Raw genomic sequence first — 576,716 nt, forward strand, 5'->3', positions numbered from 1 at the left:
TATAAATTTTGGATGGAGCCGCAGTTGCAGAAACTAATATAACCCCAAGGCTACAGCTCCATCCAGCACTTTTTACAGCTTTGGTTCAGTTACCAGGCAACAGCCCCGAACCATCCACAAAAGTCTAGTGATTTATCTTGCAGCAGATTCCCCGCTTTGATTTGGTTTTTCCCCTCATCTTCCTTGCATGACACCGTGCTCTCTGGTGAGCATTAATAAATGATTCAGATGCTGGCTGCCATAAAAGAATGTCAACAAGCGCGCGGCGCACAATTCACAGGGAAATGCTACACCACACTCCTCTGAAGTCCTTCCTTCTTATCTCTCTGCTTCCAGGAGATCACAAAGCCAGGAGATCTGCAGTCACCGCTCTGCCCTTTTGTTATCTTGTGGGAATAAAGTGCAAATTATTGCATAGTATTAGAGCTCCTCCATGGATTCCGGCATACGCTCATATGCACAGATCACTGCAGCCGTACAACTCAACTAGGAAAGATGGACAAAAAAAGTTTAGAAGAAATTCAACTATGTTACCACTAGATGGCAGTGTCATACATAAAGGCTTAGCCTATAGAAGAAACGATTTCTAGCCTAGAGGTGGCAGTGTAATGCTAGAAAGCTATGAGTACTGCATTTCAGCATGGTTCTGGCCTCTAGGTGGCAGAGTCCTATCTAGGCTATACCTCCTGCATCTCAAGAACATGACAAAACTGGTGCAAAGCGATTAGTTGCTTATGGCAAATAATGATACCAACTCCCAATTTTCCAATCCGTTTAGAAAATAAATGAGTGATTAGTATGGTAGCTACTCCGCTTTTCTTTTGCACCAGTTTCGACACATCTCCCCAAATAAGTTCTTGTTTCTAGGTGTCCGTTTTATTCCTCGACGCTATATGCTTGAGGCAATGACATGCATACTTGTTGAACGCCACCAATTTCCATGTACTATCTTGGCATGTATGCCCGCGTAATATGCAGCAAGATAGAGCAAGTTGCGATTTTTTTTAGGCGCGAGCAATACGCACGAGAACAAAACACATCTGTGAGTGGCCCAATACAAATGAATGGGCTAGTGGCAACACGGGAAAATTGCACATGCGATGCACAATGACAATACGCCTGTGTGAGCCCGGCCTCAGGGCAGATTTTGGAGGAGCCTCAGAAATAAAATGTTGCTCTGTTGCCCACAGGGATATCCTACACTCAACGTTTTGCTGTTGTCTCTATGTGGCAGACTTGTATTTGAATGGTATTTTTTTCAGCACCACATTTGGACTAGATCTCCCATTCAGGCCTTTTGGTAGTAGTTTAAGTACGAGGCACCTGCCTAATATTGTTTATTTCGGACAGCAGAGGGGCAGACATTTAGATACTGTCCCCATGCTGATTGGGCCAGAGACGGTGAAATACAGTATTGGAAGTAAGGACAAGGAGTGCAGGGCAGTGAACTACTGGTACAATGTTAGGCTTGCTATTCACCCCCTGTGTGTAAGTGGATTGCAAACACTGGGGCAACAGAAAAATAGGGAAGACCAGTTGAAAATCAGAAATTACAGACATGAAACAGGGTGCAAATAGCAGAACATGAGGGTTAGGAGAACCCTGTGTATATTGGAAAACTTGTTACACTCAGGTATGCTTTAAGTCCAGTAAGTTGTGAGGTGTGGCCTCCATGGCGCGGACCTGTTTTTCCAGCATATCCTATAGGTGGTCGATCAGACTGAGATCTGGGGTATTAGTAGGACAAGTCATCACCCTGAACTATTTTTGCAGTATGGAAGGGCATATTATCCTGCAAGGAGGGCACCGACATTAGGGAATACCACTGCCATGGAAGGTTATATTTGATGTGTAGGTAGTACGTTTCAAAGTATCATCCACATGAATTCCAGGACTCAAGAACATTGCCCAGAGCTTCAGGCTTCCTCTGTAAGCTTGTCTTCTTCCCAAAGTGCATTCTGGTGTCATCTCTTTCCCAGGTAAGTGACACACATGCTCCCGGCCATCCATATGGTGTAAGAAAAAATATGACTCACCGCCCAGGGCCGCCCCCCTCCTCTTCCACTGATCCACAGTACAATTCTCATGCTCAGGTGCCCATTGTAGGGGCTTCTAGAAGTACCAGGGTCAGCATGAGCTCCATGACTGGTCTGCAGCTGTGCAGCCCCATATACGGCAGCCTGTGATGCCCGGTGGATCTGACACTTTTCCATTACAGCAATCAACAACTTTTTCAGCAACTGGAGCTACCGTACAGATATAGCAGACCGTCCAGCACATTTAAGGTTCGCTACACTATTTGCATAGTGCAGCAATTGTCATTCGCTTTGAACGGCGGCCGTGATACGCAGTTAGCATAGCCACGCCAAATCGCGGATTATCGTGGCTCGTTATCTACATCGGTAGCCCTTCTGTGGGATCGGACCAGATGGGGTAGCCTTCGCTCCCTGCAAACATCAGTGATCCTTGGGCACCCATGTCACTAGGTCACCAGTTTTCCTTCCTTGGTCTACTTTCGGTTGGTACTATCGACCACATTACAGGAACACACCACAAGTCCTGATCCAGTCATCACAGTTTAGCCCTTGTCCATTTTCTCTTTTTCCAGCACATCAACCTCAAGAACTGTTTGTTCGCTTGCTGACTAATATATTCCACCTTTTGACGTTCCGCTGTGACCACATAACATTGATTATTCACTTCACCTGTCAGTGGTTTTAAAGGGCTTTCCTAGCTCTGTAATACTAATGACCGACCTTCAGGATAGATCATCAATAGCTGATTAGAGGGAATCGGCCACCTGGCAGCCCAGCCAATCAGCAGTTTGCTGGGTCGCTGTCACAGAGTGTGGAGCAAGAAGCAGACAGCTCCGTACTTTGTGCAGTGGCCTGGGTTGGAATTGCAGACACAGCGCTCATTCACTTTGACAGGACCTATGCCTTCAATATCATGCTTCCCTGTATGGAAATTAGATCCGTGACCCTGTGGCATAAAATCAAGCGAACAACTTTTTGTGGTTTAGTTGCAGTGTGAACCAGCGTTAAAATGGGAACATCGAGTGATCTGAGTGACAGTGAATTAGTGCTAGACTAGCTGGAATTTCAAAAACTGCCAACTTTGTGGGGTTTCCACATTCAAAGGTGTGGAGAGTAGAAGGGCGGACTGGCCATCCAACCCACTGGGAAAATTCCCCGGGGGCTAGTCAGGTTCTGGAGCCGGTGGAGGGGAGGAAGGTTTTTGGTGAAATGTTAAAAGAAAAAAGTTATATTCACCTGTGCCGCCATGCCGCTCCTCCAGCTCCCGACCTCTGCAGTCTGCGCCTCTGCAGCTCACCTGGTGAGTTTCAGGTAGAATGATCATGTGACATGCACATGTGATCACATGATCACTTTATCAAGAAGTCAGCGGTTGAGCTGTGTTGACGAAGACTGCGGAGACTGGGAGTGGCATGCCGACACATGTGAGTATAACTATAGGTAAAGGACACCCCTAGTGAGTGAGGGGCTGGTGCCTATGAGGGGCATTATTACTGAGTGGGGCCTAGATAAGATATTATTACAGAATGAGGGCTTGTGAGGGGCACTATTAATGAGTGCGAACATATGAGGGCCATTATTACTGAAATGGGGTCTATGAGGCGATTTCTACTGAGTGGAGGCCTATATATGGGTCATTATTACTGAGTGGGGCCTATATGGGGCATCATTACTGGGTGTGGACTATTTAGGGCATTATTACTGAGTGGGGCATAAGAAGAGCATTATTACTGAGCAGGGGTACTTTTACTGTGTGTAAGACACTAAAAGTGGTACTTACTATGTGGGGGTTACAGAGAGCGAAAAATAGGGGATACTATTACTGGGTGGGTCCCCTCAAGTGGAGGTAATTATTCGGGCCATGGTGATTACAGTGGTACTGTGTGTGTGCTTTATTTTTCCAACTCTATAAGATAAAAAAATGTTTTTTTTTACTGTAATTTTTTAAAATAAACTTTATTAACATTTATTTCATTGTTTCTTTAGACCCACAATGTGATCTTTGGTATGATCACTATTAGAGATGAGCGAGCGTACTCGGAGAAGCACTACTCGCTCGAGTAATGTGCTTTATCCGAGTATCGCTGTGCTCGTCCCTGAAGATTCGGGTGCCACTGCGGCTGACAGGTGAGTCGCAGCGGGGAGCAGGGGAGAGCGGGCGGGAGAGAGGGAGAGAAAGATCTCCCCTCCGTTCCTCCCCGCTCTCCCCTGCAGCTCCCCGCTCCGTGCCGGCACCCGAATCTTCAGGGACGAGCACAGCGATACTCGGATAAAGCAAATTACTCGAGCGAGTAGTGCTTTTCCGAGTACGCTCGCTCATCTCTAATCACTATAGCAAATAATTATTCCACCCTTCACAGATATAGATAAAATTAAAAATGAATCTTTTATTAATGAATTATTTAAAATTAGGGCCACATAAATCATATAACAAACACTAACGGACATGGACTGACAACATGGATCACTATGTGTGACTCAGTGACCAGATGGAGTGAGGGTCTTAGTACCCCTCGAGTGTCCAGTCGGGTTAACCCCTATTGACAAAATTAGGGGACTGGGTCACTGGTTAATAGCAAAGTGTCACAGTAAGAAATAGGTCAGAGAGATCTTAGGTTTCAGGTCAAACGTATCTGTCAATACTTCATAGTTGGAAACCCCTCGACCATTATTATCGCTAAATAAGGATTATATGGTTGATCATAGGTATATGTTACACCATACTGGATAAAGCGTCACTCATGGTACGTATATTTCAACGTTCATGTTGGAGGAATAATTCCCCTCAGTGAGTAAACACTCAGATATTCATATAAGTGTTCCAACGTTAGTAACCGGGTAGTCAAGTACACACTCCAGCATTCATTAGCAGGTAGGTGGCTACTGGAGTGTTTTTCGGTGTTTCAACACTTTTTAACGTATTAGTTCAGAGTTGTGTATTGATATCACACAGTGAGTGACTCGTCACTCATGGTACGTATATTTCAACGTTCATATTGGAGGAATAATTCCCCTCAGTGAGTAAACACTCAGATATTCATGTAAGTGTTCCAACGTTAGTGACCGAGTAGTCAAGTACACACTCCAGCATTCATTAGCAGGTAGGTGGCTACTGGGGTGTTTTTCGGTGTATCAACACTTTTTAACGTATTAGCTCAGAGTTGTGTATTGATATCACACAGTGAGTGACTGCTCAAGTATTTAGTGTACATATTTCGAATAGTCACTCAGTGATCACTTAAGCGTTCATCAGCTGAACGTAGCGAGATAGTCGCTTCAGAAGTGAGTGATCACTACGGTGGCTCTTCGTTCAGATGTTAGCTCTATTGCGAAGTTAATTTCCTATAGGGATAGGGTGTTGGCTCAACGCGTTTCTCCGTCCCTATTCGGGGCGGTTCTTCAGGAGCGGGGCTGAAGATAGCCCTACAATCTGTGTAATAATCCCTATGAATCCTATTATAGTAAATAAGACCCTTGTTTGTAGTCCCAGATTTTATAAAAAGGAAATAAGACAAGGTTCTCCTCCTATTGCTTCTCCCGTCTCGGTTCAGAGACTTAGCGTAAAAGGTCACTTTGCTAGGTACAAAAGCAGACGGACCAATGGTAGCCTATAGATATATGGCTAGCAGTTTTACTAATTGCACTGAGACCAATTAGCATATATAGGTCTCACGGCAAGTATGAGAAAATTAGATATCTCAGCTCCCCATTCACAGAGGGAATCTCCAGGGACAATTCCTTCAAAGGCGCAATATGCGTCCAGCCCCAAGATATATAGAGCTAGACGAATAGACCCGTATGCTCAAGTCTATAGGTCCTGGATCAATACCCTATTGCGGCCTAAGCCTGTAAATTATTGTCAAATAGGGTTAGATCAATCCTCCCAGGCGCCCAAAAAATGAGTAGGTAGTGCTGCCCCAGATGCCGCACAGGGCTGCGCAGCCCTACAAGTAAGGGGAGGTAAGTTGCGGGAGAAAGAGAGGAGAAGAGGTATAGTGCCTGCGGCTCTGATGGTGAGCGGCCGGCAATGAAGTCCCAGAGCTCACGGGCAGACAAACCGCACTTCCGCGTTCCACGCTGGAACGCATGCAACGGTGCCTGGTGACGTCATCACGTACCGTGCGCCCCCATTGGACGAGGGAGGAGGGGGACGGCACCACGATGTCAGGCAGTGTTGGAGGCAGTGTCACTGGGCGGAGCCGGTACTGAGAGAGGTGTGTCACTCAGGCAGCCTGGGGGCGGTTTATCCAATGGGGGCGCACGGTGCGGTTTGTCTGCCCGTGCTGCCGATCGTAGCCTTATATCTGTGAATCGTAAGGCTGCTTCGGATGCACGGTCAGAAGAGCTATGATCCGGACTATAATATGCACTACTACAGGTGACACAGGCAGTGTGCTGACAGATGTAGTACACTGCTATGTATCCTGATAAGCACAAATCCGCCCCACAAGGGAACCTATTGGCTAATTAATGACAGGCCCCCGGAAATAGGAGGAGCTATGACCCTTTTTAATCCCTGCTGTGAGCTCTGGGACTTCATTGCCGGCCGCTCACCATCAGAGCCGCAGGCACTATACCTCTTCTCCTCTCTTTCTCCCGCAACTTACCTCCCCTTACTTGTAGGGCTGCGCAGCCCTGTGCGGCATCTGGGGCAGCACTACCTACTCATTTTTTGGGCGCCTGGGAGGATTGATCTAACCCTATTTGACAATAATTTACAGGCTTAGGCCGCAATAGGGTATTGATCCAGGACCTATAGACTTGAGCATACGGGTCTATTCGTCTAGCTCTATATATCTTGGGGCTGGACGCATATTGCGCCTTTGAAGGAATTGTCCCTGGAGATTCCCTCTGTGAATGGGGAGCTGAGATATCTAATTTTCTCATACTTGCCGTGAGACCTATATATGCTAATTGGTCTCAGTGCAATTAGTAAAACTGCTAGCCATATATCTATAGGCTACCATTGGTCCGTCTGCTTTTGTACCTAGCAAAGTGACCTTTTACGCTAAGTCTCTGAACCGAGACGGGAGAAGCAATAGGAGGAGAACCTTGTCTTATTTCCTTTTTATAAAATCTGGGACTACAAACAAGGGTCTTATTTACTATAATAGGATTCATAGGGATTATTACACAGATTGTAGGGCTATCTTCAGCCCCGCTCCTGAAGAACCGCCCCGAATAGGGACGGAGAAACGCGTTGAGCCAACACCCTATCCCTATAGGAAATTAACTTCGCAATAGAGCTAACATCTGAACGAAGAGCCACCGTAGTGATCACTCACTTCTGAAGCGACTATCTCGCTACGTTCAGCTGATGAACGCTTAAGTGATCACTGAGTGACTATTCGAAATATGTACACTAAATACTTGAGCAGTCACTCACTGTGTGATATCAATACACAACTCTGAGCTAATACGTTAAAAAGTGTTGATACACCGAAAAACACCCCAGTAGCCACCTACCTGCTAATGAATGCTGGAGTGTGTACTTGACTACTCGGTCACTAACGTTGGAACACTTACATGAATATCTGAGTGTTTACTCACTGAGGGGAATTATTCCTCCAATATGAACGTTGAAATATACGTACCATGAGTGACGAGTCACTCACTGTGTGATATCAATACACAACTCTGAACTAATACGTTAAAAAGTGTTGAAACACCGAAAAACACTCCAGTAGCCACCTACCTGCTAATGAATGCTGGAGTGTGTACTTGACTACCCGGTTACTAACGTTGGAACACTTATATGAATATCTGAGTGTTTACTCACTGAGGGGAATTATTCCTCCAACATGAACGTTGAAATATACGTACCATGAGTGACGCTTTATCCAGTATGGTGTAACATATACCTATGATCAACCATATAATCCTTATTTAGCGATAATAATGGTCGAGGGGTTTCCAACTATGAAGTATTGACAGATACGTTTGACCTGAAACCTAAGATCTCTCTGACCTATTTCTTACTGTGACACTTTGCTATTAACCAGTGACCCAGTCCCCTAATTTTGTCAATAGGGGTTAACCCGACTGGACACTCGAGGGGTACTAAGACCCTCACTCCATCTGGTCACTGAGTCACACATAGTGATCCATGTTGTCAGTCCATGTCCGTTAGTGTTTGTTATATGATTTATGTGGCCCTAATTTTAAATAATTCATTAATAAAAGATTCATTTTTAATTTTATCTATATCTGTGAAGGGCAGTCCTATGATTATATAGATTTGAAATACCACTGTGATTTCTGTCTCAAATAATTATTCCATGTGCATCTACAACTGCAAAGCTATCTATTAGGCAGTGCTGAAGGACCACCCTAATAGTCTTACAGCTGTGACATGTCTGGGGGTCTTTCTGAGGCCTCTGGCTGCCATGGTTGCCCATTGGCATCTCACAGTTCCCCTTTGGGGGCCATGGTTGCCCATTGGCATCTCACAGTTCCCTTTTGGGTAGGGACTGATGGTGACAGAAGTTGCTCGTTCCCTCTGTCTAATCACCTAGATACCAAGGTCGCTATTAACTGTGGCAACTAGAGAGTTAAATGACAGGGATCAGAGTCTCTCTGATCCTTGCCATTTCAACAAGAGCTCGGCTGTCAGTCAGCACAGGGATCACGCGGGCGCAGGACACATGACATAATTGTCTGTCATAGAAGCTGAAGACAAGCCAGTCTATGTTCATTTACATCATGGAGGCTTAACAGGTTAGAAATAGGCAACACCTTAATGTACACCTCCAGTTCTAACGTGTTCTGTGCTTCATAGTAATCTGTGGCGAGCTATGTATGCCACATAGGCTTCTCCTCTCCTACCGCCCTTGTGGCGGTGGCAGCTGATTTACTGACCCCTGCCTACTTCTATTCTCCCCACTTGCTGCCAGTTTGGTCCCCCCAACAACATGGAGCAACCTTCATTTCCCAATCTGCCTCTGGGAGAGTCTACCAAGGATTAGTATGGATGTAAGCAGCTCGTTGACGGAAGCGGTCACAGGAGGATGTCAAGAATGGTCCTGACGAACAGTCAAGCAAACTGCTGCAGATTATAACGCTGGTGCTCCAACTAACCTGCCTTATAACAGCAGATGACCAATTCACGTGACATCGCTGTTTAAATGAAATAGAAAGGAAAGACTTCAGTGGGCAAAACAGAGCAAAACTTCGGTTACTGAGCAGGGGGAAAATAGCGCCTGGTCAGATGAATGCAGATTTCTGTTGCACCGTGCTGATGGGAAGTCAGAATGTGATGCATGTCAGCACCTCCATCTAATTTGCTGCATCTGCAAGGAGCGATGCTGTCCACATGGGCCAATATTCCTGCAGAATGAATCCAACCCCTATTGGAGTTTATGCCACAAGGAATTGCTGCAGACCAAACGTGCTACTAGATGGGTGTCTCTAATAAAGTGACCATTCAGTGCTCACACAACACTGGCGCACATTGCTTTCTCTCATGTTTGCTTTATTGCTCGGCTCCCATCTGTTAACACTTCTGAATATTTAGATCTGCTGAGCCCAGCACATAAAGGGAAGTGTATGGCTCCACCTAGAGGTTGCTTGACAGTATTGTTCTGCACAAAATGATAGATACTTCTGGCTTCATGTAAGATATACATATATAATATCAGGTGCAATAGATCCCTTCTTGGATTTGTGAAAATTAGATCAACTTCCAATCATTGTCCATCTCAGCGAATGATCAGATTGTGTCATGTTAGGTGAAAGCAGCATCACATTGTGGCAGACAATGAAGAACAATGTGACAGGGCTGTACAATGCTCAAGGGCATAGTCATTTACATTAGAGGGCATTCTGTGGCCATCCACACCAGACGTTGTGTCACTTGCACCAGACTAAGAGAATAAACCCATCCAGGTCCTTTGTTTGGCAACAACTAAAGTGACAAATCTGATAAAACTGCTCTCCTGCTGGTGTTCGCTTTATTCATAGCCCTGGACATAAGGGGAACTGATTACCAGCTGGGCTAGTGTCAGCATCGGGCAAACCACTGGGCTGGTAAATATGCCCTTGAACTGTGACACTAAAAATGGCATAAACTGGGGGCCCATACAATCCTGGAGGCCCTCGTCATCACCAAGACAGCCCGGGGCTTGTACATTTTATATAGCGGACTTGGTACAGATACCGTCCTTGTAGAATACTTGTTCTGAGAGTTCCCTTTAACATGCCCACTGTCACTCATGATCGCACTTGATGGTGCAACTGATAGCGACCAATTCCAGAGCTAAGTACAAGGTCAGATCAGAGTATGGATTAATGGGATATCTATGATCAAACGGAGGAGACTAAAACAGATTACAATAAGGAACTGTGATAATGGCAACAAAGGATTGCCTGAACCGCCCAAACTGAACTGGTCACTCAAGCAAAGCACCCGCCCTGAAAAGGGCGACCCCACTGTGGAAGAAAAGCCAAATCCAAGTCTGAAATCAATAAACACCACCCATGTCGTTGTGATGCAACGCCGGACCAGTAACCAGTAGGTCACAGCCCTGGCGGCACTGCGACACCCACAGAGGCTACATATGCCTTTAAGCATGCGGCACAGGCATTTCTTCTCTGCAACTTTCAAGGACAGAAGTGGTTGGAATTGTTTTATATCAGATACAAATAAATGAGGCTGAGTAAATAATCCTGTTATGTGTGAGTTACTTTATTAGCCGTTGATGACAGGCAGTAAATATGAAGGGTGTATGTTAACTGTTCATTTGGCTGCAATCTGTTAATTCGTAATAAATAGCATTGGTGGGGGGAGGGGGCGGCGTGTGATCTGCGGCAGTTTAATAGGGAAATGAGGAAATGTGAGAATAAATCAGTCCTGTCTCCTCGCCCCTTAATAAGACGCAGCAGGCAGTCTATAAACTACCTCCTATCCCTGCAACAAACAACCTGCTATTCCGCAGCGCTCAACACAACTTACACAATACGCAGTAATGGCCGCTGCAGCAGAGACAAGCGTGCTATTTAACCCCTCGGGCTATACATTAGTTTATCTGATAATGCCGTAGGGTTATTGATTCCTATGTGTAACCACAGATGATGCATTGTGATATCCTTATGAGCTGGGCCAAGGGACAAACTCAGCTCTGCCACATCTGTATATAAAGCACTTCTAAGTATGTCGCTGAGTTGAGACATAAGGGCTCACTCACACGAGCGTATGTTCACTGCGTATTACATGTGCAGTTTTGCGCACGTAATACGCAGTACTAATATCCCATAGGCTGTTATTGTGCTGCTCCGAAAATGTGCATGATATATGCACGCCAAAAAACCCCACGGAATGTCCTATTTTGGCGCATATTACACGTGCATATACGCCTGGATAGGCTATGGGGATTGAATGTATGCAGCAAATACACGTGTGCATGCCTACTTGCTGCGTACTCTCATGTGAAAACAACGCCAGTAATACGCGCTCACACACGATCGTGTGAATGAGGCCTGAAGCCGTCTTCACACGGCTACAAAATCGCACGATCTTCTGGCGATGCGACAGCGCCACAAAGCAGATGTTTGTGAAGCCCATGCCTTCCAATGCTTTCCTTCACATTTGCGCTATTTTCACTGATGCAATGTTGAGAGTAAAAACAATTGCGTCGCGCTCTATCTTTCTGCGGTGCGCGATTTTTAAAAAATCTCCCATAATTCCCTATGGAGCCTGCATTTTATCGCATCGCAACCTTCTGATTTTTGCGCGATGCATTTTTAACATTAGAAAGTCCTATTGACTTTCGCGCAAAAAAATTGAGGCAAAATCGCGCAAGAAAATCGCAAGTGGCAGCAATGTTTTTGCAAGAAAAAGTAGTGCTGACGCTCAAAAAATCGCGGGAAAAAGTACATGACTTTCACGCGGCAATATCACGATCACCGGTCTGAAACGACCTTAGTCTTCAAAGAACCACATTGTGATATCACAAGAGCTGAGAAAAATAACCTAATTAGCTCTGTTCATTTTTCACCCTCATTAGGTTACATGGGCGACTTAAAAGTTGCGCCCGAGATTCTTGGGTGCAACTCGCAGCGGACAACACTTGGATGCATGGGCGTGATGTTATGCAGGACGTGTCCAGCAGGGTAAATCCCTGAGCATGCACCAGATCCTGCAGTACGGCACAGGTGCCAGATATTGACACGCAAGAAGTCTTCAGTGGCCAGTGGTGGAGACGTCAATCGAGACTGCAGGAGGCGTATTTAGATACAGGGGGTGGGAGAGAGCCAGGACCGGGTGAGATCTGGGCCGCCCATTCATCTTCACACGGCACAGAAAGTGCTTCAACCTTCATATTTCCTTATTGGAGCCCTTACTGAAGAGAGGAAAGAAAGAGAAGAAGATGCCATTACTTTCAGCAGTGGCTGCCACACATCTGTACATCATTGGCTTACATCCTTTAAGGGTCATCCAAATGTTGAACATTTTAAAAACCAAAAAAATAAAAGAAGTAGAACTCACCGTCCTCCCCTGGTGGTCTCGTGGTGCAGCTGCCACCATCCTCCCCTGGTAGTCCCATGTTGTAGCTGCCACCATCCTCCCCTAGTGGTCCCGTGTTGTAGCTGCCACCATCCTCCCCTGGTGGTCCCGTGTTGTAGCTGCCACCATCCTCCCCTGGTGGTCCCGTGGTGCAGCTGCCACCATCCTCCCCTGGTGGTCCCGTGTTGTAGCTGCCACCATCCTCCCCTGGTAGTCCCGTGTTGTAGCTGCCACCATCCTCCCGGTTCTTGTTTATAAGGCCTGTTTCATATGGGCTCCAAAACACATGTATCTGAAGCCCATGGTTTTCAATGGGTTCTTCCACATGCGAGATGTTTTGTAGCCCGAAAGAACCCATTGGAAAGCATGGGCTTCACATACATGTGTTTTGTAGCGATGTTGCATTGCTACACAATTGTGCAAAAATGTGCAATTTTGTAGCCCATGGGAAACAGGCCTAAATGGCCATTGCAGCCAATCAGTGACTACAGCAGTCATATGCCATCCTCTTGGCATCACACATGGTGGGCATGATGGAAGTCAATTGGGTCTGTTATGTGCCATTCGATCTCTTCATAGGAAGGATCAATGCAAACAGGGATTCGGTACGCCTGCTACCATAATGAAGCAGGAAAATGGAAGCCTTGAACAGAAACCAAGCGCTGAACCCAGCCTGACACAGAGGCCACCTGATGTAATGTACTGGCTTCATACAGGCTGCTTGTTTTAGATCTCTTTTTTAGTGTTCTTGTTTTGATGCTCATGTATCCTTTATTGTGTTATATGTTTTTGTTATATTTTCTATACTGACCACTCACTCTAGTGGTTTCGTGAGGTGGGTAAGTAGTCGCATATACACAGTCGAGTCACATAATCATAACCACCGTCTACTTTCGACATCGGCAGCACGTAACCCATGAAGGAAGTGACATGCCATGTGCTGGGTTGGTTGGTATATCAGGTGTGTGATAGGCTGTCTGCTCACATGTCGCTCGTTGTCAGGGGTAAAAGAGGCGATTTATCTGAGTTGCAAAAAACGTATGATTATTGGCTTCCAAACCGAGAGTGGCGGTATTTTTCAAACAGCAGAGTTGTGAACCGTTCACTCGCTGTTGTGGTGGAAGTGTATCGTGAGCGGACAAATGGCACCATTGGATATAACGGACGTGGAAACTGCGGAGCACCACGGACCTTTCATGTTGCAAAGGGGCACAAGAGCCGACTCATCATGGAAATGAGTCAGGGGGCTACTAGACGTGTCTAAAACTACAGCTCAGCAAACTGTGAAGCAGATGGATGGTCACTGCATCTATGCTAACGAAGGTGCATCAGAAAAAAAGGCTTCAATTTGCATGACAATATTGGAATTGGACCACCACTGATTGGCAAAGGGTTGCCTCATTCAATGAGTCACATTTTCTGCTTCACTGAACAGACGGACGTTGGCGTGTCAGGCAAGAAATATCAGAAAACACCCTGCAACCATTACTGGAAGAACACAAGCCGGTGGCCGCAGTGTTATGGTCTGCAGAATTTTTCTGTGGCTTTCTCTGGGCCGCTCATCCATGTGGAAGGCACGGTGAACCGGTTTGGTTATAAATCCATCCTTGTAGACCCTGTACACCCGTACATGCTGCTTGTCTTTCCTGGCGCAGATAGGATCTTCCAGCAAGACAAAACGACATGTCCCACGGCTAGAAATGTCTGACAGTGGTTGGAAGAGCATGACCAAGACTTCTAAGTACTTCCCTGGTTCCCTAATTTTCTAGACTTGAACCCAATTGAGCATCTGTTGGACCACCTAGATTGTTGTGTTGGCTCTATGGATCCTCCCACAAACACCCTCCAGGAAGCATATTAGCCTATTACTCCCCACTTCTACACGAGCCAACCTAAACAACCAATCACCGTGAACCAGGCAAACCAAATAACCAATCACTGTGAATTAGGCAACTCAAATAACCAATCACAGGGAATCAGGCAACCCAAATAACCAATCACCGGGAATCAGGCAACCCAAATAACCAATCACCGGGAATGAGTAAATCCAAACAAGCAGTCAGGTTGCGAATGGTGTGCATTTGGGGAGTAATATAGATATATGCCTCCATCTTTTTGTTCTGAATATTGCTTTCAGGTTTGAGGCAGTTATTGCAGTTGGTTTTATACAAGCGGTGTCTGCCTATTCTTTAAGGGAGCATGATCTCCTCTTCTTTTTGTGTGCAGTGTATAGGAGATATCACAGCAGCAGTCTCCACCCACCGGCTCAGGGAAGCCTGAGAAATAGAGAAAGAGACTGCAGAGTAGAAACCTGGGAATAAATGCAGAATACAAGCCGTTTAATGGCCAGAAATAGTGTTATTTGTCATATACCAGCTTATTCTGAAAAGTCACCTGCAATGACAGTAATGTGTATGTGTGTCTGTCAGATGCACCTGGATAATTTACTTTATATGGAAATTGAGCAGAACCATGCCCACAAAGATACCACAATGGCGCAAAGCTACATGAGGACCCGAGCGAGCACTGATATAGTCATTAACAATAGTAGAGAAATTAATAGCATTCTTACTAGACGCTGCGAAAGCACTGATTCCTTTAAACTGGCTTCAACAAAAACCTCCCTCCGTTTCACAGTGGAGGGAAAAAGTAGATATGATATGTAATAGGGAAGAGCTAACAAGTTGGGCAAGGGGCACTCACGAAGACTTTATTTTAACCTGGCACCCCTGGAGAGAGGTAAGGAAGGATCATTAAGTATATTCCATCTATCTATGCACAGTCCATAATATAGGAACAGATGATGACCCCATGTATCACGGGAAGGTAACGATAGTTGCGAGCGGTCTGGACCCCGGGCGTTGACTACACAAGTATATACTCGTCCCCCTGTTGGAGTACGAGGCGGAGCAGAAGAGAGAGAGCGACCCAGGTAAAAAAAAAAAAAAAAAAAGGAGCAAATGTCTCAATCCTTCTGGTATGATTCGAATGTAACTATAGTGTATCCCCTTACCCCCCAAACTTACCCAACTCTACCCCCCTTCCTTTTTCCCCCTTTTTTCCATGAACAATCTTAACTTAGTTGGCCACATTAATACATTAGGTATAGTGACAAGTTATATTGTTAGATGACACTCCAGGATCAACCTTGAACCCCAAGGTGGATGGAGCGGCCGAGGGGTCCCCCAGTGTGGCACCAGCCAGGGCATAACATTACATAGACAAGGGGCCCTTCTTAAAAGGCAGCCCTAGAAATACGTGATCCGAACAAATTCTCAAATCTCAGCTTGATAAACCACTAGCCGCCCACACAACTTTGGTGGACTGGACTGGGTCTCGCGGGGGGCCCTCCAACTAAATACTGTTTAATTGTACTGATACTGCAATATTTATTGTACTTACTTGCAATTTTGAGAACAACGCATGACTGTAATGTACGTAATTGAACTTAACATAAAAAACTTAATAAAAAATTTGATTAAAAAAAAAAAAACAATGGTAGAGAAGGCAGTGAGAGGCTCCCTGCTCTGCCATCCAGTATAGCTGGAACACAAAATGTCAATGAAAAAGCCTCAAACATCATGCTCACTTAGTGCCCGATCAGGGCAGCGTCTTATTTCCTTCATGAGGTCACAGTCCTGGCACAAGCAGCAAGATGATGTCACCACCTCACCGCATCTGTCCCAGGCAGACACTCAACAGGGGCATAGAAGATGGCATTTCTCAATGGGGGTTATTATCATATAAAGAGTCCCTCAGATTTATGTGGGGGTTTTCAGCTACAGAACGTCTGTCCCAAATTCGCTATGTGTGAACATACCCTAAGGGGCACTCAAAGGGGAATTATTACCTTCAAAAAGGCACACAGGGGACATAGTTAGACTGTGGAACTCTCTACCGGAGGAAGTAGTGATGGCAAAATCGATAGAGGAGTTTAAAAGGGGACTTGATGTCTTTCTGGAGAAGAAGTATATTACAGGATATAAATATTAGGTTAAGTGTCAATCCGGGTATACAGGCAGGTAGGAACTATTAGGGGTTGATCCAGGGAACAGTCTGATTGCCATTAGGGAGTCGGGAAGGAATTTTTCCCCCAAAAGGGCTAATTGGCTTCTGGCCTTGGGGTTTTTTGCCTTCCTCTGGATCAACACAGTAGGATAGACAGGCTGGACTAGATGGACAATGTCTTCATTCGGCCTTACATACTATGTTACTATGTTACTATTAATGTCTAGGGGGAAAAAGAAGGCATTATTTTCTAGGAGGAGTACAATAGACATTATTACTTTCAAGGGAGCACTACTGTGGGCATTATGACTATGTGGGGGCAAAAGGGGAGTTTTTAGTATATAGGAGAACAAAGTGGGCTTTATTTTTGTGTGAGCTACTAGGGAGAGCACTAATATTGTTGCGGTACAGTCACACTTTTACTGTGTGGTGCATTAATAACGTCCATGGCACAATATGGGGCACTATCTATCTGGCACTATTTTACGGGGTAATTATAGTTAGGAGGCTATTAATTCCGAAGTACATTATTAGGGGACACTGTGCCACATAGCAAGAACAGTAATAGGGGCTGATTCGGACAGTAACACGCACACAATTGGCTCTGACAGCAGGATGAAGGATTTGTATAGATTGGTAAAACTTTTTGGGATGCTGGAAAAGCATGGAACCAAAGTCATGGCTGGAAGAAGTGATCATGGTGCTCTGGGCTAAATAGAAAAGACATGAAAAGTGTACAATTTCAGTCAAATGGACATTAGCTGAGATCACTGGATAGAACGATACTGTAATCAATTATACTATCCACAGAGCACCTGTTTAGAGCTGGTATCTACCACGACATGGACACTGTATGGCGGTAATATTAATCTTTGCACAGTGTTTTTTTTAAATAAACTAACAGTATAGAAATAGTATTCAGTCACTATATAGTGGCCATAGCAGTATATGGTGTAGTGGTACTATTTGGGCCGTGTATAGTGCTACTGGTAATGTTCGTCTTTCTATAGTGGGTTTTATTCTGCCGTAGCGTGGTAATATGAGTCGGTGACTATGGCGTGGTAGTGGTAATGGGGTGACGGTATTGCGGTAAGATTGGCCTTTGTATAGTGCGTCTTGTTCAATAACTGTATGTAGATTACTGCATGGTGGGAATATTTTCCAATGGTATAGCAGCAATGTAATATGGTAATTATGCATGCATTCAGTTTTTGGGGGGTGGGAAGGCACAACATATGGCTTTTGCCCCTGAACTTTTAAGACCCTACATTGCCCCTGCTGAGGACTTTCAGATCCCTGAACTTCCAGCTGAACTCAGCATCAGTGTGTTACATAGTTCTGTGCATATAACTATTGTGCAATGAAAAGTTTTGCCAATTTTAAAGCAACCCTCCGATGTTAGACAAACAAAGATGGTGGCACCACTTCTCTGACTACCTGATGTATAGTCTAAGACATTACATGCTGCTCTGACTGGTTAGTACTGTTCACATGAGCAGCACTGGTCAATCTAAGCAGGTGCAGTGTCTTACACTAATGCCCAGTGTACATCAAGCAGTCAACGAAGGGGTCGGCCATCTTTGTTTGTCCAGGATCGGAGGGGCACTTTAATACACTATGGGGTATTTATAATGGGTTTTCTGGTGTTGAAAAGTTGCTAAATTTGGCACAAGCCCTCCTTGTGGGACATTTCATGACTTGTTAATAGGTATGGCACTTTCCTGAAAAGGGGGTGTGGCTTGTCAGGAAGAGGCGTGGTCAACCCTGACAGACACATTTATGCACAATTTATACCAGAAACTAGCGTGAACTGCACCAAAAATGTACCGAAAGATTTCTGTGTAGGTGCATGGAGAAGCCAAGACGCATTAAGTATCGTCAAGGATGATATTAAGACCTATGGAATGGCCTATGAAATGCCGGTCTTAACAAATCCCCCCTTTTGTATTTCATTTCCTCCTCATTTGGAAGGTCTCTGCTTGCTGTTAGTAAATCGAAATGTTCTTCATTACATGAAGAGGCTGAGAAGCTGTCCAGGCCTCATCTTACGTCCGGTGTAGACGGTCTCTGCGGTCTTAGTACATTGGCACATCTCGCCGCTGTTTGCATGGCTTACTACAATATATCAGGCAGGTAAATACATCAATCTAGAGGCCAGACTTCTGAGCCCACAGAAGAGGATTGTTTAGACTGGGTACAAATTAGCAAATCCTCAGCTGTCAGGTATTAGATGCGGACTTGTATTCAGCCTCTAGTTCTAAATAGGAATATCCTCATACGGTGACAGCAAGCAGAAGTTTTGACAGTGGTGAGAAACTGAAACTCTAATTACATTAGAAAGTCACCGAACAGATCATTATACGCTGATTAAGATGTCTAACTGCAAAACCGGAGAACTCTCTCTATTTAATGTGTAGCTTATGCCTTATAAGGCCCATTTACTGGTTAAATAAAGAATATTAGGTCTCTTGTTGTTGAGCCCTTTTCTTACTAATGGAGGGGTGTCTCTGTGACCTTACACCAATTAGCCCTAACAATAAAAACGGTTGCCTCATATTCTTGAGCTCCTCCTCAGACTGGCAAAACTTCTCTGACCCATCGGGACATGGACTCTGCAGGGCATTTAAAGGTATCCTGTGGTATCTGGCACCAAGACTAGTAGCATATCCTTGAATGGGATATTTCGGAGAGTAAGAGCTTTTCTAGTTTTACCCATCCGCTAAATGGGTGAAAAATAATGGATTGGTGGGAGTCCGACTGCTGGGACCCCCTACCAATCCCAAGAACTTGGAAGTTGTGTCTCTATTTCTCATCGCTTATCCCTAGATCCATAACGTTGCAGGGCTATCTCTGTCTGCCCCATTGAAATGGATGGAGCCATGGTCACACATGCACACAGCTGCTCCATTTATTTCAATGGGGGTGGTGAAAATAGCCAAGCATAGCACTCCAGTGAAATGAATGGAACTGCAGCCCATTTGCTGCAATGTTACCGAAATAGGTACAAGTGATCCTGCATTGAGAAATAGGGGGCCTCAGGTTACCTATCAAATGGGTGAAAACTGATTAATTGCTCTGGGACTGACCGCTGGGACCCTCATCAGTTTTCATCCATCCATAGGGCCCCTTTAAGTTGTGAGGTGCGGCCTGCATAAATTTGGACTTGTTTCTCCAACACATTCCATTGATGCCTGGTCCAGTTGTGGCTCATGTGCACATTGCAAGCACTTTCAGCATTGGACAGAATTCTGCATGGGCACTCTGACCCTTCCATGCCACCAGCAGAGGTAGCTTGTCTTGGTGGGCACATTGGTGATGGGCATGATCCCAGATCACCTACTACTAGTTCTCTGCAGCAGGACTTGTCTGCCCCGGAGACATCATCAAGTTGAAGAGAAATGGATCTCACCAAGAAAAAGGAGGGAACCAGGGTATTATTTGCTATAAGGAAAGATCCAGATCTACGAGGACCTCGTCTGTGGGAACCGCTTTGGAAGTAGGGAATACAGATGTAGCAAACATTAACTTGACATTCAATGCGTTTTGATCACTACAATGTACTACAACACTGTAAATCGATTTATCGTTCATGTAAATGATTGCTACATCTGTAGTTCAGAAGATCCATGCTCCAGGTTAAAAACTATGGCGCTAAATACCATCACCATGCAGTGTCCATATAATGGGGCCTCCTATGTGAGCTTGGCAGAGGACACTAAACTGTTAGGGCTTATTTGTATTTTGCCCGTGGGCAGTCTGTGTTTGCAATGGACAGGACACCAAATCTTTGACTTTAATTGGAAGTTTCAGACATACAATTTTTTAAACGGACCCACGGACCGTGCAAAAATAAAAGATTGCAGCATGTCCTATCTTCGTCCATATCACGGATAAGAATAGGACATGCAATGCCTGATGCTCGCAGTGTCCGTATGCTATCCATGTGTGAATAAGCCCTCAGTTGCTTGGCAATGTCTGATAGTTGAAGTCACCTCCATGCAGGGCGAGTCCAGAGACCTTGTTATTGCCTGGCTGCATGCCTTGGGAGTGGAGACCGCTGGGGTAGTTGCTCCTTTTGGCCATGCACTAGTCCAGCCCTTATCGTACAAGGGGCAGATTTACTAGTACTGTCCAATAGTAAGGGCCCTTTTACAGAGGACAACCTGTCAGGCCCAACAAGCCATCCCAGCAATGATCATTCCTGTGCTTTCACATGGGAATGATTATCACTAGCGAATGGTGGCGGAGGATGTCGGGGATCGTACCGCCACGCCTAACTCCATTCACAGTAAACAGGCAGTCATTCTTAGATGAACAACTGCCTGTTTACACGAGCTGATCTGTCATTCAGTTTTATGCACGCAGAAACTGTGAAAAAAAGAACACATCTGGAAGTCATTAAGCTAAAAAGCCATTTAAATCAGGATGTGTTTGTGTGCTATGTGCAAATATACATGCTCAGTACAGTAAAATATGCCGATACACATGCAAAAAATCCTCATATGTAGTGCAATTATGTTGTGCTGAGATATGCCCAAAAATGCATATGCCCGTGTGAAGGAGCCCTTAAGCCCCATTTACACACAGATGATCCCTCAAAATTCATCAGAAACTGACAGTTTTGAGTGATCACTTTGCATTAGCTACTAATCGGCTAAGTAGCTTTATTTGCATGCATTTAGAGAACAGCGGGTAGTCTGTTCTCTAAATACATCACTATTGTTCTCCAGCAGGACAGCAGCTGAAAGAATGTTATCAGCACTGCCCGCGGAGAACTCGGTGTGTGGTCTGTCTTATCAGTCCTGATGGATTGTAAGCTGAGCTGAACTCAGTGATGGACGAAAAGTGCCCGGTAAGTGCCCGATGGGCGCCCATTTACATGCAACGATTATCGCTCAAAAGATGGCTTTTGAACTAATTTTGAGCGATAATTATTGTGTAAAAGGGCCCTTATACTAGACAGTCATAAAATGCTCCACATTTATTGCAGTGGCTCTGCTGAATGATAAGCTGAGAATCTTGAGACTGTCTAGTCTAACTTTATACAACCTCATATTTGGCTTAATGTTTGGCCGAAAACTGGTAAAAAAGTCCATTCAATTTTAGGAACACTGTGATACATTTAGGCTAGGCCCCTTTTTCCACAAAGAAACGCCCCTTTGTCAGACGAGTTTCAAAAAGTATCTGAAAGTGCGTAGAACTTAGTAGATGTGGTGAAAGGAATGTCTGACAGCTTTCTGCTATAATCTGCCCATTTTCTCTGATGTACAGTATTCAAAGCAGATAAAACACAGGACCTGATGATGTGTTAACAACTTGCAGAGTAAATGCCTCGTCTGGAAATTAAGTGCCCCATTGAGATTCACCATATAAAGAGCATTTAATTGGCACAGTGCATAATTTGTTTTAATGTAAATCCCCCCAAGTGATGACTGTGGTTTGTTGTGATGATCAATGCTTTGGTTTATGGCTGAAATCTGATCCTTATAAACACTGTATCTACTATCAGCGCAACGGAACGAGGGTTAGAATATGCCAGAGCAGGCGCATTCAACGCTATCACTCCAAAGCAGACAGGAGGAACCTTTATCTTAGGGCCTGTTAGCTAAGGAGGAAGCAAAGAAGTATATTTGATAAGGGGAGAAGCAGTACCTGTAGAACCCCCTTTCGATGCCATTTAATATTATATGAAGTTGTGTAGAATTTAAGGGCGACACTATTGATCTCCTCAGCTTGGTTGGTCATAGAGGCAATGATTTTCTTCTAAACACGCGAGCGCCCCAGTGCTGATTCCTTATTGGATGACTTGTCCAGGGTCATCGGGTCCAATACCCTGCTCAATGGTTTCTCCTTATGGAGAGCAACACAAGTGTGTATAGCACTTTATAGGCCATGCAAACCAGTGACAATCCCGCAATATCACCTATTGTCAGTTAGCTACACTATTAACACAACTAGGAATATAATCCAAACCAGAATACCAATATGCAGACAGATGCTTTGGGGTTCTTGCGCTTTACCTATGTACAGTAGGGGTCTGATTGACTAGCTGAGAAGCCATCCCTTTGACTCCTTGTGGAGGGTACCATGAGGGTGTAGAGAGTGTTAATGGCCAGGCAATGCTCTATGGGAAAAAGATATGCAAATGAGTGATGGAATAATGCCCACATAGTGCCATCAGTCATCTATAGCTTTTTCCCAGGGAGCATTGCATGAGTTGTAAGACACCCTGGTGGTATCCTCTCCTGTGGTGGTCTCCACAAGAAGAACTGGACTTGCACTGCCCTTCACCAACCAACCAACCAACCAACCAACCAACCAACCAACCAACCAACCAACCAACCAACCAACCAACCATAGGCACATGAGCATTCTGCTTTGGTGTATATACTTAGTCGGGCTGTGAAGCTTACTAAAATCTTGGATGTTAACTCCCAGACTGACGACCTTCCAATAGGTGACAACATGTAGGCATTAACCTATCACTCATTTCCATCACCATTCGGCCTAATTTTGGTGATAATATTGTCCACAGTTGGTTTATGGTAGTTTGAAATCAGCCTCATGTCTCATTAGAAACTAAGGATGCTGTTTTGTCCGTCCTACATGCTTTATACTGCTGCTTTGCTTTTCTTCATTGGCTGCTGTATAGAAGAAGAAGCTCAGCAGGACGTCAGAAGCTGATTTCAATTACAGCAAGGAAAGAACAATTAAAAACGACACCCAATTAAATCAGCAGTGATAATATCTACACACAGAGATGCACTAAAAGCAGAAATGACTCTTTTCACCTGTCAACTTGATGTCACAGTGTGCTTGATGTGCTTCTTCCTGGGATGGATGGTCCTTACACAACAGGGAGATGTCTGAAATCCATTTCTTGTCTTATTAGAGCCTTAAGCTGCTTCTTTGTTCCTCTTCCGTGCTTTATACCGGCGGTGAACCTATAGGGGGGCAGAGATACTCTCACCTGTGCCCTTGTTTCTGCGGGGATCCAAAGGTCCTTCTGTCACAAATGTTGACACCAATATGGCACATGATTGGTGGGTGGCCTGTGCGCTAAGCCCCTGGAGCTTCAAGTTATGCCTCTACTTTACACTGCAGCTCTTCTTGCTCAGTTAGTACATAGAGAGCTGGTTTGTATTACACTTTATTAAAAACTGAAAGCAACTAAACTTCCAGAGAGAAATCAGGAGATTTCTATCCATATAGATGTAGCAGGTTGAGTTTGGCACGTACTTCATGATATACTTTGGTTTTCCAAAGAACTGCACTCTCTTACCGTAGGTTGGTTAGTAATCATGGTATAGAATAGATGCAGCCGCAGACAGTTCAATAACATATTCAGCACTGCTACATCTGCAGAGTATTGGCAGGAGCCTAGAGTCCCTCTTCAATTCTAATCATGGATATAGTTTACACTTCCAGATAATAGTCCAGTATATGTGATAATACAGATGGAAGAAGCCATCCCAGTGATGATCGCTCCTGTGCTTTTACATAGTAGGGTTATTGCTCTGAGCGGGCTGGGGATCATTCAAACTTGTCTCCATTCACAGTAAACAGGCAGTCATTCATAGATGAACGGCGGCCTGTTTAATATGAACGATGCAGCGGCTGATCGCTGCGGTGCGGTGGTCGAGGTTGGTACTGCAGGCTGAGTCCCATTCACTTCAACAGGACTACACCAGGCCAACTGCACAATGTACAGAGCCGTCTGCTTCCAGCACCAAAATAGCTCTGTACATTAGAACTCTGGCCTGGAGGAAGAGCTGATCCACGGGGTCCTGAGCGGCGGACCACCAACAATCAACTATTGATGACTTTTCTTAAGAATAGATCATCAAGAATTGGGCATATTTACCGCAGCGATTTTCATGCCCGATTTCTATGTGTCGCAGGATGCACAGAATTTGCGTGTGAAAATTATCTATTAATGTATTTACAATTTTCCTCTTGCAGCGTGTCCTATTTTTGGGTAATATTGTCCATTATTTTCTATGGAACTGAAAAAAATGTCAGCGGCGTGATGCGTATTTCTTACGAAATACATTGCAAATGCAGAAGAAGCGCAGGTTGCAAGTGCGATATTGGTTTGAGTTTCACACTCGCCTGGGTAAATACGGCTTTAGAAGTAAGGCAACTCCTTTATGGATCACAGTTAAGCTGAAACATATAAACGTGGCCCGTATATTCATTTTCACATTCCAGGGACAATAGCCGCAGGGTGTGCACTTTATGGTACCTGGAATGGACAGGCATTAAAGGGGTTATCCGGTTGCTGGACAACATTGCCTCTACACCACCAACTATGTTAAAACAACATAAAGAACAATACTTACCCATTGTCTGCCGCGGGAATCCAGCACTGTAGCCCTGCCATCCTCCCGGTGTTTGTTGTGGAAGATGATGTCACAGGAAATCACCTGACCACTGCAGCCAATCAGAGGCTGCAGTATCACCATTATGAACTCCTAGCAGCATATTTGGTATTTCAGCGCACTTCAGTAGCGGTGAGCAATTCCAGCGACCTGATTGGTTGTTGGGTACACCCCCCCCTTTGGAGATGTGTACGAGTGCTACTTCACGAGACCAGCGGGGGGGTTAGGGTTTAGGGTTAGGTTTAGGGTTAGGGTTTAGGGTTAGGTTTACGGTTAGGTTTAGGATTAGGGTTAGGTTTAGGGTTACGGTTTAGGGTTAGGTTTAGGGTTTGGGTTTAGGGTTGGCCTTAGTTGCCTGCTGCTGCTTATTTAATGGGCTGCCCACTCGTGCATAACTCCAAAGGGGGACGGGGGTGTGTACCCAACAACCAATCAGGTCGCTGGAATCGCTCACCGCTACTGAAGTGCAGCTGAAATACCAAATATGCCTCCTGGCATCATTGCGCCCAGGATGTGAGCGCTGATGCCTGATGAGTGCACTGTGACATTGCAGCCTCTGATTGGCTGCAGCACTCAGGTGACTTCCTGTGACATCATCTCAACAAATACTGGCAGGGCTGCAGCACTAGATCCTCGAAAGGGTAAGTACTGCTCTTTTTTTGTTGTTTTAAGACAGTTACTGGTTTAGGAGCAATGGGGTCCTGCCACCAAACAACCGCTTTTAATGGTCTGAAGATTGTTGATAGACTAAGGGTACCCTTACATGGCCAATGTTGCCTGAGTGATCGCTCAAAATAACAATCACGAGTGAACATGGAATCCGACAGGCCAGGTGAGCAAGAAACACTCACTTGTTGGATTCGCTTAGTTTTCAGCACAACTAAAAACTTGGTACCATGTTTTTAGCAGAGCTAAACGCAAGCGCTAGCGGCACTACCTAAAACCAAAAAGGAATACTCACCTAGCTGGCACTGTCGGAGTCCCTGCCGCTGATCTCCGGAGCTCCTGAAAGGCTGCCGGCCACTTATCAAGCCGGCATAGCATCTATTGCTAGTGACAGGGATTGAAATCCCCACCTCCCAGTGAGAGATTGCTCTGATTGATTCAGAAGCGCCGACATCGCCAATCAGAGCCGGCGCTCGATGTACCATTCACAACCATTCAATGAATAGCTGGGATTGGTGCATCCAGCGCTGGCTGTGATTGGCTGAGCCTGCTTACACTCAGCGGCATCAGCCAATCAGAGCAATCTCTTGCTGGAGAACCCCTGTCACTAGCAAAAGATCCTCTGTCGGCGATGACAAGTGCCGGGAGCTCTGGAGAATAGTGGCAGGGACTCGGACAGTGCCAGCTGGGTGACTATTGATTCTTTTTTTTTCAGCATCCTTGGCTGTATTTTCAGCTGTGCTAAAAACACAGCCAAAACATTGTGAAAAATGCATGACACCGCAGTAAACGCAGAGTTGAAAAAAGCCACGATTCTGCAAACGCCTGTTTGAGGGAGGCCTAAATGAAGGCAGGTAGCCGGAAGAGATCTCCTGTGTGCTCTGCCCCATTCAGTGAGTGATCATCACTTCTGTGTGAAAGCACAACAATCATCCCATGTAAAAGTGCCCTAATATAGACTAAAGGAAGTGATGGTGTGCAGCCCCTCATTCGGAAGCGAGGGAGTGGCACAAGAGCTGCATACAGAACCTAATTTGTGTGCATAGTGGTACTATCCTGCTTTCTCTAGGCCTCCAGCAGTACAACAGAGCTGCCACATGCCATTTTCCCCTAATTATCATGAGATAACTCTGTTCTGCAGACCCCACCCTCTAATAGTACTTTGTTGAAACTGCTCACTAATGATTATGAGATGACTCTGCTGACTCCATCCCTGTCTACACAGCAAAGCTAAAAGATGAGCTGTAGAAAAAGGAAATGTCAGTCTATAGTATGTACTCCTGCTGCCACTGTGGAATTGAAATATTTGAGGACCTTTTTTACATGGATAGTCAGATCCAAAACAAATGATGTAGACAGGGGCTTTATGTATGGGAAGGGGCTTTATGTATGGGACAAAGCTCAGATGGCTTCAGCGTAAATAGGACTCCATTCTTAACAATATCTCAGCTCCCACATTGCATTGCAATCAGATAACAGGAAAGTAGTAGAATTTTAACTTTGGGGGTGAATGGAGAGGAAGAGATGATGTAACTTATAAAATACGTAAAAGCAGATTTCAAGATGCGGCCAAAGGCTTCACAATCCTCATACAGATGTCAGTCCTGATATGTCTAAACCTATCAGGTTATTTTCAAGTTAAAGAAGAACTACAGATGATCTTTAATGTTTTAAAATAGCTTTTTCCAGTATCTTATTTCTTTGCCAAACTGTTAGCTGATGATCCAAGTGTGTCCCCATGAAAACACTTCCTGATCATGTGTGATGTGCTCTGTCCATGCAGCTTTATTATAGGTACTCTGGAATATATATAGCTTTTCTAGAGCTGTTCATAAACATTGTATCAAGAATGACTTGTATGATAAGCAGTGCCACCAGAGGGCAGAACCAGGAAAAGCTGTCATAGGAGTAGAGGTTTTCTCACAGGTGGTCTTTAATTTTATTTAAAAGAGACCTTAAAGATCTTCCAACAGGTCTCTTTCCAGAATGAAGGGTGGTTTCACATCTGCATCGCAACCTTTGGACGGAGGTTCCATCGCACATCCATCGGAATGAAAATACCTGGAGAAAAAGCTTTTTCTTTCATCCAAAAACCGGGCAGCTGAGCAGAAAATGGGGTCCGCCTGACGCTGTGCGGTTCTGTCCAAAGACGGAAACATTCAGCCACGGGGATTCCCCTTTCCTGCTCCCTGAATGAAGCAGGAAAGCAGAATCCCCAGTGCAGATGTGAAACCACCTTTAAAGCAATCCTCCGGTTTTAGGACAAAATACTGTCCTGGTACCAGATGGGGTGGGAGTATATTATCTGCACTTGTTCTGCTCTGCCGTCTATTCGATCCGCCTTTTCTGGTCTCAGTTTTCAACAGTCCAAGATGGCTGCTGCGATTTCCTATCTAGCTAATGCACACTGTGCACTGCTATCTGATTGGCCAGTGTTGATCACATGAGCAGCACTGGCCAATAAGAGAGCACATATAGTGCATTGATAGTTTAGTACTACCAATGCATTATAAGGATTAGGTAATCTGAAAATTGCATCGGCCATTTTGAACAGCAGAAAATGGTATCCAAAAGCGGGAGATCGAAGAGACGGCAGAGAAGAACAGAAGAACAAGTGCGCATAATGTACTAACCATTCCTCCTGGTCCTAGGACAGAATTTTGTCCTGAAACTGGAGAGTCACTTTAACTATTGATGACCTCAGGATAGGTTATCAATAGTTGATCTATGGGGGTTCACTGCTAAGGATCCCTGCTGATCACCTGTTTACCAGGCCTGCTGTCAGTACTGACTGAGTCAAAAGTGGACAGCAGACATTGAATTCAACATTGAGATGTGCCTAAATTTCCAACCTAGCCATTGCAGTGCGGACCATGCTGTCTGCTTCCAGCTCTGCTGCACTAACAGTGGACCCAACAAACAGCTGAAATCCAGTGATCAACCACTAATGAACTATTCTGAGAATAGGTCATCAGTAGCTACTGTAAGTCTTGGAAAACCCAATTAAGCTACCCACTTATTACCCAAATTCATGATCTTACGATCAGGCTATTTATGAGGAACTACATACATGCTTCTGATTATTGGAAATCCTTGACGTCACCCAAGGAGATAAGGATGGGCTCCTTGAAGTTGTTTATGCACCGACCTAGCAACAGGCTAGAAAAAGAGGCAGTGAGAATAGTATACAACAGTATTTGGACCTATATTATATTATATCTCGGAAGGTACTGCTTCTTCTTGTAGAGATCCAGCTGGTAGAGCAATGCTCCCTGGGAAAATGTATGCAAATTGGCTATCCTCCAGATGGACCTGTCTTTCTTACATCCCCTATAGCTTGCGCTAGAGAGACAGTTGTCTCCAGTTGACTTCCTCCTGCAGACCTATATTATAGAATGTATGGGTTCACAATACGTCTGCTGTCCCTACCATCCATCATCTGACCTCGGAGGCAGACTTCTCTACTGTTATGCAGGTTTTTATAGAAATTTTTGTTAGACATAAGAAACGGACGAGTCTTCAAAAAAAATATCACCCAGATCTGAAGTAGAGTTTTCTCTCTGTTATATTATAACACTTTATACATTTGTTGCCAATATTCACAAGTATCTTTTATCATTTTGCAAAAAAAAAACCAAAGTCATCCCAGATAAATGAAAGAAAAATCTGCCTAGAATTTCCATTGATGAGCCATCAGATGCCCCAACATAAATGCTAAACACCCCTCCCCCGCACGCAGGAACAAAGAATGTGAAATCCCAGAATGCATTGCTTTGACGCACACCTTGGAAGCTCTTGTTGGGGCCGTTTTTGCTGATCGGCCTCCTGTGTATCTGTTATGGAGAGGTGAATGGGACAAACAGACGCCGGGACAAAGACACGCTTGGGGCAGGCCCATGTTTTTTTGGGGGGGGTGAAGGGGGAGCAAGGGTAATCTCCCCCATTGGCTGCTTTTTAAGAGGTTTATAGGACATTTTTGGAGGGGATCCTAGGAATTACAGGCCCCAGAAAAAAAAATTAAAATGGACAACAGAAGCTTGATAATTTTGCTAACCTAAGCCCCTTCAATCTCCACACAGTGCAAATTACAAACATTAACAGGCCGCAAGGATTGAGTCCATTCCAATGTCAGCATAACTCAATGGGGAGTAAGGGCGGACCTGGGGGCTTGCAATCAGTGATAGGACCATGCAGACAGACAGCTAACAGTCAGACAATACTCAAGGCCCTTTGATCCCCTTCTTTTTCATCTACAAAAGGGGCACAGGGTCTGTATAATACCCACAAGAATGTCACAGACACTGGTGATGAATGACAGGCATATGAAACTAGAAGGGACTGTGCGTTATCCCTTATGTATCTCAAGATTTTCATATTTAAGGTTCTAGTTGCATACTCTCCCTGCTGTCCCTGATATGTTGGGTACAACATCCATTAAACACCCATCACCCAACCTTCAAACCAACGTTTGTGGTTCTCCGTGCTCTACTAGGGGATCCAAACCCAACTTGCTCTTGTAATGTCCACATTTTTTGGAGGACAGGAGATGCAGGTACAAAACACTGATGATCCACTAAGTCTTAATTGTATCCAACTTGTTGTAGTATAGAGGTCCGGATAGTCTTCTAGGAAATAATGGAGAAGACCTTACCCAGTAGGATATCTACTGAACTGATGTCACACTCGGTTCATGTTCTATCTCATATAGTTTGAAACCTCGCAGAATTGTGGGTTGAGATGTCCACATTGGTGGCTATAATAGGGTATAAATTCCACACATACTTCACTGGAAGTATCGACGTTGGTTTGGTGAGGGGTTTGGAGGGGATCATGTACACAGTAATGGTGATGGAGACACAAGGTCAGGCAGGGGAGCTGACTCGTAACATTAAGGTGGCTGGAGAAGATCCATTCATGAAGAGAAATGAGGTACATTGGGCATCTACACTTAAGTCTTCTGCCCTCCCAGAGCTGAAGATGGTTGCTGTCTCTTCAGTGCTGCAAGGGGCAAAATTGCAAATTAATGTCTTCTAAAACACTAATGAGGTTCATCTTGATTGGCAATCACTGTCTTCTTACTCCGCCTCTCGCAAAAAAGGATCCTTCTAATTGTTTCCCGAATTTTTATCTGGAGTCTTAATGTTTTCTAGTGTACAATGGCCCACTCAAAGGTCTTTTTTTTTTTAATCACTGGTAAAATCCACCTCTCTCCTCCCTTTTAAAAGGCGAAGAAAGTCAATGATGCGTTGTTTTCAAAAATGCATAATTTGTTCCCTCACAGTGTTGGATTCCATCTAAAAAAAAATAATTTTTTTCATGTTTTGTTGTTTTTTATGTTTTTGTATTTTGTTGTGATGTAATTTTTTTTGTTTAATACTCTTTCACTGCCTGTCTTGATAATTATTTCCAGAAATTCTTTTTTTTTTTCTAATTTAGATTGTACGTAAGAGGGAGACTAACGTGAAAGACACAACTGCGAGAAGAAGAGGCGATACTGTATACGTCACGCTGTGGTTGGGAGCCGAACCGGGTTCTGGAAGAGAGAAGGAGAGAAGAAACGTGTGAGGATAGAGAAGAAAAACACATTCCATACAATGGAGATAAGACTGCACCAGATTACAGAATGTAAGAAGTTGAATTCTAGTTCACTGAAGACGTCATTTTGCCCGAAGGCTTGACTGGCCTTGAAAGCTTAGCAAAATCAAAAGAAGTCCATTTTGTATGATGTTTACAATATAGTTTGAGTTGCTGTAGCCTTGAAATGTTTCTGCTTAGATTTGTTGTGTTTTTCTATAACAGAAAAAGGTTGTTCAGGCTGCAAAACAAGATATTTTCTCTCCCCCTGTCCACGATAGGGGTTAAACGGAATGTCCACCTTTAGATACCTTGTTGTTTTAAGGTGCAGAATTCTATGCTAATTAGTTTGCTAATACATCGTCATTACGTCTAAAGCATTATTTCTCTAACACAAAGCTTGAAAGCTCCTAAGTAGACATAGGGTTAAAGGGCTTGTATCAGAATGACAACGTATCCCCCAATTTACAGGCTAGGGGATAACTTGATGAACGTGGGGGCCTCATGGCTGAGACCCCACCGATCCAGAGAATGGGAATTCCATGTCCCCCTCTGCCTGTCACTGTGGGACTGATTCCCACAGTGACAGGCAGAGGGGGACATGGGATTCGCTCCCCATTGTGACATAAGAATGAATAGAGCGCTGGCTGAGCATGCGCGGCTCTAGCTTCATTCATTTCAGTAGGGTTGACAGAAACACCCAAGCACCTGCCACTCAACTATCTCCAGCAGTCCCATTGATACTTAATGGAGCGGCAGTGTGCTTGCACAACCAGCGCTCTATATAGTCTTTTCGCTGTGGCCTATGCAGTAAGCCCACAGTGAGGAGGATGGGGGACATGGGAGCTCTGTTCTCGGAGTTGGTGGAGGTCTCATTGGTGAGACCTCTGCTGATCAGCAAGTTATACCTTGTCCTGTGGACAGGGGAAAACGTGTGATTCTGATACAACCCATCTAGATGATACAACTTTGACTCCCTCCTGCCACATTTAGGGGGAGCCTGTTATACATTGTGTTATTATACGTTGAGTTAGGGCGGCTCACAGGTACCGAGTATAGTTGTGCCTGAACTAGGCTTTTTTGTCACCTCTCTGGCCGTTCAAACTCCGTGCCATAGCGCAGGGTATGAAAATAGGTCCTGGTATTAGCTATGTCCTGGAAGTATAGGGCATGTCCTATCTGTTCTTGTCCGTACAATTAACGGACAAGAATCCCGATAGTGAAAACGAAATCACTCAAATTCATTGAAATCAGTGGTTTCATTTTAATTATCACGGCCGTATAAAGCTGGAGAACCACCCCTTCTATGTATAACATTATGCAGAAAGCTCTCCTCAGCTCCCCCTAGTGCTGGTTGCAGGCAGTCAGAAAGTTATTTTGTATAGATGCAGAAAAGTTGAACTTGTTTCATAACACGTTAAGAAAACCTTCTGTATCACAGTTTATTTGCCCTTTCCATTGTTGTCAATGGCTTTCATTGTGTTAAGTTTGGATTGGATGATAGCATTTTAATGGTTTAGGGCGAATGCCCACGGACGGATTTATGCCATGATCCCCGTGGCGTAAATCCGTGGTGGAATAACGCAGCTATTAGGTTCTATTGGACCTAATGATTAAGTCCTCACATGTGGGATTCCGCTATTGATTTACACCGTGAAAAAAAAATCGCGGCATGTTCTATTTTACTGCGTTTTTCCGCTGTGGGAGGTCTCTATTAATATAGTAATAATGGAGATCGTGCAAAAATGTGGTAAAAAGTGCGTTTTTCCACGATCCCCAGTGGGGGCTGTTTTTTTTATCCCTGCGGGATTCCCGTGGTGTGAAACGGTGGACGTATCCCGCTCCATCCGTGGGCAGGAGGCCTTAAGAGAAATAAAGTCATCAGTCAAGTTAAACTTTGTTACATCTGTAGCCTTATATCTACACTGGGGATATTTAGACATTGGTTTAAGGAAATAAATCTTCATTTTATGAGACATTTAGCAACTTTAAAATATATAATGTCTTCCCATTTCTTACTATTTTTAAGATCTATATTTGCTGTCAGTGAATAGGACAATTCTTGCTAATATTCCACTGCTCTACAGACCACTTCCCACATCCGAGGGTTTGTTACACTTGTATCCAGTCCTGGTAATTCTTAGTAGTGACGTGTCAGCTCTGTCTTAATAGTTTCTACATGTAAATGCAGGTAAAATGTAGCACAATTGGACAGACAAGTCGTCTCTGGTCTGCGTGGACTAAGGAGGTGTCACCACTCACAGGCACAAGGTGACAACTGTCATCCAGTGTGGTCAGTAGGAGGGTTGTTGTCACCAGTGTAGGGTTTATTGTAGAATAAAATATATTCATTTCATGAGCGTGAAAAAGAAATAAAACTGACTGAAAAGTAAACAAAGGACAAAGTCATTGCCAAATTATATATTATACATGGGTGTAAAATATATAAGTTACCTTTTATTGTGCACTATATGTTTTAATAGGGAAGTCATCATTTTGGATTTTTAGAATCTTTTTACCTCTCAGTGGAAAACATATTCATATGAGATAGAAAGACAGATAGATAGATAGATAGATAGATAGATAGACAGACAGACAGACAGACAGACAGACAGATAGATAGATAGATAGATATGGGATAGATAGATAGATAGATAGATAGATAGATAGATAGATAGATAGATAGATATGGGATAGATAGATAGATATGGAATAGATAGATAGATATGAGATAGATAGATAGATAGATAGATATGAGATAGATAGATATGAGATAGATAGATGGATATGAGATAGATAGATAGATAGATAGATATGAGATAGATAGATAGATAGATAGATATGAGAGAGATAGATATGAGATAGATAGATAGATAGATAGATAGATAGATAGATATGAGAGAGATAGATAGATAGATAGATAGATAGGAGATAGATAGATATGAGATAGATAGATTGATATGAGAGAGATAGATAGATAGATTTGAGATAGATAGACATATGATAGATAGATAGATAGATAGATAGATAGATAGATAGATAGATAGATAGATAGATAGATAGATAGATATGAGATAGAGAGATAGATAGATATGAGATAGATAGATAGATAGAGAGATAGAGAGATAGATATGAGATAGATATGAGATAGATAGATAGATTGATATGAGAGAGATAGATAGATATATAGATAGATTTGAGATAGATAGATAGATAGATAGATAGATAGATAGATAGATATGAGAGAGATAGATATGAGATAGATAGATAGATAGACAGACAGATATGAGATAGAGAGATAGATAGATAGATATGAGATAGATAGATAGATTGATAAGAGAGATAGATAGATAGATAGATAGATAGATAGATAGATAGATAGATAGATTTGAGATAGATATGAGAGAGATAGATATGAGAGAGAGATATGAGATAGATAGATAGATAGATAGATATGAGATAGATAGATAGATAGATAGATAGATAGATAGATAGATAGATACCCTGTTTCCCTGAAAATAAGACATACCCTGAAAATAAGACACAGCATGATTTTCCAGAATTTTTGAGGATGCAAAATGATTTTTCAGGCTTTTTGAGGATGTTTGAAATATAAGCCCTACTCCAAAATTAAGCCCTGCTAACAGTTAATTTAAAAAGTCAATTTAAATAGTGTCCAGGCAGCTATACATGTATAAAAGTTAAACCTTTTTGAACAAAAATTAATATAAGACACTGTCTTATTTTTGGGGAAACAAGATAGATAGATAGATATGAGATAGATAGATATGCGATAAATAGATAGATAGATAGGTAGATAGATAGATATGAGATAGATAGATAGGAGATAGATAGATAGATAGATAGATAGATAGATAGATAGATAGATAGATAGATATGAGATAGATAGATAGGAGATAGATAGGAGATAGATGGATAGATAGATAGATCAATATGAGATAGATAGATAGATGGATAGATAGATAGATAGATAGATAGATAGATAGATAGATAGATATGAGATAGATAGATAGGAGATAGATAGATGGATATGAGATAGATCGATATGAGATAGATAGCTAGATAGACAGATATGAGATAGATATATAGATATGAGATAGATAGATATATAGATAGATAGATAGATAGATATGAGATAGATAGATATATATGAGATAGATAGATAGGAGATAGATAGATGGATATGAGATAGATCGATATGAGATAGATAGCTAGATAGACAGATATGAGATAGATATATAGATATGAGATAGATAGATATATAGATAGATAGATATGAGATAGATAGATATATATGAGATAGATAGATAGGAGATAGATAGATGGATATGAGATAGAGGATAGATAGATAGATATATATGAGATAGATAGATAGATGGATAGATAGATATAAGATAGATAGATGGATAGATAGATATGAGATAGATAGATAATACATAAAGCTAATTATTATGATGAGCATAGCTTCCCATCTGCTCACACTCCCTGCTATAATATGAATGTGTTTGTGTTTTTATTCCACCATTTATCTCATATTTTATGTACGCATTCTCCTCCCAAGCGTCAAGATGGATAATTTCTTGATGGTAATTTCAATATCTCCAGATTTCTACGGCCGCTCAGTCTTGTCTTGGTGATTAGGATGACAGCTCACTTTCTCTTATTTTATCATTGACAGTGTTAGCAGTGTAAAGTTTGATGAAAAACAAAAATGTAAAAAATTGACAAAGTAACTCCCACTGCAACTCATTATTCCGTCGACAGGACATCCAGGATATAAATACGCTTGTAGGGTAATCAGTCATTGTGATTGCTGCTGGAAATGAGCTGTGACCAATTTGTACTTTATTGTTTGTATTGGATCTTAAAAGAATTGTCTGAGAGTAAAACAAAAATGCTAAAACAGCGCCACTCTTGTGCACAGGCTGTGTGTGGTATTGCAGCTCTGCACTGTTCACTGTGGGTAAGAGTGGAGTTGTTTCTGGGGAAATGAGCCTAATTTTTCTAGTCCCATACAATCCTTTGAAGGGTAGACTCCTCATCTGAACATCATTTTGCTGTTTGAATCTACATATTGCCTTCATACAAGAGAAGCAACATTGTAAATGCTTTTCTTTTCTTATCTTGTACTTATCTGAAGGCGACCCTCTGGTTTCAGGACAATATTCTGTCCTGGGACTGGAGGGTTTGGGAGTATACAACCTGCACATGTTCATCCAGTCCACCAGTTCTGCTCCCAATTTTGATCTGTCCAAGATGACCGCTGCAATTTTCTATCTAGCTAATGCACATTGTGCGCTGCTCTTTGTTTAACCAGTACTGATCATGTGAGCAGCCTTGGCCAATCAGAGAGCATTTAGAGTGCGTTGGTAGTCTAATACTACAAATGAACTATGGTGATTAGGTTGTCTGAAGATAGCATTGACCATCTTGGACAACCGAAAATGGGACCCTTGGGCCGCCTGCACATGGGCGGATTTGCATTGCGGAATCAGGAGCGGGTGTCCGCCTCTGGATTCCACAGCAAATACCGCCCATCAGAGGCGTAACTTGAAGCTTCTGGGCCCCAATGCAAAACCTGTAACAGGGCCCCCAACTATAATGCTTTATTCATTGTACTGGGCTCCCTATATGAAGAAGAGAGGCCTTATGGGCCCCCTAAGGCTCCTGGGTCCAATCACATCCTCTGCATCCCCTATAGTTACGCCCCTGCTGCCCATAGAATGCTATGGCAAAATGCGTTTTCCTCTACACAAGCGGAAATCAATTGCAATTTTCCGCTCGCGGAGGAGAAATTGCAGCATGCTTCATTTCTGTGTGGATTCTGCACGGATGCAATGGAAGCCATCCAATCCACGGCCGTTCCACAATGACGTTGCGGAAAGGTTGTGGATACAGCGTCATCGCCTAGCGACGACGCAGGATAAGCCAGGATTTAAAAAAAAAACAAAAAACTATACTGTGCCTGTCTGATGGCTCGCCCTGTGGACCACCCGCAGTACAGCCAGCGAAAGAAGAAAGCAGGGACGTGCGGATGCCGGCCAGGGACAGGGTTGGATTGCGCTGTGGCCTCCTGCATGCAGAATCCGACCCGGTCGTGTGCAGCCAGCCTTAACCAGCAGAACGGACAGCAGAGAAGAACAATGACAGGTTATATGCTAGGCTTGTGGTCCCAGGACAGAATTTGGTCCCAAAACAGGAGGGTCTTATAGTCCAATCACCCCGGAGCTGCATTCAGACACTATGGGGAGAGCTAAGTGATAAGAAAGCTTGTAGATACAGCTCTGGAAGTGATTGGAGTCATATTAATTACCTATGAGTCATCAGTGAGCACAACTCATTCTCACCATAGGGTTATTGTTTGATCTCTGCACAGCACGGTCTCTGGAAACTGTTTGTAGGCTATTACATGGAGACTAGAATGAAATGACTGGGAACTAAATGTTGGTCCTGGGCGCTGTAGGAAGTATTATTTGAGCATTATATAACCTTTTTTGTAGGCACTATATAGCGCTATTATAGGTATCTGGCCTCTTTTGATTGGCAGTGTGGTTCTTTTGTTATTAGGGCACTATATAGCGGTATTATCTGGGCACTGTTACGTACTACTGATTGGCAATGCAGTTCTCTGTTATTTTGGCACTGTATGGTGGTTTTATTTGGAATCTCTTTTGTACTATTGATTGGTAATACAGTTGTTTGGGCAATGTATGGCGGTATTATCTAACATTTTTTTGTACTATTTATTGGCAATGCAGTCATCTGCAATATGAACACTGTTTAGTGGTATTATTTGGAATCTCTTTTGTACTATTGATTGGTAATGCAGTCATTTGGGCAATGTATGGCGGTATTATCTGGGGTTTCTTGTGTAGTATTGATTGGCAATGCACTCATTTGCAATTTGGCCACTGTTTGGTGGAATTATTTTGAATCTTGTTTTCACTATTGATTGGCAATGCAGTCATTTGCTATTTGAGCATTGTATGGTGGTATTAGGGCACAGCACAGTACTATTTGGACAATCTATGGTTGTTTCTAGCTATATCTAGTACCACAGACACTTTCTGGCATAATTTGTGCTCTGTATTAAGAGGTTACTATACAGACTATGCATATTGTTTTTCCCAGTGAAGGGAATGGGGACTCTTTGCTTTGGGGCCATATGATGTTCTGCCCCAGTACAATGTAATGTTAGGGCCACGTGAATTTTCACTAAGGTATATACAAAATCCTTACAATTCGAGACTCTGGTTTTGTTCCGGAGTCTTCCTCTTGGTCCCTGCACACTGACATATACATATTATTCTCAATGAGTACCAGACAAATAAAGATTATGTATATTCATGAGGGTCCTACCACAGTGACAGCTGACAAGAGTAAATGGTCTTCTCTCCACTTCGGAATATGTTATGCGGAAACTTTGTCTCTAAGTGACAAAGCCTCGAATACTCTCAGATGAAAGAAATGCATTATAAATGACTCCAAAACTCACTTAGAGCTGCAATCTATATGCCAGACTTTGTGGCGTCGTGGCCACATGCTGTGGGTTGCATACTTTATAGGTTGTTTTCAAGATGTTATTATTTTTTTATATTTCACTATATAAGGTGGACGAAAATTCTATATACAAAGTTTGTGAAAGTGTTGTGGATCTCAGATGCGACATAAGTGATTCACATATCACACTCGCTCTTCTCATGAGCATGAAGAAACACTTCTCGACAGGGGGCATCATCTTTGAGCCGCAGTAACGGAGGAGTTCCGTACAATTTCCTGGGACATGTGCCAATAGGCCCATGATAACGTGCAATTGTGTCTGCAGGCGGCTCTCGCCATGGAGGGCCACATCAAATCTACAAAGAAAAATGTGGAAACCAGCGCTCAGGGGAACGTGTATAGACTCTGGGAAATACAGGGAAGTGGTCGGGATAGTAGGGCTTAAGGGGGTTGTCCCGCGCCGAAACAGGGTTTTTTTTTTTGCATAGGCCCCCCGTTCAGCACAGGACAAACCCAAGGGATGTGTTGAAATAAAAAAAAAAAATTTTACTTACCCGAATCCCCTCTCTGCAACTTCTTCCTTCTTTTCCTCCAAGATGGCCACCGGGATCTTCACCCACGATGCACCGCGGGTCTTCTCCCATGGTGCACCGTGGGCTCTGTGCGTTCAATTGCCGATTTCAGCCTCCTGATTGGCTGGAATCAGCACACGTGATGGGGGCGGAGCTACGAGATGACGCGTAGAAGGGGGCGGAGCCAGAACACCGCTCGTGCCCGGACCGACCAGAAGGGAGAAAACCCTTCTGCGCAAGCACGTCTAATCGGGCGATTAGATGCTGAAATTAGACGGCACCATGGAGACGGGGACGCCAGCGCAGGGAAGGTGAGTATATAACTTCTGTATGGCACATATTTAATCACGATGTACATTACAAAGTACATTAATATGGCCATACAGAAGTATATAACCCCACTTGCTGCCGCGGGACAACCTCTTTAAGGTGTGTTTAGAAGTAATGATTATCTTTCAAAAATCGTTCAATTGAGGGAAAGTGAACGATAATTATTCAGTCTAAACGCGAGCCAACAATAGAATAATGAACCCGAATCATTTGCTTCTCATGGGCCTTGTGTTGGAAGAGTGTTAAGGCAGCAGAATGCAGTCCTAAGCTTTCTCTCACAACCTGAAAGTTGTGGGTTCATCCCAGCATGGTTCAGGTAGCCGGCTTAAGGTTGACTTAGCCTTCCATCCTTCCAAGTACCCAGCTTGGTGGGGGATAATAAACAAAAATTACCTGAAAGCGCTGCAGAATAAGTTGTGGCCTTAGGTGTAGCAGCGAACCCCTAACTGTTGGCTTCCCCTGGATACTGGGTGAGTAATAACATCCAGCCCAGCATTAGCAATCTCCCCAAAGTATTTTTTTTTAAGCTTTATTTTGCATGACCGTCTTTTCATTGTCATGTAGACATGTAGATTCTTCTAGCTGCAGAATCCAGTAGCGAAATCCAGCCGTGGCCGCAGACATGGACAGAAAAATACATTTTCTTACCTGTCCAGATCCAGCGCCGGTCTCCTACGTGACAGACGGATTTTCTTTCCTCAGCATGGCGGATTTGTCCGACACGCCGGCCGACGTGCGCAGTTCAATTTTTAAATTTCCTTCTTTCCCGCAGAGCCGCGGCACGTCCACAGTGACAGCTGCGGCTGTGCTGCGGATCAAGCGGCTACCATTGACTTCAATAGAAGCCGTCACTGTGGGATGCGCAGACAAATGGCGCATGCTGCGATTTCTTCCTGCGCATGTGATCCACACACCGCGAAAAAATTACACCAGCATGCTTTTAACTGTTCTGTGGATGCTATAGCATCCCTATGGGCGGCTTCGTTTGCGGATATCCCGCACGGGTTCCACAAATCAAATTCGCCGATGGACCTTGGGCCTTATGGTCCTGTGCAAGAGGCCAAATCACTTCCAATTCTGCCCTGCAGGGTCATTGTCTATCAGTAGTAGCCCTGGCTTCCATGCCAGTGTTACTTCCACCCTTCTGATGAGCTCCTAGAATCTATTTGCCCTGCCCTTTACCACACATGGATGATGATGCAGCCGCAGTTTCTGCATATCTGGCAGAACAATGAACACTGCATCACTAGTGATATAGCTTACAATGCCCTGGCCAGGAATACTATTGTACAGAACTACAACACATCGGTGGAAGCTTGGAAACCAGCCTGGTGGAGCAACACATGACCTGGTGTCTGATCTCTGTCAGGTTAGAAAGTTGGGAAGGAGGATACGCTGGGAAATTGGTGACAGATTAGCAACAGGTACATTGCTCTTATGCTTTTTAAAGCTGGACAACTCCTTTAAGTATCAAACCATCTGGGAGTGCTGCCCTCTTTATTTGCTATACTTTTCTTATGGAGGGCTGTATGCTTGACCAAGCCATGGAAAACCGAAGATGAAAATATCTTTTGTGCTCTTCAAGATCTCTGTACACTTTGGTACGTACATAGCAGGACATTGTTAAAGAAGATCATATATATTATTTTGGGCCACTTTGTATAATGGGAGTATGTACAGTCAACTTGCAATGCTTCCCCTTCCCCATGATCAGTCAAACCCAAACATTCTCTCAATTTACCACCAAGCCTCATATGCCACTGATGTCTTATCTACACGGCTCCAACTTTGTCTCCAATTGTCTCAGCTTGGCTTTTTCTAGGTTCCCACCATGATTGACCGCTGACTACTGTGAAATAGGCCAATAACAGATAAAGCCAAGGAAGGGAATGGATAGCTGGACCCCCTAGAGATGTCTATATTGAGACAACCTCTTTATAAAATTACTAGCATTATATATATTTTTTTTTTTCGGGTTTCCATCTGTTTTAGGAATATAAGATGACAACCAATATGGACACCATGATACTTCTTATAGGGTTTGTCATCAGCCTTTTTGGCAATCTTCACAGTAACTCTCTCCAGTTATACACTATGGCCTGTGACTTTCCAACAGTGGTAAAACTACAACCCTGCAGGCCGTCAAGGCATACTGAGAAGTTGTCATTTTGTCCCAGCTGGAGAGCCATTGGTTGGGGATCTCTAGGGAATGTTTCTAAGCTGATTTACGTGTCCAGCAAACTCCATCAAGTTCTATGGGAGATGTAATGGCTGTTACTGCTTTCCAAAGATCAGATAAAACTAAGAAATGACTAAATAGTGTCCCTGCTCCTTATTCACCATGGTGATAAAGCCGCTGGCAGATGCATTAGGACCATTCCCCAGGGTTGAAGGTTTTAGCCACAGGCAGCTACATGAAAAGCTTATGTTGTATGCAGACAACATGCTGCTGTTTTGGGAAGATTGGCCATGGTCTTTAGAGGAAGCCATGATTATCATTAATGATTGTTGGCACCCTATAAACTGGGATAAATCCTCTGTTATGACACTTGGCTAAACACAAAGTGACGACTAGAGGCCGGTCAGCTGAAAGTTATTCCTTCATTCAGATATTTGGGATTACAGATAAGTGAGCGAATTTCAACTTTTGAACTTCTGAACTGGGTCCAGCAGAAATCAGCAGCATGGTGCAAACGTCTCTCTGTAATTGGCAGGGTCAAGCCAGTTAAAATGATTTTCAGGCCTCAGAGTCTTTTCCTTTAGCATAATGCCCTCTTCGACTGTCTTTATATGTTTTTTTTATAAACCTAATGGCATTTTTAGGATTTAGTCAGGAATTAAATTACAAACACTACTACGTCCAAAGATGGTGGTTGTGTTGTGCCAGACCCCAGGATTAATTAAATTTCGGCAAACAACATCTTAAACACCGGGGGGGGGGGGGGAATTGACAACTGTATCATCCTGAGGCTTCATTTACACGAGCGCATATACAGCGCGTTTTTATGGCCGACTGATATACGCGACCATCTGAGGCATTGGTTTCCAATGCATATGTTCACGCGGGCGAATATACGGCACGTAAAAATATGCACTGGCGATTATACCGTGGGCAAAAAGATCGTTCTAGAACTATCTTTTGACCAAGATACAGCCGTGGCTCCCATAGATTTCTATGGTAGCTGGCAAAAAAACGGAGGTGGAAGCATTTTAGCCCCGTCCCACGCTGTGAAATGCTTAGAAGTGCCTCTATTTAGGCATTTGAAGGCATCCCGAGCATTTATGCCGAGCGAGGGGTTTCCAGGGTGTGATGTTTATTTTTATTTTTTTTGCTAAAAATGTCACTTACGGTCGTGTGAATGGACAAGAAAATACTAATTATCTCTGGCCGTGATCGTGGAAAATCGTCTATTCGTGCAAATTTACGGCGTAGATGAGAAAACATAAAAATGCATACAGTCGTGTGAAAGAGCCTTTAGTGTAGATGATTGGACATGCCTTGCCTCTAACCAATTGTCAAGGCAGGTACATTTCTTCTAACCCCATGCCCTGCTCCCACACTGAGTGTTATCTATAAATTATGGCTTAAAGTCAAGAAATCCGTTGCGGCAGATGGCTAGACTGATAACGCTCCAATCTGGGAGAATACAATATACCCAGAATTTCAAAAGCTGCAGGGTTTTGAGCCTTAGCGAAGAAGTGGAGAGGATAGCAGAGTCCATTTATTTGTGACAGCCAGTTTAAATCATTTGATATACCTCAACAGGAGTTTAGTTTGCCACTTGGCTAATTGTATCAATACATGTATGATAAATGATAGGCATGCATATACATGTATACATGCATATATACAGTACAAGACAAGCTTACCCCTTACATCCCAGTCATCCTCTATAGATGTAGTGACTTGGACTGACAACACTAGGACTATAATATCCCTGCATTCTAAACACAACTATAAAAAGTGGTCCAGTAATATAAAATCATGGTGGGAGTAAGATGTTGTCCAATGAGTGACGACTGCTGGGTGGAAAGACTATAGGCCATCAAAGCGTCCCTTAGTGAGTCACATAGGCTCTCACGACTTTAGTTGATTCATAGAGTCTATAAAACCCCACTCCTGTATAAAATGGTTTATAGACTGGCTTGAATGAGGTCGGGGTGTACAATGCCGGAGGCTGACTTGCTCCATGTCATATGGAGTTGTTCTAGAATAGGTTATTTTGGGGGAGACATAATTAAGCTCGTTAACTCTGTTTATGACTGTCATTTGCCTCTTGATTCCCTCGTTTGCTTGCTTGGTTATATCTCTGAACCTGTTGTAGCAGACAGTCATGGGCTAGCCATTCTGTGATTATTATGCTTGGCCCAGAAACCCATTGCTTTTTACTGGAGCATCCAAGAATGGTGAAATTTGTTGCCAAAGTCAATGCTACACTTTGGCTTGAAAAATACATTTTCATGAAAAGATGTATCATTCAGAAATTTGAAGACGTATCGGCATCCTGATTAAATACACTGGGTCTCGCCCTCTTAATATCTGTGTGGTCTACGGTACTTGTAGGTGGGATAACGTAGAGGAGTTCCTGGTCTGCGGCTCTCTTAAGACTATGTACCTAACTCTTCGTTAAGGGTTTAGTGTCTTATGTTTGTGCCTTACTTTATACTTTTAGAACTTGGCATGATCTCCCAGGTGCAGAGCGCTCCTATACCCAGTAAGTACTTTGATTTAATAGGCAATGTATGGGTAGTTCTCTTTATGGGGAGGTGGGATACTTACCCTGCACAGTTTGGACTGCTTCCTCATCTATTCTTGAATATACAGAACTGAGCAAAACTTTTAGGCAGGTGCGTAAAAACGAAGTAAGAACTTAGAAGGCATCTGATTGACTCCAAATTTATTTTGTAGCAGGACAACGACCCCAAGCATCCAGCCAGCGTCATTAACAACTATCTTCAGTTTAAAGAAGAACAAGGAGTCCTGGAAGTGATGATATGGCCCCACAGACCACTGATCTCAACATCATCCGGTCTGTCTGGGATTACATGAAGAGACAGATGGAGTTGAGCAAGCTACATCCACAGAAGATCTATGCTTAGTTCTCCAAGATGTTTAGAACAACCTCCCTGCAGACTTCCTTCAAAAACTGTGTGCAAATGTACCTAGAAGAACTGATGCTATTCTGAAGACAAAGGGCTGGTCACACCAGATATTGATTAGATTTCTCTTTTGTTCTTTGACTTTGCATTTTGTCATTTGACAAAACTATTAACTATTTCCAATCCACTGTCTGATGCCTTCCTGCATTCTGATTGAAGCTCGTACAGCTCCAATGTCAGAAGACGTCCGACAGGGTATTCTTACCGTCTATTGCCAGCCACTCTGCTGTTGGAGCCTCTCTGGCGCACACACACTGGCTTTAGCCAGCAGATGGCACCGTTGTATAACAGCAAAAAGAGAAAGCCTTTTAGGAAACCCTGAATCCAAAATTGTATTGGAAAGGGTTAACACTTCTATTATTGAAAGTATTCTTCCTTTGCAGCATTCTTTCTACACCTGCCTAAAACTTTTTCACAGCACTGTATTTCCACAGTGGATTTCCACTAATCATAGCGGACTGTACGTTTTGGACTTAGTGGTCAACACTACCTCACGTGGTCGGGGAAGTAGAGGGATTGTTGATTTATTGTTTAATATTGTAAAAACATTCAATAAAAAATATTTGATACAAAGGAAGATATGATTTAAGAGATTTTTTTTGCATTTTGATGTAAAACGATTACTCAAGAACTTTGATTTCCTGGGATTTTTGGATTTTAGGAGGAATTGCTCTTTAAATGCAAGGAAATAGTGATAAAGATCTTATTTGCTGTGTGCAGTCAGTGGAATTTGGTTTGTAATAGAAAGCTACAGAGAGAATGCGTCGAATCTCTGCTGATATGGAGGCAGGGAGTAGTGTTGTAGGTGTTTGGCAGTAGTCCCGGTATATGCGTGTGCCAAGACATTGCTAAATGATGTAAATGATGGTGGTCTCGGGGGAGTAACCCTATGAAATTGTTATTATTTGGAAAACAATAGTAATATGCGCTAGTACACCCTGTAATGGAAATTGCGGTGGAATTTTACAGTCAGACCAGATGTTGGTCGAGATCCAGACCTATTGCTTTGCTTTCAGAATCTAAATTTCATTGAACAGCATCCGTGAGTTCCAAGCCCCATGGCACCGACCCACGGACTTCAAAATCTATTCCAGTAAACTCTAGGAATATTGGAGAAATTTGGGCTACAGGTCTAAGAACTCCAACACAGGAGGAGATGGCTTGTCAGCAATGATATTGATGGGATATGCTCAGATGTATTTTGCAGACACCTTCCATGCATGATTCTTGCCCGTGGTCAATGAAATGATGGAAACCAGTCCCATAAAGATAAGGGAGGATTATATCCATTTTGAAACTTCAATGTGTATCGAGCACCTGCTCTTAGTTTTGACTATTCTATGGGTTATTTCAATGGTTGGAAGAGCATGTTGTCCCCTATATAAGGTCCATGTATGGGCTGTATACATAGAACAGACCGTTTCTGTGTGTAGCTCAAAAAAGCCAATTCATCTAAGCGTTGGTCTTTGGGAGGAAATCTGAAGAACATGCAAACCCATGGAGGTTTTGCTCTCAGGATTCCTTTTCAGGAACCAGTCACTACTGTTTCACAATTAAAAGTATTGTGCTGCATTTTTTTTACTGCTTACCACTGGAAGCTGCTATTTTCCCTTAAAGCTGTCCGTAACCAAGATGATCAATATTGCCTCTTGCAGAAGCCATCTTTCTTCCTGTTTGGGCCTACTTAATAGGGGGTTGTCCTAGTTCTGGCTGTTTTGCTGTAGGAAGCAGACAGCTCCGTACATTACACAGTGGCCTGAATCGGTACTGCAGTCTGAGTCCTATTGAAATGAATGGGTAGTAGTACCAACTTGGGCTACTATGCAATGTATGGAGTTGTCTGCTTCCTTCAAAAAACAGCTAGAAGTGGAACAATCTATGCTGACATTGAATAGGCTTTGTTTAAGCCCTGTTTGCCTAGCTCCAGTCTCATACCCCAGGGGATTCTCTTTCTCAGACTGCTTCCATGGCTCTATCGATTTCCCACTACCTACTGATCACCTTGCAAGCCATCTCTTTGAAGAACCTTACCACCCATTTTCACTCCATTCAGTGCTTGGCCTCTAGACAATTGGATTCCAGCTGTGACCCACCAGTATTGCAATAATTGCCTTTGGTGGATTCAAATCCAGGACCCAATTGCTATAAGCAAATTGATTGTGGCACCCACTTCCCTTAGTTGCAGCCAATTTTGATGGATGAAAGTGAGGGGGTTGATCATCTTACCTATGCATCCACATCTGAAAATAGAACAATTCTTTAATTCATGTTTACACGTAAAAGTCACTGGCGCATACCAGTTTGGGGTTAAAATGTGACTTTTAAAAGTAAAATTTGAAAAAGGATGAAATAACTCGACTCCCAAAAGAAAAAGTTTTTTTTTAAATTAGAGTAAGGCAAAAAAGTGCAACTTTATGGCATAAATCTCCTAGAAAACATAGAAAGATTTTTTGCCTATCCGAGAGGTCAAAATGCGCCGAATGTATTACAAGTGCTAAATTTATTTGGTGCAAATCTTTCTCAACTTGAATTGGTATATGTTTACCATTGCGTCCATAAAGGGTCACATCCACACTTTACCTAATTTCCAAAGAGACCCGTTAACCCATCAGTATGTGTTTGGATATCGTGTTTTTTTTTGTGGATTTTGTGATTGGCAGCCAGAATGTTTATGGGAAAAGCATGCAAACATCATGCTGGACTCATATCCATGTCTCTACAAGACAGCAAAGGTGACACAAAATGTTTATTAAGACTTGGCTAGTTTCAGTTGCAACAACATGCAGGCACCACGGTGGCTGTAACAGCTATTCCAAAACCATGAAAACGTGGATTGACAACCCACCACAAGCAGCCTCGAAGGCCAGAGTGAAGAGACCTGAGATTGAAGACTCGTTGGCATTGGCAATGTTATGTCGAAAACATTTACCACTTGTTACAAGGCTATTAGGCGCACCTTCTCAGTGTTGTGCGTGTTTGGGCACACTGGGTGTTTGAACTCACAGGGCTGTGGGTGTTTTTTTTTTTTTTCTTAAAAATTGAAAAAAACTTTTTGTAACACGCTCCAATATTCTATAGTTCATATAGTATGGTAGTAATTTGTCAGATAAGGTGAATGCTCATAGAAAAATGGTAAGGCATCAAGAAACTTTCAGATAGGATTACCTTGGGTTAAACCAAAATGATTTTGCCATCCAGGTCAAAATACAAAAATAGAAAAAATTCTGACCGATGTTTATGCAATGAACAATAGTGAGTTGGCCCATTCTGAAATATTTTGCTCATAGTATACCGAAGAGGATATAAAAGCTCTTTAATAATGACTGTATGTGTTTGGCAGTTAAACAAAGCCCTAAAGAAGCGTCACAATCCAATAAAATGTCTAGAACTGGGGAGAGATAAAGGGTCCTTTCAGGGAAATCAGAATAGAAAAACAACAGCGAGGATTTTAAAGCGGATTGGGGTGGGGGGGGGGGGGTGGAATCTGATTAAAGCTTTGAAGCATGCACTTGGGCTGATAGATATTCCCTTGAAAGCTGCTGTCTTGATGAAGAAGCCGGTTTGTTTTCTTCAACACAAGGTAATTAAGGAAGTGATTATTAAAGTCATAGAATCGTGGGACTCAACCCCCAAAGGTGTAAGCGGCAGTTGTTTGCTTTGAAAGATGAATATCTCACTTTCGCTAAAGATATTTTCCACTTTCTTGAACTCAGCGGGAACAAAAAAAAACCCTAAAAAAAAAATCAAAAAAATCAAAAACAGCAAAGATGAGATGAAATGTTTATAAAGTCTTGGCTGGTTTCAGGTGCGATGATATGCAGGCCCCATGGTGGCCGTGACAGCAATTCCAGAGCAATGAAAATGTGGATTGACAATCCACCACAACAAGCCTCGAAGGCAGGAGTGAAGAGGTCTGAGATTGAAGACTCGTTGGCATCGGCAACGTTATGTCAAAAACATTCGCCGCTTGTTACGAGGCTGTCAGGCGCTCTCTCTCTGTGTCTGCCCTGGGAGCCGTTCAGCTCAGGCTGTTCAGAGAAGATAGAGTTCTACATTTTTTTTTGTAGTGTGATAATCTGAGGCAGCAAAAGGATACTCAGAAATAAATTGGATGAATTTACAAAAAAAAAATTAAAAAGTTTTGAACACGGAGAACCAACTAAATGAAAAACATAAAACCAAAGAAAGGTCACTGCATGGGGGCGCACTGGGTAGACGGGGACTTCAAAAGACGATGCCCGTAAGAAGAGAAAGACGACGATGAAACCCACCATGAAATTCCAGGGTAATGAGGTTGTTTGCTGGGACTATGGTAATATTATGCAGATTTGTACCATGTGGAAGTTCTCCAAAATGGATTTCTTATCTAAAAAGTGCAGGTCACTTTATAAATAATTACCTACGAGAGGACTCCCACTGGAGCCGGGTGGACGTTGAGGCCTCCAAGGTTTCTTTAAAAATGTGCATAAATGTTCAATGTAAAATACAGCTCATTTTCAATAATGATTTTTTTTCAGAGATGATACATTTGTTTATATATTGTATCTCAAAGGGAAATTCAGTGCATATCCATATTCTTCTCCATAGAGAGCAATATTAAATCCAGGAGCCAAATTATATTCATGTACATAGGGGCAGTATTATAGTAGTTATATTCTTGTCCATAGGAGGCAGTATTATAGTAGTTATATTCATGTACATAGGGGCAGTATTATAGTAGTTATATTCTTGTACATAGGGGGCAGTACTATAGTAGTTATATTCTTGTACATAGGGGGCAGTACTATAGTAGTTATATTCCTGTACATAGGTGCAGTATTATAGTAGTTATATTCTTGTACATAGGCAGTATTATAGTAGTTATATTCTTGTACATAGAGGGCAGTATTATAGTAGTTATATTCTTGTACATAGGGGCAGTATTATAGTAGTTACATTCTTGTACATAGGGGCAGTATTCTAGTAGTTATATTCTTGCACATAGGGGTAGTATTATAGTAGTTATTTTCTTGTACATAGGAGGCAGTATTATAGTAGTTATATTCTTGTACATATGAGGCATTATTTTAGTAGTTATATTCTTGTACATAGGGGGCAGTACTAGAGTAGTTATATTCTTGTACATAGGAGGCAGTATTATAGTAGGTATATTCTTGTACATAGGGGGCAGTATTATGGTAGGTATATTCTTGTACATAGGGGGCAGTATTATGGTAGTTATATTCTTGTACATAGGAGGCAGTATTATAGTAGTTATATTCTTGTACATAGAGGGCAGTATTATAGGAGTCATATTCTTGTACATAGGGGGCAGTATTATAGTAGTTATATTCTTGTACATAGGAGGCAGTATTATAGTAGTTATATTCTTGTACATAGGGGCAGTATTATAGTAGTTATATTCTTGTACACAGGGATAGTATTATATTAGTTATATTCTTGTAAATAGGGGACCGTATTATACTAGTTATATTCTTGTACATAGGGGCAGTAATATAGTAGTTATATTCTTGTACATAGGGGGGCAGTATTATAGTAGATATATTCTTGAACACATGATGCAGTATTATAGTAGTTATATTCTTGTACATAGGAGGACAGTATTATAGTAATTATATTCTTGTATGTAGCAGACAGTATTATAGGAGATATATTCTTGTATAAAGGTGGCAGTATTATATTAGTTATATTCTTGTAAATAGGAGGCAGTATTATAGTAGTTATAATCTTGTACATAGGGGGGCAGTACTAGAGTAGTTATATTCTTGTACATAGGAGGCAGTATTATAGTAGGTATATTCTTGTACATAGGGGGCAGTATTATGGTAGGTATATTCTTGTACATAGGCAGTATTATAGTAGTTATATTCTTGTACATAGAGGGCAGTATTATAGTAGTTATATTCTTGTACATAATGGGCAGTATTATAGTAGTTATATTCTTGTACATATGAGGCATTATTTTAGTAGTTATATTCTTGTACATAGGGGGCAGTACTAGAGTAGTTATATTCTTGTACATAGGAGGCAGTATTATAGTAGGTATATTCTTGTACATAGGGGGCAGTATTATGGTAGGTATATTCTTGTACATAGGGGGCAGTATTATGGTAGTTATATTCTTGTACATAGGAGGCAGTATTATAGTAGTTATATTCTTGTACATAGAGGGCAGTATTATAGGAGTCATATTCTTGTACATAGGGGGCAGTATTATAGTAGTTATATTCTTGTACATAGGAGGCAGTATTATAGTAGTTATATTCTTGTACATAGGGGCAGTATTATAGTAGTTATATTCTTGTACACAGGGATAGTATTATATTAGTTATATTCTTGTAAATAGGGGACCGTATTATACTAGTTATATTCTTGTACATAGGGGCAGTAATATAGTAGTTATATTCTTGTACATAGGGGGGCAGTATTATAGTAGATATATTCTTGAACACATGATGCAGTATTATAGTAGTTATATTCTTGTACATAGGAGGACAGTATTATAGTAATTATATTCTTGTATGTAGCAGACAGTATTATAGGAGATATATTCTTGTATAAAGGTGGCAGTATTATATTAGTTATATTCTTGTAAATAGGAGGCAGTATTATAGTAGTTATAATCTTGTACATAGGGGGGCAGTATTATAGTAGATATATTTTTGTACATAGGAGGCAGTATTATAGTAGTTATGCTTTTGTAAATAAGCAGTATTATAGTACATACACTACCGTTCAAAAGTTTGGGGTCACATTGAAATGTCCTTATTTTTGAAGGAAAAGCACTGTACTTTTCAATGAAGATAACTTTAAACTAGTCCTAACTTTAAACAAATGCACTCTATACATTGCTAATGTGGTAAATGACTATTCTAGCTGCAAATGCCTGGTTTTTTGTGCAATATCTACAAAGGTGAATAGAGGCCCATTTCCAGCAACTATCACTCCAGTGTTCTAATGGTACAATGTGTTTGCTCATTGGCTCAGAAGGCTAATTGATGATTAGAAAACCCTTGTGCAATCATGTTCACACATCTGAAAACAGTCTAGCTCGTTACAGAAGCTACAAAACTGACCTTCCTGTGAGCAGATTGAGTTTCTGGAGCATCACATTTGTGGGGTCAATTAAACGCTCAAAATGGCCAGAAAAAGAGAACTTTCATCTGAAACTCGACAGTTTATTCTTGTTTTTAGAAATGAAGGCTATTCTATGCAAGAAATTGCTAAGAAATTGAAGATTTCCTACAACGGTATGTACTACTCCCTTCAGAGGACAGCACAAACAGGCTCTAACCAGAGTGGAAAAAGAAGTGGGAGGCCGCGTTGCACAACTAAGCAAGAAGATAAGCACATTAGAGTCTCTAGTTTGAGAAACAGACGCCTCACAGGTACCCAACTGGCATCTTCATTAAATAGTACCCGCAAAACACCAGTGTCAACATCTACAGTGAAGAGGTGGCTGCGGGATTTTGGGCTTCAGAGCAGAGTGGCAAAGAAAAAGCCATATCTGAGACTGGCCAATAAAAGAAAAAGATTAAGATGGGCAAAAGAACACAGACATTGGACAGAGGAAGACTGGAAAAAAGTGTTGTGGACGGATGAATCCAAGTTTGAGGTGTTTGGATCACAAAGAAGAACGTTTGTGAGACGCAGAACAAATGAAAAGATGCTGGAAGAATGCCTGACGCCATCTGTTAAGCATGGTGGAGGTAATGTGATGGTCTGGGGTTGCTTTGGTGCTGGTAAGGTGGGAGATTTGTACAGGGTAAAAGGGATTCTGAATAAGGAAGGCTATCACTCCATTTTGCAACGCCATGTCATACCCAGTGGACAGCGCTTGATTGGAACCAATTTCATCCTACAACAGGACAATGACCCTAAACACACCTCCAAATTGTGCAAGAACTATTTACAGCAGAAGCAGGCAGCTGGTATTCTATCGGTAATGGAGTGGCCAGCGCAGTCACCAGATCTGAACCCCATTGAGCTGTTGTGGGAGCAGCTTGACCGTATGGTACGCCAGAAGTGCCCATCCAACCAATCCAACTTGTGGGAGATGCTTCTAGAAGCGTGGGGTGCAATTTCACAAGCTTACCTCAACAAATTAACAGCTAGAATGTCAAAGGTGTGCAATGCTGTAATTGCTGCAAAAGGAGGATTCTTTGACGAAAGCAAAGTTTGATGTAAAAACAATGTTATTTCAAATACAAATCATTATTTCTAACCTTGTCAATGTATTGACTCTATTTTCTATTCATTTCACAACGCATGGTGGTGAATAAGTGTGACTTTTCATGGAAAACACAAAATTGTTTGGGTGACCCCAAACTTTTGAACGGTAGTGTATATTCTTGTAGATAGGGGGCAGTATTGTAGTAGTTATATTCTGGTACATAGGAGCAGTATTATAGTAGTTATATTCTTGTACATAGAGGCAGTATTATAGTAGTTATATTGTTGTACATAAGGGACAATATTATAGTAGTTATATTCTTGTACATAGGAGCAGTATTATAGTAGTTATATTCTTGTACAGAGGGGGGGCAGTATTATAGTAGTTATATTCTTGTACATAGGGGGCAGTATTATAGTAGTTTGATTCTTGTACATAGGGGGCAGTATTATAGTAGTTATATTCTTGTACATATGGGGCAGTATTATATTAGTTATATTCCTATTCATAGGAGGCAGTATTATAGTAGTTATACTCTTGTACATAGGGGCAGTATTATAGCAGTTATATTCTTATCTATAGGAGGCAGTATTATAGTAGTTACATTCTTGTACAGAGGAGGCAGTATTATGGTAGTTATATTCTTGTACATAGGCCGCAGTACTATAGTAGCTATATTATTGTACACAGGGGGCAGTATTATAGTAGTTATATTCTTATCCATAGGAGACAGTACTATAGTAGCTATATTATTGTACATAGATGGCAGTATTATAGTAGTTATATTCTTATCCATAGGAGGCAGTATTATAGTAGTTATATTCTTGTACAGAGGAGGCAGTATTATCATAGTTTTATTCTTGTACATAGGAGCAGTATTATAGTAGTTATATTCTTGTACATAGGCGGTAGTATTATAGTAGTTATATTCTTGTACATAGGAGCAGTATTATAGTAGTTATATTCTTATACATAGGAGGCAGTATTATAGTAGTTATATTCTTGTACATAGGAGCAGTATTATAGTAGTTATATTCTTGTACATAGGAGGCAGTATTATAGTAGTTATATTCCTGTACATACGAGGCAGTATTATAGTAGTTATATTCTTGTACATAGGGGGCAGTATTATAGTAGTTATATTCTTGTACATAGGAGGCAGTACTATCATAGTTTTATTCTTGTATATAGGGAACAGTATTATAGTAGTTGTATTCTTGTACATAGGAGACAGTATTATACTAGTTATATTCTTGTACATAGGAGCAGTATTATAGTAGTTATATTCTTATACATAGGAGGCAGTATTATAGTAGTTATATTCTTGTACATAGGAGCAGTATTATAGTAGTTATATTCTTGTACATAGGAGGCAGTATTATAGTAGTTATATTCCTGTACATACGAGGCAGTATTATAGTAGTTATATTCTTGTACATAGGGGGCAGTATTATAGTAGTTATATTCTTGTACATAGGAGGCAGTACTATCATAGTTTTATTCTTGTATATAGGGAACAGTATTATAGTAGTTGTATTCTTGTACATAGGAGACAGTATTATACTAGTTATATTCTTGTACATAGAGGGCAGTATTATAATAGTTATATTCTTATACGTATGGAGCAGTATTATAATAGTTAGATACTTGTACATAGGGGGCAGTATTATAGTAGTTATATGAATTTGTGGAAATCCTGACATAATAATGAAAGCCACTTGTAACACTATGTGGCATCTAGGTGACTTCATCATTGTGAAAAACATGAAGTACAACCCCCAGATGCTCCAGGTCACTGCACCATTACTGTATCACAGAACAATAACATGGCTCATTTATTTTTAATATGTGTGTTCCGGAGGTCATCAGAACTGTCATAACAAGAGATTACAGAATATGAACAAGGCTTTCTTCCCAAGATAACGTTGATCACCAGGATAGAGGTTAGAGAAAATCTGATATCCTCGAGTGTACTTCAGCTAAATTACCTTTCTTGGATTGGATAGTAATGTCCATTGGAAAGTAACAAAAAGGTTGGACGAGTTCCATTATGACTTCATAAGGATCTCTCAAAACATCTATCCAAAAATATTAATCATAGCTAACATCTGTACGGCTGCTATCCTTGATTTCCTAAATGTGCTCAAGAAGTCAATTGCCATCTACTTGCTCACTAAAGAGTGGTAATGGGCTAAAAGGTTGGCACAACTGTGGTACAAGACGAAGAACTATTGTATTGATAGTACAAAAGCTAGATCCACTCTTTGGACACTACAACACCTAGAATTATTCTATAGTTACTAAGATAGCTCGAATTACTGTATGGACATTACAAAAGCCAGATCTAATGTATGGGCACTAAAAGTGATAGAACTACTGAATAGGTACTACAAGAGCTCGGGTTAATGTATGGATACTACATGGGCTAGAACTACTGTATGGATACTTCAAGAGTTAGAAACAGTGTATGTATACTACAAGAGCTGGATTTAATGTATGGGCACCAAAAGAGCTAGAACAGTGCTCCCCAACCAGTGGCTTGGGAACCACATGCGGTTTATGATCCCCAACTCTGTGGCTCACCATACGGGCCTTCAGTCCTTAAGCAGTACTTACAATTTGACCTCCATACTGAAAATATTGTAGACATATCCTAACATGTTAACATTGATAATCTTTGTAGTATAATATGGTATGATACCAGTCTGTCGCATTTTCACTAAAACGTCAGCTGTTTCACGATTCATATCTTCATGTCTACTAAATGAATGTGACTGCCAACCAAAATTCAAAGTTCAATGTGACACACTGGTTCCATATGGTTGGGGACCTTTGAGCTAGGATTACTGTATGGGTACAAGGGACGTACGCAGGGGGGGGGGGGGGGTGGGGGGTTCTGGTTGCTTGGGAACCCCTCTCCTGGTTCCAGATATCAATTGTATCAGTATCTTTAAGATGCAGATGCCATTGAATGGTGCTGCTGAGTGGTGCTTCTGACTCACTGCCGCACTACGCATGCACGTAGTGCGCATGGACCTCCAGACTGAGTTTTTTGATTTACTGTGGGAATTTTTTTTAGTCCGGGGCAGAGTAGCAATTTGATATTTGTGCACAGTGAAACTATATTTGATATTGGGGATAAGTAGCAATTATTTTTCTTTTGAAGACTGGCATCAAATTTATGTTAGGCAGAGTACATTTAATTATATAATCAGGGTGAACAGTGAGGCTGAATATGTTTTGTGGGGACATGGTATCACTAATTATATATTTAAGGGGTACTGTTTGTAATACTTTCTAAATGTTTGTCTTAATACAGATGTTATGAAGGTGATAATTCAAAGAGCCAAAGACATCTGCGTGGCAACCTCTGCAGTGATGAGTTTTCACTGCAAGAAGCTGTTAAGGTGGTCTGAGCCGGATGGAGAAAAAAAAGAAAATCAGAGATGTCATCTGGAAATAACTAAGGCCTAACGTCTATGGTTCTAGAAGCCCATAGGGATGCATTAGCATCCGCACAGCAACTAAAATCATGCGGATATAATTTTTTTTTCCAGAGTGTGGATCGCAGCATGCTGCATTTTCTTGCGGATCCCGAAGGGATGGCATCCATTCCAGTCAATGGAAGCTGCCCCGTCCGCGGCACAGCCACAGCTGTCATTGTGGCTGTGCCGCAGATCTGCAGGAAAACAGGAATTTGAAAAAAAAAAATAGCACTGTGCATGCATCCGGCATGTCACCGGCATGTCTGTACACATCCACCGCGCTACAAAAAGATCCAGCCGGCGCAGAGCAAATCTGTGCTGGAGTCAGAGAGGTAAGAAAATGATTTTTTCTTTCAATGTCTGCTGGCACGGCTAGATTCAGCAGTGGAATCCGTGTGTGCAAGTGGACATTGGGGCTAAGGCTGACTGCACACAATCGGGTCGGATTCCTGATGCGGGATCCCGCAGCAGAATCCGACTCTGTGCCTGGCAGGTGACCCAGCGTACCCATCAGTTGTCTCCATTATCTGTGCTGCGTATGGTCCGGATGGCTTGCTGTTGGACATGCGCAGAAAAGATTTTCCCGCGTTGTCGCTAGACGATGACATGGAATCCGCGACCTGTCAGCAATGATAATTGTGGACGGGCCACGGGTCGGACAGCTTCCATTGGACACTGCACTAAAATAGGGCTTGCTTCAATTCTTCCTCTGTGAGCAGAAAGTTGCAATTGATTTCCGCTTGTGTGCAGGAAAAAGCATTTTCTTCATAGCATGCTTCATAGCAGGCGGTATTTTCTGTGGAATCCGGGGGTGGATGCCAGCTCTGGATTCCACAATGCAAATAATGCCTGTGTGGAGGCAGCCTAACTGCCACTGACTGTAACCGATTGGTCCAATAATCACTGTATGGACTGTAGAATGATGATGTGTGATAGCATCCTTGTTCGTGAAATAACAACTCCCAGCATTAATTTACCATTGCAAAGGTCATACTGGGAGCTTTTAGTTCACGGGATACAAATATATCAGGGTATAACCTCAATTTGCAATTTATTGGTATATATTAATTTTAGTGTATTTATCTAATAAATGTGGTTCTGTTACTATATTTATGTTATCAGCTTGATTCTGGTACTGTATTATGTATGGAACTTGGTTCTAGTGCTGTATTTAGGTTATGAGCTTGGTTCTGATGCTGTATCTGTGTTGTGAGCATGGACCTATCGCTCTATTTATGGTAAGAGATGGATTCTGGTGCTGTCCTTATGTTATGTGTTTGGTCCTGGTGCTATATTTATGTTATGAACTTCATTTTTTGTGGATTAATGTTAAAAAAAATTGCTGTATAAATTCCCCTACTTGGGAAACCCCTCTTTAAAAATCTTGTATTTTCTCCTGGGTACTGAGCCCTGATGTACGAGTGCTAATGGGAACTAATGACCAGTATTACAAGAGCTAGAATTAGATATGAATGCTACTAATATTTAGGTATGGATAAGTGTCTGTCACAGTTCTCTGGGCACTACAGGAGCTGGCAGTAATCTACAAATACTCCTATAGCTGGCATTAATACATTAGTCAAAATACAATATATAAATCACCATCTAAGTTACATTTGTTTATAGCTAACACAAATGTTACAGCAAGCTTTTAAATAGAAGCTAGAATCACGGTATGTGCAGTATGTGGGCTAGCCATCCTATATGTGTACTACAAGGGCGAGAACTACTGTATGGTTAGAACTTCTGTATGGCTATTACATGAACTAGAACGTCTATATAGGCACTACATGAACTGCTGTATATGTAGCAAAAGAGAACTACTGTGTATGGACATTATGCGAGCTGAAACTATGATATAGGTACTATAATAGCAAACACTGTTGTATATGAGTGCTATGTGAGCTAGAAGTACTATACAAGTACTACATGAGCTAGTATAACTACTAGATTGGGACTACAGGAGTTAGAATTACTCTACAGACGCTACATGAGCTAGAACTGCTGTTGGGGTACTACATGAGCTAGAGTTAGTGTATGGGCACTACATGAGGTAGAGTTAGTGTATGGGCACTACATGAGGTAGAATTAGTGTATTGGCGATACATGAGCTAGGACTACTGTTGGGGTACTTCATGACGTAGAGTTAGTGTATGGGTACTACATGAGATAGAGTAAGTGTATGGGCACTACATGAGGTAGAATTAGTGTATGGGCACTACATGAGGTAGAGTTAGTGTATGGGCACTACATGAGTTAGAATTAGTGTATGGGCACTGTATGCGGTAGAATTAGTGTATGGGCACTGCATGAGGAAGAGTTAGTGTATGGGCACCACATGAGGTAAAGTAAGTGTATGGGAAGCACATGAGGTAGAATTAGTGTATGGGCACTACACGAGGTAGAGTAAGTGTATGGGCACTACATGAGGTAGAGTAAGTGTATGGGCACTACATGAGGTAGAGTAAGTGTATGGGCACTGCATGAGGTAGAGTTAGTGTATGGGCATTACATGAGGTAGAGTAAGTGTATGGGCACTACATGAGGTAGAGTAAGTGTATGGGCACTACATGAGGTAGAGTAAGTGTATGGGCACTACATGAGGTAGAGTTAGTGTATGGGCACTACATGAGTTAGAATTAGTGTATGGGCACTGTATGCGGTAGAATTAGTGTATGGGCACTGCATGAGGTAGAGTTAGTGTATGGGCACTACATGAGGTAGAATTAGTGTAGGGGCACCACTTGAGGTAGAATTAGTGTATGGGCACTACATGAGGTAGAGTAAGTGTATGGGCACTACATGAGGTAGAGTAAGTGTATGGGCACTATATGAGTTAGAGTAAGTGTATGGGCACTACATGAGGTAGAGTTAGTGTATGGGCACTACATGAGGTAGAGTAAGTGTATGGGCACTACATGAGGTAGAGTAAGTGTTTGGGCACTACATGAGGTAGAGTAAGTGTATGGGCACTATATGAGTTAGAGTAAGTGTATGGGTACTACATGAGGCAGAATTAGTGTATGGGCAATACATGAGCTAGAATTACTGTTGGGGTACTACATCAGGCAGAGTTAGTGTATGGGCACTACATGAGGTAGAGTAAGTGTATGGGCACTACATGAGGTAGAGTATGTGTATGGGCACTACATGAGGTAGAGTATGTGTATGGGCACTACATGAGGTAGAGTATGTGTATGGCCAGTACATGAGGTAGCGTTAGTGTATGGGCACTACATGAGGTAGAGTTAGTGTATGGGCACTACATGAGGTAAAGTATGTGTATGGGCACTACATGAGGTAGAATGAGTGTATGGGCACTACATGAGTTAGAGTTAGTGTATGGGCACTACATGAGGTAGAGTAAGTGTATGGGCACTACATGAGGTAGAGTATGTGTATGGGCACTACATGAGGTAGAGTATGTGTATGGGCACTACATGAGGTAGAGTATGTGTATGGGCACTACATGAGCTAGAACTAAATGTGAATGTTGCTAATATTTGGGTATGGATATATTATATAGCTGCAGTTCTACTAGCATTATCTGGCTTTATCTAAAGGTATCTATAGGTATACATTTGGAAAACTACTTAAATCATCATCTAAGTTGCATTTCTTTTTTGGAAAGCTAGATGACAACCAATATGGCCTCCATTAAAGTTTTCACAAATACTATCATCCTGCTTTCTGAATGGCATCTCTAGCTATTTATGCAATGATATTGCAGTGAGATAACTATGGACTCTATATACTTCTTGTATACAGGGTGTTTTTACTTTCCTCTGTGCCCCCTGGCGCACCCCTAGGAGCCCCTGCTGTTTTCTCTGGGGACTTATAATTGCTGATAAGTTGCATCGGGTAAACAGACAAACTGTAATGGCCCTTTTATACACAGGAAGGTATCTATAACTAGTCACTGGGGAGGCATCGTTTTAATTGCAAAGCAATTATCTGATTAATGCTTTATCAGTTCCTCGCAGAATCAATGATCTGCAGGTCCAGAGTCAATTCTTATCGATCTGACAAAATGTGCACTCTAAAGACTGGGGTTACTTTAAATTAGGTGGAGTTAAAGGGGTTGAACCAAAATCGACTTTTATCACCACTGAGAGTCCCACCAATCCTGGAAATGGAGGTCCGTCTCCTGACTCCTCCTCACTGCGGGCTTACTGCTCCTCCTGCAATGGGAGGAGCAGTCGTGCATGCATGGTGCTGTTCAATTCATTTCAATGGGGCTAATGGAAATAGCTGATATGAATGCTCGGCTATCTCTGGTCCCATTGAAAACAAATTGTGTGGCGCTGTGCACTGAGGGGAACTGTGGGGGTGCAGTGAGGAGGAGAAAGGGAGGCATAGGACTACTGTCTTCCGGATCAGCGGGGAGGGGGTCCCACTGATCAGAGACCCCTACCGATCAGACTTTTATCACCTATCCTATGGATAGGTGATAAAAGTTGATTTCGGTACTACCGTACCCCTTTAATGTGAAAAAGTCATGCCTAGAGTTGGAAGAACATATCTTGCAGAACTGAACTTGTCAGCTGTATCGGAGCTGGGTTGGTCAACTGAGTTTTTAATTTGGCACAATGTATGCTGATATTGGTTTTACATAGGACTGCAGGTAACCCTACTGCTTTTTCACAATGAACTCATACTAGAGGCAAAAAGGGTTATGAGAAAAATTTGGCTCGGCTACATCTGCAATGTGGATGTCATAAAATATGTAAATGCACCGAGTAGATGTCGGCTGTAGTGACCAATATCATGTATATATTATATAGCTGTTCAGTCATTTCAATTGCTGGGGTGTAATACTGCATTTTCCCTTTACTGGCCACAGCAGGGCAAATATTGCAGTCTATGATAAAAGATGTCTGCTGGGTCGGTTTCTTGTACAAATTGGTTGTCTTAGTAAGAAAACTGGTTTAAAAGGTGACCAATCTAAAGCAGAGAGATTGCCTTTAAATTTTGGGAATGTGTATCATACCTCATCACATAAATTGCAGACATTAACCCTTTCCAATCCACTGTCTGACGTCTAAAGACATTCTGATTGAAGGCTGTACACCTCCGATGTTGGAAGACGTCCAGCAGGGTATTCTTACTGTATATTACTGACCGCTCTGTTGTCGGGGGCCTCTCCAGCATGTCCCATACCGCAGTACTGACTCTAGCCAGCAGATGGCGCCATTGTATAATGGCAGAAAGAGAAAGCCCCCTAGGAAACCCTGAATCCAAAATTGGACTGCAAGGGGTTAAATGACCCTGTAGTTACAAAACTAGCACTAAACGAAAGGATTATGCAAGAAGTATGCAAAATGCAACCGATACACAATAACTAGATAGAGTGGCAATTTGGAACTCCAGGTTTCTCTTCCCGCTCTCTGTAGCAAAACATCAGGAAAACATTGGCCTCTTTACAATGAATCCACATGTTTGGTTTCACCATAGACAACACTGGGATAAGTCATCCGGCCTTGGAGCTTATTAGGTAGACTTGTCCCAAAAGGGCATTTGAGAAAAAATTGTCCAAAAATGGAAAATTCCTTTAAATGGAGGTCAGATGATACTATATGGGACAGGATAGTCACTTTCTTGAGAGATACAGCAACACATGACATCATTATCTGCATTTGATTGGTTGCCTCAAATGTGGATGTTTTCATTGATAAATTGATTTCTGGTAATGTTCTTACATGTGAGATGACCGATGAGCTTTGTTATAGTTTTATGATCATTGTAAATCATTAGGCGTTGACATTTGGTGGTGATATCCCTGATGGAAGCCCTGCATTGTCCAGGTCTATGGGGGGACGGGGTGACACCAGATTTATGAGTTAATTTAATGAAGTAAGCTATTTCATTGCCTACAGAGAAACCCATACATTACCCATTCCATGTAATAAGTGCAGGGAACGCTGGAGGTGTAGAAGTCAGGTCACTTCATATTGACGGTGACTGGACACAGTTATTAAGTCCACCGATAACCAATAATATCCTCTCCATTCTACTGAGTTATTAAGGTCATTTATAATATATTATAGATGATTAAAAACACAATCGGTTCTAATGTACAGCTGTGGCTGATGACTGGAGTCTAACCATGCATACCTCCAGGGGCGTAACTATAGAGGATACAGGGAATGCGGTTGCACCCGGGCCCAGGAGCCTTGGGGGGCCCATAAGGCCTCTCTTCTCTATATAGGGAGCCCAGTACTATGAATAGAGCATTATAGTTGGGGACCCCTTTACTGATTTTGCATTGGGGCCCAGGAGCTTCAAGTTATGCCTCTGCATACCTTCCAACATTTTGGACAGTCAAAGAACGACACTTAGGCCGCCTGCAGACGAGCGGGTCGGATCCGTCAGCGAGAATTCTCGCCGCACGATCCGACCCGAGCGCCTGCAGGGACAAGCGCGTACTCACCCGCGCCTGGCGGCCCCGGCTCTTTCATGTGCCTACTGCCGCGCAGCCGGCGCATGCGCAGACCGGAGCCGGCGGCCGGGTGAGTGCGTGCCCCGCAGAAAATTAGGACATGCCGCGGTTTGTTTGCCGCGCGAGATTTAGCGCGGCCAAACCGCGGCCGTCTGCATAGGAGTGCGTATTTTAATGCACTCCTATGCAAACTTTCAGCGGCGGAAATCCCGTGGGAAATCCCGCGGCGGGATTTCCGCTCGTGTGCAGGCGGCCATATGGTTCATTCTGTGACAGATCCATTTTTTCATCTATATCTATAGAGTATAGACATTTTTACGTTCCAGATTGCATCATATGATGGACTAATATGCAAATTGGGGTCTTATGTACAGTTAGGAACCATACAGAAAGTTTACGGAGCAATATGGAAAGTTTATTAATGCAAATCTATTTTCAAGGGGAAAAAGAGGGACTTTGGTCAAAAAAAGGGACTGTCTTTCCCAAAGAAGGATACTTGGGAGGTATGACCATAAACGTGTAAAACTGGCAATCTATTCATGAACCAGGAATGAACAATATTGTGGGTGCTAATTGGATGAGCAAGGCCTTCAGGGCATGTGATTGCAGAACAACATATGAAATCTGGAGGTACTAAATGGTTAACACCCTGCCACTTTCGCTGTCTGCCATGTATGTTCTTTCATGTGTGTTTGTTTCGCCAGTCCCAGACGCCTTGTGGTAATCACTTTAAAGAACAGAGTAATCAATTGAAACATATGGATGTAAAGTCTTTCCTAAGAATCCAGAGCAGTCATCTGGTAATCTTCCAAGAGCACAATTTCCCCCATATGTTATAAGCGTCTCGCAGCGGCGTGTCATCTCATTATTTATTTATGTGTTATAAGTGCTGCATAATGAAGTCCAGGACTTATGTAACACACGGAAAGCATCAGTTATGGTAGGATATCATAGCCACCTGCATTATAGAAAGTCTGATGTATTGCATGCGGCCATTTATAGAAATGAAAATCAATGGCAACATATGGAGGAGCCATTAAAGCAATCTATTTCTTGCTTACTTTCTTATTTCATTCTTTCTTTCTTTCTGTTTCTTTCTGTCTTTCTTTCTTTTTTTTGTGTGTCTTTTTGTCTGTCTTTCTGTATGTAATTTTCGCGTCTGTCTATCTGTCCCCATTTCTTCCTTTATGTAATTTTCTTGTCTGTCTCTTTCTTTCTGTCATTTTCTTGTCTGTCTCTTTCTTTCTGTATGTCACTTTCTTGCCTCTCTCTTCCTTTCTTGTCTGTCTCTCTTTCTTTATTTTTCTTTCTTTCTATTTCTTTCTATCTTTCTGTATGTCTTTTTCTTGTCTGTCTGTCTCTTTCTATCTTTCTGTATGTCATTTTCTTGTCTGTCTGTCTCTTTCTTTCTTTCTGTATATAATTTTCTTGTCTGTCTGTCTCTTTCTATCTTTCTGTATGTCTTTTTTTGTCTGTCTGTCTCTTTCTATCTTTCTGTATGTCTTTTTCTTGTCTGTCTGTCTCTTTCTATCTTTCTGTATGTCTTTTTTTTGTCTGTCTGTCTCTTTCTATCTTTCTGTATGTCTTTTTCTTGTCTGTCTGTCTCTTTCTATCTTTCTGTATGTCTTTTTCTTGTCTGTCTGTCTCTTTCTATCTTTCTGTATGTCTTTTTCTTGTCTTTCTTTCTTTCTGTCATTTTCCTGTCTGTCTGTCTCTTTCTTTCTGTATGTCTTTCTTGTCCGTCTGTCTGTTTCTTTCTTTTTCTTTCTGTCTGTCTGTCTCTTTCTTTCTGTATGTCACTTTCATGTCCGTCTGTCCGTTTCTTTCTTTCTGTGTCTGTCTAGCTACTGATGGACCAGGTACCAAATGAATGTTTGGTGTGCCACATCTGTTTACTGTACTGAACGGCACCTTACCGTATCTGCACAGCAAATTGTCTTCTACTGACAGGCTTCACAAAATAACTATATAGCGCACTATGAGAATACAGTTTACTAGTGATATTATCTATTTATGCTGCTGATTTCAAGCTTTGAAATACAAGAGTTAAAATCCGCAGCACATCTACTACAAAAACCGTGCCCAAATCTGCATCACTTGTGTGGTTTTGGGATCTACGTATTTTATGCATATTTGCTGCGGGTTTTCTGCCACGGAAATCTCTCAGCAGCTTCACTATCTGTAAGGCCTGATTAACATGAGCATATGCGTATTTGTGCGCGCCTTTATGCTGATTGTTGTGCATCGGACAGCGTATTTGAGTGTGCAAGCATGTTTTTACTTTTTGTGTACGCATTTGCATGCACAAAAAAAATCCCAGCCACGGTCCTGTACAATGAAATGGGTAATTAGCTTAATTTGTTCCAGATATTTCATTTTGCTGCGCAAATGTGCAGGAAAATGCAACATGCTGTGTATTTATTTGCGCAATGGAATTGTGCATGCAAAATATGTGCTTCTAAAGAACCCACTGAAATCAGTAGGTTCTATTCACTGAGTATTGTGCACACAAATACTTCCGCGTGAATAAGCTCTAAAGGTACCCTTAGGGCTCCCACCCACTAGCGTTTTTTTTCACTGCGAAATTCGCACGTTTTTTTTTTCTACAGGGGGTCTATGGGACTTGTAAAGCTAAAATCGCGATCGCGCAAAATCGCGATTTACCGCGAAATCGCGATTTTGCGCAATCGCGATTTTAGCTTTACAACTCCCATAGCCCAAAGACCCCTGCAGAAAAAAAAACGCTGCGAATTTCGCAGTAAAAAAACGCTAGTGGGTGGGAGCCCTTAGGGTGGCTTCACACGAGCGTATGTGCAAAAACGCTTGCCGCAGCAGAACATATTTGAATGAGGTTTGATGAGGTAGATTTGCACGTGTTTTGGCGCATAGCACTGTACTTTTTTTTCACACACAGGGCTAGTTCACGCAATGTTTCTGTGGATTAAAGGGCTATTAATGAGGTCCAGACGTGTTCTTTTCCCTGTAGTTTTGCGCAGTGCTTGATGCATCCTCTTGGGTATTTGTGCACCTCCCATAGACTGCTATGGGGCCTCTGGTGCGCAAATGCATACAAAAATAGAGCATGCTGCGTTCTTTTATGTGCAAAATATGGGCAATGGGAGTGAGCCCATTGGAAGCAGTAGGTTCCATCCTATGTGTAATGCATGTACAGATTTTGTACGTGCAAACACGGTCTTGTGAATTCGCTCTTAGGCCAGATTCACAGGAGCGTATGCGTATTTGCATGTTAATTTGCACTGTGTGTTTGCACATCGGACGTTGCGTTTCTGCGTGCACAGCGTTTTCTACCGTACTTTTTGCACGCACAGGTTGTGAGCAATTGTGTGTGCAAAAAAACTGCAACAACGTTCTCAGTCATTGAAATGACCAATTAGTTTAACTAGTTCGAGGTGTGTTCTTTCCCTGCGCAAATGTGCAGGAAAGTAGAGCATACAGGATGGGCCACGGGAAGTACCTGCGCGCCACATTCTTATGAAAGTGGACTAAAAGAAAATCTGCCTTTGTTTTTCATAGAATGGTAGAGTTGGAAGGGACCTCCAGGGTCATCGGGTCCAACCCCCTGCTCAGTGCAGGATTCACTAAATCATCCCATACACGGGTCTGTCCAGCCTTTGTTTGAACATTTCCATTGAAGGAGAACTCATCACCTCCCGTGGTAACCTGTTCCACTCATTGATCACCCTCACTGTGAGAAAGAAAGAAAAGAAAATCTGTCTTTGTTTCCCATAACAACCAATCACAGCACAGCTTTCATTTCTTCTACTGCAGAGGTAAAATAAAAGCTGTGCTGTGATTGGTTACGATGGGCAACAAAGACAGATTTTCTTTTAGACCAGTTTGGCACTGGGCTAATTTTCTGTGGCCCATCCTGTATTTCCCCATATCACGCAGGGCAATTTGCATCTCGATCCACCAGCGACAGATGTCAGAGGCCCCATAGATTGGACGCTCATCTGCAGCGGGTATCCGCACACACTCCATATCGCGCAGTAATTCTCTGTGACAGTAGGAAGTTACAATGTAATAAATACGGCACAAACAGTGAGGCTGGTATCCCGCGGGCTCAGGCCCAGGCTGTGCGGAGAAGGCTATTAGCAGTTCTAATGAATGGCAAAGGAGATGTTATTACTGCCACAAATTCTGCTCACTGAGTAATCACACAAGGAGAATTTTTCACATTTTAAAAGGAATGGAATAGGACGGCTCATAAATGACAGATTGGATGGTGAAAATATTCAGGCGAGCGCTGGTCTGGGAGAAGCCGACGCCTGGAGGTTGGTAATTTCACGACAAGCAGGGTTAACTGGCGAGCTGCTGCAGAGGCCTGTGGGAAGGATCATTCACAGACAGGGAGGGGGAGCATGTCGGAAGGCAGGGAACATGGTGACCAGGAGGAAGAAAACGGATCTCATTGCTTTGCTATGCCCCAATGGAGGCAAAAACTGGGCAATGGGGGTGGCGAATAAAAATTGCTTACATCAATTTTGTGACTTCATGTGGCAACCGTACATGGCATTACAGCCAGTAGGCAAAGCAGGAAAAAACAATGCTTAGCTTCAAGATATACTGGGGGAGCATAGAGCAAAAGATTGGGGGATTCCCTGAGACCGTCCTTAATAGGTGTCATCACCAATGGCAATTTATTAAACATGTTCTATGCTTGTCAAACCACTAGTGGGGATGTATGGGAACACATATACCTGGAACCAGTTATGGGGACACCGTTGTTTTGTCACTTGATGTGCTACATAATGGGTCTCACTGCAAAGAAATCAGCAGATCCAAAATGAGTCAAGAGGGGGAAGGTTTCTCCTTAGGGAGAGCATCTAGTAGGTGTCATGAGACCAATAAGGCCATGCATGCTCCTCTGGGAAGTTTATGCAAATGGAAACAATGACTCCACAGCGCCACCTATTAGAAGGTAGTATTTCTGCAAGTCAATGCCTTGTAACAATGACTGGAAATTATGAGCCAAAGCCAGAGTCTTCTCCAGAAGGAAAATATATAGCCATGTACAGACAGCTTTTTCAGGATTTTTGTAACCTCATCAGTGTGTAGTAGGTTGTTGGCAGGGTAAGAGGCCATGATGTGGGTCAAGAGGGGTAAAGTTTCTAGGTGTGAGGAGTCTTATAAGGCAATGCACGCTCCTCTGGGAAATTGATATGAAAATGGAAAGAAGGAACAATACCTCTACATCGCCACCTAATAGAAGACAGCATTCCTGCAAGTCAATGTCAAACCATTTAACAGGCCTCTAGACCCACGTCACAGGCCTCTCACCCAGCCAGCAAACTACTGTACACTGATGAGGGGCAAAACCCCCGAAACAGCTGTCTGTACATGGTTAGCTTTTCTTTCCTTCCTTTTGGCTTATATTCCCAGTCATTATTACAAGGCTTGTTGAAAGTTCTGACATTGACTTGCAGGAATGCTGCCTTAGAATAGGTGGCGCTGTAGAGGCATTATTCCATCTTCTCATTTGAATATTCAAAATTCTATATTTTGTATTTTAGGAATTTTGGAGTAAGGACACTGCACAATGCAAAAATGTGTGATGAGCCCCCAAACATATCTCCAGTAGAGCTAGACAGGCAAGGGTGTATGAATGCCTTGGCACCGCTGTGGAGCTGGATTATTGGTAGTGTTGAAGAATTTAGGTTCCATGCAATAAATTACGCGTGACAACAGTCAATGTAGTCATTTCCTATTCTCATGGTTGATACGGACCTACCATTACATTGAATACAATGCCGGAGTCACTACAATGACGATGCATTGGCAACTTGGTGACATCACTTTGATGGTGACACTACAGACAATACTGGTATTACAGTGGATGGTGACAACTCGCAAGAGAACTGTTATTTTGCACCACCACCAATGAGAATTTTGATCCGATCTGGTCTACCAGATTATTTCCTGCTAATCCGGAATTGACCAAGTATTCTGTCCAGTGCTGAATTAACATTATTTCCAAACCACTGGAAGCCAGATGATGGATTTAGCTAATTAAAGAGAACCTGACAATCTGGGAAATCAAATATTCCTGCTTGGGAAACTGGATTATGAGGATTTTTACTGTACATGCTTTAAGAAAAATAAAAAAAATCCCTCCTTCCAGAAACAATTTCTTCTTCATCAACTTGCGGAATAGGAATGGCGTCATTGGCATTCATAGAGCACTGGTTCCGCTCAGATTCTATCAGTGACTATTGTTTTCTGAAACTGATGTAACAAATCTTCAACATGAAAATAAATAAAATTAGTATCTGATGGGAATTCTGAGATCTGTGCTTAGAATGGAAATGAAAGTTCAGCGCATAAAAGGCCCCTTCGGTGGGGGCGGCGGAGGGTAGCTGGGAAGAATACATTTTTCACAACTGGATATAGATCAGCAACGGGATTCACAGGAACGCAAAATCTAAACAGTCTACAAAATTAACCAGCAATCTGTGGTGACTCCGCAAAGTACTGAGCATGAGGAAGGAATACTACTGTAATGGCTGATGTGGACCCCTTGGACACAAGGTGGCCCAATTTTGGCCAATACCAACAGAAGTGATCTAACACATATTGGCTACTGTCACTTACTGCTCCTCATTTCCAAGCACCACTGCACACAGGGTTACGTAAGGATTCTGTGTGCGACCAGCAGTTCCAAAAGTCAAGAGGAACTGGGAGCAAGGAGCATTAAAGAGGTTGTCCAGTTATGGGCTATGGGTGGCTTATCCTCAGGATAGGCCAACGATAGCAGATCGGTGGGGCTCTGTCGCTTGGGATTTCCGCCAATCAGCTGTTCGCTCTGGCACTCTGCCAGATTGCAATGGCCCAGTTTGGGATTGCAAGCCAAGTTCCCATTGAAAGTAATGAAAATTGTGCCATATGGCTCATCAGTTTCTAATTGAGTCCTTACTATTGAGTAACATTATATTACTGGTGTCAATTGATTAAATGGCTAGTTCTGATATCTGAATGTATGCTGCAATGTTCATTTATAGAAATCTCTATCATACCATCAAAACTCACTTCTTCTGCTTCTTGTCACAAATAAATGCGCTGAAGTCCTCCCTTTTCTAGACAAGTCTATACTGCTTATCCTGAGCTTCTGAGTTTATGAATAGAATGCCTGAGCTTTAGTGAAGACTGACACTTAAATTTGTAAAAGCATAGGGAAGAGGGAGCAGAAGTGAGGGTGAATTTCTGCAAAACAAAAGTGATAAGAGTAGATTTGGGCTTTTCATTTGGGCTCCTATTCTTCTGGAAGGATCTATCCTCTTGCAAAGTGAATTTTATATGCTATTCTAAGAATGTCCAATAATCCAGAATTGAGAGACCACACTCATAGGCCTTTCAAGGCCTGTGTAAGTGCAGCACAACTTCTATAGGCACTGTAATAGACCTTTAGAGGTGGGTAACAACTCCTATGGGCACTGTAATAGACCTTACAGAGCCTTCGGAAGTGGGTGACCACTCGTATAGCCACTGTAACGTAATTTAGAGAGTCTTTGGAAGTAGGTGACAACTCCTTTAGGCACTATAATAAATTTTACAGAGTCTTCGGAAGTGGGTGACAACTCCTTTAGGCACTGTAATAGACCTTACAGAGTCTTCGGAAGTGGGTGACAACTCCTATAGGCACTGTAATGGCTTCCATTACAACTTGTCACACACTTCTATTACCCATGGGATCAAGTCAATTTAGAAATAGAATAGAATATTAGCAGATGCTTTTGTAGATATTTTTACTATTATTTTAAAATTCCCCTTGACACATCCTCATATCTGCCCACATGTCCCCATATGGGCCATACCCACTAGATTGATACAGATGAATACCAACTTATTGACCCCTGTGTTTGATGTGCAGTAAAAATATCAAGGAACTGGGCTCTCAAACTGTTCTTACTGGTACCTTCCTTTTCGGTAAACACTATGAACTTTTTCCATTTTGCCCAAAGCCATGGCCCTCTGGTATATGGTTTGTGTCACCTCAATACCCTTAATCCTCATTGAAGGCTGACCCAGAAGTAAAAACCATCTAGTGGCACCTTAAACTATGAGTTGAACATGACTAAGCATGGCACTTGTAGTGAATTAAGTTGGTTATGGGATTTTTATAATTGTACATGGGGGTTGTGCTTATGAGGTACCCTGATGAATTCTTACTGACCCCCTCTGGAATCATGGTCCTACTGTATAACGTTCCCGACAAATAAGGACTAAAGTTCTTCACCAAAATCTAGAGATTATACGATCCTTTTTGAATAATATGATGTTGTACCTCAGGCTGAGAGGCATTTACATCATTCCGAGATATGGACACCACCTCAGTGCTCACTAATCACAGCCCCTCAGGTTGTTTCCTCTGAATTATGTCTTGGCTTCGGATGCTTCCTCCTTCCAGGGTTGGCTAACAAAACAGGTATCATAAAAAGCAAAAATACCATGACTCTACTTACTGAGTAGTCGCACGCTGGAATTATATGAGCCGAGTTTATTGGATGCCAGGCATGTGTAATTCCCATAATGCCTTGAGGTGACATTTGAAAACAGAAGCACAGACCAAGTCCTCTCGTTCTGGATCTTCAAACCTTCCATTCCGCCAGTCAGACTGTCGAAGACGAGGCCGGGGCAGTCAGATGGGAAGATAAAAGAAAAGAAAATGTCATTGGAGCTGCTGTCATCATTACAGTATAATCAGCTCATCATTTGAGGCAGAACTGATAGGATGTAGTGTGGAGATGTCAACTGGAAAGAGATGTTGGAGATGTTTAGTTGACAACGATAGATGGTAAGTCATCCCTGACCTCACCAAGGCCCACAGTGTTCCTTGGAAGATTTTACTTAGTCAAACATTGACTTTTAGTTTCATAGGCTGCACCATTGTGGACCATTCATGGACTAACAACACCCCAGGTCCTACAGTTTGGATAGTGTTAGACCACAAATGTCCAATACAATTGATAATGAAGTTATATATTACTCCTTGAGAGAATTGAAAACATATCTTAGTGCCTGGACATATACGATGTGCTCAGTAAGCATATGGCAAACTCCACCAGTAATATGTTGATGAACACATGAAGGAATAGACATAGCATGTGCTGTATGAAGCACTGGAGAAGCCTATAGGGAGTTGAGGCATTGACTCATGTTGACAACACTTTTCCCTATTAACGTGCAAATGGGTTTCCATCCAATGGGTGCCAATACATTAGCAAACAAAGGTGGACCACCTCAAGGTTTATACTGTACTTTTTTCTTAAAGGGATAGAAAAGAGTGGAATAGTAGCCCAGGTGGAAGAGAGACAAAACCCAACATTTGGTTCTTTTTTAATTTTTTCTATAGGACTCTTTCTTATCTTTGTAAATCCAGGAACACATGCAATTGTTCATAAAGCTTAATGGTAATTTTTACACGGGCCAACAGTCGCCCGAATAATTGCCCAATCCAGCGATTACAGGCAACTGTCATTCAAAATAAACAAGAGACCCGACAGGGCACTTGAGTAAGATTCACTCACTTGTTGGAGTTGCTTGGTTTCCGCTCAGCTAAAGACCAAACGACTATCAGCCAGTATAAACAGGCAGTCAATTATCTATGAACGACTGCCTGTTTACTGTAAATGGAGGCAGGTGGCCGGAAGAGATCTCCGACACGCTCCACCTCCATTAAGTGACCGATAATTGTTCCGATGTGAAAGTACAGGAGCGATAATCACTGGATGGCTCCTGGGTGCTTAAGTGCCCAATAGTCGTCTCGTAAAAAAAAAGTAACCAAAGACCACCTTTACAAGCTTTGTGTTTAAAAACACTAGTTTGAGATCATATTGTTTATCCACCAACTAGAATATTTCGCTGCTAGCTCTTGTACTCACCGCTTGTCATCCTTATACCATTCAAACTCTGCTGGGGGCTCGGCTAATGCTTGGCACCGAAGCACAGCTGGCTTCCCGACGGGTGACTGAGCGTTCTTAACATCGGTGATGAATGGAGGATCTAAGCAAAAAAATGTTGCATACAGTAAATGTTATTGTGAAGATGAGAATATTTAGTAAATTTACAAAAATTAGTAATGTGTATTTTTACTTTCTATTTACTGCCCCCTGCTTCCAAACGGAGGATTCATTGGAGGAGTTACTGATGCTGAGAGCTACTTAAAGCAAACAAAAAAGTGAGGGTGAGAGCTTGCAAGGGTGGTCGATTTAAAGTGTGGTTCTTTTAAGTGTGTGACTTAAAATTGACTGACTTTTAGATTTGGCTACTTTAGAAGGGAGTTATATATCTAATTACTGTTATATTTTTATCTGTACCATCCCCATTTAGAATGTGCTCCATGATTGACAATGCCATTCAGTGTACATCTTGTGCCATGTATGCAGTCCTTGAACAGCTGTGTAGACTGCTGTACGAAATGTGAGCAGGCACTCGAGGGGCAGATTTAGGGGTAGATGGTAGCATGAGAGTGCACGATGATCAGGCAGCTAGCTGGGTGACAGTTAGAAGGACGGATTGAGGGGAGAGTGGCAAAGAGGCTAGTCCTGATCTGGCACACCCCAAGAAGTTTGCAACAGGATTAGCGCTGTTGCAGCATGACATGCCCTCTGACTGCCAAAGGGATGTCTGTGCCAGTAATAGAGGAACAGGAGCACAGGGCAGGATAGATGGGTCATGGTAATGGGGGACTTAATTATTAGGGGCACAGACAGGACATTCTGCCACAAAGACTGGGATTGTCAAACAGTGAGTTGTCTTCTTGGCACACGGGTTCGACACATCGTGGATCGGTTGACAGATTACTGAGAGGGGATGGTGAGGACCCAGCGGTTATAGTTCACATTGGCACCAATGACAAAGTTAGAGGTAGATGGAAGGTCCTTAAAAACAATTTCTTGGACCTGGGATGTAAGCTTAGGGCAAGGACCTCCAAAGTAGTATTTTTTCCAATGCTACCTGTACCTCGTGCCACACCAGAAAGGCAGCGGGAGATTAGGGAGGTAAAATAGTGGCTGAAGAGTTGGTGTAGGAAGGAAAAATTTGGGTTCCTGGAGAACTGGGCTGATTTTGCTGTTAGCTACAGGTTCTACCAGAAAATAGATACAAAGTATGTCACTCAATGTAACTAATAGGATTTCTTTTTTCTATAAAGGACCTTTCACACTGGATGGAATTTGTCCATCCATATTATCCTGTGGGGCTTCAAATTTGCATAATTTCAAATCCACATGTCTTTGTCCCATAGGCCAAAAAGGTGACCTCTAATTAGTCTTGTGGACTTGTTGTTGTGAATTTCTAATATGCACAAAGCAATTCCACAACAAAATCCACAATTAATTTGTGTGGCAAAAGTGCAAAAAATTCGGCAAAATGTTATGCAAAACGCATTCTGCAGTCAGGCTGCCTTCACAATTGCGCAAGATTTGTGCGTTGAAACTCACAAATCTTGCAAAAATATAAACCCTGTTCTTTTGAATGGAGTCATACAGATGAGCAATGTTTTCCTGTATAGCACCGCAATGCAATGTAGTAAACAAATCGTGGCATGTTCTATATTTCTGCGTACTCTCGCATCAGGGCGCTATTGTGTTCAATGAGGCTGGCGGCAGCATTGGGCGATGCAAGGTCTCCCATTGGAAATAGTGGGGGAATTCCATGATCCTCCGCCGCGACTGACATCCATGGGGAATTTACATGGTGGAAAGCGTGATATGGGTCTGTGTTCACAGCCCCATATTGCACACGCCCGTGTGAAGTTACCCTCAGTGTATATTGTACCCTCAGTGTATATTGCACGTTCTGTCTGTATCTGAGATGGGCAGAACTCACACTCATGTGACATTATGCTGCATGCCTTATTTTCGTGCGTGTGCTGTGCCATGCGAATTGTGCAATGGGTGGGTGGCAGGGCTAAGCTCCCGCCCTCTCCCTGCCCCCTGTCCATAGTCATCAATGGGAGGGGGCCGGATGGACCGGCACTTAGCTCCGCCCTTGTTTGCAAAGAACGAGCGGGGAGGAGAAGAGAGGTGAGCCTGCCATGGGGAGGGAGGGAAAAGAGGCGACATCATGGTAGTCTCGGCACATATGCGTCGGGACCCATGCAGTCTGAACGGGTGCACAAACGTTTGATTTGTGCGCCCGTTCACCAATTCATTTCTCTCAGCATAGCGTATATCGACCGGCTCATATACGCTCGTGGGAAAAAAGCCTCAGTCTTAGGCCTCATTCACACAAGCGTTTTATCATAGCTATTTTGCCACGATAAGGCCTCATGTCCACGGGGAAAATAATAATTAAAATCCGCAGCAGATCACCCGCGCGCGGATCCGCGCCCCATAGGAATGCATTGACCACCCGCGGGTAGCTAAATACCCGCGGATGGTCAATAAATGTGAATTAGAAAAATCATGGAGCATGAAAAAAAATGGACATGCTCCATTTAGGTGCGGATCACACTCCGGATGGCCCCATTGATCTCTATGGGGTGCGGGAAATCCGCTGCGGGTGTTAAATGCCATTTATTTGGGTGCGTGAAATCTGCATGCGGATTACAAGTTTGGCTTCTTTTTCAGTGGCCTTGCATTTTTTTTCACGCGCAGATGCAAAAATGCCATCCGCGTGCATACACGCGTGAAAAAAAACGCATCCGCGTGTCATCCGCATGCAATAAAATACTATTTTAAGCTCATCCGCACTGCATCCGCGGCCCAAATTCGCGTTACAAATCCGGAGCAGATTTGATTTTCCCCGTGGACATGAGGCCTAAAACCTCGACCGAGCATCCAGCCATGAGAACCAATGCATTTAAGCATATGAGCCATTTTCCGGTACAAGAAAAAAAAAATTATGCCATAAAATTGTCAAACTGGCGATCGTTTTGGTTGCCGATTTTTCATGCAGCGTCAAAAGATAGACCTATCTTTTGAGAAAAAACGCTGGTGGCTCGCATGGATTCCTATGAGAGCTGGAGAAAAAAGGCAGGAGGGAGGAGTTCAACTGCGTCCGATGCTCGGAAAAGAAGACAGCTGCTTCTACTAAAAGCTAATAGGAGTCATTCTGCTGACTGACGGAATTCCACGCTGCAGTGATTTTTTCGTGTGAATGGAAGAGAAAACGCTAATTAAGTTTAGAATTAGATTGCGGCTATTCTTCCCTATTGCGTCTGCGTGTAATCACACACGCTCGTGTAAATGAGGCCTTAAGGGTATGTTCCCATGAAGAATACAGATTACTCCACCTTGATAAGTTCTGCAGCATGTGCAGCAGCAGCGCAGTGGATGTAAAGTGTGAAACTTGTAGCCAACCTGCAGCATCTCTACACGGGAAGCCACAACAACCCCACGTGGCGCATTTCTTGCCTCTGTGGATTCCTAACAGATTCAGTACATATTTTCCAATACAGAAAATCCCCAGCGAATCAGTCCCGCGGGAACGCACCCCATCAGTCACTGGGAACTTTTTAATTTTGAAGAGGGAACGCTGTTTAACTTCCATTAATGTGCGCAGATTAGCACTTTAACGTGTTGGTTACAATTGTAGCAATATTTTCTAATGTTTAGTTGAATTATTGATTTCAGGTTCCACATTTCCGCTGTTGGATCCTGCGGTGTGAATACGTTTTCTGCCTTCTGAAGTAAAATATTATATTTACATGGTAACTATGACTTTTATTTCCTTAATGCCCTTAATAGGTCTCCCACGGGAACGGAATGCCACAAAGCACTCTCCGTTTTTCAGCGCTGGGATTGCAGTCGACTGCTGCTTTCTGTCGTATGATAGAGACAAATCTACGAATGAGACCATTCCACTCGGTATCTATTGCCATTGAAGCCTGCGTCTTCGCTCTTTTCCCTGACATATATGGCTGAGGGCTTGTGGCTGCTTCACCCGGTTATTGTAAAACGGCATTTTATGTTTTTTATGTGGGCCATTTCCTTAGCATTACGCTCCCTTTTATGATTTCAGGCACATAATATGGACCCTCATTCTATAAATAATACATTTGTTTTATTCCCCACCGGCACTGCGACAGTATTTGGCCTTAAAAGCAAAAATGCGCATTTAACATAAATATTTTGCAGCTGTACGACTTATTGTATGACTCGGGGGGGGGGGGGGGGTGAATATTTATGAAAATAGGTGCAAAGACAAAAGCTGGAATGTCTGCCGTAGCTACCAATCAGAATCCTGGAGAGTGTTTGTACAGTGCATTGATTGGTTGATAAGGTTAGCACCACTGTTTTTGCTTGACTCAGTCGCCAGAACCATAACTCCTCCCTGTACGCCACCCCTGCCCATATAACACTCATAATACTGGTGTCTTCTTAGGATAAACCATCAATAGTAGATCAGCAGGGTTTCACCACCTGGCATTCCTTCTGATAAGCTGTTCATTGGGTCGCTGTGCACATGCACAGCTGATTTCTGCAGGAAGCAGACAGCAACATTCCCACTGCAGTGGTCAGACTTGGTACTGCAGGATATTCACTTCAATTGGAACTTTGCCTGTAATACCAAGTCTGGCCACTGCAATGGGAACAGAGCTGTCTACTTCCTGCAGACAACCCCTTACAGGGAAAATACAAAAAACGTATTTATCTTCAGTCTTCACCATTACATTTTCTGATATACCAACTGGGATTCATTGGGATACCAAACAATGTTTACTCCCTTTAGCATCATAGTGTTATGTACGGTTTTGTGCTTTTAATTTGATTTTACATTGAATGGTTTACATTGCGCTTAGATACAGAATCATTGATAACTTAAGGGTGTGTGTATTCTATCATCATTGAATATGCTAGAGAGAAAATAAGAGTGCTCCATGCTGGGGTTCGTGTTATAATAGCTGCAGTGTCTCCTGCTGGGGATGGGTGATAAGCCTCTATGCTGATGCTGGGAGAGAAGCAGAGTAACTCTGGCATACCAGCACTGGAGTTACCCTACTTATTTCCCAGCATTGTTGAACATGATCAGATTTTTTTTTGTACATGGGTCTCTAGGACCCAGGGCTCTCTGCTCATCTGGAAAGCCCCAATGATGACATCATCAGGATTCCTCAGTGACATCAAAAATTCCCCATGGGGTTTTCCAATGAAAATTGAAATGACATTTTTTATGGTCTCCATAAAGGACTATGGCTGTTAGGGGTAAAAAATACCGATTAAGCCCCTACCCACACAGAAGATTTTAACCACCCTAATTCCAATAAATGTTTCCCTTGCATGCATCACTCACAGTTGACTGTAATCATTACTTTCTTGCTGTCGGGCATGGACACTCCATTTGATGTGACGCACTCGTACTCTCCTGCTTGCTGTCTGTTGATTTCCATAATCTCCAGGAGTTCGCCCTCGCTGGAAAACCCTTCTGTGGGGTGAAGGTGGGAGGGAGAGGTTTGGGGGAGGGGCAGGAATGAGGGTTGTCGGGTAGGAATGAAAGACAAACACACACTTACAACACAGAAACATAACATGAAAGTTATCACCTCCACTTGCAGCTGAAGATAGAAAATATGTTTGCTATACTTCTAGGTAACCACACACCGGGATATAGGTGCAGAACCATTTTGGGAGGTACTATAGCCAAGAGAATAGGGAATTGCTTAATCAACAGTCAAATAATGTACTGGAAAGGGGGTTTCCTATGTTTTGGACCCTAGGGTAACTCAGTGGTCATCACGGTTGGCTTGCAGCCAGCGTTGGGCACAAAAATGATAACAAAGCCACCTTCTAGTCTTGGTTGACACCACCAAAATCCACAACAGAGGGCATGGCTTCCTTATCCCCCACCTCCTTGGTTGACCCTGCGGCTGATTCTTTACCCTTTTTACTCTCATTGAAGTATCCATAAAGAAGAGTAGTCTTGCTTAGTTTCCCACCACCCAATAAGAACTAGGATGTGGCCAACATGAGTTGTGGTCTTCGCCTTAGACCTTATAGTAGCTTCACTTGCTACCTCTTTGGCAAGTGTAACCTTAGTGCCATCTCTGAAGGTCAAATGTGACCATAGGTAGCATCTACTGGAAGTAAAGATGGTCTTTAATTGGTACATTTTATCAGTCACAGCACATACATAGAGGAACACAGGAAGTAGTCCTCGATATTCATGAGTTGCAGACTAGCCCTGCCTAACCCAGCCTCTAACCACTGATTGGCAGCTGTATCTCTATGCACAGTAATAGGCAGACCACAACTCTACATATACCAAAAGGAAGTTATATCATCCATCTCAATGAATTCAGTGATACACTGTAGAAAGCACAACTCAGCTCTACTAAGTGATTTGGTATAAGGTGCCCAGTTTTTGTGACTAAACAGATGCCCATTAAACGGGAAGTAATCATTACTCTCAAAATTAGCTAATGGGTTTACATACTGGGACTCATCTGTCACAAGCAAATTTCCAGACTAGGTCAGTATTTGGTGCATGATAAAGATGGAGCATTGCTGAATTTGCAATTGAACTACAACTTTTTTACCGACAGCCCTTTGTAAAACCACACAGGGTACACTATGGTACCATGTATGCCATATTACGCCACATGACATACTCAGCTCTGCCAGTCCTTATTGGTAAACACAAGTTTTCAGCCTTTAGCTGTTGCCGTGTCATGATCAATTCTATTGGGGTGACTACTATAAGTAAAGGATGTTACCAATTTCCTAGGTGTGTCCTTACACAGTTTAACACTCTCAGTACTGATTGGACAATGTCAAGGTATGTGGGCGTAGCCGGGACATGGGGTAGGCGATCACCTAGAGTGCGGCTTTGACACAGGTGAGGGAATCACAATTTTATTGGTAAAAAATAAAATTTTTTGCAACACTTAACTTTCTATGCAATGAGTACTTCCATCACTGATGGAAGTACTTGTTGTTACAGAAGACCATGGGAGCAATGAGCATCTTTTGTATTGTTCATCGATCCTCTCTCCCAGCTGATCCTCCTCTATTCCCGACTTCAGCGCTGCACTGAGCTCCAACACTGCCCACATCAGGATATAGTGTACATAGACATCCATATATGACACAATGCCCACGAGAGAGGAGGACCCTGTAAAGATATTTCAGCAGAAAATGCTGCAGATTTTGGGAGAAAATGCCAGGATGGTCTGGGCCAAATAGAGAAGAAAACTAAAGTTAAATATTTATTCTGCCTGCATCAGTTTTTTAAAGATGTGTTTAAATCTCTTTTATTAGAGAGTAAGTTGGCTTTTACTTGATTCTAGGGGCGGTAGGGTGGGTCAATTTCCTAATCGGCTCAGGGCACTGAATCATCTTGTCCTGGTTCTCTATGTGAGCACAGGCTGGAATGACAAAGAGGAGTGGTAACATCCAGTTGTCAATTTAGTCATCTATTTCCAGGAGGAATAACAGAGGAACAACACAATGCAGAATTCTAGGAATATGCTACAGTGCTGTTCATTCATGGGTAGGGTAAGTATTTACTAAAACAGACTTGTCAGGAGAGCAGACAGTTGTTTTTAAAAGGGGTTAAACAACCAGATTTCAGATTCTTGTACCCACAGGGTCTGTAGCAGTCACCAGATACATAAGGGGAGCAGAGGTTGCGGTTGCACATGGACCCCGGGGCTTGAAGGGGTCTAAATGGTTACTTTGCGAAAAATTAGGAGAATAATGCTGACATGTAATAGTTGGAGGCCTATGGTAGATTTTACATTAGGGCCCATAAGCTTCAAGTCTTCTTAAAGGCATCTTACATTGAATGGGAATGGCTGACCAGTTCTAGCATATATTTTCTCCACAGTCACTTTTAAAACTTTCCCTCTAAGAGAAAAAAAAGGCAGATGCAGTAAAGCAAGGCATGCTAAAAATCAATTCCGACAGACCTGCTGCAAGGATGCAGAGCCGCGAGGCAGGCCATTTTAGTCTTTCAGCCTCTATCTGTCATCAGAAGGTGATAAGCCTGCATTACCTCGGTGGCGGGAAGACTCCGGCATGCACGAATGTCTTAGTAAACGATAGATATTAGATGCTATGGCACAACTGTGATTGCTATGCCGTGCTGTGTGATCCTGCGGAGCAGGGCATGGGTAAAATCATGTGTATAATATGGAGGGTGGAGCTGCTATCCGTAATGGAAACTGAATCTGTGTGCGGCGTGAGCAGCGGGTTCTGGGCAAGAAATTGAGATTAACAATGACGGCTACTGATACCGACAGCAAAGCTGCTGTGTGTCTGCAGAGGGGGAGAGAAGTAACTGCATAAGAGACTGGGTATACAGGAGGAGTATGGTGGTGGGGTGGTGGGGTTGTTGCGCTTTGTAGAGCGTCACAATAATATTACAAACACTTCTGAATTTATTATATAGCAATAGAAGAAAGCAGGTCCAGACAAACTGGATAGAAACCAAAGGATTTAACTGATGAGTTTCTATTAAAGTGGTCCTTAGAGGGCTCGTCCACTTTTCTCTAAATAATCATTCAACAATGTGTTGTTTCTGGGTCCAAAACCTGGTGCTGATTCATTCATTACTATTTTTATAGCCGTCAAAACTGTTTTTTGTTGCAGAATGCCAAATCAACTGCTTAGAGCGTGAGATGAAAGATAATATTCTTACTGTCTGCAGCCACCACTAGAGGGAGCTCAGGAGCTTTCTGCATACAGTGCCATTATTGAGTTTGAGATATAAATGTAGATGTACGGCTATGTTCACACTGGGTGCATCTGCTGCAGAGTGGCCATCGCAGACATTCTACGGCATGTCAGCAGGTCAAAAGCTACATCAAAAAGTGCACCATTTTGACATGGTTTTTGATGCAGAATTTGGTGCAGAATTTACCCTGAAGAGGTGGAATCTGCACCAAAAATCCTGCTATAATTGATATTCTGTAGATTGAAAATACACACTGCAGGTCAATTTCCACAGCACATTTTTTCCATAGCATGTGGACGAGATTTAGAAAAAAACAAGTGGAGACGCTCTCTGAAAAATGCCAATAAATTACAGCGGCTGTCATCAACCTTCAGAAGAGTGTTGCCTCGAGAGACAGCCTGAATGGAGCCACAGAGTAGACATCTGCCCAAGGGAGCCTGCTTGCTGTTGTCATCAACATAAGAGACTGTGATGTTGCCAAGTTCTAATCAACTGCAAGTAAAAGACCACTGTGAGCAAGAATGCTGCTGTTTTCCTATTGCCTTACCCTGAGAGATAAATGGTATATGACACTGACCGCCAGGTGATACCTGCAAAGGCCTTAAATTTGCAAAAAGCTCTTGAGCTCCCTCTAGTGGAGGCTGCAGGCAAGAAGAATGTTCTGTTTGAAGTCTAAGGTTTTGCAGGGGATTTGGAGCTCTTTATTAGAAAAAAACAGATCACTAACCACTTTAATGCCGTATCAAAAAGTTATTCATCCCAGAATCTGGCTTTCAGGATGTGAACAAAAACGCCTCAATTCACCGAGGAGATTCTAAAAACAGTGAGGAACTGAAGTACAAAGTATTTCAGAAAGTTGTAAAACTGACAGAATGATCAAACTTTATTTACAAATGACTAAAGAGTCTCTTGAAAATGTGGCTGGCGCCCAACGATGGGGCGGCTCGCATACAGCAAGCCCTCAGGCGGTGGTTACACGTTCGTGTTTTTGTCTGTGTTAAAAAAGACACTTTAAAAACATATGTAAAGGCAAATGCTTTTTTAAAAAACACATCTTATTGAAAAACACCTGCGTTTCGCATTTTACATCACTGAGAATAACTATCATTGCTTAAAAACACTAAATTTATGTGCGATTTCTTAAAAACACATGCGTCTTTACATGAGCTGTAGGCGACCATTCATAGGAGCGCAATATTTCCACAATATGGACCTAAGGTGCAAAAAATCCATACCATAATCAGCATGCACACATGCGAGTTATGGAGCAGAAATCCACAGCATCAGATTAAGGGCTCACACCTACTTGCTCTACGATAGCCTTGCGATGCGAGGGAGTGAAAACGCATGATAATGAAACCAATGATTTTCAATGGTCTGATTCTCATTAGCGATGTTTTGAGTGTAACCGCATATTGCAAATAAGAATCTGTGATATTGGCCTTTGTTTTCAATGGGGCCGGCGGCAGCAGCGCTAGCATTGCAAACATAGTAAGAACATTGCGCTCTTCTGACACAACTGTCACAGCTATGGTAGGGGATTCCTTTATACCCGCGGGGACCGCGGAGATGAAGGAATCCTCTGCCACAGCTGTCACAGCAGTGACAGAAGACCATGATGCCATGCCATTTCTTTCAATGGGGCTGGCACTGCTGCGTCCCCATTAAAAGCAGTGAGTTTGCAGCGATGATTTTCAGGGAAGGGCTTGAAATATAAGCCCTTCCGTGAAAATCATAGGAAGCTGTAAAAAAAAGTTAAAGAAAAAAAGATTAACTCACCTAAAAGAGCCATCCGGCTTTTATCTCCATCCACAGCAGTCTTTTTCTCTGTTCTTGAGTCCGTGGATTGAAAAATCCCCGCCTCCAGAAAGCTCTCAGCCAATCAGAGGCAGTGCCGGCCCCATTGCAAGATGTGGGATAACACCACAGACTTCTGCCACAGCTGTGACAGCTGTAGCAAGGGATTCCTTCATCCCGCGGTGATGAAGGAATCCCCTGCCATAGCTGTCAGAGCTGTGTCAGGAGGGCGCACTGTACTCCCAATATTTTCAATAGGGCTGCTGCCGCCGGCCCCATCGTATACAATGGGTGATATCTCACATCCTTCCTTGTGATGCAAAATTACAGTTAAAACATCGCTAATGAGAATAAAACCATTGAAAATAATTGGCTTCATTATAATGCGTTTTCACTCAGTCTCGCATCGCAGGGCTATCGTATAGCCAGTGGGTGTTCACCCTGAGGACGGTTTCACACAGGCATATTTGCGCACGTATTTGCACATGCAATACGCAGAGAATAGAATCAGTTGATTTCAGTTGTTTCATTTATATCACTATTTTCATACGCACAAAAAAAAAATAAATCGCGCCCTGCTCTAACTTTCTGAGCATTTGCTCTACAAGGATCCAATAGAAGTCTATAGGGTGTGCGCAAATGCACACGCAAATCAACCTTGTTCATATTGCAAGAAGTGTGCATTTTTGAGCATATACCCGTGTGAGGTCGCCCTCAAGGGACCTTTCACACGGGTGAAATTAGCCCGCAGTACGCACCAAAACACGGGGTAAAGGCTACCTGCGAATTTTGATGCAGAACTGAAAGTTTCTTACATTTGCCTGCAGTCCCACATTGGAATCTGCAATTCTTAGTGCAAATTTTTGGTGCAAAATTTGCAGCAGCAGATTAAGGTGCAGATTTGGGTGCGCAATGTGAGCTAATTCCGCCCGTGAACGGTTTCTTTCTCTTACCGGATGGAATTAACCTGCATCACCGACTGCAAGACCTGCTAAATTCTGCACCAAAATCCATAGCCTCCAGGTGGATTTTGATGCAAAACCGAAAATGGCTTAATACTGCCGGCGACTCTGCATTAAAATCTACCCGATGCCGCGATGGACTAGTATAGCATTACTGCCTTGATAAATTGGGAATGAGGAAAAAGAATGGGAATGAAAGTGTTAATGATAGTTTACCTGAAATAAATGGGAAAGCCTCCCTTATTCTTGGCTCACATGTCGCCGGCTCTCCCAACTTCCTGGCGAGCCGCTCACTCTATACATCAAAGTCAATGCCTGGGATGATGTATACGTTTAATGCGTTGCTCTAATACATCAAAAGCGAGATGGTTGGCTGATAATGTATGGATATAATGCATCACCGTGCCGCTGTCTACCTCCTGATGTATGGCTCCCGCACCCCTCCTCTACAGCGCTGGCTATGAGTGGCCTCCTAATATGTCCAAGCCTCGCGTCCAGGCAGTAGATCTACAGTATGCGTCCCCCTGAAGCCATCGATCCGTAAGAGGTGCTAATGTCTACGGCGCAGGTCATGTTGGAGAATGTAGACTCAGGGATCAAAGCTATGGAAATGGAAACTTCTGCATTCATATAGAACAATCTGAGGGGATGGATCTGTAGCACCGGGTCCATCTAGATTAGAACATACTGGTGCACAAATATTAGGGCTCATTCACGCAGCGTGATTCGACCCTGTATTACGCAATACGCTCGCTCCTGCGCAATTTTTTTGCACAATGAACAAGTGTATTTTGCGCCCATGCCTGTGCAAATATGGAGTGTATTTGCACAGGCACCGCTTGTTCACAGGGTGGGGGAATCACCCCTCCATGGTATAAATAACTAATTAGCTAACTAGTGATCATGGGTATGCGCTGTGTTTAGCTCATACCATCATGCGCGGATGTGTGTGTTTGCACACCTCCCATAGACCTCTATGGGGCTCTTTGGTGCACAACTGTAGTGGCCCAGAGTTAGTGGGGCCCCTCCATAATGTTATATGTCTGTCTCGTGCCATTGTCATGTCAAGGTCTTATTTGTAGTATGCTTTAGATTTATGTGTATTGCACTTCTGCAGTACTGAATAGGTTAATGTCTGGGTTATGTCTGGAAAATGTATTGTTGTGTGAGTCATGTGACTATGTCTTATATATATGTATGTGTTTGCAAGAATGCTAGTTAGGTAGTCAGACAGTCCAGTCCAGTTAGTCTAGTTTTGCAGAACAGTCTAGGAGTGGAGAGAAGGAGAATTTAGTCAGACACTGGTCGGTCTGTGTGAGAGGAGAATGGAGGAAGTAGAGTGATTCCCTTATGCTTGGCCTGGACCCAGCCTACTCAGGATGTGCCAGTGTCACCACTAAGCGCAGAGAGAGAGAAGGACCGCTGCTTGGCGAGAGGAAGGTACAACTAACGTGAGTGTGAACCGGTAGAGAGTGAGAGAGAAAGAGTCGCTGGGAGCAGGATCACACAGATAACTGGGACTGTGACCATCCGAGATACCCCGATAGTTCTCCCTGTCACGCCACTCTGAGTTGTTGTATCTGTGCCAGGACTGTTGATGTGCTCTGAACTTTACCAAATTACAGTAAACGGACATTTCTGACCGTTCCCCGTTTTGTTCAGAACGTTTCCTTGTTTGTGGACTACTTTATTTCATCGTCAAGTTTCACAGCAGAGGACGGAACAGTGGCGTCACGTGTGACAAATATACTTAAGGTAAGCCCCGGTTACAACCCCTGATATCTTCCCCTGACTGTAACGTGGTCGGGCCCAGAGCTACCTCCAGGGCTGTCTCCTCGGCTGTGGGCCCGCACCTCGGACGCTGCACAAATACGCACAAGTTAGAGCAGGTCCTATTTTTTTTATGCCCGCAAAAAAAAAGAAGGGAGAATGAACCCATTGAAATCAATGGGTTATATCCCACACGCATTTTGGTGCAAATTTTTGTTGTGATGTATGGCTGCATCCTAAATAGGAGAGTAATTTAATCTGGTGCAAGCTGTGGATCAAAACCCATAATATTGCCCTTTGATTCAGGGCTCATTCTCATGGGCGTATGTGGATGATGAAGCAATGAGATGCCAGGGGACACCCAAAGATAGGACATGTTTTGTACTAGAGTAGTAAAAAAATCGCTCATGTGTATGACCTCATTCAAAAGAATGGGGTTCATATTCATGCGAGACTTGTGCGTCTTGCCCGAAAATTGCGACCATCTGAAGCATTGGATTCCAATGCATTCATTCAGATGGCCGCTTTTTAGTCGTGTCAAAACATTGCGCCTGCAGTAGAGATGAGCGAGCACCAAAATGCTCGGGTGCTCGTTACTCGGGACGAAATTTTCGCTATGCTCGAGGGTTCGTTTCGAGTAACGAACCCCATTGAAGTCAATGGGCGACCCGAGCATTTTTGTATATCGCCGATGCTCTCTAAGGTTTTCATTTGTGAAAATCGGGGCAATTCAAGAAAGTGATGGGAACGACACAGCAACGGATAGGGCAGGCGAGGGGCTACATGTTGGGCTGCATCTCAAGTTCACAGGTCCCACTATTAAGCCACAATAGCGGCAAGAGTGCCCCCCCCCCCCCACACTGTCAGCATAAAGATCGTTCTTCTCTGCCGCAGCAGTAACAGCTGTGGCAGAGAAGAACGATGTTAGCCCATTGAATTCAATGGAGCCAGCAATACAGCCGACTCCATTGAATTCAATGGGCTAACATCGTTCTTCTCTGCCACAGCTGTTACAGCTGTGGCAGAGAAGAATGATTTGTCTTCTATATGTTCTCAATGGGGTCGGCGCTGCTGCCGCCGGCCCCATTGAGTGCATATAGAGAAGAGAACAGGAATCGCAGATCGCAGATAGGTGCGATCTGCGAATTCTGTTCTATAATTTATCGGCCGAGCGCATAAAAAGCGCTCATGTGTCCGATAAAAATTTGCTGGACGCATGCGCAAATCGCGCGAAAAACGCCCGTCCGACTAAGGCCTTAGTCAGACGGGCCTTTTTTCGCGCGATTTGCGAATCGCATGACGGATGCGCATCCGCAAATCGCGTGACCGGTGCCCGAAAATCGCCTGAAAATCGGGCAGAGCTGTCCAGCGCATTGCATTCAATGGAGCCGGCAATACAGCCCGCTCGATTGAAAGCAATGCGCTGCGGGCGAGTGTGGGATGAATTGTCGGGAAGGGCTTAAATATATAAGCCCTTCCCTGCAATTCATCCAGAAAAGTGTTAAACTAAAAAATATATATATACTGACCTGCTCCCGACAGCCGGAGTTCCGCGCGGCCGTCCTGCAGTGGGTGTGAAGGGGGTGTGAGTCAGACCTGCCCCCTGATTGGCTCAGCGCTGAGCCAATTAGGGGGCAGGTCTGACTCACACCCCCTTCACACCCACTGAATGGGTGTGAGTGAGACCTGCCTCTGATTGCCTCAGCGCTGAGCCAATCAGGGGGCAGGTCTGACTCACACCCCCTTCACACCCACTGCAGGACGGCCGCGCGAAACTCCGGCTGCCGGTAGCAGGTCAGTACATATATATTTTTTAGTTTAACACTTTTCTGGATGAATTGCAGGGAAGGGCTTATATATTTAAGCCCTTCCCGACAATTCATCCCGCGATCGTCGGCAGCCCATTGATTTCAATGGAGTCGGCTGTATTGCTGGCTCCATTGAATTCAATGGGCAAACATCGTTCTGTAACAGCTGTGGCAGAGAAGAATGATTTGTCTTCTATATGTTCTCAATGGGGTCGGCGCTGCTGCCGCCGGCCCCATTGAGCGCATATAGAGAAGAAGGACCGTTGGGGTCCTTGAAGCCTAAAATACTCCTAACACTCTCCCTATAGCAACTCCACCAAGACAGCACTTTCCCTCAGCTAAGTGAGAACGCATCTGTGGCGAGCCGCGGGCCGGCAGATTTTAATACTCGGGTGACACCTGATCTCGCCAGCCACTCACTGCAGGGGGGTGGTATAGGGCTTGAACGTCGCAGGGGGAAGTTGTAATGCCTTCCCTGTCTTTCTATTGGCCAGAAAAGCGCGCAAATTTCTCAGGGAAGAAAATGAAAGTAACACGAACATCGCGTGGTGCTCGTTACGAGTAACGAGCATCTCGAACACCCTAATACTCGAACGAGTATCAAGCTCGGACGAGTATGCTCGCTCATCTCTAGCCTGCAGTAATAGGAGTTGGCGGCTGAATATGCCGGACGATGTTTTGACGCGGCCAGGAAAAGATATGTCTTGCCCTAGCTTTCAGCCGCGATAGGCTTTTATGAGAGCTACCGGCAAAGGGAGGGGAAGGGAAAAGCTTACAGGTGCCTCTATTTAGGCGTCAGAAGTAATTTCGAGGATTTATGCCAACCTAGGGATTTCCGGGCCACAGCGTATTTTTTCGCTCACACCTGCCTATGTGAGAAAAACGCAAATTTTGCCTGCGACTTGATTGTGGCTTTTCTTCATTCATGCGATTTGGCAGCACATGAGGGCTATTTAGCCGTGATAAAACAGCGGCCAAAGATTGAACCGTCTGAAGCATTGGATTCCATCGCATTCATTCACATGGTCGATTATTAGCCACATAAAAACGTCCAGATAGCACATCAACGGCCGAATACGCCGGCCGATCTTTTGACGCAGCCAGAAAAGATAGGTTTTGCACTGTTTTTCGGCCGCGATCAGCTGGCTTCTATGGAAGCTCCGGGCAAAGGGAGGGGAGTTTAGCAGCGGCTAGAGCCATTAGAAGTTTTTTAGCAGATTTATGCCGGGCAATGGAATTCTGAGCGCACCCGGCCGCGTGACTGGGTGAGAAAATGTGAGATTTAGCCGTGACTTGGTCGCAGCCTTTTCTCGTTCATGCTTTTTTTGGCCGCGATGCAGCTCGACGAAGAAAGCATCATCATCTGTGTGAAAGAGGCCATGGCCTTGTGCTGTGCAAGAAATCCGCGTTCTGTTCGATGTTCATGGAGCCCGCACATTGCGTTGCTTACTCTCATCCGTGAAAACAGAGGAGAATACAACAGCGATTATTTTCCCACAGATCGATCGCCCATCTGAATAGCATAATTGGCTCTCGCGGATCCCTGTGATAGAGAAATTAGGTGGCCTTGAAGAATATTGAGGTGGTTAACCCATAACTTAATCTTGTGCTGTCCACGTTGAGCACACAGCCTGGAGATACGGCCATCTGAATAAGCCCTTGGGCCGTTTTACACAGTGTGGGTTTTTTTTCCGAAGAACACCACTGAAGTTTTTGATGCCATATTTTGAGCCAAACCATGGAGTGTATCCAAAGGAGTGGGAAATACAAAGGACTGATAACGCTTCTCCTTCACGCTGGATCCTCAGCTGGCTTTCACTCAAAAACATCAAAAAAATGCACAACAGCAACAAAAAATCCCGAGATGTTATGCAGTTATATAGTACTGTGTAGTCTAGGATAAACCGTGCTCCTCTGCAGAGCCCTCCGCATACGGCCACTGTCACACCGCCAAGAAAATCGTGCAAGAAAGGGGTCATACATATGAGCGTCTTTTTCCCCCCACATCGCACTGCGGGAAAAAAAATTGCGGCATGTTCTAGAAAGGTTGGGCGTTTCCTTGTGACGCATCACCTGCGCTGTGAGTGCGATGCAAAGTTTCCCATTGAATACAATAGGCTCGCTGCTTCCCTGAATCGATGCGGGGCGGTTTTGATGCAAAAATACACATACACACGGGTGTATGCGCACGCTTCAGCGTAACGTATTTGTGCTATGAACGAGGTTGATTTTTTACATGTACCGGCGCATTATAATGTACTTTCTGTGCGTGTAAGGCATGCTGATTTGCGCACGGCAGACGACCACTCCCTAATTTACATGGCTATTTAGCCCAGATGTGTTTTCTTTCTCTGACAGAATTGCGCAGCGTATTGTGCATTTGCGCACCCCCCATAGACTTCAATGGGGACATTTGCTGCACAAATGCGCAGGAAAATACAGCATGTCCTTCTTTTTGGCGTGCGCAAGAAATGGCAATTGATATCAATGGGTTCTATTCTCTGCATTTTGCGTGCGCAAATACGCTTGTATGAAGGAGCCCTTAATTCGAGAAAATTGTGCGCTATTCTAGGACCCAGAACACTGTGGGAGCTCATCCAGAATGCAACACCTTATGCACTAATATAGATCTGCAACACAGGGTGGGCCTCTATTACCACACATAGTCAGGGCGGTTAAAGACGGACGTATGCGCAACTATGCTCGCCGCTATAGTTGCGCATTAACGGGGTTCCCACCCCTTCTCAGACTATTCAAGCTCCGCCTATTAACGGGCGAGAATCCTGATCACTGAGATCATTGGTTTAGTTTTCTCCCGTTATGATTATCACAGTCGCATAACGGGCTTTAAACGCGCCCGTGTGTTCAAGCCCTTGTGTACCAATAGGCTGCCTTCACACTGCCGCAATTTTGCAATATTTACACTACAGGCCTTGTGGAAGAGGTTTTAAAAAATCTCCTTCAGATGTGGCTAGCGCTGCTAAACTTCCTCCAACTCTCTTCCCCTCCCTTTACCAGTGGCTTCCATAGGCTTCTATGGGAGTTTCTATTGCCATGATCAGCCGGCATCGCTAAACTCTCACCCCCCTGGCCAACGTACTTCTGGGCTGTGTATATACGCTGCTGCGGGAACCGTGTGAATGGGCGATAAAACGCAAGATTTAGCGGCAACTTGGCTGAAAATCGCAGTGTCCATGTGAATAAAAGCCTACAGCTAATTTCTTCCTCCATGAAGTGACGTACAGCAGCCAGAGTGACAGGAAAAGATAGAAGAACTCTTCAAGTTTTTAATGCCCCTTACAGATGTTTGATGTGAGCGCCGTTGGCGACACGGTAGATATCAAGTCAGCCCAGACACGTCCCGGCATATTTTCAGTTATCGATTCCGCTGCAGTGGAGATGCGTTGTTTTCACTCGTCTAGTGTCACCAACGGCGCTCCCATCGACCATCTGTGAGGTGCATTAAAAACTTGGAGTTCTTCTATCTTTTCATGTCATTCCGGCTGCTGTATGTCAATTCATGGAGGTAGAAATCTGCTTGACTTTTGCGCCATTGCTCTGGAATGACTCTGTACATACTGGACTAGTTCAGACTATGAGTTCCCAGCTCCTCCGCCAAACCGTAGTGTAGTCCATTGGACGCTGTCCAGTACCAGAATGGTCACTACTAACCTAGAACGTGACCCAATATTAGCATCATCGCCCATACGCAGGGATTACTGGCACGCCGGTTCTCTGGGTCTGTACCTCACTTCTCCGCCCAAAATTGAGTGCAAAAAAGATAATCAAGGATCTGTCAAAATGTAAATGCGGTTGTATTAATCCGTAAGAGCGCGGTGTACACGCCAGATCTTGTATTGCTAATATCCCATCATAGGCCGGATCACAGCTGCACTCAGCCAGCATCTTGTGCTGATACCAAACATATTGTAGACACAACAATATCCTGTCTTAATCCACAATCCAGATGTGCGCACAATATGCCACCGATTCACACAATTCTGATAGCGCCATAGATTCAGGATGGAGATGAATGCAGAAACACAGCTCAGAATTAAGCCTCATTATTATAATAGAGCGCTGAAATGGATGCTGGATCTGAGGAGAATGCAATTCTATTACATTCAGGGGATGCTTAGAGCACTACAACCCCTAACATGTGTCACAATCCAATTCTATCATACCCTATACACACAGCACTACAACCCCCAACATGTGTCACAATCCAATTCTATCATACCCTATACACACAGCACTACAACCCCCAACATGTATCATAATCCAATTCTATCATACCCTATACACAGAGCACTACAACCCCCAACATGTATCATAATCCAATTCTATCATACCCTATAGACAGAGCATTACAACCCCCAACATGTATCATAATCCAATTCTATCATACCCTATAGACAGAGCACTACAACCCCCAACATGTATCATAATCCAATTCTATCATACCCTATAGACAGAGCACTACAACCCCCAACATGTATCATAATCCAATTCTATCATACCCTATAGACAGAGCATTACAACCCCCAACATGTATCATAATCCAATTCTATCATACTCTATACACAGAACACTGCAACCCCCAACATGTGTCACAATCCAATTCTATCATACCCTATACACACAGCACTACGACCCCCAACATGTATCATAATACAATTCTATCATACTCTATACACAGAACACTGCAACCTCCAACATGTATCATAATCCAATTCTATCATATTCTATACACAGAGCACTACAACCTCCAACATGTATCATAATCCAATTCTATCATATTCTATACGCAGCCCTACAACCTCCAACATGTATCATAATCCAATTCTATCATACCTTATACACACAGCACTACAACCCCCAACATGTATCATAATCCAATTCTATCATACCCTATACACAGAGCACTACAACCCCCAACATGTATCATAATCCAATTCTATCATACCCTATACACAGAGTACTACAACCCCCAACATGTATCATAATCCAATTCTATCATACCCTATACACAGAGCACTACAACCCCCAACATGTATCATAATCCAATTATATCATACCCTATATACACAGCACTACAACCCCCAACATGTATCATAATCAAATTCTATTATATTCTATACACAGCACTACAACCCCCAACATGTATAATATTCCAATTCTATTATATTCTATACACAGCACTACAACCCCCAACATGTATCATAATCCAATTCTATCATACTCTATAGACACAGCACTACAACCCCCAACATGTATCATAATCCAATTCTATCATACTCTATAGACACAGCACTACAACCCCCAACATGTATCATAATCCAATTCTATTACATTCAGTGGATGCTTAGAGCACTACAACCCCCAACATGTATCATAATCCAATTCTGTCATACTCTATACACAGCACTACAACCCCCAACATGACTATAATCCAATTATATACTATACATAGAGCACTACAACCCCCAACATGTATGGTAATACAATTCCATTATACTCTATGCACGGCGCTATCTCTGCTCAGTGCTATGTAGAGCTGGTGTTCACACATAAGACCTCTATTCATACTGGTTGTGATGTAGATCTAGATCTATGGTAGATGATGACAGGAATCAGAGGGGGCAGGAAGCCTTGGAACTTCTTAGAAGTGTAGCCTCAACTTCACAACGTCTCAGCCTAGTAAATATTAGGAAACAGTGTACCCCTGTAAGGTAGGCTGCAGGGTCCTGTCCTCCATTAGGTCCGCCGAGTATAATTAGTGGTGGTACCTAGACTCTAGGATGCCATAGGGCAATGTTCCCCAACTCCAGTCCTCAGGGACCGCCAACAGGTCATGTTTTCAGGATTTCCTCAGTGTTGCACAGGTGATGTAATTATTGTCGGTGCCTCAGACATTGCCACAGGTGTTCTTACTATAGGATATCCTGAAAACATGACCTGTTGGTGGTCCCTGAGGACTGGAGTTGGGGACCCCTGCCATAGGGGGTTGTTACCATTCGGTGGTCCCCTGTATCACCGCCCGCTGTCCTGTGTAAAGCATCTGATACAGCGACATATCTAGAAGACGTGGAGCAGACGGTTATTCTGGTAGCCGGATGCCCTCACCTCTCAGCTGCTTCCAGGTGACGGTGGGTTCAGGCTTGCCAACAGCTAGACACATGAGGTTGACGTTACTCCCCTCGTTGACGGTGATACTAGATGAGATGTTCACGATTCTGGCCGGAACTAGAAACAAAAGACACATTTATTAAGACTCCACATATTATGTAGAACCGACTTTATAGATTTATCTCCAGTCAATAGACATTCTTGTGTTCAGCCTTCATAGATGCATTTATCAGAAGCCGGGCGATATCCCTTATGTCTATCTCAGCATCCAACTTTTCCAGGGTCCTGAATGTTATTTGTTTCTTGGAGTGCAGCAAGCCTGTCTAGTTACGTAAGGGTCAGTATCACCAAAAAGCTGGAACAGTTTGATGTTCTGGGCTCCAGAAAAGCTGGGCAACAACTACTGCGGGAGCCGCCATATTTCCTTATATGCAAGTTTTTCTCACTATGGGTGGAAATGCGATGCACATGTTACAAAGTTTTACTCTTTAAGGTTAGGTCAAAGAAGCGCCATTTTGACGCGATATAGGCACGTCAAAAAATCATGTCTATTAGAACCAATGGTTTCCTATGGGTTCCTTCAAGGGACCGATTTTTTGACACGCTAAAAAAAAAAAATCGCACCGCAAAAGATAGAAAATTGGCGCGTTTTTTCAATGCTCAACTTTCTTTCGCTTCAAAAGATAGGAACGCCTGCCTGTTTAAACGGACCGACAGCTGTTCAGTTTTAGTTCAGCTAATTCTCGCTAATCTGCCTTTGACGATTGATCGATTATTCGATTATTCAGGCTGGATTATTCGGCTCATTTATAAGTACCTTGAGGTCTCCTTCACACCGGCATCATTTTGACGCTCTGAAAGCCGCGCTAAAAAATCATGACTATCGGAGCAAAAAAATCGCATGAACAAAGAATAGCCAATAAAGAAACCCTCCGGTCCTGGACAAACAATGATGGCCACACCCCTTCTCTGTACATTAGTACGCATCAGTAGTCTAAGACCTTATTCACACGGCCGTATATACGCAAGTATTTCGCTGCATCAAAAATAATGACCATCCGAAGCATTGGATTTCAATGGACTCATTCAGATGATCAATTTCAGATGAGCGGATAATAAATCGCATCGGCGGCCATTCTGGGTTTCCGATTTTATATGCCGGGTCAAAGGTTAGGTCTTGCCCAATCTTTTGCCAATATGCGCTGGAAGCTCTCATACACTTCTATGAAAGCGGAAAAAAAGGAGGGTGAAGGAGTTTTCCTGCATGCAACGCTGGGAAAAGAAGACAGCGGGCTCTATTTAAGTATTATCAGTCATTCCGAGGATTTCTGCCGACTGATGGATTTTGCGCGCTGCGACTAGAGATGAGCGAGCGTATTCGGTAAGGACAGATACTCGAGCGAGTATTGTCCTTACCGGGTACCTGCCTGCTCGCCCACAAAGATTTGTGTGCCGGCGGGGGTGAGCGCTGTGTTGCGGGAATGTGCAGGAGGGAGCGGGGGGGCGGGGTGGGGTGAGAGAGATCTCCCTCCCGTTCCCCCCCCCCACACTCTCCCCCGCCGCTCCCTGCCCCCCACCGGCACCCGAATCTTTGCGGGGCAGCAGGCAGGTACTCGGTAAGGATGATATTCGCTCGAGTATCTGTCCTTACCGAGTACGCTTGCTCATCTCTAGCTGCAGCAGCCGCCTGCGGAAATGGCAGAAGATATGCTAATTAAGATCGATCACGGCAAATCTTTAATCATGCAAAAAAAATGCTGTGTACGGCTGAATGTAAAAACACATTCGGTCGTGTGAATAAGGCCTAAGGCCTTGTTCACATGGGTGTCATTCTGAAGGTGCGCCAAAAAAATTGCATCTAAAAGAACCTATGGTTTCCTACGGGTTCTTTCAGACGAATAATTGTTTGAAGCACCGGAAAAAATACTGCGTCAAACGATTGTGCGATAGGTGCGATTTTTTTGATGCTAAGGCCTATCTTTTTATGGCACAACAGAGGGGGCGGGAGGGGGAGCGGCATACTCGCAAATACTAGTCGTGCTCGTGACTGCTATTTGTTCATGCAATTTAATTCTCTGATAGCCGCGATGTTTTAACGTTGCTATCTGAGTGTTAAACTGACGCTCATGTGAAAGAGGCCTAAGGGCTCTTTCATACAAGTGTATATCGGCCGCATTTTCACGGCCGGTTGACATACGCTGCCCATCTGATGCATTGGTTTCCAATCCATGTGCTCAGATGGGCGATTTTCCACTGCGTAAAAGCGCCCAGCCATGCAAGATATCGCATACAGTGCTCATTCCAGCTGGGTGCTTTTACGCCAGCCGGGAAAGATGGTTCTGTTGCCATAGACTCCTATGGGAGATACTGCTAAACACCCCCCACCTCCCATCGCTGGCAGCCGACAAGGGGTGGAGAGTCTGTCCCGCCCCCTTCCCTTGCTGACTGCCAGCGAGGAGGCGGAGAGGAGAAGGCAGCTTAGCAGAGCTAAACTGTCTCCCTCCCGCCCTATGGTATTCAGGGTGCGTGGATAATTATATGCCACACTCGGCCGTCTGAATGGGCGTTAGAATGGAAGTTTTGATGCCTGTTCACACGATCTCCGTCTGCACTATGCCGTGACATGAAAATCGTCATGCCTGTTTGAAAGAGGCCTAAGGGCGCCCACCCACTGGCGTTTGCGATTTTCGTGCGTGAAAAACGCAGCGTTTTCCACGCGTTTTTGGCGCGTTTTCCACGCGTTTCTCGCAGCTTTTCCGCGCCTTTTCCGTTAATTTCCATTGACATTCATGGGTGCATTAAGAGAAAAATAAGGACACATATGCAACTGACAGTTCCTATGTTAAAAATTGCAACTGACTGAAAAAAAAAACGCAAATGGACAGGAACACATTCAATTCTAATTGCTCTTGAGAAAAAACGCAAAACGTAAAGGAAAAAAAATCGCCAGTGGGTGGGAGCCCTAAGGCTGGATTCACACGAGCCAATTCTAATCATTGAGTCTAAATGCGCGCCAATAACTGAACGGCTAACGAGAATTCGCTTCGCGTTCCTCAATTTCTGCATGCATAAAAATCATTGTTCATTTGTTCTGTTTGAACACTTTGCATTAATCATTTCACATAGCAAAAAGTAAAAACACTGAACGATTTTCGTTCAACGAGTCAACGATGCATCTGCCTGTATGAACTGGCTACACGCAAATGAACGAGCTGGTGATGACATCACCAGCTTGTTCGCTCGTGCAAACGAGATCATGCCATCTAAAAGGAGTCTTACACACCACACCTGCTTTGATTGGCCAGTGCTGCTCATGTGAACAGCACTGTCCAATAGGAGCAGCATGTTTTGTCTTAAGCCAGATTCACATGAGTGTAAGCATATTTGCGCATGTTCTTGCAGTATAGGCGTTGCGTATTTGCATTGGCATCGGCATATTTTACTGTATTTTTTGCGTGCTCAAGTCATGCACAATTGCACACGCAAAAAAACTAAAAATGTTCTCTTTCCCTGCGCAAATGCAGAAAAGTCAAGCATGTTTTTTTGTGTGGCTGAATTCTGCAAGCCAGATACGCACGCACGAACAAACCCGCTGAAATCAAACTGGCAAACAAGCAGACTTTCCATGCTCAAATATGCACACAAATCCGCTGGTGTGAATTATCGTTCACTTCCGTTCATTTGAATGATATTTTGAACGATAATTGTTCCGATAATTGCACCTTTAGACTAATGATGTACTAAAACACAGTCTACATTAGGTAGTTTGAAAAGCCGTGCGGCCATATTTGTTTGCTCAGGACCGGAGGGTTGATGTAACTTGTCACCAGGGGAACAGTAATATGAATAGGGGCTGCGGCTGCCCATTTATGATTTATACAAATAATGAAGCATTGTTTCTCTTGATTTGTTATTATTTGCATCAGTAATAAGACAATAATAATATCTGAATTTCGCCTTTAGGACTATTTTGTTCCTCTGTTGTGCAGCTGCAAACAATGAAACATAGTTTCCTTTTGAAAAATGTTTATAAACTACACCCAGAATATACGGCTTTTATTGTTACTTTCCTGATATATTGCTTCATAAATGGCTGACGAAAGAGACATAAAAGACAACAAAACAATAAAACAACCAGCAAAGCAGCGGGATCCCCGAGCAAATAAAGCTGTTTGGTGGAACGTGTTTCTTCATTTTTCAGAAATGGAACAGCCTCCGACTAGAGCTCCATAGCAATGTCGTACAGACACCACTGAGGCCACTTATCTCAGGGGGTAACAAATGGACCCAGGCAACATGTTGAATCCTTGTGTTCTTTAATTTCATTCTGTCTAGCCCTATACTGTAAATTACTGGGAAGTTCCCAGCAAAATTAAAAGCTATCTATCTATCTGTCTAATATCTATCTATCTGTCTATCTCATATCTATCTATCTATCTATTTATCTATCTATCTCATATCTATCTATCTATCTATCTATCTATCTATCTCATATCTATCTGTCCATCTATCTCATATCTATCTATCTATCTCATATCTATCTGTCTGTCTATCTATCTCATATCTATCTATCTGTCCATCTCATATCTGTCTATTTGTCTATCTATCTCATGTCTATCTGTCTATTTCATATCTATCTATTCTATCTATCTTTCTCATATCTATCTATCTCATATCTATCTATCTATCTATCTATCTATCTCATATCTATCTATCTATCTCATATCTATCTATCTATCTATCTATCTATCTATCTATCTATCTATCTATCTATCTATCTATCTCATATCTATCTATCTCATATCTATCTCATATCTTTCTATCTATCTCATATCTATTTGTCTATTCATCTCATATCTATCTGTCTGTCTATCTATCTCATATCTATCTGCCCATCTGTCTATCTATCTCATATCTATCTGTCCATCTCATATCTATCTGTCTATCTATCTCATATCTATCTATCTGTCTGTCCATCTATCTCATATCTATCTATCTGTCCATCTCATATCTATCTATCTATCTATCCATCTATCTATCTATCTATCTCATATCTATCTATCTCATATCTATTTGTCTATCTATCTCATATCTATCTGTCTGTCTATCCATCTCATATTTGTCCATCTGTCTATCTATCTAATATCTATCTGTCTATCTATCTCATATCTGTCTGTCTATCTATCTTATATCTATCTATCTATCTCATATCTATCTGTCTATCTATCTCATATCTATCTATCTGTCCATTTATCTCATATCTATCTATCTGTCCATCTCATATCTGTCTGTCTATTTATCTATCTATCTCATATCTGTCTGTCTGTCTATCTCAAATCTATCTATCTGTATCTATCTCATATCTATCTATCTTTCTCATATCTATCTGTCTATCTATCTCATATCTATCTATCTATCTATCTATCTATCTATCTATCTATCTCATATCTATCTATCTCATATGTATTTGTCTATTTATCTCATAGCTATCTATCTGTCTGTCTATCTATCTATCTCATATCTATCTGCCCATCTGTCTATCTATCTCATACCTATCTGTCTATCTATCACATATCTATCTATCTATCTATCTATCTATCTCATATCTATCTGTCTATCTATCTATCCATCCATCTATCTCATATCTATCTATCTGTCCATCTCATATCTGTCTATTTGTCTATCTATCTGTCTCTCTATCTATCTCATATCTATCTAATCTATCTATTCTATCTCATATCTATCTATCTATCTATTCATCTATCTATCTAACATCAATAGTTAATTGCAGGAGTCCACCATTCCGGATTCCTGCCTATCAACTAACAGAAGAAGTCGTGGAGCTTAGGTGAGCGCCGTAGTCTCTTCTTAGGCATGTGATGTCATGTTCATCAGTCACAATGGCCTGAGAGCATCTTAAACCCATTTAAGTGAATGGGATTGAGCTGCTATAGCAGGAACAAATGCTATACAATGTACGACGCTGTGCCTGGTACGGACTGAAGTGGCCTTTACACTCACCCAAGCACCATTCTCACTTTAATAAACTGATTTCTGGTTGATCCCCCACCGATCAACTACCGATGATCAGTCTTGAGGATAGTTAGTCAATAGTTAAATCTTGGAAAACCCCTTTTAATTTCCTCTGAAATGGGACCCTTGTGATAAGCTCATCATGGATTGACCTGTCATCTGCTAAGGCTGCCTGTCCATAGCGTTGCTATGAAGAGCGCTTCCCCTCTGTCCACAAGCGGACGGCAAATTGCTGCGATTTGCCGCGATTCTCCACGGTCAGACTATCTGTCAGATAGGCTGACAGTGGAGATCCGTCTGCCGGCTCCTGCTAAGGATTTTTTCCAAACTGGACTGACTGCCCCAGTCATCATAATAGATTGGAGCATACACTGTATAGTAGGAGCGTAATATTTTTTTGGGGGAAATGACTGAATACGGATATTGGATATACTGACATAATGATTTGTCCATCAGATAAGAATTAAACATTTGGTATTTACGGCTTTCCCCCTGTGTTATCTGTGTAGTTTTCTTCCTTTTAACACTATGTTATGAGTGGTGGAACCTTCCCCATAGGATTCATAATTGCTTTAGTAATGAGATCAGTACCATCTAGGATATTCTCAGAGCACTTAGATGTTGGATTTGTGGCTGAGCTAGGGCCCGACCATCTCTATGACATCATCTTGATAAAACTGAACAGAACTTTGTAACTTTGAATCAAGAGGAGTACAAGAGGCCTCAGCTTCACCTACTGATGCACCCAAACGTTCCTTGTCCATAATTGCCCACTTAGGTGCTTCAGGTCTGTTAAGTTTTCCACTAATGTTTTCAGAAGTGCCCCAGCCACAGTTACCTCCATAAGTGCCTCAGCCTCCTTACATTCTTGACTAAGGTACCCCCTAGATGTCCCACTGATGTTCCCTTAATCTCCACAATTACCCATATACAAGTGCATCATCCACAGCTGCCCACATAAAGTTCTTTACCCACCTAAGTGCTTGATACAGGACAGGTACCCCCTAAGTAGTGACAAGCGAACTATTCAAACGTTCGGTTCATCCGGTTGGGCGAATTTGGTCAAAATGTTTGATTCAGTTCTAATTTATTCTAACTGAACCGGAGCTTCACCAATACCCATAAAACTGGTGTATAACACTGTCTAAGAGCCATGAAAGCCCTGTATAACACTCTTATGAAACCTAGTGGTATATCTAAGTACTTTTGAGATGTATTAAGGCAAAGTTAATGAAAAAGAAGAAGAAGCAAAAAGGAGAGGAAGAAGAGGGAAATGAAATATGAGTAGGAAGAGGTAAAAGAGGAAGAAATCATTTTAGTTGGGCAGAAACAAACCGCCGGAGGTTCAGATTCACACCGAACCGAACGTATAGCAAGGTTCGACCCAAAACACGGTTCGACTGTTTTAGTTCACTCACCACTACCCCTTAAGTGTCCCACTGATGCTCTCATCATTTGACACAGTTGTGAAGAAGGGTATTTTGCGTCACTTTTTAGCAGCCGCAAGGGCAATATTTCCCAGGCACTGGCAGCGTACACAATGCCCATCCATCATAGAATTTGTGCAAGAAATGAACCATCTAATTCGCATAAAGGAACCAACAGCTGAGGATTCCCCTGACTCCAGCAGAACCACGGAACAGCGGGTCTCATGGTCCTGTTTTCAAGATGCTCCAAGAGTTTCCTGGAGTAGCCACATAGGGGTAAGTGCTTTTTTTCCTTCTCTCTCCTCTCTCTCTTCTACATCCTCCCCCTTCTTCCTCCCCTTCTTGCTTCCTTCTGTTACTACTTTGTTCTTCTGCCTGGATTAAGTTGTGTGTTTGATGTTTGAGGAGTAGCATGCCTGATGAAACTGGTAAGCGTGGGTAAAGGATAACCCAGCTCCTTCGGCATATTCAGTGGTTTTTGATCCCATCACTAGATACCCGTAAAAGGAAATTGTTTCATCTCACTCGTGAAAATGATTTATTGTTATATGGACCATACGATACTGACATGTGAATATGCACAATACTGCTTGAGTGCTTGTTTTTGCATTTGTTTTATTGTACGGCATTTATACACTTATGCAAAATTCAATAAACAGATTAAACATAATTTGACACAGTTGTACCTTATGGGTCTCAATCACAGTTGCCCCCATAAATTCCTCAGTCTCCTGAAGTGCTTTCCCTAGTTGCACAGCTGCCTCACAAGTGCCTCAGTCACAGTTAAACCCATAAGTGCTTGTTAGGGTCTATTTAGATGGGACGAATGTTGGGCAAACAATGCCCTGTTAGTCCTCGCTCCTGTCCTGTTGCATGGGAGCTAGTATCTCTGGCTCGCTCACAGAGCGACCAGCAGGGGGCAGGGAGGCTGCAGGAGATTTCTCTCCTCTCTCCCCCGCCCCTCTCCGTTGACTTAACATAGCGGCCGTTATTTACACAGAACGATGAGCCATTGTTTGTGCTGCATAAACGATGGATGATGAGCTGATCGCTCAGTGTAAATAGCGGCCATTCAGTATTGAATGGCCGCTATGTTAAGTCAATGGAGAGGGGCGGGGGAGCGCGAAGAGAGAATTCTCCTCCATCCTCCTCGCTGAGAGCTAATGATACTAGCTCCTGTGCAGGAGCACGAGAGCGAGTCAGTGTGGGGACGAGTGTCGGGCATTCTTTGCCTGACATTCGTCCCATCTAAAAGGACCTTTAGAAAGGTCCAGATCATAAAGTTTCCCCCTACTGGAACCTCAAGCAATCAGCTGTAACTTGTAAGGGTTTAGTTTCCCTGCAGCGCCACCAGAGGGGAAGTTAAGCATTACGCAATTCAAATCAAAGGGTTGTCTTCTTTGTAATGCAGGACAAGACAGGTCCTCCAGAGCCTGAGATGATCTTTGTAGCCACTTTCCAATCACGCTAATAGATGAGGATCCAGAACAGAGGACCCTCCTCTATAAACTCAGATTTCTCGAATAGGGTATATGAACCCAGATTTTCTAAACAGGACAAAGCATACAAGACCTTGCCCAAGGTGCCCCCTACGTATTCCACAGATACCCCCTTTAAGTGTCTTCCACTATCAATATGCATCCTATATAGCACTACACCAGCTGTTGTTTCCCTTAGAGACTGTCTGGGAGAGCTAAACTGGGATTGTGGGGATTTTTAGTGGCTTTATTAATTGCTATGGAGTCATTTCTACAATGTGCACGAGCCCGGGCCTTACCATCAGTTGTGTAGACCTGGCTTGAAACGCGTTTAATAAGTTAGAGGGATTCTCCAGGACTTTTACCATTGTTGATCTGTCCTAAGGATAGGTCATCAATAGTTGATTGGTGTTCAGAATCCTTGCCGATCAGCCTGCTGTCAGTGTGTTCAGTGATAGTGCTGACACCATTGCAGAGGCCCAATTTGGTACTGCAAGCACAGCTCCCACTGACTTCAATGGGAGGTGTGCCAGTAGAACCAAACTGGACTGCTGTAATACAGATAGCAGTATCTACTTCCAGCGCTGTACATACTGACAGTGGTGATGGGACTTAGCGGATCGGTGGGAATTCCAAGTGGCGGAACTCTGCTGATCAACTATTGGTGGTTTATCCTGAGGATAAGTGATCAGTAGTAAATGAGGATTCCTATTCAAACTTGGAGAAGCAATATCAAGCAAAGACCTACTCCCAAAGGCCTTAAAGACTGCCTTACAGACTTCTTACGACAATAGTCATGTCTTATTTCTTCTGCCACACTTCCACATATTACAGCTCAGCTTTCAGCTCCTGTTCCTTCAGGTTAATGAATAGAATTCCAAAACTACAAGGAAGATTCTAAATTACACAGGCAGGAGAGTTAAGATAGAAGAAGGGAGATGGCATGTAGCTATGCATGTCAAAAAGATAATCATAGCTACCCTGGGTCTACGGAAAGCTGGGTAACAATCCCTCTGACATCCATTACTAGTTGCCACCTATGTCGGTGACCACAACTCAGGAAGAACTGCGGATAATAATGAAAACACTTCACGCCAGAGGATGACTCAGGGACGTAAGAGACTGGTAATGAAGTAAGAAGGACAGGCAAGTCCTTAGGCTCCATGGTAGACAATCTGGACTCCTCTATCTGATTAGATCATGAATGGCTGGTAGGGCTTGACCTCTGCTGAGACAATGCTGTCTGGGCTTTCCGCCAACGTGATATAGACACCATGGTCTATGCTGGAAGGAAGAAGCAGTCTGCGCCTTATGCTAACACAAGGGATGTGTGATTTGCCTGGCAAAAGATCCAGGAGCTGTTTTATAGGACTTCTGCTTTGCCGCCATCCATCAGCAAGCCATCGTCCCTAGGCTCCATTCACACAGGCGAGTTTTCTCAGAGCCTGAAATGCACTGAAAATGAACCCATTCATTTGAATAGGTTCAATCACATGAGCGATTTTTGACTTGGACTGATAGTCTGAGTCAGAAAAATCGCTGCATGTCCTATTCTGGTTCGATTCTTACAAGATTAGGCCATGCAGTCAGACAGCACATGAATGGGGTGTCCGTATGTAGTGATCAGCGATTAGTGGAAGAATTGGTTCAAGAGGTCCGATTTCAACTCCCATTAAAGTCAAAGGGAGTAAAAGTACGGTTCATTAATTTGCTCTTCAGAGGGTTCCTAATGCAACTAAAGCCCACCTAATTGCATTGGAAGACAGGCACGCATCTTGGGGTGAATGAGGAGAATAAGTAGGGGACAGACGAGGATGAATGTCCCATAACTCTTGCGGGTACCATGAAATGTTGCCCATTCCTTTAGGCTTCATGCCCCACCTGCAGGTCATAGGCCCAGTGTGCTGTTAAGTATGCCTAATGCACCTGACCATACTTGCTGGACCACACGTCTGTGGTCAGGTGCACCCTGCCAGTGACAGCGTTCAACGCCTGGGACACGTCATCACTCACATGGCGGTGCAGGACATGGATCTTTTGGGCAAAGAAGTGGCGGCTGGGCATCTGGTACTATGGGTTAGCACGTAGCATTATTTTGCAGAAGGTGTCTGTGTCCACAAGCCTGGAGGGCAGCATTTCCATTGCCAGTAGCTTTGTAATGCTTGCGTTCAAGCTCTGTGCTCATAGATGGTTGGGGTGGTATTTTTTCACATTCTCATAGTTGGGAGATGGAGGGTTGGCTGCTGACCTGGGACACGCTGGAATGGGGTAGATGTCAATGTCGGTGAAGGTGGCAGTGATGATGGCGGCTAAACTTCTGCTCTCTGTTTCCCAGTCCTGGCTCTGAAGCCTGCAGCCCAGTCATCAGTGCTGGAGGAGAGGCCTTGATAAGGAGGCTATCTGCGTACCTCCGAAACGTGTTGCATTCTACGACAGTATGTCTGTCTAGATCAGTGATGGTGAACCTTTTGGAGACCGAGTGCCCAAACTGCAATCCAAAACCCACTTATTTATTGCAAAGTGCCAACACGTCAGGGGGCGGGGCTTATCACGACGTATGATTTTACCCCTGTCGTTCTAAAAAGGACAGGGCAGTTTTGAAATAGACAGGGTGCAGATTTTAACTGCTCTTTAGATGTGGAAATACTGCAGAATGTCCTCAGCGGAAATTTCTGTGAAAAATTCTGCAGCATTTCCGCATCCAAAAAGCAGTCAAAATCTGCACTCTGTCTATTTTAAAGCAGCCTTGCCCATTTCCGCCACATGTAAACATACCTCAGCGGTAATAGTGACCCCCCCAGCAATTATAGTGACACCCCCACAGTATAAGGGTGACTACCCACTACAGTTTTTTTTCACTGCGTAGTTCGCAGCGTTTTTTTTCTGCAGGGGTCTATGGGATCGCAATTTTAACATTACAAGTCCCATAGACCCCTGCAGAAAAAAAACTGTAGTGGGTAGTTACCCTAATAGTGACACCTCACAGCGGCCCCCAGTGTAATAGTGACACCCCACAGTGCCCCCTAGTGTAATAGTGACACCCCACAGCAGCCCCAAGTGTAATAGTGACACCCCACAGCGGCCCCCAGAGTAATAATGACACCCCACAGTGCCCCCCAGTGTAATAGTGACACCCCACAGCAGCCCCAAGTGTAATAGTGACACCCCACAGCAGCCCCTAGTATAATAGTGACACCCCAGAGCGGCCCTAGTATAATAGTGACATCCCACCGTGGCCCCAGTGTAATAGTTACATCCCACAGTGGTCCCCCCCCCCCCCAAGACCCACAGATACCCTACTCGTGAAAGCTCCTCCTCTGCTTGGCGTTGCTGCACGGCGCTGATCCCGGGTGCACATTGTGATGTCAATGTGCTGCCGGACACCTCCTCCCCCTACTTTCGCGGAACCTGAGAGGAGATGTCAGGGGAGGAAGATCCCAGTGTGTGCCGGGATCAGCGCAGCTGAGTGAATACTGGCAGGGGAGCCGCGGCCCCTGCCGGTATTCACTAACGTGGTGAGTGGCCGATGGCAGCGCGTGCCAGTTGGGAGGGCTCTGCGAGCTGCCCCTGGCACGTGTGCCATAGGTTTGCCACCACTGGTCTAGATTGTTTATCTACACGTTTTTGTTATCCTTAAATAAAGAAAAAAATTGGAGTTCGATAACAGTCCCTTGGATCATTAAGGACCTACTTGGATTTAGAGGCGTCTTACCCTGGAACCGCAAGTGCACCATTTATATATACATTTTTTCCTACTGTTAACATCCATCCACCATTATTATTTTCTTGAGTCATAATTTTTGGCGCGGCTTCATCCATGTATTTTCCCCAGGGTTTCCTTAGTACGATTTCATCAGCCCCATTCACACAGTAATTACTATACAGCGCAGCTGCATTATGATTACATTGTCAGGTTTTCCTTTTGCAGGTTGACTTCCACTTTAAGGTCACGGTCCAACTTTCAATATAGACAGGGGTGGAAAAGAGCGGAATCCGCGCCGTTCCACATCAAAAAGGCTTCACGCACGGTTCTGCTTTTCAGGGGAATTAAGCAGGAAGCAAACTGCTGACATCTTTGTAAAGTTTGGACTGTTTGTTTTAGCTGCTTTTTTTTTCTTGGCTTTGTCGGTTTCTGCTGAATTGGGCCCTTCACACAGACTTGCGTTTTCGATTCCAAAAAACACCGTCAAGCTGTAATTATCCCCCATCCCACAATAGAAAGGCTTTCAGAGCTCTGACAATACGGCTGATTGTGAGAGAAGGGGGGGAGGGCGGTAAGTTCTGTGACTGACAGCTTCTCTCCCGCAAATCCAGATGGGGCCCCTGCACACATACAATGACAGCCATTATCAAGTTGGCCGAATGAAAAGCTGCCTCGCAATTGGCTGCAGCGATTCCACACTGCACGTGTCACTGCGGCACAAGGGAAAGGACAGAATGGCCTATATGCTGTGCAATAGGGCAGCCACAGGTGCTAAGTATGGGTATCTTAAATAGACTCTTCAAAATGCCCCTGCTGTGATGAGGATGATGATGGTGCAGGCTGTGAGATACACTGCTTTCATTCATTTTCATCTATGGATTTTGTTTCGAGTCTCTCAAAGCTCAAACATGAAATTCGGTAATTTGCTAATATACGTTGTTTCAAACTTTCATCATTTTCCAGATCTCTGCTTGCTGTCAGTGACGAGATACATTTATTACTCACAACAACACAGATCTAAGGGCTTATTTACATAGGTGTATTTCATTTCAGTCAGTAAAAAACACACCATGTTCACAGATGTGTTTTGGAGGCGTGCTTTTCACGTCAGTATTGCATCCGTATTCCCTGCATTTTTCATGCACGCAAAAAAATAAAAACGGCAGAAGGTGCAATTGTCGTAGCCTTTTCCCCCACAGTTTCCTGGCAACATACGTAAAAGACGCAGTTAGGACTCTGGCGAGGGTGATATCGGACTGTGGATCACCGCCCAATATTGACTTGCCAACATGTGAAAGCCCGTGTATGCAAGGCGTTTTTATGTGACCACCGCCTCGCATCACTGCGGGGATGAAGAGAATTGTGGAGTTATCCCGTGCTTTCATTAGGGCCAGCGCTGCTGCCGTCCGCTCCGTTGAAGACAATGGGCGATATCGCAGAAAGATAGGATACGTTGCGATGTGTTTCCTGCATTGCATGGCAGAGCCATTCGGGAAAACATTGCTCATGTGTATCACCCCATGCAAAAGCATGGGGTTCATATTTGTGCGTCTCGCAAAGCACAAATCTCGCAGCATTTTCTCGCCAGCACTATGTACACATGCTTTGACCCTGACATTAATGGGTGCTTTCGGTTTGTAAATACAGATAACAATAGGACGCGCTGCATTTTTTTCCTGCATAGAATGTGAAAGATAGGTAAAAAAAAACGTCTGAATACGCTAATGCTAATCAATCATATTGCATGCTGTCTATATTACATTCGGAAAATTTTCCTGTGTGAATAGGCCTTAAGGCGTATTGTAGGAAGGGTATGCAGGCGGCCCTAAAAATCTGCTGGGGTCCGGACCCAGGGGGGGCTCATGTCCTGCTCCCTGCCAGGCCTGCCCCTGTACTTCGCACTTGCCCTTGTGGCTTACCACAGTTGTATCCAATCTATACAATTCTCTGTAAAGCAGACAGCTTGTACTCCAGGCTGATATATTGTACCTGCACTGATACATTGCAGCAAACTATTTAGATAGGAGGAGATTTATGCTGTTTATTTATTTAGCTTGGACTGGATACAATTGTATCAAACCCTCAGCTGTGAGAAGCATTATGTCTGCATGTATGGGTTTTGGTCTCAGGATGTGCACATCAACAGCACATATCTCTCGGCTATACTGATAGACTCTGTTCACACCATATGACATATGTTGTACATTGGAAGTATACAGCGAGCGCTATACTGCACATGGGTACTGGTGTATCTTGTCTCCACCAACAAAATGGGTGGAGACCTGGGATTGTGCTGTGGGAGGTATAGGGTAAGCCCACTGCTGCTGATTGGCTGGGCTGCGCAATACCCTCCTGTTTCAGCTTCAACGGCTTACCCGCCGACCTCCCTGCAATAGGCCCAGCTGTAATTGTGTTGCCGCTGGCCTCCCTGCAATATGGCATGCCGCCCCAGCGCACCAGAAGGCGGTCCCGCTCTCTGTCTTAGCGTAGTTGAGAGGAGACTGACAGTGGGTGGTAGCTGGGAGAAGAGAGCGCCGAGGGAGAGTGAGAGGGGAGCGTGGGCGGCTGGAGAGGAGACTGACAGCAGCGGCCGGGAAGGACACTGACAGCTGAGCCGGAAGCATGGAGGGGAGGACAGCACCGGGGGAGAGTAGAGGAGTGCGGCTCCATCACATGGCTTGGCACGGGGGACGCAGTGACAGCGGGGCCGTGAGCAGTGGATGGCAGGGGACTATGGGTAGGGTGGAGGAGCAGAATGACAGCGGAGATGTGAGCGGGAACGCCAGGGCAGAGGGAGCCGATAGACAGCCGATGGTGGCTGATAGTCACAGCGGCCCAGAGAGCACAGGCAGTGGGTTCGGCATGGGAGACTCACAGCAGCAGAGGGGTGACGCGGGGTCAGCATGGCAGATGGGAAGCGAGACACTGACAGCAGCGTTTTTGGCAGGGGAGATGGGAGGGCTATTGTGTGAGTCAACAAGCCCTCCCCTACAACTCAACCCCGCCAACCCATGTCTCCACCCAATCTTCCGGTGGAGACAAGATACACCAGTACCCTGCACATGTATATATTTACAGGCAACCCTGGCTTAGACAAGCGTAGCCGACTACACATTTACTGCATCTTTTTCTACACAGTTAAAGGGGATGTCCCATCGAAAATATTCTTTATAGGTAAAGGTGGCTGTTGGGTGAATTATGGCCTAGGGATACATTTGATTTATATGCTGGGATATTGCTTGGTGCAAATAAGTGTGAAATAGATACACATTAGGGGGTATCAATGATTTTTTGCACGCCAATTTTCTGGCATGCAAAAGTCACACTTTTGGCACACATGCCAAAATTGCAACTTTTTGCCTTTTATGCCATCTCCGCCTACTATAAAACTGGGCAACTAAGGGTGTGCAATATTACTACTGGGGCCACTGAAAGGGGGCGCTATTACCGTAGTGGCCACTTAGAGGGGGGCTTTTCTTATAGGGGCCACTGGAATAATGGAGGTAAAATCATACGTTGTGACAAGCAACATCCATTACCTTACTCTCTTTTACATTGGCCAACATTTTAAAAGGTGGGCAGGGACAGAAAAAGGGGGGATAGTGGCAGGCAGCCCATCAGATGTACTATAATGTACTCGAGAAACTGGTGTACATTATAGCAGAGACCTACACCAGCTTGGAGATTGCACAGGCTTCCATTTAGTGCATGGAACACCGTAAACAAGGTAGAAAAGAACCCCGCGCTCCTTCGCAATTTGGATAGTGCAAGAAATATATGTCTATTGGTGGAAATAATTTACTTCATAGAGGGCTCCTCTATGAAGTAAGTTATTTCCTCTAATAGACTTATATTTCTTGCACTATCCAAATTGCGAAGGAGCACGGGGTTCTTTTCTATTTTTTTTAGTGTGTTCTTGACTGAGGCCATCTTCACCTGCGGGCTCTCCGCAGACCCTCTCCCTATGGATTAGGGATTCTGCTTTTCTGGATATATTCATAAAGCCTCTTCGGACTGACATTGTGGACGCTTGTCATCAGACGGGAGCTCCACATCAGGTAAGTTCCACCTTTTGCATCTCTACACACCTACGTATTATTTCATAGCCACCTTCTTGAAGGAATCCTGTAGACTGGAGCACTAGTCCACTGATCCTTTTATTTGGTGCATGGAGGTGCGGCCAGATGGGACTAATTTATTAAAAGTCACAAGCCACTTAAAAGGGTTTTCTAGGCAAATACTATTGATGACCTATCTTCAGCTGAATGCCTGGCCAGTTGTTAGTGCAGCAGGCTGGACGTCATCTTTTGGTTTAGAGGCGAAAGGGTCATAGAGGGTTTCAATCCCACTGAAATCAATGAGAGCTGAAGGCTTCTATTACACTTTCGGCTCCAACACCGGGGTTGGATTTGGAATGTAATAGGAGGCAGTGAAGGTAGTGAAGCCCTCTCTAACAGTGGGCCGGGCGATCAGCTGATCACAGGGGATCCTGAGCGGCAGGTCCCCGGCAATCAACTATTGATGACCATACCCTTTAATACATTTGTTGCAATATACTTTACTTTACTCAGATCGGCATATGTGAAAGCCAGTCTAAATTAATGTGCTCCTGTGAACCTCCCATGATGCTAATGGTCAACTTTCATGTCCGCTATTGCTTGACACATGTTGCCATAAGCCAAGTAATTTTCTTACTGCCTCCTATATTGCGACCCATAATCTATTTTACCAGGTTAGATACCTGCCATAATACCGATCAGGCCTTAGACTAATAGCAAGTGCTGCCAGAAGCCCATAAATATTCCGTGGCAGCACAGAAAACCAGACTCTGTATCACTTCCCTCTGTCAGAGTCACCGATTTCCCCCCGGTGTGCTCTGAAGAGTGTCTTGTAATTCTCTGACTCATTATTGGACTCAACTGCCAATTCAGGGAACCTTTGATAATAACTAAAAGCAACAACCCATAATTACACTTTATACATCATAAATGAATGTTTAGCGGCTTCAACCCACAACACATCCTCGGGCTGGAAAGCAAAGCAGAAATATGATCCGTCCCTCCTATTTTAATAACTCTAGATACAAATGTATTAATTTAGTTTGCACTCTCGGCAAGGGGATATTGCTTGTAGCTTACACATGATGTCCATGGTTTAGATGGCCGTTGACCCGCCAGAGGTTTAACCTGAGTCTAATTAATAGATAATTATCTTAATGCACAGTATATTAAGCCTGAATTAATGAATTAGGACTCAACTGAAGGAATATGGACAGAGATTTTGCAGATAAAGGTGTTCCACACTAAATAAAAAATAGCTCCTATAGACATAAATATGTATCTTGCTAATTCTCTGTATACTCCCCCGACCATAATATCCCCTCGGTTGTATGACCATGATCTTCTCCTGAGTGGGATTGTAGAATAGGCAGCATGGTTGCCAGATCTGTCTTAAAAAGGGGTGGTTGGACAACCTTGGTTGGTTACAAGGGTCTGCTAATTCTACTGCTTGGACCCAACTGCTGGGTGATCAGCTTTCATTTGACAAAGGGGACACCATAGGCTATCCATGCAATGGAGATACAACAAGTTCTTAAATGGTCATTCCCAAAATTAACTTTTGTCTCTTATGCAAAGAATAGGTAATAAAAGTCTGATCGGTGGAGTCTCACTGCTGATAGCCTCACCGATCAGAAGACTGGGGGTCCTGATGGACGAGCATGCGCGGTATTGCTTCATTCATTTTCAATGGGACCGCTGGAGACAACTGAGCGCTTGCACTATGTTAATAAACTTCAAAAAGCAGTAATGAACAACTTACCTTGTACTATGAGATAGGCCTGTGTAGTATGGGGCTTATCCTGGGTTTGGTAGGAGCAGGTATATAGACCTTCATCTGCTACATCCAGAAGGGTAATGATGATGCTGAATTCGGTCTTGTTGTAGTTCAGTAGTTGGACACGAGGGTCTATGGACCATTTGTCATTGCCTGCATACAGGATGTTGGACCGGTTGAGCCAGGCTACTCGCGTCACGTGCTCATCAATGGAACAACTGGTGGAAGAAAAAGAACACATTCTGTAAGAACTGGATGATTTAGCCTTGTTAAAGAGATGAACTGGACAAGAAAGGTTACAAGCTCTGCAATGGCCGTCTTTGAGATTCTTGGCCAAGGAAGGTCTTTAGATGCAGCAAAATGTGAATTTAATGGTGGGTGGATGACATGAGACTTCGGACATTCAAGCAATGCTTCCATAAGCAGAATAATAGCTAATATGTATAACACAGTAGGCTAATTACTATACATTTTAACCCTAGTCTAATAAACATCAGCAGAAAACAAACCAAAAATTTACGGCCTGACATTTTTTAGAAGCATTGACTTCCTACTTCCTGGAATTGTTCAGCCCTTATGTTAAATGTTGTTACTAACCTCATTCCTTATTAGCAGCCTGACTTACCTCTCCAAGCCCCAGCAATGCTCCTGCTGACCTTGGTTGTGTTGTAGGCCATGACAACCGGACACTCCTAGATGACGACAGTCTGGGGGTCTATTTAAAGGGGACCTCACCTCTCCTGTGTATTAAAGTACATCTCGGCTCTTGTTCCTCATTGCTATTGATTCTAATCTTGACCTTCTTCTTGATCTTTGCCTCATTTCTGGATTACGCTTCTCTCTTACCCTTTGATTCATCGTCTTGTACCTGTTGTTCTACTTCTGGTTTTGACCCCTTGCCCATCCTCTGACTACGTTTCGGTCTCGTCCTCTGACTGTTACACTCTGACCACTCTCCTGTCAACGACCCTTGTCTACATTCTTGCACTACAGTTGAATCCTATGCCCTGCTGCCTATCTGTGACAATTCTGGCCATCATGGCCTCTAAATCTGATGCATAAAGTCCATACATCCTTACAGTCATTAAGGGTGAAGAATGGTGAAATTTCTTAGACTCCGCACCCCTGACTAGCTATCGACAAACAGTTTCCTGCTTTGGAGGGATTCACTTCTCAGGGAGGAAATATGACAAATATATATTATTGCATTGACCACCTTGGGATCATCAAATCCAAGGTGTATAATACCCTATGTATAATGCTATTGCTAATACTGGCCATTATAACATCTTATTAATTACCTCCTCCCCTTCATTAAATTCAAGAATCTTCTTAGCATCTCCCTAAAAACCTCAGTTGATGTCAAAGGGTCATCTCTGAACCTCAACGCTCCATGACAACGAGACTGTGGAAGTCAACATGACCCTTTTCATAGAAGATTAAATTCACAAAGCCAAGCTTCATTGACATCTCCACCATCTCTTTTTATCCTCTGCGATAATACATTGCCATCCAGCTGTCATATCGTGTCTCTTTTCTATAGACGCGTCTTCACAGCTGGAATCTTTCCTGTTATAGCACTTGGTATGAAGCCAGATCCAATAGCCCCGTTATTTCTTTATTTGAAAAAGACTTTCCACAACCTCTATAGACTCCTACCGTCTTCTAATTCAAAACACAGTGGCCCAGCTGAGTTGTCAAGGGTCTAAACAGTGGAAAACTTTTAGATTGCATTGATTACTATGCTGGAACATACCTGCTTTTATAGATGCTGGAGCTATTTGTGTGGAGCATAGGGAAGCTGGGGCTGGATCAAAGCGCTGAAGCAATCAGGTACCATGAAAAGATGTTTTCAACCATTGATGATTGTTCGGTATCATTCCATTCCTATACATGACTACATCAATGAAATAACACATCGCTTCAGCGAAAAAAGGCTATACAGCTCGTATGGGCTACATCAAAACATACCCTCTGCTCCCCAGAGACGCCGTATGAGCCATAGATGCATATATATTGTAGTTCAGAAACACCTTCTACAATAGTATATGTATCATAGAAGCCAGTCTATAGCTGCTATGGAGCCTATGGATATAGGGATTCCATCTCAGGTTGACCTCATTTCCCTTTTCTATAAACCTGAACCTTATCATGATAACTGCTTATTATTGGGGTCCCTTTAGACAAACCAACTATCGTTTGAACCAGCGAATGACCTCCCCACTAGCTCTTTTGCTCTCTGAATAAGCGAATGTGAACGACTGATCGAGCGCTGCTTAAGCTGAATGATAAATGAACGAGCCAACAATGATTTTTATGTGAGCATAAAATGAACGACGAGCGAAAAGTGAATGATTCGCGCTCGGACCGGACGATTATCTTCACTTCCACTCGTTTGAGCGATAACCAAAAGGACCGTTAGGAAATTAAGGAGGTCCAGACTCCTGCAGCAGGACATCTGGGGAGCGAACAAGCCTCAAGCCATTCTATCCTGGCATGGGGAGGGGTGAAATGACATGAACCAGGTGCAATACTTATGTCAAGTAGGCTTCATTCATATCTGCATTGGAGGCTTCATTCAGAGCCTGTGTTGCAGATTTCCACTAAACTCCAGGATAAAATAGCACTGCGTGCTTAGAGGAAAATGTTGGACTGCATAATGGCAGCCGGGGAGAACCCATTATAGAACCCATTATATAACCCATTGACCTGGTACTGTTTGGGTCCAGTACGTGCCGGTATGGCCCTTCCAGTTCTGCCATTGTTCGGCTCCTAGGATAGAACTGTAACAGGGCCTAAAGTTGGGGGTTCAGTAGGGGTCTAGGCACCTGGTCTAGGCCGGTCACCTATGGGCGAGATATCTGGCTCTCTGACTATAAATGACGGATCCTGTTCCCTAGTGAAAATTGGGAGATTAGAGAGCTCTGGCTCCGGTCTGGCCAGATGGTATCAGCCAGTAGTCGCCGGGCCTTGCTGCAGGGAATATATGATTCAGTACTCCTCACCAAGTGACTTTCTAGAGGTACTCCATGCTGCGACCACACATCACTTATGTGCCAAAACCACCCTCCCCATCTCCTCTTTCCAGGTCCCACCCTCTCTTAAAGGCACAGTGTTCAGCATGGCAGTTTTAAACATACAACCAGTCCCCTTTTGGAGGCGAACAATGGAATCAAGCAGCGCCAATGTGAACAAGCCCTAATCTTCTACACAGTAGCTGGATGTAACTGCAAGTGGAACTAGGTCCATAGGAACCACCACTAAGCTATCCATGGATTGTGGGTACCCTGACCCGAACTGCAAACGTTATAGGAGTCTATGATGCTTGGAGTTTGGCTCAGTTGATCCGTGGTCAGCCTAAGATACTTGCCTGTATTGTGGATGCATAAATACGCCCAGAATATACTTGTGTGTCACTGGCTTAAAGGGGTCTTCCCATGACTTTCAATGACTTCACAAGCACTTTGCCCTTCCTGGTTACTGCTGACCAGGACATGTGACTGCTTCAGCCAATCACTGGCTATAGACCTTCACTGCTGTGGGCAATGATGATTGGCTGTAGTAGTCGCATACCTTGGTCAGCAGAAACCAGGAAGAACAGAGTGCTTGTGAAGCAATTTTAGGTAGTGGAAAACCCCTTAAAGTGTCAGTCTTCACTGTACTTCCAGCATTCTATTTGTGACCTGAAAGACACCTGCTTAATAGCGGAGTGCTGTAATGGATGATCATCATCCATAAATGACGCTGTATCTGTAACTAGTATCCAGGGGGGGTGGCTCCTAGAGGAGGTCTTTAAAGGGCCGCACAGTCAAACCAATTAATAAGTAATAACACAATAGGAGGTTTATATACTCTGGTTTGATTCCCTTTTCAGTGTTAGTGGTGCGGAATAGTTTTCCGTGGCCAATCTTGTACTATTGATTCGCTGGCATGGTTGCATAAATCGTTAGGCTCTGCTAGTAATAAGTATATATTACACTGATAATAATCATATTTGTCAATAGCACAAACCTACCATACAGCATATGTAAGAAATATGGATTTATTCCTATCCTCAGCGGCGCTCCTCGGCGGCTCGTTCCCTAAGAGATATCTCCTAATTAGCGCTCACCGGCCAACATAGTGAGGTTTTAGAAGAGCATTCAGCTTCTTCTTAGAAGAAAGCCATATTTTAATTTTAAGGACGCCCCTGTCGCTGGTCTCTTAGCATCTCACCGTGAGAGGAATCCCAGTTTTACACACACCTAGGAACGTTTTGGAGGTTGTGTTGGCAGCGCACTCCTCTGGGAGACATTCCCTTCTTTATAATACTACTCCCCTGATAAAACATCATAGTCTCAACGTGTCAGAATTGATCTGGATTGCCGCCCGCAGAGAGCTCATAATATAGTTATGATTACTGTGAGACGGACACATGAATCACAACGGGAGAAAGAAGGCTGTTAACCCTTCTGTTACTGGAGCTCACTCATTACAATAGGTGCACTTGAGTGGTTGCCAAAAGGGACAACGGCTGCGGAAAACCATCACCATCCTCATCAACCCACAAAACAAGTTGTAGATCTCTGGTGGAACCGTCGGTAGAGTAGTTTGGTGTCCCATATAGGGTGTTGTCACGTATCATGGATTGGTTTGCGGAATTTGGGCTGTAGAAAGTGCGCCAAAATACCGTAACAATGTACACTATAATGTAAGTGCATGGGGCTTTAACAAACCCCATTCACTCACAGTTAAAGAAATGGGTTCAGTCACATGTGCGTTTTTAACACGTAGATTTTAGTCGTGCAAAAAAAACGCAGCATGTGCTATTTTGAATGTGCAAATATGCAGGGCAGCTGTCTTCTTTTCCCAGCATTGGACCCAGGTAAACTTCTTCCCCCTGCATTTTTTCTGCTTCCATAGAAGTCTATGGAAGCTTCCTGCGTATTTCGGCAAAAGATAGGGCAAGACCTATCTTTTGACGCGATGTATAAAATCGGTGACCGAAAATGGTCGCAAATGTGCTATTCTCCCCGGCGCAATTCTTTTATGCTGCTAAAAATTGGTTATCTGAATGAATACATTGGAATCCAATGCTTCGCATGATCACGATTTTTGGGCAATTTTTTTACACGGCTAAATACCTGCATAAATGCGGTTGTATGAATAAGTCCTAATGCCGTATTTACACGGGCAAGTGCGATATTGGTCCACGAAAATCAGTCCAATATTACACTCGTAAACCTGCGATTTTACTGCATCAGCAATGCGCTTGAACGTTTAAAATGAATCACACGGATGACAGGCATGCATTATTACGGGAATGGAAAAAAAATCATATGTGCTTCCCATAGTTGAAATAGGAAAAAAACGCATCATACTCACATGAAAAAAATCGCATTTACATGCGAATGGGATGCGTTTTTTTGGCTGCCAAAGGAATTATTGGGCAATTCTGACTGCAGAATCACACAAAAAATAGGATATGTTGGGATTTTTCCATTTTGGACTATCGAAGTAAGCGAAAAATCGTAAATCAACCCATTGAAAATAATGGATTTTTATTTATGAGCGAGTTCTGTGCATCTCGCAACTCACAGAATTCATGTGAAAATCCCCTGTGTAAATACAGCCAAAGCCATAATTATGTGAGATGGGAATAACCCTTCAATTGAGAATTCTGTAACAGAGTATATGAAAATGGTTTTTTTTAAAGTAAATAACCCCTTTAAGTAATTCTATTGTTCCTTAAAGGGGTATTCCAGGCTTTTATTATTGATGACCTATCCTCAGGATAGTTCATCAACAGTTGATTGACAGGAATCCACTGCTCAGGATACTCGCTGATCGGCTGATCCTCCAGCCACCGGTCAGGTCAGCGGTACTGGACATCTGCATCGGTGGTCAGGGCCAGAAGTGTAATAGAGGATTTCACTCCCACTGAAATCAATCATGATTTCAATGAGACTGAAGCTGTCTATTACACTTCTGGCCCTGACCACCGATGGACATCCAACCCCACTGCATGGGAAATGGGCAAGAGAATCAGCTCATTAGTGAGGACCCTGAGCAGCAGAGCCCCGCCATTCAACTACTGAGTGATGACCTATCCTGAGGATTGGTCATCAATAGTACAAGCCTAGAATTCTCCTTTAAGTCAGAACTGCACTGAGGCTAGAGCTGCCCATACACTTTAGATGGCTTTCGACCAAACACTAATTTGTCCAGCTGAAGTTGACGGGTTCGGCCAACATTTATCTACTGTGTGTGGCTACTTCAAAGGCAACATTTAATACCTCAGACGGCCTTTCAGAATCGTTCAACGTTGCTGATAACTATTTGCATCTGTTTCTGAGCTTAAAAACTTCCACAAGAGATCTGAAGCACTGATGTGTTTTTTTGTGTCAAGGTTGCACAGGGACTTCAATGTCACAGTTAGTGACAGCTGGTCTTAAAGCTGTGGGGAGCAGCGCATGGACTGGCAGGGCGTATAATAATGCAGAGCATGTCTCCATCCATATACAGTAGTCAAGTAATAGCAAGCATTGCACCATAGATGACACTATAAGCAACCTGCTTAACAGATGAGACATTGACTTAGCTGCATTGGGTATAAACGTTGCATTCACACCTGGAACTTGGTGCCTGGAGCCCAAAAGTCCCTCTGTTACATAGAGGACAGTGGTACTACAAATGCTTGTGATGGTTGAAGTGCAGCATCCGAGGAGCGGGCCCACAGTCGAAGAGATGGCGTGGTAGATAAAGGTTTCTGTCGCGGTGGCTCTACCATCTCCTCCCCTTGATGTAGCTCGAGACCCGTCCAAGTTACTGCTGGGGGAGGTCACAGGGAAAGGATAACTAGCAGTTACCTTAAAGTCCAATGTCACTCGTGAATAGTCTACACACACAGGGAAACTTTCATGGACAAACCAGGAACGGTCGGTAATGTCAGTTTACTTCAATTTTAACACAGTTAGTAAACCTGTACAAGTTACACTTCTAAAGGTGGTGTGACAGGGAGGACTTCTCGGGGTAATCCAGACAACCCACAGTCCTAGTTATCCGTCTGATCCTGCTCCTGGCAACTTTCTCTCTCACCAACTCTCTACCAGTCAACACTCACGCTTCAGGTGTCTCTCGCTCCTCCCCTCCTTCTTGCTGCTTTGATGGTGAAACCGGTACATCCTGGGTAGAGTAGACCTAGGCTAATTTGAAGGATGTCACTGAGCCTCTTCCATTCTTCCCACACAGACCAATCTGTGCATGTGTAAGCCACCCTCTCTCCCACCACTGACTGTTCAGCAACAACGACTCTTCTCTTCTACCACTACTCTTACTCTCTCTTGCATTACACCTTGCAAACATATATATGAAACACAGTCACGTGACATACAACATGATACATTTCTCAGACATAACCCAGACGTTAACTAATTCAGTGCTGCAGAGGTGCAATACACATCAAATGCATACTACATAGAAGACATTGACAATACAATTAGCATGAGACAAACAGTTAACATTATGGAGGTGCCACTAACACTGCGCCCCTACAGAGGATACCGTGGTGTTCAAGAAATTCAAAGAACCTTTTTGACAGTGGTTCATCCATTTTGTCCTTACGATGACACCATTGCATCAAGACTTTCCATAAGGTATCTGAACTAAGCAGCATGATGGTTAAAAAATTGGTGCAGCCATGTTGAACCCAATGCATTTAATTGCAATCTAAGGATACTCAGCGGACTTGGCATCTAAGGAGTGTGACATCAAGAAAACGCATTGTGTAAGTCTGGAGCACAATGCCGCTTGGAAGTATCTAACGTACCTTGGAGAATCACTAATAGTAAAGACTCGTGAAGGATAGTATGGGAATGGGCTGGCAGCAAGGGATTGGTAGAGGGGGCAGGAGTCAGGGTGGTGGCTCATCTCTGGTATAGGGTACATCTGTGGGTGATTCTGGGCAAATTCCCTATTATGGGGCTATCTGTCTACGAGGTATGAAATGTAGAGGGATGAGGTACTGGGCTGAAGTCAACATGACCACGTCTTCAGGAGACTTACTTGGCAACAGCAGAAACTGTATTGAAACCAAAGACTTGAACAGTGAGGGAAGACCAACTTGTGATGCAGAACAGAGAACACGCTTTTGTAGGCTATAACTCACGATGTACCCCTGGTCAGCAGAACTGTGTTGTGGGGTTCCCAACACTTTCCTGTTAGTATCAGAATAGGCAAAATCTTCCTTTCTGGAATGAATGGCATAACCTAGGGGCAGCAAGTAGGTCAGAGTATCTGTGCACCTCTCAGGCTTGCCTCAAGCATACCAAACGCATCTGTGCTGCATCTTATATCTCCTCCCCTTCTCATCTCACAATACCTGGGGAAGTGAGTCTCCGTGCTTCTTCTCACACCAATCTTAAAAGTAGCAGTGGCTTAATAAGGCACAACTTACTTTTAACAATAAAGACAACATTCCCCAAACGGTGAAAGAAGGAGCAATGTAGCGCTCCCTTGCTACACTTGGACCAATAAGTAACAATATTTAGGCAGCCTGAGGTTCTGTTGCAAGTATCAGCTCTTAGAACATTCCCATTACACAACCACCACTAGTCACAGGCGGGGAGGGCAGGAGGAGGATTAGCACTTTAGCAAGAATCCAAATTGGCCTCCTACTGGTTTTGGTTCCTCTTCATCTCGGGAGCGGAAGACTTCATGGTTAATTGCTACTTGCCTTTTTCCCATTCTTCATAGGACAGAATGATAACAAAATCAATCAATCCATCTATCTATCTGATTAATCAGAGACCAGGTACACACCTTAGACAGCACAGCAATGTTTTCATGGCTTTACAATTCCACAAATGAGACTAATGTTATTAATGCACAGATGTCACAAAATGCACCCATTCTGCACTTGTACAGAGTCATGTTTTTGATTAACGACCCCTGGAAGGTCGCATCAAGCATCTGTCAAAGCAGAGAAAATGTGTGTACCGCTCCCACGCTCTGTATATTTTCACATGCAAAAGATTTGTTTCCTAACTGACTGATGCAAATGAATCGGGGAAATGGGGATTTCATTAAAGAGCAGATGAAAGGGACATCGAAATATTAAGCAAAGAAGAGACATATGAGAAGTGAGTGACTAAGAAAAAAAGGAAAAAAACGGTCATGAAAAAATCATGAAACGCGTCACCCACAACAGCTCACACTTTATCCTACTGCAATTATACCATAGTGAACCATTATCAACCAATCAGACATGACCTCATTTTGGCTTCTTGCATCCTTGCCCCTTTCATCTTCAAGGAAACAATCAGGAAGGCATGCAGCCAGCACTTTGTGTTCAGTGGTACTCACACATGTGAGTAAATAAATACGTTGCTAATTCGTATGCATGGTGCATTCTACCAACTAGGCAGAACTGAAAACTGTCATTTCTATGGCACAAGGGTGAAAAATGGCTATCGAAAAATCTGGAGCTGCTTATATAAGAGAAAATGAAGGCTTGGTCAGGTAGCAATTCAGGATCTCAGATCCCTAAAGACACTTCGAGACAGGCCGTGCACATACACATGAGACTGCTGACCAGATCTGACAACAAACATCCTATGTCTATGGTCACCAAATTGCCTTCACATTGTGTTCATTTAGGCATCTCCAAGAAATTTTTACTTTACTTGCAATTCCACTCCTGACCATGTGGTGTGCTGTTATGAAGAAACACATCCAGGAGAAAAATGCTCCAAAGCACCCCCTAGTGGTAGCTATACACAGTGCATAAACTCAAGTTTATTAACACTCACGAATGTATTCTTTGGAATTAAATGATGCATGTTGTGGATTCATTGATCAGAAAGATGAAATGCCGTTTGGCCAATGTTAATGTATGTAAGTCACACACTTCTACGTGACACAGTAGTCCTAATGTAAAGGACACAAAATTAAAACTATTTCTATACCACTCTGCTGATGCAGTGTATCTTGTTCCATCTTAAAGCAATATCCTTTCCACTTTAGAGAACTCTCAATGCACAGAAGTATTCTGAGGAGAGACACGTAAATAGATTTAAACATTTCTGCTCCGTAGTCAGGAAAATCAAGGTTTAATAAGCTGGGATGGTTTCGAATGAAATTCTGGCTGGGTAGTCCCAGGGGAGGGTCGAGATTCATTGCCAGTTGCTGTACTTCAGGTCACAGTGTTGCCGCTCCACTTGATATATATAAAGACAAACCTGATCTCAGACTCTCTCCTAACCCTTACACTGCCAGGTTGTAGCCCTTCGTATATATACATAGGGCTGGATTAAGGTTAGTGGGCACTCATATTTTAACTTTAGGCTGTATGAACCTTATGACAGCATGCAAATGGGCCTGTTTACTGAAATCTATCAAGGGGAACTCCATTTTCTTGAGATGTGGGGGTCCCAGAAGTGGGATGCAGAGCAAGGGAGATCAGTAGAGTAGTATGGAGTAGGAACAACTGTAAAAAACCTGGTACGTGGCGCAGCCCTCCAAAGAAGAAGCTTTTGACCTGTGGGTAAAGATAAAACGCATTTTAAAGCCAATGGCCTCTTCTTCAGTCAAGCTGGGATACAGACAAAGCAGTCAATGGTTAATTTATGGCTCAGTAGTATGGAAGACAATAGGTTAGACAGGAATACTAGAGGAGATAACTGTATGATGCTGTCCTCCATATTACTGAGCTATACATTAACCCCTTTCCACATTGTCTGTATCCAAGTTTGACCGAGGAAGAGACCATGGACCTCGAAATGCGTTTCTTTGTTGGCGCTTCATATAATAAAAGTCATCAATCTATACCCACTGGTCAAGAGTTTCCTCTTTGGAGGGTCACTCAGTGTACTAGGTGTTTTTATGGTAGCTACTGTATTTGTTTTAATCTTCCCCTGCTTCATAAAAATAAATGAGAAGTTATCACTGCAAATACATAGGATACAGATTAAAGCGGATGTCCAGTTGTGAAAGTCTTTAACTCTACCTCCCATCTTATCACAGGCTCAAACAGATGTCCTCTACCGCCTCCATGCTTTGTACTGCAGTTCATCATTTTCCATGTCTAATGACAATCTCCCCGCAAAGTCAGAGCATGGAAAGCGGATTTCTATTACAACAAAGCCTTTCTGATGGAGAATGGCTTGAGTTTACAAGCTACAATATAGTATTTGTTTGGCATGGCAGGGCAGAAACTGTTCTGTAAACGGGACCTAATGCCGCTTTCAGAACTGGAGTGAAATACATGCAGCCACATTGCAATAGAAGCCAATGAGATGATTTTTCTCTATACTGTTAAAAAACATCCTAAATTCTACAATCAATGCTTGGTTTGGATTCGTCCTTGTAGCATGTTTAACCATCCACGTGCCAGTAGCCTTGCTGATTATATCCAAGACAGATGGTAATTTTAGTTTAATACAGAAAGCCTCATTACACAGACATAATAGCAGTTTTCACTCCGACTGCAGACTGAGAATGTCCTAATTCCTGAACTAAACAATCATTCGCAAAACAGCTACTCTTCCAATTTGCAGTCAGTAACCTTATTTGCCCTCTTTTCATGTCAATCCATAAAAACTCCATAAACCTATCTACTAAATTCTGTTTATAAACAAGCCAATGGGAATTGACAGATGTTTCTTTTTAGTTTTGTCTCTTTTTGTACATGTAACACAATACTAGGTACTCAACTTTTTGAAAATCTGTCATTTTTGAGTTCATGTTTCCGTAATAATGTGTTTAACAGTTTTTTTTTTTAATTAATTAATAACCTGTCTTCAAAATAGGTATGCACTAGTGGATCTGTGGAGATCGGTCACTTAGGACTCCTGGCGATCAGCTATTATTTGGCCTGCTATCAGTATGGACAAAGCCCGAAGCTGACAGCTCTGTCCACAATGCAGCAGCTTGGGTTGGTAATCCGGACTCAGCTCTCATTGAATTCACTAGTCTTATGGGAAATTTGGTATCCAAATGAAGAAGGTCAGACATTAACTTGTAGGAAAACTACCTACCAATAGGTGGCACTGTAGAGACATTATACAATCTTGTATTTGTATACCAAATTTTGCAGAGGAGCATTGCAACGCCAATAAGTTTCTTTAGGTCTACCTGTCGCTCTCTATAAGGAGAAACAGTACCACTCCCTACCCACATGACAGGCATCTTACCTGGCTAACCAGGGTCCTACAGTGTACTGATGATGGGTAAGACCCTGGAACAGCTGTCTGTACATGGTTATTTTTGCCTTATAGATAAGACTTTGGCTTATACCTTTATTTATGTTGCAAGGCCTGTTAGAAGGTCGGACACTGACTAATAGAGAAGCCACTTTTCAACAGGTAGCATTGCAAAAGAATTATAGCTTACCGCACTTGTATGATCTAGTGAGTTCACGAGCCAAGCCAGGATTATACTGCACACTGATGAAGGGCAAAAACCCTGAAACAGCTGTCTGTGTATGGATTCTGGCTTGGATTTCAATTATGAATCATTGTTCTAAAGACCTGTAAAAAAAAAATCGGACATTGATTTGCAGTAATACTGCCTTCCAATAGGCGGCGCTGCAAAGGTGTTGTTATATCTTCTTTATTTGCATATATTTCCCAGAGGAGCATGCATGGCCTTATAAGTCTCCTCACTCACCTCTGGTGCTCTCCTAAAGGAGAGATGATACCCCTACCAACCTACATCATATGCCTCTTACTAGCCAAGCCAGGATCCTACTACACACTGATGAGGGGCAAAAGCCCTGAAACAGCTGTCTGTGTATAGTTGTCTGACTTGGTTTTCGATTCCCAATCATTGTTCTAAAGACCTGTATAAAGGGTTGGACACTGATTTGCACGAATGCTGCCATCCAATAGGTGGCACTACAGAGCTATTTTTTCATCTTCCTTATTTCATATATTGGTGAGTTCACTGCATGGAAATTTGCTCCTTGGACAGTACATAGTGAAGCATAACAAACTAGTCTCATGTGTTGTGCTAAAACTAAAGCCACATTTACATGCAACGATTATTGCTCAAAGTTTGTTTAAACGATTGCATATGAGCGATAATCATGGGTAAATGCTACCATCGTTTACTCTTCAGCTGAATTATAATTTCAAGGTGAGCTTAAAATCCATCTTTCAGCCGGTGAGTTGATAACAGGGACCGCATGCTGTGTTCTACATGGGAGCAGCTGATTACATTGCATTCAGCTGACAGCCCCTGCGAGAACAAAGGTGCTGATAGCAGAGCTAAGACCATCTGCTGTGTTCTGCAAGCAGCTCCTGGAGGCTCATTTACATGTAAATGAAGCTAGTAAAGTGCTAATGAGCATTAGTGTCCATTAGCACTTTATGCAAAATGATCACTAGAACTGTCAATCTTTCAATCGTTTGAAAGATTGTCTTTGCGTGTACATAGGCCTTAAGTAATGTTTATGATACTGCCAATCTACTGTCTGACACCCAATCTACCACCAAGGTTGAGTGTGTTTATTATTTGATCCGTCCTCTTATCTTCTTATATCGGATTATTGATACCCCTGAGGAGGTAGCTAGGGAAAGGGCTGCTTAAACGTAAAGGGAGTGTTTTCTAGGAGGATTTTTTTCAGCAAGGTTAGCTTCTAGTATGATGGCTGGAGTAGTGAACTTTTTTGCACGGGCTATGAGCAAATAGGCCTCGTATCTGCTTAGTGCAATAGGAGTACTACATAGTCGTAGACAGTGATTCTCTGAAAAAGTAAATAAGGGAGATGGAATAATACCTCCAGCATGTTGCCTTCCAATAGTTGGCACTGTGGAGGTATTATTCCATTTCCCTTATTTGCATATTACCCAGAGAAGCATTAATAGCCTTTTGAGTTTCCTCACTCAACAACAGAAATGTCGTCAGCGGAGAAAAGTGCAGAGAATAGCGCTCCCAAGCCAGCCAACACTGCAGTGCCACTTGGGTTGGTATTCGCGAAAGCTCCTGCACATCAAAACCGTAAGTGAGGCTGTCCTCAAAAAAAGAACACTGGGTGACCATGGAGTGTTAACCCCAGAAAGGAAACTGTGCGTTATATTTCATAATCTGCATTCCCCTGGGTCAGTACTGACATTAGTCGAGGGTTGCTGATATTATTCATGACATATTACTGTTATCACAGATTACTCACAATGTATTATTATTCCTACATCTAGCCAGCAGTAGATAGCACCCAGGTGCTTAAGGGCAAAAATTAATTGATCAATCATTATTGTTAAATTATCATGATTCATTTCTATTTCTGTGTTGTAAATACATATTGTGCATCTTGGTTACTCTGCTGCATCATATGCTGAATCCGGTGTTGCTACACCTCCACCCGAAACAGCACAGCAGAATTTTCATTGCCTGGATGAGAGTCATGTGATGAGGGTCTGGAGGACTACTGTTTCTTCTTGTGGTGAGCACCAAGGAGGGTTAAGGAGATTTACAGTATAAGCCAGTACCCCAAAGGAACATTGCATGGTCTATAAGTCTCTTTATGCCCACTTGGCGCTATCCACAAGGAGAAATTGAACCCCACACGACTCAGGGTATATTTGATAATGCAAACTACTATTTTTTAGGCATTAGTGAATATAAAGTCAAATATATTATTAAAAGAATAATCATCTATATATTTTATACCATTGTAAAGCCCTATTTTATAGAATATAAAGAAGTATACATAAAGCTGCATGAGTAAGTCACCCAGACCCATATATGTGGTTTATATGTAAATGTGGGTACAATACATTTATTACTTCTCACTAGAAGTATAACTTAAAGTTCCTGGGCTTTACATGGATACTAACTTTTCATACAACCTGTGCTTATATGATAGCCAGTGTGATAAAGCATATTGCAGTTTCGCTAGCTATTTACCTAAAATTACATTTATGTTCTGAAAATTCCTCTAAAGTGTTGGCCACTATGGGTCTCCCTTCCTCCTAACTTGCTGTCCACTGGATGCTCTTAAGTGATCTTACTGGAGACACTACTAAGGCAAACCACAAAGTAAAGAGAGGAGATGAGTCATGTCGCACATTAAAGTCTATGAGAGCAGATGGAAGGTAGGAGGAGGAGGTACATTAGGAGAGAATCACACAGATGTGCTGTGTGGGGATATAGCTCGGTAGGCGTGCGGGTTTCTTGATACGCAGAGACGGAACACCAGCGGATGCAGTTCAAATACAGGCGTGGCCTGCGTTTATTTTATAACAGCAACATAAAAAGTCCAACCTTAACTTCAGGCAAACAAATAATAGTCGATAATCCAGATATCAGGTAAACAGGCAATAGTCAAGAGCCCAGCGCTCAGGTCGCACTTAGCCGGTGCAGCGCACAGCAGGGCTTCTACCTCCAAGCCGGTCACACAGGCTGCCAGGGTCCAGCAGACATCTTAGCTCTCTCTGTGTCCGTGCACTTGCTATTTATGTGCACCTTTAGTTTGGCTCAGCCTCAGCACCTGGGCTGATTGGCCTCGCCCTGGAGTGGAGGAGGTGGAATGGACAGCCCTACTACCAACCTGCCATCCATTCCAAAAAAAACAGGCCTGGATATTTTTAAACAACAGATCTCCAGCAACTACTTGCTGGAGACCACATTACATTCCCCGTTTCTTCTGTCTCTGAGTGAGACATGACACTCCTCCAGTCCCCTTATGCATAATACCGTAACCGAGGGGCGACGTAGCGAACATCCACCACTACACCCCTCAGTACCTCACAGCTGTCAGAGTTAAGGGTGAGTTATTTATTATTATTTATTCACATCTACACTGCTCCATACTGCTGTATACTGTCCTCAAGGGCAATGCTTTGTGTGTACTACAGACAGAGAGCAGAATTTGAAGTTCTCTGCACAGTTCATGGAATACAGCAGGCTCCTCCCACCAGTTTTGAGAGAAGTGAAAATAAGATATACACCCTGCAGAGGGGAATACTAGGAAAAATGCAGCTTGCAAGTCATACAATGACCATATGTAGTGCTACTCCTCATGTACTCACATGGCAGCTTATTTTGAAAAGTTATCTAAAAGATAGGTACACTTTATTTAATGCCAAATCTGTAAGAAGACCTTCTACAAGGCATGTGCCATGTAGTGCTTTCTCATGTGGTACCTTTGGACCTCTTTAGGTACCAGGTAAGGATGTAACAGTTACTTCTGCTCCCTACCTCCTCTCATCGCCATAAGCTATTCTCATCTCCATTCTTACTAACATCATTTGCTCTCTTATTACGCTACCCCTCCACACTCTTATATTAGTACACATGCCCTGATTTTTTCCATCTATTTCTGCAGGAAAATCTCCGTCTCATCCTGTTTAGGCCTGAAGATGATCCACTTACTGTACCACACAGATGTCATTCCCATTTCTCATTTCTATATGGGTCCTGTAGGGTTCACGGAAACCTCTTCTCAGCATTCAGAGGGTTTTTTTTTTCCATTGCTTAAATTACAGTGTATGCAACACAGGGAGAAAAAAGCTATTTGATTCTGACAGCTCGGCACGCTATAATTTCATCTATAAATACCGATTGTGTGGAAGGTATCAGACTCCACAATGAATCCTCAACACAAATGAATTTGCGTTCTCGTCTTCCTAAGTATCACTCTCTAATCAGACGTCTGGGCTATTTCTCTGACATCTTGTGTTGTTTGGATATAAAACCGTGAATCTTGTCATGTGAGAGGTGCTCAGACGTCTCTGCTCAGAGCTGATCTTATATCGGCCTTAGGCCGCCCTTGTCAGCGTTTCATTGCACGAGGCAGAAAAATATGTACGACTTATACAGAGGATTATTAGGATTCTTAGTTTATTACCAACAGCAATGGGTAAATTGATCTGTCTGGTCCCCAGTACCAGAATTAGTAGGCATTGCCCGTATTCTCCACCAACAGTACACATTATCTGTCATTACCATGAAGTGTTAATGCGCACTGCCTCTAGTATGCACCTCCTGCTTATAATATACATTGCCAAAGTGCCTTCAGATGGACATATTTGCACACACAACACGCAGAGAATGGAACCCATTGATTTCAATAGGCTCCTTCTCACTCCCCTTTTTGCGCATGCACGAAAAAAATAGGACAAACTATTTTTGTGCACATTTGCACACCACAAAAAGAAACAACGCCGCATGTCTTCATTTCCAAGTATTTCTAGACCAAAATTGCCCATGAAAGTCTATGGGAACGTAAAAATACCGCAATGAACACGGATGTTGCATGTATGTGTGCTGTGTTTTTTATGCATGATGCCAGGAGATAGTGGAAACAAAAAAAGTTACATTAATTGGGCCTCCTTGCATTTTTTTTAGGGTGATTAAAAAACGGATGAAACGCGCATGGCAAATGGACAGAAAAAAATATATACATATGCAACAAAAAAGCAGTAGCATTAGTTTTTATGCCCCTGTGAATAAGCCGTAAGGCTAATTTCACACGGGCGACTGCGATAGTGGGCTGTGAAACACAGCCCGATATCGCGCTTGCCAACATGCGATTTCCCTGTGGATGTGAGGCGGAGGATTGTGGAATGTTTCTTATTGTTTTCAATGGGAAACCTCGCATTGCAATGCTTTGCCGACACCATTGAAAACAATGGGCGATGCGATGACACGCCCAAAGATAGAACATACCGCAACTTTTTTCGGGAAAACATCTCTCACATACATGACCCCCTTTCAAATGGTGCGGATTTTGACATGAAATTTGACACAGATTTTGTACATCAAATGTCTTAGTATGTACAGCTGATTTATAATACACAATGACATTATTATGTACAGCTTGTCTATAATCTACACTGCTATTACTATGCACTGCCATTAGTACGGATCACCAAAAGAATGCATTCTGCATGATTACTATGAATTACCACTAGCAGGGGTGTAACTAAAGGCTCAGGGGCCCTGATGCAAAACGTGAGCTGCCCCCCCCCCCTCTGTCTGTATCTGTACCCATACCCATACCTAAACCATGCTGCACAGAGACATAACTTGAAGCTTCTGGGCCCCAATGCAAAACCTGTATCAGGGCCCCCAACTATAATGCTTTATTCATAGTACTGGGCTCCCTATATGGAGCAGAGAGGCCTTATGGGCCCTCTAAGGCTCCTGGGCCCGGGTGCAACCGCATCCCCTGCAACCTCTATAGTTACGCCCCTGACCACTAGCATGCACTGCCCACCTGTAACATGCCGTCATTAGTTTGTACCACCCACGAGTATTCTTATACTGTCCATCTATAATCTGCACTCCCATTGGTATGTACTGTCTCTAGTAGGCACACGCCGCTGGCCTATAATATACTCCACTCATATGTATCGCCTTATATTGGTATGTGTTACTATTGATATGCCTTGATGCCAGTAATCTCTGCTACTGCTAATATGCACTGATTATAATATGCACAACAATTAGGCTGCTTTCAGAAGAGCATATTTCAAATCCATATTTAATCTCTGTTTTGCAGACTGTAATATGAAGTTAATGAAAATGCATAAGGTTATTCACATGTGGGGTTTTTCATGACTGTGTTTAAAATATGCAGTACAGTATGTGCTACTTTTGTCTGTTTAGATGAAAAATATGCCCATTATAGTCTATGGAAAGTGATTAAAATATGGTTAAGCCCGTATTGCGTCCACATTTCATCGGTATTCGCTCCCGCCTTTGCATTCACTTGTATTATTTTCTATTGGTTAAACAAGTGAACTGTTTTTTGCCTGGTTAAAACCAATAAAAGCAAATGCAGAGACAAATACACATGCAATATGGATGCGATTTCATCTATAATATGTCCTGATTACAGGAAATGTAGCATGCATTTGCACACCAAAGGTCCCCATAGAGGTGTATTGGTGTTGTCCAACTGCAAGTGAACACGCAATATGCAAGGAGATGTGTGAAAAACAGCGCAATGCCAATGGAATTCCGGTGAAACAATGTTACAAGACGTGTTTAAAAAGTCTGACATTGACTTGTAGGAATGCTGCCTTCCAATAGGTGGCGCTGCAGAGGTATTGTTACTTCCTACAATTTGCATATTTTCCAGAGCAGAATGGACAATCTTATAAGTCTCCTCACACCTTCCAGGTGTTCTCCTTAAGGTAAAACAATAGGCTTTCTGGCCCACGTCTATAGGCCTCGCACTAGCCAAACCTGAAACCTACTACGCACTGATGAGGGGCAATCACCTCGAAACAGCTGTCTGTGTATGCTATTCTGGCTTGGCTTACAATTCTCGGTCATTGTTACAAGACTTGTTTAAAACGTTTAACATTGACTTGCAGGAATGCTGCCTTCCAATAGGTGGTGCTGCAGAGGTTTTGTTCTATCTTCCCATTACCATTCCCTAATCACAGAACACTTTTAAGGTGCATTTAAACACAAAGGTGATCGCTCAAAAGATGGCTTTTGAGTGTTCATTTTTGCATAAACTACTACTTGGTACTAATGCTGTATTCCGAGAAGAGATTACCCGCTGTTCTCTGAATAAATTCCCTTTGTCTTGCCAGCGGGGCTGACAGCTGAGACAATGTAATCAGCGCTCCCTGGGCAGAGCACAGCATGCGGTCCTTCTTATCAGCTGTTCTGCCGAAAGATGGATTTCATGCAGAACTGCAATCCATCGTTCGGCAGAAAAGTAAAAGATGGGCTCATTTACATGCAACAAATTATCGCTCAAAATATGGCTTTTGAGCGATAATCATTGTGTCTAAATGGGCCTTAAGCTCTGCTTCGGCTCTACACAGGAATGGGCATTTAGGGGGTTAATGTTTGGTGAGTTGACTGGACATGGATGAAAACTCCAAACCAGTTTTTTTTTTGCATTTTTAGGTTAATTAGACAAGAACATCTAAAGTCCCTTTTACACGGAATGATTATCGTTCAAAAAAATCGTTTTACAATCAAAAATGAATGAGAATTCATTCAGTATAAACACGGGCAACGATGAATGACAATTTGATTGCTGAGCAGCACCGGTCCTCTGGAACGCATTACCAAAGGCTACCCGAGCAATCCAGGACTCGCAGAACTTCAGGCGTGCTCTAAAAACACACCTCTTCAGGGAGGCATACCGCATTCCCTAAACAAACCCCTCTGTACTCCGCCTGATAACATGCTCCCTGACCTACTGACTGCAATCCCTGCCAGCCATCATAAACCGGTCCTGCAGTCATACTGTTTTTGCCGTCACACGGCTAAATGTCTGACCATTGTTTATGTGTATATCACCCCTCACTCTCCACCTCGCCATACTGTGCACATCTCCAGCCCTTTACCTTCTGTATCACCCCATTACTTGTAGCATGTAAGCTCGTTGGAGCAGGACCCTCACCCCTATTGTTTCCATCAATTGATTACTATGTAACCGCGGTTCTGTAATGTTTGTACTTTTGTCTTTCTGTATCCCCCGTCTATGTAAGCGCTGCAGAATATGTTGGCGCTATACAAATAAAGTTTATTATTTATTATTATTATTATCATTCATTTCATGCAGGCGTTAAAATCACCGTTGGCTCATTGTTCGGTTTCAATTCTTATACAGTGAATGCAAACAACTGAACGATTCAGTGAATGAATGAGCCAACGATTTATCTGCCCCGTTGGAACAATAAATCGTTTGGTGTAAAAACCCCTTCAAGACACCAGGTTTTGCCCTAATTACATCATAAGGTCCACTCAGTGATGTCACTGGTGCAGAAAGTAAACATCTTCAGATGTTGCTCCACATTTGGCCAATGTCATTTGAGTAGGGTAAAATAGTCACCAGGCCTTCTGGGCGTGATTGCCCAACTGTACAGAATGCCCCTTATGACAAGCTTGTTCATAGACTTAAGGCCCATTTAGACACAACAATTATCACTCAAAATTAGTTCAAAAGCCATCTTGATGAGCCTTATCAGGAGTTCACAGCAGGATACAGCTGATACTATTGTTTCAGTTGTATCCCGCTCCCTGAATACAGGCTGGGTATGAAGAACAGAGAGGTCCAGCTGTGTTCTGCATACCTCGCTTGGAGCGCTCAGCTGTATAACAGCTGGGTGCTCTGAGAAGAGAACAGCTGGATGCAGAAGACAAGCGGCCCCGCTTGTCTTCTACATACCCCGCTCGGAGCACTCAGCTGTATAACAGCCGGGCGCTCCGAGCAGAGAACAGCTGGATGCAGAAGACAAGCGGCCCCGCTTGTCTTCTGCATCCCCCGCTTAGAGCGCTCAGCTCTATAACAGCCAGGCGCTCCGAGCAGAGAATAGCTGGATGCAGAAGACAAGCGGCCCCGTTTGTCTTCTGTATACCCCGCTCAGAGCGCAAGGTGATCGCTCAACGTTTAAGCAATAATCGTTGTGTCTAAACCAGGCTGTATTGTTGGTTGTCCTTTATTTTGTTGGTTGTTATCAGATCATTCCCCATTACAAGGTCTGATGTATAACAATAGATGTTGGACACGTATGAAGAACCATGTGAGCTATGTGTCTCCTGCAACGCATCTGCTCAGCATGATTAATTTATATGTATGTGTAATAAATGGTGGATCGGTAATCCTCGCTACTACTGGAATTTATTACTTTCCTCACCTATGTACCTGTAATAGATAAGTAAAGCATCAGAGCTTACTATAATCCTGCCTTCCATGAATTATTCATGGCTGTGCCACCTTGGGTCACTGCAGGAGGATTTTGGTGAAAGCCCGGCTATTGATGTTTTCGTGTGCTAAATAACCAACATGCATAATGGATGATTTATTATTTACGCTATATCCAACGCTTCTTTTCTTTTTGGTGGGTGATCCAAATTAATTTTCAATGAGACCTGGTTCCTTAATAGGCAAAGTAATCCTTTACCCATAAGGCTCTTTCCACGGACATAATTTTCTGCATTCCGAGCTGCTAGTCAGCTTTATGCAGATTTTGATGGAGAATGGAAATGGCTTAAATCGATCTGCAATTCCACATTAGCGGATTTGATGCGGAATTCCACAGCGGCAAATTCTGCTTTGTCGTGGCGGAAATATTCTGCCTGTGTGAACAAACCCTTAGATACGAAATATTCCGAAGTGACACCTACCCTTGTAGGTCAATGCCACCTTCTATGGATAAGAAAAGATGTGTGTTTGGTAGGTCTAAGGCTGTAGAAAGACGAGGGAGGATCCCATAAACCAGCTAAAGTGTTCCGGCATCATGGTGTTGGCCCTCTGTTGACTGTAAGTCTTCCGAAGAGCTCTTTGCCCTTCTACCCAACTGCAATCATCTACCCCCTCTACCTACTGTATACAAGAAATGCAAAAGTTTGGCCAGGACCAGGGCCCCAAATAAGGGTACAGTCTTCTTTTATGGGAGGTATACCACTGAGAAGTTCTGTAGAAGTTCAATATGTGATGTGTAGGGTCTTCAGTAAAATAAAATTAAACCATCCCTCACCGTTAGGCTTCATTCACACGAGAGCATAAACGGTGACATTTTTACGCCCTACCAATATACGCGACCATCTGAGCCATTGGTTTCCAATACATCCGTTGCCATGGGCGAATATACCGTGCGTAAAACTGTTGAACCGTCAAAAATGGAACAAATGCGGCCGAAATATCCGCCGATGTGTATAGGCTGGGCAAAAAGATAGATCTGAAACTATCTTTAGCCTGATATACCTCGGTGATCCCGTAGACTTCTATGGGATCTGGACAAAGAAAGGGAGAGGGAGGCATTTTTGCATCGTCCAATGCTGCGAAAAGCTTACAGGTGCCTCTATATAGGCATTGGAAGGCATCCCGAGGATTTTTGAAGAGTGAGGGTCTTCTGGAGTGCAACGTATTTTTTAGCTAAAAACTACGCTCATGGTCATGCTTCTCACACTGTGCGCTGAGAGGAGTATAATGGTATTAACCAGCACAGGGAGGGCACCCTATTTTTTTTTTTGTGTTCCCCTCTTACTTATAGATATCCCTCATCTTAAAGATTGAAGCATTATGCCACAGACTCTGACCCTACAGGATGCTCGAATATCAGCTGACTTCTCACTTATCCAGCACCAGGCCAGATGTTAATTCTATAGGGAAGTTAGGAGGTCATTAAGTGATGCAGCCAGGAATGGCGACAGCAAAAAAATGTTGGGACTAGAGATGAGCGAGTATACTCGCTAAGGCACATTACTCGAGCGAGTAGTGCCTTAGCCGAGTATCTCCCCGCTCGTCTCTAAAGATTCAGGGGCCGAAGCGGGTGACAGGTGAGTTGCGGCGGGGAGCGGGGGAGAGAGAGGGAGAGAGAGAGAGATCTCCCCCCGCCGCTCCCCGCCCCCCGCCGGCCCCCAAATCTTTAGAGACGAGCGGGGAGATACTCGGCTAAGGCACTACTCGCTCGAGTAATGTGCCTTAGCGAGTATACTCGCTCATCTCTAGTTGTGACCAATTTCATACATTGCTCAAGGAGTGCCTGTAAGATGAATGTAATCTATCACATATGTGACGTGGACCATTGTATGAAGCATATAACTAGCCTTATTTGTATATACATACGGTTTGCAACTGCTCAGCCTTACCCCGTGAAAAACCCCAAAACATCGGAGCTGCTGGCTACTGGTGTAGAAAAATGGAGCAATATCTATATAAATGGGAAGTAAAGCTTTCATTTATTTTCTACATGCCAAATCTATATTAATGGATGCAGCCTACATTTTGGCGCCCGATCATCTCCCTTCTTTGTGCATTTTTTTAGTATAATATTTCACACCTGAGCTCCATTGGGTCTGTATTTCCTACATCGCTATTGGTATTATGACAACATGTGCAGCTTAAATTACTCTGTCAAGTTGGAAAATTCCATAAATATACATAAATTTCACTGAGTCTTGCAGCAAATAAACATCAAAACAGCGCCTGCGAGGCATGACCGAAGGTAAAAATACCGCTTTGTATATCTGTGTGTACATATCATGTCTGAAAGCAAGTGCCATATCCAAACATATATCCCTGGCGGGCCTGAGCTGCTGCAGTCACATCTAGGATTATGGTCTCTCCGGATCTCACAGCAGTTGATGGCACACTAAGGTAAAGGGTAGATTGTCATCAAGACTATAATCGTTGCGTGTAAAGGGGCCTTAAGTTCCCCAGCACTAGTCTGCTACAGCGGGATGTGTAATTAGCATTAACAATTTGTTCCCTTGCATTTGGTCCAGAGACTGAAATATGGGAAGTTGTTTTCTCGGGTCCGCACACCTAAAGTGCCGTCTAGCTAGTGAAATGGATGGGACTCTTGAGATTTTTCTTCCCCTTCTAGCAAAATAGCAACTTTTAAGACATTTTTGGACCTTCCCTAGCCATTACTGCAATGTGAGCATTCCCTAATCACAGGGCACGTTAAGCTCTGCTTTGGTTCTATGCAAGAATTATCCCAGGATCAACTTTGAATGGAAATTAGCATAAAACTTGTCCTTTTTGAAGTCCAGTTAGTGAGACAGTCCTGTGAAATTTAGGACTGTTGACAAGTATGTGGGAGGACCCCAACAAACAGCATTCATATCTCAGCATCCTGGACTCCAGTGAGGGTGACATGGGGAAGTGATACTGCAGATCACTGCAGTCACTATCAGATTTTAGTGGAATTAAGGTGGCTTTACACGGGACAACTATCAGACGCCGATACGCCCACAATAGCGCTCCCTACACAGCGCAATTACGTCACACTATCGCAAGAGTATCTATGCCTAGGCTCATCTGCGGGAGCCCTAAGTAAGTAAAAGTGGCTGTTTTTTCTTGATACCCCCTTCCATATATTCTATAAGGGCATATTGACATTGAAGGAGACATGCAGGGATTCTACAGGACTTTTTTTTATTATGGCCTATCCTAGGGTTGAAGTCAAAATCTCACCTAATGGTGCTTTACAGGGGGCAACTATCACCCATGGAAACTCGGCCGCCAACTCAGTGACGAGCGAGAATTTGTTCATTTGCTATGCTAGCTGCTTCGTTTCAGCCCCCTTAATAATAGTTGCTAATTGATTAATTATCATCCGGCTTGTTTGCTGTCCGCCTTCCGCTGAACACAGATTGGCTACTGGCTCTTTTTGAACATTTTACTCCCCCGAACACTTAAAGGAGATGTCTCGAGGAAGCAGTTAATTTTTTTTTTTGCCCAGTCCCCCCCATTAAGTACACATTACTAAGCCCCCCTGTAAATGACATTTCTAGCTGGTTCGTACTTACCGTTCCAGCGTTTCAGCAAGTTATAAAAGTTTCCTCAAGATGGCCGCCGGCTCTTTCCCCGTCGCTCGCTGCAGCCCGACGTGCGCGCTCCCGAGACGCCGCCAGCTGTGTCTCCATGGCAACCGGACGCATCGCAGCCGCCGACCGGACGCATCGCAGCCGCCGACCAGACGCCCCGCAGCCGCCGACCAGACAGCAGGTAACCGGCGCTAGCCCCCGGTTCCCCAGCGCTAGCTCCCCCGGCGCAGCGACAGCCCCCCCGGCCTAGCGACAGCCCCCCCCATCGCAGCGACAGCCCCCCCGGCCTAGCGCTAGCTCCCCCGGCGCAGCGACAGCCCCCCCGGCCTAGCGCTAGCTCCCCCGGCCTAGCGACAGCCCCCCCGGCCTAGCGCTAGCTCCCCCGGCCTAGCGACAGCCCCCCCGGCCTAGCGACAGCCCCCCCGGCCTAGCGACAGCCCCCCCGGCGCAGCGGCAGCCCCCCCCCGACCCATCACTTACCTGGGAGGCTTCTCGGGGCTGCTGGGCTGGGCTGGGCTGGGCTGGTCTTGTCTTCTCCGCTGGGCAGCTCCAGTTTCTGCACCTTCCTCTAACAGAGGATGGTGCAGAATGGCCGCTTCAGCGCGCTCCCGAGCAGTGACAGCTCGTCTGCGCATGCGCAGAAGAGCTGTAGCGGGGAGCACACTGAAGCGGCTCGTGCTGAATGGAGAAGACCGGACTGCGCAAGCGCGTCTAAAAAAGCAAGCTGCCAGCGAATTTAGACGGAACCATGGAGACGAGGACGCTAGCAACGGAGCAGGTAAGTGGAATAACTTCTGTATGGCTCATATTTAATGCACAATGTACATTACAAAGTGCATTAATATGGCCATACGGAAGTGTATAACCCCACTTGGTTTCGCGAGACCACCCCTTTAAGTATCATTGATTTCCAAAAATATATAATTCAGTGATCCTCAACTGAACAGTCCCTGCTGGTCTTCAACAGAACAATTGCTGCTTTGGTCTATGGCTGGTTTTGGTCTAGCGAGTATTTAGTCAAAGACTGCATGCACATATTCAGGAGGTGGACAAAAATATGGAAACACGGTATGAAATGCATGGGATTATAAATTATATTTGATTAAGACGTGTAGAAGTTGATTTTAAGTGGAGGTCATATGACACAGATGCTGCTGGAGAGAAGTGAACATCTGCCTGAGCAACAAGGTTCCACTGGTCAGGGGTTTGAGCCACTCAGCTGCTGTTACCAGTTACCACCCAGAGCAGGGCAAGAGGTGAAGTAAACACAAATTTAGCAGGAAAACTCTCAGCCAACCAGGGGTCAAAAGGGCAGGATTAAAACCCCATGCATTTCATATGGCGTTTCCATATTTTTGTCCACCTCCTCGGCAACCAATGAGTGTGTGTTGGGGAAAAGTCGATATTTCAAATACACATCTGCAAAGAACCTCACACCCCCTAACTGGTTGACAGACAATATTTCAACCTGTCTAAACGCTCCCAACAATTCATTGAGCGATTGTGAAACTGAACGATTGCTTTGTGTAAACCCTTCTTGCACTAGTCACAGTCAACTTTTCTACATCAGACAAACTCAGCTCAGCTTTTGTACATCTGTCTTGACAGATTCAGCTCTCCTACAACCGCATGTTCTGCAACTGTCATGAATCTGTCCCGAAAGGTCCTTGAATCAACTTGTATGAGATCTACTCTGCTCAAGAAGACAACGGTGACGGAGCTCGGAAGGAACTCGATCTTGTTGTCAACTTCTAAACAATGCTTTTGATGCAGAAAGTAGTTGATATCCAGTGACAGAGCTGAAGAAAGATGTGTCCATGAATCTTATCCCTACAAGAAGAGATTTCCTTTGACAGCGACATGAATTAACAGGAGATAGCTGCCACATCGGCTCTACCCATCATGTTGAGAGAAGTCCCAGTGAGGTCATCAGATGGGGATACATATTTTATGACATTCTGGATTAAAATTACACAAAGCTTTACAACCGTCTGGAGGATTGGGATATTTTTCTTCTAATGTCATGGAGAAATGACATACGATGGGAAAACTGTCACTAAGGAGGAGAATGAGAAGTGGGAGAGGCTAAGTAAGCATGGCTGCCATCTTTGGTCTCATTGCTATATCACCACCCAGATCTTCAGGGCCTTTTCTTGTATGATGTCATCCTCAGATTACATAACTTTTCATCCAGTTTTTTCACATCTCCTATTGTCTGAATGGGAGGGGCCTAAAACAGATCTGTGCAGCGTGGTGAGACAGTCTGTTGTATGGCAGATAGAACTTCCTGTGAATACTGGTCACCAAGACAATAATGTGAAATATAACAGTCTGCAGAATACATTAAAGGGAAAAGCTACATAAAATACTTGGCTTATTGTGCCACTTTGATATAATGCACCGCTATAGAATGTTATTGTACACTGCCCAACCAAAAGTAATTGGATACTTAAGCAAGAATCAGAAGCAGTATTTATTTACATATGTTAATACCTGGTTGTGCTCCTTTGGTCCTAATGACATCAGATATTGTCAATGGCATATGTTCTACTAACGACTTATACACTTTAGCTGATATTTCCCTCCATTCACTCTGCAAATGTCTGGCGAGTTCTCTCAAAGAAGATGCATCGGCCTATGGGCAATGGTGCAAGGCGCATCGTCATTGGACAATTAAGCAATGGAAGGATGTTCTGTCGAGTGATGAACCACGCTACTTCATCTTCAAATCGGAATGACATACCTTGCTGTGGAAGATACCTGGAAAACACCTTGTGCCAACAGTTAAGTACAGTGGAGATTCCGTTATGGTCTCTGTCGCTTGGCTGTAGTAGCAAAAACCATGACACTCTATTCAGTAATGTGCTGCGGACAATGTGGTAATCCTCTGGGAATGGTCAGCAATACCTCCAACAAGACAACACACCTTGTCACAAATCCAACACTGTTTTACATTGGTTTGAGGATACAGATGTTTCACAATTGACTGGTTCACAGAGTCCCAACCTGAACCCTACTGAACATATTTGCGACTAATTGCAACATCAGGTCAGGAAATATGAACAGCATCCATCTTCTTTGAGAGAACTTGCTAGACATTTGCAGGATGAATGGAGGGAAATACCAGCTGAAGCTTAGTAGAAAGTACACCATGCAGAATATCTGATGCCATTAGGGCCAAAGGAGCCGCACTAAGTATTAACTTATGGAAATAAATACTCAGGGCTCCAATTACTTTTGGTAGAATAGTGTATAACAGTCTGTAAAATACAATAAAGGGTAAAGTGACATAAAATATTGTGTTATGGCGCCCCTTTGATATAAAGCACCACCATACAATAATATTGTAACTACTTTAACATGTTGTCTGGATTTTTTTTTAAGAACAACCCCAGATGTCAAACATTCTGTATGAAATGATCAGTTTCCACCGCATGAAAGCCGATTTAGCCGTCGGAATGGCCTCTTTCACTATGTTTTAAGGCAATACTAGCAAGTTACCTGCAAAGAGATGAAAAACAGGAAAGGATCTGATTAGAACTCGAAACAAACCATGTGGCAGGGTTGGAGCATAGGCGCATTAATCTGGAACAGGAGGGGTTTGGTGCCTTTAGACATAAATGTTCTTCTCCGGAGGGTTTTATATAGGTTGCTGCACAGCTGCCGTGTAATCACACAATCAACAATCATTTGTCTTCTCAGAGAATGACCAATGTTTTTCTATCTGGATGTACGATGGTTTTTCGCATGGCCCCATAAACCAGTCACCCCCTCCCCTTCCCCCTCCCCTCTCCTCCATTTCTTTCCCTCCGCCGGTTTACTGTGTGCTTCGCCGTTATGACGCGGTATTAATTCCTTCCTCTTGTAAAAGTGCCATCTATTTCTTTCCAGTAGTGTATAAAAATAATAAAGTTATGGCGGCTTTTATTAGCTGTAATGTCTGCCGCCATAAGGTCTTAATAAGGAGGTGTCTGTATTTATTTCAATACATTCCACCCTTGCGAGGTCGGGAAGGGAAGACATCGCTTTGACAGGACAGTCTTGCCGCAAAGGAGACCTGATCAATGTTTCCTCCACGCTCTGAGCGCCGCCGCCGCACGTATCAAGGGTAAGGGGTCACCGGTCTGCGCTCATCCTTCCCTACTTCTTTTCCTGAAAGCGACATTGATTTCTATGACAAAGAAGCGTCATTTCCTTTTGATTCTCCCTACTCAATTCTGACACCTGCCCAAGTGTTTCTGCTCCACGGGCTGACAAAGGAACCATTAAGAGGGGATGAGGCAGATATCACTTCGTCAAGTGTCATCAGTTTGCCTGTAGTGGCGAAATTTCTAACCTTGCTCTAAAGTGCATTTTCTCCAAAATGTATATAAATACTCAGCAAATATATACGCCCGTGAGTTGTCCTCTTGTTAACAATTCATCTCCTGGGAAGGCTGGGTGACGACCAATATAGCCAACATTATGGCTTCTGCTGAGGTTGTTACTCAGTCCTAGGGCTTATTCACACGGGCAGCACATTCTATCTTTTGGCAGTCCCGCATTGTTTTCAATGGGACCTTAAAAGACATCACATGCCGTGTGATATGCATGCAAGTGCGATGTTTCCCATTCAGATCAATGGGAAACACTTGCAGTCTTTTAACCCACCTGAGGGCTCATTCACCTGGGCGCCAAAATTGTGCAGAAGTTAGATACGCAAAGAAGTCACGGCTAACTGCGCTACATATCATGTGAATGGACAATTTTTCATGAGGCTCATTAGCGTTAAAATCGGCCATTCACACGATGTGGAGCGGCGGATTACTGAAAAATTGCGCTGCTGAGAGAGAGAGAGATTTTAATTTTATTTTCTCCTGGCAGCACAAAACCTTCACTATATTACATATAGTACATACATACAATGGGATGCTTAGTGTAACACTGCTAATCTCCCTCACCCTCCCATTCCCATTGTTCAGCAGTTTAAGATAAACAATGGGAATGTTTAGTTTGAGGCTGCTTTCACATGGGTGACAAAATTGCGCTATTTTTTTATGATGCAACAGTTCTACAAATCACGTGTATATGAAGCTCATACTTAACAATGGGTTCCTTCACATTAGCCATGTTTTGTAGGCTGCTACATTGTGAGAAAAAAAAATGCAACAATATTCAATGCAATGACTGTGATTGGTTCATCGAGTGCTGCAATGATTGGCTCAGCCATGGTGCTCGAGAACCAATCAGAGCCAGCGCTTCCTGGAAGCGGGATTTTTGAACCCCCTGAAGAGGAAGCGTTGGCTGAAGACTACAAACACGTGCCGCACAAAATCCCAGCAAAAGATCGCTACTCTTTTTGTAGTGCCACAAAATCGTGAAAACGCAGCGATATTGCACAGAACACGGCTGTGATATCACAGTCACCTATATGAAAGAGGCCTACGGGCTCCTTCCCACTGACGTTGCCCGAGGCTATTAGGTTCTATTGAATTCCGCACCGTAAAATCACCAGGACTCACCCGCGGCATGCTCTATTTGCCGCGGGTGTACGCACGGACGGCTTCCATTGCAGTCAATGGAAGCCGTCCATCACGCTATCTTCCGCTGTAGCACAGCGGAAGATAGCATGAAACCGCTTCTCAGCTTACCACCAGCCGTGTCATATGACGCGGCTGGCGCGTCATGTGATGCTGTGGGCGTGTCATATGATGCGGCTGGCACGTCACATGACACTGTGCGCGTCACGCGCTCTATTGCGCATGCGCGCCGAAGCGTCATGCGGGACCTGGGATGCCGGATCCGCAGGTAAGTATTGGCGTCTCTGGAGGGGCGCCATGACGGGCTCCGCTGCGGAATTCCACGGCGGAGCCGTCATGGCCATGTGAAGCTGGCCTAAGGCTGCTAATCTCCCTTCCCTTCCCATTCCCATTGTTTAGCAGTTTAAACTAAACAATGGGAATGTTTAGCTAAACTCTCTCCCCCTTCCCTTTTTTTTCAAGCTCCCATAGGAGTCTATGGAAACTCCTTCATATTGCACATCAAAGATAGGTCAGGTCCTATCTTTTCACCCAGAAGGGAATTTCAGTTGCTCATATCCTATCTTTTTAGGTGCGATTTTTTTTTTTTTGCACACATTTTCATTTTTTTCGCGCTCAAGCATGCTCCATTTTGTGTGCATTTGCGCATTTAATCCTCATAGACGTCTATGGGAAGTACGCAAATACATGCTAAATGAGCAATAAGCTGTGCAATTCATAAGACCTGTATAAACGGTTGTACATTGATTTGAAGGAATGCTGCCATCCAATAGGTGGCGCTGCAGAGGTATTGTTCCATCTTCCTTATTTGTATATTACCCAGAAGAGCTTGCATCGCCTTATAACTCTCCTCACTCACCTTCTAGGTGCTCTCCTCAAGGAGAAACAATACCCTTCCCGAGTGAAAAAAGAACACATCTGGAGCTCTTTAGCCTAAATAGCCTTTTAACTCAGAGTGTGGGGGTGTTGTGAGTGCATATGAACAGACCCCGCATGCGCAAAAAAGTACAGTACAATGAGCAGACATGCACGCAAATCAGTCTTGTTGGTAGCGCAAATACATTCCGCTGAAGGGTGTGCTTACACTGGTGAGAAGCAGCCCTAAGGCTGGATGGAATAGCGGCACTCTTGGCTGTTATCTAGCTTCCCCAGACACGGATACGTTACAGGTAATGTGTGACATGCAGGCATTGTATAGAATGCCGACGCAATCCGGAGAAAGTGTGAGGTTTTTAGGCAAAGTATGAAATGTGTTTTTTAATTAAAGCTGCTATATACTTTCCCCAGGCGTTGTATAGCATACCTCGGCATTTTACAGAACGACAAGTACTATTTAGGTAAAGCATGAAAAGAGTCATTAAAAGGTCTTTATCGAAAAAAGAAGACGTATATGAAAATGCAACAAGAAATACAAAACTAAAATACAAGAGTTTGTTACTGAAAAAAAAACCGTATTGCCCCAGCAGCGCGCAGTGCCTGCGTCTCTGCGTCCTTCAGGCCCTGCGGCGGTGAGTGAGCCCTCCACTGTCTCTTTGCTTTACTAAGTAACGCCTTATTCACAGGAGCGTTATATTGCGTCTAATTAAGCCGCACAAAAAAAAAAAAAACGCGACCATCTGAAGCATTGGTTTCCAATGTATTCATTCAGACAAACAATTTTTTTGGCGCACAAAAATGTCCGACCAAAAGATATAGCACATAAGCACATGATTTCCACAACCGAAATTTCATTCTGCAGAAAAATATAGGTCTTGCTCCATCTTTGGACCACGCAATGCTGGAGACTCCATAGACTTCTATGGGAGTCTATGCGAGCCATCCGAAAAGGGAGGGGGAGGAAGTTTAGTTGATGTGGGACATTGGAGGAAGATGAGAAGGGTTGGAATGTGGGATATTGGAACTTGGTGATGGGGGTTGATGGTGTAGATGAAGGAATCATATGGTGTAGCGAAGAAAAATGGGGTGCCTGGTGGAAGGGGGAGAGGGAGCCCCAGCCCACTGCTGGCAGACATATTTCATACTTTGCCATTTTGCCTTCAGCATTGCATAGAATGTCTAAGAAATATGTGAAATACTTATCATTTCCTACTTTTGGGCATTCTGCAGATTGTCTAGGCATTCTACACAATGACTCATTTCACACTTTGCCTTTAACAGATATAATTAGAGACCGAATAGAATATTTATCCAAGTTTAGAAAATCTATGTGACAATGACAGTAAATCTTCCTCAATAGAGAGGGTAATACCATCACTATCACTGCAGATTTGCCAGGAAAAGATGGGTGACAATTGCTCATAATGTGGAAATCTTGCTAATTAAGGGAGGATGCATCGTTGGATAGTGCCATTAGTACAGTAGGAACTATGGTGACTGTTCTAGTGACTAATATCTATGTGTTAGGGAAGAAATACGACTACGAAATGGATTAACAACTAAGTAGACGACTCGAGGGTTTATATAATCTGGGAATCTTCTTTGAGGGTGACTTCTGCTGCTGCCCCCTGGCTTCACTGAGGATGGTGGAGGATGCGGGCAGTAATTCTATAATACCCAGTATTGCATGGCATGTTTTCTTTGGCAGTCGAGCTGCCGGGTTGATCTGGTTCATCTGCTGTCCTGTGGGTACATTTGTTGGCATTTCTCTATAGTCTGACATCTGTCGGGCAAACAGAGGAGGAATAATTGCATTTCTTTCTTTTGCAAAGAGACTGAAATACTGAAGGAGGATGAGAAGGAGGACGGTCTGGGTGTTCGGAGATCCCTGTGGACCACCAGGGGGTCGGAGATTGTGTCTGTAAGAGGTCAATCTCATAACGGGGAAGTATAATCCTAGAAGACATAATCATCTTCTTCTACACATCCTCTTTTTCTACACGTCATCTTTTCTTCTGCACGTTGTGGTTTTTATCTCTTCCCACCGGGCCTGAACTCTGTAACTGAATACAGTTTGACTACTTCTGTGTTTTTCATCCTTCCACCTTTATTGGCTATGTGATGCTCTTCCATAAGTCTGCCTCATTGGTCTGAACCTTTTACATGGGCTTCAGAAAATATATTTTATCACTATAAGATGAGGGGTGGGGGCCACAAGCCCATTTAGGACCCCCATTTATTAGCTAGAAGTTACAAAGAGCGTCTCTGTCTCTGGAGGACTTGATATGTCTGTGCATTACATGGATAGACAACTGATCTCAATTGGAACCATGTAACTCTTCATTTCGCCTTTGGTGGCGCTGCAAGGAATCTGAACACTTGCTGCTGTGTTCCGCTATGATTTAGCTGGTCGACGTGGACTCTTGCAGTAGGATACCCAATAGCGTCCAATCTGCATAAATGCTTTAATTTTATTATATTGCTATAAACTTATGAGGGAACGTTTACTTAGGCCCAATGTCCACAGGCGGGTTTGATTTGCGGAACCCACATAGGACACCTGCGCAGGAGATCCACAAATCAAACCATCATAGAGAAGCATGGGCGTCCGCAAATTAATTTAAGCCTGCGGATTTGTTTTGCAGACCTTCTGGTCCGGAAAACAAAATCGCAGCATTCTTTTTCTGCGGATCCCGCGGGGATGGTTTCCATTGAAGTCAATGGAAGCCATCCAATCCCCGGCATGTCTGCAGCTGACACTGCAGATGTGCCGCGGATCCAGCGGGAAAGCAGGAAATTAGAAAAACAAAACTGTACTGCGCATGTGCGCCGGCAAGCCGTGAGGACCATACATAGTACATTGAAACTGGAAGTGGAGGGATCAGCGCGGATGCCGCTGCCGGGATAGGACTTACTAGCTGCGGGCAGGGCTGGATTCTGTGTGGGATTCCCTAAACGGAATCCGACCTGCCCGTGGACGTTGGGCCTAAGGCCAGTTTTAATAACGTGACTGCTGGAGTAACGCCTCATGTCCACAGCCGTTTTGGTAAAACGCTACGGGTCCCCCCCAGCAGTGTTCTACCGCTGTTTTTTAAATCCACGGTTCGCCGGCAGAGACCACATATGGCGGTCATGTGCAGCGTGACTTTTTAAGAAAAAAAATTTATGCCGCGCTCTGTTTCATAGCATGGTTGTGTATGAAGACCATGGCCCTAAAACGTGATGAAACGACGCCATTGATTTTAATAGTCTTGTTTCAACTAGCGGGGCTCTCGTGTGTTAATACTGCTAGTTCATGCACAAATGTGCACTGTAGTGGCGAGCATATTAGCGCATGTGTTTAAGCCCTTATATAAAATAAAGATCTCTGAAAATCCCCTTACGATTTCAGCTGCAGCATATGAGCTCCTATCCACATACAGCAAGCAGAGATGTGGAAAATGAGGTGGAAATGAAGCACAAAGCATATTAGAAATTTGCAGAACTATTCATTCCACAAAACCCCTTTAATTGAACGCTCTGAATGCCGACCGTAGTGAGGTAATTGCATTTACCAGTTATGTACAGCAGGGGGCAGACTTTGAATATCCTGAAATATACATTAGATTATAATAAAAGGGGCACAAATCTGCAATAAACGGATAGTTAGAATAGCATGAAAACAAACATTTAATGACTAATTCCGCGGAGTGCGTACGGCGCTACCTGAGCGTGTCAGGCGCGGCAGAGTACAGTTTGCCACCCACCATATATGCAGACAATGCAGCCTTATGGGCACACATTCAGCTCTGCTACATCTGTAGCTTCTGCAGACACGTTTAGTACTAGATGTGACGGAAAGGTTAATCTTCCCTTCCACCCCACAGTGGATTTTGTGCCGCATGTGTTCAGCCTTTAATTCCCTTGTTTCTGCTGCTTTCCAATCTGCTAAGCAGTTCTGCTGCATTACAATGGAGCCGCAAGCCTCCTCCAAAAGCCGCTAGCTCCTATTCTCTGCGCCTCTGTGCTGCGCTCCCCACGGCCTGTTGCTTTGTGACTATCCGGCGCGGTCCGCCAGGACTATTTATAGCCACCTGGGCTATTTCTATAATGGAGAAAGAAAGTCATATTGAATTGACCACAGGCTAATTCCCGGCTCTGAAAGGACCCTCGCATTATTCTTGTTCCAATACTTAAACCTCAGTGGGCCGAAGGGGGCTTTTTTTTTCATTTCACACAACATGGGCCTTTTGAATGGAAGGGTAACTAAAGGAGACGGTGGGGGGCTAGTCAGCTGGAAGGGTCAGACCGGGCGACATACACTATTTCTATATATAACTCATTCGCTGACCTGGTTGGAAAGGATAATGAAATCTTTAACACAGGTTTTTCCAAATTACCCACCGTCCCTCAGGACCCCATAGGGCTGCGGGTTATATCGCTACATTTATAAAGTACCGTAATTACCGCTGCTTAAAGGATATCCAATCCAGGTATCTTGTCAAACTAAACTAGTGAGCACACCTGTAGCCATGAAATAGCGCCACATAGTGGCAATAATGAGAACAGAAGTTATGAGTCTATTCTATATCACCGGGATCCTTTCACACGGGGCGGAATTAGTCTGAACGGACATTTCTGCGCCATAATGTTATCGCTATGGGACTTGAATTCCACAAATGTTAAATTTGCATGTCTTTAATTGATTAACCCTTTCCAATCCAATTTGTATCCTGGTTTTCCTAGGGGGCTTACTCTTTCTCTGCCGTTATACAATGGCGCTATATGCTGGCTAAAGCCAGTACTGCATGAGGTGACACATTGGATAGGCTCCGACAGCAGAGAGGCTGGCAATATACAGTAAGAGAACCCCGACAGACGTCTTCCAACATCAGAGCTGTACAGCCTTAAATCATAATGTCTTCAGACGTCAGACAGTGGATTGGAAAGGGTTACATTCCACAGCGGAAAAGCGTCCTTGTGGAATTATTGTTGCGGATTTCTAACATACAAGAAGACATGTAATTCTGCAAGTAAGATCTGAAAAAATGCTAAAAATTGCGTAAGACGTTTCACAAAGCACATTCCGCTGTTTAAAAATGCAGCAAAATGCGCACTAATTAACAAAATCTGCATCTGTGCTGTATCCTGCAGTGGAAGGTCCCTTATGGTGCTTCAGGGAGGCTTCTTTCACACGACTGTATGCGTTTTTACGTTCACCCGAACGCACCGTAAAATCACATGAAAGAAGAATAGCCGCGATAAAGTCCTGATCCTAATTAGCATATCCTCAGCCATTCACACGGCGGCTGCTGCGTGTTGGCAAAAAGAAAATACACGCTGTAACGCGGAAATCCCTCGGTCGGCAGAAATCCTCTGAATGACTGCTAATTAGAGATGAGCGAACCTACTCGGCCACGCCCCTTTTTCGCCCGAGCGCCGCAATTTTTGAGTACTTCCGTACTTGGGTGAAAAGATTCGGGGGGCGCCGTGGGTGAGTGGGGGGTTGCAGCGGGGATGGGGGGGGGGGGGAGAGGGGGAGAGAGAGAGGGCTCCCCCCTGTTCCCCGCTGCTACCCCCGCTCCGCCACGCCTCCCCCCACCCCACGGCGCCCCCCGAATCTTTTCACCCGAGTACGGAAGTACTCGAAAATCGCGGTGCTCGATCGAGTAATTACTCGAAACGAGTATATTCGCTCATCTCTACTGCTTATGCTTTAATAGAGCCAGCGCTCTTCTTTTTCACGACATTGGCTGCAGCTCAACTCCTCCCCCTCCATTTTATTTTAGCTTCCATTGAAGTGTATGTGAGCTTCCAGTCTATCTCGACAAAAGATGGGGCAAGACCTATCTTTTGACACAGTGTATAAAAAATCGTTCATCTGAATGAATACACCGGAATCCAATGTTTCAGATGGTCGCGATTTTTTGGAGCGGTTACAATAGCTTCATATATACCCTCGTGTGAATAAGGCCTTATTCAGATGTCTATATCATCAAGGTGCCTATCCCCACTGGCATTATGTGTGGTCTGCACAGTGTGCCAACTTTTCTAGATTCCTTTTCGGCCTTAGCTATGTCCAACCTATATGGTCATATTGGTTGCCAACCACCAGCTTGTAGGGCGGCATCAGGCGGAAGTAGACTTGTGGCGATCGCTCCTTGAAGTCCATCCAGCCAGATGATCTTCTTGTTCTGTGTGGCAGCATTTTGTGGAGATATATGAATCATCTTCCTCCTCCTCGCTCTGTCTCCTCTCCTCTGATGTTCTGAGGCACCGCTGTACACCGCCACAATACGATCACTTAGTTCTGCTATTGTATTTATGTTATAAGCTTGGTTCTGGTATTGCATCTATGAACTGAGATTGGTTTGTGCTGTATAGTATGAGTTGCGCCGCCCTACATTGCCTCCCTCATCTCAATTCACCGCCCAGCCCGCACCTTCTGCTCTGCTAATGAAATCAGAATTAGCGCCCCTTTAACTTGAATCTCTCTTTCAAGACTTCTCCAGCGCAGCACCCGTCCTCTGGAACGCGCTACCTAAAACTACCCAGACAATCCCTGACACACTAAACTTCAGGCGTGTTCTAAAAATACACCTCTTCAGGGAGGCATACCATATCCCCTAAACCAAACTCCTCTGTACTCCGCCTAATAACATGCTCCCTGTCCTACCGACTGCAATCTCTGCTAGCTGTAATCAACCTCCCCCTGCAGTCATACTGATTCAGCCACTATATAGCCTGACCATTGTCTGTGTATAGCATCCCTCACTCTCCACCTCACCATACGGTGCACATCTCAAGCCTCTTTACCTTCTGTATCACCCCATTACTTGTCGTATGTAAGCTCGTTGGAGCTGGACCCTCCCCCTACTGTTTCCATCAGTCAATTACTACATGTAAAGCCTCATTTCCAAGGGCATAATTGAATTGCGGAATCCCCGTGGGTAAGCCACGCGGATGATCCGCAGTGGAATATGCCCATAGACTATCATTGGGCATCCGCAGGTATTTTGTCAATGGAAGCTGTCCAGTCCGCAGCATGCCCACAGCTGACACTGCGAACGTGCAGCGGATCCGCAGGAAAGCAGGAGATTTGAAAGAGAAAAAAGGCATGGCCCATGCGCGTGGCATGCAGGATGCATCCGCCATGCAGAAGAAATAAGATCCAACCTCCAGCTTGGTTCTGGTATTGCATCTATGAACAGAGATTGATTTGTATTTATATCATGAGTTTCATTTTGTGTTGTATTTATATACTGAGCTTGGTTTTGGTATTGTGTCTATGCACTGAGGCGGGTTTGTGGTGTATTTATGTTATGACCTTGGTTCTAGTGTTGTATTTATGTTATGAACTTGGTTGTATATATATGTCATTTATTCTCATAACAGGGAATCCGCACAGGGTGCCATCTAATCTGAGGCCAGCACTGTCTAGATTCAAGGGGAGCATAGGTCATCATGGGCGATCTCATACCGTTCTGGACTTCCTCTAGCTTGGCATAGTGTATATAAGTAAGGACCGGGTCTTGCCTGGACTGGATCACAATTCGCACAGTTATTATAGGCATCATAGTGTGTTTTTTAGGAACTGTATTTGTGTATCACAGCTGGATTATAACTTGGCCCAACGAGGCAATTTCCTTGGGACTTAGTTCATGAAAGGGCTTTTACCGCCCCTGTCCCCACCTTTTGCAGCATATTGCAGGGATATTATTCAGGCACTGTTCAGTACTCTTACTTTGCACTATGTGAAGGTATTTCCAGGCTTAGTATGGCACTTTTATTAGAGCAGGATTCTGGCAGTTCCCTGACTTCTGTTATTTGGACATTGTAGAGCAAGAAAAGCTATGAGAAGACATTGTTTCTACACAAGGTTTTAGCTGGTGCCCCTCCAGGTGGTGATCTGGGACACCTGAGCACTGTGTAATGGTATTATTTAGCAATTGTAAAACACTATTATTCGGCAGTGTATGGGGCTTCTATTTCGGAATGGTATAGTACTGTTAATCATGTCCCATATGAAGATTTTGTTAAGCTTAGAGACTTAAAGGGACCTGTCACCACGAGCAGCATGAACCTGGGACACGCATGTACACTGCGCCCTTGTATGTTTTACTCTCAAACACTGCGGCATTTCAGAATAAACAAACTGTGAAGATGCTGCCCAAACGGAGCTCCGAATCGCAGTAGCAGGGCTGTGACAGCCTTCCCCCAAACAGCATCTCCAGTGACAGCTCTCTTCCTATATGCAAACAGAAAGGGAGTTGTTATTCTAGACTATTCAACCCCCACGACTCCGACCCAATTTAGAATTAATCTTAACACTACTCTATCTTTATTCTGAAATACCCTAGTATTTTACAATAAGACATAAATGCTGGGAATCACTGTTGAGCGAACTGAACCTGTTGAACCCTGTTTCAGGCCGAACTTTGCGAAAAGTTTGGTTCGATGGAAACCTGAACCTCAGGCAGTTCATCCTAGCTAAATGTGGTGGTGGTGCTCCATGGTAAGTACTATTGCATTGCAGTGTTGGGATTAAGGTAAAGGTAAAGTTCCTTGGTGCAAGCATCGAGTCGTGACCGACACCAAGGGCGACGTCACATTGTGACGTTTTCTTGGCAGACTGTTTTCTCAGGGTGATTTGCCATTGCCTTCCCCAGTTATCTTTACCCCTCAGCAAGCTAGGTACTCATTTTTATGACCTCGGAAGAATGGAAGGCTGAGTTGGTACTGTTGTATCTTGATGCCACCGGAAGCTAGGGGCTGACCTGGCTTTGCTGGGGTTTACGCCCCCTGTCAAGCCCCTAGCTTCCTATTGGCTGTTTGTCACTCACTTGTGGACTTCTGTGCGGCCTCCCTGTAATTGTCCCTGCAGTCTTTGTCTGGGCCGGCGCGGGTGCGGCCTCCTTGGCATGTTCCCTGCTGTCGCTCTCACCCCAGTACAGCACCGGAGCGGGGAGAGCTGAGCCGCGGAAACTACAGCGCCGGAGTGGGGAGCTGAAGCTCTGCAAGAAGTACTGCGTCAGAGCTGAGCTGCAGAAAGTACAGCAGCGGACCAGGGAGCGGAGGCGGGGGGAGCTGAGTCAAGGCAACAAGTGCAACGCCGGAACGGGGAGTGCTTTGCCACACCATCAATGACAGGAACGCAGCAGGGAGCCGATGTGTGAGGCCGAGCGCTGTAATGAGGCAGGAGGACCTGTCTGTGATGATGGGCTGTCACTCTCATCATCAGTCGTGTCATCCACTGTGACTGTTCCTTGCTGTCGTCACCTCGGCTCTCGGTGTCCTCCCTGCTGTGTACGAGCCAATCAGAAGCTAGTGGCTTGACAGGGGGCGTGAACCCCAGCAAAACCAGGTCAGCCGCTAGCGTCAAGATACAACATTACCGGCTGAGTCAACCTTGAGCCAGCTACCTGAACCTTGCGGGGATTGAACCCGCAACCTTCAGGTTGTGAGTGAGAGCTTAGGACTGCATACTGCTGCCTATGCCAGGTTCAAAACTGACAACATCTGCATGGAGTTTGCATGTTTTCATTGTGTCTGTATGGGTTACTTCTTCATGATAATCACCTTTATTTATTTAGCACATACATTTAGTGAGCAGGAGGAAGAAGCAGCACGGTGGCTCAGGACTTAGCAATGTCACCTTGCAGGGCTGGGCTCCTAGGTTCAAATCTGACAACATCTGCATGGAGTTAGTATGTTTTTGGAGTGTGGAAGAACATACAAATAGGTGAATGCTGGTTATCAGCCACAATGGGGACAGAAAATACCAAGTGACATAAAGCACTGTGTAACATGCATGTACTTCATGAATAAAGGTGATTACTATGAAACATGGGAAGAACATACAAACTCCCTGCAGGTGTTGTCAGATTTAAACTTTGAACCCCAGCCTTGCAAGGTGAGGCCTCATTCAGATGAGCGTTTTCTCGCAGCTATTAGCCACGAGAAAACGTTACCGGAAAATCGCGACCGTGTAAAGCATTGGACTCATTGACAGATTCCCTTTACGATGGTATTACATGATCCCTATTTGGGTGCATTATTGGATATCATGGCACTAGGATTGGTATTGCTGTATTACTTGGGCGCTGCATTGTACAGCGATGTTATTTAGTCACTGCATGACACTTGTTTGAGCACTGCATTTCAGTTTCATTGGAACTGCATGGTGGCGTTATTTGGGTACTGCATAGAAGTATTATTTGGTCAACGTATGGCACATTTACATTTACAGTTCTTGATCCGGTCCTGAATACAGTCCTCACCATCTGTGTTTGTTCTCAGGGTTTATAAATAAATGTTTGTAATGTGTGATGTATCTTCTAATCAGATTCAGTACATTTAGCTTGATGGAGGCTGCGGCGCTCCCAGGGCCATGGAGACGGTATGTGACTTGCTTCGATGCACCATGTCAGCAGCAAACTGTCCCTGGAAACTGTTAAAATGTTGCCAATTATGTTTTTCATTAACAGCAAAGAGCAGATAATAAATGTTTCTAAGTTAATTAAAGAGAAGCTCCTTTAAAGTAGTAAATATGTGTATATTTTATATTCAATACATTTATGTGCTGTAGATGGCAGCCAACATGTCCGGGCTGTGAGGAGTACACCGAGGCATCTTCGTGGTCGGAGCCTTTCAATATTCTACGGCGTAAATCTCTATTACTGCCCTGCCTATATAAGTGTCAGTCTTCACTTTACTGTCAGGATTATGTTCATGAACCAATAAGCTCAGGATGGACAAAGCTATTGTAAGATGATTGTCACCAGCAAGCTGCATCTGTACCCTGATATTATGGAGCATTCTCCTACAGATGAGCTGATTTTGGTTTTGCCACAGCTCTACAGCACTAGTCATACTGCTTTTCCTGTTTCATGAATACAATACCAAAACTGTAGAAAAGACTGACACTAATTATGACCTCTTTTAATAGCGCTTTATTTTTGTATTCGTTCTTACTTATTGCCCCTTAGGCCGGACTCACATGAAAAGGTCGGATTCCGAATGCGGATTTCCGCAGCGGAAGACCTGCAGTCATTCAGGAAAGTCGTGAGCGTTTCCGCCACTCATATGCAATGTTAATACTGTATGTGTTATGGAACACTCGCATCCATAGACTTTAATGGATAACGTCTGCGTAGAATCCGCGCTAAAAGAGCATACTGCGATTTTTCTTCCGCACGTCTGAACAAACCAGCAAATGTTCATGCCTTTCAATACCCGCGTATTACCCTGTATCATCCGTGCGGACGCCGATCGCAAAATCCGCTATTCAAGTTCACCCATCTGAGCCCGGGCTTAGTCTCAACATCTATGAGATTTCCCCAAAGTGGGGCAGGAGGTTTGTGTTAGAGCCATCAGCAGTCTGGGGAGGGGGTACAATTACCACATATTAGCCTGGATGCAGTAACCAGAGCCCCAGCAGGAAGACTTCTAGACACAGATGCAATGTTCTTATAGCATTGGCATAACTCTGATTTATGGATCCTTTCCATTTGTGATATTATATGACGGAATGAAATAATAGCTGCAATTTTTTATAGTTTTCTCATTTTTTTAGTGCCCTTTTAAAGTCATAAACTATTTCTCAAGGCTGTGCCCATCAAAATGTAAAACACTGAAAAACACTGATAATCGAGACTAATATTAGGGACAGTGAGCCAGAGGATTGTTATATCTAATGGAACCCATAAATTAAGGGTGTTTTTACACGTATCGGAATATTCTGTGGATTTCGCCACAAATTTGAAAATGGCTTAATTATGTTGGCAATTTTGATAGCTGAGTATCCGCAGCATCTTGTAGGATATAAGATCCTTAGGGGTAAAATTTTTCTGCATTCCGCACCTTAATCTGTCGCTCCAAATTCTGCACCGAAATCCACAAGTCTCATTGTGGATTTTGATGCAGAATTTGATGATCAATTTTCATTCTGCATCAAAATCTGTAGGAGCTGTGTGGATTTTGGTGTAGAATGTATGGCAACTAGAGATGAGCGAACGTGCTCGGCCACGCCCCTTTTTCGCCCGAATACCGCGATTTTCGAGTACTTCCGTACTCGGGCGAAAAAATTTGGGGGTCGCCGTGGCGGCGCGGGGGGTTGCAGCGGGGAGTGGGGGGGAGAGGGAGAGAGAGAGGGCTCCCCCCTGTTCCCTGCTGCTACCCCCCGCGCCGCCACGCCTCTCCCCGGCCCCCGGCGCACCCGAGTACTTTTCACCCGAGTAGTGAAGTACTCGAAAATCGCGGTGCTCGATTGCGAAATCGCCCTTACCGAGTATGTTCGCTCATCTCTAATGGCAACATACGGTGTGGAATGTGGAAAAATGAAGGGCCCTCAATCTCCATAAAATGTGAGTTCATACTGTACTTGGCTCATCTTGTCCTGATTATGAGTTATGTCTCTTGTACACTTCAGACACATCCAAAGCAGAAGGTAAACTTTTACTGATTGCTCCTTGGGGCTTATCTATGGTTTATGTACAAGCTCTTGCTGACATGCTGCCATCTAAGCTTGCAATCCACTATTAATAAGGACGCAAAATTATTTTGAATGCAGCTTTGGCTGTGAATGGAGTATAAAATATGTAATGGTGTATTATTTTAAATCAATGGTGTTTTATACAATCCTTATTATAAAACAATTTCCCCACTCTATTTTTTCCAAACAGTAGATGGCCTGACATCCTCCAATTTTCAGGGGAAGTATGCATGATGTGTTGTTCATTTGCTGCACTGTTTCCTTGGCTGACTACTGCGTCCTTCAAAAACTGTGTGCAAGGGCACCTAGAAGAATTGATGCTGTTGTGAAGGTAAAGGCCAGTCACAGCAAATATTGATTTGATTTACACTTCTCTTTTGTTCATTCACTTTGTATTTTGTTAATTGACAAAAATAAACTATTAACACTTCTATTTCTGAAAGCTTTCTTAGCTGCCTAAAACTTTCGCACAGCACTGTAATTCTACATGCATTTTCTGCTTTCGCCCCCTCTCTTATGCTCTGAGACCTCTGGCCACATCACTTCTGGTTTCTGCCAAGGGATCTGTACTCATCAGTATTAACACTGGCTTTTGATCAGAGCTGCCCGTGTACGGCTTCCAACCGGAACTGTACATGCGTGCTGATGAAACATTTCTACCATCAGTACATCTGGTCAAGCAATGAACACTGCATTACCAGTGACGCGGTGTACATTGCCTTGGCCAGAACTAAACAGGACAACGCATGTGTGAGACGTCACTGGAAATGAAGAAAACAGCTGGGGTCCACGTCATTTGGCTACCACTTACAACTCCGAATGGGCATTGGGTTGGGTATGATATCACTTTAGTATGGCTAAATTATTTGATTAGCTTCTGGAAGTAGGATGCGCAGATATTTCGGCTGCACAATGTTTTCTCTATGAGGTTTTCTCTCTCCGGATCTCTGCCACATGTCGTGCAGTCCTCATTTGCCCACAGAAGATCACTTCCTGCCTCCAGGAAGCAATAGCTCTGATTAGTTCTCGAGCACTGCTCAGCCAACCAATGCAGCGCTCGCTGAACCAACGTGACAGCTATGATTGGTTCATCCAGCACTGCATTGATTGGCTGAGCAGCGGCCGAAGAACCAATCACAGCCATTACATTGTGGAGGTAGGATATATGAATTGGCCAATCAATGCCGCGGCTCAGCCAATTCATAAATCCAGCCTCCACAACACACTGGCTGTTGATTGGTTATTTAGCCAATCAGTGCAGCACTGGATGAACCAATCACAGCCATCGCATTGGTTCATCCAGCGCTGCATTGGTTGGCTGAGCAGCGCTTGAGAACGAATCAGAGCTATTGCTACCTGGAGGCGAGATTTATGAATCCCACAACCAGGAAGTGATCTTCTACGGGCAAACGAGGACTACAAGATGCTTGGCAGAGCAGCGGGATGACCTGACCCAAGACTTTTAGGTAAGTATTCCTTTTTTTTTTTGAGTGCAGCTAGGGCTTATTTTCTAATGTTAAAGTCGCATCACATCGCATGAAAATGAATGCTCCACAGGGAAACATGGGCTACAAAAAAAAATCACAAATAGCAGAAATGTAGAGCATGCCGCGATTTTTTTCTCACAAGATAGCATTAGAGAAAACATCGCTAATGTGAAGGAGTTCATTGGAAAGCATGAGCTTCACATACGTGGTTTTTTTCGCGCTATCGCATCATGAAAGCAGCCTAAAATGCTAGAAATTCTGCAAGACGTTCCGCAGAACTAATTCCACAGTTAAAAAAACAAAACAAAACACAGTTAAAAAGGCAACAAAATCCACACAAATTGACAAAATCCGCATCTGCGCTGTGTCCTACAGATAATTTCATCCTGCGTGGAAGGTCCCTCTAATACCACAGGGGTATGCAGGATTGGAACGTCTTTCACAAACAGCACCACACCTGTCTACAGGTTGTGTGTGTAATTGCAACTGAGTCCCATTCACTTCAATGGAGCTGAATCTCAATACCAGACATAACCCATAGACAGGTCCTGGAAGAAAGCAGCCATATTTTTCTAATCTTGGACAACTCGTTTAAGCTAATAGGATGATAGGCAGTAGGTTTACTGCCAGCAATATATCCATGAGTTGTGATGAATGACGGACTCAGCTCTGCTACATTTCTGCCTGCTCAATCAATGAAACTTGGCAGTAGAAATGCTACGTGCTGATTCACAAACAAAAACCAAATTGACTTCTTCTCTCTCCCTTCATCCCAATAGCGAGTACTTTACACTAATAAACAGGGCACGCTCATAAATCAGCCATTAATGAAAGCTCCTATCCGCCTAATGAGAGTCACTTGTTTGTTATCCCACTGCCCTTCCCCCCTCCTGATCCTTCATACTGAGAAAAGATGAATCCAATTAATTAGAATTAAGTGTGAAGGAAACGTTAACATGAAATTGATTCTATACATCGATGTCAATGGATGGACATCCACGTCAGGGCAGACGGACAGGAGTTGTCAATGAGGTTCGTTAATGAGAGCGACGGGTCACTGAATCCTGATAACGTATTAACAGTCATCAAGAAGAACATCGATGAGCAATGACTTACAAAGAGGCCGCAGCCGTCTACAGAGGGGGCTGCACAGCTGTCATGTCACTACAACTCCCAACACGGCCCGACGGCAGAATATGTTGGAGGTTGTATCCCATGCTTGCTTTTACAGAATCCTGGGGGCCCATTATTGCAGGTAACACCTGAGTCAACATACGCCACAACCGAGGGCCATATTTAATCACTGACAGCTTAACGCTCCTTGTGTTACAGACACTCCTTGAGACATCACATTCAGATGAAGGGGTTCCTGGTTTTGGCTAATGCCTTTTTATAAGAAGGAACAGTGCTGGAGAAAAAAATTAGGGCCTTTCGGAATAGATTGTGCAAGCCGTGAAGTGCTAACAAGAAGATGGTTAAGTACAGTAGAAAGATGTGTCCAGAAGTGCTGCCAGACCAGGATAACGCCACATCTGTACAGATGGCATGGTTTAATATTCCACGCAGCCAAAAACTGGTAGCGGCACAACTTTCCGGTGGGAAATCAACTTGAAGAACAGGAATTTAAACCGGGCTGCTCTTTTATTTGCTAATAACCAGCAAAAAAGAAGCGTTTTGGAGCGAATGCTCCTTCCTGAGTAATGCTGGGGGAGGTGGTGGTGGTGGTGGTGGTGGGGGGGGGGGGGGGCATCCATTCGGCACTGGACTTGTCCACATTTATATTATGGTGTATGTGGTCTGATTGGTCTGCGGGGAGGTGTTGTCACCAGCCGGCCAATCAGCGACTGTTCTATTCTGGCTCCTCCTCTTGGAGGATGCTGATTATTCCTCTGTTGGTCAAGTTGTGGTGCAGTTCACTTTCTCCCTGGTGTCATCCGGCATTCAGATAAGTCCATGGTGATCATACTTATTTGTGGTGTTACATTTGCTTTCTATGCTGTTCTGATAGTTGCTACAGAATTAATATCTATCCATTGTCATTTCCTTGTCCATCTAGGGGCAGTTTAGGAAGCCTCCAGGTTCTGAATGTGGGGCCACCATCATCAGGGTGATCGCCCCGCTTTAGGCAGGGCTTTCCCGTATTAGTATCTTAGGGCTCTTGCACATGAGCGTATATCGGCCGCACTTTCATGGCCGATATTCGTATTCCAGTGTTGTAAAAACATCTGGCTGGCAAAGATAGCACATACGGTGCACATTCTGGTTGGGCATTTTTTACGCAGGCCAGAAGAGATAGTTCAGGCACTATATTTCGGCCAGAATACGACTGTGGCTCCCATAGACTCCTATAGGATACTGTGGGAGCTGCCGGAGAAGGGAGGTAGGAGGGATTTTAACAATGTGTCTGCTAAACTCCCACCCCCTTATCTCCTACTCTCCACCCCTTGCCGGCTGTTTGCAATGGGAGGAGGTGAATGGGTAGGCGTTAGTCGCTTAGCAGCTGACAAGTGACGGAGAAGGGGCAGGAGCTTAGCACACTGAATGTAGTCTTAGACATATAATGATTTTTACTAAAAATTAAAAGTTAATTATTTAGTTTTAGACATTTTTTATACTATTTTATACTCTTTTTTTAATCCTTTTAAACCTGATTTCCGCATAGTGAGATCCTTGCGACTCTCTAATTGATTTGTTCATTATATTTGATGCATGCTGTATGTACTTCTATACTCCTTCCCCTTTTCTGTACTAAAGCCTGCTGAACTTGCTCATCCATTTGCTTATATGTCTTTTATTTGCGTATTTTCTGTGTTATTTTTGTTTTCTGTGTTATGTTTCATCTTCCCCGTCCACCACTACCTATGTTCACTTTGTTTTCCTTTTATCACTTGTATCCTCTCTATACAATGTTGCAGCTTGTACATCAGGGTTTGCTCCGAAACAGGTCTAATAAAAGAGAAGTCAGGTTTAAACTCCTGTTCTTGCAGTTTATTTCCCACGGGAAAGTTGCGCCGTTACTTGTTTTTGGTTTGCATGGAATATTTTTGTTAGAATGGTCGGCCCTCCAAAAAAGGATTCTCAGTAGAGATGAGCGAACACCAAAATGTTCGGGTGTTCGTTATTCGGAACGAACTTCCCGTGATGCTCGAGGGTTCGTTTCGAACAACGAACCCCATTGAAGTCAATGGGCGACCAGAACATTTTTGTATTTCGCCGATGCTCGCTAAGGTTTTCATGTGTGAAAATCTGGGCAATTCAGGAAAGTGATGGGAATGACACAGTGACGGATAGGGCAGGCGAGGGGCTACATGTTGGGCTGCATCTCAAGTTCACAGGTCCCACTATTAAGCCACAATACCGGCAAGAGTGGGCGCCCCCCCCCCCCCCAACAACTTTTACTTCTGAAAAGCCCTCATTAGCATGGCATACCTTTGCTAAGCACCACACTACCTCCAACAAAGCACAATCACCGCCTGCATGACACTCCGCTGCCACTTCTCCTGTGTTACATGCTGCCCAACCGCACCCCCTCCCCCCCACAGCGCACACCAAACTGTCCCTGCGCAGCCTTCAGCTGCCCTCATGCCACACCACCCTCATGTCTATTTAGAAGTGCGTCTGCCATGACGAGGGACCGCAGGCACACACTGCACAGGGTTGGCACGGCTAGGTAGCGACCCTCTTTAATAGGGGCGGGGCGATAGCCCACAATGCTGTACAGAAGCAATGAGAAATATAATCCTGTGCCACCGCCATCAGGAGCTGCACACGTGGGCATAGCAATGGGGAACCTATGTGCCACACACTATTCATTCTGTCAAGGTGTCTGTATGCCCCAGTCAGACTGGTAATATGCACCTTAACAGTAACCGCGTTGGTGGTAATGTGGTGGTGACTGCGGACCTAGTACCACGGTTGTATTTTGTTGGTTTTCGGAATGTGGCCAGGATTAAGTGGGCCGTGGCGGGGGGATGGTGGGGGGGCTCTCTTGTTGTGTCGGTAAAGGTGAAATTCTTGGACTGCCACCAGACGAACCAATGCAAAGGCATTTGCCAACAATGTTTTCCCTGTTGGAGGAGGAGGGGGATGTTTTTGAGGCACTACGTGTCCTCTCCACGTGTCCGTGGTTATATGCACCTTAACAGTAACCGCGTTGGTGGTAATGTGGTGGTGACTGCGGACCTAGTACCACGGTTGTATTTTGTTGGTTTTCGGAATGTGGCCAGGATTAAGTGGGCCGTGGCGGGGGGATGGTGGGGGGGCTCTCTTGTAGTGTCGGTAAAGGTGAAATTCTTGGACTGCCACCAGACGAACCAATGCAAAGGCATTTGCCAACAATGTTTTCCCTGTTGGAGGAGGAGGGGGATGTTTTTGAGGCACTACGTGTCCTCTCCACGTGTCCGTGGTTATATGCACCTTAACAGTAACCGCGTTGGTGGTAATGTGGTGGTGACTGCGGACCTAGTACCACGGTTGTATTTTGTTGGTTTTCGGAATGTGGCCAGGATTAAGTGGGCCGTGGCGGGGGGATGGTGGGGGGGCTCTCTTGTAGTGTCGGTAAAGGTGAAATTCTTGGACTGCCACCAGACGAACCAATGCAAAGGCATTTGCCAACAATGTTTTTCCTGTTGGAGGAGGAGGGGGATATTTTTGAGGCACTACGTGTCCTCTCCACGTGTCCGTTCCATGTAAGCAATAGTAGCACTCAAGACAGGCCCCAGTAACAATTCTGAAGCAGCAGTATAGCGGGAGCGCAGTCTTCGTTCCATGTAAGCAATAGTAGCACTCAAGACAGGCCCCAGTAACAATTCTGAAGCAGCAGTATAGCGGGAGCGCAGTCTTCGTTCCATGTAAGCAATAGTAGCACTCAAGACAGGCCCCAGTAACAATTCTGAAGCAGCAGTATAGCGGGAGCGCAGTCTTCGTTCCATGTAAGCAATAGTAGCACTCAAGACAGGCCCCAGTAACAATTCTGAAGCAGCAGTATAGCGGGAGCGCAGTCTTAGTTCCATTTCAGTAGCCTTAGTATAGCCAAGGCACAAGTGACATTTATGTAGCTAAAGTGTAGGCCAACCCCACACACCTTTCTGTACCATGAGTGCAGGCGAAGAACATAGAAATTACTATGATTACACTGTAGGTGAGGGCCCCAAAAAATTGGTGTACCAACAGTACTAATGTACCTCAGTAAAAATTGGGCCATGCCCAACCAAGATGGCAGGTGAATCGCTTTGGTTAATGTGGCTTAAGTGGTAACTAGGCCTGGAGGCAGCCCAGTGTAACGAAAAATTGGTTCAAGTTAAAGTTCCAACGCTTTTAAGCTAATTGAAACTTATAAAAATTGTTCTGAAAAATTATTTGAGTGAGCCTTGTGGCCCTAAGAAAAATTGCCCGTTCAGCGTGATTACGTGAGGTTTCAGGAGGAGGAGCAGGAGGAGGAGGAGGAGGAATATTAGACACAGATTGATGAAGCAGAAATGTCCCCGTTTTGGATGGTGAGAGAGAACGTAGCTTCCATCCGCGGGTGCAGCCTACGTATTGCTTACGTATCGCTGCTGTCCGCTGGTGGAGAACAGAAGTCTGGGGAAATCCAGCCTTTGTTCATCTTGATGAGTGTTAGCCTGTCGGCACTGTCGGTTGACAAGCGGCTACGCTTATCTGTGATGATTCCCCCAGCCGCACTAAACACCCTTTCCGACAAGACGCTAGCCGCAGGACAAGCAAGCACCTCAAGGGCATACAGGGCTAGTTCAGGCCACGTGTCCAGCTTCGACACCCAGTAGTTGTAGGGGGCAGAGGCGTCACCAAGGATGGTCGTGCGATCCGCTACGTACTCCCTCACCATCCTTTTACAGTGCTCCCGCCGACTCAGCCGTGACTGGGGAGCGGTGACACAGTCTTGGTGGGGAGCCATAAAGCTGGCCAGGCCCTTAAAGACTGTTGCACTGCCTGGGATGTACATGCTGCTCGATCTACGCACATCCCCTGCTACCTGGCCCTCGGAACTGCGCCTTCTGCCACTAGCGCTGTCGGCTGGGAATTTTACCATCAGCTTGTCCGCAAGGGTCCTGTGGTATAGCAACACTCTCGAACCCCTTTCCTCTTCGGGAATCAGAGTGGGCAGGTTCTCCTTATACCGTGGATCGAGCAGTGTGTACACCCAGTAATCCGTCGTGGCCAGAATGCGTGCAACGCGAGGGTCACGAGAAAGGCATCCTAACATGAAGTCAGCCATGTGTGCCAGGGTACCAGTACGCAACACATGGCTGTCCTCACTAGGAAGATCACTTTCAGGATCCTCCTCCTCCTCCTCCTCCTCCTCCTCAGGCCATACACGCTGAAAGGATGACAGGCAATCAGCCGGTGTACAGTCAGCAGCGGCCCAAGCTGTCTCTTCCCCCTCCTCCTCATCCTCCTCATGCTCCTCCTCCTCCTCCTGTACGCGCTGAGAAATAGACAGGAGGGTGCCCTGACTATCCAGCGGCATACTGTCTTCCCCCGCCCCCGTTTCCGAGCGCAAAGCAGCTGCCTTTATGGTTTGCAGGGAATTTCTCAAGATGCATAGCAGAGGAATGGTGACGCTAATGATTGTAGCATCGCCGCTCACCACCTGGGTAGACTCCTCAAAATTACCAAGGACATGGCAGATGTCTGCCAACCAGGCCCACTCTTCTGAAAGGAATTGAGGAGGCTGACTCCCACTGCGCCGCCCATGTTGGAGTTGGTATTCGACTATAGCTCTACGTTGTTCATAGAGCCTGGCCAACATGTGGAGCGTAGAGTTCCACCGTGTGGGCACGTCGCACAGCAGTCGGTGCACTGGCAGCTTAAAGTGATGTTGCAGGGTGCGCAGGGTGGCAGCGTCCGTGTGGGACTTGCGGAAATGTGCGCAGAGCCGGCGCGCCTTTACGAGCAGGTCTGACAAGCGTGGGTAGCTTTTCAGAAAGCGCTGAACCACCAAATTAAAGACGTGGGCCAGGCATGGCACGTGCGTGAGGCTGCCGAGCTGCAGAGCCGCCACCAGGTTACGGCCGTTGTCACACATGACCATGCCCGGTTGGAGGCTCAGCGGCGCAAGCCAGCGGTCGGTCTGCTGTGTCAGACCCTGCAGCAGTTCGTGGGCCGTGTGCCTCTTATCGCCTAAGCTGAGTAGTTTCAGCACGGCCTGCTGACGCTTGCCCACCGCTGTGCTGCCACACCGCGCGACACCGACTGCTGGCGACATGCTGCTGCTAACACATCTTGATTGCGAGACAGAGGAGGAGGAGGAGGAGGAGGAGGGTGCTTTAGTGGAGGAAGCATACACCTCCGCAGATACCAGCACCGAGCTGGGGCCCGCAATTCTGGGGGTGGGTAGGACGTGAGCGGTCCCAGGCTCTGACTCTGTCCCAGCCTCCACTAAATTCACCCAATGTGCCGTCAGGGAGATGTAGTGGCCCTGCCCGCCTGTGCTTGTCCACGTGTCTGTTGTTAAGTGGACCGTGGCAGTAACCGCGTTGGTGAGGGCGCGTACAATGTTGCGGGAGACGTGGTCGTGCAGGGCTGGGACGGCACATCGGGAAAAGTAGTGGCGACTGGGAACTGAGTAGCGCGGGGCCGCCGCCTCCATGATACTTTTGAAGGACTCCGTTTCCACAACCCTATACGGCAGCATCTCAAGGCTGATGAATTTTGCGATGCGGACGGTTAACGTTTGAGCGTGCGGGTGCGTGGCGGCGTACTTGCGCTTGCGCTCCAACAGTTGCGCTAGCGACGGCTGGACTGTGCGGTGCGAGACATTGGTGGATGGGGCCGAGGACAGCGGAGGTGAGGGTGTGGGTGCAGGCCATGAGACGGTCGTGCCTGTGTCCTGAGAGGGGGGTTGCATCTCAGTGGCAGGTTGGGGCACAGGGGGAGAGGCAGGGGTGCAAACCGGAGGCGGTGAACGGCCTTCGTCCCACCTTGTGGGGTGCTTGGCCATCATATGCCTGCGCATGGTGGTGGTGGTGAGGCTGTTGGTGTTGGCTCCCCGGCTGAGCTTTGCGCAACAAAGGTTGCACACCACTGTTCGTCGGTCGTCAGGCGTCTCTGTGAAAAACTGCCAGACCTTAGAGCACCTCGGCCTCTGCAGGGTGGCATGGCGCGAGGGGGCGCTTTGGGAAACACTTGGTGGATTATTCGGTCTGGCCCTGCCTCTACCCCTGGCCCTGGCCACCGCACTGCCTCTTGCAACCTGCCCTGCTGATGCCCTTGACTCCCCCTCTGAAGACCTGTCCTCCTGAGTAAGCGTTGCACACCAGGTGGGGTCAGTCACCTCATCGTCCTGCTGCTCTTCCTCCAAATCCTCTGTGCGCTGCTCCCTCGGACTTACTGCCCTTACTACTACCTCACTGCAAGACAACTGTGTATGATCGTCATCGTCCTCCTCACCCACAGAAAGTTGTTGAGACAGTTGGCGGAAGTCCCCAGCCTCATCCCCCGGACCCCGGGAACTTTCGAATGGTTGGGCATCAGTGACTATAAACTCCTCTGGTGGGAGAGGAACCGCTGCTGCCCAATCTGAGCAGGGGCCCGAGAACAGTTCCTGGGAGTGTTCCCGCTCCTGAGCAGGTGTCATTGTAGTGGAGTGAGGAGGCTGGGAGGAAGGAGGAGCAGCAGACAGAGGATTCGGATTTGCAGCAGTGGACGGCGCAGAACTGCGTGTTGACGATAGGTTGCTCGAAGCACTTTCTGCCATCCAGGACAGGACCTGCTCACACTGCTCATTTTCTAATAACCGTCTCCCGCGTGGACCCATTAATTGGGTGATGAATGTGGGGACGCCAGAAACGTGCCTCTCTCCTAATCGCGCAGCAGTCGGCTGCGACACACCGGGATCAGGAGCTCGGCCTGTGCCCACACCCTGACTTGGCCCTCCGCGTCCTCGGCCGCGTCCACGTCCTCTAGGCCTACCCCTACCCCTCAGCATGCTGTATTACCAGTGATTTGATTTAACAGGCAGGAAATAAATTGGCGCAAGACTGCAGGCCAAATATAATTTTTGCCCTTTTGGGAAAACGAAAGGCCCCACTGCCTCTAGTGAATGAATAATCTAAGTTTAATAACTGTGCTGTGTCCCTGCTTATGTGTCACAGAACGTGAGGGTAGCAGAGTTATTATAACTCTGGCAGAGCAGGTATTTTTTTTCCCAATTAAGGAAAGCAAATGGCGAAGCCAGCAGTAAAGCGTAGCTGGGTGCGTATGATTTAGCAATGTTTTTCACGCAGCTCACACGTGTCCACAGGCGTTAGGACGGACAGAGGCTGGACAAATAGATTTGTTTTCAGTTTTTTCCCACCAAAAGGCAGCACTGCGTATATTCAATGAACATGAGAAGTGTAATAACTGTGCTGTGTCCCTGCTTATGTGTCACAGAACGTGAGGGTAGCAGAGTTATTATAACTCTGGCAGAGCAGGTATTTTTTTTCCCAATTAAGGAAAGCAAATGGCGAAGCCAGCAGTAAAGCGTTGCTGGGTGCGTATGATTTAGCAATGTTTTTCACGCAGCTCACACGTGTCCACAGGCGTTAGGACGGACAGAGGCTGGACAAATAGATTTGTTTTCAGTTTTTTCCCACCAAAAGGCAGCACTGCGTATATTCAATGAACATGAGAAGTTTAATAACTGTGCTGTGTCCCTGCTTATGTGTCACAGAACGTGAGGGTAGCAGAGTTATTAACTGTGGCAGAGCAGGTATTTTTTTTCCCAATTAAGGAAAGCAAATGGCGAAGCCAGCAGTAAAGCGTAGCTGGGTGCGTATGATTTAGCAATGTTTTTCACGCAGCTCACACGTGTCCACAGGCGTTAGGACGGACAGAGGCTGGACAAATAGATTTGTTTTCAGTTTTTTCCCCACCAAAAGGCAGCACTGCGTATATTCAATGAACATGAGAAGTTTAATAACTGTGCTGTGTCCCTGCTTATGTGTCACAGAACGTGAGGGTAGCAGAGTTATTATAACTCTGGCAGAGCAGGTATTTTTTTTCCCAATTAAGGAAAGCAAATGGCGAAGCCAGCAGTAAAGCGTAGCTGGGTGCGTCTGATTTAGCAATGTTTTTCGCGCAGCTCACACGTGTCCACAGGCGTTAGGACGGACAGAGGCTGGACAAATAGATTTGTTTCCACTTGTTTTTCCACCAAAAGGCAACACTGCGTATATTCTATGAATAATAACTGTGTTGTGGCCCTGCCTATACAATTCTTTCCCTGCAGTATCAATGGAGGGTGGAATGCTCTGCAGAGGCGATTTTGAGAAGCCCAAAAAAAATGCAGCACAGCTAACAGCAGCCTGGACAGTACTGCACACGGATAAATATGGCCCTAGAAAGGACCGTTGAGGTTCTTGAAGGCTACACTCACTCCTAACACTCTCCCTGCCTATGCAGCACTTCTGTCCCTAATGCCAGGTGCAACGCTCTGCAGAGCCGATTTTGAGAAAAAAAAAAATGCCACTGCTAACAGCAGCCAACACACAGCTATCAGTGGCCCTAATAAGGACCTTTGGGGGGTCTTGAAGCCTACACTAACTACCAATTCTTTCCCTACAGCAGCTCCGGTATAAACAGCACTGTCCCTCATCTAACTCACACCGCATCTGAGGCGAGCCGCGGGAGGGGCCGACTTTTATATTAGGCGAACACCTGATCTCGCCAGCCACTCACAGCAGGGGGGTGGTATAGGGCTTAAACGTTGCAGGGGGAAGTTGTAATGCCTTCCCTGTCTTTCAATTGGCCAGAAAAGCGCGCTAACGTCTCAGGGAAGGAAGTGAAAGTAACCAGAACACCGCATGGTGTTCGTTACGAATAACGAACATCCCGAACACCCTAATATTCGCACGAATATCAAGCTCGGACGAACGCGTTCGCTCATCTCTAATTCTCAGTGATAAGCAGGAACCCTGTAGAAGTGTTCAATTTCCTCACAGCACCCCTGCAGGTAAATTGAAACTTCACACCATTCTCACAGAAATCTATAGGCTGTTAGTGTAAAGCAAAGATGTGCCGGCACAAGACTATAAGGGAAAAGCGACTTGTAATGTGTATAGCGCCAACTTATTCCGCAGCGCTTTCAGGTAATTTATTTATTACCCCCCAGCAAGCTGGGTACTCATTATACTGACCTCGAAAGATGAAAGGCTGAGTCAACCTTGAGCCAGCTACCTAAACCACATAGGGATTGAGCTCGCAACCTGTAGGTCATGAGCGAGAGCTTAGGACTGCATACTGCTACCTTTACACCATGCAGTAATTATACAATGTTTTTCCTATTAAGGGTTTAGATAGAGTTAAAGGGATTATCCAACTTCTAAAAAAAATAAATAAATAAAAATAAAAAAGCAGTTCCAAATGTTATAAAATTAGAATAAGTCCTCCGCAGATGCAACACAGATGCTCCAGCGGTCCCCCAGTCTTTGTTTAAAAGTAGCTAGCATGTGACCACTGCAGCCAATCAATGGCCCCCAAGGTCACATGATGTACTACTGACAGTAGAAAAAAAAAGGTAACATAGGTCAGCACTTCCTAATAGAAGTATATAGGTGCACGTTAAACCACGGCTGCAACATACAGAAGAAGCAGAAACCAAAAATGGCAACAGCACGCAAAATACATTTACTATCAGAGGTAAACATACCTATAATCTATACTCTAACCACATTAAATAATGCAAGGTTCTTGGTATATAATTGGTATATAATTTGATGAAATCATATTGGCCCATCTACCAACGTCCAGGTGACCATGCTCAGATGTGTCCTAACGCTAATACCAGGTGGTTTAATCTTAACCTGGGAAAGATGGGTACTTACCTCTAAGAATGCTCCTCTCTTGTGGTTAGAGTATTGATTATAGGTATGTATACCTCTGATAGTAAATGTATTTTGCGTGTTGTTGCCACTCTTTGGTTTCTGGTGCTGCTGGCAGTAGATGCCAGTAGAGCGGCACATGATCTCTGAGCCCACTGACTTGCATTAGTGCTTATATGCCGGTCAATTGTGCACAAAGACCAGGCGAACCCCTGGAGATTCAGTGCCCGTTGGGCAAGAGATATGAGAGGTGAGTAGTATTTTTATTTTCATTTTATAACATTTGGGGCTGTTTTTATGCTTAATTTTTTAGAAGTTGCATAAACACTATAAAGCGAAGTAAAAAAAAGGATGGGGAGCGGGGCGAGCTGAGAGAAGACACACCCTAAACTGTGACCTCAATTCATCTGGAAGCCTCTGAAGGTGATCAAAGAAATCTGAAATCTGCCAGGGGCAAAAGTTTACCTATCCAGTGATGAATAAGGGTGCTTTCACAGGGGTGGAATATTTCCACAGGACCGAATTTACAGCCCTGAAGAAAAGTCCACACCAAAATTGGCATGGCTAATCTGCAGATTTGGATGCGGGATTGAAAATCGTAGAATTCTGCCGGCAATTCCGTATATAATTCTGCATCTCTAATGGTAAATTAAGCAGCGTCCTGAGGAAATATGGGCGTCCGTGTAATGGGGATCAAGAATTTCCATTTGGCTGTAAGCAGGTAACTCAAGGTAAGATTCATGACGTTTGGTAAGAGAGAAAGAATTCTAATAGCTGGATCTGCTGTATCCGGAAATGCAAAGGGCATATTTATGAATCTGTTCTATCAGTAGCATCTAGAACCTCTCCAAATGTTGATGGTCATCCAAAGAACCCACAACATCCCCTCTGCCTCACCTTCAATGTTCTGTACTGTATGCTGCTTGCATGACCTTACATTCTAGCCTTTGCTGTTACTATTACATGTACAGTGGATATTGGTTACTGTGGCGCCTTGTTAGGTGTGTCGAAACTAATGAAAAATGGTTTTAAATAAAGAAGCTGATGTGTTGGGTCCTCCAGAATGTGACTAGCACGCTTGTGGACTCTACACCCTGGCTGAGAGATGAGGGTCCTAAAAATGGGAACTAGGGGATTACCTAGTAGGGTAAGGGCGCCCACCCACTGGCGTTTTTTTTCCCTGCGAAATTCGCAGCATTTTTTTCTCTGCAGGGGTCTATGGGACTTGTAATGTTAAAATCGCGATCGCGCAAAATCGCAATTTACCGCGAAATCGCGATTTTGCGCGATCGCGATTTTAACATTACAAGTCCCATAGACCCCTGCAGAGAAAAAAATGCTGCGAATTTCGCAGGGAAAAAAAACGCCAGTGGGTGGGCGCCCTAATTGTAACAGTTTTCTGAACTAGACAACCTCATTAAAGAGATCATCCAGCTTTAACCCCGTGAGTTCATGGCCTATTTTGGCTGTAAGGAACAATGCTTTTACCTATCGACGCGATTCCAAGAAAGTTTTTTCATGACTATTTATTTGAGTCCTTTGTCAGGACTCCTTCACACTGGCGAGTGCAATATCGGGTCGTGATTCATGGCCCAAAATCACACTTGCCACCATGTGAAAGCCCCGTTGATGTGAGGCATTTTCATGTGAAAACAGCCTCGCGTCACTTACGGGATGAAGGGAATCTCCACCATGGCTGTCACAGCCATGGCCAGGTTTTGCCGAATAGAGATGAGCGAGCATACTCGCTAAGGACAATTACTCGAGCGAGAATTGTCCTTAGCGAGTACCTCCCCGCTCGGAAGAAAAGATTCGGGTGCCGGCGGGGGGTGGGGAGCGGCGGTGGAGAGTGGGGAGGAACGGAGGGGAGATCTCTCTCTCCCTCTCTACCCCCCGCTATCCCCTGCTCACTCCTGCAACTCACCACTTACCCGCGCCGGCACCCGAATCTTTTAGGTACTCGCTAAGGACAATGCTCGCTCAAGTAATTGTCCTTAGCGAGTATGCTCGCTCATCTCTATTGCCGAATTCTCCCATTGCTTTCAATGGGAATGGCGCTGCTGCCACCGGCCCCATTGAAAACAATGTGCGATCTCGCAAAAAGATAGTGCAGATCTGATGCAGATTTCACCTTTTTATTGAATGACGAAGATCAGATGCAGGTCTGCATCAAAATCCACGACAAAATCTGCAGCAAATCAGCGGTGTGTGAACACATCTTAAGAGTTGCCCTACTGATTGTAGGTCTATCTGTTTCTCACAAAGCTTTCTGACCACCAATACACTTGGTTATATTTCACCATAGTGACAGCTGTGAGGTACTGCAGATTTGCAGGTACTGTAATAGGTGAGCTACAGAATTGGCATGCAGCTTTAGATGTGACTAGAGTATAAGCAACGTAGCAATATTGAGAATGTCAACCATTTTTTCTAGCTTTTTTTACACCATTTTTTCATGCCTTCTTCCGTGTCATCACAATGGCAGGTCAGTAGGAAGAGTTGAAGTTCCGTTTGCAACCAAACAAACAAATCCTATTTTGTTAGAGCGGCAGCTGCCAACTTGTAAGGGCCATCAAAATCCGGAAACAAAGACAAATACAAAAAAGATATAAAAACAGTGTCCTTTGTGTGTTTGTATGGAAGACGGGACGATGGTGACCCCGCAGCTGTTCTAATTGGTGGGCATTATTGATGTATTGTTGTTTGCTAGAAAGGAAAATCAAAATATTCTTCCACGCCAAGTACAATGTTAAAAGGAATGTGTTCTGCACAATAATTAACTATTATCCCAAAAATGCTGATATCTACAACATATTGGCCTGTACTGACTCATGATTGGAGATGTGGTGAAATCCCACTTACCGATACCACATGGGTGAAGCTTTATGGCCGATAATGTTTTAATAATATAGAGTGCTACCATTTATACTATTCAATTCTGTGAATACAATGCCAGGACAGCAGTAAAAACTGGCACTTAGGCAGATCAGTAGAAGAGAGGTTGTAGGGGATTAAACACCATGTCTTGAGTTTTTGTTAGTTTTACCCTTTCCAATCCACTGTCTGACGTCTGAAGACATTCTGATTGAAGGCTATACAACTCCAATGTCAGAAGACGTCTGGCAGGGTATTCTTACTGTATATTACTGGCCGCTCTGTTGTCAGGGCCCTCTCCAGCATGTTTCACACTGCAGTACTGGTTGTAGCCAGCAGATGGTGCCATTGTATAATGGCAGAAAGAGAAAGCCCCCTAGGAAACCCTGAATCCAAAATTGCAAAGGGTTAAGGGGATTTGACTCCTAAATCCTCAAAACTTCCATACAGGTTTCATAATCCAAATAGATGTGGCCAAAGGTGTATCTTTAGGCTTGGGCTACACTGTGGCTTCTTGTAGCGCAAGTGATTAATTTGTATTATTGAGTTGCAGCTGCAGTCCAAAGGATTACATAGAGTTGCATTGAATCTTGTGGACTATACCTATAACTTAATAGTTGAAATCAATCAGCAGTGCTACAAAAGTTGCAGTGTAGCCTAGGTCTTAAAGAGATCCCCTAGCTTTGGGACACAATTCTGTCCTGGGATCGGAGGGGTGTGGTGGTAGATTACCTGCAGCTATTCTTCCCTGGCCCTCTAATCTGACAGTTCCGGGTTCGGTTTTCAGCCATCCAACAATCTTCAGGCTACCTAATCCACCATAATGGTAGTGTTAGTGTTAGACTACTAATGCACTTTACCTGCTTTTTGATTGGCCAGAGCTGCTCATGTGATCAGCACTGACCAATCACAGAGCAGTACACAATGTGAATTAGGTAGTTAGAAAGTTGCTGCAGCCATCCTAAATGGCCAAAAACAGGAACTGAAACATAAATACAGGTAATATATCCCCAACCCCTCCAGACCCAGGATGGAAGGTTTCCTGAAACCTGTGGTCCATAAGTTCCCCATGGTATCACTGCCATTACATTATAGAGTTCTTAGTCACAGAGATCTAGTGCCAAATGCAATTTATTTACTCTCCTAAGTCACTGGATGGCGCTAAACTTGCCAAATCAACTAATAAGAAGTAGTCTCCACATACTTTTATCCATGTAGTGTAATGCTGTTTTTGTGTGTGATGGACTGGCATGGCTGGCTGTCTCTGCTGCTTTATAATATTCTCCAAAAAGCACTTTGTTGGCCAAGAAACATTATCACTGAGGAGGGAACTGAACTCTGTGGGCCACCATGTGCTCTTTGTAGAGGTCATCCTCCTCCTTGATGGCAGTGCTTTGGGTCTGATGACTGTGGTGATGCTGACAACCCTTACTGCAAACTAAACTTGCACACAGCATTCTACAAGGGTAGAACTGGAGGGTGCCTAGCAGGACGTGGGCCTAGGGTCAACAACCTCAGTTTTACTTTTTTTCTAGGCAGTATATCCAAAAATCAAAGACAGACAACATTTTTTATAGACACATAGGAAAACCATCATGAATGATCCAGATTATAAGTGATGCATATTTATAGGCCATGATATGATCTCATTACCAGGATTTACTGTAGGCTGGAAAATGATGATAATTACAGTCATAATAACCTGACCAAATATCAACAGCCTCAAAAAAAGGACACATTTTTCTGGACTGTCCATGAATCTCTGGACGGTTGGCAACCTTACATGTGCGCCAGATGCTGGATGCCAGGGGCTGCCAATAAGCCGCTTGGCCGGGTTACATAGATACAGGGCTAGGACTGAGAACTGAACCTTTGTCCCAGGTGAAGGAAAGCTTAGAGGGCCACTCTGGTGAATTGTTTTTCATTCATTATGTAGCTATTCCCCAGTGTATATAATCAGCTAGTATGACCTTGTTTAGTTACTCATTGATATCTGGAGTCCTTCTCTTAAGTTGGGTCATGTGATCTCATATTGACCTTCTGCGAATGACTTAGCTTTGTGTTTTCTCAAGAAGTCACTATTTCAGAAACTGCACAGACTGTAACACACAAGACTTTCATGGGGGAGGGAGGGACACAGAAACTCCTATCACAGTTACGCATGATGATTAATGGCTCCTATTATGCAGTTATAATGAAGGAGATCACAGCTCACCCACTTGACTGTATATTTATGGTCTGAAGCTTGTTTAGGGGAATATGGAGGATAATGATAATCACAGCAAGTAGAGATGGTACTGACTCTAACTGGTCTGAGTAATGATTAAGAAAGCAGGGAGAAATCTAAAAATCAAGATGGTGCCTGATAAGTATCAGAAAGGAGGCTGCACTGCATGGAAGTGACTACAATATACATAGAAGACATCCAGAGTATAATAAACAAAGGTGAGGGGGGCACAGATGGAAAAATGTGTTTTTGCTGGAGTGGCCATTTAACTATAACTCTGGTTTCTTGCTTAGCCTGATTATCTATATTTGATCTGGTGGTCTTAGGCAGCATTGGAATCAGAAGACCAGGGACCCCTATGTGGCAATGCACCTGAAGTCTACTTCAATATGAGTCTATAGATATTTCCTAATCATGGGTGTAGCTACAGAGGGTGCAGAGGCAGCAATTACACACAGACCCTCAAGCTTGGGTGGGCTCACAGGCCCCTCTGCCACATAATAAGTAGTACTATAATAGTAGCTGAGGGGCGCTGGTACAGATTTTGCATGAGGAGCTGCACGTTACACCTCTGTTGTCTCATAAGCTAGCCATAGGCAAAAAAATGGAGACATTTCACCCTCAATAAGACAAGTCTTCTCAAGGTTTTTCGTTGCTGGAACATTCCTCACCCCACCACTGAATATTGTACTTGCAGAAGTGTGTCCTACAGAACCGCCATAAGACTCCGCACCTTGGGTCTCCACCATTCTTAGATTTGTCGTAACTGTTTTCAGTAGGGGTTAATGATTGACCTCCATGAGTACATTTTTGGTTTGTCGGTTGTCAGACTGGAGAAGAAGGACAACCAAATCCTAAACACATATGGACACATAGTCTCCTGGTCTAAGGAGATTTATAATGAATTCTTCCAGGGTGAGATGCAGCAGTAATTATAACATTCTTATTTGAAAGTGTCAGGCGTACATTAAGAAGCCGAAGATGGAGATATCTCCTTAGGGCAGTGACAGTGGCAGGGAAGGTGTCTGCACTCACCTGAGAGAGACGTTATCCCCTTGATTGGCTGTGTAATTACCATCTGGAGGGACAAACTCCGAGCATTCAACCAGGAGAACTAGGCAGCGAAGATAAGAGAGCAAAGGAGAGATGAGGAGCGAGGTGCGGAGGGGGCGGCAGAGCCGTAGGCCAGGTGTACAGGAGGGAGACAGATAGGGGAGAGGAGAAAATGAACAAGGAATGAGATGTGCATGGACCAGCAGATAAAAAGGAGAAGACAGGACGAAATGAGAATAGGGTGACAGGGCCGGGGACAAGGGGGTAATGGGGAGGAGATGGGGGTATGGCCGAAGGGAGGGATGGTGGACAGAAGGTTATAGAGGGATAAGCGGGGTGAGGATAAGAGAAAAGAGAGAGGGGAGAAAGAGAGAGAGATTAATAAACCATACTAAGATCAGATGCTTCACAGTAATAAAGACATTCATGGCCGGACTGCGTATATACAGATGTATTCTTCACCATCTTGACTGGTCAATGCTACATCATTATCATAGTGCACCTACAGTATTTGCATAGCCCGGCAGTCAATAGACTTCAATGGGCTATGCAATAAGCAGATATACAGATTATGTTGAATGTTTGGTGCTGTAGCATGATAAATTGTACCCCAAATGAGTTTAAAGGGGTATTCCAGGCTTTTACATGTCATGACCCAATGGGACTATGCCTTCTATTACACTACTGGCTCCGACCTCAATGAGGACGGAGCTATCAACAGCCGGCTCCAATGAGTGTAGGGGCTGAGATCAGCTGATCGCTGGGGGTTCCCAGTATGGACCACCACAATCAACTATTGATGACATTTCCTAAGCATAGGTTATCATTAGTAGAAGGGGTAAAAGCCTGAAATACCCCTTTAAAGGGGTTTAGCTGTATTGAAAAACATGGCTATTTTCTTCCAGAAAGAGCGCCACACCTGTCCACAGTGTGTGAGTGGTATTGCAACTCAGCTACATTGAAGTGAACGAGTTGCAATACCACATACAACCTGTACTTAGGTGTAGCACTGTTTTTGGAAGAAAGCAGGAATGTTTTTCAAGTCAGCCCCATTAATGGCCCATTTACTATGTATGTACATCATTTCACAATATGTAAATATCATCTAATTAGAATGCGGAATAATGTTGTCACCCAGCTTTGTCTCATTCATCTTGTCTCATTCATCGTACAATCCAGTCACATCCAGAGCTATTTTCACAATTCTGCTTTTTTTACTAGATCTTATGCTATAGGGCTTCTCACTGCCCCCTGCTGGATTAGCGTCTGTGTATATCACCATACTGGACTACAGAACAATCTAGAAGTTCAGCCAAGACCAGAGCCAGTTTATGAATCCCCCATTTGCCATTTAAACAGTTTTTCAGCCGTCTCCGAGGTCCAAGACAATAGGTTATCATCCTAAAGGGCCAGCTATGAAACAAGGGCAATTGCCCAGCTTACCTCCCCTAAAACTCTTCTCTTGCTAGGATATTTGAGGCTGTCTGACAGCACAGTGCTGGCCGATTCAAAGCAGAGGCCAGCGGTACTTTGAAAGCTGCTCCGGATGTAAATGGAGCAAAATAGATCGGTACAAGTTCAAATGGAACTGGAGCGATAATAGATAGCCAAGTATATTGGCTGCCACCCAGCTTTCCCAGGAACAGATACAGCTTGGAAATGGCCAGTTTGTTAAATATTTTAGATTTAATGTTACTGAATATAAAAAGGCATCTGTCCGTGTAACTTGGCCGATACTTTCTTCTAGGTCTGCAATAAGTACAATTGTATCGAGGCTGCTTGTAATAAATACTCCGCTCGGGAACGTAAGCAAAAAAAATCATTTCTCTTGTATTAAACATTGTTGTTTATGACCAGTCCATGATATATTTTCACACAGAGCCCTTCTGCCAGCACCAGGGGGGTGCAAGGAGAGGTGCTGATATGTGCCTGATAAATGTCCTGCAAATTGCTGCATCCCTCATAGTATGGATGGACTGCCGGCGACTGTAACACTTGATCTGCCATGATAGCAATGGAGAACGCTGCCTCCAACCCTCCCCGCACTGCTGCGATGAAAGATCTGTGAAAATGGGAACCTCTATTACAAGTCCTCGTAGAGAGGGTAATAATGCTACCTCCAACTGCAGTATAAATCCATTAGCCCTGCATTAACGGGCGCTGCTGAATTCTGGATTATCAGACATTCTGATCAAATGGCCTGTCATAGAAATGCATAGGGATTTACAGAGCCCATCACTTCTGCTGGATCACAGATCATCTTGTAGTTCTCTAGCGGGAATAGGCACTGGACCAGCAAAACTTCTTAACTATCAATTGCCGGATGAGAAGAATTTTAATCCGTGTACTAATTTATTGATATAGATTTAAAAGAATAGAAACATTGTATCAACATCATATCTGATACTCTGGCGGCAGGGCTAACATTTGGTAGTGACAGTTAGGTAATGAGTGTAGTTTTACATAGGACTTCAAGTAAACTGTTATCGTGCTCATCCTCAGTATCCGCTGTGTCGGCCTCCTTGTCATCAGGACCGCCCGTCAAATCTAACACTATAGCCAACACTGTTTTCTTCCAGCAACACTGTTAGTATCCGTCCTACTAGACTCGGTCTCTCTACTGTCTCCGTCGCTCTCTTTACGGTCTCAGACTATGGTATGGTCACACAGCAGAGTTTGAAACCGGAGTCGCGAAGATTCTACGTCTACAGCAAATCATCATCTCATCATTTTCAATGGAAGTCCGCGCCGTAGCCTATCTCCGTACGCAATTACAGATCTGCATGTCATCAGTCCCTCTCTCGTTCTGTTGTGTCAGTCTGTTCTTTCACACACAACAATTATCCTACAGATAATTGTTGAATCATGCAAAAAAAAAAAAAAATGATTATCATTCAACAATGGAAAATGATAATTTATTAATTTATCATTCATCGTTTATTTTATACAGTCATAGAAATCAACATTTGAGTAAAATGCGATCAGTCATTCGCAAACCATTTCCAGGCATTTCTAGACTCCCTTGACAGACTGAATGAGCTATGACGAGAAAATGTAAACGTTTATCGGTGTGAGTAAATGGCCGTTGCTTGAAACCAACTGTCTCATTTGCTTATTCCAATGATTAATTGCTCCGTGTGAAAGGATCCTTCATCTCCCTAGTGTGTCAGTCTGTCTCTTGCTCCACTATGTCAGTCTAAAGGCCCATTTACACGCAAATATAATCTTTCAAAAGGTTTTGAGCGATTGTTTTGCATAAACTGCTAATGGACACTAATGTCCATTAGCAGCTTATCACCGTTTTTTGCGTATAAATGAGCCTTCATAATCTGTATGCAGAGAACAGCAGGTGGTCTGTTCTCTGCATTCAGGTCCATTGCTCTCCCAGGGGGCTGCAGAGGGCTCTCTGCTGAGTGCAATATAATTAGCAGGTCCTGTGGAGAATTCAGCACCATGGACAGCAAACACAGCATGCAGTCTGTGTTATCTTCTCTCCAGCTGAATGATGGATTTTATGCACAGCTAAAAATCATTGTTCAGCCGAAGAGTGAAACATGACAGCATTTGCACACAACGATTATCGCTCAAATGATGGCTTTTGAGTGAATTTTGAGTGATAATCGTTGCGTGTAAGTGGACCTTAACTCTTCTGTGTTTGTCTCTCTCTCTATTGTGTCAATACCTTTCGCTCTACTGCATGAGGCCCTCTACTGTGTCAGTCTCCATCTCTCTTGTGTTGGGTCTTTTTAGATGAGCTGATTCTCGTTTGAAGACTGGCTTGTTCGCTCTTGTGCAACCTGTTTAGACAGACAGATATATCGTAGGTTTGTTCACAATCGTTCAGTCTTGCACATTGACTGTATAAATGAATGTAAAAGACTGAATAATTGCTGTTTTAGCCAACAATGATTTTTATGCCTGCAAAAAATGAACTAAGAGCGAATAGTGAATGATACTCATTTGTCGGTCAGTCGTTGGCTCCCGTTTACGGGGAATGATTATTGATCACTTTCACTGATTTGACTGATTTTTTGAACAATAATCATTCCATCTAAAAGCAGCCTAAGTCTCTCTGCTTCATCAGTCCCTCTCTCCACTGTGCCAGTCTATGTCTCCATTATGCCAGGCTCTGTCTCCTTTATGCCAGTCTCTGTCTCCTCTGAGCTCGTCTCTGTCTCCTCTGTGCTCGTCTCTGTCTCCTCTGTGCTCGTCTCTGTCTCCTCTGTGCTCGTCTCTGTCTCCTCTGTGCTCGTCTCTGTCTCCTCTGTGCTCGTCTCTGTCTCCTCTGAGCTCGTCTCTGTCTCCTCTGAGCTCGTCTCTGTCTCCTCTGTGCCAGTCTCTGTCTCCTCTGTGCCAGTCTCTGTCTCCTCTGTGCCAGTCTCTGTCTCCTCTGTGCCAGTCTCTGTCTCCTCTGAGCTCGTCTCTGTCTCCTCTGAGCTCGTCTCTGTCTCCTCTGTGCTCGTCTCTGTCTCCTCTGTGCTCGTCTCTGTCTCCTCTGTGCTTGTCTCTGTCTCCTCTGTGCTCGTCTCTGTCTCCACTGTACCCGTCTCTGTCTCCACTGTGCTCGTCTCTGTCTCCTTTATGCCAGTCTCTGTCTCCTTTATGCCAGCCTCTGTCTCCACTGTGCCCATCTCTGTCTCCACTGTGCCAGTCTCTGTCTCCACTGTGCCCATCTCTGTCTCCACTGTGCCCGTCTCTCTGTTCAGTGTGTTATTCTTTCCCCTCTCTCTATTCAGTGTGTCATTGTCTCTCTCCCCACTATGGCAGTCTCTCTCCCTCTTTGACTGTCTCTCTTTACCTGCCTCCCACTATCGGTAACATTTCAGTGATCCTGCTGTCTTCCCTCCCGTATCTCATTCTTCTGCTCTTTTCTCTTCTTCTTGTCCCCCTCCTTCTTCCCCCTGTTACTTGGTCCCATAGGTTTCTTGCACAGTTCTGTACCCAGCACCCTCAGACATGGTTTATGAGAATCCAATGACAGGATATAATTAGTGTAATTCTCTCTGAGCCCTGCCATGCTGAATATTCAATATATCAGGGCCAAAACAATTCATTCTGAACCTTTAACAAAGGCAGTGGGTGTTTACAGTACAGCAGGATGCAGTGTAGCATGGCGGAGGGAGCGGATGGCGGGGAGGCTCGGTGCAGTATGTTGTGACACGCTGAGCAGAGGAGGTTATACAATGCTGCTCTATACCCTGCGCCGTTTAAAGGAACACTAACCACATAATGAATCTTTTCTCCATTTGATATACAGATTATTTGTCCCGGTTATCAGCCATTTTAGGCTGAGGAGAGGCTGACTGTAATGGAGTGATGGGAAGTCTAGAAGACTTCATGATTCCCACTTTATATCATATATCTCCACCAACATTGCGGGACCGATATCATACTCTTCTCTTATAATGCTGCTGCACTGTAATAAGCTGCTGATTTTAGGGTATGTAGTCCGTAAAGTCGTGGAGACTCTTAGAACAATACAACTTTGTTACCTGTCCATTTAGTTAGAACAGATAGTGGAGTTTATAAACACACGACTGGGACCCCTACAGACTTACAATAACAGCCAGCAGCCTCCAGTAAGGCCGCCCTCACACAGGCGTTTCGGAAAGCGGCATGATTTACTTTTGCTGCGGAGTTTAGCATACCTCATCGTGGATGGGGTGCACTAAATGTCAACAATAGAACGACTCTGCTCGAAAATCGCGGTGCTGGAAAGCGCTGTGATCAAGCGGCTGTTTGAGAGGCTCCATTGAAAACAATGGGAGCGCTGTGCTGCGATTAGCGCGGCTCTCAAAACGCAACGCTAATCGTGGTAAAAAGAGGTCTGTGTGAGAGAGGCCTAGCAGAATTGCCATGGACATCCAACAACAGTGCAGCCACAGACCCACCCAGTGACGGCGCAGCCACAGACGCCCCCCAGTGACGGCACAACCACAGACCCTCCCCCAGTGACGGCGCAACCACAGACCCTCCCAGTGAGGGCACAACCACAGCCCCCCCCCCAGTTACGGCGCAACCACAGACCCCCCCCAGTGACGGCGCAGCCACAGACCCGCCCCCAGTGATGGCGCAGCCACAGACCCGCCCCCAGTGACGGCACAGCCACAGACCCGCCTCCAGTGACGGCACAGCCACAGACCCGCCTCCAGTGACGGCACAGCCACAGACCCGCCTCCAGTGACGGCACAGCCACAGACCCGCCCCCAGTGACGGCGCAGCCACAGACCCGCCCCCAGTGACGGCGCAGCCACAGACCCGCCCCCAGTGACGGCACAGCCACAGACCCGCCCGCAGTGACGGCGCAGCCACAGGCCCCCTCCCAGTGACGGCGCAGCCACAGGCCCCCCCCAGTGATGCCGCAGCCACAGACCCCCCTTAGTGACGGCGCAGTCACAGACAACCCCGTCCAGTGAAGGCGCAGCCACAGACCCCCAGTGACGGCGCAACCACAGATCCCCAGTGAAGGTGCAACCACAGACCCCCAGTGAAGGTACAGCTACAGAGCCCCAGTAACAGCCAACCACAGACCCCCAGTGATGGTGCAGCCACGGGCCCCCAATAACAGTGCAGTCACATAAGCAAGAATATATTAATTCGCTAACAGCAAACAGAAATCTTGAAAATGGTGAAGAAGTGAAGCCCAAAGTATATTAGATATACTTGATATTGATAAAGCTTTGTTTCCATGAGGCAGGTTAGGTTCTTTAAGGAGGTCGCTGGAGCTAAATATATATGCCATGTGTGGTAGTTTTGAGACCCCCAACATGGAAGAGATACAAAAATGGCTGACTACGCTGTGTCTCAGTTGCAGTCAAAGGAGAGGTTACAAAGTTAACTCAAAGATGAAGAAGTTGTTTATTGATCTCCATTCATAAAGTAATAAGAATGGGCGCCGACCTCCCGAGCGATAATAACTAGAGATGAGCGAACGCGTTCGTCCGAGCTTGATATTCGTGCGAATATTAGGGTGTTCGGGATGTTCGTTATTCGTGACGAACACCATGCGGTGTTCTGGTTACTTTCACTTCCTTCCCTGAGACGTTAGCGCGCTTTTCTGGCCAATTGAAAGACAGGGAAGGCATTACAACTTCCCCCTGCAACGTTTAAGCCCTATACCACCCCCCTGCTGTGAGTGGCTGGCGAGATCAGGTGTTCGCCTAATATAAAAGTCGGCCCCTCCCGCGGTTCGCCTCAGATGCGGTGTGAGTTAGATGAGGGACAGTGCTGTTTATACCGGAGCTGCTGTAGGGAAAGAATTGGTAGTTAGTGTAGGCTTCAAGACCCCCCAAAGGTCCTTATTAGGGCCACTGATAGCTGTGTGTTGGCTGCTGTTAGCAGTGGGATTTTTTTTTTCTCAAAATCGCCTCTGCAGACCGTTGCACCTGGCATTAGGGACAGAAGTGCTGCATAGGCAGGGAGAGTGTTAGGAGTGAGTGTAGCCTTCAAGAACCTCAACGGTCCTTTCTAGGGCCATATTTATCCGTGTGCAGTACTGTCCAGGCTGCTGTTGGCTGTGCTGCATTTTTTTTGGGCTTCTCAAAATCGCCTCTGCAGAGCATTGCACCCTCCATTGATACTGCAGGGAAAGAATTGTATAGGCAGGGCCACAACACCGTTATTATTCATAGAATATACGCAGTGCTGCCTGTTGGTGGGAAAAAACTGAAAACAAATCTATTTGTCCAGCCTCTGTCCGTCCTTACGGGCGGTGGACACGTGTGAGCTGCGTGAAAAACATTGCTAAATCATACGCAGCCAGCTACGCTTTACTGCTGGGTTCGCCATTTGCTTTCCTTAATTGGGAAAAAAAATACCTGCTCTCCAAGAGTTATAATAACTCTGCTACCCTCACGTTCTGTGACACATAAGCAGGGACACAGCGCAGTTATTAAACTTCGCAGGTTCATTGAATATACGCAGTGCTGCCTGTTGGTGGGAAAAAACTGAAAACAAATCTATTTGTCCAGCCTGTGTCCGTCCTTACGCCTGTGGAGACGTGTGAGCTGCGTGAAAAACATTGCTAAATCATACGCAGCCAGCTACGCTTTACTGCTAGGTTCGCCATTTGCTTTCCTTAATTGGGAAAAAAAATACCTGCTCTCCAAGAGTTATAATAACTCTGCTACCCTCACGTTCTGTGACACATAAGCAGGGACACAGCACAGTTATTAAACTTCTCAGGTTCATAGAATATACGCAGTGCTGCCTGTTGGTGGGAAAAAACTGAAAACAAATCTATTTGTCCAGCCTCTGTCCGTCCTTACGGGCGGTGGACACGTGTGAGCTGTGTGAAAAACATTGCTAAATCATACGCAGCCAGCTACGCTTTACTGCTGGCTTCGCCATTTGCTTTCCTTAATTGGGAAAAAAAATACCTGCTCTCCAAGAGTTATAATAACTCTGCTACCCTCACGTTCTGTGACACATAAGCAGGGACACAGCACAGTTATTAAACTTCTCAGGTTCATAGAATATACGCAGTGCTGCCTGTTGGTGGGAAAAAACTGAAAACAAATCTATTTGTCCAGCCTCTGTCCGTCCTTACGGGCGGTGGACACGTGTGAGCTGTGTGAAAAACATTGCTAAATCATACGCAGCCAGCTACGCTTTACTGCTGGCTTCGCCATTTGCTTTCCTTAATTGGGAAAAAAAATACCTGCTCTCCAAGAGTTATAATAACTCTGCTACCCTCACGTTCTGTGACACATAAGCAGGGACACAGCACAGTTATTAAACTTAGATAATTCATTCACTAGAGGCAGTGGGGCCTTTCGTTTTCCAAAAAGGGCAAAAATTATATTTGGCCTGCAGTCTTGCGCCAATTTATTTCCTGCCTGGGAAATCTAATCACTGGTAATACAGCATGCTGAGGGGTAGGGGTAAGCCTAGAGGACGTGGACGTGGACGTGGCCGAGGACGCGGAGGGCCAAGTGAGGGTGTGGGCACAGGCCAAGCTCCTGATCCAGGTGTGTCGCAGCTGTCTGCTGCGCGATTAGGAGAGAGGCACGTTTCTGGCGTCCCCACATTCATCGCCCAATTAATGGGTCCACGTGGGAGACGGTTATTAGAAAATGAGCAGTGTGAGCAGGTCCTGTCCTGGATGGCAGAAAGTGCTTCGAGCAACCTATCGTCTACCCGCAGTTCTGCGCCGTCCACTGCTGCCAATCCGAATCCTCTGTCTGCTGCTCCTCCTTCCTCCCAGCCTCCTCACTCCACTACAATGACACCTGCTCAGGAGCGGGAACACTCCCAGGAACTGTTCTCGGGCCCCTGCTTAGATTGGGCAGCAGCGGTTCCTCTCCCACCAGAGGAGTTTATCGTCACTGATGCCCAACCATTCGAAAGTTCCCGGGGTCCGGGGGAAGAGGCTGGGGACTTCCGCCAACTGTCTCAACAACTTTCTGTGGGTGAGGAGGACGATGACGATCAGACACAGTTGTCTTGCAGTGAGGTAGTAGTAAGGGCAGTAAGTCCCAGGGAGCAGCGCACAGAGGATTCGGAGGAAGAGCAGCAGGACGATGAGGTGACTGACCCCACCTGGTGTGCAACGCTTACTCAGGAGGACAGGTCTTCAGAGGGGGAGTCAAGGGCATCAGCAGGGCAGGTTGCAAGAGGCAGTGCAGTGGCCAGGGGTAGAGGCAGGGCCAGACCGAATAATCCACCAAGTGTTTCCCAAAGCGCCCCCTCGCGCCATGCCACCCTGCGGAGGCCGAGGTGCTCTAAGGTCTGGCAGTTTTTCACAGAGACGCCTGACGACCGACGAACAGTGGTGTGCAACCTTTGTCGCGCAAAGCTCAGCCGGGGAGCCAACACCAACAGCCTCACCACCACCACCATGCGCAGACATATGATGGCCAAGCACCCCGCAAGGTGGGACAAAGGCCGTTCACCGCCTCCGGTTTGCACCCCTGCCTCTCCCCCTGTGCCCCAACCTGCCACTGAGATGCAACCCCCCTCTCAGGACACAGGCACTACCGCCTCATGGCCTGCACCCACACCCTCATCTCCGCTGTCCTCGGCCCCATCCAGCAGTGTAGTTCAGCGCACCGTTCAGCCGTCGCTTGCGCAAGTGTTCGAGCGCAAGCGCAAGTACGCCGCCACGCACCCGCACGCTCAAACGTTAACCGTCCGCATCGCAAAATTCATCAGCCTTGAGATGCTGCCGTATAGGGTTGTGGAAACGGAGTCCTTCAAAAGTATCATGGAGGCGGCGGCCCCGCGCTACTCAGTTCCCAGTCGCCACTACTTTTCCCGATGTGCCGTCCCAGCCCTGCACGACCACGTCTCCCGCAACATTGTGCGCGCCCTCACCAACGCGGTTACTGCCACGGTCCACTTAACTACGGACACGTGGACAAGCACAGGCGGGCAGGGCCACTACATCTCCCTGACGGCACATTGGGTGAATTTAGTGGAGGCTGGGACAGAGTCAGAGCCTGGGACCGCTCACGTCCTACCCACCCCCAGAATTGCGGGCCCCAGCTCGGTGGTGGTATCTGCGGAGGTGTATGCTTCCTCCACTAAAGCACCCTCCTCCTCCTCCTCCTCCTCCTCTGTCTCACAATCAAGATGTGTTAGCAGCAGCATGTCGCCAGCAGTCGGTGTCGCGCGGTGTGGCAGCACAGCGGTGGGCAAGCGTCAGCAGGCCGTGCTGAAACTACTCAGCTTAGGCGATAAGAGGCACACGGCCCACGAACTGCTGCAGGGTCTGACACAGCAGACCGACCGCTGGCTTGCGCCGCTGAGCCTCCAACCGGGCATGGTCGTGTGTGACAACGGCCGTAACCTGGTGGCGGCTCTGCAGCTCGGCAGCCTCACGCACGTGCCATGCCTGGCCCACGTCTTTAATTTGGTGGTTCAGCGGTTTCTGAAAAGCTACCCACGCTTGTCAGACCTGCTCGTAAAGGCGCGCCGGCTCTGCGCACATTTCCGCAAGTCCCACACGGACGCTGCCACCCTGCGCACCCTGCAACATCACTTTAAGCTGCCAGTGCACCGACTGCTGTGCGACGTGCCCACACGGTGGAACTCTACGCTCCACATGTTGGCCAGGCTCTATGAACAGCGTAGAGCTATAGTCGAATACCAACTCCAACATGGGCGGCGCAGTGGGAGTCAGCCTCCTCAATTCCTTTCAGAAGAGTGGGCCTGGTTGGCAGACATCTGCCATGTCCTTGGTAATTTTGAGGAGTCTACCCAGGTGGTGAGCGGCGATGCTACAATCATTAGCGTCACCATTCCTCTGCTATGCATCTTGAGAAATTCCCTGCAAACCATAAAGGCAGCTGCTTTGCGCTCGGAAACGGGGGCGGGGGAAGACAGTATGCCGCTGGATAGTCAGGGCACCCTCCTGTCTATTTCTCAGCGCGTACAGGAGGAGGAGGAGGAGCATGAGGAGGATGAGGAGGAGGGGGAAGAGACAGCTTGGCCCGCTGCTGACGGTACACCGGCTGATTGCCTGTCATCCTTTCAGCGTGTATGGCCTGAGGAGGAGGAGGAGGAGGAGGATCCTGAAAGTGATCTTCCTAGTGAAGACAGCCATGTGTTGCGTACAGGTACCCTGGCACACATGGCTGACTTCATGTTAGGATGCCTTTCTCGTGACCCTCGCGTTGCACGCATTCTGGCCACTACGGATTACTGGGTGTACACACTGCTCGATCCACGGTATAAGGAGAACCTGCCCACTCTGATTCCCGAAGAGGAAAGGGGTTCGAGAGTGTTGCTATACCACAGGACCCTTGCGGACAAGCTGATGGTAAAATTCCCAGCCGACAGCGCTAGTGGCAGAAGGCGCAGTTCCGAGGGCCATGTTGCAGGGGATGTGCGTAGATCGAGCAGCATGTACATCCCAGGCAGTGCAACAGTCTTTAAGGGCCTGGCCAGCTTTATGGCTCCCCACCAAGACTGTGTCACCGCTCCCCAGTCACGGCTGAGTCGGCGGGAGCACTGCAAAAGGATGGTGAGGGAGTACGTAGCGGATCGCACGACCATCCTTGGTGACGCCTCTGCCCCCTACAACTACTGGGTGTCGAAGCTGGACACGTGGCCTGAACTAGCCCTGTATGCCCTTGAGGTGCTTGCTTGTCCTGCGGCTAGCGTGTTGTCGGAGAGGGTGTTTAGTGCGGCTGGGGGAATCATCACCGATAAGCGTAGCCGCTTGTCAACCGACAGTGCCGACAGGCTAACACTCATCAAGATGAACAAAGGCTGGATTTCGCCAGACTTCTGTTCTCCACCAGCGGACAGCAGCGATACGTAAGCAATACGTAGGCTGCACCCGCGGATGGAAGCTACGTTCTCTCTCACCATCCAAAACGGGGACATTTGTGCTTCATCAATCTGTGTCTAATATTCCTCCTCCTCCTCCTCCTGTTCCTCCTCGTGAAACCTCACGTAATCACGCTGAACGGGCAATTTTTCTTAGGGCCACAAGGCTCACTCAAATAATTTTTCTGAACAATTTTTATAAGTTTCAATGCGCTTAAAAGCATTGGAACTTTAACTTGAACCAATTTTTCGTTACACTGGGCTGCCTCCAGGCCTAGTTACCACTTAAGCCACATTAACCAAAGCGATTAATGGGTTTCACCTGCCCTCTTGGCTGGCCATGGCCAATTTTTGGGATGTACATTAGTACTGTTGATACAGCAATTTTTGTGGGCCCTCGCCTACAGTGTAATCAAATTAATTTTTAGCCCACCTGCATTACAGCTGACGTTACCTCAGCTGTGTTGGGCAATGCAATGGGATATTTTTGTGTACCGCCGGTGGGTTCCAGGGAGCCACCCATGCTGTAGGTGCACACTGAGTTTTTAATACTTCTGTACACTTCTAAAAAACCCGTCTGACTGGGGCATGCAGTGTGGGCCGAAGCCCACCTGTATTACGCACGACATTACTACCTCAGCTGTGTTGGGCAATGCAATGGGATATTTCTATGTACCGCCGGTGGCTTCCTGGCACCCACCCAGGCAGTGGGTCCACAGGGAGTTAAACCTACATGTGTCCACTTGTAAAGAACCCCAGTCTGACTGGGGCATGCAGTGTGGGCCGAAACCCACCTGCATTAACCCTTTCCAGTCCACTGTGTGACCTGTGAAGACATTAGGGTTTAAGGCTGTACAGCTCCGTTGTTGGTAGACGTCCGTCGGGGTTCTCTTACTGTATATTGCCAGCCTCTCTGCTGTCGGAGCCTATCCTACGTGTCAGCTCATGCAGTACTGGCTTTAGCCAGCATATAGCGCCGTTGTATAACAGCAGAAAAAGAGTAAGCCCCCTAGGAAAACCATATACAAATTGGATTGGAAAGGGTTAAGCACAACATTACTACCTCAGCTGTGTTGGGCAATGCAATGGGATATTTCTATGTACCGCCGGTGGCTTCCTGGCACCCACCCATGCTGTAGGTGCACACGGAGTTTTTACTACATCTGTACACTTATAAAGAACCCCAGTCAGACTGGGGCATGCAGTGTGGGCCGAAGCCCACCTGCATTAAGCACGACATTACTACCTCAGCTGTGTTGGGCAATGCAATGGGATATTTCTGTGTACCGCCGGTGGGTTCCAGGGAGCCACCCATGCTGTGGGTCGACAGGGACTTCACAATAGGGAGTTGTACCTGCCTGTGTCTATGAATTAAAAAGCCCGGTCTGACTGGGGCATGCAGACACCTTGACAGAATGAATAGTGTGTGGCACATAGGTTCCCCATTGCTATGCCCACGTGTGCAGCTCCTGATGGCGGTGGCACAGGATTCTATTTATCATTGCTTCTGTACAGCATTGTGGGCTATCGCTCCGCCACTTTTAAAGAGGGTCGCTGCCTAGCCGTGCCAACCTCTGCAGTGTGTGCCTGCGGTCCCTCGTCATGGCAGACGCAATTCTAAATAGACATGAGCGTGGTGTGGCATGAGGGCAGCTGAAGGCTGCGCAGGGACACTTTGGTGTGCGCTGTGGGGGGGAGGGGGGCCGTTTGGGCAGCATGTAACCCAGGAGAAGTGTCAGTGGAGTGTCATGCAGGCAGTGATTGTGCTTTGTTGGAGGTAGTGTGGTGCTTAGCAAAGGTATGCCATGCTAATGAGGGCTTTTCAGAAGTAAAAGTTGTTGGGAGGGGGGGGGGCCCACTCTTGCCGGTATTGTGGCTTAATAGTGGGACCTGGGAACTTGAGATGCAGCCCAACATGTAGCCCCTCGCCTGCCCTATCCGTCACTGTGTCATTCCCATCACTTTCCTGAATTGCCCAGATTTTCACACATGAAAACCTTAGCGAGCATCGGCGAAATACAAAAATGTTCTGGTCGCCCATTGACTTCAATGGGGTTCGTTGTTCGAAACGAACCCTCGAGCATCACGGGAAGTTCGTTACGAATAACGAACACCCGAACATTTTGGTGTTCGCTCATCTCTAATAATAACCTAATAATAAGGGAGTTCGATTTATAACCCAACGTCAGATAAAACGCTACAATAAGATTTTTTGGATCAGATCACAGCAGGACTGGACACATACTGAGCAATCAGAATCCTCTTGTAAATTGGCCACCTGGTTGCCTATAATAATGCGGAGAACCATAACACTGCTTTAATTGTTTGCATTGCAAATTGTTATGTAACAGGAAGCCGTTTGGTTTTATGTCGGAGGAGCAGCATGTGCCACGTAACATATGGCAATGTCCCGGACTCCTATGTGCGGCCGCCGGCGAGATCTCTGCAGGTACAGTAGATGTGATGTAACAGGACGCTGGGAACCATTATTCTGGAAGCCAAGTAGAAGAGCGCAGGCTGTTATATAACGCATAGGGGACGATGGTATTATAGAAGGGTTTGTTTATTTGTTATTGGAAGTTTATTGTTTGCAATTGTAACTGTATCAGCGAGACATAAAGCAGGGAAGGGGCTAGAGCACATGCACAATACAATAGTCTTGCCTGGATGCTCCTAAACAAGGGGGTACAGTATATGCCATAGGAGCAGGTCATGTGGCTCCTATAGGAACTTTGCAGAGAGGGAGGGCCCCTGTTGGCCCCATTCCTTTTCCAATTGGGAACTGAGAATTGCATTGTAAGCAAACAAGGTGTGAAGAATTAACCGAAAGGACGTGGAGTGTGAAGCAAACACCAGACCCTTTGGTCTAAGTGGCAAAACCAAGAACAGTAATGGGAAGCCCATTCTGATATTTGCCATCAGGCTCCTTCTTTTCTAAGTCCACTCATGTTCTAATTAGAATTGAGAAAACCTTTTTGCCAAATTTGGGCACAAAGTTTAGTTTGCTCTGAATTAGTTCAAACCAAACTTCACCAATAGAAAAATAAGGAGAAGACAAAATGGGAGGAGGAGAAGAGGAAGAATGGTGAGGAGATGAAGCATTAGGAAAATGAGGAGGAGAAGAATTAAAAGAAAGAAAAGAATGAGGAGGAGGAAGAGGAAAAGAAAGAGAGAATGAGAAGATTAATAAGGAGGGTGAGGAGAAAAGAATGAGCACAGAAGAAGGATGAGGAGATGAGGAAGGAGAAGAAGAATGAGAAGGAGAATTAGAAGCAGAAGAAGAAGGAGGAGGAGAAAGAGAAGAAGAAGGCGAAGGAGGAGAAGCAGGAGGAGAACAAAGAGAAAAAGAAGACGTCTTGGTGTGTCTGTCCGAGACAAACTGCACGAGGTTCATGTTTGTGTTCAACTGAACTTTTAGCAAAATTAGACCTGAAACAAGGGTCAACTGTTTCGGTTCGCTCAAAACTCCTTCTAATTATTCTGAAATTTCTGAAATCATAATTCGAGTAGGCATCCCCCCCCCCCCACCACCTTCTTTCAAAATCACCTACATACTTACAGTGCCTCATATATTCTAGACCCCGGGATTTGTAGCTACCTTGTCCTGTAAAATGCATTGGGTTGAAGTGCTGGTGCTTGTCTTCACACATGAAGATCCAGGATAGACATCTCTTACAGCTGCGCAAACTAATTGGGATGCTTCTCTTTTAGGAATTATTTCCTTGAGATCCATTCAAAAGACCCAAATGCTGAGAGCTGAAGTTTCACAAGAGCCATTGTCTGAATGAATAAATTCAATAGGAATCATTGGTTACCAATGGGGCTCACTTAAGAAATCATCGTATGTAAGGTTAGGGTGAGTAGAGAGAGAATGTATAGTCAGTGTCCTGCCCTACATGGCCATATCTTACAGTTATAGTGACTCGTTTGCAATATTTGGTTCTCCACAAAGCATGGTTGTAGTATCAGTTGAAGAGTGTTGGATTAGTAACCAGAGTAGGGGTAGTCATCCAGCTTTCCTAGACTTCTGAACAGCCACTCTTCCTCTTTATATAGAAAGACATTGCCCATTTCCATATAGCAACACCACATGCATACTGTATTCGCCATCCCTAATCCTTGGCAGCTATCAGTAATGGCAGCCATATTGGTTATCACCCAGCTTTTCCAGAAACAGATAAAATAGTTGAACAGAACTTTAGAATATAACAGGTAGAAGAGATCGACTCAACAACTTCTATTTACTGGGGGTTCCCATACCAATGGCTTCGTCCTATATCTGCAGCTGTAACCGCATGCATTCCCTGCCATATTTTTCTGTGGGCATCAGTGTTAACCTCTGTGTCTTCTTGTTTTATTTACTGCACTGACTGCATGTTAATTTTTATTGGCTCATGCAGTATAAAACTGTTATATTTAATAGCCTGCTGGCATTGACTGATGATTGAATTAGTGCCTGTCTGGTTATATCTTCATACTTATGGATGCTCTAGGACTGGCTGCATCATACCCGCCCATTCCAGAATAATTAGCAGAATCATTCTTATTTACTGCCAGTTATTTATCCCAAGCCCAAATTCTGCAGAGTGGTCTTTTCTCAATTGCCAGACCCATATACAGTAAGATTACTACATTACTTATAAGGGCGTAGCTATTGGAGGTAGTCATCTATTCTTACAGAATAGAAATATAGGTGGCATGACATCATCATACCTGATGGAGTGACATCACTTCAAAGGGTTTCATAAGAAAAGTGTCATCTGTGCCCTGCAGCCTGTATGTAACAGAAGGACAGGGTGTAAACTCCTTCACCTGTATTGTAACTATAGGGGGCTCAGAGGTTATACTGCATAGGTTCACAAGTGACTGTATTTTAGGAAAATTCGGGTTTGTTCACATTAGCGCTGGCCTACATTGTCTTTTTCTTAGAGCTGAACAATGGCAAAAGCAGTGGTGCTAGATCCAGCACATCCCAGATCCAAACAATGCCAGATGAAACCATTGAGTATAATGAGTTTTGTCCAGCAGCCATTAGGCAGTCCAGCCTTTTACAAAATGGCGATACATGCTGCTGAGATAATATTGTTGTGGAGACGGACTTGGGAAGATGTGCCCAAAAAATTGCACCACAATTACTGAGCGCTTCAAAATTTGCACCAAATTTTAAGGCAGTAGAATTGAGCATGCTCACTGGGAGCTTTATAGTTAGGCGCTACCCTCATCTAAAAAGGGGTCAATTTCTTGCTGCATGTGAATGGAGCAGATGCTGGACAGAAGACAAGAAGAAGCTGCTGTTGAGGAGGTGAAAGAGCACTGGGATGACAGGGGAACGGAACCTGAGCCAAAATGGGGCTGAGAGACCTAATGTGTCCACTGCTGGGAGCCACAAGAGTGTAGCTGGGCTATGGCTCCAACCTGGTAGGGCACTGTACCAAGGAGAGCAGTGGTAGAGCTGGACAAGCCTGGGTCAGTAACAGCTGAGACTCCCAAGCAACAAACCGTGAGGCTGGCCTCAGTAAAGACCTATGGGTGCACACTAAGGAAAGGGGTTAAAGATGGTTGTAGCAGGCTTACTATAGAGATAGGGCTCATAGTATGGATACTGAACATTAGGTAGGTTTCCAGTGATCGAACCCTCTTTAAGGACTGAGTTACTTAAAGGGGTTTTTAAGTTATTGATTGCATATAGTTTTGGGCTCCCCGTGCCCAAAACTATGTAAAATCAATACACTCATCGTAGTGTCAGACCGCTGCTTTGGCCAGCAGGACTGGTGATGTCACGTAAATCTGTCACAAGGGCTTCTAATGTAGAAGCCCCAGGGCTGTTAATGGGACATCACTGATGACGTCCCTGCCAGTCTCGTATTGGCTGCAGTGGTCCCTTGTGCCCACTGCAGCCCAATGTAAATAGAGATGGGTGAAGCGGCAGCAGGGGAGCAGCGCACAAGCCTAGGTGAGTTTTTACAGCTAATGTGTCCCCCCACTGCCACCAATGTTAACGGTTCCAGGAGCTTTTGGAAAAGCCCTTTAAGGATACCTTGCACCTGTGTACAGAAGTTGGCCTCTCTAAAAGGCTGTGTTAGGCTGTGCACTGTACTCTGCAACCTGTGTTTCTTAGAAACAGTATTGCTAAGAATCAAGTGCTAGTAATATTGTTCAGAGGGGTGATATTATTATGTACTGCCCACAAGGTGTTAATGAAATCATAGAAACGCCAGCGGTAGATAACGTCTAGGCATTCTCAAATATAAGTTTAATTGCATAATCAGTATTGTTCCACAATTGTTCCCTTCGATTTTTTGTGTTTTAACTAAATATTGTAAATTCTGGTTACTCCATCTGCTGCATCGTATCCAGAATCCAGCATCACTATACCCACGACAGAACTAATGAATGTGCTTTAGAATAAGAGGTAGAATATGGTCCCACCATCACCCTTGATCCAGGAGTTGACTGTTTTCCCACCATTACACTATAGCGGACAACACAACTTGAGAAGTTCATTGCCTGCTTTGGGCCAATTTCCGGTAAACTGATGGGTCAAATGATCATTAAATTGGGCAGGTCAATTAGCGCAGCATCCTATAATGACCTTCAGATTCACATGATCACTTGTAAGCGGCACATTTAGGAATATTAGCTAAGCCTGCAAAGTGCGTAGGTAAGTATAACTCTTCAGCTAAGAGCTGTTCGCCCATTGAAGAATCCGGTTTCCTTAGTAGCATGAAGTTGGTTCACAATGCCGACAGCAAATGAGGTCAGCGAGCTAAACCATACATTAAAGAGGAAGAACTAGAAAAGAGATCTAAGCGACCTACAAAGAGTATGACCGTGCAGTCTCCTAAACAATGATTGAAAGCCAAAAAAAATATTACAAATGGAAGGAGACTTCAGCTGTACAGAATGATGAGCGGGGGAGGGAATGATTGACAGCCGGGGATGCTACAGGTATGTAAAGTGAGAGGAGATGGAAGAAGCGACCTTGTGATTATATCAGAGGGTAGGATACATTATAAAACGAGGAAGCTTTGGCCCAGTAATTGAAATCACGACACGTGGCCCCCGTACGCCTCTCTATTGTCAGCTGCTAGAATGGAGACCTCTGCATTGAGCGGAGTGCAGAACGCAGGCTAATAAAGGGGTTCCCTCTCTATTGTTATGCGATTTTCAATCATCGCATTCATCTTTTCCATACACGAGGCCACAATTCATTTTACATAAAAGCAGTGGGGTAGCTGAACCCTTCGTGTCTGCTGTGGCGGAGGGTTGTTAATGTATTAATTTCATTGCCTCTGTCCTCGAGGAACATTGCACTGCTCATCATCAAATGCTTAATAGCAATATTAATGGGAATGTTGGAAAACAAGCTTCTTGGCTACTGTCTGCGTTGTGCATTTATAATACAGATGGAAAGAGCAAGTGAAGCAGAACAGGGAACAGGGTAGTAATAGACACACAGGATTGTTCCTATGCTGGGCATTTAAAGGGAAACTCTGACTGCAATTAATCATTATAGAATGCTTAAAGCCAATGTTCGCCTTCTAGAATACATTTTTGTCTGCATAGACATACATGAGAAAAATCTATCTGCCTGCAGTCGCTACTAGAGGGAGTTTAAAGGGGTTTTCTAGGCAATTTTTATTGATGACCTATCCTCGGTAGTTGGGGCCCCACTATCACCGGCAAACCACAGGGTAGGGAGCAGAAGCAGAGTGCTCTGACCCTTGTGTAGTGGCAGGCACTGGTAATTCAGGCGCAGCTTCGATTAAAATCAAAGAGCTCTGCGTCTGCTATTACCATCTCATTGGGCTAAATAGCTGATTGGCTAGGGCCCTGAGCAGCCTACCCCAGCTTATCTACTATCCTGAATAGAGATTGCCCAGAAAACCACTTTAATGAATACTGTTAAAACATTGAACTCAATAAAAAACAGACTTGTCAAAGTGCTAACGACTATTTGTCCGTCCATCCGTATGTGTGTGCTGTGTGAGTTACATGCTGAGCCTTACGGCACCTGTGATGATGTCACCATCAAGGAATCAGTTACCGGCTCTTAGTTCCACCCCCTGATCACATGATGGTGACGTCATCAGAGGTCCTTTATCCTCCTTGTGCACTGAATGAGGGACTACATTCCCCGCAAACCCCTGCGGGCTCAGTTGCTGTGGACACAGCAGTACTCAGTCTGGCAGTTTGTAGCTGCACCCCTGTGTGGAGACTCCAATAAATGACATCTCACAAATGTCCACATACATAGCTGGTGGTGCATATTGACCAACAACATTGAAGCACACTATCTTCACATCTCCTGAACGTGATATCATGTCGTCTCATGTGCTAATGCCACCAACACCAGTCCAGCCTTCATCTGATCATCAACCATTGTACAATGTTGGAACTAACCATCGCTGTTGTGCAAACATATCATCATAGAGGGTTCAACGCCACCGTGAAGCAAATGCAGCTTACATGACACAGCGACAAGCCACAATTTCACCTCAGCCACCAGCTGAAGTTTGTACATCTCATGCAACTGATATGTGAAAGCTACGAGCAAACATGTCTCCTCAGCCAGCTGCTGAAGTTCGTAAATCACGTGCAGCTCATATGCGAAAGCAATGTAGCAGAGCTGTGTGTGTGTGTGTGATGTGCAAAGCTGTGTGTGTGTGACTTGCATGTAGCAGAGCTGTGTGTGTGTGCGACATGCATGTAGCAGGGGAAACCTGTCACCTCCTGACGGCACCAGAAACTAAGTTATGGTGCTGTTAGGGGACCTGACAGGGAGCCAGGTCATGTATTTTTTATAATCATCCGCTCCCTGGTTCCCATGGTGCCCACCACTGAAGATTGCATGGCATCCAGAAATCGGACTCTTTTCAGACTGAGATGCGCACGCTCTTCCATACAAGTCTATGGGAGAACGCATGCACGGCAATCTAAAGGTGTCAGTTTACTGTGCTGCAGGGAGGTGACAGGTTCCCTTTGACACCATAGAGGGAATATATTAGGACTGACACTTCACATTAAAGCAACTCCCTCCCTGGTCCTGGTGAAAGAAAGATGGCTGAAGCGCTTCACTGACTACCTAATGCACACTGTATTAGCCTGCATCAATAGTCTAAAGCCCCATTTACACAGGACGACTGTTGGGCAAACGATGTCTGACACTCGTTCCTCTGTCTCCACACTCCCATGCTCCTGCACGGGAGCTAGCAGAGCAGGCTGGTTCACAGAGCGGCAGCAGGGGGCCGGGGCAATGCAGGAGATTTCTCTCTTCTCGCTTCCCCACCCCTCTCCATTCACATAACACAGGTGCCATTCACTGCTGAATGGCGGCTGTTTAAACTGCATGATAAGCTTCATCGCTCATTGTTTATGCAGCATGAAAGAAGCTCATCGCTCAGTTTAAACAGCCGCCGTTCAGTAGCGAACGACCGCTGTGTTATCTCAATGGAGAGTGGCGGGGGAGCGAGAGGAGAGAAATCTCCTGCACTGCCCCGCCCCCCTGCTGGCTGCTCTGTGAACCAGCCAGCTCTGCACGGCTCCCGCGCAGGAGCGAGGAAACACAGGGAAGAGAGTCGGACATTGTTTGCCCCACTCTCGTCCTGTGTAAATGGGCCTTTAGACACTTCATGCTGATGTGACTGGCCAGCGCTCGTCATCCAAAGCAGATGTATAGTGTTTTAGACTAATGGCGCATATTAATGCAGTGTGCATTAGGTGGTCCGAGAATCTGGTGCAGCCATCTTTGTTTCTGGACTGGAGGGTTGGTTTAAGAGGCACATGTCTCTTAATAAATCAGTTGCATATTTTCTCCCTCATATCTGCTGAGTGAGACGGATCTTCTTGGGGTGATGCTGGAGTTGTGGTCCCCATTTCTGCTTCTCCCCATAGAGCAAGCAGTCTCATAGAAATAAGAGAGATACTGCAGCTGCATCCCCCTCCTCCCTCCCCTCCCTGTCATGAGACAGATTAGCATTTTTGGAAGTTTTTGAGCTTGTACTGACTTTTCTGACTCTGTTACTCTTTGTGCTTTTCCCTTGTTTTACAGACAGGAGTAAAATTCACTAGCAAGCCTTTGTATTCTTATGCATTAACTTTCATATCATACTCCATCTTTTATTAGAAGCTCAGCGCTCAGACGGAAGGCTTTTCTGCAACCCTAGGGAAATGGAGCTAATATAGCAGGTTGTAATAACCATCAATGGATCAACACGAGAGTCCTACACAAATGCTATACTTTAAATTTTAAGACCTTAAATGAGCTCTCAATACGTCTGAGAGGTTTCTCAATGCTCACATACAGCAAGATCTATTAATAATGCTCCAATCATTTGTAGCTAGGAAAACCATCCCTATAGACCGGCCATCCATCAGAGGTCTGGGCCATTTACCACGCCTGCAAAAAAAAACAGTAAACCAATAAAGGCCATAGGCCAAAGCCAGATGCACAGTTTATGGTACAGCAATCATATCACTGATCGGTCTATAGGTGATAGCGGTACGATGGAATGTTTTATTTCTTTAAAGCGAACCTGTTATATTGAACACTAATCTTCTATAGACTGTCCGGCACCCCATAGAGAATTCAGGGGCTGGTAATGTCGAACCCAACATTCTCAGCACAGCAACAATGGTTTGAATGACCCTTTAGATGTCTTAGGGTGCTTTTACATGGCACAATCTATTGGGCACACATGCCCGGCAGGTCGTCACCGCGATAATTGCCCCTGTGCTTTTACACAGGAACGAGCATCGCCAACTGAATGGAGGTGGAGCTGGATGGGGATCGTTCCGACTCACCCGCCTCCATTTACGGTAAGCAGGCAGCTGTCCATAAGTGAACGACTGCCTGTTTAGACAAAACGATACGTCGTTCAGTTTTCTGCATGCATTTACACTGAACGATAATCGTTCAGATTCTTGCTGGATCACGGGAATCCGAACAATAATCGTTCTGAGTAAAAGTAGCTTTACAGTTTTGAAAATTATCATAAAGTCAGAGCATAGTGGGGGGAATTACGAGCAAAGCGATCTTTGATGCTACTTTTCTCGCATGCTTGTTCGCGTTTCCAATGCAAAATGCACCAAATGTATCATATTGTTGATAGATTTCTCATATCTTTAGATATGTCTAGGGGTGATCCTCCCTTTTTTTTAGCTCTCTTAGAAGTCTATGAGAGCTTACAGCGTATCTCGGCAAAAGATAGAGCAAGACCTACCCTTGGATGCCACATATAAAATCGGCGATCAAAAATGTGCTATTTTTGCCAGTGCAATTTTTTTACTTGGCCAAAAATCACTCATATGTATGAATACATTGGAATCCAGTGCTTCAGTTGGTCACAATTTTTCCCGATTTATGGACGCAGCTAAATAGCTGCATATATACGGCCATGTAAATAAGACCTAAGGCTTAGTTCCTAGACTTTTATGACCAAACCCCCTCTTCCCTCCTGACTCTTCACGTAATTTTCTCATTTCAGCCTCCTCTCTCGTCTTTTCCTTTTTCTTCTCTCTCCTTTCCTTCCCCATCCAAACCTTCTTTCTCTTACTTTTCCTGTCCCTTCTTTTATCTCATCTTTCTCGCTCCTTTCTTTTTACCTCTTTTCCTTCCCTTCCCGTCTCTTGGTATCCATTTTCTTATCTCACCCTCCTTTTCCTTCCCTTCCCTTGATATCTCTTCTCTCATCTCACCCGCCTTTTCCTTCCTGTCTCTTGATATCCCTTCTCTCATGTCACCCTCCTTTTCCTTCCTGTCTCTTGATATCCCTTACCTCATCTCGCCCTTCTTTTCCTTCTCTTCCCGTTACTTGATATCCCTTCTCTCACCTGACCCTCCTTTTCCTTCCCTTCCCTTGATATCCCTTCTCTCATCTCACCCTCCTTTTCCTTCCCGTTTCTTGATATCACTTCTCTCATCTCGCCCTCCTTTTCCTTCCTGACTTTTGATATCCCTTCTCTCATCTCACCCTCCTTTTCCTTCCCGTCTCTTGATATTCCTTCTCTCATCTCGCCCTCCTTTTCCTTCCTGTCTCTTGATATCCCTTATCTCATCTCGCCCTCCTTTTCCTTCTCTTCCCGTTTCTTGATATCCCTTCTCTCATCTGACGCTCCTTTTCCTTCCTGTCTTTTGATATCCCTTCTCTCATCTCACATTCCTTTTCCTTCCCGTCTCTTGATATTCCTTCTCTCATCTCGCCCTCCTTTTCCTTCCTGTCTCTTGATATCCCTTATCTCATCTCGCCCTCCTTTTCCTTCCTGTCTCTTGATATTCCTTCTCTCATCTCGCCCTCCTTTTTCTTCTCTTCCCGTTTCTTGATATCCCTTCACTCATCTCGCCCTCCTTTTCCTTCTCTTCCCATTTCTTGATATTCCCTCTCTCATCTCGCCCTCCTTTTCCTTCCTGTCTTTCAATATCCCTTCTCCCATCTTACCCTCCTTTTCCTTCCTGTCTCTTGATATCCCTTCTCTCATCTTGCCCTCCTTTTCCTTCCTGTCTCTTGATATCCCTTATCTCATCTCGCCCTCCTTTTCCTTCCTGTCTCTTGATATCCCTTATCTCATCTAGCCCTCCTTTTTCTTCTCTTCCCGTTTCTTGATATCCCTTCTCTCATCTCGCCCTCCTTTTCCTTCTCTTCCCATTTCTTGATATTCCCTCTCTCATCCCGCCCTCCTTTTCCTTCCTGTCTTTCAATATCCCTTCTCCCATCTCACCCTCCTTTTCCTTCCCGTCTCTTGATATCCCTTCTCTCATCTCACCCTCCTTTTCCTTCCCGTCTCTTGATATCCCTTCTCTCATCTTGCCCTCCTCTTCCTTCCCTTCGCTACCTGTTTCTCAGTTCCCCTTCCCTTCTCTTCCATCCCCACCTGTTCCGTCTTTCCATCCACCCTATTGTCTCTTTTTTTCCTTTCCTTCCCCTTATTTCCCTTCTCTCCTCCTTCTTGTTGGGCAGAAGGTATTTGCTCACGGGTGGTGTTTAGGTAGGTCAGGGCATGACCTAATTTGAACCACTGTTTCCATTGAGTATGATGTGAAGGAAATGCTTCTAGAATATACAGTGCTATGAATGTGATTGCACTTGCAAACAGTAGGGAGAAAATAAGCTGTTATGTATAGAAGCTGTCTGCAAATTCTAAACTAGGCCCATTTTTTACAAAGATGTATTGCTGAGCTGTAAACAGACAAAAGAAGATAAAGTGAACATTTGAATGCCATAAATACAGGTAGGATGCCAAACAGAGCGGGATGTTTAATTAGAATTTTTTCATGATGTCATTTTTTTTGGAGGAAATTAAAGTGAAACATGACTTATAGTGCAGATCACATGGCAGCAGCCTCCATTCTGCACCGACAGCGGTCCTGTTATTGTGTTATTGAACAAGCGGGATTGCAGACTCAATCCATCACGCTGGGTGCTCTGCATTTTGGGTGACCTCTTCAGCAGTTCTATAATGCAAATGGCATACGTACCATAAAGGCTAACCTTGAGACTCTGCCGGATTTAGTGGTGGTGGTGGTGGTGGGGGGGGCGTGATGGGGGTTATTATTCAGGCCAGTTACATCAGCATGTAATATCTTTGACTACCAATTCATACTAATACACAGTGTGTATCAGGTTGTCAAAGAAGCAGTTCGGCCATCTTTGTTTCCCCAGGACGCGAGGGTCACTTTAAGGCGTCCAATATCAAAGTATAACACTAAGCACCCTCAATGTATTCTGTGAACCTTAATCATCTAAATTGCCGACTATTGGTGGAAATATTCAGTGCACTCATTTACATTTTCTGCTTTGCAAAATGCAAATGGTACATTATCATGTTTCATTAACATGTCACAAAGCAGAAAATAAATGAGGCTGCTTAGCGTCGAGTGACAATTTGACGCCTGCTATGTTCGTATTCTTCCAAGACCTTGAAACAATACACGTCCCTCCTTTAATAATGACATGGATCCCACCAGACAGTTGCGTCTGAACACATTCCTCTAAGTAATGCGGGAGCTATTTCTTGTAATTCTAGCAGAATGGAGCGAAACCCATGAAAATCGTTTCCTAAATTGGATAATCTTTCATGATCTTGTGCCTGTAATGACACTCTACATAAAGGCCGGCTTCACACAGGCGTCAGAGTATTTACGTGTGCATATGTGCTGTGTATTTGCTCGCTGGGCGGTGTGCTTTTGCACGCATTTGTGCGTATTTTACTGTATTTTTATTGCCCGGCGTATTTGCTCCCTTTGATTTCAATGGCCAATTAAGTTTCATATGGGCTAAATTGTGCGTAATATGCACCAAAATAGGACACGCTGCGGTTTCTTTTGCACAACCAAAATGTGTGTGTCCAAAACGCATGTGACCAAACCCATTGAAATCAATGGCTTCTATTTACTATGTATTGTGTGCGCAAATGTTGCACGAGCAATACACAGCGCTAATGCGTTTGTGTGAATAAGGCATAAAGCCGCCTGCACAGGGGCGATCAGAATTCCCCATGCGGGAGCCCGCAGTGGATTCCAGCCTTGACCACGGCCTATGACCTTGCATACCTTCTTTCTTCTGTAAGGTGGATGACTGTGGACGCTCACTGTCGGTCACCGTCCACTCGTGGATATCACAATTCGTTTCCCCGAGTGTGAAAGCAGAAGTGATTTTTACATACCTTCAAGGCATGACATTTGCTATGGATGCTCCGTGCAGACGCCGACCGTGGATTCTGCAATGCAAATCCACCCGTGTGCAGCCGGCCTAAAAGGGATATCTATTGTATGCTGAGTACAGATAAGATTGTGGGGTCTGCGCCTGGTGAATGTCGTTCTTCACAGGATGCTGCCCCTATACAGGATGTGCACATTTGATTGCAAATGACTTTCAGGCTGCACCTTAAATAAGGTCAACCTTATCACCTCCTGATCAAGAGCGCACTGGTGAATGAGAGGCGATCAATCCTGTGACCTTGTGCATACACAATCATCCGTCTATACGCTACAGTACACATCCTGCTGGATTAGGAGCCGATGTCTGATGTAATCTCCAGGGGAGATAAAAGGGACCCAGTCAAATTTAACCAATCAGTCCAGAAAAAATGGATATTCGACATGAACCATTATAGAAAGTGGGAGGCAGCTGTCATTACGGACAATCGCTATATATGTGCGGATGACTTGTCAAGGTGCCGTATCTGGGTATTTACATAGGACTGCAGCTTTATTTACTATATTTGTACTAAAAAGCAAAATACAGTACATAAAAAAAATTAACTTGCTATATACACTGTCAATATATCTGTCTACATTGCCCGCTGTTGGACTGCACTGATTTATCTCGCTACCATCACGGTACCAAAACCAGATCAATTGTCCAGGGCACCATTTTTTTAGAGGACCTCCAAGATTGGGAATCCAAGGAGCAAAGTAAAACCAGCCAGCATTATATAGGGGAGTATGGTGGTATTTTAGGGTGCTGCATATTATTTGAACACCATGGTATTACTGTATGTGGACTGTATACAGCGGTATTGTCTTGGTATAGGGTCCCATAGCAAAGATAAAAAATGGGATCATTATTAAGATTCTAGATTTTGGCGCTCTGGTGTTTGTTTTTCCATGATCTATAAGTTACTTCCCAACTCCTTTGTTTTTGACAGTTCAGTTCTACTGGGAAGGGAAGCCGTGTGCTAAAAATTGCACCAAAATCATGCTTGTGCCAAAATCTGCTCCAAATTTTGACGCAGCAGAACTAAGCATACTCTAAGGATGATTGAATGAGCCTCTGACATAAAAAAGGGCAATTTGTGCTAGTCAACAGGAGTGCAGGGTCTGTAAGAGAAGTAAGAGGACCTGCTGCCTAATGAAAAGCAGACAGCATACATGAGAAGAGGCTCTAGCATAGAAGACACTGGAGCCAGATTGTTTTATCTGGGACGCCAGGAGACCAGACTGGGACCTCACAAAGAACTTAGAGAGAAGTGGAGAGCTAGGTCAGCAGCAACTCGTAAGTGAGGCCGGCCTCAGTTAAACCGCTAGGTGTGCACACCAAAGAAAGGATAACGGACAGTTTATCAGCAGGCCTGCTGTAGGAGATACATAATAAGGACACTGAACCTTTGACAAATTTCAGGTGCTCAACCCCCAGTTTATACAACTGTAATGGGGAGAGTTTGCCTAAAGAATCAAGCACACCTTAAAGGGACATGTGAGGTTATATTGTCATCTTCCTTTTGATAGACTTCATTGGAATGCTTACCCCTAAAAGGAAGTTGTGTGGCTGTGTCATATACTCTGTAATCTTGACATTTTATGAAATGGTACTGATATTAGTCAAGTGTTATTGACATTATTAGCAAGGTATTACTGTTATAGGTACAGATAGTCCCCTACTTGAGAACGTTCGATCTACGAATTTCGCAAGATACGATCTATCTGTCCTGCACAGTATGATGTAAAGCTATGGCATTACATCATACTGTGCAGGGACCGGGCAGGCTTCTATCAAGCCTGATAGAAGCCTGTCCGGTCAGATCGCGGTTGCTAGGCAGCCGGGGGCCTTCTGAAAGGCCCTAGGGCTGTCTATGCAGAGCGCCTATCAAGCCGTGCGCTTGATGGGCACTCTGCATAGGCAGCCCTGGGGCCTTTCAGGAGGTCCCCAGCTGCCTAGCAACCACACAGCGTCCCGCGATCTCATCGTGGGACGCTGTACGGGCCCCCTGAACGTCGGGTGCAGGCTGTTTCTTACAGCGCGCACCCGGCGGCAGCAGTTCTGACGAGCCGTGCCGCTCGTCAGAACTGTTAACACTTTAAATACCACTGTCAGAGCGGTATTTAAAGTGTTAACAGTTCCGACAAGCGGCGCGGCTCGTCGGAACTGCTGCCGCCGGGTGCCCGCTGTAAGAAACAGCCTGCACCCGACGTTGTATGGAGCGGGATCCATCCGCGATCCCGCTCTATACAACCATTTTTTTCGGACTTGCGAACAGGCTCCTGGAACGGAACCTGTTCGTAAGTCGGGGACTAACTGTATTATTATTCCTATGCTTTAGCTAACAGTAGTTAGGGCCTAGTCAGTCAAAGCTAAAAGTCAAATAGCTAAATCATTGTTATCTTTTTATTATTCATTTCTATTTTTTGTGTATTTCAGTAAATACTTTACTCCATCTGCTGTATCATATCCTGAATCCTAAATTGCTGTGACACTGGATAAACTAAGCTATACTTTCACCAACCCAGAATAATGTTGTACCTGCAATACACTGGATGGAATTGTGGGAGGACACAAAAGCATTGCCATTCAGTTTTCCACAAATCTTAAAGGGAACCTGTCGCTACCCACAGTACCGTAAGCTAGCCGGGTGATGTATTTTTATACTCACCTGCTCCTGCGATCCAGCGGTGGCCCCCTCTGAAGTTGGCACGTGACACAAAAATCTGACTCTTTTCAGAGTCCCGTGTACTTGCTCTCCCACTAACCTTTATAGGAGAGTACGGGCACGGGACTCTGAAAAGAGTCAGATTTCTGTGCCATGCATGGGGACCACCGCTGAATCGTGGGAGCAGGCGAGTATAAAAAATACATCACCCGGCTTCCTGTAATGTTCCCTAACGGCAACATAACTTAGTTCACGGGGCTGTGGGTAGTGACAGGTTCCCTTTAAATGGCATGCAGGAAAATGTGCATTGTGACAAATCCAGATTGCTTGTTCCGTTATTCAGCACTGTTTGCGTCCGTTGCTGTCCTACTCTATTGGCGAACCGGGAAGTGTAGGACAGACTGAATATGGCTGCAGTCCATGGTACCGACAATTAATTGGCAACTATGAAGTAAAATGTGATTACCTTCAGTGGGCAATGTTACATCCACGGTTGTGGTCTCCTATAATACAGTGACAATATGGTGAGGACATTGCTTTATCGAATTGCATTCTTCATCTCCAATTTTTGCAGCCTGAAGCTTCAGATTATTCTTCACAATGACGAATCCTAAACTATGGATTTTGCTCTTCCCTAGTTCTGTTCTATCTCGTCTAATCTCTTTGCTTTACTTTCCCCGACACATATAATTTTCTTCTATTTGAAAAGTAAATAGAAGCAGTCTAATACAAACAGAAGGTCAGATCTCGAAAAAATCCAGACAAATCTGAGACGCCCCATGCTGATTCCATTGATGTCTCACTGCACATGAAGAGTACCAATAGACCCAATCATAGTCATTATGAATTCATCAAGTACTGCCTGATGCCCTGCGGAGTTTATCAGTCAATTAAAAATATTAACAAGCAGAAATGTCAGTGGTGGAAGCGGCAGAAAAAGTTAGGGACCAGGCAGAATTATCTTAGAATATGTTTTATAACTTACAGCCTAACACCACTACAATAATGCATACATGGGAAGTCTCTAGAATGCAGTACCTGCTCAAAATCCAGTTATTTCTCTACTTTCAGGTCACGTTTTGGGCTAGTAACCTGACTTGCTGTCTGAGTGACCACCTGTTGATGACTTTGACATCAGTTGATTGAGGCAGATTGAAGTGGTCATCAGAGGATTTATAAGTGCATTTGGTAATTTTGCTATACATTAGACGGTCTCTCTATGCTACACAAGCTTGCTTCTAAACAGGAAGCTGGAAAGGTGTCTTCCCTGTTACATCACTGTTGTGCTCCTGGAACCTGTAGTTCTATGGGTTTCCCGCAGCACACTGCAACAGGTGTGGGTGATTTGGCAAGCTGATGGTGATCTCTAGCCAGCCAATCACCATCGGTCTGTGCACATAAATACCAGCCCCTCTAGCTAGAGGGTGCTGGTCAATTACCCCTTTCCCAATCTGTACTTGGTGCTATGCATGCTGCTAGTTTCAGTTGCTTTCCCCACCTTCCCTGAAGATGGTCTGGACACCTGATCTCCTATCTGCATGTTATGCAGCTCTTCTCCCTTCCCTTTTATCAGCTGCGGCCTCCGGACATCTGAGGTCTTATAGGTTGTCAGGTGGGCGATATCTTAAAACATGTTCCTTTTATGTCAGATTGGTGTCTGAACCTCTTCTCCCTTTGTTGGTGTGTGGACACTTGAACTAGCTCCTGTATATTTCTACATGCATGAGGGTCTGAGTGGGATTTTCTTCTGTCTTTGTGGTGTGCAGACTGTAGGTGTAAACATTGACTTGTTCTGTGTATGCCTGTAGGTGTTGATGATACTAGGTGATGTGTACTTTCCTGGTCTGTGTGAGTTTTGTTGTCTGTTATTTCCCATGTCTGGTGTTCCTGCCTGTTACCATCTAGGGTGAGCCAGGCCACAAGGTTCCAGCATGGGGGTCGTGCCTATTGGGACGATCACCCCACTTGTAGACAGGATTCCCTTTTTGTAGTTCTAGTTGTCTTTTTAGAGTAGGGTCTTACAAGACAATGAGGACCCTTGACATGGGCTTGAGCGCTTACGTATTCTGGCCAAAATACAAACCAATACCTCGTATGCACTTATTAGCAATTCCATTTGCCTATGTGTATTTGTCCTATTGGTAAGTATTTGGGCGTCTGTTGTTTGTATGAATGTTTGGTTTACATTTTGGTGTCCAGCATTTATGCATGTCCTTACCCCCCTTTCTTCTCTCCAGTCATGTATTTAGGTTGTGTACGTGTAGGTCATTGTTCCCATGGACATAACAGTCTTACACCGCAGATGTGGATCCTCTAAGATACAGTTGGTTTGGCATTGATGACATAGGGGTGCAGAGTCTAAAGAATCTCCCCACTATTAACCCTTAAAGTGATCCTCTGGTTTTGGGACAAAATTCTGTTCCAGGAGCAGAGAAGGCGGCGGTAATATTACTTGCAATTGTTCTCCTCTGCCGTCCTTCCGATCTGCCAGTTTCAGGTCCTGTTTTTTCAGGCATTCAAAATGGCCAACGCAATCTTCAGACTACCTAATCCTCTCAGCGCATTGCTAGTGTTAGACTAACAATCCACTCTACCTGTTCTCTGATTGTCCAGAGCCGCTCATGTGATCAGAAGTAGCCAATCAGAAAGCAGTGCACAGTGTGCCTTAGGTAGGTAGAACCTGTTGCAGCCATCCCGGAAAGGTGAAAATAGGGTCTGAAACTGACAGATCGAAGGAGCAGCAAAGAAGAACTGCACGTAACAAACTCCTATGCCCCTCCTGTCCTGGGACAGGATCACTTTAAGCCCTGCAAGGAGGAATGTGTAAGGACGTCTTTGTAGAATATCAATGTTTCAGCTGATAGACTATATTAATGATACTGTTTCTTTTGCTTGAGATCCCGTGTGTGGCACGAAGTACAGGAGGTAAATCTCACAAGCAGAGATGTGACTAGGAGGATTGATAATACGGTGCCCTGCCTAGGAGTGGTGACGACACAGTTGGCTGCTGTAAAGAGACTCCCTTTTGCTATTGAGGCTGAGAAGGTACGGTTGACGGAAAATGGGCCATGAAAAACTGTGCTACATAGTAAGAGCACTTTCTGACAGAACCGGGGAGATTGCCACCTAAAGCCAAATATTACTCTGGTGACCAGGTTGCAACATCTGACCCATAGATCCAGACCCTGCACTTTGTGCAGGCTACCCTTAAAGACCAGGAGTATGATGTGGATACTGTTAAGATAATAAAAGTTGGATTGCCATGCAATGTCGGAGTGATGCTTACTGTGTTGTGTCTACCCAGGATGTCCACAACCGGAGAGGCACAGTGATGTACCAGAGCTACAGGTTGTGGAGGTGCCGAAGGCCAACACTTTGCCCGAAGTGGACAAAAAGCAGGCTGAAATTCTGTAAGTCCCCTAGTCCTCAACACCCCTGTATATCTGCTGGTAGGGATATTATATATGAATTCCCAAGTCGCGTTCACAATAATCACTAATTTGCAGCAGGTGTGCTGAAGGAACTATAGCGGAGTCAGGAAAGAGTTATCACTTGAAAGACAGTCAGGGTGCAACAGGCCAGAAGATAAGACAAAGATGTGGTCAGTGGAAGAAAGAAGGGTCAAAACCAGGAGTAGGACCACAGGTACCAAGCACAGCAGGAGCAGAATCCAAGGTCAGAATCAGGATCAAGGTAAGGGTCACTACCCAGAAGTAAACAATAATGTACCTTAACCAGCAGGCAATGCTATCAGGCAGGAGTTCTCTTTGAAAAGGCAACCAGGATCAACATCATCCAGGATCACCTTTGGAGCCCACAGCAAAACTTCTAATGGAGTCCTGCTCCATCTGGACATGAAAGACTTGATGATAAATGTTTCTCTCCTCTTTTCCTTAGACTCCCATTGAATAGGATTCATTTTCCAAGACCCCGCAGTGATAGTCAACTGCCCCTTTTTAGTTCCTCGGCCCCATGTTTCTTACCCTAGTAGTTAGGCCGGGGAGTAGCAAACAGAGTGAACAGGGATTGAAGTAACTCTATAGAGTTGAGCGACTACCTTTACAGGGAATTTAATTGCCCGCTGGTTGTCACTCATGAGGTCTACAAGAGGTCTGACTCAGAATAGAGCCCTCATAGCAAAATTGTGTGGCCCTCTGCTGGGAGCTCTAGTAAAAAAGCCATGCAGTGCACTCCTATCTCTACAGCGCCAAGATGGAGCATCAGCATAGACAAGGAAATGAAGTGCTCTAATTGCCTTTTAATGTGAATTAATTGATTTATCCGGTAAATTCTGGGATCTATTTCTTTTTATTTTTACAGAACAATAAATGCGAGGTTCGTTACGTTTCTCATTACCTTCTCATAAACAATACCACCAGTAAATATTATTACCGCCAATTAACATTATGCAGAATGTGTGCGTGGGTTCAGTGATGGAGCTGTAGCCGGGATTCGGAGGTGATTGCCATAGAGACTAGTAAGCCTTGGATGCCAGACTTTTGTAAGGATAAAGTCGTTGTCTCTGGCTGAGATCTTTATTGCAAATTGTGGTAAATAATTTGTTTTGTGAGTCAATCGCCCAGCCCTGGGAGTCCGATACAAGTTCTTTGTCATACAGGAACGCTTGCCCATCACTGCTGCCATTTTACAGACATACTGTACCAGCCTGCCATTTATTCCTAGACTTGTACAAATAGCAGCACAAGCTGTGCATTGTATAGTGGTAGTAAATGTCAGATCTTGCTCTATAGCTAGCATGATCAAAATGTACTGTGACTGTAAATTTGTGTATATATTTGTGCGCCCAAAGAGAATTTGATTTCCTCTTTGAGCTGGACAAGATTTTCATTGCAGGAAAGATGTTGTAGGGTGTCTTTCTTACCCTCTTTATCTTTTTGCAAGCATTGCATTTTTGTATTAAAGCTTAAAACTTTAATAAGCTTGGACCTTGTTGCTCCAAAACATTAAGCCTTCGGTGGTGTTGACCCTTTGATGGCTAGAGGACAGTGTGCAAGTGCAATGGGGGTCCTTTTGACCCCGCACTCGAGAAGTGGTGGCAGTAAGAATCTGTATAAGCTATATTGGAGTGTGATTTTGGCTAAGCTTGCAACATGAGTGGAAGGTGAGTGCAAGATTGAGTGAGATAGATTAATCTCTTGCAGTCACAACCAAATCACGTGCTGAGGAAGTGCATACATGACAGGTAGGTAAAATGTATAATACAACTTCTTTCATTGAGTGAATGTGAGGTTGGTATCGGTATATATATTGTATGTAGCAGTATATGCATTGTATTAACATTGTATTCAGAACTGCATAGTAACACTATCATTCAAATAAGGAGCTGTTCTATAGGAAGAGATTCTTCTCATATAGTGTACCAGATATGACTCTTCATTGAGCGAGGCACAATACTGCTTTTTCCCTGCTATGAGCTAGGTATAATTCTCAGTTATTGTTCTTTATGTAGTATGAATGGCACAGTAAGACAGACAATTATCAGTTATTACTTTATAGCACAATGGTACAGTTCAGCTTCTCTTATTCACTAAGCTGCATATAATGTCCATCCATTATTGTATACACAGTGATAAATACATGCCTTTACTTCTCTCATTCAATTAATAGAAAATTCTGGGGGATTTTCAGGGGGGCTGTTGGCCCAACTAATGCATTGCTCAACTAATACTGTAATAATGTGTTTGACATATACGGTACTGTCATACAGAGTTCAACTAATACCAGCATGTAAAGGTTAACTAATACTATGGTCTTGAACCAGGCCTTCACACCATGTGACGTGAATGTGACCGCAGGGCTTAACTAACTTCAACTCCCTAAATCCTGCACTTATTGCAAGATGGAGTATAAATCACACCTCGACTCGGTCCTATGCACTCCAAAAAATACTCACTACCACCACTGACCATTTTACTGTAAGGCAGGTCAGCCACCTTAAATTCTGGCAAGATACCGGGTGTGGGCACTCACTTCACTCGAGCAGTCAATCACACTTACACTTAGCCAAAACGGAAGAAAAATATGTTTATCAAATGGAAAGAGGGGGGAATATCTAAAGAAGAATATAATGCGGTCTGCAGAAACTGTAGGGCAAGTGTCAGAAAAGCTAAAGCTAATAATGAATTGAGGCTTACAAGAGAGGCCAAACGCAATAAAAAAGGGTTTTGGGGGTATGTCAAAAGAAAAAAAAGTCAAAGATGCTATAGGATGTTGACAGGATGAAAATGGTGAATTAGTTAAAAATTATGTTGAGAAGTCTGAACTTTTAAATTCCTTTTTTGTATCTGTTTTCTCTCAAAAAGTAAATACAATATCAACTTATCTTTTCTGTGCTACTGTGGTGCAGGCTATCTATGAACAAGAGGGAACACATGGCTACCTTAAATGAATTCAAGCCTCCAGGTCCAGATGAATTACATTCTAGGATACTAAAGGAAGCAGCGGAGGTAATTGCTGAACCACTCGCCATAATCTTTGAAAATTCCTGGAGAAATGGAGAAGTTCCAGAAGATAGGGACAACATTTGCCCTTTTCCAATCTTCAAAAAAGGGAAGAAGATGGACCGAGCAAAAAACTACAGACCTGTGAGCCTGACGTCTATACCAGGGAAGATATTTCAACAAATTATTGAACAGCATGTATGCAAGTACTTGCATAAGAAGGGAGTAATTAACCAGAGCCAGCATGGGTTTGTAACAAATAAGTCCTGCCAGATTAATCTAATTTCCTTATATGACAGAACCACTGACTAGGTTGATCAGGGAAATGTGGAAGATATAGTATATCTTGACCTTAGTATAGCATTTGACAAAGTTGCTCATAGCATGCTTATTGAAAAAATGACCAAATATGGGATTGAGAATGCAACTGTTAGATAGATTCACAACTCAAAGAGTGGTCATAAATGGTTGCACATCCAGCTGGAAGAATGTCTCAAGTGGGGTACCACAAGGCTCTGTCGTAGGCCCAATATAGTTCAACATTTTTATAAATTTGCTAGGGGAGGAGATTGTAGGAGAACTGATCAGGTTTGCAGGTGACACAAAGCTAGGAGGGATAGCTAACACTAGGGAAAAGAGAAAGAGTATTCAAAAACATCTAGAAAAGCTTGAACAGCGAGCGGCGACTAACAGAATGGTATTTAACAGGGAGAAATGCAAAGTAGGAGGAATTGTGCTCAGCTGCGGCACATGTGAAAAAGACCTGGGTATACTAATAGATCACAGACTGAACATGAGTCAACAGTGTGATGCAGCAGCAAGGAAGGCAAATAAAATTCTGGGATGTATTAAGGGAAGCATAGAGTCTGGATCACATGAGGTAATTATCCCCCTCTACTCTTCCTTAGTCAGTCCTCATCTGGAATACTTTGTCCAGTTCTGGGCACCCCAGTTTAAAAAGTACATTGACAAACTAGAGCAAGTTCAGAGAAGAGTTACCAGGATGGTGAGCGGTCTGCAAATCATGTCCTATGAGGAACGGTTAAAGGATCTGGGAATATATAGCTTGCAAAAAAGAAGGCTGAGAGGAGACTTAATAGCGGTCTACAAATATCTAAAGGGCTGTCACAGTGCAGAGGGATCAGCCCTATTCTCATTTGCACAAGGAAAGACTAGAAGCAATGGGATGAAACTGAAAGGAAGGAGACACAGATTAGATATTAGAAAAAACTTTCTGACAGTAAATGTGATCAATGAGCGGAACAGGTTACCACGGGAGGTGGTGAGTTCTTCTTCATTGGAAGTCTTCAAACAAAGGCTGGGCAAATATCTGTCTGGGATGATTAGTAAACCTGCACTGAACAGGGGAGGGGGTTGGACCCGATGACCCTAGAGGTCCCTTCCAACTCTACAATTCTATGATTCTATCTCTAGGTTTTTGTATAGAGTGAAAAGGATTGAACTTACAAAAAATAGCAATGCTTATAAAAGTACAAAAAGATAATATAAAAAAGGAAAGGACATACAGTGCAATACAAAGCAGTTACAAAAATAAAAGGAATAAAAAGTAGGATACCAGACCTTACTGATTAGATTGGTTAAGAAATTTTAGCACCAGGAGGCAAGCAGAGGGCATGGCAGTTCCTGTAGCTAGTACAATCTCCTGGATTTCTGACCAATGGAGTTTTGCATCCCTGGGGTTTTAAGGTCTTCACCATCCCCACCTTCTACCTCTCATGCTTGACATCAGAGGGAGGCAGGCTAATTGGATGCAAGAAACGTCTGAATGAATATACAATTCAATATTTTGGTCATATCTTCCCAGAAAGGACTCCTAGAGGGAAGCTATGACCGCCACATTTTATAACATGATTTTATCTATCTACAGACACCAAACATGGCATAGCAGAGATTATTAACTCAGTTGATATTCGTTCCAGCCTGATCCTAAGGCCGCATAAAGATGGGAGCGTTTGTAGCACAGCAGAAGTAATGCGTGGAAATTCGTCCCTGCCCACCGCCAGCCACGTCATCCTGCACTGCCGGTGCGTCATGCGCTGTACTGCGCATGCGCACTGGTTCTAGGGACAGGAACAGCGCAGCAGATCTGGTAGGTGAGTATGAGGGTTTTGGGTGGAGCCATGGCGGACTCTGCTGCGATATTCTGCTAGCGGAGTCCGCCACGGCCGTGGGCATGAGGCCTTACTGTTTTGCATTTCAGCTCCTGTGTTGATCAATAATAAGATCTCCATTGCAACAGAAGCACAAACAAGCCTTGTATCGTCCGAATAGATCATGCCGCCATATTCCCTTCCACCTGTCCCTTACTTCTTTGTAATCCGCCAAATACATGGCTGCAGGATCAGACAGGGATTGTTTGCTTCTGTTACGATGGAGACACACAGGTCTGCATAGGAACTGCAGGCACAAAACAAAAGATATTTTGTATCAGATCTCTTTTTGTTCACATCTTTCAAAATATAGTTGGAAGGCTGAAGAGAATCATTGGAGAGTTAGATAACTCTTTCAAAGGACTTGACAAGACTGAAAAGTCTCAAGTGAGCATCAACAAAGGGATAGATTCTGACAAGAAGAAATGTACTGCAAAACAGAAATAGATAATACCAATACTAATAACAAGGGGGGGCGCGAGGATGTTCTCCTCATGATAGCCATATCTAAGATAATATGTAGGTGCTAAAGTCTTCCCGTAATGATCCTACATTGCTATACAGGCAGCGTTGAGAGAACGGAACCAGTAGAAGCCTGTTTCAGGTCAAACTTTGCTACAAGTTCGATTTAGCATGAACCTGGACCGAGTTTTCCGCAATGTTCTACCTGAAACTGGTTTGGTTCGCTTACCACTGGTCCTGAAAACTGGTGTGCTCTCACAGAGTGTTGTATGGGGCTATTATGGCTCTTGGACAGTGTTTTACACCAGATTTAGCGGTGTTGCTGAACTTCCATTTCGGTTGGAACTAATTCAGACTTAAGCAAACTTTTTGCAAATGTTTAGCAACTTTTCAAAAGTTTGCTCATTGCTGCGTACAGCGTGAAGAATGCATCAACCCTGTAAGTTGGAGTTGTAACTAGATAATTCTTCTAGATAGATTTGCTCAGTTCTCTCTATCCACGTTGGGATGTCAGGTGGTCTCTTACTGAGCCAATGGAGGGGTACCAATAATCAAAGACTGGGTAAATGATGTTTAGAAGCAGATTCACATGTTGCTTTCCAGACCGCAGGCTATCCTACCATATGTGGATTAGGGAGCTGGGCATTGACCGCCAGCACGCATTAGTAGGAGCAGGATAAAGATTAGCAATTTTGTCAGGAGAAGGATACCATCTAGTCACTAGTTAAATGAATTTACACACTTAGAGATACCACATGAACACTTTACAATCTGACTGAGTTCATTTCCTGCAGGAGATTTCTTGAAGCTGCTTCATTTTATTTTAGATGCCATGGTGAAATTAAAAAAAAGGGCTGTGAAGGGGTAAAATAAATAGATCTTGTTATTTGTATAGCGCTAACTTATTCCACAGTGCCCTCAGGTAATTTATTTATTAACCTCCACCAAGCTGGGTACTCATTTTACTGACCTCGGAAGGAGGGAAGGCTGAGTTAACCTTGAGCCGGCTACCTGTGGGGATTGAAGTTGCAACCTTCAGGTCATGAGCAAGAGCTTAGGACTGTATTTCTGCTGCCTTAACACTCTGCGCTACCCCGAATCGATTTTCATCATTTATGCACAGGATAGGTGACAAACGTCTGATTGATGGGTGTCTCACAGCTGAGACCCCCACCAATTCTGAGAACACGAGTTCCGTGTCCCCCTCACCCCACGATGAGGCTGCATTCACATGGGCGAGGGCAATATCTGGGTGAGAAACTCTGACCAATCTCGCGCTTGCCAGAATGCGAGGGGTACAGTGAGGAGGAAAAGGGAACATGGGACTACTTTCCTCATGATCAGTGGGGGTCCCAGTGGTGAGACCCCTACCTATGAGACTTTTATCCTCTATCCTGTGCATACTGTGGCTGATAAAAGCCTATTCTGGAAATGCCCCTTGGAGGTCGGCTTCAAATAGACATATGTACAATTGTGCATGCCGTAGCACAGCTTTTTTGCGCGAGTTGGCGTATTTTACCGCACTTTTTCTGACCCTAGGGCATTTTCATTTGCCCGCAGCAAAAAACCGCACCAATTGAAATGGCCAATGAGTTCCAGATGTGTTCTTTGACCAATGGAATTACACGAGCGTTTCATGCATATCCTTGCATATTGTGTGCACATTTGCGCACCCTCCATTGACTTCAATGGGGACTTCTAATGCGTAAATATGCATGAAAATAGAGCATGTTCTATCTTTTTTGTGTATGCAAAATACGGAAATGTGAATGAAGCCTTGAAATGAATGGGTTCTATTCACTGCATATTGGGCGTGCAAATCCGTCCGTGTGAAGCCGGCCTAAGTCCACTGGGAAAACATGGCAGTGTGCTGACAATACAGTTATGTCCTTATGGGAACCTCGCATCAAGGGTAACTCTCTATGTATCACAGATAAAAGCCTCAACTCCATCTGCAGATATTCATCAGCTTCAACGCCTTTTTGATTAATGGTGAATTCCTGCCGCCGTGGAGAGCGTTTTGCTAAATACATTGCAGTAAATTATGCTTAATATAACATCATCTATTTTTTGGCTCATATGACAAAGGGGAGCAACGCTTGGAGAATGCTAGCTGCGGGAGAGCTGCGTCCATATATAGTGGGGGGCTATAGATTTGATTTAAAGGGGAATTCTGACTATAATGAAAAAAAAACACCAATAAAAAATTTTGAGCATATTTTGTTCTGGGAAACTGGGCGACTACCAATATGGCCACCACCCAGCTTTCCTAAATCCCTTGGGCTATCTCGCCATAGCAGATAGCAGCAGCGCAGGATGTGTCATTGCTTAAGAGAGCCGGTAGTGGAGGAGGATTCATTACTGTGGGGCCACGGCACCACAGCCATCTCAGAGAAAATCTGTCCTTGTTGCCCATAGCAACCAATCACAGTGCAGCTTTTATTTCTTATATTGCTGAGGCAAAATGAAAGCTGCACTGTGATTGGTTGCTATGGGCAACACAGACAGATTTGATAAGAGTGTGGTGCCGGCCTACTTGTCTTTGGCCCACCTTGTATAACGATACAGATGTGTTGTCAGGGGGTTGGGTAGATACTAGAGTACAGGAAGGCCTCATGTCCATGGCTAAAATAACATTTAAAATCCGCAGTGTGATCCGCGCCCCATAGGGATGCATTGCCCCCCCTCCCCCCAGGTAATTAAATACCTGCGGATGTCATTTTCCCCTGAGGCGCGGATTGCGTGTGCGGGAAAACACCCACAGCAAGCTCCATTTTTGTGCGGGTCTCCCGCAGGCTTCTATTGAAGCCTATGGAAGCCGTCCGGATCCGCGGCACACCCGCAGCTGAATTTCTGCTCTCCAGCGCGGGAGAGCAGGAGTTAAAAAAATATATATATAGTGCATGGCGCATGCGCGCAGCACGCTGCTGGCGTGCCAAGCACATCCGCCGGGCTGAAGAAAGAAGATCCGGCCGTAACTGAGGGCAGATCTGCAGCGTCCGGACAGGTAAGTAATTCTTCTTTTTAGGCCTCATGTACGCCGGAAAGGAGGGACCCGCTGCGGGATTCTGTATGAAGAATCCGCGGCGGGCCTGATTTTCCCCGTGGACATGAGGCCTAAGTCCCCTACTTGTGAACGTTTGAGTTACGATCTTCGCTCGATACGAACAAGCCTGTCTGTAAGTATGATGTAATGCTATTATATCATACTGTATAGCAATGAGACAGGCATTCTATCAAGCTGTGCCTTTCAGAAGGCCCCCAGCTGCCATGGCAACTGCACGGCAACCCGCGATCTTATTGCAGGAGGCCATACGGGACCCCCGGACGGTGGAAGAAGGCTGTTGCTTACAACCTGCACCAGCCTGCAACAGCTCCGATAAGCTGCACCGCTCATTGGAGCTGCTACGGGTTGGTGCAGGCTGTAAGAAACAGCTGTACTCGACATTGTATGGAGAGAGATCCACCCCCGATCTCCCTCCATGCAAGCATTTGTTCGGACATACAAACAGCTTCCTGGAATGGAACCTACTTAGTAGGGGACATTCTGTATATTGCTTCTCACCCAGCTTTCCCAGATACTAGTATTCTGTCCATAGAAATGAAATGATTAGCAGTTGATGGGGCGAGCAGGGAAGTGGAGCATGTTAATCTGGCCTATCACCTCCATTACATTCTTGCCGGTGTTCTCTGTCGTGTCCAATATCTTTTCTGCTTGAGGTCCTATATTGCCACTTTCACACTTACCCAGGCGCAGCCGGTCCTGCTTCAAGTGACCAACATCTACTTAGATCTCATCCTCCAGTTGTAGCAGAGCTGGTTCTGTCATCAGAGCTACACCATTTGTGAGTTATGATGAGGTAGAAGAGACCTCCTAGATACCTGCAGAGCTAATGGGGTCAACAGTGGCAAGGGGTGGAAGGTCACTGTACTGCTCTAGGGCCGTCCTGCCTCCTCCCCCTGCAGAAAGGGACACCGTATATCAGCCGAGTGTGAAAAACCAGCCGATATGCGGACATGTGAATAAGCCTTTAGAATGCGGCAATGCAAATTCAATTGTTTTTCTTTAAAAACGTGTTTTTATTGTGCAAAAGTAGTAAAAAAAAAATCTCTATAAACTTGGTATTGCAGTAATCGTGCTTATCTACAAAATTATGTTATTTTTACCGAATGGTTAATGCTATAAAATCAAAACCCCAAACAATAGTGGAATTTCTGAACGCTTTTTTTCTGTTTCTCCTCCCAAAAATGTAATAAAAGTTATATGTTATATTATATCTTCTCCAGATGCTGCCATTAAAAAATACAACTCGTCCCACTAAAACCAACGAGTTATGGCTCTGGCAATATGATGATGAAAATCACTCGGTCCTTAATAGGCTCGTCACTAAGGGGTTAATGTATATATATCTCTCCACATTGCTGCAGTCTTCTTCACTCCCGGGCGGGCGCTGCCGCAGACAGCATCCTGACTCGGGGGTCGGCGGCAGAACATTTTTTGTGGCAGCATTTGGGTGGGACGTGACTGCAGAAATGGAAGGAGATGCGTGTATCTGCATATCTTTTCTGAAGGATGTAGTAATTAAAGGGGTCTTGTTTGGTGTCTGCATTTAGGATGTCAGGTCTGTATTCATTTAAAGGGGTTTTCTGGGATAGGTCATCAATAGTTGATCACTATGGGTCCATGATCCCTGCGGATTGAAGTGACAGAGGTGCTTGGGTGAGTGCCACTGTCACTCCAGTCTATACCAGGCACAGCACTCTACATGGTATAGTGGTTATGCCTGGTATTGCAGCTCAAACCCATTCACTTGAATGGGACTGAGTGCCATGTGCAATGAACATGAGACCTGGGAAGAGGCTGCAGCCCTCACCTGAAGTATTTGAGCCCTTCAAACCAGCTTATTGATTGGGATCCAGAATGCCACACCACCAATGACTAACTGTCTTGAGAATAGGTCATCAATACTTCAGTCCTATTGGGTGTAGGAGATCTGGGATCTGTATTTAGGGGTTCTGGTCTACAATCTGCATTTAGGATGACTGATCTGGAGTCTGTATTAGTTCACCGGTATAGTTTGAGGTCTGTGTTTGAAAGTCTGGTCTTTGTTTAGGGGGTCTTAATTAGTATAGGGGTCTGATCCAGAGTTTGTAATTGATCAAAGGCTCTGGGATCTGGTTTAGCGCCTATATTAGTTTACGGGGTCTTGTATGTGTTTGTATTTAGGGGGTTAAGTCTAGCGTCTATGTGCTTCTTATCGTACTTTTCAGAATCTCCCTGATGTCCCTTCTCAGAAGTTGGCAAGTGTAGTAAAACATAGTGATAACACGAAATGACAAACTCAGCTCTGCTAGATTAGGATGTTCTTGCTCGCCTCCCTCCCTCTTCCATTACCCTTTTGGCCCCTGTCATTACTTGCATCTCTCCCTCTTCCTCTCAATATCCCACTACTTACTTTTAGTAAGAAAAATCTATGTTCCTTTCGGGGAAGTTAACAGCGTCTGAGACCTTTTCTCGCACAGTAAAAAAAAGTTCTATTTGTTCATAAAGATGAAAGGTTCTTGTGAGATGTAGAAAATGTCACTGAGGATTTTGCAAAGAGAAAAATGAACTTTTTTCTCACTTGCCTTCCCATGAGGAACACATCATTGCTGCAATATCCCCATGGTGTGTAATTCCAAATGAGGTTGCAACGCGGAATGGGAGCAAATTCACAGGTAGTTGTGCGTGACGCACTAGGACAGAACAAGGGGGTGTCTGCGGAGATATATCGGGGTGTCACAGCCAGGGAGGAGCAGACTGGGACATGTAACGTATAGTCTTAGGTTGATAGAGCATGGGAAGTGACTGATGCTCCTCAGACGAGGGGAGAGAGAAGCTTGAAATTGGTAAAAACTCAATGAGGTATCCACGGAAAAAGAGAATAAAGAAGACTTTGGTTAAAATGTATGAATGTAGCAGAGATAAATTTGTCATTTGTTTTATTAATGATCATTACCCCCTCTGGCAGCGACACTCAAAACGTCCTAGTGAGTATTAGGCCAGTTTCAGATGACTGTATTACGCGCCCGTAAGATGAGTGAGTGGCCGGGCCGCCGCGGGTCAACTGACCCCAACGCACAGCATCATAGGAATTTATCATGCTGTGATTTGGGGTCAGTACATCCACGGTTGGACTTGCTTCCGTAATATGTATGTCGGTATTATATAGTTTTTTAAGCACTTTATGGAGTTTTACTTATTAGGTGTGCGCTACTACTATATGTGGATATTTTGTAGCTCTTGTAAGGTGCTGTAATGTAGACATTTTGTCATGTCGGTGTGAGTAACACTAATATACTGGATGCCTAATGCATTATATAATTATGTGAGCACTCGTATGGCACTATTAAAGCGACCCACCGACCCTGGACAAACAAAGATGGCCATACCACTTCTATGACTACCTTATCCATACTGTATATTAGTATGCATTGGTAGTCTAAGGCCGCTCTCACATCAGCTGTTTTTTACCGCGATTCACATTAGCATATATCGGCTCCGCCCCATCCCACCCACTCCCATTGCTGGCTGTGGACAAGGGGCGGGAGCTTAGCTCCGCCCTGTCTTATCCCATTGCTGGCTGCGGACAAGGGGCGGGAGCTTAGCTCCGCCCTGTCTTATCCCATTGCTGGCTGCGGGCAAGGGGCGGGAGCTTAGCTCCGCCCTGTCCCACCCCATCCAATTGCAAACAGCCGGAGGGGAGGAGAGAGGCAGAGAGCCAGTGAAGGGGAGGGAAGGGGAAGACAGCTCAGAGGGTAGCGTGTATCGGCTGGCCATGAATACGGCGCTGATATACGCTCATGGGAATAAGCCCTGAGATTGCGGAAAAATAGCCACAATTTTGAGCGGCGTTTTCTGAACGCACGTGTGAGTGGGGCCTAAGACACAACATGCTGCGCTCACTGCCCAGCATTGCTCAATGTGGAATGGCATAATTATTATTGTTTTAGAACCATAATGGCAAAATTACTCCTCACTTTCCTCCTTTAAAAAATGGAAGTGTCCCTCGTATTGCATGAACAGAAGCATTCTCGAACTATGATTCCGCCCTGGATGAATGTGCTACCTGTGGTTTTACATACAACTGCACATAAGCTTACACAGTTCTGGGCATTCAGACTCACCACTCCATCCAGTAACAGCGCTGAGCTTTTTATACTCTTCTGCAAACAAGGGAACAAGATAGACATGAATTGCACTCTGTAATCCCCCAAGGAAGTCTTCTTTTACCTATATGTAGTAAGGTAGAGGAATGACGCTCAAGAGAACGGCACTGCCACCAACTGCGTCACAGCTCCGTCTTCAGGGAACTGGCGAGTGGGTCAAGTAACCTTTCTGCCAGCTGTGGTGGCATGGGATTTACGAATTGTACCATCAACCATCCTTAAAATCTCGTGCCATCTGGAGCAGGCTGTATACCCCTAGGCACTCAGAGTATCAGTCCCTGCCCCCCTCCATAGACAGCAAAGCATTCTATAGGTTAGAGTCCGCATCATTATATACTACATATAATTTACTGATACACCTGGTATTATAGAACTAACATGGATTGGCACCCATCTTTCCAAGAATTCTGAAGGGCAGATCTCTATAGTTCTGTGGAGGCAAAGAAAGCCTGACTGATACGGATTGGTAATTTGTTGAGTGGGAAGCTGCTCTATGTGAGCATTAAAGGATCGGCGTTGAAATTACCTATGCACCAACCGGTGTGGGGAAAGGTCATGTGATAACAGGTTTAACAAAACCCAAATCATAGCGTAGAACTACAGGTTTTAGCCGCCAGTAAATACAGATTACAATGTAGCCAGCCTTCAATTTTGCAATTTGCACACTGACCACTGATTACAATGTCTGCCGTCCCTCTTTTAGTCTCAGGCACCCGTTTTTCTGCTCTGAAATAACCATATTTGAAAAAGAGATGAAGTATTATATTTGCCTGCTCCCATAGCCATACTGAACCTTCAAGGGTAGCCCCAAAGTGTAGCTCCACTGGGGGTTGGAGCAGATGACCCTGGAGGTCCCTTCCAACTCTACCATTCTATGAGTATTGCATACCTTTCCTAATTGTCTTCCATTAGCCTCCATCTCCAGGCAGTTTTCCGTATGAGGATCTGCCAAATAATTGCAGCCTTAGCTTTCTGCTGTGGATTTGCAACTTCAGCTGCCATGAATCCACACATATTCCATACTGCATTCAAGTGATTAATCCCTGTGCGGATAACACAACCTGGAATCCACACGAAATCCACTGTTAAGAAGATACATTTCTTTTTTTTCCCGTGATAGGGATTTCCAATTACACAATTGAATCCCAATGAAATGAATGGTATACAGATTCCCAATCCAATGAATGTGATGTGGCTTCGATGTGGAATAGGCACAAATTCTGCGCCTACACAGTGATTGAGGTTGCCTGGAAAGCACTTGGTTTTATGTCTGGTAACTAAAATGAAATCACGCACTCTGAGTAGGGACTGCTATACATGAGACTGCCTCTTCTCGCTATACAGGTTTGTTTTAGATACCTACCGCTGAGATACAGAGACATGCAGAGATTTGATACCCCGTAACCCTTTCCACCTTCTCCTATGTCCTGTAGGCCCTGATAGCTGCAGACAGTTTTAGCCCAAGGTTAAATGGCATCCGTGCAAGAATTTTTTTTGCAACCCTTTTTCCCCGTCATAAGACAAAAACTATATATATATATATATATATATATATATATATATTACACTGATAGGCAGCCTGCCTGTATTCTGCATTTGCATAAAGCAACAAAATGGAAACATAACCATACTAGAACAGCTCAGTACATAAATACTATACCAGAATCAAGCTTATAACATAAATACAGTTCCAGAATCAAGCTCATTACATAAATGCAGCAGCAGAACCCAGCTTAGTACATAAATATAGCATTAAAACCCAATTCGACACCAAAATACAGCACCAGAACCAAGCTCATAACATAAATACAGCACAAAAACAAGCTCCATACATAAATACAGCAAACTTATAGTCATAAATATATTACAGACCAACCTCCGTACATAAATACAATACCAGAACCAAGCTCATAACATAAATAGAGCTCCGGAAGTATGCTGATAATATAAATGCCATACAAACCAGCCTCAGTACACAGATACAGTACCGGAACCAAGGTCATCACATAAATAGAACCCCAAAATAAAGTTCATAACATAAATACAGTAACAGCACTAACTGATTGGGTTCCAGAAGTGCCAATGGGCTGACAGTGGTACTTTGGAACAACAGAGGGGAAGTGGCACAGCAAGGAGGATGATGATTCATGTAGTTTCACAAGATGCTACCAAAGGAGCAGGAAGATCATCTGCCCAGACAGACCTAAGGAGAAGTGATCACTCCCAGCCTAAATCTGCCTGGTGCACTCATTACGAACTGGGGGCTAACACCCAGTGCGACCACACTGGTCACACGTAGCTAAGGCTAGCCATGACTGTGGGTTAATTTACTTTGTGGGTCAGTAAGTGGCTCTCTAATATCCACTGTGGTCGGCCATAATAGCTCTCAGGTTTTTTGCCAATTGGTCACTGGGAAGATTATACCTATCTCTTTCACATCTCCCTGGCAGTCATCACAGTGAAATCCCATAACATCCCCTTCCATCTCTCTGCTGAGACATTGATTGACCCTACGAGTCTGAATTATGATCTTGATATTGGCAACAACCGGTAATGTTGAGCAAACTTTTGAAAACTCAAATTACTTTGAACCGAACTGGAACACCTAAAACTGGTATATGAAACTGCCTAACAGCCATGAGCAACCCCTTCTCCTCCTAAATGTAACTCAGTGGCTAGCACTAGTGTTACTCATCATGATCGGTTGGACGATAAAATTGGGCAAATTTTTGCTAAATCGGATCATCAAATTTTGCAAATATTGTGTGTCTGCTTTGAGCAGAGGGGGCAGGTGTGTTGGCTTGGTGCTGCTGCCCGGAAGTGCTGGAGTTCTACTTTTGAATCTGACCTTGCTGAGAATTTGAACCTTGGGCCCCGCCGTTGCAGGGCCGCACCACCAGTACCTCCACATTTGGGGGCTAAATTAGAGAACCCGATTTTTTCTCCAATTGATTTTAATAGAATTTGGAATCAGAAGTACTGATTCACAACTATTTTTAAAAATTGGATTGGTAGCTCCCCACCCGATTATTTCAGTAATCGCTCGATACTAGTTAGCGCTGTTGCCTTGCAACGCTGGGGATCTTAGATTCACATCTGACCGAGAACAACATCTGCATGGAGTTTGCATGTTCTCCCTGTGTATGTATGGATTCCTTCTTCATAGTAATAATCACCTTTTATAGGGCACACATTTATTGAGAAGAAGCAGAAACACAAACACAAGGAGAACATACAAACTCCATACAGATGTTGTCCTTGATCAGATTTGAACTGAGGATCCCAGCGCTGCAAGACAACAGTACTAGCCACTGACTGAGCCACATTTCATATGAAGGAGGAATTTTAGTGGGTTTGGCCAAAACAAAGCACCCGAGATTTGGGTTTGACCGGAAACGGGGTTCGACAGTTTCGGTCAACTCAACACTACTTGCAACGGAATGTTTATTTGTCCATGAGGAATGTGTTGTGCCAGACCAGAACCTTAACCCGGATATATAGTCTATGGTCTCACCATTGAATATAAGAGATGCAGGGAAGTGTAGCTCACTGCTAATATCACTGAAGCAGGAAGTAGCTAACTTCTCCTCCTACAATGGGAGGGCTCTTTTTCGCACGAGCGCATGTACGGTGATGGCGTTTTTACATTTTCACGCCTGCTCCGTATAAGTGCCCGAATGGGCGTTTTTCCGCGATCGCGGCCAGCTTTTTCTCGTCCATTCACACGACCGCGAGTGTCGTTTTTAGCGAAAAAATCCGCTGCACCTTGAAAAACCCTCGCTCTGCCAAAATCCTCGGGATGACTTCCAGTGCCTATATAGAGGTACCTGTAAGCTTTTCGGTGCATTGGACGCTGCAAAAATGCCTCCCCCTCCCTTCTCTTTCCCTGCTCCCATAGGAGTCTATAGGACCCGCCAGAGTATATTGGCCAAAACATAGTTCCAGAACTATGTTTTGGCTGAGCGTATATGTGTCGGCCGTGTATGTTCTTTTTTTTGAGCTGCCGGTGTTTTTACGCACTGTATATTCTCCGGTGTGAACGGCTGCATTGGAAATCAGTGCTTCACATGGGCACCGTATATGCGCCCGGGCATGAAAACGCGCCGTATATGCACTCGTGGGAATAAAGCCTCAAGCAATAGATCTGCATGACTTCAAAGGGAAGACACAGGAGTCTTAACCACCAAATATTGTGGTTTTATTCTACATGCCATAGACATTGCTATCCAGTCCTCTTATTAATAAACGTGCCCCCAACCCCTGCTATACTAATAGATATGACACAAGACATTGCGTCAGTCGGGGGAACGGTCTGCCATGTCTCTCTCTGCAAGCACGTCCAAGCAACAGCATGGAAATCGCCAGTCACTGGGGCCTGGTTAGCAGACAATCTGCGACACATGTTTACTTGATGGGCTGTGAAATGAAAAGAGGCTCTTATCTGCGGGAAGCGATCAGCTGTGGCACAAGGGGTTAAATACCAAATACGGTATATAGCGTATATATATCTGCCCCCAATTACACAATACTAATCCCAGTTAAGTGAAACTTGTTCCTCCCCGGTTGCTTGCAAGCTCGCTTTTCTATCGGCGAGGTGACATAATGACGCAGCGGAATCCTTGGCACATCATCCAGAGTCGGCAACTCAGTGGGAACCTTCCCCTCCCACTGCAGCTTCCAGCGTTCACAGGGACAATGAGAGAGTAGAGCCCATTAGTTCCACCCTCCCCACTGCCAGCGACAAATTGACACTCGGAGAAAAGGGATCTATGACCCAATAAGTCTTTTCACCTTCACACTGAGTGATTGCAGGGGCAGCAGCTGAGATTTAAACGACCTTGTGCCATACCTCGCGTCTAAAGGTGGATTACAAACACGTACATAAATTAACGATCTAGCAGAGCTGAATCTGTTGTTCTGCTCTAAAGTTATGCGGTAGCTTGATTTACAGTCCTAGGTAAAACGGCTCACAACATGATCAAAAACACAGGTTAAACCATCATGGGGTTTGCAGGCTCAGGACTGAGTGCAGGCTCTTGGGGCAAGTTTTCGATGAAGGCAGAAATGGGAGGGCAGCTCAAGGTCAAACGTGGCAGAAAGAATCTGATTGTATACCGCAGGTTGGCTGGATGCAGTTGCTTTGGTTTGGTCACTGCCTATAGGGGGTGCAGAGGGTGAAGACACATCCAGGATCTACTAGGCCCCATAAGGAATCAGCACTATAAATAACAGGAGATACAATAAGGGGATCTTCCGACCACTGACATGTACAGCGCGTGCCACGCGCTCCGCCGCTTCCAACCACTCACATGTTCAGCGCGTGCCACGTGCTCCACCGTTTCTGTGACTCCCATAGACTTTAATGGAGAACTGCGCACTTATGCACCCTGCCCTCCTCTGCTTCTCATCCCTCTCTGACTGAGGTTACATGACCCCCTATTCTCGCAATAGTGTGGGACCCCAGAAGTAGAATAACCATTTATTAAACATTTACTATGCTGTAATACCCCTTTAAGGGGCGCTCTAGTGAAAATTGGATTTGTTCTAGACTTTCATGTTTAGAACTCCCTAAATAGAAGTCTACATGCACATATATAATATACAGGTCATGTCCTATAAGAGGGGTGCACTTCTCTTACATCAGTCGGCTCCTGTTTTTGTTTATATGGTATACTAGGTACAGGGGTGCCCAGGTAACCAAGGAGGTATTGAAACACCAGGAATCGGGTTATAAAAAGGTGAGTTTGCGTCCTATCCAAAGTGCCCCATCACCACACCATTACATGTCCCCTAGGGGAGCCTGGGACTGGTTGTTCCCTTGGGTGCACCCCTGGCTATATTGCTGCTATGCAGACTGCCATCCTCACTATCACCCCATCTGGACGCCCCATACCCTCCTCCTTCAACATATTCAAATCAGCTGGCACCTCAGGGAACAAATGATGCCTTACACTTTTAGATCACTGCTTGCTGTTCTTGAATGGTGACAGTCTTGTTTCTATTCAGAAACTGAGAAACAATCCCAACCTAGTGTTTATCACACCGGTGATAGTTGTTACAATGTATCAATCTTGGCAATCTTTTGCGAGTAAGGGTGAATTCAGAGGGCCGAGAAGAGAACCCATTGATTTCAATGGGTTAATTCTCGTATCCCGATTTTCTGTGCGCATTTCGCCTGCGCAAAATGATAGAGCATGCTCCAATTTCCTGCGCATTTGCACACCAAAGATCTCCATAGCAGCCTATGGGGGATGCGCAAATGCATGTGCAATGCGCACCGGCTGCGTAATTCTGTGAAAAGAAGAACACATCTGGAACTCATTATACTAAATAGCCATTTAAATCAGGATGTGATTATCTGCCGCATGCAAAAGAAAATGCCCTGTGAGCTCAGAAAGTACAATAAAATTCGCCAATGTACCCTCAAAAATCCTCATTTATAGTGCAAATACGTTGCGCTGAGGCATGCACAAAAACGCATACGCCCGTGTGAAGCCGCCCCTCCAGGCATAATCTGTGCTGAAAGATCCGAGTCAGATTTAACTGTGTGAACATACCCTTCAGACGAGCGGCACTAATGGCGGCTTCAGACGAGCGTTAGTGCAAACACGCTTGCTGCAGCGTTTGTGCGCATGAATGATGCTTGAAGAGCCAGGTGATCAGGGTGTCTGCGCTTATTACTACACTTTTTATGTATGCAGGGCCAGTTCACACGCGCGTGATACTCCCTTTCCATTGATTGGCTATTAAAGCCTAATGAGCCTTGTGTGGTGCAGAGTGTTAAGGCAGCAGAAATGCAGTCCTAAGCTCTCGTTCATGACCTGAAGGTCGCAAGTTAAATCTCCGTGTGGTTCTGGTAGCCGGTTGACTCATCCTTCCAAGGGTGATAAAACGAGTACCCGGCTTGGTGGGGGGTTAATAAATTACCTGAAAGTGCTGTGAAATAACTCTATACATATAACAAGATTTATTTCTTTTACCGCCATCGACTTCTATGGCAGTTTCGCTGCGCAAAAATGCAGGAAAATAGGCACTCCAAAGGCACCTATTGAAATCCATGGGTTCTATTCTCTGTGCTTTGTGAAATGTATATTTTGCGCGCACAAACACGCCCGTCTGAAGGAGCCCTTAAAGAAAGCTTTATTTACATGCAAGCAGAACCCCACTGAGCGCCGCTGCTCTCCGCAGTGTTACACAGGCAGCCTGTTATGTTGTTACAAATATAAGTGTCACCAGAAAGTTCCAAGTCGTTGGCAAATGTCTGATGAAGCGCCAAGTGCTTTGTTTTCCTACAATTATGGTCAAACAGGGATTTTAGGTCCTCAAAGAAATATCGGATTTACCTTGAGTAATGGTAGTAAAATGTAAATTCCCATAAATATTTATAAATGAAGCCGGTGATAAAGCAGGATGATATATAACACCCGGCCGTCACTGCCTGAAGCATCAGGCACATCACGGAGCTCTTAGGGACTCCGCTCATGGTGGTGTCTTCAGCACACACTGGATAAGATGTCTTCTCATCTCCTGAAATACTCTGGATGACCCAACTCCTCCTTCTATCGGCCTACAACCTCCCTCTTCCTTAGGGCTCACTCACACGGGCGGATGTGACCCGCATATTACACGCATATATTTTACATGCGTATTTGCTCAGTATGTTATATCCCTATAGCCTATAAAATAGTGTGTAATATGAACCAAAATTGGACATGGTGCGTAATATGCATGTGAGAATGACACAGGTGTCCGCGGCCCAATAGAAATCAATGTAAAAAACACGTGCGTAATGTCCACGGCGTATTATGCATGTGTTGTACTGCTGCGTGATGCGTGGTGAATGGAGTCAATGTACTTTTTCATTGATCCATGCACATGTGTGTAGACACTGTGTAACGATACACATGAAAAATCATAGCACACTCTATCTCTCAGCGTTCCACACAGCGTGAGACAGTGTATAAAACGCTGTCCATACGCAATACATTGCGAATCAGGGGCAGTTTTTCTTTAAAGTCACACTGCGCCTGACGTGTGCGTGGGATACACAGACATGCGCAGTGCACTTGCAGCCATGCACAGTCTCTGCCGGTGTTTACAAAATCGGTAAAATGCTGCGTTTTACCAATACATTCATGGACATGAGGCCTAATACAGTGTTTCCCTGAAAAAAAAAGACCTTGTTTTATATTAATTTTTGCCCCAAAAGAGGCACTAGGTCTTATTTTTGGGGAATGGCTTATTTTACTTACCTAGCAGCCACGGTCTGGATCCCTCCCGATGGTCTCCGATGTTCCATAGCTCCGCCACGCAACCTGCACTCCTTGGCCACCGACAGAACACTACTTGCTGGTCGTGGGATTCATAAATCCCGCCTCCAGGAAGCAATGGCTCTGATTAGTTCAGTGAGCGCTGCTCTCAGCGAAGATGACGGCTGTGATTGGTTCAGCGAATGTGCTGCTGTGACACCTGCTCTATTGACTATGTAACTTTCTTATTCCTCTAATAATTGTAATAATGGACAAGGCACGTCCTCCTACAACTTGAGCGCATTCCGCTGTACTTATCCCACCCATTTCATAAGTAATCAGAACCTAAACTAACAGAATAATGACTGAAAACAAGATAATCAGATGATGATAAAAGTGTAAGTCGGATTCCGCATGTGGGAGGCGCAGAGGAATCCGCCCCTGACAGCAGTGTTGTCCGCGCATACCTGTCATTTCTGTTCTTCATCCGTACTGCGGATGGACCCGGTGACTTGCCGTCTTACAATACAGATTTTTATTTCACATTTTTTCCCACGCCGCTGTAAGGTGATGACGTGGAATCCGCGATCTGTCTGCAATGTTAATTACAGACGGGCTGCAGGTCGAACGGCTTCTATTGACTTCAATAAAAGCCATCCGCGCCAAAATAGATTTCTGCTCGTGTGCAGAAAGAAGCAATTTCCCATTGCATGCTATGGACGGTATTCACTGCGGATGGCCGCAACAAAAATCCGCCAGTGTGTGGGCAGCCTAAAAGGGTTGCATGAGTCTAGAAACAGTGCCACTTGTAATAAGGCATAGGGAGCCTCCTTTGTATTCCAGCCACTCTTTGCAGTGTTTGACAGCTATATAGCTTTGAGTGTATCTTTGAAAACCGGGTTCCGCCTCTGTGGGTCAGCTGCTGCGCCATACATACTATGCACTCGCTACAAATTGGCGTAGTCGACAGGATGGTACAAGCAGTGGCAGAAGGAACATACATACTGTCCATACACTACATATTGGCATGGTCGGTAGGATGGCACAAGCAGTGGCAGAAGGAGCAGCAACTAAAAAAGGGGGATGTAAGAGACCAAAAGGAGCCCCTGTGTACTCCAGCAGCTCTGTATGGTATTCATCAGCTCCAGGGCTTTGATGGCAGCATTGAGACCTTGACTTTACCTCCGTCTCTCAGCTACTGTGCAATACCTATCAGCCTGTTACACACTTCTACCCATGGGCTGTGTCTAGTATTCAAGTAAAGGGGGCTGAGTTGCAGTACCAGACACTATCTGTGAACAAGAGAGGCGCTGTTCCTTTATTAAACACTCTCTGAAGGGGTTGCATCTGATCATAAGCCGCATATCACAAATTGCATTGTCATGTTTCCCTCCTCACTTGATCTATGCAAATCTATTCGCTATCCAGACTGCTCCCTGCTTTTGTATTTGCACATTTCCTGATGCAGTCCATTACACTATATGTGTCGACTGCATGAAGATTCAATCAATGTAAATTGTACAGTGAATTTAATTACGTTGAACGAGGGCCTTTGACATCTTATGCTGCGGGCCGCTCCTCACTTGGTGAGCACCACTGTGTACAGCTCACCTCCCCGGGGATATGAAATGATCGCCGCCAAGACAGCCAATCACAGACTGCTCAGATCACATGGGCAATTTTCATGTGTTGCATTATTATGCATTCATTTTGCTGAGCAAAACAGATCAAAAAGGGATTGTAGGTCAAACCCGAAGTTTTCAGCAGCCGAATACCAGGAAGGGAGAGTGGTCTATATATAGAAACAATCCGCTACATAATATCAGATACGGCGTGTCTAGTGTGAAGTGAGAACGGAGACACTGTATCTAAGCCTATTATACCGTCTACTGAGCCATGTATCTAAACCTGACGTGTGATACTGCTTACCAATTGGTATTTCTAAGCTAATCATGTAAATAGCAAAAAACATGGCACTCCAAATAAAGGGCTGTATACAGGTTATCACTAGGACAGAGCACTTCTGTTAGGATGTGCTACTGGGACCTGTTGTTCTACGGGTTTCCAGGAGTACACCTTCACAGGTGTGGAATGATTGTGCTGGCTGGGTGTGGATTGGGTCTGCAAGAGGAAGCTGGTATCCCTTCACTCTAGGGATGTTCAGTGTCTGTGCAGGTGCTTGGACACCAGTGTGAACAGGCATGTTCAGTGTATATGTGTGTGAACAGTGATGTGTTCTGCAGGTCTGCGTATTTGGCCAGACATTTGGTATGAACTGTCCTGTTCTCTGTTGCATGCTATCCCTAGTGTGATGTTGTATACTACATCCTGTCTTGCTGGTTCATTTTCCACCCTGGGCAGTTAGGTCCATAGGTTCCAGCGCAGGGCCATCCTTGTCAGGACGATCACCCCGCTTCCAGGCAGGTTTCTTGTGCATGTTGTCTCGTTGCAGTAGGGACCCGCGAGACAACGAAGACGTGTGACATGGGTTTGCGGGCTTAAGTGTCTTGGCACAAACTAAAACCTTGTACATTCTATAGTTATTTCATCTGGCTATGCGTGCAGGTATGCAAAGTGAGTGTTTTGAGCGTTTGTCATGTTTTATGTCTGTTCTGTGAGTCCGATAGCAGTTCACATAAATAAGGAGACGTGACAAATTCCTTGTAGACAATCCAAAAATGCAAAAAGCGACACCAAATAGACCTTATCTTCAGAAAAAGCCTTGTTGGTTTATACACTACCTGCTGAAACAACGTTTCAACAATATCGGAACCTTTCTTGATTGTGATATGAGCCGACATCAAGTGAACAGGTGGTGAAGACACCTGTATATGTGGACTATCATGTTGAGTAAATGTATCTAAGCCTATCATGTGTGATACTATCTATTGATTGCGTGTATCTAAGCCTATCATGCGTGATACTGTCTGCTGAGCCAATGAATTTAAGCTTAACATATTTGATAGTGCCTACTGAACCAGTGCATCTAAGCCTATTGTGTGTGATGCTGTCTGTTGAGCCACGGTATCTAAGCATATTGTGTTTAAGCCAATCATATGTGCAAAAGTGCTCGCCGCCGTGCAGGATATTTGCACATGAACATGGAAGGATGAGGCATATTTGCACGTGCGTCTGCACATATTATCGTATATGTTGCGCACGCAGGTCCAGCACACACATGCGCACAAGACATTCTTTCCGTGGATTAAAAGGTCGATTAGCCTAATGAGGTCCAGTTGTTTTCTTTCCAATGCGTTTTATGCAGTATTTCACGCTACCCCTTACGTATTTACGCACATTCCGTAGACTTCTACAGCAGGTCCTACTTCTTCCCACCTACGAAATGTGGGCGCAAAACGCGCTTATGAGAACAACCTCGTTGACGTGCATGCGCAAATCCCCACGTAAACACGATGGTAGAAGCCCTAATACTGTCTGTAAGGTAGTGTATCTATGAGCTTGTTCACACCTGTATTACAGCTCCTTTAGGACTTTCCGTCTGTGTTCTGTTTTGGAGCAGATTAATGGAATTAAAACAAAATTTAAGTTTTCCACTGAGTTTTCAAAAAACTAAAAAGCTTTCAGTTTGCTTCTGATCCATTAGGTATCCGTTTTTTCTTTAATGGAAAAAAACAGTGCTGCAGATTTCGCCATTTGTTTCATTAAAAAAAGACTAACAATAAAACAGAAACCTAATTGATTAAAAGCAAACTGAGTGTGTTCTAGTTTTTTAAAAACCCTCTGAAAAACCTAAATTCTGTTGTAATTCCATTACTCTGCTCCAAGGGGTCTGAGCAGCCTGGCACTGACAGTCAGAGCTGCTTGGAAAACCCCTTTAAGGACTATCATCAGTGTAAAGAAGAACAGGGGGTCCTGGAAGTGATGATATGGTCCCCACAGAGTCCTGATCTCATCATCATCCAGTCTGTCTGGGATTGAATGAAGGGACAGAAGGATTTGAGCGAGCCTACATCCATAGAAGATGTGTAGTTAGTTCTCCAAGATGTTTGGAAAATCTCCCTGCCGAGTTCCATCAAAAGCTGTGTGCAAGTGTACCTAGAAGAACTGCCGCTGTAAAGGCTGGTCACACCAAATATTGATTACATTTAGATTCCTCTTTTGTTCATACACTTTGCATTTTCTTTTTTGACAAAATAAACTATTAACACCTCTATTTCTAAACACATTCTCCCTTTGCAGCATTTTCTGCACACCTGCCTAAAACTTTTACATAGTACTATATCTAAGCTTATCATATGAGATACTGCTTGCTGTGCTGCTGTATCTAAGCTTTTCACATGCACTGTCTACTAATCTAGTATATCTATTATATGACTGATGGGAAATGACAGACTCAGCTCTGCTGTCTCTCTGCAGATGTAGCATTACGGGGAGAGGAGTAGCTACTATAGAAGCAGACCACACAGCAGATAAGCAGAGTCTGGCCCCAGCTTGTCCTCTATGGGTGGTGGGAACCTGTGCAAGCTGGTGATGAACTGGCTCAGGCCGCTCTCACACATTGCGTCAGCAAAACGCCGCAATTTCGATCACAGCATTTTACTGCCGTTTTCGGATTCAGGTTGCTGCTTTTGACAGCAGGTTTTAACGCACCCAATCCTTCTGATGAGTGATGAGGTGTGTTAATCACAGCAAAATACAGTGTTTTCCAAAAAATAAGACTGTCATATAATAATTTTTGCCCCCTAAGAGGCACTAGGTCTTATTTTTGGGGGAAGTCTTCGTATATTTACCTAGCAGACTCGGTCCAGGACCCTCCTGCTGCTCTCTGGAGCTCCGACATGCTGAACCACTGCATTGATTGGCCAATTAATAAATCCCACCTCCACAATGTAATGGCTGTGATTGGTTCTTTTAACGCCGCTCAGCCAATCAATGCAGTTCTTGATGAACCAATCACAGCCCTTGCATTGGTTTTGAGTGTTGCATTGGTTCTCGAGCGCTGCTCAGCCAATCAGAGCTATCGATTCCTGGAGGTGGGATTTCTGAATCCTGTTACCAGGAAGCAATCTTCTGGGGGTGGCTGAGGACTGCCAGAAGCATGTCAGTGCTACGGAGAGCAGCGTGAGGGACCCACACCAATCCTGCTAGATAATGGTTTGTTTGTTTTTTTATGTAATGCGACTAGGGCTTATTTTCAGGTTAGGGCTTATATTTCAAGAGTCCCCAAAAATCTGAAAAAATTAAACGTAGGGCTTATTTGCAGCGTAGGTCTTATTTTCAGGGAAGCAGGGTAGAGCAGACAGTGCTCGAAAAACGCAGTGCTAGAAAGTGTTGCGTTCAAGCGCAGGTCTGCGAGGCCCCATTGAAAAAAGTGTATGTGTTAGAGCAGAGGGGTCATGGTAAACCAAATACAAAGCTGGAAACAAAACGTTGCATCCTACTAGGCGTCCAGTCCCTGCTATGAAGCCCTCTCCATATATACAACTGTTGACCAGATTGCAGCTTGGTACCACATATAACTGGCTTACCATATGTTATCAGTGGTTTTACATAGGACTGCAACTAACCTAACTCCAAGGTATCTAGAGCAAAAATTCCACCTGCACTGGTAAATGATCTTTAGAGATAGCACAATGGTCAAGTAATGCAGCCTACATGACAACTCCAGCTCTGCTGCACCAGTATGTTGGAGTATTCCTGAGCTGTTCTATGCTGCAGCCTCTAGAATGAAGCGATCGGAGGAGTCGGAGGGAGATCCAGGTGTTGGAGCAGACAAGACAAAGGGAAATTCATAGTGACATCACCCCCGGCTGCCTCATCCTCCCGCTGTGACAGAGGCTCTGCAGAATGCTGCTGCAGTCAGCTACACCATATTTCTCACTGTGGACGGGCAAAGAAATTAACTGCGTCTCCTGCCCCCCCCCCCCCCCCCCTCCTCCTCCTCCCCCTCTTCTTCTCCTTCTTCTTCCACCCTTCTCCATACGGGGAGAAAAGAGAGAGGGATGGAATTAATAACAATAAAAAGGGTGAAACAAAGGAGAGGAGCGGGACCAGCGGACTGTGAAATGAAATCCAGCACTGTGTGCCGCAGCCGACATTCACAACCTCTTAACTTCCACAAGGGAGAGCTGCAATACTTAAATAGGCTGCGCCACAGTGCAGAGGTGGAGCTGAGATGGCATGCAGGGGGGCACCGGACAGCCTGGCAGTGCAGTGCTGGGCACAGCTATTAACCCCTCGAATAGCAGAATTCATTAAACATCTGTGAATAATGAGATGACTGGATGGGTGGAAGTGAAAACCAATTCATGCATTACAGCAAGCTGACATCTTTTACTGCGCAGTGATGATGTAGGTCCCTACAGCTGGAGAAATAGAACCCACTCTGGGGGGTTTCATAGCAAAACAGATTCTGATTTGGACCCAAGGTAGAGGGGAGCTGAGAATGTTATTTCAGTCTTTGGGGTTGGATTATTTGTGGATCTTGTTTGAGACAGTGTTTATTTAGTTGCTGTCTTGTTTAAAATCATATATAAACTCCACACTGCTACATCTGACAAACTCATCTCAACTATATCAGATAAATCAGCCTTGGTAAGTTCGGGAAAACTGATGTGCAATGCCATTCACAATCTATGCTGTTACCTTGGCTAACTCAGCGCTGTCTGTAAACTCCACACTGCAACATCTGACAAACTCATCTCAACTATATCAGATAAATCAACCTTGGCTAACTCAGCGCTGTCTGTAAACTCAACTCTGCTACATCTGATAAACTCTGCCGCGTCGTATCTGAATAGGCCTCCAGCACGCTAGCATTTTTTTCGTCCGTCTGGAATCTGATTAAAGGCGGCTTCAGACGAGAGTAAGTGCAATTACGCTCGTCTCAGCGCAACATATATGCGCAGCGTACAAGGTAGATTTGCGTGCATATTGGCGCATAGTACTGTTCTTTTTTGCATATGCAGTACCAGGTCACTTGTGAGTATGACATACCCCTTCCATGATTTAAAAGGCTATTTAGCCTAATGAGGTCCAGATGTGTTATTCTTCCTACGGAATTGCACAGCATATTGCACATTTGCGCGCATATTGAGTGCACATTTGTGCACCTCCCATAGACTTCTATAGGGCCCTTGGTGCGCAGATATGCAGGAAAATAGAGCAGGACATATTTTTATAAAACATGCTCTTGGAAATGAACCCATTGAGATCAATGGGTTCTATTTTCTGTACATTGCTTGCAAATGCGGTCGTCTGAAGAAGCTGTAACATATGGACAGTATGCAGATACATATAACTGAGGGCTTCTTCACACCCCTGTCGGGGGTATTCAAAGACTGGAGATGAGAAGCCATGGCTCAGAAATCTCCCCTACTAGCTAAGCCCTTTGAGGGAGCGCTCAGTATAGATGAGATGAGTCCGTGTTCTGCTCTGTATGACGCCAGGCAGCCAGAAGCCATAAACCCCCCCATTAGTTATTGGTTATGATGTCACAGGGTGAGAGCTGGCCAGAGACTGTGTCCAGTCCAGTTAGTAAATTGTGTCCTTCTCCCATACTTCACCACTGATTCATAGACCAGGAGTCCATTCATGGTGAGTTGGCACTCAATGCACGGTGAATTCTCGTGTCAAGGCAAGATTTGTAAACTGGTAATGATTACTCTGCAATAAATCAGAAAATGATGTCCAATTTGTATGTTTGAGCTGAAAATCCACATCTGAACGACAGCGGACACCCCTGGGAGACCGTCCAGAGGGCAAAAACTTTGCTTATATTGTACTGATCTGGTATTATACTTCAGAGCTGCACTCACTATTCTGCTGGTGGAGTCACCATGTACATATATTACTTAGGGCTTATCCACATGGTGTATTTTCAGTCTGTGTGCTGTCCGTGTATGTAACTGTTTGCACACGGACTCATTAAAGTCAATACGCTGCAAAATTTTGCATATGCCCATGTGAAGCCGCCCTTACAGACTGTATTGCACTCCAGAGCTGCATTTGCAATTCTAGAGGTCTCAAGCTTAAATCCTCCAGACAGCGCATCCCAGTGTTACACAGGAGCGAGTATTGCTGGCATCGCCCAGAGCGTGGTCAGCATGGAAGCGGGGCGGCCTGGGAGCGCTCTCCCCCCGCCTGCCTCCATTCACTGTAAGCAGCAGTTGTTCAGAACTGAACGACTGCTGTTTACACTGAACGGCTAATTGTTTGGATTTCTGCATGCACAAACTGAACGACTGAACAACTCTGAACGATATCGTTCCGTGTAAAGGGGCCTTTGGAAGTGGCCTCTTTATACGCGCATCGTACAGTCATCGAAAATTCTGTGCAGCCTGATTAGTCACCACTGATATCGATTAACCCATGAAATAGCGCAATCCAGTGCGCAAATTCATGCAGATGGTGCCTTGAATAGAATCAATTGATCTCAACAGGTTCGCTCACCTATCTTTTTTTGCGCATATGTTTTGCACGCATGGAAAAAGATGCAGCATGCTCTTCTTTTGTGCGCACCTCAGGTCCCCATAGAAGTCTATAGGGAAGGCGGAGGGGGGGGGGGGGGGATGTGCACGCAATATGCAAGGAGATGTGCAATATGCTGGGAAAAAGGCCACATCTGGAACTCAGCAGGCTAAAAAGCCATTTTAATTGGGGCGTGCTTGTGTCCCATGCGTAAGTTAACATGCCCTGCGGGCGCACAAAGTATGGTACAATACGCTGCTACCTGCGCAAAAACCCTTTTTAATAGCACAAATAGAACTCTACTATAGTACCAAGAGCTGCAGGCTCCGATGAAGAGGAAGGGCTGTTTATGCTTGGTATTGCATGGCAGTGCTATGTGCAATCTGGGCAGTAGTGCTATGCCAGGGTTACGCTAGGCTGGCAAGCTACAGTACATGTTTTCGCCTCCCAGTATTGAGGTGTAGTGAAATTGAAGGCTGAGTGCTGCAGGGCATCTGGGAGTTGCAGTGTTGTGCTGTCGGCTCCATTCTATAGGGACAATCGGGACTCTGCAGGGCTGGCTGGAGGTGCAAAGCTAAATTTATCAGTCCGCCAGGCAAGATTGATTAGCACAGCTATGATTTCAAGGCTTTGTCCTGCAGGGCAGCATTGGGGTGTTTGCAGGGGGGTCTGTCAGTAGGAATGAGCTGCAGCGGGATTTGTAGACTCTGTTCTGCAGGAGGTGCAGAGCTGTGTTAGCAGCCGTGTAGTATTGTAGGGCAGGAGATGTGTGCTGCGGTGGGGTTTTTGAGTCATTGGGGCAAAAAGACATCAGTTTGTGTGCTAATACGCTGGCTGCTATGGAGCATATTAGCACATAAACCAGGGGTTTTTGGTTTTTTTCGGACTAGTCAAACTCCGCGCTAGTTTGAAAACAAAACCAGAAAGATAAGTCCTGTCTTATCTTTTGCGCACATAATATGAGATAGGGCAACACATGGGGGTGTTTTAGTTCCTCTATGTGGCCGGGAGAATCACGGACACATAATGGGACGAAGTGCAACCATCGATTTCACGCGTTAGTAATACGTGCAAAAACAGATAGGACTTGCCTGATCTTTCTCGCATGCAGTCAATACTAGGTGCGACGAAGCTGTGTCCTGCCCTATCTTACCACTTTTTTTTTCAAACTCGCGTGCAATAGCGTGGAGTTTGAATAGTCCGAAAAGAATCCCAAACACCGGTTCATGCACTAATACGCTCTGTAGCGGCGATCATATTAGCGCATGCGCCCATGGGTTTTTGCCCTTGAACAAATACTTCTCACAGCTGTCTGCTACAATTGTATCCATTCTAGACAATTCTCCGTAAGGGGCCATCGACACTGTCGTATGGTCATCCGTAAAACGCACGTTTTTACTCCAAATGACATATGAAAAAGTGGCATTTCACAGACCCATAGGTTTAAGGGAACCTGCTGCGTCACCATTAGTGGTAGTTTCGCCTGTTAATAGTACAAGCCAGAAAAGATAGGACTTGCCCTATCTTTCCCGCACGTAGTTTTTGCATTGCAGTCAATGGGGAAGGTATGGAAACGTATAGGTTTGCATTTGCATACATTTCATCCATAGGCTTTTCTCAGCTCTAAGCACACACCCTGTCACAAAAGTCCCAGAATTCCCAGCTGTTCCTGTATTGAATTCCAACAGTTTATAAACATTTAATAAAGATTACAGTAAAAACGCATTTTTCATGTCAAAAACGAATAAAAAAAGAATTAAAACGCATATTGCGAGTATGTTTTCAAAACATAAAAAAATGCATACTTTTTTAAAACATGTTTTTTCATGTATGTTTTTGGCATCCATGACAATTGCGTGATGATGCCAGTGGGGACGGGCTCTAGGCTAGACAGCCTGGACTCCGAGCTGATACATCTTACCTACTCTGATACATTGTAGCAAACATGGGACAGGAGAGAGATGTGTGCTGTGGATTTGGTTGATTGATTCCACGAGGATTGTCTAGATAGGAGAGACTTGTCCCAAGCCCCTAGAGCTCAGTTTGCTTCCCATTTTTTAAAACCCCATTGACTTCAATGGGGGAAAAACATCTGTTTAATTCCCTTTTTGAATTCCATCTCTCTGCTCCAAAAACTGATGGAAAGCCTGAAGAGAGGGAAACTGCTAGTGTGAATGCGCCCAGCTGTGGGATGCATTGGGTCTATAATATTCTCATTACCTGACAGCAAGCAGAGATCTTGGAAATGGTAATTCTATTAAAAATTGACAAAGATTTTCATTAGACAAAGATGAATCTTTATTTACAGAAAACCAACAAACGTGTCTTCAACAAACTAGTACAGTGGGTATTGATCAGATGGGCTGCACCAGCCAGCTACCTGGAAAGTGCCCATCCTTGTTGCAGAATGGGGAAGTGTGGCCAGCTCCACGTTGACCCCCATACTGATTTCCTATGGGCCCCAGTCCTCTATCTAGGTCTGTGTAGATAGTGTTATGCCAGCGGTAGGAAGCATGAACGTAGCTGGCTGCATTCTGCGGGCACAGCCTAGGCACAGAATTTGGTTTCTAGACTGCAGGGCATTGTTTGTACACTGGGCTCAGCCAGCAGGATTTACATGCAGAGCTGTGCGCTGTGATGGATGCTAGGAGTAGGACTGAGGTGCTGCTGACTTGCAGGAACAGTGTGTGTTTGGCTGGGTATTATTGATTTGCATTGCTCTGTCTGTAGGCTTTATACTGCAGAGCCACATCTAATTGCAGAGCTGTTCTTGTTGGGTTCTGCGGCCCTGCATTGGGGTGTAAGGCTCTGCATGTTGGCTGGGCTCGGCTGGGATCAACTAAGGCTGGCAGAGCTGGGTTTATAGGCAGGATTGAATACTAGAGTCATGCTGTGAAGGCAAAATCTGAGTGTGTAATCGCACCGGGTGAATCTCAGCTGCTGCACGAGTGTTCACACCCGGGAGGTACAGTATAACTGCTTAGACTCCATGTTGAAATGTCCTTTTAGTTTTAGGTAACCCCACCAAAATCCAACAACAGTCTGTATTGCCAGTTCTGCAGATTACAATCAGCTGTGGCAGTGGCACTTAGAATGTGAGGGCATAGAGAGAGGGAGCACGTAGAATGTGGAGGCACAGAGGAGCTACTATTAAAATGTGAGGAAAAAGAGGGACCGCTATTAAAATGTGGGGAAAAAGAGGGACTGCTATCAAAATGTGGGGGCACAGAAGAGACACTATTCGTTTGTGTGGGCACAGAGAGTGCACTATTACTTTGGGTGCATCAAGATATTATTTTCAGGGGCACAAAGTGGGCATCATTACCTTGTGGCAGGGCACAAAGGAGAATAATGCAGGTGTGGGGGCTGTACAAGCAGCTACAGTTCCATGGCCATAGAGAGGGGGCTCCTTATGAATTTAAGTGGCCACAGAGAAGATTATGTTACTTAAAAGGGGACAGAGATGGAGGGGGTCACATGTTAATTGCAAAGAGCCATAAAGAGGAATCCTATTATTAATTTGGGCCACAGCTTGGACGCTTTTACTAATTGATGTGGTCCTATTACTAATTAGAGCAATGTGTAGATCAGTATTACTGATTTTGGCCACTGAGGGGGTATTATTACTAATAGGGGATACAGTGGGACTCTATTACTTAGTAGTACTACAGCGGGGGCACTGTAATGTAGTGGGACCACTGCAGAGATACTGTATCTTAAAGGGGTACTCTTACTATGGGGAAGCACTGAGAAGGTCATTAGGCATTGCAGCAGAAGAATGTATGCAGAAACAAGCCCTGCCTGGTAGGAATCTCAGTTTCAGTGTGGACGCTGAGAGAAGTTCTGAGGGGGTAATTTTAAGTGTTGCTATGGGGCCCTATGTGTTCTTTGTATGCTCCCACCTTTTAGTCTAACCTAGTCCCTGCATACATCCCAATTATGCTGTGAGTTTGGGTCAATAGACCTAAGGTTGAGTTGGGACACTGATCTGTAATAAGCTCATCTAAAACTGGCCATACAAAGAAAAGATATAGTTTCTGATTCTGGTGCTGTATTTATGCCATTTGCTTGTTTGTGTTACTGTATTTATGTACTGAGCTTGGTTCTGGTGCTGTTTTTATGTATGAGCATGGTTCTCAAGCTGTATTGATGCATTGAGCTTGGTTTTAGGGCTTTTTTGTTATGAGCTTGGTTCTGGTCCTGTATTTATGCTGTGAGCTTGGTTCTGGTACTGTATTTATGTACTGAGCTTAGATTTGGTCCTATATATTTTGTATGAGCTTGGTTCTGGAGCCATATTTGTGTGCTAAGCTTGGCTCTATTGTTTTTTTTGTTATGAGTTTGGTTCTGATACGGTATTTATCTTCAGACGACCATATATCGGCTGGGTTTTCAGCCCGACCGATATACGGCGTCCCTCTCTGCAGGGAGAGAAGGCTGGAAGAGACGGGAGCAGTGCACTGAGCTCCCGCCCCTCGCCACTATTTGCAATGGGAGGGGTGGTGGCATGAAAACCCAGCGGATATATGGTCGTCTGAATGCACCCTTAAATTGATATACAAGTTAAGGATGGAAGGACACGGTGTAGTTGGCCGCACAGACCTTTCCCACCTGCAGTGGTCAATGATTGCATAATTTTGCTAGTAATTTATGTAGCCAAAGTTTGGCCGCCTGTGTGTTTCCACCCTTAGGGCCATGCACTCGGGCATATATTCCTCCCGTATGCTATCCGTGTATTTCATGGAGTGCATATGGACACATTATAGCCTATGAGGCTATTCACATGTTGAGCTTTCCCTGATGGTCTAGGTGAAAAAAATCACAGTGTGCCCTCTTCTGGTCCATATCATAGACTATGCAATTTACATTGCCCGGATCTTGGGCACAGCTCACACACGGCCATTTGAAAGCAGGCAGGCCGCTACTTATAGACCATTGCTGTGCGCTTGCCCCCAGGCTAAAATTTGTTAGCCAGCTGATCCCCTGGGCTGATAGTTTACCCCAATGTGGACCAAGCCTTTTTGGCCAGTTAGATGCTGTGACATTTTCACATCTGATTACTGTAATTAAGAGCACTGAGTCTACCATATTACACACCACTGCTTCCAGGATCTAAGTTAAGACAATAAAGGGTTACCCTCCGTCATCTGCAAAATAAGATATCACCACCAATTGTGCTGAATGACAGACTCAGCTTTCCACATCTGAGAATCACATCTTAGGGTATCACATCACACGCGGTGGAAATGCTGCGGAATTTGTCACCCTGTGTGAACGTACCGGCAATGGATTCCGGCTGTGAGCCCGGCCAATGAACCTGCGTACCTCACTTAGCAGGCGGTGATGCACAATACAGTTTTATGGGGGGGTTTGTTAGTATTTCCCGCACCATCACTTAGCAATGGCGCACGAACCCACAGCCCATATGCAGTGTTAATTGTGTATGGGCTGCGGGTTGGACACTTCCATTGACATCAAAGGAGTCCGTCCATGCAGATCCCGTGGTAAAATAGAGCGCTTTTCTTCCTCTTGCGGAATACGCAAATCGTATCCACAAGTGTGAAGGAAAATGCAAAAATGTATGCCTTTCAATGCCTGTGTTTTACTGTGCAAAGTCTGCATGGACGCCGATCGCGGAATCTGCAATTCAAATCCAGTCGTGTGAGCTGACCTAAGTTACATTTGAGACATATTCCTGCTTTATCTGTCAGGCCTCCCTCACACAGGCGTTTTGGAAAGCGTTAAACGCTGTACAACGCTCCCATTCATTTCAATGAGGCTGCTCACACAAAGCTGAAAACACTGCGTTTTCAACGCTGCGCTTTGACAGTTTTGGTGTTCGATTTTTGGCCATTTTCAGCTTTGCGTTGCTCATTGAAATGAATGGGCAGCGGTTTCAGCGCTGCCAAAAATGCTGCACAACTTGGTACCGCGCTTTTGGCCGCGCTAAAAAAAAAAATCAATACTCACCTTGCAGGTGATGTCGCTGTCCCAGCACTCTTGGAACTTGTCAGCCGGCAGGGGAACTTTTTCTCTAGTGATGGGGATTTGAAATCCCTACCTCCAACAAGAGATTGCTCTGATTGGCTGAGCACCATTGAGTGACAGCTTGCTCAGGCAATCACAGCCAGCGCTCTATGTGTCCAATCACAGTCATTCAGTCATTGAATGGCTGTGATTGGACGCATCCAGTGCTGGCTCTGATTGGCTTAGCAAGCTGTCACTCAACGGTGCTTAGCCAATCAGAGCAATCGGCCGGCTTCACAAGGTCTCAACAGCAGCGCTGGGGACAGCGGCTTCACCAGCTAGGTGAGTATTGTTTTTTTTCTTTTAGCAGCAGCCTTCAGCTGTGCTGAAAACGCAGCCAAGACGCTGGCATAACGCGCTTCCACCTGTCTTACAAGTGTTTGGGTAGAGGGGTGTTTCTAACATTTTGAATATGCCATTTTTTCCGGTGTTTTGAAGCCCTATACAGGAAAAACAAGCCAAAACAAACAAATGCTACAAAACACTAAAATGTCACAAAGTGCTAAAAACACTGTGTATCCAGACTTCAGAATAATTTGCTACAGACTTTAAACTAACATCTGCAGCACCCATGAAAATGTCATGAAAATGTTGCAAAACAAACACTGTTAGTAAATCAAGTCTTATGTAGCAATGAAATCCACTTCAACTGCATATGAAAAAGCCAGCTAGATCTAGCAAATTCAGCTCTGCTACATCATTTTTTAGGCTCAGCACTGCAAAAGTGGCAGGGGGTTCTGCAGGGCAAGATTAAAGGGCTCCAGCAGTAGCAGATTTTCCCCGCTGCCGGCTCCCCGCCTCGTTAACTAAACAGTTTAAGCTCCTGATGGGATGGACACTGAATACAGAATGATGCACTCTACGTGCCAAAAACTGGGTCACCTCCAGCTCACCCATCCTGCACCCGCCTCCTATTCTGCCGTTTACTCCTTGTCTCCCGAATGCATCTGGAGATGAGAACGGCAGCTTCAGAACTGGCGCAGGAGGAACCGAGCTCATCAAATAATGTGCTGGAGACACTGAGTAGACGCAGGAAAGATGAGACAGAAAAGAAGAGAGCGAGGGGGTGATTAGTCAAGGAAGGATTCTCTACCCACAGGCCAATCCTCCATTCTGTACTCAGAATGGATGTCATTACAGTCACTTCTAGGATAACCCTTTCAGTGCTTGTGCTCTCAGAGCCAGCCATCTAGACGACTCTATTACATCAACGTCAACCAATATGCCCAATGTTAAAGCACCTGCTTTGCAATGTTCCTAAATAGCAAATCTGCCATTACCAATAGGAATCAACCTTCTACACTAGTGCCCAGGCCCAAGGTCTTAGTCCCACCAAGTCTGGGGTTTCTTCTGCATTACAGCTTGCGATATACCTGCCTAGATGCTTTACATCCTTTTTATATATCCCCTATGGCATACACATTAGTGCACTGTATCTTTGTAGGACAGATTGGGTCTGTGGGAAGCTATGTGACAATCCTTATAGTGAGTGCCCACCTTTTTGTTTCTTTTGATCTACATAAACCACAAAGTTCCATGCTGATTCATGTCTTAATATATCTTTATAGCTGTCGTAGTTTTATTTTTCTGATACAGAGCTGATATAAACCCTGAACCCCCCGGACATAACTATATGACCTGTCGTGTTAAGGGGCTGAAACATACCAGCATTTTCAGATACATTTTCAAAATAAACTGCCGAGTGTACATGAGGAATAACACTTTTTCTGCCCATTATATAACGAGTATCCTGCATTTTCACCAATTGTTGCCCTCTGCAGGTTGTAGCTCTAATTTTGAGTCTTTACTTGAGTTGATGGTATTAGAGTGCTGCTATGCTGTCTTCTATACAGTTCAGATGGAAAAAGCAGCAGATTCTGCTCCCTAGCGCTTTGTGGCACATACAGACATAACATCAGCATGGCAAACAGTGTACAGCAGTAATAGGCAGTGTAGGTGTGATTTCAGTAGCTGTAACATAGTAAATCACTAGTAAGATCATCTGTCTCTCTTTCTCTACAGCAGCTTTCTCTTCCCCTTTGTTCTCCATAGACTTCTTTGGGCAGCATGAGCAATCACCTTTATCCACTTCCCACTCTGTCTTGTTATCTCAAAGTATTGCAACCATTTAAGTTCAATGTATGCAGTAAGCTCTTTTTAGTGGGGAGTATAAAAACCATGGATCTCATAATTAAAATGGGACTATCCAGGACTAAAGGCCCATTTAGACAGGACGAGTGTCAGGCAAACGATGCCCAACACTCGTCCCCGCACATACTAGCTCCCGTGCTTCTGCACAGAAGCTAGTATTACTGGCTCACAGCGGGGTGGCAGGAGGAGATTTCCCTCTTTGCACCCCTCTGCATTGCCTTAACAAATCGGATGTTCAGTACTGAAGGCTGCTATTTACACTGAGCGATCAGCTCATCATCCATCGTTTATGCTGCATAAATGGGAGCTAATATGTGCCGGGACCAGTGTCGGGCATCGTTTGCCTGACACTCGTCCTGTTTAAATGGGCCTTAAAATACTGATGGCCTATCCTCAGGATAGGTCATCAGCATAAGACCCCATTTACACTAACAGATGATCGCTCAAAAGTTGCTCAAACGACAGTTTAGGTGACAGTTTTGAGCGATCATCTTTGCATAGTCTATAGTAGCTAATTTGCTACTTAAGAGCTATGCAGACAGAGCGCGACACCACCGCTATTGCTCAGCGAACAATGCAGCTATTTTGCATAAGCAAACAGCTGTATTGTTCTCCAGGATTGCAGTTCGCGTCCTGCTGTGAACTACCAGTGGGACACGAGCTGAAAGAATCTAATCAGCGTTGCCGACTGTGATAACAGCCTGCACCGCTAATAAGAGTTCATCGCTCAATTCAAGAAAACTAAAATTGAGCGAGGAACGACTGGTATACGAAAACTGCACTATGTCCGTGCATTTAGACCCAACGATTCTCGCTCAAAAGATGGCTTTGAGAGAATTTTGAGCAAAAATCAATGGGTCTATATGGGCCTTAAGATCAACGGGGATCTACCACACAGGACCTCCACGGTCAGCTGCTTGAAACCACTGCAGTATTTGGGTGCATGCCACAGTCTCTTCAGTGATGTCACATTCATTCATCATGTTGCCTATGTGCAGCTCAGTCCTATTCCAGTGAATGGGACTGGGCTGCTATACCAGGCACAGCCGATATGAAGTGTTTGGCATTGTGCCTGGAATGCAGTGAAAAGTGCTGTGGCCTCATCAAAAAGTACCCCCACCGATCTGATATTGATGACCTATCCTGAGGCTATGCCTTCAATATGCTAGGCCTGGAAAAAACCCCAAAAACAGTAACTGCACTTAGACTTTTGATGTCATAGCGATATGTCAATATCTTTGTTCTGCTTCGAACCGGGTACTGTGACCCCCATTGATTGTTAAAATAAAGGGGCAAAAGCCTTCACCCAAATGCTTTGCTCCTACAGCTATCATCCTTCCCTGTTGGCTCTACTTGGCAGCTGAAGACAAATGCATAGAAGTCTACGCAAATGCAAGGGATCCATTGTTATAAAGATATATTAAGAAATGTGTCTGCACAGAGTATTGGACCTACTGTGAATATGGCATGGCGGTAAAAGAATGTTGTCCTAGCTGACTTTAGTAGTTGACTTATCACTAGAGATGAGCGAGTATACTCGCTAAAGGCAATTGCTCGAGCGAGCATTGCCTTTAGCGAGTACCTGCCCGCTCGAGATGAAAGGTTCAGGTGGGCAGGGAGCTGCGGGGGAGAGTGGAACGGAGGGGAGATCTCTCTCTCCCTCTCCCCCCCCCCCCCCCCCCCCCCCGCTCCCTCCTGCTGACAGCCGCTACTCACCGTGCCCCCGCCGGCACCCGAACCTTTCATCTCGAGCGGACAGGTACTCGATAAAGGCAATGCTCGCTCGAGCAATTGCCTTTACCGAGTATACTCGCTCATCTCTACTTATCACACATCATCTTGGTTGCCTGTGTTGGGAACCAAGGGAGTGCACAAAATTGAGCAAAAGAGTCGTATCACAATTGACTTTTATCATTTATACATAGGATAGGTGATCAAAATCTGATTGGTGGGGGTCTTCCCACTGAGATTCTCACTGATCCGGAGAGCAGGGTCCTGTGTCCCCCTCTTCTCATCACTGCGGGCTCGCTGCTACCACCCATATCGATGTGGAAATTGAATGGTTGCTCCATTAATTTCAATGGGGCTGACAGAAATAGTGAGTACAACTACTCGGCTATCTCTCATACTCCTACTGAAGATGAAAAAAATCAGAAGGATAGCGCTCAGTACGATACAACAGATTAAATGAAAATGTATAGAAAAGACTCACCTGGTGTGGCCAACAAGCCCAGTATAGGGTAGCCACCACACCTTGAGTCTTGGCAGGCTGTAAACCAATATACTTTTAACGTATCCAAGGATTAGGAGAGCGTCAGGGTAGAATCCAAAATAAGAAATTTCGGAAAACGAGAAATGTCGCAGTAAATGAAAAATACCCGCGCTCATAAGTAAGTGTAATTAATGAAAACAGTACTTACTGGGGAGGAGGGGGATCTACTGCCAACAGAAACCCCCTCTCCAAAGTGGCATCAAAGCAGCGTAAGCAGCGAGGTGTTAAAGATATGAAGATTTTTTTCTTAAGACACAAACAGATATCCAAAAGGGGTTGTTGCAACGCATTTCGGTGATTAGTAATCACCTTTTTTAAGCACCACTGAAGATGAATGGAGCGGCATTGCACATGCATTCAATCTCCTCCTCACTGTGGGGGGTGCAGCACCCCCATGCGTGGGATTGGTGTGGACCCCCACCAATCAGGCTTTTATTACCTATCCTATGGATAGATGATAAAAGTTTATAGTGGTATAACTTTTTTTTAAGTGGCCACATCTGTATCTTTAAAGTTCTAAGCAATCTCCTGATTTTGGGAAGGGGGAGTAGTTCTGTAATGTGGAGCTCTGCATTCTTCTGGATTCTTATGCACATTGTTACATTCTCTGTAGTCGCCTCTTTTTTATTCTATAGACTCTGTGAGCCCCATTATGTTTTATTGTATGTATGCCTTCTTATCGCTTTTATCTTTGCCTTGAGATTAGCATGTGAGCACACAAAGTTAGCAGCCCTTCCGCTGACCATATCGCCAGTGTGGCCTTGATGCAGAGATGTCTTTATATTGAATCATAATACCCTTTGTTGAGCGCCAGACAAAGCGTTTCTCCCCACACACATCCCTTGACAATTCATGTCTCAATGGTGGCCTCTCTGTGCCACATCCAAAACTGCTCCTGATCCGCCTGGACATGTCATGCACTCTGGAAAACGTATCCTGCTAAACATTCACACTTTACTACATATATAATGTATCCATATAACGTATCTTACACAACTTTCTAATATATTTTGTGTTTCAATTCATCACCATTTTCAAGATCTCTGCATGCTGTGTGTATCCGGAGGCTGATAATCTGTACAAACCTAATATTTCTCCCAACTAAATCTAGGGTTACAAGATGGATCTGGCCACAATGGGGTCACACAAAGTCGCTGTATAGTGGCAAGGCTTTACGCTGCCATTGAACTCTATGCGGTTTTAGTGTGGGTCACAGATTGCTGCAGTCTGCTGCAACCATGATTTTGCAGTTGCAAAAAATCTAATGGAGTTGTTTTTTTGTGGCTGCGGCAATCTGTGACTCGCACTACGACTTCATTGAGTTCAATAGTGCGATGTCTCTGTGCTACACAGCGATTGTAGTTGTGCGACCCCTATCAATGTCCCAAATCGCTTTGTAGCACTAGTCTAAGGGTCCTTGTACATAGGTCGATTATTGGCCCAGGCAATGGCATGCTGCCAATAGAGGCGGGGTGGGGAAGGGTACCTGACTCATTTGCAGAACCTTTATCCCCCAAACCACTGGCCGGCATTAAAAATGCGACTACACACTCACATTGTCATACTAACACCAGCCGGAGGGCTCAGTGCACTATTCGACTTCTTCCTTTCCTGCTGTGAGAGTAGAGTGTGCATGAGACTGGGGGAGTAGTCAGATGGGGCACAGAGCACTCTGTGGCAGTGTGATTATATGATCACATTTTTACTGTTGCCCGGTGGTTTAGTGGATAATGGTTGAGCGGAGGGGAGCCGGGTTGGGCATTCTGAGTTTTGCTATTGGACCCATGAGGTCTGTGTATGCCCCTGAGCCCGGGTGTTCCTCGTAACACTTATTTGCCCAATAATTGGGCTATTTAAAGGGACAAACCATTAGCCGAAGAACAAGCTAATGCTCATATTCATTCGCTAGCTGATTGGCTTGCACATGAGCAAAAAAATGTGAACAGGGAGATGTACAGCAGGCCTATAGGGGACAAATAACTGCATCAGCAATCGTTCATCCCCATAAGCTGATTTTTGGCCAATGTAAAAAAAAAATGAAGCAAGCAGCAATCTACATCCGTGTCAATCGGCCCTTCTTACATTGAGTCGAAATCTCAATCTGTGTGAAAGACCATAAGGGTTTTCTGCTATTGTATTCGGTCTACACAATCTTTTGTCTGTGAGCTGAACAAGCTCCAGGCTGATACATTTTACCTGCAGTGACACATTGTAACAATCTAGCAGAATACAAAGTTGCAACTTGGCAACTAGAACTTCTATAACAATAGTCACCATGTAGCTTAAATATTTGGCAACTGTAATAGTTTTATGCAACTTCTGGTGAATATAATGACCCTGATGCCATCTCCAGCAAAAAAGGGTTCAATCCATCCTGACGCACATTTCATATCATCCTTCACCACTCTGTGTATTTCAATCACTTTCGACTTGCAGTTAAATAGTGTTTACTATTATTTTTACAGATGAGCCCCCAATCCAGTTATTGAATCTGTGCTTGTCACATACAGAAGGCTGAGCTTCCTGACAAATCGCTTTGTGTTTGCTCTGCGCTATTCCATTCTGCCTGTGTTTGCTCAGTTTATGGCTGCTGCTATGGTGGTGGTGGTAGAAGGGGGGCTAATCCCAGTAGGGCTGCAATTAACACTTTCATACCACTAGAAAACAATTTTCTGGAACCACTAGGATCAAATGAATTTACCTCCAAATACCAACAAACAATTCTGAAGGCAACAGAAAGGTATAATGGAGCAGCACATGCAATACAATATGCAGACAGAAACATCCCATGAGACTGTTACAAGATATTTAGAAGTAGTGAGACGTAGTTGTGAGAATGGAGAAATCAACTCCTCTGTTCTGTCTTTCAAAGAGTAGTTTGCTTTATCTGTATTCACTTCTATTCTATATTTTTCTAACGATTGTGTACACCAGGTGGCGCTGTTGCTCTGCTTTCTGTAGGTAGCATTGCATTGCTTTTTTCTGTAGCATTATTTGGTTTCAGTACTTGCAATTATAAAGATTGGCTTTCCAAATGCATGGGCCCGTAAGTCGATCTATTAGCCATTTGACATTAGAATACAGGCAAATTGGGGGTATAAAGCGAACAATCATCTAATCTTGATTACTGTAATCTGAGTAATCTCTGATTTACTCATTTGTTCAAAATCATTTACTTTACAGCTAATGTTCATTTAGATTCGTGGCTTGCATTATTTCTTTTCTTAAAGGGACAGTGCCTCTTTTTCATCCAGTGAAATATACATTGATCACCATATTAGGAACAGCTGGTGCGTGACATCTTGTGATCGGTAACACTGTAACATGCGGTAGGCACATCTTGATCTCCTCTGCACCCTTGGCATTCATGGGAAAACTTGAGTGATTTTGACTGCGGACAGATTGTTGGTGCTCGGAGGTGTGGTGCCAATATTTCTGAAATAATCACACTTGTTGGCTGTTCCTGAACTCTGGTATCAAGAGTGTACCAAGACTGGTTGAACCATGGACAGACATCCGACAGAAGATCACACAGTGTTAGACCACATGTAGTTGATGCTAGAGGTGAGTATCGGGTGGCACATCTAGTATCTCAGCAACAATGTGCCACAGTGGACCAACTAACCCAGCAATAGAAGAGTGCGGACGTTAAACAGATTTCCATGTGGCATACCCTGCGCTGACTTAGGTTCAATAGACAAGGCCAAACAAGGCTATCCCTCATTACCAACAATGCCTCGCATGGGCCCAGCAAAGACATCAGTGGACCTTTGACACATGGCAAAAGGTCCTCTGCAGTAACGAGTGGCATTTCCTGCTGAACCATACAGGTGGCCGGTTCCACATCAGACGTAAACACCCTGAAGCCGTATCCCATGGGTGCACCATTGTGGTTCAACAGGCTAGTGGTGGTGTTGTCATAGTCTGGGAGCTTTTTCCTGGCACGGCCTATCCTTGAATGGTCAATGCTACAGGGTCTTGTTAGCTGACCCTCTCCAACCATATCTTTAGGAAGTCTTCCCCGACTACAGTGCCATCTTTCAGCAGGACAACGCTCCATGTCATCGAGCTTGGATCGCTAGAATGTGGTTGGAGGAACATAACAATTAATCCTCCACATTGTTTTGGTTCCCAAACTCACGGACTGTAACCCCATTGAACATGTTTGGGACATCTAAGTGGGCTATGAGATCTCTCCCGCTTATCCACAAAATGTGCGCCAACTGACGGAACTGCTGCAGTGGGCATGGGTCAAGTTGAGTATGGAGAATGTTTGCCACCTTGTGGAATCTGTTCCCTGGTGTCTGAAAGTCGTGATCGCCCAAAAAGGTGAACCAACAGTTATTGAGTAGGTGTTCCTAATGCAATGATCGCTCAGTGTACAAGAAAAAACTGCCACGGAGATGCATGGGTCACACTACGCTATGGTTAGACAGAAACTAAAAGGATAGCACCAAGACGAATTGTCCTGTGGGAATGGGAAATCACGCTACTTCATTGGATTACTTGAAACATCTGATATGTAAAACCCTGCACCAGGCAAGCTGCTATGTGAACCCTGCAGTGTAGCTTTAAGATGTGTATTCATTTAGCACTGCTGTCAGAATTCCCTTGTCTTGTTTTCTCCCCGCATGCATCAGAATGACAGACATGGCAAACCTAAGGAGAGGCTGAAATCATCAGCACGCAAGAGTGGACTGTCAATCCAATGTGCAAGGCATTTTGGGGATAGAAATTCATCACCTTGGAGGTGATTGGCATCACACCCCCGATGCCTCTCTAGTGACGCCCCACACTTACATCTATCACCCTGTTGAATATCCCTAGGCTCATATTTTAACCCCGTCCTCTCCAGCTTACTAGGTTCAATACACAATAAGAAATATAGCAAAGCTGAATGTGTCATTGAACAGTTCATTTTGTATACTGTAAATGTTCAGTGAGTTAAAACTACACAGCAGGAGAACCTGAAGCCCTTTGGAAGAACCCAAATAATGCATTGTGAAGACGTGAGTGGATGAGAAATTCAGCTCTACTATATCTGTGTATTCTGAGTTATGATCCTGGTAAGTTTTTATAAAGGAAGGATTGATGGATGGATGGATGGATGGAGAGGCAAGGAGGAACAAAACTTAAAGGGCTATTCTGGAGATTTTTTCCAGTTTTCACTCATCCACTGGTTAGATCAGTGGGGCTCAGATCACTGGGACGCCTCCAACCCTGAGACTGGGGAGTCCCATTTGTTTCACTTTTGATCACTGCTGAATCGCTGTTGTTACTGGAGTGGATTGAGCACCGGCCAAGCATACACGGTTCTGCTTCATTCATTTAAATGCGGTTAATTAAAATAGCTAAACTATAGAGCTTGGTTATTTCTGCCAGCCCCACTGAAATGTATGGAGTGGCACCACACATATGCGGCCAGCGCTCAATTTACTCTGGTCGGAGCTGTGATCTAGGAGTTACCAGAAGTGGGGCAAACAGGACCCAACGGTTTTCACTTAACCAGTGAATAGTTAGAAAATGGAAAGAAAATACCCCTTTAATGCTTTTGGACCCAAATGCAAATCCTGTAACAAGGTCCTCCACCTATCATGTATCACTTATGACACTGGTAAACTCTTATGTGGTAGATGGGCTTTTAAGTCACTCAGGTGTGACTGCTACCTCTATACTGTAGCCATGACAGAGGAGAGATAGGCAGAGAGGTAACAACCCTGCATATGTTGCAGAGATGAGTGCAGAAAACGAGAGTTTGCAATTTGGCATGAGTGATAGTGACGTTCTGAAGAGAGAGCCTACTCCATTGTACAAACTATATAGCTCTAGTGAGTCAAGAGTGGCTTTACACCAGACAACTATTGTTTAAAATCACTCATTTGGGCAATTTTTTAGCAATAGTCGTCCTAATCGCTCAGTAGTCGCTAATTAGTTTGTTTCAGCTATCTGGAAAGAAGCGACAAGTGAGCAATTTCTCAGTGTAAATAGGCTTATAGTGAATGGAGGTGGATGACTGCAAGAGATCTCCGTTCTGCTACACCTCCATTGACTGAGCAACTATAGCTCCTGTGTGAAAGCAGAGGGGCGATAAGTCTTGGGACGATTGTCGGGCAATAATGCGTCCAACAGTCATTACATGTAAAGCCACCGTGAGTCGCAAATTCAGTTTTGCTATATTAGTGCTTATTTGCATACTATTTGAGCTACATTTCCAGGCGACTATACTGTATATATCTAATATATATATCTATATATATCTATATATATATAATTATATCTATAGATATATATCTATATCTATAAAGCTAGATATATCTCTATCTATCTATCTATCTATCTATCTATGATTGATTATAGTTACCAATGTTACCTGCATTCTTCTTATCTGTTTTACCATTTAACTGCTTTGGACTATAGGCTGCATTGGTCGCCATTAGTGGTTTTCAGCTAACATCTGTTACCTTTAGGGCTTCTTCACACGACCATATTTGCATGGATATTTACACACGCAAACTCTGCATGTGCTTAAGGGTGCATTCACACGAACGTATATCGGCTCGGTTTTCACGCCGAGCCGATATACGTTGTCCTCATGTGCAGGGGGGGAGGATGGAAGAGCCAGGAGCAGGAACTGAGCTCCCGCCCCCCTCTCTGCCTCCTCTTCACCCCTCTGCACTATTTGCAATGGGGAGAGGCGCCCCCGTCCTGCCTCCTCTCATTGCAAATAGTGCAGAGGGGCGGAGAGGGGGTGGGGAGGAGGCAGAGAGGGGGCGGGAGCTCAGTTCCTGCTCCTGGGCTCTTCCAGCCTCCCCCCCCCCCTGCACATGAGGACAACGTATATCGGCTCGCCGTGAAAACCGAGCCGATATACGTTCGTGTGAATGCACCCTGACATAGAGAATAGAATCCATTGACTTCGATGGGTACGTTATCATGAGCGTGTTTTGCACACGCATGTCATGTGCACGGCAAAAAGTAGGTCCTGCTCTATCTCTCTGCATTTTAAGCAGCAAAGTCTCCCATAGAAGTCTATGGGAGGCGTGCAAATATGCAAAGGGAAGCGTGAAACACTGAGCAAAATGCAGGGAAAATAACACATCTGGACCTCATTAGGCTAATTAGCCTTTTAATCCATGTAAAGGGTGTGTCGCGTGTGAACTCCCTGTTTATGTGCAAAAAGTACATTACTATGCGCAGACACGCACACAAATCGACCTCCTCAATCTCGTTCAATGTGTTGTGCTGCAGCAAGCGTTTTTGCACATACGGTCTGAATAAGCCCTTATAGCATAGGAAGCTTATATAGCTTTATAGGCTTCCTAAGACACAATACACTTCATGTACGTAGACGTTTTGCATATTCTGCTTACAAAGCCTAGCCGGATTCTGTGGATACTTTAATTTGCCCATTAGTTCTAGTGAATCGCATGTAATCTGGTGCAGTTGACTGGATTCTGCCTGAATGGCGGTGCGGCTCTATGATTTCCATGAGTACGCTGCTCAGGCGTTTAAACCGAAGTGATCATCAAGCTTTTCCATAATGATATTTACGTTTAAGAACCGCCGTGGGTTGTGTAGAAAAGAACATCTCTGATCCAGAAAGCGGGACATTAGCATAAAACTCCAGTGTCTCCAGTTACTCTTTATATCAAGTTGCTTTTTTCCTGATGTATCATTGATATAACTCGTGTTTTGTTTTAGTGGTTCAGGTAAACAATAAGCGGTCCAGCTATCAAAAGACATCTGACTAGTGATGAGCGAGCATACTCGCTAAGGGCAATTACTCGAGCGAGCATTGTCCTCAGTGAGAACCTGCCCGGTCGGAAGAAAAGATCTAGCTGCCGGCGGGGGGGGGACGGAAGGGAGATCTCTCTCTCCCTCTCCCCCCCCCCCCCCCCCCGCTCCTCCCTGCTCACTGCCGCAACTCACCTCTCACCCTCGCCGGCACCCGAACCTTTTCTTCCGAGCGGGCAGGTACTCGCTAAGGACAATACTCGCTCGAGCAATTGCCCTTAGCGAGTATGCTCGTTCATCTCTACATCTGACACATTGTAACAACAATCATTGTAATAATGGCAACAGAAATAGTGAAAAAAGGAATAAAATTCCCAGGAAAATGATAATAAAGAAAAATAGAGCAATATTAATAACAAAACACTAAAACACCGGGAACAACAAATAAATAAAGCCATATTATTATTGGTGTTGTTTTTGGCTGCAGAAACCTGTTATTTTTCGTGCTTAGGACCTGTTCACATCACGTTTCCATGTTATGGACCACATTATTCTTTCCAGCGCTGGAAAAGAAAGGAAACCTGCGAAATGCAGACTTGTTGGCTTCAGCAGCTTTCTACAATGCCACATACCAGTTTTGCCCGGGGGTTCTGTCCTGACCCTGTTTTTGGAATTTGAGATGTAAACCCGCATGGAAGCCCTGGACGGGACCTGAGAACTGGATGTGAAGCGGCCCTTAGAGCACAGTTATGGCTTTTAGAGCCCCTGTAGTATATTTGTTTTACTTATAAGTAAGAAGTTTTAACTATAAAATAAAGTGGAGGGTGCAGGGGGACAAGATCATATATATGCCTTGGGGCTCGTTCAGAACGCGTCCACAAGCAGTACAGTAAAATGCGCTGGTATGTGCGCAGAAGCGCTTCGTTCACGGCCTATATAGTGATATATGTTGCAGTTTGTATGTCGTACCATCTTGGCTCCAGCCTCTATTGAGCCGGGTTAATGTAAAGTGCCGGATCGCACAGGATAGGAGATCCGGGGTGAGATGCTTCAGATGTGAAGTGCTCAAGCTATAAATAGGACTAATTCTCAGAAAACTGCACAGTTTGATGATCTCATTATAAGCGATGTTACTGCATCCATATGATTACAACACACAGGCCTAAACTAGTCCTGATTGTCATCCATGAGGCTTTCAAAGTTGGATCTTAAAGGGGAAGTCTGTATAGTCTGACATCTGGATTATTCTTATTGGAAACTGCTATAGGAGGAATTGTGGGCCTTCAGAGAAGCAATGTGTGTGTGTGTGTGTATATATATATATATATATATATATATATATATATATATATATATATATATATATATAATGCTACTATAGAGAGGCAGTATATGCACATGGCAGCAGAGCATGCTGTATATTGCAATTAACTTGCAATCCAGGCGTTTCTATGCTGGGGGGTAACTACAGTGTGCACAGAGGTAGTAGTTGCACCCGGCTCTAGTACTTGAAAGGGGCCAAAGATTCCCCGGCACAGAAGAAGACACCTGTATATTCAATGGGACATGATAGTTAGGGTCATGTAACATTCCACGTAGGACCCCTGCCAATACTTCTGGATCTTGTGACTGGGTTTAAAATGATGGTATTAGAGTATTCATTACATAGAGATAAGAGGATGGATGGTTGGGGGTTGTAGTGATCCGTTTTATGAAGGGGGAATCCCACTGTATTTTGCTTGTGCAGCCATGTCACAAAATATTAGACCCCCCCCCCCCCCCCTTTGGCGCTTAGAAATGTCCAACGTATCGGACAGTGGCATATATAGAGGAGCAGAGCACATTGCAAAAATCAAAATGCATAAGCTAAATAAGGATAGAATCCCCCCTGAGAAACTTGTGAAGTGTCATCCAATCAGAAGTTACTTCTTCACTTCAGCAAACTCTACAATTATTTTTGCTCATTTTAATCTTTGAGAAATTAAAGCAAATCCCCCAAAACCTACATTGGAAACATAAGCGTCCCCCATTCTGCTAGTAGGCGGTAGAGGGCTGTTAGTTTTAGACTTATTTGTGTCTGGCTTTGTTAATTAGTGGAATATTTCAGCAGCAGATTGAGTGCTGGGATGCAGCAGACGTCGTCTGCGATATTTATATCTATAATGTGATACAATATGCATTTCTGGAGATCCTCATTTCATCTCAGCAGTGGGCCTCCAACAATTAGATTTCCCACAGGCCCTATATCAGTCCGGCTCTGCGCAGACAAATAAGTCATATGGCCCACAAAAAGGAACATGTACCTAGCAAGTCAGCAGAGGAAATTACCATAAGCAGGAAGCATCCCGCTCCTCGTCTGATTACACAGCTTCAGACACGAGGTCTCAAGACACATACTACTTTGTAGAAGAGAATTGGATTGTGGTCATATGTGGGGGTTGTAGTGCTCTAAGTATGGAGTATAATACAGCTGTATTATGAGCATGCTGGGGGTTGTAGTGCACTAAGTATGGAGTATAATACAGCTGTATTATGAGCATGCTGGGGGTTGTAGTGATCTGTGTATAGAGTATGATAGAACTATATGATGTAATGTTGGGGGTTGTAGTGATCCGTGTATAGAGTATGATAGAATTGTATTATGGTCATGTTGGGAGTTGTAGTGATCTGTGTATAGAATACAATACAGCAGTAGTATCATACATGTTGGGGGTTGTGGTGTTCTGTGTGTACAGTACATTAGAATTGTAGGATGTCATGTTGGGAGTTGTAGTGTCCTGTGTATAGTGAATAATACATTTGCATTATGGTCATACTGGGGATTGTGGAATCCTCTGCATAGAGTATGATAGAACTGTATGATGGGCATGCTGGAAGTTGTAGTGTTTTGAGTATAGTGTATAATAACATTTCATGATGGTCATCTTGGAGGTGTAATGTTCCGTTTGCAAAAAAGGAATAGAGTTTGGCACAACCCATATACTTAAAGTAATTTCTTCTTTATTCCATCATGGCATTAAAAAGCATATCGCTGCATGTACAGTCCAAGTAATAAATGCTTTTTATAGACATAATTGAATAAAGAAGAAAGATATATTTTTAAAGGGGTCGTCCAGTTAGAAAATGACCTTTTAAAATGACCTAATGAAATAAAGAGTGATCCAGCACTGGACCCCCGTAGATCTCTATCTGTGGATCTCTTTCTGTGGATCTCTGTCAGTCTGTGTTGACAGTGGAAGTCAGGTGACCGCTGCCTGCCAATCAGAGGTTGCAGTGTCACCGCTTGTTCTCCTGGTATCAGCGCTCACATACTGGACGCCATGATGCCAGGAGTTTGGAACGGTGACGCTACACCCTATGATTAGCAAACAGTGGTTACCCGATTTCTGCTGTCAACAGGGATTGGAGGAATCGTGGGTCTGTTTTATTGTTTTAAGGAGTTTGGATCTAATTTTAAAAAGTTATTTTGTAACCAGCCCCCCGTAAGTATATGGGTTGTGCCAAATTATTCCATTTTGCAAGTTTTTCTATCTACCTTCGGGTCAGCAAGGCACATGTGACATCTTGTGGAATAAGCAAGAACTCACAGTTATAATAGTTGTGGGTGATCTTGTAAGTCTTTTGTTTTGTGTCTTATGTATAGTAACAGAATTGTATTATAGTCATATTGGGTGTGTAGTGCTCACTGTACAGTATACTGTATAATGCAGTAGTATAATGATACATGATGGAGTTTACCCACATATAAAGTCTCCTCAGTGTACACCGTTGACCACAAACTCCTCCTCAGTATGCTTCATTCCATCGGCCTGAAGGACATTGCTCTCTCCTGGTTCTCTTCCTACCTATCTGACCGCTCCTTCAGCGTCTCCTTTGCTGGCTCTACCTCCCCTCCTCTTCGCCTTGCTGTTGGGGTCCCCCAGGGCTTGGTCCTCGGCCCCCTCCTTTTCTCCATCTACACAGCCCCTATTGGACAAACCATCAGGAGCTTTGGCCTCCAATACCACCTCTACGCCGATGACACACAGTTATACATCTCTTCCTGTGACATCACAGCAACATTCCTCCAGAAAACCACCAACTGTCTGTCTTCTGTCTCTAACCGACCTCATCCTGACATCTCCATCTCAGTGTGTGGCGCCACCATAACTCCTAGACAACACGCCCGCTGCCTTGGGGTCATATTCGACTCTGATCTATCATTTACCCCCTATATCAAATCTCTTGCCCGAACATGTCAGCTGCACCTTAAAGGGGTTGTCCCGCGGCAGCAAGTGGGTCTATACACTTCTGTATGGCCATATTAATGCACTTTGTAATGTACATTGTGCATTAATTATGAGCCATACAGAAGTTATTCACTTACCTGCTCCGTTGCTGGCGTCCTCGTCTCCATGGTGCCGACTAATTTTCGGCTTCCGATGGCCAAATTAGCCGCGCTTGCGTAGTCCGGGTCTTCTGCTGTCTTCAATGGGGCCGCTCGTGCAGAATGCCGGCTCCGTGTAGCTCCGCCCCGTCACGTGCCGATTCCAGCCAATCAGGAGGCTGGAATCGGCAATGGACCGCACAGAAGAGCTGCGGTCCACGGAGGGAGCAGACCCCGGCGGCCATCTTCAGCAGGTGAGTATGAAGACGCCGGACCGCCGGGATTCAGGTAAGCACTCTCCGGTTTGTTTTTTTAACCCCTGCATCGGGGTTGTCTCGCGCCGAACGGGGGGGGGGGGGGGGGTTAAAAAAAAAACAAAACCCGTTTCGGCGCGGGACAACCCCTTTAAGAACATCACAAGAACCCGCCCTTTTCTCACTGTGGACACGCTAAAAACGCTCACTGTTGCCGTCATCCACTCCCGCCTTGATTATTGCAAAGCGTTGTTGATCAGCCTCCCCTGCTCTAGGCTCTATCCCCTTAAATTCATCCTGAATGCGGAAACCAGGCTCATCTTCCTGTCCAGCCGCTACTTGGATGCCTCTGCCCTGTGCCAGTCACTGCACTGGCTGCCCGTTAAATACAGAATTCAATTTAAACTCGCCACCTTCATCCACAAAGCCCTCCACAGTGCTGCGCCGCCCTACATTGCTTCCCTCATCTCAATCCATCCCCCAGCCCGGGCTTTCCACTCTAGACTGCGCGCCCCTTTAATTCAAACCCCCCCATTCCCGCCTCCAAGACTTCTCCAGAGCAGCACCGGTCCTCTGGAACGCACTACCAAAGGCTACCCGGGCAATCCAGGACTCACAGAACTTCAGGCGTGCTCTAAAAACGCACCTCTTCAGGGAGGCATACCATATCCCCTAAACCAAACCCTCTGTACGCCGCCTGATGACATGCTCCCTGACCTACTGACTGCAATCTTTGCCAGCCACCATCAACTGCTCCTGCAGTCATACCGATTCATCACACGGCTGAACGTCTGACCATTGTCTATGTGTATAGCATCCCACACTCTCCACCTCATCATACCTGCACATCTCCAGCCCCTTTACCTTCTGTATCCCCCCATTACTTGTAGTATGTAAGCTCGTTGGAACAAGACCCTCACCCCTATTGTTTCCATCAACTGATTACTATTGTAACCGTGGTTCTGTAATTTTTGTATTTTTTGTCTCTCTGTATTCCCCCTATCTTGTAAGCGCTGCGGAATATATTGGCGCTATACAAATAAAGATTCTTATTATTATATACACATATATGTGAGGTGTATATTTAGAACTGCTGGTTTGGGCCGTCTGTACACAACTGGATTTCAATTGTGGAATCCGTGGTTGTCACCCGCGCGGACCAACCCGCGGTATTCCGCACCCATTGACAAAATAGAACATTCGCATGTCCACTCATGTGCATGAGCGGATACCGATTGCGATTTCTGTGAGCGGATTTAAAATCGCAACATGTTCTATTTTCGTGCGGACTCCGAACGGACGGCTTCCATTGAAGATAGGCCGCATATTCTGCGCGGGAAGAACAAATATAAAAAAAACATGTACTGCGCATAATCGGCAGCGATCATCCGCGGTCATCTGCAATACAGAAAGTGAAGGTAATTGGGGTCGCTGGCTGGGGTCTGAGACCCGGATTCCACTGCATTTATGGTTCAGAGGAGAACAGCAGGGACTGAGTAGTTACCGTGAGATTAGTTTTTTACTACGGTACACAGAGAGGGTCATAACCAATCAGAGGCTGTATGCAAATCCTGACAAAGTAGAAGTCCAAGCCAATCAGAGAGAAGTGAGGAACCCATGTATGTAACTGTCTGCTTATGTGTGACTGCAGTTATGTCTCAGTAGCCTGTGGAGTTGCAGCATCCAATCTTTTTGTTAACCCGTTTAGGACCAGGCACTGTAAAGTTACGGCACCTGGTCCCGGGCTTAAAGCCCAGCTGTATGTAAAATTACGGCGGGGATTTAAGCCTCCTGCTCTGCAATCAAGCAGAGGAAGGACAGATGGTCAGCTGTTAGTAACCCTTTCTGTCTTCTCCTTCCACGAGTACACATTGCTCAATGAGCGCTGTGTACTGAAAAGTGAAAGCAGAAGTGTAACTTCCACTACGGGAGCCTGGGGGTCACAGAAACCCGTGATCAGCTCTGCCAGTAACTAATATCAGTACAGGGGATGTTTTTCCCTGTAACTGGAGCTCCTATAGATGTCCAGCAACAGTGGAAAAATGTCAAATTAAAAAAAAAACAACATGTGAATGTCCCCCAGAGGTCTTGTATGACATCATGGGCGTCATAGATAGTAAAAAACATAATTACATAAATAAGTGAAACAAAATTACAAAATACAACAACAATATATACATAGGAAAGAAAATAACCCAAAACCGAGGCTAACCAAAACCGTCGCCGTATGCGCCCTGTAAACCTAAACTATACATATTATATATCAAAATGTCTAAACAAAATGAGGAACCCGTTCCCGTACTTTATTTTAGTGTAAATATACTAATTTAAAAAAAAAATAACTATAAATGTTAAAAAAATCATTTTTTTTAGCTTTCTACCCCCAATAAAACTAAAAAACGGGGAAAAAAGGCAATGATAAAAGACATTTTAAAAATAGCCCTATATGTCATGGAAAAAACTGCAGCAAAAATAATTTTGGTAGCTGAAGGAAAAAAAACAAGGCAGTAAAACCACCACATGGGCAAAATCCCTAAAAACTGTCTGGTCCTTACGGTACAAAACAGCCTGGTCCTTACGGGGTTAATATATGAAGAATGGTAGATCTTAGAGAGCTGAAACCCAGTCTAAAACCTTCAGAAGCACCTGGTTTACCCATGTGGCACATTTGGTGCAGGTTGGTCCAGTAGTTTGGCTGTGCATAAAGAATGGACAAAAGAAATTCATCTATAGAATACATTCGGAAAGTCTTCAGACTCGTTCCCTTTTTTTATATTTTCTTATGTTTTGGCCTTGTGCAAATTAGATTAAAACAATTCAAGTCCCCCCCATCATTCTGCACCCCATACCCCATAATGATAAAGTGAAAACAGAATGTTCGAAATCTTTGTACATTTTTTAAAAACAAAAAAACTATTTTGCATTGACACAAGTATTCCCACCCTGTACTCAGTACTTAGTTGAAGCACCATTGGAAGCGATTACAGCCTCCAGTCTTCTTGGTTATGATGCCAGAAGGTTTGCACACCTGGATTTGGTTTTTTTCTGCTATTCTTCTCTGTGGATCCGCTCAAGCTCTGTCAGGTTGGCTTTGTGCTTAGGGTCATTGTCTCATTGGAAGGTGAACCTTCTGCCCAGTCTGAGGTCCCTTGCACTCAGATTTTCTTTAAGAATATCTCTGTGCTTTGCTCCATTCAGCTTTCCACCAACCCTGACCAGTCTCCCTGTCCCAAATGTTATAAAACACCCGACAGCATGATGCTGCCACCACCATGCTTCACTCTAGAAATGTCATTGGGCAGGTAATGAGCAGTGCTTGGTTAAAGGCCAAAAAGTTCAATCTTGGTTTAATTAGACCAGAGAACCTTGTTTCTCGCAGCCTGAGAGTCCTTTATGCGTTTTCTGGCATAATTTGGGCTGACTCTCATGTTTCTTTAATGAGGAGAGGCTTCTTTTTGGCCACTCTACCATAAAGCTCAGATTAGTAGATTGCTGCAGTGATGGTTGACCTTCTGGAAGTGTCTCCCATCTGCATACAGGATCTTTGGAGCTCAGCCAGAGTGGCTAATATGTAACAAAGTGAGAGTCTGAAGACTTTCAGGACCCACTGCAGATAGATAGATAGATAGATAGATAGATAGATAGATAGATAGATATGAGATAGATAGATAGATAGATAGATAGATAGATAGATAGGAGATAGATAGATAGATAGATAGATAGATAGATAGATAGATAGATAGATAGATAGATAGATAGATAGATAGATATGAGATAGATAGATATGAGATAGATAGATAGATATGAGATAGATAGATATGAGATAGATAGATAGATATGAGATAGATAGATAGATAGATAGATAGATATGAGATAGATAGATATGAGATAGATAGATAGATAGATATGAGATAGATAGATATGAGATAGATAGATAGATAGATAGATAGATAGATAGATAGATAGATAGATAGATGAATGGTACAGTATGATGGTCATGTTAGTGTTCTGTGTATAGAGTATAACAGAACTGTATTATGATCATGTCCATTCGTCAGGTTATGCTTTTGTCCTCGGTCTTCCGGACTATTCTTCACAATTCATATACAGAATTCCATCGAGCAGTGTCCTGTGAATGGTTTCTGGATGCAGTCACCAATACAGTTTTTTTCCCCCAGACATAAAATTATTTTAACAAACAGAAAGTGCCATATAAATGACTCAGAAGCGGCTGCTGTTTGCTGCATTCAGCCGCTATAGTTATTTACCAGTTAACACACTTTTCCCTTCGGCCTCGCTTATCTCATTTGATTACATCCAAACCATTTATGTTTTGTTTCTTCAAATACTTATCTTTTTGATTGTCATTGGAAAAAAAAATTGCTTCCATTTTTCCTCTCTCTCAGTAATTTCCCCTCCCAATCAAATAAAATTGAAATTGAAAAAAAAAAGAGAAAAAAAAAAGAAAAGCCAGCGGTGGCCTAACATTGCTCTGTAATGATCTGAGCCAACCTGCCGAAGGAACGATCAGAGAAGGTAAGACTCCATTTTCTCTGAGAGGTGGTGGTGGGGGTTGTTTTAACTCCATCTCTTCCCCTGGTGTTGGCCTGTAATGCATGTTGGATCTACTCTGCTCATAGTGGTAAATGGGTTAAAGAGAAGACATAGCGTCCTAAGTTTAAGAGGCGGAAAGCATTTAGAAGCTTTTAGGAATAAACAACTAACATCTGTGTGCAACAAAACTGTGGGGTTCCCCTACCTATGAGCAACGCAACAGCAGGTTCATCTCCAGCGAAAGACGTTTATATTCCACCTTGTGAGCCTGGGGGACGGGAAAGGAACATCTGGTCCCATCTTGCTTCCTGTGAGCCGTATGAGGGTGGGCGTGCAGGTGCCTAAATTGCAGAGAAGATGGATCCTCAGAAGACCATAAGGTAAGGGTCTCCCTGGAGTTCTTACCTGGTGAACCTCGTTATTTAAGAGGATCTGAGAGAAGCCTTGAAAGACTCCTGAGATTTCCTACTGAGAAAAACCTGCTTTATGCCACCAGATAAGGAATAGGTAACACAGCAAGGGATATTAAAGGAAATTGCTTGTTGAGGACTACATCCTCCTATTTACCAATCAGGATGGATCATTAAAAGCCTTTTAAGTATGGATGGACTCTTGTAAGTACAGGCCATCAGTATCTATTGGTTGAATGGAAGGCCTATCATCACCTTCAGGTGTAAGAAGTTAAATTCTCATGTATATTCATGATTAATACTGCTGCAATTAACTTATGCTCTGCTCAGGACCTTCAAAGAGGTCACATGACTGTGTTTTTCTACTTTGCTGTAGACTAAAAGGACCTGTGCTACCCGATGATTGATTAATGGACTAGGTAAGTGGGCAGGCTCTAGTGTGACTCAGAGAGTGCAGGGAAGACAGGCTTTACTAATGACTCTGCAGCCGGGGTGGAAGAGTTGTTTACAAAGAACAGAGAGCCTTGTGAGGAGTGAGCTGCCCCAGTACTGCTGGAGAGCTGGATTTGTTTGTAGAACAGAAAGAGAGTGGTGATACCCACATATTGCAATGCGAGTGCCAGAGGGAGATCTGCCAATCATTCAAGAAAACATCAGTGGTAATTACCCGACACTCTTCCTGTATAAATGGGGCTTAAGCTACTTCAGAAGAGACTCCTATTTTCAACTAGCATCAATGGCTAGCTACTTATGCCTGGCCAGGGTAAACTATATATTGCATGCACAATATTAAAGGCATACGATTCGTAGGGTACAGACCAAGTTATATAGCGTTAATGGAATATTAGTAAACGGTTTGGATTGTATCCAAATGATACCGTTGTATGTTTTTGCCATATTATTCTTTATCTTCCATTCAGTAAAGCATTGTTTGCTCTACTGAACTAGTGTAAAGCCTCTCCATCATGGGCGTCATATTCTGCACCTGTTACACAGACACAGCTCCACACACTTTATAGTGGCTGTGCCTGGTACTGCAGCTCTGACGATTCTCATGAATTGGATTGAGCTGCTATAAGTTCCAGTACCAGGCAAAGCCACAATCAAATGTACAGCACTGTGCCTGACAAACTATGAAGAAGATGTGGTGTGTTCATTTAGTTATGAAGTATTGATGGCTTACCCTAGTGATAGCCCATCAATATTCCAGTACCGGTAAATCTGTTTAAAGGCACACTTGAAAAATGATGCAATGTACTATGCCTAGTGAAGGTCTCAGAAGTGAAGAGTGATACAAAAATTCTCTTTCAATCCCTGAGTCCTGCTTCTACCACCAGGTCCTGCAATAAGCTGAATATCTTGTAGTCCAGTGCCTAGAGGGTTCCTCTAACCCTTTCCAATCCACTATTGGACCTCATTCGACATTCAGATTTCCCTGCTTAGCTCTGATGTCGGGAAAGGTCTGAAACATGTTTCTGACACTAGACAGGACAGCTCTCCAATGTTGGAGGCGGTTCTGAATGCATGTATGCATAACACTATGCAGGACAGTGCTCCGATGTTGGAGGCTGTTCTGTTTATGTATATTGCTATAATGGAGTGTTGTCCTACATAGAGTGATACATATGCAGAACAGCCTCTGACAGTGGAGCTCTGTTCTGCATACTCTAATAATCTCTAATTGGCATAATAAGACTCTACTAATTTCTAATGTCTCTAATGATATCCTATCTATCTATCTATCTATCTATCTATCTATCTATCTATCTATCTATCTATCTATCTATCCCATATCTATCTATCTATCTATCTATCTATCTATCTATCTATCTATCTATCTATCTATCTATCTATCTATCTATCTCATATCTATCTATCTATCCCATATGTATCTATCTCTCATATCTATCTATCTATCTATCTATCTATCTATCTATCTATCTATCTATCTATCTATCTATCTATCTATCTATCTATCTATCTATCTATCTATCTATCTATCTATCTATCTATCTATCTATCTATCTCCATCATTACAGCAATTAGAAATGAATAGAGTCTTACAATATAAATTTATGTGATATCAATATACTTCTAATTACAGGATTATTACAAATGATCTTCCGGATATGTAACACTCATAACTCACATTTAACTTTCAAACAATTGCTAATAAAATCATTATGACGGGTCATTTTTATGTGTTTCTATTGAGTAATCCACAACGCGCTTTTCCTCCCAAAATTAATAAGAACTGGAGAATGCGTGGGTGGCAGAGAAATTGGATTGGAAAGGGTTAAAATAGGTTTCCATATAGTTAAGTTTAGACATAGGCTGGAAGCATAATGCCAGGAGGCTCTAGAGATGGCAGAATTACTGGCTTTGATGTGTTTTATGTAAAAATGTCTTCATCTTAACATTTAAATTCACTTCACAGTTCTGCACCTTAGGGGTACCGTACATGCACACGGGCGATTTAAAAGTTGCGCCTAAGATTCTCGGGTGGAACTCTCTTCAGATAGCACTTGAACATCCCGTCCGTGTGCTGCCTGATCCGCTGAACACCGCACATTGACGATCGGACAATAATAGGATAAGCTGCCATTTTCTTTACACAGACTATCAGTCCAAGTGATTAAACCCTCTGTGCATACCTCCATTGAAATAAATGGGGGATATTTCCATCCGATTTTCGGAACGATTTTTATGTCCGACGATCAGATGGAAAACAAGCCGGTGTGCTGGCTGTGATCAGACAGGGAACCTCTAATGCAGATCCACCATATAATGGGAGGTAGAAATCTGAGGCTCGAATTCATGGATTTGCCTTGACAGCTATCACAGCTCTGCTTGCTGATTATTGTCATTCAATGGGGCTAATTTGCATTCGGACAACCGATTCCGTTTGGACTCTAAAAAAATAAATGACACATCACTTCTGGATGCAGTGTGACACAGATTTAAGTAGGAACTACGGCAGAAATTCCTATTCCAATGAGTGAAATACGGATTTGTCCTAAATTCTGCCATGTGAGTCACAGTATGACCCCATCAGGCGTAATCGCTGTTGATTTTCCGTGCGGATCCAAATTTCATCATACAGTATCAGCACCAAATCCACAGCGGACTTGACCTGCGATATGGATTTTAAATCTGCGATCAATGTATGCTGCAGATTTTCAGCATAGATTTGCAAAGTAAAGAATTAAATCTGCAGTAAATCCGTACAATTTTTGCACTGACATCCGTAGCAAAAACATGCCATATTTTGCGGCGGCAGATTTTCTGCTGTGTATCCCCCTCATGTTGCCATACTCTTAAGCACTTGTCTTGACAGCCCCTGGTTCTTCAATATAATGCAAAAATGACAGTGATGACTGACACAGACAGAGCATTAGTAATATCATGATACAAATTTACTGCTATTCAGTGTTATGAATACAATTCCAGGACTGCAGAATTACTGACACACAGGCAAGCTGTAGGACAGGGAGAAGGCATACATATATGCATCTTAAATCATTATACTGTATCAGGTCGACAAGTGTTTTCTATACTGGGGAAAATCTCATCCTGTAGATTACAGCTCTATCAAGACATTTCATATTAAAACACTAATACAACATCATGTCTCTCGGAGCTCAAAAAGGATTTGTTCTGTGGCTTTAAAGAGTTTATGATTGAAGTGAGCCGGTGACGTCTTGCCTAAATTATTGATTCATTTCTTACTGTAATCCGGGGAATAAAAGCCGGTTCACATCATATTTAGCGGAGTGCTGAAGGATTTGGCATTCTTGTTCTGATCGGTGTCAATGTAGTAAGAAAGAATACAACTACTCTCAGCATTGCCTGTGGATTAGGATCACATCCCGTGTGCCAGCAGGTTCCTTTAGCCTTTAAGGAGAACATGTAGTATATGATCCAAATGCCATTTAAAGTTGGTCTCTAACCTTTGGGTCTGCAGCTGGTGTAAAACTACCCAAATTCCTGGTGCAGTGAATGTCCCGTTGGGGGGCTTTATATTGGGGAAACGGGACCAAAACTGAGAGTCAGGATGAGATCTCATCGCCCCTCAGTTAGAGAGGGAAAGACTGAACTATCTAGGCTGACCGTGGAGAATCGGCAATTCGCAGCATGCTGCGAATTGCTGGACGTGAGCGGAGAATCGCAACGATTCTCTGCTTGTGGACACGGGATCGGCGCTTTCCATAGCAATGCTATGGAAAGCTTCAGACGGTGTGATTCGCCGGCGGCTTACCGCTGGCGAAATCACTGCCGTGGACAGGGGGCTTAAATTTATGGCCATTTTTGATACCCTCTATAATGGAATGAAGCTCGGAGTGGGGTTCTTGCATCAGTGGAGAATATGAAAGGTCTGAAGGAGGCTAAGAAGGGTGTCCCTAAGGAAAGCACCCAGGGGGTGTGTGGAGATACCAGGGGGGTGAGTGAGTTGGAGGATGGCATCATCTCTCCCCAAAGAGAGCCTCCAGAAGGGGTGCTATTCCCAATCATTGTTTTAGAGACTTGGTAAAAAGTCATACATTATTTTGAAGGAATGCTGCCATCCAATAGGTGGCGCTGCAGAGGTATTGTTTCATCTTCCTTAGTTGCCGGGCTGAAGGAGAGATAACACACAGGCCTGTGACCTCCTTACACCAATTGAGAGATCATAAAACTGTTACATTCCTTACCAGTGGACTAATTAAGTATTTAGTTCTCTGCTCACCTTGTCTGGTATTGTTTTAACTGCAAATTAGTCTCACTATGTCGGTTCCTTTTCATGTGCATATACGGTATATATATATATATATATATATATATATATATATATATATATATATACCTCTTTGGATCTATTTCATTACGCCTGTTACAGTATGGTTTCTACACTGTAGCAGGCTGTGGCTGTTATCTCCATCACTGTAGTTATATGTTACTTTATGTCTCCAACATGAAACCCCAGTTCACAGATGTGCCTGCTTACACTGCACCTCCAGTTGAAGCACCCCATTGGCTGTGGACCCATAGTATAGCCCATGTACCACACGGTCACATGGAATTGTCATGTCATATGTATGAGCACTTATGCTTTGTATATATATCACATTACTTATCCTGTAAAGAGCCTGAGATACAACTTGTATTATACTAATGAGCTGCCTTCACAGCTCTGCAGGCTTTAGAGCTGAAACCTCCCAGCATTCCCTGCTGATTCAGTGTCTGCACAGAGGCTAATCTTGTGCTCCTTTGCCTGGGAAATCTTGCTAGAAACGACGGTAAGTTTTTACCAGGTGTGTCTGAAGACAGTTTTTAGTAATGACCATTATAAGACTTCATTCACACAAGCGTTTTATTGCAGCTGCGATATAACGTCAGCGAAAAATCACTTCCATCTGAAGCATTGGAATCCAGTGCATTCATTTACATGGGTGATTTCCCAGTGCACGAAAAAATCGTGCCATAAAATCATCAAATCGACGAGCGTTTTCCGTCACCGATTTTTCTCGTAGCATCAAATAGGTCATGACCTATCTTTTGATGAAAAATGCTAGAGGCTCCCATAGAGTCCTATGGGAGCTGAAAAAAAAAGGGAGGCGGAGGGAGCTTACCTGCGTCCGACACCGGGAAAAGAGGACAGCTGGCTGTATTTTAGCTATTTAGGCTAATACAAGCCATTCTCCCGACCAAAGGAATTACGTGCTGCAGCGATTTTTTTTTTCAGGCAGTGCACTCATGTGAATGGACAGGAAAACACTAATGAATGTTAGAATCAGATCGCGGCTATTCTTCACCATCGCGATTTGCGGCCAGCATGAGATCGCACACGCTCGTGTAAATGACGCCTAATTGTGACTATAGTCCTACCTTATAATATCAGGCCTCAAGGGGCGGCAATGACACAGCTGCAACATAGCTGAAAACTGCAGTGGTGATTGTTAAAGGGCTTTCTGGGCATTTAACCCCTTTCAGTACTGATGACCCTTAAGTGGTCGCATGATTTTCACAGAAACCAGCTGTTGCATCCAGAAAACCCCGTAGCCATTACGCTGCGATCACATTTTGCATTTTGTGTTGCTTTTTTGTGTATTTCCGAACTGCAACGAAAAACGGCATTAAAAATGTTTTTTTTAAAGCGTGCATTGTTAGAAAGCTGCATGTTTTTTTTTTTTAAAACCCATATGCGTTTCCTAGAAAACATATATATGTGGTATTTAAAGAGGCAGTTTTTTTTTTTAAATGTAGTTTTTTATACAGTTTTTGCTGTTAACAAAACAAAATGCAACAAAAATGGCAAGTATGAATGCAGCCCTACAATCGGCTGTGCGGTTTTGTGGGTGAAACAGCTGTTTTCTGCACCCCCTTAAACGATTTAAAGCTGCAGAAATCGCACCCCACCGTGGTTTACACCACATCACTGCCGCTCGTGTGTTCCCCCCATAAGCACCCCACTCTTTCTGGCCAGGGCAGAGGTGTAACTTCAAGCTTCCAGGTACCAATGCAAAGTCTCTAACCGGGATTACCCGTTGTGCGCCATTTATAACACTGGTGCCTTCTTAAGAGGCAGAGGATGCCTTGGGCCCCCGCAGGCACGGAGGGGGGGGGGGGGGGTAAATCCTTCGAATTCCCCATAGCTATATCCCTGGGTCAGAGTTGCAGTAAGAAATGCCTCTATTATATTTATTTGGATGATTAATGGGACATATATAGACTCCCTAATGAGTAATCTCAATGGGAAACTAAGTGCACTTTCAAGCAGAATTTTTTTTCTGCTAACCTCGCTGCAAAGCTGATTTTGCCAATGACAGCAAGTGGGCAGAGGAGAGTCACCGCCTGTCTCATGTTTATGTGTACTTGGTTAAAAAGTACTTGTTGGAGTAGATCAATAGATATTAACAATTCATATATCAGAACATAATATGCACATCCATCCATAATTCATGAGCGGCAGAGCTACTAACTGAAGAAACGGCTGAGTCTCACTTTGTGGCTTTTTACATCATCTATTTAGAAGCCGTTCACCTCCTTTCATGTGTCTTACTTTATCAAAGTCAAAATGTGTGTATTCAGAGCTGCCATTTTATATGTCACCGAGGGGTGAAGCTATAGGGAGTACAGAAGTAGCAATCACTCGTAGGCCCTGGTGCTTGGCGACATAAGAAGACACCAGTATTATAAATGGCCCCGTATAGGTGGGGGGCCGTGGTAGAGATGTTGTATTGAGACCCAAAAGTTTCTTATTTTTGACTGTTACTGGGAAAACTGGGTGGAAAGTCCAGGGGAGGAGCTAAAAGGCTCATGGGCCCAAGTGCAAAAGTTTATCTTGGGGCCCCCCAACTCTTCTTAACCCCTTAACACAGAGGCGGAACTTGAAGCTCCTTGATCCCAATGCAAAACCTGTAACAGGGTGCCCAAATATCATGCTTTATTCATAGTACTGGGCTCCCTATATGGAGAAGAGAGGCCTTATGGGCCCCCTAAGGCTCCTGGGCCCAGGTGCAACCGCATCCCCTGCATCTCCTATAATTACCCCAGTGGTGGAAACCATAATGACTACTTTTATAACTCTTTCCCAGACCCCAGAATAGCAAACCATATGGTACATTCATAGCTTCGGTTGACTTTTGGGAAAGCTGTAGATACTTTAATGGTGGCCCAGCTTTTCCAGTAACAGATGTAATTAAGAAGCAAGTGAAATGTTTAACACGTCGACAGACGTGGAAGTCTCAAGATCACTTTGCTGGTGATATTTTTAATCTTTGGAGGAAATGCTCCTTAATTATTAATACTCCACACATCTCTTAGGACAAAATCAGCCACTTATTGAAGCTTTGTGCTTGAAAATAGTTTTATGCTTGGATATTTTTGGTGTTCATTACACAGAATATTGCAATAGGGGCAAAAAGGTTTGAAAGTTTACTTAAAGGGTAAAGTCCATAGTTATAACATGCCTTTGTAATGGAACTAGCCATCGTGATAGGCCACCCTGCATTATTACTATGGTAAGTAGTAGTTAGAGTAAGTTACAGCTAAGCGGAGTATACAATTTGAGCAACCAAAAGCAACTCAAGGCTTTACTCCAACAAGCGTGTATCGGCCACTGTTTTCACAGCCCGCCGATAAATGCTACGATGTGAGCTGTAAAAACTCATGAACAGGCGCACAAATCTAACGTTTGTGCACCTGTCCAGACGGCATGGGCCCCAACGCATATACACCGAAGCCGCTAAACTCCCTCATACCTCCCTTCTCCGGTCGTTGTCATTGGCTCCCATAGGAGCCCAGGCAGCGGCCGACGTATTCCGGCCCAAAAGAGGTCCAGGACTATCTTTTGGGCCCAACGTAAAAATCCCCAGCGCTATATTGCCTGGCTGGGCACTTTTATGTCACGGGAATACGGCCATGTGATCTGATCTATTGGAATCCAATGCATCAGATCACATCGTATATCGGCCGACCTTGCAAATGGCAGTCTGATATACGCTCGTGGGAGTCTAAAAATGGTCACATGACACATTTGCCTATGGAATTAATATTTAGAAATCAAATAAAGCCTTGTAATTGTAGGCAATTTCCTGGACTTGAAAACCTGAACATAGGTAGGCCATCAAAGTTTAATAGTTGGGGGTTATTAAAGGGATTGTGGCCCTCTTTAGTCCTAAAAATCCTCTTTAAGGATTCTGGGAGTGGCATCACTTCTTCTCATTGACTAGACCCGTGACTATTTCCACTTGTAAGGGTAACTAGTTCAGTATTAATATTAGATTGGAGGCAATTGCTTGTCATGCAATTCCTGACATTAGCTAGAGGCTTTAAACTCGGTTTGCCTTTAAAAGAAGCGAAAAATTTCTTGATAACCGTAAAAGGGTTTGTTGAAAGTTAATAATAATATCATAAAGCAGTAGTCGTTCTGCATTCTGAATATTTCATCTCTTACCAACCTGCTCCTAGTAATCGGCTAGTTAACTTTGAACATCTGCTGCTCATTTTCTCTAATGAGGCAGGCAAAATGGCTGCTCCCATTCATATTTATAATGTGGTATTTTCGGAGAATCCATCCCCTCTGCACATGGAAGATCCCGGCAGAAAAGAAAAGATAATGGCCTTGTTCTTTTCCACTTTTAATGCAATTCTTGTTCAAGTATCCTTAAAATGTCTCCCTTGTATACGCACACTGGCGTCGGCCATTTTATTGTACCTGATTTACGCCCTTTACATATTGGCGTATATTCTGTCTATATGATTTGAACTGCTTTTGAAAATACCCGCCACCACCCTTCCAAGTGCCCCAGGTAATAGAAATCATTGGTCTTTTAGCTGCCCATTGGTAGAATACATTATTTTCAATGACCACCAGTCAGTGCCATGTGGTCACATCACTAGTTCCAGTGGTCTATACGAAAAACACATAACTACTGAGACATAAGCCACTGGGCCACCAATAGCAATGGCACGAAGAAAGCCCAGATTGCCCCTAGTCCATCCCTGAATGTCTTACATAGACATTCATGATCCTACAAAAAATAGTATTTGTTTAGTTCCATCAGGGCTGGATTGACTAGTTGAAACAGTTGTGAGAGGGCACGGGTATCAGACCCAGTTTCCCCAATGTTCCAGAAAAGGGTCAGTTCTGTGGGTTCCCAGTAGACCAAGCTCTAGGTTCGGGAAGGTCGGCCTAAGTTTTTTCAAAGATACCGTTGTGCCCTTCACCTCAGGATTGGGCAAAGGGGTAGGCAGGGACTTATGTCCCGGTTCTGGCCATGCTGGTTCAGGAGGGGGCTGGGTTTTGAAATAATCCCTGTTGGTGGCCGTTGCACAGAGACTGTGCAGATAATTGACATAGGCCATGGAGCGCAATTGTCTGCTCCAAACGTAAACTTTTATAAAAATGAGTAACAACTGGGTCCCATATACAGGGTTGTGCTTAGTCTCTACTATAAGTGCTCAGAAACTGTCTTGTTTCTGAGCACTCTTTATAATATTCCTTCACTGAGGAGACTGTGCCTATAGGGCAAAGACTTTCCTGCAGTGTCAACCATGAGATACTACTTAGCTCCTCTGTCCCATCTGACTCACTTCTGGCCTAAAGCCCACTCAGAAACAAGCTCCTTCACTTCCTGCTCTTCTTTAAGGTGTTTTCCAGGCACAAATACTATTGATGACCTATCCTTAGGATAGGTCATCAATAGTTGATCGGCTTGGGTCTATCACTCAGAACCCAAGCCAAACAACTGAGCAGGTGCATACTGTCAGCACCGCTATACACAGAGGTTGTTGTGGAAGTCACTGCTCTGGCCCCTCTGTAGTAGCCAGCGCTTATAATTGCAGGCACAACTCCCATTGACTTCCATGAGACCCCAGCCTGCAGTTATATATATAAATGACAGCGCTTCAGCCTTTGCAATGGGAAAACGCACAGAGAAAATCGACAGGACTTACCTGGTGTCAGTGGGGTGGCCCGAGAGCCAGGTTCCCCACAAACCCCTCCACGTCCTGGTTTGCATATCAATACACTTACATATGGATGTATCCACACATCCTTCCCTTTTTCCTCCTAATAGGGTGAAGCAGGGGGGCTGCCTAGCCAATCATACCTCCTTCCAAGGGGGTCCGTATAAGGATAGTAAAAAAGCAAGAAAAGAGGCACGGCGCTCCAACAGGAGAAAAGCAGTGGAATCTTGGATTTAGCAAAAAAACCCTTTTTTAAAATTCCGTAACAAGAACATTTAAAAGTCCTGTACAACGCGTTTTGTCGCGATCACTGCGACTTTATCAAGTACAAGCTGCAGTTATAAGCGCCAGCCACAAGCAAGGGGTCAGAGCATCAGCCTCCGCTATGACCCCCTGTTTGCAGTGGCGCTGACAACAGGCACCTGCTCATCTGATCAGTCGGGTTCTCGAGCGGCAGACCCCGGCCGATCAACTATTTACGTCCTATCCTGACGCTTGGTCATCAATACTAGTAATAGCCTGGAAAACCTTTTTAAAGCAACGGCAATATTACTTACCAAAATATAGTAAAAAGCAAGAAATATTCAACCAAGTATCTGTACTCTCTTTCTCACTGAGTATATTTTCAAGGGCTCTAATTACTAGAGAACCCGCTGGTGGGTCTCCCATGGGATTGTTCCCCAATTCCAGTCCTTAATAAGTCTTCATTTGAGGATATCCCCTAGAGACAACAAACCCTGGCATAAATTGTATCATCAGTCCTGTACTATGGAAATCCTGAAAACCATGACCTGTTTGGGGTTCTTAAAGGAACACTGAATTATAATATCTAAAAGTTGAAAAAACTTACATGTCCACCTCCCGCTTCTTGAAGATGATGGATCCACAACAACACGGCCCTCCTTTGACTTCTCATAATCAGACTAGTTGAGGATCTCACATAGTTTAGGTCCCCACATGAACATGGTGACATCACTAATGTTCATAGGCAAGACAGCTGGTGCTGGGGCATCAACATCTCACGAACCAATAGTGACGAGAATGACTTGAGGCCCCATTTATGGTTTTGTGAATATTTTACAATGCAGTATTTGCAAATGAGCCCCAGTGACCTCTTAGAAGGTATACATTATACATGTGCATTAGGTTTGTCGATGCACGTCTTACAAGTTATAGAGTCCTAGAGATGAGCAAAGATTTAAGAGGATTACAGTGAACCTGTCATCTCCACAGAAATCCACACCGGAGTCTTTTAAAAAATCAAATACGGATTTGTCTACTTGACAAATTCTGAACTTCTGTGCAATGACTACGGATGTACGGAATCCATGCTGCAGGATCACTTTGGGTATTAACCAGGACTCGTTCTAGAAGATTTAATGTGTCATTTCTGAACTATTTTCAAAATTTAGGTTTGCTCTCCGTGAAAAGGGCGGTGAACATACATGATTTCTATCTCACCAAAGCCCCAACTTAACTTCAATCCTTAAAGCCACCCTCTGGTTTTGGGCCAGAATTCTGTCCTGGAACCAGGGGGAGAGGGGAATATATTACCTGCAGTCCGGGCGTTGATGTCACCACATCGTGCCACCTGTGCCGGGACTGTGACAGAACATGAGGGAAAGGAGATGCTGCACTTAGCGGGCACTAGGTGAGTAAAATGTTGTTTTTTAATTTACATTTCGTGTTCCGAGAACAGAGAATGGATTGGTAAAGCAAGAGCTTTTGTGTTATCAACTATGTTGGCACACACTCGGGGAATCGTGGCACTGCCCTAGAGGTCTTGGGACATATGCCATAGATCTCCAGTGCTAGCGACGTCCCTGCCTGCAGTTATTCTCTACTGTCCTTCCGATCTGCTAGTTCCGGGTCGTGTTTTTGAAATCCAAAAATGATCCACTAGCACTACAAGTGTTAGACTACCAATGTATCATACCAGCTCTCTGACTGGCCAGAACAGCTTGCGTGATCAGCACTGGCCAATCAGAGAGCAGTCCATAGTGTATATTAGGTAGATAGACAATTGCAATGGCATCTCTTGGATGTCTGAAAATGGGGGCCAGAACTGGTGGATTGGAGGGGGGCAGAGAAGAAAAACAGGGGGTATAATACCTGCAGTTGCTCTACTCTGTCATTCCTTTGATCACTAGTTCTGGGCTATGTTTTCTGCTATCCAAGATGGCTACATTAGTTTTCTAACTACCTAATGTGCACTGCTCTCTGATTTACCACTGCCGATCACATTCGTTGTAGCCAATCAGAGTAGGTATAGCACATTAGTAAGCTAATACTACCAATGTACTGTACGGTAGGGCAGTCTGTAGAAGATTGTGTCAGCCATCTTGGATAGCTGACAATGGGACCTGGAACTGGCAGATCAGAGGAATGGTCAAAAAAAAATAACTGCAGGTAATATACCTTTCCCCCCTTCTGGTCCTAGGAAAGACTTTTGTCCCGAAACCAGATGGCTGCTTTAATACTATTGTGCTTTCAAAAAAGTGCGTACAATAAATCCCGATATCTGGGCATAAACATAGACTAGAGGCAATGTTATAGGAAGAAATCTTAGAAAGAGTATGCAGACTCCATATAAGTAATGGTAACCAATGAGCTACCATGTTGGCCAGAGGCATAACCTGAAGCTTCTGGGCCCCGATGCAAAACCTGTAACAGGACCCCAACTATAATGCTTTATTCATAGTACTGGGCTCCCTATATGGAGAAGAGAGGCCTTATGGGCCCCCTATGACTCTTGGGCCCGGGTGCAACCGCATCCCCTGCATCCTCTATAGTCATGCCATGGTGTTGGCCACAAGTCACAGCATACTATAGTAACATCACACTTGAGATGTCGCTCACACTATTACATGCTGTTGTGCAGGGATCTTCAATCCTACAACCCAGTTTAGAGACCTCTACTACAAGAAATGAAGTTGTTATAGTGCACAATATTATCATATACAGCGAAACCTGATATAACTGGCGGTTATGTGTAAGGCCAAGATAGCGTTTTTTTCTCCTTTATTACCCAGTCCCAAGATCTCTAAAGCATCTTCCCTAATCTGAATATCCTTTTCATTTCTACATCCCATACACTAGTTTTCTGCCTATTTCAGAAGATACTTAGCAATGTCTTAATTTTCACCCCCTGCCCTATAATATCTCAGTATAAAATCTAGTGTATGAAGAAGCTGCTCATTTGTGCACTTTAATAGGATAGAAGTAAATATTTATCAGCGCCGTATCGCGGCGAGCAGGTATTCCAGGTCAATAAAATGTAAACAGGATGACACAGCTCCAGCAATGGACTGCATTAGCATACATTAGCGGAGATACAGCGGTAGACATCCATTATGGATTCCCTTTAATGCGCACGCCGGTGTGTGTCAGGTTGGTCACCAGGCTCCGTTATCTACCTCTCCTCTATGAAGATAGCGCTATTGAAGAGTTTACCGCTGTGTTCTCAATGATTTGCTTCCTATTATCTCTTCTCATTGTCAGAGATTCCTTTACTGTGAGCTCCATGAATTGCAGGGAATGTATTATGTTATTAAGATTAATCTCAATGCACCGAGGATCATGTGCAAACGTGGATGTAGAAATGATGTGCATTTAACTGCACCACACTGGCTGGATCATTAAGTGGCCGCATCCAGCACCATTAAACACTTGGACATTATGGATTTTCTCTGTTCAATAGTAAACCTAGATCCCGTTCCTCAAACCTGTGATGTATGAGCGCTCAGGTACTCTACGTCCCCCAACAAGAAGATAGGAGTAATGTCTTCTTCTGCTGTTTTCTAGGAAAATCTTTACACAAGTCACTAAACCTATAGATCTTCTTATTATAGATCAACGTACTTATCTCCTGAAACACTCTGCACCTCTGGGGACTCTTGTGTCCTCCACTATTTAATTCACAGTTTATGACCACTACTTGTATTCACTTGCCACCTCAATTCATGACATTACCGCGTCACATGAAGCCCGATCCGCACTAACTCAATCTCATGATTGGAGAAGTCATTGCACTTCACAAGATCAGTGTTACGGCTCACCAGGTGTGTTAGATTGGGACAGGGGTTGCGTCACGGCATCAGCCTTGGCCCTCAGCCCACATGCCGGTACTGGCCTAGTATAATTTCAGTGCTGGATGGAAACATGAACACTTTTCTTCTGGTATGTAGATGGATGGGCCGTCTGGGAGTTGTGTGCCCTTGCTGACCAATCAGCAACTCTCTGTTCACATGTATTCAGGCTCCTCCTCATCGAGGCCACCGGTTATACCTCTAGTTTGAAGATGTTTCTGGTCAAGTCAGCAGCTCCTCTCCTAAATATATACATGAGAAGCAGCACACCGAAAAAAAAAGAAAAAAGATTTTTCACAGCATTCTCTTCCAAAAGTAAAAAATGCTTAGCTTTATTGGGACATCCAGGGTAAAAGGCAGAGCAGAGCTACGTTTCGGCTGCTTCTCATCTATATAGTGGAATTTATTTAGGTGTGCTGCTGCTTATACATATCCTTAGTGGTTCCTCTCTTGTCTCACAGTTCATGTAAGTCTGTCTGGTATTTTTGGTATCTATGGTGTTGCAACATCTATCTCTTGATTATTGCTATATTTTGCATTGAATATACACCTGATTCATAGTGTGCTTGTGTAATCTCAACTACACAAATATTGTTATGCCTATTTACAACTAAAGAGAGCCAGATTCTTGACGTGGGGTTGCCCTCATCAGGGCATGTGCTCTGCTTTTAGGTAGGGTCTCCTCGTATCAGTAGGTAAGGTTCAGATTTCCCATTCTACACTTTTTTGGTTTTCTTTATTAAACTATGCTCTCAGGGTTAGTATACTGTCTGTACATCCATCCTTTCTGCACAAGTACATTTCCATCTCTATGAGGTTGGCTTGCTTGCACTATGTAACTCTCAGTCTATGACCTTCCACTTGTCTCCATTCTCCTCTTCACATCATGACACTTCTCCTGTTACCCTATACTTACTAACATAAGAGCAAATCTCCACTCTAGCAAGATCAGCACACTATATTATGTCCATACATCCTTCATTAGACAATCCCTCAAAGTAGTGCATATTTATTTATTTCTCTTCAAGAAGGATATATTCTTAAAAAGATGATTAGATTGTGCTGGGGACCCTCATTCCACGTGGACCTCCAACTTTAAGCCCTCATGAATATGGCCATATGTTGCATCCATTTACTACAGATCAAACTAGTAGCTTAAAGCTCCTATGCCCCATTGCAAAATATATACCAGGACCATGGGTGTAGCTAAGGGTTCTTGGGTCCAGGTCCGAAAGTCCAGCTTCATGTCTGCTGAAAAAACTATGCAAAAGACTTTATGATGCATCACTGGGTATTTTAAGTGACCCATTAATGCAGCACTAGCAGTCAGGGATGATGGATGCTAGCAGCATATCTTACTCCCCTTTTCCCTTAAAAAAACAAAAAAGGTATTTCCATACATATATTTTAGACAGCATGAGGCTTCCGGCACAATTCCTGTGTGTGGAAGTAACTTGCGTCATGCAGCATATGCACAACTGTCCGTGTGCTATCCATTAACGCATAGGCAGCACTTTGACATGTATTGGCATCTCCTATTTCTTATCCATGATATGGACAGCAGTAGGACATGCAATGAATTTTCTTTTGTGGACCACCGGCCCACATGAAAAACGTGAGTGTGCATGTCCTCATAGCCCTATAATAAGGTTGTGTACAGTCCGTAGATTAACACAGACAGTATATGGTTCCAAATATGTTAGTGTGCCAGGGGCCTAAGGCAGCTTTAATAACACTGCAGGTTCAGGAACAGTGCTTCAGCTCTAGTATACCTTTAAATTATGCAGAAGCAGCTGTGGTGACACAAATGGTGACGCCTGGCCCCGCTAAACAAACAGTAGGCTGGGCAATCAGCTGATCAACAAGGATCCTGAGCGGCCTCCATGATCAATTATTAACCCATTGAGGATAGGTCATCAATAGTATTTGCCCAGAGGAACTTGGTGAAGAGTATGGACTGCCCTTCTGAAAGATTAACCCTTTCCAATCGAAATTTGGATTCAGGGTTTCCTAAAAAGCTTTCTCTTTTTGCTGTTATACAACAGTGCCATCTGCTGGCTAAAGCCAGTGTGTGTGTGCAAGAGAGGCTCTGACAGCAGAGTGGCTGGCGATAGACGGTAAGAACACCCTGTCGGACATCTTCTGGCATTGGAACTGTACAGGCTTCAATCAGAATGTAGGAAGACGTCAGACAGTGGATTGGAAAGGGTTAACCCACTATATCTTGTGTGTCTCTGATTTTATGCAAAAAAAAAAATGTGTCCATCATATAGTGTATTTGGAGGGGAGACATGAAACACCCTACTTTGGCACACATGGTGCATTTGGGTCCACAAAAAGGACTCTGTATATTGTCATAAAAGTCTTTGGTTTGTGCTCACTTCCATTACAAAAAAAAAAATAGGAAAAAAAAAAACCAATTGACTCTATCCCCGTAATATGAGCTTCCCTTGGTAATTCCAGGTCTTTCTTTTTATCTCTTTGAAAATTACTATGCTATCAAATAAGGCATAAGTTCACGCTGGCAGCTTAAAACTGTTTTATAATAAAGGAGATTAAGTAAGGATGTAAAAAAAAAAATCTCCGAAAGCTCTCTCACAGTGCCGAGACATTAAAAGTCAAAAAATGGTTTACAAACACTTAAAGTTGGTCGCATAAAGACTGCGGCAATCTACTTTTCTTCAACAGGACAGGCAGGAGCATCTTCAGCTCGCTCCCTTCAATCAACGTTGCTTAGCTCTGCCATTGTTAGCTGCACGTTAATAGATTCTCTCCGTACAGAGCAGGGTGCAAAAAACATTGTAAATTCGCCAGGGTTGAATTTGTTTAATCTGCATTGTCAGGAGACGTGCCGAGAATGATTATGGAGGTTGTGTGTGCTTCAAATTCACCTCCCTAAAATCTAATTTATCCCGATATTTAAATTCCTTAGAAAAAAAAGTACAAAAATTAAATAAAAAAATTCCAATTTTTTTTTTTAGCTGTGCTACAACATCAAAACAGGAATGATACTTCTCAGCTCGGCAGAGATACATTTAAACCAGGGTATTGCTTTATGTTCGAAAAGCTGATTTCATATTAATGGGAAGAAACTGGAGGCAGGATTCGCAAAGCGATTTACCTTTAATGGCTTTCGTAGACATAACAACCTTTTTGCTAATGGGATCTTTTGGCTTTGTGGTTTAACCCTTTTTGAGCAGTGATTAAAATACGGTGATAGGTTTTCCTGCTGGATTAATAAAGGCTGGATTAGTATGGTTGCTGATAGGACTCAGGGCATTAAGATCCTTACACTTTAGGCACTAGAATATATAAAGTTTTGGATTATGCAACAGTCCCATTCAACCACAAATCGTACCAGCTGCAAATGTGAAAAATACCCCAAAACACCCTTTCCAATCCACTGTCTGACGTCTAAGAACATTAGGATTTAAGGCTGTACAGCTCCGATGTTGGAAGACGCCCGTCGGGGTTCTCTTACTGTATATTGCCAGCCTCTCTGCTGTCGGAGCCTATCCAATGTGTCACCTCATGCAGTACTGGCTTTAGCCAGCATATAGCGTCGTTGTACAACAGCAGAAAAAGAGTAAGCCCCCTAGGAAAACCAGGATACAAATTGGATTGCAAAGGGTAAACCCTTTCCAATCCACCGTCTGATGTCTTCTTACATTCTGATTGAAGCTTGTATAGCTCCAATGTTAAAAGACGTCCAACAGGGTATTCTTACCGTCTATTGCCAGCCACTCCACTGTCGGAGCCTCTCTAGCCAGCAGATGGCACCGTTGTATAACAGCAAAAAGAGAAAGTCTTTTAGGAAACCCTGAATCTAAAATTGGATAGGGTTAAATCCCCTGCAGCTTCAGTGATGTCACTTTAGTGGACCCGCTAGTTTTGTTTACTTGTCCTGCAAAGATGAAGTCATGTACATCCATAGCAACCATCACTACTGAGGTCAGTGATTGGCTGCACTGGTCCCGTGGATGTATGCCATCTCATTGCTCCAGAAAGGTAAACTAAGACAGGCGGCATTAGAGTGATGGGGAATTTAACAAATGGATTATGTTGGTTTTTTTTCATTTCATCACATTTTGGTGCATTCATACGTAGCGAAAATGGTGCAGAATTTCCAAAGCAGAAAATCTGCATCAAAACTGTGTTAATGACATCATTAATGACATCACAGGGATCACCCATGGAGATGAGGCTTGTAGAAAACAGTATGTGCATCCTCTAGGTATATCTGTTCATACAGATCACATCTAACATGATCTAATGGGCTGTTCCATTTAATTACTGTCCATCAGTGTTCTGGATGTGGGCACAGCAGGAAACACATAATGTTTTCCCCAGCTAACTTGTGCACCCACAGTAAACAAAAAAAATACATAAAAAATAATTAATACATATAAGAAAACTAAATAAGATAAAAATGAGAAAAAGATAAGAAAAAATGTAAAAAGAAAAACATAAAGCGGTCATCTTCCAAAAAAATTGCACACCTCTCTGATCCCATACATCAATTTTAGATATCCATGGTGACATGGATGAATTTTGCATGAGCATCCCATATTAAAGCGACCTTCCGCTCCTGGACAAACGAAGATGGCTGCACTGCTTCTCCAACTACCTGATGCACACTGGGCATTGGTATGGCATCGGTAGACCAAGACACTGCTGGTGAGCAGCACTAACCAATCAGAGCCGCATGTAGTGTCTTAGACTACCAACACCGTGTGTGCAGAGGAGCAGTGTGGCCATCTTTGTCCAGGACCCGAGGGCCCCTTTTATACATTCCTGGCATCAGGGCCGTAACTATAGAGGATGCAGGGGATGCGGTTGCACCCGGGCCCAGGAGCCTTAGGGGGCCCATAAGGCCTCTCTCCTCCATATAGGAAGCCCAGTACTATGAATAAAACATTATAGTTGGGGACCCTGTTACAGGTTTTGCATTAGGGCCCAGAAGCTTCAAGTTATGCCTCTGTGCAGCATGGTTTAGGTATGGGTACAGGTACAGATACAGCTAGAGGGGGAGCCCTAGCTCACCTTTTGCATTAGGGCCCCTGAGCCTCTAGTTACGCCCCTGCCTGGCATGTAGAATGTATATTGTGAAAAACATAAACTAGTTACCCCCAGACACTAATTTTCATGTGTTCTACCCCGACCCTATCTGCTTTTGCTCCTTTACTAAAACATTTCTGTACTTGGATGATCATCACCCACATATAGCGGCAGCAGCAGCGAAAGGAAAGAGACAGAGATACATTTAAAGCTAAAATATGAGTTTGATTTTTGCTGCTATAGCAACGTCATACATTATACAATGTGCGCATATATATGTCACCGCTGCGCACAGGATGATGAAAGGTTTAAATTAACTTTTGGGATAAATGTTATTCATTGTACTAAATACCATAAAACATAGCATGGGAAAAGGAAGAAAAATGCATTTATTGACTATTTTTTCCCTAAAAATATGTGCCATATTAATTGATATCCACCCCAATTTTAAGTAATAAGAAAGTCCCAAGTGTTCCGAAAAAAAAAAAGAAACCAAATATTTTAAGGTAGACTAAGAAACAAAACAAAACACCTTTGGAATGCAGCAGTCCAAAAGATGAGATTTTTCTTTGGGCATAAAGGCCAAAAACATCCATGGTCAAGAAAGGACCAACTAAATTCACCATTATTGCACAAACATGGCGGCTTTAATCTAAAAACAGTGCCACACTTATCCACAGGTCTTGTATGGTATTGCAGTTCACCCCCATGCACGTCAATGGAACAGAACTGCGATACCATACACAACCCATGGGCAGGTGTAGCGCTGTTTCTGGAAGGAAACAGCCTTGTTTTTGTAAGCTTGGACAACCCCAAGCTATGGTAGAGTTTAATCATACAGAACACTGGCAACCCAACATGCATGATACCGCAGACACCGAAGTCATCGGGTCACAAGCTGGGGCTAACGATGAATCTTTTCCTTGGTTGCAAAAATTCTCATCGAGATACATCTTATATTCCGCTCATCCAACTGTAGAAAGACATAGAGGAAGACCGATGGACAAGTTCATAGCGAGGAAGTAAAGGGCACATGATAGCCGGGGGCTCTTCTACAGAATCTGCTTTGGGCCATAGTAGCTTCTATTTAAGCCTCTGCTAATACTCAGGTGATCAAACCTGACTTACAGTTTTCTGTTTTTGTAACCTACATAAAGCCGGATAGATTTGGAATCGTAACAAAATCTCAAGGTTTGTGCTTATTGCAGCTCTCTTTTCCTGGACACTACAATCTATTGGTAACCATTAAGCAGGAGACATAAGATATACAATTCGAACAGCTTTCTTGCAGTAAGTGGATAGGTGCCACTTGACAACCTGTGGAGAACTGTCTTTTGTGCAGAGAAATAGTTTATTAAAGTGACTCTCTATATATAAAAACACAGTTCAAAATCTCTATAAAAAAACTGAAAAACAGCATAAAAGACGCCTTTACTTCTCTGGGCTGTACGTGGTTGGGATACAGTATTAATCATGGCCAATGCATGGAGGGCTATCCATCTTCTAGGTGCTACTTGAGAAAAATCCCATTGTTGCTGTTGTGGGAGACATTTGTTCCTCCCATCCGATTTTTCTGTACTTTACTGGGTTGCTGTTTATGTGTTTTTTATGTGTTTATCTACCACTTTACTGACGTGTAGTTGCGGTGGGCGGTTCGCTGAGAGGCGAAAGAACTTCCTGGTGCCAGAGTGAGGCACATCGTGGGTTGAGCCAGACGCTATTCTACTGGTATCCACCTCCATGACATGCCTCAGTGGCAAGATCAAGGACGTCACTGCCAGAACCAGGTCCCTTGATTGTTGCAGTGATCAAGTTGCATTGTCTGCGACTTAACTTCACAGATATTTTGTGCATCCTCTTCCTATCCTAGAACCGTCCACTGCACCTCACGCCAGACAGAACAAAATGGATTCGCACAATTAAATGTTCGTTTTGAAGCATCAGCTCATGCCGCAGTAATGACTCTCATCCTAACGGAGGTCGTGAATGGTAAGCTATGAGCAGAGGTTTGCACAGACTTGGTAGTCCGCACTGCACCCATGTGAGTGAAATGATACAGAACTTACCACGCAGATGGCTTCCAAGGGAACTGCCAACTAGCCTGATTGTTCCGGGAATCTCCTGATGGCAGGTGCACTTTCCATTAAACTTTCCCTATGGTCTTGGCCTGAGCTTTGGGAACCATTACCCTTTACTTTGGCCAGTCTACACTGCTTATGGACAAGACGTTGAGCTGTTGCACTAAGAACGGGATGTCATAGATGGGACCAGAGGCGTAACTTGAAGCTCCCGGGCCCCGATGCAAAACTTGGAACAGGGCCCTGAACTATAATGCTTTACTTATAGTACTGGGTTCCCTATATGGAGAAGAGAGGCCTTATGGGCCCCCTAAGGCTCCTGGGCCCAGGTGCAACTACATCCCATGTATCCTCTATAGTTACGCCCCTGGATGGGACAGTCCAAAAGGGTCAAGTGGGTTGTCCTACATTTATGGTGTCTCCAAAGGAGTCTTATTCTAATTCACCCTCTTCATATAGCAAATTCTTATCTATGAGATACTCAGATTATAACTTTTTGTGCAGTTCTTATACGGTATATGGTACAGTGGACCTGTCCATTATACCTTCATGAACTGCTGACACTGATATATATGTGATGGCCCTTGTTTTTTGTGGTTTCTTCTTTTTGCAATGCGACATCTTGTCTTGCCTTTTTTTTATATCTTTTTATTTTGACACATCCACTAAAGAGATATAGACATGGATTGTCCATTAACTTCCTTGGGATCCCTTCCACACCTTTAACATGGCATGGGATATGGGAAGTGCATTTATATGTTAGCAAGACTCAATCAAATTACAATGTGAAAATGTACATATGTCACCCATGAAAAAGAACATGTGTCCTAATAGACTTTTTAAAGACATAAAGAGACTCAAAAAGGTATTTTAAGCTACAAAAGTAAACTATGAAATAAAGGGCTCACCAAAGACGCCGATTGCACATTGTCAAGAAATGCCATGAGTGTCTAGTTGGTGGTGGTCCGATCATCATGACCCTCACCAGTTGCTAGTAGAAAGTGGAACTGATGCAAGGAGCATGCAGTGCCTAGTGCAGTGATGGCGAACCTTTTAGAGACCAAGTGCCCAAACTGCAACCTAAAACCCACTTATTTATTGCAAAGTGCCAACATGTCAGGGGGCGGGGCTTATCATGATGTATGATTTTTACCCCCGTCGTTCTAAAAAGGACAGGGCCGCTTCAAAATAGACAGGGTGCAGATTTTGACTGCTTTCTGGATGCAGAAATACTGCAAAACGTCCTCAGTGGAAAATACTGTGGAAAATTCTGCAGCATTTCCGCATCCAAAAAGTAGTCAAAATCTGCACGCTGTCTATTTTGAAACAGTGCTGCCCATTTCCGCCACCTGTAAACATACCCCAGCTAAAATAGTGCCCCCCCCCCCAGCAGCCCCAGCGGTAATAGTGACCCCCACATCACAGCGGCCCCAGTGGTAATAGTGACCCCCATCCCACAGCGGCCCCAGCGGTAATAGTGACCCCCCCCACCCCACAGCGGCCCCCAGTGCATTAGGGACACCCCACAGTGGCCCCCAGTGCAGTAGTGGCACCCCACAGCGGCCCGCCAATGCAGTAGTGACACCCCACAGAGCCCCTCCCGAGACCCACATACTTAACTCCTCCTCCTCCTCCTCCTGGAATCTCAGCTCCTATTCTGGTCAGCGATGGTCCCGGCATGCATATTAACTTTTTCTTACCCACTTCTGCCTCAATAGGTAATTCCCAGCAACCTGATTGGTTGTTTGGTGAATCAGCCAACCCAAACAACCAATCAGGTTGCTGGGAATTGCTGATTGCGGCAGAAGTGGGGAAGAAAAAGTTAATATGCTCCCGGCACACACTGTGGCTTCAGTGTGCTGCCGGATGCCTCCCCCCTCCCGGCGGAACCAAGTAGTAGGAGACATCGGGGGAGGGGGATTCCAGCTGCACACTGAAGTCAGTGTGTGTTGGGATGAGCGCAGCTAGCAGTGCCGTTTGTGAATGCCGGCAAGGGAGCCGCGGCCCCTGGTGGTATTCACAAGTGGTGAGCGGCCAGTAGGGAGGGCTCTGCGTGCCGCCTCTGGCACGCGTGCCATTGGTTCGCCACCACTGGCCTAGTGTCTCCTGGGCGGCAGAGCAAAAAAACTGTAACAGTATCTCACCTATCAGATGCTATGTATAATACTGGTGTCTTCTCTGTGGCAGAGGTACCTTTTGGCACCCTCAAGCACCATGACTGAGTGCTTGTGCAATTTTCGGCAGTCCTATACTGATGAATGGGGTGGCTTGTGCTTGTGTGACTGCTGCTGCATTTATACGCAGGCAATCGGGTCTCCTGCTCTCATGATCGGGAGAGATCCCAGAGGTCGATCCCCCACTGAGTAGACAGTTTTCACTTATCCTGTAGGAAGGTGATAGGTTTTTCGATTGGAACAGTCCTTTAAAGCAGAAAATAAATCTCGTGATTTTTGGGTGAAAATTATTATTACAGATATTGAAGGACTATGGAGCAGTTGGTTAAGAAAAATGAGACGTCTCTGCCTCCTACAAGATCAACATTCTGCTGCTCATTTCCAGTTGCTTGATTCATTCAGTTGATCAGATTGGCTGCAGAGCGTTTTATGTTTGCTCACTTCCATTCTCATCTGCTGCTGCTTCAATCATCCCAATCACAGTAAGACCTCATTAAATAATGTGTTTTAGAGGGAACAGGGCCAAAATTCATAGGATATAAGGAAATGAAGTTTCTCTTAGAGCAGAAATGGTCTTCTCAAAGAGGTGGTCGTATGGAGACATTTCACTGTTTCTAGATATGCTATAAATTGGAGAGAAGCTTACAGATTATTGACCGAGAACTTTCTTAAAATACAAGATTATAGATTTGACCATAACATTCTCATAACGAAGAGGAGATCAAGATACGTTGTAGATATTTTCAGTTTATGCTCTGAAGGATTAATGAATAAAGGGCAGAGAACCATAGTAAAAAATAACTACATGAGGGACCCTCGGACTTCATTAAATCCGAGACCTAGATACCACTCCGTGGGCAATTATAATCAAAGCAATTTCACTGTGTTATATGGCTAGAGACAAGGGGGCATCTAAGGTTAAAATCTTCCAATGACACAGATAAGGATGCATAGAGATGAGGAATGACAGTTTTTCTCTATCTGACCAATGCTATAAACTCTTTATTGGGATGCTTGTTATTGGAGGTACAAAAAAGTCAGGATATGTCATCACTAGCTGATCTGGGGAGTCCATTGCCCAGGACCCCACCAATTAGCTGATCACTGGGACCATTGCTCTTATCTATGCAGTTGCATTGTTGATGAAAGTAGACCGTTCCAGACATTGCCACCGAGTGGTTCTGTAGACTAAGTCCCATTCACTTCTACTAGACTCAGCCTGCAGAACCACACTGGGCCACTGCACAATATATAGAGCTGTCTTCTTCTGCAAAGCAGCTCCATGTGGGGTAGGCCCCAACTGATGATATAGGACAAAGTAGTGTGGTAAAACAATCAACTTTACTGTGTCCATTCATGTACCAGTTAAATAGTTACACAGTCCATGGCTTAATGGCTTACAGGGATCAGGTACAAGTTCAATGCAAGGCACACACAGGCATGGCGTGGTTCTCCTTACAGTTTTGGCTATAGTCTTTCTTCAAGACCCTACTGGTCACAGGCCATCTGGGCAAGTCACACAAGGCAGAAACACACACATTCCATGGCTCGGAATTTCAGAGCAACTGGACTGTCAAACAGTCAGACTCCTGCCAGCTCACTTGCCCAACGTCTCACACCATCAAGCACTGAAGGCCTCCTGCAACACACATTTCTGCCAAGTACACACTTTTTTATGCTCTCTCCCTCAGCTCCTCCTATCAGAGTGGTTCTCCCATACATCATTGCAAACTTTTGCTTCTCCCAGTCCAGTGACCAGTAATTTCAACCTTTCATATAGCCACTGTATCAAGACTATCACGTCAGACCAAGCCTAAAATGAAAGAATGGCAAAGGAAGAGGGAATGCTGGGAGACATGAGATGAGGAAACATACTAATAAAAGTTACAGATGTATAAAAAAATGGATGTGGGAAAGCCAACTACTGTCCCTGATCATATAGTGGCCAATCCTGCCTACAAAGCAGAGTACCTATCCTGAAAAGGGTGACCCTGTGACTGGAACCTAGGGAACATCTCTGCATGTCCCTGCAAGGGAATGGGGCTACACCGAGATGGGCAAAACAGAACCAACCTACATAATGCAAAAATACAATGACAGTGGAAAAAGAATAAAGAGGACTAAAACAGCACGAGGGAAAGAGACAAACTGACATGAACAGAATACTAAAGACAGAACTGACACCACAAAAATTATATCCAGGGAAGAAGAATAAATTACCACTCTGCACTGAACTGGACCAGAAACACTTGAGTATAACCAGCCTCCTCTGCAAGAAGGAGCTGAAATAAGAACCCCTAGAGGACACTGATAGGCTGACTGAGGGAAATGACCGCCTAACAAGTCTAGCAGTGTAAAAACGGAGATGTTGGCTTGTCGGCGTCCGGCACTAAATGACACTGCAAATACGCAAACAGGCACATCATGATCCGGGGCTGACGGCATGATGTGACGCAGGACCCGCTCTCAGAACTAGTTGGTGCCATCACAAAAACCTTTCACACTGTCAGACACTCCGAAGCATGCCATATTAAATTATTGCCTGCTTTAACCCCCAACCAACTATAACTCAGGTGAAATGTTAGTCCTTCACCCTCCCCACCACCACCCCTTCCTTACATCGTACATCAACAGCCAACATTTTTTATGGCCATATAAAAACCTTACTGAATGATACCAATTATAAGTGATACATGTCTACAGGTCAGATGCTGATCTAACTCGTTACCAGTATTTACTGTGAACTGTAAATGATGATAATTACAGTCATAATAACCTGCTTAAGTACCACCCGCCTCAAAAACTTTATGGACACATCTAATATTTATGGACACTGGAGAAAGGGCCCTCTCTTCCTCTCTTTGCAGACAGTCCAGAAATTTTTGGATGGTTGGCAACGCTGCCACTGACCCCGGCGATCAGCGATCAATGACTAATTATCCTGAGTATAGATCATCAATCTTAAAAGTGGAACAGCCCCTTTAAGTTAGATTTCTTGAGAGATGGAAACGTCTGACCAGCGCCAACAAGGTTTCAGATCAATATTTAGATATAGGAAAGAATCTAAGAACTGGACCTACCTGAACCTTCATAGGGCAAGTATTGAAGCTTACACTTGTGAACTACAAAAAGTCTTCCTAAACTGTACAAAACTTTTCCTGTAATTTGTCTAGTGGGGGGACCTAAAACAATCCTGTGTAGTACTGACGGACAGTTTCTTGTCGAGCAGAACTTCCTCTGACTATTTCAGTTCACATGATGTAGCTACATGTACTCAAAAGGTGGTCCTCCAGACAAGACAAGGAGGCAACCTGGAGTGCTCCAGTCTGTGGAGAACATAACAGTGAGTCTAATAGAAGAAAACTAGATTTCTGTAAAGCTATGTAGTATGCACCAGTTAGGTTTTAATTCATATGCAAATCACCTAGAATCCGCCCTTTAAAGGAACAGTCTACCCAGAAATAAATAATAAAAATCAACAGGATGTAACATTACCTTGTCAGTCTCCGGGAGTTTTCTGAAATAGTATTGAAGAAATCCTGCAGACAATACAGGGTTTGATCTCCTACACATCAGTTTCATATTCGGCTGGGGCTTAGCCAAGATGTGGGGTTTAAAGGGGGTGTGCAGCTTTAACCCACTGATGGCCTATCCTCAGGCAAGGACATCATTAGTAGATTTGCTTGGGTCCACCATCCTGGCTGTTCACTGAGTCAGAGCACTTGTACTTAAAGCTGACGTTAGCAGGAAGCAGACAGCTCTGTTCCAACTGCAGTGGCCAGGCTTGGTATTACAGGCAAATTTCCAATTCACTTCAATGGGAACTTTTCCTGTAATAGCAAGTCAACTCAGTGGCCGCAGAGCTGTCTGCTTCCTGCATAATTCATCTTTATGCACAAGCGCAACCAGCAAACCGGTTAGCAGGGGTCCTGAGCAGCGGACCACTGTCAATCTGCAATTGATAGCCTATCTTTAAGAAGGTTCGTCAATAGTTTGAAACTAGACAACTCCTTTAACAATCCCTATGTTCTACTGCAGGCAGGGCAGTGGGGAGAGGCTCCTGCTGCAGCCAGTAGTCTTACGGACAGACGTAGCAAAATGAGAATGGGGATGGTGTGAGGGGGATGGTGTGAGGGGGGTGGGTCATGGCTGATCTCCTGGGCCACGTAAAGAAGATTTAGTTCTATATTTTTCAGTTTTAATTGTAATAATGAGGCAAAGAAGGATCAAAAGTGTGGGGCAGATCAAGGGAGGAAGAGGTGGAATATTTCTTTCTGTGCATTTTCTCTGATTAGTGTTCCTTTAAGCCATGAGCGTGTTGTAACCTCTGTGCACGAAGCAGTCTATGTATAGAAATGTCAGGCTTTATGTCTATAAGATTTGTTGGCCCTAGTGGGATAGGAACAGAGAGGCATAATAACTCCTTTTAGCGGCGTATAGGGCAAAGTCATGACTTTATTTGACAGTATATCTCTATTGAGGGTCACTTTAATCCTCATTGAACAGTGATCACTTTGTGTATGATGCAGTGTTTATCAGCAGTAATAGCCCAGACGGCCTTTCAGATGTGAGCGTATTGATCTCATTCTCGGTGCATTACTTGAGCTCAAGCCCTGCCTCCCATGTCACCCTGCTATTGACTTTACTGCCTCTCCCCAGCATGCAGAATTGCGAGCTGCTTTTGTTAAGCGCCTTGCTGTCTCTGCACAGGAATATCAGCGATCTGTCCTGATGTGTACGGATATGTCAGTCCCAGCTGTGACAGCTGTGGTGGTACACAAAGCCTTTATCAAGCTGTACAATGTATTGCTGTGATGGTAATGAGACCTGGTTGGTGCAGACAGAACGGGGTGGGTGGGGGGAGATGAAGGTGACATTTAAATGGATCTGTCACTGTGAATTAACATGTTCCATTAATGGGACAACAATTACATACTGCAGATCCTCCTCTTTCTTCTTGTCCATTCATTCATCACTTAGTATATGACAGATATATATCTCGGTAACATCTATCGAGTTTGAGAATTTTTTTTCTTTGCTTTTTAAATTGGTGCTAATCATAGTTTGTTGAGAACTCAAATGCTACACTTAGATATGAGGTTCATAGTGTACAACATATAGAAACCTCCTTGAACTGCCATATATCCAAATCTGAAATGGCCTGAAATATGTACTGTAGGTCTAAAGCTGAAGAAGGCGTAGGAAAGCTCTACTGCTTTGCAAGGGGGAGGCGCTGTTCCTTACTGCTAGCAGCGGCTCTACTGCTTTGACAAGTGGTCCGGGAGCTGTGAAGGGGGAGAAGAAAGTGACAGGTGCACAGAGGACCAAGAGGAGAGGTGAGCAGTGTAATCTGCTCCCTTCTTGCTAGCAGATCAGCCACTTTGATAGGTGACTGTTTTGGCCCCTGGGTGAAGCTCCTCCCTTTCCAGCCATGTGATTGGCTAGGAGAAGAAGGTGGAAGAGAGGCACTCGACAATGTAGAGAGAGGGGCTAAACCCCGCCCATTGATCAGGTAGGTCCAAGAAAGTTCTCAACACAGCCAGGCACTTGCCATAAAAGGTTTAAGAGCTGCGTCACAGCCGAAATGCAGCTACTGTGTAGAGTGGCTACAGCAAGAGATAGCAGCAGCTTGGAGAGAAGAACTGTGCTCAGTAAAGACCAGTGAAGTGGCTGTGGCTGCTGATATTGGAGAGTAGCGCAGGAGATGGCTAGAGGGACTGATGACTGGAGGTCAAGTATGAACGTCAAAAGGGCCTGATTACCAGGGTCTGAATACGCAAGAGTGTCAAAAGGGCTCTGATGATCTGGGGCTGAAGGTGCAAGAAGCTGCACAAGACAGGGAATCATTGTTGTGGCTTTGATGGCAGGATGACCATCTGAACGTCTGTGAACTCATGGTTGGGGGGAACACTGTCAAGTTTGAATTAGCCGGTATCATGAGTCATGACACAAGAAAGATAAGTGGGACTGGCCTCATTAAAACTGGTTTGCACACAATGAGAAAGACATGTTAGGTTGTTACCAGGCCTACAGCCTAGGGTCATGTTAAGGGAGCTCGTACCACCAGGGACAGACTTTTTGATAGGATGTTTGTATATAGTTGCTGGACACCGTTTGATGCGAAGGACTATTTTTATGCATTGTGTGATTTATGTTGGAAGTTGTTGCTCCATTTAACTATGCTAAAGTGTTGCCTTATTGATACTGTGTGAGGTGGACATTGTTGGTATTGCATATTATGGGCAAAGTATTGTGGTTTATGTATGTTAGGGGCGCAACGAGCTATCTGAGGGAAAAGGTGGGGAGAGACTTCAGGTAATTTGGAAAAGCTGATATCTACTATGTTGTGCATCTGGCGAATAAAGACACAGCTCCTATGGGGCACTATAGGTCCAGGCTACAGGTAGTAGAGTCTGCATCAGGCAAAGGAAGCAAATACCCCAAACTATCAGGTAACTTGTTGAGGCACTGTTGAGAAGTGATATTACGGTGATGTGCCTAATTATATCTGTTAGGGCTCTTGCACATGAGCGCATTTACTGTGCGTTTTCACGCCCGGTCATATATATACGCACCCACGAGAGGCATTGATTTTCAATGCATCCATTCACACGGGCAAATATACAGCGTGTAAATATGCCAACAGCGTGAAAATTAGAACATATACGCGTCTGGCGCATAAACGTTCAGCCAAAAGATAGTTCTGGAACTATCTTTTGGCCGATATACGCCGGCGGGTCCTATAGACTCGCCGGAAAAGAGAAGGGAGGGGGAGGCATTTATGCAGCATCCAACGCTGCAAAAAGCTTACAGGTGCCTCTGTATAGGCGCTGTAAGTCATCCCGAGGATTTTGGCAGAGCGAGGGATTTCAGGGGTGCGGCGTATTTTTTTGCTAAAAACAATGCTCACAGTCATGTGAATGGATGAGAAAACGCTGGCGGTGATCGTGGAAGAATGCCCATTTAGGCGCTTATACGGAGCGGGCATGAAAACGGAAAAACGCTGTTGCCGTCTATGCGCTCGTGTGAAAGAGCCCTAACGCTGTATGATGTAATGAAACATGAGATCAGCTAACTAAACTTTTGTTAAGTAAAGTTGGTTCGTTTTGCAAAAAGATGCTGTCTCCTCCGCTCTCTGTCACCGCCACGCCATAACACCATCCCCAACAATTCCAGGACTAATGCTAGGATGTATCTACACGGGCAAGTTACCTATGCAAGTTCTGTCCAATTGCGAGATGGACAGAACTCTTACAGAAAAATAACCCATCCATTGGAACGGGTTAATCATCCACATGAGTAAATTTTCTCAGACTGACAGTCCTAGTTTGAAAAATTGCTGCATGTCCTACTTTTGGGTGATTCATGTTCGAGAATTACCTATTAATTTCCATGGAAGCATGAAAAAATATTGCATCATACTCGCATAGCATGTGATTAACCTGCGAATACAATGCATTTTTCAAGCATTTTGCTGTTTAAACCATTCTCTTGAAGAACGGTCAATAAACCTATTAAATGAAAAACTGATGAAATCTGATGCAAATTGTACGTTTTTATGTAAAAAATAGCATCATACGGGCAAGAAAATCACAGAGACATCTCAGGTGAAGCGGTCAGGTTCTCATTGACCTACACTTCACTCGCCTGTGTAAACACAGACTAATTCACACTAATGAATTTGCATATTACATGCACAAAATGTATGCGTGCAATACACACTGCATAGAACGCATTATTTTGAATGGGTTCGGTCATATGTGTTTTTTGTGCATGCATTTTGGTCACGTCCAAAATCCCACTGCATGTCCTATTTTTGTGTGCATTGTGCACGAAAATAGCACACATTAAACTAATTAAACTTAATTGCCCACTGAAATCAATGGGCGCATACTTGTGTATTTTTTGCGCACGCAAATATGCAGGACATGTGGACTCAAGAAATATACTAAAATACGCACACAGTCACGCAAAAATGCACCGACCATCACGCAAATACACAGTGCAAATGCACCCATAAATACGCTTACACCCATGTGAAATCAGCCTGAGAATAGTCCTGCTGTCTGTGCCCCTACTGCATAAAAGTGGGACCACCCTGCGACATTTATTCAGGTGGACGGAACACAGAAAGGTTTTTCAATAGAAACAGTAGGTGGTGCTGTTCTAACATTAGTCCTGGATCCTCTGGGGATAGAAAACTTTTTTTTTCTAAATAAGTGTAGATACAAAAAATTCTTTAGAATTCTGCTGGATGTAACTATAAACACTGTTTATCATGGGACAACTACTTTAATAATATCCTGGTTGCAGTCGTTCCATACGTCAACGTCAGCTCTGCTACATCTATATGGTTGTTTCCATAAGCTCATGAGAATATTTCTCCCCAGTCTTGGCATTGCTGTGCTCTTTAAATGACTGCAATGTATGCAAGGTCTATCCCAGCACTTGCTGTCCTTGCTGGACTCTCCTCGCCTCTATGATGCTCCCACTATCACATGTGAAATTCCTCAGTCCGCAGGAAATAGCAGATAAAGTCCCTGTATTGATTTGCTGCTCAGCGGAGCAGATCATTTTTTTTTTTTTTGGCCAATCATGGTGGAAATGAAATCGTTTTATCTCAGCTGCAGCCTCATGGCTCTTTTTGTCATCCTCCTCGGCCTTCTTCTCATCTTTTCCCCAGCATCTTGAGAATGCTTCTAACAAACCCGGCACATTCAGTTCTTGTGTTCTTCCTGCTCCCAATCTCTCTCTGACGTTGTCCTCACTGATGACCCCATATCTCCATGTCTTATTCCGCCAGACAGAGAATAATCCATAGTTAATAATGCAGACGACTCATTCACATCAATACATAATGTTGCATCACTAGCCGAGCGTTACATTCCCCTCTTGTTATGAATGGTGCCCTCTGTATTCTGGTGCCATCCTTTCTCTCTCGGCAGAGAACACAGTCCTATATTCTACAGAAACAATAGGACCTGTTACAATAAGAGCAGGTCCCATACTAATGCAAATGAACCAAAATCCTTATGTGCTAGGCCCAGGCCGAGATACCAGCCAACATTTTACAACAGGCCTACCTGAATTCAGCTTTACCTATCTACTTCAGCCTCATGTGAATTCTAAGAGATCGCTGTTCCGTGAAATCCCTTTAAATGTTTCTTGCCAACCACTGAAATTTAATTCTATATATTTCTATGCATATTTGATCTACATAAAGCCAGAGGAACATTACTGTAGGACTGAAAGAATTTCTAGGTTGGCCCTAACATCCTTGCCAGGTGCATATCTACTACTTGACAAACCTGGTGGGGATGGGGAGGATTCCACGGAGCAGGTCCACCATGCAACGGAACTGGGGGTAGAAGTTGGCAATATCATCCCATAGCTTAAGGATAATAAGTGGTTGTGACTACTAGGGTAGCAGAGATAGGCGCTGCTATGGGGCCCAACAGCTAAGGGTGGTTTCACATCTACGTTAGAACCTCCGATCGGGTGTTCCGTCGCAGATCTGTCAGCTGAAGGGAAACCGAGCAGACCCCATTATAGTCAATGGGCAGCCTTCGTTGCTGTTCGGTTCCATCCTACGAGGGAGCCTTCTGCCAGGAGATTCCCCTTTCCTGCTCCCTGAATGGAACAGGAAAGTGAAACCCCCGATGCAGCTCTAAAACCACCCTAAGGGGCCTAGTGAGACATAAGCTGATAACTATGGAAGAGAGAACTGATAGGCCCTATTCTTTTTTTTTCCATGGAGCCCCAAAGTTACCTCTTCTGTGTGCATCATCCCTTCTTTGGGGCATTACTTTTGCATTATTCCTGTATTGTGACATCATTGCAATATCCCTGTACTATGGCATCATGGTTGCATTATACCTGCATGTGACATCATCAATTTTTTTCTCATATGCTGTTAGGGACACAGCATCCTTTTCCCTCCAGTGCTGTGATATCATCATGGTGAACATTTGGGGACATGCATGAAAGATTTTACATTTTTGGCATAAAGAAGTAGCAAAATTTGGCGAAAGGTTTGCTTGCGCAAACATTTTGTGACTTTTGGTGGTCTGCGCCGCAATTTGCTACTTTCTCAAAAGTGAGCGTAGCTTGTCAGGAGGGGGCGTGGCACATTTATGTAGAATTTTTGCTAGTAACTGGCATAAATTATATACAACTGGTCGGACAACTGGTCGGACAACTGGTCGGACATTTCTGTGTAGGCACATAAGGTGCTGAGATGCACCTAGTACATGCAAAGGAATTGTACCTCTTCCTGTATTAGGCACATCGTGCACAGAATGCAGTCATATTTAAGACCGGCATTTTAAATTCTGGTCTTAGTAAATTTCCCCCCATTACCTCCATATTGTGAGATCACTCTTTCTATAATTTCTGTAACATCACAGAGCCGATTATTCTGTACTGTGACATCACCACGCACATCATCCAGGTATTATGACATCATTGTGTACATTATTCCTGTATTGTGACATTACTGTTTACATTAACCTTGTACTGTGACATCACTGCATGTATTATCCCTCCACATAGGGATGATAATGAAGGTAGACATAGAGAAAAGAGGCCTCATTCTAAGTTTTGCTGAGGTCCCATGATTTATTGTTTATCCCCTGATAATGCCCCATATTTACTGCTACTGCTGTATTTTGCTCCAGTCGTATTGGAGAGGGTAGTTGGAGAGATTTACTGGAGAGATTCTTTTTCAAAAGAAGCATGGCGCGTTTTGACTTTTCTGACATACACACAGACACTTTTCTTGCCACTTTGAAAACATGACAATTGAAGTAGAAAAGTCAGATAGATTTGGTGCCCTTTCCAATGGGACATTTAAAAAGGTTCTTTTTTACACTAATGTGTATGAAATTGGGCTCCTCATCACCACAGGCACCAAAACAAGGACAAGAACACAGCTCATAAGAATGTTAAGATGTGTTTCTCTCCTACTTGTCCTCTGGTCATTATGGACACAGAAATATCTATATGTAGCTGCTCACATGTAGTTTCCATGGCAGGTTGAAGAGGAGCGAAACATAGCAGGGCAACAGGAATGGACAAGCACTAAGGGTGCACTGTGTAGCCACTGTGAGTCCCCTATATACTAGGGCTAGCTGATATACCCGGCTTCACCCGAGTTAACTTTGTACAGTTGTTTACATGTTGTTCGCATAAAAGATTTTAGGAAGTGGTGGTTACTTCAGAGGAACCGAGGAATAAAATATGTATACACATAGAAGAGCGTTAGATTCTCCTCAGACTGCATGTACTGATGTCCCTCTGCAGAATGTGCCACCCCTCCCACTCTCCTCACTTTTTACCCTTAAAGGTAACACCGCTTTTTATTCAAATTTACCCCCAGACTGGAGATTGCAGCCCCTTATTACCCTTAAAGGCATGCTCCATCCCTGTCGTCCATGACCACTTCCTTATGTACTTTACAGCCTTTTAGTATATACACACAAAGGTCAGTTAGATTCTCCTCAGTATATACACACAGAGGTCAGTTATATTATCCTCAGTATATATTCATAGAGGTCAGTTAGATTCTCCTCAGTATGAACACATTGAGGTGAGGTAGATTCTCCTTGGTATATGCACATAGGGGTGAGGTAGATTCTCCTCAGTATATACACACAGAGGTCAGTTATATTCTCCTCAGTATATACACATTGAGGTCAGTTAGATTCTCTTCAGTATATACACATAGAGGTGAGGTAGATTCTCTTCAGTATATACACATAGAGGTGAGGTGGATTCTCCTCAGTATATACACACAGAGGAGAGGTAGATTCTCTTCAGTATACAAATCATTTCCCTAGGCTTTATGGTTTCTGAGAAAAGAACAATGTCATGTTTCATGGATTTTCACAGTTTTTCGCACTTAGAATTGAATATTGAAGTTGCAACCCCTTTAATCTTCCTATTAGGGCGTAAAGAATGGTTGTGACAAATTTCATGTTAGTGCGGTTGAAATGTGTGTTATTAGTTACATTACATAGGGGGTTACTTACTTTTGCAATTAGAATTGAATAATCAAATTGTGAGCCCTTTACTTTTCCTATTTAGCACCTAAAGAGTGCTTGTGCCAAATTTCAAGTTTGTACGACACTGGGAAGTTAGAGAATTAGTGGCAAGTCAGTCAATGAATAAATGAAAGAATCAGTCAGTCAGTCAGGGCTTTTGCCTTTATATATTTAGACAAGTACTAAGGGTGCACAGTGTAGCTATGTCTGGGTCCCCTATATATTATAACAAGTACTAAGGGTGCATTGTGCAGTCATGTCTAGATCCCTATACATTAGGGCAAGTATTACGGGTGCACTGTACAGTCATGTCTGGGTCCCCTATATATTATAACAAGTACTAAGGGTGAATTGGTGAATTGTGCAGCCATGTCAAGATCCCTATATATTAGGACAAGTTCTAAGGGTGCCCTGTGTAGCCGTGTCTGGGTCCCATATATTAAGACAAGTACTAAGGGTGCCCTGTGTAGTCATGTCTGGGTACCCATATATTAGGAGATCAAAGTCTCTTGACCCGTTTGACACTACAGAAATGAGTATATAAATAAGAGGCATCATATATGCATATGGATCTCTCCACTGTTGTTTAGAGGACTTATAAAATGCCAGGTCATTAACCCAACATCCATCATCTACAATAGAGAGAGCCACATGCATTGTCTCCCCCTCTCTGGATTGCTGACTGGGGGGAAGGTGAGCCCCATTCTCCTAATGGGTGGGAGTCCTGGAACTGCAACGTACTCGATTTATTATGGCATATATTTAGGATATACCAGAAATGCCTCAGATGGGAATATCCTTGTGGCCCTTTGAAGTGGTTCAGCAGGGCAATGTGGCTCTCAGACCAGAAAAGGTTGTGTACTAGAGATGAGCGAGCATACTCGATAAGGCAAACTACTCGAGCGAGAAGTGCCTTATTCGAGTATCTGCCCGCTCGTCTCTAAAGATTCGGGTGCCGGCCACGGAGAGAGGTGAGTTGCGGCGGTGAGCAGGGGGGAGTGCGGGGGAGACAGGGAGAGAGAGATCTCCCCTCCGTTCCTCCCCGCTCTCCCTCGCCGCTCCCCGCCCCCTGCCGGCATCTGAATCTTTAGAGACGTGCGGGCAGTATGCTCGCTCATCTCTATTGTGTACCCCTAATGTGGAGGCTACCCAGCAACAGAAGGGGGCTCTTGTTTTATTTCCTTTTTGGCAATAGGATCGCCTATCCTTTATGTATAATACTGGCTATCAAACTGAGGCCCACATAAGCCTCATGTACTAATCTCTCTAGCAGAATCAGGGCCATATATATCACCCATAGCACTGAGTAGGGGATTGACTCGCAGTTGCAACATTGTAGCAAACATCTAAACTTCAGTTACAGTATTCTTGCTAGTATTTTTTCCTCCTTCCACTCTTCTATGACTTATTAAAAATGTCTTGCGATTTCACCATTTCTGGCAACACTAGCAAGAAAATTACAATCGCTGTTATTGATACGTGACCTCCCCTGATGTGCCTTGTTAAAGCAAAAGACATAGCCAAATGCTTCATTTCAATTATTTACATCAAAGAAGCAGTATAAAATGTAAAGAAATGACTGCTGTAATATTAGCAGCGAGATCGAAACATTAACCTCCAGCATTGAAAATCCAATTAAATTATAAAAGTAAATAATATATGTCCAGGCTGGGCTGTAATCCTAAATAGATGAATTTAAGAGGAAGTGACACTGTTTCAATAATTCATTATTAAAAATGAATGTTCCTGTTTTCCCTTCTGTCTTTCTTCTGCGGAGGAATCATAAAAAGAAAAGTAAAAAAACTTCATTGACCGCAGTAATGAGTGCCAAAAATTGGTTCTCATATCAAAGTGTAGAGAGATGAAGGAGTGATGGAGCCAGCTATAAACTTACATCATCAAACAGAGCAGAAATCATTTAATACCCATACAGTACGGTTGTTATATGCGCCGCATCAAGAATAAATAGTGTATTACGGAGAGCCAGGTGTAGACCTTGCCTTGGAACGTCACCCAGTGCTCCTCAGAAAAATGCTCAGTCTAAGGCTAGTTTTAAAATACTATAAGGGCAAATTGAAGGGGTTGTGCAGTGGCAAACTACATATAGCCTATCCTCGGGTAGATTATCAATAGTAGATCAATGGGGTTTTGTCACTTGGAAACCCCAACGATCAGCAGTTCTCTGAGATGGTGCACTGAGCCGACTTCTGCGGGAAGCAGAAAGCTTCATTCTCACTGCAGAGGTGTGGATTGGTATTGCAAACCTGGTTTTCATTTCTTTCAATGGAAACTTTGCCGGCAATACCATACTTGGCCACTGCAGTGATAATGGAGTTGTCTGCTTCCTGCAGAAATCAGCTAGGTGCAGAAGCACAGTTTCCCAAAAAACTGCTAACTGGTAGGAGTTTTGAGTCATCGACCCCTGCCAATCTGTTATTGATATCCTGAGGATAGGCCATCAATGATTTACAACTGAACAACCCTTTAACTTTGATGTAAATAATTGAAATGAAGCATTTGGCTATGTCTTTTGCTTAGATACGTATCTCTCTACTTCCTTAAATACTTTAGGAATAGAGATTTATCACTTTTTTTATTTTCGTTTTTTTTTGTCCCCACTAGAGATGAGCGAACGTACTCGTCTGAGCTTGATACTCGTTCGAGTATTAGCGTGTTCGAGATGCTCGTTACTCGAGACGAGTACCACGCGATGTTCGAGTTACTTTCACTTTCATCTCTGAGACGTTAGCGCGCTTTTCTGGCCAATAGAAAGACAGGGAAGGCATTACAACTTCCCCCTGCGACGTTCAAGCCCTATACCAACCCCCTGCAGTGAGTGGCTGGCGAGATCAGGTGTCACCCGAGTATATAAATCGACCCCTCCCGCGGCTCGCCTCAGATGCATTCTGACATAGTTCAGAGAAAGTGCTGTCTTGCTGGAGTTGCTATAGGGAGAGTGTTAGGAGTTATTTTAGGCTTCAAGAACCCCAACGGTCCTTCTTAGGGATACATCTAACCATGTGCAGTAGTGTGGAGGCTGCTTTTTGCAGTGTTGCACATTTTTTTTTTTTTTTCGTATATCGGCCGTGCAGAGCATTGCGTCCTGCAGTAATTTTACATAGTGCAGGGCCAGTAGTGATGAGGCAAGGACAGAAGACATATTTAGTGTATATAGGCAGTGGGCCTTTCCAAAAACATTTGGGAAAAAAAATCTATTTGGGCTGCCTGTGACCGTCCTCAGTGTACTGGGTCTCTGCTGGGGGTAGTTGTCCTAATTCATACGCAGCCAGCTAAGTGTTACAGCAGGCTTGCACAAAATTCTTTCCTGGCTCTGTGTTGCCTGTTACATCACCGCTGTATTCCTGTCCACAGTGAAACAGTCTGCAGTAATTTTACATAGTGCAGGGCCAGTAGTGGTGAGGCAGGGACAGAAGACATATTTAGTGTATATAGGCAGTGGGCCTTTCCAAAAACATTTGGGAAAAAAAATCTATTTGGGCTGCCTGTGACCGTCCTCAGTGTACTGGGTATCTGCTGGGGGTAGTTGTCCTAATTCATAGGCAGCCAGCTAAGTGTTACAGCAGGCTTGCGCAAAATTCTTTCCTGGCTCTGCTGTGCGTTCCGTAAGCGAAGTCAGCCTCCAACCACAGGCCAATAAGCGGCACATTTAATTACAGCGTTCTGTTTCTGCACTACTGGTAATACAGCATGCTGAGGGGTAGGGGTAGGCCTAGAGGACGTGGACGCGGGCGAGGACGCGGAGGCCAAAGTCAGGGTGTGGGCACAGGCTGAGCCAGTGCGGTGGCCAGTGGTAGAGGCAGGGCCAGACCGAATAATCCACCAACTGTTTCCCAAAGCGCCCCCTCGCGCCATGCCACCCTGCAGAGGCCAAGGTGCTCTAAGGTGTGGCAGTTTTTCACAGAGACGCCTGACGACCGACGAACAGTGGTGTGCAACCTTTGTCGCGCCAAGATCAGCTGGGGAGCCACCACCACCAGCATGCGCAGGCATATGATGGCCAAGCACCCCACAAGGTGGGACGAAGGCCGTTCACCGCCTCCGGTTTGCACCACTGCCTCTCCCCCTGTGCCCCAACCTGCCACTGAGATCCAACAGCCCTCTGAGGACACAGGCACGAGTGCCTACCGGCCTGCACCCACACCCTCACCTCCGCTGTCCTCGGCCCCATCCAGCAATGTCTCTCAGCGCAGCGTCCAGACGTCGCTAGCGCAACTGTTTGAGCGCAAGCGCAAGTACGCCGCCACGTACCCGCACGCTTAAGCGTTAAACGTGCACATAGCCAAATTGATCAGCCTGGAGATGCTGCCGTATAGGCTTGTGGAAACGGAGGCTTTCAAAAGCATGATGGCGGCGGCGGCCCCGCGCTACTCGGTTCCCAGTCGCCACTACTTTTCCTGATGTGCCGTCCCAGCCCTGCACGACCACGTCTCCCGCAACATTGTACGCGCCCTCACCAACGCGGTTACTGCCAAGGTCCACTTAACAACGGACACGTGGACAAGCACAGGCGGGCAGGGCCACTATATCTCCCTGACGGCACATTGGGTGAATTTAGTGGAGGCTGGGACAGAGTCAGAGCCTGGGACCGCTCACGTCCTACCCACCCCCAGAATTGCGGGCCCCAGCTCGGTGGTGGTATCTGCGGCGGTGTATGCTTCCTCCACTAAACCACCCTCCTCCTCCTCCTCCTCCAACGCAACCTCTGTCTCGCAATCAAGATGTGTCAGCAGCAGCAGCACGTCGCCAGCAGTCGGTGTCGCGCGGCGTGGCAGCACAGCGGTGGGCAAGTGTCAGCAGGCCGTGCTGAAACTACTCAGCTTAGGAGAGAAGAGGCACACGGCCCAGGAACTGCTGCAGGGTCTGACAGAGCAGACCGACCGCTGGCTTTCGCCGCTGAGCCTCCAACCAGGCATGGTCGTGTGTGACAACGGCCGTAACCTGGTGGCGACTCTGCAGCTCGGCAGCCTCACGCATGTGCCATGCCTGGCCCATGTCTTTAATTTGGTGGTTCAGCGCTTTCTGAAAAGCTACCCACACTTGTCATACCTGCTCGGAAAGGTGCGCCGGGTCAGCGCACATTTCCGCAAGTCCAAGACGGACGCTGCCACCCTGCGGACCCTGCAACATCGGTTTAATCTGCCAGTGCACCGACTGCTGTGCGACGTGCCCACACGGTGGAACTCTACGCTCCACATGTTGGCCAGACTCTATGAGCAGCGTAGAGCTATAGTGGAATACCAACTCCAACATGGGCGCCGTAGTGGGAGTCAGCCTCCTCAATTCTTTACAGAAGAGTGGGCCTGGTTGGCAGCCATCTGCCAGGTCCTTGGAAACTTTGAGGAGTCTACCCAGATGCTGAGCGGGGATGCTGCAATCATTAGCGTCACCATTCCTCTGCTATGCCTCTTGAGAAGTTCCCTGCAAAGCATAAAGGCAGACGCTTTGCACTCGGAAACGGAGGCGGGGGAAGATAGTATGTCGCTGGATAGTCAGAGCACCCTCATGTCTATATCTCAGCACGTTGAGGAGGAGGGGGAGGAGCATGAGGAGGAGGGGGAGGAGCATGAGGAGGAGGGGGAAGAGACAGCTTGGCCCACTGCTGAGGGTACCCATGCTGCTTGCCTGTCATCCTTTCAGCGTGGATGGCCTGAGGAGGAGGAGGAGGAGGATCCTGAAAGTGATCTTCCTAGTGAGGACAGCCATGTGTTGCGTACAGGTACCCTGGCACACATGGCTGACTTCATGTTAGGATGCCTTTCTCGAGACCCTCGCGTTACACGTATTCTGGCCACTACGGATTACTGGGTGTACACACTGCTCGACCCACGGTATAAGGAGAACCTTTCCACTCTCATACCCGAAGAGGAAAGGGGTTCGAGATTGATGCTATACCACAGGACCCTGGCGGACAAACTGATGGTAACATTACCATCCGACAGCGCTAGTGGCAGAAGGTGCAGTTCCGAGGGCCAGGTAGCAGGGGAGGCGCAGAGATCAGGCAGCATGTACAGCGCAGGCAGGGGAACATTCTCCAAAGCCTTTGCCAGCTTTATGGCTCCCCAGCAAGTCTGTGTCACCGCTCCCCAGTCAAGGCTGAGTTGGCGGGAGCACTGTAAAAGGATGGTGAGGGAGTATGTAGCCGATCGCACGACCATCCTCGGTGACGCCTCTGCCCCCTACAACTACTGGGTGTCGAAGCTGGACACGTGGCCTGAATTCGCGCTGTATGCCCTGGAGGTGCTTGCTTGTCCTGCGGCTAGCGTCTTGTCAGAGGGGGTGTTTTGTGCAGCTGGGGGAATCATCACGGATAAGCGTACCCGCCTGTCAACCGACAGTGCCGACAGGCTTACACTCATCAAGATGAACAAAGCCTGGATTTCCCCAGACTTCTCTTCTCCACCAGCGGACAGCAGCGATACCTAAGCAATACGTAGGCTGCACCCGCGGATGGAAGCATCGTTCTCTATCACCATCAAAAACGGGGACCTTTTTGCTTCATCAATCTGTGTATTCTATTCATCCTCCTCCTCCTGCTCCTCCTCCTGAAACCTGACGTAATCACGCCGAACGGGCAATTTTTCTTAGGCCCACAAGGCTCAGTCATATAATTTTTGTAAACAATTTTTATACGTTTCAATGCTCATTAAAGCGTTGAAACTTTCACCTGAACCAATTTTCATTTTAACTGGGCTGCCTCCAGGCCTAGTTACCAATTAAGCCACATTAACCAAAGCGATTAATGGGTTTCACCTGCCCTCTTGGTTGGGCATGGGCAATTTTTCTGAGGTACATTAGTACTGTTGGTACACCAATTTTTTTGGGCCCTCGCCTACAGTGTAATCCAATAAATTTTTTGCCCACCTGCATTAAAGCTGACGTTACATCAGCTGTGCTGGGCACCGCAATGGGATATATTTATGTACCGCCAGTGGCTTCCTGGGACCCACCCATGCTGTCGGTCCACATGGACTTCCCATTAGGGAGATGTACGTGCCTGTGTATACTTATAAAAAACTCGAGCCTGACTGGGGCATGCAGTTTGGGCCGAAGCCCACCTGCATTTAATCTGACGTTAGCTCTGCTGTCCAGGGCACTGCAATGGGATACATTTATGTACAGCGGGTGGGTTCCAGGGAGCCACCCATGCTGTGGGTGCACACGGAATTCCCATTGCGGAGTTGTACCTGCCTGTGACTATTTATAAAAAAACGCAGTCTGACTGGGGCATGCAGACACCTTGACAGAATGAATAGTGTGTGGCACATAGGTTCCCCATTGCTATGCCCACGTGTGCAGCTCCTGATGGCGGTGGCACAGGATTATATTTCTCATTGCTTCTGTACAGCATTGTGGGCTATCGTCCTGCCCCTTTTAAAGAGGGTTGCTGCCTAGCCGTGCCAACCCTCTGCAGTGTGTGCCTGCGGTTCCTCCTCATGGCAGACGCACTTATAAATAGACATGAGTGTGGCGTGGCATGAGGGCAGCTGAAGGCTGCGCAGGGACACTTTGGTGTGTGCTGTGGACACTGGGTCGTGCGGGGGGGGGGGGGGTTGGGCAGCATGTAACCCAGGAGACGTGGCAGCGGAGTGTCATGCAGGCAGTGATTGTGCTTTGTTCGAGGTAGTGTGGTGCTTAGCTAAGGTATGCATTGCTAATGAGGGCTTTTCAGAAGTAAAAATTGTTGGGAGGGGGGGGGCCCACTGTTGCTGCTATTGTGGCTTAATAGTGGGACCTGGGAACTTGAGATGCAGCCCAACATGTAGCCCCTCACCTGCCCTATCCGTTGCTGTGTCGTTCCCATCACTTTCTTGAATTGCCCAGATTTTCACAAATGGAAACCTTAGCGAGCATCGGCGAAATACAAAAATGCTCGGGTCGCCCATTGACTTCAATGGGGTTCGTTACTCGAAACAAACCCTCGAGCATCGCGAAAATTTCGTCTCGAGTAACGAGCACCCGAGCATTTTGGTGCTCGCTCATCTCTAGTCCCCACTATAAGTTTTTAATTTCTCCATTGAAATACCGTTATGGAGGCTTACTCTCGTGGGACCATTTACTGTACCATATAATATATGGAAAAAGTTTTAAAGATGCTTAAGTGGGGTGAAAAAAAAAAAAACGCTCACGTTTTTCTCAAACCCATTGAAATAAATGGAGTGCTGACCTCGCACGCTCGGCCAGTGCTCCATTCCGAGTGACATCACTGCAATGGAAGACGAAAGCCCCACGATGAAAGGAGAACAGGACACGGGAGTCCCATTCCTGAGAACTGTGGGGGTCTCAGCAGTTAGACACTGTGAATAGGGGATAACTGGTTATTCTGGTATAACCCCTTTAAAGTAATTCCGGATATTCCTGAGCTGCTAGCTGCACCCACCCTGCTGTCTGCCTATAACTGTGCATAGTGAGAGCTGCCAATCATTGGCTAGACTGCAGCTCATGAATATCAAGGACTAGTTCTGTGTTTGGGTTTTACTAATAAAATGAATGTTTCTCCAAAATTACTGCACAGATACAGACAGCAGACATATCACTACAATCAGTGTGATGGGTACTATCTTATGGATCTCTCAGTAAGGATTGCAAAAATATGGTGACAGATTCCAAGGGGACTGGGGGATGGCAGTGATAACTGCTGCTCTGTGCCAAGCTGACACAGATCCCAGGGAATAGATTAGGTAATGAAGAAGTGACAGTAAGGTCAGTCACTTGCTTATTACCTCCAATATACAATACAACAAAGATATGCTACAGAGAAGATGCACTTCTGCACTCTTTATGGCAGCTCACCTACCCTCAAACCAACAGTGTCAAGGCAATTTTTATTATTGACCTATCCTCAGGATAGTTCATCAGCTAATTGGCTAGAGTCCGCTGCTCGGGACCCCGGTTGATCAGCTGTTTCGGTGCCTACTATTATTGGCAAAACACACAGGGTATGGAGCGGGAGCAGATCGCTATAACCCCTGTGTAGTGGTGAGTGCTGGTAATTGCAGGCGTAGCTCTAATTAAAAGCAATGAGAGCTGCGCCTGCAATTATGAGCGCCAGCCACTACACAGGGGTCAGAGTGATCTGCTCCCGCTCCATACCCTGTGTGTTGTGGTGCTGACAGTGGGTATCCAAACAGCTGATCAGCTGGGGTCCCAAGCTTTGTACCTCCGCTGATCAGCTATTGATGACCTGTTCTGATGATAAGTCTTCAATAAAAATTGCCTGGAAACCCCCTTTAACGAGCTGCTCTGTCAATGATAGAAGAACTTGCTGGGTTAACTAATCTGCAATACCACAGAAAGTAAAGATTTGAGAAAGACTTGAAAAATGATTGTGCCAGTCCAATATATCTGTTGCATATGGATTCTCAGTTATGTAAAAACCTCACACATTTCAAGGATGAGCTGATGAAAAAGCATAAATGGTTATGAGAGCGGGTTACATTTGGAACATCAGGCATACATAATATAATTGTTGCTTTGAGGATTCAACTTTTTATGTCTGCAATTGAAGTCAGGTGAATATGTCTTTAATCTTTCACAGGTGGACCGGAGTTCAAATCCCGGTCATGATGTCATTCAAAATGAAGAGTATAATTCATCAATACATTAAAGGAGGGACAAAATGAAAACAAAAAAGTGTAAAGTAAAAGAAATGAAAGCCAAATGAGCATTTAGTGCAGAAAAAAATCTTTAATATTTTAACTGATTATAATAGTGGGTAATATATCATAATATGATTAGCAAAGTTCACTGCCATGGACAAAAATACTGTATAACCACTACAAAACTGACTCTATATACCCTATGTACTAGAATATATCTAATACAATACTGTACCCCCAATATTACTACTATAATACTGCCACTTATATACAAGACTAAAACTATTATAATACTCTTCCTATGTACAGGAATATAACCACTATAATACTGCCCCCTATGTACAAGGATATAACTACTATAATACTGCCCCTATGTACAAGAATATAACTACTGTAATACTGCCTCTATGTACAAGAGTATAGCTACTATAATACTGCCCTCCTATGAACAAGAATATAACTACTATAATACTGCCTCATATGTACAAGAATATAACTACTATAATACTGCCCCCTATGTACAAGAATATAACTACTATAATACTGCTTCCTATGTACAAGGATATAACTACTATAATACTGCCCCTATGTACAAGAATATAACTACTGTAATACTGCCTCTATGTACAAGAGTATAACTACTATAATACTGCTCCCTATGTACAAGAATATAACTACTATAATACTGCCTCATATGTACAAGAATATAACTACTATAATACTGCCCCCTATGTACAAGAATATAACTACTATAATACTGCTCTTATGTACAAGAATATAACTATGATAATACTGCTCCTATGTACAAGAATATAACTACTATAATACTGCTCCTATGTACAAGAATATAACTACTATAATACTGCTCCCTATGTACAAGAATACAACCACTATAATACTGTCCCTATGTACAAGAATATAACTACTATAATACTGCCCCCTATGTACAATATAACTACTGTAATACTGCTCCTATGTACATGAATATAACTACTGTAATACTGCCTCTATGTACAAGAGTATAACTACTATAATACTGCCCTCCTATGTACAAGAATATAACTACTATAATACTGCCTCCTATGTACAAGAATATAACTACTATAATACTGCCTCCTATGTACAAGAATATAACTACTATAATACTGCCCCCTATGTACAAGAATATAACTACTATAATACTGCTCCTATGTACAAGAATATAACTATGATAATACTGCTCCTATGTACAAGAGTATAACTACTATAATACTGCTCCTATGTACAAGAATATAACTACTATAATACTGCTCCCTATGTACAAGAATACAACCACTATAATACAGTCCCTATGTACAAGAATATAACTACTATAATACTGCCCCCTATGTACAACAATATAACTACTATAATACTGCTCCTATGTACATGAATATAACTACTATAATACTGCCTCCTATGTACAAGAATATAACTACTATAATACTGCCCCCTATGTACAAGAATATAACTACTATAATACTGCTCCTATGTACAAGAATATAACTATGATAATACTGCTCCTATGTACAAGAGTATAACTACTATAATACTGCTCCTATGTACAAGAATATAACTACTATAATACTGTCCCTATGTACAAGAATATAACTACTATAATACTGCCCCCTATGTACAACAATATAACTACTATAATACTGCTCCTATGTACATGAATATAACTACTATAATACTGCCTCCTATGTACAAGAATATAACTACTATAATACTGCCCCCTATGTACAAGAATACAACTACTATAATACTGTCCCTATGTAGAAGAATATAACTACTATAATACTGCCTCCTATGTGCAAGAATATAACTACTATAATACTGTCCCCTATGTACAAGAATATAACTACTATAATACTGTCCCTATGTACAAGAATATAACTACTATAATACTGCTTCCTATGTACAAGAATATAACTACTATAATACTGCCCCCTACGTACAAGAATATAACTACTATAATACTGCCTTCTATGGACAAGAATATAACTACTATAATACTGCCTCCTATGTGCAAGAATATAACTACTATATTACTGCCTCCTATGGACAAGAATATAACTACTATAATACTGCCTCCTATGTGCAAGAATATAACTACTATGATACTGCCTCCTATGTACAAGAATATAACTACTATAATACTGCCCCTATGTACAAAAATATAACTACTATAATACTGCCCCCTATGTACAAGAATACAACTACTATAATACTGCTCCCTATGTACAAGAATATAACTACTATAATACTGCTCCCTATGTACAAGAATATAACTACTATAATACTGCCCCCTACGTACAAGAATATAACTACTATAATACTGCCTCTATATACAAGGATATAACTACTATAATACTGCCTCTATGTACAAGGATATAACTACTATAATACTGCCCTCCTATGTACAAGAATATAACTACTATAATACTGCCCTCCTATTTACAAGAATATAACTACTATAATACTGCCTCCTATGTACAAGAATATAACTACTATAATACTGCTCCTATGTACAAGAATACAACTACTATAATACTGCCCCCTATGTACAAGAATACAACTACTATAATACTGCCCCCTATGTACAAGAATATAACTACTATAATACTGCTCCTATGTACAAGAATATAACTACTATAATACTGCCCCCTATGAACAAGAATATAACTACTATAATACTGCTCCTATGTACAATAAATACTATATTACTGTGCACCTCCTATAGACTTCTATGTGGCAAAACCGCTGGAAAATAGAGCAGGATCTATTATTTTGTACCAGCATATAACTACTATAATGCTGCCCTATATATAGGAATATAAAGACTATCATTTTGCCCCCCTATGATGTAAAAAAGAGCCTAAGCGGAAGTTTTGCCGATACTAGGAAATGTTTTTCTATAGTGTCTTACCGCAAAGCATTATGGCTAGAATTTCACAATCACAAAAAAAGACATTCATGGGAAATTTATTTGTAATTCCCCCTAAAGTCCTATTTGTGCCTGATGCTGATGGCTTCAATGTGTGAATTCTTACAGGGTGGAATTGCTCTTTAAGTAGATTCCTACCTGGATTTTAATCTACAACCCCAGCGTTGAATATCATCTAGAATTGCATGCTGGGATTTTACGGTTTGACAACAGCGAGAAATTCTTGGGTGTCCTCTGCTAGAATGCAAGAGCCGAGCTGAGTCAGAAAGTTGTCATCTACTCTTTGGAAATATCTGAGATGACTTGTAAGTTATACTAAGTACTATTTTTATGACTCCTTCTAGAATCGGCGCTTGCATCCGTAAGCACTGATGGCAAAACTAGGCCAATTTACTGTACATCTCTCCTTTGTTTGTCAAGTGCAAAAAATCTTGTCAGTTTTACAGTACACGGGAGGCTCGCAGAATTTGTTCCCGGAGAAGCAGGATGGGAGGACTTTATGCAGATGTAAGTCTCCTTGCTCAGGTTGGGAATCATAGAAAAAGACTTATTTAGTAAATAATCATGAGTTAACCCTTAAAGACTCTTCTAAAAGACACAGTGGAAAATCTATATACTAAATGTTATTTATGGCTGATCTGAATGCTACTCTAATTCATTTCTTCTTATATCTTTATAGTGGTTGGAGCTCCATTTTTTTTTTATACCGAGCTCCAAATTTCCTATTTAGAAATAGAGTTACAGTATAATTTTTTTTTTGTCCCAAAAAATGGTATCCCCAGTTGATACTAGCTGAATGAAGGCCAAATACGTCTTGGATCTGAACAGCTGAACTTCAAACAGGGCCCCCTCTGCCATTGCAAGGGGGAGCTGTGCAGGTGAATTTGTAAATTTATGCGCCAAACATTCATTGAGCAAATCTTTTTGGCACCAATACGAAGCTCCGCCCCTGGAACAAGTGGGTGTGTGTGTGTGGTGTGGCAGGAACTGCAGGAGCTGCAACACAGGGGTAGAGAGGAGACTGGTACCGAGTGAGAGAGCTGCAAGCTGGAGAGCAATTCTAGAAGCTGTTGTAGTTACCTGCTGGGTCCTACAGGGTAGGCAGAGTGTTAGTAGGTCCCAGGGATCTAAATATGAGCCCTTAGGGGGACATAGGAGACATCCCTCCAAGATAAAAGTTTGTATTCTCTGAATATCGGGGTAAATGTAATCTGCCTAGCAACAGTATGACTGTTGTTTGGCTGCGGTCAGCCAATTATCTGATTGGTCTGCCACTCCATTGAAGTAGGTTTTAGGGGATTGGTCAGAAATGGCCATGTGACCAATGGGGGAGGAGTTGAGAGAAGCCGTGGAAAAGAGCCAGGGTGTGGTGAGAGGAAGCAGGGAGAGAGGAGACAGGAGAGAGTGAGGAAATGGGAGAGAACGTGGGAAGCGAGAGGAAGCAGGGAGGGTGCAGGAGCATAGCGCCTTGACCCAACAGTGTCGGAAGTGGGGGCATAGTCTCTTTCATCCCTGCTAGAAGGGACCTGAGCCAGGGCACACCCTGCAGAAGCTAGATGGAAAGTAGTCGGCGCAACTATAAGTTAAACTCATCCACAGTTTGTAGTCAGTGAGCTCCAGGAGAGCCTGCACTATTCCCCCCATTGCTCCACAAATAACCTCCCAGAGCAGCAACCCGTTAACGTAGCCCAACAGCCTCATTCCTTAAGAGGTCTATGGAATTCATGCATGTCGTTGAGTATGATAGAGAAGGAGTTGGAGAGGTTTTCTGTTTGATTGGGCTTGTGTTTAACTTGTGACACTCAGTAAACTGTGTGCCTTCGGTTTTACTGCAAGCTATTTGGACTGGTATTTTCATTTTATCACCACATCACATTAAAAGGCACTGGCGTTACACCGAATCTACACCTCTTCTCTAGCTCACAACCCTTGTGCAATCTGTCTGCTGCAAAAGCCACTGTTCTACACGGAGTAGCCACCACCGTGACCAAGCCCAAGTTAAAGCACCCACTCGAGCTACTCCTGCCAACTCCTTCCCACTGCACTGTCAGTCTGAGAGACTGCATTGCTCGGAGAGAGAGCTGCGAAAGGAGTGAGGAGATGACTCAGGGAGTCATAGAGGACATGTCCTAGTGGTTCTGCCCCTGCTAGAAATGGGCAGTGGCATGAGAAATGGAGCAGCCTGTAACTGAGAGTGCTGATCACTGCTGCCTGTTATATCACTGCATCTGGAGATTACTGGCAGGAGTGGGAGGTTGAAGGAAGCCAAAGATTTACTCCATAAGAGCTACAGCCAGAGAGACCATGGCTGAGATTGCTGTAAGGGGTAATGCGGGACCCCACAACATGTTGGATCCAACATTGCTGAAAGAGCAAAGCTGCAAGGACAACAGCTAGAGAGATCACTGCAAAGAGTGTGTATCATCCTGCAGTTCTGCGAATCGGGGTACCCCCAACAGATGTCCCAAGATGCTTTATCTAGCTTGCGTACTAAACACACTGGAGATACGTAAGTGAGGTAGGTCCTCAGTGAAAACCCTACGTGTGCACACAGGTAGAGATTTATAAGCAGGTCTACGAGTTAAAATATGTAAGCGCGAGAAAACACCAGAGAAATACAGACACATGTATGATTTTTTTTGACTGCTTTTATACTGCTTTTTGGAAAATGACAAGATAAAAGAGTTTGGTCAAATTTCTTAAAGATATGTGACATTTTTTGCTAAGGAAAATACTAGTGTACACCGGTGTACTAAAGTACTTAGCACTTATCTGAATGAATGTGGTTCAATGTCTATGTGGGCAAGCTAAGCCGGCCGGGATGCTGGCTCATCACCAACTTCATGAGAAAGAACAGTAATAGCAAGTAGAATATAAATATTTGATACATTTCTATTGTTTTCTAGATTTAAAGTAAAGAACCTTCATATTTCCCATCTTTTTAAAGCTTCCCAAAATTTCAATCTTAAAGGGGTACAATCCCTTTGTTTACATGGGGCTCTAATTATAAGATGTTCACAGGGTGCTTTGCTACTGAGACTCCCAACAAAGCTGTAATCTATGGATGAGCTTGGCTGTCTTCTACAGTAGCACCACAGGGAAAATGAAGCATTACACGATGCCTTTTACATCAATGGGCTGTTGATATAATATACAGATGTCCCAGTCCTCCAGAACAAGAGAGGTTCTCTATAGCCTCTGCTTCAACTAACTAATAAAGGTCCCAAATTAGAAGCCAATCTATTATGTCAGAATGTGCCAATGGAGTGTTTAAAATAAGTTTTCCATACGAGACAACACCTTTAATTTGCCAAAAATGGTATGACTTGGGACTCCTTTGAGATACCGACTCCCAAAGTTCAGTCAGTCTATAGACATCCCTCTACAAAACCAATGGGGGTGAAATTATAGTCAAAATTGGGTTCCCTACCAATGATGGTTCATGATATCACAGCCCACCATTCCAATGCTTTTTACTGCCTTCCTTCCTTTCCAATCCTTTGTAGATAAGAAGGTCATTGGGACCTTCAGAATGTTTCCTCTTCAATGATTTGGTAACGATTGTGAATGGGGTTCTTGCTCTGGTTTGCATAGGCTAGTCTTTGCTGTACATCCTTCTTCCCAGACCCCATGCTTCCTGGTATGTACAGCCTTGCTCACTATTTAGACTCACATTGATCCATTTCTCTTCTTAAGCTAACCCTCCAATCCTGGACACCCAGAGATGTTCCACTGCTCTTCTGACTTCCTGATGCACACTGTACATTGGCAGAGCATCGGTAGTCTAAGACACTACACTCTGTTCTGATTGGCCACGAGAAGAGCGATGGACAATCAGAGTGTCTTGCACTACCAGTACATCGGGTAGTCACAGAAGTAATTTGGCCATCTTTGTTTGTCCAGGATGGGAGGGCTACTTTAACTCAAACTGGCTTGGGCATATTAATAACAAAATCAAGACAGGAATTTTAGATAATTACATAGAATTCTCCTCACCACACGATATATGTAAAAGATATTAACTACAATGAGCTAAATTTAGTCACCATGAAACGCGTTGACATCTCTGAGGATTGAGCACGATTCGTTTTGGGAATGGCATTTGCTAATACGTGTAAATTTCCAAATGAACTTATTTTCACACCTCTACTTTTAACCTCTTCCCTCACATATCTCCGTTTAATAAAGCTAATATTTAAATTTCCCCATTAGCCATTCCTCTAATCATGACGACTGAGGTGAAATCCACTGTTGAGATTATGAGCAATTACCCAGAATTCTCCTATTCTAAACCGCGTTGGATATTTTTTTATTATTTTTAACTGCACGCTGTCATGTATCTGTTTCTCGCTAAGCAGCATGTCGAATGTATCTAGTGTGAAAGGGTATTAGGAGATGTGTTAACCACTTAAGACTATTAAATATGAACATTGTACATTGAATCTGTTACACATTAAAAGCACTCAGCCAAGTAACAAATTATCTACACTTTTTTCCTCTTGCAGAATCTTCATAAGCCGAATGCTTATTAGCTGCGCAATTTAGGCCTTAAACCGTGAAGCAAATGTCAAAACGACTAAAACGCGTCAGCTCCAATGATATTAACCCTATCTGCTTTCTGGATCTTATGTAAAGCCAATTTCAAAAAAAAAAAAAGAAGAAGAAATTCTGAAGGGGAATCAATCCTTCTTATCTCCATAATCAAGGCTGTTTTATATTACAATATTTTTATACTTGGAATTTTTTATATTACAGTCATACTTTAAAGTAATCAAGTAACAAAGGCCGATGATTGATGTAGCGCTAAAATAAGGCAGGCTGTAAAAAAAAAAAGGAGAAGGAATTGAAAAGGTTTTAAAATGATGGATTAACTGATGTGTTGCAAGAGACGTGCTCATGGTGGGGAAAGGGGATGGAAAGGGTTAACATACTATAGGACTGAAATGGAGCAATAAAGGCTCTTCTGTGATTCTGGGTATTTTTTTATACAAACTTTCCCCTGTGGAGCTGCCTCTTCTTGCCCCTTGGGTGAGTGCTGTGCTATACGCATACAGCTTCAGACCCACGTCAGCACTTCAATTACTGCTTAATGGAGCGTCCCCTCGTGCTCTCCATGATGGCAAAGGGGAGGCCTGAGGAAGCAGGCAATAGGGGAAGGGGGGGTCTAGGGAAATAGAGACGAAAGGAAAAAGAAAAGGTTGGTGGAATAGAGATGTCAGGAGGAAAGCAAAAATTGAAGCCATACAGGGACAAGCGGGCAATAGGCTTGGTGCAGACCTAGGCCACTTCAAGAGACATTATAGTAATTTCTTCCATCATTCAAGTCTCATTTCTTTGTAACCACTCTTCTTATTTTGGTCATTTTCTACTCTTCGTAGTCTCCATGGGAGACATCAAGAAGAACAGTAGGAAGAGGATAAACTGCAAACTGCTGTGGAGCTTCTTTGTAATATTGTACAGTATGCCAGGAGGAGATGGAAAAGTACCTCCACAGTGCCACCTATTGGAAGGTGGTGCTAAAGAGGTACTGCACGCTGTCAGGTACTTTCCCATCCCCTATTTTTATAATGAGAGAATGGGACAGCTGGATGGAGTGGTAGTGCGGGCACTAACTTGACAAGCGAGGGTACACTTCCATGTACTCTCGGAGAAACATTTGCTTTTAAGCCCCTCCAATGTGGGAATGTGTAATAGGGATGTATTTGGACATACTAGAAGCAACCACATGATGCTGTCTTGCTGCTCAAATCAAACTCTTTATTCAACAGTCCAACCTTTTAGTTGTGGAGCCATAGCCTGTTAGTGAGGACAGATCAGTGCATACTAGATGGCTGCTTGGACTTCCTTGTATAGAGGTCTCCGATTCTCTAGGGGAGCCAAGATAAACAGGCATCAATATGAAGTAATTCTGCTTCTAGCAATAGGTTTAGCCCCAGATCCCAGATACCTTAAGCATCTTCACATCAGCATTATTAAAACTCCACTTCCTGACTCGCTGGCAAAACTCACCAACTACTCTATTTATACTGACCTCAACTCCCGCAAGATCCAAGCAGTCACTGGGGCATCGCTTGTTCATACCTCACCATATTCTTAAGTGGGCCGGTCCCCCAAAGTATCAACCCACAGCAGAATTCACAAAATAAATGTTATCTTCACATAGCTGTCCTGCATTTGCATACTTTCTTCCCAGAGAGCATTGCATGGCCTATATAAGACTCCCTATGCCAACCTGGTGCTCTTCTCAAGCAGAAACTTAACTCCAACCCCCCCAAACCTTAATATTGTACATAAGAATCAATAGCGACTTCTTTAGTTCTGCGACTCTGCATTTAACATTCTGTACAATATAAGTAATGGACTCATGGAATGTCTTGGCAGAAGAGCTGACAACTGTACAACACCCAGTCTTCCCCAGCAAGAATTCAACTCTTTTCCATTGCCGTTTGTCGCTGCTTTCTCCATCTCTGCCTCTACATTCTTGGATTCCTTTCCCCTAATCTCAGCTAATTACTTTGAGACTTTTTCTTAATACTCAATTAGCCTGGACCCCTTTGTCAGTCATATCCCGTCTTCTAGTCTGTCGTTTAGGATAAAGTTATTTTTAATTGAATTAATTCCATCACAAATTACCAATCAGCTTCCTACATAAAGACTTTCAAGTTGGTTGTATTTGGAAGGAGGAAAAGGGAGGGGGGAGAGGAGGGAATCTGAAGAAGGAGTAATTGTTTGTACTTTTCATTTATCAGCAATGTGAATGAAGCAGTGTATTAGGAAAATGGAGAAATAGCTAAAAAAAAAAAACCTAAATGAATGTTTGGGATCCTGGAGTGTATTTATGTTGTGAATTACCCTTCCAATTTTTAAAAATCATGTTGGGCGTAAAAGATTGTGAATGAATGATTGAATGAACAAAGGAAATCTTGGATTTAAAAAGTGAATGAATATTCAGATGAATGAAAGGTTGGATTAATGAATGAATGAGCAGATAGTTTAACATATTCATGGAATGAGTTAATGACTAAATGTAGTCTGCTGAGCGAATAATGGAAAGGTTGGATGAGTGAATGAATTATGAAATGAACAAATAATTATCTGAATTAATGAATTACTTTTTACATGAATGAATAAGAAGTTGGAAGGAAAGGTTGGATGAATGAATAAGTTATGAAAATTAGCGAATGCTTTATGGAATAATGGATTGAATAAATGGTTTGATTAATGAATGAACTGAAAGTACGTAGATTGATCCTGTTGTACAAACACAGCAAATGTATCCAAATTTGTAGTGCCTGCCGGAACATACTTATTAAAAACTTTGGCGTTTCCATCTTGTACAGTATATATGACCAGAAGTACCTTGAGATTTCTTCTAAGAAATCACAAGGTACTCTGCACCGCCCAGACATGTGGAAGTTTCCATCCTCTACAGTGGCATCCTGGACATTGTGAGGCTGCAGAGGTGTGATTGGCCCACCGCTCCCCTTCTAAGTGAGTGCACATATTTATTATCGAATTATCAGCTATTTCTGATGACTGTTTACCATCTCTGAGGTCTGCTCCTGAGCACCCCATATGTTGTTCTACCTGTTTTTCCTTACATTTCATTTGGCCACCGTGTTGAAGCCATGGATAGAGACTGCTGACACCAAGGGAGAGAAGGTGCATTTTTCTGGTGGAGTGACTTTTGTGGTTGGATTTATTGTTTGATTGGATCTGGTGTGGCACCAGTGGGTGCCACATACCTGGTGAGGGCATATCCCAGAGCCCATGTGTATTTATTATGGTAGCTGTTGCCTAAAAGGGATTGTTTTCCAATCTCATGCTTTAGAGAAGTATGGAATGCTGATGATAAAGAAATAGAAGAGGAACAAAATGATGGAGAAGATGATTAAAGAAGTGGAGAAGAAGCAGAAAAGAAAGAAGAGGTAGAAGTACAGACGGAAGGATGATGAGGATGATGGCAATGAAAGTGTAGAAGAAGACAAGGAAGAAGGGAGGAGAAAGAGGATGAAAATAATAGAAATATGGAATAAGAAAATGAAGAAAAGTAAGCAGAAACATTGGTAGAAAAAGAAGAATGATGCTGAGGAATAGAAATGGAGAAGAAGATGACAAAGGAGAAGATGATGATGAAGAAAGTGAGTGGGAATAACAAGAAAAAGAGGAGGAAATAGAAAAATAAAAATAAGATGTGGTGTTGGAGGTAGAGGAAGAAAACAAAAAGGTAATAGAAGAGGAGGAGGTTAAAGGTAAAGAGAAAGACGAAGGAGAAGATGAAAAAGAATTGGAGAAAAAGCACAAGGGACAGAGGAGGAATAAGAAGAAAAGGAAGAAGCACAGAAAGAAGGATGATGATGGTGATGAAATGGAAAGAAGAAGAAAAAAAGTTAAAAGAAGAGCAATAGAAAAGAAGAGAGGAATCTGGGAGGAAGGAGAGAAAAAATAGAATAGAAATATGAGGAATAGGAATCGTTTAACTAGTGCATATGTACAGTCTACCTCACACTGTATAGAGTGTCATCAATCACATTGGGGCCTGTCCCCATTGGGGATCATAATCTAAATTTACGTATTAGAAGATATAGAAGATGGAGAATATTATGATGATGAAAAATAAAGGACAAAAGAAGAAGAAAGAGAGAAAGAAAAAAGAAAGAGGCAGAATATGGAAAGAGTTGGAAGAAGGAGAAGAAGAGAACGATGAAAAAGATGAGTGGGGAAAAAGTAGAAGAAGAGAATGATGAAGATGAGTGTGACAAAAAGAAGAGGAAGAAGATGATAAAGACAGAGAAGAAGTAGAAGAGAAAGGAATAGAATAGGAACAAGAAAAAGAAGAAGGTGAAGAAGAAGACTAAGAAGAAAGAATAGAAGAAGTAGAAGCTGATGAAACATGCAAAGTAGAAGAGAAAAAGGAGGAAGGAGAAGAAATAGAAATTAAGGAAGAGGAAGCAGAAGGATACCAGAGAGTAATCCCAAATGTACTTATCCTGATTATGACCTTATTATGATCTGACAATGATAATGATAATTATGATGCTCATGATGATGATGGTAGAAGAGATAGTGAGGAAGGAAGAGGATGAAGGTGACAGAGAGGGAGAAGGATCACTCATTTGTTGTTCTAGCTTGCCGATAATGGTTCCCTGCAGACAGGGTCATTTGTATCTTCCATCGTCCACAATGTTCCCTTCGCTGTTATGTAAATCTCCACATGTGAGGCTGATCTCCTACATAAACAGATTAATATACATTCATATTGCAGAATTATCTTTGCTTATAAATATTTAATACCTGTGAACCAGCGGCAGTATATCAGCAATCCCATATTATTATATTACTATATAACCAAACACAGCTAACTCAGCCAGAGCATCCCATGTGTCTGCCCGAATGTTCAGGGAGTAATACCTGGACTTACTCAACCTTCATTAAATTCTTTAATAAGACTCTCACAGATCATGGACTTAGATACAAAGGCCCACATTTATTAAGACTGGAGCTTCATAGACCAGTCTAAAAACAAAGGGGGGGATTTAAAAAACTTTTTTTGCACAAGCCATAGTTGCTGAAATATTTAGAACTTTTTGCCCTTTTTGTCCGGCATCTTTAGCACTTTTCTTAAAAGTGGGCCGGGCTTTGTGGCTACTTATGGCCCAACAGATTTACTATAATTGATGTCAGAAGAGTACATCTCTTAATAAATTTGTTGTATTTTGAAAGTTAGAAAATTGAATCTTCATTCTTCACCCAATAAGAGTATGCAGAAATTTGTACAAAATTTTGCACAATTTTCTTACTTTGTAAATCTGTTGAAAAATTAGAAACCATGCCTGTTCCTAGTAAACCCCACCCATTTTTCTCATCAACTTTCAAAACTGGCTGAAAAACAAAGCAGTAAGCTATTGATAAATTCTATCTGCTAGCAGACACCACTAGGGGGAGCACTCCAGGTTTTATTTATATTTCATATTCTGCTTTTGGAAATGAAAGCTGCTCTATGATTTCTTGCTATGGGCAAGAAAGATAGCTTTTCTTTATAGCAGTTGACATAAATCTGCCTCATAACTAACTGCAGGGCACAGAGCCTTATCAGAGTGCTGGCCATGTGACCTAGAGATCAGAAGAGAATTTCAGAGTACACAGCCTGGAAGGAATAAGCTACAGAACTGAATTTTTGACAGCAGGGGTCAATGATAATATGATGGATTTCTCAAAGGAAAAAAAAAACTGGGTGCTTCTTTAAGAGCGATCTGTGTTATTATTGAATTCAATGTGCAAACAGTATGCAGTAAGCTCCTGAGCTCCCCCAAGTGGTGACTTCAGGCAGATAGAATTTTATTTTTTAACTACCTATTGAAGGGATTTGGACTATTAAGTTATATTATCAATTTGATCACAACAAAATTTAGGACCTATTTAGATTTTTTAAGAATGACGCTCAAACGTATAAATTCCCTTTAAATTGGCAAATGTAAACAGTAAATAAGAGCTTTGACCACTCATATTGCTTTCTACTGTCTGATGCGCCAATATATCACATTGTATCAGTTTGTGATGATACAACATGAAATATATCTACTGCCAGGAGCGCCGGTTTGGGATCATTCATTCTCAATCTGCAGGCGGCAGCTCGGTTTTTTTTTGCTAGGAATAAAAAAAAATTCCCTCCAATAACGGCGCTTGAGCGGTAAATTGGTTGATCTATGGAATTAAGCAGCCTATCTAACCAACAACAAAGCAACAATAAGAGGCTGGCTACCTCAGTTACACTGTAATTGTAAAGCAAATGCTAATTATTTATTCCCTAATTTCATATTCTGTATGATCTTCCTAATTATAGCCAAAAGAATCGTTCTGTAATGTTATGTCCACAATACAGAAGAAAGAAATCAGAATAAAAGGAACGAGTTGTCTTTCATATCACGCGGCAGGTTTAGAAGTAGGCACATGCTCTATATAGTATATCATGTGAATTCATGGTAAATGCAAAACCTTCTATAGACTTAACTGTTCAGGGTGCCTAATGGGGCCTGTCTCTTTAAGACTTTTAGATGGTTACCATAAATACTGCAAAACTTTAAAAATAGTTTTCAGGGCCTGTGATCTGCTGGGTGATCCTGTCTGCTGAACCATAGTATCTAATGTCATCATATGTAATACTGACTACTGAGCCTATGTGTCTAACCGATCATGTGTGATACTGTCTACTGAGCCTATGTGTCGAACCGATCATGTGTGATACTGTCTACTGAGCCTATATGTCGAACCGATCATGTGTGATACTGTCTACTGAGCCTATGTGTCTAACCGATCATGTGTGATACTGTCTACTGAGCCTATGTGTCTAAACGATCATGTGTGATACTGTCTACTGAGCCTATATGTCAAACCGATCATGTGTGATACTGTCTACTGAGCCTATGTGTCTAACCGATCATGTGTGATACTGTCTACTGAGCCTATGTGTCTAACCGATCATGTGTGATACTGTCTACTGAGCCTATATGTCTAACTGATCATGTGTGATACTGTCTACTGAGCCTATGTGTCTAACCGATCATGTGTGATATTGTCTACTGAGCCTATGTGTCTAACCGATCATGTGTGATACTGTCTACTGAGCCTATATGTCTAACCGATCATGTGTGATACTGTCTACTGAGCCTATATGTCTAACCGATCATGTGTGATACTGTCTACTGAGCCTATATGTCTAACTGATCATGTGTGATACTGTCTACTGAGCTGGTGTATCTAAACTTAGCAAGTGTAAATCCAAATAGTGCAGCATTTAATGTTGGATGTCTGCTGGAGGATGAGTATTTGGGGGACGTAAGGGAAAAGGCAGTAAATGTAAAAATGTAACTAACGAGACAGGTGTGTCTGGAGGAGTTGTGTCTGATACAGGTGTGTCTGGAGGAGTTGTGTCTGATACAGGTGTGTCTGGAGGAGTTGTGTCTGATACAGGTGTGTCTGGAGGAGCTGTATCTGATACAGGTGTGTCTGGAGGAGCTGTATCTGATACAGGTGTGTTTGGAGGAGTTGTGTCTGATACAGGTGTGTTTGGAGAAGTTGTGTCTGATACAGGTGTGTCTGGAGGAGTTGTGTCTGATACAGGTGTGTCTGGAGGAGTTGTGTCTGATACAGGTGTGTCTGGAGGAGTTGTGTCTGATACAGGTGTGTCTGGAGGAGCTGTATCTGATACAGGTGTGTCTGGAGGAGTTGTGTCTGATACAGGTGTGTCTGGAGGAGCTGTATCTGATACAGGTGTGTTTGGAGGAGTTGTGTCTGATACAGGTGTGTCTGGAGGAGTTGTGTCTGGAGAAGTTGTGTCTGATACAGGTGTGTCTGAAGGAGTTGTGCTTGATACAGGTGTGTTTGGAAGAGTTGGGTCTGGTTCTGGAGTGTCTGGAGGTGTTGTCTTTAGTTACGGTATTTGTGGAGAAGTGGGGGCCCTGGTGGTGGCAATGGTGGAGGTCTTTAAGGAGGGAACCCCGTGGAATGCTGGGTCTTCTTCTAAGTGGGTCTCCCCACTGGTGATAAGATTGTGTGATTTTTGTGTGCTGCGAGAGTGAATGAAAACGCTGAATTATGAAACGAATGATTTTGAATGGTTTCCATCACATTTGCGATATTTTCACTCATGCAAAAAAATTACGACATGTCCTATCTTTCTCTGTTTTGCATTTTTTAAAATCTCCCACGTTTCCCTATGGAGCCTCCTTTTTTATTGCATTGCAAAGCACAAACTTGAAATTTTTGTGCTATGTGATACATTTTTAACATTACAAAAAAAGTCCTATTAACTTTCGTGCTAACGAATTGCGGCAAAATTGCATGAAAAAAGTGCACGAAAATCACAAGTGGCAGTGATGTTTATGCGAGAAAATTAGATAATATGTAATCTTTTTAGAATACAGAAATCTGCTGTACCTCACCCTACCACGTGTGATTCAATCCACCTGCGCTGCTATATCTAAGCCTACCATGTGTGATTCTATTTGCTGAGCTGCTGTATCTAAGCCTACCATTTGTGATACTGTATACTGAGCCATCTAACTCTACCATGTGTGATACTGTCTGCTGAGCTCCTGTATCTAAGCCTACCATGTGTGATACTATCTGCTGAGCTATCTAACTCTACCATGTGTGATACTGTCTGCTGAGCTGCTGTATCTAAGCCTACCATGTATGATACTGTCTGCTGAGCTGCTGTATCTAAGCCTACCATGTGTGATACTGTCTGCTGAGCTATCTAACTCTACCATGTGTGATACTGTCTGCTGAGCTGCTGTATCTAAGCCTACCATGTGTGATACTGTCTGCTGAGCTGCTGTATTTAAGCCTACCATGTGTGATACTATCTGCTGAGCTATCTAACTCTACCATGTGTGATTCTATTTGCTGAGCTGCTTTATCTAAGCCTACCATGTGTGATACTGTCTGCTGAGCTGCTGTATCTAAGCCTACCATGTGTGATACTGTCTGCTGAGCTATCTAACTCTACCATGTGTGATACTGTCTGCTTAGCTGCTGTATCTAAGCCTACCATGTGTTATACTGTCTGCTGAGCTGCTGTATCTAAGCCTACCATGTATGATACTGTCTGCTGAGCTGCTGTATCTAAGCCTACCATGTGTGATACTGTCTGCTTAGCTGCTCTATCTAAGCCTACCATGTATGATACTGTCTGCTGAGCTGCTGTATCTAAGCCTACCATGTGTGATACTGTCTGCTGAGCTATCTAACTCTACCATGTGTGATACTGTCTGCTTAGCTGCTGTATCTAAGCCTACCATGTGTGATACTGTCTGCTGAGCTATCTAACTCTACCATGTGTGATACTGTCTGCTGAGCTGCTGTATCTAAGCCTACCATGTGTGATACTATCTGCTGAGCTATCTAACTCTACCATGTGTGATACTGTCTGCTGAGCTGCTGTATCTAAGCCTACCCTGTGTGATACTGTCTGCTGAGCTACTGTATCTAAGCTTACCATGTGTAATACTGTACACTGAGCCATCTAACTCTATCATGTGGGATCCTGTACCTTGCCTAGCTATTGAATCCGGGAGGTTGTGTGCCTTGCAGACTCTTGGGCGCCCACCTCCCCCAACCCATCTGTATTATAATCTTTGCATTTGGCTATAGAGATGGCAGCGGCAGAGTAAAATTATGAAGCTGTAATAAACACTAATACTTTTAAAGGCCTTTAAGCAGACTTGCGCCTCTTTATTGCAATAAAAACGTTCCCTGGGCTGAAATAGGATTCTAAGTCACATTTGCAGATTCTAAGGCAAAGTGTGCGCTTATTATATTACTTTTCTGTGTTTTAATATACTCAAAAATTAATGAGGACACTCGACGTTAAAGCGATCTAGAATATCGTACTTTTAATTTAAGTAACTGGGGGAAAGGGAGACTTTGGCCGCGGCGTCTTGCGATGTGATAACTTCATGTAAAGCAATATCATTTCCTAAGCCCTCATTAGAGCGGAATTCTTGTACACAGGTCTCTGGGCGCCCCTTACCGCTCAGGCCCCTGCAGGGAATAAGGGGTATTTTCATATTCGTGACCCTTCCTGTATGAAGAGCAGAACTGGAGATTTTATTATTTTTTTTTATGATAATAATTTCTTAATTAATTTTAAATTAATACATCGCCAAATCCTCAGGCATGAATAGCGCGGCTTCAAGGATTTCTCTGCATGGAAAGCTAAAGCTTTATATATGCAGAAAAAGTATTTTAGCTTAGTGGGAGACATTTGCATAGTGGCAGGTTATAGCATGGGGCTCCTCTTATGCATGCAGTGTATGCTCCTGATGCTAGACCAGTGAATTTTCAGGATTTTATGGAGTGCTCCTAGTCCTCCCCCCCAACTTGATGATGGAAAACTACAAACTGCCAAAATGCTGTCCTCTGCAATATGGAAAGGTGCCACCCGAGGAGAAGCTTTCACCATGCCTCATGGATAGAGCACCTCTAATGGAAGCCATCTCTGACTCTTTCCAGTTCTCCTTGCATAAAGAGGATCACTTGCTTTGGACAGCCCTTTTTTTTAGGGTCTACTGATCATAAGGGGTATCCGAGGGGAGTGATGGCAATAACCAACAGCTCTTTGCACTGACTGATGCTTCCGAAAGGATGACCTATCTCAACTGACCTCTTAGAGCATTTCTAACAGGGATATAACTGTAATGGGTACATACTGTAGGATGTGGTGGCACCCAAGCACTGAAGACATAGGGGGCCGATAGAAGGGAATCAGTAGTATGAATGAAGCTTTGTGGTTGGGGGTCATGTGACAGATTTTGCATCTGAGTCCAGCAGCTTCCACTTATGCCTCTGCTTTCTAAAGATGTCTTAATCAGACAAACTCTTTACTGCTACTGATGTTCTGCTTGTCACTACTTTTACCATCATGTTTGGACCTTGAAAGGCAAACCATGGAGTCTACAGAAGGAGAGCCCTACATTGAACTGATGCCCACTTTTTGATGATGATCATTGACTGGCTTGACCAACAATAAACCTTATCCTCAAGAAGAAATGCAAACCAAAAAACAGCTCCTCTGCAGTCGCTCCCATGCACGGACTGGCTGGAAACCACAATTCATGCACAGGAAAATGGAGAACATCCAGCATTGGGTTAAAAGCTTTCAGTCTTTATTAGATGATCCAGACAGACAGGCATGGAGGAACAAAGGACATGTGAAGTCTTACATGTTTCCGGCAAACATGTTGCTCTTAATCATTGCCTGAAACATGTAAGACGGTTCATGTCCTTTGTTCCTCTATGTCTGTCTGTCTGGATCATCTAAAAAAGACTGAAAGCTTTTAACCCAATGCTGGACTTTCTCCATTTTCCAGTAACCCTCAAGAAGAGTACTAATGGTTGGTCAACCAAGCTCTCCACCAAGGTAGTCCATTATTATAAAAGCTTCTCTAGATCTTGGGAATGTTCAAGAAGGGTGGACCTGGTGTTGAAATGTCCCTCCTCCCAGGGGATTTTGGAATGCTTGGGTGCGGCAGGGTCTATCCTTTCTCCTGTGTTGGGCTAGTAGAGTGGCCTGGCTCTACAGCACATAAACCATTGCAGTCCAGTATACTATAAGGTTTTCAGCATTATCCTTTCCACATTTCATGAAGATAATTTAAAAGAAATTGTAGAAGAAAAGGAAAAGTGACATTTAGTTAAGCCCCCGGCTCTAATTCCACTATATGGATGTATTGCTGCGGGAATGAGATCGGTTATTAGTAAACCATGCCATGCATTTAATAGATGAGCCTGCAGTATGCGACTTCTACCTTTTAATAATCACTTCTCATCCCAACATGCCTTCCTCAAAAGGGAATAATCTTCAGCTAAAAGGAACCTCAGTGCGCCTCGTCCTAATCCTTCCACTGTCAGGGGTCCACACAACTATTTCTCACCTAGCGAAACAGCCGGACTGATTAAAATGTATCCAATGATGCCTGAAAATGCCAGGATGATAAGCTGCGGGGCCCTACAACCTGGTAGGATTCTATCAGTGGGGTGCTAGTCTGAGTTGAGATGTACCTGTGGGAACACTATGTCACCTTAATGTCATTTAGTAAAAAATACTAAATGATATTTCACCACATATACCTTTTCTATTGCCACACAGGAATGCACTAAACTGTTTACTCATTTTGCTTCTGAGGGGTGTATATATAGTACACAGATCCCCTTACAGAATTTGAGCCACTCTTCTGGTAGTGGCTCAAATAACCTCCCAACCTCCCTACGGCACAGCATTAAGGGCCAGTGTTTGCTTCTTGGTCTTTCATTACTCAACAGTCCAATGACAATGCTCCCTGCACCACTGTATACAGGCCAAAGCATCTTTTTTGAAAGAACTCTCCAGACATTTGCAGGATGAATGGAGGGAAATACCAGCCGGAGAGCATAAAACATTATTAGAAAGTATGTCATGGTCATTATGCGAAGTCATTAGGGCCAGAGGAGGCCCCATTAAGTGTTAACATACAAAATACTACTTTTCATTCCTGCTCAGGTGTTCAATTACTTTAGGTTGAATGGTGTACTTTAACTTGATTTATGAACAGTATGGGGTCATAGTGTTCCCTTCAAGGATTATGGCCTTACTGTGCAATTCTCATTATATAATATTATCCCTTCATGTTGCCCATTTATAACACAATTATGTGTTCCCTACATAACACCACAGGAGTGCAATTGCAACCCCATTCTCTCTCTAGCAATCTTACTGTTGTGAATCGTCCATAAAGTTGCAAAAATCATCATGACAACCTGAATAACAAACTTTCATCTGACAAACCAAAGTTCCAAAGTGGAAAGGGCAAAATCAGCACAATCTAGAAACCTGTAATGAGTTTACCAGGGGCCAGAAACCAACACGGTATGACATTCACACAACTCTGCGGCTGCTCGTCTGAAAGGGAGTCAGATTCAATGAAAGTCATTGGGATTTGCAAAAAGTTTGCCAAAATTACCTGTTCACCTTCTCCAATTAAGTGTAAATCAGATAGCTGAAATGAGCTAAGAGGCTTGCGCTGTGTTCGATCATCTGTCCGAAATATTTTACAGACTAATCACACATTTGCTGTGGAGCAGTAATCAAGTGCAATCAGGGTACAGTGCCAGGAACAAAGACCATTGTATCCCTCAGAATACAGAATGATTTCACTTATAATGAGGGGGTGAAGGAGGGGCACAGTTCAGGAAGTTTCACAGATATGGATGATGCATGGAGTAGGAATGTTGCTGGCAATATGGTCATATCTGTAAAGTGCAGGAATATTGACCTTAAATGGGATGTTTAGTGTTTACTAAGGTTTTATTTAGCACTGGATCAATCGATTGGAAGCAGAGAAGCATCAAAAGTCACCATGGGGTCCCCACAGCTGCTGATTCACGCCCCTCACTAGTGCTTGCTTGCCCTCACCACCCATTACCAACTATGATACTTGGGTAAGTGCCCATGAAATGCACTCCACCCTGGTAAACAGGTCTCTGATTCTATGGTATCTACACTAAATTTGATCCGGGGAGTGAACATACATAAGAGTAGGCTCCTATGCAAGAACAGTATACGGGCACCTTACTGTCCAGTAGGTCATTCTAAAGCCTCCTCACGTCTCTCAAACAATCCATCAGTAATTGTGATCCATGAAATTCATTGCCTCAGTTCCTTATATGCAATTGGATAAGCATAAGTGGATAGTCTTTTAAGGTGACTGTGGAGCCCCTGTGCTTGTACATATGGTAGGTCGGGTCCTGATGTGTCTCTTATACCAGACACATCAGGACCAGACCTACCACATGTAGAAGATGAGTGGAGCAAAAATATGTATAGAGGTGAGTAGAGCAAAAATTGATACAAAATACTTTGCTTTTTGCATACTTTTTGCGTACAGGAAGAGTTCAGAGGAAAACACCTGCTGTTAAGCTATCTATCCCTCCCATCACATAATGTTATGTGATGGGAACACTTCTCTGGTAATGCTAAGTGCAGTGGCTCTCAGACGTTTAGTTAGACCATGTCTTAAAGACCCATTAAGACAAAACGATTCTCGCTCAAAATTTTGCTCAAAAGCCGTCTTTTGAGCGATAATCATTGTGTGTAACTGCACTTACATCGTGCAGTTTTCGTTAAGCCGTCGCTCATCATTGTCTTTCAGCATGCTGAAAGACGACGATGAGCCTTATCAGGGATTCACAGCGGGATACAGCTGATACTATTGTTTCAGCTGTATCCCGCTCCCTGATGACAGGCTGAGTATGAAGAACAGAGTGGTCCAGCTCTGTTCTCCATACCCGGCACGAAGCGCTTGGCTGTATAACAGCCGGGCGCTCCATGCAGAAAACATCTGGATGCAGAAGACAAGCGGGGACACCCCACTTGTCTTCTGCATCCTCCGCTCCAAGTGCTCAGTTGTATGACAGCCGGGCGCTCGGAGCGGGGAACAGCTAGATGTAGAAGACAATCGGGGACACCCCGCTTGTCTTCTGCATCCTCCGCTGGCAGCAGAAGGTGATCACACATCTTGAGTGATCATCTTACACTGTAAATGACACAACGATGATCGCTCAAAGCGACATCTTTTGAGCGATTATCGTTGTGTCTAAATGGGCCTTTAACCAATATGGTTCTGGGCAGCAATGGTCCCGCACACTATGATTGATCAGGAATCTAACAGTGGCTGGCACAGGGCAAGGACATAAGCATGCCGTGATACTCACAAATCAGTGGCTGGTGTACTTAGAGAGGTACTTTCCAAATGTGTGTGAGGTTCCGAGTAGTGTGTTGAGAAGACAGCGTACAAACATGGAAAATTGATGAGAGAAAAAGCCCACATGGTCCATCTAATCTGCCCTTATATCATTTCCATTTTATTTCTCCCCTAGGATAGATCTATGCATATCCCAGGTAGCTTTATTGTTGATTCTCCAACCACGTCTGCTGGAAGTTTGTTCCAAGCATCTATTACTTTTTCAGTAAAAAAAAAAAAATCCTGATTTTGCTTCAAATTTTGCAACTAATCTTAGATTATGCCCCTTCTTCTAGTGTTTAGCTTCATAAGAAAAACCACTTTTCTCCTGAACCTTACTTATACCTATAAGATATGTAGAGGATTCCATCCTATCCCCTCGTTGCTCCTTTCTTCCCTCTGGGCTATATAAATGAAGTTCTTTAATTCTTTCCTGATAAGTTCAGTTCTTGAGACCTTCCACCATTTTTGTAGCCTGTCTTTGCAGTCGTTCTATTTTATCATTGTCTTTCTGTAAATGACTTTCTGTAAGTGGCGGGCCAATGACAGGACAGAAGTGACGCAGTCAACCAGAATAGTTAGCCATTGCCGGAGGTATCGGGGATGGTGTGGGAGAGAGTATGGGTCAGACAGAGTCTGTGACCAAGTGTGGGTCTGAGACAGCTTAATATAGTTGGGACTGTGACTAAGGCTAAGGTTGCCAGTCTGATACAGTTGGGACAAACGTAGGCCGCTGACAAGATACCAGGAACTGCGTGTTGGTGAAGAGAGAGGGATTGTATTGAGACTGTCCCTATGAGAACCACTGCATTGTACAACCTGGGTAACAAGCATTATGAATTGCCTTCTGGAAAACAATGACATTTGATTACACTGAACTTTGTTTGCACCGAACAATTGTTCTTAGGTGGCATTGAGAAACTGTCCCCAAGAGGCCAAAACAGTCTTCCAAGTGTTGGCCGGTTTATGTTCAGCAAGTTGTCCCACTGACAATCTTAGATGGTGCCTGCCCAATCCTTTTTGACCTTCCCTGTGTGTGATACATCGGGACAGGAGCCATCCTTCGAATCCCTTGGATTGGTTTGACTTTCATGTTGGTTTCCCTTTCTTGCTGGCCAACATTGTGATGTTCATCACAAGTAAAAGCCCAGTTAATGTTCCATGGGGAAGGGGTGTAGGGTCAACCTGAAATTAGCCACTCCTCATCAAGAGCATCTTAGCAGTTGCCTTCATGTATATGCATCTTTTAGCCATCTCTGATAACTGTTTAGAAGTGTAAATGGCAGAAAGCACTGTATGATCTTGGAGCAAATTCTGATTTAGAATTAAATTGCCAAAAGACCCAATTCTAACTTTCCCAGACCTGGCCGGATCTTCAGACTACCTTGAAGCCCTTCTTTGTCCTGTCACACCTTGGTAGAGGTGTCAAAAAATTGGTACTTGTACTCGTTCTTGAGAACCTGCCATGTTCTTACAAGTCAATGGTTGAACCATTGTTTTTATAGAGTGCTGGTAACAGTTAATCGTGATGTGCACCCCCACAATAAGCTAGTCATTGGTGGGGCCAGTGTTTAAAAAAACCTTGAATAATCCTTTTAAGGACCAAAGGAGGAGACCTGAAAGGATGGTTCAGTTCCATGCTGGTCCCCTAGCAGTAGCTGGCATTACTATCTTATATATAGTGAAAATTTCTATATATTGCAGCTGGTGACTTCAGACTAAAGACCAGTCATGTATCAATTCCGTATTGTGAGACAAGGCTCTTTCCAGAGTGAATTGCACACTAACTGCGACATAAGGTTCTGCTGAATCTGCTTCGTGCCTGAGTACAAATTACTGCAACTGATGCTCCTAGCAACATGGGCATTAAATCCTCCCAGCCAGGAAAAATACACAAGGCATGAAGAAAAGATTTGCTGTTTTTTTTTCACTCGAGTCAAGCCGGAAAAGGTAAAAATGAACTGGAGATAAAATCCCTCCATGTTCCTAATGTGTCATTTATTTGTGGGAGATAAGTCCTTGCTGTAATGTTTCCTTCCTCATTGTGAAATCAGATCACTGGGAGTCACTTGCCCAAATCCCTGTTATTTATTTGTCCCCTTGTGGCTTTGAATGGCTTAACAGAAACGACTATTTGACTAGTGGAAGATACATAGTAAGCGTCTTGTAGAAGCATTTATCACAACTATGGAACATTGTCTGCGTGGTGCCAATGATGAATGCCGCAGTGATTCCAATAAGGGATGTACCGTCTACTATGCACATGCAGCAGAGCTGAATTTGTCATCTAAGTCTAGGGCTATGCAGTCTCAGTGAAGTTGTACTCTAATAGAAGTGAATGGGAAGCAACTGCTGTGGACCCCATGTATGTACAGAATATTGAGTAGGACTAGGAAGAGCTACTGCAAATTGAGTTACACAAAATGTTTTATGCTACAGTGATGTGTAGTGCAAAGTTTTCATTTACCCAGCAGCATAACTTGAAGGTCCATGGCACCTGTGCAAAATCTATATCAGCCCCCCTCCCACCCTATATTACACAGCGTTTCAGCAGTGTCTCTGGCGATGGTAAAAAAAGACGGACTTTTTGTGTCCCCTCAGGCTTGACAGCCCAAGTGTGACAGTAATCCCCAATGGTTTTACTGCATTACCTAAATTCATGGAGCTGTATAATCTATGCACTGGCTCGTTCACATCAGTATTTTACTTTTTGCTATTTTAAGGGATCCATTAGACAGATCCGTATAAAAACACAAATGGTTTCTATCAGTTTAATTCCATTTACATCTATTTTTAACAGATCGGTTTGGTCACTACAGGACAATTTTGTCTTTATTTCCTTATGCACATGCTCAATTTCCAATCCAATTTTGGATTAAGGGTTTCCTAAAAGGCTTTCTCTTTTTGCTGTTATACAATGGTGCCATCTGCTGGCTAAAGCCAGTGTGTGTGCCAGAGAGGCCAGAGTGGCTGGCAATAGATGGTAAAAATACCCTGTCGGACGTCTTCTGACATTGAAGCAGTACAAGCTTCAATCAGAATGTAGAAAGACGTCAGACAGTGGATTGGAAAGGGTTAAAAGGGCTGTATCAAGATTACAAGTTATTCCATATCCACAGCATAGGTGATAACTTGCTGATCTGTTGGGGCCTCATTGATGAGACCCAACGATCCCAAGAAAAGCAGCCCCATATCCCCTGTCCTTCCCACTGTACTGCACCCTCACAGCAAAGAGGAGGCTGGTTTCACAAGCGCTGATGCTTCATTCCCTTTCAATGGGTCTGCGGAGATAGCCGAGTGGCAAGTACTCAGGTATTCCCGTCAGCCCCCTTGGAATTACCGGAGCTCTGACCGTACATACTCAGCTAGCTCTTCCTTCATTCTGATGTCCCTCTTGGGGGAAAAGTAACCCCACTGGTCAGCAAGTTATCCTCTATCCTATGGATTGGGAATAACTTGTGATCCTGGTACAACCCCTTTAAACGGACAACAAAATGGAACTGAATGGAAAGGATTCCATTTGATCCCGCCACCCACTGACTAGAATGTAAAAAAAAATGGAAGGGTCCATTACATTCACTTTCACTTTTTTAGCTAACAAAGCACTGCAGTCTGTGCTATTTAATAGAAATAAGAAGCAACTGAGCCGAATTGAGTATAAGGCCCCATTCTCATCTGTCCCCTACAGTTACTGTCTATTTCCATTGTCTGGCTCTGTCCTTGAAGCACAGCTATGAAAATATTGGAACCACCAGACCAGGGACATGCTGGACCCGAACAGACCTCATTGTCTACAATACGGTCTGAACCCTTGGGGCAGGAAAATGATTTTTTTAAATTAATGGACTATTTTTTTTATTACAGTTTGAGGCAAGAAGATTGTTAAAAAATATATTTTAATTTTTCTTGGATTCCAGTAGAAAACAATAATAAACTAAAACAAAAAAAAATTAAATTCTACCTTTTTCCAATTATTTTCCAACCGGATTGAAAAAGCCCAACAAAAGAGAACTAAATTCATGCATATAAAAATAATAAATGAAAGATGGAATAAATAAAGAAGGAAAAAAGAAAAACTCCTGGAATCTGTCAGAAGTGTTCAAGGCACAGGAATGAATAGAATGTATTATTTATATATCCATAGTCAGATCCGTTCCTTTATGTTCTCTGATAACGAGCAGGGTAATAGTCTCCAAATTGTTGCAGATCTACTACCTCCATCATGGTGAGAGTTGTGGTCTTGCCTCAGGTTGAAGTTCTGTGGCATACAGTAAACATCCAGGTTCCACTTCTCCCATCAGTCATCTCGCCACATTCTTGTTCAGACAATGTCACCACAGGCCACCTTACACAATCTCATATTTCTTCCAGCACTTCAGAAAATGTATTCACAGATCCATGGCAGAATCAGCTGGATAAAAGTGTGCAGTGATTCTCGGCAGATCAGGAGGGTGTCAGGGGAAATTTCACTGACGAATAGGTCAGCAGCATGTACTGAGATTTGGAAATCCTGCAGGTAATTGTTGTGTCTCTGTGGATGTTCTAATCCAGCGGCCTACTAAAACCCCATAGTCTGGGTGCTAGAAGAAGCAGGAATAATGTAACAAGCCTTGGGTGACATCTAACAATGGATTTAGGAAGGATGAGCGCACATCAAAAGGAGTAGCTTCAGAGGACTGCATGGCCTAGATTTATAGAGACACAGTATATATATATATATATATATATATATATATACACACACACACATATAAAATCAAGCATGTAGAGGAAGTTATCAGAGTTGAATGAAACTTTCTCTGTGTGATTGTAACATTGATGTAAGAAAGTGATTACAATATCAGCACAAGGATCATTTATTGCAGAAAACTGAAGGCTCTAGTACCCTGTTGTACCACCGCTAGCTTGGATACAAGATGTGATACTGGTGGGCACAGAGGCTTTAGTACCCTGCTGTACCACCTCTAGCTTATATACCACCTCTGTTTCCCCCGAAAATAAGACAGTGTCTTATATTAATTTTTGCTCCAAAAGATTTCACTTTTTTACATGTATAGCTGCCTGGACACTATTTAAATTGAGGTTTTTTTTAATTACTTGTTAGTAGGGCTTAATATAGAAGTAGAGCTTATAGTTCAAGCATCCTCAAAATCCTGAAAAATCATTCTGCATCCTCAAAAATGCAGAAAAGTAATGCTAGGGCTTATTTTAGGGTTAGGTCTTATTTTCAGGGAAATAAGATAAGATGTGATACAGGTGGGCATGGAGGCTCTTGTACCCTGTTGTACCACCTGTAGCTTAGATACAAGATGTGATACAGGCGGGCGAGGAGGCTCTAGTACCCTGTTGAGCACCTTTAGCTTGGATGCAAAATGTGATACATGCAGGCATTAAGGCATACAGGTTCCATATCAGTCCACATTTGCTGTAACTGAGCCTCTAGATCATGCAAACTTGTAGTCTGTAGATGTCCCAGATGGTCCCATACATGTTCTATTGGTGATAAATCCGGCGACCGGGCAGCCACGGAAGTTTGACAATGTTGTGGAGACATTCCTTTGACCCCCTTGTTTGTGCGGCCGAGCATTATCCTGCTGGAAGATGCCTCTTGGAAGCCCCCATGAGAGGAACACACGTGGCTGCAGGATGTCCTGAACATATCACTGAGCTGTCATTGTCCCTCGTACCACCACTAGGGGTGACAGACTGTCGTATGTGATACCCCTCAAACCATCACCGTAGCAGTGGGGGCAGTGTGCCACTCAACAGCAAAGGCAGGGTGGAGGTGCTCACCCCAAGGTCTCCAGACATGAACACGGCCGTCATCAGTGCCCAAACTAAACCTGGATTCTTCCCTGAAGACAACTTGTTTCCACTCCAGTCCAGTTTTGTTTTTTATGACACCACTGCAAACAGAGACTACAGGGGGTGTCAAAGGCAGTAAATTGTGCTTCAGTCAAGTGCCTGGAAATGGTTCTGACACACACAGGAGCCTGTAATGATGGCACCCCTGTCTCTGGATGGTGGACAATGAAACAGTTGGAGCTGTTGGTGCTTGTTGGATGATCAGATGATCCACTCTACTGGTGGTCTGTTGAGGGCATCCTGAACCCGGTTGCCTTGTGTGCATGCCCCCATACCTCCACTGTTCCCAACACCTCCTAACAGTCTGGTTAGAACAGCACAGATGTTGGGCAGTTTGTTCATACAATCATCCAGCTGCTCGCATTCCAGTAATGTGCCCCTCGCTAACTCTGCTGACTGGGCAAAATCTCTTGGATTACATCGTAGAGGCGTCTAGTGGTCAATAGGCTCTACACAAGGGGAAGAAGAGGTCACTACACACAAGGAGCCTCTGAGAGCCTTTTTATAGGCCAAGGGTGGGGCTACTTTAGGGCCTCAGGTGGCAACACTGTTCATCTAATCACACCACAACTTTCATCATTTACATATCTGCCTGAGATGTAACCACATGCCGTGTTCTGCAGCAAAACAACAACTTCTTCTAGGGGCTTCTTATATATATATGTATATAAGCCCGGCACCACACTCTTATACAAGTTGTCTAAAGCAAAATCTTTGTTGCCCATAGTAACCTATTACAGCACAGCTTCCATTTTGCCTCAGCAGTATAAGAAATGTAAGTTGTACTGGGATTGGTTGCTCTTGTCAACAAAGAGAATTTCTTTTACACAGCTTTCATAGGACCTTTGCTCCTGCTACCTTCCTGTGGCCCACCCTGTAGATGCTATGGTGATGATGAGTGAGTAGTGTGAGACGTAGTTTGTAGTGGTACACAATGCATACACAAACATATATATATATATATATATATATATATATATATATATATATATATATATATATCACTTTAAAATTTTAATTCCGCTGCACACCATGGTGTTAGCAAAGTGTGCCTATGCAAATTGCATAGCTCGACAGTCATTGACTGTGAATGGTTACACCAATAGCGTAATGTGCTGAATAATTGTTTCATCGTTATCGTTGATACACAGATCTAGCATGCAAGACTTTGGTTTGGCAAACACTTCATTTGTGTATATACCGTAAAATTCCAGTAATCCGGCATCTATTTGTCTGTCTATCATATATATATATAGGACCCCTTATTCCTCTACTTTGTATTGTTAGTGAGTTTGTTACCATGTAGTGTCTGATTTTGTCTCTTCATGTACCCTCTGAAATGTGAAAGATACATGTTGGCACTATATAAATAAAGATGATGATTATTAGGACAAAATCTTCAGGAAGAAAGATTTTCTGGATTATCAGATTAAAGGCATTCCTTTGTGTTTCTCTATGAATAATGGAAAATGAATAGATTAAATGAAAATATTATGGCTAGCATGTTAATAATGCAGATTTATTTCTACTCCTTCTACCCTTGATATGTTTAAATCAATCGCCCTCTCATAATTTGCCTGTAAAACCCAAGTTCTGCGTCTGCTCTCGACGGCGGCGTTGCCTGGCACCGGACCAATCACAGATGCCCTGATTCATCTTAAGAAAAGAACAACATAGCGATCCCTATTCTGTGAGGAGAGTAATTAGTACGAAGAATTCCTCGCTCTCCAGAGATATCAGGTCAAATGATCAGGCAATCGCTGAAATCAGCTCAAATTGCAATCAGTTAAAGTGTATTAAAATGATGATCTATGCCGATGAACACTCGGCCTGCAGTTCCCGGCTCCACAGAGAAAAATACAATGCCGGTGGGAGAAGTCTTTACAGGAAGAGCAAAGTTGTGGTTGGGGGTAGCGGACTCTTCCTAAGCATGGGGGTTATCCCAATGCATTTTTCATACAGTGATCACTCAAGTTACAATGGTCTCAGGAAACAATATTTTCAGCATACATTGCCATGGTTGCTACTGTCCCACATTTGGGATACAGTTCCCCACTGTCCAGAAGTTTTGTGAGGTCTGCTGCATATGCTGCTCCCTCATCCCACCACACTGTCCCGCTCGAGTTCATCCAGCAACGTAAGTAATAAATCCATATTCCTCACTCTCAGGCCACTCTTACACATAGAGTCAGCAAAACGTCTCTACCTCGATCGTGGCATTGCACTGTGATTTCACCGCCATTTCAGACGCAGGCTACGGCCCCCAACAGCAGGTTTTAATGCACCCCATTATTCTGATGGGTGATGAGGTATGTTAATCGCTGCAAAATACAACAGACAGCATTCAAACATCGTGTCTTTAGAAAACCCGCAATTGAACGCAGGTCTGCGATGCACCATTGAAATCAATGGGAGCCTTGTACCGCGATTGATTCAGGTATCGGTAATCGCAGTAAAAAGAGTGGCTTAAGGAGGGCCACATACTGCACCCTGAACACTGCATAGTCTGACCCCTCTCCCCTGTCTCTGGATGCACTTGGGATGGGCACTGTTAGTAAGTGGATGTGGGGTGGGAATATTGGGAAGCACTATTAAGTGTGATCACAGAGGGGGCAGTGTTAAAGGGATTTTTCAGGCACAAATATTTGTGATGACCTATTCTCAGTTGATCGGCCAGGGTCTGCCGCTTGGGATCTTGGCCGATTAGCTGAGCAGGTGCATGCTGTCAGCCCCACTATAAGCAAGTGCCAGGAGCTGACGGCATGCACTCTCTCAGACTGGGTTCTCAAGTGGCGGACCCCGGACGATCAACTATTGATGACCAATGATGAGGATAGGTCATCAATAGTATTTGTGCCTTGAGAACCTCTTTAAGTGGTGCCATAAAAGGGGAACACTATTAGGTGGGACTAGAGAGTGGAGCACTATTAAGAGGAAGTATCGAGTTGCCTTTCTTAGATCTATAGTAGCATGAAAGATTCAGGCAGGGGCTGTCAACCATCTTGACACGACTTCTAGGTGTCATTGAGAGACTCTGCAAGTTTTCTGCAAGGGTTCTCCTATTCTACTTTTCTGTTGTTTAAGGGACTGTGCCAAGAGTCAGAGAAATAATCAAAGCTTATGTACTTGTGCTAGAAACTGTAACCATTAAGTTTATGTGCCACTTAAAGTGCTGTGCCTCTGTGTGAGGAAATAAATAATTCTTGTTTGCACCAAAAATTTGTCTGCGACATTCCAATGGAGCCTAATAGTTATTTCAAGCACAGAATGTGAAAGCCCTGTGAACATTATATATCATTTTAGATTATACATTGACTGAGCTTTATTTGTACACAGCTTTCCACAGGCGAGGGTTTGTTACAATTGTATCTAGTGCAGATAATATTATGTGAGCCATGCAGCCTGGATACATTTTACCTACTTTGATACATTATAGTAAACAATCAGCAAAAGAGAGAGATTTGTACTGCTGATGTATTTAACTGACAGGGGATTGTCTGCACATTATTCATTTGCAGCAAACCGTCTGCTGTGAGAAACACTAAACCAGGATGGGATTTCAGCAACTGGATTTAGATGAAGAATGTTTGCATTCACTGACAGTGAGCAGGGAATTAAAACACAAAGTATTGTTTATTAGAAAGTTGCAAAAGTTTTCATTATACAATAATGAAGCTTTGTCTAAGACTGTTCAAGCTCCTTCTTACAAAGCCATACTTGGAGCTGTCCATGGTACCTCCAGCTAGACGTATCATCTAGTCCATGTTATCACATCTCACATTGAAATTGTTCTCAACATTACCCAAAAACTTAATTCTGGGAGTTGTTCTGGTAGTCTATTCAGCAATTTCGCTGCACTATGCCACATATATAAACATGGCACACAGCATGGCACCAGGACTGGGTTGCAGCCATACTTTACAGAAGAGTTGCTTTTGACATTAGCGGGTCATAGGAGTTTTATAAGACTAATGTAAATATATTAATAAATCTGCTCCAATGTAGGATCTACTGTATGGTTTTACATTGGACTGTGACTAATTCTTTTTTGTTGGGTTAATCATTGATGGACCCAACACTGCAGCACCAAACAGTTAAATGACAAATCCAGCTCTGCTTTACCTGTCAAGCAGGAGTCTTAACCCCTTGCACTACGGAAACTAGTCGTAGGAAGCAGCATAGGCAGACAACATATGGCACAAATGGCTCTTAGCTGGGCATTACAGTTCACCCACTGCTAACAAGGAGCACTGGGCCTCAGTAAGTAACATATGCCCAATTAATTATTAATTTTCTATTTGCATATGCCTACAATGAAAATGTCATGGAAATATCGCCTGGAAGAGACTTTAATCACCAGGTAATGGGCCATCGGGTCAATAAATAAAATCGACATAAAGCACACAGAGAACCATTTTATTTTTATTTATCGGTCCTCGGAGAAACTAGGGCCGTGTATCAGAGCAAACGTGGCGCAGGATCGCGGGGAACGGAGGAAATATCCATCTAGATACATCAGAGGGAATAACGCAGCTGATCAATATTACAAAGCTTATTCTTACATCATTTCCAGATACACGTCCCCGGCTCATACCGCACTCATGCATTACTGGGAGACATGACTAGCAGACATCACTGTGAGACATCACTGTGAGACAGCAATAGCAGACATCACTGTGAGACAGCACTAGCAGACATCACTGTGAGACATGACTAGCAGACATCACTATGAGACATCACTGTGAGACATGACTAGCAGACATCACTATGAGACATCACTGTGAGACATGACTAGCAGACATCACTATGAGACATCACTGTGAGACAGCACTAGCAGACATCACTATGAGACATCACTGTGAGACAGCAATAGCAGACATCACTGTGAGACATGACTAGCAGACATCACTATGAGACATCACTGTGAGACATGACTAGCAGACATCACTATGAGACATCACTGTGAGACAGCACTAGCAGATATCACTGTGAGACATGACTAGCAGACATCATTATGAGACATCACTGTGAGACAGCAATAGCAGCCATCACGGTGAGTCCTGACTGTGAGACTTTATAACAAGACATGTCTTTAAAACATCATCATGAGATACAACTGTGATACATGACTATGAGACATGATTGTAAGACATGATCATAAGACATGTCTTTAAGACATGATTGTAGGACATGATTGTAAGACATGGCTATGAGACATGATTGTAGGACACGACTGCTAGCCATCATTGTGATGTACTACCATAGGGCATGACTATGAATACAGAGTGTACCATGGGAATGTGCCTGCATTGTAGGTCGACACCACAATGTTATGAAAGCTGTCTCAGGATATGTTCCTAGTGGAAATTCTGTGGCAAAATTTTCAATATTTCCACATCAAAAACAGCATTAAAATAGAACTTTTGCCTCAGAGTCAGCTGAGGATTCGCTACTAGAGATGAGCGAGCGTACTCGGAAAAGCACTACTCGCTCGAGTAATTGGCTTTATCCGAGTATCGCTGTGCTCGTCCCTGAAGATTCGGGTGCCGCTGCGGCTGACAGGTGAGTCGCAGCGGGGAGCAGGGGAGAGCGGGCGGGAGAGAAGGAGAGAAAGATCTTACCTCCGTTCCTCCCCGCTCTCCCCTGCAGCTCCCCGCTCCGTGCCGGCACCCAAATCTTCAGGGACGAGCACAGCGATACTCGGATAAAGCAAATTACTCGAGCGAGTAGTGCTTTTCCGAGTACGCTCGCTCATCTCTATTCGCTACAGATTTCAGCCAGCACATAACGCTCCTCTCACCTCCAAATACTGAGCGCTGCCAGCACGAACAGCGCGGCGCAGACTGTCACTCGGCAATGGTTACTGAGCGTCACTGCCAGTGAGGTGATGTGGAAGTGGGCTGCCTGTCAACGGGGAAAAGCTCGTAGCCATTACCGAGTGATGGTCTGTGCCACACTCTTGGTGCTGGCAGCACTCAGTATTCGGAGGTGAGGTGGCTGAAATCAGCGCGGATCCTCAATTGAATCTGAGGCAAAATCCGCACCAATGGTGAGAATTTTGAGGTGGTTTTTGATGCAGAAATGTTGTGGTTTTTGCTGTGGATGTTCTGCTGCATGTGAACGTACCCTAAAAGGAAATTAGTATTTCTTGTTTATCTCAGCGGTATAAGAAATGGAAGCTGTGCTGTGATTGGTTGCTATGGGAAATAAAGTCTGCTTTTCCCTGGCCCATCCTGTATTACTATCCGTGAGAAATAACTGTGAGGCTAAGGAAACTAGACATGACAGTCTGGTCACCATGTACGTGATTAACAGCTGGAGTGCTGCAGCACTGGGAATCCCTGGCCGGTAATCACTCAGTAGCGCTGCTAGGGGCACACAAACTGATGGCAATGTGTGCACCTGGGATCCTCCTTCCCTGACCTCTTCTTCTTGATTCCACAGGAGGAGAGGAGAAGGGAGGAGGAGTCCGGGCGCACACACTTCTGTCCGTAGCAGCGCTGAGCAGAGGAGTAGCGGTGCTTTGAAGAGAAGGTGGAGGTAAGTATATTGGTCTCAAAGGGGTACTATTACTACTAGGGCTACTGTGGGGGTCACTATTACTACTGAGGCCAATATAGGGAATACTATTACTACTGAGGCCACTGTGGGGGTCATTATTACAGAGGCCAATATAGGGGACACCATTACTAATGAGGTCACTGTGGGGGTCATTATTACTACTGAGGCCAATATAGGGGACACCATTACTATTGAGGGCTCTTTAGGGGTCACTATTGCTACTGGGACCAATATAGGAAACACTATTACTACTGAGGCCAATATAGGGGATACTATTACTACGGAGGCTGCTGTGGGGGCCACTATTACTACTGAGGCTTATATAGGGGAGACTATTATTACTGAGGCCACTGTAGGAGTCACTATTACTACTGAGGCCAATATAAGAAACACCATTACTAGTGAGGCCACTCTGCACGTGGCAGCGTACCTCAAGTTGACTTAGGATATGTTCATTCACATGGGTGTATGCAGATTTTGGTCCGTTAATGCACACCGTAATCATAGACAGAAACACTGCACATTTCATGCATTTTGCATTTTTTTAATGTGCATGACCATTGTGTTTTTGATACATGCAAGAAAAAAACAACATAATTGGCACATTGATTTACCACGTAGATACGCAATATAATGCATATTCACTGTGTATTTACACAGGCGAATTGACTTTAATGGCCTATTTTGGTACATAAGAGGAACCAAATGAAACATACAGTTTTTTTTTTCGTTTACGAGACCGAAAATCATGTGAAAAATATGTACATATGAATAATCCCATTGAAATCAATGGGTTCTATTCACTCCATATTACACGCTTAAAAAATACAGGCATAATACAAAGCATGTTTATACCCATGTAAATGAGCCCTGAAGGAATTCTATATTGTAATCATCAAATTTGTAAAAAGTGGTATGAAGAAAGTGTTTGAGAAATACAGCTGTTCTTGAAAAAGGCCAATGTTCCAATGCAAAGAACTGATTGCTTTATCATAACTGTGGATTTACATAGGACTGCAGATGAAACATCCTAATGCATGTAGAGATGATGGAGACACCTGGAGACCTACATCCATCTATTGGTTGCCTCCACTGAGATGACATTGTGATCGCCCCTTTCTCATATATTATTAATAAGGGTTAAATGACGCCCTATCCGCATTGCAGTGCAGACTATTGGGTCATGTAAACACAGGGTGATTAGGGAAAATAAGACCATCACAGACTTGTCAAGATAAAGAGCGAGAACGGAGGACAACGGGAAGATAAGCAGAGGAGACAATCGGGAGGGGGAGCAGAGCAAAGAGAGGAGGCAAGAGATTTAAAAAGCTCAAGAATCAGATCCTAATAAATGGAAAGGGCCAGAGAAGGACGGGGGAGCAGAAATGCACCAGTCCAAAATAATTCTGACACCAGTACATTAGTGATCTTCATGTTAACATCTCCAGTACTATCAATCTGACTGGGCAATGTATTGGGCTCCACACAACATGAGACCTTATCAACATCAGTGCAGATAGCGACCCAGTGTTGGACCTCCGGTACGGACTTCAGTTTACACCGTTATGATGGCTCTTCTTTTTTAAGACTGTTGTGTCCAGAAGTTAATTCTCCATTTCCACAACTTGGAGGAATTGACCAATACTCTAATCCCACATCAAGGTGCAATGTCAGACTGTACTTCATGTGGTTCTGGTGGGCTCACCAGAAGAGATTATACTGGGGGTACATCTGTCCATTTATAACAGGGGTGCACAACCTTTTGGGTGTGAGGGCCACATTGTCATGTTGTTTTTATCTTATTAGGCTGTAATAAAATTTAAGTAATTTAAAACACTAATAACACAGTTATAAATTATATTATGTAATAGCACCACTTTGGAGTCCATGTTTTAGGTGTTTAACGATTCAAAATTTTGTTTTGGAGGAAGCAATGCAAAAGAAAAAATTGTACATACTCTTCCCACACAATATGTCACAAGCAGAAATAGTGGAATGAGATGTAATATTATTAGAGATGAGCGAGCGTACTCGGAAAAGCACTACTCGCTCGAGTAATTTGCTTTATCCGAGTATCGCTGTGCTCGTCCCTGAAGATTCGGGTGCCACTGCGGCTGACAGGTGAGTCGCAGCGGGGAGCAGGGGAGAGCGGGCGGGAGAGAGGGAGAGAAAGATCTCCCCTCCGTTCCTCCCCGCTCTCCCCTGCAGCTCCCCGCTCCGTGCCGGCACCCGAATCTTCAGGGACGAGCACAGAGATACTCGGATAAAGCAAATTACTCGAGCGAGTAGTGCTTTTCCGAGTACGCTCGCTCATCTCTAAATATTATCATATTGGTCATATTATTCTCTAGCTGCCCATTGTGATCCACTATTCGCCCATGCTCATAATATTCAGTAATGCCTTCTTGGCATCTTTACCCCCCACGTGCACCAACAATTTCTTCCCTTCCTCAGTGGCATCATCTCCACTCACTGTAGCATCTTGGGCATGTCTTCCTTGTCACAATCTCCCTCCGAACAGAACCACATCTCCCCCATCACAATTTTCCCCCTCTGTGCTTCACCATGTCTCCCCATCGCAATCTTCCTCCCTAGAACTGTCTATCCTATCACAGAATCCCCCCATGGAGCCAACGGTTCCCCATCACAAACTTCACCACCATATTAGATACTCCTCCCTATAGCCTCTATTAACCAATGAGTGCACAGCCAAGGAAAGCGCTCATTGTAGCTCTGCCACATCCAGCCCCAGAGAACTTCAGAGAGAAATACGGAGGATTGCAAGGACAGGCGATTGGCTGTATTTCTCTCTAGTAGGGTGAGAGACGCAATCTATGAGTCCCACAGGCTGCGGGTTATGTACCACTGATTTATATCGAAAACATCCCCTATCATTGTGTTCTTATCATAGTTGTTACTGTGCACACAAGACATATCATCAATAAGGTCTAATAGGTTATTTACCAATCATTCCATAAGGAATACAGTAGTCTCTAGTGACTGCTCCAAAGTTACCTATAAATGGGGTTGTCTACTACTAGACGTCCGAGACTGGACCCAACAAGGATTCTCTGATCATTAGAGAGGGGTCCATGTATAGGTTCACACCACTAATGATGAAGGGATCTCAAGTTTGGCTTGTCATAATCTGTCTGCGAGCCACATCCTTTCAACCTCCTTGTTTAACCTATATGCAAAAGTGATCAGGTATAAAATGGACCTAGATGAATTGGAAACCGGGGTGAGAATAGTTGGCAGAAACATCAACAATCTCCATTATGCGGATGACACAACTCTGCTTGCAGATACAGAAGCCGGTCTGCAGCAGCTGATATGGAAGATTAAAACTGAAAGTGAAAGAAATGGGCCTCTATCTGAATTTAAAAATGACTAAAATTATGACAATTGCAAAAAATGGCCAAATTCAAATCAAAGATCGACAACAAGGCCGTAGAATGTGTGCGAGACTTCATATTCCTTGGCTCAAAAATTGACCAGGCTAGAGAATCTATACCAGAGATAAAACATAGGATAGTAATGGGGGGAAGCACAATGCTAAACATGACCAAAATCTGGAAAAGTAGGGATATCAGTATAGCAACTAAATGCAGGATAGTGCAAACCATGGTTTTTCCCATAGTCATGTATGGATGTGAAAGCTGGACTGCGATAGGAGGAGGATTGATGCATTTGAGGTGTGGTGCTGGCGAAAGCTGCTGTGTATGACCCGGATGGTGAGAATAACAAACAGAGAAGTCCTGAATTGCATAGTACTGATATATCACTGGAGAGGAAGATGACCAGGATCTGCTTACCCAGACTTTGACCATGTAATGCGAGCAGAGTCTCTAGAAAAATCTATAATGCTTGGACAGATCAGTGACAAAAGAAGAACTGGCCACCAAAGGACACGATGGCTAATACTGTCAGAGCTGATACTGGCATGGATATCACACAACTGAAAGAAGCAGTGCAAAACCGAAAAAACATGGAGGGAGCTCGCATTTAAGGTCGCCGAGGGTCATGAACAACAAAATGGCTAACAGCAACAACAACAATCTGTCTGTGGACCCCAAAACTGCTGTTATGGTGCAATATCTGTCTTTTGGTGAATGTCTCATTGCGTTGATCTCATAGGTGTCAATTGTGGCATATTAGTAGAAAGTATCAACCCTCTATTGTATATAAGAAAAGCAAATGTTAATTCCCTCCTCTTGCCCTGTTATGAGAGTCCTTGCCACAGTTGGACTAGAATTGGAACTGTTATGTTAGCTATATACGGTCTGTTGGGATATTTTTACCCAATGAGAAGTTCAGAAGAATACTCAGGTCGTTTGAGGAACTATACAACTTTTATGATAATTAAAGATGCTTAATGTTACAGAAAGGTTCAGAACCATAAAATCGGTGTTCATGAGACATCTCATCATCAAGGTCCACCATAGACATAGTGTATTGTCAGACTAAAGATCTTGCCATTAACAGTAGATTGTCCCATTTTAGCAAGCACATTTGGCTTGGTCCAAAGAAATGTTCCTTGTGAACCTTCTCTGTGGAAACATGTAACCTCTATGATCTATGCCTCTCCTGACAGTAGACCCTTGCAAAGGGTCTACTAGCCACCATAGATATGAGATGGCTGGTGGATCCATCAATGATCTTCAAAGAAAGGAACAAGGTACATCCTTCAAGTTCTCGAAAAATGACCTACAAAACCTGACTAAGTAACTTCAGAAGTGGAATAACGTGAGAATGAATTTGTGATAACCTTTATTTTACCACAGATGTTTTTTTTCTGTTCAAGACTTCCTAGGGGAAAGACAATTGAAGAAAACTGCAGGGGACAGATGTGAGCTTTTTACTGGTGATTACATGAGACAATGTTTTGTACCCAGTTCTAGAACAAGCATGGTCACAAGGGTCACATTGGGGCCTGGGGGATCCGACTCACGCAACTCAACTTTACTAAACTATCAGCTGCATATCATACCTCACAATGCCATCCAGGTCAATGGCAGCTTAGGGGTCTGGCAGCGATGCTAAAGAAATCTGCTATTGGTTCACAGCCCTGTGATCCTTGGATATAGTGTTTTAACTGTGAACCATGAACTTAAAGAGGTTGTCTGGTTACTGGACAACCCCTTTTCAATAGGATTCCCTGTGTGAAAATAATAAACATAGATATACTCACCCATCCATGGCTGCCAGTACCCAGTGCTGCAGAACTCAGAATAGGTCATCAAAAGCTGATTGGTGAGGGTTTGCCACTTGGGATCCACACCAATCAGCTGATCTCTAGCCCTGCCGTCAGTGGGAACAGCGCTGTCCATAGTGCAGAGGCCCATTTTAATATCACAGGCACAGTTCCCATTGAATTCAATAGGAGCTGTGCTTGCAGCATCAAACTGGGCACTGTAATACAGACAGTGCTATCTGCTTCAAAAATGGCACACACTGACAGCGGGCCAAGGGATCAGCTAATTAGTGGGGATCTTGGGGGGTGATTCCACTGGTCCTAAGGATAGCTCATCAATAGCAAAAGTCTCAGAGAACTTCTTTAAATGGGAGTTTCAGCTGGACTACATTGCTGCCTTAGTTTGGTTAGAGGAATGCCATGGAAGAATAATAGGATCTGCCGTTGCAATGATTGGAGCAGAAGTCTTGGATAATTTTGAATTCCAGATAAATATTGAAAGGCGAAACTGGATAATTCCCATTGACCACTGGAGTAACTATAGGGGGATGCGGTTGCACCCGGGCCCCGGATCCTTAGAGGACCCATAAGGCCTCTCTTCTCCATATAGGGAGCCCAGTACTATGACTAAAGCGTTATAGTTGGGGGCCCTGTTACAGGTTTTGCATTGTGGTCCTGGAGCTTCAAGTTACGCCTCTGCCGTTGACCCTAAATCTCTGGGACAAATGGGCCCTTGTACCATACTGTTCAGTCCTTGCATAGTCATGTCTTCCTCCAGGAAAGCTAGGGGATAACCAATATGACAACCATTACAAGACCTACATAGGTAGCTACCAAGCTTTCCATGACTCCTGAACACATAGCAGATCTACCAGAAGAAGTGATCTTTAACAAGTACAATATATTATGATAATGTATGAAGACTATACTAAAAATTAGATGGTTAATCAGATTTGCACCATCAAGTCTTTGTTCAATCATTGTCAGGATTCTGGATCTAATACACAAATTGCCCCCTTTCCCTGATTAACCATTTCCTTGCTGGACTATTTGCTGTTTCTGGCACAATTTAGAGCAAAGCAAAAAAAATCTCCTAAAGTTCTTGTAGCAGAAAATTGGTTAAAGCTTTTAACAAGAGAGGGTACCTTATACAGGGAAACAATCGCTTCAGACGGCACCATTTGTCTGCGAAGGCAAAAATCTGATAACCGAAAAGATTAACATTAGGTCGCGGTACAATTTCTCGGTTGGCTTCTCCTGCCCACGCCATAATGTACTGATAGCATATAGGGGATTAGAGACACTGCCCCAATCCATATCACAGCACGGAGGTTAAGTGATATATTGGGATGAGACCCATTATTTTACTGTTGCTGCAAATGCGATTACACAGTCGGATTCAATCATCTAATTTGTACTGGGGTGGAATACAGATCCTGGAACCTCTAGAATCGGATGGAGCCGGAAGTAATTATATACAAAGACTCCAGGATAAGAAAGAGTATTGTTGGGGGAAGGAAAACGAATAAAGCACGTTTTTTTTTAAATGCAGATATTAAAAGGGGCATCTGCTCTAATAGCCTCGTACAATTGTATGCCAGGGTGATGGAGACCCTATACTGCTTGGGTGCGCTATCTGGCAGATAGAGCCAAATGAGGTCGAAATATTGACTTCCATTAAAATCAAACTTGCTGTTTCAGAGAGTTTAATATAACACTGAGATGTTACACCTTACATCACATTGTCATATGTACCGTAGATATATCAAGTCTGCACACCCTGATAAAATGCCATGTTTTTGGCATGTTAACAAAATCTGACAAAGATGAGTCATTATTTCAGATTTATTTCCACCTTGATTGTGACCCGTTATCTGTACAATTCTTAGTTCCATTTTTCAGCCAAAGCCATGGTCCGTAAAGACCTTACAGCACATCAAAAGGATCTGATTGTTGGAAGGTATCAGTCAGAAGAGAACTGAAGGCATTACATATATCAGGGAACACAGTGAAGACGTCATCATGAAGGGGAGTAAATTTGGCACAACAGTGACATTACCAAGAACTGGACGTCCCTCAAACATTGGTAAAAAGACCAGAAGAAAATTGGTGCTAGAGGCTGCCAAGAGGCCTACAGCAATATTGAAGGAGCTGCTGGAATTTCTGGTTAGTGGTGATTGTGCTGGTTGCACAACAACGACCCAAAGCAGACCTCCAAATCATCAAGAGAGTGACTTCACCAGGAGAAGATCAAAGTTTAGGAATGGCCCAACCAGAGCCCCAACCTGAATCCCATCGTAGATCCATGGGTTAACCTGAAGAGGGCACTACACACGAGATGCCCTCACAATCTGACAGATTTGGAGCGCTTCTGCAAGAAAGAGTGGGCAAATATTGCCCAGTCAAGATGTGCCATACTCATAGGCACCCACCCAAAAAACTGACTGCGCTCTTAAAGGCAAACAATACATCAACAAAGTATTAGTTTTAGGTGTGCGTATTTATGCAACCACATTATATTAGTTTGCTTTTTAAATTTTTCCACCCTAAAAGATTTAAATTTGTTTTTCGATGGCATTGCACAGATAACGGGTCACATGGAAGGTGGAAATAAATCTGAGATGATTCATCTTTATCAGATGTTTTAACATGACAAAAACCTGGCATTTTAACAGACGTGTGGAGACTTGTTATATCCACCGTATATATATCAATATGATATCAAACCTTTTATCACACCATCATATCAATATATATCTGACACTGACATCCCAATGCCATAATATCCATATATTGCACATAATACTGTGACATCACACCCTACATGGCACTGTGATATTAATATAGTAATTATATCACTGTGATATCGCACCTTAGATCACACTACTATAATTTCAATCTAGCCAAGATTCGCAGCATGTGAACGTAGGCTAAAAAATAAAAACTATAAAACCATAATAAAACAAATAAAAAGTATAAAACTAAATATGTAGGGCAACACGTGGAAAGAGCTCCATGTCCTTGCCCTGGGAGGAATGCCAAATGTCAAACTACAAATGCTTCCGCATTTTGCCTTTCAATGTTTCATAAAAAATGAAAGAAATGCCCAACAACATTGTTCGGAAGCTTGTTGTATTCTCACACAATGGGCTTTATATATTATATGCTGTATGCACCACTCTGGCATCATATTTTACATCATGTTGTTATATATATAACACTCTAAATTCACACCTTTCTTCACACTGTCATCTCAACGTATATGAATATTACGCTGTGAAATCCCACTATACAACACACTGCTGTAATATCAATATATAACACTGTGACATAACACCATATATCACACTGCTGTAATATCAATATATAACCCTGTGACATAACACCATATATCACACTGCTGTAATATCAATGTATATAAATATAACACTGTGACATAACACCATATATCACACTCCTGTAATATCAATGTATATATAACACTGCAATATCACACCATATATCACACTGCTGTAATATCAATATATAATCCTGTGACATAACACCATATATCACACTCCTGTAATATCAATGTATATATAACACTGTAATATCACACCATATATCACACTGCTGTCATATCAATGTATAACACTGTGACATAACACCATATATCACACTGCTGTATTGTCAATATATAACACTGTGACATAACACCATATATCACACTGCAGTATTGTCAATATATAACACTGTGACATAACACCATACATCACCCCGTACTACACATTGCTATAATATTTACTTTACTCATTTATATGATGTATACATATTCCACAGTGCTTTACATCACTTGATATTGTCCCCATTTGGGGCTTACAGTTTAAATTCACATATTAGTATGCTTTTGGAGTATGGGAGGAAACTAGGGTATCCGGAGGAAGACCACTTAGACACAGAGAACATACAAACTCCCTACAGCTGTAAAGGAACAGTGCTAGCCACTGTGCTGCCATGCTATATATGGTGATTTCACATATAGATAAAACTATGCTATATATACATTTGTCAATATATATCACTGTGCTATATGTATAGCAATATATAACACCATGACATCACGCTGCTATAATACTGTGACATCACACCTTACTCCTCACTAACAAAAACACGTGTCTCAGCACTCATACACGTTTAATATCTAAAAAAAAAATTGCACAACTATTGTTCATACTAACTGCATAAACATGCAAGTTTATTAGCACATATTTTGATCAAAGCATGTGGGCTCATCTGCCACGTCCAGGTGGCTGAGGCATTTGTTTCTGTTACTGTATTTGTTGCAGCCATGGCTTACATGGACCTTCAGATTTATTTGTTGGAAATACTGACTTTTGTTTTTTTGCATGTGATACCTTGCTGGAGGAGTGGCTGCCCTCACTTTTATCTTGCACTCCATTCATCCATCTGTCCTAGGTGGCCTAATGAAAGTATATATAGTCAGGTACCCTACTTTTCCTGACTTCATTGGAGGCCTTTCAAACAAAGAGAGTTGTCTTTTAGAGCTAGGTGCCCTTCCAATAAGGTTTGCCTGGACATGGTAGATGGGCCCACATGCTTTGATCAAAATATGTGCCAAGAACCTCACATGTTTATGTGGTTCACATTAATAACAGTTGTGCAATTCTATTCAGATATTAGGTGTAGGAGTGCTGGGGCATGTGCTTCTGTTACTGTATTTGTCATAGCCATGGCTTATGTGCACCTTAACAATTCATTTACTTGTTGGAAGGGTTGACTTTTGTTCTTTGTACACCTTACTTCACACTTTCATCTCAATGTGTCTAAATATAACACTGTGACATCACACCTTACTTCACGCTGTCATCTCGATGTATATAAATATAACACTATGACATCACACTATACAACACCTGCTGTAATATCAATATATAACAGTGCGGCATCACATCTTACATCACACTGCCATATCATCTATATATATAAAATTGAATGTATGTCTGTCTGCGTGCGTGCGTGTTTGTCCTTTATGCGCTACTACACCATTCATCCGATCGCCATGAAACTTTGGGAAGTTGTTGAGTACACTCCTGGGAAGATTATAGGCATAGTACAAATATCCTACGATAAATGGCGCGCGAGCGTCGTCGAAAGTTACCCCCCCCCCCCGCGTAGATCGAATAAGTAAGCCACCTGCTATTGTGATGTCATCACTGATGTCATCAACATCGGACGCCCTTGAACATGCCCCAACATGTTCTATAAAGCTGCATTGTGATGTCATTAAGGCTCTATTATGACACGTACAGCTTGGAACCACTAGAGCACGCCAGCCAATTACCATTGGAGTTGGAAGTGGGTAAACAAGTACTAGGATATCTTCCTAAGAAGCCACAGCAGCCGGATAAATTGTATGTTCCACCCAACGGCTATTTTATTCAGCCCGCAAGGGGGAAGCAGCGGCCTACAAAATCTAATTCTCTCATTTCCTGATGTCATAGATAGATAGATAGATAGATAGATAGATAGATAGATAGATAGATAGATAGACTGTATGCAATAACCCTGATAGATAGATAGATAGATAGATAGATAGATAGATAGATAGATAGATAGATAGATAGATAGATAGACTGTATGCAATGACACGTACAGCTTGAAACCATAAATACTAGAGCACGCCAGCCATTTACAGTCAGTCTCCATTGAAGTTGGAAGTGGGCAAACATGTACTAGGCCAGTGATGGCGAACCTTTTAGGGACCGAGTGCCCAAACTACAACCCAAAACCCACTTATGTATCGCAAAGTGCCAACACGTCAGGGGGCGGGGCTTATCACAACGTATGATTTTACCCCCGTCGTTCTAAAAAGGACAAGGCTGTTTCAGAATAGACCGGGTGCAGATTCTGACTGCTTTTTGGACGCGGAAATACTGCAGAATGTCCTCAGCGGAGATTTCTGTGGAAAATTCTGCAACATTTCCGCATCTAAAAAGCAGTCAAAATCTGCACCCGGTCTATTCTGAAAGAGCCCTGCCCATTTCTGCCACATGTACACATACCCCAGCGGTAATAGTGACACCTTCACCCCAGCGATAATAGTGACATCCCACAGCAGTAATAATAGTGACACTCCCCCCATTAGTAATAAGAGTGACATACCCCAGCGGTAAACCTCAGTGGTCGCTGCTGCCGTCATCTAGATATATAAAAACGTAGTATGTATGTATGTCTGTCTTCGCAGCAACGCGCGAACATGCCCCAACATGTTCTCATAAGCTGCATTGTGATGTCATTAAGGCTCTATTATGACACGTACAGCTTGGAACCACTAGAGCACGCCAGCCAATTACCATTGGAGTTGGAAGTGGGTAAACAAGTACTAGGATATCTTCCTAAGAAGCCACAGCAGCCGGATAAATTGTATGTTCCACCCAACGGCTATTTTATTCAGCCCGCAAGGGGGAAGCAGCGGCCTACAAAATCTCATTCAGGTAGGTAGGTTCAGTTCTTGGAGGTTGGGGAATGCTTATGGGCAAGGCCTTATGTCTCATCCCAACTCGATTATTCAATTCTAAGCGCAAAAGAATTAGCGTCCAAATTTTATGTACGGAATTTAATTCTCTCATTTCCCAATGTCATAGAAACTTGAAATTTGGCTCGAGCATTGATTATGTCATAAATAGGAAAAGTTAATGGGTCCCAACTCGATTATTCAATTCAAAGCGCCAAAGAATTAGCGTTCAAATTTTACGTACGGAATCTAATTCTCTCATTTCCTGATGTCATAGATAGATAGATAGATAGATAGATAGATAGACTGTATGCAATAACCTAGATAGATAGATAGATAGATAGATAGATAGACTGTATGCAATAACCCAGATAGATAGATAGATAGATAGATAGATAGACAGACTGTATGCAATGACACGTACAGCTTGGAACCATAAATACTAGAGCATGCCAGCCATTTACAGTCAGTCTCCATTGGAGTTGGAAGTGGGCAAACATGTACTAAGCTATCTTCCCAAGAAGCCACAGCAGCCGGATAAATTGGATGTTCCACACAACGGCTATTTTATTCAGCCTGCAAGGGGGAAGCAGCGGCCTACAAAACCTCAGTGGTCGCTGCTGCCGTCATCTAGATATATAAAAACGAATGTATGTATGTCTGTCTGTCTTCGCAGCAACGCGCGACGGGTACGCTAGTTGTTTATAAATATAGCACTCTGACATCACAGCACACATCACACTGCTATAATATCCATATATATCTATATACCACTGTGAAATTGTGGTTACTTATTACATATTTCCCCTGCCCCATATATACATAACTAGTTTTATATCCTGGCCTCTGCAGTAACCGCATATCACATCTTCCTTGTGGACTGTCTCATTGGCACTGTTTAATTTCCCAATTCATATCTCCTTTGTGGTCCCCAGAGCAGCATGGTTCAAGGTCAAGCAAGGTTGAAGTTGATGGTCTGATATATAGCCATGTGGCACATATAATAGGACCGAGGGGAATACTGTTTTTATAGGATTGGGTTAAATTTTCCTCCAGGAAGCAGGTGCAGGCGGAATGTTCTGCGCACCAAGCTGTCCTAAAGGAAGATGGGGAATAGAAAGCAATCATACTGCAGGCTTTGATGTTGACCCCTCTGTCACTGGAGCTGGCTAGACTTGCAGGAATACCTATTGCAAAACATGACAGACACTGCATACGCTGCATGAAAGGCATCGAGATTCTGGCCAAGCATTAGGAAGAAAATAGTTTCATTTCTTTGCTATTTCCCCTTAAAATAAAGAATTTCTCCCAGCAGCCCTTGAATCGTCCTTTACTGTCACATCGCTATATATTGTCTACGGCCATTCCTTGGGGTTTTTTTCTCGGTGCCTGGAAAAGATGGGTGCATGCCAGTATAGCTGCCATTACTACTCCTAAGGAGTCCTCAGATCTCAATAGCAAGACTAACTATTTATTATGGTTGGACAGATTTATCATCCATCTATCTCTCATGTCTGTCTAGCTTGCAAAAAACATTTTTTTGGAAGAACTTGACAAAGAATGATTCAAGGACTCCCATTTATAACACTTGAGACTCTTGATTTTTACAAGGGGCTTCTGTTTCGGACGGGTTTTCTGTATGTTCTATGAGGATAACATTAACTTTTCCCCGAAAAGTGAAGTTTCCTGATTGTGCGCGGACACCGAGGCAAATACGTTCCGCCACATAATGGAGAATTGGATTCGGGGAAGTTTCCCTTCATTTATTATACAGCAGTACTCACAGTGTACAACACATTCACTAATTGTTATCATCACCTTTAAATCTCTATTCCCCCATCCTTCGCTTTCTTCCGCTCTTATCTTTGCTGCAAGCTTCACATTCACTGAACATTGCTTCTTCACATCTGCTTGCTGAGTACCGCTCTGCTAATAGCCTGCCTAGTCACATGACATGGCTGAATTATAGCGGCGTATTATCTGAGCCCGGTAATTGGGGACTTCACAGGTGTCTCCATTGGGGGAGCTGACAGGGACTATTAAACAGAGCCCAAAAATGAATGTCACTTATTACACTGATTTAAAGGGACCCTTTCACTGGTTCAGAGTAGAACAAAATAGTTTTCGCCAGACTTCGCTGTCTTGAGCTGAGCTGGAGTATAGCGAGGGCACAAGCAGCACCCTCTGCCAAACTATGGAACCTTGGACAGGTCTGATGGTGGCTACTTCCTGGATGGAAATAGTGATCAGATTACATGCAGATCTGCACCAGGATAGAGGCATATCTTGGCTTCTTTATAAGACGCTCTCTTTGATTTTTTTTGTGGTGCCCTATTTTCTAGCTCCTTGATCTGCATTTTGGTGGATCTGCTAAGAGGGTATCATTGCAAGCAGAACTTTAGCATTATAAGATGTTTGCTTCATTCCCCTTCTTTATTTGCTCCACTATAAGGACTTCCTCAGGCTGGAGTATTTGTGCAGATATTTGCGTACGCAAAATCTTAGCGCGCTAAACACAGGGAATAAAACCCATTGATTTCATAAGTGCGTTTCGCACGTGTGCAAAACAAATAGGGCCTGCCCTATTTTCCTGCATTTTCCTGACCTCTCTCAACTTGCTATAGGGGAATCCCTGGGAGAAGCTCTCTAGCCCAACTTTCTCTCTCTAGCCCCACCCCTCTCTCTGTACTATGGGGATACTCCTCGGGGATCCCCAGAGCAGGGAGAGAGAACGGGGCTATGGAGAATTAACGCATAGCAGGGAGAGAGAGAGCGGGGCTATGGGTTAATCCCCCATAGCCCTTCTCTCTCTCCCTGCTATGGGGAAATCCCGAAGCCCTACCAGGCTTCATCTTCCTCTCCTCCTGGAGCAGCTGTGCTTTATTTAAGCAACACGCTGCTCCAGTGAATGTGCGATTTTCCCGCGTATGAAGCTTAGGTCTTCTGCATGTGAAAAATTGCCCATTCACACGATTTTTAGTGCAGTATAGCCATATTTATTTCCGTGCCTATACTATGCTAAAACCACGCCCATGTGAATGAGGCCTTAGTGATAAGCAAGTCTTCATAGGCAAAAACATACATGGCAGCCCTAGGGGCCTTTAGAAGACCTCCGTCTGCCATGACACCTGGACATCATCTTGCGATCTCATCACGAGGGAGTAATTCGGTACCCCCAAATGCCAATTGAGGCATTCAAATGCCCCATGTAGTTGAATGCAGCCGTGCATTCCTGTACGCTGGGCAGCCCGAAGTGCCATTGTGCAGGAAAAAAAACTGAACCAGTGATGCAGCCCCTACATTCTCAAGACTGGTGAGGGTCCCAGAGGTTAAAGCCCCACCAGTCATAAAGTGTTGCTACATCCTAGCGATGTGCCGGGCCTTTATTTAGTTTCATTAATACAATTAGTTTGTTTAGTTTGATTAAAAATTCTCCTACCTCTCTTGTGTATGCAGCGCCTACGCAGAGCTATGTTACTACAAACAAACCAGATGCAGGTTGTTCCTATACTTGTGGCCCTATTTCCCCTCTTATCTCTCTTCTCTCTCCCACACATATTAGAAGACAGGAGTAACATACGGTATAACTACAGGATCAGATGTGTTTGTAGTCTGTTACCATGGAAACACATAGGTCTGCAGTATATATACAAAATGGTATTTTTTTAATTAAGTCTTTCTCCACAATTACATCCACTTTTTAATTTAGACGCATTGGATGAATAAACAAATTGGTTACAAACGTCTTCCGACCCCCGAGGTATTGACAGTCCTGTAGTTGTCTTTTAAACATAGCTGTATTTTATTTTTACCTTATTAGCAGAACAATAAATGAACTTGTCTGCTAATTGACTGATAGGATAATATTACCCTTAATGAAGAACATAGGACTTAAGAAGATTGCTGATCTTCAGCATACGGAGTAGCGTGGGGATGTATGAATTAGTCACGGATGAAATGAAACGTATTTTCCCCGTGTTTCTCCCTTTTAAGCTGTACTTGGAAATTCTCACATGGGATTTGAATGGGAAATGGAACAAAAAATGGTAAAGCGGTTATAAAAGGCTTTACACTTGAACAGTAATCTCTGCAATACTGATGAATAATGTACTGAGGTTTAAAACATCCGCGTTTTCTCAGCCTCTGGCTGTTCTTCGGGGCCGAATCAACAGATTTCAGCCTTTTCTGACAACACTGTATTACATTAAACACTGGTTTGTGCGGAGGAATCGTCTCTGACCCGTGGTTCTCCGATCATTGTGAGACTACTGCTCCCAGCATGCACTGGCAACCAGTGGCAGTGACCGCGGAGATCGGAGGGGTTAGTGATTAGTAGTGATGGGATCCTGGGTTCAAATCTAAGGGCTCATTCACAAGGGTGAAAATACGTATTTTTTTACATCCATAATACAGAATGCATAGAACCCATTGATTTCAATGTTTTTTTCACATTTATGTATTTTTTCACGAAAGTTTTGGCCCCATGAAAAAATACGCAGCATATCCACAGGCCGTAGAAGCGAATATGCAGGTAAAAGGAGCTTTTGGGTCCGTGAATATGCCTGCGTTCACATCTGTATGAATGAGCCCCAAGGACAACATCTGCATGGCATTGTCGGTGGGTTATCTTCCACACTCCAGAAACATACCAGTGGGTTAGTTGGCTTACTATGAAATTGATCCTAATGTATATAGCTAAAGTAAGGACTTTAGATTGTCAGCCCCATTGGGGACAGGAGCTGAGTGATCACATTTGCTATACAGCACTACAGAATATGTTGTTGCTATATAAACTACATAAATAAAATATGGTATTCTTATACAGTTGGCTCCCCCTAGTGGTGGTTATAGGCAGATCAAATTTAATCATTTAACTGTGTCAGGAAAATGGTGCTTGACCTGTACATTAAGAAATCAATCAGCACATAGTTTTGGACCTACAAATTAGGTGTTGTTGAAAGGTGGACATTTCCTTTAAAGGGGTTTCCAGAACTTTTAGGATTTGCTCTATTGATGACCTATCCAAAAGATAGGTCTTTATATGAATGGCAAGGGCCCACTACTTGGGAACCCCACCAATCAGCTGATTCCCAGCGCCACTGTCTGTATGGACAGTACAAGAAGCAAATTGTGCTGACCACAGTACAGTGGCCTGGGTTAGTACTGCAGGCATATATCCTATTGAATTCAATGAGAGCTGTAGTTATTGTACCAATCAGGCTGCTGCACGACGGACAGTGTGATCTACTTCCTGCGCCGTCGTTACTGACAATAGTGCTGGGACTTAGCTGATCTGCAGTGATTCCAAGCAGCAAATTCCCACCAATCATCTAGTGATGAAATCAATAGAAAAAATCTCAAAAGCCCTGGACCACCCCATTAAATCCTAAAAAGCTGTGAAAAGTATTTATATTGGCATCTCTATGGAATCTAAATAGTTTTTTGGCAAAAGAAGGGGCTAAATTACTGTTATACAAAGCCAAAAGTCAATTCATTTGGGTCTAATAATCTCGACTAATCTATGGAGAAATGGGACATTTTGTGTCGGTTACCTGAGACCTCATTCACACGGGAGTATGTGTATTTGGTTCATGTGATTGTTCCGAGCAAGAGAAACCAAGTAATGTTGTACATATGATACCTCTTAATTAGCCATTAAAATGTATCATATCTACAAAATACACCTATATGAATGAGCCCTAAGAAGTTAATATAGAGTAAGTTGCCAATCCCCTTGTCTAACTACATATCTAGAATGACACACCATCACAGGGTAGAGACTAGAGCTCCAGTAGCTAACCTTCCAATAGTGAATAGTTTTACTTGCTGAAGAATAAAGGATACCTTGTATTTCTAAAGAAGTCCTGGAGTGCTGATCTATCTATTCACTATTGGAAGGTTTGCTAAGGGGGTCTTAAGTCCGGACCCATTCAGGACCGCGCACCTATTCCCTCTTTTTTCTATTCTCATTTTGGAAATATTGGTTGTGCTGCTATCCATATATCTACCATGTAGAGCTCCAGTAGTTAGTCTTAAAGCACTGGAGACAGACAGTTTCTGATAATCATAGTCCAACTCCCATCGGTAGACACTGGAATGTCGGGGAAATTTGAGTCCCTTCTTTCTTGCCATCACTCTCCTCTGATGGAGTGACCCAATATACAATACAATAACTAATGAGAACAAAGAAATAGCCTGAATTGTGAGAAGTTATCAAAAATAAGTAGAAAACTGCTAATATTTCCTCTAGCGACCAATTGAACAGTGACACCTACAGGCCAGTGTGTGGAACTACACTCAGTGTCAAAAAAACATATATAAGATTTTCATTATTCTCTCTTCTCTATAGAATGTAAACTGCTCTCAGATTCCAGAATTGTTTGTTCTTCTTCTATGACCCTGGCTTTTTTTGTTGGAGCCTATACGTCTTTAAGCTACTTTTGAGCAAGCAGCTTTTTCTCTGCCTTTCTTGCAAATCTAAGGAAAGACACCTTCTGAGTGAATCACTTCAGTGGTTTGGCCTCATAATTATGCATTTAACAGAAACGCTTAAATAAATTTGAGTGATTATTATAAACACACCAATTTACTGTCATTTTACTGGCGCTAAAAGCTCAAATCCAGACTATGAATGCCCCCTCCCTCTAATGTAGTTTTTCTATAGACTTTATTGTGTTGGTACAAAATGATATGCTCTGCCTTGTGTTCTGCAAGTCACACGGATCGCTGTAGGCTGAAACATAATTGCAGCTATGCACATAGCGTTCTTCACAAGCGGATATTCAGAATGAGTTCTGTAGATTTGTTCTGCATGGGAGAGTAAATATATATGTACACACAAAGAGACATATACATGAGTGATTAAACAAAGCTATTTCTCATTTAACCCCATTTAAATGGGTTATATAGGATTACGGAAAAAAACATTGCTGCTTTCTTCAAGAAACAGCACTACCCCCGTCCACAGTTTGTGTGTGGTATTGCAGGTCAATTGCATTGAAGTGAATCAGACTGAGGTACAATATCACACTGTGGACAGATGTGAGGCTGTTTTTAGAAGTAAGCAACCATGTTTTTTACATCATATTAATATTACATTACTTTATATGGATTGTTTATATCCCATACTTGAGTCAATGCTTAAGGCCTTAGTCAGACGGGCGTTTTTAGCCGCGATTTGCGCATGCGCATGCGTCCGGCGATTTTTTAAAACCATTGCTTTGCAATGGTGTCGGACACATGAGCGCTTTTTATGCGCTCGTCCGATAAATTATAGAACAAAAAATCGCAGATCGCACCAATCTGCGATCTGCGATTCCTGTTCTCTTCTGTATATGCGCTCAATGGGGCCGGCGGCAGCAGCGCCGACCCCATTGAGAACATATAGAAGACAAATCCTTCTTCTCTGCCACAGCTGTAACAGCTGTGGCAGAGAAGAACGATGTTTGCCCATTGAATTCAATGGAGCGGCAATACAGCCGCTCCATTGAAAGCAATGGGCTGCCGGCGTGCGCGGGGTGAATTGTCGGGAAGGGGTTAAATATATAAGCCCTTCCCTGCAATTCATCCTAAAATGTGTTAAAATAAAAAATAATTGTATACTCACCTTTCCGCTGCAGCCGGAGTCCAGCCGCGGCCGCTGTCAGTTCTCCTGAACTGCTTCTTGGCACTATTCAGCCGGCGGGGCTTTAAAATCCCCGCCTGCTGAATGATCTGCCTCTGATTGGTCACAGCCCTGACCAATCAGAGGCAGGTTTCACTCACACACCCATTCATGAATTCATGAATGGGTGAGTGACTGCTGCCTCTCAGCGCTGAGCCAATCAGGGGCAGGTCTGACTCACATCCATTCATGAATTCATGAATGGGTGTGAGTGAGGCATGCCTCTGATTGGCTCAGCGCTGAGCCAATCAGGGGGCAGGTCTGACTCACACCCCCTTCACACCCACTGCAGGACGGCCGCACGGAGCTCCGGCTGCCGGCAGAAGGTGAGTATACAATTTTATTTTTATTTTAACACATTTTAGGATGGATTGCAGGGAAGGGCTTATATATTTAAGCCCTTCCCGACAATTCATCCCGGGCTCGCCCGCAGCGCATTGCTTTAAATGGAGTCGGCTGTATTGCCGTCTCCATTGAATGCAATGCGCTGGACAGCTCCGGCCCGTTTCTAATGAAACGCGGCTAGGAGCAGATTTTCGGGCGATTTGCGGGCGACTTGCGCGCACCGGTCACGCGATTTGCGGATGCGTATCCGTCATGCGATCCGCAAATCGCGCGAAAAATCGCCCGTCTGACTAAGGCCTAAAGGGAATGTCTACATTTCAACACTATTTATTTAATTTTTATCTAAATAGGTCTAAAAAAATGTGTATGCATATCTTTACATTGTATTTATAGAAGTACATATGCCTGTAAGCATAGATTTAAATAAATATTTTTTTTCTGCCTCCAGTCACCACTAGGGGGAGCTTTAAAACTTACTGCATTTATAGCTGATGCTCAGTAAATGGTAAGCTACTAACTCCTCCTACTGGTAGGTTCAGGAAGATAGAATTCTATCATGTAAGTCTATGTATATGCAGGGGATCTGCCGCTCTGTATCAGGAGAATGGTGCTACGACAGCTATAAAAATAGGTTATGAGAATGATCAGCACATAATGTTATATTACACCGTGGTAAAAGGCAGAATTAAAGTGCATCTGATGCCTTTGATCAAATAAATAAGAGGACATAAAATGAATTTTCCTATATTTACCCCAAACAGCCCATCAAGAGACGCTTGTACTCCTGGCACTACTAAATGTATCGTTGGGGCTTATGGCAATTTTCATTCCTCTACCTTCCTTTTGCCTTGCACCATTCCTGCTACCTTTAGCCAGATGTTTTCATCATCCTTAAAGGTTTTTTTTCCTTTGGACAGGCCATGAATATCAGATTGGTAGGAGTCGGCTGCTCGGGAGCCCACAGATGAGCTCTTTGAAGAGGATCTGGTGCTTGGGTGAGTACCACGGCCTCTTCTTAGGCCTATGATATCACGTTCATTGATTACACGGACTGAGAGCAGCTCGTTCACATTCAGATGATTGGGACTGAGCGGCTATACCAAGCACAACCACTTTATAATGTATAGCGCTGTTCCTGGTATGCACTGAAGTAGTTGCATCGCTCATGCAAGTGCCACAGCCTCACAGCTGATTGCTGGAGGTTCTAAGTAGGGCTGGTGTTAGAGGGGCAAACTGGCAATTACCCAGGGGACCCCCAAGCGATCAAAGTTGGGACCTGCATAAAATAAAAAAAAATACCTTTTTTCTCACCTCTCCTGTTCCTGGTCTGCTACACACTGCCCGTCCTCTGCTTGCCCTCCCGGCAGCTTCTCACAGCACCAGTCCCTGACCTCAGTGATCGTACAGGTGAGACTAGCAGAGATCATGTGATTGCGTTACTGTGGAAGTGAGGGGAAACTGGAGTAGCACAGACCAGACTAGCAGGTAAAGCGATAGATGAGGTGAGTAAACTTTTTTTATTTACAGTATTAAGTCTATACTGAGTGTGATGATAAAGGGGGCAGTGTTCAGGCTGGGGGCATAATAGGGGCATTATTAAAAACAAAGGGGATAGTATTAAAGATTGGGGGCATAAAAGAGCAGTGTTAAAGTCTTGAGGCATAAAGGGGGCATTATTAAGGACTGGAAGGATAGCACAGGCATTATTAAAGAGCGCAGACATAAAAAAGGATGATATTAAAGATTATAGGAATAACAAGAGTGTTAGTAAAGACAATGGGCATAAAGTGGGCACTATTACTAAGTAGGGGCATAAAAGGAGGCACATTAATTCTGTAATAAGCACTAAAAGCAGTACTTACTTGTGTGGCCTACAAGCATCACAATAAGAGCATACTATAACTATGTAGAACACCACGGATGGAATTATCACTATTTGGGGCATTATGCATGGGGACATTGTGTCAAGATGTGGATAATATAGGGAGAGTGCTGGAAAAGCGAGGAGCCAAAGAGGTCTGTGTGTCAAATTCTCCAGAGACAAGTTGCGCCCGAGAGAAGTCGTCATAGTGATCTGAGCAGGATGGAAAAGAAAAGTGACCATGAACAACTTCAGTCAGAAAGGATGTCACCTGTAATCACTGGTTCCAACAGTACTGTAGTTACTAAAACAGTCTGCAAGCACCTGTGCAGAATTGGAGGTAATACTGGTCTTTGTAAAGTGCTTGTATTACCACCTAGAGGGAACTATCTGCATGCTGCTGTGTTTATGCCGGTTAGGATTTAATCTCAATCTATCAAGCTGCTTTTCCCTTTTTTCTGTCCCCTTATGTTCTGATAATATTATTTACCATATGGTAGTCATGGTATATGGTGGCATTATTTGGGTCTTATAGTGGCATCATTTCAGTCTTGTATGGCTGTACTATTTGGGACTTGTAAGGTGATGATAACCATAACTGTATATGAATGTATTGTTTATGTGTGTTGGGGCAGAATTATACAATTTGCCTTGGGACTTCCAACACTCCTGGAAACAGTGGAGTTCAGCATTGAAGTACTCTGCGCATCGCTTCCTGAATTGACTGAAATATTGGCGGTATATTTTAGTCTTTGGGGCTGCACTTTTAATTTTGCCCAGGGCCACACTTTATCTAAAACTGTCCCTGATCCCAAGTAGTGGACCCCAACAATTCTGAGATTAGTCCACCAATATCTAATCTCGTCATTAATCTGGTGGGAGGACTGGTGACAAAAACGTGACCCAGTCTGGAAAGATCACCGAGATGTATATTCACCTGAGGATAAACCTAGAAAAGGCAACACAGCAACATTTCCTAGCGATCTAAACACATAGACATTGAAATGTGGACATTTGCACATAAGCAAATGTACACTTTAGAGCGTGATGTATTTGCTTGTAAGTAACCGCAGGGAAATAGAAGCCAGTGTTAATTTAGCTGAAAAAGTTTACATCACAGCGGAAAGCCAAGCAAATGCAGTGCCTAAGGGTAGCTGGCAATGTTCCCTCTTAATTCCTTTATTTCCCGTGAGTGGTATGATTTTAGCCATATGTGCCTCTTTGAAGCCTATGGGCAGACTGCTGAGTATATGGGGGCGCGTATGCCTAAGGATTGACACCTCCCAAAATGGAAGCATAGCTTTAGCCACATCTAGGGTTGCAAATAAGAAGTTAGATTTTGAAAGAAGAACAGGCCGACAGCCGTGAACGCACTCAAGCAGAGGCGAGCTATTTCTGTAGCTTTGATTAAGTGCTGTGCTATTGTGTGCATGTTTAAAGGGCAAGTGTCACTTATTTTAACATTTTCTCCTTTGAAATTTCATGCTGCTCGTATGAAGATGCCAGCTGTGAAACGATGAAGGAATCAAAGATTATTGATGAAGCTATAAGAATTTGGCTGCAATTGTGCAGCATTGCAATACCTACAAGCGCCTCTAGAGGGGGATGTGATTTATAACGTATGGTTTTCGGCACACTGGTGTCATAATTACATGCTTATGTTGAAAAGGTAGAGCAATCTGGTCCCTATAATTACATTATATGGGACCAAGCTAATTTCTTTGGTTTTCCAGGCTTAAAACTTGGTTGAAATATAAAAATAAATAGCTATATTAAATATTTCATGTTGTTTTAAATTGAATCACTGCCTGACTTGTTCAAATAGCAGATTTATATGATCCATTTTAAGCCAAAGTCTTGTGGAGCACATATGCTGGTCACAGATGGTTTCATGTCAGCTGTAATATTAGGCAAGAAGCCTGATATCTTAGAGCGTTGGTTTGCAATCTGTGGACTGGGATTGCAATGATGGGCCCAACATTTTTCTTTGGGTCTGTCAAGTACACTATGTCTTTTTTGGTGCTTTCTCTATGGTTTCAGGGACAGGCAAACATTGAAACTAGGTTGATTATATCCTGACAATGGAGGCATCTACTAATCATATCCATTCATAGATCAACAAATAATTAATTGTAGATCAATTGCCTCGAAATCAAGCCAATGCTTGGGTGGACATTAGTATTGGATGTTTTTGGTGACCATCAGAATAATGAGTATTTGCTCTTCATCTGTAATGCGACTACATAGAAAACGAAGACAAGACTAGCTCAGTTGCTCTTAAATAGTACATCAACTTCTAACATAGCTTCCAAGAAACCTATCTCATCCAGCTTCTGTTTGACCAACTATTTAGGACTATTTCAAGACCTAAAGAATAGACCTGGCTGAGACATTAATCATGATATCTTGTGGTTAACATATTTACAGATTAAGAAAGGTTGAATTTGTTTGAAATTGATGCTTATCAAATCTCCTTAACTATGTAGATGACATATACAATAGAGGCCTCCCCTGCATGTATCATAGGGCCTCGAAAGAAACTTGTATCGTTCCCCATGTGCAGTGTGATTGTACCCAATCTTCATTGGTGCTTTAACCATACAAAACAATAAAGGGAATCATACTACTTTTTGTTCAATGTCACACTGGTCGACCCGAAGTGTCAGATGGTCCCCCCGGTTGGCCCATGCTCTGACATAATAATGGGCTCTAAGGGTTTAGTAGAGGATAATGCCATTTCGAGGTGATCAGAGATATCAACCTGGGATAGTTCCTCATAAGGCGATACTTGATCGGCAGATTGTGGCAAAAATGGGAGGGGCATTTCCAAAGGGATGTGGTTTATATAAAAGGGCAGGGCTAAATATATTCAGCCTGCCTATATTAAAATCAAGTCCCAGATCAGTAATCCAAATTAATTGTAGATCCTCTAAATATATTTGGACCCCAGACCTCCTATATGTATATCAAAACTAAAGCTTCCAGTTTAATTCCGTCACCAGACCCCTAAAATATATTCAGATCCCAGACCAGACCTCCCAAATATAGTTGGACTTCAAACCCCTATATAAATTTCAGACTTCAGATAAGACCAAACATAAGATTTAGTCCTAAGACTAGACTATATACACTTACTCTCCGCACTACTGATTCTCATGTAGCTCTGGGCACTGCTGTACTGGATCCTAACACTGTCTGGCCTTAGGATGTTGTGTGCACCTCCAAAACACTACATCCTGATGCTGGATGGAGTCAGAGGTACCCAGAACTGAAGAAGAGCTGTGAGCAAGATGGGGCAGTATACAGGTCACTATTTACTGGGCCAATGCTGTAGATGATATCAGATTTTTTTTGCTCTACCTACACTCTATTTCTATCCTCCCTCCCTGGAAACAGGGCAAAAACCATATATCAAAGGGTGAGTGGGTGAGAGCGGCTGAAAATAGGGTTACTCCCTGTAAAAATGCGTGAGTTGACATGTCTCGGTAACTTGGAAGCAATGACTTCTTACTAGGGTCTATTTTTTATGGATGACTTAAATATTACCTCCTAGCCCTTATTGATATGTCCTGTGTGTTTAATCATAATAGCAAAGATTACATGTGTTCTGTATAGATGATGATGGGTCCTCATAACAATTTCCCATGGTAGGTCCAAGGAACCCAAGTCCATTAAGGTTTTCATTCTCAGCAGCAGCTCGGTCAAGCAAGTACTTGTCCTGGAGTGGAGGAGTACGGCATCATGAAGCAGCATTCGCAAGAGCACCTTTTTGGTCCTTGCTATGGCCCCACCTCTCCTCTATGGACCTCCTCGTGTTTGCATTTTCCTAAATTTGAATTGTATTTTCTTAAGCAGGCTTTTAAAAGTTGAAAGATATTTCAACCATTTTATTAAATATACAGAATCACAATTAAGAGGGTAATGTTAAGTGCACGATTATTTTACTTCATTGGGAGCGGTTGCCAAAACTCAGGACTTCTATTTTTATTTCATTTTACTCTTGGACACTTTTCCATTGTGTCGAATCCTCCCAGCAGTGAAATGTTGTTGTCTGTATTTAACCTTGAGAGATAAATACGAGAAGCTGAAGCAGTAGGTTTTTCAGGAACTCTTGGCATAATTAACCAAAGGCATGGCAGCGGCTCAAGAAAAGGAGCCGAGCAAGTTTTACTAAATATTATATTGAGTTTTTGGTACTGGGAAATTCAGAACAGTTTTACATTGTGAGGTCTACTCAAACTGTAGCACAAATATCTATTTTGCAAATGAACCAATAACAATATATTAAAAAATGTAGGAATTTAGCAGTTGCTCATGCAGAATATACTGGACTTGATAGTTGAATTAGGCCTGTGCCTCTGGTAAGAGCCACCATTGATGGGTATTAGTGTATCTTGACACCACCGGAGGGTAGAGGTTTGACGGGAGTTAAGCCCCTGTCCCACCTCTAGCTCCCGATAGGGTCAACGTAGTAAGGTCCTAGAAGCACAGTGTGGATTGATACACTAATATCCTATTGATTTGGGGTCATCAGAACCTTAACATCTTCTGGCAGAAGAGCTGTGTAAAGTTTGGGGCTAGGGTGGTCGAAATCTTGGGTTTGGCTATTTGGAGGTAAGGGGTTAAGGGAAATATGACCAAAGATGAGGACACTTCATTTCTATTAGGCTAAGAGGCCCACTTTTTGTAAGATTCACCCCTCATCAGTGATGTTACTATTTGCCAAGACTTTGGTTGACCAAGTTGGTTCATCTTATAAGATGCAACCTCAATGATTTCCCAAGTTTACATCAAGTCAACTCCCTGTACGTGCATCTACTGGGGCTTCATTAACATGTGCAGATCTGTTATATCTACCATCATTCTACCGCTCAACTACAAGCCAAGCTCAAAGCATGACAACGGTCCAGTAACACAGTACATATTGAAATAAATTGGACCAAGTCTTTGTAGGGCCATCTGGTGAAGAAACATTGGATTTTGTATTTGTAGAAACGCCATGTGAACTCTCTGTTGGTGGTGAAGGTCTTCTCCATATTGACACTGCATTCAAAATTTGGTATGTATGCCAATTCCAACAGGTTGATTTCCAAAGTGGAGCTCCACTTTTAATAACAGATCACATCCTACTTGCTCCGCAGCGATTACACAGGAGGTAAATCGATGAGGGGAAAAAGTGACATTTTTATTTTTAATAATTACAGAACGACTGAGTAGGACTTTATTTAAGAGCGAAGCATTATGAGACTGGCCTCAGCTCCAGCAATGATTTCTAATGCTCACTTATCATAATGTGTAATCATTTCACAAATTACTCACAAATGCTTATCATGAGGAATCAAATTAACTTCCAGTACGGCACTATACGTAGCTGCAAAGTGTTTGCTCTGTTATCGTCGCCTGCGCTTTGATTGTATTTCATTTAATAAAATCCCCTTAAGAGTTAAATCGGAATGAGTTTCCATTGTTGCATTTGCTGACATTAGAAAATCTTGTCCGCAGATGTATTGGCAGGTTGGTGTCAGCAATGGTAGGTCCGCTATGCTGACCTGTCATGACTGGCTTAATTTCAAAAATGTTAAAGCAAATTGGTGACTGTGAAGGTCTTTAGGCGGAGAAATAACTTAAAACTCATGGGCCCCAATGCAATATGTGTTACAGGCCCCGCAGCTACCAGGTACCATTAATAATACTGGTGTCTTCTTATGTGGCAGGTGAACTTTTCAGCCCCCCAGGCACCGGGGCCAGAGTTGACTGCTATCTCTCCACCCCTTATAGTTACTACCTTGTTTTTTGGAAATGTGGCCTCCAAGTTGCATTACGTATGCATTATTGAGGTAGACTAATGACTGTTATAGGCTGTCCCCACCGGTCCCCAAGGCAAATGTTTACTTGCCTAGAGCTGTTTCTCCCCATTGTAACATCAATGTTGTCAGAGAAAGGAGAGGCGAGGTGGACCAAGGGTCACCCCGCCCTGCTATTCTAAATGGGACAGAAAAGATGAGTACTAAAATACCATACACATAAGGGTCGGGATGGCACAACCATCTTCACTATGTATACCCTTATTGCAGTCTACATTAGAGAATAGTGATGAGCAAACCAGTTCACTTAGGCCAGTTCACCAAACTTCTGCAAAAGTTTTAGATCGGTCCAAATTAGTTTGAAGTGAGCTAGAATCACCAAAACACCTAAAACTGGACTAGTGTTGAGTGAACTGAACCAGTAATACCCTGTTTCGGGTAGACCTTTCTAAAAACTTGGTTCAGGTTCATGGTGAACTGAACTTTCAGGAAAGTTTGACTCGAAACAGGGTTCTACTGGTTTGGTTAACTCAACACTAATAGAGAAGAAACTAGTTTAAGGGTCTTTCCTGCAAGAGATATGAAAGAGTTAAGCTGTGTAGGCACGTATACCAAACTGGGACGGAAGTATAAGCCAGTACATGGAGAGGTGTACCATTATGATTTTTGTCCCCTATGCTGTATATATAACATAGAGGTGGCCCATGAGGTTACTGTAGAGAGTAGATCTTCTGCTGAGATTTTCCAAATCTTACTTCTCCATGGTCAACATAGACCATCTGTGTAGGGTTCCTCCTCCACAATGGCTAAGAATTGAGGAGAGGAGATTACTTTACTCAACTGCCTCTACAAAAAATGAGTGGGAGTAGAGGAGTTACGTGCTACTGGGACATCTTAACCCAGGATGGTGTGATGGCATAATCCATCAGGAGGTGCTAAGTCCCATTTTGGTACCTCTCTTCTCAATGTATGCACAGCAGTTGGCAATTTCCATTCAGATTCAGTGATTTACAGTTTGTAAACTTCCATCTTATTGTTTCTGTCTATAAAGAAGGAAGCCGTAGGAGAAAAAGAGGGAAGGTGCACAATAGAGGTAATCTTATAATCTTGGCTGCTTCCAACAACATAGTCATTAAACTGCATTCAAAGGAGTTCTTATCTTTTTTAATTATATGTATGCAAACTCTGTGTACTCAACTCTGACCTGGTGATATAAGAAAATTGTAACTATACGCCTTGTGAGAAAATTACATCTTTCTGGAGCGGGTCTGTATATCTGTCAAAGAAATGAGAGCCTAGGGTTGTTCGAAATGATACTCATCTAAATGTTCAAAGAAAGGAGATGCGAGTATAATGTGCATCTCTTAAAGGTTGATGTCAAAACCTATAGAAAAACAATGGAAAAAGTCGAGTAAATGGGAAAAAAGTCTTTTTTCAAACAGCATTAAAATACACCACTACAAAAGGCACATAAGTAAGGATGCGATAAGGGTATGTTATAAAGACATAGCCTCTTGAATCGTTTTTTTCCCCATTTTCTGGACTTTTACCCATTGTTTTCCTAGCATGCAGGGCAGAGTCCATGCATACAGGAGCAGCAAGTATAGTGCTGGGGGGGTAGCATCTCTCATTTCTATAATCAAAAATTGTAGATATTGGCAAGACCATACAAAAAAAGGGTGAAGGGTCTAATATTGGAGTGTAGAGTGCTCTTATTTGACTCATTGGAGTTAGGACCTACTCAAGCTATATGTTGCCTGATTTACCACATATAAACCTACAAAAAAAGAGTATGGTACCTACTTGAACATGGCCGTATATCTCTCCATATGGCCCATTGCCATTATGGTTGTCTTTATTTGGCATGAACCCCTGTACGGACCTTGTCTCAAGTCTTTAAATCAAGAGGAGAGGCCATACATTCCTCAATATTGTCCATGTGCCTCCATAGACCAATCTTCTCAACTTGCCCTACAATAACAACAGATCTGAACTTCTTTATCTGTTTCTCAATCACACAAGTCTAGAATTGCTTTAGGCATACTCATCTAAATAAAGTATTCTCATCCTTATTGAGTCTCTGCATATAAAGAAGAAAACTAGTTCACTCTTCTCCTTTTTCTGAGCTTGCAGTCGAAGAAAATTCATGTAACCCACCACCCAACTGCTTAGGTAAAAGGGGATGGTACCAAACCTGATACTGGTCTTACATATCTCCCCATGAGGCCCATAATACTCACAGTGGTTACCTTTTTGAAGCCTATACTCTAATAAAAGCTTTGACTCAAAGACTATTGCCTGTAGGCTTCCATAGATCACTCTTCTTACCTTACTCTATGATAGGAGCAGGTTTTGGCCTCTTTGATTCTCCATCATAGTCACAACCAGAGACTCTAGTAAGAGAACCTTGCAAGAGAAGAGCAAATCAATCTTCTCCTGTCTTTGGTGGGTCTTCAATTTATGTTGGGATGACCTACTTCCCCTTAATAACACAAGCTAGAAGACAATGAACATCCTTATCTTCTCAACCTCTGTCAATAATCAAGAGGACTAGAAAGGGATAGTTTTTTGTGGTCATGAAAACATCTTGCCAGATTTTTTTTTACTGGACTTGGGCCAGTTTCACACAGGTGACAACATTATCAATGTTTTGTAGCCTGTCACATTGTGAGAGCAAAAAAAAAAATGTGGGTTGATAAATATTACTGTGATTTGCAATGTTTTGTAGCCCATTTTCCATGTGGAGTCTTCCTTTCTGATGCATTGCATGAAAATGCGTTTTTTGTGCGATGCAACTTTTACACTAGGAAATCCTACTGTAAAAACCCTAAAATAAGCCCTGGCTGCATAGAAAAACAAACAAAAAAACCCCATCACCTGGTCAGGGGTTCAAATTCCCCGCCTCCAGGAAGTGCTGGCTGTGATTGGTTCTCGTGCACCGCAGCTCAGCCAATCAGAGCCAGTTCTCGATGAACTAATCACAGCTATCCATTGAAGAGTTGTGATTGCTTGTAATGAACCAATCACAGCCATTCATTGAATGGCTGTTATTGGTTCATTGAGCACTGGCTCTGATTGGCTAACATTTTGCAATATGCAGAGAATAGATCCCATTGATTTCAATGGCTTCATTCACATTTCCTATCTTTACGCACACATTTTTCACGTGCACAAAAAATAGAACATGCTTTATTTCGTGTGCATTTATGTACTAAGGGACTCCATAGAAGTTTATGAGGAGAGCACAAATGAGCACGCAATGGGATGCACAAAATACAGTAAACCCTGAAGCTCCTGAGCCCCAAGGCAAATATATAAGAGCACCTCCAACTCCCAAGCGCTATTTAAACATATGCCTTTTTCGTGTCTCCTTATGGATCGGAGGGACCCCTTACGTACTAGGGTGTGGGTGTGACTGCACCCCACTAGCGCGACCCCCTTCCATTAGTCCTTATTTTCCGTGCAAACAAAGGTTTAGCGCCTCATTTCTAGCATCACGCAATCTATGGGTATTACTGCAGCGATACACGGACACGCGGTCACTGGTAGATCAGTCACTTTCCCCGTCTCAGCTCTGATGTGCAGTAAAACTTTGATTAATCTCTCCTGTTGTCTCCTAAAATAAACAATTTTACACAGCATGAAAGTGCACGGCTCTTAATTTCCCACAACATTAAGCACAATGCAGTCTAAAATTATCATAATGTATAGCTGACCAGTGTTAAACGCCGCCGCTTTACACGTGTGCTGGGGGATTCTGCAATCTTGCAGGGTATAGTTAACCAGTGCTCTCCCTGCTGCGCTTATAGGACCACAGCGAAAGGGGCAATGCATTATGGGAGTTCTTCGCAGCGCTAGTAACCATCTTAGATGGGAACCTGGAGACTGCATTCAGGATACTGCATATTATAGAGTGCCGATAGGATTGCTTTCTGTGATAGTGCCAGAGTTGGGGGGCAAAAAATAAAAAAAATCCCCTGCAGTTGTCAGCAGGCCAATATTTCTTATTTCAAGGTCTTTTCTGGATTGATGTAGATAAAGAGGAATCATTACTGGACATAATTAAGGCAGATCCTCCGCAACTTTCTTATAACTCTGTTTATCATCTCTTCACTTTTTTCAAGCTCTCTGCTTGTTGTCAGTGAATGGGAACCTTCTTGTTTGCATACAGAGACTAAAAACCTTTAATCTCGGGAAACGTTCACATAGTGAAACCTGCATCGGAGATAGCCAACGCAGCTTGCAATGAGAGTCGCTGCAGAAATCGGCACATTTAGGCCTCAGTCACACGGGGCAGTTTAGTGACAAAAGTGCACCAAAAAGTGCATTCGCAAAATTGCGTGCTTTTTTGCCACATTTTACTACAAACATAGTAAAAACACACCTGCTTCCAGCAATGCACTTCTTGGTGCAGTTTTTATTGCAACCAAACTGCCCCGTATGAATGGAGCCTAAGGGTGGCTGCACACAAGCGCATATTTCAGCGCTATGTATTTGCTCGGTGAACAGGGTTGACTTATGTGTGTGTCTACGAATCACAGAATCCCAGAGTTGGAAGGGAGCTCCAGGGTCATCGGATCCAATGTAGTACCTTTATTGCGCCCGCAGGACATATGCGACACACTCCGCTCTGATTTAAAAGGCTATTTCGCCTAAAGAGGTGCAGATGTGTTATTTTTACTGCGCAGTGTGTCACGCATCTCCTTGCATATTGCGCATATATTTGGGACCTCCTATAGACTTTTTGGGGGTCCTTTGATGTACAAATAAGCAGATAGAGCGGGTCCTATTTTTTGCACACAACCGAAATGGATGCAAAAAAAAATCGTTTCTGTGAAAGAACCCATTGGCATGAATACGTTCTATTCTCTGTGTATTGTGCGTGTATATTTTGCGCACACAAATACGTCCTTCTGAAGCCATCCTAAGGGCCTCTTCGCACAAGTGCGCAGTCTAAACATGGGGAATGGAACCCATTGACTACAATGGCTTTGTTTTCCCGCATTTTGTGCACGTGCAAAAAACTAGGACCTGCTCTGACTTTCTGTGCAGCTAAAGTCCTATAGAAGTCTATGGGAGGTGAGGAAATACCCTGCCCTTATTAGGCTTTAATAGCCATTCTATTCCTTCGAAGGGGAGTGTCACACACGCGTGTGAACTGGCCCTGCGCACGCAAAAATTACGTACTTTGCACAGACACACATGCAAGACCCTGATTCTAGCCCTCTCCGAACCTTATTCATGCACAAATACACTGCGTTGCGACGAGCGTATTTACACAAATCCACATCCCATTATTTTCAGTGGTAATCTGCGCCGTAGTCTGTACAGCACAGATTTTTTTCCGCACACAAACGGAAAAACAGTTCTCGATGTGTACCGCACATTGGTTTCACATTGGGAATTCCGCATGCAGATTTGGCTATTGAAGAGGACCAAATCCAAATGCAGATCCAGAGCCCCACGCCGCATCACTGCAGCGCAGCTGAGGATTTCTACCGCTGTTTCTAGATGCGGAATCCACTGAGAACAATCTGCGTCGGGTTCTGCCGGCTGAACATACATTAGAGGAACACGAGTGGATCTTGTCGGCGACACAACTTTTTTCACCAGTTCACAATTTTGAAACATTGAATTTCCGAACTAAATTACTTTGGAAATTAAAAGAGTTCAATTAATTACAGAATGAAAATGTTGTCTCTGCTTTTTTTTTATAAACCAATCAGTTAATTCAGCACAGAACATGCAGTAAGACTTGTAGAAGAGCTGCATTTCATGAGGTGAATACGATGCTTTGAAATTTTAGTATAGTCATATAAAACAGGCACTAGGTCTTATTTTCGGGGAATGTTCTATTATACTTACCAAGCAATGGCTGTGATTGGTTCTTCGACCGCTGCTCAGCCAATCAATGCAGTGCTGGATGACCCAATGCGATAGCTGTTGGTTTACGATTGGTTTATCCAGAGCTGCATTGGAAGAGTCAATCAACAGCCATCGCGTTGCAGAGGCAGGATTTATTAATTGGCTTAGCCGCGGCCAATCACAGCCATTGTATTGGTTCTTCCATTACTGCATTGATTAGCTGAACAGCATTTGAAGAACCAATCACAGTCATTGCTTTCTGGAGGTGGGATTTATGAATCTCGTAAGCAGGAAGTGATGTTGTCTGAGCGGCTAAGAACTGCAGCAAGCACGTGCCGTACCACTAGAGAGCAGCGGGCGGGACCTGGACCGAAGCTGCTAGGTCATGTATTCTTATTCTTTTAAGGTAGTTTAACTAGGGCTTAATTTCGGGGCAGGGCTTACATCTGAAGCCTCCCCGAAAAATTATGCTAAGGCTTAATTTCAAGGTATGTCTTATTTTCAGGGAAACTGGGTATATCATCTTTTACCTAAATGTTTATTCAGTACTAGAGATGAGCGAACGTACTCGGTAAAGCACTACTCGTCCGAGTAATGTGCTTTATCCGAGTACCTCCCGGCTCGTCCTGAAAGATTCGGGGAGCGCCGCGGAGCGGGGAGCTGCAGGGGAGAGCGGGGAGGAACGGAGGGGAGATCTCTCTCTCCTTCTCTCCCGCCCGCTCTCCCCTGCTCCCCGCCGCAACTCACCTGTCAGCAGCGGCGCTCCCCGAATCTTTCAGGACGAGCGGGGAGGTACTCGGATAAAGCACATTACTCGGACGAGTAGTGCTTTACCGAGTACGTTCGCTCATCTCTATTCAGTACCAAACAGTGCCATAAATCCAATACAATTATAAAATATAGTGCCATACAATGCCTAAATAGTAGCCAAATAATTCAATCTCCAAATTCAGTGTCCAAGTAATCTGCCATATCATTCCAAAATAGTGAAGGATGACTGGTAAAGTCCATGGTAGCCCATGGCAATAAAGGCTTCTCTGCTCCTGTCTCAGATTGCTCTTGGGAACCCCTTAGTGGACAAGGTCCCAGGACAACTGCCCAACCTACCACCCTCTAAATGTCATAGAAACCTATGCTGTCATGCAACATTAAATGGGAAGCAAGGCTCCTCTGTCTACTGCCCTGCTTGTGCAAGTGTCAATCTTCCCTATGGTTCTTGTAGTGCATTCAGGAAACAGCAAGCTCAGGATGGACAGCACTGGAGATAACAGGGGGAAGCTGTAGTGCAATGAATTATGAATTTATATGTCCTTGAGTGTCAGAAAGTTAGCAAAACAGCAAAAATGGTGCCAAATTTAGCAAAATGGCGCACGTGACATGACAAATGTGGCACAAGTTGGGTATAATACATATAGATATTTACAACCACTGTCCAGTTTGAACAATCACTTCTCACAATGTGGGCATGAATAATTGGGGGATGTATCTCTCTGTCATGTCAAGGCGCTCAATAAATTGACTAGGCATCCATTGTCTTTGATGGACATCTCCAAACTATTAGACACAACACCCTAATAGGCCATCTGAGAAGGGGACAGTCACTTTAAAACAGATGTGCTGCCATTAATAAGAAAATTCTGCTTTCAATAACCTTGTAATAAAGCCATTGGCACTGCATACACCGCGTTCTGTGTTCTAACCCCAAAGCTAATCTCATGTTGACGGATGAAATTCACCTTGCTGAGGTGTGTAGAACATCTGTCACTGAAGCTCTTATGTCAAGATATTGTTAGACCCACCTCCCATCCGCCGCAAGGTGAAAATAATCTATAGCCTGATATTGACTTTTACGCGGGTTTATGGGCTCTGAGTGGATCTTGGTGCCATGCCTAATGGAAATGACACATAGCAGCAAATGCAATTTGAAAGGCCCATATACCTCTTTGAAGATCCCTTTAGGAACTGTAAAACATTGGGGGCCATTAAGAAAAATTCTCTGTTGTGGAAAAGCACGAATTGGAACAAAATAAAGAGAGCTACAAGTCGAAAAACCAATTACATTTTTTAGAAAACCTTTCTAGTCTTTTTTGGAGGCGGCTGGTCTGGTGATATAGAGGGAGACTGTAACAAGAAAAATGGTATTTTCTGTTGTTGAAAAGCAATGATATAGTAAGGTGACCACATTAGGATTTGTTTTTTTAAGTTTTGATATTCCAATTTACTTAATATTCTAACTAGTGATGAGTGAGCATACTCGCTAAGGGCAATTGCTTGAGCGAGCATTGCCCTTAGCGAGTACCTGCCCGCTCGAGAAGATTCGGGTGCCGCCAGCGGGCAGGGAGCTGCGGGGGAGAGCGGGGAGGAACGGAGGGGAGATCTCTCTCCCTCTCTCCCCCCCCCCCCCCCCCCCCGTTCCTGCTTACTGCCGCTACTCACCGCTCCCCCACGCCGGCAGCCAAACCTTTTCTTCCGAGCGGGCAGGTACTCGCTAAGGGCAATGCTCGCTGGAGCAATTGTCCTTAGCGAGTATACTCGCTCATCTCTAATTCTAACTATTTAATATATTTTGTACCAATATATCTTTGCTATATTTTATCCTATTTATGCTTTTCTAATCATTTATTTATATTTTTTTATACTTTAAAATCATAGTTTATTGATTAAAAGCATCTAAATCAAATCTGGGATCCACATTTCTCCAGCACCCAGAGTTTTTGAAAAATAGTGTTTTTCAGTAATAGAAAAAATACACTTCCAATCTTGATATAAAACGTTTTCTACCCTCTTAATATAGTTTGCTGAAAATGTAAAAGTAATATTAAGGGAGTTGTAACTTCATGCCGTTGAAAAACGGTAACTAGGAACAACTTTCTAATCAATATAAATATTGGAAGAGCTGCTATCTTCTTACCAGACGTTAGGTTACACAATCTCTCAAAATCAATTTCTTCCAAGCACATTTGGATTTCTTTCCACCTAATGGAGGTGCTATCTCAGACGATCACGGAGAGAGGTCCAATCAAGATATCCCCCAAATGCAAAAACATGAAAGTGGTAAATGGAATGAGAAGGTGCTTGCAGACTATTGTTGGACCCAGAGGCATAACTTAAAGCTTCTGGGCACCAATGCAAAACCTGTAACAGGGCCCCCAACTATAATGCTTTATTCATAGTACTGGGCTCCCTATATGGAGAAGAGAGGCCTTATGGGCCCCCTAAGGCTCCCCTATAGTTACACCCCTGGTTGGACCCATCAGTGAGAAGGGAGAAAGCAAATGACTAAATGTTGTTTGTTGGCCCTCTAATGTTATGCAATCTTCAATTAATAATGTCGATAGTAAATTGATATAAATTTGATTTCTCAGTTGAGATTGTTTATTTTTTTTCACAAAAGACCCCTATCTCTCCGAAATCGGGGGTAATAGAACAGTTCTGCTTCCAGATTTAGATTTAGCACCCTCGAATCTATAGAGTTAAGGCAGGATTTCAAGAAGGAGCAAAAAAAAAATGTTTATTTCTTTGCAGACCAGCGTTATTTATTTATTCATTGATTTTCCTTCTACAGAAACAGCAAGGCTGCTGTCCGAAACAAGAAGAAAAACATCTTCATTTGGGAACTTTTCCTCCCCCTTTGTAGATTTCTGACATAAAAAATTATATTTTATTATAAATGGTAGTTCATATGTGTAAAAATGATGTGCTGGCCAACCTTAGAATGCTTTATGTAGTTGAGCCATGGATTCAGGACATTTATAATCAGGATAGGGCTCTGTTTAGACTTGCATTACACTTTCCGGATGTATCGGAGCCATAATGGATATAATGGATCAATAAGGTTCTATTTTGTAATTAATCATGAATTATCCCAGTGGTTTATAATGAGTATACGAGATTTCTATTTACGCATTTACTTAATACAATTTAATTATTAAGTTCAACATAGAAAAAGTAGCATTTAGCTTGTAAGCTCCCCCTAGAGGTGGATGTAGGCAACAGAGTTCAATTGCCTCATGTCCACGGCACGCGCCAATTCTGCACATGAATCTTTGCAGCGGAAGACCTGTGTGTCAGTGCGTAAAAATTTTTTAAACTTTTGCCGCAATCGCGGATGCGCTTTTTTTCCACGTTGATGTACACAGATGCACTCTGGATCGTCCGTGTGGAAAAAAAATCACAAGCTCAAAGTGCCTGCCTTCCCCCTCCGCCCCACCTCCCTACTTGGTCCTCAAGCAACCAGAGAGGCATCTGCCTATAAATCCACAAAGTATCCGCAACTGAATTGCGGATGCATTGTGAATCGTTCGCTTGCACAGAGATCTATGGAGCCCATCTGCGCGGAATTCACGGTCAAATGGAGCATGCTGCGATTTATTTTCCGTGTCTGGCATCCGCTATTAAAATGTGCATGTGGTAATTGAAGTGCGGACACTCCATGCTTCCCTATTGGCGGCTTGAACTGCGGATCGTCCACGCAGGTGTCTCACGCAAATTCCACAATTCAAATCCGCCCGTGGACATTGGACCTTATTTAACTGTTTTTCAGTGCAAGGGATTTAATGCTCTGTATTGTAACAATGCTGGGTAGACACTAGGTGGCAGAACTGGACTTCACTTATAGCAGTCGCCTACTAACAGTGTCTCATAGTACTGCAATACCTCCAGAACATACGGTAGGGTTGGGTGATTTGACAACCAGAAAGTTGAATGAACAAATATATAAAGCATGTGTCAACACTAGTAGATAATGAAAAATTAGTCACTCACCATCTAATGAGATGAACAGGGTGGTGATCGTAATCAGATCATGACACAAATGGATGATGATGATGGTAGTCAAATAATGAAGCAGATGGCTGATGGAAACAGAGATAACCACCTGAAAATATCTAACTTTAACTCTTGGAAAAGTAAAGGCAGCAGCACAGTCTGAATATGAAGTAAGGGTAGATGCCCCAGGACCCTGACCTTAGGTGACTTCAATTGTAAAAAAAAAAAAAAGAGGAAGCACCTCACATTTGCAATGATATAAAAAGGAAATTTTTACTTTACTTATCAGTGTCAATGGAACATTTCTCTCTTTCTCTATCCCTGACACTGACACTAACATCAGACACCACTGTCCCTGAATAACACTAATATATCTCTAAAGAAAACCCTATCTCAAACACTGTCCCTGAAAAGCAATGAGAGGACACTAAGATCTAGAGACAATAAAACTAAACTGAAGAGAACTAGAAACAAGACAAGGCTGATACAAACAGGAAAAAAGGAAAAAGCTACAATGATAGAAACAATGACTAGACTAGCTAACTACAGGGGAAAACCATACTGATATGAAACACTAGAAGCATACAAGGAATTATTATGCTGGGCTAAGAACAAGATATTAAAAGTTATCAAGGAATACTGGATTTAAACATGCATAATGCAGCATGCACTATAACCAGTGACACACTGCAGAAGCCAGGAATATTTAAAGAGAGGCTAACTAATAAGAAACTCCGCCCCAAACGAGGCTGGGCTGTAGCAGTGTGGTCAGCTGACCCACTTTAATATATTAGCTGTTGGATAGAAGCTTAGCAACTTCACCAGCAACAGACTAGAAGACAGGGGATGATGATACAGCAGGAGAATCCCTGCTGATCGTAACACGGCTTCATGATTATAGAATGTGGACATTTCTTTGATGATGTTTTTGGCACTTTCATACATTGTATGTTCAGTAAAATCTTTAAGGATGGCTGAAGTTTTTCACTCAACAGAATTTTGTAGGCCCTTCATTTTACGAATTGGAGGGGTCTCTGTGCTTATGGATCCCTGCAAGTGTTAAGGGGTGAATTTATGTTGGATTTCCCTTTTACTTTATCTACCCCAGACTGGGTAATGATCGTTTAATTTGCTGCTATGGGTTATAGTCCATCCTTATTCCCCGCATCCCTTTTATCTATCTAGTCATCCATTTTTATCCTAAGTATTGATGGATCTATTTCAGTGGAACGCTTAGGCTTCTCACAGTGTGATTCCTGAAATAACAAGAATAAGGTTAATAGACAAATAGGAATCCGCATCAAAAGAAAAGCCTTTCATCTCAGATCAATTAATTATCTGGTTTAGGTTTATACATTCATTTAGGAAACGCGATCAAAAATGTTTACCCCTGCTGTAGCCATACATCTATGGGGTGAGCACCTCTATGATTATTTTTGCACACCTACTAAGATGAAAGGAACAATGATTACAGGGGAAGCATTTTAAGAGAATCAATTATCCAGACTCAGTTTTTTAAATATGACTTTTTAAAAAATATATATTTATTCAAGCATTTGTCAAGATGCTCCTTTCTTGTTACATGTCTACAGTACTTGCTTCTATCTGTAACATGTAGGGGGCGCTGGAGCTATTCTTCTTAATTAGGGTTAGTCAATGGCTAAAATATGCCAGAACAGTATATTCAGTATTAACATTTTGATTTTGCATACAGCTCATTTCAGTGGAGCCACGCACCCAGCTCATTGACTAAAATCAATGGCTATTATAGAGGTGGACCATAAATTACATCAACTTAGCTTTGTTTTTGATAATTTGATTATTTATTCTTTCATTAAATGATTTTTTTAATCAATCTTCTTTCTGGCCAAAAAAGGTTTTTGTTCTTTAGCAAGTATTTCACTAATCTGAGCAGCAGTTTGTGCTTCAGGGCAGCTCTTCCTTCTGTATGAGGGAAGCTCCAACCACAGTCAGCTATTTTGGAGGTTACAGAAAGTTGTACTCCGAACACTTTCCTGTTATTTCCTCCTATATCATCTCTCCATGATAGTCAATCTTATTTATATGTGTGGGAGTGTCTGCTGACTGCAAGAAGGAAGAGGCGATCTAGATCCTTCCTAACATAAGCTTTATTTTACTCAACAATACAATAACATGGACAATGTTCGTCAAGCAGAAGGACTGTGCAGGAGTTCCTATCGGAGTCTGTTGGACAACCAATCGATAGAGACTGTCATGTCTCTGCAGAATACAGTAGCAGCACGCTGTGGCTGCACCATCCAGGGATTGCTTCCCATCAAGTACATGCGGCAGATCCTCACGGTGGCTAGCCACTATCTCCCCTTTGACAGGCTTGGCACTCATTGTGGACAGCCCCATGCTATACCGCTGTTTTCCTCTTGAAGGATCAGTCCAATATAGTTAATGCCACAACAGTGGACTCAGATCCGCTGCGCCTCTACAGTGATTTGACTTAGGGCTAGATGTGAGGACTGCACCTGGGAGTCCCTGGTTTTCACCCTTTACTCCACCAATCAGGATCTAGTCTTCACTGCGGGGAACCCCAAGCTGTTATCCCAGAAATAGTCTTGGTTAAGAGGCAGCTGCAGCTTGACAGTAATAGCATAATGGGGTACCGGAGGGTGTAGGCAGGGGTGTATTTGAAGAGCCTAAGCGAGGTCAGGATTGACCGAACTCTTCAGTAAGAAGGTACTAAAGAGCGTACACAGAGATGTAGTCGAGGAACGGAGCTCAGGTCAGAAGAGGTGGATTTCTTGCATAGTCAAGGAGCAGACCAATGGTCAGAGCAGGCAGAAGAGTCATAATCAAAAAGCCAGCTGAAGTCTGGAGGGTAGAAGCCTGAAAAGCCAAGTTGGACAGGCATGGGTCAAGAACCAGAAGATCTATCAGAAACACTTTAGCATCTTTTTATAATGGATATCTAATTGCTCAGCATCCTCCATTGGGGAAGGGTGCCTAAAATGGACTGGAACCTATCCAGATTGACCAGGGACAGGATAGCTAGGTGCACACACTGGCTCTTTAAGAGGCAGGCCAAGCGTGTTCCCTTTGGGGAGGTTGACAACCAAAATGCTAAGAGGAAGGATGTGGCTTGCAAGAAGAGGTAAGAGATGTCATCGGCCATAAGCAGCGGCCATAACAATTAAACACAGTTTTTGTAGTTAACTGTTGTAACAATAAACACACTCATACATTTAGCTTTTAGTTTTTCCAGTATAGGCACGCAGGAAAAAAAAGTTACACTTTAACAGTTGTCAACAGATTGTATTCTGCTTCATGGCACACAGAACAGTCATTTATCAAAGTTTCTTACGGGAGCAATGGCAGCACTTGGGGAAGAGTTTATAACTTATCAGGAACCCCCTCATGGTAATTACGCATAACTACCACTAGATGTCACCACTGTCTAGATTGGGAGTATAATTCCATTCCTATCAGTAGTGCCCATTGAAGAAGGGTTGTAGCACTCTCCCTTTCTACTCTACTACATACATCCAGTTGGTGCTAACTGAGCTCTATATATTCTCTCACTCTTGATCTGATGGCCTGGAACTGTGCAACCACACAACACCGTTCATCTTGCCTACCGCTAGCTGATGTACGTTCCATCAATCAGACTGCCGCCTACGGGAACAGTGAGCAGACCCAGCAGTCAGCATCCAGCTCCCAAAAGAACCACCATTGAGCGGGCCATGTTTATGCCCCTTTGCCACATAAGACACCAGTATGTTAAATAGAACAAGGCAGGCAAGGGCCATCTTACAGATTTTGCATTGAGACCCAAGAATTTAAGTCTTTCCTCTGTTCATAGTAATGCTCCTTATTCTAGAATAATAGGATCTCCATGACAGTCTAAGTTTACCCAAAAGGCTCGCGGTGGAAGCTCCTCCTCATATGGTTTCCATTTGTTTTCATGGGACATACAGCCTCAATGACAACTACTATAATAAAATCATATAAATTGATATTATGCTTTAATTCTATATATTAAACATTGCTGGCTTCTGATTCCCTTTTAAATAAATTGGATCCCATCTAGTCCATTACTATACCTTTCAGGCCTCAGTTACCACAATGCAGATCTCCTCTGGCTAATTAGATCCGTTACGTTGGTTGTATGATCTCATTATTGTGCTTTTGTGCTCACCACAAAGGCAGATAAAACAGCCCGAGCCGCAGAGCGAGGAAAATATTACAGCTTCTTTTCAGCTCTTGTATTTACTTGGAAACAATATGTTATACTAACACTTCAAAGGGCAAAATAAGTACAAAAACTGGTCACAGAACATCGAAACAAGGAAACGAGCAAAGTTGGAGATTTCTGTTTGGTATTTCTCTAATGTAACAGACACAAATCAATCACCCTTCACCACTGCAAATATGCTCTACAGAAGCTGCATTGTGTAACGTTGGGTCATAAACCCAATTACACCGGTCCAATATGGAGCTCTCGAAAAGTCCAATGATCATTGTGACTTAATGAAATGCAGATTTAGGACTTCTGTTAAAGGGAAATTACACCTTTACCTATCTTATGGGATCATGACTTGGAATAGTGGATCACTATGGAATAGTGCATGTAAAGGAAATAAACAGGTGGAGTCTTTATGGGTAGAAATACATGCATGTTAAATCAGTGGCTTTTTTAAGGAGTTTGCTATGAGCCACCAAAAGCACTGATGTGCCAAAAGCCATGGGACAGGAACTAATATCGTGAAAGATGCCCTCTGGCTCGCCAAGGTGCAGAAATTTGACATGGCATTAATTCCCCAAGGGGACAGAAGATGTCTGGAGTGATGTTGAGCCATGTCCTTTGGAGAACTACCCACAGCTGTGTATATATGTACGTGCAGGATCTTGGATGTAAATGGACCTCTCCACCACATCCCATACATGCTCAAATGGGCTCATGTTGGGAAATGTGCAGGCCACACTGTTCATAGGAAGGAAACGCCACTTCGCAATCAATTTACATACTGCTATCCCATGACTTTTGGCATAAGGGTATATATGAGTTGTCTATCAATAACTAAGGATGATAGCCTTTCCCAATTTTTGCAGGACCCAAATAGAAGGACACCTTTTTGGACTTAACATTAACCAACAGACCTGACAGAATGACAAAGGTGCAGGTCAGGGGGCACCTGGGAAATAGTGGCTATAATATAATAGGGAGTTTTGTTAGGGGTGGGGGCACAAAAATAATAAACTTCAAGAAGGCAAAAATCCAACAAAGTAGAGATAGATACCCTTAATCCCATTGACCGGGACAATGTCCTCAAAAATAAGAGTACAGACACTAAATAGAATATTTTTTAAAAGCATCTTAAGTTTTCATTGTGAAATATGCATTTTTATGGAAATAAAAAGGGTTAGAGGCAGGAGAAAACCAATGTAGTTAAATAAAGATGTAAAGAGCGCAATAAACAACAAAATAATAGCATTTAAACTACTAAAACAGGAAAGCAATGGAAAACGATTAAAAAGCCATAAGCAAAAAATATGTTATGTAAAAACAGATAAAAGTAGCAAAGCAGCCGGCCAAGAGACTCATCGCCAAAGAGAATAAAACTAACCCTAAACTGGTCTTCAATTATATATTGTAAATGGTAAGGTTAAGACTGAAAGTGTTGGCCTTTTAAAAAGTAATGGGGGAGGAACTGTGGAGAACGATAGGGGGAAAGCAAATGGATTAAACATTTTTTTTATCCACTATATTCACAGGGCAAAACGAAATCTGAAGTATAAATGTGGAGGGATAAAGTAAATTGTCCATTAAATGTTGCCTGTATAACCCAGGTAGAAGTACTGCCCCTGGGGTCAGATGGGATTCACTCCCAGGTTCTAGGGGAATTAAAGGGGTATTCCCATTTGAGACTTGCATAGCATATTCAATATGTTGTCCAATCTCTAGGATCTGCATCTGTTTCTAGTCCCTCACCCCCACCCCCATTGTCTATGACCCAGCTGAATGAGCTGAGTGCACTGTTTCCGTAACTCTCATAAAAGTGAATGGGAGTTATGGCAGCAGCTTAGCACAGTGATTTACTCTGTTTTTGTAGTTCAGGGTTATAGAAAAAGTGTAGCTTGCTGTGCTATGCTGTTTCTATAACACCCATTGACTTTGTGGTAGTTATGGAAACAGCATAGCACTGTTTGGGTAAGGTCCAATCACCTGCAGCCACCACATTCAGCCAGGTCAGGGGCAGTGGGGGGCATAGCTACAAATAGGTGTGGGTCCCAGAGGGAAGACTTGCATCTATCAGACTTTCATGACATATTCTACAGATGTGCCAGGAAAGTCTCAGATGAGAATACCCCTTAAGCCTCTAATAGTCATATTTGGAGATGAGCGAGCATACTCGCTAAGGGCAATTACTCGATCGAGCATTGCCCTTAGCGAGTACCTGCCCGCTCGGAAGAAAAGATTCGGCTGCCGGCGGCGGACGGGGAGCTGCGGGGGAGAGCGGGGAGGAACAGAGGGGAGATCTCTCTCTCCCTCTCTCTCCCCGCTCCCCCATGCTCACCGCCACAACTCACCTGTCACCCGCGCCGGCAGCCGAACCTTTTCTTCCGAGCGGGGAGATACTTGCTAAGGGCAATGCTCGCTTGAGCAATTGTCCTTAGCGAGTATGCTCGCTCATCTCTAGTCATATTAAAATTGGGAAAACCCTCCAAAAAATGGCCCTTTTTTAATTGTTGACTTTGAACTTATGTAAATATGTTTGGCGCAGAACTTAATCACCGTAAGTTAATTTTTAAGCTCTTAGTGACAGAACTAATTTTAGTCTTAAGTACTAATAGACTTTTCCCCCTATTTGTGTTCCAGCGGTAATAACTTTTTTATTTTTTTCATCAATGTAGATGTATGACCCCTTGTATTTTAGGGGACAAGTTCTCATTTTTATTAGACCCAGTTTCAGGTACGTGAGATATATTAAATAACTTTTATTACGCTTTTTGCAATTCAGGCAATGGGAAAAAAGCACATTCATCGTTATTTTTCTGGACGTATTTTCAGGCATTCACCATGTGGTATAAATATTATGTTAACTTCATTCTACAGGTCATGATGATTGGCAAAAAAGAATAACTAATTTATAAAGCATTTATTATGTTTTCCTCCTTTTCCACAATATAAGCACTTTTTTCCTAGTGCCACATTCCAAGACCATAACATTTCTATTTCTGCGTTAAGAGACTTGTATGAGGGCTTGTTTGTTGCGTGACAATTTGTAGTTTGTAGTGGTAGCAGTTTAAGCTACTGTATTTTTTATAGCAGTCTGAGTTCTATTTTTCTGATACAGAGCTCCAAATCTCCTGCATAGACAACGGTGAATGCTAAATACCTCCAGCCACCACTAGGGGAAGGTTAGAGGATTTTGCTACCCATTTTATAGACTGAGTTCAATAATAAGACAGTATGCAGAAAGTTCCTATGCTCTCTTTAGTGATGGCTGCAGATTCCCCAATTTGTGTCTCTGAAAGGGGTTGTCCGAGATAAGAAAAAAGTTTTTTTTTTAGAAAGGGGTACCCCATAATGGAAACATAGTACATTGGCTTCTACCTCATTGGGTGACTTCCCTTCCTCTGGATGAACATTGCAGGATAATAGGTTGAATTGGATGGGCTTCCAGTATGTCGTTTTTCTCTGTGTTACTATAGGACAATGAGGAGGATCTTTGAGCCATTTTAGAGATTATAGAGAGTAGTTTTGGTCACCTGGTCACCCATCTACCTACACATATTCACAGGCACTTCCTTGCTTTTTCCTCCTTCCTTCTCTCTGCCACCATGTTTATTCACCTTTTATAGGTTACAGACACATCCATGGTTTTGATGCCTGGTGATGGCATTAGGACCTAGCTATAGTTGTAGTTTCACCTTGTTCATAGTGCCTGAGAGGGCCCAAAGCTATGGTAAATGGGGCCCTATCATAGATTTAGCATTGGGGCCCAGAGACTTCAAGATAACCTTTGAATGGTATCTTCCGAGATGTAATTTCACCTTTAAATCTACATATATTGTCATTTTGAAATGTTAAGAATTTTTTTTACCATCACCCCTAAATCTGCATTAAGACGTCTGTTGGTTTTCTGTCAGTTCTCAGGCTACACAACCTTATACCCCCATTTTAAAACCTCTGATTTCGCATCTCTGTATTGCTTGCCAAAGAGATAGCGCCATAAAAGAAACCTGGCTTAATAATTCGATCTGAGCCGGTTTGTGAGGGGCGTATCTGTCGCTACCATTTTGACCGATTCCAAGTGACAATGAACAAAAATTTGAATGCAGCCTTAAGATAAGATGTAACACTTTGTGCAGTTCAATTGACACAGTGGCCCCGAGAACAGACCTATTCTAACCCCTATAATAAAGCAAAATATTCACAAAGTATAAAATGTAAAAAAAAATATATAACTCAAATGCATTTTTTCTTAATCGAAACATTTCAAAGTTCAATATATTTAAATACAGGAAAGTACAATACAATTGCATTGAGCCACCTTTTAAGATATTCAAAATCTCATTAATACAGATATTGATTAGGATCTCTTTGTTCACGACTTGCAGGGTAGAAGACATTGAAAGAAAATGTCCAGTGGGCTGTTTGCATCTAAAATGTCTTGGAGTTTTATGGCTGAGGAGTATTATATATAATCTCTGCATGGATGAAACGAGGAAATGGATTTGAGTTATGGTACATAGCAATGGCGGTGAGGGAGTCCGTGAATCATCATAATTAACTGATCCTCAGATCTATAATTGAGATCCATAATTCAGCCACCTTGCCTCTCCATCCTGACATGAAACCCATATCTCCCCTACAGTGAATGAGTTATGACATAGACTTGCCAGACGGCCATTTGTGTCTGAACATTTTCCTATAAAGGGAAATTTCATCATAAAATGAAAATCCCAGAAGGGCCGGGGGTGACTGGTAAAAACTCAGGACATAAATATATCGTATGCAGACATGTTTTGGGTTCTTCGGAAGAGATCTTATATATGAAAACTATCAAATAAGATAATTTATAAATGTGACAAAGATGGGGGAAAAAAAATTAGGACAAATGTTACAATGGAACTGGATCTCACTAGATCACAACTACATAAAGGAGATGAGGAGACGTTGGGATTTTGGTGAATGGGGAAGCATCAGGCTAACCTCAAAGGGTTTGTCCAGTTACAAAGTCATATTTTAAAATTAGTGCCATATGACTGAAAACAGTAAAACAATGAGTACTTACTTGTCCTCAGCCCCAGCAATCCAGCACTGCAGCCCCCAAATTCCTCTAATCCCTGTTGACAGTGGAAGTCAGGTGACCACTGTCTTCCAATCAGAGGCAACAGCATCTTCTGGCATCAAGACTTACATCCAGGGTGCCATGAAGGTTAGAGTTCCGAATGGTGATGCTGCAGCTTCTGATTGGCAGGCAGTGGTCACCTGACTTCCATTGTCAACAGAGCAGAGGAATTGCAGGGTTGCAGGGCTAGATCGCTGGGGCTGAGGAGGGTTAGTATTCTTTGCTTTATGACTTTTTTTTAGTCATTTGGCACTACTTCTAAAATATGACTTTATAAATGGACAACCCCTTTAATCAATAATGGGGCATGTGTTTGTATAGGTTGGTACACAGGAAGCCCCAGTGCAAAAATTAGAAAAGGGTCACTTCCTACTGCTACAGGAGGAATTCACTGTCTATCTGCCTCCTTCCCCTCATTTTTAGGAAAGTTTGGTGTAACCTCCATTTTCTGTTTCTCCTCCCAAATGTTGGTAAACGTGTAAAAGAGAGAGCCTTAAAAGGGTTGTCTCACTTCAAGCTGTTTTGCTGCAGAATGCAGACAGCTCCGTGCATTGTGTAGTGGCCGGGGTTGGTACTGCAGGCTGAGTCCTATTCACTTCATTGGAGCTCAGCCTGCAGTATCAGTCCACTGTACAATGTACGCAGCTGTCTGTGTCATGCAGCAAAACATCTAAAAGTGGGACAACCCCTGTAAGCAAGTTCCAATCTTGAGCCAAACCAAATAGTAGCCACATGAGTTGCCCTTATGGCCCATATACCCTTGACCTAATTGCACTGAACTAGTACAGCATTGTACCCACTAAATATTTTTTCAAAGTACCCACAAGGGGTTAGAAAATAGTTTATTTTGTATCTCCCAATTAGAAATTTCAAGGCCATCCAGTAAAAGCAAAAGTAGTCACATGGCCTATGATGTAGAAAAGAAGGAAAACACTTTGATGGGCTATTTAGTGTGAGCTAAAATATGAAACGACCCCAAACTACATTGGTGGACATGGGATGACTTCGTTCTAAATTCAACCATCATCTCAAACACCCGATCCATTACTGATTGCATACAAAGAAAAAGCTTTTTGGTGAATTTCTTGAGTAGGGAATAAAAACAAATTTGCATACAAGTAGCCACCATTGCAACAATGTGGCTATCACGGTATCAGCTTGCCATATTTTTCCTATTCCTAGGGCAGAATGATCAATTGACTACTCAGAATTTTTTGTCTTTCATTTTTCTGAAAACTTCTACTGAAATCTCATGCTGGTTATTATATGCATATTCCAGATATTTGGCCTGAAATTTGAATCATATCCAATTTTCTTCCAGTCTATTTCATTTTGCACGTCTGAAGACGATTCTCCACTCGGCATGTTTACTATTCACCAATGTTGGCTTGAGAATCCTCAAAAAAATAGAGCTCAGTGTGAATTCTGCTAACATATCTCAGTTGCAAAATGTTGGCAAACTCTGAGAGTTTCTGTCATGAGGAAATATTGACATTAAATCAAATTGGATTTTTAGTTGAAGATTTTGCCAGGTAATGCAGCCAGAAGACGTTGAGAAAAGATACAGTAGAGAATATTTATCTGAGGTGCACAATGTATAGCGAAGAGTGGAATGGAGAAAACATCTCATGGCTTTTATTGGGGTCTATAGGGCAGATCTCGAAACTACTGTTCTATGATTGAGCTCAGTATTTAAAGACTGGACCAAACCAATCATGCTATCATAAAGGCTAAATAGTAACATATCACCCAACATTTGAATCCCTATTGGTGGACACTTAAGCCTTGCACCTGATTTGATCAAAAGCATTTACAAACCCTTCTAGAAATGCTCACCTTGGGACACATTTGCATAAGCTTTGCCTTTTTCTTTGGGCAATACCATGAACAATGGGATAGATGGAAGATATACATTCCATTACCCTCATGGAGGTGAGCCATGCTAATGGTAAGGGCCCATGTTGGTCCGGTTCACTGATTTTGTGATCGTAAATTGGCAGAAGGTAATTTTTGAGTCTGTGTCCTACAATCCTGTCTCCTTCATCAGAATTGAACCTCTCTATATTTCAGAGCTGAAGATTTGGAGTTTGGTGAAGATTGGTGCAACTTGATTATTCTTAAATGGTCAACGAACAGGGTTTACAGTTGTAGCTAATTGTATAACTCTTTTTACTTTGTATTACGAATTTCTTTAGGGATTCTGTCACGGTTCACCAACTGTGTTGGAGGATCCTGACTGGGTGGAGGTAACGGTGTCAGCCCAGACCATGTGATCCTCTCGCCGGTTCATGCTCATTAGCATTTCGGTGTTCGATGCCGATGGAGACCCTTCTCTACTGGTTTGAGATCAGATAAGTCTGTCTGGTGATTTACTTTATTTGGGGTATTGTTTCATCCTGTCTCCTGAATAGTTGTGGTTTATATACTTGTGTAACATCTAACTCTTGTCAAACTCTCTGTCACTATCTAGCGAGAGTCAGGGTCGCCCCAGGTTGAACAACCTGATAGAAGAGAACGATTCAAGGGTTTATAATTGAAGGAAGTTCCTGGATTTCAGGTGGAATTATTATCAGACAGGTTTCCTTCTGCCAAATGTCCCCGTTTTCTTCGGTCAACTTCAAAAAAATGTAATTTTCCCCAGGATCAATATCTGGTAGAGATATGTAAATGTTAGAGATTTCCATCGGGTTAATACCTTGCTGAGTGATTTTTTTCTCTCTTTTTAATCCCTCCTCAGCACTTCATAAATAAAAGATAATAATAAGATCAGAATCAGCTTGACATTTGGAATTTAGCTAACGACTCTGAAGCCCAAATACTGTATATGATATTTTCACAAACAATCTGCGTGGAAAACGTGACTTCAAAAACACTTGCCGTATTTACCAGAATAGAGGGATCAGCGGAAAGAAGCTTGGAGTCTCATCGCGCACAGCTCTGTATCATCGGCCTCACATAGGTATTCTGCACTAGTAGACAGTGGGTGAGCAAACAGAGAGCAATTTCCCATAGCAACCAACAATATCCTATCATTCATTGATCCAGATGGACATGGTGTTCAGAATGTGAACATAAAATGGGTTCATTCACATTTGTGATGTTTCCCTGCATGGCATCGCGGTGCGATGCTATGCAGGAAAAAACATCGCACCATGTCCTTTCTTTTTGCGCTATTGCCCATTGTTTTTAATGAAGCCAGTGACAGCAGCGCCGACCCCATTGAAAACAATAGGCGAACATCACAACCCCCTGCCGCAACTGTGACAACCACGCTGGGGGATTCCTTCAACCTCGCAGAGATGCAAAGCTGTTTCCATGTGAAAACGCCTCACATTCAGGGGTTTGCACATGGATGGCGAGAGTTGTATCGAGCTGTGATTGATAGCCCAAGGTCACCATCGCCAGTGTGAAGGAGCCCTGACTCTCCTAGCGGCGCTGTTGGCTGAAGCACAACTGCACCGCTAGACTTAACATAGGAACTTTGACCTGGCCTGACGGATCACTCAATGTATCAGACTCACATTCTATGATTTTACGGCGGTGGTGAGGATGTCACAAATCTAATGACACCAAAATCATCCACCAACGGTCACGCAAAGTTAGGCTTTAAAAGGGAACCTTGGACAAACCCATATTACTAAAGTCAGCACCGTAGATCCTCATGGTACACAAGATCAGTGACAGAGAAGAGGGTAGGTGGGGACCAGTTACCATTGCTAGAGGGATAGAAAATGAGACGGCCTACTACAATCTAAAACTGTGAGAACTCTTACATACTTAAAGGGGTTGTCCCGCGGCAGCAAGTGGGTCTATACACTTCTGTATGGCCATATTAATGCACTTTGTAATGTACATTGTGCATTAATTATGAGCCATACAGAAGTTATAAAAAGTTTTTTACTTACCTGCTCCGTTGCTAGCGTCCTCGTTCCCATGGAGCCGACTAATTTTCGCCCTCCGATGGCCAAATTAGCCGCGCTTGCGCAGTCCGGGTCTTCTGCTCTCTTCAATGGAGCCGCTCGTGCAGAATGCCGGCTCCGTGTAGCTCCGCCCCGTCACGTGCCGATTCCAGCCAATCAGGAGGCTGGAATCGGCAATGGACCGCACAGAAGAGCTGCGGTCCACGGAGGGAGCAGACCCCGGCGGCCATCTTCAGCAGGTAAGTATGAAGACGCCGGACCGCCGGGATTCAGGTAAGCACTCTCCGTTTGTTTTTTTTAACCCCTGCATCGGGGTTGTCTCGCGCCGAACGGGGGGGGGGGGGGGGGTTAAAAAAAAAAAAAACCCGTTTCGCCGCGGGACAACCCCTTTAATCCTTTAAAGATTTGCCTTAGTTTGATATTTAAAGGGGTTGTCCCGCGCCGAAACGGGTTTTTTTTTTTTTTCAACCCCCCCCCCCGGTCGGCGCGAGACAACCCCGATGCAGGGAGGTAAAGAAAGCTTACCGGAGCGCTTACCTTAATCCCCGCGCTCCGGTGACTTCAATACTTACCGCTGAAGATGGCCGCCGGGATCCTCTGTCTCCGTGGACCGCAGCTCTTCTGTGCGGTCCATTGCCGATTCCAGCCTCCTGATTGGCTGGAATCGGCACGTGACGGGGCGGAGCTACACGGAGCCTGCATTCTGCACGAGCGGCTCCATAGAAGACTGCAGAAGACCCGGACTGCGCAAGCGCGGCTAATTTGGCCATCGGAGGGCGAAAATTAGTCGGCACCATGGAGACGAGGACGCCAGCAACGGAGCAGGTAAGTATAAAACTTTTTATAACTTCTGTATGGCTCATAATTAATGCACAATGTATATTACAAAGTGCATTATTATGGCCATACAGAAGTGTATAGACCCACTTGCTGCCGCGGGACAACCCCTTTAAGGATGCAACAATTTTGGGGGGATTTTCAACTCACTTTTCAAAAGCAATAAGTTTTTTTTTTTCCATCAACATAGCCATGTGGGGGCTTGTTTGTTGCATGGTGAACTGTAGTTTTTATAGGTACCATTTTGCGGTACATATAATATATAGTATACTTTTTATTACATTTTTTGCGGGGAAAGCATTAACCAGGACAGATAAAGTTTCTTCTTTGTACCGGTCATTACAGATGTGACGATACCAAATGTATTTTTTATGATTCTTTTTTAAGTTTTTATTAGTTTTTTCTCATTATTATTTTAACTTTGATTTTTTTTAACCTTTTTCTATGTCCTTGTAAGGGACTCAAACCTGTGATACTATGATCACTTGGATAATACTCTGAAATGCCCCCATACTACAGTCTATTATCTCTTATATTTGCCTTTACAAGCCATGTCAGATACAAAGGCCTCTGTCAGGCATCTGGTTGCCATGGCAGCCCATCAGCTCTATGTCATTGGATGGCAGAGAGCTTCTGACCTCACAGAAGAAGCTCACTCCCTATATTAAGCATTTACATGTTGTGATCAACATGTATTTTAGGGCTTAGTCACATAGGCGTTTTCATGCAATTTTTTTGTCATTCAATAGCTGAGAGCTGCCTCTGATTGGTCACAGTGCTCAGCCAATGAGAGGCTGCACTCACTCACCCATTCATGAATTCATGAATGGGTGAGTGAGTGCTGCCTCTGATTGGCTGAGGGCTAGGACCAATCAGAGGCAGCCCATTCAGCAGGCGGGGATTTTAAATCATCGCCTGCTGAATACTACAGAGAGCAGTTCAGGAGAAGAGCCGGCTGGATGCGGCTGATCACCGGCAGCTGCTAAAAGGTGAGTATATATATTTTTTTGTTTTTAAACTTTTTTTAGGTGCTTTTCAGGGAAGGGCTTATATTTGAAGCCCTTCCCTGAAAATTAATACAGCAATTGCCGGCAGCCCATTGCTTTCAATGGAGCCTCAGCTGTGACAAAAGAGAATGATCTTTAGTATATATTCTCAATGGGGTCGGCGCTGCTGATAGCTGCAGCTATCAGTTAGAGCTGCAGCTCCCCCGCTGCAGATGGCATGGGCTCAGCTCAAGAGCTCGCACCATCTGTATGCCATTTCACACAAGCCGCTTCCCTCCCATGACGTACATATATCTCATTGGGCGAAAAGGGGTAAAATGGAAAAGAGGTTCTTTATATAGTGACGATTACTGCTGTGCTGTTTGACCTATAAGCAGTATCATTGGGGGTGTAGAAGTTGCAGTTGTCCCTTGACCCTTGTACTTGAGGTGAACTAAGGGTCCATCTATTACATAACAAGAAATAAGTATTATAAATGTTACTTAGAACATGGGGACATTTTACATATTTTGCATTAGGACACAGGAGCTTCAACGTACACTTCTGAAAAGTAGTCAAAGGAAAATTGTGGCTGCTAATGATGCAAACTGTCTATTAAATAGTGATTTGTGACCACTGGAGTAACTATAGCCGATGCAGGGGATGCGGTTGCACCCGGGCCCAGGAGCCTTAGGGAGCCCATAAGGCCTCTCTTCTCCATATAGTGAGCCCAGTACTATGAATAAAGCATTATAGTTGGGGCCCTGTTACAGGTTTTGCATATGGATGGCCATTGCTTTATTCATTAGGAGACCTTCGGAACCACGACCATTCAGATAACTTGTTTTTGTGGATCAACCCCCTTTAAATACAAGATAGGTTTTTTAATACCATTTTGTTATTGCCTCTCTTATGTCTAATTACTAATTAAGAGATGACATCACTAATGGTTAGACTGAAGCTGGCCAAAAAGATGGACCTGTTTGTAACCATTTGGAGCAGATTCAAACCCCTCTGCTGTATATTGGAGACTCAGAGCACTAACCTCATTTCATTTTTCCTGATGTTTTATTTATGATCCCATTGTGCATCCGTGTAGAATGTAATATGCCCTAAATAAATAATAACAATTACATCATTTCTACAGTAATTATGCACGCAGGAGAGAAACAGATTTTTTAAAAACCTCTGCAACTTGCTGCGTATACGAGCGTGACTTAATTCCATTACAATCACATAATCCAGTTGTATTGAATTGTTGTTTGTTTTTTTGTTACAGAGATAATTTATTCATTTATTTTATGAACACGACAACATTTGCACCAATATCTTTAGTTGAAGCAATTAACAATTTCACCCCAAACCACGAGAGACTTTCCACTGGGACTGTAGCAATTAAGGTTCTGATAGCAGATACAGGAGGTAATAAGTGCTAAAGAATATGCTGGGGAGAAGGCAATCAAGATCTATCATTAAATTAGGAGGGGTCTCTTTATTTAGGGCATACTGAGGAAACAAAGGTCAGGCAGGTCAAAAACATTTCCTGTACAGTATGTAGTACAAGAAACGCAAGAATTAGGGAAAGGGCTGACGATGTAAGGTTATGCATTGAGTTTAGTTAAGAACCAAAGAAATAGGGGGTAGTTCCTGAGTAGTGATGAGCGAACCTGTGAAAAGTTTGACTTGGACGGCTTGTCAAACTTTTGCAAAAAGTTCAGTTTGGTCCAAGTTAGTTTGAACCGAACCAGAACTTCACCAAAATTCCTAAACTTGGTGTATAACACTGTCTTAGAGACATAAAAGCCCCGTATAACACTCTTATGGCTCTTAGACAGTGTTATAAACCAGTGTTCAGTACTGGTGTTGAGCGAACTGAACCAGTAAAACCCAATTTTAGATAGATCTTTGCTAAAACTGGGTTTGACTTTGACTCAAAGTAGGGTTCTACTGGTTCGGCTTGCTCAACACTACTTTTGAGTTTAGTGAAGAACCCAAAATGTAGGATAATACTCAAGTTTGGTGCAGAAACCATGACATAAAGGACCAGTATGAGGAGCCCAAGAAACATGGAGGAGTCTTTTAGTGTAGTGAGGATCTCAAGAAGTAAGGGGGTGGGCTTCATCCAGAGTTTAGCAACTTGGGACTTGGTATGTTTATAATGGTTTTAAGCCAAGTCTTCTTATGATCCCTTCTTTAAGCTTAATTCATACTTTGCATGTTGATTATTTTTTTCACTGCTTTAAATCCATAACAGAGAATGATGGGATGAAAGCTTCCAGATTTTCTGGTCTCCGCTTTAGTCTTCACCTAATAATCTAGTTTGCCAAACTACTGTATATTACCAATGACTAAACTATTAATCTTCTAATTTGCTACAAGTTTCCTAATATCCTAATAATCACAGCTTAATAAAAAATGAATGGACTCACAGCCAACAGGAAAGTCATTAAAAGACAAATGCATTATTAATTCAAAATTAAACCATAGGCCCCGGAGGTCACTCCCTCATTAAATATACTGGAGGTTGTGGCCAGCAAGGTGAATATGTAAAACCCTTCAGATCTTCCTAGATCCCCGTCATAACAGAGCATATTGGGTGTTATCAACTGGTCTGCACCAGAAACGTGGAGCTAGTGGGTGAAGGGGGAATGTGCACCAAACCTGCATCACAAGTAGTGCAGATCAGATTTTTAAATTATTTTTCAATTACTGACCCAAATACAATTTTTATTTATAGTTTATTTCTATTTTTTAACCCCAATTCCAAAACTGTAGGGATACTGTCTGAAATGTAAATATGTGTAAAGAAGAGGAAATACGTGTAAAAAGGAAATACGTGTATGGCCAACTGCACACGACCAGGTCAGATTCCAGATGCAGGACCCCGCACCGCAATCCGAGCCTGTGTCCGGCCGGTGACCTCGCATACCTGTCATTTCTTGTTGTGTGCAGGTGGCCTTCTGTACTGCGGATGATCCGTCCGGCAAGCTGTCGGACATGTACAGTACAGATTTTCCTGCGCTCTTGATAAGTGATGATGAGCATCCCGCAACCATTCTGCAATGTAAATTGCAGAAGGGCTGCGGATCGGATGGCTTCCATTGACTTCAATAGAAGCTGTCCATGTGGAGCCCGCAAAAAAATAGAAGACGCTGCGATTTTTCCTCTGTAAGCAGAACATCGCAATTGATGTCCGTTCGTGTGCAGGAAAAAGCGCTTTTGCATAGCATGTTATGGATGGTATTTGCTGCGGAATCTGGAGGCGGACGCTGGCCCCGGATTCCATAATGCAAATCCGTCCGTGTGCAGCTGGCCTAAAGAAAAGGAGAATACAATGATTTGAAAATCTCATAGAACCATATTTTATTCAGGGTAGAAGATAGAATCCATATCAGAAGGTGACAGTGAGATGTTTTTCTCTTTCATTTAAGAAATATATCTAATTTAGAAATTGATGGCAGCAACTAGAGATGAGCGAGCGTACTCGGTTCGGGTGTTTTTGCACTCGAGCACCACTTTTTCCGAGTAACTGACTACTCGGATGAAAAGATTCGGTGGGCGCCGTGGGTAAGCGGGGGGTTGCAGAGAGGAGTGGGGGGGGGGGGGAGAGAGCTCCCCCCTATTCCCCACTGCTACCCACCACTCCACCACGCCGCCCCCCGCCCCCCGAATCTTTTCGTCCGAGTAGTCAGGTACTCCGAAAAAGCGGTGCTCGAGTGCAAAAACACACCCGAACCGAATACGCTCGCTCATCTCTAGCAGCAACACATCCCACAAAAGTTGGGACAGGGTTAACAAAAGGCTGGAAAAGGCTCATCTAATAGGATAAGGAACATATAAACTAATGACATGGACAGGCTCTTTTTAGGCCCGGCTCCTGGCACTGTCAACATGTCAAGTTCGCGGCCACCAGTACTCACTCTCAATGTGTGAGGTCAGCCTAACAATCAGGTCTAACATAACCCATTGATAGTGAGTGGTGTGGATTGCCCAATTGACGGATTCACTGAATTGGGAGCCGGTCCTAAGAAGAGTCCATCCAAGAGTATGAAAAATGGAGATAAAGTCAGCAGTGCTGTCGCTGCAGAGTCATGTAGCCTTCCCTGCTGACTTTATCCCATAACAGGTCCTACTTAAACACAACATGATGTTAAATGATGGACACCCATTCAGTTTAAAGTAACCGTCCGGTTTCAAAACAAAATTCTGTCCTAGAAGAAGAGGAGGAGGGGAGTGAATTACCTGCAATTGTCCTTCTTGCTCCCTCCCCCTGATCCCCCATTTCCAGGCTGCTTTCAACCATCCAAGGTCATGACAACAATTTTCTAACTATCTAATGCCCACCATTCACTACACTCTGATTGGTCAATGCTGATCACATGACCAGTTCTGAGCAATCAGAAAGCAGGTATAGTGCCTGAAACCGGTGGATCAAAGGAGGAGAAAGAAGAACAACTGCAGGTAATATACTGCTCTGCACTTTTGTCCTGAAGCCAAAGGGTCATTTTAAGTGAGAGTGATACATTTGTTTGACTCTACAGTAATTCAGAATATTTGATAATCTGACACGTTTCAGACCAATTAATGCCATATTAAGGAAATTGTACTCTAATGCTACTACTAGACTATTTCTACTCATTAATCAGCTGCTTTGCCTGTGTTTGTTCTCATAGTAAATATTTTGTCTCACCCTCTGCGTCCTGCTTGTTAGTGCCGGGGTCTGTATATAGTAGAGGTTCATCTAATGGGATAAGGAACGTATGAATCTAGATTTCTGCTGACATGGCACATGCGCTGGGGGAATACAAGTGCCCGGGCATACATACCCACGGGAGCAGAACATAATCATGAGATCTGTATGTCATGTCTCAAGCTTTCATATAGATTATTTCACTTGTATAAATGGAAGTTCAGTAGTAAAAGTTGAGAAAAAGCCGACTGAGAGAAGAGACATTTCCTGGAAAATCAGAAGTGTCGCATCCAGAAGACACGCTATACTGTATATATCCATACGGCAATTCTCTTAAAGCTCCGGCACTGATAATGCAGAGAGTCTGATAATCCAGAACGGATCTGCACCATCATGTGGGATTTCATGCGAATAAAAGTAATTGTTATATAAACTTTGAGATAAGGGCGCCCACCCACTGGCGATTTTTTTTCCCTGCGAAATTTGCAGCATTTTTTTTCTCTGCAGGGGTCTATGGGACTTGTAATGTTAAAATCGCGATCGCGCAAAATCGCGATTTCGCGGTAAATTGCGATTTTGCGCGATCGCGATTTTAACATTACAAGTCCCATAGACCCCTGTAGAGAAAAAAATGCTGCGAATTTCGCAGGGAAAAAAATCGCCAGTGGGTGGGCGCCCTAAGGGAGGAAAAATCTCAAACTAAGTTATACTAAGCGCACCTTATAAATCAGGCTTTTTTTTGCGCACATCTAGGCACAGTTTACTGCACTTTTTCTGCACGCAGGGCACGTTCATTTGCACTTTGCAAACAAAAACTACAATTCAAATAGCTAATTAGTTCCAGATGTGTTCTTTTTCCGGCACAATTACTCAGTGTTTCATGCATTTCCCTGCATACACATTTGCGCACCCCCCATTGACTTCCACGGAGACCTATTTGGCGCAAATATGCAGGAAAATAAAGCATGTTCTATCTTTTTTTGCACGGTTGAAATGCGTATACCAAATATGCATATGTGAACGAGCCCATTGGAATTAATGAGGTCTATTCACTGCGTACTGCATACGCAAATTTTGCATGCGCAAAATCGCACACAAATACATACCTGGGAAACCGGCTTTAGTTCACCTTAATTTGCTTTTCTTTTAAAGATTTTCTGCCCCGTCTTAAAAGTTTTTAAACAACGTAGTAAAGCCCTTTAAGTTCTAATGTATATTATATGTTAAAGGGAATGTAGAACTTTGCAACCAGCTACTTTATTACAATATTAGGGCTCATTCACATGAGCTTTGCGATTTCTCCGCATTGACACCGAAAAGCGCGTGCACGGGAAAAAGCCTGTCACTGTCAAAATGTACGTTTTTTTGCCCATTCACTCATTCAGCTGTAGCATAGTAGCAAAAATATATACGCCGCTGCCCAGAAAAAACCCTCAGTCAGCATAAATCCTCATAAAGGTTAACTATAGCCAGCTGTGCTCTTTTATCAGTGATGGACGCTGCTAAACTTCCTCTCCCTCCCTTTTTTTGCAGCTCCCATAAAAGCCTATGGGAGCCGCCAGCATATTTCGACTGACAGATAGGCAAGACCTATCTTTTCCGGCCACGTATAACATCAACTGCCATATTTGGCTGTCGATGCCCTATTTTTGTGGGTGGAACATTATTACAAAAAAATCATCAATCTGAATGAATCCATTGGAAACCAATGTCTCAGATGGTCGCACTTTCTTTGCGCGGCTCATTTGAATGAGGTTTAAGGTAGACCTCAGATCACATTCATAACGGCAGCTACATCACATACTTTGATGGAATGTAAAAAAAGCATCTCAAATAATTTCCTCATTATGATTCCCCCAGTTTCGGAAGTGTGACTGCGCTACGAAGAACCACTGATTTAACTTAGAGCAGCGGAAACCAAGACATGATAGTCTACATCCCCAGTGAAAGTCTACACCGTATGACATGAGAATCCTTATGAATATCCATGTGGCCTGAAATCATTAATGAGGCGCGAGGCACTAATCACCTCGCCTCCCAGTGTTGCCCCAATAGAGGTGCATGCATTATATGTCTGATTTTCCTTAATAGCTGATAATTGCAAAAGCTAGGTTGGAATTGTCATCACGCCGAATGAAAGATTTCTAGCATGTGGATGTTTCACTTTTTGGATTTGCTTCGGTTTAGAAGGGGTGTAAGTACGCAGAAGCGGGTGATCTCAAATTAAAGGGCAAGTGTCTTTCCCTACTCAGAAAAAAGCTTGTGGGGTGCCATATTATACTATAGTGTGATTGTTCTCAGTGAGAGAAACTAAGTAATCTTGTAGATATGATACCTTTAATAGCTAACAAAAATACATGATGTTACAGCGAGCTTTCGGGTCTTCTATTGACCCTTCATCAGGCTAAATGACTAAGTGAGCCCAATGAAGGGTCGATAGAAGACCTGAAAGCTTGCTATAACTTCATGTATTTTTGTTAGCCATTAAAAGGTATCATATCTACAAGATTACCGGTACTTGGTTTCTCTCACTGAGAACAATCACATTTTGCTCTACTGACTAACACGGTACCAACCCCCTTTTTTTCGTTTTATATTATACTATAAAGCTACCGTCGGGTCTGACAGTACCAGCGACTATTACTCCCCTGCTTTGTCTGTTATTGCAGTTTGTCATTTGGCACAACTCCAGGTAATATCTCACAATACAATACCATCTATAGTTTTCCATTTCCGTGCAGGTTAATCTGTTGTATTAGACAAAACACATTCAGCTCTGCTACATCTGCTGAGATCTAAATGTATCACTGTAATGTGATCACAACACAACTGTCATTGTGTGAGAACTATCTGATAATGTAGTCAGTTTCATCCACAACCCAAGAGACTGCATTGTGATGAGTTGCGCGGAATGACAAACTCCCGACCACTACATCTGTATATTTATATATTCTCACCTGGAATGCCAAAATAGATAAACGGCATCTGCTGTACGTGAAATGGTTTTGCTTCGTTAATGATCTCGATCAGATCCTGCGTCAGGTTTCTCGTGCTCAAGGACAGGTAGTGCTTCTGGCTATATTTAAAGGGCTCTACAACAGGAAATGAATTGCATATTTAGTGTAGAATGTTCTACATTTTAGTATTTTTGGCATGTTTACTCTCTTCGCTTACATTTTTTACGTATTTTTTGTGTATTGTGTTTTGGGGCCCGTTCTCATATCGTTCTGTCTACTAGAAGTCTTGCTTTACAGCCTGAGTAAAAGCCCTTCAGCTTCAGTGCCTGTTAAGGCCCTTGCTGCACGTTCCAATGACGAGTGCCAATCGATGATGCGGCCATTCAATCGCCGTTCTTTTAAAGAGCCTTCACACAGCCCACAAACTACACGGGGCACAAATGATCATTAATACGATCGTTCATCCCCATACGCTCTCATTACCGTCGCCAGCTTATGCCATTTACATAGAGGGATGTTCTGCCAACAACGATGACTTTGGTGGCAGCACAGGAGATGTGATCAGCTGGCAATCAAGCGTTTGCTCATTTGTCAGCTGGATGCTACCCTGATTAAACACGAGTGTTGAGCGACCCGAAAAAGTCAAACCCTCTTTTGGGTCAAACTTTGGTAAACTGGAACCGCAAGCGGTTCATCTTGGCCAAACCCACTCAAAAAAGTATAAAAAGGTGGTGGTCCTCTAAGTATTAACATATAGAAATTAATATTACATCTGATTCTTGGCCAGATGTCCAATTACTTTTGGTAGGGTAGTGTAGTTCACATGGATAGTTCCTATAGCACACAGGCCCAATGCCCACGGACGGATAATCGCTGCGGGATTCCTGGTCAGACACCCGCCATAAATCCCACAGCAATAGCCGTCCATGGACATGTTATGCTACCAGATTCTCCCCTGCCAACGAGTGAAAATCAACTGCGATTTTCCGCTCGCGGGAAAGAATTGCAGCATGTTCTATTCGTTATGGAAAATCGTGTGGATGACTTCCATTGCAGTCAATGGAAGCCTTCCAGCCCGCGATACACCGTGCTGTGGGCACAGCGGAAGTATCACGGGAAATCGCGTCACGGCTCAGCATCGGCAAGTCATGCACTGCACTGCGCATGTGCACCAACGTGCCGGCAGAGACTCTCACCGTGGATTTGGAGATATGAGTATGGGATCTCTGGAGGCTGATGGGTCTGATTCCACTGTGAGATTTCGCAGGCAGACTCCGACCCGGCCATGGGCATGCGGCCTTATTTATATAGAACATACATATTACACAGTGCTTCACATCACTAGATATTTGTAAACATACAAACTCCATGCAGATGTTGTCCTTGGCCAGATTGGAACTTAGGACCCCAGCGCTGCAACACAGCAAGGCTAGCCCCAGGACCACCAATAATAATGTTATACACCTACTTTTAGGGGTATTGGTGAATTTATTGGTAGTGCGCCTTTAATCATCTGGTTCATGTTCACTAAAAGGATTGCTACATTTCAGATAGGCAGTGCCACCAAAGAAAAGATAGACATGAGATACAGTAGTGATCGGTGAATGAGCCCTCAGCTGATATCTACACTTGGCCTAATGGTCATGGTTTTCAGTGGAGAGATAAGGAGATATAGTATGCCACACTTATCTCAGGGAAAACAATAACATTAGACAGGCTGAATCCTAGATGTATCCAATGGGAAGTGTTAAGAGAAGAGCAGATAGTCCATTAAGATATTACTCACAGATAGTCACAATAGCAGATATTTTTAGCAGATAGTCCTATCATATATAAACTATCCTACCAAGAGTAATTGGACCCCAAGAAAAGATCAAAAGTAGTATTTGTTTACAAACATTAATACTTAGTAGGGCTCCTTTAGCCCTAATGACATTGGATACTCACCGTGCCATGCTTTCTACTAACGTCTGTTACACTTCAGTTGGTATTTCCCTACATTCATCCTGCAAATTTCTTGTGAGTTCTCTGAAAGAAAATGCATCGGCCATCTACAATGGTGCAAGGAGTGTCATCATTGGACGGTTGAGCAATGGAAGAACATTCTATGGTGTGGCACATTATATAACTCAATCTTCAAATCAGATGGACATACCTGGGTGTGGAGGACACCTATGGAATGCCTCTTGCCTAAGTGTGTCATGTCAACAGTTAAATACGGCAGAGGTTTCATTATCGTCTGGGAATGTCTTATGTGGCATATTTGTGGTCCATTGGTTGCAGTGGCAAGAACCATTGTCTATGTGCTGCCGACAATGTGGCAATACTCTTGGAATGGTCAGCAATACTTCCAACAAGACAACGCACCTTGTCACAAATCCAACGCTGTTTTACATTGGTTTGAGGATACGGATGTTCCACGATTGGACTGGCTGCAGAAAGTCCCGACCGAACCCTAATGAACATCTTTGGAGTGAACTGGAATGAATGCAGGTCATGAAATATGAACAACGTCCATCTTCTTTCAGAGAACTTACCAGATGTTAATAGAAAGCATGCTACGGTGAGTATGGTAAGTCATTACGGCCAAAGGAGGCCCACTAGGTATTGACATATGGAAATTAATATTACATCTTGCTAGGATGTCCAATTACTTTTGGTAGGATAGTGTAGTTCACATGGATAGTTCCTATAGCAGATATTTCCCCTACGTATTACTCTTAGTTATTCCCACTAGCATATAGTCACCATCGATTTTAGCCATTAATAGTCCCCATAGATACTCCTCGTTAATAGTCCCCATCCCCATAGGGGGTTAGGCACTATATTAGTCGGTGGGACACTGTACATCTTATGTCTATGGGCACCGTATTATTCTTGAGACAGGAAGATAATTATAATGTATATTCTAATATGGCGCCTCTCTGTTCCATAGCATATGCCAGCTAGTCAGACCACTGGGAGTAACAACATTTAAAACTTTAAACCCCCCACCTGTTTTGATTTTTGTCTTAAAACTCCAGAGAAAGCAATGAGGAGGAAAAGAGGAGACAGTTACAGATGGCTGGATATTCCACGTCTCCCTGGGGTCCGTGTGGCAGCGCGTTCCTCAGGTAGAACAGAAAATGAAAATATCTCTCAGCTGTTTATTTGCATGTTTAATGTTCAACGATCTTTAAAGTCGCGCCGTACGTTTTCTGTTTTACATTTCAACCTCAATTGTGGGGATCGCACTTAAGGTGGCCATACATGCCCACCAATGAGTAACTTGAAGCTCTTGGGTAATGCCATGTCATTACATACATTACCTTCATAATGGCTGATCTTTTTGTAGCATCGGCTGTCTATGGCCCTACGCCCACTTTCAACTGCTGCTTTTGTCCCATATAGCTGCATTACCACATTATGGGCTAATCTTCAGCGTTTTGCCAGGAATACAGGATCATATATGGGTCTCTGGGCTCTGACGAAGGATTGGCGATGTCACCTCTCCGGTGGTTGGACCAGGGGTGTATCCATAGGAAGTGCTTACTCACACAGCCGTATTTGGTCCGTGAATTACATGCATATTTTTTACAAATATGCATATAAAAAGCAGGTGTAAGTGGCCCAATAGTAATCAATGGGCTTTGAGCAACACATTGAAAATTACACACGTAATACTGGGGCCACATACGCTCATATGAGTGAGCCCTTAGCAGTCACATCTAGGACCATTTGCCGCATGCTGTAAGAAAATACCAGTATTAGAAGTGGCACATTGTAGGTGGAGATCCCATTGTAGATTTCCAATTATGGCCCAGAATCATATGATACATAAGATGGGAAGCATGGCAGATCCTCCGAAACAGCCACATGCTGTCCTTGGAGTGTAGAAGATTTTGTTGGAAGATGGTGGGCCACTGCTGGCCAATATGGTCAACATAGAGGTTGGAAAGCTCAACCCACCTCTGATGGACATATTGACTCCAGACTAGCTCAATATACCTCAAAAATATGGTTAACCAATTCCTGCCAATACATGGTTGGCTTTCTAAGACACCCCCCCCCCCCTTCCCCCATGTCACAAGAACTACCATCTGCAGAAGATTGTATCTTCAAAGCATCGCTATCTGAAAACCTTCCAAAAAGGTGAGGCCGTGTTGTGACAACTGATGCATCAGTAAAGCCAACTAAGCAAATTTTTATCCCACACCAACAAGCTTTCTCAACATTATCCAAAAAAAAAAAATGAAAACTGAGATTTTAATAAAATCTAATTGAAATAAGGGAGAACATACTGTAGAACTCTGCATAGAGGACTTGAGTTAAACGCCCCAGAGATGGAACATCCCTTTAAATGCGAGTCAGTATCTCCGACGGTACATCATACTTGCTTGCTGCTGAAAACAAAAATGCAAATGAAGCAAAGATACAGCGTTCAGGGATATAAGAAGTGAGTAATGAGCCAAAACATGCAAATCTACCAAGAAAATATTGCATTAGTGAAATAGATATTAACCACGTGACGCAGAGAATACAGCACATTACTTGTCTCGGAGCTAAAGAGGAAAAGGAAGAAGGGATCCAATATTTTGTATCATTTTATCTCCCCGGCATCGTTTGTAGCAGCACATTACATCTGTCTATTCTGCTCTTATTGCCTCTCTCTAGAGGACAGCATTTCGTTTTTGTTTTTGTGTTTGTATGGTTATTCTATAAAAATCGAACAAGCTTTTGATATTTCTTAAAACAAGGCAGATACTACAGCTAGAAGTATAGAGACCTGCACAAAATATAGCACAGGCGTTACCCTTTGAAAACAACCAAGGTATCCAAAAAATCTGCAGTCCAATCGTTTGCCCCAGATACTAAGGCTGGTTGGTGATGACTTTTGTAAACTGCTGAAAGTTTTTTCAAACTATTTACAATTTTTTGCATCCTTTTATATGTTGCGGTATGATATATGGACAGCTGGATCATACAGTGCGAGTTCACACAGCAGAATTGCTCTGTGCCCCTCTTACTACAGCGGCTGTACCACTCCAATGCCACTGATGCTAAGCCCCTTCCCCTGCCAGGCATATGGCAGGGAGAGAGGCAGAGAGATCTTCAAGGTGTGCTAAGTGCTGCCCGTAGTCAGAAAGATCCCGAACTTTCCAGAAGCGCCATATCAAAGGTGAGAAGTGCCACAGAATGGGGTGGACTCAGCAACAGAGACCAGCTGTAAAAGTGGTGAAAGCCAGCAACCACAGGAAGAACAGGTGGCATATCCCCATGCTGTGGAGCAGCAGGAAGTCAAGGGGCAGCTGCCAAGAGGGCCCTGATGACCAAGGGGCCGAAAATGATGCATCGTGAGGAAGGAGAGGGAGTCTTCCTTCCTGTATGGGAAATGATCCCAGAAGACAATTGACCCAGGACATGGAGCAAAGCTGCTAGACACGTGAGACCGGTCTCTAATGTGGTAGTGTGTGTATCTATGAATGGCGCACTATTTAAGCTGATATGTGTACACTACATGTATCGGGATGACCACGCACTTGGCTTTTGTTAGATGGGAGTTGTGATCCGAATTTCTGTGTGGTTACGCGGTTCTATTTCTGGCACCTATAGTGCGTTAAGCTGCGATGTTTGTAGTATGCCGCGGACCCTTGAAAGTATAATATAAAGTACGATGATGGAGATAGATGCAAGTGAAGTTTGAGTCCCTTGCCGTACCAAAAACACTACATATCGTGTCAAATTTCCTGTTAATATTCCCCATTGTTTATCACTCCGTAGGAGGGCGCATTTTATTTAATCAGCCACATTTGATGTTTTCGTTATATTAAAAAAAATCTTGCCGTCTGTCAGCTGCTGCGCCATCACGTGACCCCCTCCATGTGTAGTAGAACTAGAAGCGTAACTTTAAGACCCCTGAGCAATCTATGCAATGTATTACTCCCTGTTATCAGCCATTCCGGGCTGAGGAGAAGCTAACTGAACTGTTCTTCAATAGAAGAAGTGTCAGGAAGTCTAGAATATTCCCATCGCCTCGCCACACGCAAGATGACTACTTTATCTCACTAGAAACACTTACTGTTAAAGATCTCTCAGCCTCAAGCAAAATCAGTACTGGGGCCCCTGAGACGGCGGTTTAGTCGACACTGGAAAAAGTTCTAATATGTCTCGGAAACGCTATATCACTTAGAAGATCTCATAGACATTCCAAGCAGGCAATGCCAATGTTACGGCTCTTCACGGGGTGATGGGAAACAAGCAGTCCTAGAACTATATATGGGGGGGGGGGGGTATGAATGAGTGGTCATCAGTGTTTTGGAGTCTTGGTGTGGTTGGCATTACCCACTTCTGTTGCCATGGATGGAAGACTTTTGTAAGATTGCTTGCAACATTTAAGAGCGGCTTGGAAGACTCGCTACTTCTGGTAACTACTAATTGAAGATTCAACAGGCATGTCAAGTAAAAGCATCTAATAGTTAATTCTAGGCAGGCTTTTCCTTGCCTTGTAAACAGGTCGGGCATAGTCTCCATGGCAACCTTCTCCATCACGTGTTGCCCAAGTACCACTTGTGCTTCATAAAGAAGGGTTTGTGTGGGAAGGGGAAAAATATCCAAGGCCATGTTTTAACCCCATCACTCCTGTCAATGCCAGGTCAAACAGAAGCCATGGCTGCGTGCCAAGCCATCTAATTATGAGTAAGAGGGTCATTACAACAGATGAGGGGGTGCACGGGCATCTTGGCAGGAGAGATTGAAAGGGGCATAGCCAAAGACAGAAAGGCTGGGGACGAGGATGGAGTTGCAAGACTTGACCTGCATAAAGAATGGACTTAGATGCAGTTGCAGACACTTCTTCAAGACAATAAGCAGCCTTAAGACATGGCATTGTGATACCTGAACGGACTCTGTAGGCTGGAGGTGCATTCCAGGAAGCCTCGAAGACTGTAGTGACAGGGTTTTATTATTTCATGCCATCTCAGCATTCATACTGCTCCCTACTGGGATGAAGCTGTTCATCCTGAGCAGCCTGCTTCATGAATACAATTCCAAAACTACAGTGAAGAATGACATTTGTACAGACGGAGCAGCAGGAAAGTGGGACAGTGGGCGCTGAACAGAGAAACATTTATTCCTTCTCCATCTCCTGCTCTACCAATGTAGGTGTCAGTCTGCACTGTAGTTGTGATATTATATTCATGAACTGGAAACTCAGGTGGGGTAAAAAAAGTCTATCAGCGCAAATACTTTACACTATTGCGTACATTTTTGTACATTTGCTCGTGTATAGCCACCCTAAGGGCGCCCACCCACTGGCGTTTTTTTTCCCTGCGAAATTCGCAGCATTTTTTTCTCTGCAGGGGTCTATGGGACTTGTAATGTTAAAATCGCGATCGCGCAAAATCGCGATTTCTCGGTAAATTGCGATTTTGCGCGATCGCGATTTTAACATTACAAGTCCCATAGACCCCTGCAGAGAAAAAAATGCTGCGAATTTCGCAGGGAAAAAAAACGCCAGTGGGTGGGCGCCCTTAGAGTAGACAGCCTTAAACGGGTTGTACCAAGATCACAATTTATCACCTATCCACATGAAAGAGGAAAACTTGCTCACGGCTGAGACCGCCACTGATCTTGAGAACAGGGGTCTCTGCTTGTCACAGCGGGATTCTTTTCTCTCCCAGCAGCGGTCTCAGAGTGAATGGAGCGCTGACTGGGCATGCGCCGATGGAACTCCATTGATCTCAATGGGACTAACAGAAATAGTGGAGCGCTTGCTGCTCGACTATCTCCGCATTCCATCGAAAGTAAATGGAGCGTCAGCGCACTAGTGTGACCAGCAATCCATTCAGTCTCCTGCAGGGAATGCAGTAAGCCCCCAGTGAGGAGGACGGGGACCCATGATCTAGGGATCGACATCCCAACTAATCAGCGAGTTATCCCCTGTCCTGTGGAGAAGGGATAACTTGTGATCTTGGTACAATCCCTTCACAATTCAACAGATTTACCATTCAGCAGGGCTACTGCGATAAATCTGGCGCATTTTATGACTGTCCAGTCTATGTTTGATCTGTTTAACTACTAGGCCTCATTCACACGTATGTAAATATGCTTCGTATTACACACAGATGTTTTATGCATGTCATACAAAGCACTGAATCCCCATTGATCTGCATTGGGACATTTACACATGCTTTTGTTACACGCGTATATATGACATCAAGTCCTGTATCGGTCCGCAGCATTTATAGTACAGGCCGTTTGGAGGAGAGTTTAAAAAAATCTCCTTTGCATGGAGTGAAAAACTTGCACAACGAGGGCCCCTTAAAATGTGCTAAAATGCTTGCTGCAGCTTAACGCATTTGCGCCGTGAACGAGGTTGGTTGAGGTAGATTTGCGTGTGTATCGGCGCATAGTGTCGTTTTTGTGCACGCCGGGCCAGTTCATGTGCGATACACACTTTCTGTGGATTTAAAGGCTATTAGTCTAACGAGGTACAGATGTGTTCTTTTCACTGTGCTTTTGCGCAGTGTTTTACACTTTCCCTTACATATTTGCGCACCCCCCACAGACTCCTATGGGGGCCTTAGTTGCGGAAATATACATTTTTTTCCGTGAAAAAAGAGTACCGTATATACTCAAATATAAAAAAATGTGCTGTAAAAAAGCCCCCCTCGGCTTATACTCAAGTGAGGTAAAAAAAAAACAAAACTCAATACTCACCTATCATCCGGTGTTTGTGTTCCCGGCGCGATGCTCCCCACAGCGGTGCGGCCAGCTGCTGCATTCTTCTCCCTTCTGTCTTCTCCCTAGCTTGCTTTTAAAATCCCCACCATTAGCGCTGTGATTGGATCAAGCGTCGGCCAATCACAACCGGCGCTCGATAAACCAATCACAGCCATTCAGAATTACATCTCTGGCTGTGATTGGTTTATCGAGCGCCGCACCGCTGGGGGGAGCATCGTGCCGGGGACACAGATGCCGGCTGATAGGTGAGTATTGCTTTTTTTTTTAACCTACTATATACTCGAGTATAGCCAGGCTTATACTCGAGTCAATACGTTTTACTAATTTTTTGTGGTAAAACTTATTGACTCGGCTTATATACTTATATACTCGGGTTGGCTAATACTCGAGTATATACGATAATGAGAATGATCCCATTGCAATCAGTGAGTTTTATTCTCTGCGTGTCACAGGGTCGTGTAAAGCCGGACTGAATCTGCAGCGTTTTTTTTTTTTAAATCTGGGCGGATTCTAAATCCCCGGCGTGCCTATTTGTTGTGGATTTTGCTGCTTATTGCAGCCCTTGAAATACAATTATTAAATCTTGCAGCGGATTCACGACACAAAATGCAGTAAAATCGCCAGCATTTAGGTGCAGCGGATTTCCAGCATATTCGCTGTGGGCTTTCCGCTGCAAAATGCTCGCCACCAACACAGCTTGTGTGAAGGTACCCGTAGACCGGCATCACACGGGCTTATCTGCGCACACAAAATACGAAGAGTATAGAACCCTTTGATTTCAATGGGTTTGTTCACATGCGTGTTTTTTTCCTGTGCATTTCAATCGCTTGCAAAAAAAAAAAAAAGAAGCACAATCTATTTTCCTGAGCATTTGCGCACCAAAAGCTCCCATAGAAGTCAATGGGGATGTACAAATGCACGCAAAATATGCTAGGAGACGTGTGAAACATTGCAGGAAAAAGAACCCATCTTGAACGCATTAGACTCACTATGGCTGAGAGCGTGTGTTCATACACATGTTGTGCGCATTTGTGCGTGCAAAAAGTACAGTAAAACACGCTGCAGTGCGTGCAAAAAAGCAACATACGTTCTGCAAAAACTCTGCGCTCGTGTGCGTGCAAATACACTTGCGCTCGTCTGAATCCCCCCTTACTAAATAAGCGTTAAAAAGTCTGTCCTGTATCATGGGCCCCCTTATCATTATAGACTGGCTCGCAAACAGGAGACGCAGAAGCAACAAACTATTTGCCACCATTTTTTGGAGAACGGTAGCGCCCTCTAGCTGAGCATTAGTGCTCATCGTGATGAAGGACAAGTTCCCTTTAAAATTCTTCCTACTTTGCACTTTTCGTCTGACAGATTTCCAACATGTCCGCTCCCTGCATGGTCTATATACATATGTATAAATGCAAATATAGAGCGATTGAGAGTTATTTTACGCCCGGTAAACTATGCCCATATGCTTTACTGCCTATTTATGGATAAATAAAGCCTATTTGTACAGCAGGCATAGCCTCCCTAGAAATACGCAGCACCCTTGCCTTTCCCTTTGAGCGGCACAGTGTTATTTAAAACATACATAACATTAGGAGTCAGTGTTATTACACAAGACGTAGCGTTCTACCACATCCCTATTAGTGTAGCAACATGATATTAGTATCGGATGCACGGGGAACCATCAGCATGGTGCGACTGTACACATAATGGCTATATGTGCAATACAGGAACTGCTAGACATAATTGAATGGTTAATATGGGACCAGCACAGGGTTAATCAGATACATAGGACAGACGCTGAGCCGCATAATTATTACTGCTGCCCTGGGTTCACATCTAATATCTGCTGCATGTAATGAGTTCAATATACTGTACATAAAATTAATTGTATGGTCTGATATATCAAAATAAAGTGGCCTGCATTTATAACTGCATTGCCCTACGACGGCATAGCAGAGCTGAAAATGCTTCTGATGCTGCCTAAATTCTCTCATTTAGGCCTTATTCACAAAAGCGTTTTTGCGCAGCTATTTTGCCTTGTTTATACGTCGGCCAAAAATCGCGACCATCTGAAGTTTTGGTTTCTAATGTATTCGTTCAAATGACCAATTTTTAGCAAAAACGACGGACATACGTGACCGAAATCGTATAATCGAATTTATACGCTACCGGAAAACATAGTTCTTGCCCCATCTTTCGGCTTATATACACTGGTGGCTCCCATAGACTCCTATGGGCTGCAAAAAAGTGGAGGGGGAGGGAGTTTAGCAGCACCCAATGCTGGAAAAAGCTTACAGCTGCCTCTATTTAGGCCCTTAAAAACGCATATAAATGGAGGCAAACTGTCCGTTTTTGTAACAGATCTGTTGAAAAAAATCGGAAACTCCGGTTTGCATTTGTTTCTGTTTGAAGTCTGTTTTGCTATCCCTTCCATTTTTAACAAATGCATTTCTTCAAAGTGGAATTAAAAAACACTGATGTGAACGGGCCCTAAGAGATTTTATTTTCTTCAGACTTTTAGAAACCCACAAAACGGACATCAGGGACCTTTCGCAATGGCGCACCACAAGCCGCAGTAAATTCCACAACAAAATCCAATGTTACTTATGGGTTTTGATGCCAAATTAAAAAGGACTTAAAACCTGCCTGCAATTCCACATCAAAGGCTGCAGTTTCACATGTGGATTTTGGTGTGGAACTTCACAGCTGCGGATTTGCTTGCATTGTGGGTCCTATTGCCGTCCCGAGCGAAAGATCCCTTAAGGTATCGTAATTATCAGGCATAACATTGGTGGGGTCCAAGGCGCTCATAGTGACATAGTATGGTAGCTTAATAAAGACATCCACGTCAGCCTATTAGCCTTCAATGTTGATCCAGAAGAAGACAAAAACCCCAATGAAATAGAAGCCAACTTTCTCCATTTAAGGGAATCTGGCAATCGGAATAATCTCCAGGTCACCGACCCTTCTGAAGTCATTAGTGACTATAACATGTAATATTGTATCGCTCAAGCAAGGCGTCCAGGCCCCTCTTATTCCATGACCTGGAAGGGGAATGGAAATCTACTAAAAAGGGTTCACAGTCCCTAAGAAGTAACTGACATATGTGACCTACATGACCCTGCCGGATTACCAGGCGGTAATGTGTAGGTGCCTTTCCTTTTGAGTTTTACCATTGAATGGAGAACAATTGTCTCTGTACAAGAAATCATTTATTCAGGTGATGGTGAGCATGGTAAACAAAGCTGTCATCTGAAATGAAGCTGTATATACTAACTGCTCGTGCATAGTCAATTCTACAAAACCGGAGAAGCAAGAAACATATTCCGCTATCGGAACATTAATGTCTTTCTTCTCCATTTCTACAGTTTTATGTAGCACTAATGCTGTCATTCCAAATCCTCCCTGAAATGTTCTAATCTGCAGTATTTCATATCTATCTATCTATCTATCTATCTATCTATCTATCTATCTATCTATCTATCTCATATCTATCTATCTCATATCTATCTATCTATCTCATATCTATCTATCTCATATCTATCTATCTATCTATCTATCTATCTATCTATCTATCTCATATCTATCTATCTATCTATCTATCTATCTATCTATCTATCTCATATCTATCTATCTATCTATCTATCTATCTATCTATCTATCTATCTCATATCTATCTATCTCATATCTATCTATTTAATATCTACTTTCATATCTATTGTCTTTCCCTGAAAATAAGACATACTCAGATAATAAGCCCTACCCTGATTTTGGGTGAGAGGTTTTAGATATAAGCCCTCCCCCCAAAATAAGCCCTAGCTACACTACTTAAAAAAAAACATAAAAACTCACCTTGCCGCCAGCTTCTGGGTCCTTTTACTGTTCTCCGACACTGCAGTAGGTTGCCGCGTCAGCCTGGCCAAGAATTCTCTCCTTTTTTGTAGCACGGTTTTGAATTACCCCGCCTCCGGTAAGTAAGTGCTGTGATTGAATCGAGTGACAGCCAATCAGAGCTGGCGCTTGATCAGTCACATCCATTCAGTGATGTCATTGTCTGTGATTGGTTGGATTGAGCGTCGGCTCTGATTAGCTGGCGCTTGATCCAATCACAGCACTCACTTGCTGGAGGCGGGGTATTTCAAAACCCAGAAAGAATAGAATCCTTGGTCAGGCTGACACGGCAACCTGCTGCAGCGTCATAGACCAGCACGAGGATGCAGACGCCGCGGACCAGGTGAGTATAAACCCCCCAGACACACACCCAAAAATAAGGCACTGTGCCTCTTTTGGGGCAAAATTTTTGGGGAAACAAGGTATTTATCTCATAGCTATCTATCTGTCGATCTATCACAAGAAGAAGTAAATCAACGCATTTGAAATTACCTGGACTTTTGCATTGATTACTAATAAGATGAGGTCTGATTGTCATCTAAGTTACAATTATAGACAAACGCAATCTATCTAAACTTATAACACATACAGATACAGTTGTACAGTTCATGTCTCTTATTGAGCACATTGATAATAAGCATCCATAGTACAGGGAGGAAAGGTAAGTGGTCCCTTGACTTTAACAACTTGTAGATCCCCTTATAGCAGCAACCACCTTCACCAAACATTTTATGTAGCTGCAAAGAAGATTTGCACAATGTTGAAGAGATTCCTGTCTGCAAATGTGTTTCAGCTAATCAATATTTCTGGAATGCCTTGTGTATACAACACTCTTCAGGTCATAACACAGTATCTTGATAGGGTTCAAGTCCTGACTGACTTGTACATTCCAAAACACAAAGCCTCTTTTTCAGACATTCTTGAGTTGCTTTACTTGTGTGTTTTGGGTTATTATCCCATTACATCACCCAATGCCTCATCAACTTGAGGTTATGGATTCCTGCCTAAACATGCTTCGGTAAAATGTTCTGATATGCCTCAGAATTCATGTCTAGAGACATGTCAGTGGGTGACGTTGAATCGTCAATTGGGTTTAATGTCATCCCCTTTCACAGGGAGCGGTAGGGGCTGCCCACTTGACAGATTCACAGCCAAGTTTAAGACGAGCCTGTCTGGACGAACAGAGAGGCGTATGGGAAAAAAAAAACAGGGATAAAGTCAGGGGAGCCGTCAGCGGAGCTATGCAGCCAGCCCCACTGACATTATCTCATGACAGGTCCTCTTTAATTGAAACACCTTTTGCTAATTAGCTCTTGAAAAAGTCATTAACCCAGAAGTTCACTTTACTCAATGTGCTCAATAAGGGCTCTTTCCCACAAGCATACATTGACTGCCGTTTTCACAGTTGGCCGATATATGCTACCATCGGGGGCGTTAAAGCTCCTGAACGGGCACACAAATCTACCGTTTGTGTGCCCATTCACACGGCATGGGCCCTGGCGCATATACGCCAAGGTCACCACACCATCGCCCCTTTCCCCTCCCTCCCCCTCACATGCTCACCTCTGCTCTCCTTCCTGCTCCGTTCTTTGCAATGAGAGGGGGCAGAATGGGGGCGGAGCTAACCGCTGTCCCACCCTGCCTCCTCCCATTGCTTCCTAAGGACAAGGGGCGGGGAGAGGGCGGAGTCCAGCTCCGTCGCCACCCCACCCCCTTCTATTGCAAAGAGCCAGCGGGGAGGAGAGCAGAGGTGAGCCTGCGAGGGGAGAGGAGAGCAGAGGGAGGGAGTTTAGCAGTCATGCTGCTAAACTCCCTCCCATCTCCAGCCACTGTCATTGGCTCCCATAGATGTATTCTGGCCCAAAAGATAGTATATTGGCTGTCCGGGCATCAGATCATAGCGTATATCGGCTGGCTGTGAAAACAGCGGCTGGTTTATGCTCGTGTGAATAAAGCTGAAGAGACAGGAATAATACAACCGTTTGTGTTATTACTTTAGTTACATTGTATTTGTCTATTAGGCCTAATGCCCAGGGACGGATTATCTCTGCAGAATTCGCGGTCAGACACGAATCCCGCAGCCATGTCCGTCCATAGACATACTGTGGTAAACGATTCTCCCATGCCCACGAGTGGAAATCAACTGCGATTTTCCACTTGTGGGGGAAAAACTCAGCATCTTGTGTTCTATGCTGAAAATCGCGTGGACGGCTTCCATAGCAGCGGAAGTACCCCGAGAATCCACGTCACCGCCCAGCACCGGCTTGTCATGCGCTGCACCGCACATGCCCGCCAGATCGCCAGACGAGACACTTGTAGTGGATCTGGAGAGAGGTGAGTATAGGGTTTTTTGGGGAGCACCGGGTCTGATTCCGCTGCGATATTTTGCAGGCGGAATATGACTCGGCCGTGGGCATGAGCCCTAATTGTGACTTAGATAACAATCAGACCTCATGTTATTAGAAATCAATGCAAAAATCCAGATAATTCCAATGGGTTCATTTACTTTTCCTTGCAACGCTATCCTCTTGGAAATGTTCTATCTATCTGTAATATCTATCTATCTATCTATCTATCTATCTATCTATCTATCTATCTATCTATCTATCTATCTATCTATCTATCTATCTATCTATCTATCTATCTATCTCTGCAATAGTCTTATTGTCATCCCATATCCTGGAATATGGTTTACAGTTGAGATAAAGAGGCGCTGCAGCCATAGCCGTTCCAATTCCTGCAGTACTGGGTAATTAGATTTCAATTTTGGAATAATTAGATTGATATTGATGCATTAACGTAAGATACAGTAATTAGATGTACACAGCTGGAGCAGTGCAAAGTGAAATGCATGGTAGTTGGGCACTTATTAATGGAGCAGTGCAAGATGGCAAGAGTCATAACTGGAGCAGTGCAGTGTAGTCAGACCCCAAATATGGAACAGCGCAATATCATTAGAGAGGCAGACCAGTCATTACATAGAGGGTCCTTTTGGTCAAGATAAAGTACACAAACTGGAGCCGGCACCGGAACTTACACTGGCATGACTAGACTACACATACATGTGAGAAATTGCATGCAGAATATTCCAAGTTCCAAACAATGGGAATATATATATATATATATATATATACATTCCCATTGTTTGGGACATTTAAATGGTTCAATCTTTTTATGGTGTCTGTCTAAGGGTGCGTTCACACGAGCGCATAAATGGCGCGTTTTTGCGCCCAATCGTATATACGTGACCATCTGAGGCGTTGATTTCGAATGTATTCGTTCGCACGGGCGATTTTACGGCACGTAAAAACGGCAACCCAAAAAAAAACGGAACATACGCGACCGAAATACGCGCCAACACATATTCGATGGCCGAAAAGCTAGTTTGCAAAGTAGGAGCAAACGATAATACGCTTTCTAGCTCTGGTCATGATCGCCGAAAAACGTTATTTCCGGCGATTATACGCTGCGGACGTGCGAACGTAAATATGCCTACGCTCGTGTGAATGCACCCTTATGGTGTTTGAGGCCTGTCAATGCTCTTGGCCATTGAAATGCTCTATTATTGCAATGAGTTTAATATGTTCTCTTTCCCTGCGCAAATGTGCAGGAAAATAGAGCATGCTGTGTATTTTTTTTATGCAAATATGCGTTTGTGAACGAACCCATTAAATTCAATGGGTTCTATTCTTTGCATATTGAGCACACAAAAAGGTGCGCAAATACGGTCGTGTGAATCTTCCCCTAAACATGCGAGTTTTGGCGTGGATCTCTGCAGCGACGGATTCCAGCCTGTATGAAAGTGTCCTTAGGCTGCCTTCAAATGGGCTTAAAATCACACGAGATTTGTGCGTTGCGACAAGCACAAATCTCGCACAAATATGAGCCCTATACTTTTGGATGGGGTCATACACATGAGCGATGTTTTCCTGCATGGCACCATGATGTGATGCAGGAAACAAGTCGCCACATGTTCTATCTTGCTGCATTTACTCGCATCACAACACCCATTGTTTTCAACTGGGCCGGCGAAAGCATCAAGAGGTCTCCTATTGAAAGCAATGGGAGAAACTCCATGATCCTCTGCTGCGGCTATCAGCCACGGCAGGAGGATCGCTTCTTCCCCTGAGGGATCTTTCACATGAGTGTATATTGGCTGCTGTTTTCACGGCCGGCTGCTATACACTATGATCTGAGGCATAAAAACTCATGAACGGGCGCACAAATCTAACGTTTGTGCGCCCGTTCAAATGGCATGGGCCCCGGAGCCAAGACCGCCACGCCGCTGCCCTTTCCCCCTTCCCTCCCTATCGCCGGCTCACCTCCGCTCTCCTCCCCTCTGCCTGTTTACAATGGGAGGAGCTAAGCTTCTGACCCCTCCCCACCCCTTGTCCACAGCCAGCAAAGGGAGGAGGTGGGACGGCGTGGTGCTTAGCTCCACCCCTGACCTGCCCCCTCCTATTGCAATTAGCCAGAGGGGAGGAGAGAAGAGGGAGGGAGTTTAGCAGTCACGCTGCTAAACTCCCTCCCACCTCCCTTCTCCGGCCGCTGTCATTGGCTTCCATAGGAGCCTATGCAGCGGCCGCGTATTCCAGCCCAAAATAGTTCCAGGACTATCTACTGGGCCCGACGAAAAAGCACCAAGAGCTATGTTGGCCGGTCAGACACTTTTACGTCGCGGGAATACGGCCATGTGATCTGATGCAATGGAATGCAATGCATCAGATCATACTGTATATCAGCCGACCGTGAAAACGGCGGGCCAATATATGCTTGTGGGAAAGAACCCTGAGTCATGTGAGGCTGTTTTAACATGAAAATGCCTTGCATCCTTGGGCAATCCACATGGTGAGGAGCACGATATGGGGGTGGGATTCATGGCTCTGTATCGCACTCGTCCGTGTGAAGTTAGCCTCAACGTGAAATTACATGAAGCTGACTTTTGCAGAAACTTCTGCGACTGTTGCATTAATCCAAATAGAGTTTGCAGAAATCCATGCGCTTGCTGCCAAAATTGCCCCATACAGATGAATGATGCTGCTTTCACATCTGCACTCGGGGCTTCGGTTTTAGAAGGATGGAAGGAACCCCCGAACGGAAATAAACAGCGTTGAATGACCCTAGTTGACTATAATGGGGTCTGCTTGGTTCCCACTCAGCTGTCCGGCATCTTAACAGATGAAAAGGCGCTGCATGCACTGCTTTTCCTTCTGGTATTCTGGGCCATTGATTTTAATGGCTTCATTCTCACGGACGTGTTTCTAACGCGCAACTTCTACATGCCATATCCCTGGAGCAGTGTTGCGTAAGTAGATGCATATCACTGGAATAGTGCAAGGTAACTAGATTCATATGACTGGAGCAGTGTAGGGTTACTAGTAGAGATGAGCGAGCATACTCGCTAAGGGCAATTACTCGATCGAGCATTACCCTTAGCGAGTACCGGCCCGCTCGGAAGAAAAGGTTCAGCTGCGGGCGGGGAGTGGCAGGGAGAAACGGAGGGGAGATCTCTCTCTTCCTCTCTCCCACCCGCTCACTGCCGCAACTCACCTCTCACCCGTGCCGGCAGCTGAACCTTTTCTTCTGAGCGGGCAGGTACTAACTAAGGACAATGCTCGATCGAGTAATTGTCCTTAGCGAGTATACTCGCTCATCTCTAGTTACTAGTTGCACATTACTGGAGCAGTGCTAGGTAGTTAGATGCTTAGTAATGGAGCAGTGCTGGGTAATTAGCTGCATATCGCTGGGGCAGTGTACAATAACTAGGTGCATATTACTGGAGCAGTGCATGGTAACTAGATTGATATGACTGGAGCAGTGTAGGGTTACTAGTTGCACATTACTGGAGCAGTGCAAGGTAGTTAGATGCTTATTGCTTAGCAATGGAGCAGTGCTGGGTAATTAGCTGCATATCACTGGGGCAGTGTACAATAACTAGGTGCATATTACTGGAGCAGTGCATGGTAACTTGATACATATCATTGGAGCAATGCAGCGTAATTAAATGCATATAACTGGAGCATTGCAATGTAATAGAATACATATTATTTAGAATAATTAGGTACATATCACTGAAGCAATAAAGGGAAATTAAATGTGTATCATGGAAGGAGTATGGTGTATTTAGATATATATCACTGAAGCAGTACAGGGTACTTTAGACACACAGCACTGGAGCCATGCACATGCATTCCATAGAGCAGTGAAGTATATCTGTAGATAGATAGATAGATGGGGTATCAATAGAGCTATGCATGGTGTAATCAGTTATTTCTAATGCATACTATAGGGAGCGAGCCTGGCACTTATTACCACCAGTGTCCTGTTAGAGGCTGGTAATGAGGCAGTATGAGCAGGCTGCTGGCAGGCCCTCATGCTTGTGTATGAAACATTTGGAGAGTTAGCAGAATAGCGCAGCTCCCTCCCTCCTGGAGGGCAGAGTCTCCCTCACCATCCCTCATCCTTATTCCTTGCACATCCCGGCAGCTGCTGTTCTGCTCCCGGCCCTTCTCCTGTCGGAGGCACAGATCCTTTCACACTGCCAAATATCTGTCTGTCTCCCGTCTCCTCCTATACCCCCATAGAAAACCTTAATCCCTCAATCCCCAAAATATCCGCTACTGGAGACCCCTCCCACCCCCCTCATATTCTCATATTCTGTTCTTCATCTACCAGCCTGTGTCAGCTAACCTAATGTATTATTTTCTTGCATCTCCTCTCCTGACTGTCCTTACATTTCAACCTTTCCCATAAATCTTCTTGTAGGAGACCCTGATTCTTCCTCCTTTTAGAATTTGCTTTTATGTCTTCATCTTTCATCGGAGTGTAACATTGAGTTTTAGGAATCTGAGTGTGAGGACTATGTGCACATCCCTGTAACGTTAAGTGCTTCAGATATCGCCATTTAGCTCTCTCCGTTGGTACAAATAATGCTGTGGAGATAGACACCATCCTATCTGTATCTGAATGCAGGCGAGCTGAATTAGTCATGTGCAGTGGTACTTCATCCACGGACCACTGGGCCAACAGATGATATTGGCAAACTTGGGGGATCCTCTGGCATCACATATGGTGCTAAAGGGTTAGTAGTTCTTATTGACCTAGACCACCACTATAAGATCCAAAATGCCAATAAAGGAAGATGGGCACTTGTCCAAGCTCAAGGCTGTAAGTTGCTAATAGAGTTGATACCCGGCCGGTAACTGATCAGCCCGCCCACTAATTTAGTCCAAAGACAGGTGTCGGTATTTATTTTTTACCAGCCATATCAATGGCTAGTAAAAAGTAATTGTCAGTGGTGAACACCTCCGCCGGGCAGCAACCCCACACCATCAGGTGTTTCACCCCGTAGCTTCAGTCCAGCTGCCGCTGATGTAATTAAAGACTCTAGCCCCTGACCTCTCCTCCTGGCATCTGTGTTCGTGCATGTCCTGTACATAGCGCAGATGCCTAGGAGAGAGGTTAGAGGTCACAAAGAGGGGGCACTATTACTACTGGAGCCACTAAGGAGGCACGATTAAAACTGGAGCCACTACTATCATTGGGGCCACTCCTGGGGGCACTAGTACTACTGGAGCCACTAAAGGGGCACTAATACTACTGGGGCTACTATTCCGACTTGGACCACTACTGGGGGCATTAATACTATTGGGACCTCAAAGGGGTTCAGATATTACTACTGGGGCTATGGCAGGGGGTACAATTACTTGTTGGTGCCACTAGAATAACAGAGTTAAAAGTATACATAATGAAAAGCCACACCCCCTAAACAACACCCCCTTTTACCTTGTATGGTATTTTTGTGACAAAGGTGACGACCCTAGTTGCTAGATGTGCACATGTACATATATTATTCCCTTCTCATTGGGTGGCACAAGAGAGGGAAAGACACTGAAGTGGGAGTTGTTATGTCCTTGGAAGATTCTTATTTGGTATAATGTGCTAAAGTTACCTTCAGACCTATGGAAAACTTTAGGATACCAAATGAGCGTGTCTGATGCCAAACTATATCTTTATATTGTCCTTGGGTCAAATAACATTTGGTTCTTGGAATGGTCATATGAATGATTATGGGCAAATGTACTCAAACTGATTATCCAGTTTAGAAACCCAATTTTACTGCAATTTTTAGGGAATTCTGAGTTTGGGAACTGCATATCAAAGTGGGGAGCTGATTGGTGATCAAACCTTGTCTAATCCATCTATTGCTGTGTACTGGACTCCAGCTTATTCCTGACGTTTGCCTAATACTACCCAAAACAGTTATAGCAAGTAACTCTAATTCTGAAATGATATGTTATATTCTTAATTTCACCTGTGGTGGCGCTGCAGGGAAATTGAACAGTTACTACCACATTTCCCCAGAAGTAATAGCCGATTGCTGCGGATCCCAACAGGAAGAAACTTTATGATTGGCTTATTGTCAAAAGACTATTAAGAAGTAGGAATTGTCGAAATCAGAGAACCCTTTAAGGGCGCCCACCCACTGGTGTTTTTTTTCCCTGCGAAATTCGCAGCATTTTTTTCTCTGCAGGGGTCTATGGGACTTGTAATGTTAAAATCGTGATCGCGATTTTAACATTACAAGTCCCATAGACCCCTGCAGAGAAAAAAATGCTGCGGATTTCGCAGGGAAAAAAAAACGCCAGTGGGTGGGCGCCCTAAAGATGAGGTCCTTATGAAAATCCAATGAGCAAAAGCGCTCTATGATAAAGAAGGTTGGTAGGACATCTACCTATCATCTATAATCCATAAATACTACCAGCAAGACCTTGTGCAGTAGGTCTCTCTGGCTACTCACCAGTAATCCAATAATATTCTGTACTATGGATTGTGTGGACATTGGAGAGTGAGGACTACAGAGATAGACTAGAATGGGATTTTGCATCAATTTAGCATCTAAGTAATTTGGCCACATCCTTCCATTGGTGTATACTCTTTTCCTTACCATCCATGACTCTGAAAGCCCTCTTTCACACGAGCGTATATTGGCACTGTTTTCATGTCCGGCCAATATACACTACGATTGGATGCATTGGATTCCAATGCATCAGATCACATGGCCGTATTCCCACTATCTTTGCGTGTCGGCGTGAAAGTGCTCGGCGCTATATTGGCCCGGCCAGGAGCTTTTACGCCGGACCACAAAGATAGTCCTGGAACTATCTTTTGGGCTAGAATACGTCGTCCTCTGCATGGGCTCCAATAGGAGCCAATGACAGCGGCCGGTGAAGGAAGGCGGGAGAGAGTTTAGCAGCATGACTGCTAAACTCCCTCCCTCTTCTCTCCTCCTCTCTCCTCCCCTCTGGCTGTTTGCAATGGGAGGCACAGAGCTAAGCTTCGCACTGCCCCCTCCCATTGCACACAGCCGGACGGTAGAAGAGAGAGGAGGTGAATCAGCGTGAGAATGGAGGGGAGGCACAATGGCATTGCAGGCTCGGCGTGTATGCACCGGAGCATGTGCCGTCTGAACGGGCGCACAAACGTTAGATTTGTGCGCCCGTTCACGCATTTTTATGGCGCCGGCGGGTGCACATAAAAACGCCTACGAACGCGTGAGAGAGCCCAGAGTTTGATCTAGTAGCAAATCAATCTCTGATCCTCCTGGGCCCTGCCTACACCTCTGGTCCCTTTCCATGAGTATCATTTTCCACGCCATTTCATTCTCTTTAACTAAAGTTTGTGAACAGCGGTGTAGTTGAAAACCAGTGCTGATTAATTCCTCTTAGTCTATTTTAGCCATTTTGAGTACTGATCAAAAGTATTCATGAGTTCCAAATATTCACACGCCTGGTATCTACTGCAGAAAAGACTTTTCCAATGATAACAACTGTCCCGTTTTCATATATGGTTGTCTCATCCCCACTCGTTTATCCACCATCTATACTGATGAAGGTTCCCAGCACTCATGATTAGGTCATTACGACATTGCACCACAAGTATCAACTCATCGCCCCAAACAACTTTGGAAACGTACAACATTCTACACCTGTCACAAGGCATCCCCACTGCTTAAGTTCTGACAGTGCGTGTAAAGACGAAGCCATATTTGTCAGCATCGCAACACTGACGACGTTCCATCAAACTCTCCCAAGTGTAACCATTTCCTGCTTTTCAAATTTTTCTATACTCGTTATCACTTTTTTTTTTTTTGCCGCTTATTTCGAGAGGACAAATGAGTTGCGAAGCAACGTTGGAGCATGTTGGTCCAGCTCTCTCGAACAACAGCATACAAGGAGAAAAGTCAGCGTGCACCTTGTTTGGGGCTGTCTAACTCTTTCTCATTTTCTGCCTGGCTGACTCTCACTTCCCCCAGAGACATAAGGATGCATCCCAAACATTGACTACCAGCAAGAACCAGCGACCATCATCCTAGGAATATGTCACCGCGTATGCAGATTTACTCACTCACGTATGCACACAAATTATTCATGCGTTGTCCAGTCACAGAGCAATCCATTCACTTACTGGTAACCACTGAACCAAAGACACAATGACATTGAACCTTAGCATATTTGACAGGCAGGCGCGGATGAGGAGTCTTATTCCGTGACTGGGGTGAATCCGTATAGAGTTTTTTTTTTTAGACTGATTGACAGGATATGAACGGAGTGAATGACAGATGAGCGCACATCTCCCCATCAATTAACCCCTTTCCTGAGAAACATTTGTACTTGTGTATGATCAGCCTGTTCTACAAAGCCTTGTTCTCTGCCAATATGACCTAATTTCCCTCCGCTGTCATAGAGACGGTATTGTTCCTCCCCCTGATGCAACATTTGCTATTAGCAAAAGTATTCTTTATTAAAAGAAAAATAGATCACATTTTAAACTTCATAATGGATTTTTTAATGCAGATACCGCTTACGTTCAGAACAATATATTTTACACTTTGTCAGAAGACATCAGAATCTAAGTACTGTTAAAAATACAATCTCACATATAAAAGTTGTAGGGGTTTATAGGATTCCTGTACAAAGCAGGCAATATTAGGGCAGTTACTTCTGTGCACATAGTATTACAATCATTAGATTCTTCTACATAGTGGGTAGTAATAGAGTAGTTAGATTGCTCATAGAAATCAGCATGATGGTAGTTCTATTCTTGTTCACAGAGGGCAGTATTATAGTAGTTATATTCTTGTACATAGGAGGCAGTATTATAGTAGTTAAATTCTTGTACATGGGAGCAGTATTATATTAGTTATATTCTTGTACATAGGAGCAGTATTATAGTAGTTATATTCTTGTACGTAGGAGGCAGTATTATAGTAGTTATATTCTTGTACATGGGAGGCTGTAAGATAGTAGTTATATTCTTGTACATAGGGGCAGTATTATAGTAGTTATATTCTTGTACATAGGGGGCAGTATTATAGTAGTTATATTCTTGTACATAGGGGCAGTATTATAGTTATTATATTCTTGTACATAGGGGCAGTATTATAGTAGTTATATTCTTGTACATAGGGAGCAGTATTATAGTAGTTATATTCTTGTCCATAGGAGGCAGTATTATAGTAGTTATATTCTTGTACATAGGGGCAGTATTATAGTAGTTATATTCTTGTACATAGGGGGCAGTATTATAGTAGTTATATTCTTGTACATAGGGAGTAGTATTATAGCAGTTATATTATTTTACATAGGGGCAGTATTATAGTAGTTATATTCTTGTACATGGGAGGCTGTATGATAGTAGTTATATTCTTTTACACAGGAGCAGTATTATAGCAGTGATACTCTTTTTCATAGGAGCAGTATTATAGTAGTTATATTCTTATACAAAGGAGACAGTATTATAGTAGTTATACCCTTGTACAAAGGATGGATTATTATAGTAGTTCTATTCTTGTTTATAAGGGGCAGTATTATAGTAGTTATATTCTTGTTCATAGGAGGCAGTATTATAGTAGTTATATTCTTCTACATAGGAGGCAGTATTATAGTAGTTATATTCTTGTCCATAGGAGGCAGTATTATAGTAGTTATATTCTTGTACATAGGGGGCAGTATTATAGTAGTTATATTCTTGTACATAGGGGGCAGTATTATAGTAGTTATATTCTTGTCCATAGGAGGCAGTATTATAGTAGTTATATTCTAGTACATAGGGGACAGTATTATAGTAGTTATATTCTTGTACATAGGGGGCAGTATTATAGTAGATATATTCTTGTCCATAGGAGGCAGTATTATAGTAGTTATATTCTTGTACATAGGGGCAGTATTATAGTAGTTATATTCTTGTACATGGGGAGCAGTATTATAGTAGTTATATTCTTGTCCATAGGAGGCAGTATTATAGTAGTTATATTCTTGTACATAGGGGCAGTATTATAGTAGTTATATTCTTGTACATAGGGGGCAGTATTATAGTAGTTATATTCTTGTACATGGGAGGCTGTATGATAGTAGTTATATTCTTTTACACAGGAGCAGTATTATAGCAGTGATACTCTTTTTCATAGGAGCAGTATTATAGTAGTTATATTCTTATACAAAGGAGGCAGTATTATAGTAGTTATACCCTTGTACAAAGGATGGATTATTATAGTAGTTCTATTCTTGTTCATAGGAGGCAGTATTATAGTAGTTATATTCTTGTACATAAGGGCAGCATTATAGTAGTTATATTCTTGTACATGGGAGGCTGTATGATAGTAGTTATATTCTTGTACATAGGGAGCAGTATTATAGAAGTTATATTCTTGTACATAGGGGGTAGTATTATAGTAGTTATATTCTTGTACATAGGGGGCAGTATTATAGTAGTTATATTCTTGTACATAGGAGCAGTATTATAGTAGTTATTTTCTTGTACATAGGAGCAGTATTATAGTAGTTATATTCTTGTACATATGGGCAGCATTATAGTAGTTATATTCTTGTACATAGGAAGTAGCATTATAGTAGTTATATTCTTGTACAGAGGAGCAGTATAATAGTTATATTCTTGTACATAGGAAGTAGTATTATAGTAGTTATATTCTTGTACATAGGGGGCAGTATTATAGTAGTTATATTCTTGTACACAGGGGGCAGTATTATAGTAGTTATATTCCTGTACATAGGATGCAGTATTATAGTAGTTATATTCTTGTACATAGGGAGCAGTATTATAGTAGTTATATTCTTGTACATAGGAGGCAGTATTATAGTAGTTATATTCTTGTACATAGGGGCAGTATTATAGTAGTTTTATTATTGTACATAGAAGGCAGTATTAAAGTAGTTATATTCTTGTACAAAGGGGCAGCATTATAGTAGTTATAGTCCTGTACATAGGGGCAGTATTATAGTAGCTATATTCTTGTACATTGGAGGCAGTATTATAGTAGTTATATTCTTGTACATAGGGGGCAGTATTATAGTAGTTATATTCTTGTACATAGGAAGTAGTATTATAGTAGTTATATTCTTCTACAGAAGAGCAGTATAATAGTAGTTACACTCTTGTACATAGGAAGTAGTATTATAGTAGTTATATTCTTGTACATAGAAGGCAGTATAATAGTAGATATATTCTTGTACATAGGGGGCAGTATTATAGTAGTCATATTCTTGTACATAGGAAGCAGTATTATAGTAGTTATATTCTTGTACATAGGGGGCAATATTATAGTAGTTATATTCTTGTACTAATGGGACAGTATTATAGTAGTTATATTCCTGTATACAGGAGCAGTATTATAGTAGTTATATTCTTGTACAAAGGGGCATTATTATAGTAATTATATTCTTGCACATTGGGGGGAGGATTATAGTAGTTATATTCTTGTACATAGGAGGCAGTATTATAGTAGTTATATCTTTGTACAAAGAGGGCAGTATTATAGTAGTTAAATTCGTGAACATAGAGGGCAACATTATAGTAGTTTTTTTCTTGTACAGAGGAGCAATATTATAGTAGTTATATTCTTGTACATAAGATGCAGTATTATAGTAGTTATATTTTGTACATAGGGAGCAGTATTATAATAGTTATATTCTTGTACTTAGGAGGCAGTATTATAGTAGTTATATTCTTGTACATGGGGGCAGTGTTATAGTAGTTATATTCTTGTACATAAGGGGCAGAATAATAGTAGTTATATTCTTGCACATAGGAAATAATATTATAGTAGTTATATTCTTGTACATAGAGGGCAGCATTATATTAGTTATACTCTTGTAAATAGGGGGCACTATTATAGTAGTTATATTCATGTATATAGGAGCAGTATTATAGTAGTTTTATTCTTGTACATAGGAGGCAGTATTATAGTATTTATATTCTTGTACATAGGAGGCAGTATTATAGTAGTTATATTCTTGTACATAGGGGGCAGTATTATAGTAGATATAATATTCTTCATAGGAGGCAGTATTATAGTACTTATATTCTTGTACATGGGTGGCACTATTATAGTAGGTATATTCTTGTACATAGGGGCAGTATTATAGTAGTTATATTCTTGTACATAGGAGGCTGTATTATAGTAGTTATATTCTTGTACATAGGGGGCAGTATTATAGTAGTTATATTCTTGTACATAGGAGGCAGTATTATAGTAGTTATATTCTTGTACATAGGGGGCAGTATTATAGTAGTTATATTCCTGTACATAGGGGACAGAATAATAGTAGTTATATTCTTGCACATAGGAAGTAGTATGATTGTAGTTATATTCTTGTACATAGAGGGCAGTATTATATTATTTATATTCTTGTACATAGGGGGCAGTATTATAGTAGCTAAATTCTTGTACATAGAGGGTAGTATTATAGTAGTTATATTGTTGTACAGTGAAGCAGTATTATAGTAGTTATATTTTTGTATATAGTGGGCAGTATAAGAGTAGTTTAATTCTTGTACACAGAGGGCAGTATTATAGTAGTTATATTCATGTACATAGGGGACAATATTATAGTAGTTATATTCCTGTATATAGGAGCAGTATTATAGTATTTATATTCTTGTACATAGGAGGAAGTATTATAGTAGTTATATTCTTGTACAGAGGAGCAGTATAATAGTAGTTATATTCTTGTACATAGGAAGGAGTATTATATTAGTTATATATTTGTACATACACGACAGCATTATAGTAGGTATTTTCTTGTACAGCGGAGCAGTATTATAGTAGTTATATTCTTGTACATAAGATGCAGTATTATAGTAGGTATATTTTGTACATAGGGAGCAGTATTATAATAGTTATATTCTTGTACATAGGGGACAATATTGTAGTAGTTATATTCCTGTATATAGGAGCAGTATTATAGTATTTATATTCTTGTACATAGGAAGTAGTATTATAGTAGTTATATTCTTGTACAGAAGAGCAGTATAATAGTTATATTCTTGTACATAGGAAGTAGTGTTATAGTAGTTATATTCTTGTACATAGGGGGCAGTATTATAGTAGTTATATTCTTGTACACAGGGGGCAGTATTATAGTAGTTATATTCCTGTACATAGGATGCAGTATTATAGTAGTTATATTCTTGTACATAGGGAGCAGTATTATAGTAGTTATATTCTTGTACATAGGAGGCAGTATTATAGTAGTTATATTCTTGTACATAGGGGCAGTATTATAGTAGTTTTATTATTTTACATAGAAGGCAGTATTAAAGTAGTTATATTCTTGTACAAAGGGGCAGCATTATAGTAGTTATAGTCCTGTACATAGGGACAGTATTATAGTAGCTATATTCTTGTACATTGGAGGCAGTATTATAGTAGTTATATTCTTGTACATAGGGGGCAGTATTGTAGTAGTTATATTCTTGTACATAGGAAGTAGTATTATAGTAGTTATATTCTTGTACAGAAGAGTAGTATAATAGTAGTTACACTCTTGTACATAGGAAGTAGTATTATAGTAGTTATATTCTTGTACATAGGGAGCAATATTATAGTAGTTATATTCTTGTACATAGAAGGCAGTATAATAGTAGATATATTCTTGTACATAGGAGGCAGTATTATAGTAGTCATATTCTTGTACATAGGAAGCAGTATTATAGTAGTTATATTCTTGTACATAGGGGGCAATATTATAGTAGTTATATTCTTGTACATAGGGGGCAGTATTATAGTAGTTTTATTCTTGTACTAATGGGACAGTATTATAGTAGTTATATTCCTGTATACAGGAGCAGTATTATAGTAGTTATATTCTTGTACAAAGGGGCATTATTATAGTAATTTTATTCTTGTACATTGGGGGGAGGATTATAGTAGTTATATTCTTGTACATAGGAGGCAGTATTATAGTAGTTATATTCTTGTACATAGGGGGCAGTATTATAGTTAGTGATGAGCGAGCATACTCGCTAAAGGCAATTGGTCGAGCGAGCATTGCCCTTAGCGAGTACTTGCCCGCTCGTGAGAAAAGGTTCAGGTGCCACAGCGGGCAGGGAGTTGCAGGGGAGAACGGGGAGGACCGGAGGGAAGATCTCTCTCTCCCTCTCTCCCACCCCCACTCCCCCTGATCACTGCCACAACTCACCACTCCCCCGCGCTGGCACCCATACCTTTTCTCTCGAGCAGGCAGGTACTCGCTAAGGGCAATGCTCGCTCGAGCAATTGCCCTTAGCGAATATGCTCGCTCATCTCTAATTATAGTAGTTATATTCTGGTACATATATGGCAGTATAATAGTAGTTTTTTTCTTGTACATGGAGGGCAGTATTATAGTAGTTATATTCAGCAGTATTATATAATTACAGTAGTTATATTAGTTATATTAGTACTTATATTAGTATTATAGTAGTTATATTCTTGTACATAGAGGGCAGTATTGTACATAGAGGGCTGTATTATAGTAGCTAAATTCTTCTACATAGAGGTCAGTATTATAGTAGTTATATTGTTGTACAGAGAAGCAGTATAATAGTAGGTATATTCTTGTACATAGGAAGTAGTATTATAGTAGTTATAATTTTGTACATAGAGGGCATTATTATAGGAGTTAAAATCTTGTACATAGAGGGCAGTATTATAGTAGTTATATTCTTGTACATAGGATGCAGTATTATAGTAGTTATATTTCTGTACATATGAGGCAGTATTATAGCAGTTATTTTCTTGTACATAGAGGGCAGTATTATATTAGTTATATTCTTGTACATACGGAACAATATTACAGTAGTTCAATTATTGTACATAGGAGGCAGTATAATAGTAGTTATATTTTTGTACATGGGGCAGTGTAATAGTAGTTATATTCTTGTATATAGGAGCAGTATTATAGTAGTTATATTCTTGTACACAGGGAGCAGTATTATAGCAGTTATATTCTTGTACATAGAGGACAGTATTATAGTAGTTATATTCTTTTACATAGGGCGCAGTATTATAGTACTTATATTCTTGTACATAGGGGCAGTATTATATTAGTTATGTTCTTGAACGTAGGGAGCAGTATTATAGTACTTATATTCTTGTACATAGGGGCAGTATTATATTAGTTATGTTCTTGAACGTAGGGGGCAGTATTATAGTAGTTATATTCTTGTACATAGGAGCAGTATTATAGTAGTTATATTCTTGTACATAGAGGGCAGTATTATAGTAGTTATATTCTTGTACATTCGAGGCGGTATTACAGCAGTTATATTCTTGTACAGAGGAGCAGTATAATAGTAGGTATATTCTTGTACATAGGAAGTATTATTATAGAAGTTAAATTATATAGTAATTATATTCATGGTCATAGTGGTCAGTATTATAGCGTAATGTTTTTGTACATAGGAGACAGTATTATAATAGGTATATGCATGTACATAGGAGGCAGTATTATATTAGTTATATTCTTGAACCTACCTGATGGGAGCAGAATTATAGTAGTTACTGTATATTCTTTTCCCTAGGGGAATTCCCATGCAAATCACACATTGTTGTTATGTTATCTTTGCACTGTGACCAGAATTCTAGTAATTATTGTTTGTACTGCATAGTAAACTTTTGTTTATTAGTTTGCTTGGTCGGTGGCTGAATACACTTGAAAATTGGCCCCTCGTACCAGAGATTTAACTTGAAGCTCCTGGGCACGAATTCAAAACCTGTCACAGGGCCCCAAACAATAATGTTTTATTCATAGTACTGGGCACCCTCTATGGAGTAGAGAGGCCTTATGGGCCCCCTAAGCCTCCTGGGCCGAGGTGAAATCTGCATCCTCTACATGCCCAATAGTTATGCTCCTGCATCGTAGCCAGAACAATTTTGACTTCTCTCTACCCATATCTACTTCTATATATTATATGTATTTAGCAAAATGGTTAGCATATTTTACAATGTTCTAGATCTTGTGATAACATATTTATCATATTTTATGCTTCCGACAGTAAGGGTAGGATGGTATTAGAGTTGATTTTAAATCTCTTTTTAATTCCAGTAGAAGATGTGACCTCATGTCCTCTTCGCTGCCCTTTCACTGGTCAATTTATTGCATACTTTTTGCTATGGACCATTTATAAACTGCTTTTCTTCCAATGTCTTCCCCCATATACTGTATCAAGTCAGTTTAGCTTTTGTCCATTTTCTCCTTTCTGCAATATTTTTCCAAAAAAGCATATGCATATTGAACATGCATTTTCAGCAAGGGTTTTTTCGTAAAGATCTTTGGAGGACTTTGACCAATCACATGTATTGCTCCATTAGGCAGTATGCTGAACACTGGATTTATTTGCTGAACACACTTGAATGCAGAGCCATCAATCATTTCCACTCTTAATAAAGCCATGCATTATAAGAAGACGATGGTGACCAAAGTTGATTGACAGCAAGGCTTTAAGATCTTCATGAGTCTGCATCTCATAAACTGCTCTTAGCAATTAGGTTTCTAACAATGATAAGAAATTCTAATTCCCTTCTTAAAATCGATTGGTTGTTCTGAAAACAACATTCTGTGATCTGAAACTCATCACAAGGGAAAGGCATGGATAGATTGTTAAGGGTCTTCTGAAGAACTACATTTGGTTTGAGAGAACGCCACCTATCTTTTTGGCAAATTGGGTTTGTACTGAAATACTATTTATACTGGAAGTGTCCGTAGACCAGAAAGATGGGCACAGGAGTGTCTAGATGAGGTGTGAAGAGATAATTAGACAAGCTTCTGTAAACCTGCGAAGGCTTTGGCACAGTCGACTTCATACCTCTTACACATTTGGTCACGACTTGGCTTGATAGGCCATAGAGCCCACACATGTATCTCAAGCCTTTAGATTTTGGCTTGCAGGGTCTGTTTGCAAGAATGTTTCACGCTGTGCCTGCTTCACTACTGCTGATCCCCCTTCCTTTTCATCCTGCCCTATTGATTTCCCTGCTGTGTAGTTAAAGTTTCCTGGCTTGAGAATTGCCACAATCAGCATTTCCTAAGCCTCCCTAGGGAAATACTTACGGATTTCTACCTCAAAAGTATTATTGTTCAGGAACTGGGTGCAGATAAAAACTTCCTTAATATCATATACCTTAATTGCAGGGGATGGAACAGAGACCCTGGGGGAAAAAGGAAAATATATTTAAGGAGCATAGTTCCTTCAAATTACTTAAAGGGAACCAGTCACTAACAGGTTTTTATGAGTTTTGGGGTTCATCTTGTTAGAAGGTGCAGTTAGCAATCACTACATAAAGTAATCATAGGGGATTTGTATATATTTATAAACCACAAATTTTGGATCTGTGCAGTTAAACTATAGGCCAATGTATCTACTGAGCCGATACAATATTTGAGGGACATGGCTGTATAGAGGTGACTTATTTATTCTCACCCTCCTATACAGCATAATCAATGGATTTACTTAATGCGTTGAAGTCTTACAATTTATCGATAAATCCTGTTTAACAGCGCTCATCAATAAAGTTTACTTGCAGTAACCTATCTGGCCACATGGTGTGCTGTTAAGGAGAAATACATCTACCATAGATGCACACGACTTCTGGACAGACGCTTCTGATTAGTTTTTTTTTCTACACATAATTAGACAAAACACGACTCCATCTTAGTCATAAAAATCTGAGGTGTCACAAGATACAATGCAATCTGATTACTGATCCTCGTTGTATGGACGACCTCCACTCAAAAGATCAACAATATTTATATTTTTACTACACGACTCTTCAATTTCCAAGCAGAATGTCATATACGTGTCATAAAATAAACCAGAATAGCAACAATAACTAGCCCTTAGACCCTCCAGGTAACAGAGGTGATAAATGTAATTCCACATGGTTTGATGTTTGTCAACTTATAAGGGGTAATACAATAAACTGAAAGGCAGCCATTTGGGACATTATGGATTGAAAAGTAGCACTAAAGTCCATAGATTTTGCAATCTGATAGAAGCTTGATAGTTTGATTTAAGTTTTATTGCATTTTTCCTCTAGACAGTAGAAAATTGTATAAGTCACAGACAAAGGTTCATTTACAACTATGTAGAAATGCAGAAGTTCACATACTTGAATAGACGTAGTTTCCAAAGAAAAGAATACAAACTCTTGCCCTAAATATCAAGGCCTAAAAGATCATCTCATTATGTCAGCAAAATAAAAAAAAATTCCTGTATGACCACCCACCAACTGTTTTGAAGTGTCCCAAAATATTGAAACAGAACACCCATTGATTTCAGAGGCAATACAGAAGTGTTTGCCAGAATGTTCTGTGCACTGAGTATAGCTATACCAGACACGAAGACGGAGACGCTACCAATTGACCATGTAAATCCACAATTCAATTTCCAAAGTAAAATTTTCTAACTTTTGACCGAGGGGCCATAATTGGACTTTTGTGTCTCTTTCATATACAACCATGAATTATTATTTAAAGACTGTATAACATAGAAATAGCTGGAGAAGAGCTTGCATTTCCAAAAAAATGTATTAAAGCGGATACAATGTTAGATCAGGAATAAGGAATTTTAGTGTAAATTACTAATCTTGGCAATAAAAAAGTGGGCATGACTCCCTGTACATTTTGATGGTGGTATTACCCACAGAAGTATTATTTAATTAAAGACCCCTGGTTGAGTTAAGGTACCTTTACATGGGACAACTGTTGGGCACATAAGCACCCAACAGTCATTCCAACCACTATTGCTCCTGTGCTTTCACCAAGGAGTGATAGTTGTTCAGTGAATGGGGTGGAATGTGCTGGAGGTCTCCTCTGGCCACTGCTCTCCATTCACTGTCAACAGGGTGTTGTTCAAAGATTCACACTTAAGAAGTCGCTCACTAGTTGCTTCATTTTAGTGACTAATGAGTGATTTTGCCCTCAGTGCCCTTTTGCTGGCTGTTTCAAGCAATTATTTAGGCAATAATTGCCCCATGTAAGGGTACTTATATTCAAGAGTAGAACTTCCTTTTACTAATTAACATTTTGTCACAGGATGTCACCGCTGCTCACCTGCTCCTGGGGTTGTGGTTGTACACCACCAACTGTCACTAGCCGTACACCAGAGAGTTTTTGGGGGATCATCAAAGACCTTCACTATATAAAGGACCATTTACACGAACTGATAATCTCCCTGTAACGAGTGCTGATTGATGATGTAGCATGTGGATCAGTGCCCGTTAAACCTACATTAACATCCATCATGGAAAGCAAGTATGCAAATTGTATGGGGATGAACGTTTGTTAAAAAAATTAGATTTTGCATTATCATCAGCAGCACATGCCCTGGTAACATGAGAGGATGTGCTGCCGAGGAACAATGCCCACATAAAAGATGCAATCTCTGCTGATTGCTGGACAGATTTACACAGGGCAAGGATTAAGAATGAACAATCCTACAAACATTCAGAGGTTTAGCATTAAGTTAAAGAGAAGAACTGCACTCTACAAACTAATATTTACCTCCAGTAATACCATTGATGGAAACACATAGAGAAGATAAGGGTAATCGAGGATGTTATAACCTACAGAATCATGGCATCAAGATCCTCACTGAGTATGCTGATGAGAAAAAACTCAGTCTACCAACATTTACCACCACCAATCCCGTAGATGGAGCAGTGTAGAGTAGATATCCATAATAGAGGGTAAAATCAACCACAGGAGCATTTTTAAGTGAATAAGAACCTTAATTTAGTGAATTAGAGAGGAGAACCAAGGTTTTCTAACATTTATCATTCCCGATGCCATAAATGGAGCCATGTTGAGTAATAGATGATGGCATAAACACACAAGCATTTTTTGAGTTATGAAAGACTTTCACCGACTAAGCTAGAGTTAGGATTATCACTCTACTAGCTAATGCTTACCATTACTACTGCTATAGACTAAGTGATAAAGCATAGATAGGGGGAATGGTGGATAGTATCAACTCCAAAGCATTTTTTGGGGTCATCAAATATATTAATTGTGTAGACTAAAGAGAAGAACCATTTACTTATTAGAATTTACCACCATTGTTGTATATAGAATACTGAGAGTTAGATAAGGGTAAGAGAAAGGCAAAATCTAGGGGTCATGGTACCTAATTAGTTTTCAAATGGAAAGATGGAACAATATCTCTGCAGCACCACCTATCGGAAGGTAGCATTCCTGCAAGTCAATATTAGACTTTTAAGACAAGTTTTGTAACAATGACTGGGAATTGTAAGCCAAAGCCAGAATAACCATACACAAACAACTGTTTCAGGGTGATTGCCCCTCATCAGTGTGCAGTAGGTTTCTGGCTTGGCTAGTGAGAGGCCTATAGACATGGGTAAGGGAACGGTATAATTTGTCCTTAAAGGGGTTGTCCCGCGGCAGCAAGTGGGTCTATACACTTCTGTATGGCCATATTAATGCATTTTGTAATGTACATTGTGCATTAATTATGAGCCATACAGAAGTTATCAAAAGTTTTATACTTACCTGCTCCGTTGCTGGCGTCCTCGTCTCCATGGTGCCGACTAATTTTCGGCCTCCGATGGCCAAATTAGCCGCGCTTGCACAGTCCGGGTCTTCTCCTGTCTTCAATGGGGCCGCTCGTGCAGAATGCCGGCTCCGTGTAGCTCCGCCCCGTCACGTGCCGATTCCAGCCAATCAGGAGGCTGGAATCGGCAATGGACCGCACAGAAGAGCTGCGGTCCACGGAGGGAGCAGACCCCGGCGGCCATCTTCAGCAGGTGAGTATGAAGACGCCGGACCGCCGGGATTCAGGTAAGCACTCCCCGGTTTGTTTTTTTAACCCCTGCATCGGGGTTGTCTCGCGCCGAACGGGGGGGGGGGGGGGGGGGGTTAAAAAAAAAAAAAAAACGTTTCGGCGCGGGACAACCCCTTTAAGGCGAGCACCTAGGAGGTGTGTAAGGAGATTTATAAGGCCATCCTTGTTCCTCTGGGAAATATGCAGTCATGGTGCACACATATTTTCTAATGATGCCACGTCCCAAGAGTATTTTGGAGTGTCCCACTCTACATCTTAAAGACTTCCCAATGAGTTATAACAATGAACGTTTAATGCTGTTTTCACAGTACACAATAATGTTTTCTTACAGCATTCTGATGGCCCTTTAGGGTTTCGTTGAGCGCAGTAAGCTCATTGTATTCGTATATTATGTACATATGTAGATATAGGATACACTATTTAATTTAGCCGTTTCGGTTCTTTAAGATATGCATTTTTGTTAAAGCATAGAATTAGAGAACACAAATTGCATGCTTTACTCTGGCCTCATAAATTCACTTCTCTATGGCTTGATTGCTTCAGGGACAGTCAGAAAGACATCATTTGACATTTCTAGGACTAACCAGCAAAGATGACAGCGTGGCGGCAGCAGACAATGAAGCCCCCAGGACTATATGGCCAAGGGGACAGTCCAGGGATGCAAAGCTGACTGCCACCTCTGTAGCTGAGCAGCTTTGAAAATCATATGATTAAGTGAGGCGCTCCCCTCGGAGTGAGAGAGTAAAGACATGAATAATAAAAACCTCAATCATCATCTGCACACAACATAGCTAGTAAACAGGTCAGGCCCGTAACCCCTTCCCTCCCCGGAGAGACCACTGTCTCAGGGGTCCTATTCCCACCAGCGCTTGCAAAACTCCCTCCACCTAATCACTCACAAGAGAGACATCTAAACCTCCAGTAATTTAATTCAATTGAGACATATAATGAGCAGAGATATTGAATGGTCTGTAATGGAATCATCTCATGTTTAATATATTCCTTTAAAGGACCATAAACTCGAAATACATATTCACTCCTATAAAAGAGCGACTACTTATTACGCTAGCTATGACCTTGTAGCTCTGCGATTGGGGACCTGTTTAAGTTTTTGGAGACAAAATCCATAACACCTCCACAAAATTGATCGCGTCGTAACAAAAATATTTCGTTTTAGCCACAAAGTAGAATGAACGGGCGGCACTCGGTGATATCAAACTCCGTCGCAGTACTTAATTCCATAACAAAAGTGCAGGCGTAAAAATGAGGACGCGGTGCACCCAGAAAGGCAACAGCTGTTTCGCGCCACATGATGCTTTCTCAAGTCTTCACACCCCCAAGAGTACTAGAACTTAATTTAAAGTTGCTCTAGTTGTCTCTTAGCAACCCATGAACAATACGAAAACCATCTAAAACACGTTAAAAGCTTATTACACAAATGCATGCAACTCGTTTCTCTCGTTTAGACCCAATCCCACCCCCCCCCCACCCCACCCCCGAAAGCATTCGTTAACACTGATACATTTTGCCTCATGTAAAAATTATGAGCTATCTTAATGAAAATGATACAAATATGAAAGTTACATCAAAAATGAGTTACGATAGTCTGGAATTTCTGGACGTCCCGGTGACAGTTGCTGAGGAGGGTTTGTGCACAGAAGGTTACAAGAAACCAATTATGAAGAACACATATTTGCATTACAGCAGCCACCATCCCACTTGTGTAAAAAGGCAATAACATACGGCGATTTTTACGTCTAAGGAGATTGAATGGTAATGAAAATAAATATTTCCAGCGAGTATGTGATCTAAAAGAGCAATTTATAAATAGAGGATATCCCAGAAGTTTGGTTGTTAAAGCTATGGCAAAAAGCATCTAAAAAAGATCACTCAGATCTGCTGAAGACCAAAAGAAAGAAGAGACGGGTTCAAAACAGTCTGGATTTTTTACTTTCAGATTCAGTTCCCCTGCCGCAAATTATAAAGTCCAGTATTTTTAGGAATTAGCATCTAATTAAACAAGACCCTGTCTTTGTAGGAAAAAAACTGTGGGTTCTATCAGACAAAGTACCACTTTGAAATATAAACTTGTTAATGTGCTTTCACATCTGCGTTGGGGATTCCATTTTTTTGCGACGTTCTTGGAGCAGGAAAGGGGAATCCCTACTGCTGAATAGACAGAACCGAACAGCGCCGGATGGACTTCATTGACTATAATGGGGTTCATCCACTTCCCGCCCAGCCGCCTGGGTTTTAGATGAAAGAAAAAGCACTTTTGAGCTGGACTGCAGCTGAACCTCCGGAGGTTCCAATGTAGATATAAAGAAAAAAATTCCAAACTGGTTAGAACAAATGGCCCCGAATGGAAATTTCAAGTTTGGTTTCTGCATTCATTATAACTAAAACGCGCAGTTGAAAGTTATTAAAATGGGAGATGTTAAGCAGTTTTTAAACTGCAAGTCCTCTTTTGTGGGCTATGTGATTTTTTTTTTTTGTCCTTGTGGTTTATTCTATATAGGTAAGACCATCCATTGTCTATACAAGGGGTTTGCAGAACATTTACGATCTATTGTTACTGGAACGGGCTCTATAAAAGGTTAATCCAACATGTGAAAGAGAAACATGGAAGTAATGGAAAAGTGTTGAGTTTTGTAGCAATTGAAAAGGTAGAATGTTCTGAAAATGTAGAAGACAGACATCAAATGTTACTTCAGCGTGAAGCAAAATGGAACAGCAAAACAAATGCTTTGGGAAGATTAGGTCTGAACGAGAGAAACAGGGTGCATGCATTTGGGAAATAAGTTTTGAAAGTGTTTTATATGGTGTTTGTATTGTTTATAGGTTGCTAAGAGATAACTAAGGGGGTGCATTTAAATTAAGCTCAAGTACTCTTGGTGGTGTGGAGACTTGAGAAAGCGTCATGTGATGCGAAACAACTATTGTCTTACATGCCTAGTCTATGGGGTCTACTGTACTTCTGTATCTAGATATAGAAAACGAAAAAACAATCATGGCATGCTTGAGCATATTTAGTGTTGAGTGAACCAAACTAGTAGAACCTTGTTTCAGGTCGAATTTTGCTAAAAGTTTGATTTCACGAGAACCCAAGCATCCGGCGGTTAATTTCATCCTGACCAGAAGTTCATATGACCCCCTAAAACTGGTACTGAACACTTCTGAGCATGGTGTTAGCAGTAGAATGGATGTGGCTAAGTGATTAGCACTAGAGATGAGCGAACGTACTCGTTTAGGGCAATTACTCGATCGAGCATCGCTTTTTTCGAGTAACTGCCTACTTGGGTGAAAAGATTCAGTGGGCGCCAGGGGGCAGGGGGTGGCTTGGTGGAGCTCTCTCTCTCCCCCCCCCCACTCCCCTCTGCAACCCCCCGCTCACCCCCGGAACCCCCCGAATCTTTTCGCCCGATTAGGCAGTTACTCGAAAAAAGCGATGCTCGATCGAGTAATTGCCCTAAACGAGTACGTTCGCTCATCTCTAATTTGCACTGTTATTTGCAGCACTGTGGTCCTAGGTTCAAATCTGACCATGGACAACATCTGCATAGACTTTGTAAAACTCCATGTAGATGTTGTCCTTGAGAATAAAACTCTCCTCTAAAGTAGGAAGCTGGAGGAGCTCGGTGGTAAGCCATGTTGCCTTACAGCTCTGGAGTCCTAGATTTTGATCCGACCATGGATAACACCTGCAGGGAGTTTTACAAAGTCCATGCAGATGTTGTCCTTGGTCACATTTGAACCTCATTCTCCAGCGCTGTAAGGCAACAGTGCTTACCACTGAGCCATATATCCAAGGACCACCATATTTCTAGACAGCATTCGATACTAGTTTTAGGGGTTTTCATGAACTTTTAGTTCAGTTCAAACTAAAAACCAAACGCTTTGTCGAAATTTGGCAAATTAGGCAAACTGAACTTTTGAGTTCACTCATCACTAATCATATTGCTTATATGGAATACAGTATTGTGTTGCAGAGCTAATCAGAGCGAAAGACCTTCAAGTCCAGATTTTTTGGTCTAATAACTCACAAACCCCCTCCAAAATATTTCTAAAAAAAAAAAAACGTAATTGCAAATATATTCTGCTTAGACAAAAAAAACCCATCGCCTAATTATTTCAGCATCTATTTTGTGGTTAACAAATGGCTATGGCCGTCACAAACTACTGAATTAACATAAATGAATAATGAGATAATAGAATCGATTCGTTAGGTGAAAGTTTCCTAGCGAATTGCATTTTGGTGAATAGGCGAAGAATAGAATTTGCTCACTTCTAATTATGATGCATGAAATGTTTATAAAATCAATTTGGTAATGAGCAAATTATGTATGTGATACAAATTAAACGCAGTACGAAGCACTATTCCATCATTCCAGGTCTACTAGAAACTTTGGTGATCCAAACTGGAGATGAGCGAGTATGCTCGCTAAGGCTAACTACTCGAGTGAGTAGTGCCTTAGCCGAGTATCTGCCCGTTCGTCTCTAAAGATTCGGCTGCCAGCGCGGGTGAGAGGTGAGTTGCGGCGGTGAGCAGGGGGGAGCGGGGGGGGGGTGAGAGGGAGAGAGAGATCTCCCCTCCGTTCCTCCCCGCTCTCCCCCGCCGCTCACTGCCTGCCGCAGGCCCCCGAACCTTTAGAGACGAGCGGGAGAATACTCGGCTAAGGCACTACTCACTGTGCCTTATCGAGTATACTCGCTCATCTCTAATCCAAACAAATTATGAATTTCGCAAAACTAAAGTTTGTGTCTCAAAATTGTATTCTGTGTTGCAATTTCATCAATGGAGGAAGGAAATGACATCTCCATGGTCTATTTAAAAATTTGCCTACTTTTGTAGGTACCTTTTTTTTTTTTCTTTTTACAGAAATCAATTTGATAATAGCTCAGGAAGAAACAATGTCATCATTTACATGGAAAATCCATCTGCAGCAAATACATTATTGTCACAGACAATATTAAAATCAATCCGTTCAGTCAACGTCTTCCATCAGTCCATCATGTTTTCAGCAGCAACCTTGAATCTAGCGCTGCTTGTTCAGTCAATGGCTCGTAAAAGCTTCCTGTTATTTATTAAATAAGCTTTTTGTATTTTAGAGATGAATTCGGGTTGTTTCTGTAGAAATGAGCAAAACGATTTATCCAACAATGAAATTGGTGACATTTAGTGAAATTTGAATGCCAGGAGTCGACATGTAAACCCATTTGGTTTAGTTTAAGAGATTGCTCAGGAGTAAAGGAAAAAAGTTTTTCCCCTATAACTAGCGATACTTTTATCTTTGGCTGTATCTGCTGTCGCAGCTCAGCCTCATTCACTTGAATACAGCTGGCTTCATGCTGAGTTTTTTGCTCACGTGCAATACGCAGTGAATAGAACCCATTGATTACATTGGGTTTGTTTAACTGCACGGATTTTGGCTGCACAACTAGAGATAGACCGTGGTTTAGCTTTCTGCGTATTTGCGCACCATAGGACCCTGTAAAAGTCAATGGGGGTGTGCAATTGCGCGCACAATACGCAAGGAGATGCATGAAACACTATGGAATTGCGCTGGAAAGAGAACACATCTGGTACTAATTAGCCATTTTAATTGATGCGTTTGTTTGCTGTGCATAAGTGAACATGCCCTGCAGGCTGAATAAGTAGAGAAAAATGCGCTGACGTGTGCAAAAAAGCCTCAGTCATAGCGTAAAAACTTTGTGCGAAGGCGCACACAATTGTGCATATGTCTGGGCGAAGCTGGCCTAAGGCAGAGCCGCACTACAAGGCACAGCCGATGCTTGAAAGATTTTTTTCCAACAATTCCTGTTTTAAGGATTGAGGGCGGTTTTACACAGGCGTAATTCACTATGTGCCGCGTGCAAGACAACATGTGCGCCAATCACCGTGCAATATCTTGGCGTGTAAGCGTACCTAATACGCGCTAAGATAGAACATGATTAGATCTTTCTTGTGCACGTATTTCGCACAATGTGTGTAAACGGCAACGTAGGAGCGTATGGCAGATTGGTGCAGCGTATTAGGTGCGCAAAACCTGTGCATGTAATACGCTGTCACCGCACGCCCGTGTGAAGGAGCCTTGAGTATGTGCGAAAACTGCAGATAAAGCCAAGAGCTCAGAGGGGCCTGAGTACAGCTACTCAACACACTAACCTTAATCAACCGCAATAGTAATTATATGGAGCATGTGGAATAACACGGGCATCTTCCATATATAATTACATATACACAGTTGGTATATGTTATACATACTTTTGTATATACTGACATGGACCATGCAGGAATAACCAGGACATCTTTTGGTATTTAATATATACACATCTTAGCCTAATGTAGTGCAGTTTGTCATCAAAACAACTCTACCCTCATAGGATGACAACTGCACCAATCACAGCGCAGCTTTCACTTAACCTCAGCAGTATAAGAAATGAAAGTTGTGCTGTGATTGGTTGATATAGGCAACAACCACAGATTTACTTTTATAGAGCTTTCATTAAAGTTTGCTGCCGGGCTACTTTTCCGTGGTTTCTGTAGAAGAAACTTCCTGCCTCATATGATCTATATCCACACAAGTGACTCAAAGCTACCCCTCTTAATCACACACACAATCTACACTTTTTCATCAATCACCTGCTGAGGTTCTATGATGACGATTGCACGAATTTTCAAAATCTTGATTTAACAAGTTCCAAGCTTAAGTCCTGTGAAATCATGGTACGTCCTCGAATATATAACAGTGAAGAGGAGCGCCACAGAGAGGAGACAGCGAAGAGCCAATGAAAATGAAGAACAGCGAGCTGCAAGACCGTAGCAAGTGGCTCCTGAGCAAGCTTATTTAGATTACAGTTGCCATCCTAGGGACCGGCTTTCTACTAGTATAATGATATATGTACAGCTGGTATAGGTTATACATGTCCTGTATATAGTAATATCGACCATGCTGGTATAACCTGGGTGTCTACTGTATATAATTATATATGTACAGCTGGTATAAGTTATACATCTCCCTGTATTTAGTCATATAGACCATGCTGGTATAACCTGGGCTTCTTCTGGTATATCATTATATATGTTCAGCTATAACATTCTGTGTAATACCTTGTTATATCATCCCAAAGGCACAACATAAAATCTTAAAATCTTCTGTAGTTGTTCTTCTGACACAGCGGATGTTTTTAGGGTCAATTCAAATGTCGCTGGTTTGCTACAGATTGTGGATTTTGGTGAAAATCTGCAGCAAATTTCACACTTTTAATTTGAATTCAACTGAAGGGGTGAAATCTGCTGTAGATCTGCACCAAAATCTGTCAATGCAGAATGTCTAAGCTTGCTACTACAGTATATGGTTATAACTGACCCAACTGGTCGGGGGCCACCAAGTAGCATCTGGTGCTTTCGATACAACCCGGTGGGCAGTGAAGGGTTTCAACAACATATCAAAGATAAAGAATAGGGATGGCATGGTGACAGGGCAAACATATTTATAAGCCAAGGATGTGGATGAGTAGAGGCATCTGAAAGAACAATCTCAACTGTGTAAAAACTACCTAATGAGTGTGTATCAATCCAAGAGTATCAGTGCTATAAATGTCACCCCCCATAACACATATAGGGTCTATTGAGAACTGAGCCCCCAGATCATGTTGGTCTAAACTCCATATCTTCACAAGACTTCTACTCTTCAGCACCTCAAACTTTAACAAAAAGAGTGGATATATGACATATTGTCCTACCAGGGACAGGTAAAGAGGCCAACCATCACCAGGCCCACCTAATCCTGGGTGCAGAGTCTGGAGATACAACCTTGTCCCAGGAAGACAGACCATTTTTTCGTCTTTTGAAATGGGGTCCAACAGCATCAATCTTCTTTGTGTTCCCCATATTCAACATTGTGAAATTAATTTCGATCACTAGTAATGGAACAGGACAACTCTAAAGGATAAATATTGGAAAGCAAACTCGTCTTCTCAAAAGCTTGTTTGCACAACAAGACAGATAGATATTAACATATGTACAGTGGCTTTCGTTCCTTATTTGCTCAGATTTAGGAAGCATATGTTGTGTTGTACTCTTGCTTTTTGGAAGGGAAAACAAATTAGACTGAAGAACACATGAGATGGAGATCACTCTTACATGAAAAATATGGTAATGGGAAACTTGATGTTTCCGTGCTTTTTTCCTTTGAATGAAGCTTCAGTAGTCATGATGTTGATATCAAGAAAGAAATTGGGGACCATTGATAATTAATTGGAAATGTCATACAACTTTCAGGGTGATCAGAAGAAACTGACCTTTTAAGGATTTCGGGACAATGCATGGTCTGGCGTTGCTATAGAACCAGTGGAATGATGAAGACCAGGGGTGTCCAACCCGTAGCCCATGGGCTGCATGTGGGCCAGGATGGCTATGAATGTGACGCAACACAAAGCGAAGGGAGGCCCATGCCAGATCAAACTGGAGGAGGTGAAACCGCAGGTAGTACCTGGCAGCTGGAGGCTTTGAGCTTCTGTTCACAGACAGGCTCATACAGATGACGAATCATTGGGTGGTACTTGCAGCTCTCTGACTCACTTAGTCACTCTGGGTCCAGCGGGCGGCTTTTCCTATCCTCAGGAATCCTGACCACTTCTATCCAGTATTAAGGTAAAGGCAAGACACTGTGACCTCGTTTTGGCAGCCAACGCTGTTTGTGCCTTCACTGGTTTCAGAAATGGGTCCATTTCTTGGTGGCTACACTGGATTTTAATATGCCCCAAGTCCTTAATTGGGTGGCCCTATACACATGAGATCATTGGTTTAATTCATAGCTTTCACAAGCAATTTCATTTGCACCATCTCTATGATCAAATTCATCTACACTTTTGTAAGGGATGTAGACAAGCTTTATGCCATCTGGGAACTGCTGATATAGTAAGAAGGGTGTTTTCATGTTGAGGGAGCCCATTTGGAGAGAGGACCTAGGTCATTCAGACCAGTTGAGTCTCACCATATTTGTTGGTTCGTGGTGAGAACCTCAATACGGATTGCATTCTTAGCAAACAAACACCAGACCTTTTTTATCCAGGGTGGTAAACATCAGCATCATAATGGGGGCAGCTCATTTTCATCTTTGCTGTGGGTCCACTTCTCTTCTATGTGTGTCACTGAATAGTCCTTTAATATCCTATAGCTTTTCAAGCATCTACAGAGTGAACATTGTTACAGTCAATAAAAACTACCCCTGTTTGACCTTTCTGCAATTCTGGGACTCTGGTGCATTTTCCACTTATTTAGATGTAACGCTGCCCATCAAAGAGTTAATAGCATAATGCTATTCTATTTCATTAAATTTCCCTCCGTTGCCTTTCATCTTCATGAATAAACCTCTTCCTGAGCTCTCTATTCGTGTCCTTTTATTTCTCTCTGCTCTCCCTCGTCATCACCCCCGTTGACCCCTCTTTCAGAAGACAGTGATGTCATACAATTGCCCGATGTTTCCTTTCACCCTGCGGGCAGATTTAACCCTTGCCATTCGATGAATGGCATTTGAAGAGTGGCTGAGAGCTTCCTCTTTTGCATTCATCTGAAACGAGTTCTGTGTCAAGAAAAATGAACTGTCAAGGCAAATAAAAATAAATTATCACCAAATACTGTAGTACAATAGAATCTAGAAAATTGCAAGTCTACATATCGCTGATTGAACACTCACTGGTGTGACCCTTTCACAAAATATGAACAAGGTGCAAAATTAACTGTGGCGCCAAAGTATTCACATATCGGCAATGCAGAGCATCGAGAAATGGTGCTAGATTAAATGGGACAACACAATAAAGTCTGCCAGCCAAAATCAGGATCCTTCCCGTCCGTGCGGAGGTGCCATAAGTTAGTTACGTCTAATAATAATTGATAGAGAAAAGTTTCACATCCTTAAATGGGAAACGTCACATCAATAAACTGAATAGGATAATGAAATATAGCTTGCTGTGACCAGAGAAGTGATTCACTTGGGCCAAGATTCTTATATTAACATCATAATATATGGGATCTATATACCATATAAAGGTCAAGTATTCATTTATATAGGGCACTAATATAACATGAGTAAAAGGGCAGTCACCAACACACCCTCGACATCCATTGCCTACTCTAAGCTTCCTTCCTAATAGCCAGGGGTGGAGCTATAGGTGATGCAAAGGTAGCAGTCGCTACCGGGCCCTGGATCCTTAGGGGGTCCATAGGCACCTCTATCACATAAAAATACCAGTATTATAAATGGCACATAGTAGGTAGGGGGCCCTATTATAGATTTTGTATTGGGGCCCAAGAGCTTCTAATTACGCTTCTGCTAATAGCTCATCATGGTATATCATCATGGTACTATTGAAACACTAAACAGAACAATGATATTATGACACTGTATTGCACTAATTGTTCACTATATGGAGCTATTAAAGCAAACCTCCAGTTTTGAGACAAAAGGGTAGAAGTGGTATATTACTTGCACTTGATCTTCTCCTCTGTCCCTCCATTGCACGGGTTCTGGCTCAGTTTTTGGGTGGCTAAGATGGCTACAGTTGTCTTTAGACTACATAATAACCCATCGCGGTGTTAGATTACCAATGCACTATACCTGGCCTTTGTTTGGCCAGCTCTGCTCATAGGATCTGTGCAGCCTCATCAGAGAACAGCGCATAGTGGCAGTGACCATTAGGGCTTTGCCAAAACAGGACTGAAACTGGTGCAATGGAGGGACAGAGGAAAAAATCAAATGCAGCCTGGCACCTTCCACCCTCAGTATTTTGTCCTGAAACAGGAGTATTGCTTTAGAGGGATGGTCCGGTACTGGATAACATGCCCCCTATAGCTGTAACTAAGTTAAAATAACAGACAGAGCTGTAACTACCCCTACACAGCAGCTGTGATCCAGCACTATAGCCTTGCTGTGATCCCGGTGTTTGCTGTGGCAGATGATGTCACTGGAAGTCATCTGGCCGCTGCAGCCAATCAGATTCTCCAGCATTACTGTTCTGAACTCCTGGCACCCAGGTTGTGAGCATTGATGCCAAGAGAATGGCTGGTAATGCTGCAGCCTCTGATTGGCTGCAGTGGTCACCTGACTTCTGGTGACATCATCTGTCACAATAAACATCAGGACCAAAGCATGGTAGCAGAGTACAGCTCTTTTTTGTTATTTTAACAGCTATCGGGAAATGTTATCCAGTAACTGGACAACCCCTTTAACCACTTCAGTGGCACACCCGGAAATTTTCCGGGATGAGCTCCACTGCCCATAGTGATATAGCCGAGAAGATTTCCTGGCTATGTTTCACTATGGGACCTGCAGAGTACAATGCCATCAGCTGTGGCATTGTGCTCTGCCTGCACAGTCCCACAGAGAACAGTGCAGGACTTTGAAAAAAAAGCAGGAAGATAGAACCGATCTGCCGGCTACTTCCCGCTTCTTTTTTCAAACTCCTGCACTGCTTTGTATAGAGGTTGCCACAGAGACTATCGGCATGTCAGAAGCTGGCCGATAGTCCCTGTGGCAGGGAAAGCTGGTGATCGGCTGTCAGAGGATAGCTGGGCACCAGCTCTTACACAGCAGAGAATGGAGAAAACCTCCTATCTCTGCTGTGTTAACCCTTTACATGCCGCAGTCTGTGCGACTGCAGCATGTAAAGGGCTGACAGAGGGAGGGGGCTCCTTCTGTCAGAGGATAGCCGGGCACTAGCTCTTACACAGCAGAGAATGGAAAAAACCTCTGATCTCTGTTGTTTAACCCTTTACATGCCGCGGTCTATGCGACCGCAGCATTTAAAAAAGCTGACATCATCGGACCCCCGCAATGTGATCAGGGGATCCTGATGGGTCTCTGTGGAAGTCCCCTGCATTTTCTGCGCACAATAACATTTAAAATTTTCCGTTGACGTAGTTGAGCAAGGGCTCATTTTTTGCAGGATGTCCTATAGTTTACGTTAGTACTAATTCGGAATACATACGACTTTTTGATCACTTTTTATTGCATTTTTTCTGGGAGACAGGGTGACTGAAAAAGAGCATTTCTGGCGTTCTTTATTTTTTTCAGACGATGTTCACCGTGTGGGGTAAATAATGCACTACTGCGATAGATCGGACTTTTACGGACGCGGCAATACCAAATATGTATTTTTTTTATGATATAGATTTTTTTATTAAAGATATGGCAAAAGGAGGGTGATTTAAACTTTTATTACTTGCCCTGGTGGGTCTGACAGGGTGGTAAGAAACCCGCCACTGAAGGGGTTAAGTGGGCACTCTATGCTGCACATATTTGACACTATACAGTGGTATTATTTATACACTCTCTGTTATTAGAGCGCTGTTGCTTGGACACTGTAGCACATGGTTATATGTTATGTACAGTAGGAACCCTACAGTACTGTTCGTCTGCGTGGAACTTTATGCTACTATTATGTGTTCTCTGTATCACATTATTATTACTGTAATGTACTGCTATTTAACTTTGCATTCCTGTATTACTTAGGCACTGTATGGTGCTATTTCCTACCAGCCTTTACTCTAGATAATTCTTGTACTTTACCTTTAGTTATACACATTTTAAAACAAGTTCTGTCAGTATAAGATAGCACTAGCCAGCTGCTTATGAATTGTAAAGTATGCAGATGTAGCAAAGCTAAGTTAGTCATTTAGTACTACTTATTATGATATCATCACAGGTTATGATTTGCCACAAGACTGCAGATAAACCTACTGCATAATATATACTCATCCTGACAATTTACAAACTCAGCTCTGCTACATCTCTATTATCCTGCATTGGCAATCTTGATCTCATTCAACCGTGACACACTCATTCCTTCTGTCAACAAAATGAACCATTATGGTTTTCTGGCACTTGTGTGATCTTTGTCCTACACTCCTGGATTTCTGTTCTGGCTTTCAGCAATGTATTGTATATGGATGATGTCGTATGTCATCATGTCTGGTATTTTAATGAGTAATGACAAAGTCCTGAGATGCCCTCACACATCATCTGCACTCTGCTTTTAGGGTTTTCACTAATACTTCGCTTCTTTTTCCTTTTGGTTGCGGTCACATACTAGTAATAGCTTTGGGAGACAATGGTGAAAATATTTTAAAACTGTTCAGAAATAGTTCAGGTTTTTAGGATAATTTTGGTCAAAGACATTTATGGAACATGTAATCTATTGGCGAGAAAAGTAATGGTTTACATAAAAAGACAAAAAACACACTATTGAGAAAGGTCCTATGGCTATGTTGAAAGGCCCAACTCAGGTTGGTTCCACCTCCCCTCCTAATCATAGATACTGTATGAACTCTTGCAAAGCTTCTCAAAGTTGGCAAACCAGTGGTGAAGACAATGCATCCAAGGGTGATCCTTCACTGCAAGCAAGTAGAGATGAGGGAATTTTTCAAAAGTTCAGTTAAGCTGGTTTGTCAAATTTTGCCAAAATGTTCCGTTTGGTCCGAATTGGTTTGAGTCGAATCAGAAGTTCTTGCAAACCTCCAAAACTAGTATTGAACATTGTTTAAGAGCCCTGAAGTGGTAGTGGTGGTCATTGTAGATGTTCAATGGATGTAGCTCAGTGGTTAACACTGTTGCCATGCAATGCTGGAGTCCTAGGTTCACATCTGACCAAGGACAACATCTGCATAGACTGTGAATGCTTGCTTAGTGTTTATTCTAATCCCCCTCCAGAAAAGGAAGACGCATGGCAACTTGGTGCTTAGCGCTGTTGTTTGCAGTGATGGGCTCCTAGGTAATATCTGACAATATTTGCATGGAGTGTTCCAATTCCATGCAATAGATCAGATTTGAACCTAGGAACCTCAGCACTGCTAGAGAATAGTGCTAACTACTGAGCTATATCCTTTGAAGAACCACCGCTGATTCTTAAGAACCTCTTCTTAGGCAGAAATGAACCACTGAGGTTTGGGTTCTCACCGAACCAAATTTTTAACAAAGATCAACCTGAATTTGGGTTCTACAGGTTTGATTCGCTCATCTCCACAAGCAAGACATAGTAAAACAGTATCCGGGGTTTGAGGGCGAACTACCACAAGAGAGAAGAGATGGACTACATGTGAGATGATATATGATGCTGATTCCTTAAAACTGTAATCATTCAGATAATGCATAATCTCATCATGTGCACAATGGCTTTATTATATTTCCATTTTATTGGATGTTACATGACCTGGAGCCTTTATGGGGGCCAAAGGCCCCTCTATCAAGAAAGCACCAGTATTATAACTGGCACATGGATGGTTGGGGGGGGGCATGATACAGATTTTGCATTGGGGGTCCCTACATTATAGCCTCTGCCTAATCATTCACAATTCTAGCAATGCCACCACCTGCTAGTGTTACATTGATGGGCTTCTTAAGAGACCCAACGTTGCAGAAGAAAGTTGAGGGGGGGGGGGGGGGCATACTGAATTATAACCTTCAGCTACGCTTCTCTGCCTTTAAGGTAAATCAAGATAAACGCTAAAGACATTCATAGTGTGGATGATGACATATCATATGCATCTGTGATTAGCTTGAGATAATATAGTCTATATAGACCATAAGGAAAGTCTATACAGAACCTAAGCTGCCTGTGTGTATGTATAGTCTATATACTCTGTATGTAGATCTGTTAACTGTCAGCAGTCATATAGATCCCCAAGAAACACTAAGGAGAGTTAATATACTATAGAAAATAGCTGCATTTATGTTTTGTCTTCATTTCTCTTGCAAATTAATTCCAACGCAATGATATTTCTATTGACCCAGAGTCATTTTTCTTACTCAATTTAAAACGACGGCTCCATAAAAAGTAGTGAGATGTAGAATTATTGTGAAATCCCTGGAACATGCATCCAGGGAGTAGAGGTTTTTATTCCCAGGTCTTCTCGTGGGCGTCTTAAAGGGACATTGTGTAAAGTCTATGTTATTTGCTGAGCTGTTGAATACAATTGTTTCCTGTTATCAGCCACTGCTACAGGCCTGGTGGTGTGACTTTAGTGCTTTTAAAGAGGATGAGAAGCAGAAAGTCCGGAACCATCCCTGCCCCATTTTTGCTACTTTATGTCCCATAGTATTTCTCTAGGACGGAGGACCTGTAATGACACCTGTACCACCTATAAGCCAGATAACTGGAAGATGTAGTCATGAGCAGGATCTCGTGCTGAACATCGGGGACTGCTTTATGTAAGTAATGATAAACAGGAGCAGATTTTAATCCTTTCCAATCCACTGTCTGATGTCTTCCTACATTCTGATTGAAGCTTGTACAGCTCCAATGGCAGAAGACGTCCGACAGGGTATTCTTACCGTCTATTTCCAGGCACTCAGCTGTCGGAGCCTCTCTGGCTCACACACACTGGCTTTAGCCAGCAGATGGCACCGTTGTATAACAGCAAAAAGAGAAAGCCTTTTAGGAAACCCTGAATCCACAATTGGCTTGGAAAGGGTTAACATACCATCATTATGTTATCGCATCTGTTGCTGTGAATCTTATATCCTACAAGGGCAATACCCCTTTGTTTGAGGTTGGCCGAGAAGACAGAAAACTGTAAGGCGGGGTCCAGATGGGGCGGATTTGTTGTGGAATTTCTGCGCGGACCCTCTGCACAGAACGTCCGTGGCATCTACAGTAGCAGCAAAGGATAGGATTTTGAAAATCTCGTCCATAAGCTGAAGAAGTAATCCGCGCAAAACCCGTGTGGAAATTAACATGCTTTGTGGAATTCAATTTGGAGCATGTCAATTTTATCGCCCTTTCCACTGCGGAATTCACCTCTCCTCAATGAGGGGGCGAGCTGCACACAGAAATACGCAATAAAACCTGTTTAAAGAAAAATGCTGCAAATCAGTCACCATGGGGACCCAACCTGAGGGTGGATTTACATAGGCCAACTATAGGCTGAAAAATCATTTGAATGCGCAATTTTCAGCCATAGTTGTCCCGTGTAAATATGGGACCCGACGGAACTAACCGACAAATTGCTCAGTAGTCGCTAGTCGCTTTGTTTCAGTGATCCGAAACAAAGCAATTAGTGAGCGACTTCTCTCTCACTGTAAACAAGCAGTTGTTCATCAACTGCCTGTTCGCAATGAATGGAGGTGGGCGGCCGGATGAGATGTCCATCATGCTCTGCCTCCATTCACTGATCAACTATCATTCCTGTGTGAGAGCCCAGGAGCTGTAGCCATTGGGACAACTGATAGTCATCCATTGTAAAACCACCCTAAGCTCCACATGCCTTTTAAGGTGACATAGAAATATAAGTCATGTCAATGTCAGTGAGCTGCAGAAAAGCCTCTATCTATATTATGTTTTTGTACCCTTTCAACCAATACCCATCATTGATAACCAAAAATGCCTGACAAGTTCTGGTGATTACTTCTCAAGTCAGTCCATATTGATGGCCGAGCAAACCTTCATTAATTTCCACATATTAAACCATCAGTATAGGGATATGCTCATTAGTTTTCATTCAAGTTAGTAATTTTCTCTTGCTTCGGTCTTCCCCAGACCATCCTCATTTTTTGGCATCCTGAAAGTCCATGATTTCTTGTGTAGCTTCCTACTATCTAGCCTCATGTAGCCCAGTTGGTTGTGGGTTCAATCCCTGTGTGGTTCAGGTAGCTGGCTCAAGTAATAAATAAATTACCTGAAAGCGCTGCGGAATAAGTTGGCGCTATACAAATAACAAGATTTATTTATTTTATTTTTTAATAAGAGGGACCTAAAACAAGTCTGTGTAACATAGAGGGCCAGAGTATTGTATAGCAGATAGAAATTCCTGTGACCACGCTCTAAAATGCTGCTAAATGCAATCAAATGGGGGTCACCCAGGCAGCGGGTTTAGTGGGCGCTATTAAAAAGGCTCCATACACTTTGTAAGTGAGCGTTTTCAGCTCCCACGCAGATACTGTTCTGTAGCGGGTGGATGGCAGCCAACAGGTGAGTTTTGGCCCTTTATTTGCCTTAGCCTCTGACAGCTGAACCATGTCTACTGCCCTGTATGCCCTTACCGCAATCGAGCTAGGATTTTTCTCTTGCAAAGGCAGTACAAAAAGCTTTGTATAAAGAAATGCAGATTTATGGCCGAATATAATCATAGATACATGCATCTAAACATAATTCTGGGCACAAGATCCGAGCTCATGTTCCAGTCTCTGATGCCACCCTTTTAGGTATTAAAGCTGGCTTGTGTTCTTACCCATTACGTCGGATCTCTTTTGCTCTATTGCCATTCTAACTGCACCAAAGGTGATTAGCAGAAGAGGGTTGCCAGTAATTTCTAGGAATACTGAGCTACCAAGCCAGTGCTGTCAAGCCCATCATCATGAGCTGTTCTTTTCATAAGGGGTTTGCTTCAGTAAACTGGACACATGGGGAAATTTCTATAGGTAAAAAAAAAATTGGGAAATTAAGGAAATATGGCAGCTGTGGGCCAGACCTGACTACATGTACATGCCATAGCAACTGATATGGTCTATGAGGAGAAACCCAACCAAATGAATGTGGTTCAGGGCACTGATATGGTGCAGCGCAGGGGCGTAACTATAGGAGATGCAGAGAATGCCGTTGCACCCACAAGGCCTATCTTCGCCATATAGGTAGCCTAGTAGTAGGAATAAAGCAATTATAGTTGGGAGGGCCCTGTTACAGATTTTGTATTGGGGCCCTGAATCTTCAAGTTACACCTTTGAGTATGGGTACAGATTGAGGGAGGGGGGCCCCAGCTGAACTTTTGCACCCAGGCTCCTGAGTTTTTAGCTGCGTCCCTGGTTCAGAGGTTGCAGTTACACTCCTGGTCTTTGGTGGTGCTTAATGATATAAGAGTATCCTATACAATGCGAAGGTTTTGAACTTGATGGTTGGACGTGATCCTGATGCCATTTTGCATTGGGGCTCAGAAGCTTTAAACTTATACTTAATGGGCATATATATGTCTAAGACTATGCTGGTATGTTGTCTTCTTCCCTCTTCTCTTCTTCACGTTAAATTCCAAGTAGAGAGGCCCAGCACTCTGTCCAGTGAACAATATAAAACCAAAGCTTTATTTCATGAGTTTAAAACATTAGTCAAATCAGGACATCCTGGTTAGCCTACTAGTTTCAAACCTGATAGGGTTCTTGCCCATGGCATTGCGTAAGAACCTTGTGTGGCTTGAAACTAGTAGGCTAACCAGGATGTCCAGAGTTTACTAATGGTTTAAACTCATGAAATAAAGCTTTGGTTTTATATTGTTCACTGGACAGAGTGCTGGACTTCTCTACTTGGAATTTAACATGAAGAAGAGAAGAGTAAAGAAGACAACAGGGAAGGGCCCACCCTTATAGACAGGCCGAGTAACCAGAAGAATCAGCATGAAATTAGTTGACTATACTTCTACTTTCCTTTCAACTTCCACTGGGAAAAGCAGCTCTGAAGCACAAGCTTCTTCTCTAGATTATTAAATTCAATAAATGCCACAACCTACAATGTTTATCAGTATTAGGAAGCAAAAGTTTTTTGAAAATATATAAGCAGAAAAGAAAGATATGAGAAAAAAAGACATTCCCCGACATTGTGTCTTACAGCCTTATCAGGTTTTGCTTTCCTTCTTCTACATCTGCCTTTGCTATGGACATTCAGCATGCTACAGATAACACACAACTCCTCCGAGTGCTGCCATATATCTCTATGCCAGGTGAAAAGCATACCTAAACATATAAATTGTCAATGAAAAACATCGCTACTAAACTCTACCTAGTATTCAGGAAGAGTTTACAGTCTTATTTATGTCCTCGGCGCAATGGTGGGGGCCATTCTAAGGCCCTAGTCGTTCATCAGATATCCCAAGCTGTTCCATTGCCTGAGACTGACCCGCCGTCGGGTGTATATCTTTATTCAATCCCTGGTCTCTCTTGGTTTCTGTACTGACCAAAAGAATATATCCTGCTACTCAACTTCCCATGTGTGTCATTTTCCTACAATTTACACTCTGGCGGTTATTTTCCCCCTCGTGTGTCTTACATATAACTCAGAGCTGACTCACATATCTTGCCCGGACATCCTGTCGTGTTTATTGCATTCTGCTGATAGAACCTAGACTAAGAGAAACTGGCAACCACAGAAAGGCTGAAGTCAGCTGAGCGCTCTGCCAGCTACAGGCACGGAAAGCAGGAGGGGGGCAGGTGGCACGAAGACCCATCAACTCATACTAATTATCTTACCATCCCTGTAGAGATTGAACATTGGCATCCCCGATAATACGGGTCATGTTCTCAACTGCTGGCATGCACTATGGGCAAATTACTGTATAGGGCACGGTTGATAAACTGTAAGCCCCTGAGCCAAATGTAGCATCGTAGGATATTCAGCTTCTGCCTGACATGACAGGTATTTGAACTGAATCAAATGAGAGTAGGCCTCGGGCTTTAGGCCTCTGACTCTTATACATGTGTGCAAATTGGCTCCCCTTTGATATATATATATATAGCAGAGGGGAGTTTGTTGATCATAGCTATAGGGGATGCAGGGACTGCGGTTGAATCTAGGTCTTGGTGCCTGAGGGGGCCTAATGGCCCCTGTCATATACGAGGACAGCAGTACTATGAATAGAATGTGATTGTTAGTGGGTGATGGCCCTTTTTTCAATAATCTTAAGTGACCTCATTTAGTCTTCTGAATAGTTGGATTGTATGCCATGCATTAGCAGAATCCTATAGCCAGGGACACTTGGCACAGGACCCAATAATTAGCAGAACAATGTAGAACACAAGCAAGTGATGCTTTGGTCCTAGCAGCATTAAATGCAGGATGATACTTTAATATATGGCATGACCATGTATTATTGCCTTACTACCCCCATGAAGGGGAAGAGGGAAGATAGCAATGGCAGATCTGTAGGGGTTTCACCCCTTCAATTTTAATTCAACCAAAAGGGTGAAGTCTGCTGCAGATCCACACCAAAAACTGCAAAACATCCACAATATAGCACTTATTTAGTATTTGGAAAACCAGAAAATTTGATGATCCAGCATAGAGCAGCAACATAATGTGGGATAAGAAGCTGAAGACGGAACTGACAACACTTTCACTTATATGGAAAATATCATAGGGGTTGTCAACTTAGTGCAGTGTTTCCCAAACTCCAGTCCTCATGAACCCCCAACGGGTCATGTTTTCAGGATTTCCTCAGTGTTGCACAGGTGATGTAATTATTGTCGGTCCTCAGACATTGCCACAGGTGTTCTTACTATAGGATATCCTGAATACATGACCTGTTGGGGTGCCTTGAGGACTGGAGTTGGGTAAGACTAGTTTAGTGTACAGGGCAAATGAACAGTAGAAGGGATCATATCTATTAGAAAGGGTGGGCAGCCAAAGCACAGAGATTTAGTGTACTCCATGCCACCATATATGACATAGCTGCCCATTTAATAATCAGTGTTCATTGCATTCTGGACTGCCTTGGCCTTTGCTACAGGTGGGAGGGGAATCTAAAAGGGTCCTCCAGGTCAATACTGTATATGCACATACATTTTGACAACTGGGATTGCTTCCCTATTGGCTTACATACAGCCCATCCAAGGAGAAGTATTATACTAGCAATTAAAGTGACCCTCTAACTCAGAACAAACTTCTGCCTTGGGACCAGAAGGGTTCAGGGTATGTTACCTGCACTTGTTCTTCTCTAACATCAATCCACTATGCTGGTTCTGGTCCCGATTTTTGGACATCTAAGCTGGCCATTTTAATTTCCTATCTAGTTATTGCAGACTGTACACTGCTCTGATTTGCCAGTGATGATCATATGAGCAGCACTGGCCAATCAAAGAGCAGGTATAGTATATTACTAGTCTAACACTACCAATGCACTTTGGGGGTAAGGCAGTCTGAAGATTGCAGAAGCTATCAGACCACCAAGATCAGACTGACGTCAGAGAAGAAGTCCAGATAATATACCCTGCTCCCGCTCTAGTCCCGGGATAGAACATTATCCCAAAACCGGAGACTTGCTTTAATATCAGATTTTATCTCATCGCCATTGTAGCCCAAAAGTTAAAGACAGAAATAACACATCTTGAAATAGTCTTATAGCCATCAGAGGTATAACTGTTCATATTAATATGCCCCATTAACATTTTTGTCTATTTTCACCAATTTTTTACCCTTACTTTAATTTTAGCAGTGGAAACTGTCAATAAGCTGTCATTGATGGATCTACTATCCATATTCTATGCCCCTATTTATCACTTTGAGGGCACAAAGTAGTTCTTCTGCTCATAGACAGTGAGAATAATTGACTCAGTGGCACCTCAGTACCCCCTGCAGCTCATCTCATTACCATGCAAATATCCAAAGCAAGTAATAATTATTTATTTATTAACCTCTATAATAATTAATTAATACCTAGATGTGTCTGAATCTCTACCTATTACCGAGTCGAGCCCTTCAATGTATTCACATAAGCCAGGCACAGAAAAATAAAGCCAACAGAAGATCTATCAGCAGTAATCGCCCTGCTTGATAATGGTTTCCCATCAAAATTTTTGCACTGTAAAGAGTAAAAAAGAAACTAAACTAGATGCTGGATGTTAGATTTAATCACTGCATAGCCAGCAGTATGCTGCTTATCCTGCAATGGCCACTGCAGGGGAAATGTAGCATTAAATGGCAGCCATTCAAATGAATGGCCATCCATGTAATGCATGGATTTCAGGTCTGCCAGAACAGGGGAGCTGGCAGCAGAGGTTGTGGGCCTACAGGATCCAACACTGTAGAAGGAGCTCATCACGAAGTGGATGGAAAACACTGAGTGAATTTTATAGGCTGAGAAATACCATATTATATCGCTGCATTGCTACTCCTAAGCTATTCGGATAATTTTCTACCCATATTGCTCATACTCAGCTGACAGCTTTTGCAACATTATTATTAGTCTATGGTGGACGCGTGATCAGAAACCGCAATTTTCCTTATTCCAGCTTCATTGCAGGTCAAAAATAGACTGCAATTAAATTCCTAGAATGCGCTACTGATAAAAAGCATGAATGTGCTACGAGAACTTGCCCAAGGAGCATATAAGGTGATATTGCCAGGTAATAAAACTTCTTAAAGTGGTTGTCCAGGTGTGGAATGTTTTGTTTTTTTTAATGGCTTTGGATGTGTAAAAACAGTAAACGCAACCATACCCAACTGTTCTTTCTCCTAGCGATCCAGCTCCTTCCGGTCGGTGTTTTACCAGCAGCTACAGTACTACCTGACCGCTTTGGCCGATCAGCTACAGTGGTGATGTGCTGTTCTCTGGCACTATGGCTGCCGATATCTGAGCAGTGATGCCAAGAGAACGGCACATGACCACGGCAGCCTCTGATTGGCTGCAACTAACTGGAGGTAGCCATTCGTCTACACAGACCAGAAGGAACGCGGGAGTTGCAGTGCTGGATTGGCAGTGGAACGAATGGGTGAGTACTACTGCTTTTGCTGTTTTAATATATTTTTAGACATTTTTGAAAAATCATTCCGCACCTGGACAACCTCAGGACAATAAGAGGACCTTTCCTGACATGTCTGGTTTAGTGAGTATTATTCTTGTATTCTCCATGAAATAACAATTCTCTAGCATATTTTTTTAGAACTCTACACTGTCCCGTTGCTGTTAGGCCGGCTTCCCATCTGTGTTGGAACCTTCGATCAGAGGTTCCGTCAGAGATCTGGCTCAAAATTACCGGATTGTCGCGTGGAGCTCTTTTTCCTCCATTCAAAAGCCGGGCAGCTGGGCGAGAAGTAGACAGACCCCATTATAGTCAATGGTGCCCATTCTGCACCGTTTGGTTCCATCCAGAGATGGAACCATTTGGCCGCTGGGATTCCCCTTTTCTGCTGCCGGAAGGGAGGTGTAAAACCACAATTAGGCTGGCTGAGAATTTTGCGTGAGTTTGATGTCTTGCGAGAGGCACAAAACTTGCGGGAATATGAACCCCAATCTTTTGAATGGAGTCGTATACATGAAGGATGCCCTATCTTTCATGTTGCTCGGAACGCATTGCCCATTGTTTTCAAACGGGCAGTAAAACACATTGGACGGCGTGTGATGCGAGGTTTCCTATTGAAAACAATGGGAAACACTTGCCAATCCTCTAACGCTCCTGAAAGCCGCGCTGGAGGATCGCTACTTCACAGAAGTGATGGGAGCCGTTTTTGCCAGAGAAACGCCTCGCATCCACATAAAATGCACATTGGCAAGCACGGTATTTGGTCGCGTAGGTAGCCTAAGTCCTACTAGAAAGTTTAGAATAAACTTCCAAAGGCCAACTGTCCAATCAGTGCTGGCAGTTCAGGGACACACCCCTTTAGCAAGGAGAATAGTAACACCCAGTTGTCATCTATTCATATATTTCTAGGAGGAATAACAGAGGAACAGAACAACTCAGAGATCGAAGAAGAGACGCTCCAGAATTATGGCATGAGGAATTCGAGTATTTGCTAAAACATACATGGCCAGAGAACTCTTAAGGAAAAAAACCCTTCGGCATTGAATGGGTTACACGCGAAGTCTCAGGACACTTGTAGAGTCTCAGAGCAATTATAAACAATAGTAACAAGATATTGGAAAGGAAATGATTATATCAAGTCATTTCGGTAATTAAATTGTGTTGGTATGGAATGAGTCATTGAATATTTCACACTCACGGCATGGAAAATATTAAATTTAGGGTGCCTGCAAACGAGAAGGAGCAGTCCGCCGGATGCCGCAGAGCATTCCACTGTCAAAACCCGTAGCTGTAAATGCGGATTTGTGACGCAAAATTCTGGACAGAATTCTTCCATTTTCAATTCCACATCAAAATCTGTCCCATCCCATGGAAAAGGGACGTAAAGGCTTATTCACATGAACGCATTTGCACTACGTATTATGCACATAAAATTTGCGCACGCAATATGCAGTAAACAGAACCCATTGATTTCAATGGATTACGACTAATGTTTACGTTTTTCACTGCGTATTAGTGATACATGGTGAATGGAGGCAAAGAAAGTCAATGGACTACCATGCCCAGCAGCGTGTGGACACTGCATTTACATACGCAAGAGAAATAAATGGCAGCATGCACTGTTTCTCTGCGTATGATACGAAGCCTGCCCGTGGGCATAAGCACTCACATGCGTCAATGTATTTTGAGCGCATTTCGTTTTTGGAAAAAATATGTAGCACGCTCTCTCTTCGGCTGCATTCACACGAACGTATATCGGCTCGGTTTTCACGCCGAGCCGATATACATCATCCTCATCTGCAAGGGGGGGGGGGGGAGGCTGGAAGAGCCAGGAGCAGGAACTGAGCTCCCGCCCCCTCTCTGTCTCCTCTCCGCCCCTCTGCACTATTTGCAATAGGGAGAGGCGGGGCGGGGCTAATTCTCGGAATTTAGCCCCGCCCCGTCCCACCTCCTTTCATTGCAAATAGTGCAGAGGGGCGGAGAGGGGGTAGAGAGAAGGCAGAGAGGGGGCGGGAAATCAGTTCCTGCTCCTGGCTCTTCCATCCTCCCCCCCCCTGCAGATGGGGACGACGTATATCGGCTCGGCGTGAAAACTGAGCCGATATACGTTCGTGTGAATGCACCCTTCATATGTATTGCGCATGAAAATGGCACATATTAAAGTTAATTCCCCATTAAAGTCTATGAGAGCATGCTTGTGTGTTTTGTAGCGCATACAAATACACAAGGCATGCGCACGCAACAAATACAGTAAAATGCGCACACACGTCCTCAAAAACACAACACCTATTGCGCTAATCCGCAGCATAAATGCCAGCCTAAGGCATTGTGCATATTTGTATGCACCAAAAAAACGCAATGATGGTCCGAGTCATTAAAATGGCCTATTAATGTAAGCAGTTCAATATGTGCTCTTTTCCTGTGTAAGGGTGGATTCAGACAACCGTATATCAGCTCGGTTTTCACGCCGAGCAGATATACGGTGTCCTCATCTACAGGTGGGGGAGGATGGAAGAGCCAGGAGCAGGAACTGAGCTCCCGCCCCCTCTCTGTCTCCTCTCCGCCCCTCTGCACTATTTGCAATGAAAGGAGGCGGGGCGGGGGTGGGGCTAAGTTCTGCGAATTAGCCCTGCTCCGTCCTGCCTCTCCCCATTGCAAATAGTGCAGAGGAGCAGAGAGGAGACAGAGAGGGGGCGGGAGCTCAGTTCCTGCTCCTGGCTCTTCCAGGCTCCCCCCTGCAGAGAGAGACGACGCATATTGGCTGGGCGTGAAAACCGAGCCGATATACGTTCGTGTGAATCCAGCCTAAATGTGCAAAAAAAAGAGCATGCTGTGTATTTTTTGCAAGACTGTAATGCACATGCAAAATAAGTGCAGGTGAACGAACCTGTTGAAATCAACTGGTTCTTTTCTCCGCGTCTTACATGCGCAATTTTCTTGTGCAAATACACTTGTCTTACTCCGGCCTAAGGCCCCATTCACACAGGTGTATTTGCATACAAAAAATTTACATGTGCAATATTCCAAATGATTCCAAATGCACATATTCCCGTACGCATTTTGGCTGTGCAAAAAAAAGAAAGCGCAGCAGCTCTATTTTCCTGTGCATTTGCACATCAAAAGTCACCATAGGAGTCAATGGGAATGTGTAAATGCACACAAAATACGCTAGGAAATGCGTGAAACACTGTGTAATAGCGCAGGAAAGTGAACACACCTGAAACTCATTAGACTAATTAGTCATTTCAATTGGTGCGCCTTTGTATGCACAAATGAACATGCCGCAAAAAGTACAGCAAAATACGCCGATGCGTATGCAAAAAAACGTAACTCAGGCGCACGTAAATACGCATACGCTTGTGTGAAGGGAGCTAGACTACTTGTGCCTTGCAGCAATCAGCTCTGCAGTGATTAGCTCCCATTATGGCCCCTAATGTGCCTTGTGGGAGCCTCTGGCAGGGATGAGGTCAAATTATACTTTGCATTGCAGAGCACAGTGGGCAAGAGTGTTGCTTTGCAATGAGCAGTGATAACAGGTTCCTGTTAATTAAATGGTTAATGCAGGCTTCACTAATGTCAGTCAGCTGCAGCAAGCACTTGCAAATAGATCAGTGGTAAGACCTGATGAAGTTGATAGTGCTTTACCTTATTTTTCACAGTGTTTGTCAATGAAAGAGAATGTTCTAGGCCTGGTTACAAGACTCTGGAAGACAAGTTGTTAAACTATACCTTTCTTTTGGTGTGTATGGTGGAGTTAATTGTTTTCCTAGTAGGAGATATACATTTTGCTTGTCACCTCCTGGCAATGAAAGGGTGCTGGAAATGGACAGCAGTGAAAGATGATGTTATTATAAATGCTACAATGTTGCATATAAGAAAAGTAACTATTTACATTCTCTCCTCCAAGGTTGTTACAGTGTAACTTGGGGCATTTTCCCTATTATCATAGCTGCCCATGACTTTTTCTGGATCCACAGCAGAATACACACAGCTGCAGATTTTTCCTGGGCCTAAAATGGCTACAGCTAATTGCAATCAGCGTTTCCAAAAAATTTCTGAAGAGCAGCACTGACCAACCTCCACACGTCATGGTTCCCAAAGCCCAGAAGGTAATGGCAGCATATGCTCCAAGACAGCAACATTTACAGTAAACAGGCAGGAAAGTGCAAATCTTCTTCATGTTAAGGACAAATACAGTAATAGCAAAAACTGTAGCGACAAAAGGGTTAACGCTTCAAGTTCCCAGGCTACAAAGTAATAAGGTATAAGGATATAAAAGCAAACCCAGCTCAGACCCCTCTCCATAGTAGGGATATAGCCTTGTCCATTCTTGGGATACAAGCAACGTAAATACAAGAATAGCTGCCAGATCAGACTGAAAACATTAATACATGTCACAAGGGGTTAAGTGATGCTGCCCAATGGCACTTACACAAACAACTCATTTCTCTTCCACATTGAGAAGGAAAGAGTTAACGACAGGAAATCTTAATTAATATGAAGAATTTGAAGTCATAAAATACATCCAATAACGCCATTGAAATCCAGAGCACAGAGCAGAATTTTACAGACATATACACAAACACCTATATACACACTGTACACACATGCATATACTCAGAGAGGTACAGTCATACATACAAATATACTCAGATGTACAGTCATACACATACACACTGTATACACATACATACTCAAATGTACACTCATACATACATATATACTCAGATGTACAGTCATACACATACACACTGTATAAACATACATCCTCAGATATGTACATTCATACACAAACACATACATCCTCAGATATGTACACTCATACACTAACACATACATACTCAGATATGTGCAGTCAAACATACACACAGATACATAGAGATGTACACTCATACACATACACACTGTATAAACATACATCCTCAGATATGTACACTCATACACAAACACATACATCCTCAGATATGTGCAGTCAAACATACACACAGATACATAGAGATGTACACTCATACACATACACACTGTATACACAGACATCCTCAGTGATGTACACTCATACACATACATACACATTGTACACACAGTCATACACATACACACTGTATACACAGTCACACATCCTCCATGATGCACACTCATACACATACATACACACTGTACACACAGACATACATACATACACACTGTACACACAGTCATACATCCTCAGTGTTGTACACTCATACAAACACACACCTAGGCATAGAGAACCAGATGCCACACACATACATAATCAGAGATACACTGTCATATACATACATATACATGCAGGCAGATAACTACATATTCACAGACACTACACATACACACATGTATACTCATAGATGCATACATATAGTAAACACACACAAACAAGAGCTATAGATGTATATCCTCACATGCATACACATACCCACAGAGACCCTTACACTCATGCATCTGCACAGATTCCCACGCACATACACGCAGCCATACTCCTACTGTACATGTGCCTCTCCTTCATACAGGTAGACAGCGAGGCTCGCTGTGATTATATACATACAAGTCATATAGGACAACCCAGAGCAGGCCATAATACAATATGCTCAGAACACTATGGTGATGCTCTTAACTCATAAACACAAGAGTATCACGCAGATATATATACAGAATCGGGCAACACTATATACACACATATTGTACTTGCAGATGGGAACTATACAGCAATATAAATACGCCAGCCATTAATGCGCTCCCACTAGAACAGATGCTGTACACAGCAGGTTCTGCATGCAGCTGTATGAGCATAGCCCAGTATTAGCATCATCTCTCTGGATGAGGGTCTCCTATTGGGTTCAAGGGTCATTGCAGACCCTCTTCCTATTTATCATTTGCTTCATTGAGCCAAAAACATGTGCTTTCCTCTGGGACCAGCCAGGCATGTATCCCTTTAACCCTTGTACCACTGGTAATTACTCTTCAACAGTGGCCACTGTGTAGTGAATGGATAATAAGAATGTCACGGAAGGGTTGTCATTGTGATTGTAAAGACCCTTCTCCCTCCACATCCCCCACAGCATTTTTTTTACACCCCCCCCCCCCTCCTCAATTCGTATCTTCATTAAAACATTTCAATTTATTAACCTCTGACTCCAATAATGTATTCAAACCTCTAGCAGATTCATAGAGGGGACGGGGAAGGAATGGTTTGCAAAGGGGGAATCACCGTTAACAAGAATTCACATGGTAGAGCAGTGCTGGAATTCTTCCGAGTCTCCCCCAATAACCAAACTACTGTACCTGCTAATCCCATGGACTGTTGAAGTAGAGGATCAGGACCCCTACCACCAACCGCACCATCACGTAAACTCCCAACTTAGCCCCCCATTGTCACCATCACTCTCATCATTCTTCTATTGCACAACTTTCGAAGAATTCCAAAAAAAAATAAGCATCCATCCATCCCCCCTTCTCTTTTTCGCCACCTATGCCATGTTCCTCTTTTCCGCTCACTCAATCGTTTATCTAGTGTTTGCAACTATTTCATTCATAAGACCGAGAGCCGTTAACCCTTCACTAGCCAGAGGATGCTGCAACATTAAAGCTTGAACACTTGAATTCCACAGAGATTCAAGATGAGAAAGGTTACGGATGCAATTCATGCGAAGGGTCATTAGAATGTGGTACCTTGTGTCAGCATCATGGTGATGACCACACTGGCCAGGTTCACCCTCTGAAGTGGCGTCTTCATTTTTTAGTCCTTCTCCGCTCTCCGTGCCTGTCCTTCTGTTTTCGGCTTTATTTTCTGCCTCTTTTCTTCCTTTTTTTTTCCGTCTCTCTCCTCGTTAACCCTCTTCCCCCCTCCCTCCCGGCTTGCTGTATTTTCCAGTACAGTCGCTCGATGGCAAGCAAAGGATGGAGTGGAGAGCGGTGATGCAGGGGATGGATGGAGGACAGAAGGAATTCTGGATTGGGAATCTCTATCAAGCCCCCCCTCTCTCTTTCTCGCTCTCTCTCTCCTTTCTGCCTCTCCTATTTTTTCTCTCTCTTTTCCCAATGCCCCCTCCTTCCGCTGTTCCCCTTTCACCCCCCTTTAACACACGCATACAAACAGACACACACACACTTCCCTTGCCTTCTGCAAACCATATGGGGTTTCTGACAGATGGAAGTTGAATGGCAGCCTTTGAGAGCCAATCATGACCTGCGTTGGGCAGGGTCCTATCGTTCAAATGACAGGTAGTAGAGCCAATGAGAAGGTGTCGAGGTTTCACTTGGAAGGGGATGCAAGGCTTGTTGGGCTTTCTGATGCTTCGACTTGATTTATCCAGAAGGGTTTTTGTTACTGCAGCATTCCTGCACACTATGGCCCCTTCTCTCTAGAACATGCAATACTAATCTTGTGACAGATGTAGACTTGAATTTGTCAATGAACTCTTTGGGGGAAATAATGGATGCTGATCTGATAATGCAGCAAGTTTTAAATGCAACCCCGTGTAAAACAACAAGTAAGGAAGCCAAAGATCCCCATGGGATGTGTTAAACGACAAACCCAATACCACTGCATCTGACAGACTTGGCTCAGCTAGATCTGCAATGTACGCCTGCGACAGAATGTCACAGCAGTAAAAAGCCAATGTCATTTTCTAAAACGAGCATTAAGCAGATAAGAGAAGACAGCTCTCCAAATGGAAGTTTCTGAAGTTAGTTATGTTGTTTCGTAATGTTTCTTTGAATAACAAATAGTTTTAGAAGAGTCTGAAAGATATTCATGCAGAGATTGGAAATAAATCAAGTTTTGTAAAAAATTCTGTGAGCTCATAATTCAAATAAATTTTGTTAACATCAATCTGGCCAAAAATAATAATGCTAAATGGAACTTATATTGACATCAATTTGGAAATGGGCATCCCTAAATCACAAGGTAAAAATACTTAGAAAATACATAATATGTTAAATACTTATTTAGGATGGATGGCGGAAATGGTTATGTTCTCATTCTTCCCACTCCTGGTTAATGCTCTTTGTATTAGTAGAGAAAAGATGTATAAAACGAATATAATAAATGGTATAATACTGCCCCTCATGTACAGGAATGTAACTACTATAATACTGCCCCATATGTACAAGAATATGACTACTATAATACTGCCTCCTATGTACAAGAATATAATAACTATAATACTGCCCCTGTGTACAAGAATATAACTACTATAATACTGCCCCATATGTACAAGAATATGACTACTATAATACTGCCTCCTATGTACAAGAATATAATAACTATAATACTGCCCCTATGTACAAGAATATAACTACTATAATGCTGCCCCTATGTAAAAGAAGATAACTACTATAATACTGCCCCTATGTAAAAGAAGATAACTAATATAATACTGCCCCTATGTACAAGAATATAACTACTATAATACTGCATCCTATGTACAAGAATAGGACTACTATAATACTTCCTCCTATGTACAAGAAAGTAACTACTATAATACTGCCCCCTATGTACAAGAATATAACTACCATAATACTGCCTCCTCTGTACAAGAATGTAACTACTATAATACTGCCCCGTATGTACAAGAATATGACTCCTATAATACTGCCCCTCATGTACAAGAATGTAACTACTATAATGCTGCACCCTACGTACAAGAATATAACTACTATAATACTGCCACGTATGTACAAGAATATGACTACTATAATACTTCCCTTAATGTACAAGAATGTAACTACTATTATACTGTTCCCTAAGTACAAGAATATACCTAATATAATACTGCCCCTCATGTACAAGAATATATCTACCATAATACTGCCTCCTTTGTATAAGAATATAACTACTATAATACTGCCTCCTTTGTACAAGAATATAACTGCTATAATACTGCCTACTTTGTACAAGAATATAACTGCTATAATACTGCCTCCTATGTACAAGCATACAACCATTATAATACTGCCTCCTTTGTATAAGAAGAGACATACTATAATACTGCCCCCTATGTACAAGAATATAACTACTATAATACTGCCTCGTATGTACAGAAATATAACTACTATACTACTGTCCCCTTTGTACTAGGGGTCAGTATTATAGTAGTTATATTCTAGTACAAATGGGACAGTAGTATAGTAGTTATATTGCTGTACATAGGAGGCAGTATTATAGTCGTTATATTCTTGTACATAGGAGGCAGTATTATAGTAGTTATATTCTTGGTCATAGGGAGCAGTATTATAGTAGTTATATTCTTGTACATAGGAGGCAGTATTATAGTAGTTATATTCTTGTACATAGGGGGCAGTATTATAGTAGTTATACTCTTATACATAGGGGCAGTATTATAGTAGTTATATTCTTGCACATGAGGGGCAGTATTATAGTAGTTATATTCTTGTACATAGGAACAGTATTATAGTAGTTACATTCTTGTATATAGGGAGCAGTATTATAGCAGTTATATTCTTGTATATAGGAGGCAGTATTATAGCAGTTATATTCTTGCATACAGGTGGCAGTATTATATTAGTTATATTATTGTTCATTGGAACAGTATTATAGTAGTTATATTATATGTACAAGAATATAACTATTATAATACTGCTCCAATGAACAATAATATAACTAATATAATACTGCCCCCTATATGGAAGAATATAACTGCTCTAATACTGCCTCCTATGTACAAGAATATAACTATTATAATACTGCCTCCTTTGTATAAGAAGAGACATACTAAAATACTGCCCCCTATGTACAAGAATATAACTATTATAATACTGCTCCAATGAACAATAATATAACTAATATAATACTGCCCCCTATATGGAAGAATATAACTGCTATAATACTGCCTCCTATGTACAAGAATATAACTATTATAATACTGCCTCCTTTGTATAAGAAGAGACATACTAAAATACTGCCCCTCTTGTACAAGAATATAACTATTATAATATGGCACACTGTGTAAAAGAATATATCTACTATAATACTGCCCCCCCCCCCCATGTACCAGAATATAATTACTGTAATACTGCCACCTATGTACAGGGTGGAGCACGGTAAATTGCTTTTTTGAGTTGCAGGTTGTGGCAGCGCTGTTGGTCGAAGAGAGGGGAGAGTGGGCGTTGCTTATAGTGGCTGACGGGAAGTTTGTCTGCAGCTGCTTTTCAGTTGCCATCATGCAGTGGACACGTGAGGAGCGTTCATTTTGTGTTGAAGCGTAATTTTCAAATAACCACTCAATCATTGCAATGCAACGTGCTTTTCGTTTGCGATTCGCTGTTCCCCCACGCGGAGAAGTCTTGGAGGCAGGAATGAAAGGTTCAAATTAAAAAGGCACTCAGTCTGATTTAATTAACAGAATGTAGGGGGCGGGCTGGGTGATGGATTGAGAGAAGGGATGCAATATAGGGCGTTATGGAGGGCATTATGGATGAAAGTAGTGAGTTTAAATTGAATTGTGTATTTAACGGGCAGCCAGTGCAGTGACCGCCACAGGGCAGAGGCGTCTGAGTAGCGGCTGGACAGGAAGATGAGCCTGGCTGCCGTATTCCATATAACCACAATAAAAGTGCCTCCTATTTGCAAGAATATAGCTACTATAATACTGCCCCTCAGGTATAAGAATACAACTGCTATAATACTGCCACCTATGTACAAGGATATAACTACTGTAATACTGCCTCCTATGTACAAGAATATAACTACTATAATACTGCCCCCTATGTACAGGAATAAAACTACTATAATACTGCCCATATGTACAAGAATATAACTACTATAATACTGCTTCCTACAAACAAGAATATAACTACTATAATACTGCCTCCTATGTACAAGGACATAACTAATATAATACTGCCTCCTATATACAAGAATATAACTACTATAATACTGCCCCCTATGTACAAGAATATAACTACTATAATACTGCCCCTATGTACAAGAATATAACTACTATAATACTGCCCCTATGTACAAGAATATAACTACTATAATACTGCCCCTATGTACAAGAATATAACTACTATAATACTGCTCCCTATGTACAAGAATGTAACTACTATAATACCGCCCCCTATGTACAAGAATGTAACTACTATAATACCGCCCCCTATGTACAAGAATATAACTACTATAATATTGCTTCCTATGTACAAGAATATAACTACTATAATACTGCTCCTATTTACAAGAATATAACTACTATAATACTGCCCCCTATGTACAAGAATATAACTACTATAATACTGCTCCTATGTACAAGAATATAACTACTATACTACTGCCTCCTATGGATAAGAATATAACTACTATAACACTGCCTCCTATGGATAAGAATATAACTACTATAACACTGCCTCCCATGTACAAGAATATAACTACTATAATACTGCCCCCTATGTGCAAGACTATAACTACTACACGGTGTCCCACTCACTGATGGCCTATAAAAATGAACCATAACTCAATGATTAATAAACACATTTTATAAAATTGGGTCAAAACATAGAGAGGCACCATACTATACATCATTGTTTAGCATGCTCAACTACGATTCGCCATGTTACGGTATCTGCATAGCTATTCACATATAATTACTGAGGAGCTACGCATACTGGGTAGGTGCACTACGTTAATGACATAGAATGCCGTAAAATATCATTTTAGAAGTCGTGGATCTGTGCCTTACTCAATGAGAATAGGGACCCCCTCATAATGTGTGCTGAATGTGTCCCTGATTTGCTGACAAGCACGCCTGAACCCAACGCTCCATATTGCTGAACGCTGCGGTATGTATGGCCGGTATCACTGCAGCAATTTCTTTTGTGTTGTTCCCGGATAGTTTGTGTCTTATTCCACTAAACTTTCCCCTTCAGGAGGTCCCACAAGAATAATGGCAGTGCGGTCAAATCAGGTGACCACAGTGACCAAAGACCCTTAGAAATTATTTGATCCCTAAAAGAATGCCTTGATCTAATGCATGGTAACAATGAAGGTATGGCAAGCTGCCCCATCCTGTTACACATAACCAATATTAATTTCCTCCCTGTCCAATTGATTTACAAATGTATGCAAAATTTCCACATACACTGCATTGGTCACAGTACGGTCAAGAAGATGGGGCCAACTATGCGTTGCTGTGATATAGTGCTCCAGAGGTCGGTATTTTCAGGATGAAGCAGGGTCTCCTGGATTTTGTGACGATTTCCAGCTGCTCACATCCAGGTATTTTGAGAGTTTACATAGCTGGATAAGTGAAACCATACGAGGTCTGCAAACCACATGACATCAAGAATATTTGGATTGCCGATGATAAATGCTTCAAACAAACGGCAGTATCCAGGATGTTATATTTTAACTGGCCCTTTCATTTCATGCACCGCAGTCACATATGGTATGCATGAAGACAAGCTCTCTTTGCAGCTCTTTGGCGCGTGTTCTTGGATGTCCTCATTTGTTGAGCCAATTTGCGTGAAGTCTTTCTTGGAGAAGCCATGAATCAGTCTTTACTGTTCTGCAACATTTCTTGTACCATAGTCGCCTGCCACCGCCATGCATGTCCAACAACGTTCAGTTCACCTCCAGTCTCCCTACCAATTTCTGAATATATGTCTCTGCTGGTGGCTTCTGACTTAAAATGTCTTCACAAATTCTACTTGTCAGGACTTAATGGATCCTGTTCTCCAATAGATGCACACAATAAACACACACTCCTATTGACAGGATAACTGCAGCAAAACATGCCTGTTGGGGTGACAAGTTGTGATGAGTGAGGTAGCCGCTCAGTGGAATGTTGTGCCACTTTCTGTCTGTCTTGTAGGTGACAGTTGCCGTATGGATGGCGGCAGTCTGATTTAACATGTTATACGAGATTCATGTTTCGCATTGAACAAAGGATGTTTTGACGAAAATTAATTAAAATGTCTTGAACGTAGCTGTTTTTTTTTTTTTTTAAGCCCCCAGCAAGTGGAACACAGCCCCTTGTGTAAAAGAATATAACTACCATAATTCTGCCCTTATATGGAAGAATTTAACTTTATAATACTGACCCCTATGTACAAGAATATAACTACTATAATACTACCTTCTATATACAAGAATATAACTGCTATAATACTGCCCCCTATGTACAAGAATATAACTACTATAATACTGCCCCCTATGTACAAGAATATAACTACTATAATACTACCTTCTATATACAAGAATATAACTACTATAATACTACCTTCTATATACAAGAATATAACTGCTATAATACTGCCCCCTATGTACAAGAATATAACTGCTATAATACTGCCCCCTATGTACAAGAATATAACTACTATAATACTGCCTCCTATGTACAAGAATATAACTACTATAATACTGCCTCCTTTGTACAAGAATATAACTACTATAATACTGCCCCCTATGTACAAGAATATAACTACTATAATACTGCCTCCTTTGTACAAGAATATAACTACTATAATACTGCTTCCTATGTACAAGAATATAAATACTATAATACTACCCCTATGTACAAGAATATAACTACTATAATACTGCCTCCTTTGTACAAGAATATAACTGCTATAATACTACCCCTATGTACAAGAATATAACTACTATAATACTGCCCCCTATGTACAAGAATATAACTACTATAATACTGCCTCCTATGTACAAGAATATAACTACTATAATACTGCCTCCTTTGTACAAGAATATAACTACTATAATACTGCCCCCTATGTACAAGAATATAACTACTATAATACTGCCTCCTTTGTACAAGAATATAACTACTATAATACTGCTTCCTATGTACAAGAATATAAATACTATAATACTACCCCTATGTACAAGAATATAACTACTATAATACTGCCTCCTTTGTACAAGAATATAACTGCTATAATACTACCCCTATGTACAAGAATATAACTACTATAATACTGCCTCCTATGTATAAGAATGTGTACTAAGAACCTTTATGTTCATTTTTATAAATTTTGCTTCACAGCAAAGGATCATCAATAGAGATGAGCGAGCACCAAAATGCTCGGGTGCTCGTTGCTCGAGTCGAACTTTTCGTAATGCTCGAGAGCTCATTTCAAATAACGAACCCCATTGAAGTCAATGGGCGATTCGAACATTTTTGTATATGACCGATGCTCTGCATAGCTGATGACTTGTCAATCACCAGAAAACATCAGAAAGTCCTGGAAACACCACAAAAACAGATAGGAAAGGGCAGGGGCAGCATGCATGGCTGCATAAGAGGCTCCCAGGTCCCACTATTAAGCCAAAATGGGGGCAAGAGTCTGGCGTCACCCCCCTAACAATTTACTTTGGACAAACCCTCATTAGCAAGGCACACGCGCTGGCACATCTTAGCTAAGCACCACACTACCTGCAACCAAGGACAATCATTGCCTGCGGGTGACACCGCTGCCTCTTCTCCTGGGTTACATGCTGGCATTGCTGTCCAACCCCCCCCCCCATTCCCCCCCCCCCCCCGCACGACCCTGCATCCACAGAGCACACAAAAGTTTCCCTGCGCAGCATTCAGCTGTCCTCATGCCACACGCTCGCTTCGTAACCACACCACCCTCATGTCTATTTATAAGCCTGTACTGGATAAGGAGGAACCGGAGGCACACACTGCAGAGGGTTGGCTGGGCCAGGCAGCGACCTTCTTTGAAAGTGTGGGCGATAGCCCACAATGCTGTTGAGAATTGATGATAAATTGACGTATGATCATCATTCCAATCCCGTGCCACCTCCGTCACAAAATCGTCAGGAGCCGCAAACGTGGGCATAAAGGGGACTCAGGTGCCAGCACTTCTACACATCTCCACAAAGCAGCAATACTCTGTGTAGGAAGTATGTGAGCAGGCCCTGGGTCAGGCTCGGTCCCAGCAAACAATTTGTGTGGCCCAAGGTGCCGTGAGTTACATAGCAATGGGAAATCCATGTGTCCCCACATAATTCATTCTGTGTAGGTGTCAGATAGCTCAACACCATAATGGAAAGTCTTTCAGTTCCTTGGGCTTCCCTATGCTGTTGGTGTACAAAGATGGTATTACACAAGAAGAAATCAGAGCACCCAAACATGGCAGAGTTTCACCCCGCCAAGGACCTCGGCCCACATTTCTGCCCTAGTCAGTCAGTGTATTTGTGCCAGACAGGTAAAACACCGCAATGGGAAGTCTTTGTGCACTCATACCACAGGCGAGCCCAAGGAACTCAAGCATAGTATTACACATGAGGAAATCAGAGTGCCCAAACATGACAGAGTTTCACCCTGCTAAGGGCCTCGGCCTCGGCGCACATTTCTACACTAGTCAGTCAATCTGTTTGTGCCAGACAGGTAAAACAACGCAATGGGAAGTCTTTGTGCACCCACAGCATAGGCGAGACCCAAGCAATTCATGCATGGTATTATACATGAGGAAATCAGAGTGTCCAAACATGGCAGAGTTTCACCCTGCTAAGAGCCTCGGCCCACATTTCTGACCTAGTCAGTCAGTGTGTTTGTGCCAGACAGGTAAAACAATGCAATGGGAACTCTTTGTGCACCCACAGATTAGACGAGCCCCTGGAACCCAAGGAAAGTATTACGCATAAAGAAATCAGAGCGCCCATACAAGGCAGTTTCACCCTGTCAAGGACCTCAAGCTCCGCTCACACCCTCAGTAATCGTGCGCATAAACCGGACTCGGATGCTGGTGCAGCTGTGACTGTCTCATTAATGCAGTAACACTCATTTTGTTTGGCCCAAATCAGTGTCTCAGATAATTGTGGTAGCAGGAGAGAAAACACATGTTGCCCAGTGCTGACCCCAAGCAGCAGGAGGAGGAGGTGGCATAACAAGGCCAAGAAACCATTACCGAGGTAGGACCCGCAATAGTCTGTGTGGGAAGTATGTGGGCGGGCCCAGGGTCAGGCTCGGTCCCAGCCTCCACCTTGTGTGACCCAAGTTGCCACTAGTTACATAGCAATGAGAAATCCATGTGTCCCCACACAATTCATTCTGTGTAGGTGCCAGATAGCTCAACATCGCAAGGGGAAGTCTTTGAGTTCCTTGGGCTCGCCTATGCTGTCAGTGCACAAAAATGGTATTACACAGGAAGAAATCAGAGTGCCCAAACATGGCAGAGTTTCACCCCGCCAAGGACCTCGACCTCGGCCCACATTTCTGCCCTAGTCAGTCAGTGTTTTTGTGCCAGATAGGTAAAACACCGCGATGAGAAGTCTTTGTGCACCCACCGTATAGGCAGACCCCTGTAACATTTCTGTAGCAAAAGTATAGGCAGACCCCTGTAACATTTCTGTAGCAAAAGTATAGGCAGACCCCAGTAACATTTCTGTAGTAAAAGTGTAGGCGGACCCCAGTAACAGTCCTGTAGCAGAAGTACAGGCAGACCCCTGTAACATTTCTGTAGCAAGAGTGTAGGCAAACAACTGAAACATTGGTATACCAAAAGTATAGGCAGACCCCAGTAACATTTCAGTAGCAAAAGTATAGGCAGACCCCAGTAACATTTCAGTAGCAAAGGTATAGGCAAACTCCTGAAACATTGGTGTACCAAGAGTATAGGCGGACCCCAGTAACATTTCTGTAGCAAGAGTGTAGGCGAACCCCTGAAATATTGGTATACCAAGAGTGTAGGCGGACCCCAGTAACATTTCTGTAGCAAAAGTATAGGCAGACCCCAGTAACATTTCAGTAGCAAGAGTATAGGTGAACCCCTGAAACATTGGTGTACGAAGAGTATAGGCGGACCCCAGTAACATTTCTGTAGCAAAAGTATAGGCAGACCCCTGTAACATTTCTGTAGCAAGAGTATAGGCAAACCTCTGAAACATTGGTGTACCAAGAGTGTAGGCGAAGGCAGGAAAAATTAGTTAGATAATAGTATAGGCGAGTGCTAGAAAAATTGGTGTACCAAGAGTACAAGTGCACCCCTGAAAAATTGCTCAACCGCGAGGGCAGGTGAAACCCATAAACATTTTTTAAAGTTACAGCTCGCTGTTACTTAATTTGTAACAGAGCCTGGAGACAGCCCTGTGATAAAAATTGGTTTCTGTTAAAGTATCAATACTTTTGAAACTTTGAAAAATTGTAAAAAACTTTTAAACAGAGCCTTTTGGGCTGCAGAAAAATTGATAGTTCAGCGTGATGACATGCTGTTTTAGGAGGAGGAGTAATAATATCCGAGAGTGATTGAAAAAGCTTATTCCCCTTTTTTGTGGTGATAAGAGGATGCTTTTTTTTCCCTGTTGCAGCGAAAAGAATCATTAGGTTCCACTGCTTTCCGTCGGTGGAGAAGAGAAGTCTGCGGAAATCTAGCCTTTGTTCATCTTTATGAGTGTAAGCATGTCGGCACTGGCAGTTGACAGGCGGCAACGCTTATCTAAACACCCTCTCTGACAAGACTCTAGCGGCAGGGCAGGCCAACACCTCCAGGGCATACAGCGTATGTTTGTGCCACGTGTCCAGCTTTGACACCCAATAGTTGTATGGAGCAGAGGCATCCGCGCCTCCCCTGCTACTTGGTCCTTGGAACTGCGCCTTCTGCCACTAGCGCTGTCAGATAGGAACTTTTTAATTTTTTCCACCAGGGCCTTGTGGTATTGCATCACTCTCATACCCCTTTCCTCTTCGGGAATGAGAGTGGAAAGGTTCTCCTTATACCGTGGGTCGAGAAGGGTGTACAGTAATCTGTGTTGGCCAGAATGCGTCTAACGCGAGGGTCACGGGAAAGGCAGCCTAACATGAAGTCAGCCATGTGTGCCAGGGTCCCAGTATGCAACACATCGCTGTCCTCACTAGGAAGATGACTTTCAGGATCTTCTTCCTCCTCCTCCTCCACAGCCCATACATGCTGAACAGATGAGAGGTAAGCAGCATGGGTACCCTCTGCAGTGTGCCCAGCTGTCTCTTCCCCTCCTCCTCCAAAACGGGCTGAGATATAGACATGAGGATGGTATGGCTATCAAGTGACATACTGTCATCCTCATCTCCTGTTCCAACCGCAAAGCGTTGGCCTTTATGCTTTGCAGCGAACGTCTCAGCAGGCAAAACTGCGGGATGGTAACACTAATGATTGCTGCATCGCTGCTCACATCTGGGATGACTACTCAAAGTTTCCAAGGACCTGGCAGATATCTGCCATCCATGCCCACTCCTCAGTAAAGAATTGCGGAGGCTGACTACCACTCCGCCGCCCATGTTGCAGCTGGTATTCAACTATTGCTCTACGCTGCTCGTACTGCCTGGCCAACATGTGCAGCGTGCTCTGGCAGGTGAAACTAATGTTGCAAGGTCCTCAGGGTGGCAGCGGCGCAGTAGTTTTTCAGAAACCGCTGAACCACCAGGCGCGTGTGTGAGGCTGCCGAACTGCAGAGCTGCCACCAGGTTACGGCCGTTATCACACATGACTATGCCCGGTTGGAGGCTCAGCGGCGAAAGCCAGAGGTCGGTTTGCTTTGTCAGAGCCTGCAACAGCTCGGGGGCCATGTGCCTCTTGTCACCTAAGCTGATTAGTTTCAGCACGGCTTGCTGACGCTTGCCCACCGCTGTGCTGCTGCGTTGCGTGCTACCGACTGCTGGCGACGTGCTCACACTTCTCAATTGAGAGGTAGACCTGGCACAGGAGGAGGGGGATGGTTTGGAGGAGATGGCATAAACGCTGCAGATACCAGCACCGAGGTAGGACCCGCTATTCTGGGTGTGGGTAGGACATGAGCAGTCCCAGGCTCTGACTCGGTCCCAGCCTCCACCAAGTTCACCCAATGTGCCATCAGGGAGATATAGTGGCCCTGCCCGCCAGTACTTGTCCACATGTCTGTGGTTAAGTGGACCTTCCCAGTAACCGCGTTGGTGAGGGCACGATTTATGTTGCGGGTGACGCACTGGTGTAGGGCTGGGACGGCACACCGGAAAAAATAGTGGCGACTGGGGACCGAGTAGCACGGGACTGCCACCATCATTTTTGAAAGCCTCCGTGCCCACAAGCCTGTACGGCAGCATCTCCAGGCTAATTAACTTGACAATGTGCACGTTTAAAACTTGTGCGTTTGGGTGGGTGGCGGCGTATTTGCGCTTTCGCTCCAACGCCTGTGTTAGCGACAGCTGAATGCTGCGCTGATAGACATTGCTGGATGGACTGGAGGATGGCGGAGGTGAGGGTATGGGTGCAGGCCAGGAGGCGCTCGTGCCTGTATCCTGGGAGGGGTATTGGAGCTGTGTGGCAGGCTAGGGCACAGGGGAAGAGGCAGTGGTGTGACCCAAAGGCGGTGAATGTCCTTCGTCCCCACCTTGTGGGGTGCTTGACCATAATATGCCTGCGCATGCTGGTGGGGGTGAGGCTGGTAGTGGTGGCTCCCCAGCTGATCTTGGTGCGACACAGGTTGCACACCAGTGTTCGTCGGTTGTCCGCGCTCTGACTAAAAAACATCCACACCTTTGAACACCTAGCGCTCTGCACGGAGGCTTGGCGCGAGGGGGTGCTTTGGGAAACAGTTGGGAGATTCTTCGCTCTCACCCTGCCTCTACCCCTGGCCACTCCACTGCCTCTTCCAACCTATCCTGCTGCTGCACTTGCCTCCCCGTTTGAAGCCCTGTCCTCAGTAGGCTTAGCAAACCAGGTGGGGTCAGTCACCTCATCGTCCAGCGGCTCTTCCTCCGAATCCTCTGTGCTCTCCTCCCTCGGACTTACTGCCCTTACTACTACCTCACTGACAGACAACGGTGTCTCATCATCCTCATCCACAAAAAGCTCTTGAGACTGTTGCTGGAAGTCCCCAGCCTTATCATCCGGACTCTGGGAACTTTCCAAAGGTTGGGCATCAGTCACGACAAACTCCTCAGGTGAGAGAGGAACCGTTATTTCCCACTCATGGCAGGGACCTGAGAACAGTTCCTGGGAGTCTGCCTGCTCAGAATATGTCATTTTCATGGAGTGAGGAGGCTGGGAGGAAGGAGGAGCAGCGAGAGGATTCAGAGTTGCAGTCCCTAAGCCGGGAGTAGTGGATTGCGTAGAAGACTGGGTGGTCGATACATTGCTGGACTCATTTTCTGCCATCCACGACGGGACCTGTTCACACTGCTGTTTGAATTAAACGTCTACCGCGCGAAACCGTAAATTGTGATATGAAGCTGGGGAGCCCAGAAACTTGCCTCTCTCCTAATCCCGCAGCAGTCGGCTGTGATTCACCAAGCCCAGGAACTCAGCCTGTGCCCACACTCTCACTTGGATGTCCGTATCCACGTGCTCGACCCTTACCCCTACTCCTCATTATGGCGGATTAAGAGCAGGGCCCAAATAAATTACCCCACTGTACAGCACTGACAACTGTGGCTTAATACACCGCACACCAAGACTTGTAGATAGTGGAGGCTCTATGCTGTGACTTGAAAAAATTAACCCGCTGTCTTGCGCTGTTACCTAGGGGTAATTTACCCCTCGCAGAAACTTGTAGATAATAGAGGCTGTGTGGAGTGGGAGAAGACGCTAAAGCCAGTGGATAGTGCTGGTAACTGCAGCTATCTCAACCCCACCAAGGAAATGGTATTGTGAGACGCTCTGCACAGTGGCAGAGCTGAAATACTTTGCAGTGGCCCAGGTAATATTACAGTACTGTTTAGCGGTGAGACCTCTGTTTAATGCACTGCAGACACAGAACGTTATAAAGGAAGTCGTTTGCAGTAGGCAAGGAAATATTACAGAGCAATTTCACGGTGAGAGGTGGTTGTACGGCACTCCAGGCTGAGAATGCTATTACTGAAAGGCTGGGAACAGGCCTAGATGCATAATACAAAAATTGATGCACTATTACTCCCAGCAAGCCACAACTATAATGCGTACGGTCAGATGTAGCCCTAAAAAGGAGCTTTGGGGTTCTTGCACGGAGGATCAGGACTGTATAGTGTATAACTTTCCCTATAGAATTGGCTGTGCCCCAACACTCTGTGTTATGCATTGCAGACACAGAACGGAATAAATGAAGTCGCTTGCAGTAGGTTAGGAAATGTTAGAGAGCAATTTCACGGTGAGAGCTGGTTGTACGGCACTGCAGCCTGAGAACGCTATTACTGAAAGGCTGGGAACTGGCCTTGATGCGTAACACAAAAAACTACTACTCCCAGCAAGCCACAACTACAATGCACATGGTCAGATGTAGCCCTAAGAAGGACCGTTGGGGTTCTTGAAGACAGGATCCTACTTTAACACTTTCCCTATATAAGCAGCTCTTTCCCTAAACTTTGCGTAATACACTGCAGACTGAGAACGCTATAGTTGAAATGGCCTGCACAGCCCGAGATGCTTAAACAAAAAAAATTGGTGCACTACTGCTCCCAGCCACAACAGTAATGCACACTATGAAGAGTAGCCCTAAGAAGGACCATTGGGGTTCTTGAAGACTGGATCCTACTCTAACACTTTCCCTATATCAGCAGCAGCACTTTCCCTAAGCTCTAGCAGCATGCGTCTGAGGCGAGCCGCGGGCAGGACCAGTTTAAGTACTCGGCGGTCACCTGATCGGCTCAGTCATTCACTACTGTGGGGGGGGGGGGGGAGGACTGGCACGTCACAGGAGGAAGTGGTAATGACTTCCCCGCATGTCTATTGGGTAGAAAATGGGGCTAAACATGCGGGGAAAGAAATGCAATTGACTCGAGTACCACGTGGTGTTCGTCGCGAGTAACGAGCATCTTGAGTACCCTAATACTCGAACGAGCATCAAGCTCAGACGAGTGTGCTCGCTCATCTCTAATCATCATGAGAAAAAAAAGAAGGCGGCAATAATTAGATTTTTTTCTAGAATTGTGATATAAAACTACCCCATATCATCTTCAAGAATATAAGTTATCTAATGCTTCCGTAGAACTACCAGTAACAACTACAGGCCATAATGATAGTCACAAACCCCCAATTACAGCCAGAGGACACCAACTAAAATTCATGTGACCCGCAATAGCAGTATCAGATAAATTGCCCCCGTGAACAATTTACCTTGAGAATTCTGTCAGCGCCAGTGTGAGCTGGTTGTCATTCAGTGGTGCCAGCTCAATTGTAGTTCCATGCCACCTGAAGTCCCAGTGGTATGGAAATTCTTTTGTCATCCATGTTGTACCCATTATAACGATCCGGTTCTTACCAGGTTACAAGTGACAATGGATCCTTGGTGTATTCTTCATATTATTCACAGCCTTTAATAGACCGGGGCTGTTTTTGTGAAACTTGACAGTCTTCCTGCAGAAGCTTTTTGGAGATGTTACCACCACTATTATCTAATAAATGAGGCTGATGTCATGTGGAGACATAAATTATAAAGTGATATAAAACTCAGTTCATGTTGAGTTGGAATGAAAGCTTCTAGAAAGAAAAGCAAATAACGCTCCAGTCGGAAATATGTGGCTTGTTGTAACCAAGTCTTTTCAGGACATTTAGACAATGAGATCTCTATTGAAATGCTTTCCTATCTTTGTAAGTAAAGTGTATATATCCAACATCAGGCTAGTGTACCTTATGTAATACCATTAAATTAGACTGTGCTTTTCTAAGGTAGACTACAAATTTTATGGTTCTCCTCACCGTAAAGAGATCCTAGTTTCTGCCATGATTGGACTGATCTATCTGAGAAGTACAAGCTCTTCTGCTGGGCACAGGTTCTGACACTATGGTGGTGCTCAACCACATCATGCCTATGATTTACAACTAATTGTTGGTAATTGAGGCAGGAATTATAGACTAGAGTTGATTGATGGGAGTCATGTGGGAAAAAATAGTCAAATTCATAACCAAAAATAAGCAGTGCCTAAAGATGAAGCTACCGGTAAAAGTAAAAGCCAAGTCTGAAGTTGGGATCATCCAAAGAGACCAGGTGCTGTAGAATTGCATCATTAGATCCACAACAAAACAGACTTTACTCACCTAGAACTGGAATCCCCTTTTAAATGGGGAGGGAAAGGGGGACCTGTTATTTCTATAGCTCCAACTTATTCTACAGCGCTTTCAGCTAATTTATTTATTACCCCCAAGCAAGCTGGGTACTCATTTTACCGACCTCAGAAGGATGGAAGGCTGAGTCAACCTTGAGCCGGCTACCTGAACCAAGCGGAGATAGAACCTGCAACCTTCTGGTCGTGAACAAGAGCTTAGGACTGCATACTGCTGCCTTAAGACTCTATGCCACACATGGTTCTTGAAGTGCTGTTATTATGTTATTACAAGGAGTTTATGATCACACCTGACCTGCTGTATCTGCCTTTCACTCTTCTGACAATAAGTGGATCACAAAGTATTGGCGCTGGGATTTCATCTCTTCCTCAACCCACAAAAAAATGGAGCATTACACTAGACCACTAGAGAATCAAATATTAACCCCCTATTCAAAGCAAGACCACCAGGGATAACTCAGTCACCTACCCTTCTGCTGTAGACCAACCAAGAAAAGTCCATTACCCAAGACCATTAGAAATTCAAATATTTACCTTCTCTTCTATGCTAGATCAACCTTTTCTCTACTAGATTGTCGAGGAGGCAGATATTAACCCATTCTGCTACCTTAGACGTAAGAAAATTAAATAATAGAGTAAAAAAAAAACAACTATCTTCTTTGTATAGCGCCAACTTATTCCGCAGCGCTTTCAGGTAATTTCTTTATTAGCCCCCCCACCAAGCTGGGTACTCATTTTACCGACCTCGGAGGGATGGAAGGCTCAGTCAACTGAATCGTGTAGAGTAAATTTCTCTCTTTGACATGGTAGGCTCCATTACCTTATCCGCCTATGGAATCAAGTATTAACCCCTTAATTACTATAAACAACCTTGCCAACAAGAAAGATTTAACTATCTTGAAGTTCTTAATTTTCTGTCATCTAAACCTATAGTCCAAAAAGGTCTGAAAATAAATGTATTTATTGCATAAATGAACAAGGTGGACGCCTCCATAAGTAATTCTCCCCGTTTTGCCGTTGGGCCGTTTTCTGCCGTCTCTCTTCTCTTCTTAGATTACAAGTTTCATTACCTGTTTACGAGTCTCGGCTCTGGCTTTACGAGACCAACAACAAACTGAATGTACTTCCAACAAGATTATTAAAATGGAACAATAACAGAGGACGGCGGGAAATGGCTTCTCAGCTACATATATATTTATTTATACTAAACCTCCAGACCCATCCGGGCGCAGAATAGAAAATGGCCGCTCTACATATATTGTAATTTGTCTTTTCATGTCTTAGTTATTCCACGTAAAATGTTCTTAGATTTGTGTCAGCTTTACTGTAATGAAACAAGCAGTATTCCAGCTTGCAGAGTAAACTCAAATTAACTTTAAAACGCTCCATAAATACAAGTCCTTCAGTGGTTATCTTCTGTTAAGATATTACAAGTTCTTTTTCAATGTTTATGAGTTGTATCTGTGCCAGGGAAAGCTGAGTGACCAGCAGTATGGCTGCTTTTGCAGCACCCACAAGTGTTGCTTCCTAGCTTTTGCAACGGGCCAGACCGAGGAGGGGGCAGCGAATGATGAAAGTCACAGTGGCACCACTGCTCCATTCCGATGAAAGTGTGGCCTGGCACGGCGTTGCACCAGTGGTAAATAGATGTTATGCTCTGGCAGTAATTTCTAGGAGGCTACCTGCAGAGTTTGGTAGGGTAAGTTATTAATCCCCAGTGGGATGCTACCCGTGGGGTCGGGTAGGGTAAGATGGTGTTTTGTCGTGACTCTAATCCATAAGTAGCTCGAAACCTACTTCGGACAAAATCATAAAGAAAAGGAAAAAATAAACTAAAAAATATCCCTGTTCTCCTGAGGTGTAGTGTGATGCTTCTAGTGCAGATGTTGTAGGTGGTGGGAAGGGACTCCAGGAGACAGGATTAGATGGTAAAACAATTAAACACTTTATTGGCAGGAAGAGGGAGAGTTCTTTACTTTTCAGCAGTTACACAGATTGAATTACTTTTACTTGAGGCAGATGATATCACTTGAAATAAAAAAAACACTTTCCCGAGATTTAAGAGTTTTGGGTTGAAATTCCCCTTAATGTCCAATTGACTTTACACTCCAGCTTTACTTTCTGGCCTTGACTAGAGCGATTTTATTTTCTTCTCTCTCGTTTATTGGCTCTATCTTCTTGCTAAACTTCTCTCTTTCTCTCCCCTCTCTTCTGCTGACCCTCTGGCTAATAAACATAAACTTGCTTTTGGTACTCGCATTTTTTCTTTCCTCCTCCCCACCGCACTGGCTCTTTCTAGATGTTCCTTTCTCTTCTCCTCCTTGACTCAGACTCCACTCTCCAAAACTGGCTTAAGCTTCACCCACTTCTCCATTTATACTATCACTCTCACCCAACCCTTGTAAAGAACTTAACCTCCAATCCCAGGGCCCCAAACAACTAGTTAGTTAACTAGCCAATCTCTGAGCTAGCTAGGGGTGATTGACAGGCATGGTAGGAGGTTAGGTTGCAGGAGAGCACAAATTCAATACACAATAGTACATTTAAAGGTATATACACCTAACTATAGGAAGTGGCCATAAAAGTGCTGTAGTACCCAACTCTGGGGTACTTCACTTTCCCCAACCCTGAACATCCTATCTTCCTGTGTACTGTATGTTGTGAGGCATCAATGTTCCCATATCTACTACAGATGTAGCAAAGTTAAACCCAATGCTGATAACCTGCTGCAACAGGTAATCTTATCTTAACATAACAAAAACTATGAAGAGCCCTTGAAAAGGGAAGACAAAGTTCTGTGCTATAGTTTAACACATTGTTTCAAGTTACTCTTTGCTACATCTGTAGCTATTCAGTAGTCCTGGAAGGCAGAATAACAATCTCTATTCCTGCTCTTTATTAGTGGCCTATTAGTTTTATTCTAGGTTTCGCAAAATCCTGAGTAGTAATTCTGACTAGATATATGTGGGGTGGGCAAAAATTTAGGCCAGAATTTATCCTCCAGCGGGTTGTGTGATCCAGACCCCATTCGAGGATAGTGCAGAAAAGGACATGGACATAGCAGGGTGACACAAAGGGGTATTTATTCACTATGAGGCAATAGACATGGCAGTTATAATCTCTCAGACGGCAACAGGCACAATAGTTACACATCTTTACAGAGAAAATAACTTTGCAGTTATACATCTTTACAGAGGCACACTACTTGGCGGTTTACTGCAACACAGCCTTTAATACTCTCACTCCCATTGGTGATTGCTGATAACAACAGCAATATTTCCTATTACAGTCCTTTGATCATATTTCAGTACACAATCTTTCTCTTTTCCTCTTTTCTCTTATCTTGGTGATTCTCTAATAAGCATGACTTGTTTTTGCCTCTGGTCTTCAGTACAGCAACTCAGGTCACACTTACAGGGTGTCTTAGGAGATCACCCAAGGACTCTGTTGAGTGGTCCGCAACCACCCGCAGCATTCCTTATAGATATTGCTCTCCCACACAATCTCTCTCCGAGGATTTGCTCTCGCACCTTTTGCAATCTTAGGACTGCTCCTCTGGGCGGTACATTGTGCGCAAATCTCTGAAGTCAGCCTTCTTGTAGCTGACTGTAACCTACAGGGCGGGATGCAGCACTTTACAGTGCACTACTTAATGCAAGAGGGGTGCACCTTAATGGCGAACACTGTCCCCCCCTCTTTCACTCCATCTACCTGCTGCAGGTGCTGTAGACAACCTCCTTAGGGTTACTTTACATGGCACAACTGTTAGGTGCTAGTTATCCTAACAACTATCTCACCTGTACATTCACACAGGAGCCATAGTCATTCAGTGAATGGAGGTGGAGTGCGCTGGAAGTTTTTCTGGCCACCCACCTCCATTCACTGTGAACAGGCAGTTATTCATACATGACTGATAGCAAAAGTCGCTCATTAGACCCTTCCTTTTTAGTGAGCTGAAACAAAGTGACTAGTGACTAATGAGCGATTCCTCACTAGTTGTTGACCCAACATTGTACCTATTGCTGAAAATTTAACAAAATTAGGTAATATTTTAGCCAATAGTTGTCCGGTGTAAAGCATCCTTATATAACATGCCCCATCTCATGGGGCTGTGTGGCGTAATATTAGTGTGCCTGCACATGTGACCAAAAACCCAACCAGGATACTCCACTAATGTGTTAGTTACAGTGTACAATCATCAAAACGGTGTATAATTGTTCACAAGCTGTCGGTGGAAAAATATATAAAGTGCATATTAGGGAATTATCAACAGTGCAGTGTACTATAATAGTGCAATATAGTGTCATTAGTAACACATAACGGTAGTGAACGTGTGAACAGTCAACTATTCATAGTTCAAGGATACAGTGATGGGCAGTTGGCATACTGACAGCGCCCATTAGTCACCAACCCTCCTATATATGCGTTTAAATGAGCATGGTGAATGTAGAAATAGAATGTATACATAGATTTTCCATTCAGAAGATTAGGAAAGCAGTGTGATAACTTTATGTCAGTTATGTTGGTGGCTAGTATCAAAGATACTGTTGTTGTACTAGAATTGTGGGTTATCACATAGTTTTCCTGGAGTCCAGTCTGTCTAGTTGCAGTATGTAATGGCAAGCCCATACCGGCCCACAGGGAAGCGGCTGAATCCCCGATAGGCCCTGAGCCAAGAGTGATCCCCCAACCCTCCACACGAACGGTGCAAGTGCTGTATACCCACTGCAATACATAGTGATAGGCAGAGTATAGCATCTTAGACGGGTAATATTTGCATGTAATTGTTCAGTGGGTCCCCGAATAAATTATACTGGGGGGCCCTAGGCGCCCCAGTCCTACACTGCATACAGGAGTGAAAAATGTATCTCTACAAGACATGACAAATCTGAATTCAGAAGTACAACCTATGCGGGTATTGTAATAATGGCCATATTGGTAGTGACTCATCTTGGTGGAATACAAGACAAGTCTAATAGCAGCAAATAGATGTGATAAAACAGAACATTTAATACATATACAATTAAAAGAGAGAAAGTTTTTACACCTAGAAAAAGATAAAAAACAAACTGAACATGGGCCTAAATCGCACAAAAAATGGGAATAGTTTTACCATACTCTAATAAGCATCTGTCTGTCTACGGATTCTAGCTCGGTTTTCAAATCTCAATCATTATTACAAGGCTTGTATAAAGAGTCTAATATTGACTTGCAGGAATGCTGCCTTCCAATAGGTGACGCTGAAGAGGTATTGTTCCATCTTCTTTATATCCAGTGCAAAGTAACAGGGACACCATACTAACCCTGTTGTGTTCTGGAACTGAGATCTACCTGGACCCTATAACCTGCCACAGGGTAACCGCTTTGACAAGAGTGACCCTGTCTGGAACCTATCCCTCTATATTAAAAAAAAAATTCCCTAAATTGTCCCTGCAGCATGCTGATGTGTTTCATCCTTCCTAAACAGCTCGTCAGGGGATATATACAGTATTAGAGAGATTACAGAAATCCTTAATCGGGAATAAATCATTAAACCTACTATAATGGTCAAGACGAGATAAATCTGTCATTATAGCGCCAGGCAAAAGTATAATCATAAGCCACAATAATACCCAAAGTGTCGGCATACAGGTACCTACAATCTAAAAAGATACAAATTAGGATTTGCATTTACTGGTGACATTTTAGTGGTAAATACGCCTTAAATTCATGACAGATTATTCTTGATGAAATACGTATTGTCAAGGATTCTGTCTAAAACCATAAAACAAGTCCTAAACTAATCTCGAGTTACCTTCAAATTCATGTTCTTCACATTCAATATGCAAGAATACAGACACGTAGCAGAGCAGAGTTACTGTAGTCAGACGCGGTAAAGCTGAGCTTGTCATCTGGCTAACAGCGGCTTCAGGCGGACATACTTGTAGAATCCATTGATGTCATTGGATTAGTTCTCATGAATAATTTTGTTTTGTTCGTGCGCAAAAAAAAAAAGGCCCTGCATATATTTTCCTGCATATTTGCGCACCAAATTACCCTATTGAAGTCGAATATGCATGCAATACACAAAAACACGCGCTATATGTTGCTAAAAATCGCAGAGAAAATAACACATCTGGTCCCTATTAGGCTAAATAGCCTTTTAAACTAGAGCGGGGGGGGGGGGGGGGGGGTGAGGTCTTCCCTCCCTGCAATACTGCGAGGAAAATAAGTAGTCAGAAACGCTATCTTTTCTCCTTAGAGAGAGCAACTATAAACTAAGTAAGGAGACTCAAATGGCCATGCACACTCCTCTGGGATATATGCAAATAAGGGAGATGGAATAAATCCTCCACAGTGCCACCTATTGAAAGGCAGCATTCCTTCAAGCCAGATTGAGTCTCCTTACTTAGTTTATAGTTGCTCTCCCTAAGGAGAAAAAATAGCGTTTCTAACCCCCGTCCCAGGCCTCTCACTAGCAAAGCGAGACTCCTACTGTACACCGATGAAGGGCAAAACCCCTGAAACAGCTGTCTGTACATGGAGTCTGGCTTTGCTTGTAATTCCCAGTTATTGTAACAAGACTTGTATAAAAAGTCTGACTTTGGCTTGAAGGAATGCTGCCTTTCAATAGGTGGCACTGTGGAGGATTTATTCCATCTCCCTTATTTGAAAAAAGTAGTGGCATGCTGTAATTTTTTGCATTCCTTGGAACACATCGCCCATTAATTTTGATGGGACCTTACATACATTGCATGGTACTCACAAGCCATGCCATGCGAGGTTTGCCATTGAAATCAATGGGAAATACTTATGATCCTCTATTGCGTGTGAAACTCACACAAGATGATCAGAATTTCAATTTTTGCTTGAAAATCCCCTCGCATCCACGGGTAAACCACACGTCGATGAGTGCGATAACAGGCCGAGTTCCTCAAAAGTCAGGAGTCTCTTCACTGTCTGTTATGTACACTCTTCACCAGCGGAACTAAATGTCCCCAAAATATTAGTATTTTGGCAAAAGAAGGATTTTCTCCTAAATTGAAGGCCTGCAAAAGACTCTATGAAATGCTGCCTGGTCATGAAAGCAGTTACTTGTCTTAGAAGTCGTTGCAGCTTTCTTCAAAAGGGCACGGCATAGACAAAGACTTGCAGCATTAAATTCAATGTGAGACAACAAAATGGAAGGCTGTTCTAGAGCAAATATTAGACTAACAAGATTTTTAGGGGGGTACAGGGTGGATCGGCTTGGGGGGCAGGGGATGACAGGGGGCCCAGATCGGCATTCTAGTAAGGGGGCCACTGAAAAAAATGTGGGGACCATGAAAAGGGCCATTAGATTCAACAACTAATATTAGAAATAAATATATTGCTACAAGGAAACTATCAGCATGGCTGCCCTGCCTTAGGAGTATGCACAAAGGATGTATCACTTCTCATTACTCGGGAGGGGGAGCACCATTACTGTAGCACTGATATCCTGAGTAACCAAAACTTGCTTCCCAAATATCACCTATGCAATAGTTGCTTTACTAGATCCAACAACATACCCTAGTATTGATTGAGCGGTTTTATTTGTGGCACCTTAAGGCAATATAATTGTCTACAGATATCTTAAGGGGTGTCACAGTGCAGAGGGATCAGCCCTATTCTCATTTGCACAGGGAAAGACTAGAAGCAATGGGATGAAACTGAAAGGGAGGAGACGCAGATTAGATATTAGAACAAACTTTCTGACAATGAGGGTGATCAATGAGTGGAACAGGTTGTCACAGGAGGTGGTGAGTTCTCCTTCAATGGAAGTCTTCAAACAAAGGCTGGACAAATATCTGTCTGGAATGATTTAGTGAATCCTGCACGGAGCAGGTGGTTGGACCTGATGACCCTGGAGGTCCCTTTCAACGCTACCATTCTATGTTTCTGTGATAATTTGGACACAGTCTTTTAAAGTGTACGCTGTACCAATGTGTTATGTGGGCACTATATAGTACACCATAAGGGAGATGGGTTCCTAAATAAAAAGTATTATACTACACAGGGCTCAAGGGCAATATGCTTGACATCATTTAGTATATCTTGACTTTAGTAAAGCAAGTGTATCTGATACCATCCTTAGTAAAAAAAAAAAGACCAAATATGGGATTGACAAGGTAACTGTTAGGTGGATTCACAACTGGCTCAGTGATCATACTCAAAGAGTGGTTATATATGGCTGTACATCCAAGTGGAAGAATGTGTCAGGTAGGTACCGCAAGGCTCTGTCCTGGGCACAGAGTTGTCCAGCATTCTTATAAATGATTTAGAGGAGGGAATTGATCCAATTTCCGATGACGACTCAAAACTAGGAGGGATGGCTAACACTAGAGAAGAGAGAGAGAGAGAAGATTCACAAAGATTTGGACAAGCTTGAACACTGGGTGGCGACTAACATAATGGTATTTAACAGGAAGTAATGCAAAGTCCTACAACAGGGCAAGGAATTGAGCTTAGCAATACATGTGAAAAAGACGTGGGTATACTAATAGATCATAAACTGAACATGAGTCAGCAGTGTGATGCAGCAGCTAAAAAAGCAAGCACAGTTTTGGAATATATTAAGGGAAGCATAGAGTCTAGATCACATTAAGTATTTAATCCCCTCAACACTTCCTTAGTCAGACCTCATTTGTAATACTGTGTCCAGTTATTGGCACCCCACTTTGAAAAAGACCTTGACAAACTGGAGCAAGTTCGGAGAAGAGCTACCAAGATGATGAGCTGTCTGCAAATCATGTCCTATGAGGAACGGTTAAAGGATCTGAGAATGTTTAGCTTACAAAAAAGGAGGCTGAGAGGAGACTTAATAGCTGTCTACAAATATTTGAAGGGCTGTCACAGTGCAGAGGGATCAGCCCTATTCTCATTTGCACAAGGAAAGAGTAGAAGCAATAGGATGAAACTGGAAGAGAAGAGACACAGATTAGATATTAGAAACAAACTCTGACAGTGAGGGTGATTAATGAGTGGAACAGGTTACCACGGGAGGTGGTGAGTTTAAGAAATCTGTCATGCTGCTTGCTGATGGTTTCCAAACAGCAAGACATGCTCCTTTTTGCAAGGAAATGAATCAGTAAAAGACAAAATAGTAAAAATGGTCATGAAGATGTATGATAAAGATACTGAAGGTGGAGCTTCACTTTAAGAGGTGTCCTTGAAGGCTTCTTCGACAGAGTTTTAATAATATGTGTTTACTTTACCTGTTTGATTCCAATTTAAGCTGTCGACAATAGCAGCAGAAATGCATCTTGGTGTGATGGCTCAAAGTTAAGCAGGTAATGTAGCAAAACGGAGCAGACGCACTGCAGGATTCTCTGCTTTATAAAATGGGTTATTAGGAGCAGGCGGGGAGAGAGAGGCTTGTAATACAGCTTTATAGATCACTGGTGAGATCTCCTCCGGAATATTGTGTTCTGTATGAAGGACCAGAAGGCATATTAAAACTTTGCCATCTATGAAGATTTGCAGCCTGTCACATTAAAGGGACTACATTAAGGAATTGCTACATTTTCTTAACATTTTTGCTTCTAGATAATTTTTGTAATATCCGTGGAACAAAAAGCTCAGTCTACACCCTGAGGACAAATAAAAAAGTTATATGAATAACCTAAAATACTGGAGAGGTCCTCTACTAGGTGCAACAATTTCTTAGCCTTGGAAAGCTGGGTAAGAAGCAGTATGGTTGCCGTTATAGCTCTTACTAGTATTGTCATCATCTTTCCTAGGTCCCTAAATGGCAGATGTGCCTAGCTGGGCAGCAATATGGCATCAGCACGAGCAGAGACATACCTAGAGGTTCTAGGGCCCTAGTGCAAAATCTGTAACCGTGTTGCCCACCTTTCACGTGGCATCTATAGTACTGGTGTCTTCTTATCTAGAAGAGGGTCTGTTGAGTTTCCTCATACACCAGCGTATGAGTGCTACTTCTACACCCCCTATAGCTACATGACTGCAGCACAAATCTCTTTCCTTTCCTAATAGTTTGTTGCAACGCATCAGTGCAGATAAAGCGTATCAGCCTACAGTGCATATTGGCTGACAGTGGATTGTCTAGACTGGATACAATTGTAGCGAACCCTAGGCTGTGTATTACATCTGCATGCACAAGCTATGGTCAGACCATGCGGCTTTGCCATGCTACTATAAGGGGTTAAATACCCATGAATATATAGAAATTTTACTGCTGTACTTTATTTATGTTCCTGCCAGGACCTTCAAAGAGAGGTCACATGACTTTCTTCACGCTGATTTTTGGTGCTGTGTATAAAAGAGAGATCCTGTTTTCAGGGTCTGATGTGACTTAGTGAGTGCAGCAAAGACTCAGCTAGTGGGAGCTGCAGCAGAGCTGACGTGCCGCTGGATTTCTGCAGACTTGAGTAGGAGTGTCTCTGTGGAATGACTCAGTATCTGCAAACTGAGCTGGAGGGACGTAATCTGGTAAAGCTGTTAGTGCAGCAGACTGACACTGCATCTCCAGACAACATGCATCATCATCCGAGACTCAGAGACCAGCATCCAGGACCCATGCGACTATTCCTCAGAACCTGAACAAGTCAACCATGGAAGCTTCTGGAAACAACCCCAACATACCACCCAGAGGGTGACCCTTGAAACAGAGTTTTCAGCCAAAAGTACTGCAATTGCATATCGGTTTGTGGATAGAGACCATTTTACAGTGAGACAGACTATATCCGCCTACAAGTAAAGACTTGCATTATTTACAAAGATCACTAGATATTGGTTAAGTGTATGCAAGAGCGCAAGATTATATTGGCCTTAAATGAATGGTATCGGGATAGGGAATAATTTGGTGATCGGTATCGATCTCACCTCTCAAACCCTCGCTGATCTCAAGAACGTGAATCTCGTGTCCCGCTCTTCTGTCACTGCTGGGGTTGCTTCTCCCCCTGCAGTGATGTCACTCTGAATGGAGCATTAGCTGCATATGCCCGGTCAATGCTCCAGTCCTTTCAATGGAGCTAATGGAAATAACCAAACAGGTGCCATTCGGGTATCTCGGCAGTCCTATTGAAAGTGAATAGAGCGCTGGTGCGCTTACACTACCACCTCTTCATTCAGGCTCCTCCTCACTTGCAGGAGTGTAGTAACCCCACAGTGGGAAGGACGAGGGGCACTGGTACCCTGTTCTTGAGATCAACGGAACTCTCAGCAGTGAGACCCACACCAATCAGCAAGTTATCCTGTGGATAGGGGATAACTTGACATTCTTGTACAACCCCATTTAAGGAGCTCTCCACCTTCTATTCTGGATTCAGTGCATTACTGTGCCATATTGTGGTGGTTACTGTTATATGGCAGACCTACTAGCTCCGGTATCACTTCGTGAATAGACTGTTTGCTATATATTTATATCTACATATACAAATGTTTATTTTTCTGTAATAGAAAACCCTCGAACTTGTTTAAAGCCGTGTGAATAATAGTTATCCTAAAAAGTAACTTCATTACTCCATTTTCAGTAAAGTATTGTTTATTTGGTAAACCTGTGCAAGCCTTCCTAATTATGGTGTCCTATTCCGCACCTGTCACCTGTTTCACTACTGTGGCAGAAAACATAATATGACCACAATGTGTGAACGCAGCCTAAGGTCTCCTGGGTTGTCATCCTGTGGATGTTCCCACTTACTGACAGCAGGCAGAAATGTCAAAAATGGTGAGGAGTTGAAACACAAAGTACATTAGAAAGTTGCAGAACCCTTTAGGCTTCCTTCACTAACTTTTTTTGAGGCTTCTTTTTAAACTCCACAGGCGGGTTTTTTTCGGTGGTAGATTTTTAATTCATATACTTTTGACATATGTCATTTTCAAGTGCTTTTTTTTTTCTATACAGAAGCCTTTGGAAAAATACCAGAGAAACACACCAAACCTGCAGCTTGCTGTGATTGCTTTAAAAACGGTCCTAACATCCCCTTTCCCCCCACCTCCCCAAAAAAGTATCGACAAGTGAAAAAAAAAACTGCAAAAAATCTTATATTTTTTCACGCCCGGCCGATATGCAGTGTCCCTTTCTGCAGGGGGAGGTGCAAGTGAAAGTGCGGGACACAAACTCACACCAATTGGAATGGCTAATTCATCTAATGAGTTCCAGATATGTATTTTTCCAGCAGAATTACGCAGTGTTTCACACCTTTCCTTGCATACTGCGTGCATTTCCGCAACCCTATCGACTTCTATGGGAAATTTTGCTGCATAAATATGCAGAAAATCGATTTTTTTTTTTACATGACAAAATTAGTTGGCAGATTGTTGTTGTGAAAGCCACCATAAATCTTTCAATGCAGCTCAGCCAATTGGTTTGCAGGTATTGCACTTTAATTAAAGACCTCTCCATAGGATAGGAGGTAAAGGCCCTTTTAAACGCAGCAATTATCACTCAGAATTTGTTCACACGAGCGAAAGTGAGCGATAATTGTTCAGTGTGAAAGTGAAAAACTATTGCTCACTTGTCGTTCGCGGTTGTTTAAGCTTACTTATCTGTCAGCTTAAATGTCCTTGTTAGCCCTGGCTGGCTTCTTGTGATGTGTGAAAGCTTCCCGCACAGCATTTCCCATAGGAAGCATTGAGCGACAAGTGGACGAGAAGCCCGCAGGCCGCCAGCAGGACTTTCAGTTTGAAATCGCAGCACGAGTGCTAACGACCTTAGTGGTGACATCAGCGCTTGTGCATTTTACTGAAACAACTGTTGGCCCGTGTAAAAAGGCCTTCCGTTTTGAATTGAATTGAGTCCAACTACTGTGGCATCCACTGATCTCATCAGGGGTGGATTGGGAACCCAAAGTGGTCTTATGTTTTAGGTGGGCCCAAACAAATGGGGTGAACACAAGTAGGCAGGGGTCAGCAAATCTCCAGCTGCAGCCATTTAGGTGGTAGGAGGGGGAAGCCTATGTGGTGTGCATGGCTCGCTGCCACAAATTTTGCACAAAACACAAAATGTTTTATTTTGAAAAATAGAAAAAAAAGAAACCCCGTAGTATCACAGCACCATGAGCCATATAATCTGCTCCATACTGTCACTGACCACTATACAGAGACCAACATTACCAATAATAACACGATCTGTAAAACCGCCAAACTATGATCACATAACTACCACAACAGAATGATTGAATAATACCAACATACTCTTACTGAAAAAAGACCACTATCAGAGGGCGCCCACCCACTGGCGTTTGCGTTTTCCGCGCGTTTTTCGCAGCGTTTTCACGGCTTTTCCGTTAATTTCCATTGACATTCATGGGTGCATTAGGAGAAAAATAAGGACACATATGCAACTGACAGTTCCTATGTTAAAAACGCAAACGCAACGCAAAAAAAACGCCAGTGGACAGGAACACATGTTATCTCTATGCCTGTGCAGGAAAAACGCAAAACGCAGGTAAAAAAACGCCAGTGGGTGGGCGCCCTAAAGGTAACTATTACCAATAATAATACTATATGAGGGGCAGATAACACTCCCAGATCATGACTACCATACTATCGCAGAAAAAAACCCATTATACCCTATTATACAAAGATTACACCCATACAGTGACCAGTATTACCCCCATACAGTGAACAAACAGCGGTAAATGTCAGCTTTACACATATGCTCTGCAGACTATAAGAGGGATTACACTACCCTTTTATTCAGTGATCACATTGACGTCCTCTCTGACTGGAGTTGTTCAATTTTCCCTTTTCTTCTGCATCTATACCAGACCACCATGATTATTTCTCCTGACTTCTCGCTTTTTCATCATACTCTCTTTTGTTATACACACCTCTATGCACCTCAATAAATAAATAAATATATATATATATATATAATATATATATATAGTGTGTCCTAAATAATAATGCCACCTGTGGTGGCACAAACAGTAATAGTATCCCCATTTTGGTGACCACAGGCCCTACATAGTGCTGCTTATAGTGACCCCCACAAAGTAAAAGTGCCCCCACTTAGTAATAATGGTTTCTTTATGCCTCTATTCAGAAATCTCACCCTTTTGCCTCCAGTCAGTAATAATGGCCCTTTTTGGCCCTTATACATTAATACTGGCCTCTTCTGTCCCCTACTTAGTAATAATGGGCTCTTTCACCCCCTCCCACCTAGTTTGGTCAAAGTGGCCTTTCAGTAATAAAACAACAAACCAAACTCACCTCACCTGCTCTATCGCTCCCCTGGCTGCTAAAGTCGGTGCCACTGTCTCCGTCTGACCTCTGGGTTGTGGTTATGCAACACACATGATTGCTGCAGACATTCCCCGGCCTCAATAATGCTGATGTAGTGGCCTGAAATACCTATGTTTGGCCCCTCCATAACGGTCTTGTATTTGTCTCACATGTCATGTCTTCCGTGTGAATGCACTGTCCAAATTGTCTTGTCACCAGTTATATGTATTGCACCGCTGCAGCATGCAAGAGGTTAATGTCTGTGACTGCCTGGGATATGTCTGGAAAATGTAACAATTTGTGCTGTCACGTAAGTATGCAAGTTATATATGAGCGTGCAAGTGGAGAGGGAGAGGGTTCCATTTTCTTCAACGGTTGGGTGTGGAGTAAGAGTGCTGGCCACATGGGGGTACCTTCAACTCTCATGTGGTAAAGAATGGAAGAGGAAGAGAGGTTTCCCTGATGGTCTAATGCCAGGATTCCTACCTTAAGAAAGAGAGAGAAAAGGGAAAAAGGTTCTGCCATGCAGTGTCCTGAAACAGTCACGAAGTGGACTGTTTGGTCCTCCTTCAGAGTGTGTGTCCAGGAACAGAGTCATACAGATAACTTGACTGTAGGTCTGGTGTCATCCTGTGTTCTTCCTCCCTGACCTCTGTCTTTGTTCTTCCTGCACCGGTGTGTGAAATTCCTACAAAGAATTGTGAGTGTGTATCCAGATAATCTACAGTATCTGCAAGTAAAGTTTCAGTTGTTGATTGTTCCCAGCGACTGAGTTTCTCAAGTTAACTGTGTGTGGACTCTCTTATTTTTTCCTGCTGGATATCCTACGGAGTAAGGAACGGTGACGTCACTCGTGAAAAGATTCTTCCAGTTGCCTGGAGAAGCCTTGGCCGAGGGTCACACGCGTCCCTCTCGGGAGGAGTTGGTAGTGCCACCGTGACATCCCTGACAACTACCCTGCCATGTCGGTGGTGTGCCTTGTGTCTCGGTTGCTGCAGGAACCAACCTCTTTTCTGGCATAACGAACAGGATAAAAACACCTCCATGCCGCATCCACGTGGTTGCGTTAACGCAAACCATATTTTTTTTTCTCTGTACAGTTATTGGACTTTGTCACACAGCCTAGTGAGGATTACATAATGGACATTCGAGATGGCACCCAGCCATCTTGTTTTTCTTCTTCACAAGATGCTCCCACCACAGAATTCCCGCCAAACTTTCCCCGCTAAGAAGTTCCTGCCTTGGCTACAGTTAAAGTAGGGGGGAGGACGACTCCTACTGAGGAATGCTGACGCCAAAGACAAGACCGCCCCCAAGAGGAGGAGTTTTCTGTAGAGGAGCCGCTGGACCTCTCAGCTCATTCTACGACTAGCTACCAGTCTCTAAAGATGCTTTCTCCCAGGAGAGAACCCGAGAGTACCGGGAAATTACAGGGCGTGCCTGCGGGGTATCTTCACCATGGCAGCAATTTTATTGGGGAGATGAGCCAGAGCTCAAAGGATTGGCATTGCCATTGCCAATCCCTCTTGCTCCAAAAGAGCTGTGGGGAGGCTTCCAGGAAAACATTTATCTGGCCAGGACCTCTGATCCCAGCAAGGCCAAGGAAATCAGCACAGCCTATTCCCATGGAGGAAACTCCCGCGTCAGCAGCAACTATTAAAATCTACCTGTATCAAAAGAAGTCCTGCATTTTACCCTGGATTATCATCCATAAGGAGAATTGGGTAGCCAGAGCTGAAATACCCCCAGAGTTGTGTCCCTTTGTCCTGGACTTTGAGGATCCTGGGATAAAACTCTACTTTCGCTCACATGAACAGTTGCAGTTGTGGGGAAAGCTATACCACCCACTAATGGGTCTGCCTATGCTGGTAAAAGAAGGAAAAGGCGCTAAAAGGGTTTCCCGCTGGACTATCATGGAGCAACTGCTGGGTCCCTGCCCAGGAAGAATGTTATCTCCCAACCCGAGCGAACTGTGGAGGTAAGAGTCAGGGATTCTGACAGTCCCTTATCCCTAGCCTCTATGGGAGCCAGTACTTGGTCCAGCATGCCCACTCCCACCGGCAGGACTACTGATTTAGAGATGGGCAAGCTGATTCCCGTTAGGAGCGTTATTCCTCCCAGACGCGCTAACTATTAAAGAAAGGACTCTATATCAGAGGCACTTTGAAACATTTATTTTTTTCCCCAGTTTAAGCCCCAAAAAGGACTCTAAAGTCAGTATTTCCCTATCTATAGTTTAAATATGTGCAAATGTTATTTATATTGCATTGTCTTAAAATTGTTTTGCAATGATAAAAGTTAAAGATAATGTGCAGGAGGAGTAACCAAAGTAATCATAAAGTAATGTTTAACATGCAAAGTGAGAATTCCTGTTTGAACGTGACTGCGCGAATGGCGTGCGTCTTCAATGTATTTGAAAACAAAGCCTGAAGAACTCTTTGTTGGTTCGCAAGCTCGCTATTATTACATCATGTATTTTTGTTAGCCATTAAAAGGTATCATATCTACAAGATTACGTCGTTTCTCTTGCTGAGAACAATCACATTTCAATGTATTTGTATGGAGGTCTTGTTCCCTGATGTGCGTCTTTGTGCCAGTATCTGTCTACCGTCCTATCTGTCCCAGTAGGTGGAGCGTCCTTTTCACCTCGTTCACTAGTCCAGGATTAGGGGTATTGACTTAAGCTACCACCTGTCGCAGAGTTTTCTTCAGAGGAAGTGATGTTGCCTCATATTCTTTGACTTTGGGGAGAAGAATAATGTATGTACCCCATAGCTATACTAGTGAATCCTGAATTCAGTTCAGCCTAGTAGTAATTCTTTAATGGTTTTGGCCAAACCATTTCATACACCCTTTCATATTAAAAAGCTTGGCTGAGAAAATGACATTCTTTAGGTGGTCTCAGAACACCGGAATGGGTTAACCTTATGTTTAAGTAACCGGAGGGTAGGAGCTGTGTTTAGAGGTTTTGGCTTGCACACTCTGAGACTGCGCAGTGTTCCCAGAGGTGAATTGGGTTAGTACACTGAGATATCCTGATCCCGGATTTGTACACTCTGAATTGGAGGCGCCGGGGTTGGCTTATTTTAAAGGGGTTGTCCCGCGCCGAAACGGGTTTTTTTTTTTTTTCAAACCCCCCCCCCCGGTCGGCGCGAGACAACCCCGATGCAGGGAGGTAAAGAAAGCTTACCGGAGCGCTTACCTTAATCCCCGCGCTCCGGTGACTTCAATACTTACCGCTGAAGATGGCCGCCGGGATCCTCTGTCTCCGTGGACCGCAGCTCTTCTGTGCGGTCCATTGCCGATTCCAGCCTCCTGATTGGCTGGAATCGGCACGTGACGGGGCGGAGCTACACGGAGCCGGCATCCTGCACGAAAGGCTCCATAGAAGAAAGCAGAAGACCCGGACTGCGCAAGCGCGGCTAATTTGGCCATCGGAGGGCGAAAATTAGTCGGCACCATGGAGACGAGGACGCCAGCAACGGAGCAGGTAAGTATAAAACTTTTTATAACTTCTGTATGGCTCATAATTAATGCACAATGTATATTACAAAGTGCATTATTATGGCCATACAGAAGTGTATAGACCCACTTGCTGCCGCGGGACAACCCCTTTAAGTAGGGGAAACTGTAGTGGCCCGAAATACCTATGTCTGGCCCCTCCATAACTGGGTTGTATTTGTCTCACATGTCATCTTTTCAATGTGGATTCACTGTGAAAGTTGTCTTGTTACCAGTTCTATGTATTTCACAGCTGCTGCATGCAAGAGGTTAATGTCTGGGATATGTTTGAAAAGTGTAACAATTTGTGTTATCACGTAAGTATGCAAGTTATATATGAGCATGCAAGAGGAGAGGGTTCAATTTTCTTCAACGTTGGGTGTGACAACATTCTTCCAGTCTTCCAGATTCTTCCAGTCCACTACACTATTTATTCAGGTAACTGCTGCCCTAGCGTTGCCTGGAGAGGCCTATCAGTGCCTTGGCCGAGTGTCACACGCATCCCTACGGGAAGAAGTTGCTAGTGCCACCGTGACATCCCTGACAACTACCCCGCCATCTCCTCAGTGGTGTGCCTCGGCCACTGCACTGAGATCAGGGATTCACTGCAGTGATCCTGTGTGTATATCACATGATCGCAACCCAAAAGGCAACAGGAAACAGCAGCACGGACTGCATGGGCCAGGGGAGCGACAGAGCAGGTAGGGTGAGTATAGACTGTTTGTTTTTTATTTTATTAAATTCATTTAAAAAAAAGGAACATTAAACTTGGGCGGCCCCGACTGCTGTGCTGACCCAGGAGCCCAGGAACCTGCAACCGGCCCTAGAACTTAATTGGTTCACTGGGATTTTTCCCAGTGTAGTGAATTGACAGTCTTCCCCTGGATCCCAAGCATTGGGGGCCCCAGTGACCCCAGCATGAATGGAATGGTGGCTGAGAATGTGCACCACCCCTCCATTCATTTCAGTGGGAGTGCTGGAGATAGCTGAAGTCAACCTCTTTAACAGTGGATCCCAGATAGTTTGGGGTGTTGGAGGTGGATTTACTTGCTGAGAATGAGCCATAAGTGTGACTGACTGATGATCAGAACATCAAAAGCAGCAATTTACTGGTGGCCTAGTTTCTCTGGCCACTGCTGATATCCGCATCGTCAGCAGAGTGACCCCAGATATCTGCCATTAAGATCTATGGGGTTTGCATTATTAATCAGTTCATTAAGCTGCTATTGTTCTATACAAAGTTGTATTAAATGCTTTATTAGTATTAACGCGAGGCATTGTGTTAATTGAACCAATAATGACTACTGTATTTGTAAATATAATTAACACCTTGTACATTGACACTTCCCAGTAATTACTGAAATCTTCACAAGTCTTCCGGGTAGAGGGACCATGCTGCGCGGTGGTGTATACTGGATGAAAGCAGATAGTTTACAGTTCTGTGTTGTACTATCATGGAATCTGTACAAGACCTGAAGAAGACTGAGCAAAAAGGTATTTACAGCAAGATATGGAAGCCCACCATGCCAACTGCAGTGAGCCAGCAATTATGTCATCGTCACCAAAGACATATGTTCGCTGCAGTCAATCACTGGCTCACTTCACTGGTGATTAGCGTCACTGGGCATCAGGGAAAGTAGCAACGGCCTGTGTAAGGCGGGTATGAATTCTCTTATTTTTAACAGCAGGTCGAGCGGCTTTGAAAAAGTTGTTTCATTCCCTTTTAAACTAACCTATAATGTACCGTTAGGAAGTGAGTAGAGATGAGCGAGCGTACTCGTTAAGGCAAAATACTGGAGCGAGTATTGCCATTTTCGAGTACATGCCCGTTTGTGAGAAAAGATTCGGGGGCCGGCGGGGTGAGTTGTGGGAGTGAGCATGAGGGAGTGGTGGGAAGAGGGAGGGAGAGAGAGAGATCCCCCGCTCTCCCCCGCCGACCCCCGAATCTTTTGGCACGAGCGGGCATGTACTCGAAAGTGGTGAGTACGCTCGCTCATCTCTAGGAGTGAGGCTTCTTAAGAACACTTGAGGAAACACTGACACACTGTTCTGCCTAATGCAGAAGCTAAGAGGGTGGAGCATGACACAGGGAAGCAGAGGCGTAACTGGGCCCCAATGCAAAACCTATAACGGGGCCCCCAACTGTAATGCTTAATTCATAGTACTCGGGTCCTTAAATGGAGAAGAGAGGCCTTATAAGCCCCCTAAGGCTCCTGGGCCCAGGTGCAACCGCATCCCTTACATCCTCTATAGTTACGCCAGTGAGGGAAGCCATTAGGGAAGATGGAACAATACCTCTGCAGTGCCACCTATTGGAAGGCAGCCAAGCCAGAAACTTACCGCACATTGATTAGGGGCAAAACCCCCCCACAAAACAGCTGTCTGTGTATGGATTCTGGCTTGGTTTTCAATTCCCAGACATTGTTATGGTTTTCAATTCCCAGACATTGTTATAAAGACTTGTATAAAGAGTCTGACATTGTCTTGCAGAAATGTTGCCTTCCAATAGGTGGTGCTGCAGAGGCATTGTTCAATCTTTGCTGTTACAGGGGCTCTATGACTGACACTGTACACTGTAACAATAACAATTATAGGTAAATACGGCTGCCTCTGTAAGGGTGTGTTGACACGTAGCGTATTTTGGTGCGAATCAACCCCAAAATTCAAGTGAAAATCTGCACTATTTGGGGGTTTGATACGGTTTTTGCCATGGATCCAATTGAATGGGGTGAAGTCTGATCCGAACCTGTTGCAAATTCCATGCCAAAATCCTCACCAGTGGTGCGTATTTTTATGCAGGTTTTGCTGTGGCATTTGCTGCAGATTTTGGTAATAACTTTCCTTTTCATAAAAAATGCAGCAATTCTGCTACATGTGAATACCCCCTTATATGGGCACTCTTGTAAAGAACTTTGGTTGGCTCTATTATGGGAAAAAACTGTGCCTGCTCTGTTCTATGGGGACTATGACTGGCACTACTGTGGGCATGGGGCATCTGAACAATTTGCCATTTTACACTGAATATGTGCTCCACAATATATGCTGCCAATCCATAGTCCATGTCCCAATAGCCCCCATTCTCCACGATGTTACATAATCTTCATCTCCGTTGTCATAGTCCCTTGATTTCCCGGGTGCCGCACACAACACGCTACGCATCATTCTCCAGTCCACCATATAAAAATGCTAATTCTACCCATCGAACAAAGTAAACTCCATAAAACTGTTACCCCCCCCCCCCCTTCACCCCCATAATGATGCTTCACCTCTTGACTCACACTCCCAAAAACATTCCAGCCATAGTGTGATAAAACTGTTTTTATTAGGCCGGTTTTCCCAGCGCAGTCAATAAATAAACAGGACGCGGTCTGTTCCATCTAATCACTCGCATTTTAAAGTGCATTAAAAAATGAGCTCGTTACTCCTGGGGTGTAAATTGCAAAAAAGAGAAACCACAAATTAGCCAAACAAACCATAAAGCAGAGTGACAGGGACATCATACATTACACAGGATTTGTCACGCAAGAGGTAAAATCTCTCCCTCTGCTGTCTCATTTGTACATCAGTAGCTCTGGAACAAGATAATAAACTTTGTTTTTCAAGTCAATGCTATTTTTAATTTCTATGCTTGTTGTCAGTGAATGAAGATGTTGTTTGCATTCAATCCTGTTGCTTCTCGCAGCTGAAGTTTTGTTATAGTTACAGCCTATCTAGACAGTCCTGATGGATTGTTACAATGTCTGGAGGTCAGATAGTGTCCTTTTGTCTAGAACTGATACTTTTGTAGCAAACGCTCAGCTGTGACATAGGTTAGATCTTTATGGGTTTTCCGCCTTTGGATGTATGTATGTAGAAATCAGTCACAAGTTCTCAGCTGTCATTGGCCGCCTTTTTCTGTCACTGAGAAGCTCATCCATCTACCTGCCAGTCGATCACATTGAGCGGACTCTCCACTTTCAAGTAGACAGAAAACCAACACTTATCAGTAAAGATAGGAAAATCTTTGAAAATTTGGCTTGTTGGCAGGGGCATGCATAGAACTCATGGCTCCCATAGAAAAACTTGGAATTGGGCTTCTTCATCCCCTAGGCCCCTCCCCTTCCCAATGAAAAAGGTATATATGTTCTATCAGACAACTTTTACAACATGGCAGACTCAGATGTAGTGGCTCAGCTGTAATATACCTCTAAATAATGCAGTCAGCTGATCAGACATCGGTGCTACACAGTGATAGTGATTACAGTGCTGTTACCACCAGTGATCTCATAGTAACATAGTTCGTAAGGCCGAATGAAGACAATGTCCATCTAGTCCAGCTTGTCTATCCTCCTGTGTTGTTGATCCAGAGGAAGGCAAAAACCCCAAGAGCAGAAGCCAATTAGCCTTTTTGGGGAAAAAATTCCTTCCCGACTCCCTAATGGCAATCAGACTAATCCCTGGATCAACCCCTAATAGTTCCTACCTGCCTGTATACCCGGATTAACAATTAACCCAAGATTTATAGCCTATAATATCCTTCCTCTCCAGAAAGACATCAAGTCCCCTTTTAAACATCACGTCCCCTTTTAAACATCAAGTTGATGTCTTCTCTGCTTGGTGATGTCTTCACCAATGATGACTTTGGTGATGCCTACTTTACCTTTTTTCTGTGTCTCGACCATGACCGTCATGGAGACTTTTTCCAGCTAAGACTACGCTAATGCCCTTCTCAATGCCCCACAAATTAACCATTCCCCCCCCCCCCCTGAAGTCCCATACGGTAACAGTGCCACTGTGTGGCAGTAGAAAGTAATAGTGCTCCCTTTGAAGCTCCACATAGTAGTTTTGACCCCTCTGTGCTCTCCAGTTATTAATAGTGCTCTCTCTGTGACCCAACTTATTAATAATGACCCGTCTTGGCCCAGCTTAATAATAGTAGTAACTCTGTAGCCCCACTTAGTAATAATGCCCCTCTTGGCCTAACTTGGCAATGTGGCAATAGTCTTTACTCTGTGGTGGCCCCACTTGGTAATAGTGCCCTCTTTTCATCCCCACTAAGTAATAGTGCCAACTCTGTAGCTCCAGTTAGTAATAGTACCTCTTCTGTAGCCCCATTTACTAGCGGTGGCTCCTCTATAATGGCCTTACTTAGTAATAGCGCCCCTCTGAAGTCCCACTTAGTAATAGTGCCCCCTGATGTGGCCTCACTTTGTAATAGTGCTGGCTCTGTGGCCTTACCTAGATATAGTGCACTGATTTCCACGTGATGAACCACTAGCCCCCACTCTCAAACCTCCAGCCACCAATACAGGAATCTTCATCAGAACTCTTCTAAGCTTGACACTGACAATGAGCTGTGAGCATAATCCCACTATCATCCCTCTCCTGCTCTCTGAGTGTCTGTGCAGGAGACAGGGGAGGAGTCGGATTAGGCTCAAAATGCACAGTAGGTGTCCGAAGTCTGGGAGTTATGAAGAAGATTCTTGTGCTGGAGGTTCAAGAGTGGTTCATCAAACAAAACGAGGGAGACGGGGCTGTTCAGTTCCAGGCCTTGTAGGAGTTATGTGGTTTGCCTCTATTGGCAGCATGCCACTGCTTGCTGGCATTTTGTTGATGGGCAAATTTCCTATTCCAAAGCCATATTTTAAGCATATAAGGCAATGGAGGTTGAAATTCAGAGGTTGAAATTCTGATCCGTATTTAAAGGGGAGCATTCTCTGTGTTGAGACAGAAAAGGCAGCTTCATGAAAGGTAAACTCTGCAAACCCTTATTGCACATAAGGAGTAAGGAGCACAGGCAAGCATTGACTAAGGGTTCACTTTAAGAATCTAGAGTTGTCACTTGTCATATCCTGTCAGACGGTATGAATTCACAAAGCATGCTTGCTGCGCTGTCACTGCTTGTTCTGCAACAGCAAAATTCACATATCAAGTTAACCATCTGAAAAACAGAAAAATGAGAATGGCATAGAGATGTACAGTAACATGTGTTTGATTTAAAAAACATTGTAGGGTATAAAAAATAACTTACTACAGTGAACAAGTTTACCACTAGATGGTGCTTTAGAGTCTTGTATAATTGCCAGCTGAGAATACATAGTCTTTCTAACAGTGCACCCTGAGGTTAGGAGTGGTATTACACATTATATGAAAAAATACCTGAACAAGGGAGCAGGTTGTATAGCTATAATGGGTGCAGAGGTTGCAGACGCACCTTTACCCCATTTACTGCGAAACAGGACAGAGGCATTATAAATCGTACAAATTTAGCATTGAAGCCTATGAGCAATAATATAGGTCTCTGGATAATAAATAATAATGCAAGTGTTGAGAGCTAGGCATTGTTTTTTTTTAAGAAAATACTTATCAAGGTCACTATCTTTTGTTGTTCATGGGGACCCGCTTGCTTCATGTATGGTATGTCAGTAGAAGGCTGTGTGACAACTCCTATGGGCTCTGGCTATTACCTATCATGTGTAATCAGCATGAGACCATGAGAACTATTTAGGACAATGTATCTGTAAGGGTGCTTTAACACGGGACGATCTATTGCGCACAGATGCCCGACAGGTCGTCCCAGTTCAAGAGAATGGAGGTAGATGGGGAAGGGGATCGTTCCAGCCTACCTCCATTCACAGTAAGCAGGCAGTCATTCATAAGTGAACAACTGCCTGATTATACGGAATGATACATCGTCCGGTTTTCTGCATGCAGAAACTGAATGACGAATGAGAAGTGAGCGACTTCTTTTTCGTCGTTCAGTCGATGCATGCATTTACACTGAAAGAATCGTTCGGATTCACGGTGGATTGCGGCAATCCGAACAATAATCGTTCCTCGTAAAAAGCACTTTTTAAGGGGGTGAACCTTATCCTCTCCCTTTACAACACATGCACTGAGGATGCATCCTTTGCCATTGTTTGCCTGTTACTTTAAGTGGACTGTGTGGTTATTTGAGCGACTGTTCAGTGATATATTCCTTTATTTCTGCCTTTATAAATGTTGTTCATGTTATACTGTATATATGATGCCTTCATGTAACCAGTCATGTAGATGGTGGGTTGTGATACTCTGGGGCACTGCTAGGCTATACTGCTGTGGTTGGCCAAGGGAATGATACTCTTGTTGACTGTCAGCTACAGAGAAAGGTATGGATATCGGCAATGTACCAGGAAGAGCCTATTGCTAACTGGGAGATGTGTGTGGTCACCCCAATGCTCTCCACCAAATGCAGTTGGGAAGAGCAAATAGGAGGAGATAAAAAGGAGAATTTTGGTGCCAATAGAAAAAGTAGGGCTGGTCCATGACCCAAGGCAAGGAGCGGCACATTCATCCAAAGTCTCTATATATTCTGTTTGAACTGAATTTAAGCCTTTTAATGTTCCAGAATAGAAATCAAATAGTTCAGCTTTAGCTAACCCTTAACTTACAGTGGTATAACAAGCTTGGTGGTTACAATACACTGTTGAGGCACAATCTCTTAATGGGTCCAGTACACACAGAGTTGCATTGTTGCTTAAGGGGGTTGTACCAAAATCTAAAGTTAGCCTCTATCTTGAGGATAGAGGATATCTTTATGATATCTTCATGTGGATGGAGGCAGGAGAGAAACACGTGAAACACCACTCTATTTATTTCAGTGACAGTGACAGAGATTGCTGAACGTTCGTACTTGATAATTTCCGTTGCTGTCATTGAAATGAATGGAGTTGTGGTGTGCATGTGCATCCTCTGCTCCATTTATGGGGGGACTGTTGGGACACCAGTCCCCCCATAGTTAGATCTCTACCGATCATAAAGTTATGCCCTATCCTGTGGAAAGATGAAAACCTTTGGCACAATCCCCTTAAGCAACTGTTCAACTTTATATAATGTAATCATCAAGATTTTATGCCTCAACTGAGTATTGTAACCATCAAGCTTGTTGCATCACTGTAAGTGAAAAAGTGTTAGGTAAAGATGAATTGTTTGAACTGCATTTGGTCTGCGATTGTCTCCTTTTAAAGGGGAACCACTCTAGAAACCCCAAGATTCATAGCAATTACAGCATAGAGGAAATATGGAGGAGAGTAGGGCAAATCATGAAGATATGTAGTCTCTAATGACACCATCTACTCTATGACCTCAAGTTCAAGTCTATGAATTTCTTTACTGGTTTGGATTCTGCAGAGATCTGAGCATCCATGTGGCAATGATATGGTTAAATCTGCCATTTTGTTTTTCTTAGAAAAGACTATTGGATTTGCCATAAAGTAAGAGCACTCGGCCCTGCCGCGGCCCGTCTGGCATGTTTAACTCGTGATTAATAATTTAGCATGTATTTAAAAGCCGAGACGAGAAAAGCTAACACCATGTTTATTAGAGAGCATTAGGACCATATCGGCAGGAGCAAAACAGCTGCAGGAGACACCTTTCAGCAGAGTCAGTGAAATATAGGCCTCTCTTCTGGCTGCTAGAACCGGTAGAGAAAAAGTGATGTAATGGATACATGTAATAAAGATGTAGCAGAGCTGAATGACACTTACTAGAGATGTAGTGGTTGCGCATCTCCACATCTTTGAAGACAAGAAAAGTTATATTATATATGTGTTATTAGTTTGAATTTACTAGAGTCCTGTAAGCAGAGCTTGTCTGCCCAGGACTCATGACAAAACTTCCTGTCCATATACTCTGGATATTCTTTAATTTACCAACCGGTGCTTATGAGATGAAGTCTAAGCTGTGATTCGTTATAATAATGTCCAAAAATCTCATCAGACTTTGAAACTCAAGGTCTGAGCCTCGTTCTATTATGCAGTGCTTAGCATTGTTATCTGTGAAGCTTAAAGCCCCCTTTACACGCAAAGATGATCGCTCAAAATTCGTTCTTCGTTGTATGCAGATAACAGCAGCATACAGCCCCTTTGTTCTGCTGCGGAACTGCAGCTGAAAACAATGTTGTCAGCGCTCCCGTGGAGAATCACAGTGTGTGGTCCCTGCTATCAGCTGCCCCCGTTGAATGATGGATTTTTTTTTTTAAATTCACTTTTTATTAAAGTTTTACATTCAATAACAATAATACTGTTAACTCTCCCCACATGGAGACATTTTATAATCCTTCTTTGCCAACATTTGTACATAAAATACAATAGGAGTAGGACCTGAACCATAAATCTGCTACTAAACATTTTTTGCTATATCAGGTTCTATATGGTTGGGCTCCATCTATAAGTGCCTGTGGGGATACAGCTATTAAAGATAACCAAAAAATTATAAAGAGAACAAGTCATTACAAGATGAGTGGTGGGGGGAGGGGAAGAGGAGGGAGGGAAGAGAGGGGTAGGGTATAAGTGGTTTAGGGATTCAAGGGTGATGCCTTCCTCAGTTTCTATTCGGGTATAGCGACAAGATTCACGTCTCACATACCTCCAAGGTCTATTTGTGATTTCGGAAAAGATAATTGGGGTGAAGGGCATTACCCTATCCCCATCCTATCTGCCTTCCTTACCAGTACGCCAGTCAGCCCACTTCTGTCCGTCTTACTCGAATCGTATCCGCCTCCAAGGGGCCCAGACCTCTACAAAACTGTCATGAGCGTCTCTGTTCCAACTAGATAATTCCTCCATATTGTAAATTTCGTCTACCTTCTTTCTCCACTGGGGGAGGGTAGGGGGCTCTTTTTGCATCCAGTAGACTGGAATCAGAGCCTTGGCGGCATCTACCAGAAAGGCCAACAGCTTATCTTTCCGTGGGTGAAATATGGTTGAAGGTTTCCACATGAATAAGGTCTCTGCTTTCAAAACGAAATTCGGTTTGATTTGTTGTAATGCTTTTCCTATTTCCACCCAGTAGGTGGAGATAGCTGGGCACTCCCACCAGATATGCATATAGGATCCTATGTCCTTGTCGCACCGCCAACATCTATTGTGAGGGGCAAGCTTATAGGCATAAAGCCACTGTGGAGTCTTATACCAGCGAACTAAGAGCTTATAGTGACTTTCTTGTAACAAAATACATTGGGATGCGCCAAACGCTGTCTGGAGAATTAATTTTGTATCAGTTGGGGAGATAGAGATGTTAAGTTCCTTCTCCCAAGATTGGAGAAAGTTAGGTTTATAATCTATTGGCGGAGCTATAATTTTTTTCCGGAGTAGCGTTATAGCTTTTTTGTTGAATGTGTCTCGGTCAAGAAGTTTTTCGAAAGGGGTGTACGGTCGTGTGGAGCTATGTTTTTTCTTAAACTCCTCGATCGAGTGAGATATATGGGCTCTTTGCAAGAAGGTAATCGCGGTTTGGGGTAGTAATTCCCCTAAAATCTCCGAAGTTTCCCCGTGTATTTGGGTTTGTAAATCTCTTATTTTTAGAGGGGCAAAGTCTTTCCAGATATTCCTGGTCATTTCGTCCATCGGTTTTCCCAGACACTTGTTGATAAGATTAAGAGGAGTCATTGGAGATGGCGCGGGAGCCAAGCTGGATCTCAGTTTGTCCCACACTTCTAAGGGGCCCTTCAGCAACGGGTTAATATTTTTGGATCTATAGAGACCTTTATTAGGGAACCACAGATCTTCTTTTAGTGTTTTCCCGTATGTGTCTTCTGCCAGTGAACGTATTATATTATCTCCAGAGGTAGATACTAGTTCCCTCCAGTAGCTGAGTTGCGAGGCCAAGTAAAAATCTTGGATACAAGGCATGCCTATCCCTCCCTCTTCCTTTCTCCTAACCATAAGGCTGTAAGCCAATCGTGGCCTCTTCTGTCTCCACACGTACCCAGAGAAGGCTGAGCGTAATGATTTAAAGAAGACAGGGGGGAGCGCAACTGGAAGCATTCTGATTTTGTACAGGATCGTAGGGAGTACATATGAGTTTAGCACATTCTTCCTACCAAACCATGAAATGAATGGCATGTCATATTTATTGAGTAGGCGTTTAACTTGCGCTAACAAGGGAATGAAGTTATGTTTATAGATATTTTCTACCTCTTTTGTGATAATTATCCCCAGATATTCAACTGATGTATTGGACCATTTAAAGGGTGAGCCTGTGCTCAAAATTTTAAATTTGCTAGGAGGAAGAGTAATATTCAGTATGGTGGATTTCGTAAAGTTGATTTTGAAATTGGAGATCGTGCTATATTCTTCGAGTAAATTTAGTAGGTTGGGGATGCTCTTTTCTGGGTCAGAGATGACAAACATCACATCGTCTGCAAAGGCTGCCGTGTGTATTTCCTCGGCGCTTGTTTTTAGTCCTTTTATATTGGGGTTTAGTCTCACTCCCTGTAGAAGGGGTTCCATTGAAAGTACGAAGAGGGTTGGGGAAAGGGGGCAGCCCTGGCGAGTGCCATTTCTAATATTAAATGGCGGTGATAGTAGATTATTTATTTTTATTCTGGCGTGTGGTTCTTGGTATAATGAAAAAATCGCTGAGATAAATGTTGGAGGTATATTAAAGTGAGTTAGTACTTTTTTAATGTAAGTCCAGTCCACCCTATCAAATGCCTTCTCGGCGTCGGTGCTGATCAATACTAAGGGGATATTCTTGGTTTTTGCATATTTTGTGGCGTGAAGGAGTCTATAGCAGTTGTTTTTACCCTCCCTGCCTCTAACAAAGCCTGTTTGTTCCTTGTTCACAAGGGAGGGGACCAAGTTCTCCAACCTCTTTGCTAACAATTTCGCCCAGAGTTTAGCGTCTACATTAATCAAAGATATCGGTCTGTAGCTGCTACAGAGTTCCGGATCTTTGTTTTCTTTGTAAATAAGCGTTATGTGCGCTTCTTGCGCTTGTTTCGTAAGTGTTTCTCCGGCCAATAGTGCATCAAAGAGGTTTTTTAGTTTTGGGATTAGTGTTTCTCTAAAGACTTTGTAATAGATACTTGGTAGGCCATCCGGCCCCGGGCTTTTCCCAACGGGACATTGCATCACTATCTCTTCTATTTCTTGCGTGGTTATGGGGGCCAAGAGGGAACTTTGTGCTTCTTCCTTTAATTTTGGGAGGCTTACAGAGTCCAAAAATTGGTCAATATGTTTTTCTCTCTCCATTTGGTTTTTAAGGGGGTTTTGTTTTTTAAGATTATATAGGTTTTCATAATAGCGTTGGAAATTTTTTGCAATTTCTTGAGATGTTGAGGTCGCTTTACCTTTATGGTCTTTAATTGTGGCTATGGTATTCCTTGACTTTGTTTTCTTGATTAAAGCTGTGAGAAGTTTGCTTCCTCTATTACCATGTGCATACGTCATATGTTTAAGGTGAAGATGTTTTTTATTGTGTCTAGTTTCCAGTAGGTTTTTAAGTTCGCGTCTGAGTTCTAATAAGTCCTTTTGTTTATCTGAAGCTTGTGAAAGCTTTGCGGCTTGTTCCATTTTTGCTATTTTAGATAAAATTGTATCTATTTCCGCCTGTATCTGTTTTTGGGTTCTGGCACCTAGCGCTATAAAAAGGCCTCTTATATAAGCCTTGTGTGTTTCCCACACGACCGGGAATTTCATATCCCCCGTGTCGTTTAGTAGAAAAAATTCAGACATCTGTTTGGACAGTTGTTTTTTATTCTCCTCTGAATCTAATAAAGAAGTATTTAGCTTCCAGCTCCACTCCCCAGGGCCCTCTCCCTCAAATCTGATGTCCGCGTGGACAGGTGCATGATCAGACACCGTGATGGTATCTATGTATGCTTTTCCTATTTTTGTTGCCAGTTTCTGGGATACGAGGAGGTAATCAATCCTATGATATGAGGAGTGCAATTGGGAGAAGAAGGAGTAATCTTTTTGAGATGGGTTAAGGGCTCTCCAAGTGTCTACCAGACCCATGTCCGCCAGGGTTTTATTCAACTTTTGGATTTGTTTTTGGGAGGTCCAGGAGCGACCAGTTGAGGAGTCTACTAACGGATTAAGCACCGTATTCAGATCTCCTCCTAGAATTATCGGTCCTTCTGCAAACTCCTTCAGAATTTTTAGTTGGTCTATTAACCAATTGACTTGGTTAGCGTTTGGCGAGTATAAATTAGCAATTGTTAATTTTACCTTATTTGAGGTGCCTTTAATAAATAGTGCTCTGCCTAATTCGTCCGAATATTTAGCTTTAAGGTGGAATGGCAGAGCTCTATGCAGGAGAATTGAGACCCCCTTGGAGGCAGAAGTCGGGTGGGAATTGTGGAAACACTGACTGAACTGACGCCCCGGGAATTTGGGGCAGTTATTAGCTTTATAGTGTGTCTCCTGTAGTAGAAGCACTTTCGATTTGTACTTCTTGACTAGTTGAGAGACACTATATCTTTTCCGTGGTGTGTTAAGACCCCTGACATTAAAAGACGTGAATCTTACCGTCTCCATGTTCCCGATCTGGTGCTGTTCTTTATTTCTTGGTCAAGTGGTTGTACAGGCGGACGTGTGGGCGATCTAGATTGGGCAACTTCTGTGGAGTTAGAGTGGAAAGAAGTCAGTGGTTCCCTGCTTTCTTCTGTTCTTCTGAGGTTCGGTCTGCACCCTGCTTAAAGAGAGTTGTCGGAAGATTAGATTAAGTAAGTGGGGGGGGGGGGGAAAGGGCTTGATGAGGATAACCACGAGAGGAATAGGAGGGGAGGTGGGGGGAACAAACAACACTAAGCACAAACAAAACGTAAGGACCACGTGAGTAAAAAGTGGCTAATGCACGCTGAGTCCAAATCACAGTCCTCTTTTCAGAGGGACGACTAGGTTCTGTCACTTGATGAGGTCTAGCCGTCTGGTCGGGGCGGTTGAAAACGGTGGGATAACGCGTTAAAGCTGAAGCTTGCGTAACTTTAAGGTAACGTGAGGTGACTAAAAAGTCTAACAGAAAATAAACGAAGTTGCCTGGTCGGGAAGGCACGATCGGTCTCCATCAAAAAGGTGGGGGTTGTGTAGATGGTCCAGCGGGTGGACTTCTTGACATCCTGCTGGAACAAGGTAGAAAAGCTCGGATGTAGAGTGTCCAGAGAAAGACTATGTCCTTATGGACAAGGAAATTGTATTAAGTCCTTTATCTCAGGTATCTTCAGGAGTATTGTCTTCTCTGTTCTTCTTTTTTTGTTTTCCTCTGGGAGATTTGGTGTGGTTAACTGTACGCCATTGCTCTGGGGTGGGGAGAGGTGAGAGTTGCGGGAATTCCGATATTGGGAGCCAGTTAGGGAGCTCAATTGGTTCCAACTCTAGGTGTTTCCAGTTATTATGGAGGTCTTCTGGGGTGCGTATGTTGATTCTCTTCCCCTTGTATGTAATGCCTAGACCAAACGGAAACAGCCACGCGTATCGGATATTTTTGGCTTTGAGGGCCTCCAATAAGGGTTTGAGCATTCTGCGCTTCGCCAGTGTTGAGGGTGCGAGGTCTTGGAACAGTTGAATCGTATCCCCCTCATACGTTAAATTCCTGGCACTTCTAGCGGCGTTTAGTATTGCTGCAGTGTCTGGGAAAGCCAGGAGTCTGCATATGATATCTCTGGGGGGGTCATTAGCTGTGGGTTGTGGCCTTAGAGCTCTATGGATCCTCTCTATGGTTATGGAGGTTGCTCTGTCTCCCCCCAGTAGGTCTGCAAAAATTTCTCGGGCAATCTTTCCCAGGGTATCCTGCGCCCAAGACTCCGGCAGGCCTTTTATGCGTATATTTTTACGCCTGCTCCTATTCTCCATATCTTCTTGTGTAAGGAGTAGTCTATTAATCTGCAGGTGCTGTTCCTTAACTATGGTGGCGAGCTCTCCTGAGTGTGTAGTTATGGAGGTGGCTGAGCTCTCTAGTTCCTCCACCCTTCTCCCCATGCTCCTTACCTCCTCCTTTATTTCTTGCAATTCAGCCATTACTGGCTTGATTGTGCTGAGCAGAAGGTCTTTCATGTAGCCCTTGGACAAAGGTTCATCCTCTTCACCTTCTGATGAGCTTTCTCTCTCTCTTACTGAGACCAGCGCTGCTGCTGCTGCCGGCGCCATCTTGCCTGCTCCGTGCGGGGAGCGGGAGCTCCGGTCTTTTAAGAACCGCTGCATATCAGTCTGGCTGCGAGCGGGGCGAGGTGTCCCCTGTTGTTCTCCACCTTTCTCTCTTGTGATTTTCCCCATTATTTCTGCTTCTTGCCGCTGTATGGAGCCGGGAATCGTGCTTTGTGAGGGAGCGCTGCTCTCAGACGTCCATCACAGTCCGCGGCCAGGCTCCGCCCCCTGAATGATGGATTTTAAACTCAACATAAACTCATCATTCGGCTGAAAAACAAACAATGGTAGCAATAACACGCAACGATTATCACTCAAAAGACATCGTTTGAGCGAATTTTAGGTGATAATTAAGTGTTACATCTGTGCAGGGCCTATCCTTTCATAGGTGTAAATGTATTATCCGAAAAGGGCTATGCTTACCATATATGGCTTACACAGGCAAGTGCTAAAGGACAAATATACTGACTTGTACAACATGACAAAATGCGGAAAAACAAAACTTATACACTATTTAAGGAAAAGTAAATATGAGGAATAAAGCTAAACTACTCTCCCCCTCTCCCCCTCTCCCTCCAGTATGCATGCTCAAGCCAGATTGAAGAAAATAACCACCACTCTGAGAGAAAGGGCCAGGATAATTGTGCTCATAAACCAGTGATTGGCTGATAGGGCTAATCCACCCCACAGCCAAGCATATCAACCTAAAACCGGTACAGAAGTGTCTAGCACCAGAATGATAGAAAGCACACAATGACAAATTGTGGCACTATGGTGACATTATCTTTTTTGTGTATTGCATAATGTTATTTAAGCTATGTTACTTATTCATTGCCTGGTGATGTTATTTGGGCACTGTATGCCGCTATTGGGTATTGCATGGTATTATTTGGGTACTGTATGGTGGTATAATACAAACACTTTGTTGCTTACTTAGTTTAACACTGTACAAGCAATGGAACTGCAGAATATTCCGTCCCTTGGTAAAGCACCTTTGGAAATGAGCTGAGGCTTTGCCCAGACGCGCAGCCCTTCCTTTGAGTTCTATCAAGTGCAGTGTACAGAAGCAATTCTTGCAGTTTAAAGGTGACATAAATTGAAATGGAACCTGTCATCATATATTAACTTCCTGTAATTTAATAGCACATCAAAAATGACCGATCCTGTGCAAATATCTCTCCTCTTTTCTTCCAGAAACCCTTCACCTACACTTTCATTTGTCTCGTTGGGTCCTTTCTATGGTGCTTAGGATCCAAAGCTGGTGGCGTTTTTTGCAAATGAGCTTATTGAATCTTGATTGTTCTATTCCCCCACCCCTTGTGCTTCGGTTTATAAATAAATCCTAAACCGTTTTTTGTAATTTCTTGCATGTCTAACTTTTTGATTACTTTTGCTTTTTATAGGGTATCTGCACAGAACCTGCAGGTAAAATACCCCCCCCCCCCCCCCCTCCTCCCCAGGAAGAAAGAAATTGCTGTTGTGATGTATTTACAAATCTTATTCAGCCATTTCTTAGATCTGATTTTGAGAAAGCGTGTTGACCTACTATATAATCCTCACTCGGGCAGTCTGTTTGGACACATAGATAAATTGTTTTTTGTTTTTTTTTAACCGGATCGTTCAGTTCGCTGTACCAGTAAATGAAAACAACTGAACGATCGCTGTTTAAATTGAACAATTAGTGAACGAGCCAACAATTATTTTTATGCTTGCGTAAAATGAATTATAAGCAAACTAATTATCGTCCACCGTTCAATCATTGGCCGTGTTTACACTAAACTATTAGCGTTCATTTTTGCTTGTTTAAACTATTTTCTTTTAACATAATTCCTCTGAGTAAAAGGACCTTTACTCAGCTTTCCCAGATTCCTGAAAGGCAAAATAGCCTAGTTAACCAGTTATACATTTGTTTCCAGGACCAGTTTAACGGGGTGGTAAACTGAGAATCTGCTCAAGGGCCTGGTTCCTTAGGGAGCTCAAGGACAGGAACCCTAGGAGCAACCTAAGAATATGGTGACAAAGCATTAATTCCACTTTCAGTCCCAGTTGTTGGGCAAAGTACTCATTTACTGTTCTGCTGGTCAGTAGACTGAAGATTTTCACAGTTTTATGACAGCCCTAGACCATCAGGAAACTAACGGCAAACCATTTCATTCTCCCGAAACACTTACGGATTTTACCATCAAACCATTCAGCACCCTAGAAAAACAGCAATCAAACCAATAATCTTTTCACTACCCTAGCACACCAGGAATACTAACTTTAACTATTTCACTACACTAGGTCACCAGGGGTTTAACCATGAAGCTATCCACTACCCTAGACCTTCAGATAGTTCAAAATGTAACCGTCCTCTACCTTAGGCCATGATCCGCAAACCCCTGCACTGCCCTAGACCAACAGAGGGCAAAACTATTATGGGTGCAGGGGATACGGTCACACCCAGACCCGTGAGTCTTAGGCCTCATGTCCACGGGGAAAATCAGGCCCGCTACGGATTCTCAAAGGAGAATCCGTAGCGGGTCCCTCCTGCCCCACGGAAATGAGCGCTGAAAAGAAGAATTAATAAGAATTAACTTACCCGCAGCGGACCGGGAAGGTCTTCTCTTCTTCACGGCCAGATCTTCTTTCTTCAGCAGGCGGATGTACTCAGCACGTCGGCGGCGTGCCGCGCGCATGCGCCGGGCACATCTGCCGGGCCGAAGCAAGAAGATCCGGCCGTGAGGAAGAGAAGACGTGCCCGGTCCGCTGCGGGTAAGTTATTCTTAATTTCGGTCTCCCGCGGATCCGGACGGCTTCCATAGGCTTCAATAGAGGCCCGCGGAAGCCGTCCCCGCGGGAGACCCGCACGAAAATGGAGCATGTCACGTTTTTTTTCATGCTCCATTTTTGAGGCCTTAGGGGTCTCATAAGGTCTCTTCACCATATAAGGAGACCAGTGCTATAAATAATTATAGTTGTGGTCCCTATTACAGATTTTGCATTGGAGCTGTGAGTTACAGAGTTATGGATGACCCCATTAAACCTTCAAAACTCTTAATTACCAGGGATGTCATAATTTCTCATATAACCACCCCAGACCACCAGGTATTGTGACCTTTAACTCAATTAGCACCCTAAATTGAAATTAGTCGGAATTGCCGCAAGTTCCAGCCTTTAGGAAGCCTTCACACATAGCGTAAATTTTGCTGCTGATATTCCGCCATATAGGGGAGATTTCTAAGGTCACCTGTACTTGGAGTGAAACATTTCTGTAACACATCTGTAGCATCTTTGAAAAACACTGCAGATTCAAAATATGCAGCATGTCTATTTATGCTGCAGATTTCAAACTTTGAACTACAAAAATGAAAAGCCGCAGCAGACCCGCTACAAAAACCGCGGTGCGAGTTTTGCCCTTTCAGATTTCCAAAGTATTTTCTGCAGGTTCTCAACTGTGTAAGCCCACAGCAGATTTGTCTCATGTGAGGTACCATTACATTGCGAATGTTTAAATCTGCCGTCAAAATGCACAGCAGGAATTGTCGTGCTGCGGATTTAAAATTTGCAGCATATTTCAATTATGCTGCGGATTAATCACATTTTTCCCTCTTCCACATGGCTTGCACTGTAACTACAGCTAATTCTGCATGGAAATTCTGCAGCATTTCTGTCCAGTGTGAAGGCAGCCTAAAACCACAAAGCAATGTAGTAAGGAATTATAGTGCTGTACAGGGACAAATATGGCAGTATTATGTGAACTTATTAAGAAAGTATTATTTCAATACTGCATGCTGTTTTTAACATTATGAGGGAAAACTCTCCAAAAGTGCCAATAAAGAGCAGGGTGACTGCTACTTTGATAGCTCGCCGGGGCCTTATTTTTTTTTATAAAACTGCTTTAGCCCATTCTACTGGTTAACACTGAAGAGTTGATCTTTCTGGCCTTAAAGTATAAGGAACTCACCCAAGGAGTTAATGTTGCTATAAAGGTGTGTGGAAAAAATACCAAAATTTTGGCTAAAATTGCCACATAGATCAAAATTTGATCCAACAGATCTGAGCATGCTCACTGGACATTTGCTGATTGGCTGATGGTCTAAAATAAAAAGTGTAATTTTATGTGGCTCTGCAGGAACTGTAAGTAAAGCTGAGGAAGATGAGCAGCCACAGGCCCCAAGCTGAGAAAGTGGGAGATGCTGTTGCCTGGAAAAGAGAAGAGCAGCCATTCCATGAGTCAGGCATGAGTAGAGAGCAATGACCACAACTTCAACCACAGAGACAGAGACAGGAGAGAAAAGTAGAGATCCCAACCCTGGAGAATGCTGCAGGATATCTTGGGTTGATATATGTGGCGATTCTCCTGCGTCAAATTGTAAGTGAGGTCAGCCTCATCGGAGACTTAGTGTGCACACCGTTAGGATTGGAAATAGCTAGCAGGCCTGTTGCGAGGGACAGAGTTGGTGATGAGAAAATCAAACTGTTGTCTAGGTTCTGTCACTTGAGCCCCCGTTTACAGACTGAGATATTTTCACAAGAGCAGAAATGTTAAACGTTGGCTCAGGATGACAGACATGTGTTATATGCACTTATCTGTATTCCTTTGAGATTAATATTGATAAAGTGTTACCAAAATTGCTCACACAGTACTATTACATTAGAGTTGCTGGATCATTCTGCCTAAACTTAAAGTTCAGTTCCTTACACATTACTATTACATTGTTCACTGCTATTTCCACATTTCTAAACAAATATTGTAAACTTTGGTTACTCCATCTGCTGCATCGTATCCCGAATCTTGCATTGCCTTATCTCAAGCTGTGATAAAAGCTCAACATGGAATGCTTCATCAGGGCAAATATTATACTATAACATACAGTCCATGTTCTAGGGAGACGCATGATTAAAGAATGGAGCGATCTGGTGAGTACAGACTGTGTGTCGCCATCATTCCTGACATGTTTTGCACAACTTTTGTTTTCGTATTTGGTATCCCTGAAAATGTTTTGCATATTTTTAAGTACTTTCTGTTTCTTTCATGCACTTTGATTTGCGACACAGAGATTAACTAAGCACAGACGCCTCTGCCGGATTTCCCACTGAGCTGAAGAGCAGCGTGTTCTCCAGCACGAGGCGGGGTAGGAAACACATTCTGGACGTCTTAGTGGAATTGGGTTTTAATTATATCCTCGAGCAACCCTTGACCTTTCCCTAGCAAACCCCTTCATGCTATGGTGCTTCCGCCACTTAATTCTACCCTACAACTATTGCTGCTGTTCCATTAGTGGCCTCAGTACAAACACATGGCTCAATTATTGCATACACATCCCTCTCACCGGCTCCATTATTAACCTTCCATGTACATAACATAGCAAACTCCTGAGCAGCACTCCTCCTTACGGGGTTACAATGCACTTGGAGATACCTTGATGTCTGCAGACTCCATGTACTATCTTCCTCTCATCAATTACAGATCAGAAGTGAGATATTAGTCACCAGGGGTAATAACCACTGTGCAGTATTTCCTTCCATTTCTGATACTTCAGAGTTTGCCCCAATATGACAATTGGTATCATCTTTAACTTCAGCTTAGCTGCATTGTCTATTGGAGTCTCAGGTAGGATGGATTCCACTTATTGTACAAATATTAGGCCATACTGCTGCAATGTCCCTCCGCCATACCTTACATCTCAGCTCTGCTCCATTAGGGTACAGCTATGATCAGTCACTCCAGCTAAGCAGCATTGTTTAATGGCGTTTGAGGCAGTAAACACGATTTCACAGGACATTTAGAAACATTCTTACTCAAAGTTGAAGGTGCAATGGCCAGGCGTATACACCGGCATGCCAAATTTAATGGAACAGGACCTAATATCGTATAGGACCACACTCTATCCCGGCGAGGTGCAGCAACTCAACATGGCATCGGTCAGACAAGTGGACAGAACATGTCTGCGGTGATATTGATCCATACCATCTGAATGACCACCACAGCTACATTGCAGCTGTAAGTGCAGGATCTTGGGTGCAAATTGACCTCTGCACCACATCCCATAAATGCTCAATTGGGCTTGTGTTGATGGAAGATGCCGACCATGCCATTCATAGAAACTCTCCAGAATGCTCCTCAAACCAATCTGGACCACTTGGGCCCCATGGCACAGTGTATTATCCTGCTGGAATATCCCATCATTGTGGGGATACATGAAGTCCATGAAAGGCTGTCAGTGGACACTAAAAGTGAATCGTAGTGGCAATGGTCAATGACCTGTTTAGATAAACCAGTGGATCCAACCCATGCTATGAGAACACGCCCCACACCAGTATGGAACCACTACCAGCCTGCATAGTGCCTTGTTGACAACTTGAGTCCATGGCTTCATGGGGTCTGCTCCACACATGAACTCTACCGTCCGCTCAAAACAAGTGGTACTGTGACTCCTTGGACCATGTAACATGTTGCCAGTTGTTTACGATCCAGTTAGCAACCTCTTGAGCCCAGATGAGGCTCTATGTCCAGTGGTTGGTCTTCTCCCATATCCCATGGAAGCTAAATAACGCTGCACTGACTCTCAGGACATGTATGTTGGACCTCCTGAATTGGATGTGGATGAGATTTCTGCTTTAGTCCATTATCTGTTCACATTGACAATTCTAGCTAGACGCCCCAGGTTGTGATCATTTAGCACCAGTGAGTCGGTCACTGTGCTGTCCACTGTGGGTGGTAATGCCTTCTATGACATTTTCCTGCTACACACGTGATATGCACAACCTCAAAAGTGGAATGTCCGATCCGTCTGGCACCTACTATCACTCCTCGTTGGGTCTCATATAATTTATGTTGCCTTACCATGAGCACGCTGGCCAGTGTTCAACATCACTCACAAAATAGCATCTCACAACTTATACAGGTGTGGGCATTCCCAAGCCATCACCTAAGTTAATGCCACTTCATAATCCATCTACAAACTGCTATCCCATGACTATTGCCATGCCAGTTAATATCAGAAGATGTCCAGTCATTGGCTAGGCATTAATTATATGGTGTGTGCAAGCAGTTTAAGGGAGCAGATGCAGAACACGCTGTTGTAGGGGCCAAGGAACAGACATGCAAGGTAACAGGGTGTGTGTGGGAGGGGAGCTATCTGCTGTCCCAGGGCAGCAGGGGTAAGGGACTGGTGTTCCTTGCATCTACCTTCTCAGACTACTGTTCTGTCCCTTCTCTCTGGTTTATACTACATCCCTCTTATTCAAATTCTTTACTGTGTGCAAATATATAGTAATTTCATAGTCAGTGCATGGAAAGCACATTTCTATTATGGGAGGTAGGAGTACAATGGGGGGCAGAGGGCTGGTGTGACGCGTCCCTGATGATGTGAATCAGTATGGGGGACTAACAACTAGCCACTTGGCATTTTGTCAGGATATATAGATACAAGGCAGCAAACTGGATGTTTGGCCCAGATGATGGAAATTGGACTTACAACTAATATAAACTATTACCTTGCAACCTTCCCCATTCGTGGTACATTTCAAGACCTATTGCTGATCCACCAAATAAACCCCAGAGAGATGACAGTTTTGAGGTTCATGAGGTGCCATGAAAGTCCCAGGAGTAGGACCTGCACCTATCTCTGGTTCTTGCCCCTACTGCCCCAGGTCCAGCTGTATGCAAAGGCCGAGCATAGTTTGGACTTATGGAAACAGCTGAGCAAACTTTACTATTGTGTTTTCATAACTTCCATGGTTCTATGCGGTTGCCATGGCAGCTGTGGGCCTTCTGAAAGCCCCCAGGGCTGCAATATCAGATTGCCTGTCAGATCATAGTATAATATACTGCTATGGCATTACATCATACTGCAGGAGTGAGCAATGGATTGCAATTTCTTGGACAAAAAAAGTGAAAACCAGTTTTAAAAGTATTATTAATTAATAAGAGAAATAAAAAGAAACAACTTTAAACCCCCCTTTTTGCTATTATTATATTAAAAAGATCTAAATAAAAAAATTAAAACCATGTTTTGTACTGCTATGTCCATGAAAGTCAGGTCTATCAAAATAACGCATTATGACTGTAAACAGAAAGACAATTTTTTTGGGTCATCCCATTTTTTTGAGTCCTATACATGAGCTTTATGTCCTATCTCTCCCCGTTCCTTGCAATGCATCGCCCATTGTTTTGAGTGGGACAGTAAAACGCATCACACGGCATGCGACGTGCGATACGAGGTTTACCATTGAAAACAATGGGAAACACTTGCCATCCTGTAATGCGCCTAAAAACTCTGCCGGAGAATTGCTACTTCACAGAAGTGATGGGAGGCGCTTTTGCCAAAGAAACGCCTCTCATCGGCGTAAAAATTTAACGTCGGCTTGTTACCTCAAGTCTTACTAACCTACCTGGAGCGCGGGAATTTTTTCCCTTTAACTCTTGCTAGAATCTGGCATCTATTAGTAGCTCCTCTACTTGGATGCAGCATAATATAGTATTACAAGCCTTGCACGCTCCTGGCTGCTGCTTGGTAGAATCCCTTCTTCTTCACCTCAGACCCCCATCATTTATAGCTCAATTCTGGCTGGTGACAGGCGGACTTTCCTCGCTCCATCCCTCTTGTGCATAATTAAATCGAATGACAGAGAAGCCTAGTGAATCGCTGAGGATGTAAGATATGTGCTGTGCAAGAACAATGACCAGGGGACACTGACCACCCGCTTCTTCTGAGGTCAGGGGATGGGGCAGGAAGCTGTCGGATTCATTACTGTCGTAGGGCTTCGACAGACGAGCGTATGTGCATATACCATATATACTCGCTGCAGCGGAGCATATTTGCGCATGAACAATGATTGGAAATGGCAATAATAAGGCTGATACTCGCGTGCCTGCATATAGTACTGTAAATGTTTCCCCGCGTGATACTACCTTTCCATGGAATACAATGGCCAGCTGTCGTCTTTTCCCTGCGTTGTCCGCAGAGTCACACCCATCCCCTTCTTTGTTTTGTTTTTTTACCTGCCATAGACTTCTATGACAACTTTCTGCGTAAAACACAAAAAGATAACATTAGTAACCTACATAGTATGTTAGGCTGAAAGAAGACAATGTCCATCCAGTTCAGCCTGTTTCCACCCCTTCTCGTTACTGCATAGGAAGGCAAAAAAAAAACCAATGAGGAAGAGGTCAATTTTGCCCATTTGGGGGGAAAAATTCCTTCCCGACTCCATAATGGCAGTCAGAATAATCGTTGGATCAACATTTGAAAGTGCCTACTTGACTGCAAGACCTGACTGCTAGTTATTGTCTATATCCTGTAATAGCCTTCCGCTCTGGAAAGACATCTAGTCCTCTCTTAAACTCCTCTATGGATTTTGCCACCACCACCCTTTCCTCAGGCAGAGAGTTCCACAGTCTCACTGCTCTTACAGTAAAGAACCCCCTTCTATGTTGGTGATGAAACCTGCTTTCTTCTAGACGTAGCGGATGCCCTCTTGTTACGGTCGCAGTCCTGGGTATAAACAGATCCTGGGAGAGATCCTTGTGTTGTCCCCTCATGTATTTATACATGGTTATTTGATCGCCCCTTAGCTGTCTTTTTTCCAGGGTGAATAATCCCAATTTTGATGGCCTCTCTGGGTTTTCCAGTCATCCGATTCTGTTTATTAATTTAGTTGCCCTTCTTTGAACCCCCTCCAGCACTGTAACATCTTTCCTGAGCTCCGATGACCAGTATACTATGCGCAGTATTCCATGTGGGACCTGACTAGTGCCTTATATAGTGGGAGGATAATGTTCTCGTCCCTCGCCCCTATACCTCTTTTAATGCACCCCAAGACTTTATTTGCCTTTGCAGCAGCTGACTGGCATTGATTGCTCCAGTTAAGTCTTCAGTCAACTAGTACCACCAGGTGTTTTTACATAAGGCAAGACCTATCTTTTCTTGCACAGGGCAAAGATGCTCATGAGAACAAATCAATGTGTTTGCTTTGCCACGTTTTACACGAGTGAATTTCATGCGCGCAAAACCCTGCACAAACACGTTCATCTGTTCAAGCCCTTATATATTAGACAAGCATCCCTTCTCCTGTGTGACTCTAGGACCTGGTTCATAAACCAGGGTTGCACAATTTATGTGGGAACAAATCTAGACTAGGATCCAAAATGGAGAAGTACATCTACTATGATGCCCTCCAAAAGACAGTTCCCCTTTATATAAATTCTTGGCTATTAAAATAAGTTTGTTTTTTTTTAGTTTTGCTCATGGAAAAAGCTGGACGACAACCACGAAAGCCGACCTTAGGGCTTATTCACTCGGGTGTATATAAGCTCTGCATTACCCGTGGATTTATACCCAGGTAATGTGCAGAGAATAGAATTCATTGATATCAATGGGTTTGTTCTCATGAGCGTGTTTTGGGCGCACATTTCGTGCACACACAAAAAAATAGGACCCGCTCTATTTTTGTCCATATTTGCACACCAAGGGCTCCAGAGTAATCTATAGGCGGAGCGCAAATACGCACTCAATATACGTGCAAATGTGCAATACGTGGGAAAAAGAACCAATAGCCTTTTAAATCATGGGGTGGGGTGTTGCTCGCTCATGTGAACTGGCCATATGTGCACAAAAACTACTGCACTATGCGCCGACAGGCACGCAAATCTACCTCATCAGACCTCGCTCACTGTGCAAATACATTGTGCTGAAGCGAGAGCAATTGCGCATATAGTCATGCGAAGAAGCTCTAATACAGAGTGCTGAGTCCCCATTGATTTGCATTGGGCTATTCAGACCTGTGTTTTTGACACGCAGCATGTTCTAATTTGGTCCATATTATAGACTGAAAGAGCCCATTGATGTTAATGGGAATGCGTAAGTATGCAGTGAATACGCATCACATGTACATATACACTGCATATTACGCATGCAATCAATGGAGCTGCTTGCATTTTTTGCACGCATGAAAAAAATTGTTAATACACTCGCAAAAAGACTGCAAGAAGGGGCAGATACACAGGGAATGCCATCAGTGAAAATGCTGCCTACTCATGGACCGGAAACTACATACTATGTGAACCTCTACACGGGGTTATGTAGAGTCGTGGCTTCTAATCTGCCAAATTATGCACTTGCACAGAATTTGCCATTCAGGGTTCTGGGAAAGCTGGGTGGGAGCAATAGATGGTAAATACATCAGAGCATTGTAATTCAGTCACTGCGGCAATATCTTATGGGATATACTACAGTACTTATGAAAAACAGGTTCTGCAATGTCACAAATCACAGTGAATTGATAGATGAAGGGTTCTCTCGTACTGCGTCTACAGCGTACAGTTTACCATATGCATCGGGAAAACATATGGTAAATGGAACCACAGGCCCCCTATTTACCGCAGAGACCAATTTGGCCTTCTTTCAGGTGGTTTCCATCACTCTTTCCATTTTTTTTACTGCATGCGAAGAGGTGTGCGCTAATCCAGACAGCTGCAGTGCTGAGATGAAAGAACATATATAGATAACTAGATACATGCGACCCGTGAGGTTGCACAGGGCACTGGTCATCCGCTTGTGTGTATGTGGGGGGGGGGGGGGCACGATGACTATGTGGATGTAGGCTGGGGTGATCACTCCTCTTACATCTGTCCAGATGATCTTCCTCCTCTGTGTAGTAGCATCTTATGTACTATGTAGTAAGAACTTATGTACGGTCAGGCTTAGTCCAGGTCGCTCCCGCTGCTCTCCACAGCTCCGAAATGCTGTGCCACGGCATTGATTGGCCAATTCATAAATCTCGCCTCCACAACGCGATGACTGTGATTGGTTCTTTGGCCAATGCTCAGCCGATCAATGCAGCGCTCAATGAACCAATCACAGCCATCACATTGGTTCATCGAGTGCTGCAATGATTTGCTGAGCAGCACTCGAGAACCATATATTTTAAGCCTCCCCCAAAATCCTGAAAAATTAGGATAGGTCTTATTTTCAGGGAAACAGGGTAGCTATATGAATCATTCTCCTTCTGGCTCTACCTCTTCCCCTCTAATGTTCCAAGGCACTGCTTTCAGTGCATCAGTGCACCCACAACACAATCGCTTGGCTCTGGTACTGTATTTATGTACTGAATTTTGCTCTGATATTGACTCCATGTATTGGGGGCGGTTCATACTGCATTTATTCTATGAGTTTGGTTATGGGGCTGTATTTATGTTATGAGTTTGCTTATGGGGCTGTAGTTCTATAATGAGCTTAGTTCTGGTATTGTTTCTATGTACTGAGATTTGTTCATGCTGTATTTATATCATGAGTTTGGTTCTAGTGCCTCTATTTGTGCTGTGAGCTTGGTTCTGGTGCTGTATTTATGTTATGAGCTTTGTCCTGGTATTGTTCCTATGTACTTAGACTGATTCATGCTGTATTTATGTTATGAGTTTAGTTCTGGTATTGTTTTTATGTACTTAGACTGATTCATGCTGTATGTTATGAGCTTTGTCCTGGTATTGTTTCTATGTACTTAGACTGATTCATGCTGTATTTATGTTATGAGTTTAGTGCTGGTATTGTTTTTATGTACTTAGACTGATTCATGCTGTATTTATATCATGAATTTGGTTCTGGTGCCTCTATTTTTGCTGTGAGATTGGTTTTGGTGCTGTATATATGCATCAAGCTTGGTTCTGGTGCTGTATTTATGCTATGGGCTTAGTTCTGGTATTGTTTCTATGTACTGAGATTGGTTCATGCTGTCTTTGTTATGAGCTTGGTTCTGGTGCTGTATTTATGTGGCGAGCTTGGTTCTGGTGCTGTATTTATGCTGTGACCTTGGTTCTGGTATAGTACTTATTTACTGAGCTGTCCTGGTATTGGTATGCTGCTATCTTGCTACTTTCTATGCAAGCAAAATCCCGGCAGATGGCTTATCAGTGCAATATAATATAGTTGGTTTTTTTTTGGAGGGGGGTGGGTAATTCTGCACAGGGTGCCATCTAACCTAAGGCCAGAGATAGATTGGATTAGATTAGATAGATCTGAATAAACTGGTAATTGAAGGTATCCAATGTTGGTAAATAATTCCAGTATTTCCATTACAGTAAGTGACTATTACATTGTGTTAATGAAGTGACTTCCTCATTATCAGCATTGTGCAGTTATGTTGGAAAGAAGTCACCGGAATAATAATGTGCGCCCTTGTAGATAACGGCAGCCCTGTAGGTGTCTGATAGCGAGCTATAGGTGTTACATACGGATTTATTAGCTCCCCTTATAATTTCCGTAAGAAAAAGAGAGTGAAGCTAATCAGATAAGAATGTTTATGTTGTGGATTAAATTTTATGAGCCGCAGATGTAGCAGAGCTGAGCGTGTAATCTGTGTCAGTTAGCTGAACTCAACTCAGTGCATAAAATAAACCACAATTTCTGCATCTAGACTGCAAACATGGGTTCTCCAGCTGTTCTGAGACTACAACGCGCAGCATGGCCAGACCGCCGCGGGCTGGGGAGTCGTACATCTGGAGGACCAGACTGCGGGAACCAGAGCTGTCCAACTCGCTGCAAGTCTTATTAATAGCACTGAGGTGGTTTCCTTCTTCTGCTCAATCTTCTAACGTCCGTCTTGTTGGAAATGGAACGTTCCACAAAAAGATTGCACTGAGGGGATTAATCCATCCACAATGCGGTGCAATTGCTTTTCCAGTTTCCCAGGATTAACCTTGTTCTGTCATGACTTGACTCACTTTAGACTATTGCAACAATCTGAAAATTATATCTCCATATTAATGCAGTGACAGATAAGATTATGCTTAGTGGATGGTTCAGCAGGGAATGGTAAATTATCCCACACAGATGCAGCAGACTTCAGTTTGTCATTCGTCATGATTCATGCTCATGGCATAACCTGAACTTTTCTAAAGGCTTTCAGGTAACATTGCCTGAATTAGTCGTTATCTACAGGGCAAGTCATGAATGTCTGATGGATGCGGGCCCCTCAGCCCCTGCGCCTCCTATTAAGAAGGGTGCTGCATCCACTAGGAGAGTGAATGTAGAACTTCCATGGATGTTATGGAAGCATCTGACTACATAGGTGCATAGTTCCTTATTGTCAGGTTGTGCTGCTGGAGTTTGTTGTTCTACAGGGTTCCAGGAGCACACCTGCACAGGTGAGGGTTAATTGAGCTGGCTAGGTGGGGTTGTTCTGGTTAGGCAATCCCTTGGGTCTGGGTGTAGATATATACCCCAGCCCCTCTGCAATGAGGAAGCTGTATTTCCTCAGTCTTGTTTGCTGTGTGAGTAGTGTCTGGTCAGCTTGCTGTTTGTTGTGTGAGTAGTGTCTGATCAGTGTGCAGCTTGCTGTGTGAATAGTGACTGGTCAGCTTGCTGTGTGAGGAGTGTCTGGTCAGCTTGCTGTGTGAGTAGTGTCTGGTGAGCTTGCTGTGTGAGTAGTGTCTGGTGAGCTTGCTGTGTGAGTAGTGTCTGGTGAGCTTGCTGTGTGAGTAGTGTCTGGTGAGCTTGCTGTGTGAGTAGTGTCTGGTCAGCTTGGAGCTTGCTGTGTGTTTGGTGTCTTGTGCTACCTGTTTAGTGTTTTGCTGGAGTAGGGGCTGCAAGACACGAGGAGCCTTGTCGCAGCCTTGCAGCTTAGGTTCATTGGCCAATGTACAAAGGAATGCCCCGCTTTTATAGTCAGCTTTACCATCTGCTGTAGTGTGCGTAGTTGTGTGGAAAGGGAGTTTGGGCATTTAATGTGTCGGTTCCGCCTGGTTGCGAGTATCACCCTTTCAGGGAGAGCAGGGCTGAGGTTCAAGCGTGGGGCCGCCTTTATTGAGGCGATCGCTCTGCTTGTACGTAGGGCCAAGTCATCTTCCCTGCAGCACAGGGTCAGTTTCGCCTAACCCGTTTCTTCGGGTGCCGTTTGTGTGGGCCCGATGTTTAGTTGCCCACACGAACATAACACCTATGTTATAGTACAGGTCTCCCACATAACAATTCCAGTTTACAGATGCAGATAAGAAAGTTTGTATTCACTGACAGGAAGCAGAAATGTTGCAAATAGTGATGAATTGAGAAACAAATGGCATTTGGAATTTGCAGAACTTCCCATTATACAATGATTACCTTTTATGTATAGAAAAAATGGAAAACCCATATAACCACTTCCAAACCACTGAACTTTACAAAATGTCCAGCTGGTCCACATATGACTGCAGAGACGAGTCTAAATGTCCTGCAGAGTCTGGAATTGCACAGTAATCTTGCAGGTGCCAGCAGGTAATGGACGTTTCAGGTTCTCCGCTCAAGAATTCCTCTGTTAGCCAGAGGTGAGGCCCTCTGTGAGCATCAGCTGAAGGACCTTTATACTGCCCCTAGTGGAGGCTGCAGGTCACCCGCACTTTATAAATTACCTTGTGTGAAGGGAAGGAGTGAGCCCAGTGTTGTGCCAGGCTCCATGTCATCACATGTGCCAACAATAGAGTAGTACGCCTCTATGACTCTACTTCCCACATCGCTGCTCTAGGGCCCCATTTCACTTCTCACATTCCTGCTGTAGGGGCCCAAGTTACTTCTGACATCTCTACTCTAGGGCCCCATGTTACTGGCTACACTCCTGCTGTAGGGGCCCTGTTTTACTTTTGGCATCTCTGCTCGAGGGCCCCATGTTACTGGCTACACTCCTGCTGTAGGGGCCCTGTTTTACTTTTGGTATCTCTGCTCGAGGGCCCCATGTTACTGGCTACATTCCTGCACAGAGGCTCCATGTTACTTTCAACATCTCTGCTCAAGGGCCCCATGTTACTGGCTAAACTCCTGCACAGGGGCCCCATGTTTATGTACATTTCTGCTTTGGGACCCCATGTTCCTTCATACACACCTGTTCTAGGGTTGCATGCTACTTCCAACTTCTCTGCTCTAGGACCCCATGTTACTTTTGATATCTTTACTGTAGAGCCCCATGCTACTTCCTATGCCCCTGCTCTAGTGCCCTGTGTTAATTTTGACTTCTCTGCCCTAGTAACCCATGTTACTTGCTGCACCCCTGCTCTATGATCCCATGTTATTTCTGACACCTCTGCTCTAGGATCCCATGTTACTTCCTACACTCCTGCTCAGGGGCCTTATATTACTTCCTACATGCCTGCTCGAGGGCCCCATGTTAGTGGCTACACTCATGCTCAGGGACCCCATGTTTATTTACATTCCTGCTCTAGCACCCCATAGAAGTTCATACATACTTGCTCAGGGGCTCTATATTACTTTTGCTATCTCTACTATAGGGCCCCATGTCACTGGCTACACTCCTTCTCTAAGGACCTATGCTACTGCCAACATCTCCAGTCTAGGACCCCATGTTACTTTTGACATCTTTACTCTAGGGCCCCATGTTACTACCTGCGCCCCTGCTCTAGGGCTCTATGTTAATTTTGACATCTCTGCCATAGGAACCCATAGTACTTGCTGCACACCTGCTCTAGAGTCGCATGTTGCTTCCTACATCTCTGCTCTAATGTTATGGGCCAAGGGATTGTGGTGCAAGTACCAATATATGATGCAGCAGATGGAGTAAACAGAGCGTAAAGTATTTATTGCACACAAAAAGATAAAAGCAAACAACTGAATATTGATGAGTATGCAGCTGAATTCTACCGCAACTCATCTATCCACTGTATACAGAGTAATACCTTATGGGCAATTTTAACAATCGTTTATTAACCCTTTCCAATCCACTGTCTGACGACATTCTGATTGGAGGCTGTATAGCCCCGATGTCGGAAGACGTCCGGTAGGGTATTCTTACTGTATATTACTGGCCGCTCTGTTGTCGCGGGGCCTCTTCAGCATGTCCCCTACCGCAGTGCTGGCTCTAACCAGTAGATGGCGCCATTGTATAATAGCAGAAAGAGAAAGCCCCCTAGGAAACTCTGAATCCAAAATTGGACTGCAAACGGTTAATATCAGTATAGTCCAACAGAAAGGTAGATTAGGGAACATAACTTACATCTTTTCTTTGGGCTACAACTTATTTACCTCTAAGGTCATTTTTCTATTTTCCTCCTGCACAGTAACTTAGTCCTGAAATAAGGAGCTTTCCCTGCTCACCAATATGCTAATGACCCTCGGGAGTTAGAGCGATGGAAAATGTCTTTCACAGTCCAATCTCCCCCAGTATGATCAGTGAAGGGAGCAGCAGGCCTGCTGGATCTTTATTACATCTACCTTTGCTGTGCCCATCTACTATATAGTCCCTTTAGAGGCTGGCCTCATTTACAGTTCAATGTGCTGAACGTCTCAGTCTGCCCAAAGTTAGTCTACGGCTTTACCGATGGTTGGAGTGCTGTTCCTTACTATGTCCCCTCATCTCCTGCTGCTGGTGTTGTGCCCCACCACAATCCTTCTCCTCCTCCGGTAGCACAGATACCAGCTACTTAGTCCTGCATCAACTCAGCCCACTACACAGCAGTGAATTGTCCTTTTTTATCATCAGAGCATCAACCAATGAACAAGAGTCCAGTGAGCATACTAAAATTTTGGCACACACTATAATTTTGGTGCAATTTCTGCTACAGCTTCCCCATTATACTTCTATGGTGATATTACACATTAATGTGGATTCTTATACTGGGGAGTAATGTTCTGATATTTCTGCTCTAGGACCCCATGTTACTTCCTACACCCCTTCTTTAGGGCCCCATGTTATTCTCTATATCTGTTCTTTGTCCCCGTTTCATGTCTTGCACGCCTGCTCTAGGGCCCCATGTTTATTTACATTTCTGCTGTAGGACCCCATGCTACTTCCTACATGCCTGTTCTAGGGTCCCATGCTACTTCCAACATCTCTTCTCTAGGACCCCATGTTACTTTCGATCTCTTAACTCTAATGGCCCATCTTACTTCCTATGCCCCTGCTCTGGGGCCTCTTGCTAATTTCGACATCTCTGCCCTAGTAACCCATGTTACTTGCTGCACCCCTGCTCTAGGGTCCCATGTTACTTTCAACATCTCTGCTCTAGGGCCCCATGTTACTGGCTACACTCCTGCTGGGGAGCCCCATGTTACTGGCTACGCTCCTACTCTAGGGTCCCATGTTACTTCCTACAGTCCTGCTCGATGACCCCATGTAACTGGCTTTATTCCTGTTCAAGAGTACCATGTAACTGGTTACACTCCTGCTGTGGGCCCCATGTAACTGGCTGCACTCCTGCTCAGGCGCCCCATGTAACTGGCTACACTCCTGCTCAGGGGCCCCATGTTATGGGCCACACTCCTGCTCGAGGGCCCCATGCTCCTGGCTGCAGTCTAGCTCAGGGGTCCTATGTTACTTCCTACACTTCTACCTTAGGACGCCATGTTACTTTCTACACTCCTGCTCCGGGACCCATGTTATTGAGTACACTCATGCTCAGGGGCCCCATGTTTATTTACATTCCTGCTCTAGCACCCCATATTAGTTCATGCATACTTGCTCCAAGGACCCCATGTTAGGGCGCCCACCCACTGGCGATTTTTTTCTTTGCGTTTTGCGTTTTTCCTGCAGAGCCATTAGAATTGAATGTACTCCTGTCCACTGGCGTTTTGCGTTGCGTTTCGTTGCGTTTTTTAACATAGGAACTGTCAGTTGCATATGTGTCCTTATTTTTCTCCTAATGCACTCATGAAAGTCAATGGAAATTAATGGAAAAGCCGCGAAAACGCAGCGTTTTTCACGCGCGAGAATCGCAAACGCCAGTGGGTGGGCGCCCTTACTCTCGACATCTTTACTCTAGGGCCCTATGTTACTTAATATGTCCTTGCTCTAGGGCCCCATGTTAATTTTGACTTCTCTGCCATAGGAACCCATAGTACTTGCTGCATCCCTGCTCTAGAGTCGCATGTTGCTTCCTACATCTCTGCTCTAATGTTATGGGCCAAGGGATTGTGGTGCAAGTACCAATATATGATGCAGCAGATGGAGTAAACAGAGCGTAAAGTATTTATTGCACACAAAAAGATAAAAGCAAACAACTGAATATTGATGAGTATGCAGCTGAATTCTACTGGCACTCGTCTACCCACTATATACAGAGTCATACCTTATGGGCAATATTAACAATAATTTATTAATATCAGTATAGTCCAACAGAAAGGTAGATTAGGAAACATAACTTACATCTTTTCTTTGGGCTACAACTTATTTACCTCTAAGGCCATTTTTCTATTTTCCCCCTGCACAGTAACTTAGTCCTGAAATAAGGAGCTTTCCCTGCTCACCAATATGCTAATGACCCTCGGGAGTTAGAGCGATGGAAAATGTCTTTCACAGTCCAATCTCCCCCAGTATGATCAGTGAAGGGAGCAGCAGGCCTGCTGGATGTTTATTACATCTACCTTTGGTGTGCCCATCTACTATATAGTCCCTTTAGAGGCTGGCCTCATTTACAGTTCAATGTGCTGAACATGTTAGTCTGCCCACAGTTAGGGCTCCCCCACACTTGCATTTTTTTAACGCTGCGATATCGCTGCGTTTTTTTAACGCGATTGTCAATGGGACTTTCTAATGTTAAAAACGCATCGCAAGTTGGTGCTTTGCAATTTTTGTGCCATGTGTTTTTAACATTAGAAGGTCCCACTGAGAATTGCGTTAAAAAACGCAGCGATATCGCAGCATTAAAAAAACGCTAGTGGGTAGGAGCTCTTAGTCTATGGCTTCACCCATGGTCGGAGTGCTGTTCCTTGCTCAGTCCTCTTATTTTCTGCTGCTGGCGTTGTGCCACACCAGCTCAAAGCGGTTGCGTTCCTTCTTCTCCTCCAGTAGCACAGATATCAGCTACTTCGTCCCACATCAACTCAGCTCCCTACACAGCAGTGAATTGTCCTTCTTTTATCGACAGAGCATCGACCAATGAACAAGAGTCCAGTGAGCATACTCCGTTCCATTGTGTCAAATGTTGGCACAGACTACGGTTTTGGTGCAATTACTGGTACAGCTTTTCCATTATACTTCTATGGCAATGTTACTCGTACACAATAATGTGGGTTCTTACACTGTGGCCCCATGTTACTTCTTATATTTCTACTCTAGGGCCCCATGTTACTTACTACACCACTTCTTTAGGGCCCAATGTTACTCTCTATATCTCTGTTCTATGCCCCATTCCATGACTTATACCCCTGCTCTAGGGCCCCATATTATTTCTTGCTCCTCTTTTTAGGGCCCCATGTTACTTCTTACATCTCTGCTTTATGACCCCATAATAATTCCTAAGGCTCTTCTTAAGGGCCCCATGTTACTTCTTGCATCTCTGCTCTAGGGCCCCATGTTACTTTATATACCCCTTCTTCAGGGCCGCATGTCACCTTTTACATCTCTGCTTTAGGGCCCCATGGTATTGTCTACAGCCCTTCTCTAAGGCACCATGTTACTTCTTGCATCTGTGCTGTAGAGCCCATGCTACATTCTATACCCCTTCTTTAGGGCCACAAGTTACTTCTTGCATTTCTGCTCTAGGGTCTATGCTACATTTAACACCCCTTCTTTAGGGTCCCATGGTATTCTCTATATCTCTGTTCTATGGCTCCATTTCATGTCTTACACCCCTGCTCTTTAGCCCCATGTTACTTCCTACACCCCTTCTTTAGGGCCCCATATTATTCTCTATATCTCTGCTCTAGGGCCCTGCTTCATGTCTTGCACCCTTACTCTAGGCTCCCATGTTACTTCTTACATCTCTGCTCTAGGGCCACTGCTACATCCTGCATCCCTTCTTTAGGGCCCCATATTATTCTCTATATCTCTGTTCTATGGCCCCGTTTCATCTCTTGCACCCTTGCTCTAAGGCCCCATGTTACTTCTTGCACCCCAGCTCTGGGGCCCCATGTTACTTCTTGCACCCCTGCTCTAGGGCCCCATGTTACTTCTTGCACCCCTGCTCTAGGGCGCCATGTTACTTCTTGCACCCCAGCTCTGGGGCCCCATGTTACTTCTTGCACCCCTGCTCTAGGGCGCCATGTTACTTCTTGCACCCCAGCTCTGGGGCCCCATGTTACTTCTTGCACCCCAGCTCTAGGGCCCCATGTTACTTCTTGCACCCCAGCCCTGGGGCCCCATGTTACATCCTGCACCTCTGTCTCTCAGCCTTTGTTTGCTTTTCTTCATCACTGCCTTTATATACCTGATTTCTATTCGTCTTCACAGCTTCTGAAGAAAAACAAGCCTTTTCCTTCCTTGGCGCCCCTTGTGAAGGTTGGGGGTGTCATCCGAAGCCTCAATGTTCATGTGTTTAATGTGCGTCAATACTGTAATGATGTATACAAATGTCAGGATAATTTCCCTGGTGGAGCGGCTCTGCGCTCGCCTTCCCTCCAGTGGAGCATCATCAGGATCTCCAATCTCATCTTATATCCGGCCTCGCTATGTAAATTCTGGGCCATCTAAGGCCAACATTCTAAATGACGGAGTGTTGAGCTTGGTAAACAGGTTGACATTTTTTCTTTCTTGCTCTCGGTTATCTCTGTGGTCCTCCCTTGTGAGTGCAGGTTGTAGTTTATCTGCCGCTGTGAGGATCTCCGGCCCCCTCTGTATCAGTGAGTGAGGGGTCTGTCTGATTAGAGGCTTGACAGCGCTCACTGCCTGGCTCTTCATATCTCAGAAACACATCAGTGCAGGCAACACCTTCCCACCTTCTATCTCTGTCTCTATTTTATTTCAATGCCTGTGTCTTTGTTCCCTGTCTGTTAACCCTTTGGGGGCTAGAACTTTCCTATTTTGGGGCCAAACATAAAAATTTCCTATTATGAAATGTTATTTCTTTTTACATTCTCCATTTAAAGGAGCGGTATGATCACTCCACTATGGCTAATTATTATTTGGCAAGCTGTTTAAATGACTACTTTAAAAGTTTTAGCGTATTTCGGTTTATGTCATTTATGTCAGGCTGGGCCTATATCAATCTGTAGCAGTAATTCTATAACATTTTTCTTATATTTCTGTATGACCAGTTTTGAAATTTGGAAATTGGTTGCCGCTGTTTGTAACAATGGACGTGGTCATTGAAAACTCTTTAATAAAAATATTGGTCAAAAAGAAGTATGGATAAACCGGAGTAGATTTAATAAGCTAAATCTACAAGAATAACCGAGTGCCACCTGTTGTGCGCCAAATTTATTAGGTGTTTTTGACACTTTTTTTTTCTATTTTAATTTGACAATTTTGAAAAGTGCTTGGAAAAATGGATGTGATTTATGAGAGTTGTAAGGGCACCAAAATGTGAAAGACCTGCGCCATTCTGTTTGGTGCAAAATATTAGCGTATGTCATTCATAGACTGTAATGAAGAGAAATTCTTCTAACATTCCTAATAAGCTGCACCACGTTTATCTAGCTACATTTTGATACATTTAGCATAATTTGTAACTATTAAATTGACACATTTTACTATAAAATTGATAAATTCCCCTATTGTTTTATGCCCAGTGTGGTGCCTGAGGGGGCAGAGAAGTCATAGAGAGAATCCATGTGCCATGCTTTGTCCCCTCAAGCCTTGAATTAGGTCTGAGGGTGGTTTTGCATGGGCATATATGCTCCTCTTTATAGAGTGCTGGCCAATACTATAGCATGTCAAGAGTGGGTTTTCATGGGTAGCTGATTGCTTGTATGGGCATGTGTAAAGGCCTCCCCAAAATGGTTAAAGTATTGCAATGGTAAAGAATAGTAAAATACACCAAAATTGGGCCAAATTATCTTGTGTGCCAAAATCTGTGCCGTATTTTGGCACAGTGGTTCTGAGCATGCTAATTAGCAGTACTAATTAGCTGATGCCTGCGATACAAAATGGACCGTTTCAGCTGTGCAATGAGAAGAGTGCTTGAGTACCCCAAATACACAGCCTGCAATGGGGCTGTGTATTTGGGATAGAAGAAGATCAGTGGAAGCAAAGTGCTTGTCTGTGGAAGGGGCAGTGTTATAAATCTAGTGGACTAATGCGCTTACTTCAAGGAGCTTGAAAGTGGCTGTGGCACTATCCCAATCCCGTGGGACATCTGAACTGTGATTAGATACTCGCTCATCTCTAGTTGCCACTCTTCAAGCATTTTTATGCCCACTTTAACAATGCTGGAAGCGTTTGCTCGTTCATCGGCTGATCGTAAGCATATTTACATGGGCTGATGATTGAGCAAGCAAAGGTTCCTATGAACATAAAAGGGCCTTTAATAGAGATGAGCGAGTATACTCACTAAGGCACATTACTCGAGCAAATAGTGCCTTAGCCAAGTATCTCCCCGCTCGTCTCTAAAGATTTGGGGGCCGCCGCGGGTGACAGGTGAGTTGCGGCGGGGAGCGGCAGTGTCTTAGACTACCGATGCATACTAATGCATAGTGTGCATCAGATAGTCAGAGGAGTGGTGCAGTCCAGGACCGGTGCGTCGCTTTAAATGTTCCTTAAAGGTGCAAACTTCATTACTAGCAAGAATGGCGGTTAGAGTCAATAACATATGCACACAATGTTCATGACGCTTGGGGGTCACAAGTCTTTCATACGAGCGCACAGATGGGTCGCAGTATGCATATATGGTAAATATTGGAAACTCTACTTTGTTTTAGTAACACATTCCTGCTACAATGGGTGGCATTTGTGATAAAGCCTCCTTAAGGCTTGTTTGTCTAATTGAACAGGAAAGTGTATAGGGCCAGTCCACGTGCCAGTTTACACGCATCATATCCGAAAGTAAAACTTGCAGCTCCACCTGATTTCTTAGTGTGACCTTATTTCCTACACAGAATCATTGTGGCTTCAAGCTTTGCAACTAAGTGCCCCTAGTACCAGTATAGAACCTCACAGTCTCCAGTGTCTCTGTACCCAGCTCCTTTTACATTGGCACCCATCCTAGTGAAGCAAGTGGGTGATATTATGGTGCAGCGGGGACAGGTGGAAGCAGCAAATTTTTAAACTGCCAAACCTTAATAATATTTATAGGCTTTAACTCCATAGAAGGGCACAGACTACTTGATTGTTTCATCAAATATCATGGCACATTGCGGGGATATTGCCTTTTTCTGAACCGGGCCACGACAAGTCACCTGATTCACTTGAAATGGCCATTACAGACTCAGCTGCCTGTAGCCTAAGCCTGGACCACCCCATAAAGGCAGCATCTTTACACATAAGGCGCCCGACATTGTGATGTCACACAAATGGAGACAAATTCTCGAAAGTCTAACCCCAGTTATGCCATGTTTCCTCACTGCACATCAGGTGGCTTTCTACTCCCTCACAGCATGAACGTCATGCATATATCTTTAATCAACAACTCCTGTGCTCAACTAAACAGTACTCTACTTAACTAGATGCAATAATACCTAATAATAGTGATATGTCTGGATGGTCACCCTTTCGGCAATGCCACTGCAAGGATGCTTGCTCTCATGTAGACTTTACACTTCTGTAGCTGCTGCATCGCAGATTGTGGCATCTCTTGTCTTCGGCCCCTAGTCATCAGGGCCCTATTACAGACTGTGTGTGGCCTAGTCATCAGGCCCTCTGGGCATCAACTGCACTGTTCCTCAGCGTGGGCCCTCATGCCATTCCCCATGCAAATTCTCTGCTTTCTGGGCCTCTTCTGTACTGCTGTATTACACACCTGTGATGCAGCTTTAATCCCCCTTTATAGCATCCACAGGGCACCGAGAACTTTCTCCCATTTACGGGGAGGTGGGTATAGCTTAGCTCCTGTGCAAGGGGGCATTCTTCTTAGCACTGATGCACTAGCTGGGTCAAGACTGCATCACCGGGAAGGGGTGAAACCTCCCCATTCATAGCACTGTAAGTGCTGTCCAACCTACACACAAACACACACAAACACCTTGGTCATGTCCTTGGGCCGGCAGTAGGGTCTTTACACAGAGTTTATATAACTCCCTCCTGCTACACTGATAGGGAAGCTTCTGTCAGTCCTGAATCTCCATTAGTTGGCCCACCCTCCACTCTACCCATCCCATTGCCAGCTAGGTCTTGAATTCAGGCTGCTCATCACCGTGGCTGTAAACCACGTCTTACAGTAAGGGAGAGCGCGACACAACACCCCCTGCTGACACAAGAGTGACACTCCCTCTCCACTCAAGCTCTTAGTCTCTCAGCAGGTGCCTCATCATTACAGCCACTACTACTCATTCCCCAGGTTAGGATGTCAGTTCTCTTAGCAGGCTACTACCTGTCATCTAGAGCAACCTCTTCTCTGATCTATTACTATTGCAACGGTCACTTGGGGATACACATCCCCAGTGGTGTAGTGAATGCTGTACTTGGGCCCATGCCCAATCTCTCTTTCAATGGAGCCAACTAAACTATACATACAACTCCTCCAATCTACAAAGAGGCCCACAGGTGGCACAATGCTATGCCACCCTTATGTCACCACGCTGCCCTCTGCACAGTTATCCTCACACTGAACTCGCATCTTAAGGACCTTCACAGGAGGTGAAGTGGCCTAAAGGTCCTACTGCAGATACTATAATACAATCAGGTTGACCACTAGATGTCAGTGCAGAATGCAAATTGGTGCAAACACTGACACAAGTGATTGGCTGCAGTTGTTGCACACATAGATGGAAAGTGAGCATGCTATCTTGAAGCTGAGGGTGGCCATAGGGAACCAGAGCCGCGGGGAGATGCAACAAGAGAGTATAGTCTGTATTATTATTATTTTCTCAGCAGTCAATGATTTAAAAAAAATAGCTTCCAGACATCCCCTTTAAATATGCACACATATACAGTTGTACAAGATGGCAAATATCATAAACAATAGTCCACAGAGGATGGTGGCCATCAGAGGTGTAACTTGAAGCTCCTGGGCCCAATGCAAAATCTGTAACAGGGCCCCCAGCGATAATGCTTTAGTCATATTACTGGGCTCCCTATATAGAGAAGAGAGGCCTTATGGGGCCCCTAAGGCTCCTGGGCCCGTGTGCAACCGCATCCCCTGCATCCTCTATAGTTACGCCCCTGGTGGCCATACTTTTCATGTCTGACATAACCATGAAGGAGTACTAGACATTTGGTCACTACTCATGGTTCATTCTACAGGTATGGATCCAATGAACCTTGTCTCTGTACAGTAGGGATGAAAGTTCATTCACTGTGATCAATTGCTAGGAAGACATCCGTTAGAAATGCAAGAAAAAGTTTCTAGGTGACCAGATGACAGAAAAAGGAAGCACATGGCAGTTAATATGGCTGACAGTGATGACTACAAGCCAGCCAGGGGCGTAACTATAGAGGGTGCAGGGGATGCGGTTGCACCTAGCCCATGAGCCTTAGGGGGCCCATAAGGACTCTCTTCTCCATATAGGGAGCCCAGTAATATGAATAAAGCATTATAGTTGGGGGCCCTGTTACAGGTTTTGCATTGGGGCCCAGAAGCTTTACGTTATGCCTCTGTGCAGCATGGTTTAGGTATGGGTACAGATACAGATAGAGATGGGGCCTCTGCTCACCTTTTGCATCAGGGCCCCTGAGCCTTTAGTTACGCCCCTGAAGCCAGCTACTTCCTGTCCCTGAAACTGAAGGACTGTGGAGTAGAAACAGCTGAACTTGGAAGTGTGCAAACTGTGATGCATGTGGGGAGTCCGGGGCAGATGGATGTGTGCCTTTTTTCGGAGACACTTCTGCTTCAGCCCCTTCAGAAGTTCAGTGCATGGACAAAATGTGGAAGGATTTGGAGGAGTTAATTTGTTTCTATCCTTTGGGCTCCTTTAAGCTGTTTTGCACAGGAAGGTATTTTGAAGGGGATTACAGGCCCCGCGGGCATCTGTACAGCTCTTGGATTTTTAAACACTACAAAGTAAAAATTAGTCAGTATTATTAGATATTTCTGTAATCAGTTTATTAGATAATTAGTAAAAAAAAAAAGAAAAAAAATCTTCCCAGTCTGGAATTAACAACCTTCCAGCACTTATAAAACATTTTTAGTATATCTCTAAGGATCGGCAGGCACATCTGTCAGACTAATATTTCAGCTGCAGACTGAGGTGTATGTGTGATCAGGCTGGAATGGAGAAAAAGCAATTTATGTGGAAGTTCTCCTGAACTGAATGTGCTGGACAGGATTAAAGGGTAGGGATGCAGGCTGCGGGGGAGAGACGGGAGGAAGGGTCAGTGCAATATGTGAGGAAAATACCATGACTCCTATAGATGGAGGCTGCTGAATCAGTGATAAGAGGGTCTTTTCGATTCTTTTCTTAGCAGTTTCAATGTGAATGTGCAGTTCCTACCACTGTCAATCAAGTCTGACATCACCTATGACAGTGAGCAGTAGAGACACCCACTTGACATATTCACAGTGATAGGAGCTGTGAAGAACTAAGAAGAGACTTTGTAGAGGGAAAAGATAGACATCATTGCAATCAGTGGGGCCACGGACAAAAATCTATGCAGCCGGCCCTACTGATGTGAGGACATGCCAGGTCACCTTTAAAGGTCTGAAGATTGCTTCGGTTGACTATCGTATTTTGGTGGAATAAGGTTTCACTATGTCTTAACTACAGTAGGTTGGGTTTATGCACCACAATTTCTTCCTATATAGGTCCCCCATTATCAGGCTATTGGACTGAGCTTGACTAGTAGGATCATCCTCATATATAGTATATAGTGGTGTGTGGTGTAATGCGGGATGCAGGCTTCTGGATATGGTGGAAGTAACGGAGTAATAAAAATATACAAATTTTATTTAAGAATACAAAAATGCAAATAATACTGGGATGAGGGTAAATTAAGCAACTCGTCTTTCACTTTACTTTGGCTTAATGTCTTTGCACTATCTCAGTTATTTGGTAATATTCACACAAACGGTAAAAGAGCAACGGTGTATGAGAAACCGTCTTTACGTTACTATGCAAAGTTTTGTTCGATAACAGAAATATATAGTTCACAGGTTGCAATAGACAGATCTCCTGTGAAAGCTTAACACCTCCCTGCCAACAGTTTCATAAACAGTATTCGGCATCCTTATTCCTAAAGCTTACGTTGAAGTACAGTATTTGGCCTCTGTCCGTGTCCTGCAGGTGATATCCCTTTAAGTAACAGTTGCTGCAGCATCAATATATGTAATATAATAAGCCTGTTACACCGATTTAGTCTCTGAGGGTACACACCCTTTACTTTAAATGGAGGCTGACCTCACTTACGGTTGTTTGCTTGCACCAATGAACTCTTAAAATTATCTCTAGGAACTTAATCCAGTACCACACTGGCTGCTTCAGTAGAGCACTCACAGCTGCTGTCTCTCCTGCAACTGGGAGCCTCTTAGCAGTGTAGTCCCACAGTTTACTTTGGCTGTGTTTAAAGTCCCCTTTTCTCACTTTCTGTGGCTTAGCTTTCTCCTCTCTTGGAGCCATTTTCTGCTATCTGCCTCTCAGCGGTGACCAGACTTTACAGACCTCAATATCCCTGTTCTTTCTGTGCAGACAGCTCCTCTCTCACAACTCACACTTCCTGGTTTACTGCTTCACTTGCTGTGACAGAGATACCATCACCTCCTTATATCTTGCAGAGCCCTAGTGACTTTTTAGGACCTGTGTCATACCATGTGAAACTCCAGACCAATCAATCTACATCTTATATAGCACGATAGTACAGCTGAAATTACAGATATTTGCCCTAGGTGGCAGGCTCCTCCAATATAGATTTCTGTATATTGCATAAATTATACCAACAACAAAGTAAGGAAGCAGGGGTTATCTCTTTTTTGCTTTTTACCCCCTACCCCTTTCACAATGGCACCACCCTATTCTGCTGCACTTTACAAAAACCCAGCTCTTAGGTGGACCAAACTGATCTTCATGGTCAACAATCTAATTTCCTATGTCAAGCACACAGTCATACCATAATAGAGAAAGCGTAACACAAAGTCCAAAAAACACAGAGGGGGGTATAGAATCTCCATGAAGATGTGGCCCTGGTCCAAACTTAAAGAGTTGTCTGACTTCTTGAAAAAAAGAGTTGCAGGATATGCTATAAAATAACTAATAAACGGTTCTCACATCTTCATCCCTTGCAGATGCATCACCATTACCCTACTGGTCTTTGTTTAAAGGGGTTTTCCAGTGAAATACTATTGATGACCTATCATCAGGATACGGATGCCATGCCTGCAGTTACAAGCGCCGGCCACTACACGGAGGTCGGCGTGGAGGCTTCCACTGCGACCTCTGTATTATTGCAGCGCTGACATCATGCATCCGCTCAGCTGATTGGTCGGGGTCCCAAGTGACGAACCCCAGCATATCAACTATTGATGACCTATCCTGAGGATAGGTCATCAATAGTATTTCACTGGAAAACCCCTTTTAAAGTTTCCAACAATAGCATGGTATATTGGCTTGTAAGCACTGCAGTCAATCAGTAGCCACTGTGGTCATATGACACACCTCCAGTCATCACCAGTCGGTGACAATAGTAGTATATGTCAGACAGGCGGATGTTGATCTACCTTGCCACACATCGGTTTGACTTTGGGCTATCTGTCGAGACACCAACTGGGGAACCCTGGTTTTCACCCTTGACACCTTTAAGTGGGATACAATTTTTGCTGTGGGGTCCCCAAGCTGTTGCTCACACAGATAGGTCTTAGTAGTACGGCTGCTGACGCTGCATTCGGCAGAGGCGTAGTACCTGATGGTCTGAACAAGACCGGAGTAGAGAAATAAGCTATGGCCAGGGCTGATGGCACAGGTTCAATCAGGAGGCCTAAGCTAAAGGTCATGGCAGGCAGTAGGCAATAAAAGGTCCAAAGTACACAGCCCAGGTCAGGAAGCACAGAAGTCAGAATGGTCAATAGTCAGGCAAGGGTTAGAACCAGAAGGAGACCAATTGCTTAGCCATCTTTCCAAGAGGGAGGATGCCTAGTATAACAGGATATGGATGGGGTAGGTGGGGGACCTGTTTAGGATGAGCACACTGGCCCTTCTGGCAGATGCCAAAAAGACTGAGTGGGAAGTGTGGTGTGCAGAACATGAAGGAAACTGGCTCCAAAGACAGGTGTATGATGGGATATTGGTTGGATATAGACAAGCAGTTTGTATGGGGATGGGAAGGAGGGAGTTTTATGTTTTTGTTGGAAATAATATAATTTTGCCAGAAGTCATCCTTGTGACTGAATACTGACAGCCAGACCAGGTTTAATGGAACTTTAACAGCTTAGTAATGAAGCCTTAATGACCAACTAATTTTATCGTTTTTTTTCATGGTCGCATAATCTTTTACTTTTTAATAAATTTGTATTTTTTTAATGGCATCATTTTTGGGTACATATAATGTATTTCATAATTTTTAGTAGAATTTTCTTTAGGAGGAAGGGGTAAGAAGAATAAATTCTGCAACTTTTTTTAGACTTCATTTTTATGGCATTCAGTGTGCAAAAGGAAAAAAGATGTGATAATATTCTTTTGGGTCAGAACGATACCAGTGATACCGAGGTAATACCGTTTGTTATGTTTTTGCTATTTTTGTACACAAAAAACACACTTTAAAAAAAAATGTGTTTTTGTGTCGCCGCATTCCAAGAGACATAGCGTCTTTATTTTTCCATTGACTGAGCTCTGTAAGGGCTTGTTTTTGCAAGGTGTACTGTAGTCTTCAGTTATCCAATTTTTGGGAACATATAACACTTTGATTGCTTTTTATTGCATTTTTTTTTTTCAAGAGGCAAGACTAACAACATCTGCAATTCTGGCATGTTTTTTTTTTAACATTTTTAATGCCATTCACCACGCAGTATAATTAATTCTGCAGGCCAGTATGATTATGTCAATACCAAATTAATATAGTTTGGTTTTAATTTTCGTAACTTTTTCATACTTTTATAAAAAAAAAAAAAATGTATATTTCTTTTACATTTCTGCATTCAAAGAACCTTAGGCCTCATGTCCACAGGGAAAATCAGATCCGCTGCGGATTTGTAAACGCGGATTTGGGGTGCGGATGCACTGTAATATTCTTTTATTTTTCATGCGGGAGATCAATTAAGCTATGTGCTCTACAAGCTCCCGCACGCGTGTTCCGCACTAAAATTGAGCATGTCCATTTTTTTTCATGCTCCAGAAATTTTTTAATTACCATCCGCGGGTACTTATCTACCCGCGGGTGGTCAATGCATTCCTATGGGGCGTGCAGGAAAAACGCTCCGGATTTTAATTCTTATTTTCCCCGTGGACATGAGGCCTTAACAGTTTTCTTTTTTTTTTCAATGGTGTTCTGTAAGGGTTTTTTTGGTGGGATGAGTTGTACTTTTTAATGGTACTCTTTCTTGATCCATGCAACATTTTGATCACTTTCTATTGCATTTTCTGTGAGGCGAGATAAGTAAAATTAGTTATCTGCGCCCTCCCTGTTTTTTTAATCTTTTTCATGACGTGCACTGCGCAGGTTAAATAATGTACTAACTTTTTTTTTCTCGGGATAATTATAAATGCAGCGATGTGTGATTTTTTTTTCTTCTTTTCCCATAGTAAAGGACAAAAGGTGGGGTTTTTTTGTATTTTTTTTTTTACTATTTTTAAAAAAATATTTATTAAAACTTTTTATTTTTCCCACTAGGGGACTTGAATAGCACCATATATTTTATCATCCTTCTAATACACAACTATTCTTCAGAATTGCAAAGCCTATGCAGCTCAGCCTGAGGCTACGCCTCATAGGCCATTGTAGCTGGTAGACCTAGAGGCCATATTGAAGCCTTTGGGTGCCATAGCAACCCACTAGGACCCTGGGATCACATTGCAGGGGTCCAAAAGGTGGGAGAGGGAACCCCCTCCCTCTATTCACGTTTTACATGCCGTGGTCACATAGAGCACAGCATATAAAGGGTTAAAAAACAGGGATAAAAAGTTTTAATAGTCCCCACTGTTTAAGCAGGTGCCGGGCCTTTAACCAAACGCTGCGCACCCGCTCTCCTTGGCATGGGAGACCTGCACCAGACTCCTGATGCAGCCGCCATCAAAAGACAGTTCATCGCCATAAAGCCCGTAACGACTGCTGTCAAAAGACATATGGGCAGTCGTTAAGGGGTTAATGTAATTGTGAATATACCGCTACAAACAAACCATAATAAACTAATAGAATAGACAAAATATCAAAACCAGATGCTGGGCCGCGATACTAAGGCGAGATGAGTCTACACTGGACATTGATTGATAATAGTAAAATCCAGAGGGACGTAGTGAGCCAAGGCAATAAATTAAGGTGTAAATGTCAAGAGTACAGACAAATAAGATGTAATCAGGAAAGAAGGGAGTAGATTTCTTCAAAAGGCAAGCGGGCCAAGACATTGCACAGTGCTAGGTATGCACTGTTCATTTATATGGTCTGATTCTTGGGCCAGTGTAGTGAGCGCTGACAGACAACGTGAGTCAGCTAATTCTTGTTTACATTTTTTACATGGCTTGTGAATTGCTCTTATGGTATGTTACTAGGGTGAAGAGGCGGGTGTTGTCTCTCCCTAAGGAGAGCACCTAAAAAGTGTGTGGAATCATAGAATGGTAGAGTTAGAAGGGACCTCCAGGGTCATCGGGTCCAACCCCCTGCTCAGTGCAGGATTTACTAAATCATCCCAGACAGATGTCTGTCCAGCCTTTGTTTGAACACTTCCATTGAAGGAGAACTCAGCACTGCCCGTGGTAACCTGTCCCACTCATTGATCACCCTCACTGTCAGAAAGTTCTAATATCTAATCTGTGTCTCCTTCCTTTCAGTTTCATCCCATTGCTTCTGGTCTTTCCTTGTACAAATGGGAATAGGGCTGATCCCTCTGCACTGTGACAGCCCTTCAGATATTTGTAGACAGCTATTAAGTCTCCTCTCACCCTTCTCTTCTGCAAGCTAAACATTCCCAGATCCTTTAACCATTCCTCACAGGACATGATTTGCAGACAGCTCACCATTTTGGTAACTCTTTTCTGAACTTGCTCTAGTTTGTCTATGTCTTTTTTAAAGTGGGGAGCCCAGAACTGGACACAGTATTTCAGATAATTACCTCATGTGATCTAGACTCTATGCTTCTCTTAATACATCTCAGAATTGTGTTTGCCTTTTTGGCTGCTGCATCACATTATTGACTCATGTTCAGTCTATGATCTATTAAAACACCCAAGTCTTTTTCACAAGTGCTGCTGCTTAGCCCAGTTCCTCCTATTCTGTATGTGCTTTTTTCATTTTTCTTTACAAGATGTAAGACTTTGCATTTCTCCTTGTTAAATACCATTCTGTTAGTCGCCGCCCACTGTTCAAGCTTTTCTAGATCTTTTTGAATACTCTCTCTTCTCTAGTGTTAGCTATCCCTCCTAGCTTTGTGTCGTCGGCAAATTTGATACGCATTCCATCAATTCCCTCCTCCAGATCATTTATAAAAATGTTAAACAGCACTGGGCCTAGGACAGAGCCTTGCGGTACCCCACTTTATACATTCTTCCACTTGGATGTGCAGCTACTTATGACCACTGTTTGAGTATGATCACTCAGCCAGTTGTGAATCCATCTAACAGGTGGACATTTTTTCAATAAGTGTGGTATAAGATATAGAGATGAGCGAACACCAAAATGCTCGGGTGTTCGTTATTCGAAACGAACTTCCCGCGATGTTCGAGGGTTCGTTTCGAATAACGAACCCCATTGAAGTCAATGGGCGACCAGAGCATTTTTGTATTTCGCCGATGCTCGCTAAGGTTTTCATGTGTGAAAATCTGGACAATTCAAGAAAGTGATGGGAATGACACAGCAACGGATAGGGCAGGCGAGGGGCTACGTGTTGGGCTGCATCTCAAGTTCACAGGTCCCACTATTAAGCCACAATACCGGCAAGAGTGGGCCCCCCCCCCTCCCAACAACTTTTACTTCTGAAAAGCCCTCATTAGCATGGCATACCTTTGCTAAGCACCACACTACCTCCAACAAAGCACAATCACTGCCTGCATGACACTCCACTGACACTTCTCCTGGGTTACATGCTGCCCAACCGCCCCCCCTCCCCCCCACAGCGCACACCAAAGTGTCCCTGCGCAGCCTTCAGCTGCCCTCATGCCACACCACGCTCATGTCTATTTAGAATTGCGTCTGCCATGACGAGGGACCGCAGGCACACACTGCAGAGGTTGGCACGGCTAGGCAGCGACCCTCTTTAAAAGTGGCGGGGCGATAGCCCACAATGCTGTACAGAAGCAATGAGAAATAGAATCCTGTGCCACCGCCATCAGGAGCTGCACACGTGGGCATAGCAATGGGGAACCTATGTGCCACACACTATTCATTCTGTCAAGGTGTCTGCATGCCCCAGTCAGACCGCGGTTTTTAATTCATAGACACAGGCAGGTACAACTCCCTATTGTGAAGTCCCTGTGGACCCACAGCATGGGTGGCTCCCTGGAACCCACCGGCGATACACAGAAATATCCCATTGCATTGCCCAACACAGCTGAGGTAGTAATGTCGTGCTTAATGCAGGTGGGCTTCGGCCCACACTGCATGCCCCAGTCTGACTGGGGTCCTTTTCAAGTGTACAGATGTAGTAAAAACTCCGTGTGCACCTACAGCATGGGTGGGTGCCAGGAAGCCACCGGCGGTACACAAAAATATCCCATTGCATTGCCCAACACAGCTGAGGTAACGTCAGCTGTAATGCAGGTGGGCTAAAAATTCATTTGATTACACTGTAGGCGAGGGCCCACAAAAAGTGCTGTATCAACAGTACTAATGTACATCAGAAAAATTGGCCATGGCCAGCCAAGAGGGCAGGTGAAACCCATTAATCGCTTTGGTTAATGTGGCTTAAGTGGTAACTAGGCCTGGAGGCAGCCCAGTGTAACGAAAAATTGGTTCAAGTTAAAGTTCCAAGGCTTTTAAGCGCATTGAAACTTTTAAAAATTGTTCAGAAAAATTATTTGAGTGAGCCTTGTGGCCCTAAGAAAAATTGCCCGTTCAGCGTGATTACGTGAGGTTTCAGGAGGAGGAGCAGGAGGAGGAGGAGGAATATTAGACACAGATTGATGAAGCATAAATGTCCCCGTTTTGGATGGTGAGAGAGAACGTAGCTTCCATCCGTGGGTGCAGCCTACGTATTGCTTACGTATCGCTGCTGTCCGCTGGTGGAGAAGAGAAGTCTGGGGAAATCCAGGCTTTGTTCATCTTGATGAGTGTTAGCCTGTCGGCACTGTCGGTTGACAAGCGGCTACGCTTATCTGTGATGATTCCCCAAGCCGCACTAAACACCCTCTCCGACAAGACGCTAGCCGCAGGACAAGCAAGCACCTCCAGGGCATACAGCGCTAGTTCAGGCCACGTGTCCAGCTTCGACACCCAGTAGTTGTAGGTGGCAGAGGTGTCACGGAGGACGGTCGTGCGATCGGCTACGTACTCCCTTACCATCCTTTTACAGTGCTCCCGCCGACTCAGCCTTGACTGGGGAGCGGTGACACAGTCTTGGTGGGGAGCCATAAAGCTGTCCAGGCCCTTAAAGACTGTTGCACTGCCTGGGATGTACATGCTGCTCGATCTCCGCACCTCCCCTGCTACCTTGCCCTCGGTACTGCGCCTTCTGCCACTAGCGCTGTCGGCTGGGAATTTTACCATCAGCTTGTCCGCAAGGGTCCTGTGGTATAGCAACACTCTCGAACCCCTTTCCTCTTCGGGAATGAGAGTGGGCAGGTTCTCCTTATAGCGTGGGTCGAGCAGTGTGTACACCCAGTAATCCGTTGTGGCCAGAATGCGTGCAACGCGAGGGTCACGAGAAAGGCATCCTAACATGAAGTCAGCCATGTGTGACAGGGTACCTGTACGCAACACATGGCTGTCTTCACTAGGAAGATCACTTTCAGGATCCTCCTCCTCCTCCTCCTCAGGCCATACACGCTGAAAGGATGACAGGCAATCAGCTGGTGTACCGTCAGCAGCGGGCCAAGCTGTCTCTTCCCCCTCCTCCTCATCCTCCTCATGCTCCTCCTCCTCCTCCTCTACGCGCTGAGAAATAGACAGGAGGGTGCTCTGACTATCCAGCGACATACTGTCTTCCACCGCCCCCGTTTCCGAGCGCAAAGCAGCTGCCTTTATGCTTTGAAGGGAATTTCTCAAGATGCATAGCAGAGGAATGGTGACGCTAATGATTGCAGCATCGCCGCTCACCACCTGGGTAGACTCCTCAAAATTACCAAGGACATGGCAGATGTCTGCCAACCAGGCCCACTCTTCTGAAAAGAATTGAGGAGGCTGACTCCCACTGCGCCGCCCATGTTGGAGTTGGAATTCGACTATAGCTCTACGCTGTTCATAGAGCCTGGCCAACATGTGGAGCGTAGAGTTCCACCGTGTGGGCACGTCGCACAGCAGTCGGTGCACTGGCAGCTTAAAGCGATGTTGCAGGGTGCGCAGGGTGGCAGCGTCCGTGTGGGACTTGCGGAAATGTGCGCAGAGCCGGCGCGCCTTTACGAGCAGGTCTGACAAGCGTGGGTAGCTTTTCAGAAAGCGCTGAACCACCAAATTAAAGATGTGGGCCAGGCATGGCACGTGCGTGAGGCTGCCGAGCTGCAGAGCCGCCACCAGGTTACGGCCGTTGTCACACACGACCATGCCCGGTTGGAGGCTCAGCGGCGCAAGCCAGCGGTCGGTCTGCTGTGTCAGACCCTGCAGCAGTTCGTGGGCCGTGTGCCTCTTATCTCCTAAGCTGAGTAGTTTCAGCACAGCCTGCTGACGCTTGCCCACCGCTGTGCTGCCACACCGCGCGACACCGACTGCTGGCGACATGCTGCTGCTAACACATCTTGATTGCGAGACAGAGGTTGCGGAGGAGGAGGAGGAGGAGGGTGCTTTAGTGGAGGAAGCATACACCTCCGCAGATACCACCACCGAGCTGGGGCCCGCAATTCTGGGGGTGGGTAGGACGTGAGCAGTCCCGGGCTCTGACTCTGTCCCAGCCTCCACTAAATTCACCCAATGTGCCGTCAGGGAGATGTAGTGGCCCTGCCCGCCTGTGCTTGTCCACGTGTCCGTTGTTAAGTGGACCGTGGCAGTAACCGCGTTGGTGAGGGCGCGTACAATGTTTCGGGAGATGTGGTCGTGCAGGGCTGGGACGGCACATCGGGAAAAGTAGTGGCGACTGGGAACTGAGTAGCGCGGGGCCGCCGCCTCCATGATACTTTTGAAGGACTCCGTTTCCACAACCCTATACGGCAGCATCTCAAGGCTGATGAATTTTGCTATGCGGACGGTTAACGTTTGAGCGTGCGGGTGCGTGGCAGCGTACTTGCGCTTGCGCTCCAACAGTTGCGCAAGCGACGGCTGGACGGTGCGCTGAACTACACTGGTGGATGGGGCCGAGGACAGCGGAGGTGAGGGTGTGGGTGCAGGCCAGGAGACGGTAGTGCCTGTGTCCTGAGAGGGGGGTTGCATCTCAGTGGCAGGTTGGGGCACAGGGGGAGAGGCAGGGGTGCAAACCGGAGGCGGTGAACGGCCTTCGTCCCACCTTGTGGGGTGCTTGGCCATCATATGTCTGCGCATGGTGGTGGTGGTGAGGCTGTTGGTGTTGGCTCCCCGGCTGAGCTTTGCGCGACAAAGGTTGCACACCACTGTTCGTCGGTCGTCAGGCGTCTCTGTGAAAAACTGCCAGACCTTAGAGCACCTCGGCCTCTGCAGGGTGGCATGGCGCGAGGGTACGCTTTGGGAAACAGTTGGTGGATTATTCGGTCTGGCCCTGCCTCTACCCCTGGCCACCGCACTGCCTCTTGCAACCTGCCCTGCTGCTGCCCGTGCCTCCCCCTCTGAAGACCTGTCCTGTGTAGGTGTTGCACACCAGGTGGGGTCAGTCACCTCATCGTCCTGCTGCTCTTCCTCCGAATCCTCTGTGCGCTGCTCCCTCGGACTTACTGCCCTTACTACTACCTCACTGCAAGACAACTGTGTCTCATCGTCATCGTCCTCCTCACACACAGAAAGTTCTTGAGACAGTTGGCGGAAGTCCCCAGCCTCTTCCCCCGGACCCCGGGAACTTTCGAATGGTTGGGCATCAGTGACGATAAACTCCTCTGGTGGGAGAGGAACCACTCCTGCCCAATCTAAGCAGGGGCCCGAGAACAGTTCCTGGGAGTGTTCCCGCTCCTGAGCAGGTGTCATTGTAGTGGAGTGAGGAGGCTGGGAGGAAGGAGGAGCAGCAGACAGAGGATTCGGATTTGCATCAGTGGACGGCGCAGAACTGCGGGTGGACGATAGGTTGCTCGAAGCACTTTCTGCCATCCAGGACAGGACCTGCTCACACTGCTCATTTTCTAATAACCGTCTCCCGCGTGGACCTATTAATTGGGCGATGAATGTGGGGACGCCTGAAACGTGCCTCTCTCCTAATCGCGCAGCAGTCGGCTGCGACACACCTGGATCAGGAGCTCGACCTGTGCCCACACCCTCACTTGGCCCTCCGCGTCCTCGGCCGCGTCCATGTCCTCTAGGCCTACCCCTACCCCTCAGCATGCTGTATTACCAGTGATTTGATTTCACAGGCAGGAAATAAATTGGCGCAAGACTGCAGGCCAAATATAATTTTTTCCCTTTTTTGAAAACGAAAGGCCCCACTGCCTCTATTGAATGAATAATCTAAGTTTAATAACTGTGCTGTGTCCCTGCTAATGTGTCACAGAACTTGAGGGTAGCAGAGTTATTAACTCTGGCAGAGCAGGTATTTTTTTCCCAATTAAGGAAAGCAAATGGCGAAGCCAGCAGTAAACCGTAGCTGGGTGCGTCTGATTTTTTAACGTTGTACACACAGCTCACACGTGTCCACAGCCCTTAGGACGGACAGAGGCTGGACAAATAGATTTCGTTTCCCTTTTTTTACACCAAAAGGACCCACTGCGTATATTCAATGAATAATCTAAGTTTAATAACTGTGCTGTGTCCCTCCTAATGTGTCACAGAACTTGAGGGTAGCAGAGTTATTAACTCTGGCAGAGCAGGTATTTTTTTCCCAATTAAGGAAAGCAAATGGCGAAGCCAGCAGTAAACCGTAGCTGGGTGCGTCTGATTTTTTAACGTTGTACACGCAGCTCACACGTGTCCACAGCCCTTAGGATGGACAGAGGCAGGACAAATAGATTTCGTTTCCCTTTTTTTACACCAAAAGGGCCCACTGCGTATATTCAATGAATAATAACTGTGTTGTGGCCCTGCCTACACAATTCTTTCCCTGTAGTATCAATGGAGGGTGCAATGCTCTGCAGAGGCGATTTTGAGAAAAAAAAAAAAATGCAGCACAGCTAACAGCAGCCTGGACAGTACTGCACACGGTTAAATATGGCCCTAGAAAGGACCGTTGAGGTCTTGAAGGCTACACTCACTCCTAACACTCTCCCTGCCTATCAAACACTTCTGTCCCTAATGCCGGGTGCAACGCTCTGCAGAGGCGATTTTGAGAAGAAAAAAAAAAGTCACTGCTAACAGCAGCCAACACACAGGTATTACTGGCCCTAATAAGGACCTTTGGGGTTCTTGAAGCCTACACTAACTGCTATTTCTCTCCCTACAGCAGCTCCGGTACCAGCAGCACTGTCCCTCATCTAACTCACAAGGCATCTGAGGCGAGCCGCGGGAGGGGCCGACTTTTATATTCGGGTGACATCTGATCTTCCCAGCCACTCACAGCAGGGGGGTGGTATAGGGCTTGAACGTCACAGGGGGAAGTTGTAATGCCTTCCCTGTCTTTCAATTGGCCAGAAAAGCGCGCTAACGTCTCAGGGAAGGAAGTGAAAGTAACCCGAATACCGCATGGTGTTCGTTACGAATAACGAACATCCCGAACACCCTAATATTCGCACGAATATCAAGCTCGGACGAACACGTTCGCTCATCTCTAATAAGATACTTTGTCAAATACTTTACTAAAGTCAAGATATAGTATATCCACCGCATTTTCCTGATCAACCCAGTCAGTGATTCTGTCATAAGACACCTAGGGGGTGAGTGGGTCGGAGGGGACATTGTCTCTCCCCAAAGAAAGCACTCAGAAGGGGTGTGAGGAGACATCTGAGAGGTGAGTAAGGAGACTTATAAGGGCATGCATGCTCCTTTGCGTAATTTATGCCAATAAGGAAGATGGAACCATACCTCTGCAGTGCCACCTATTGGATGGCAGCATTCCTTCAAATCAAAGTACAACTCTTTAACAAGACTGTAAAACAATGACTGGGAATAGGAAACCAAGTCAGAAAACCATACACAGACAGCTTTTTCGGGGTGTTTTCAGTAGGTTGCTGGCTTGGCTGGTGAGAGCCCTATGTCTCCCTATGGTATGCTACTACTATTGTTTATCCCCATAGAGCTGCCATTGGTCAGCTGTACATCTCCCCAGTCTCCTGGGGTTAGCACAACCTTATGTGTGTGGACCCCTGCTTGTGCTCTTCTCCACCCTATTGGCTATAACAGTTGGTACTATGGAGTGCAGTTTTTGTATTCCCCTTGTACTAACAGTGACCGGCTTCATGGTTATTGTTGGATCCTCCGGGTGATTAATTTCATAAAGTTGCAGTTAGGCGATAACTTTATAACTTGGCACAACCACCATAAGTACAGTAACTTTGTAGAAACACCCAAACCTAAACATATTGTATGCCCATTCTTTACAGTTTATCATCAAGCCATTGATCACATACTGTACATGAGATGATAGCCCAAAAAACCCACAACAGATTATGAAATACCTGCCCCCTCTTCCTCTTCGCGATGAGTCTTCTCCCCATGGCTTCCTAAGGCAATAACACTGACACTTTGATAGGCTTGTAGACTTCTTGGCAGCTTCAGATACAACCTCGTGTTTGTCTTTCATTCCTAACATTTTTATTGCACTTTTACGGTTTTGTCATTGTCTGTTCGAGTCGCTGATTTTCCGCCTGTCATTGGGCTTGTGTATGTCACAGGGAGATAACGCGGCTGATTGGCAGGAAGTTAGAGGCATGAGAAGAATAGAGGACAGAGTCGTATGTGATCACAATGAACACTAGAGCGATGTCTCCATGATTGTCAGAGGAAGCCGAGCTGCAGATAGTTGTGTAGATCACAGTAGGACAATGGCAGACGGAGAGACAGCTGTTGGCTGTGGAGGAGCCGGAATGAACTATGTGTGTCACCACGAGAGTCAAAGATAATTGTCTTAGAAAGTGGGGGAAAAAAAGAAGCAGGAAGGCAGTAACTCCAGTATCTAAAGCAGCAGGGTGGGAGATATTGTTGTTGCAACCCTGAATTTGTCATTTAACCCTTTATGGGTACATTATATTGAAGAATTAGTGATGAGCACCTTTTCGAAAATTCTCTTGGCCATTGGTTTAATGAAGCCAAACATTGGGTCTGCTTTGTAGTGAGTAAAAAAAATATATAAAACAAATATTATAGAACCACATTATAATCAAAAAAGTCGAATGGACCTCAGTGGACTTATGGATCCATATTTTGTGGATACCATTGACTTCTATGAGAAAAATACTGATTCATTGTTACTCTTCTCAGGAATGTTAAATGACCACCAACATGTTAAAAGGTTTGCCCACTTCTTGGTGTTTTGCTGCAGGAAGTAGACAGCTCCGTACATTGCACACTGGCCCAGGTTTGGTGCTGCAGGTTGAGTCCTACTGAAGTGAAAGGGACTCAGCATGCAGTACCAACCTGGGTCACTGAGCAATGTATGGAGCTGTCTGCTTTCTCCAGCAGAGCACCAAGAAGTGTGATAAACCCATTTAAGGTAATAGTTGTCAATGGGTTTCGTAAATTGTAAACTCTATTGACTTCCATTGATATAAATAAAGAGAAGCGCTGCAATTTCCTCATAAATGACAGGTACTCAGCAGGAAGACTGAAGGTGTTATCCAAGTCGTTAAACATCTTAAGATAGTTACTAGAATATGAACACTTTGTGCCTCAGTAGAGTTGGCAGCATTATCTTATTTCCCACAAGAAGGTATGGGGCTTTCTCGGTTGGGTGCCCTTGTCATGGTACTTGTGTTAACCCCCTGTGATGATAGCTGATGACCAGGAAGAAATCTAATGTGCATTATCCAGTAATTAGAGTGTGGGGAGAGAAAGTTTCTACTTAAGGAGAGAGTCAAGTTGGCGTAGTGAATCTTCTATAGGTCATGCAATGCTCTTTGGGAAAATGCATGCCAATAGGGATGAAAAAGTACTTCCACAGTGCGACTTTTTGGGAAAAAGAACCTTCTGGTTTGGCTTATATTCTTAGTCATGCTGTCAAGGCCTGTTAAAAGGTGAAACATTGACTTATAAGGAAATCACCTATAAAGAGTGGAATTGTGGAGGTATTTGTCCATACCCTATTTACAATTAGACAAGGTTGTATTTGATCAGAGTAGTAGATGATGGTGACAGAATTACTAAAGGCCCATACACTGTATAGGATTGGGCCACTGTTATAGCTGTTGCTTTCATCGGTGTTGGGAAGAGATAACACTGGATGGAATCCATACAAGTAAGTAGCTGGAAACAGGGCAAATCATTACTGGATGGGCAGCTTCAGAAATGCACCATTACAATTTAGTGGGTCGAGTTGGTATTGCACACAATGGGCGGTGTGCTTGCAGTACCAAACTGGGCTGTTGCAGTGTTGTTAGCACTGACAGTAGTGCTGTAATAAGCTGATTGGCAGGAAACCTGAGCGGCGTCCCGCTGATCATCTATTGATAACCTGTCCTGAGCACAGGTCATCAATAGAAGGAATCCAAAGGTCTTGTCAAGACCTCTAAGATCGGCTCTCACTCTCTACTGGAATGGCAACATAAGCAAACACAAAGTGAGCTGTTGTTCTGTGATATAAGGGTATGGTCTAGGTAAACTCTCATCCTCTATCCTTGATGTGAGTAAGTTCGGCTGCACACAAATGGGTCAGATTCCACATGTAGGAGCCCGCAGTGGAACCCAGCCCTGACCGCAGTTGGCGCCCCTGTGTACCTGTCTTTTCTCTTCTTTATCTGTACTGAGGATGGCTGCAGCGAGCCGCTGTCTGACATACGCAGTGCACATTTTTTTAAAGTGTTTTTTTCCTCGTGCCGTCGTTAGGCAATGACGCGGAATCCCTGACCTTTCCTCAATGTCAATTGCAGAAAGGCTGGGGGTCAGATGGCTTCCATTCACTTCAATGGAAGCTGTCCGTATTGAATCCGCAGTAAAATAGAACATGCTGCAATTTCTTTCCCTCGACTCACCAAAATCGCAATTGGTTTCCGTGATTGTGCAGGAAGAATTGCTTTTATATAGCATGTTCCAAGCGGTATTTGCTGTGGATCCATGGTGCGGACGCCAACCGCAGCAAATGTCCATTTGTGTACAGCAGGCCCTTTTACATGGGACAGCTGTTGGGCTGAAGCACCTGACCGCTGTCCTAGTGGTGATTGCTCCTTTGCTTACATAGGCTGATACAGTGGCAGACCAACAATGATGATATGGTGTTCAAGAAAATCGGATTAGCGATAAATTGTTTACTGATCGTTCTTTTACTGCGTTGGTTTACACTGCACAATTATCGTGTAAACCACTCAATCTAACGAGCAGTTTGCACGATAATCGATCCATGTAAAAGGACCTTTAGTAATTATGTAAACCCATAGAAGAGATAGGACCCCACTTTGATTTCTGCAGTGGGGTCCACTCTTAATGCAGTAGGTCTACCTGCAAACCACACAAAGAAAATTGTGATATCATGATATTAGGTTGTGTCAAATGACTAGCTCAGCTCTGCTACATCCCTAGCTAAGGGTACTACATAGGATATAAGCACACTGATTATATATGTGCTGGATATAATGCAGAATAGGGGGAGGCATTGTGTCAATGTCAGGGTCAATGATGGTCTAGTTAGTGATTCTTTGGACACCAGCCTTGGCTTCAGGCTCGTGTGTGTAACCACCTCTGCCATTACTATAGGAAATCAATGCACCAATTTATAATGCCATTGATCCCATGCGGCGGAAAGTTTTCTGTCTTAAGATGGACGGTTGGTTTCAGGATGCGATCAATCCTCAGCCAGACTGCTTAACCCTCTGGCCAGTGTTGCCTTTCAGAAAAGGGTCTTAGAGGTGGAACGAGAGACACAGAGAGAATGCAGTTTATGGATTGCATTTTGTATTGTATTTCTCTGTCTCTTTATTCAATGATCTCGCTACAATAGGCGTCTCTATGTTCTCTCCTTCCTGTAAGAAGCACTCATCTGCTTTTGCATGACCTGAAATGACAAGCCTTTACTAACTTAAGGCTGGAGACTATGAGCGGCTCAATCTGAACATCAAAGGAGCTTTCCAGTCTTTGTATATTGAAAAATGTCAAGATGTCTGCTTGCTGTCACTGAATGGGAACCAGTGGCATAGGTATAGGGGTTGCACGGGTCGCACTTACAACCCAGCCCCTAAGACAGGGGGGGCCACAGACCCCCCTTCACCACTGACTGCACAGTGCTACTCACTTGCTGGGGCTGGCATTGCAGGCAGCGAGCAGTAACTGAGATCCAAGCAAGAAGACTTTACTAATCAATGAAGTTTACTTCATCAGAATGGTTACTTCACTGATTAATCAGAGCTTCTATCACCGATTAGTCAATAAAAGGTACCTGCCGTTTACAGCATTCCCTGAATGTTCCCTGGGATCACTCTTTTGTGCTAGCGGGATGCATCCTACCCCTATTGTGCCACCTCTCCTCCTGGCACAGACAGCAGCCAAGCTGCCGGAACGAAGAGGAGGAGGAAGGCGGCAGAGGCACAGACAGCAGGACTGGAAGCATGCCAGATCCCCTTTAGTTGCCCTCAGAGAAGATCTGGCTCCTGTACGGATGTCCTGGGCTACCTAGAAGATAGGTCACAGATGTCCAGAATGTAGCTAGCTGCAGGAAGGGTAAGTATATGTGTGATGTTTGTGTATGTATACTGGATGTGTGCAAAGGTCAGGTCTAGAGATGAGCGAGCATACTTGTTAAGGTGAAATACTCGAGAGAGCATCTCCTTTTTCGAGTACCTGCTGGCTCGTCCCTGAAGATTTGGGGGGGCCGCAGGGGGTTGTGGAGGGGATCGGGAGGGAGAGAGAGAGAGAGAGAGAGAGGGATCTTTCTCACTCTCCACTGCGCTCCCCTCCACCGCCCCGCACCAACCCCCCCCCCCCCCCCCGCAGCCCCCCTCCTCCAAATCTTCAGGGACCAGCCAGCAGGTACTCGAAAAAGGAGATGCTCTCTCGAGTATATCGCCTTACTGAGTATGCTCGCTCATCTCTAGTCAGGTCACATCAGCGTTAGAGGTTCCTATTGGGGCCTCCATCACTGAACTCTTAAAAAAAAAAAATAACACAATGACCTAATGCAGCATGCAGCGCTATTTCATCCTGTACAATGCCAGGCAGAAACCAAACTGACCCTATTATAGTCAATGGGGTCCGTTTGGTTCTGTCATAAGATGGAAGCATTTGGCCAGATGTCATTATCCAGCTTCCTAAACATAGCAGGAAAACGGAACTCTTTAGTGCTAATGAGAATGAATCCTAATGTGTGTATGTATAATGTATACGGATCTGATTGTAACTACATATATATTACTCAGATATACATATTAATCTATTGTCTTGCTTCAGGCAAAAGGACAGCGTTTTACTGTTAACCTTTCCCAATCCAGTGCCGGCCGTCGGCAGACATTAAGATTTCCCTGCATAGCATTGATGTCACATGAGGTCAGACACATGTAACACTATGCAGGACAGCGCTGCAATGTTGGAGGTTGTTCTGCATATGTATGCTATAGTATGCAGGACAGCGCTCCGATGTTGGAGGCTGTTCTTCATATGCATGCTACAGTATACAGGGCAGCGCACCGATTTCGTAGGCTGTTCTGCACGTGTATGCTACAGCATGCATGTGTAAAACAGCCTCAGACATCAGAGCTCTGTCCAGTATGCTGTTAGTAACATGTGTCTGACATCAGAGGTATGCAGGAAAAACTGAATGTTGGAGAAAGGCCGACCCTAGATTGTAGATTGTTCATTTTCAAAAGATTGCTAATAACTCATCATGACAGTTTAGTTTTATGCGTTTCTGTTGAGTAATCCCAAGGAGTCCACAACCTGCTTTCCCACCCAAAATAAATAAGAGCTGGGGAGCACGCGGGTGGCAGGGAAATAGGATTGGAAAGAGTTCAATCAAAGGGGTTCTCTGGCATTTTAAAAATACGCAAGCAGCAATACCTCCCACCATGGTGCTCTCAGCCCACCGATTAAAGGCATTTTCCAAGTTCTATAAACATTTTGGAGACGGCAGCAAATGGTTTAAACTAAGAAACTAAAGCATACTAACTGCTGTTATCTCCTGCCAGTCCAGCACCACCATTCCCGTCAATGGCGATATGTATAAACGGAACGGTATCCGCTGCATAGCCAAGTAACAAAGATCAGTGGTAAGGATGGGAGCCGCAGACCTGGACCAGCGGAGGATGGGAATAGGAAGTATAGTTCAGTTTTATTTTTAACCATTTGTTGCCCTCTCAAATCATTTTCTAGAACTTGAAAGCCCCTTTAAACAGCAAGCTGATAGAGCTTCATGGTTGGAAATATTGCTTTTTTAAATGTATTTCATTAAACTCCCGTGCTAAATCGCTAGTGCATGAAAAATCTAAAATAAAAGCAAAAAAATTAAAAAGTTTTAAAAAATTAAGCATAATTGCCATGTCTTTCAAAGTCTGAACTATTAAAACGTAGCATTATTTATCCTCTACGACGAATGCCATTAAATAAATAAATTTTAAAAACAACTATAAATAATGCCAGAATTGTGAGGTTTTGGGGGACCCTATTTCCCAAAAACAACGGAATAAAAAGTGACAAAAAGTTATATGCACCCTATAATGTTACCCATAAAAACTACAGCCCACACGGCAAAAACAAGTCCTCACACCGCCTAATCAAAGGAGAAATAAAGAATTTATGGGTCTCAGAATATGGTGACCTATTATTTTTTTAAATATGGTTTTTATTTTTTAATAGTAGAACATAAAAAAAGATCTAAATTTGACATCGCTGCAACCATCCTGAACCGCAGAATGCGTGACGATGTCCTTTTTACTGCACTTAGCATGCCATAAAGACAAACCCCATAAAGTAACGTCTCCTTTGTGTTTACTTCCCGTTTAAACCACTTTCAAAGTTGTAAAAGTTATGGATCGCAGTCATGAAGAGAAGTTCAGATGGGGCCCAACCTGAACTTTTGCACCCAGGCCCTTGAACCGTTAGCTCCGCCAATGATGACAACATTGTATTCTCATTCAGAAGTTGTAATCCCATCCAGACCTTGTACATCACACAGCTGCTAGAGCCAGTCTAGAGAGTGCTAAGTACATCAGCAGCGCAAATCTCACTCTTGTCCCCATAGTTTGTCACATTGTATGTACAGGATCAGTGGCTGTACAGCTCACAACAGATTGCCTGCACTGTATACAACTGTAACAAACCCCCAGCTGTGAGAAGTATGCCTCTGTACAAGTTCTCAGCCACCGAATGTAACAAGAATCTTCTCTTTCACTGACATCCGGCAGAAATCTTGAAATTAGTGAAGAATTAAAACCCATTTTAGAAAGCTGCAGAACTTCATTATTCAATGATTGATGGCCCACTATACACATTAGATTAATGTCGGCTGAACTCACTGATTTTGGCAGGATTGACCGACCATCTACTTCCTGGCTTTCCCTTGTTGGCAGATTTCGGGGGAGAGAAGATCAGGCAGTTGGCATTTCAACTTGCACCATCCATTTGTTCTCAAGGAAGACAAACTGGCACCAGAGGTGCCTGCCAGCGACTTATTCCCCCTTCCCATTATGCACGCTGAGGGGGTCAGGAGGGATAGATCCCGGCCAAAGGAGCATGTGGCTGACAGCTATCTGAAATGTATGGCCAGCTTTATGCCAGTGAAAAAAAGTAATTGACTGCATAATTTCTGCACCCCTCCATTCACACTCAAAAATTCTAGAAGCTGAGATATATGGCGCTGTTTGCTATGGTACAGTACTTGAATTGAGGAATAAGATTGGCACTGAATAGCTGTGTATCTGTAAATGTGGTCTTCTGTCATTGAAAGAAATGGCCATCAGCTCTACCGTTGGATGTCTCTGCCAAACAGCTCCTCATATCTCAGCCTCCTGAAACCTAGTGCGTATAATGCAATAAATAAAAGCCATATCTCAGTTTAAGCTATAGCATTGATATAAAAATTGTAGCATGCACTCTCTTGGCTCGTATTACGCTCACATATACACCAAGATATTGTATGGAGATTGTCAGCATGCAGCAAGTACACATGTCATTGCGTACTTGCTGCATGCTTGTGCATGAGAGATATGCATGTGGCGTACAGCAACTCTCGCCGGTATGAGAAAGGCCTAAATGACAGAAGATACTTTGCAGTAAAGAGTAACAATCTTTACTTGGCAGCAAACTTGGCAGCACAGTCTTTATAACTTGGCAACACAGCCGTTTGGCCCTTTGCGGGATCAGATTGCAGTCTCTCTGTTGTGTGGCTCGGGGGTCACATTCGTCAGTATACAGGGCTATGCACTAACAGTTTTCATGATGTAATAGTTCTCAGTAAACAAAACCAAGTAATCTTGTAGACAGGATACCTTTAAATGGCTAACAAAAATACATGATGTTACAGCAAGCTTTTGAACCTCACGGTCCTTCCTCAGGCATAATGGAACAAATCTAAAGACGTATTTAATATATACACATGATTACATGGAAGGGTACAATATGGTAAACTTAATTTGCACTAGATAAATACCAGAGACAAGATAAGAGGGCACAGACATGTTGGTATTAATAGCTCTTAGATAAATACCAGGGAGGGATGAGCATAACAGTAAATTAGTCTAGTGACAAGGAATGTCAAAGTTTATAGTCTCTAAATTGATGTTAGGGGGTCAGCACCAGGCCAACGTGTTACCTCTGCTCTAGGTTTTTCATATCTCATAATCCCTAATGATGCAGAAGCCCCCTCCGAAATTTATACCGTTTCCGATAGTATCAAAGATGGTTATATGCTTATATTCCCAAATTCTTCTGTGATGTTGGGACTTAAAATTTCCTTTAAGTATGATAACTCTCATATGTTGTATGCTGTGATTGTTTCCGCCTCTTAGCAGTACAGCAGGTCACTGACCGGAGCTCATTCCATGGACAGGAGGCTTCATGGCTCTCTCACAGCTCCTCAGATCTCTTGTACTTCTTATGGCACTCCACCAAATTGGCAACAACAGCCACCCTTGCTGCACCATGTTGTTTGTACCACCTATAGGCACCTCTCTGCAAGATGGGACTTGTCCTATCATTCGTCTCACAAATTTATATGCCCCACCCAGCATAGTGACCGGTTAAACTAGGCCACCACACTAGGGTTGAGACTATACACCCCATTCCTTGGGGCCACAGCAAGGCCTATAGCATAAACTGGAGAAAATAGTTGCACATAAAATATGAGTATCTCTAACATTTCCCTCAATAAGCAGGGCTGGTACTTTCACCTACACCTTTCATCCAGTTCTACTCTCACCGCTGAAGGAAAGCGCCTGGTCGTAGAGGGGAACATGGCGGAACATCCATATTACTTTTCTTCTGATGGCTCAGGAAATACACAGTCCTCTAGTTCCTAACCTATTCTTGATTCCAACCATCGATCTTCTGCTAATGAAAATCACGGAGGGTTAATCACCAGCACAAATCCCTGCTAGGTAGTCATTCAGTCACAGGCAGCTATAGACATCAGTCACCGGCAATCAATGGGCCTGAGAGTCAAAAAGACTCAAAGAAAACTCCACATTAGAACAACAATTAGAACATTACTCAGATAAAATCTACATGAAGACTTTGCTTTTTTTATTTTGTATTGAACCGGTTTTCTTCTCCGGTTAGAACTACAGATACAAGTATTCTACTGGTTTCCTGTTCACAGAGTGCATTGCTCATGGGACCTGAACGCATAGGGAGCTAAACTGTTGTATATTTTCAAGGGAAATCAGCAGAATTTTGAAAGCCGCTCTGGATGTGAACAGAGAAAAAGACATGAAATAATTTGAAATCGGTAGAAGAACAGAAAGTATATGAGAAGATACTCAACTTCTATGAGTATCTCAACTTATATGGCTTGGCCCATCCATGTTTTGTAACGCACTCTGGAGCAAGACACAAGGTGATGAGTAGTTAGTTACACATGTGCCAGAGCTGAAGTTGTCATAGCTTTCATATCTCCAGATGATTTAATAGGTTTATCTCCAGGCTTATGGAAATCCGCAAATAACTGAGTACATATAAGCCAGTGGATGTGACCTGCAGTTCTGTAGTACACTAATCATTCCTTGTAAAGGGCCAGATTCAACTGGTTCAATATGTAACCTGTAGGAAAATGGACAGCTATATCTGGGAATATGGAGTATATTGATGCCCCAGTCCTGCCAATTTTTTTTGCTACTTGTAAACTCAGGTCACTCTGCTATGAGTACAGCCCCAATTTCAAAAAAGCTGGAATGCTGTATAAAATGTAAATAGATGTTAAGGAAAAAAAGAATACACTGATTTAAAAACCTCATCTAAGCATATTTTATGCACCATAGAAGGTAGAACACACATCAGGAGGTGAAAATTAGACATTTTTTTCATTTAATTTTAAAAAATTACCTAATTTAGAAATTGATGGCAACAACACGTCTCACGAAAGATGGGACGGGGCTAACAAAAGAATGTAAAAAAGTGGTAATAATGAAAATGGTACTAATGGAGGGTCAATTTTCTACTGAGTCACATGACATGTTAAAGAGGCAGAGTCTCTCAGAAGCAAATATAGTCAGAGGTTCACCGATCTGTGAAAGACTGCACCTAAAAATTGTGGAACAATTGTAGGAAAATGTTCCTCAGCATAAAAAAGTAAAAACTTTGAATATCCCACCATTTACAGTAAATAATATTATTAAAATATTCAGAGAATCTGGAGAATTTTATGTGCACAAGGGAGAAGGCCGATGGTCAATATTGGATGCTCGAGATCTAGGGGCCCTCAAGCATCAATGCATTAGAAACAGTCATGATTCTGTAATGGAAATCACTGCATGGGCTCAGGAACACTGTAGTCTACAAAAGCAAGTTAAAGCTGTATCATGCAACGAAGAAGCCATATAACAACACAATCCAGAAACGCTAGCGTCTTCTCTGGGCCAAAGCACATTTAAAATGGACTGAGGAAAACTGTTCTGTAGTCAGATGAATCAAAATTTTGAAATTCTTTTTGGAAACTATGAACTCCGTGTCCACTGGACTCAAGAGGACAGGGAGCATCCGGCTTGTAATCTGTGCACAGTTCAAAAGCATGCCTCTCTGATGGTATGGAGTTGCATTAGTGCCTAAGGCATGGGCAGCTTACACATCTTGAAAGGCTCTATTAATCCTGAGCAGTATATAGAGGTTTTAGAACAACATATGCTCCCATCCAGACAACGTCTCTTTCAGGGAAGACCTTGCATATTTCAGCCAGACAATGCTAAACCACATCCTGCATCCATCACAACAGCATGGCTTTGCAGAAGAGTCCGAGGGCTGAACTGGCTGTCTGCAGTCCAGACCTTTCACCTATAGAAAACAACAGACAAGAATGGGACAACATTCCTCTCCAAAACTCCAGCCATTGGTCTCCTCACTTCCCAGAAGTCTACAGACTGTTGTATAAAGCATGGTAGGCATGGCCCTGCTCCAACCTTTGGGAGATGTGTTGCTGCCATCAATATCTTAATGAGTTAATATTTTAAAAGAAATAGAACACACATCAGAAGGTGACAGTTCCATGTTCTACTATTAATAAAATATGGTTAGATGAGATTTCCAAATCCTTGCATTCTTTTACATCTCTTTACAGTTTACGCAGCGTCACAATTTTTTGGAATGGCAGATGTAGTCACAGAATGGTTTATACCAATTTAGATGTGGCAGGACTGGGTGCTGATGTGCTCCTTATTCACAGATATTGTCCATTTTCCCACAGATTACATGTTGAACCAGTTCTGCTATATGTGTAACTGGAACTGCTCATCGCCTTATGTTTTGCTTCACAGTTCATTGCAGCACACAGGTGGTGCGAAGCGTTGACGCTCTATTCTTCTGCACGTCTTGAATACATTCTGCTCTGCCTGTGCCTACTACAACCCAGACAACTGGACTAAAAAGCCCTAGCCCATCACAGCCTCGTATAGCAGGGATAGGAGAGATTCATTAATATATGGATTTACATTTGTCACAGGCTAATAGGAGGAACGTCAAGGAGTCCCAGCTCTACAAGGATCTTTGTAGAATCATTAATTGATTTGCTAAAGATGGTAATTGATTTGACAAAGAAGTATATGTAAATTGACTGTACCTGTAATCATAACACAATTGTGTAATCTAATACAATAGACATTAGTACACAGTAATATACTGTAACATCATCTAAAATATAGTATAAAATGATAAAAAATTGTGGAAGCACATATATTTCCAAAATCCACTAATATATATATATATACAATTCATTAGTGTAATGTAGTGTCATATGATACAATTCAATACATTATGTAGTACTATACAATACAGGGTTATTCAAAAAGAAGGAGCAGATTTGGGGATTTCACTACAAACAAACTACAAAAGACAAGCACACAATCTGCTCATCACTGAAAAGAGGAAGGTTTAAAGTTTTTTGTTTTTTTTTACATACCAGTAAGTTCCATTTTCTGCCACATGGCAGCGCTGTTTCTTGTTGCTTACAGTTTGTAGGAAAATGGCGACACAACAGAAGAAATCGTTTTGTGTGCTTAAGTTTGCTGACTGTGACTCCATTGTTGCAGTGCAACGGGAATTCTGGCATCAATTCCAAAAACAGGCACTTCGTCAAAAGCAAATTGACGAGTGGCACAGAAGATTTATTGAACTTTGTTGCATATGCAAACAAAAATCACTGGTCACCACACGCACCTCAGGACCATAAAGCTGTAAATACACCCATCGCTGCGATGTGGCAGAAAATGGAACTTACTGGTAGTTATAAAATAAGTTTGAACCTTCCTCTTTTCAGTGTTGTGCGGGTTGTGGACCTCTCCTTTGTAGTTTATTACTAAATCCTCAAATCTGCTTCTGAACATTAAAAAATAATATGTTATAATTAGAGATGAGCGAACGTGCTCGGCCCCGCCACTTTTTCGCCCGAATACCGCGATTTTCGAGTACTTCCGTACTTGGGCGAAAAAATTCGGGGGTCGCCGTGGCGGCGCGGGGGGTTGCAGCGGGGAGTGGGGGGAAGAGGGAGAGAGGGCTGCCCCCTGTTCCCCGCTGCTACCCCCCACACTGCCACGCCTCTCCCCGCCCTCCGGCGCACCCAAGTACTTTTCACCCGAGTAGTGAAGTACTCGAAAATCGCGGTATTCGGGCGAAAAAGGGGCGGGGCCGAGCACGTTCGCTCATCTCTAGTTATAATAAAATGTAATACCATGTGATATAATATAATATTTAATCTGATATAATGTGATATACAATGATGTTATAGGGTCACTTAGAATTGTTTATTAATGTTCTCCTCTTTGGATCACTTCACATTAAGGAATCATTTGCCTAAAATGAGGAAAATTGTTTCATGGGATTTTTTGTCTTTCTCTGGATCAACATTGTAGGATAATTAAAGGCCCTTTTAGACACAGCCGTTTTTGCTCAAAGACATATTTTGAGTGATAATCGTTGTGTCTAACTGCACTGACATTGCGCAGTTTTAGTTAAGCCGTCGCTGATCGCTGATGTTTCAGCGTGAAAGATCAGCGATTAGATATCAGGAATTCGCAGCTGATACTATTGTTTCAGCTGTATCCCGCTTCCTGAAGACAGGCGGGATATGAAGAACACAGCGGTCCAGCTGTGTTCTTCATGCCCCGCTCGGAGCACTTGGCTGCATAACAGCCGGGCGCTCCGAGCAGAGAACAGCTGGATGCAGTAGACAAGCGACCCCGCTTGTCTTCTGCATTCTCCGCTCGGAGCGCAAGGTGATTGTTCAACTTTTTTTTTTGCTATTCACTTGTACCAAAAATATATAAGAGATTTTTTTATGTTGTTTTTATACAGGAGGTATGGCTTTTCATTTTTTAAAATTATTTTTGTAAGACAGAAAGAAGAGAAGAAACAGAGAGAAAGAATGGCTACTATTCTAGAATGGTGAATGTAGGGTTAGTGGCCCCTGAGTTCAATGATGCCAATGATGCAAGCACAAACATTAGGACCATGGACAATGTGTTAATCTGCATAAACTCCTCCTATATCATGTTAGTAGATTTGATGAAGGACTCTTCGGGTCTGTCCTCTCCACGCAGGCATCTTGCAGTATAATAGAAGAGCGTAGTTTTTTTGTTAACGTCAGCAGAAACAACCGCCAGCCCGGCCTAGTTATGATACCGACTCTCAAGCTTGACAAATAGCTCTTGGAAGATTGTGTGGAACCGGGCCCGATAACAGCAAAACAAAAATCGCCTTTAATAAGAGAAAATCCCAGAGAACGTGACACAGATTTTGCGCAGCTGAACACGAAGCGCTGCCCCGCATCTGTTTAACCTCTGCTGCAGTACAGTTTTACCTTCATTTACCATTTAGGTATCAAACACTATGGATTAAAGCAGATTTCACGCTCAAATCCAGAAACTCTGCTGGTGGTTCCCATACGGCTCACACAGAGACAGTCACCCAGCTTCCCCAGAGCTCTGAATGGCAAATCTGCTAGGGGTATATATAATAGTATATCATTAGGATATGGCCTAATATTATGATCAGTGATGGTCCGATCTCTGGGACTTATGCGGAAGACAAGAACGAAGGGACTGAGGCTATTTTAGCTTAAGGCCGGCTTTACACAAGGGTGAGCACATTTGCGCGCACCTGAGTGTTGCGTTTTTGTGGAATTAACAATGCTTTTTTGCATGTGCGTTGGGGCACTTAACGGTACTTTTTGCCCCCCGCAGGGCATGTTAATTTGCGCCGGCAAAGAAGCACACTGATTGAAATGGTTAGCAAGTTCCAAATGTGTTCTTCTTTAGCGCTATGACGTAGTGTTTCACGCATCTCCTTGCGTATTGCGAATGCATTTGTACATCTTCTATGCGGACTTTTTGGTGTGCAAATACACAGAAAAATAGAACATGCTCAATGTTTTTTTATGCACAACCAAAATGCGTATGCAAAATACGGAAATGTGAATGGACCCACTGAAGTCAATGGGTTCTACTCTTCATATTGCACGAGTGAATCTTGCCTATGTTAATACATCTGTGTGAAGCCGGCCTAATTCTCTATCTTTCTCTTAGCGATAGTCTGACGATCACTGACTATGATGGAATTTTTACAATTAGTGATGAGCAAATTTTCAAAAAAATTCAGTTTGCCGAGCTTTTGCAAAAAGTTCAGTTTGTTTTGAATTAGTTTAAACCAAACCGGAAGTTCACCAAAATCCCTCAAAGTGGTTTATAACACTGTCTAAGATCCATAAAAGCCCTGTATAACATTCTCAGAGTATTATACAAGGTTTTAATGGCTCCTAGACAGTTTTACACCCCAGTGTTCCGGTCTCGTGTTGAGTGAACTGAACTAGCAGAACCTTGTTTCGGGTAAAACTTT

General features: G+C 43.6%; 1 protein-coding gene across 1 annotated transcript; it reads right to left on the reverse strand.

Moving 5' to 3' along the window:
• Positions 1-29,139: 29,139 nt before the first annotated feature.
• IGLON5 (IgLON family member 5) lies at positions 29,140-472,621 on the reverse strand. The gene is given in 9 exon segments (XM_066607050.1): positions 29,140-31,048; positions 31,051-31,125; positions 71,327-71,478; positions 72,746-72,866; positions 78,102-78,233; positions 93,946-94,065; positions 112,410-112,642; positions 175,964-176,042; positions 472,205-472,621. Coding segments are annotated over 9 exon segments (1,005 nt in total). The 5' UTR covers positions 472,269-472,621; the 3' UTR covers positions 29,140-31,019.
• Positions 472,622-576,716: the final 104,095 nt, after the last annotated feature.

Source organism: Eleutherodactylus coqui, chromosome 6 (assembly GCF_035609145.1).
Source record: "Eleutherodactylus coqui strain aEleCoq1 chromosome 6, aEleCoq1.hap1, whole genome shotgun sequence".
NCBI lineage: Eukaryota > Metazoa > Chordata > Amphibia > Anura > Eleutherodactylidae > Eleutherodactylus > Eleutherodactylus coqui.